The sequence below is a fragment of the Ranitomeya variabilis genome, chromosome 1, assembly GCF_051348905.1.
Source record: "Ranitomeya variabilis isolate aRanVar5 chromosome 1, aRanVar5.hap1, whole genome shotgun sequence".
Taxonomy (NCBI): domain Eukaryota; kingdom Metazoa; phylum Chordata; class Amphibia; order Anura; family Dendrobatidae; genus Ranitomeya; species Ranitomeya variabilis.
The window spans coordinates 725228281-725724189 of record NC_135232.1 but is presented as its reverse complement, the minus strand read 5'-3'; the positions used below and the strand labels follow the sequence as shown (position 1 = coordinate 725724189).

Genomic DNA, 495909 nt, shown 5'->3' with positions numbered 1-495909 from the left:
CCAGAATATTTCTAAATATTTCCCCCATTAGTTTAGCACAGGTGCTTGCCTTATTATAGGCTCAGTGAATGTAAATGTTTTAATTGATTTTAAATGTTCATGTCCTGTGCGATATTGTAATAAAGTTGTGTTGTTTTGGCTTAATCCTTGCGTTTTGGTGATCCCCATTTCTGTATGGCCTATTCTGTGTCTTGTTTCTTAGAGATGTTCTGGGGTTGTTTTGCTGCCTTTGGCACTGGGTGCCTTGACTGTGTGCAAGGCATCATTAAATCTGAATATTAGCAAAGGATTTTGGGTTGCAATGTAATGTCCAGTGTCAGAAAGCTGGGTTTGTGTTCTAAGTCCTTCCAGCAGGACAATGACCCAAAACATACTTAAAGAACCTCCCAGAAATAGATGGAAACAAAGTACTGGAGAGTCCTAAAGTGGCTGCAATTAGTCTGGATCTAAATCCCATTGATCACCTGTGGAGAGACCTGGAGCAGTTTGCAAAAGAAGAGTCGTCCAAAATTCCAGCTGAGAGGTGTAAGAAGCTTGTTGATGTTTATAGGAAGCGATTGATTGGAGTTATTTATTCCAAAAGGTGCAACCAAATATTAAGTTTAGGGTGCCAACAATTTTGAATTACCCATTTTTGGGGTTGTGTGTGAAATGATGTCCAATTTTCCTTTTCTTCTCTTTCTGTTGTTCCAATACACACAAAAGAAATAAGCCTGTGTATAACAGAACATGTATAATTGCAATAACTTTCTGGAAGAAATACTTCATTTTCTGGAACAATTTAAAGGGTGCTAACACTTTTGGCCATAAATGTATACCGCTACCAATGTCACCACTGAGGTTTTGACCATGCTGTGAATAATGGGGCCCTAATTCATAATTCCTATATTTGGGTTTCCAACATCTCAAGTTCATCCTCTCACTTTTTCTATATGGGCACTGCAATGTAAATGAACTGAGGTTCACATAGACTTTCTTTGCTCAATAGGGAGCAAGAAAGGGAGTAACCAAGAAATGCAGTGAAGTGAGGACATCAATTATTGATCTCAAGCTTTGCAAAATTCACCAAAATCTGTCCGGGGAAAAAAAAATGTTACAGCTCTGCAATAAAAAAAAAGGAAGAGGCCAACTTGGATGAGTGTTATATTTATTTTTTTATTTAAATGTATCTATTTGTGTCTAAATATATCTGCAATTGGATTTTAATTGAAAAAGTACAGTGGGTATGGAAAGTATTCCGACCCCTTTACATTTTTCACTCTTTGTTTCATTGCAGCCATTTGGTAAATTTAAAAAAGTTAACTTTTTTTCACATTAATGTACACTCTGCACCCCATCTTAACTGAAAAAAAAAAAAGAAATTTTTGCAAATTTAATAAAAAAGAAAAACTGAAATATCACATGGCCATAAGTATTCAGACCCTTTGCTCAGACATTCATATTTAAGTTACATGATGCTGTCCATTTCCTTGTGATCCTCCTTGAGATGGTTCTTCTCCATTGGAGTCCAGCAGGGTTTAATTAAACTGATAGGACTTGATTTGGAAAGGCACAAACCTGTCTATATAAGACCTCACAGCTCACAGTGCATGTCAGACCAAATGAGAATCATGAGGTCAAAGGACCTGGTCAAGGAGCTCAGAAAAAGAATTGTGGCAAGGCACAGATCGGCCAAGGTTACAACAGAATTTCTGCAGTACTCAATGTTCCTAAGAGCACAGTGGCCTCCATAATCCTTAAATGGAAGAAGTTTGGGACCACCAGAAGTCTTCCTAGACCTGGCCGTCCAGCCAAACTGAGCAATCGTGGGAGAAGAGCCTTGGTGAGAGAGGTAAAGAAGAACCCCAAGATCACTGTGGCTGAGCTCCAGAGATGCAGTAGAGAGATGGGAGAAAGTTCCACAAAGTCAACTATCAATGCAGCCCTCCACCAGTTGGGCCTTTATGGCAGAGTGGCTCAACGGAAGCCTCTCCTCAGGGCAAGACATATGAAAGCCCACATAGAGTTTGCTATAAAACACATGAAAGACTCCCAGACTATGAGAAATAAGATTCTCTGGTCTGATGAGACAAAGATAGACTTTTTTGGTGATAATTCTAAGTGGTATGTGTGGAGAAAACCAGGCACTGCTCATAATCTGCTCAATACAATCCCAATAGTGAAACATGGTGGTGGCAGCATCATGCTATAGGCGTGTTTTTCAGCTGGAGGAAACAGGACGACTGGTTGTCATTGAACGAAACATGAATGCGGCCAAGTACAGCGATATCCTGGATGAAAACCTCTTCCAGAGTGCTCTGGACCTCAGACTTGGCCGAAGGTTCATCCCAAGCACACAGCTAAAATAACAAAGGAGTGGCTTCAGAACAACTCTGTGACCATTCTTGACTGGCCCAGCCAGAGTCCTGAAATAAACCCAATTGAGCATCTCTGGAGAGACCTGAAAATGGCTGTCCACCAACGGTCACCATCCAACCTGACGGAACTGGTCTGAATACTAAGTTATGACCATGTGATATTTCAGTTTTTCTTTTTTTAATAAATTTGCAAAAATTACATTTCTGGGGTTTTTTTCAGTCAAGATGGGGTGCCGAGTGTACATTAATGAGAAAAAAATGAACTTTTTTTTTAATTTACCAAATGGCTGCAATGAAACAAAGAGTGAAAAATTTTAAGGGGTCTGAATACTTTCTGTACCCACTGTATATGGCCTCTGTGTTGCACCATCTTGCTAGCTGCAGAATGAGTTGACAGAATCCGTCAGTGAGCTTCTTCTGACGGGAGAGTGTGAATCTGTTTTTCAGAGTTCCTCTCTGCTGATTTATGGCTACAGATCACATAAAAGTTGGATCTGCAGGAAATCAAAAGCCTGTAAAAGTCAAACGGTGCAACATTTTTTACGGAAACCAATTGCAAAAAATGGAGGTTGTTTTAGCTTCAAATACAGGCATTAAAGTTAGTTTAAAATAATTGTCCTCAAAGGTGGACAACCCCTTTTAAGGTGCATTCATATAGGGCTTCATATGAATTGTATCTAATAGGGTCTTCAAGTAATACTAGACTGCCCTTCTTTCTTTCTCCTAGAGATGCTACAAATGCTGCTTGAAATTGTATCAAGGATGCATAATCATGCAATTGTTTATTTCGCTAGATGATGTTCCACCAAACTCTCACCTAAATTTCAAAAGTCACATGTGTAACATAAGGGTAATTGGAGCAGGGGAGATAACAGCCCCAGTCTGCTAAAATGTGGACTCCATACTGTGACAATGAGAACCCGCAGCTATCAGAGAAGGAAACCATTTAATAAATGTTGTGAAGTCATATGACCCCAGTTGGAAACTTTTTACATTTTTAATACAGAATAAATAATTAATTGAACATCTACAGTAAGTTTTGTGCCTAAAAAGTGAAGCACATCTTCTGAGTGACCTCTAGAAAGTCCCCAGATTTGTGTACTCATAACTTGGGCTGAGCCGCACAGCAGCGCTGCAGTGGGGATCCGAGTCGCTTATCTTCCCAGGACCCTTTATCTGTAATCTGAGGATAATTCAATTAGACATTTCAGGCAATTTAAAGATTCATGGATTGTCCGATGTCTCGGTTTGATCAGCTCCATGCCAAACGAGAGTTGACAGCTTCAACAGGCCCAGTGAGAGTTGTAATGTGAAAAAAGCGCCTCGTCCATCAGTGCCCCTCGGGTAAATAAATACACAAATGTTTACTGTTTGCTTCATCGTCAAAGTCAACTTTCATTCACCGTGACTCCTTGCTTTAGCTAATCATGGCCAATTATACCTCCCCCTCCCCTTAACCCAGTTATGGGGATCCTTCATTGGTGGGGTCACTTGTTCTATTGGTGGCCCATTCTCATGCTGGTCAGAAATTGGCGTCATCTGATGGAGATGTCTCTGATGAAGCTTAAAGGACACAACTTAGAATGATACAAGGAATCAGTAGATACAGTTGTCAGTCTGCGAGATTTCCTGAAACAAATAGCCTTGTAGGGCGAGATTCCTGCTGCAGCAGAACAGTGAGGTGGAGGGGTGGGAACATAAGGCATCTTTTGGGACACATCAAGGGGGTCACCCTGTTAGAAGATTAAATTGAAGAATACTTCAAGCAAAATGACATTGTCCAAAACAATAAACCCTTTAAGGTATTAGACATCTGGTAATTTGAAGCAGTTCCCTATGTACAAAGCTAGGCAAAAGTTTGGACACCCTTTGTCATAACACAGCTGTCGGCTGACTCGGGACCTGGGACTGCTTTCTTGTCCCTAACACTAGGGTGCGCCCTAGCTCGCCCTGCTCCCCGGGATACTTCAGATGGTGAAGATGCCGGGTCTCCTGAGTTACTCCTCCATCTGTCCTCTTCCCCCACCCAGGGAAGAGGGGACGCTACTGTGCACCACAATACACCAACCCGACAAACAAGGCAACATGGACAAGGGTTAACAGAAAACTACAGGCATACAAAATATTCACTCACATAACAGAGGAATGCACCAGGGTGTGAAGGTAGGGGAATAAACCAAAAGAGAGAAGGATAAGGAATTACCACACATACAAACCAAACAACAGTCACTAATAACTCCTCCAACTCTCCTACTCATATGTGCTCCTCCCACCATTAGCAATGCAGCAATAAAGCTAGCTCTACCATGGGTTTGTAACAGAGCCCAGAGCCAAAGGGGAAAAGAGTAGCTAACCAAGCTCAGCTGAACACAGATTTCCAACATGGCCGATTAACCCCTGTTCTGCCAGAAGAAATAAACACATTTAAAAGGAGAAGTGCTTCTTCTCAGCGATGGAGTAGGAGCAATCAGACGCTACGGTCTTCTGGCACCACGCTGGCGGTGACCCCATGAAACCCCTGTTTTTGTTTCTTATTAAAATTAGAAGATTGTAGAGTCACACTGAAGGCAGTAAAATCTTGAAGGGACACATATGGAAGCAAGGAGAAAAGAGACCAGAACATTTGTTACACCTTACATTCCTCATGTGCCTCTGTTACTCTGATGACAGCTTTGCAACCCCTTGTCATTCTCCTGGAATGGCTTCTAAATGTCTTGAAGAAGTTCTTCAAGGTGTTAAGCACTTGGCTGCTTTGCCTTCACTCTGCATCCCACCCATCCCAAAACATCTCCGTTGGGTTGAAGTCGGTTGAATGTGGACGTCGTATCATTTGATGCAGCCTCTATTCATCTCCTTCTTGGTCACATTGACCTTACATAGCCTGCAGACAAATGATAATCTCACTAAGCACGAACCAGATGGGATGGCGCTCACTGCAGAACTCGAAGGTAAAGGTTCCTTGAATTTGGAATAAATGACCAACAGTGTCACTAGTAGAGCAGCAGCACAATCACACTTCTCCCTCCTTGTGTCACTGTAGGCACTGCACATGTCAAAACCATCTGCTCACCTTTTCTGAAAAATATTATGTTTTCGCTTTATAAAAAAGTTTGAAATGCCAATTTTTGTCTCTTCTTACAATAATTAATACAAGATACAAAATGAAAAAAAACAAACCATCTATTACATAAATCAAATGAACACGCACAACTTAAATGAAAAAAGTATATTTATATACACAAACATTTTAAACTTATAACATAGATACAGCATGCTCTTGCCAGGGAGTAGCACCCTGAGGTGTCACAAAATAATTAGTGAAAATATCATGTACTTTCAGTCTGGAAATCGGACGATGCATGTGGTCTACGCCTACCCACATTGCCCAACACACCTTCAGCACCATCAAATGATGAGCATTCATGAACTCGGATGACGTTATGTAGGACCACACATGCCTTGATGACCTCATTTCCGTTGGCTTCACTCAGCTGAATGGCTGACTGGAGGACCTGCCATTTGGCACAAAGAATGCCAAAGGCGCACTCAACCAGACGCCGTGCGCCTGATAGGCACAAATTAAAGATCCAGTTCTTCCATAGGCCCCAATGTCTACAATTATAAACCTGTAGTGACTGTCAACCAGAGTCAACAACACTACCGAAAAATATTGTTTATAATTATAGAATTGGGACCCTGAGTTTGGCGGCTTATGCACACGGATGTGTTTCCCATCAAGTTCTCCAATACAATTGGGAAATTGGCATTGCTCCTCAAATCCACAGGTAATCCGCAACTAGTCTTCCATCTTGGGCACAGGCATGACCACTTGATGAAGTCTGGACCAGATTTCTGAACAGGTAGACCGGACTATGCCTGAGATTTAAACATGCCTCCATCACACCTATCCTCAAAAAGCCCTCTCTTGACCCATCCTCTGTATCTAGCTATCGCCCTATATCACTTCTCCCCTATGCCTCAAAACTACTGGAACAACACGTCTACCTTGAACTGTCCTCCCATCTCTCTTCTTGCTCCCTCTTTGACCGCTTACAATCTGGCTTCCGGTCACACCACTCCACTGAAACTGCCCTAACTAAGGTCACCAACGACCTCTTAACCGCCAAGAGCAAGCGACACTACTCTGTTCTCCTCCTCCTCGACCTGTCGGCTGCCTTTGACACAGTGGACCATTCCCTATTATTACAGACCCTCTCATCCCTTGGCATCACAGACTTGGCCCTATCCTGGATCTCATCATACCTAACAGACCGGACATTCAGCGTCTCCCACTCACACACCACCTCCTCACCTCGCCCCCTATCTGTCGGAGTCCCACAAGGTTCAGTCCTTGGGCCCCTGCTCTTCTCCATTTACACCTTTGGCCTGGGACAGCTCATAGAATCTCATGGCTTTCAGTATCACCTCTATGCTGATGACACACAGATCTACATCTCTGGACCAGATATCACCTCCCTACTAACCAGAATCCCTCAATGTCTGTCCACTATTTCATCCTTCTTCTCCGCTAGATTTCTGAAACTTAACATGGACAAAACAGAATTCATCATCTTTCCCCCATCTCACGTGACCCCCCCAACAAACCTATCCATTACAGTAAATGGCTGCCCACTCTCCCCAGTCCCACAAGCTCGCTGCCTCGGGGTTATCCTTGACGCTGATCTCTCCTTCAAACCACATATCCAAGCCCTTTCCACTTCCTGCCGACTTCAACTCAAAAATATTGCACGAATCCGTTCATTCCTCAACCAAGAATCTGCAAAAACCCTAGTCCATGCCCTCATCATCTCTCGCCTTGACTACTGCAACCTCCTGCTCTGTGGCCTCCCCTCAAACACTCTCACACCCCTCCAATCTATTCTAAACTCTGCTGCCCGACTAATCCACCTGTCCCCCCGCTATTCTCCAGCCTCTCCCCTCTGTCAATCCCTTCACTGGCTCCCCATTGCCCAGAGACTCCAGTACAAAACCCTAACCATGACGTACAAAGCCATCCACAACCTGTCTCCTCCTTACATCTGTGACCTCATCTCCTGGTACTTTCCTACACGCAATCTCCGATCCTCACAATATCTCCTTCTCTACTCCCCTCTTATCTCCTCTTCCCACAATCGTATACAAGATTTCTCTCGCGTATCACCCCTACTCTGGAACCCTCTACCACAACACATCAGACTCTCGCCCACCATCGAAACCTTCAAAAAGAATCTGAAGACCCACCTCTTCCGACAAGCCTACAACCTGCAGTAACCACCGATCAACCAACCGCTGCACGATCAGCTCTATCCTCACCTACTGTATTCTCACCCATCCCTTGTAGATTGTGAGCCTTCGCGGGCAGGGTCCTCTCTCCTACTGTACCAGTTATGACTTGTATTGTTCAAGATTATTGTACTTGTTGTTATTATGTATACCCCTCCTCACTTGTAAAGCGCCATGGAATAAATGGCGCTATAACAATAAATAATAATAATAATCTCCCAATCAAAAATTCATGATGGAGTGCTGCATAGGAAAGACCAGTTGTCAGGAAGCAAAAATAAAACAAAAACAACATTTAAACTGTTTGTCCGGCGTCACACTAGTGAGTTTTACGGACGTATGAGCGCCGAAAATATGACCGTAAAATACGCATTACACACGGCCCAATTAATCTCTATGGGGCTGCTCCTATCAGCCGTATATTACGCATCCGTAATATACGGTATTGTACGGGCGTAGAAAATCGCAGCATGCTGCGTTTTTTCAGCGTATTGCGCAAAAAGCGCAAGTCTATGGGGGTGCGCAAAATACGGAATGCATACGGACCATGCGTGTGACTTGCGAGCAATACGCTAGACTCTGGCAGGTGCAAGGAAATGTCCCAAGGCCTCAATCAGGAAGCTGAGACATGCTAATTAGCTGAAAAAGCCAGGCAGTGAACCCAGAAGTCTGCTGCACGCCTCCACGGAGTGAGAATCAGCATGGCTACCATCATCAATGTGGACATGCTAATTATTTTGGTGCAAGAAAGGCCAGTCATTTGGGGCCAGAGAGATCCCAACTATGCTAACATGGCCCAAAAAGAGGCAGCATGGAGGAGTATATGTGGGTCCCTATTCCCACATTATGACCAGCAGCCACGTGAGGCACAGAGACAAATAAGTACACTCATGTTTGTAATTTTTTTTATATGTGAAACAGCAGTACATAACTCCTTTGAAGTATTTATCCTCAAATTGATATTTATTTCATATATTAATGTATCTAACACCATTAAGTCCATGGTGCTGTACATGAGAAACGGGTTAAATACTGGGTTCTTACAGATGTCTCTTACAGTGTTCAACAGAAAAAAGACATACTGGTATAGAGGGTAGCGGACTCTGTCCTTGTGGCCTTACATTCTAATATGTTGTATTTTTCAACATTAGTATTAAAGTTATTAAACAAATGCAGCTTCCTAGGCTACACTGAAATCTGTGTATTCAATTACACCTTGTGTGACCACTGTGCATAATGGTGTAATAAATTATTTTTCTCTATTTTGTTGCAGTGGATGATGTGATGACAAGATGGCGGAGCATCCGCGATCAATATAGGAGGGAGAGGCAGCAGCGTGACAGGAGTGGGTCAGGCGCACCTCCCCCCCAAAAAAAATACATATTTTATGATCGCTTGACTTTCTTGAATCCCAGTATGGGCCTTAGACAGTAAGTACAAACCTCACAACACATTTTACACATATGTTTATAATGGTCAGACATTTATGTTTTTTTTTTCCTACGTAATTTCATATCAGAACACAGTCTAACCTCACTGAGAGGGAGACAGGGTCGGATTCTGAGGTGGTCATAGACCCAGTTGGGGAAGGAGGAGAGGTGGCTGGTCCATCCTCAGATGCGTCATGCTCAGTCCTCCCAGGATCCTCGTCTACCACCCATCCAGCTCCAGCAGCACCTAGACAAGATGATGCCTCACCAACAACATCAGCAGCAGCACAAGCAAGCCAGGATGATCCTGCCAACAGCAGCAGCCCTACTGTTGCACTAGAGCGCTCACCACAGGCTGCAGTGATGTTACAGCATGCTCGTCGCAGAAGAGAGCTCCTACAAAGTAGGAAAAATGTTGATGCTGGGGTGTTGAACTACCTTGCAAGGGTTACTGAGGATGATGCTGAGGAGGGCTTTACGAGGAGCCTGGCCCGGTACTTACGTCCCATAGAGCGTGAGGTGAGGCTTCGTGTGAGAGGGTGCATTCAAATTCTTATTGATGCATGCACCCCCCCCAAATGACCCATATGAGCTTATGGAGTCTATTGAGAGTTGGCAGATGTCATCACGTAATCTCCTGTGGCTGCAAAGATGTCAACAGGTGCATGCTCAACAGGGATTTGAAGCACCCCCTCCACGTCAGCCTACACCTCAACCCCTACCCACACCAAACCCACCATGGCAACCTCAGTACCATATGCCAGACTACCATCAACCTTCCCAATATGGCCACTTGTCCAGACCCAGTACTGGAGGCTGGTCCAAACCTGGGTTTGCACAACATGGCCATATTGGGGTTGGATATGATTCCAGGCCATATTTTACACAACCTGAGGGATTTGGTCACATTCCTTATGGCCATTACACAACTGGCCCACATGAGTCAAGGCTGAATTTTCCTCCGGCCCATACATCATCCACACAGGGTGAAGGACAATTGGGCCAACAAAGGCCACCTGACCAGGACCCAGACCTACCCCCATCTCCACCACCTACTTACCAAAATCTGTGATTTGTTTCTGGGTTTTTTTGTGTTTTGTGAACAAAACCATGTGTTCATTATGTTACTGCTGTCATAGCAGTTTGTTATGATGGTCAAGTTCTCTCAAAAAAAATAAGGCAACTTGAATTGGCATGAGAAAAAAAAAAAGTTTGCCCCAAAAAATAACAAAACGAAAAAAAGGCTTTGGCCGTAATTAAAATATATCGTTTAAAGCCTAATTCGGTTTGTGGTCCAATCATTCTTACATCACACACACATTCTATGTGAATTAAGTAAATACAACACACAGAGTTTAGATTCCAATTGTTTTTTGGTTTGGTAAACTTACAATATATTTTCAAAGAAAAATATTCATACATGCACAACTGCATAATCTTGCCAGGGAGTGGCACCATGAGGAGATACAAAATAATTTGTGAATACATCCCTAACTTTAAGACCAGAAAGGGGACGGCGCGGGTGAGAGCCATGTGGTGTAGGCCTAATCACATTGCTCAACAGGTGTTCACCAATATCAGCTGTGGAACAATAATGTATGCGGGTAAAATTGTGCAAAATAACACAGGCTTTTATGACTTCATTGACTGTAGCCTCACTGAGCTGAATGGCAGACTGGAGAACACGCCATTTTGCCACCAGAATCCCAAAGGCGCACTCCACCAGTCTCCACGCCCTGGAAAGCCGCAAATTAAACACCCTCCGCCGGTGGTCCAGGTTGCGCCGGGGATAAGGCCTCATGACGTGCCTCGTCAGTTGGAACGCCTCATCTCCAACAAGAACAAAAGGCACTGCTTCTGCAGTGGAGCCTGGGAGTTGTTGTGGTGGTGGGAGGTCTAACTGGTTGTCACATAGCCGCCAACCCATAATGGACGAATTGAAGACCCTAGAGTCTCCAGTTCGCCCATAGGCCCAATGTCTACAATTATAAACCTGTAGTTACTGTCAACTACAACTAACAGAACTACAGAGAAAAACTGCTTATAATTGTAGAATTGGGAGCCAGAGTTCGGCGGCTTACGCACCCTGATATGTTTCCCATCCACGGCTCCAAAGCAGTTTGGGAAGTCACAAGTGTCCTGGAAGCCACTGGCTATTTTGAGCCAATCCTCCAGTTTTGGCTCAGGCATAACAAGTTCCTGAAGTTTAGCCCATATTTGACTACAGGTTGACCGCACAATGCCCGAAATTGTTGACCGCCCAATCAGAAACTCCAGGTGTAGTCCCGCATATGACAAGCCAGTGGACAGGAAGCTGAAAGGGACCAAAAAATTATATTAGGGATGTAACAAGAGATAAAAAATAACATTAAGAAGCAGAAGTAGATAGCATATTTTTACAAACATGATTAACACTGTAAAATTTAACATTTACATAGGGTACTTTACTATAACATTAAACACAGTTTGGTCGATCTGCTTGTACCCTAATGTACACATATACTTTCAAAAACATGCTAGAACACAACACATTAAAAAAAATCATCAACATATAGTATGTGAGAATGTTTAATACATACCGTAAGGTAAGGAGAAGTTGCTCCTCTGCGGATATGGCTTTGCGCTCTCGCATCGGATGCAATATGCCAGTGTGACGCCGGCCTTACCCATACTTTCTAAACAGGAATAAGTTCTTTTTTTCTGAATTATTTTATTCCACATATAAACTGGGTGACAACATGTTGGCTAAGATCTTGGATTTTTTGGTTACAAATCGCACTCCATTATCTAAAATTATGTTAGTTTTTTGTCCTGCCTCAAAACTGGAAGATGCCATTTTATTATATTAACTATTTGTGGATATTCAATGGAAAATGGTGTAGAAAAAACTACTTGTGATTGAGAATCACATATACTGCGATCCATTAAACATTGTTCTCTGTTTCTACTGCATGCTATATTTCTGGCCCTGTTCACACATGCCAGTGAATAACCTCCCTGCTTGAATCTCCTTGCAATTACTTTGCACTCCTGACTGAATTCAACATCATTAGAACAAGCACGCCTCGCCCTAAAAAAATTAAAATTCTCCTATGGGCAGATTCTTTATTGTGTGAACACGGTGTGCACTAAACGCATGCAAAACTCCATTACCCATAGTTGGCTTAGGCTAAGTGCACACGTCGCAGAATTGCCGCGGAAATTTCCACGGCAATTCTGCAACTCCTGCCGCGGGTATATCACATAGTGTTTGACAAGTGTGACCAACGTTTTATAAAAGATATAATGTTAAAAATAAAAAAAATAAAATAAATGGTTATTCTCACATTCAGAAGGCAGCCGATCTCCTCAGCGGCTTCCGTTCCTATAGATGCTTTGTGTGCAGGACCTGCGATGACGTCACGGCCACGTGACCGCAACGTCATTGCAATCACGTGACCGTAACGTCATCGCAGGTCCTTCACACAAAGCATCCATGGGAACGGAAGCGGCCGCGTGCACCGCTGAGAGGCGGGAAGACTCCGGGGCCATCAGAAGGTGAGTATATCACTATTTTTTATTTTAATTCTTTTTTTTAACAATTATATGGTGCCCAGTCCGTGGAGGAAAGTCTCCTCTCCTCCACCCTGGTGTCATGTCGGACGCTGTTCAGACCAGGTCGTTCGACAGACAGCGGTAATTCCACTTTTGACCACAATTTGCTCATTGGCGTCGGCTAGATTTTATCTAGCTGTTCCGGGGTTAATTTACCTGATCCTCGGATTGGAAGCTGGGCCTTGCCCATTGCCTTTAAATAGTTCTCCTGATCATTGGGCGTCGCCGATTATAGCTTCTGTCTTGTGCGTTGTTATCTCGGTCTGGAGTGGAGAGCTGGTTGTTGGAGATTCATTGCTGGTGGTGTATTTTCCTTAGTCTTATTTACTCCTTCCTATATTTGTATTTATTTTGCCCTGCACATTTATAGTGTATTCCTGAGTGACTGCGGCGTGGTGTATATTTTCCTTTATCCTTGTCTGTACTAACTGTGGGTATTGGTGTATTACCTCTTCACTGGGTGGTGGGCGAAGGTTTCAGCCTAGGGTTGAAACAGGAGACAGGGTGAGGTTCGAGGCCTGGACATGCACACCATCAGTGTAAACTCCAGGTAGAGGGTCAGTCAGGTTTTCCCTAGTCTGAGGGAAATTGCAGGGGCCCGGGTTATTAGCTCTCGCTCACCTAGTCTCCCCGTGACACCTGGGTACCAACCGCATATGATCTGCTTACTTCCCGCATGGTGGGCATAGCTAGGTGTGTGGAATCCCCGCGATTCAGCAAATTTAATGAACATGCTGCGTATTTTTCTGGAATGCGATTCCGCTCAGGAAAACAACGCAGCATGTGCACAAAAAATGCGGATTGCATTCTATTAAATAGGATGCAACGCAATAGGAAAAAACGCAAAAAATCTGCTACGTGTGCACACACCCTTACAGTATAATCTGCTACAGATTTTAACATCCACTTGTCCGTCAACAAATACATCTAGAAAAGGGGAACTTTGATCATTGTATTCTGAAACAAACTGTAAATTCCGATCATTACAATTCAAAAATTAAAAAAACACTTGATGATCTCCTGCCATTTATTTTTTGATAATAAAAATTAAGTCATCAATGTGGCGTCCTTTCCACACAATCCTGCCATAATATGGATTAGATTTGAAAACAAATAATCATATTCCCAACATATCATATAAATATTTGCCAAAGAAGAGGAGCCTTTGCTCCCCATTGGGCAACCTTTAGGGTTTGTGCACACGTATGCGGATTTCGCTGCGGATTCGCAGCAGTTTTCCATGCGGTTTTCAGTACCACGTATGGAAAACCAAATCCCCAGTGCACATGCTGCGGAAAAAAAACACGCGGAAACGCTGCGGTTTATTTTTCGCAGCATGTGAATTCTTTGTGCGGATTCCGCAGCGTTTTACACCTGCTACTCAATAGGAATCCGCAGGTGTAAAAACGCAGGTGAAATCCGCACAAAAAACGCAGGAAATCCATGGTAAATCTGAGGTTAGTCCGCAGGTAAAACGCAGTGAGTTTTACCTGCGGATTTTTAAAAAACGTTGAGGAAAAATCCGCAACGTGAGCACGTAGCCTTAAACTGTTTATAGTATCTTTTATTAAATAAAAAATAACTGTGGGCTAGTAAAAAGGACACCACATTAACGATCTTAACTATGATCCACTTTGGCTCCGTAGTATATATTTTCATCACCCTGAATACAGCCGCTAATGTTTCTTTCTGCGGCATAGATGAATACAGCAAAACGACATTGCTGGTAACCCATCCATATTCTTGTTTCCATTTTAATTCTTTAATATTCAAAAATGCTTTTGTATCTTTGATGTATGTGGGGGTATATGATACCAAAGGTTGAATAAAGCGATCAACCCAGGCAGATAATCTCTCAGAGAAAGATCCAATGCCCGACGATATAGGGCGTAATTTTTGGGGAAATGCTTTTATGTGTTTTGGGAATACAACGAAATATTGGTATTTTAGGATCATGTACCCACACATATTCTTTTTCTTTAACCGACATGATATTGCATTCCACCAAATCCAACAGCAGACTTTTCATTTCAGCCTGATATTTTGCATTTGGATCACCATTCAATATTTGACATGTATCATCAGAATTCAATATTACAGTAACCTCACGTTCGTATAAGGCCCTGTCCAATACCACGATTTTGCTGTCTTTATCTGACTGATGAATTATAATATGCTATATATATATATACTACTAGCTGAAGAGCCCGGCGTTGCCCAGGCATAGTAACTAACTGTTAGTTATAGCACCTCACTTCTCTCATTTTCCCATCACGCCTCTCATTTTCCCCCTCACATCTCTCATTTTCCCCCTCACGTCTCTCATTTTCCCCTCACTCCTCATTTTCCCCCACACCTCATTTTCTACCCTCACACCTCTCATTTCCCCCCTAACACCTGTTATTTTGACCTCACACCTGTCTTTTTCCAATCACTCCACTATTTTCCCCTCACTCCTCTCCTTTTGTACTCACACCTCTTCATTTTCACCTCACACCTCTTATTTTCCCCTCAGTATATACCTGTAGTTCATCTGCTCCTGTATGTAGTATATACCTGCATGTCATCTCCTCCTGTATATAGTATATACCTGTATGTCATTTCCCCTGTATATAGTATATAACTGTATGTCATCTCCTCCTGTATAGAGTATATACCTGTAAGTCATCTCCTCCTGTATATAGTATATACCTGTATGTCACCTCCTGTATATAGTATATACCTGTATGTCATCTATCCTGTATATATCTGTGTGTCATCTCCCCTGTATATAGTATATACCTGTATGTCATCCCCCTGTATATACCTGTATGTCACCTCCTGTATATAGTATATACCTGTATGTCATCTATCCTGTATATAGTATATACCTGTGTGTCATTTCCCCCTGTATATAGTATATACCTGTATGTCATCCCCCTGTATATAGTATATACCTGTATGTCACCTCCTGTATATAGTATATACCTGTATGTCATTTCCCCTGTATATAGTATATAACTGTGTCATCTCCTCCTGTATAGAGTATATACCTGTACGTAATCTCCCCTGTATATAGTATATACCTGTATGTCATCCCCCTGTATATAGTATATACCTGTATGTCATCTATCCTGTATATAGGATATACCTGTATGTCATCTCCTGTATATACCTGTACGTCATTTCCCCTGTATATAGTATATAACTGTATGTCATCTCCTCCTGTATAGAGTATATACCTGTACGTCATCTCCCCTGTATATAGTATATACCTGTATGTCATCTCCTGTATATAGTATATACCTGTAAGTCATCTCCCCTGTATATAGTATATACCTGTATGTCATCTCCCCTGTATATAGTATATACCTGTATGTCATATCCCGTGTATATAGTATATACCTGTATGTCATCTCCTCCTGTATATAATATATAACTGTATATCATCTCCTGTATATAGTATATACGTGTATGTCATCTCCCCTGTATATAGTATATACGTGTATGTCATCTCCCCTGTATACAGTATATACCTGTATGTCATCTTCTGTATATAGTATATACCTGTATTTCATCTATCCTGTATATAGCATCTACCTGTATGTCATCTCCTGTATATACCTGTACGTCATCTCCTCTGTATATACCTGTATGTCATCTCCTGTATATAGTATATACCTGTATGTCACCTCCTGTATATACCTGTATATCATCTATCCTATATATAGCATATACCTGTATGTCATCTCCTATATATACCTGTACGTTATCTCACCTGTATATAGTATATACCTGTATGTCATCTCCTGTATATAGTATATACCTGTATGTCATCTTCCCTGTATATAGTATATACCTGTATGTCATCTCCTGTATATATTACATACCTGTAAATCATCTCCTGTATATAGTATATACCTGTAAGTCATCTCCCCTGTATATAGTATATACCTGTATGTCACCTCCCCTGTATATAGTATATACCTGTATGTCATCTCCCCTGTATATAGTATATACCTGTATGTCATCTCCTTCTGTATATAATATATAGCTGTATGTCATCTCCTCCTGTATATAGTATATACACTATGTTCCAAATTATTATGCAAATTACATTTTTCTCGGATTTTCCTAAATGGTTGGTGCAAATGACAGTCAGTCTAATAAAAGTCATCACCAGTTAGATTATACATCGAATTTTATTGAAGAAACCTCCCAATGATAACAGTATAATCTCCAAAATGAATAAAAACTCAAAATGCACTGTTCCAAATTATTATGCACAGTAGAATTTTTATACATTTGATATGTTTTAAAGAACTGAAAATGCTCATTTGTGGAATTTGAACCATTTCTGCTTGTGAACACTGTTTAAGGGTGGCCGAATAGTAGGTTTATGCACCACAGCAAGCCTTTGAAGGAGCCTACACCTTGAGGTTCGAGGGACTCCAGAGGCACCAGCAGCTTCAAATATCTGTTTGCTGCTTTGTAATGGCTTTTTAGCAGCTGCTCTCTTAATCCGATGAACTTGCCTGGCAGAAATCTTCCTCATTATGCCTTTATCAGCACAAACACATTTGTGCTCAGATATAGCCACAAATCTCTTAACAGTACGATGATCACGCTTATGTTTTTGGAAAATTTCTAATGTTTTCATCCCTTCACCAAGGCATTGCACTATTTGATGCTTTTCAGCAGCAGAGAGATCCTTTTTCTTTCCCATGTTACTTGAAAACAGTGACCTGCTTAATAATGTGGAACATCATTTTTAAGTAGTTTTCCTTTAATTAGAATCACCTGGAAAACCAATTATCACATGTGTTTAAGATTGATTTCAGTGATCCATTGAGCCCTGAGACACAATACCATCCACGAGTTTATTTGAAAAACAAAACAATTAAATCTTTATGACACTTAAATCCAATTTGCATAATAATTTGGAACACAGTGTATGTGTATGTCATCTCCCCTGTATATAGTATATATATACAGGGGAGATGATATACACGTATATGCTATATACAGGAGGAGATGACATACAGGTATGTCATATCCTCCTGTATATAGTATATACGTGTATATCATCTCCCCTGTATATAGTATATACCTGTATGCCATCTCCTCCTGGCTGTCAATTTGCCTCCAACACATTTCTTTTCACTTTTTCCCATTATGTAGATAGGGGCAAAATTGTTTGGTGAATCGGAATGCGCGGGGTTAAAATTTTGACTGACAACATAGCCTATGACGCTCTCGTGTGACTGTGCAAAATTTTGTGGATGTAGATGCGACGGTGCAGATGCCAATCCTGAACATACACACATACACACACACACACACACACACACATTCAGCTTTATATATTAGACAATATGCTCATTAACTTCAAGAGATTTTAATGCCTGAAATTCATCATATTTCATATTATATTTTTTATTTTCCTCATTATTTTTTACAACTAACAGCTCTTTAATTTCTTCCATCACCTGTTTTTGGAATATATCCATACCTTTAGACCTGGATTGCACAGGATAGAAATGATGAAATCCTAGTATCTCTGAGAATGCCACTTATCCATCACTAGAGATCAGTGGTGACATCACTGAGAATGCCTCCTATCCATCACTAGAGATCAGCAGTGACATCACTGAGAATGCCTCCTATCCATCACTAGAGATCAGCGGTGACTAGTGTTGAGCGATACCGTCCGATACTTGAAAGTATCGGTATCGGAAAGTATCGGCCGATACCGGCAAAGTATCGGATCTGATCCGATACCGATACCCGATACCAATACAAGTCAATGGGACTCAAGTATCGGAAGGTATCCCTGATGGTTCCCAGGGTCTGAAGGAGAGGAAACTCTCCTTCAGGCCCTGGGATCCATATTAATGTGTAAAATAAAGAATTAAAATAAAAAGTATTGATATACTCACCTCTCCGACGCAGCCTGGACCTTACCGCTGTGAAGGGATGACGTCGCGGCTTGTGATTGGTCGCGTGGCGGTCACATGAGTGGCACGCGACCAATCAGAAGCCGTGACATCATGGAAGGTGCTGAACGCGCTCATTTTAAACAAAGAAGGCTGCCGGTTACCAGCGGTGATGTCCAGGGGCCTCCGGACAGGTGAGTATATCAATATTTTTTATTTTAGTTCTTTATTTTACACATTCATATGGATCCCAGGGCCTGAAGGAGAGTTTCCTCTCCTTCAGACCCTGGGAACCATACACTGGAAACTTCCGATTCCGATTCCCGATACCACAAAAGTATCGGATCTCGGTATCGGAATTCCGATATCGGCCGATACCCGATACTTGCGGTATCGGAATGCTCAACACTAGCGGTGACAACACTGAGCATGCCTCCTATCCATCACTAGAGATCAGCGGTGATATCACTGAGAATGCCTCCTATCCATCACTAGAGATCAGCGGTGACATCACTGAGAATGCCTCCTATCCATCACTAGAGATCAGCGGTGACATCACTGAGAATGCCTCCTATCCATCACTAGAGATCAGCGGTGACATCACTGAGAATGCCTCCTATCCATCACTAGAGATCAGCGGTGACATCACTGAGAATGCCTCCTATCCATCACTAGAGATCAGCGGTGACATCACTGAGAATGCCTCCTATCCATCACTAGAGATCAGCGGTGACATCACTGAGAATGCCTCCTATCCATCACTAGAGATCAGCGGTGACATCACTGAGAATGCCTCCTATCCATCACTAGAGATCAGCGGTGACATCACTGAGAATGCCTCCTATCCATCACTAGAGATCAGCGGTGACATCACTGAGAATGCCTCCTATCCATCACTAGAGATCAGCGGTGACATCACTGAGAATGCCTCCTATCCATCACTAGAGATCAGCGGTGACATCACTGAGAATGCCTCCTATCCATCACTAGAGATCAGCGGTGACATCACTGAGAATGCCTCCTATCCATCACCAGAGATCAGCGGTGACATCACTGAGAATGCCTCCTATCCATCACTAGAGATCAAAGGTGACATCACTGAGAATGCCTCCTGTCCATCACTAGAGATCAGCAGTGACATCACTGAGAATGCCTCCTATCCATCACTAGAGATCAGAGGTGACATCACTGAGAATGCCTCCTATCCATCACTAGAGATCAGCGGTGACATCACTGAGAATGCCTCCTATCCATCACTAGAGATCAGAGGTGACATCACTGAGAATGCCTCCTATCCATCAATAGAGACCAGCGGTGACATGCCTCCTATCCATCACTAGAGATCAGCGGTGACATCACTGAGAATGCCTCCTATCCATCACTAGAGATCAGCGGTGACATCACTGAGAATGCCTCCTATCCATCAGCAGAGATCAACGGTGACATCACTGAGAATGCCTCCTATCCATCACTAGAGATCAGCGGTGACATCACTGAGAATGCCTCCTATCCACCACTAGAGATCAGCGGTGACATCACTGAGAATGCCTCCTATCCATCACTAGAGATCAGCGGTGACATCACTGAGAATGCCTCCTATCCATCAATAGAGACCAGCGGTGACATCACTGAGAATGCCTCCTATCCATCACTAGAGATCAGCGGTGATATCACTGAGAATGCCTCCTATCCATCACTAGAGATCAGCGGTGACATCACTGAGAATGCCTCCTATCCATCACCAGAGATCAGCGGTGACATCACTAAGAATGCCTCCTATCCATCACTAGAGATCAGCGGTGACATCACTGAGAATGCCTCCTATCCATCACTAGAGATCAGCGGTGACATCACTGAGAATGCCTCCTATCCATCACTAGAGATCAGCGGTGACATCACTGAGAATGCCTCCTATCCATCACTAGAGATCAGCGGTGACATCACTGAGAATGCCTCCTATACATCACTAGAGATCAGCGGTGACATCACTGAGAATGCCTCCTATCCATCACTAGAGATCAGCGGTGACATCACTGAGAATGCCTCCTATCCATCACTAGAGATCAGCGGTGACATCACTGAGAATGCCTCCTATCCATCACTAGAGATCAGCGGTAACATCACTGAGAATGCCTCCTATACATCACTAGAGATCAGCGGTGACATTACTGAGAATGCCTCCTATCCATCACTAGAGATCAGCGGTGACATCACTGAGAATGCCTCCTATCCATCACTAGAGATCAGAGGTGACATCACTGAGAATGCCTCCTATCCATCACTAGAGATCAGCGGTGACATCACTGAGAATGCCTCCTATACATCACTAGAGAACAGCGGTGACATCACTGAGAATGCCTCCTATCCATCACTAGAGATCAGCGGTGACATCACTGAGAATGCCTCCTATCCATCAGCAGAGATCAACGGTGACATCACTGAGAATGCCTCCTATCCATCACGAGAGATCAGCGGTGACATCACTGAGAATGCCTCCTATCCATCACTAGAGATCAGCGGTGACATGACTGAGAATGCCTCCTATCCATCACTAGAGATCAGAGGTGACATCACTGAGAATGCCTCCTATCATCACTAGAGATCAGAGGTGACATCACTGAGAATGCCTCCTATCATCACTAGAGATCAGCGGTGACATCACTGAGAAAGCCGCCTATCCATCACTAGAGATCAGGGGTGACATCACTGAGAATGCCTCCTATCCATCACTAGAGATCAGAGGTGACATCACTGAGAATGCCTCCTATCCATCACTAGAGATCAGCGGTGACATCACTGAGAATGCCTCCTATCCATCACTAGAGATCAGCGGTGACATCACTGAGAATACCTCCTATCCATCACTAGAGATCAGCGGTGACATCACTGAGAATACCTCCTATCCATCACTAGAGATCAGCGGTGACATCACTGAGAATGCCTCCTATCCATCACTAGAGATCAGCGGTGACATCACTGAGAATACCTCCTATCCATCACTAGAGATCAGAGGTGACATCACTGAGAATGCCCCCTATCCATCACTAGAGATCAGCGGTGACATCACTGAGAATGCCTCCTATCCATCACTAGAGATGAGCGGTGGCATCACTGAGAATACCTCCTATCCATCACTAGAGATCAGCGGTGACATCACTGAGAATACCTCCTATCGATCACTAGAGATCAGCGGTGACATCACTGAGAATGCCTCCTATCCATCACTAGAGATCAGCGGTGACATCACTGAGAATGCCTCCTATCCATCACTAGAGATCAGCGGTGACATCACTGAGAATGCCTCCTATCCATCACTAGAGATCAGAGGTGACATCACTGAGAATGCCTCCTATCCATCACTAGAGACCAGCGGTGACATCACTGAGAATGCCTCCTATCCATCACCAGAGATCAGAGGTGACATCACTGAGAATGCCGCCTATCCATCACCAGAGATCAGCGGTGACATCACTAAGAATGCCTCCTATCCATCACTAGAGATCAGCGATGACATCACTGAGAATGCCTCCTATCCATCACTAGAGATCAGAGGTGACATCACTGAGAATGCCCCCTATCCATCACTAGAGACCAGCGGTGACATGCCTCCTATCCATCACCAGAGATCAGAGGTGACATCACTGAGAATGCCGCCTATCCATCACCAGAGATCAGCGGTGACATCACTAAGAATGCCCCCTACTCATCACTAGAGATCAGCAGTGACATCACTGAGAATGCCTCCTATCCATCACTAGAGATCAGCGGTGACATCACTGAGAATGCCTCCTATCCATCACTAGAGATCAGAGGTGACATCACTGAGAATGCCTCCTATCCATCAGTAGAGATCAGTGGTGACATCACTGAGAATGCCTCCTATCCATCACTAGAGATCAGCGGTGACATCACTGAGTATGGCACCTATACATCACTAGAGATCAGCGGTGACATCACTGAGAATGCCTCCTATCCATCAGTAGAGATCAGAGGTGACATCACTGAGAATGCCTCCTATCCATCACTAGAGATCAGAGGTGACATCACTGAGAATGCCTCCTATCCATCAGTAGAGATCAGCGGTGACATCACTAAGAATGCCTCCTATCCATCACTAGAGATCAGCGGTGACATCACTGAGAATGCCCCCTACCCATCACTAGAGATCAGCGGTGACATCACTGAGAATGCCTCCTATCCATCACTAGAGATCAGAGGTGACGTCACTGAGAATGCCTCCTATCCATCACTAGAGATCAGCGGTGACATCACTGAGAATGCCTCCTATCCATCACTAGAGATCAGAGGTGACATCACTGAGAATGCCCCCTATCCATCACTAGAGACCAGCGGTGACATGCCTCCTATCCATCACCAGAGATCAGAGGTGACATCACTGAGAATGCCGCCTATCCATCACCAGAGATCAGCGGTGACATCACTAAGAATGCCTCCTATCCATCACTAGAGATCAGCGGTGACATCACTGAGAATGCCCCCTACCCATCACTAGAGATCAGCGGTGACATCACTGAGAATGCCTCCTATCCATCACTAGAGATCAGAGGTGACATCACTGAGAATGCCTCCTATCCATCACTAGAGACCAGCGGTGACATGCCTCCTATCCATCACCAGAGATCAGAGGTGACATCACTAAGAATGCCCCCTACTCATCACTAGAGATCAGCGGTGACATCACTGAGAATGCCTCCTATCCATCACTAGAGATCAGCGGTGACATCACTGAGAATGCCTCCTATCCATCACTAGAGATCAGCGGTGACATCACTGAGAATGCCTCCTATCCATCACTAGAGATCAGCGGTGACATCACTGAGAATGCCTCCTATCCATCACTAGAGATCAGCGGTGACATCACTGAGAATGCCCCCTACTCATCACTAGAGATCAGCGGTGACATCACTGAGAATGCCTCCTATCCATCACTAGAGATCAGCGGTGACATCACTGAGAATGCCTCCTATCCATCACTAGAGATCAGAGGTGACATCACTGAGAATGCCTCCTATCCATCACCAGAGATCAGAGGTGACATCACTGAGAATGCCTCCTATCCATCACTAGAGATCAGAGGTGACATCACTGAGAATGCCGCCTATCCATCACTAGAGATCAGCGGTGACATCACAGAGAATGCCTCCTATCCATCACTAGAGATCAGCGGTGACATCACAGAGAATGCCTCCTTTCCATCACTAGAGATCAGCGGTGACATCACTGAGAATGCCTCCTATCCATCACTAGAGATCAGCGGTGACATCACTGAGAATGCCTCCTATCCATCACTAGAGATCAGCGGTGACATCACTGAGAATGCCCCCTACTCATCACTAGAGATCAGCGGTGACATCACTGAGAATGCCTCCTATCCATCACTAGAGATCAGCGGTGACATCACTGAGAATGCCTCCTATCCATCACTAGAGATCAGCGGTGACATCACTGAGAATGCCTCCTATCCATCACTAGAGATCAGCGGTGACATCACTGAGAATGCCTCCTATCCATCACTAGAGATCAGCGGTGACATCACTGAGTATGGCACCTATCCATCACTAGAGATCAGAGGGGACATCACTGAGAATGCCTCCTATCCATCACTAGAGATCAGCGGTGACATCACTGAGAATGCCTCCTATCCATCACTAGAGATCAGCGGTGACATCACTGAGAATGCCTCCTATCCATCACTAGAGATCAGAGGTGACATCACCGAGAATGCCTCCTATCCATCACTAGAGATCAGCGGTGACATCACTGAGAATGCCTCCTATCCATCACTAGAGATCAGTGGTGACATCACTGAGTATGGCACCTATACATCACTAGTGATCAGCGGTGACCAACTTTCTAATAGCCTTTTTTCCCAATTAATCAAGGTGTTTTCACCGAATTCTGACATAAAAAAAAAACCCAGTGTGCTCCTATGCGACTTCAGGCTGGCTCAGACTTTTGTAAAAGTGAGCAGAGCTGAGATAGGGCGTGATGAAGCGCTCCTGGCTAATTCAAGCAAATGTATGCTGCTAAGGTTTACGACTAATAACAGCAGAAATATTCCCCAGTCCCTGAGAGAAGTAATATTTATTGAGAACAAAGGTTGAAGGATTCCCCAAATGCACTAAGAGTAGCCAGAATCTTCTAGTCTTTATGAATCGCGCTCTTTGTGTTTTAATTCCCATTCATGTCTAAAATCTCTTCTTACTGTCAGTGAAGGGAAATGTTTATTTCTCCAGGATGAAAACTCTTCACAAATGTATCCAGTTCTGAGCAAAAAATTCAGAAATGCAGATTGGTACACTTTACCTGTACTGATATATTATAACAAAATTAGAACATATTAGTTATTACATTGTTTTTTTTTCAGTATTATCTAAACTAGATAAAAATTGAAACAAACCCTCAGCTGTCAGATGAATATTCCTATTTCTCACACACAGATGTTGATTGGGTTGGATTTAGCCGGCTCTAAACCCCGATGTAAAACTATTCACACCTCCAAAGTGATTGCAGATATTCGCCTCCATCTCCCGAGCGGTGGAATAACTGGGAGCTGTCAGGTCCCGCTATCACTGTTTCCTCTGAGGTGTCAGCCAGTTTTTAGTTGTGACAGGTCTGGGATCCAGCGATACGTAAAAATGTCAGGTTGAATGTTTGTTGGCGTCTATAACAAGATGACATTGGAGTACCACCGCGCCCGCCTCCTGCCCTGGTCTCATTTGATTTGTTCACCACCCGGCACATATTCTCAGCTCCAGGCTACGAGCTTCGTGTCACCCGCTGCTGGCATCGCCCTAATAATCTTTCCTGTCACAGGATACTTTCCAGCTGTCTTATCCGATGCATCTAATCAACCTGCTGGGGCGAGTGCTATTATTCCACGTGTGCGGCTGATTGGAGTGAAGCAGGATGCGCACAGATCGGTCACACAGCGCTCAAGTAGCACTCAAACTGATCGACACTTCAGGTATCAGCGGTCGGACCAAGATTACAAACTTGTGATGCATTGTTGATTTACTTTGTAGTGAAAACTGAGTGTGGACAAGTCTGCGAGAGATTGCATGATTTTAAGAATACGCAGCCCATAGATTATTTTTTTTTTTTTATAGAACCATTGATTCCACGGTGCTGGACATGAGGAGTTACATACAATACACAAATAGAAATGGCAATGCACAAACCAATAGTGACAGACAGATAAAGAAGGAAGAGGGCCATGCCCTTGCGGGCTTACATCTTACTGGATAATGTAGAAGGAGACAGTAGGTTTGGGGGTCTCCAGGGCCGGCGTCAGCACCCGGGCAAGTGCCGGGGCCCTGAGCAGGCAGGGGGCCCACTCGCCGTCGGGTGCCACTGGTGTGCTATAGTGCCGGCCCCCGCGAGTGGACCCCCCGCCTGCTCCTGGCCCCGGCACTTGCGATACTTACCTCTCCCGGTTCCAGCGCTGCAGCGTCTTCCATCCTCTGACTGTGATGTTCAGGTCAGAGGGCGCGATGAAGTCACCAGTGTGCGCCCTCTGCCTGACCAGTCGCAGCACAGAGAGCAGGAAGACGCCGACGGTGAGGAGTCCAGAGCAGAGCAGCGTCAAGCAACGAGGTGAGTATTTCATTTTTTTTTAATATTTGGAGCAATATATGGGGACCATCACAAGGGACCCATATATAGAGCAGTATATGGGGCTAATTCTATATGGAGTATCTTATGGGGCCAATAATATAGGGAGCATCTTATGAAGCCAATTCTATAGGGAGCATTATATGGAGCCAATTTAATATGGAACATCTTATGGGGCCAATTCAATATGGAGCAGTATATGGGGCCAATTACATATGGAGCAGTATATGGGGCCAATAATATATGAAGCATCTTATGGGACTAATTATATATGGAGCATTTTATATGGCCAATTATATATGCAGCATTATATGGGGCCCATTATACATGGAGCATCTTATGGGGCCAATTATTTTTGGAGCATTATGTGGGACTCAGTATACTGTATGGGGCCGATCATATACTGTATGGAGCATTATACGAGGCCCATTATATATGGAGCAATAGATGAGGCCCATCATATACTGTATGGAGAATTATATGTGGCTCACTATACTGTATGGAGCATTATATGGGGTCAATTCCGTATGGAGCAATATATGCGGCTCATTCTGTATGGAGTACTCTGTGGTGCCCATTATACTGTATGGAGCATTATATGAGGCTCATTATTCTGTATGGAGCATAATATTGGGCTCATTATTCTGTTTGGAGCAATATACACTCACCGGCCACTTTATTAGGTACACCTGTCCAACTTCTTGTTAACACTTAATTTCTAATCAGCCAATCACATGGCGGCAACTCAGTGCATTTAGGCATGTAGACATGGTCAAGACAATCTCCTGCAGTTCAAACCGAGCATCAGTATGGGGAAGAAAGGTGATTTGAGTGCCTTTGAACGTGGCATGGTTGTTGGTGCCAGAAGGGCTGGTCTGAGTATTTCAGAAACTGCTGATCTACTGGGATTTTCACGCACAACCATCTCTAGGGTTTACAGAGAATGGTCCGAAAAAGAAAAAAAATCCAGTGAGCGGCAGTTCTGTGGGCGGAAATGCCTTGTTGATGCCAGAGGTCAGAGGAGAATGGGCAGACTGGTTCGAGCTGATAGAAAGGCAACAGTGACTCAAATCGCCACCCGTTACAACCAAGGTAGGCCTAAGAGCATCTCTGAACGCACAGTGCGTCGAACTTTGAGGCAGATGGGCTACAGCAGCAGAAGACCACACCGGGTACCACTCCTTTCAGCTAAGAACAGGAAACTGAGGCTACAATTTGTACAAGCTCATCGAAATTGGACAGTAGAAGATTGGAAAAACGTTGCTTGGTCTGATGAGTCTCGATTTCTGCTGCGACATTCGGATGGTAGGGTCAGAATTTGGCGTAAACAACATGAAAGCATGGATCCATCCTGCCTTGTATGGAGCATCTTTGGGATGTGCAGCCGACAAATCTGCGGCAACTGTGTGATGCCATCATGTCAATATGGACCAAAATCTCTGAGGAATGCTTCCAGCACCTTGTTGAATCTATGCCACGAAGAATTGAGGCAGTTCTGAAGGCAAAAGGGGGTCCAACCCGTTACTAGCATGGTGTACCTAATAAAGTGGCCGGTGAGTGTATGTGGCTCATTATTCTGTATAGAGGACTATGTGATGCCAATTATACTGTATGGAGCACTATATGGGGCCATTATACTGTATGGGGCAATATATGGGGCTCATTATTCTGTTTGGAGCAATATATGGGGCTCATTATTCTGTATAGAGGACTATACTGTCCGGTTTCTGAGCTAATGTAGAATGTACAATAGATATCACTCATGTAATGTAAGAAGTAAGTGAAATCTTTGGCATTGTACTATACCTATATTTCTCTGCCGTATATGTGCATTATGAATTGTGGTATGAGTTAAAGGGGCCCACGGGACTCTTTCGCCCAGGGCCCATGAAAACCTGGAGCTGGCCCTGGGGGTCTCAGCAGCTATGGTGGGGGTGAGGTGGCAGCGGGGTCATTGCAGGTTGTAAGCTGTTCTGAAGAGATTGGTTTTCAAGCTCCTCTTGAAAGTCTCAAGTGTAAGGCATAATTGGACATGTTTGTGCACAGAATTCCAGAGGATGGGGGATACTCGGGAGAAGTCTTGCAGGCGATTGGGTGAAGAATGGAGCAATTTGTGGAGGGGACAAGGTCTTGGGAGGGCTGAAGATTATGTGTGGGTAGATTTCTATAGATTAGTTCAGAGATATATGAGGGAGACAGATTATAGTTGAAGTATAGAGGTGGATGCGTTGGGGAGTTGGGAGCCCATGAAGGGCTTTGCAGATGGGAGAATCAGAAGAGTAGCGAGGACAGAGATTGATTAGTCGTGCAGCAGAGTTAAGGATGGACTGGAGAGGTGGGAGTGTTAGCAGTGTGGCCACAAAGGAGGATATTGCAGTAGTCCAGGCAGGAGATGATGAGGGCATGCACTATTATTTTAGTAGATTGGGGGATGAGAAAAGGTCAGATTCTGGAAATGTTTTTGAGTTGGAGGCAACATGAGGTGGCGAGAGCTTGGATGTGCGGTTTGAAGGCCAAGGCAGAGTGGAGGGTTACTCTGAGGCAGCGGATTTCCAGTACAGGGGAAAGCGTGATGTAATTTATTTTGATAGATAGATCAGATCAGGGAGTTAGGTGAGATGGAGGACAGATGATGAGTTCAGTTTTGTCTACGTTGAGCTTTTGGAAGTGTGATGACAAGGAGGATATGGCTGATAGATACTCTGGGATTCTGGACAGCAGAGAGGTGATGTCTGGCCCAGAGAGCTAGATCTGATTACATCGTGTAGCGCCCGCATCTCTGCCTGCAGTCCCTTTCTCTGTGCAGAGACACCAGCGTACTCACCACCGTGGCCCGTCTTGCACCTTCCGGGTCTGCTGCTGCCTGGGGACCTGTGTGCTAAGGGCGTGCACGTACACTTCCTTTTTCTTAAAGCGGTTGTGCTCATTCCTCTAAAGTGTCCCCATCCAATAGCTGGAGGACTCTTACTATTTAAGTCCCACTGCACCTACCAGTGCTCATCTCAATGGCAGCTAATCCCGCCAGGGCTCATCTCAACGGTAGCCAGTCCCGCTACACCTGCCAGTGCTAATCTCAATGGCATCAGTCCCGCTACACCTGACAGTGCTCTTCGCAATGGCAGCCGGTCCAGTTGCACCTGTCAGTGCTCATCTGAACAGCAGCCAATCCTGTTGCTCCTGCCAGGCCTCCTCTCAATGGCAGCCAGTCCCGCTGCAACCACCTGGGCTCATTTCAATGGCAGCCGGTCCAGTTGCAGTTGCCAGTGCTCATCTCACCATCAGCCGGACATCGGGCCACCTCAGCTACCCGTTCCTAGGAGTCAGCTGCCATTTACCCAAGGTCCATCCTGGAGTAGGACCTGGACCACCTTCCTTGTCTCTCCTCGGATCTCGGTGTCATTAGCTGCTGTGATCCATGGTCAGATTGGGTGAGGCTCCTAGTCACGCCCATCTAGATCTTCCTTGGGCTTCGGCACACTGGTTCCACTACCCAGCCAGCTACAGTTTGCACAGGCCATGGAATCCGCTGGCTCCCAAGCGTCTTCTATCTTGGACCTACACCAGGATGTCTCTCGCCTGAAGTATCAGCAGGATAAGATTCTGTCCTATATACAAACTGTGAATACCCATCTAGACATGCTGGCAGTACCGGCCACTTCCATATCTTCTCAGACGGCAGTTACTATGGCGGTAACCCACCAGGCTGCTAGTAATGCACTAGGCTATGGACCTTGTCTGTCGGCTCGTCCACGCTTTGGCAGAGATCCTGCCCTGTGTCGGGGGTTCATTAACCAGTGCGCCCTGCATCTATCTGGTGAGACCCTAGCATGGCTCAACCCTCTGTGGGAGAGGGTATCCGTCGAACCTACAGTCCTTCTTGGAAGCCTTCCGTTTTTCCTTGTACTCCACTCCCCGATGCATTCCTCTGTTATATGTGAATATTTGTATTCCTGGTATTTTCAGTTACCCTTGTTTGTGTTGCCTTGTTCATCGGGTTGGTGTACTGCGAGGCATGGCAGTGCCCCTCTTCTCTGGGTGGGGGAATGGAGCAGACGGAGGGCTGATTTAGGAGATAAGGCAAGGGTGGAGGCCCCGGCATCTTCACCTTCAGAAGTATCCCGGGGAATAAGGCAAGCCAGGGCACCCCTAGTTGTTACACCTGGTTCTGGCGCTGCCCCCAGTTCCAGTCCCTCACCTGCTTCTGCTCCCGAGGCAGCCTCTGCACCTGTGTGAGGTCCCTGCCTGGATCCTCGCTCTCTGTCTGTTCCTCAGCAACCTGCTGCTGTTTCTCTCTCCCCCACTTCCTGGCACGCTGCCAGTAGGCCTCCAGGGAGAATGCTTAGAACACGCGTGAGTACCTCTGGTTTCTTAAAGGGACAGCGCACATTTTTAAAAACATCTTAATTAACCAACGGCAGCATACTGATTACTACTTCTGGCCTCTCCGTCATAGGGAGGGTGCCAGAGCAACGAGTATCTACTCTTGATATTTCCGGTTCTGTTCCTGTTCTGACTGCACTGTAATAGCATTCCATTGTGCACTCTGCTTATACTGTTTGTTTCCACAGAATATCAGTGTCCGGTTGTTCGGCAATCCTAAGATGACTCCTGCACCTTTATACTCAAGTGCCATCCCGTTCTGCCACCCTCCATCTGTATCCCTGGACTACGCTAAAGGTGCCAGAGCCAGCTTCCTCTCATCTACCCTGAATCTGACTACCCTCACCAGAGCCAGCTTTACATCTCATATCTGGTGACCGTCGGTCTTCTCCACTATCTCTGTTATATTTTTTTACCTGTTTGTCCCACTGGGACAGCTGCCACGTGTCCGGGGTCTAACTGGAGGTAGCACCTGTGTCCCCCAGGTATTCCACTCTGGTCCTGTTCGAGGGATCTTACTACGGATACCTGGGGCTCATTAGTTACGACCCCTTCAGAGCCCCCCGGACCGAGGTTCCACTCAAAAAATAAAAAACAAATGTGAATTTCATCACCTGTGCCTTCGCTTCCATTCGTTACACTAGTGTTAGGGACAGGGAACGATCCCTGGTCCCGGGTCACCTGACAGCTGTGTCATGACAAGAACCTTCTGGGAAGGCCTCTCCAGGCAAATCAAGGACGAACTGGCTGGTCGGGAGGTATCGACCTCTCTGGATGACCTGGTGTCCCTGGCAAACCGAATTGACATCAGGTTCCAGGAGTGGACCAAAGATGTGAACTGTGATAGAAGATCGGTACTCTTGGCTCCCACCGATCATTATGCAAGTTCCTGTTGCGACTTCCTTCCTTGAACCCATGCAGATTGACCAGGTGAAGCTATCCAAGCACCGCCAAGAGGTTCGTTGTGCTGAAGGAACATGCTTCTAGTGTGGCAGATCCGAACACTGTATTCGTTCCTGGTCCGAGAGACTGGTAAACGCCAGTGCTTAGTGTCGGTAGGAGAGGCTACCCTGGGCAAGACTTCTTCCTCTCCATCAATGACCCTGACTGTATTGGCCTCCTGCAGCAAAGAATCTTTGGTTAAGTTGGCCAATGTGGATTCTGGCTCTATGGGCAATTTTGTTCAACAGGCTGTGGTTGAGCGGTATAAGATCCCGATCCTATGTCTCCCGGATCCGTTGGTGATTTCTTCAGCGGATGGAAAGCCTCTTCCCGAGACCATCCAGTTCATAACGGAGCCCGTGGAGCTTCAGGTAGGGATGCTACATTCTGAGAAGATTTCTCTTCATGTGTTGTCTGGTCTCTATTATCCTCTGCTTCTAGGTCTCAAAAACACAAACCTGTTCTGGACTGGAGGTCTGAAGAAGTACTCCGTTGGGGTTCAGCTTGTCACAAAAAGTGACTTGTTCCTGCGCCAGAGGGGAAAAGCCGACGGCCGGGGGCCAATATTTGTAGCCTTAATTTATTAAAAAAGAAAAACTGAAATATCACATGGTCATAAGTATTCAGACCCTTTGCTCAGACACTCATATTTAAGTCACATGCTGTCCATTTCCTTGTGATCCTCCTTGATATAGGATAGATAGATAGATAGATAGATAGATAGATAGATAGATAGATATGGGATAGATAGATAGATAGATAGATAGATAGATAGATAGATAGATATGGGATAGATAGATAGATAGATAGATATGGGATGGATAGATAGATACATAAAGAAATATATCTATCCATATATCTATCTATAGATATATCTATAGCTATATCCATAGATATATCTATAGATATTTCCATAGATATATCCATAGATATATCCATGTTTCTTAATGAACAATATGTTTCACTTACAAAAAAAAAAAAAAAGGTGTGGGCTCCCGTGCAATTTTCTGCGTCAGAGGGGGAAAGCCGACGGCCGGGGGCCAATATTTGTAGCCTTAATTTATTAAAAAATAAAAACTGAAATATCACATGGTCATAAATATTCAGACCCTTTGCTCAGACACTCATATTTTTAAGTCACATGCTGTCCATTTCCTTGTGATCCTCCTTGATATGGGATAGATAGATATGGGATAGATACTGTAGATATGGGATAGATAGATAGATAGATAGATAGATAGATAGATAGATAGATAGATAGATAGATATGGGATTGATAGATATGGGATAGATAGACAGATATAGGATAGATAGATAAATAGATATGGAATAGATAGATATGGGATAGATAGATAGATAGATAGATATGGGATATAGATATGGGATAGATAGATATGGGATGGATAGATACATACAGAAATATATCTATCCATATATCTATCTATAGATATATACATATATATATCTATAGATATTTCCATAGATATATCCATACATATATCCATAAATATATCCATATCCATGTTTCTTAATGAACAATGTCTCACTTAAAAAAAAAAAAGAAAAAAAAAAATGGTGTGGGCTCCCGCGCTATTTTCTGCGCCAGAGGGGGAAAGCCAACGGCCGGGGGCCAATATTTGTAGCCTGGGAAGGGGGTAATACCCATGGCCCCTTCTCAGGTTATTAATATCAGCCCACAGCTGTCTACATAGCCTTTACTGGCTATTAAAATAGGGAGACCCCCCAAAAAATGACGTGGGGTCCCCCTATATTTTATAGCCAGAAAGGCTATGCAGACAGCTGCGGGCTGATATTCATAGTCTAAGAAGGGGCCATGAATATTGGCCCCCCGGCTGCAAATACCAGCCCGCAGCCGCCCCAGAAATGGCACTTAGCCCCTCTCTTCCCACTCCCGTGTAGCAGTGGGATATGGGTTAATAAGGGGTTAATGTCACCTTGCTATTGTAATGTGACATTAAGCCCGGATAAAGGGAACCTGTCACCTCAATTTGGCGGGACCTTTTTTCGGTCCGATGGGCGGTGTTTTCGAGTGTTTTATTCACCCCTTCCTTTCCCGCTGGCTGCACGCTGGCCGCAATATTGGCTTGAAGTTGATTCATTGTCCTCTGTAGAACACGCCTGCGCAAGGCAATCTTGCCTTGCGCACGCGCAGTACGCTTTGCTCAACTGCGGGCAAAGCCGAAAAGCATTAGTGCGCATGCGCCGGCGCACTATGTCCCGGAACACAGCGAAATACTTCCGGGACACACACACATACACGGCACATGCTTATACGCACACATGTACACGGCACATGCATGGCACATGCTTATACATACATACATGTACACGGCACATGCTTATACATACATGTACACGGCACATGCTTATACACACATGTACACGGCACATGCTTATACACACATGTACACGGCACATGCTTATACACACACACACGTACATGGCATATGCTTATACACACACACGTACATGGCACATGCTTATACACACCTACATACATGTAAATGGCACATGCTTATACACACATCTATACATACATGTACACGACACATGCTTATACACACACACTTACACACACATACATAAATGGCACACAGATGCTGCACAACAAATGCTCATTTGATACATGTGATTCACATAAACACATACACATAGCTCACAGACAGCACATAGTACACATACCACACACTATACACACCACACACTATACACACCACACATACATACACTGCACACACCTCAGACACATGCTTTATGCTGGAGGGAATGAGCTGTCCCACACTATCAGATGCAGCTCCTCCTGCTCCCAGCAGCACTGTCCCAGCAGACACCTTCCTGCCCTCTCCTCTGCTGGAACTGCTGACAACAAGAGCAGGAGGAGCTGACAGCAGGACAGGACCCATTTCCACCAGGAGCAGCACACACAGTGGGACAGGTGCTCTTCTACTTATCTGCCAGCTCAGGTTGGTAGCTGCCATCTCTCCCTTCCCCTCAGAGGCTCCATGCAGGAGGACAGGAGCACTGGCCAATGAGCACTTTTATCACTGATTGGCACGGTTCAGTGGGCGGTGCTCCTGTGCTTCATTGCAGGCTCCTTTTTCACTGCCAGAAACATCCAGACAGTCCCTGAGTACATGGCCTGTGGTGACATCACGGTCACATGGCAGGTCACCTGATCGTGATGTCACTACAGGTCCTACCTTAACCAGTCTCTACATCGGAAGCTTCACTGATAATGCTGGGGAGTGGGGGCCCCAGGCAGCTGCCCAGTCTGCCTGGCCCTAACGCTGGCCCTGCATACACACACACAGCCCGCAGACCCCCCGCAACAGCCCGCAGACCCCTCCCGCACAGCCCCGCAGACCCCCCACAGCCCTCAGACCCCCCCCCCGCACAGCCCACAGAACCCAGCACAGTGCCGCTCACAGGCAGTATCGGCAACAGAAGGTATTTACAAAATTAATTAGGGGCCCTGGGGGGATACATTGGGGGTTAATTGAAAGTAGTGGACAACCCCTTTAATGCGAAAAAAATAACTTTTTGAATTTTTGAATACCAAATGGCTGCAATGAAACAAAGGGTGACAAATTTAAAGGGATCTGAATACTTTTCTTACCCACTGTATGTGTGTGACAGCATACCTAGGCCACATCTTGGTATTCTCTACCAATCTGCCAACACACCGGAGGGACATTCACCAGGCTCTGCCAAGGTTAAGAACTAACCGTCTCTGCATTTTCATCCCGGACTGCTCCTATTTCTGCCCTGACCCGCATAGGAGCCAATCCTAAGGAATGAACTGCATAAGCAGAAGACGCCTTTGTATCCCTCAATCAGGCATTCTCCTCAGCTCCTGTGCTGCATCGCCCAAACCATAAGAAGTTCTTCCTGGGCGTGGATGTATCTTCCACAGGGGCCAGTGCCGTTCTAACTCAGAAGTCTTCATCCAGTCACATGGTGTCCTCTGTCTTCTTCTCTAAGCTCTTCTCTGCACCGGAACACAATTACTCTATTGGCAATAAAGAAATGCTCACGATAAAGCTGGCTCTGGAGGAGTGGCTGTACATGTTGGAAGGAGCGTTGCACCCTGTAGTAATATACACTGTCTACAAGAATATTGCTTATCTGCAGTCCGCACAGTGGCTTAACCCTCGTCAAGCCAGGTTGTCTTTGTTCTTCACTTGCTTCAACTTCACTCTCCATTTTCAGCCGGTTGATAAAAACCTTAAGGCGGATGCTCTCCAGGTCCTTCAAGGCCTCCGACCAGGAGGTGGAGCGACCCCTCAAAAATAATCATTCCATCTTTATGTGGATGCAGCGCCCCAGAGTCCTGGTCGTTGCAGTACTGTGGCTCCGCCACTAAGGGGAGCCATGGTGCGTTCGATGGCACTGAAGGAGTTCCTCCAATCAGGTATCACAGACACCAATATGTTTCACAGCTGGGCCTCCGGGGGGAGCTAAGGGTGCTATTCATTAGGCCACTCCCCACCATAGTGGGTAAACTGGGGGTCAGGCAGGAAGTTAGTAGAGAAAGCTGACTGGATCGAACGAAGCAACACCTAGTGAGAGAGGGTGTTGTGGAGGAAGAGACAGAAGGGTCTCTGCCAGGGGTGGGATCCTGGCAGAGGCTTGGCATTGAAAGAACGTAACGGGACCGTGCCTGCTCAGAATAGCGGCGGTGCCCTAAGAGAGGATTAGAAGCGAGATAGATTGTGCTGAGTGAGAAACGAAATCAAGCAGAAGGAGAATACCAGCAGGGGTTTTGTTGAAAGAGGCAGCACCTTGCTGAGGCGCATTACCGGTGGCCGGAACGCCGAGGGAGTGGAATAAGATACAGCTTTAAGCCATACTCCAAACAGCGGCAGGACAGTCAGTCTCAGGCGGGCTGTCTACCACATATCACCTATGAAGTCTTGGGGGGCAATTGCGGGAGAGGGGCGTCTCTAGGGTCCCGGAAGAACTCCAGGCCTACCTGACAAACGGGTGCCGTTCTTACTGTAACATCAGGAAGGGACGGAAGATTAGCAGAAGATCAGTTAATCGAGTTGTGAGGGAACTTAAGAAACAGACACAACAGTTGTGGGGTACTTTCCGTAAGCACAGCAGGGAAGGACTACAACACAAAGCGCTAAGAAGGAAGGCACTGATTTCCACCTGTGAGGAGAACTCTGGAGGTGCCATTGGACCGGCCGGACTTGTGCAGCCTGGTGGACCGGATTCCGGACTGTGGACCGAGAGATCTCCAGTAAAGAGGTAAAGAGACTGCAACCTGGTGTCCTCGTTATTTACCGCGACCTGCACCCCACAACTGCACCGCTACACCACCGTTAACAGCACCTATAAGCAACGGACGTCCCCCACTGACAGACAGGGCCACGGACCGGGTCTAGCCACCGTGACAACCCCAGGACTGAGATCCCAGAGGCCCGGCTCCGGGTACCCCTCGGCCCTGCGGCGGTGTGGGGGCGCTCCGCAACTTGGCGTCACGAACAGGATCTACTTAAGCCTGAAGAATCAGGTCATGTGTGCCTAGAGACTGTGATTTACTGTACTTGAACCGTACTTTATTGAAAAGACTGTGTTGTGCCATTTGCCGCCAAAATCCGCCGCCATTGCAGCGCTGAGGAGAGCGCAGGAAGAGAAGAGGGGCGTGGAGTGGGCGTAGACAAGTTGGAGAGCGCGAACAGCAATGGCCGCCCAGTCTAAATATTTCTGTGTGTTGAGGACGTGCCCGTCAACAGCAGAGGTCCGCCTCCTGATCCTGGCTGGAGGGTGGAGACCATGGGGACGGGGCCGCCCACGGAAGAGACCGCGGGACGAAGATGCGGAAAAGGAGGCAAAGATGGCGGCACCAGGAGCACCACGTGGGGCTGACCCGGTCCGGCCTGAGGCTGCGCAACCTGAGAAAGCCCCAGAAACGCCAGCGCTGCGGGATCTGACCCTCACAGAGTCACCGATGGGCCGACCCCCTTTGCCGCTGGCTGAAGAATGTGTGGCTGCAGCCGAGGCCCGACAGCTAGCTCGCCGGCTGAAGGCCGATGCCCGCGTACTTACCCGGCTAGGCCAGCCCACAGAGATCAGGTTGTCTCCTGTTGCTCCTCACCTGGCCGCGGCTGAAGGTACGCTACCAGCGCCGGGCCTGAAGATCATGCCGGACGCCGAACATTTACGGCGTCTGATAGCAGCATGGCGGAGCCGGCCCCATCCTACAGAACCGGTCGACCTAGTTAGTGCTCCGGAGATCCCGCCATCACACTGGGGTGTGGTGGTGGCCTTTAATCCCCAGTGCGGAAGGGGAGTAATCCAAGAGATCGGGGAGCCGATACAGGTCCGCGTAGACCGGGAGGAGGTGGAGCCTTGCAGCGGGAGGATCGCTCGTGATCTGGAGCCAGGTGATGCCGTCACCTACACTCGTTGGAGGAGGGCTACGGGAGAGGCTGGCTGGATGGCGCGAGGCGTGCAGCGATGCATTGCCCTCCAGGCTGCTGCCGGAACACCAGAAGGAGCTGATTCAGTGGGGAAAGCAGCAGAGCCCGGCCCCGCGGAACCCCGAGAAGCCCAGCCTTGCCGTGCCCCGGAGGGACGTGTGCGTCTGCCAGTAAGGAGGACCTCCCGGCGAGGGATTTTATCACTGCTGGGACCGGAACGGCGTCCTGGCTCACCAGCGCGATCTGTTGGCCTGGTGAGACCGGATAAGAGGCCACCTTCCGCTTCACCACAGTAAGATTCTACTGTACTTTCTTAAATGTAAATAGTTACTGTTTGTTCTTTAAGTTGCTGCTAAACCTGTCCAGGGTAAACTTTAAAAAGGTGACCCCTTTGTTGACCCGGGGTCACTATTGTTGTTTTCTTGAAGTTTTGCACAAAGTTACACAAACTGCGAAATCATGGACTGTGCATGATTTGAACTTTCTTGTAAATAGTTTGCACCTTCTTAAAGGTGCTTCCTACTGGTTTTGTTTAAAGACATTTTGCGAAGATACCATTCCGGAGCCTTTGCATGGACTGGTAAGCTGAGAAGAAGAGCTACCTCAGAAAGACTTGATCTCCTCTTAAAGGGGAGGTTAGAATTGAACTTGAAAGTGATACTGTTTTAGAATAGTAATGTCGAGATAATGCTTTGAAGGAAATGTAACTGTTTTTCATGGAAAAGTTATGTGTGTTTAATTTGTTTAAAATGTGAAACCTAGATAATGTTCTTTGAAGAGAAAGATGCAGAAAGCCCGTAGGGGTAGATGTAGAGTTCCGTTTAACTGAAAGTAAAGAAGTAATAACGAAGGTGAGGATAGAAGGTAAACCCTGCGTCCCCATAGAAAGTTAGTTCGTTACTAAGGACAGAAAGTAGACCCTTAGGGGTTAGTGAGTGAGTCCTTATAGGAGCCAAGCAGAGTGTGCTCCATGCTCTCAAATGGAAAGGAATGTTATGTCTATACTATGTATAGTAGAGAAAGGCAGTAGGCCCTGGCTGAACGGGGCGGTCCTGTAAAAGAAAGGAGAGGCAGTAGGTCTGGTGCCATAGGGACAGGCGGTCCTGCAGGTTCAAAGTAGGAGAATGTGAAGTTACCTTGCCCTGTAATGTGATTATAGGAAGGCCTTTGATAAACTAAGAGTGTATGTTTCTTAAAGGCAATGTTAATTTATTGTTCCAGCATTTGCACTTAGTAGAATACCCGGTTGGGTAATGAGAGTTAATTGTAGCCTGTTGCTATGATATTTGATTATGTTTTGTAACGTTAAAGTGTCCTCACCTCCCATAAAGGGAAGCCTGTTCAAGTATGCTTATTGTTTTGCACTCAACAAATTTGTATGTCTTTTTGCTAACCTGTATTGTTGTTTTCTTCCCAGTCCCGGAGTACTGTGTTTAACCAGGGGGGAGTGCAGCGCCCCAGAGTCCTGGTCGTTGCAGTACTGTGGCTCCGCCACTAAGGGGAGCCATGGTGCGTTCGATGGCACTGAAGGAGTTCCTCCAATCAGGTATCACAGACACCAATATGTTTCACAGCTGGGCCTCCGGGGGGAGCTAAGGGTGCTATTCATTAGGCCACTCCCCACCATAGTGGGTAAACTGGGGGTCAGGCAGGAAGTTAGTAGAGAAAGCTGACTGGATCGAACGAAGCAACACCTAGTGAGGGAGGGTGTTGTGGAGGAAGAGACAGAAGGGTCTCTGCCAGGGGTGGGATCCTGGCAGAGGCTTGGCATTGAAAGAACGTAACGGGACCGTGCCTGCTCAGAATAGCGGCGGTGCCCTAAGAGAGGATTAGAAGCGAGATAGATTGTGCTGAGTGAGAAACGAAATCAAGCAGAAGGAGAATACCAGCAGGGGTTTTGTTGAAAGAGGCAGCACCTTGCTGAGGCGCATTACCGGTGGCCGGAACGCCGAGGGAGTGGAATAAGATACAGCTTTAAGCCATACTCCAAACAGCGGCAGGACAGTCAGTCTCAGGCGGGCTGTCTACCACATATCACCTATGAAGTCTTGGGGGGCAATTGCGGGAGAGGGGTGTCTCTAGGGTCCCGGAAGAACTCCAGGCCTACCTGACAAACGGGTGCCGTTCTTACTGTAACATCAGGAAGGGACGGAAGATTAGCAGAAGATCAGTTAATCGAGTTGTGAGGGAACTTAAGAAACAGACACAACAGTTGTGGGGTACTTTCCGTAAGCACAGCAGGGAAGGACTACAACACAAAGCGCTAAGAAGGAAGGCACTGATTTCCACCTGTGAGGAGAACTCTGGAGGTGCCATTGGACCGGCCGGACTTGCGCAGCCTGGTGGACCGGATTCCGGACTGTGGACCGAGAGATCTCCAGTAAAGAGGTAAAGAGACTGCAACCTGGTGTCCTCGTTATTTACCGCGACCTGCACCCCACAACTGCACCGCTACACCACCGTTAACAGCACCTATAAGCAACGGACGTCCCCCACTGACAGACAGGGCCACGGACCGGGTCTAGCCACCGTGACAACCCCAGGACTGAGATCCCAGAGGCCCGGCTCCGGGTACCCCTCGGCCCTGCGGCGGTGTGGGGGCGCTCCGCATGGACATTTCCTTTTTCTCTGTACTAACTATTTTGGTCTCCTGACCTTTGGCAGGTGACCAATATTTACAGTTTGGTTGTTACATGCCATATTACTATAAGGAATGTGTTATGTGTACATTGTTTACCCTATGCCTGATACTTTTTGTAAGCACAAAAAACAAGTTGAATATCTAGTGGTAAAAAATCCTGTTTGCCCGATCCTTCATGGACTTCCAAAAGTTCACAAAAACGATGCCATTCCTCCCATGAGGCCGATAGTATCTGGTATTGGCTCGGCTAATGAGCACTTATGCGAGTGGGTAGATTCACTTCTGCAGCCTCTTGTGTGCAGAATCCCCGGATACATCAGAGACTCTAAGGAGGTGTTGAAAGTTTTTTCGGACAATGTGTGGCTCTCTAATTATTCCTGGTTGTGCTGTGATGTTATTTAATTATACACATGCATTCCACAGGATTTAGCTATGCGTGCCCTTCAGTTTCACGTAGACAAATTCAGTAATTATTCGGTGGATTTAAAAAATGTTATTTTACAGGCTACTTTTTTTTTCTAATGACGCACAATTTTTTTTCTTTTGATGGTCAATTTTTTTCTTTTACAGAAATCTGGTGTGGCCATGGGTGCCAAATTCTCACCTTCTTTGGCTAACCTTGTAATGGCATTTTGGGAATATGAATTTATATTTTCTGTATCCAATCCGTTTATTTCCTGTTTAGTATGGTATGGCAGATACATTGATGATTTGCTCATAATTTGGGGTACCGATGTATCTGCCATACCAGAATTTATGAATTATCTCAACTCTAATCAGTACAATATTCGTTTTACTTAGACAGGACTCTGGTCACATTCAATTTTTGGATTTAAATTTAAGTGGTACAGCAGATCGATTAATTTCAACCAGTACATAGCACAAATCATTAAGTGGCAACACTATTTTACATGCCAGCAGTGACCATCCTAGACACACTATTCGGTCAGTTCCTGTGGGTGAATGCGTCACGAATCCACACCGCTGCCACCAATTTGTCACGATTCACCCCGTGACCGTCACCCCTACGTCACGGATCGGGGTGACTTTAGGCCAACAGACGGCTATCACATGTGCAGGGGGCTTATCTTAGTTATCCCTCCACTGCTACAATGTGATGAAAAAGCACACACAAGGCTATTGCCTTCTTAGTTTACAGCAGAGGCTTATTTTAGGTATCCCACTGCTCTTCAATATACCACGAACTGCAGGGATTTATGTATATCCCGCTTACAGTTCCACTTGAAACTTGCAGCTCTCTGGCGCCCCCTTACTCTCAGGTCAGATTAGGTACTGCACCTAGGGTAATTAGTCGCCAGAATGGCTGCCTGCTATGTACTGGCTATTGGGCACGCTGCAGCGAGGCGATATAAATACTCCCACTCAGGCAGGAACAATAATTATCAATGCCGCAGTCGCTACAACGACACCCAAGGGCCCGCACACGGGATGCTGCCACCAGCTTCGATTAAACGGGTCCGAAGCTAACCCAAAACAGTAGCGTAATTCCCTTCAGAAGGCTTAAGGTACGTTTTAGAACAGGAGAACGGAAACTAGTAATTTATATATTTTACTCCGAAAAAGGCAGTGTTTACAAAAGACATACATATAAAGATGTTACAATATGAGGCAATTGAAAATGTACAAGGTAATTATAAAATAAAGGGGTTAAATGAGAAAAGGTAACACTCACATGTTCTCAGGACATTGCAGGCAACCAGGCTAGTGGGTGGAGTTCCCATATGTCCCAATGCATCAGGACTGGCAGTCAGGCTTCTCAGGTCAAAACTCAGTACTGGGGGCCTGGCAGTGGCAGAAACTTATAAACCGCAGCCCGTGACATCACCAACAGGGCTGGCTTACCCAGACCCTCCTCTCTCTTCAGTCTTAGTAAATTTCACACAAGTTTGTCTAATGCCTGTATCTCCGCTCCAGAACATGTCAGAATCATAACACACCCAGCATTCATCTTGTATTAAGATTTGCTCTCTATAGATACGAAATTCAGGCTAGTAGGGACACTCAGTTCCAGAGAAATCCGCCTAAATCGTTTGCCCAATATCTTGCAATATTAGGACAAAGGACCTCATGTTTTACAAGGGAGATCCAACCAGTTTAAGCTGGTACAACTGTCTATGCATCTATACCGATCGTAAAAATTCCTTTAGGAGGGGCATGAGGGATTTGGGAGCTGAAAGTCAGGAATGCAGCAAGAAGCCATAAAAGCTCTTCTACACACACATTCAGAAACACATGGAAGGGGGTTTTTTTAGCCCGCAGCTTTTGGGACCATGGTCAGAAGTGCAAAAATCCCTCAGCTATGTTTTTTTCCATTATCGGACATACATTTTCCTCACAATATGTTAGAGTAAGTAATAATCTCGATCTAGACAGAGAAATTGATTTGATATCCGGTAAATTAAAGCGCCGTAATTATCCAGATTGGACTTTAAAAAGAGCAAGTAAAATTTTAAGTCATAAAAATCATGAGGACCTTATTGCACGCAAAACAGAAATGGTATCTTCCAATTCGGAAAAAAACATTGGCAACAAACACTATGTATGCTTTCAGTTCAGTTCACAGTTTTATCAAATCAAGGGAATTGTTAATAAATTTCTTCCGGTTTTATATGAAGATGAGAATCTGGCCAAAATTTTGAAAGCTGGTATCAAAGTAGTAGCCAGAAAAGCCCCATCCATAGGTAACAAAATTTCGCCCAGTATGTTTTGTGCAGATAGACATTAAAATAAGACGTGGTTGGATTGCAGTGGTTTTTTCAAATGCGGTTCGAAAAACTGCAAAACTTGTGCACAAGAAAGGCCGTACTGGCCCCTAGGGCCATCAGGGGAGGCCGACATGACGGGGTCACATGCAAAATCAGGGCCACAAGGGGTTAATGGGCAGTTACAGGGTTAAGTGGGCTGCGGGGAGTTATTTGAATTGGTGAGGGGGAGGGACCCAGAGGGGCGGAGTGAAGGGGCTTTGGGCTGAGAGACTGCAGGGCAGTTATTGGAAAACTGCCAAGGACGAGTCAGCATTCGGCTGGAGCACGTAATTACCTGCGGTCTGCCAGCAAGCGAAGCTCCAGCCTGCCGACAGCATGGATGTGGAAGCGCTCCTGCAGAGCCTCATAGACGCAGCCGGCACGCAGGGGACGGCATGGCTGCAGCAAAATGTAATCTCCCCAGGTCCCCACAGGAGGGCACCGGCTGCGGCGGTCCCGGCCGCCGGCACGCTTAAGCCCCGATGTCCCCCCCCGGGCCCGACGCCGAGTTAGGAGCCCCTCCGGGGACCCTCCAGCTGATGGCGCGCGCCGTGGGACTGCTGGGTCCCGAGGGCGAGCTGGGAGGAATCCAGTCACGCGGCGGGGTCTGCAACAGGGGGAGGCGGCGGCCTCCTCCTCAACATCCAGACCACGCAGGGTGTCGGGAGCAGGAACGGCCGGAGCCACCAGGGCAGGTGAGCTGGCTCAGCATGTGACAAGCAGGTGAGACCATATACGGGGGCCTGATCCACAGGCGCCTCAGCGGGGGGCGCAACGCGGGCGGCTAACAGCTGGCCCTAGCAGCGTCACCTTACCAGGCACAGCGCAGAGCAGCATGGGGTCGAGCGTGGCGCGAGTCCTTGGGCCGATGATCGGCGCTGCACAGGCCCCATCCCCCACTCCAGCGTGCAGGGACCACCAGCGGCGACAGTTCACAGATGACGCGGGCTCCCAGTCCACAGCAAAGACTTCCGCGGCTCTTCCGATAACGCCAAGGAGAGCGTTGCCGAGCAACTCCCGAATGGATCACGGTGCACCAGACCACGACAGGAGGACGGAGGAGGAGAGGCAGCATCAGGCTACTGGACCGTCGGCTGCCGGGTCCACAGCGCTCGGGCAGCTTGGTGAGAACATCCCTTTTTTACCTTATCCCCCTTTGTTAACCTCGTCTGGCAGGGGTAGTCACGAGGGGGTCCCAGGGGGGGTTAGCGGGGGATTAAATATTCTTATGCACGGTTTAAGAGACTTAGCTCTTCTGTGGGGGGCTGGGCAGACTGCTGCTCCACCATCTACTGCATGGCTGGGGTGTACAGGTAGCAGCGCTGGGCAAGGGGGCATGTTTGGTGAGCTATCCAATGTGCAGGCTAGGGATCCATTGGCAGAGAATTTAAGGAACGAGAGCGGAGGGGACGGTGCAGCCGTTTCTTCCGCTACAGTATCAGTGGCCAGTCAGGTAGGAGACACGGAAAAGGAGAAGGAGGATACAGTGAGGTTAGACGATACAGCACGTGGAGAGGTATACGTCTGTTTTGAGGGCCCTTTAGGAGCTCACCTAAAAAACGAGACTAGGGAAAAAAATATGGAAAGGGGAGTATGTGGAAATTTTTGCTTTATTGCCCCTAGAACGGTTTAATTTAGATAGAGTGAGGAGAGATGACTCTAAAAAAGAGGACGAGGAAAGGAGGAGGTACAGATTGATTCCGAGAACTTTTACAAATTGGCTGCAGGCATTTGCCATTTTGGCCAGTGTTATAGGAGAAAAGGCTCCCGAAAATTGTTCAGGATTATTCTGTTATATGGACGCCATAGGGGAGGCTTATCGCGTTTACGGGGGTCAGGGGTGGCTGAGATATGACGAGCAATTTCATCAGAGGAAGGCAGTTAAGCCTAATATTCGGTGGGATCATAAGGATATCGCTCTGTGGATGCGGGTGATGGTCCCATCCAGAGAGGCGCCTAGCACTCAGTCCTTTCCCGGGAGCGCAGGGGGCTATAGTCAGCCAGAACATTCAACGGCCATACAGAAGGGTTTGTGCTTCGCATTCAACGAGGGGGCGTGTAGATTTGGCGCAAAATGCAAGTTTAAGCATGAGTGTACAATCTGTGGAGGAGCACACAGATCAGCTAAATGTTTCAGGGGAAACAGACAGAGAGGAGCGGAGGGATCTGAAAAAAGGGGTGACGCCAATTCAGCTGGGAGAGATGGTACATTACCTAAATAGGTACCCAGATAGGATGGTAGCCAGGTTGTTGGAAGATGGTTTCAGGGATGGTTTTAGAATCCCGTCAGTTGATACGGAAGTAAATTTATCCCAAAAAAATGTAAAGTCAGCGCGGCAATTTCCTGAGGTTGTGTCGGAGAAATTAGAGAAGGAAGTCAGTTTGGGTAGGATGGCAGGTCCGTTTGCTTGTCCTCCTTTGCGGAACTTAAGGGTATCGCCATTAGGTATAGTCCCTAAGAAGGAACCCAATAAATTTAGAATGATACATCATCTGTCATTTCCCAGGGGGTCGTCTGTAAATGATGGCATTGATCCGTAATTGTGCTCAGTGGTGTATACTTCTTTTGATGCAGCCATGCATTGGGTGCGGGTGTGCGGACAGGGTGCCAAGTTAGCAAAGACTGATATTGAAGCAGCGTTCAGGCTGTTACCTGTCCATCCTGATAGTATGCATTTGTTGGGTTGCTATTGGAATGGAGGTTATTTTGTCGACCGCTGTCTTCCCATGGGATGCTCCCTATCCTGTGCGTATTTTGAAGCATTCAGCACCTTTTTGGAATGGGTGATAAAAGACGTGTCAGGTTTAAATGCATGTATACACTATCTTGATGATTTTTGGTTCATAGGGGCGGCTCAGACTGCTGACTCTTCAATATTATTGCATTCAATGGAGAAGATTGCTAAGAGTTTTGGGGTCCCATTAGCGGCAGATAAGACAATGGGCCCAGTTACTGTTTTAAGTTTTGTAGGTATTGAAATTGACACGATGGAAATGGTTTGCAGATTACCAGAGGAGAAAGTAGGCGCGCTGCGAGAGGAAGTATTTAAGGCGCACAGGGCGAAAAAACTGAGACTACGTGAAGTGCAGTCGTTGTTGGGAAAGTTGAACTTCGCTTGTCGGATCATGCCGATGGGCCGAGCATTTTGCAGGAGGCTTTCATTGTCAACAGCAGGTGTAAAATCTCCAGTTCATTTTATTAGATTGAAAAAAGAGTTACGGGATGATCTGGCAGTTTGGGCGAGATTTTTGAAGGATTATAATGGTAAGTCCATTTGGATTGAACCGGTGATAGACGCGGATGCTTTGGGGCTTTTTGTCGCAGTGGTAGACGGACGCGGTTTCGGACTGTTTTTTCAGGGAGCTTGGTTGTTGGCAGAATGGCCTGAATTTTGGAAGGAGCAAGGTTGGACAGCGAATCGGGTGTTGACGTACCTGTTTCCCATTTTGGTGGCCTTGTCGTTATGGGGTAAGGTTATCATGAACAAAAAGATACGTTTTCCATGCAGGTCAGAAGGCGAGGCGAGGGTGATGAATTCATTGTCAGCGGATTCCCCGTTAGTGGTAAAAATTTTGCAACGTCTGGTTTTCCTGGGTTTATCGTATAACTTGTGGATTGTGGCCGAAGTCAGGTCAATGGAGTGTAACTCAGTCGTTGTCGCTCTTTCTCATCTTCAGGAGGACCGTTTTCGAGAGCTGGTGCCTCAAGCGGACTCAACAGGCATGGAGTGTCCGGCGGATTTGTGGAATCTTCCTGGCGGGCTTTAGAGGGTTTGTTGGTGAACTCCTTATCCGATAGGTCCTGGAAGCAGTACGATCATGCATGGGGAGTGTGGGAGGAGTGGAAAGGTTGTTTAGGGGAGCGTTTACAAGATGAACCCAGATTGCTTTTGTTGATCGGTCACCTAAAAGAAAAAGGTTGGTCTGTTTCTAAATTGAACAAGCTGTTAGCAGGGTTAGCTTTTGGTTTTAAGGCCCGTGGTTCAAAAGATGTTACAAAATCGTTTTTGGTGGGCCAAGCGGTAAAAGGATGGAGAAAGGGTTGGAAAGTTCAGGATTTAAGGCGCCCGGTTTCGTACGAGGTGTTGTTGGTGTTAGGTGCACAGTTGTCGACGGTTTGTGGATCACAATGGGAGATCGATCTTTTTAGAGTAGCATTCGCTTTAGCCTTTTTTGGTGCTTTTCGCCTTGGGGAATTGGTTAGCCCCTCCAAACTGAAGAAAGGGGGTGTACGGAGGGAAGATATTAATGTGTTTGGCGACAGAGTCGAGATATTACTGAGGTCCTCTAAGACCGATGTCTCCGGTAAGGGTTGCAAAATAATGTTGTTTGCGGTTCCGGGTTCATTCATGTGTCCAGTGTCGTGCGCGAATAATTTCATTAGACACGGTGGTGCGTTATCCAACCCCTTTTTGATACACGAAGATGGGTCTTTCTTATTGCGATTCCAGTTTATCGCGGTGTTCAAACGGTGTTTGGCAGCTGGGGGTGTTTCCCCTAAGTACTACAGTGGACACTCGTTTAGGATTGGTGCGGCGACGGAGGCGGCAAGAAGAGGATTAGGTGAAGAAATGGTTAAGAGAATTGGTCGATGGGAATCGATTAGATTCAGATCTTACATCCGCCCGAGTTTGGGGGATTAGTTTTCGTGGGCTTCATAAAGTTTTTCTTACTTACGGTTTTTGTTATTTATTTCAGGCGGTACATCCCGTTTGGTCTGGATTTTAGGCCATTCATTCGTGTTCTGGGCGGCGCTAAAGGCAGAAGTTCGGCCGGATGAGGTTCCAGAGAGATTCCGCGACGTTGCGATGGATCGGGAAGCGCGGGATGGTTTGGAGTCAATTCTTGCCGGAATTTCACCGATTCGTGCGCTTAGATCGAGCCCCAGATGTGGTGGTGGTTCACTTGGGCGGGAACGACTTGGGAAAAAGGCTATGCCGGGAGCTGATAAAGGACATAAAATTTGACATGCTGCGGTTGTGGGCGTCGTTCCCGAAGTTGTTGGTGGTGTGGTCTAACATTGTTCCTCGAAAAGTGTGGCGGGGGGCAAGGTCGGTGGAAGGAATAAATAAGGCAAGAATCAAGGTGAACAGGGCGATTTCGCGCTTCATGTCACGAAATGGAGCTGTGGTTGTACGGCACGTTAATTTAGAATCGGGAACGGGAATATTGGAGGTCAGACGGGGTTCACTTAAATGCGGTAGGGACGGACATGTGGTGTCTGGCCATACAAGAGAGCATTGAAACCGGCCTCAGGGTTTGGAGGGACATAAATGTTTGAGGTGTCAGAACATTTATGCTGGTGGCGGGGGAGGGAGGTCCTCGAAGTTGGTGGAAAGGGCGATAGCGGATTGCGGGGGGGGGGGATCTCTATTGGTCCTGGACTCCCCCGGAGTAGTTTACGAGGAAATGTGGTCGATCAGTCGGTGGAATGGATAATTTTGGGGAATTGGTATTGGTTGGTTTTGGCCGGGCTGGTCATTAGCTGCCTCCGAGCTGGTGCTTTGCGGCTGGGGGCAAGACTAAGTCTGGAGGCCAAAAGGAATATATAAAATAGGAACATTGAAAATCCTTAATTTTGTGGCTTCGAGGACCACCTCTTCCTAGTTTGGGTTTTTTATTTAATTGTGTAATTGTTTGTTAATAAAAGGCTGCTGTGGCCATTTAATCCAAAACAGGTGTAATGTCATTCTTTTTGGGTATTACAACTGATGTTACTATAGGGTGGGGGCGGTATGGATAAGAATTTGGGAATAAGGGGATAGTATCGGAGGCGCTGGTGAGTCAAGTGTACCCCAGACGTCAAGAAAGGCCGTACTGGCCCCTAGGGCCATCAAGGGAGGCCGACATGACGGGGTCACATGCAAAATCAGGGCCACAAGGGGTTAATGGGCAGTTACAGGGTTAAGTGGGCTGCGGGGAGTTATTTGAATTGGTGAGGGGGGAGGGACACAGAGGGGCGGAGTGAAGGGGCTTTGGGCTGAGAGACTGCAGGGCAGTTATTGGAAAACTGCCAAGGACGAGTCAGCATTCGGCTGGAGCACGTAATTACCTGCGGTCTGCCAGCAATCGAAGCTCCCATTCACCCTACCTTAATTTTCGAAATCGGGATTTGATTTGTTAAGTTTGTTAACGGTATTTATGCTTATGTTAAATAGTGAGTGTTAATTTTCTGTCATAGCAGTAAGGCGGGGGGAGGGAGGTCCTCGAAGTTGGTGGAAAGGGCGATGGCGGATTGCAGGGGGGGGGGGATCTCTATTGGTCCTGGACTCCCCCGGAGTAGTTTACGAGGAAATGTGGTCGATCAGTCGGTGGAATGGATAATTTTGGGGAATTGGTATTGGTTGGTTTTGGCCGGGCTGGTCATTAGCTGCCTCCGAGCTGGTGCTTTGCGGCTGGGGGCAAGACTAAGCCTGGAGGCCAAAAGGAATATATAAAATAGGAACATTGAAAATCGTTAATTTTGTGGCTTCGAGGAGCACCTCTTCCTAGTTTGGGTTTTTTATTTAATTGTGTAATTGTTTGTTAATAAAAGGCTGCTGTGGCCATTTAATCCAAAACAGGTGTAATGTCATTCTTTTTGGGTATTACAACTGATGTTACTATAGGGTGGGGGCGGTATGGATAAGAATTTAGGAATAAGGGGATAGTATCAGAGGCGCTGGTGAGTCAAGTGTACCCCAGACGTCATGCACTTATTACTAAAGTGTTTTATAACTATAACAACTCAGAAAGTTTCAACATCAAACAATATATTAATTGTAAAACTAATTTTGTTGTTTATAAAATTAATTGCACTGCATGCCATTTATCCTATGTTGGGTGTACATCGCGCAAACTGAAGGTTCGCATTAGCGAACACCCATATGACATAGGTTACATTGGGGACTCAACTCGCACTGTTTCTGCAGCCTCTAAGCATTTCATTATGAAACATGCTCGCAGCACAAAGTTTTTTCAAGTACACGGTATAGACCGTGTGAATAGACCCTTACGTGGTGGGGATGCCAGACGGTTTCTTCTCACACGTGAAGCCTTTTGGATCTATTATCTTAACACTCGATTTCCAACAGGTCTCAACAAACATAATGAATTGATGTATCACTATTGATGTCATATGCACCTGTCTAGCATGCTTTTAATTCTAATACATTTGTTGTTTTTTATTGTCTTTTCTCCTGTTTTTCATGTGGAGGTCTGTAGTCTTGTATATTTGCAAATAATTGTTTTTTTTTTCTTGCTATTATGCCATTTACTATGGTTCTTTTACATCTGAAGGACCTTTGGTTAATCATGTGACTATCTAATTGTTTCTCATTGGTCTGTGGGATCTATACTGTATATTGTGCATTGAACTATTTGTATATAGCTTTGATAAAGATCTTTAGTGATCGAAACGCGTCGCTCTTGTCCCGCTGTGCTTCTGGAGAGCATATTTCCACTGCTTTTAAATTGGCAAAATAAAGCTTCAAGCCTGAATTTTAGAGATATGGAGCTGGAACAAGTTCTTTTTTTTCCCTTTCTCCTGTGACTACGTTGATCAGCGTGGAGTTCCTTGCACCTGCGGTGGTTACTCGGTGAGCTGGCTTTACTTACTATAGTTGAAAAAGATGGGGCCTAAGGGGGAAGGGGTATTGTAGAACTGGCGTCTCTGCTGCAGTCCCTCTCTCCCTACAGAGACACCAGCATACTCACCACCAGATTGAGTGAGGCCCCTAGTCACGCCCCTCCAGGTTTTCCTTGTACTTCGGCACAGTGGTTCCACCACCCAGCCTGTTACATATCGTATAGATAAAAATAAAAAATAGATCAATGGCCAAACTCGTCTGTGCTAAAAAATAGGAAAATGTGAAATATGTGAAATATGAAATAGCATACTGGCTTATGAACCTAATGAACAAACACATGAGATTTTTAGCACAAGATTTGCAAACGTTGTGAGCCCATTCACCAAAACGTCAAGGTAATCTCAGATCGAATGGGTAACTACACTGACTGTCTGGTGTGAACACTTACCTATGGTATCTGAGCTGAATGCCTAATGTGAACACTTACTTGTGGCTAATGACAGGGTAAAGCCTACTAATATAGGAGGCTCAGAACCAATAGTGTTGAGATGTAATTAAAACATGGAGAAGGGCGGGACGTTCAAGTCAGAAAAGAGTATATAATAAAATAGATAAACTGACCGAACAATATATATATATATATATATATATAAATAGTTTGTAGCCAAAAAAAAGTCAAATATAAAATAGATCAATGGCCAAACTCGTCTGTGCTAAAAAATAGGAAAATGTGAAATATGTGAAATATGAAATAGCATACTGGCTTATGAACTTAATGAACAAACACATGAGATTTTTAGCACAAGATTTGCAAACGTTGTGAGCCCATTCACCAAAACGTCAAGGTAATCTCAGATCGAATGGGTAACTACACTGACTGTCTGGTGTGAACACTTACCTATGGTATCTGAGCTGAATGCCTAATGTGAACACTTACTTGTGGCTAATGACAGGGTAAAGCCTACTAATATAGGAGGCTCAGAACCAATAGTGTTGAGATGTAATTAAAACATGGAGAAGGGCGGGACGTTCAAGTCAGAAAAGAGTATATAATAAAATAGATAAACTGACCGAACAATATATATATATATATATATATATATATATATATATATATAAATAGTTTGTAGCCAAAAAAAATCAAATATAAAATAGATCAATGGCCAAACTCGTCTGTGCTAAAAAATAGGAAAATGTGAAATATGTGAAATATGAAATAGCATACTGGCTTATGAACTTAATGAACAAACATATCGTATAGATGTTATTTGTAGTCATTGGACTTTAGGAGTCCAATGACTACAAATAAGGCTAAAAGTATAGATGAAGAAGAGTAGGGGTCCTAAGGCTGGGTTCACATTACGTTATAGGCGTCCGTTAGACGGACTACGTTACAACGCGGCATAATGCGGTGTAACGTAGTCCGTTAACGCCGCCATTAAGTCCTATGTTGGACGCATCGCTAGCACACGCCCACAATGGGCGTGCGCTAGCGATGTGCCATCATTGAGTGACGGACCCTGGGACGCGGGCTGCAGCGTTTCTGGGTCCGTCACTGCTAACACAGATAGAGCATCTGCTAGCTCTATCTGCTCTAGCGTGATAACATATCGGCACTTGCGTTAACAGCAGCCTGTTAAAGCATATGTTGAACAGGCTGCTGTTAACGGAATGTGAACCTAGGCTAAGACAGAGCCTTGAGGGACTTTGACAGAGAGAGGATAAGATGAAGAAATAGAGTGGGAGTTGCAGAAAAAAAGAAAAAAATCAATGCATGGAAATGGTGCACTCCAGAAAAAAAAATGTTTGCAAAAAGGTATAAATTTACTAACTCTGTGACATATAGAAACACCCAAAAATGATTAAAAACATTTAAGAACAATACAAAAACAGCACAACCACATCCCTGTGATTAATCCATAGAAAAGTCAATAAAGATTATAATAGAAGTAGACAATAAATGGGACTGTCCCCGTTTATACAACTCTGGCATAACAAGGCAGATATCAATAGACAATATGCAAATGCAAAATTTTATAGTGGAATCAAAATTTGAAAGCCGTATAATTTGCAAAGTAAAAAATAGCATATAAGACCGAAAGTGGGCGTCCCCAAAGACGGTAAACAAGCACATGTAAATAGTTGGGACCAACAAACCCCCCATAAACTGTTAGGACATAGAGACATGCATACAATATATGTATATATGTCGCGTATGTATATAAGGGCAAGGTGATAAACAGCCTCAGGTATGATAGCCTATGAATGAAGGGGTGGTGGCCAATAGGCAAAATTGTAATAAAGTTACTAAAGAATCATTAATGTGAAACAACCAATAAGAGCTGTAGGGAATCAATGTATATCACCTATGTCAAGCAGTCAGAGGATCAAGCCAAAAAGTCAGAAATGTCCATAATGAGGGGAAAGCAGTCCTGTGACCATGGAGAGGTGGGAGAGACCCCACGCATATCGCTGCGGAAGCAGCTTTGTCAGGGGATCCGCAGCGATACGCGTGGGGTCTCTCCCTGGTCTAGTCTTCAATATTGCCATTTCTTGGTGTCCTCAATTTTGAGAAATTCAGGCACTTACCCATCATGTAATATCATCAGGAGGCATCTGATCTGATTGGCTCCAAATTTATTCTGCAGCCGGACAACTCCCAACATTCAGCCAATGTCATTAAGTAATGATCCAGCTCCCACAGATCCCTGATCTCACATCATCCCTTCTGTCTGGGATCACATGAAGATACAGAAGGGTCCGCACAAGCCTCAAACACAGAATATCTGGGGTTAGGTCTCCAAGATATTTGAAACAATATCCTGCCGAGATCCTCCGTAACCTGTGTACAAGTGATGAGAAGTGATGGAGGCCATGGGCGGTCACCAGATACTGATGATGGAGGCGCCAGGTAGTCAGCAGATACTGATGATGGAGGTACCGGGTGGTCACCAGATTCTGGTGGTGGAAGTCATGGGCAGTCATAAGATACTGATGATGGAGGCAATGGGCGGTCACCAGATACTGATGATGGAGGTGCCGGGCGGTCACCAGATACTGATGATGGAGGCGCCAGGTGGTCACCAACCATTGAAAATGGATGGCTGGATGGTCACCAGATACTGATGATGGAGGCACCAGGTGGTCAGCAGATATTGATGGAAGCGCCAGGTGGTCATCAGATACTGATGATAGAGGCAACAGGCGGTCACCATGCACTCATGGGATTTACAATTCCCTTTTGTTCATTTACTTTGCATTTTGTTAATTGACAAAAATAAACTATTCTCAACTATTATGTCTAAAACATTTGAAAAGTACTGATACATAGATCTATCTTATATAGCTCTGGCAAAAATTAAGAGACCACTGCAAAATTTTCACTTTGTCTGATTTTTCTTTTTATAGGTATATTTTTGAGTAAAATGTAAATTGTTCTTTTATTCTATAAACTTCTAACAACATGTCTTCGAATTTCCAAGCAATACATTTTTTTTTCTGAAAAAGGAGAAATGGTCCAAATTAAAAAAAAACCCAGTGCTTTCAGACCTCAAATAATGCAAAGAAGAAAAGTTCATAATCATTTAGAAACAACAATACTAATGTTTTAACTCAGGAAGAGTTCAGAAATCAATATTTTGTGGAATAACCATGATTTTTAATCACAGCTTTCATGCGTCTTGGCATGTTTTCCACCAGTCTTTCACACTGCTTCTTGAGCAAATATGTAAGCAGTTCTTTGTTTGATAGCTTGTGACTATCCATCATCCTCTTGATTACATTCCAGAGGTTTTCAATGGGGTCCAGGTCTGGAAATTGGGCTGCCCATTGCAGGGTTTTGATGTGGTGGTCTCTTCATCTTTGCCAGAGCTGTATTATGCTATTATCCATTTGTCTAATATCTAGATGATATCCAGATATGTTGATAGATAGATAGATAGACATATAGATAATAGATGATAGATATCCACATTTTATCTAGCAGTAATCAGGATACATAGCGTAGCTGCACACTTCTCAGTGCAGTGCATATATCACTGACATCAGGGGAAATAAAAACTACAAACATAATTAATTGATAAAAATTCCTACAGGAAATCAGCTGTAATTAATTTGACCTAATCAATAGTAATTACTTAAAGCATTAATGAGCTGACCACTGAGGAACCAGGAGGGGGAATGTTTATTGTTGAGTTGCCATATGGACTGTTCATGTATAAAACTGTGGAAGTGTGAATGTCAAAAGCAGACTAAAGTTGAGAAAGGGGCGCCGTCCTCACCTGTGTGCAGTATACGGCTGAGGAGAAGGGGGCGCCGTCCTCACCTGTGTGCTGTATACGGCTGAGGAGAAGGGGGCGCCGTCCTCACCTGTGTGCTGTATACGGCTGAGGGGGCGCCGTCCTCACCTGTGTGCTCTATATGGCTGAGGGGGGACGCCGTTCTCACCCGTGTGCAGTTTACGGCTGAGAAGGGGGCGCCGTCCTCACCTGTGTGCTGTATACCGCTGAGGGGGCGCCATCCTCACCTCACCTGTGTGCTCTATACGGCTGAGGAGGGGGCGCCGACCTCACGTGTGCTCTCTATGGCTGAGGAGGAGGCGATGTCCTCACCTGTGTGCTCTATATGGCTGAGGGGGACACCGTTCTCACCTGTGTGCTCTCTACAGCTGAGAAGGAGGGGGCGCCATCCTCACCTGTGTGCTCCATACGGCTGAGGAGGAGGGGGTGCCTTCCTCACCTGCGTGCTCTCTACGGCTGAGGAGGGGGCGCCATCTTCACCTGTGTGCAGAATACGGCGGAGGAGGGGGCGCCGTCCTCACCTGTGTGCTGTATACGGCTGAGAAGGGGGCGCCGTCCTCACCTGTGTGCTCCATACGGCTGAGGAGGAGGGGGTGCCTTCCTCACCTGTGTGCTCTCTACGGCTGAGGAGGAGGGGGTGCCTTCCTTACCTGTGTGCTCTCTACGGCTGAGGAGGGGGCACCATCCTCACCTGCATGCTCTCTACGGCTGAGGAGGGGGCGCCATCTTCACCTGTGTGCAGTATACGGCGGAGGAGGGGGCGCCGTCCTCACCTCTGTGCTGTATACGGCTGAGGAGGGGGCGCCGTCCTCACCTGTGTGCTCCATACGGCTGAGGAGGAGGGGGTGCCTTCCTCACCTGTGTGCTCTCTACGGCTGAGGAGGAGGGGGCGCCATCCTCACCTGTGTGCTCTCTACGGCTGAGGAGGACGGGGCTCTGTGGTGTTCTGGATTTATGCATGTTTTGTGAATGCTGGATCCGCCAATCTGTTCTTGATTTATTCTAAAGATGGGTCACAATATATAAGTCTGGGACCACCCGTTTAATATCTCGTTTGGCTACCAGCCCCTATACAGCCTAAGGTCATAGGTGTTTCTGTGGGTCGGTCTTCCCTCATAGCGGATGATAAGAAGCCTGTGCAGGTTGTGGTGTTACTGTGCAGTCAGCAGACTGCGGTGTCTCCCTCTTCTTGTCCTCCTCCCCTCTGACCTTGCTGCTCTGTCTCCTTCAATATCCCTTAAAACACATCAGCACTAAACCAAATTTAAAAGAGGGAAACCTAATTAGCGGTGGAAACAATGGATTAACGAGCCAGGACCATGTCACAGCGGGGGCCGCGTCTCCCCAGATAATCACCCTGTGCAGGACTCCGGCCACAAAAATTAAATTCCCTGTAATATCATTTACATTAAAATATCAGCAAAGGCTCCAGGATTACATTGCAGCTCCTGACAGGGACATTCATCTTGCTCGGGTTCCTGTTTTTGTAGGATATTGAGTGCCCCGCAGGTTGTCTTCTGCACTGACAGGCCGGCACAAGGCGCTGTGCGACGGTTCTCAACCCTGTAACAATGTAAATGCTCAAGGTCAAAGTCATCTGATCGGACAACTCACAGCTACAAGAAGAAATAAGTTTCCAATATGCTTGCTGTCAGTAAATAGGGATGTTCTTGTATATATTCAAAGCCTACACCGAACGCGTCTCAGGTACTGAGGATTTATAGCTGCTGTATTTCGTCTAGACCAGGACTTTTTCTGCCAAGGGCCATTTGCATATTTATACTGTCCTTCGGGGGCCGTACAAGTCGCGTGCTAACTCCTGATGCTGGCACTGGTGTCAAGACGTAATCTTTCGTTGCACGCGCCTCAGCGATCAGTGGTGAACACTGTGCACTTCTGCTCACAGAGAAAGAAGACGTTAATGGCCGCCGTCACAATATAGCAGCCAGCCCAAGCACTGTTGTCCCAGGGAATATGCCCAGGGGCCAAATAAAAGGTCATCAAGGGCTGTAAATGGCCTGCAGGCCTGAGGTTTCCCATCCCTGGTCTAGACAATCCTGTGAGATATCCCAGCTGACTCATTGTAACAACACTGATACATTTATTTCATAACATTTATGTACATGTTCAGGATCCACAAAGGTGAAAGCCACCATCCAACCTCTGCGATGGGTACCCCACCTTACCCTTATACATAGAAGAGACCTTGCCACTGAAGTCTAAGGGAAGTCCACCTGCTGCCAGCTGGATAGGATCACCGAACGACCTGAACGGAGGTCGATGGTGTAAACTCTTGGCCTTTCTGTACCCTGAAGCTGATCTTGGTAATAGTGGATTCGACCATTTTTATTGCCAGCTGAACTATTATTGAAGGCTCAGACTCAGCACCATCAATCCATCACCTTACAGAGGGGCAGATCAATAAATGCTGCAACAGTGACACCTGGGGAACAATTGTGGAAACTGCACCATCACTGTTTCCAATTTACATAAAGCAAATAATATACCAAATGTGTACATATACAACCTCTGGCAAAAATTATGGAATCACCGGCCTTGGAGGATGTTCATTCAGTTGTTTAATTTTGTGGAAAAAAAGCAGAACACAGACATAGCACAAAACTGAAGTCATTTCAAATGGCAACTTTCTGGCTTTAAGAAACACTAAAAGAAATCAAGAACAAAAAATCTGGTAGGCAGTAATGGTTAATTTTTTAATCAAGCATAGGGGAAAAATTATGGAATCACTCAATTCTGAGGAAAAAATTATGGGATCATGAAAAACAAACAAAAAAACACTCCAAAACATCACTAGTATTTTGTTGCGCCACCTCTTGCTTTTTATAAAAGCTTGCAGTCTGAGGCATGGACTAATGAGGGTCACACAGTACTCTTCATCGATCTGGCTCCAACTTTCTCTGATTGCTGTTGCCAGATCAGCTTTGCAGGTTGGAGCTTTGTCATGGACCGTTTTCTCCAACTTCCACCAAAGATTTTCAATTGGATTGAGATCCGGACTATTTGCAGACCATGACATTGACATTGAGTGTCTTTTTTCAAGGAATGTTTTCACAGTTTTTGCTCTACGGCAGGATGCATTATCATCTTGAAAAATGATTTCATCATCCCCAAACATCCTTTCAATTGATGGGATAAAAAAAGTGTCCAAAATATTAACATAAACTTGTGCATTTATTGAAGATGTAATGACAGCCATCTCCCCAGTGCCTTTACCTGACATGCAGCCCCATATCATCAATGACTGTGGAAATTTACATGTTCTCTTCAGGCAGTTATCTTTATAAATCTCATTGGAACGGCACCAAACAAAAGTTCCAGCATCATCACCTTGCCCAATGCAGATTCGTGATTCATCACCGAATATGACTTTCATCCAGTCATCTACAGTCCACAATTGCTTTTCCTTAGCCTATTGTAGCCTTGTTTTTTTTCTGTTTAGGTGTTAGTGATGGCTTTTGTTTAGCTTTTCTGCATGTAAATCCCATTCCCTTTAGGCAGTTTCTTACAGTTTGGTCACAAATGTTGACTCCAGTTTCCACCCATTCGCTCCTCATTTATTTTGTTGTGCATTTCCTGTTTTGGAGACATATTGCTTTAAAGGGAACCTGTCACCCCCAAAATCGAAGGTGAGCTAAGCCTACCAGTATCAGGGGCTTATCTACAGCATTCTGGAATGCTGAAGATAAGTCCCCGATGTATCCTGAAAGATGAGAAAAAGAGGTTAGATTATACTCACCCAGGGGCAGTCCCACTGCGGTCCGATAGGCATCGCAGAAGATGCGACGCCCAGCATACTGGGACCGCCCCCGGGTGAGTATAATCTAACCTCTTTTTCTCATCTTTCAGGATACATTGGGGGCTTATTGACAGCATTCCAGAATGCTGTCAATAAGCCCCTGATGCTGGTGGGCTTAGCTCACCTTCGATTTTGGGGGTGACAGGTTCCCTTTGTTTCCTGTCTTGACGCTTTCAGGTCTTCCTTGGTCTACCAGTATGTTTGCCTTTAACAACCTTCCCATGTTGTTTGTATTTGGTCCAGATTTTAGACACAGCTGACTGTGAACATCCAACATCTTTAGCAACATTGCATGATGATTTACCCTCTTTTAAGAGTTTGATAATCCTCTCCTTTGTTTCAATTGACATCTCTCGTGTTGGAGCCATGATTCATGTCAGTGCAACAGCTCTCCAAAGGTGTGATCACTTTTTTTTAGATGCAGACTAACGAGCAGATCTAATTTGATGCAGGTGTTATTCTTGGGTATGAAAATTTACAGGGTGATTCCATATTTTTTCCTCAGAATTGAGTGATTCCATAATTTTTCCCCTATGCTTGATTACAAAAAGTAACCATTACCGACTACCACACAATTTGTTCTTGATTTCTTTTAGTGTTTTTTAAAGCCAGAAAGTTGCCATTTGAAATTACTTTAGTTTTGTGCCATGTCTGTGATCTGGTTTTTTATACAAAATTAAACAACTGAATGAACATCCTCCAAGGCCAGTGATTCCATAATTTTTGCCAGGGGTTGTATTACTGATCCTGAGTTACCTCCTGTATTATACTCCAGAGACCTCCTGTATTATACTCCAGAGCTGCATTCACTATTCTGCTGGTGCAGTCACTGTGTACATACATTACTGATCCTGAGTTACATCCTGTATTATACTCCAGAGGTGCGCTCACTATTCTGCTGGTGCAGTCACTGTGTACATACATTACTGATCCTGAGTTACATCCTGTATTATACTCCAGAGGTGCGCTCACTATTCTGCTGGTGCAGTCACTGTGTACATACATTACATTTCTGATCCTGTACTGATCCTTAGTTATGTCCTGTATTATACTCCAGAGCTGCACTCACTATTCTGCTGGTGCAGTCACTGTGTATATACATTACTGATCCTGTATACTCCAGAGCTGTGCTTGCTGGGTGTCTTGATTGTATGTAGCTGTGTAGTGACCAGGGATACAGACATAGTGTTTGGCCATTCTGCTCTGTGCATGATCTGTAGTAATCACACGTCCAACATTCAGATGCGAGTAAGATCGTATTCCTGGGCATCTGTCTATTTGTGTCACAAAGATGAGTGGCACGTCTGATGAGCGCTGCTCTGTTATGTGACCTGACTTTGATGTGACCTCTTCTTAGATTCTTCTTGCCTCTGAGACATCTAGATTTCAGGGTTAGGAGTGTTTATCAGCATCATTGCCAGGATGTAAAATATTCACAATCTGAAATGTGCTCTTCCAGACTATTAATACATGCTGCGTACAGTCCGAGTGCAGCGCCTCCAAGTGCAAATTAAAATGTGCCATACAATAGGACGGAAAAGATGATTTTCCTAATTAATCTCCTGCCAGCACAGAATGAAAAATAATCCAAAAAATGACACATTCCTGTATAATATCTGGTCACAGCACATAAATGAGTAAGAACCCTAAAATCTAAAAATGATCTGGAAATAACAGTGTCAGGGAAACAGATTCAGGGTGGCACAGACACAAAGCCCATATGAGATGGACAGATGGACACACTGTGTATGACAAAATATACACAAACGTTTAATAGATTCATTTTACATTGCATTACTGCCACACACACGAGACTTCTAAAATTTAGATACAGTTGACTAATTGGTATATGCCCAAAATGTACTAATTTGTCTGTGCTCACCAGCCCCAACATGAGACAGATCAGCGTAGGATACTTTAATTGAAAAGTCACTTGTCATGGCTGGTGGGCACACACAACAAGGCCAATTTGTTCTCCAAATACCTGATAGTAGTGCAGTTCACATTATCTACATGCAATGTCCGCATACCTCGGTTGCTTGCACTTGTTCACATTTGCTTCCTATGGTAAATTTCCTTGCGGCGTATATTAGGGGGTAGTGACTGCCTCCATACTCAGCTGAGCACTCCTTATATCAGTATATTGCTATTTTCAATTAATGAAGAATCCTATCTTCCCAGTATATTTTAGGCCAGGAGAGGCATGTCTGATAAGGATCCATCAAAGAGGTGCGTCTTGTCATGGCGGGTGGGCACACACAAATTGGCCAGTTTATAAGATATGTACCTCAATTTTTTAAATCTATTCTGTATGGTAGTAATTCAAATAAAAATTATCTTTTGGATTTTTTCCTCCCCCTTTCTCTCATGGTAGTAATTCAGTCTACATTATACATATTTAATGCTTGCATAGATCTTGGTGCACACAGTTTGTATATATTGCAGTCACAGCAGCTTGAACCAGTTCACATTTGCTTGATTCTCTTAGGAGGTGCTGGTCAGATTTGTTCTCCTATACACAGATACACAGATATGATATTGATACTGTACATTTAGTTAGGGACAGAAATATTTGGTCAGTGACACAAGTTTTGGCATTTTAGCCGCTTACCAAAACATATTCCAGATCCAGTTCTATAAACAATCTGGACTTAAAGTGCCGACTCTCAACTTTAATTTGAGGTGATTCACTTCCTAATTGGAGGAAGGGCTTAGAAATCACAGCTCTTTAATATAAAGCTGCTACTTTTTCAAGAGATGAAAAGTAATTGAACAATTACGTTTAAAGCTCTTTAATGACTGCATGGGCTATTCCATCATTAATGAAGCAGGTAAAAGGTCTGCAGCTGATTCCAAGTGTAGCATTTGCATTTGGAAAGTGTTGCTGTGAACCTACAACATGCGGTCAAAGTAGCTCTCAATGGAAGAGAAACAGACCATCATTAGGCTGAAAAAAGAAGAAATCCATCACACAGATAGCAGAAATGTTATAAGTGGCCAAACCAACAGTTTGGTACATTCTGCAAAAAAAAACAAAAAACGCACTGGTTAGCTTGGGAACCCGAAAAGGCCTGGACATCCACAGAAGACAACAGTGGTAGATCATCCCAGAATCCTTCCCATGGTGAAGAAAAATCCCTTCAGAACATGCCCTCAAGTGAAGAACTTTCTCCAGGAAGTCGGTGTCTCAGTATCTAAGTCACCATAAAGAGAAGACGTCATGAGAGCAAACACAGGGGTTCACCACATGGTGCAAACCATTAATCAGCCTGAAAATATAAAGCTCAGATTGGACTTTGCCAAAAACATTTAACGAAGATGCCCAGGTCTGGAAAAGCAAAACTAACATCAACCTGTACCAGTATGATGGCAAGAAGAAAGTCTGGAGAAGGCTTGGAGCGGTTCCTGATCCTTGGCACATCCTCTGCAACACATGGCGGAGGCAGTGTGATGGTGCGGGCATGCATGGCTCCCAAAGTGGTTATTGATGTGACAGAAGCAGCCAGATAAATCCTGTGTGTACAGTGCAATACTTTCTGCTTAGATTCACCCAAATGCAGCAAGGTTGATGGACGACGCTTCACAGGACAGATGGACACTGACCCAAAACATCATGCACAAAAAAGAAGTGGAATATTCTGCAATGGCCGAGTCCTCACCAGTTCTCAGCCCATAGAGCCGCATTTCACAGGCTGAAGGCAAAACTGAAGGCAGAAAGAGCCACAAACAAGCGAGAACTGAAATCAGCAGCAAAGCAAAAGAAAGGTTTTAATACTAGAAACAGAATAGGACCATCCCAATGGGTACGCCTTGTGATGGTTTTTTGATCAAAATAGGGATAGCTAAGTACTTTATGTTATTTGTATGTACTATTACTATTTATTTACTATAAGGTATATGCTCATTTTGCTTTTTTCTTGGGTTTTATCTGTGAAATGGATTTGGATTTGCTCTAGTTTCTTGAACAGGGGTATGGCTCCCCTTTCTGAGCTAGGCATTTAATCTATATAGCTTCCCATGGACAGGTGTCCGACCAGTTGGGCCCCTGTCCTGCCCTTGTTCACAATAGTGCTGGCTAACACAAGTTAAGTGTCATAGAGAAAAATTAAAATCCATAAAACATCTCTGGAGAGGGGAAATATCACCCTCACATTGAACATATAGAATTAATTATAGCTAGGGAAGAGAGAAGGTTAATTATAGATAGGGAAGAGAGAAAACTAATCATAACTAGGGAAGTGAGATAGAACTGACATTTCCACCTCCATTGAAGTAGGGGCCTCCTGCAGTGACCATAGGAGGAGAAGTACAGGAGCTTCTTCTGTTCAAAGTATTTATTGAGCCAGTGGTCAGAGATAAATATTGGAGTTTGCATTGAACCAATATTTATGGGAGATATATTTTTTGTGTTAGCGAAGAAATTAACATAATGCATTCACTCACATCACCGTAAGGTCCTTCTAACCCCTCCAACTTAATATCAGGCCTGATTGATGGTGCTATCCATGCCATGTTTCATATCTATAGACAAGTAAAATCGCGATAAGAAATATGACAATATCTACCATCTGGGATCTCCAGGGGTGAAGATATCCTGAAAGTTAATGATCTCATAAAATTTTAACAGAACTAGCACATCCCCCAACCAGCCCCCGTATGAGCTCACCAAGGGGAGGTATGTGTGTTTAACCTTGATCTATTAAAAATGAGAGTTTGGGTTTCTGTCTTTGTTCATTCTGGAAGACATAGTTCGCTGTGAGAGTGTTCTACTTTTCTAATCCTTCTAATTAGAAGGCTTTGTACAAAAATAGTTTCTAAGGGATAACATTTCTCCTTGTAGAGAGTAGCAAGCCAGGCCTGGGATATCAGAGTGAGGAGACTTATATGCCATGCATGTGCCTCTGGTAAATTATCTGCAAAGAGTTTGTATGTTCTCTCTGTGTTTGCGTGGGTTTCCTCCGGGCACTCCGGTTTCCTCCCACATTCCAAAGACATACTGATAGGGATTTTAGATTATGAGCCCCATTGGGGACAGCGATGAAAATGTATGTAAAGCGCTGCGGAATATGATAGCGCTATATAAAAATAAAGATTATTATTATTAAATATGCAAATTGCCTCTTCAGAGAGGAAGAGCTCTAGAACTCTAGTGCCACCTATTGGAAGTAGCAATACAGAAAGGCAATATTAACCCTTTAAAGAGCCTTCCACATGACTTAGGATAAAAGTCAAACCAGAGTCTTTATTTGCAGACATGGTGTTTTTGGGCGCTGCCCCTCAACAGTGCACAGTATTAGATCAGATTTGGTTAGGAGAAAGGCTTAAGACTGGGATATAAGGAGTAACGTTTCTCCTTGTGGAGAGTGACAAGCCAGGCCTGGCATGTCAGAGTGAGGACACTTACGCCATGTATGCTCTTCTGGGAAACTAAATATGCCTAGAAAAATGGTTGCATTTCCTAAACGTTTTACTGGATATTTTTGTTTAACCCCTTTACTTAAACCTGGAAGTCTCCACTTCATTTGCATCTTAGTTGTTTCACTTTAAATCCAAAATAGCGGCCTGCAGAGCTAAAATCACAAAGATTCGGTATCTGTCAAAATACTTCTAGACCTACCTATAGAATCTAGGATGATGGTCTTTTGACTAATGGGAGTCCAGTCGATGTGTTTTCCTACAGGTCTTTGGCAGTTTAAGTGTAAATTTGTCCTATAACCCCCTGGGGCGATTCTATGAATAAATGATGGCTTTTCGCTCTTTGAGAAGATTCTTTCTGGAGCTCCAATCAATTTTTGTCTGACGCTAATTGATTAATCCATGTTAGTCATCAGATACAATGTTTTTGTCACCTCCAGAGAGTTTCCGTGTCTTGTATCACCGCAAGCGTCTGTTCACGTCCTTGTGTGCAATAATCGACTAAATGGAAACTTTACAGATATGGAACATTCAAGAAGATGACCTTGAGATCCATGTAAAACAGTTGGGCTCAAAGCAGAGCTCTAGAAAGTGGCCCTGAGTTAGTGTATCTCCATACCAATGTCAGGAAGCTGTCCATAAAGCTAGTTTGAGGAACACAAAAGTAGAGGGACAAAGTCACATTGACCTGACCTCCATTACCAAAGAACAGGGCTATCATGTTTGAGGAGCCTATTTTGACATAATGAGGTATAATCCCGGTCTTCTTCTGTCACCATTGGTCCTCTACCGCGTAATGAGGTTAGATGGACATTGGAAACCGAGCTACTGAAGGCCCCTGAATAGTTTCAAATTTCTTCTTGATGAAACACTCAAAGAATGACCATGGTTACGGACAAGGTCAAAAAGATGACCACCCCTAAACCAGAATAGCAAGGTGATCCCAAAATATGTCGAATCATTAGCACTAATTGTTTTGCCTAAGTAACCTGCAATTCTAACCCTCATGGGTGATAGGACCACAAATGCTGAGATGAATAGGGCCAAAGATCTTTTTAGGCCACGTATGGGGACCCAAGATAAGAAGACTCACATCCATGAGTCCACCTTTGGCTTCTATCTATAGGAAGCATCCATGGATTAGATATTCAGCTCAGCCTTCATGGATCATGCACCCAGCACGGGGTGTTCCATGTGGATCTTCAGACATCAGTCTTGCATTGTCTCATGCATGCCTCATTCAATACACAATATATTAACCGATCATCTATTTTGCCTCGCTCTTCTTTTATGCACTTGTTTACGACTCCCATAAAATACGTCTTCGGGCCATAAAATTTTCATCTAGCAGATTTATGGCTCAGTAGAACCAAGGGTTCAGGCTATAAAATCCAGGAGTTGTTCCTTAGCACTTTTTCCAGGACAGTAAGTTTTATGGTTCCTTTGCGCCTCATTCTGAGAAACACGTGTGGTCAGCTGGATTTTCTGAATGTCTCACAGATTGTAAATAATGTAGATTTATGTAAATGTGACATCTTGGAACATTCACAGGGATGGAGGCTCAACAGATGAGTGTAAGAGATTCATGGTAACACAGCCATCATGATGGAGTCTAACAATATGCAGCCACTTTGCAGGCGACACTGATGCCTGGACGCAGGAGTGGAGGTGGATAAATTAATTTGTAACCCTCTATGATCACCTTGGAGCGTCCCGAAAGAAATCTGCCAAACTCCACCCAGAAAGACACGTCGCCTACAAAGCCATGAGGGTTTACTTTATTTAAATAGAGGTGGCTCTGACACTGTATATGGAGGAAGACTCTCGGGATGTTGCTAAATATGGGGACTATCTTTGGCTGCCAATGTTTATCGGGACACTAGATGGTAGTGCTTATGGGGGGGCTATCTTGTCAAGGTTTACATGGGCATTCTGTAAGGCTCAGATTATAGTGGCTTGCTCTGTATGGCTCAGATTATAGCGACCCCCTCTGTATGGATCAGATTATCGAGGCTCGCTCTGCATGGCTCAGCTTATAGCGGCTTGCTCTGTATGGCTCAGATTATAGCGGCTCACTCTGTATGGCTCAGATTATAGCGACTCGCTCTGTATGGCTCAGATTATAGCGGCTCGCTCTGTATGGCTCAGATTATAGCAGCTCGCTCTCTATGGCTCAGATTATAGCAGCTCGCTCTGTATGGCTCAGATTATAGTGGCTTGCTCTGTATGGCTCAGATCATAGCGACGCACTCTGGCTGTCGATATTTATAAAGACTCTGGCACTGTCTATAGAGCTCACGCGGCTCACTGTCTGGATGACACTAATTATAAGGGCAATTTCTGTCTGGCAATGATACTATAGGCACTGTTTATGGAGACACTGACAGACGGAGTTTATGGCGATCTTTGTATGATGATAATTATGGGGGCATTCTGTTGGACACAGATTATTGAGACATAATCTGTGGCACTGTTTGCTAATGCATTTTGTCCAATATTGTTTGTATGGTGGTATTCTTACTGATTTTGTCTATCAGGAGGACACTATTGGGCTGATAAAGATTATGGGAACTGATAATATACCAACATTATCACTAAGGTAGTGATGATGGGGGACCACACTGGCTTTGTCAATGAATACTGTCTTTTCTTATACGGATTATGGGGATACTATTTGGACAGAACCAATTATGGGAACAAAATCAGCATGGCACTGTGTGAAGAAACCAGATTGAATCCTAATTACCCAGACAGCTATGTTTTTGCAAACCAGTAAGAACTGGCTTTTCATCTGTATATTGGCTTGTGCATTTGAGTGTTTGTGTCTGGTGGGTCAGGAATACAGACTTGCCAACTGATATACTATCTAACATGCTGTGTAGGTCTGTAAAGGTACCGTCATATTAAGCGACGCTGCAGCGATATAGACAACGATGCCGATCGCTGCAGCGTCGCTGTTTCGTCATTGTGTGGTCGCTGGAGAGCTGTCACACAGACAGCTCTCCAGCGACCAACGATGCCGAAGTCCCCGGGTAACTAGGGTAAACATCGGGTTACTAAGCGCAGGGCCGCGCTTAGTAACCCGATGTTTACCCTGGTTACCATTGTAAATGTAAAAAAAACCCAAACACATACTCACATTCCGGTGCCTGTCACGTCCCCCGGCGTCTGCTTCCCTGCACTCCTCCTGCATCCTGTGTAAGCGCCGCCGGAAAGCAGAGCGGTGACGTCACCGCTGTGCTCTGCTTTACGGCCGGCGCTGACACAGTGCAGGGAAGCGGACGCCGGGGTACGCGTCAGACACCGGAATGTAAGTATGTAGTGTTTTTTTTTATATATATTTACAATGGTAACCAGGGTAAATATCGGGTTACTAAGCGCGGCCCTGCGCTTAGTAACCCGATGTTTACCCTGGTTACCAGTGAAGACATCGCTGAATCAGCGTCACACACGCCGACTCAGCGATGTCAGCGGGTGATCCAGCGACGAAATAAGGTGCTGGCCTTCTAGCTCCGACCAACGATGTCACAGCAGGATCCTGATCGCTGCTGCGTGTCAAACACAACGATATCGCTATCCAGGACGCTGCAACGTCACGGATCGCTATCGTTGTTAAGTTGTTCAGTGTGAAGGTACCTTTATGGTGACTGTACATTGAGGCCATGTGCACACGTTAAGTATATTTCGCGTTTTTTTCGCGTTTTTTCGCTATAAAAATGTGATAAAAACGCGAAAAAAACGCTTACATATGCCTCCTATTATTTTAAGTGTATTCCGCATTTTTTGTGCAAATGTAGCCTTTTTTTCCGCGAAAAAATCGCATCGCGGAAAAAAAAGCAACATGTTCATTAAAATGCGGAATTGCAGGGGATTCCGCACACCTAGGGGTCCATTGATCTGCTTACTTCCCGCACGGGGCTGTGCCCACGATGCGGGAAGTAAGCAGATTATGTGCGGTTGGTACCCAGGGTGGAGGAGAGGAGACTCTCCTCCACGCACTGGGCACCATATAAGTGGTCAAAAAATAAGAATTAAAATAAAAAATAGTCCTATACTCACCCTCGATGTCTTCCCGCCTCCACTGCACGCTGTCGCTTCGGTTCCTGTAGCTGGTGTGCGGTGAAAGACCTGCCGATGACGTCACTGTCCTGTGATTGGTCGTGAGCGGTCATGTGACCGCTCACGTGACCGTGACGTCACGGAAGGTCCTGTGCGCACAGACCAGCTATAGGAAGAGGAACGGACGCCGGTGAGGAGATGTCTGGGTGAGTATAAGCATTTTTTAATTTTTTTTATTATTTTTAAACATTCTATCTTTTACTATAGATGCTGCATAGGCTGCATCTATAGTAAAAAGTTGGTCACACTTGTCAAACGCTATGTTTGACAAGTGTGACCAACTTGTCAGTCAGTTTTCCAAGCGATGCTACAGATCGCTTGGAAAACTTTAGCATTCTGCAAGCTAATTACGCTTGCAGAATGCTAAAAAAACGCGAAAAAAACGGAAAAAAAACGCAAAAAAAAAAATGCGGATTTCTTGCAGAAAATTTCCGGTTTTCTTCAGGAAATTTCTGCAAGAAATCCGCAACATGTGCACATACCCTGAGTGTGTTGGGCTTTGTTTATTGATGTGTATTTATATGCTAATAGTGCTACTTAATCCCATCACCATTGTTTGCCTTATCTTGATGTTGGACTGGGAGACCCTGGGTGATTCTGGGAGTGGCTTACATGCCTTGGGCATAGAAAGACTCAGAGATCAGATCCGGGAGTCTGAAGTAATACAGAGCTATGAGCCAGACATTCTGCAAACCACCCAACAGACAAGAGAAAGGACTGCAGCCAATTCATCATGGCACCATCACGAGGGACACTGATCTAGTCGCACCTCCGTCTACAAGACTTCTCTCGTGCTGCGCCAGCTCTCTGGAATGCACTTCCCCAGACGATCAGATTGATCCCTAGCCCCGACCTATTCAAGCGTGCTCTAAAAACCCATCTCTTCAAACAAGCCTACCACATCAACTACTCAGTAAACTAACTTTGCCCTGTTCCCTCCTTCCAAATATTATTCGAAATCTGCAACCCTACTATTCATCTGTCTCCACACCCTCCATGCACATGATAACTGCACTTGATACTTGACTATTGCACTTAAACACACGGGCTGATGACCGGATCATGCAGCTTTATACGAAAATCCCTATTATAATTGCCAGACCTGAAATAACAAGCACTTTTCACCTATTTTTCACCCATTTCCTTGTAGATTGTAAGCTTGCGAGCAGGGACCTCACTCCTAATGTCACTGTTTAAATTGTCTTAACTTGTATTGAATTTGTCTGTATATGTCCCCGCTTAATTGTAAAGTGCAGCGAAATATGCTGGCGCTATATAAATAAAGATTATTATTATTATTATCTAGGATTCTATAGAATACAACCTAGGGGTTTTCGGCTCCAGTTGGAAGGACACAGATCTGATCCAGTGACCATCTCTGAACCATGGATCTGTTTGGAGAAAGCCAGGGTTGGGACCCGCTGGTCGCCTGGTTCCACGGAGATGGTCAGATAAGCCAGGTGGTGACTCTCGTGTCAAGTGGCTTTGGACCTTGTATGGACTCTATGGACAGTTCTTGGTCATCTCCCTATGCTTGTCGTTACCCCTTCTCTGTGCGTTCATCCACAGATGGAGTAGCGACCCTGGGAGCTCTGACATCGTGTCAACTGGCTTTGGACCTTGTATGGACTCTATGGACAGTTCAAACACTAATTTTGGGAACACTATGTGGATGGCACTTATTATGAGGTCACTACCTGGATGCAACTGATTATGGAAAAGCTCTGTGAATGGTACTGACTATGGGAAAACTCTCTATATGGCACTAATTATGGGGACACTCTTGATGGCACTGATTATGGGAACACTCTATATGGCACTAATTATGGGGACACTCTTGATGGCACTGATTATGGGAACACTCTCTATATGGCACTAATTATGGGGACACTCTTGATGGCACTTATTATGGAACCACTCTCTATATGGCACTAATTATGGGGACACTCATGATGGCACCGATTATGGGAACACTCTCTATATGGCACCAATTATGGGGACACTCTTGATGGCATGGATTATGGAAACACTCTCTATATGGCAATAATTATGGGGACATGCTTGATGGCACGGATTATGGGAACGCTCTCTATATGGCACCAAGTATGGGGACACTCTCTATATGTCCAACCAAATCACAAAGGGGAGTATACTAGCAAAACCATCAAACAGAAAACTACCCTTAATCTTTATTAATAACCACAGGTAATACCAACAATCAAAAATAGATTAAAAAGGGGGCGTGGCTATGGAGTAAGTGAAGAAGGACTCGTTCTGGGAGAGCTCCCCAATATCCTGCCACCATCCTGCCTATTAGACCCCTTTATAAGTACATACCCCACTGCTGCCGGGACCCCTGGAGACATAGAAGCTGCTGGCCCCTGGAGAGGGCTGAAGCGGTGACTGGAGGGCGTCGGCGAGGGAGGAAGATCAGCAGTGCGGTGAGCCCTGCATGTGACGGCGGCCATCTTCCGGGAGGACGCTCCTCTGACACAGGGCACGGCACTACAGATAACGGCGGCTGAAGTTCCTCCTTAACCTCAGGAAGGCAGTGGACGCCTGCAGGTGAGAGCTGCGGGACCCTGGCCCGGCGGGAGAGAAGAGGAAGATATACTGGTGGCAGGGGACGGCTATGTGTGGCGGCCATTACTGAAGCGCGCACCCCTGCAGTAGAGGGTGCAGCGCAGCTCCTCATTGCTACAGCGCGGCTGAGCAGCGCATCTCTGCTCTCCATAAACTCAGGGACAACGTGGTGTGAGCTCTGAAAGATTGAGCCCCACGTTCCCCCATAAGTAATAACTCGGCCGGCTGTGCTTCTAATTGGAGACCTTCTGGGCCCCCCCCCCCTCACAACTGTCACCGCTACTTAGGACTTTCCCTATCGCAGGGACTGCTGTTAATCTTCAGCCTACATCTCCTGACAGTACACCAGTGCGCCTCCTGATCATAGAGGCTCCCAGCAGCATTACACACTATATACAACAACTCTGGTGTGGCTGCTAGACACTGCTGCGGTTCTGATTTGGACCACCCTGCTGCGTCACTCACCTATCAATCATGCAGCGTACAAAGAGTACATCTGCAGCTGACAAGCTAAGAGAGTTTGCTAGGAGTGATGCCCAAGATAATGCAAGATCTCTTAGGAATAGCTCCTCACAAGCCCAGCGGGGGAAAAAACGTCCTTCTGATAATATTGATGAGGTTGAGCAAGATGAACTGACTCTTACGCAAGCATCTGCACAATTAATGCAAGCTATATCTCTGACTAGAACGTCCCTTTCTGAGCAAATAGAGGATGTGCACACTGAGGTGGGACGTCTAAGACAAGACATGCAAGCTATGAAGGGACGTATGGCGGAAGTGGAGACAAGGGTGTCTCAGGTAGAAGACACCATTAAACCTATGGAGGCAAAAGTTGCTGGTTCCACGAATGCCTGGAAACAAAAGGCTGATGATCTAGAGAACAGAATGCGTCGCAATAACATTCGCATCATAGGTCTGCCGGAACGTGCGGAAGGCCAGCAGCCTGAAAAATTCCTGGAGGATTGGCTTAAGTCCTCGTTGGGAGACACATTTTCCCCAATGTTCTCGGTGGAAAGAGCCCATAGAGTCCCCACCAAGTCTCTTCCTCCTGGAGCTCCGCCCAGACCTTTCCTGGCGCGTATCCTCAACTGCAAAGACAGAGATGCTGTCCTGCGGCTGGCACGACAAAAGAGTCCCATCAAGTTCGACGATGCTACAATCTCGATATTTCTAGACTTCTCCGTTGAGCTCCAGAAACAGCGGGCAAGATTTGTAGATGTCAAGAAGCAACTCAGAGATAAGAACATTATCTACTCCATGATCTACCCGGCGCGTCTGCTGGTTGTCAGCAATGGTTCCTCCCTGTTCTTCACTGACCCGTCAGAGGCAGCGGACTGGCTGCGTTCTCGTGGGAAGTCTAATGGAGCAGAACCCTGATAGGTTCTCAGCTGATTTACAACTACTCAATTGTTGAATTGGAGCTCTCCCTGCGAGCGTTTAATGTACCAACAATATCGGACGCTGGAATCAGCGGGGGTATCCCCAGGTTTATTTGAGGATGGGAGCGTTGAATTAAGCTCCTGGATTATTCAATTCTTGTTAAGTTGTTTTTTTTCCTTGTTAAAGTTAACTAGCCTCGGTAGGTATTTAGGTAAAAGCCGCCTTCGACACTGTTGTAACATTCTATGCGTAGTCTGTGGACTCTTATTACTATCAATGCATATCATGTCTTTAACAGGTGGATATGGGGTCTGAGCTAATATGTATGACGTGGAACATACAGGGTATTAAGTCACCCCGGAAGAAAATTAAGGTGTTTTCTCAGATAAGGCGGTACCATCCCCATATCGTGGTCTTGGTCGAGACACACCTGACCAGAGATACGGCCAACTGTGTACAGAAGTCTTGGGTACAATGGCATGCTCACGCGTTTCACACTAGTTACTCGAGAGGGGTATCATTATTAGTACATAGAGATGTCCGATGGGAAGCCCAAACGACTCGGCGGGATTTGGAGGGACGTTTTGTTTTTGTCCATGCATTAATTAATTCCCGCGAATATGTCATATTGTGTATTTACAACCCTCCTCCGGCCAGTACCTCAATACTTAAGATGGCAATGAGCTTTGCGTTAAAATACCCAGACGCGCATGTTATTTGTCTGGGTGACCTCAACCTAATTATGGACAGTGATCTTGATAGAATGAGATTGGGAGATGGATCTCCTGGGGAACCCTTGTCCTCCCTCCCTTCTTCGGTCCCGACTCAGCTGGCACTATTCATAGAAAATAGCGGCTGGATAGACCTATGGAGGATGCGCCGCCAGGGGGAGAGGGGATATACCTGCCACTCATCCACTAAACGTTCTCTCTCACGTATAGACTATATTTTCGGATCCGGCAACTTGGTGCAGTGGGTGGATAGTGTGGAGCACGGTAATAGAGGAATTTCAGACCACAGCCCGATTATACTTAAACTTGTGTTTGGGAAAATGAATAATGGTAGAATATGGAAGTTAAATCCCTTCTGGCTCAAACTAATAGATTCAGATGATAGGACGGTTGACCAGTTGAACTGCTACATCCAATCCCACTCAGATCTTCAAAATATTAATTTATTTTGGGATGCACTTAAGGCATATTTAAGGGGCTGTCTGTCTTCTACAATCTCTTATATCAAAAGGGTAACATCAAGGGAGGACGATGAGGTTGAGCAACGTTTGAGAAATGCTGAGGCCGCATATACAGCTGACCAGACTAATAACAATAGGATTGAGTGGCTGACCCTACAAAGATTATATACCCAACACTTGGACACTAAATCTAAGCGTAAACTTTTTTTCACACGACAATCGTACTTTGAAATGGGGAATCAGGCGGGAACATTTTTGGCCTACTTGGTGCGTCAGCACAACACATCTAACATGATAATACAAATTCGCTCACCAGATAACTCATTAAATTCCACTACTGAGGAAATTCTTCAATGTTTTTATAATTACTATAGAGGGTTGTATGAATCTAAGAGTGGTTTTAGCGTTTCCGATTGTCTAGGTTATTTGTCCGATATAGCGTTCCCCACACTGAGCCCCACCCAGCAGGCCTTTATGGACGCTGAATTTACTTTGGAGGAAGTGGAGCAGGCTATAACAGATATGGCTTCTGGGAAGGCCCCCGGGCCGGATGGCTTCCCTGTAGAGCTGTATAGGAGATACCGGGAGATACTGGCTCTGCTTTTGCTGAAAGTATTTAAAGAGATATGGGAGGGTGGATGTCTACCTGATACTTTTTATGAGGCACATATTATCGTACTTAAGAAGGAGGGGAAAGATCCTTTGGAATGTGGATCCTATCGTCCCATATCGTTGGTAAACGTGGATTATAAGATCTTTGCTAAGATACTGGCTACCAGGTTGAACTCCATTATATTAGATATTATACATCCAGATCAAACAGGCTTTATGCCTGGTAAGAGTACATCTATAAACATTAGGCGGGTTCAATCAGTGATTCAATATAGCTCTTTACTACCAGATAAGGCCGGGGTCACACTAGACCGTAATACGGACGAGTGCTATGCGATAAAAAATCGCATAGCACTCGGTCCAATGTTAATCTATGGTTCAGCTCCCATCATCCGATATTTTCTCCACCGTATTTCGGATCCGAGGGAACTCGCAGCAGGCTGCGATTGTCAGCGTATCTCGGCCGAGACTCGCCAATGCAAGTCTATGGGTGCGAGAAAAAATCGGATTACACACGGACCATGCATGTGCATTGCGAGAAATACGCAGCGGTGTTCTATAGAAAAGCCGGTAATTCAATTGCCGGCTTTGCATTTCTCCTTCACAAACCCGACAGGATATGAGACATGGTTTACATACAGTAAACCATCTCATATCCCCATTTTTTTTGCATATTCCACACTACTAATGTTAGTAGTGTGTGTATGCAAAATTTCAGCGCTGTAGCTGCTGAAATAAAGGGTTAAATGGCGGAAAAAATTGGCGTGGGCTCCCGCGCAATTTTCTCCGCCAGAATGGTAAAGCCAGTGACTGAGGGCAGATAATAATAGCCAGGAGAGGGTCCATGGTTATTGGCCCCCCCCCCGTGGCTAAAAACATCTGCCCCCAGCCACCCCAGAAAAGGCACATCTGGAAGATGCGCCTATTCTGGCACTTGGCCATTCTCTTCCCACTCCCTGTAGCAGTGGGATATGGGGTAATGAAGGGTTAATGCCACCTTGCTATTGGAAGGTGACATTAAGCCAGATTAATAATGGAGAGGTGTCAATTATGACACCTATCCATTATTAATCCAATTGTTGGAAAGGGTTAAAACACACACACACACACACATGATTTAAAAGTAGTTTAATGAAATAAACACAGCGGTTGTTGTAATAATTTATTGTTGTCTCAATCCATCAGGAACACCCTCGCTTGGAAAAATAATAAACGCACAAGATACATACCTTCTGGTGAACCGTCTCGTCCCACGAAGTAATCCATCTGAAGGGGTTAACTAATATTACAGGCACGAGCTGCGATAAACTACTCGCTCGTACCTGTAATCCCCAGGTGCTGAAAGGAAAGCAGTGATCTATACTTACATTCAGTCGCGGTGATGCGCCCCTGCTGGATGTTCTCATGAACTGCAGCCTGGGAACTTTTTCCCACGCTCCAGGTCATATGAGGACATCCACCAGGGGGCGCATCACTGCGACTGAAGGAAATGAAGGTCTATAGTTATGGATAGGTGTCATAATTGACACCTCTCCATTATTAATCTGGCTTAATGTCACCTTACAATAGCAAGGTGGCATTAACCCTTCATTACCCCATATCCCACCGCTACACGGGAGTGGGAAGAGAGTGGCCAAGTGCCAGAATAGGCGCATCTTCCAGATGTGCCTTTTCTGGGGTGGCTGGGGGCAGATGTTTTTAGCCACGGGGGGGCCAATAACCATGGACCCTCTCCTGGCTATTAATATCTGCCCTCAGTCACTGGCTTTACCATTCTGGCGGAGAAAATTGCGCGGGAGCCCACGCCAATTTTTTCCGCCATTTAACCCTTTATTTTAGCAGCTACAGCGCTGAAATTTTGCATACACACACTACTTACATTAGTAGTGTGGAATATGCAAAAAAAAAGGGGATATGAGATGGTTTACTGTATGTAAACCATGTCTCATATCCTGTCGGGTTTGTGAAGGAGAAATGCAAAGCCGGCAATTGAATTACCGGCTTTTCACAGATATCGCGCTGAATGAAATATAAATACAGAATATATATATATGTGTCTCAATGACATATATATATATATATATATATATATATATATATATATATATACTGTATATATGTTTTCCCGAACATTTGAGCACATAAATCCATTAGATGTCGGTTTTGCAAGCTTGCGAGAAAATCTCGGCATACGGATGCCATACGGATGTCACACGGATGTCACACGGATCATTTGATGCGAGGAAATCGCATCCTCGCACTGCACACGGATCACTGTTTTTGAAACATTTGTGCGATTCTCGGCCGTGAAAAACGGACCGTTTTTTTATACGTTAAGTGTGTCCCCGGCCTAACAGTTGGGCGCTGGCGTCGCTTGGCACGGCTAAGGCGTTCGACTCTCTTGAGTGGCCCTTTTTATCTGCCTGTCTGCAGAAGTATGGCTTTGGGGAAAATTTTTTGAAATGGGTTGGTGTATTATACTTGAAACCTAAAGCCCGCATAATCGTAAACGGCTCCATGTCTGAGCCATTTTCACTGCATAGGGGAACTCGTCAGGGGTGTCCCCTCTCTCCAGCCTTGTTTGCTCTAGCGACAGAGGCGTTAGCTATACGTCTGCGTTCTGCCCCCGATATTGATGGTATTAAAATAGCGGACCGCACCAACATCATTGGTCTATATGCTGATGACATGATAGTATTCATGGATAAGGTAGAAGAAACGTTGCCAAAGGTAATTACTACCATAGATAAATTTAGTGGGTTCTCAGGCCTATATATTAATTGGGATAAGTCTGCCCTATTGCCTCTGTCCCAATCTCCAATATCTAATCTTAACGCTCTTTCCTCGTTACCTGTAGTGTCTGAATTTAAATACTTGGGTATTTATATGTCCCGATGTAGTGGATCGGATCTACAACTCAATGCCCTCCCCCTGCTAGAATACGCCAAATCGAAATTCACATCTTGGAGTAAACTTCCATTATCTGTAGCAGGCCGCATTAATCTCATAAAAATGATTCTGCTCCATAAATTCAACTATTGCCTTCAGCATAGCGCAGTAACTGTACCAAAATTCTTTTTCACTAACTTAAATTCTTATGTTACCTCATTCGTGTGGGGAAAAAGCAGACCCAAACTTAAACTGGCGACTTTGCAAAGTCCTAAACAGGGGGGAGGAGCGGCATTGCCAGATTTCTTTTTATACTATCTGGCGGAACAGGCCAAGGCACTTTGTAAATGGATGCCTCATAATTATCTCCCTAATTCTGAAAGCCACCTGGTTAACTCTGTTGGTGCTAAGTGTCCACTGGGTCTTCTAGAATCAGAAAAAATAAATGCCCCTCGATTGTTGCCCATGATACGATTGGCGCGATCCACTTGGAAGAAAATTAAAAGGGTCACTGGGTTTGGGGACATTGTAGCCGAGATGCCTCTATGGGATAATGGTTATTTCCCTACACTGGTGAATCACCCGTCTACAAATTTTTGGGTTTCCCACGGGGTCCTGTCAATGGGAGATTTGTACTATCAGGGGGTCTTTAGATCCTTTGAGCAGCTACAAGTTAGATATGATCTTCAAAGATCTCAATTTTTCCGATACCTGCAACTCAGATCTGCCATTCAGTCATTTGTCAGGAGTGTGGGAACAAACCGTAACATTTCATCTTTACCCCTGATAGGCATTCTTAAGGGTACTGTCTCACAGTGGCACTTTTGTAGCTACGACGGTACGATCCGTGACGTTCCAGCGATATCCATACAATATCGCTGTGTCTGACACGCAGCAGCGATCAGGGACCCTGCTGAGAATCGTACGTCGTAGCAGATCGTTTGGAACTTTCTTTCGTCGCTGGATCTCCCGCTGTCATCGTTGGATCGGTGTGTGTGACACCGATCCAACAATGCGTTCGCTTGTAACCAGGGTAAACATCGGGTTACTAAGCGCAGGGGCGCGCTTAGTAACCCGATGTTTACCCTGGTTACCATCGTAAAAGTAAAAAAAAAAAAACAGTACATACTCACATTCCGGTGTCCATCAGGTCCCTAGCCGTCTGATTCCCGCACTGACTGACTGCCGGCCGTAAAGTAAGAGCAGAGCACAGCGGTGACGTCACCGCTGTGCTGTGCTTTCACTTTACGGCGGCACTCAGTCAGAGCGGGAAGCAGACTGCGAGGGACCTGACGGACACCGGAATGTGAGTATGTACTGTTTTTTTTTTTTTTACTTTTACGATGGTAACCAGAGTAAACATCGGGTTACTAAGCGCGGCTCTGTGCTTAGTAACCCGATGTTTACCCTGGTTACCCGGGGCCTTCGGCATCGTTGGTCGCTGGAGAGCTGTCTGTGTGACAGCTCCCCAGCGACCACACAACGACTTTCCAACGATCACGGCCAGGTCGTATCGCTGGTCGTGATCGTTGGAAAGTTGCAGAGTGTGACAGTACCCTAAGTCACAGGGACCTCAGGGCCTTATCTCGTCCCTATACACATATCTGCTATCAACGGGAACGAATTCTGTTATAGACTCAGTGAGAGGCAAATGGGAGGGACTTATCACTGATGTGCAGAATGAGGAATGGGAGGATATTTTGGACTCCCCCCTCAAAGTCTCCCCGTCGGTCAATAATAGGATGACCCAGCTATACATAATCCACCAGTCATATTTGACTCCACTGAGACTCTTTCGGATGGGTCGATACTCGACGTCGGAATGTTTGCGTTGTCACTCACCAGACGCTGACTTTGTACATATGGTATGGCAGTGCCCCATTGTTCTTCACTATTGGAGGGCAGTAACGTCACTATTAGCTTCTATACTATCAATCCCGATTCCTCTTGAGCCTTTAGTCTGCCTGTTTGGAGTGTGGGACGAGGAGGCTTGGGACCATTATGTGGGGATTTTTCTACGTGAAACCCTGTTTTTGTCACGGAAGTTGTGAGCCCTACGGTGGATGGGGAATTCACCCCCCTCCATTGGGTCCTGGATTGAGTTGGTGAATGCAGTCGTACCTTATGAGCGCACTCTTTATCAAAACAGGGGTTGCCCGGGTAAGTTCAACAAAATCTGGGATAGATGGAACACCTCTCATCTTACCCTGTGACATGATTAATAGAGAAAGACGTGGTTTATCTGACTTTTATTCTGCAAGTACTGCGCAACGGAGGGGGGAAATAATATTCCACTATCGTTAAATGGCGGCTTAATAGTTTCAGAGGCTTAGTTTGGTTGTAGTTTAAGAGTTTTATGTTTATAACTTTATGTTTTGATTGTTTTATAATTATACACATATGTGTACCAGGGATTCTCAGCCCGGGAATCTGGGCAATGGCCCGTATTGGGAAGAATATACCAGAAAAAAATGAAAAAATGAAAAAAATCAAAAAAGTGATAAAAAATGAAAAAATAATATACAATATATAATATACCTTCCCTATCCCTAATAGGCCCTAAAGACTGATAACCTTCCTGTCAGCGGAGGTTGGCACCTTAATTAGTGGTTATTAATAAAGATTAATGTTTTAGGGGTAGTTTTCTGTTTGGTGGTGTTGACACTCTCTATATGGCACCAATTATGGAGACACTCTTGATGGCATGGATTATGGAAACACTCTCTATATGGCACTAATTATGGGGACACTCTTGATGGCACGGATTATGGGAACGCACTCTATATGACACCAATTATGGGGACACTCTTGATGGCACTGATTATGGGAACGCTCTCTATATGGCACCAATTATGGGGACACTCTTGATGGCATGGATTATGCGACCCACCCAACGAACCTATCCATTACAGTACATGGCTGCCCACTCTCCCCAGTCCCACAAGCTCGCTGCCTCGGGGTAATCCTTGACGCTGATCTCTCCTTCAAACCACATATCCAAGCCCTTTCCACTTCCTGCCGACTTCAACTCAAAAATATTTCACGAATCCGGATGTACATTCCTCAACCAAGAATCTACAAAAACCCTAGTCCATGCCCTCATCATCTCTCGCCTTGACTACTGCAACCTCCTGCTCTGTGGCCTCCCCTCTAACACTCTCGCACCCCTCCAATCTATTCTAAACTCTGCTGCCCGACTAATCCACCTGTCCCCCCGCTATTCCCCGGCCTCTCCCCTCTGTCAATCCCTTCACTGGCTCCCCATTGCCCAGAGACTACACTACAAAACCCTAACCATGACGTACAAAGCCATCCACAACCTGTCTCCTCCATACATCTGTGACCTCGTCTCCCGGTACTTTCCTGCACGCAACCTCCGATCCTCACAAGATCTTCTCTACTCCCCTCTTATCTCCTCTTCCCACAATCGTATACAAGATTTATCTCGCGTATCACCCCTACTCTGGAACTCTCTACCACAACATATCAGACTCTCACCTACCATCAAAACCTTCAAAAAGAGCCTGAAGACCCACCTCTTCCGACAAGCCTACAACCTGCAGTAACCACCGATCCACCAAACCGCTGCATGACCAGCTCTATCCTTACCTACTGTATCCTCACCCATCCCTTGTAGATTGTGAGTCTTCGCGGGCAGGGTCCTCTCTCCTCCTGTACCAGTTATGACTTGTATTGTTTAAGATTATTGTACTTGTTTTTATTATGTATACCCCTCCTCACATGTAAAGCGCCATGGAATAAATGGCGCTATAACAATAAATAATAATAATAATAATAATAATGGAAACACTCGCTATATGGCACTAATTATGGGGACACTCTTGATGGCAGGGATTATGGGAACACTGAGTACATGCCACAGATTATAAGTACACTCTCTGGATGATACTTAAGAGACCACTATCCAGGTGGCACTCATTATGCCATCAATACCTGAATGGCACTGATAATGGGAACACTATGGCTAATACTTTGTGGGCACTATGCTCATGCTACTGTTTTGGGGGGCATTTCTAGGCTAGTAATTTTTGTTGGGTCACTATAGCCCCATAAATGTGTTGACAGGTAATGTATGGGCACGTTTTTATAATATACACAGGACATTTCTCTGTAATAAATAATCTGGATTTATTTCATTTAACACATGTTTATCAGTAAATCACATATAATAACTTTTCATTATTACAGTCATTGACATAAAATAAAATGTATCAAAAAAAGTAAAGAATTTGTTAGGACCTTTATTTTTTTTCTCTTTTGCTGGCAACCCCCCCGCCCCCCAAAAAAATAACAGACATGAAGGGTATAACTAGGCAGAGATTACCCTGTGGGGCATGTGTCACTATGGCCATACTGTAACAGCACTGATAATGGACCCGCCCAGTGTCCTTTGAAGGTGCAGTTCAGCCCTTGGTTCAGGATTATCTCTGTAGTCTTTACTTATGGAGCAGCCTTTAGGGTACCGTCACACATTGAAATTTCCATCGCTACGACGTTACGATTCGTGACGTTCTAGCGATATCGTTACGATATCGCAGTGTCTGACACGCTACTGCGATCAGACACCCTGCTGAGAATCGTACGTCGTAGCAGATCGTTTGGAACTTTCTTTCGTCGCTTGATCACCCGCTGACATCGCTGGATCGTTGTGTGTGACAGCGATCCAGCGATGTCTTCGCTTGTAACCAGGGTAAACATCGGGTAACTAAGCGAGGGCCGCGCTTAGTAACCCGATGTTTACCCTGGTTACAAGCGTAAACGTAAAAAAACAAACCGTACATACTCACCCGTCGGTGTCCTTCAGGTCCCTTGCCGTCTGCTTCCTGCTCTGAGTGCCGGCCGGAAAGTGAGAGCAGAGCGCAGCGGTGCTGCGATCTGCTCTCACTGTACGGCGGCTCAGTCAGAGCAGGAAGCAGACGGCAAGGGACCTGAAGGACACCGACGGGTGAGTATGTACGGTTTGTTTTTTTACGTTTACGCTGGTAACCAGGGTAAACATCGGGTTACTAAGCGCGGCCCTGCGCTTAGTTACCCGATGTTTACCCTGGTTACCTGGGGACTTCGGCATCGCTCCAGCGCCGTGATTGCAACGTGTGACCGCAGTCTACGACACTGGAGCGATGCTTATACGACGCTGCGACGTCACGAATCGTGCCGTCGCAGCGAAGAAAATTTCAATGTGTGACGGTACCCTAAGTCCCTCGTGTGTAGAGCAAACCAACGCAAAATGAGCCTTTTGTAACGCGTCAACATTGGATCAGACAAATACAGGCCCCTGGGGCGACTACAAATAGTTTTTTTTTAATTGGGTCCTTAAAAGCATCAAATACAAAAAAAACACAAAAACACAGCAAAATAAAACTGTGATCACAGTACTTCTACAGGAATTCTAAGTGCACTTTAATGGCGCCGAATTCACGGCCGGCTCACAAGGAAACTGACCAATTCCTATCTGGTGCGGCTTTACTGAATCTGGCGAACTACAGGTATATATTAGGATTTTTCACACCTTAAAACTTCACTTCCTAAACTAAAACTTACCTTGTCACAAGATAGGACTGGGAATTGTGCAACGTAAGTCACCGTGTGGCCTCAGCTTAGTCAGGAAATATCAACAATCCTATGACAGATATATAATAGACTATGAATGAATCATCTCCATGTCATTATAGGCTTATTAAAACCTCTACGATATAGAAGATATCATATTAGGGGGCATTTACACCATTACTCCTGTCACTTTACTGGGGTAACCCTTTCCATTAAGTACCGTAGGTCATTTTGAATAAAGAGAGGTCCGCTCTGCCTGCATACATTCTACACATGTAAGAGGTCCTCGGAAAAATCTCACACTGGCCATGAAAAAAAACAGAAATTATCATTAGCAGTCCATTGTTTGCTTGTATTGGTTTTACCTTTGCACTATGGGTTAAGAGCCTTAATAATGTATTATTGGATTAGCATTTCAATGTTTTTTTTATCTCAATTTTGGCAAAAAAAATATTTGAAAAATAAACTTGGGAGAAATCCCAGGATCATTTACATTTGTATCAATAGAAAATTAGGCATATAAATAGTGTATAAGATACAGGTATGTATACGCTGCGCAGTGCACTGTATATACAGCTATATGTACAAAACTGCTGCAATCTACCACAGGACACAATATGGCGCCAAGTCCTATCAATAACAACTTTTTATATCTGTTTCTGGGAAAAGACGGAACCGTGACACCAGCGCTGACACCTGTGAAAAGATGGCCGCAGCCATAAAGTATCCAGAACAACGTGGTGAACCAGGGTCCGATCACTTTCTATCTGCGATTTGTTCTCTATCGGTTCAGATCTGCGCTATGGTGGTGGTTACGACCCGACACTAATTCTTATTCTGAGCACATTTTACCACCATGATTTATAACCAGAGTCAACCTGTATCAGCTCTCTGATCTGTCACCTCCTCCGTACTCCATGTTCTAGATTTATCCACAGGACATCAATTAGGATTGATAAAAGATGCACAGGTCAGAGAGTGACATGAATCCATCAGTATGACTGCTCCGCAGACAGCCAAAGCTGCAATGTATCAGTGCGGAATTAAAGGCAATGTGTCCATTACTGGGTACCATGTTCCAGGTTACATATAAAACTATCCAACACATCCAGCATAGTTACTGTAAACATACAGTACATTACATTGCCCATCCAGTATTATACTCCAGAGCTGCACTCCCTATTCTGCTGGTGCAGTCACTGTGTACATACATTACATTACATTACTGATCCTGTACTGATCCTGTATTATACGCCAGAGCTGCACTCACTATTCTGCTGGTGCAGACATTGTGAACATACATTACATTACTTATTCTGTACTGATCCTGTTTTACCTCCTGTATTATACTCCAGAGCTGCACTCACAATTCTGCTGGGGCAGTCACTGTGTACATACATTACATTACTGATCCTGAGTTACATCCTGTATTATACTCCAGAGCTGCACTCACTATTCTGCTGGTGCAGTCACTGTGAACATACATTACATTACTTATTCTGTACTGATCCATCCTGTATTATACTCCAGAGCTGCACTTGCTATTCTGCTGGTGGAGTCACTGTGAACATACATTACATTACTTATCCTGTACTGGTACTGTTTTACAACCTGTACTACACTGCAGAGCTGCACTTATTATTCTGCTGGTGGAGTACAACAGAAGAATAGCGAGTGCAGCTCTGAAGTACAACCTGAATGTAACCCAATACTGACAAGATGTATAATGTCATGTGAAATAGATTATATTGAACATGGTGGTCAATAATGGAGGGGGTGTGAGTCCTTTTGCAAGCCTAATTACAATCACATGCTGGGTTGTCAGCAGCCTCTCGTGCTCGGGTTGATAATGCTGCAGATCATGCACATACAGACAATCAGGATCATTCTGTCAGCAGTCTTTAACCTTCTTGATAATGTCAACGGCACCACAGTGGTGATAGATCGGGTAAAGCAGGTACGGCCATGACTCCATCCGCTCCAATGTGTCCTTTAAAGATGAGATGACTCCGTGCATCTTTGGTATGTATCATCAGACTGCAGAGTGCTGCCCATCCATGGCTGTGCACCCCAAATCTACACAGCGGAGGGGCCCACACCTCCTCTGCCACCTAATAAGTGTATGACACCTACTGAGGGCCCAGCACGACCCACTCCATTCCTCACCTGTCCTAACATCTATTCATACTATCCCACTCTGTTTTATGGCATGCTCCTGAATATATTTGACCCCTGAACTTGTGACCCCCAGGATCGGCAGCCCCAAGCCCGGGTGTCTGCACGTTAAAGGGGATAGAACTGTGATGCAGCTTCCGACGATTGAATCTCCACCTGCGCCATTTTGAACTGTGTGCATTGCAGCCATTTCTTCAGGACCCCCGAGTTGTGGCTGAACTGGGCAGATCCTTGTAACATCCGCAGGTTCTGCTGGTTGGCATTGTTCTGTATCGCCTGCAGGCGCAGCTGCAGCCCCGCTGATAAATGCTGTTTAGAAAAGACATATATTAGCGTATATATCTACAGAGAATCAGAAGCTCGTCTAATCTTAGACTGAAAACATTCGCAGCTTTCTAACATACTGATCTCTGCTTGCTGTCAGCAAATGGAAGCTCACAGACCATTGTCTACACTGGATAGGAATGGCAAACCCTTGGCTGTAAGAAGTCCTACTTCTGTATAGATTTTCATCATGGCTTCCAACGTGTGCCTTTCCAACTGTTGTAAAACTACAACTTTCAGAATGCCTTGCTTGCGGCGAACTATCATTTTTCAGCTGTTAAAGGAGCACAGGTTGGAGACCTCTGCTGTACAGAGAAAGCAGACCACTACTTTGCTACAAGGCATTGGAAGAAGGGGCTTTTAAACCCAATCAAACCTTTATGCCTCAATGAGGCACTCGCCCTTCTTTTTTCGGCCCTGCCAAGAGAATGAAATAAGAAAGGGTCCTGTGTTGAATTCTCAGAAACTGCTTCACTAAGAATTCTGTGCAGGTCTGGATTGGGGGTACATGAGGGTATTATCTGTAGTCCCCAATATACCTCATCTACTGTATAACATCCATGGGGGAAAGTGGGTAGAATCTAAAGTTGCTCTTGGTGACGAACGGCCGCTCTGCAACCTGATACTAAACATGTATAATAGAAAAAATTGGAGTCCGGCTCAACAGGACTGGATTTTCCTTTTCTTTTTCAAAAGAAAATATGGTGCATATAAATTGAGTCATGAGTAAGACTGCCTAGTGCAGTCGAAACGCGTCGACTGGATCATGTCGACCATGCAAATTTTTTTGTATGCACCATATTTTCTTTTGAAAAATAAAAAGAAAAGGAAAATTCAGTCCTGTTGAGCCGGACTCCAATTTTTTCTACTATCCTTGATGTGAGGCCAGGGCGAGGCCGGTGTCTGAGCCTCAGGTGGATGAGCAAAGAGCAACTGGGTGAGCTGGAATCAAGTTTCTATAACTAAACGTGTATGTATGTGAATAGTGACAAGAAAGTCAGAAGCCGAGATCACTCACCTTTATATTTGACTGAATCATCGGTAACCACATTGGTATCAACTGCAGAAAAATATGCAAAAACTTACTAAAAAATGTAGACACGCTGCAAAAAAAATTAGATCCAAGCAGTGGGAGATAAACCTGATTGTTTTATCTGGAGATAAGCGGGGGCAGAAGTAACGTGAAGACAAGAGTGTGAAATGGGGACCATGACACCGAGGCATGGGCTATGGGTTTGGCCAATTCATAATACACATGATCCAGGGGCACACGGGGGTACAGTCTGACGTGCCTGGTTATTTCCCTCTGTTATCTGCCCCATCCACTTCATTTGGATTCTGCTGAGGCACCACGCAGGGCGAATGAACGTCTATTGCTTAATTAGACCTTGGCCGCTGCGTTTCGGATCCAGAATATGAATGCAATTACGTCCTTTTAACATTATCAAGGTCTGCAATTACACCTCTAAATCTGGAGGCCGGGGATAATTGGTATTGACTATCTGTGATGAGTCACCTCGTGCTCCGCTCTGGAAAAGCGGCGTGGCTTCCTATATATCATGTCACAGAACACAAAAAGCTTTCAGAGTAATTAGATTTCGTGCATTGTTACATCATACTCCGTGCCTCAGACTACAGATTCTGGTTTTACATGAATAAAAATGTTTGATAGGGAGGTTAGATGGTGCTGGGGCTTGTTGTTTTGTATGTCATACCTCTACATCCTCATATATGGTTGTTAGGGCAGCATTCACAGACACCAGGTCAGCCAGGATCAGGGGACCAAGTGCCTTAGGTTTAGGGGTGTTCATGGTGCACCTTGTATCATGGCAGCTCTATGTATTAACCCCTTAGCCAATTTACAGCTTAATGACCAGGCCAATTTTTACAATTCTGACCACTGTCACTTTACGAGGTTATAACTCTGGAACGCTTTAACGGATCCCGCTGATTCTGAGATTGTTTTTATCGTGACATATTGTACTTCATATTAGTGGTAAAACGTCTTTGATATAACTTGCGTTTACTTATGAAAAAAAAGGAAATATGGCGAAAATTTGAAAAATTTTGCAATTTTCAAACTTTGAATTTTTATGCCCACAAATCAGATAGATAGGTCACAAAAAATTCCTAATAAATAACATTTCCCACATGTCTACTTTACATCAGCACAATCTTGGAAACCAAATTTGTTTTTGCTAGGAAGTTATAAGGGTCAAAAGTTGACCAGCGATTTCTCATTTTTACAACACCATTTTTTTTAGGGACCACATCACATTTGAAGTCATTTTGAAGGGTCTATATGATAGAAAATACCCAAGTGTGACACCATTCTAAAAACTGCACCCCTCAAAACACATTCAAGAAGTTAATTAACCCTTTGCGTGCTTCACAGGAACTAAAACAATGTGGAAGGAAAAAATTAACATTTAACTTTTTTCACAAACATTTTATTTCAGAACCAGTTTTTTTTTATTTTTACAAATGTAAAAAGAGAAAATGAACAACAAAATGTGTTGTGCAATTTCTCCTGAATACGCCAATACCCCATATGTGGGGGTAAACCACTGTTTGGGCGCACCGCAGAGCTTGGAAGGGAAGGAGCGCCGTTTGACTTTTTCAATGCAGAATTTGCTGGAATTGAGATTGGATGCCGCGTTTGTAGAGCCCCTGATGTGCCTAAACAGTGGAAACCCCCACACGTGACACCACTTTAGAAACTAGACCCCCCAAGGAACTTATCTAGATGTGTGGTGAGCACTTTGAACCCCCAAATGTTTCACTAAAGTTTATAATGCAGAGCAGTGAAAATAAAAATAATTTTTTTTCCACAAAAATAATTTTTAAGCCCCCAATTTTTTATTTTCACAAGGGTCACAGGAGAAATTGGACCACAGAAGTTATTGCCCAATTTGTCCTGAGTACGCCGATACCCCATATGTGGGGGTAAACCACTGTTTAGGCGCACGACAGAGCTTGGAAGGGAAGGAGCACCGTTTGACATTTTCAACGAAGAATTGAGATCGGACGCCATGTCGCGCTTGGAGACCCCTGATGGGCCTAAATAGTGGAAACCCCCCAATTCTAACTCCAACCCTAACCCCAACACACCCCTAACGCTAATCCCAACCCTAACCACACCCCTAACCCTAATCCTAACCCCAACACACCCCTGACCATAACCCTAACCACAAACCAAACCTTAATCCCAACCCCAACGCTAATCCCAAATCTAACCCTAGTCCAAACCGTAAACGTAATCCAAACCCTAACTCTAACCCCCTCTAGCCCCAACCCTAGCACAAACTTTAGCCCCTACCCTAACCCTAACTTTAGCCCCAAACCTAACTTTAGCCCCAACCCTAACCCCAACCATAACCCTAACTTTAGCCCAACTCTAACCCTAATGGAAAAATGGAAATAAATAAATTTTCCTTATTTCATCTAAGGGAGTGATAAAGGGGGGTTCATTTACAATTTTTTTTTATTTTGATCACTGTGATAGGGTCTATCAAAGTGATCAAAATGAACCAATAAGAAAAAATCTATTGTTGTCGGGTGCCTGCCGGCAGATCTCGGCAGGCGCACTGCGCATGCGCCCGCTATTTTCTTACCGAAAGAAGATGCCGGCGGTCGTGGGGGGAAGCAGGAGGACCCAGGGACACCTGGGGGGGGGGGGATTGGGGGACCCTATTTCTTTCTCCTCTGATGTGCGATCACATAAGAGGAGAGAGAAATTAAATAGCATGCCTTTTTTTTGTGGTCTCAACCCCGGTATTGGTAAAAACCGACCCGAATCATGCTCTCTGGGGTCTCAGCTACCCCCAGAAGCCGAGACCCCAGAGAGAACCCGACTCTGGAGTAGCGCTATAAACTTTTCCATAGTGCCGTTAATTAACGGCGCTGTGGTTTAAGTACCCTTAACTACTGCTGTGAAAAGGCATATCGGTAGTCGTTAAGGGGTTAATGCCCCCTCTGTGTGCGGCCCTGACAGTCCAATTTGACAGACAGCAGGAAGGGGCATCTTACCTTTACAAAAACTGTGGAGTTGCACTCCTGCAGTGCTTCCATTAAGCTGATCAAATGTAGACAGACCATCTCCACCATCTGCAAGAACAGGAAACATTACGGCGGTTGGCAGCAGATATGTAGCAGAAGTCGCTATAACTTTTGCTTTCAGCATGGTCTCCACTGTTGCATGTGATGTCTATACTAAGCAGAAAACATTCTAGGGCAAATAAAAAAAGTCCCCACCTTCCGTCCTGCAATATCAGTACCCCCTTTTTTGCTTTTGCAACCTCGCCAATCAAATTCCAAAAGGCTGCAAAATATCAGCAACCAGGACAGGTAAAAATAGGGGAATGTGGAAGGAAAATGGCCCTCCCCGAAGCACTAAATTTGCATTCTGCAGGCAGGTTTCTCAGCCTCGCTCCTGCATTCTCTAAATGCCACTCAGGGCTGGACAGAAAGCAGCCCAGTGATATTATCTGCATAATCAGATTTGCAGCGTGGAGATGAAATTAGTCGAGCTCTACAGGAACGCCAATTACCAGTGATTGACTGGACCATGCAGAGGAGTCCGGGGCTGCATACTCACCACAGTATTGTGCGCCATGAGCTGCAGGATGCTGGGGGTGACTCTGCTCCAGAACTCCAGAGCTGTCAGGATGGCTGTGAAGCTGAACTCGTTTTGGTTCTGAACGGTCGGAGCGATGGCTGCCTGCTCGCAGTACACGGTCCACAGCTGGGCAAAGATGAAGGCATGGAAGAGCGAACACATGTGGAGCACAGAGGTCTGCAGAGATGAAATTTGCGTTATAGAGGCTGTCTGGATAAGAAATCCCATTATTCAATACCAGAAGTTAAATATCTGGGCTACAGATAGTGTCTCTTCCTCTGGAGGATACAGCATGACTGACATTACAAAGACAGCTCCTTTAGTAAGAAGGAAACTGTACAATGCTTCATTTGCCCTGTACAAAATGTGACCACTTGCAGCTTCTGAAGGACCCTGGAACCAAGTTATTAACAAGATACTTAAAAAAAATTTTTTATATGCATAGAACAGTGTGTCCGTAAAGTCATGGTGCACTTTTGACAAGTCACCACAGGATCTATTTACAGTTTTTTTAAAAATTCGTTTATTAATAACAAAATGGAATTACGTTACATACACATTTGTTTTCAAAAGTTTGAACATAGTAAACAATACATCTGAATTATGTATTTGGCAAACATACAATAGAATACTGTCGTAATTATAACAAACATTCTCTTGAAGCAATGGAGTAAGGATGCCAAGTTATTTGTAACAAATAAAGAAGTCAATCTTAAATTATATCTACGGTATCTCTACTCTAACTACTAATACGCCGCAATACCTCGCATCTGTCGCCCATGTGATATCTCTACCCAGTACCAAAACCAGTCATGTTATATCTACAAAGTAAGATGGGAAGAATTCCATCTACCCCAAATTTTTTCTAATTTTCCCAGACACCCCCTGTTTTGATATAGTGTGCGTTCATATGAAATGATCGAGTTTACTAGGTCAATCCAAGATCTCAGGGAGGGGCGTGAACTTCCCATCCACCGCAGCGCCAATACCTTTCGTGCCATAAAAAGGGTTTCCTGTAAGAGGATCCCAGTGTAATGATCCCAATTCTCCTCCTCCCACACTCCGAATGTACAAGTTAGTGGATCAAGGGGAACAGGGGTTGATAACAGTGACGTCAGCAAGGACGTCACCTCCTTCCAATAATGAGAGGTGACAGGACAGCCCCATATCATGTGAATGAAATCTGCGTCCGGTGAATGACATCGCAAACACTCTGATGTTTGGAAACGACCCATTTTAAAAAGCCGTACCGGAGTTAAGTACGCTTGGTGCATTATGTATAGCTGGGTCATCCTGTTATTAACATCTATTTACAGTTTACATTTTGGCGCCCTTTCTCTGGCCCAATCACATCAGACCTGTTCATGGGGAGAGGTAACAAGAACCAATAAAACAATACAAACTCATTTAAGCTGTTGCTGAGCCCCCAGTCAGATTAACCCCTGATAAACTGAACTCTGATTAATACACTGCCAGGTCTGTGACATCATGCAACCACTGGCAGCTTATGCCAGCTGTGTGGTTTTCCATGCCAGTCGAGATGTGGACGGTACAAAGGAAAGTTCAGTGTGTTCTGTGCCTCTCTTAATTCCAATCCGTGACAAAAGTGCTACGTGAATATCGGCGCATTTATAACGAAGTGCCACCACATAGGAATAGGGATAAGTAGTTAAAGGAAACCGGCAGTTTGGTGGAGAAACCCGGTGATAGGCCCATATTTTATCTCGGAGTGGTCTGTGATGGCAAACACGTATCTTGACATGGTGGAATTGTATGCAGTGCCATCTTTCAACAGGACGGCGCTCCTCCACACTACGCCCTCATTGTTCGTGAGTTTCTGGATAGAACGTTCCCCCGGCGGTGGATAGGCAGTGGTTCTGTCAAGCCATGGCCACCACGATCCCCGGATCTGATGCCCTTAGACTTTTACTTTTAGAGTTATGTGAAGCAACACGTGTACACTGAACGTATCAACAACATTAATCACTTAAAACAGAGAATCACAGACGTTATTCACTCTGTTACAGCAGACGTCCTTACCCGTGTGTGGCAAGAACTTTACTATCGTTTGGATGTGTGTAGGGCAACAAATGGAGCCCACATAGAACTGCACTGAATAGGTATGAAACTGGGAGAGTTTTTCTTTTATTTGTAGCAGATTTCACATTTCTATCGATTTTTGTTGCTTTCCAGTTACTGGTCAAAAGTGCACCATGACTTTACAGACACACTGTATATATCAATCTAATTGGACAAACCCTTTAAATCACAACTTCAAACACAATACGCTTTCCCTGCCCTTTGATTAATAATCACACTACCTGCGGTCTGATATGTCCTTATGCACTAAGACTGTCTATGTCCATACACAGAGTTGTCATGTTTTTTGCTTTGCTGCTGCCTTACCTTTGATTGCTCAGGAAACCCGATGAGAATGACGATCAGATGATCAGCCACGTGAGAGCCGGCATCTAATGGGATTGGCATACAGGGTGAGGGTGAATTCACACAGACCACACCATGCGTAAGAGACCCCAAGAGAAGCCACGATAGAAGTCGGATGTGAGTGACACATTCGATGAACTCTTTAGGACTGCAGGGTGAGAAAGACAGAAACTGACTAGTATCATGTAGATTAATTTACACATTTTCCAGAAGGCTCTGTTCTTGTCCTCACCCCTGCTGCATGGCTGATGGCGGATGGTATAACCAGGGAAGATATCGTATAACCGCTTTATTGTCCCGATGGTTTCCACGTGTTATTTCCATAGCAGCAATCTGGGCAAGACCAACCTTGAGATGTCCACCGAATGTGTCCTCATGCAAAGGCTGTGAGCAGGTCTTCATGTGGCTCTATGGGAGAGAGGAGGTAGGCTCATCACATGACATGCCAGACATGAGCGCCCATGTTGGCCTTCCAAGGCTCTAGACTTACCTTCAGCTTGGTCAGTGTGTGCATATCTGCAATGAAATCCAAGATCTCCCCAATGTACTGTCTGGTGCACTCCATGGCTGCCGTGCCACACTACAAAGGAGGACACAGGCAATGTCATCACATTGGAGACATACCTTTTACTTCACAAAACCTTGAAGTGACAAGACACAAAGAGGACACAGAGAGAACACAGACAGGACAGACAGGACAGAGAGGACACAAACCGGACAAAGATCGGACACAGAAAGGACACAGACCAGACACAGACAGGACACACACAGGAGATCTTTCAAGAACTCTGCCCTCCTGGGCTTTAATTTTGCAGAGCTATGACCCTTGGTGTAAAGCTTCTTCCAGGCTTCATGTATCTCACCTTGGCATTATAAAGGCTCTTCCCTTTGCCTTTTGGTTTTCAACTTGGAATCCTCTGTAGCTCCTCTGGGCACTATACTCCCTACTCACTGACCTAAGAAATTTCTAAGAGCTTGTGATCTTTTCACGTGGACATTTTTATTGGTTAATCAAATACTAGTTCCCCTACATTTTCCCCTGAAAGTTCTTTGGTGGTCCGGAGAATTGTTCTTCTCAAAGACCCTTTGGGTTCAAGCATGGGGATCTCTGGCCATCTGAGACAGATTTATCATAAGGGGATATGAGGGTGAAGGGACATTTACAGAGAATCCGTCAGCAGGTTTTTGTTCCGCCATCTGAGACCAGCACATTGTAGGGGCAGAGCCCCTGATTCCAGTGTTCCTAGTTGTTAAAAATCTTACAGATTCTCTGTATAATAACTGTTTTAATTTTTTTCATAAATCAATAGTACACATGAAAATAAGAAACTTTGCAATATATCTCATCAGAAAACGTAAAATGTGTCTTAGGTGAATACAGATTTTCGTATTACTGAGATAAGAGATAACGATTGGTACCCATAAAGTTCTTTGGAGAACTGTAACTGTCATTTCATGGGAAGCATGCTGCAGAATGTCTGTCTCCTCCCCTCTACATAGAATGTTATAAGCAACAACTGTCATCTCTTAGGCTATGTGCACACGTTGCGGGTCCGCAGCAGCTTTCCATGCGTTTACACTACAATGTAAACTTATGGAAAATGCAATCCGCAGTCCTCATGCTGTGGAAAAAACTGCGCGGAAACGCTGCGGGTTACATTCCGCAGCATGTCAATTCTTTGTGCAGATTCCGCAGCGGTTTACACTTGCTCCATAATAGGAATCCGCAGGTGAAATCCGCACAAAATCTGCTGTAAATCCGCAGGTAAAACGCAGTGCCTTTTACCTGCGGATTTCTCAAATCCGCTGCGGAAAAATCCGCAGAGCTCAAAACTACGTGTGCACATACCCTAAATGTTTATATTTTTCTTCACCGAATACAGAATTTACCCATAAAGTGAGAGTGAAATATCAGTCCAGGAGGTAAAAGAAGCAAATTTCTCTAATAAAGATATTATCAAGTTGCTGATTTTCATAAGTACTGCTGATTTATGAAATAAGAATGATAATTACACTTTCAAGTATTTTTAAAATCTACAGCTTGCGGTCACTTGAAAAAATACTATTAACCTGCAGATCTTGCAAAAAGGAAGAACGCAGCAGCACTCTGTAGAGAACAATAAATATGAGAACACAAAATCTCTTGGGAGTGGCTGAGTAAACTGTCATAAAAAGTAAAAAAAAAAAATAAAAAATTACTTACGAAAGTGAAGGTTCTTAGCACATTAATTGGCCAATTCATGTGAGCCAATCAACCGTGACAAGGTGACACTTCTCTGATAGGTCCTATCTATTTATATAATTGCCTTGTAATGTTTTCATTTCCTGTTCTGTCCAAATGTCACCGTATCCCAGAATTCCAAGGAAGTTCACCGACCGCCATATTGGGACACCCAAGTGATGGGTGTCTTAATATGGAAACTGCTGCTGGCACCAACCTATTGAACAGTACCACCAGCGGAACACTGTTGCACCACACACACACACACACACACACACACACACATTCTATACGCCGTACGCACCACACACTCACACACTAACACACTCACACACACAGACTCACACACACACTCATGCAGCCTCTTGCGCAGTACCACCAGCAGAACACCGTCGCGAACACGCCGCCGGGATCAGCTGAATGATTCACTGACTGCCGCCATCTTTGTACAGGAGAAGCGAATGCACAGTTTTAATGTGACCGCTGCTATCTGCCTGCACAAAGATGGCGGTGGTTTGATTTATTGCGACTGCGCGAATTACGCGCAGGTGCAGTGAATCATTTGGCTGATCCCGGCGGCAGACGCGCAACGTGTCTACAGGCAGAGGAAGCCGGTCACCTAAAGGGGTTTTCCCACGAACGAAAGTTCATTTTAAAAATTGACTGTGTCTGACTGTGTACGGAGCATACCACATCTCCTGGGCAGTTGAGGAAGCAAAAAATAATACTGACATTACAGCAGGGGATCACAGTGGATTCATTTTGTGAGGTAAAATATTTCACTGACTGTTTGTAAAAAAATATTTTACCTCACAAAATGTAACCGCTGCAATCTCTTGCTGTAATGTCAGTATTGTATTTTGCTTCCTCCCTTGCCCAGGAGCTGTGGTATGTTCTGTACACGGTCAGACACAGGGGTGAGTATGTCTGACCTTGTACGGAGCATACCACATCTCCTGGACAGGGGAGGAAGCAAAAGACAATACTGACATTACAGCAGGGGATCACAGTGGTTTCATTTTGTGAGGTAAAATATTTCACTGACAGTTTTTAAAAAGTATTTTACCTCACAAAATGTATCCTCTGTGATCTCCTGCTGTAATGTCAGTATTGTCTTTTGCTTCCACCCCTGCCGAGGAGCTCTGGTATGTTCGGTACACAGTCAGACACATACAATTTTTAAAATGAACTTTTGTTTGTGGGAAAACCCCTTTAAAAAGCAAATATCAACGCCAACATGGCTCCTCCTAAAAAATACGCCAATGACAATGAAAGGAAAGCAGCAAAGGCACATGTCGAAGACATCAAAGTGCAAATGAGACTCTTGAAGAGCAACAGCATCACTGGGACAAAAACAAAGCATATAAGCGTAGGCGTCAAGCACATGAGTCCCCTGATGCAAAAGTCATTAGATTATCACAGGATGCCATTAGGCAACAACAGTGCCGCATGCCTACTCCCATAGTGACATTACTGCCCTTCCAATGCGATAGCATCAGGCCTCCATCTAGTCATCTAATAAATGCCCCTCTTGTGCTATAAAAGTCTACAGTGTGAATGGGCAAACATGCCTCTCCTGGGTTACAAACTTGCACATTAAAGTAAGCTGGTAGGAACCAGAGTTGATTATAAACAGGCTTGGGCTGATGGGTGGGGTGCAGAGTCAGAAAGGAGGAGGTATCAACCTCCAATGGGGTTAATCTGCATGTTAATGGCATTGTGAATCTGCCCGGTGCTGACACTTAGACCCACGATGCTAGAAAGAAATTAACTTTATTCCCCCGGAAGGGCTCTGGTTTCAGTCCCCGTGGTGGCGACTACACGGGTTCAATCACTGCTCACAGTATAGAGAACGGCTTAATGACAGCAGCTCATCATTAGGGCCACTGTCAGTCAGTGTGGTGGGCGCGGTTACAGACGACGCTCTATATACACTGAGCGGTGACTGAACCAGCGTCAGCGTGGCCTCCCATGACTAAAACCGAAAACCTGCAGGGGGGGGGGAATAAAATTAATTTCTTCCTGACAGTGTGGATCTGAGTGCCAGCGCTGCCGGGAGGAGTCCCTTATCACCTTTATGGTTTGCACTGGTCACAGAGCCACTGGCCATACGTATCAGATCAGACCAAATTTATAGAGGAATAATTCACAAATCTGGGTAGGATCGTCTGACCTTGTATGCAGATGATCTATTATTATTTGTATCATCACAAGATACATCAATCTCAGGGACCATAGGCCTAATTAATCAATATGGGGGATATTCTGGTCTCTTAAACTGGAAGAATTCATTCCTGCTATATCAAAGATCCAACTTACTAATTTCCGTGGTATTCGCTCTAAGTGTGGAAAATTAACTCAAACACCTAGGTATTGTTACATCTAGTAAAGCCTTGGAGATGATCGCTCTTAATGTTTCCCCCCTTGATTCCCTTATTTATGGATACAGTTAAACTATGAACTGCCCTCGCTCTCTCTGTAGAGAACAGAATTATTCTTATTAAAATGGTTGCCCAACTTAAATGCTTATATATTTTACAACACATTTTTATATGGATATTAAAATCCTTTCAACAAACCCTCAATACTATGATCATCTCCATAGTGTGGGGATCTTCTAGACCCAAGGTACAATTGGCAAAATTACAAAGACCCAAAATATGCTGGAATGGCGCTCTCTAACATGTTTTTATATTTTTTGTCAAGTCAGCTTAAATACACAGCGCGTGAAGGGCCTTAGATGACGTCACGGCTTGTGATTTGTCGCGGCCGCCCATGTGACCGCTCACGCGACCAATCACAAGCCGTGACGTCATCTAAGGCCCTTCACGCGCTCATTCTTAAGAAGGAAGGCTGCTGGAAAGAAGCAGGGCGCGTCCGAGGGTGAGTATATACCTAATAGGAATATACTCACCCTCGGCTTCTTTCCGGCAGCCTTCCTTCCTAAGAATGAGCGCGTGAAGGGCCTTAGATGACGTCACGGTTTGTGATTGGTCGCGGCCGCCCATGTGACCGCTCACGCGACCAATCACAAGCCGTGACGTCACCGCAGGTCATTCACGCGCTCATTCTTAGGAAGGAAGGCTGCCAGTTAGTACCAGGGCGCGTCCGAGGGTGAGTATATCAATATTTTTTATTTTGATTCTTTATTTTACACTTAAATATGGATCCCAGGGCCTGAAGGAGAGTTTCCTCTCCTTCAGACCCTGGGAACCATAGTATCCCATTGCACTGCATTGGGTTTCGTGTTTCGGCCGACCCCGACTTTTTTATAGGATCGGCCGATTTCACTCGACCCGACTTTTGAGAAAGTCGGGTTTTGTGAAACCCGACCCTATAAAAATAAAAGTCGCTCAACCCTAGTCATGACCATTTTCCGGTTCCCGTCTTCCAAGAGCCATAACATTTTTATTTGTCAATATAGCTGTTATGAGGGCTTGTTTTCTGCGGGAAGAGTTGTACTTTTGAATGACACCATTCATTTTACCATACGGAATACTAGAAAACAGGAAAGTAATTCCAAGTGTGGTGAAATTGCAAAAAAAGTGCAATTCCACAATTGTTTTCTGTGTTTTTTATTTACCATTCTCACTCTATGGTAAAACTGACATGGCAGTATGATTCCCCAGTTCAATACGAGTACGCCGATACCAAACATGAATAGTTTATTTTATATTTAAGACCTTAGGTATCCATTGTTACGACCACCGATAGTGTGACAGTTAGCTAGTTCCTAGTGGTCGTGGATAAATATCTACAGATACGACTCACACTTCATATACAGTTTTCTGGTAGAAATGTGTTTTTTTCCTCTTTTCCTCTAATTGGGATTGTCAAATCTGAAGGCCTAGGTAAATTGATCTCTAGGGTATATTCCGCGCTCATACATGCTAATACACTGGATATATGGAAATCCAAGATTCCATCACTGGACGATGAGTTAGCTGTGGATTTACTTGAATCCCATCTATATTTGTCTCTGGATGTAAATAATAAGTTAATTCTGTTATGTATCATACATCAGAGTTCTCTCACACCGGTTAGGTGGAGGAAGATGGGTAAAATTAGGGATGCCATGTGCCTAAAGTGTGGTTCTAAAAATGTGGATTTTTGGCAGATGATGTGGCAGTGCCCAATTATTAGATTCTTTTGAGAAGAAACACTAGAATTTTTTATCTATATAATAACTAGATGGTGGCCCGATTCTAACGCATCGGGTATTCTAGAATATGTATGCGTAGTGTATAGCACAGCCCATGTAGTATATTGCGCAGCCCACGCAGTACATTGCGCAGCCCACGCAGTACATTGCGCAGCCCACGCAGTACATTGCGCAGCCAACGCAGTACATTGCGCAGCCAACGCAGTACATTGCGCAGCCAACGCAGTACATTGCGCAGCCCACGTAGTACATTGCGCAGCCCACGTAGTACATTGCGCAGCCCACGTAGTACATTGCGCAGCCCACGTTGTATATTGCGCAGCCCACGTTGTATATTGCGCAGCCCACGTTGTATATTGCGCAGCCCACGTTGTATATTGCGCAGCCCACGTTGTACATTGCGCAGCCCACGTAGTACATTGCGCAGCCCACGTAGTACATTGCGCAGCCCACGTTGTATATTGCGCAGCCCACGTTGTATATTGCGCAGCCCACGTTGTATATTGCGCAGCCCACGTTGTATATTGCGCAGCCCACGTTGTACATTGCGCAGCCCACGTAGTACATTGCGCAGCCCACGTTGTATATTGCGCAGCCCACGTTGTATATTGCGCAGCCCACGTTGTATATTGCGCAGCCCACGTTGTATATTGCGCAGCCCACGTTGTACATTGCGCAGCCCACGTTGTACATTGCGCAGCCCACGTTGTACATTGCGCAGCCCACGTTGTACATTGCGCAGTCCACGTTGTACATTGCGCAGCCCACGTTGTACATTGCGCAGCCCACGTAGTACATTGTGCAGCCCACGTAGTACATTGCGCAGGCCACGTAGTATATTGCGCAGGCCACGTAGTATATTGCGCAGCCCACGTAGTATATTGCGCAGCCCACGTAGTATATTGCGCAGCCCACTTAGTATATTGCGCAGCCCATGTAGTATATTGCGCAGGCCACGTAGTATATTGCGCAGCCCACGTAGTATATTGCGCAGCCCACGTAGCATATTGCGCAGCCCACGTAGTATATTGCGCAGCCCACGTTGTATATTGCCCAGCCCACGTAGTATATTGCGCAGACCACGTAGTATATTGCGCAGCCCACGTAGTATATTGCGCAGCCCACGTTGTATATTGCCCAGCCCACGTAGTATATTGCACAGCCCACTTAGTATATTGCGCAGCCCATGTAGTATATTGCGCAGCCCACTTAGTATATTGCGCAGCCCGTAGTATATTGCGCAGCTCACTTAGTATATTGCGCAGCCCACATAGTATATTGCGCAGCCCACGTTGTATATTGTGCAGCCCACGTTGTATATTGCCCAGCCCACGTATATAGCAATGTGGGCATGAAATCCCTGTTAAAAAAAAAAGAATTAAAATAAAAAATAGTTATATACTCGCCTTCCGTTGGCGCCTGGATCCAGGAAGCGGTTACCGACGCTTGGGATCCACCGAAGCTCCACCGAGCCGCTGGCGCCGGCCGCCATCTTCCTTTCCCAGGATGCAGCATTGCGAAATTACCCAGAAGACTTAGCGGTCTCGCGAGACCGCTAATTCTTCTGGGTAATTTCGCAATACATCGCCGGGAACGGAAGATGGCGGCCGGTGCGAGCGGCTCGGCGGACTACGGAGGGTGAGTATAGCAGGTTTTTTGTTTTTTTATTATTTTTAACATTACATTTTTTTACTATTGATGCCGCATAGGCAGCGTCAATAGTAAAAAATTGGGGACACACAGGGTTAATAGCAGCGGTTACGGAGTGCGTTACCCGCGGTCCGTTACCGCCGGCATTAATCCTGTGTGAGCGGCGACCGGAGGGGAGTATGGAGCGGGCGCCGGGCAGTGAGTACGGGGAGTAAGGAGCGGCCATTTTCTTCCGGACTGTGCGCGTTGCTGATTGGTCGTGGGCGTTTTGCCACGACCAATCAGCGACTTGGATTCCATGACAGACAGAGGCCGCGACCAATGAATATCCGTGACAGATAGAAAGACAGAAGACAGACAGACAGACGGAAGTGACCCTTAGACAATTATATAGTAGATTCAGTATTGTTATATTTGTTTGGATGATGAAACATGGCCCGATCATTTTCATATATTTCTCAGAGAGTCTTTATTCCTAGCTAGGAAAACAATAGCTATGCGATGGATAGATGACCTCCAAATCATTCCATGTGGATAAAAATGGTGAACTCTGTGCTTTCATATGAACACTTTATACATAAAAATAGGAAATGCCCAGAAACGTTTCAAAAAGTGTTAGGGGATATTGGTTAGATCTCAGCAAACAGGAAGAACTCCTCAACCCCTAATGGCTAACGTTCAAGACATGGTGAAAATAGTGGGTAGAGATTATAACAATAATAAGGTTTAATATAAATTATATTCTGAAACTAGATCCTGAGTCAAGTAAGTCTTGTTCATCTATAAGTTGTTTATTTGTATGATTTATCGACATCTCACTCTTGAGTGTTGTTGTAATTGTATAGCTGTTGAAATATGCAATGCATGAAACCTGATTAATCTTCAGCATGTTTTGTTAAGAGTCTGAATATTCAGAATTGATTTTTTTCATTTAAAATGTCACTATGTTGTTGCTCTTTGTCATATTATTACCTTTTCAATAAAACGAGTAAATTAAAAACAAAACTCCAGAGGGGCATAGGAGATCTGGATTGTGGTGGCAGAAGACATCTATATGTATCAGAAGTTTATTAGTTTGACAGGATACAAAGCAGCACCCGCACTAAATCCACTATAAAACCTACATTCTACTGTCTAAATCTCCCTTCATACTGATTGATGTCTGAGACTTAATGAGACCTCATAGAGTTACTGTTTACAGTGAGAAAATCTGACACGTGAGCGCCCCCACTGCATAAATCTGTAGCATTACCACGGACAAGCAGCGCAAGCCTCATAGACTAACAGTTGCGGCACCAGCAAGTCTCCCCGGCATCCATTAATTTTTATCTATTTAATGAAGATGAAATATGTCAAATTTTAGGCAGAAGGAGAAGAGGAACAAAAAGTCTGATCATCCTCTCCAGATACCAGAAAAAATGCACAAGTGAAGATTCCATTACACAGACAAATCTATCACACTCAACATGAAATCTGTTCCCAAACACACACACCAACATATCAGAAATACAAAGTCAGCTCACAGGCGGCAACAAAAATAATACATTATTACAACAGTATTACAGTAGATATATTATTGTACACAGGAACAGTACTATAGTAGCTATATTCTTGTACATAGGGGGCAGTATTACAGTAGTTATATTCTTGTACATAGGAGGCAGTATTACAGTAGTTATATTATTGTACATAGGAGCAGTATTATAGTAGTTATATTCTTGTACATAGGAGCAGTATTATAGTAGTTATATTCTTGTACATAGGGGCAGCATTATAGTAGTTATATTCTTGTACATAGGGGGCAGTATTACAGTAGTTATATTCTTGTACATAGGGGGCAGTATTACAGTAGTTATATTATTGTACATAGGAGCAGTATTATAGCAGTTATATTCTTGTACATAGGAGCAGTATTATAGTAGCTATATTATTGTACATAGGGGCAGTATTATAGCAGTTATATTCTTGTACATAGGGGGCAGTATTACAGTAGTTATATTCTTGTACATAGGGGCAGTATTACAGTAGTTATATTATTGTACATAGGAGCAGTATTATAGCAGTTATATTCTTGTACATAGGAGCAGTATTATAGTAGTTATATTCTTGTACATAGGGGCAGTATTATAGTAGTTATATTCTTGTACATAGGGGGCAGTATTACATTAGTTATATTCTTGTACATAGGGGGCAGTATTACAGTAGTTATATTATTGTACATAGGAGCAGTATTATAGTAGTTATATTCTTGTACATAGGAGCAGTATTATAGTAGTTATATTCTTGTACATAGGGGGCAGTATTACATTAGTTATATTCTTGTACATAGGGGGCAGTATTACAGTAGTTATATTATTGTACATAGGAGCAGTATTACAGTAGTTATATTCTTGTACATAGGAGCAGTATTATAGTAGTTCTATTCTTGTACATAGGAGGTGTATTATAGTAGTTATATTCTTGTACATAGGAGCAGTATTATAGTTATATTCTTGTACATAGGGGGCAGTATTACAGTAGTTATATTCTTGTACATAGGGGGCAGTATTACAGTAGTTATATTATTGTACATAGGAGCAGTATTATAGTAGTTACTAGATGGTGGCCCGATTCTAACGCATCGGGTATTCTAGAATATGCATGTCCACGTAGTATATTGCACAGCCCACGTAGTATATTGCCCAGCCATGTAGTATATTGCCCAGTTACGTAGTATATTGCCCAGTGACGTAGTATATTGCCAGGCCACGTAGTATATTGCACAGCCCACGTAGTATATAGCCCAGTTACGTAGTATATTGCCCAGCGACGTAGTATATTGCCCAGCCACGTAGTATATTGCCCAGTTACGTAGTATACAGCACAGAGCCACGTAGTATATTGCCCAGCCACGTAGTATATTGGCCAGTGACATGGTATATTGCCCAGCGACGTAGTATACAGAACAGAGCCACGTAGTATATTGCCCAGCCACGTAGTATACAGCACAGAGCCACGTAGTATATTGCCCAGTTACATAGTATACAGCACAGAGCCACGTAGTATATTGCACAGCGACGTAGTATACAGCACAGAGCCACGTAGTATATTGCCCAGCCACGTAGTATATTGGCCAGTCACGTAGTATATTGCCCAGCGACGTAGTATACAGAACAGAGCCACGTAGTATATTGCCCAGCCACGTAGTATACAGCACAGAGCCACGTAGTATATTGCCCAGCTACGTAGTATATTGCCCAGCCATGTATATCACAGGTTAAAAAATAAACATATACTCACCTTCCGAGGGGTCCCTTGTAGTTCTGTCGCCTGTGTTCGGTGCAGGCGGCAGCTTCCAGTCTCAGGGTGTGATGACGTCACGGTCACATGACCATGACGTCACGGCAGGTCCTAGGCGCGCAAGGCCTGCGATGACGTCGCGGTCACATGACCGTGACGTCATGGAAGGTCCTTCTGGCATACCATCCTTGGCACCGGAACGTCGCGAGGAGCGGGAAAGGTGGCAGAAGGTGAGTATATAATGATTTTTTATTTTTTTTAACATTAGATGTTTTTACTATTGACGCCGCATAGGCAGCATCAATAATGAAAACTTGGTCACACAGGGTTAATAGCGGCGGTAACGGAGTGAGTTACCCACGGCATAACGTGGTCCGTTACCGCTGGCATTAACCCTGTGTGAGCGGTGACTGCGGGGAATATGGAGCAGACGCTGGGCACTGACTGCAGGGGAGTAGGGAGGGACTAATCGGACTGTGGCCGTCGCTGATTGGTCGCGGCAGCCATGACAGGCAGCTGGCGCGACCAATCAGCGACGCGGGATTTCCGTGACGGAAGTTGCCGACACAAAGACGGAAGTACCCCTTAGACAATTATATATATAGATATTCTTGCACATAGGGGGCAGTATTATAGTAGTTATATTCTTGTACATAGGGGCAGTATTATAGTAGTTATATTCTTGTACATAGGGGCAGTATTATAGTAGTTATATTCTTGTACATAGGAGCAGTATTATAGTAGTTATATTATTGTACATAGAGGGCAGTATTACAGTAGTTATATTTTTGTACATAGAGAGCAGTATTATAGTAGTTATATTCTTGTACATAGAGGGCAGTATTATAGTAGTTATATTCTTGTACATAGAGGGCAGTATTACAGTAGTTATATTTTTGTACATATAGGGCAGTGTTATAGTAGTTATATTCTTATACATAGGGGGCAGTATTATAGTAGTTATATTCTTGTACATAGGAGCAGTATTATAGTAGTTATATTCTTGTACATAGGGGCAGTATTATAGTAGTTATATTCTTGTACATAGGGGCAGTATTATAGTAGTTATATTCTTGTACATAGGAGCAGTATTATAGTAGTTATATTCTTGTACATAGAGGGCAGTATTACAGTAGTTATATTTTTGTACATAGAGGGCAGTATTATAGTAGTTATATTCTTGTACATAGAGGGCAGTATTATAGTAGTTATATTCTTGTACATAGAGGGCAGTATTACAGTAGTTATATTTTTGTACATATAGGGCAGTGTTATAGTAGTTATATTCTTATACATAGGGGGCAGTATTATAGTAGTTATATTCTTGTACATAGGAGCAGTATTGTAGTTATATTCTTGTACATAGGGGCAGTATTATAGTAGTTATATTCTTGTACATAGGAGCAGTATTATAGTAGGTATATTCTTGTACATAGAGGGCAGTACTATAGTAGTTATATTCTTGTACATAGAGGGCAGTATTATAGTAGTTATATTCTTGTACATAGAGGGCAGTGTTATAGTAGTTATATTCTTGTACATAGGAGCAGTATTATAGTAGGTATATTCTTGTACATAGAGGGCAGTATTATAGTAGTTATATTCTTGTACATAGAGGGCAGTATTATAGTAGTTATATTCTTGTACATAGGAGCAGTATTATAGTAGGTATATTCTTGTACATAGAGGGCAGTATTATAGTAGTTATATTCTTGTACATAGAGGGCAGTATTATAGTAGTTATATTCTTATACATAGGGGGCAGTATTATAGTAGTTATATTCTTGTACATAGGAGCAGTATTGTAGTTATATTCTTGTACATAGGGGCAGTATTATAGTAGTTATATTCTTGTACATAGGAGCAGTATTATAGTAGGTATATTCTTGTACATAGAGGGCAGTACTATAGTAGTTATATTCTTGTACATAGAGGGCAGTATTATAGTAGTTATATTCTTGTACATAGAGGGCAGTGTTATAGTAGTTATATTCTTGTACATAGGAGCAGTATTATAGTAGGTATATTCTTGTACATAGAGGGCAGTATTATAGTAGTTATATTCTTGTACATAGAGGGCAGTATTATAGTAGTTATATTCTTGTACATAGGAGCAGTATTATAGTAGGTATATTCTTGTACATAGAGGGCAGTACTATAGTAGTTATATTCTTGTACATAGAGGGCAGTGTTATAGTAGTTATATTCTTATACATAGGGTGCAGTATTATAGTAGTTATATTCTTGCACATAGGGGCAGTATTATAGTAGTTATATTCTTGTACATAGGAGCAGTATTATAGTAGTTATATTCTTATACATCCCGATGATCGGGATCAGTGGAAGCGCGGACTAAAGCCTAACTTTTATCGTAGGGCCTGGTGAGTGCAAACCGTTTTTTTTTTTTCTTCTTTTTTTGGATCATTATGCACTTTTGCGGTTATGCACCTGGGGTGCCCTCTAACGGCTTTACGAGGTACACCGCAAGAGTTTCGCATGAGTTAGCAGTGAGGGCACTAAACCTTTTTTTTTTTCTTTGGACATTGATTATAGTAGTTATATTCTTATACATAGGGGCAGTATTATAGTAGTTATATTCTTGTACATAGGGGCAGTATAATAGTAGTTATATTCTTGTACATAGGAGCAGTATTATAGTAGTTATATTCTTGTACAAAGGGGCAGTATTATAGTAGTTATATTCTTATGTATAGTAGTAGTATTATAGTAGTTCTATTCTTGTACATAGCGGCAGTATTATAGTAGTTACAGTCTTGTACATAGGGACAGTATTATAGTAGTTATATTAATGTACATTTTGAGCTGTGTTACAGTGTAACTTAAAATTCAGGATACAGACCTTTTTATTTTATTGTGGTGCTGATGAAAATATTACAATAATATAGCAGCGAGCTGTAAATCAAGATGCCTGATCATGAGCCTTATTTCATTTCTGAGCTGCTAAATTTTTCTTAAAAATTACTTTTGACATTTCCTGGTAAGATCATCCATTTAAAAATTGCTGTTTTTATCCTGACATTATTAAAGTCCTGACTAATTTTTTATTAGCAAGAGAGGCGAGCAGGAATCCCAACATTGACTTTTTATAATAGCATTAGTGTAGTCTGCAGCAATGTACCATAATTAATAGATATCGATTATAGTTCATATGAAAGCCACAGAGATTTTTCAGGTAGATGAAGAGCAGTGATGCAGCAGAGGAGGGGTTAATGCAGCTTGTCCAATGGCAGAAAGGAAGAGGTTAAATGTGTGTAAGGTCCCACCATGAGCAGAAGTCCTGTGATATGATAATGTGGTAGATACTCATTGTGCTGAACGGGACCCGACTGTCTCACAGATTGATATGTCTGACAGGAACACAAAAATAGGAGTGAAGAGACGGACAGAGGTGCCGACCCGTTCTGCCAGACTGACAGCGCTGGAGTCATGGAGGGTGGAGATGATCTGTCCATCCATCTATAGATCTCATACCTTTTTTTCTTTTTTATCTATTTAATATTTTCATTCCATCCTATCTACCTTTCTCATATATTATCTATCTCCACTAAAGCGCCCCATGTGGACAAAGAGCAGGACTGAGCAGATGCAGAACATCTTACTTCTGTTTCATTATCTACTTATTGCAGATCATCACTCACCGAGGGCAATGACGCGATCATCTGCCTGTGAATGATCGTCGACTCTGACAACTTCGTTCCAAAGTCTGCGCAGATGAACTGACAACACAACAAGAAAAAAAAGATCGGGAGGGTTATTCTAAATACATAAGGCACGAGAACAGAGCCACCTGGTGGCCATAGTGCCATCAAAAATAGTAAGACACACAAAGCAGAGAATATGTGACACCTGGTCTGTGCATGCGTGATGGTGGCAGGTGCACTTTAATTCTCCTACTTCTTTTAAGTAGGTCACATTTGTTTAGAAACGATCCCACGAGCTCAGATGCAAATACAGATCCTTAATGCCGGACCTTTAATTTAATAAAAGGGCTCAGAACATAAAAGAGCGTCCGCTGGGGAGAGCTGCTGATGAAATGGCCCATTTGTTTCTCACTGTAATTAGCATCTCCTCCTCACACCTACAGTCAGGGGAAGCATTTCATACCTGCACCAGCAGAAGGAGGTTGGTGTCTGGCAGGGGAGACTTTAATTTCAAGGCTTGCAGAAGGTCCAGGATCACGCTGCGGGTCAGGTAGTACTTGTCCCGTTCCTGCAATTCAAGATGGCCCCGTAAAAATGTAAAGTGCCTGTCCCTCCTTACCATGAGCTCAGGTCTTACAGGTAGGAGGTTTGTAGAGCTTTGGTCCGACCAAGTAATACCAAAATGCCTCTTGATTAGGGTCTAGAGGGCACAAAGGGGGTATCATTCATTTGTAAGTGGCATGGAGACATCATCCGCCTCCATCAATGGCAGAAACAACAAATGGAACCATATCCAGTGCCCCTCCACAACAGGACAGACTCGCATAACCGCAAAGATCGGTCATACTGTCCTGCACAATCCCACACAAGGCCGTGAATCATCGAGATGAAGCCCCCTGTATGCCAAACTCCGATCAATACCATTGATCAGCTGCTGCATTAACATAATTTCCAATTAGTGAAGCCGGCTGTAAAGTCGCTGACCCTCACAGGTCACTCATTGATCTCACTTTTTCTTAATTGACTTCTTGAATATTTCACAATCACCGGCTCGTTGCCGTTTTTGCACTCAAGCACAAATCCTGAAGATGGATCCGTGCAGAATGGAAGCTGTTTGGAGAAAGACTGTCGGGGATATTGTAGCAAGGATATGCACAGAATAGGTGGTAGCTGCTGCAACTCCCACCTGAGGCCAGATGGGGGTCTTATGCTCCATGTTTAATTGGAGTCTTGTATGTGCGCTGATGCTTTATTCATTACCTAGCAGATTCGCGGAGACCGTAGCAATGGAGACTCAATGCATGACGGCCGATCTCCAGTGATGGGACTCCAGTGATCAGATGCTTATCACCTCTCCTGTGTACGTGTTTAGTTGTAGCAATGTGGCAGGAGAGAAGACAGCGCCTCCCTGAGCACAGCAGAGTGATTACACCACATGGGTCTGACCGCCTTCATACACAGGCTTGCTGACTGACAACAACTGACAACAAGCAGTAAATTTATAGATGAATTATACTGATTACTGCCACCCACCTTGGTGAACGCTCGGTAACAAAGCCCACAGAGCTCGACGAGGTACGCCAGGGTGAACAGTCCGTTCTGAATGACGAAACTCAGCAACTTGGAGAACGGCTCTAGCAGACTCTGTAATAGGGAGATAATGATGTTTTCACAAGGAGTCCAATCAATGCCTCATACTTACATAAAGATGTGAGAAGAGCAGGGTGGACTGCACTTACTCTGGTGGCGTTATATGTCGGGATCTTCAGAAGACAAATCATTATCCGAAGACTGGAATCTAAGGAACACTGGCAGCAAAAACAGTCATAAGATTAGTCAGAATCTGAGAGGTCAACATGAATATGTAGGAATCCAGCCACAGAACAGAACGTGGTGACCAATTTACTCAAAATCGAGGAATCTGGCCACATAGCCGTCCACAAAGGACACGTTCTGACATGGGCCATCTGATGGCCATTGGCAGTACTGCAATATGCAATGTAAACCGCTGAGGAAAGAAAATGTCTTTACCTTTAGTGGAAGGACAGAAGGCAATTTTGTGAAAAAGGTTTGGAACTGATTGCAGATGGTGGTCCACAGATTACTAGGGGAATCCATAGGCAAGGCTTCCACGAACGTGGCAATATTTTCCAAGCACCTCAACATCGTACCACCAGCCGGTAAATTCTTCTTGTTATTCAACCCCTGAAAAGGAATAGAACTCCGACAGTGATCATTGCCCTGTCTTTGTGCATAACAAGGGGTAGCAAATTTTCACAGTTTTGGAATAAACCAACTAATGCTAAAATCTATTATTTAAGCTCTGTGTATTTCTTGGGGAGGGGAGGCATTGCACATTTCCAGCAACTCCTTTTGCTTTTTTATGGAGGCATTGCACATTTCCAGCAACACCTTTTGCTTTTTTATCCTACACTTTCTCTTATTTTTATATTATCTTTATTACTATTTGTTTTACTCTTTTTAATAAGACCTCAGTGGCCTAATTTTTTTAAATTAATTATATATAGTAACTTTCTATTTCATTATTTGAATTTTTACTCAAACTCTTATTTTTTATTGAATTTTAAAAATTACTTATTTGTTGTTATCAATGTATAATTTGTACATCTTTCAGGGTTTTCCTTAATTTAGGCTTAGTTGTTTGAATTTAATTTATTTTCATTTAAACTTGCATGTAATAATTGTCAGTTACCTATAAGATCTGTGGTTTTCACTTTCACTAGTAATTTTTAATATATTTTAGCATTGTTGTATGTGTGTACATTACATGATGTTCCTGTAAATGATAATATTTTGCCAACAGGCCCAGGCTGGGGTAATAAAGAAATAAAATCGCAATCGCTGATTGGTTGCAGCGGTCGTGTGAATCCTCCTCAGAATGTGACTAGAAGACACTATATTAAAAGCAGAGTCTGGGTGGTGAGTATAGGATGTTTATTATCCCACTGACCACTGGCAATTACCTTTAAAGTATGGGGGCGCCCTTAATATATTAACTCTGAGAGCCTCCACTGCAGATTTTGCATTTGATTGCACATCGGGGCTGCCGCTCTCTGACCGTCACTTACCTCCAGTAGTTGGCTTAAGGCGGCAAAAGAGCTGAGCTCACTGAAGTCCATCAGAGAAGCTGCTAATGTGCGTAAGAAGCTGCCGTCTATAGAACAGAGAATAGGAGAGTGACGGCGAGTGTCGCGATAATGGCGATGCAGGATGAGTGCGCTCTGATCCCTCACCTTTGATATTGCTCTGGAACAGCTGTGAAAAGATACCGTTGGGAGCCAACTGATGGAAAACACAGCGCAGGAACTGCTTGGCGACCCCTGCCACGTTCCCCGGGATCATCATACTGTGGACGAAGCACAGATGGATAATGAGATCACTATCAAGTTTATAAGGAAAATGTTTTAATTTTTTTATGTATTTTTATATGTTTGTTCTTTGCATGTATTTGAGTTCCATTTTAAATCATGCATGTGTGCCTTCAGTAGCCTGTGTTGCCTTACATATCCCTGGCTGCTGAATGAGTTAACTGAGAACCCATCAGTGAACTTCTGCTGACATAGTTTGTAACTTGTTCATCTGTCATTTTTTTAGCTTCTCTCAGCTGATTTATGAGCACAAGTTGAATATGCAGGGAAACAAAGTGCCTGAGCAAACTGGTTCAAAAATTTTAATGAAACCCAACTGCATGTATTTAAGACAAATAAATTGTCCCCAAAAGGTGGACAAAGCCTTTAAGAGCCGGTTGCATACTGTTAATACCTTGCACCTAATAATAAAGGCGGTATGCAGTGAACTTCTGAGCTCCCCAAAGTGATGACGGTCTTGTGTCTTTAATTTGAATGGAGCAATGTTTACATGCGTCTGTGGCACTCATGAGGCAAGATAACTGCAATGAATTCCAGACCATTAGGAGACAGTACACGTCTCCTCTCCTGACACTGACGTAATCATGGAGGTGAGTTACCGCCGCGTTTTAGTTGCCTTTTGTCACCCGGGTTAGAGATTGCTTTGTTGTCTCGGCTGCCAGTGACATTTACATCTACAAATCTTTCACTGTGACTTAATTAAAAGGATGAAATCATTGTTCTCATTAGTGTGAAACTCTACCGGGAGCCATTCATTATTGTTGTGTCATGTGACGTCCATAGCAAATCATAGTGCAGTAACAGAAGCTTTATTGAAGAACGCCACTTCTGAGCAAAGATCAACTCAGAAAAAACTAACATGATTGAAACTTTGCTTTACTTCTACGCTATTGAGTTACATGATTATTTCTCCTCCACTCACATCCCAAGCTAATTGCTCAGGTCAGCAATGCATTGTGGGAGATGAGAAGACCGTTATACAGTTAGAACTCAAAACACATGTCTGACAGCAGGGGTGGAGCTAAAACAGGTCACATGTCTGACAGCAGGGGTGGAGCTAAAACAGGTCACATGTCTGACAGCAGGGGTGGAGCTAAAACAGGTCACATGTCTGACAGCAGTGGTGTTGCTAAAACAGGTCACATGTCTTACAGCGGGGGTGGAGCTAAAACAGGTCACATGTCTGACAGCGAGGATGTAGCTAAAACAGGTCACATGTCTGACAGTGAGGATGTAGCTAAAACAGGTCACATGTCTTACAGCGGGGATGGAGCTAAAACAGATCACATGTCTGACAGCAGGGGTGGAGCTAAAACAGGTCACATGTCTCACAGCAGGGGTGGAGCTAAAACAGGTCACATGTCTTACAGCGGGGATGGAGCTAAAACAGATCACATTCTGACAGCAGGGGTGGAGCTAAAACAGGTCACATGTCTGATAGCGGGGATGTAGCTAAAACAGATCACATGTCTGTCAGCGGGGATAGAGCTAAAACAGGTCACATGTCTGACAGCGGGGATGGAGCTAAAATAGATCACATGTCTGACAGCAGGGATGGAGCTAAAACAGGTCACATGTCTGACAGCGGGGATGGAGCTAAAACAGATCACATGTCTGACAGCGAGGATAGAGCTAAAACAGGTCACATGTCTGACAGCGGGGATGGAGCTAAAATAGATCACATGTCTGACAGCGGGGATGGAGCTAAAACAGATCACATGTCTGACAGCAGGGATGGAGTTAAAACAGGTCACATGTCTGATAGCGGGGATGGAGCTAAAACAGATCACATGTCTGACAGCGGGGATGGAGCTAAAACAGATCACATGTCTGACAGCAGGGATGGAGCTAAAACAGGTCACATGTCTGATAGCGGGGATGGAGCTAAAACAGATCACGTTTGACAGCGGGGATAGAGCTAAAACAGGTCACATGTCTCACAGCAGGGGTGGAGCTAAAACAGGTCACATGTCTGACAGCAGGGGTGGAGCTAAAACAGGTCACATGTCTTACAGCGGGGATGGAGCTAAAACAGATCACATGTCTGACAGCAGGGGTGGAGCTAAAACAGGTCACATGTCTGACAGCGGGGATGTAGCTAAAACAGATCACATGTCTGACAGCGGGGATAGAGCTAAAACAGGTCACATGTCTGACAGCAGGGGTGTAGCTAAAACAGGTCACATGTCTGACAGCAGGGATGGAGCTAAAACAGGTCACATGTCTGACAGCGGGGATGGAGCTAAAACAGATCACATGTCTGACAGCAGGGATGGAGCTAAAACAGGTCACATGTCTGATAGCGGGGATAGAGCTAAAATAGATCACATGTCTGACAGCGGGGATGGAGCTAAAACAGATCACATGTCTGACAGCAGGGATGGAGCTAAAACAGGTCACATGTCTGATAGCGGGGATGGAGCTAAAACAGATCACGTTTGACAGCGGGGATAGAGCTAAAACAGGTCACATGTCTCACAGCAGGGGTGGAGCTAAAACAGGTCACATGTCTGACAGCAGGGGTGGAGCTAAAACAGGTCACATGTCTTACAGCGGGGATGGAGCTAAAACAGATCACATGTCTGACAGCGGGGATAGAGCTAAAACAGGTCACATGTCTGACAGCAGGGGTGTAGCTAAAACAGGTCACATGTCTGACAGCAGGGATGGAGGTAAAACAGGTCACATGTCTGACAGCGGGGATGGAGCTAAAACAGATCACATGTCTGATAGTGGAGTGGAGCTAAAACAGGTCACATGTCTGACAGCGGTGGTGGAGCTAAAAGAGGTCACATGTCTGACAGCATGGGTGGAGTTTAAAGAGGTTACATGTCTGACTGCAGGGGTGGAGCTAAAATAGGTCACATGTCTGATAGCGGGGATGGAGCTAAAACAGATCACATGTCTGACAGCGGGGATAGAGCTAAAACAGGTCACATGTCTGACAGCAGGGGTGTAGCTAAAACAGGTCACATGTCTGACAGCAGGGATGGAGCTAAAACAGGTCACATGTCTGACAGCGGGGATGGAGCTAAAACAGATCACATGTCTGACAGCAGGGATGGAGCTAAAACAGGTCACATGTCTGATAGCGGGGATAGAGCTAAAATAGATCACATGTCTGACAGCGGGGATGGAGCTAAAACAGATCACATGTCTGACAGCAGGGATGGAGCTAAAACAGGTCACATGTCTGATAGCGGGGATGGAGCTAAAACAGATCACGTTTGACAGTGGGGATAGAGCTAAAACAGGTCACATGTCTCACAGCAGGGGTGGAGCTAAAACAGGTCACATGTCTGACAGCAGGGGTGGAGCTAAAACAGGTCACATGTCTTACAGCGGGGATGGAGCTAAAACAGATCACATGTCTGACAGCAGGGGTGGAGCTAAAACAGGTCACATGTCTGACAGCGGGGATGTAGCTAAAACAGATCACATGTCTGACAGCGGGGATAGAGCTAAAACAGGTCACATGTGTGACAGCAGGGGTGTAGCTAAAACAGGTCACATGTCTGACAGCAGGGATGGAGCTAAAACAGGTCACATGTCTGACAGCGGGGATGGAGCTAAAACAGATCACATGTCTGATAGTGGAGTGGAGCTAAAACAGGTCACATGTCTGACAGCGGTGGTGGAGCTAAAAGAGGTCACATGTCTGACAGCATGGGTGGAGTTTAAAGAGGTTACATGTCTGACTGCAGGGGTGGAGTTTAAAGAGGTTACATGTCTGACTGCAGGGGTGGAGCTAAAATAGGTCACATGTCTGACTGCAGGGGTGGAGCTAAAACAGGTCACAGGTCTATAAGTGGGGGTGGAGCTAAAACAGGTCACATACCTGACAGCCGGGGATGGCGCCAAAAGAGGTCACATGTCTATAAGTGGGGGTGGAGCTAAAACAGATCACATGTTAGGCAGCGGGGTAGAGCTAAAACAGGCAACACATCAGACAGCGTGGGCGGAGCTAAAACAGGTCACATATCAGACAGTAGGGGTGGGGCTAAAACAGGTCACATGTCTGACAGAGAGGATGGAGATAAAACAGGTCACAGGTCTGACAGTGGGGTGGAGCTAAAACAGGTCACATGTCTGACACCAGGGATGGGGCTAAAACAGGTCACATTTCAGACGGTGGGGTGGAGCTAAAACAGGTCACATGTCTGACAGCGGGATTGGATTAAAACAGGTCACATGTTTGACATCAAGGATGGCGCTAAAACAGGTCACATGTCTGACAGCGGGGGTGGAGCTAAAACAAGTCACATGTCTGACAGCTGGGATAGACCTAAAACAGGTCACATGTCTGACAGTGAGGATGTAGCTAAAACAGGTCACATGTCTTACAGCGGGGATGGAGCTAAAACAGATCACATGTCTGACAGAAGGGGTGGAGCTAAAACAGGTCACATGTCTCACAGCAGGGGTGGAGCTAAAACAGGTCACATGTCTTACAGCGGGGATGGAGCTAAAACAGATCACATGTCTGACAGCAGGGGTGGAGCTAAAACAGGTCACATGTCTGACAGCGGGGATGTAGCTAAAACAGATCACATGTCTGACAGCGGGGATAGAGCTAAAACAGATCACATGTCTGACAGCGGGGATGTAGCTAAAACAGGTCACATGTCAGACAGCAGGGATGGAGCTAAAACAGGTCACATGTTGTGGATTCTGTTTGTGGGCTCCCTCTGGTGGTTACTGCTGGTACTGGGTGACTTTGGTGGGTTGCGGCCTTTGGTTTCCACCCGTCCATCAGAGGCTGGGTGTTTCCTATTTTACCTGGCCTTTCTGTCATTTCCTTGCCGGCTATCAATGTATTCAGATGTGCTCTGTTTTGTTCCTGCCTACCTGCTCCCAGATCTTTCAGGATAAGCTAAGTGCTGATTTTCAGTTGTTTGGTTTTTTGTCCAGCTTGCTTATTATGTCTCTATGCTAGCTGGTAGCTCTAGTGGACTGAGGTTCTCCCCATGTGCCATGAGTTGGCACATGGGTTCTTGTAATCTCAGGATGGTTTTTTGATTAGGGTTTTTTGCTGACCGCTCAGACCCCTTTTGTATCGTTCTGCTTTCTAGTTTACAGCGGGCCTCAATTTGCTAAACCTATATATATCATCTCTATGTGTGTGCCTTCCTCTCATTTCACCGTCAATACATGTGGGGGGCAACTATACCTTTTGGGGTTCGTTCCTCTGGAGGCAAGTGAGGTCTTTATTTTCTCTGCAGTACTAGTTAGCTCTTAGGCTGGTGCGTGGCGTCTAGAACCAACGTAGGCACGCTCCCTGGCTATCTCTAGTTGCGTTTGTCAGGCGTAGGGCAGCGGTCAGCCCAGGTTCCATCACCCTAGAGCTCGTTCGTTATATATTTGTACCTTGCTTGTCCTGTGCTATCCCTAGCCATTGGGATTCATGACAGTATAGCCGGCCCACAAAGTGTTAATTGTTTGGGCTGAAGCAGGAGAAATAGAAGTGTTTAAGGGAAATTTATTTTTTTTTTTTTCCCTTCAGAGTTTTGCTGCCTAGCCCTTAATTGCTGTCTAGCTGCTTCTTACCTCCTCTTAACCCTTGAATGGCTCTGATCTTAGCTGTTTAACATGGATGTCCAGAGTTTGGCTTCCAGCCTGAGTAATCTCGCGGCAAAAGTTCAAAACATACAGGATTTTGTTGTTCACACTCCCATGTCTGAACCTAGAATTCCTATTCCAGAGTTCTTCTCTGGAGATAGATCTACCTTCCTGAATTTCAGGAACAATTGTAAATTGTTTCTTTCTTTAAAATCTCGCTCCTCTGGAGACCCTGCTCAACAGGTCAGGATTGTAATATCTTTCCTGCTGGGCGACCCTCAGAATTGGGCATTTGCATTGGCACCAGGGGATCCTGCATTGCTCAGTGTGGATGCGTTTTTTCTGGCATTGGGATTGCTCTATGAGGAACCCAACCTGGAGATTCAGGCTGAAAAGGCTTTGTTAGCCCTCTCTCAGGGGCATGATGAAGCGGAAATATATTGTCAAAAATTTCGGAAATGGTCGGTGCTTACTCAGTGGAATGAGTGCGCCCTGGCTGCAAACTTCAGAAATGGTCTTTCTGAGGCCATTAAGGATATTATGATGGGGTTCCCTACGCCTACAGGTCTGAATGAGTCTATGGCTATGGCCATACAGATTGATCGGCGTTTGCGGGAGCGCAAACCCGTGCACCAGTTGGCGGTGTCTTCTGAACAGGCACCTGAGACTATGCAATGTGATAGAATTCAGTCCAGAAGTGAACGGCAAAATTATAGGCGGAAAAATGGATTGTGTTTTTATTGTGGTGATTCAGCTCATGTTATATCAGCATGCTCTAAACGCACAAAAAAGCTTGATAAATCTTTTGCCATTGGTACTCTGCAGCCTAAGTTCATTTTGTCTGTGACTCTGATTTTTTCACTGTCTTCCATTTCCGTTGTTGCCTATGTGGATTCGGGCGCTGCCCTGAGTCTTATGGATTGGTCATTTGCTAAACGCTGCGGTTTTAGTCTGGAGCCTCTGGAAGTTCCTATTCCTCTGAAGGGAATTGACTCTACACCATTGGCTATGAATAAACCGCAGTATTGGACACAAGTGACCATGCGCATGACTCCCGTTCATCAGGAGGTGATTCGCTTCCTTGTACTGTATAATTTACATGATGTACTAGTGCTGGGGCTGCCATGGTTACAAACTCATAATCCTGTCCTGGACTGGAAAACAATGTCTGTGTTAAGCTGGGGATGTCAGGGGGTTCATGATCATGCACCTCCGATTTCAATCGCTTCATCTACTCCTTCTGAGATCCCTGAGTTTTTGTCTGACTATAGGGATGTTTTTGAGGAGCCTAAGCTCAATTCGCTCCCTCCTCATAGAGATTGTGACTGTGCTATAGAATTGATTCCTGGCAGTAAGTTCCCTAAGGGTCGTTTATTTAATCTGTCACTGCCAGAGCATACTGCTATGCGGAATTATATTAAGGAGTCCTTGGAAAAGGGACATATTCGTCCATCTTCGTCCCCTCTGGGAGCAGGTTTTTTTTTCGTGGCAAAAAAAGATGGTTCCCTGAGGCCTTGTATAGATTATCGCCTTCTGAATAAGATTACAGTCAAATATCAGTATCCATTGCCATTATTGACTGACTTGTTTGCTCGCATTAAGGGGGCTAGGTGGTTCACTAAGATAGATCTTCGCGGTGCGTATAATCTGGTGCGGATAAAACAAGGTGATGAGTGGAAAACCGCATTTAATACGCCTGAGGGCCATTTTGAGTATTTGGTAATGCCTTTTGGACTCTCCAATGCTCCGTCAGTCTTTCAGTCCTTTATGCACAATATTTTCCGTGAATATCTGGATAAGTTTATGATTGTGTATTTGGATGATATTTTGGTGTTTTCTGATGACTGGGAGTCTCATGTTCTACAGGTCAGGAAGGTGTTTCAGGTTCTGCGGGCCAATTCTCTGTTTGTGAAGGGCTCAAAGTGTCTCTTCGGAGTCCAGAAGATTTCTTTTTTGGGGTACATTTTTTCTCCTTCTACTATTGAGATGGATCCCGTCAAGGTTCAGGCAATTTGTGACTGGACACAACCTACATCTGTTAAGAGCCTACAGAAGTTCTTGGGGTTTGCTAATTTTTATCGTCGGTTCATTGCAAATTTTTCCAGTATTGTTTAAACCTTTGACTGATTTGACTAAAAAGGGTGCTGATGTTGCTAATTGGTCTCCTGCGGCTGTGGGGGCCTTTCAGGAACTTAAGCGCCGGTTTTCTTCTGCTCCTGTGTTGTGTCAACCAGATGTTTCACTTCCTTTTCAGGTTGAGGTTGATGCTTCCGAGATTGGAGCGGGGGCGGTTTTGTCACAGAGAAGTTCTGATGGCTCGGTGATGAAGCCATGTGCATTCTTCTCTAGAAAATTCTCGCCCGCCGAGCGCAATTATGATGTGGGTAATCGGGAGCTTTTGGCCATGAAGTGGGCATTTGAGGAGTGGCGTCATTGGCTTGAGGGTGCTAAACATCGTGTGGTGGTCTTGACTGATCACAAGAATCTCATTTACCTTGAGTCTGCCAGGCGTTTGAATCCTAGACAGGCTCGTTGGTCGTTGTTTTTTTCTCGTTTCAATTTCGTGGTTTCATACCTGCCAGGTTCAAAGAATGTGAAGGAAGATGCTCTTTCCAGGAGTTTTGTGCCTGACTCTCCTGGAGATTCTGGGCCTACTGGTATCCTTAGGGATGGGGTAATATTGTCCGCCGTACCCCAGACTTGCGACGTGCATTGCAGGAGTTTCAGGTGGATAAACCGGATCGTTGTCCACCAGAAAGACTGTTTGTTCCGGATGATTGGACCAGTAGAGTCATCTCCGAGGTCCATTCTTCTGTGTCGGCTGGTCATCCTGGAATATTTGGTACTAGAGACTTGGTGGCCAGGTCTTTTTGGTGGCCTTCCTTGTCTAGGGATGTGCGTACCTTTGTGCAGTCTTGTGAAGTGTGTGCTCGAGCTAAGCCTTGCTGTTCTCGGGCCAGTGGGTTGTTGTTATCCTTGCCCATCCCGAAGAGGCCTTGGACGCACATTTCCATGGATTTTATTTCTGATCTCCCGGTTTCACAGAAAATGTCCGTTATCTGGGTTGTGTGTGACCGCTTTTCTAAGATGGTTCATTTGGTGCCCTTGCCTAAGTTGCCTTCCTCCTCTGAGTTGGTCCCTTTATTTTTTCAGAACGTGGTTCGTTTGCATGGGATTCCGGAGAATATCGTTTCTGACAGGGGATCCCAGTTTGTGTCTAGATTTTGGCGGACATTTTGTGCCAAGATGGGCATTGATTTGTCTTTCTCGTCTGCATTCCATCCTCAGACGAATGGCCAGACGGAGCGAACTAATGAGACCTTGGAAACTTATTTGAGGTGTTTTGTTTCTGCTGACCAAGATGACTGGGTTGCTTTTTTGCCACTGGCCGAATTTGCTCTTAATAATCGGGCTAGTTCTGCCACGTTGGTCTCTCCTTTTTTTTGTAATTCGGGGTTTCATCCTCGTTTTTCCTCGGGTCAGGTGGAGTCCACGGATTGTCCTGCAGTGGACGTGGTGGTGGACAGGCTACATCAAATTTGGAATCAGGTGGTGGACAATTTGAAGTTATCTCAGGAGAAGACTCAGCAGTTTGCTAATCGCCGTCGCCGCGTGGGTCCCCGACTTCTTGTTGGGGATTTGGTGTGGTTGTCTTCTCGTTTTGTCCCTATGAAGGTCTCTTTTCCTAAGTTCAAGCCTCGGTTCATCGGTCCTTATAGGATCTCGGAGATTCTTAACCCTGTAGCTTTTCGTTTGGATCTCCCAGCATCGTTTGCTATTCATAATGTGTTCCATCGGTCGTTGTTGCGGAGGTATGAGGTGCCCGTTGTTCCTTCGGTTGAACCTCCTGCTCCGGTGCTGGTGGAGGGAGAATTGGAGTATGTTGTTGAGAAGATCTTGGATTCTCGTGTTTCCAGACGCAAACTCCAGTATTTGGTTAAGTGGAAGGGTTATGGTCAGGAGGATAATTCTTGGGTGGTCGCCTCCGATGTTCATGCGACTGATTTGGTCCGTGCCTTCCATAGAGCTCACCCTGATCGCCCTGGGGGTTCTCGTGAGGGTTCGGTGACCCCTCCTCAAGGGGGGGGTACTGTTGTGGATTCTGTTTGTGGGCTCCCTCTGGTGGTTACTGCTGGTACTGGGTGACTTTGGTGGGTTGCGGCCTTTGGTTTCCACCTGTCCATCAGAGGCTGGGTGTTTCCTATTTTACCTGGCCTTTCTGTCATTTCCTTGCCGGCTATCAATGTATTCAGATGTGCTCTGTTTTGTTCCTGCCTACCTGCTCCCAGATCTTTCAGGATAAGCTAAGTGCTGATTTTCAGTTGTTTGGTTTTTTGTCCAGCTTGCTTATTATGTCTCTATGCTAGCTGGTAGCTCTAGTGGACTGAGGTTCTCCCCATGTGCCATGAGTTGGCACATGGGTTCTTGTAATCTCAGGATGGTTTTTTGATTAGGGTTTTTTGCTGACCGCTCAGACCCCTTTTGTATCGTTCTGCTTTCTAGTTTACAGCGGGCCTCAATTTGCTAAACCTATATATATCATCTCTATGTGTGTGCCTTCCTCTCATTTCACCGTCAATACATGTGGGGGGCAACTATACCTTTTGGGGTTCGTTCCTCTGGAGGCAAGTGAGGTCTTTATTTTCTCTGCAGTACTAGTTAGCTCTTAGGCTGGTGCGTGGCGTCTAGAACCAACGTAGGCACGCTCCCTGGCTATCTCTAGTTGCGTTTGTCAGGCGTAGGGCAGCGGTCAGCCCAGGTTCCATCACCCTAGAGCTCGTTCGTTATATATTTGTACCTTGCTTGTCCTGTGCTATCCCTAGCCATTGGGATTCATGACAGTCACATGTCTGACAGCGGGGATGGAGCTAAAACAGATCACATGTCTGACAGCGGGGATAGAGCTAAAACAGGTCACATGTCTGACAGCGGGGATGGAGCTAAAATAGATCACATGTCTGACAGCGGGGATGGAGCTAAAACAGATCACATGTCTGACAGCAGGGATGGAGCTAAAACAGGTCACATGTCTGATAGCGGGGATGGAGCTAAAACAGATCACATGTCTGACAGCGGGGATAGAGCTAAAACAGGTCACATGTCTCACAGCAGGGGTGGAGCTAAAACAGGTCACATGTCTGACAGCAGGGGTGGAGCTAAAACAGGTCACATGTCTTACAGCGGGGATGGAGCTAAAACAGATCACATGTCTGACAGCAGGGGTGGAGCTAAAACAGGTCACATGTCTGACAGCGGGGATGTAGCTAAAACAGATCACATGTCTGACAGCGGGGATAGAGCTAAAACAGGTCACATGTCTGACAGCAGGGGTGTAGCTAAAACAGGTCACATGTCTGACAGCAGGGATGGAGCTAAAACAGGTCACATGTCTGACAGCGGGGATGGAGCTAAAACAGATCACATGTCTGACAGCAGGGATGGAGCTAAAACAGGTCACATGTCTGATAGCGGGGATAGAGCTAAAATAGATCACATGTCTGACAGCGGGGATGGAGCTAAAACAGATCACATGTCTGACAGCAGGGATGGAGCTAAAACAGGTCACATGTCTGATAGCGGGGATGGAGCTAAAACAGATCACGTTTGACAGCGGGGATAGAGCTAAAACAGGTCACATGTCTCACAGCAGGGGTGGAGCTAAAACAGGTCACATGTCTGACAGCAGGGGTGGAGCTAAAACAGGTCACATGTCTTACAGCGGGGATGGAGCTAAAACAGATCACATGTCTGACAGCGGGGATAGAGCTAAAACAGGTCACATGTCTGACAGCAGGGGTGTAGCTAAAACAGGTCACATGTCTGACAGCAGGGATGGAGGTAAAACAGGTCACATGTCTGACAGCGGGGATGGAGCTAAAACAGATCACATGTCTGATAGTGGAGTGGAGCTAAAACAGGTCACATGTCTGACAGCGGTGGTGGAGCTAAAAGAGGTCACATGTCTGACAGCATGGGTGGAGTTTAAAGAGGTTACATGTCTGACTGCAGGGGTGGAGCTAAAATAGGTCACATGTCTGATAGCGGGGATGGAGCTAAAACAGATCACATGTCTGACAGCGGGGATAGAGCTAAAACAGGTCACATGTCTGACAGCAGGGGTGTAGCTAAAACAGGTCACATGTCTGACAGCAGGGATGGAGCTAAAACAGGTCACATGTCTGACAGCGGGGATGGAGCTAAAACAGATCACATGTCTGACAGCAGGGATGGAGCTAAAACAGGTCACATGTCTGATAGCGGGGATAGAGCTAAAATAGATCACATGTCTGACAGCGGGGATGGAGCTAAAACAGATCACATGTCTGACAGCAGGGATGGAGCTAAAACAGGTCACATGTCTGATAGCGGGGATGGAGCTAAAACAGATCACGTTTGACAGTGGGGATAGAGCTAAAACAGGTCACATGTCTCACAGCAGGGGTGGAGCTAAAACAGGTCACATGTCTGACAGCAGGGGTGGAGCTAAAACAGGTCACATGTCTTACAGCGGGGATGGAGCTAAAACAGATCACATGTCTGACAGCAGGGGTGGAGCTAAAACAGGTCACATGTCTGACAGCGGGGATGTAGCTAAAACAGATCACATGTCTGACAGCGGGGATAGAGCTAAAACAGGTCACATGTGTGACAGCAGGGGTGTAGCTAAAACAGGTCACATGTCTGACAGCAGGGATGGAGCTAAAACAGGTCACATGTCTGACAGCGGGGATGGAGCTAAAACAGATCACATGTCTGATAGTGGAGTGGAGCTAAAACAGGTCACATGTCTGACAGCGGTGGTGGAGCTAAAAGAGGTCACATGTCTGACAGCATGGGTGGAGTTTAAAGAGGTTACATGTCTGACTGCAGGGGTGGAGCTAAAATAGGTCACATGTCTGACTGCAGGGGTGGAGCTAAAACAGGTCACAGGTCTATAAGTGGGGGTGGAGCTAAAACAGGTCACATACCTGACAGCCGGGGATGGCGCCAAAAGAGGTCACATGTCTATAAGTGGGGGTGGAGCTAAAACAGATCACATGTTAGGCAGCGGGGTAGAGCTAAAACAGGCAACACATCAGACAGCGTGGGCGGAGCTAAAACAGGTCACATATCAGACAGTAGGGGTGGGGCTAAAACAGGTCACATGTCTGACAGAGAGGATGGAGATAAAACAGGTCACAGGTCTGACAGTGGGGTGGAGCTAAAACAGGTCACATGTCTGACACCAGGGATGGGGCTAAAACAGGTCACATTTCAGACGGTGGGTGTTGTGAATTTGGATTCTGGGCTCCCCCGGTGGCTACTGGTGGAATTGAACTTGTGACATCATCTTCCCTGTTCACCTGTTCTGATTAGATCTGGGTGTCGCTATATAACCTGGCTTCTCTGTTAGATGCTTGCCGGTCAACAATGTTATCAGAAGCCTCTCTGTGCTTGTTCCTGCTCCCAGACATCTACTAGATAAGTTGGACATTCGTCCATGTTTTGTTTTTGTATTTTGGTTCCAGTTCACAGCTGCAGTTTCGTTACTGTGTCTGGAAAGCTCTTGTTGATCAGGAATTGCCACTCTGGTATTATGAGTTAATGCCAGAGTCCTAAAGTAATTTCTGGATGTGTTTTGTTAGGGTTTTCTACTGACCATGAAAGTATGCTTTCTGTCTTCTGCTATCTAGAAAGCGGACCTCAAATTTGCTAAAACTATTTTCCTGCTGCGTTTGTTGTTTCATCTCATATCACCGCCAATATATGTGGGGGGCTTCTGTCTCCTTTTGGGCATTTCTCTAGAGGTGAGTCAGGTCTTATATTTCCCTCTGCTAGCATTATTTAGTTCTCCGGCCGGCGCTGGGCATATAGGGATAAAAAGTAGGACATGCTACCTGGCTACTTCTAGATGATGCGGTAGGTTTAGTTCATGGTCAGTACAGTTACATCTTCCAAGAGCTTGTTCCTATAGAGGCTTATGCTAGTTCTCTGGCCATGGAGATCATGACAGTTTGACCGGCCCACTAAAGGGTTAAAATCCTTGGCTGAGAAAGGAGAGAAATAAGAAGTCTGCTGAGAGTTTTTTTTTTTTTTTTTTTCCTCTGTGCTCTTAATTGGATCACTTGCCAGTCTGTCTATGCTGCAGTCTTTCTTTTTTTTCTCTCTCCTTATAATCTTTGAATGGCTTTGTGTTCACCTGTTAATAATGGATCTTCAGAGTGTAACTGCAGGTTTGAATAATCTCACCACGAAAGTACAAAATTTGCAAGATTTTATTATTCATGCTCCGGTATCTGAGCCGAGAATTCCTTTGCCGGAATTCTTCTCAGGGAATAGATCTAGCTTTCAGAATTTTAGAAATAATTGTAAGCTATTTTTGTCCCTGAAATCTCGTTCTGCTGGAGACTCTGCACAGCAGGTTGGGATTGTGATTTCCTTGCTCCGCGGCGACCCTCAAGACTGGGCTTTTGCATTGGCACCAGGGGATCCTGCGTTGCGCAATGTGGATGCGTTTTTTTTGGCCTTGGGCTTGCTGTATGAGGAACCTCATTTGGAACTTCAGGCAGAAAAAACTTTGATGTCCCTATCGCAGGGGCAAGATGAAGCTGAAATTTACTGCCAAAGATTCCGTAAATGGTCTGTGCTTACTCAGTGGAATGAGTGTGCCTTGGCGGCTACTTTCAGAGAGGGTCTCTCTGATGCCATTAAGGATGTTATGGTGGGGTTCCCTGTGCCTGCAGGTCTGAATGAGTCCATGACAATGGCCATTCAGATCGATAGGCGTCTGCGGGAGCGCAAACCTGTGCACCATCTGGCGGTATCCACTGAGAAGACGCCAGAAAGCATGCAGTGTGATAGAATTCTGTCCAGAAGCGAGCAGCAGAATTTTAGACGGAAAAATGGGTTGTGTTTCTATTGTGGGGATTCTACTCATGTTATATCAGCGTGCTCTAAGCGTACTAAAAAGCTTGATAAATCCGTTTCCATTGGCACTTTACAGTCTAAATTTATTTTGTCTGTGACCCTGATTTGCTCTTTGTCATCTATTACTACTGACGCCTATATCGACTCTGGCGCCGCTTTGAGTCTTATGGATTGGTCCTTTGCCAATCGTTGTGGGTATGATTTAGAGCCTTTGGAAACTCTTATTCCTCTGAAGGGGATTGACTCCACCCCATTGGCTAATAATAAACCACAATACTGGACACAAGTGACTATGTGTATTAATCCGGATCACCAGGAGACTATTCGTTTTCTAGTGCTGTATAATCTACATGAGGATTTGGTGCTGGGATTGCCATGGCTGCAGTCTCACAACCCAGTCCTTGACTGGAGAGCTATGTCTGTGTTGAGCTGGGGATGTAAGGGGACTCATGGGGACGTACCTTTGGTGTCCATTTCATCATCTATTCCCTCTGAAATCCCTGAGTTCCTGTCTGATTATCGTGACGTCTTTGAAGAACCCAAGCTGGGTTCACTACCTCCGCACCGTGAGTGCGATTGTGCTATAGATTTAATTCCGGGTAGTAAATACCCAAAGGGTCGTTTATTTAATCTGTCTGTGCCTGAACATACTGCTATGCGAGAATATATAAAGGAGTCCTTGGAAAAGGGACATATTCGTCCATCGTCATCTCCCTTAGGAGCCGGTTTTTTCTTTGTGTCAAAAAAAGACGGCTCTTTGAGACCATGTATTGATTATCGGCTTTTGAATAAAATCACGGTTAAATATCAATACCCATTGCCGTTGCTGACTGATTTGTTTGCTCGCATAAAGGGGGCCAAGTGGTTCTCTAAGATTGATCTCCGTGGGGCGTATAATTTGGTGCGGATCAGGCAGGGGGATGAGTGGAAAACCGCATTTAATACGCCCGAGGGCCACTTTGAGTATTTGGTGATGCCTTTTGGTCTTTCTAATGCCCCTTCAGTCTTCCAGTCCTTTATGCATGATATTTTCCGCGATTTTTTGGATAAATTTATGATAGTGTATCTGGATGATATTCTGATTTTTTCGGATGACTGGGACTCTCATGTCCGGCAAGTTAAGAGGGTTTTTCAGGTTATGCGGTCTAATTCTCTGTGTGTCAAGGGTTCTAAGTGCGTTTTTGGGGTTCAGAGAATTTCCTTTTTGGGATATATTTTTTCTCCCTCTTCCATTGAGATGGATCCTGTCAAGGTTCAAGCTATTTGTGATTGGACGCAGCCCTCTTCTCTTAAAAGTCTTCAGAAATTTTTGGGCTTTGCCAACTTTTATCGTCGATTTATTTCTGGTTTTTCGGATGTCGTTAAGCCATTGACCGATTTGACTAGACAGGGTGCTGATGTTGCTAATTGGTCCCCTGATGCTGTGGAGGCCTTTCAGGAGCTTAAGCGCCGTTTTTCTTCTGCCCCTGTGTTGCGTCAGCCTGATGTGACTCTTCCTTTTCAGGTTGAGGTCGACGCTTCTGAGATCGGAGCTGGGGCAGTGTTGTCGCAGAAAAGTTCTGACTGCGCCGTGATGAGGCCTTGTGCCTTCTTTTCCCGTAAATTTTCGCCCGCTGAGCGGAATTATGATGTTGGGAATCGGGAGCTTTTGGCCATGAAGTGGGCGTTTGAGGAGTGGCGCCATTGGCTCGAGGGGGCCAGACATCAGGTGGTGGTATTGACTGACCACAAAAATTTGATTTATCTTGAGACCGCCAGGCGCCTGAATCCTAGACAGGCGCGCTGGTCATTATTTTTTTCTCGGTTTAATTTTGTGGTATCGTACCTACCAGGTTCTAAGAATGTTAAGGCGGATGCCCTTTCTAGGAGTTTTGAACCTGACTCGCCTGGTAACTCTGAGCCCACAGGTATCCTTAAGGATGGAGTGATATTGTCAGCCGTTTCTCCAGATCTGCGGCGGGCCTTGCAGGAGTTTCAGGCGGATAGACCGGATCGTTGCCCACCTGATAAACTGTTTGTTCCTGATGATTGGACCAGTAGAGTCATCTCTGAGGTTCATTCTTCTGCGTTGGCAGGTCATCCTGGAATTTTTGGTACCAGGGATTTGGTGGCAAGATCCTTCTGGTGGCCTTCCCTGTCACGAGATGTGCGAGGCTTTGTGCAGTCTTGTGACGTTTGTGCTCGGGCCAAGCCTTGTTGTTCTCGGGCTAGTGGATTATTGTTGCCCTTGCCTATTCCTAAGAGGCCTTGGACACACATCTCGATGGATTTTATTTCAGATCTGCCTGTTTCTCAGAAGATGTCTGTCATCTGGGTGGTGTGTGACCGTTTTTCTAAGATGGTTCATTTGGTTCCCCTGCCCAAATTGCCTTCTTCTTCCGAGTTGGTGCCCCTGTTTTTTCAAAATGTTGTTCGTTTGCATGGTATTCCTGAGAATATCGTTTCTGACAGAGGAACCCAATTTGTGTCTAGATTTTGGCGGGCATTTTGTGCTAGGATGGGCATAGATTTGTCTTTTTCGTCTGCTTTTCACCCTCAGACTAATGGCCAGACCGAGCGGACTAATCAGACCCTGGAGACATATCTGAGGTGTTTTGTGTCTGCTGACCAGGATGATTGGGTTGCTTTTTTGCCATTGGCGGAGTTCGCCCTCAATAATCGGGCCAGCTCTGCCACCTTGGTTTCCCCGTTTTTCTGTAATTCGGGGTTCCATCCTCGATTTTCCTCCGGTCAGATGGAATCCTCGGATTGTCCTGGAGTGGATGCGGTGGTGGAGAGATTGCATCATATCTGGGGGCAGGTGATGGACAATTTAAAGTTGTCCCAGGAGAAGACTCAGCTTTTTGCCAACCGTCACCGTCGTGTTGGTCCTCGGCTTTGTGTTGGAGATTTGGTGTGGTTGTCTTCTCGTTTTGTCCCTATGAGGGTCTCATCTCCTAAGTTTAAGCCTCGGTTCATCGGTCCGTATAAAATATTGGAGATTCTTAACCCTGTTTCCTTCCGTTTGGACCTCCCTGCATCCTTTTCTATTCATAACGTTTTTCATCGGTCGTTATTGCGCAGGTATGAGGCACCGGTTGTGCCTTCCGTTGAGCCTCCTGCTCCGGTGTTGGTTGAGGGTGAGTTGGAGTACGTTGTGGAAAAAATCCTAGACTCCCGTGTTTCCAGACGGAGACTCCAGTATCTGGTCAAGTGGAAGGGATACGGCCAGGAGGATAATTCTTGGGTCACTGCATCTGATGTTCATGCCTCTGATCTGGTTCGTGCCTTTCATAGGGCCCATCCTGATCGCCCTGGTGGTTCTGGTGAGGGTTCGGTGCCCCCTCCTTGAGGGGGGGGTACTGTTGTGAATTTGGATTCTGGGCTCCCCCGGTGGCTACTGGTGGAATTGAACTTGTGACATCATCTTCCCTGTTCACCTGTTCTGATTAGATCTGGGTGTCGCTATATAACCTGGCTTCTCTGTTAGATGCTTGCCGGTCAACAATGTTATCAGAAGCCTCTCTGTGCTTGTTCCTGCTCCCAGACATCTACTAGATAAGTTGGACATTCGTCCATGTTTTGTTTTTGTATTTTGGTTCCAGTTCACAGCTGCAGTTTCGTTACTGTGTCTGGAAAGCTCTTGTTGATCAGGAATTGCCACTCTGGTATTATGAGTTAATGCCAGAGTCCTAAAGTAATTTCTGGATGTGTTTTGTTAGGGTTTTCTACTGACCATGAAAGTATGCTTTCTGTCTTCTGCTATCTAGAAAGCGGACCTCAAATTTGCTAAAACTATTTTCCTGCTGCGTTTGTTGTTTCATCTCATATCACCGCCAATATATGTGGGGGGCTTCTGTCTCCTTTTGGGCATTTCTCTAGAGGTGAGTCAGGTCTTATATTTCCCTCTGCTAGCATTATTTAGTTCTCCGGCCGGCGCTGGGCATATAGGGATAAAAAGTAGGACATGCTACCTGGCTACTTCTAGATGATGCGGTAGGTTTAGTTCATGGTCAGTACAGTTACATCTTCCAAGAGCTTGTTCCTATAGAGGCTTATGCTAGTTCTCTGGCCATGGAGATCATGACAGGTGGGGTGGAGCTAAAACAGGTCACATGTCTGACAGCGGGATTGGATTAAAACAGGTCACATGTTTGACCTCAAGGATGGCGCTAAAACAGGTCACATGTCTGACAGCGGGGGTGGAGCTAAAACAAGTCACATGTCTGACAGCTGGGATAGACCTAAAACAGGTCACATGTCTGACAGTGAGGATGTAGCTAAAACAGGTCACATGTCTTACAGCGGGGATGGAGCTAAAACAGATCACATGTCTGACAGAAGGGGTGGAGCTAAAACAGGTCACATGTCTCACAGCAGGGGTGGAGCTAAAACAGGTCACATGTCTTACAGCGGGGATGGAGCTAAAACAGATCACATGTCTGACAGCAGGGGTGGAGCTAAAACAGGTCACATGTCTGACAGCGGGGATGTAGCTAAAACAGATCACATGTCTGACAGCGGGGATAGAGCTAAAACAGATCACATGTCTGACAGCGGGGATGTAGCTAAAACAGGTCACATGTCAGACAGCAGGGATGGAGCTAAAACAGGTCACATGTTGTGGATTCTGTTTGTGGGCTCCCTCTGGTGGTTACTGCTGGTACTGGGTGACTTTGGTGGGTTGCGGCCTTTGGTTTCCACCCGTCCATCAGAGGCTGGGTGTTTCCTATTTTACCTGGCCTTTCTGTCATTTCCTTGCCGGCTATCAATGTATTCAGATGTGCTCTGTTTTGTTCCTGCCTACCTGCTCCCAGATCTTTCAGGATAAGCTAAGTGCTGATTTTCAGTTGTTTGGTTTTTTGTCCAGCTTGCTTATTATGTCTCTATGCTAGCTGGTAGCTCTAGTGGACTGAGGTTCTCCCCATGTGCCATGAGTTGGCACATGGGTTCTTGTAATCTCAGGATGGTTTTTTGATTAGGGTTTTTTGCTGACCGCTCAGACCCCTTTTGTATCGTTCTGCTTTCTAGTTTACAGCGGGCCTCAATTTGCTAAACCTATATATATCATCTCTATGTGTGTGCCTTCCTCTCATTTCACCGTCAATACATGTGGGGGGCAACTATACCTTTTGGGGTTCGTTCCTCTGGAGGCAAGTGAGGTCTTTATTTTCTCTGCAGTACTAGTTAGCTCTTAGGCTGGTGCGTGGCGTCTAGAACCAACGTAGGCACGCTCCCTGGCTATCTCTAGTTGCGTTTGTCAGGCGTAGGGCAGCGGTCAGCCCAGGTTCCATCACCCTAGAGCTCGTTCGTTATATATTTGTACCTTGCTTGTCCTGTGCTATCCCTAGCCATTGGGATTCATGACAGTATAGCCGGCCCACAAAGTGTTAATTGTTTGGGCTGAAGCAGGAGAAATAGAAGTGTTTAAGGGAAATTTTTTTTTTTTTTTTTCCCTTCAGAGTTTTGCTGCCTAGCCCTTAATTGCTGTCTAGCTGCTTCTTACCTCCTCTTAACCCTTGAATGGCTCTGATCTTAGCTGTTTAACATGGATGTCCAGAGTTTGGCTTCCAGCCTGAGTAATCTCGCGGCAAAAGTTCAAAACATACAGGATTTTGTTGTTCACACTCCCATGTCTGAACCTAGAATTCCTATTCCAGAGTTCTTCTCTGGAGATAGATCTACCTTCCTGAATTTCAGGAACAATTGTAAATTGTTTCTTTCTTTAAAATCTCGCTCCTCTGGAGACCCTGCTCAACAGGTCAGGATTGTAATATCTTTCCTGCTGGGCGACCCTCAGAATTGGGCATTTGCATTGGCACCAGGGGATCCTGCATTGCTCAGTGTGGATGCGTTTTTTCTGGCATTGGGATTGCTCTATGAGGAACCCAACCTGGAGATTCAGGCTGAAAAGGCTTTGTTAGCCCTCTCTCAGGGGCATGATGAAGCGGAAATATATTGTCAAAAATTTCGGAAATGGTCGGTGCTTACTCAGTGGAATGAGTGCGCCCTGGCTGCAAACTTCAGAAATGGTCTTTCTGAGGCCATTAAGGATATTATGATGGGGTTCCCTACGCCTACAGGTCTGAATGAGTCTATGGCTATGGCCATACAGATTGATCGGCGTTTGCGGGAGCGCAAACCCGTGCACCAGTTGGCGGTGTCTTCTGAACAGGCACCTGAGACTATGCAATGTGATAGAATTCAGTCCAGAAGTGAACGGCAAAATTATAGGCGGAAAAATGGATTGTGTTTTTATTGTGGTGATTCAGCTCATGTTATATCAGCATGCTCTAAACGCACAAAAAAGCTTGATAAATCTTTTGCCATTGGTACTCTGCAGCCTAAGTTCATTTTGTCTGTGACTCTGATTTTTTCACTGTCTTCCATTTCCGTTGTTGCCTATGTGGATTCGGGCGCTGCCCTGAGTCTTATGGATTGGTCATTTGCTAAACGCTGCGGTTTTAGTCTGGAGCCTCTGGAAGTTTCTATTCCTCTGAAGGGAATTGACTCTACGCCATTGGCTATGAATAAACCGCAGTATTGGACACAAGTGACCATGCGCATGACTCCCGTTCATCAGGAGGTGATTCGCTTCCTTGTACTGTATAATTTACATGATGTACTAGTGCTGGGGCTGCCATGGTTACAAACTCATAATCCTGTCCTGGACTGGAAAACAATGTCTGTGTTAAGCTGGGGATGTCAGGGGGTTCATGATCATGCACCTCCGATTTCAATCGCTTCATCTACTCCTTCTGAGATCCCTGAGTTTTTGTCTGACTATAGGGATGTTTTTGAGGAGCCTAAGCTCAATTCGCTCCCTCCTCATAGAGATTGTGACTGTGCTATAAAATTGATTCCTGGCAGTAAGTTCCCTAAGGGTCGTTTATTTAATCTGTCACTGCCAGAGCATACTGCTATGCGGAATTATATTAAGGAGTCCTTGGAAAAGGGACATATTCGTCCATCTTCGTCCCCTCTGGGAGCAGGTTTTTTTTTCGTGGCAAAAAAAGATGGTTCCCTGAGGCCTTGTATAGATTATCGCCTTCTGAATAAGATTACAGTCAAATATCATTATCCATTGCCATTATTGACTGACTTGTTTGCTCGCATTAAGGGGGCTAGGTGGTTCACTAAGATAGATCTTCGCGGTGCGTATAATCTGGTGCGGATAAAACAAGGTGATGAGTGGAAAACCGCATTTAATACGCCTGAGGGCCATTTTGAGTATTTGGTAATGCCTTTTGGACTCTCCAATGCTCCGTCAGTCTTTCAGTCCTTTATGCACAATATTTTCCGTGAATATCTGGATAAGTTTATGATTGTGTATTTGGATGATATTTTGGTGTTTTCTGATGACTGGGAGTCTCATGTTCTACAGGTCAGGAAGGTGTTTCAGGTTCTGCGGGCCAATTCTCTGTTTGTGAAGGGCTCAAAGTGTCTCTTCGGAGTCCAGAAGATTTCTTTTTTGGGGTACATTTTTTCTCCTTCTACTATTGAGATGGATCCCGTCAAGGTTCAGGCAATTTGTGACTGGACACAACCTACATCTGTTAAGAGCCTACAGAAGTTCTTGGGGTTTGCTAATTTTTATCGTCGGTTCATTGCAAATTTTTCCAGTATTGTTTAAACCTTTGACTGATTTGACTAAAAAGGGTGCTGATGTTGCTAATTGGTCTCCTGCGGCTGTGGGGGCCTTTCAGGAACTTAAGCGCCGGTTTTCTTCTGCTCCTGTGTTGTGTCAACCAGATGTTTCACTTCCTTTTCAGGTTGAGGTTGATGCTTCCGAGATTGGAGCGGGGGCGGTTTTGTCACAGAGAAGTTCTGATGGCTCGGTGATGAAGCCATGTGCATTCTTCTCTAGAAAATTCTCGCCCGCCGAGCGCAATTATGATGTGGGTAATCGGGAGCTTTTGGCCATGAAGTGGGCATTTGAGGAGTGGCGTCATTGGCTTGAGGGTGCTAAACATCGTGTGGTGGTCTTGACTGATCACAAGAATCTCATTTACCTTGAGTCTGCCAGGCGTTTGAATCCTAGACAGGCTCGTTGGTCGTTGTTTTTTTCTCGTTTCAATTTCGTGGTTTCATACCTGCCAGGTTCAAAGAATGTGAAGGCAGATGCTCTTTCCAGGAGTTTTGTGCCTGACTCTCCTGGAGATTCTGGGCCTACTGGTATCCTTAGGGATGGGGTAATATTGTCCGCCGTACCCCAGACTTGCGACGTGCATTGCAGGAGTTTCAGGTGGATAAACCGGATCGTTGTCCACCAGAAAGACTGTTTGTTCCGGATGATTGGACCAGTAGAGTCATCTCCGAGGTCCATTCTTCTGTGTCGGCTGGTCATCCTGGAATATTTGGTACTAGAGACTTGGTGGCCAGGTCTTTTTGGTGGCCTTCCTTGTCTAGGGATGTGCGTACCTTTGTGCAGTCTTGTGAAGTGTGTGCTCGAGCTAAGCCTTGCTGTTCTCGGGCCAGTGGGTTGTTGTTATCCTTGCCCATCCCGAAGAGGCCTTGGACGCACATTTCCATGGATTTTATTTCTGATCTCCCGGTTTCACAGAAAATGTCCGTTATCTGGGTTGTGTGTGACCGCTTTTCTAAGATGGTTCATTTGGTGCCCTTGCCTAAGTTGCCTTCCTCCTCTGAGTTGGTCCCTTTATTTTTTCAGAACGTGGTTCGTTTGCATGGGATTCCGGAGAATATCGTTTCTGACAGGGGATCCCAGTTTGTGTCTAGATTTTGGCGGACTTTTGTGCCAAGATGGGCATTGATTTGTCTTTCTCGTCTGCATTCCATCCTCAGACGAATGGCCAGACGGAGCGAACTAATCAGACCTTGGAAACTTATTTGAGGTGTTTTGTTTCTGCTGACCAAGATGACTGGGTTGCTTTTTTGCCACTGGCCGAATTTGCTCTTAATAATCGGGCTAGTTCTGCCACGTTGGTCTCTCCTTTTTTTTGTAATTCGGGGTTTCATCCTCGTTTTTCCTCGGGTCAGGTGGAGTCCACGGATTGTCCTGCAGTGGACGTGGTGGTGGACAGGCTACATCAAATTTGGAATCAGGTGGTGGACAATTTGAAGTTATCTCAGGAGAAGACTCAGCAGTTTGCTAATCGCCGTCGCCGCGTGGGTCCCCGACTTCTTGTTGGGGATTTGGTGTGGTTGTCTTCTCGTTTTGTCCCTATGAAGGTCTCTTCTCCTAAGTTCAAGCCTCGGTTCATCGGTCCTTATAGGATCTCGGAGATTCTTAACCCTGTAGCTTTTCGTTTGGATCTCCCAGCATCGTTTGCTATTCATAATGTGTTCCATCGGTCGTTGTTGCGGAGGTATGAGGTGCCCGTTGTTCCTTCGGTTGAACCTCCTGCTCCGGTGCTGGTGGAGGGAGAATTGGAGTATGTTGTTGAGAAGATCTTGGATTCTCGTGTTTCCAGACGCAAACTCCAGTATTTGGTTAAGTGGAAGGGTTATGGTCAGGAGGATAATTCTTGGGTGGTCGCCTCCGATGTTCATGCGACTGATTTGGTCCGTGCCTTCCATAGAGCTCACCCTGATCGCCCTGGGGGTTCTCGTGAGGGTTCGGTGACCCCTCCTCAAGGGGGGGGTACTGTTGTGGATTCTGTTTGTGGGCTCCCTCTGGTGGTTACTGCTGGTACTGGGTGACTTTGGTGGGTTGCGGCCTTTGGTTTCCACCTGTCCATCAGAGGCTGGGTGTTTCCTATTTTACCTGGCCTTTCTGTCATTTCCTTGCCGGCTATCAATGTATTCAGATGTGCTCTGTTTTGTTCCTGCCTACCTGCTCCCAGATCTTTCAGGATAAGCTAAGTGCTGATTTTCAGTTGTTTGGTTTTTTGTCCAGCTTGCTTATTATGTCTCTATGCTAGCTGGTAGCTCTAGTGGACTGAGGTTCTCCCCATGTGCCATGAGTTGGCACATGGGTTCTTGTAATCTCAGGATGGTTTTTTGATTAGGGTTTTTTGCTGACCGCTCAGACCCCTTTTGTATCGTTCTGCTTTCTAGTTTACAGCGGGCCTCAATTTGCTAAACCTATATATATCATCTCTATGTGTGTGCCTTCCTCTCATTTCACCGTCAATACATGTGGGGGGCAACTATACCTTTTGGGGTTCGTTCCTCTGGAGGCAAGTGAGGTCTTTATTTTCTCTGCAGTACTAGTTAGCTCTTAGGCTGGTGCGTGGCGTCTAGAACCAACGTAGGCACGCTCCCTGGCTATCTCTAGTTGCGTTTGTCAGGCGTAGGGCAGCGGTCAGCCCAGGTTCCATCACCCTAGAGCTCGTTCGTTATATATTTGTACCTTGCTTGTCCTGTGCTATCCCTAGCCATTGGGATTCATGACAGTCACATGTCTGACAGCGGGGATGGAGCTAAAACAGATCACATGTCTGACAGCGGGGATAGAGCTAAAACAGGTCACATGTCTGACAGCGGGGATGGAGCTAAAATAGATCACATGTCTGACAGCGGGGATGGAGCTAAAACAGATCACATGTCTGACAGCAGGGATGGAGCTAAAACAGGTCACATGTCTGATAGCGGGGATGGAGCTAAAACAGATCACATGTCTGACAGCGGGGATAGAGCTAAAACAGGTCACATGTCTCACAGCAGGGGTGGAGCTAAAACAGGTCACATGTCTGACAGCAGGGGTGGAGCTAAAACAGGTCACATGTCTTACAGCGGGGATGGAGCTAAAACAGATCACATGTCTGACAGCAGGGGTGGAGCTAAAACAGGTCACATGTCTGACAGCGGGGATGTAGCTAAAACAGATCACATGTCTGACAGCGGGGATAGAGCTAAAACAGGTCACATGTCTGACAGCAGGGGTGTAGCTAAAACAGGTCACATGTCTGACAGCAGGGATGGAGCTAAAACAGGTCACATGTCTGACAGCGGGGATGGAGCTAAAACAGATCACATGTCTGACAGCAGGGATGGAGCTAAAACAGGTCACATGTCTGATAGCGGGGATAGAGCTAAAATAGATCACATGTCTGACAGCGGGGATGGAGCTAAAACAGATCACATGTCTGACAGCAGGGATGGAGCTAAAACAGGTCACATGTCTGATAGCGGGGATGGAGCTAAAACAGATCACGTTTGACAGCGGGGATAGAGCTAAAACAGGTCACATGTCTCACAGCAGGGGTGGAGCTAAAACAGGTCACATGTCTGACAGCAGGGGTGGAGCTAAAACAGGTCACATGTCTTACAGCGGGGATGGAGCTAAAACAGATCACATGTCTGACAGCGGGGATAGAGCTAAAACAGGTCACATGTCTGACAGCAGGGGTGTAGCTAAAACAGGTCACATGTCTGACAGCAGGGATGGAGGTAAAACAGGTCACATGTCTGACAGCGGGGATGGAGCTAAAACAGATCACATGTCTGATAGTGGAGTGGAGCTAAAACAGGTCACATGTCTGACAGCGGTGGTGGAGCTAAAAGAGGTCACATGTCTGACAGCATGGGTGGAGTTTAAAGAGGTTACATGTCTGACTGCAGGGGTGGAGCTAAAATAGGTCACATGTCTGATAGCGGGGATGGAGCTAAAACAGATCACATGTCTGACAGCGGGGATAGAGCTAAAACAGGTCACATGTCTGACAGCAGGGGTGTAGCTAAAACAGGTCACATGTCTGACAGCAGGGATGGAGCTAAAACAGGTCACATGTCTGACAGCGGGGATGGAGCTAAAACAGATCACATGTCTGACAGCAGGGATGGAGCTAAAACAGGTCACATGTCTGATAGCGGGGATAGAGCTAAAATAGATCACATGTCTGACAGCGGGGATGGAGCTAAAACAGATCACATGTCTGACAGCAGGGATGGAGCTAAAACAGGTCACATGTCTGATAGCGGGGATGGAGCTAAAACAGATCACGTTTGACAGTGGGGATAGAGCTAAAACAGGTCACATGTCTCACAGCAGGGGTGGAGCTAAAACAGGTCACATGTCTGACAGCAGGGGTGGAGCTAAAACAGGTCACATGTCTTACAGCGGGGATGGAGCTAAAACAGATCACATGTCTGACAGCAGGGGTGGAGCTAAAACAGGTCACATGTCTGACAGCGGGGATGTAGCTAAAACAGATCACATGTCTGACAGCGGGGATAGAGCTAAAACAGGTCACATGTGTGACAGCAAGGGTGTAGCTAAAACAGGTCACATGTCTGACAGCAGGGATGGAGCTAAAACAGGTCACATGTCTGACAGCGGGGATGGAGCTAAAACAGATCACATGTCTGATAGTGGAGTGGAGCTAAAACAGGTCACATGTCTGACAGCGGTGGTGGAGCTAAAAGAGGTCACATGTCTGACAGCATGGGTGGAGTTTAAAGAGGTTACATGTCTGACTGCAGGGGTGGAGCTAAAATAGGTCACATGTCTGACTGCAGGGGTGGAGCTAAAACAGGTCACAGGTCTATAAGTGGGGGTGGAGCTAAAACAGGTCACATACCTGACAGCCGGGGATGGCGCCAAAAGAGGTCACATGTCTATAAGTGGGGGTGGAGCTAAAACAGATCACATGTTAGGCAGCGGGGTAGAGCTAAAACAGGCAACACATCAGACAGCGTGGGCGGAGCTAAAACAGGTCACATATCAGACAGTAGGGGTGGGGCTAAAACAGGTCACATGTCTGACAGAGAGGATGGAGATAAAACAGGTCACAGGTCTGACAGTGGGGTGGAGCTAAAACAGGTCACATGTCTGACAGCGGGATTGGATTAAAACAGGTCACATGTTTGACATCAAGGATGGCGCTAAAACAGGTCACATGTCTGACAGCGGGGGTGGAGCTAAAACAAGTCACATGTCTGACAGCTGGGATAGACCTAAAACAGGTCACATGTCTGACAGTGAGGATGTAGCTAAAACAGGTCACATGTCTTACAGCGGGGATGGAGCTAAAACAGATCACATGTCTGACAGAAGGGGTGGAGCTAAAACAGGTCACATGTCTCACTGCAGGGGTGGAGCTAAAACAGGTCACATGTCTTACAGCGGGGATGGAGCTAAAACAGATCACATGTCTGACAGCAGGGGTGGAGCTAAAACAGGTCACATGTCTGACAGCGGGGATGTAGCTAAAACAGATCACATGTCTGACAGCGGGGATAGAGCTAAAACAGATCACATGTCTGACAGCGGGGATGTAGCTAAAACAGGTCACATGTCAGACAGCAGGGATGGAGCTAAAACAGGTCACATGTTGTGGATTCTGTTTGTGGGCTCCCTCTGGTGGTTACTGCTGGTACTGGGTGACTTTGGTGGGTTGCGGCCTTTGGTTTCCACCCGTCCATCAGAGGCTGGGTGTTTCCTATTTTACCTGGCCTTTCTGTCATTTCCTTGCCGGCTATCAATGTATTCAGATGTGCTCTGTTTTGTTCCTGCCTACCTGCTCCCAGATCTTTCAGGATAAGCTAAGTGCTGATTTTCAGTTGTTTGGTTTTTTGTCCAGCTTGCTTATTATGTCTCTATGCTAGCTGGTAGCTCTAGTGGACTGAGGTTCTCCCCATGTGCCATGAGTTGGCACATGGGTTCTTGTAATCTCAGGATGGTTTTTTGATTAGGGTTTTTTGCTGACCGCTCAGACCCCTTTTGTATCGTTCTGCTTTCTAGTTTACAGCGGGCCTCAATTTGCTAAACCTATATATATCATCTCTATGTGTGTGCCTTCCTCTCATTTCACCGTCAATACATGTGGGGGGCAACTATACCTTTTGGGGTTCGTTCCTCTGGAGGCAAGTGAGGTCTTTATTTTCTCTGCAGTACTAGTTAGCTCTTAGGCTGGTGCGTGGCGTCTAGAACCAACGTAGGCACGCTCCCTGGCTATCTCTAGTTGCGTTTGTCAGGCGTATGGCAGCGGTCAGCCCAGGTTCCATCACCCTAGAGCTCGTTCGTTATATATTTGTACCTTGCTTGTCCTGTGCTATCCCTAGCCATTGGGATTCATGACAGTATAGCCGGCCCACAAAGTGTTAATTGTTTGGGCTGAAGCAGGAGAAATAGAAGTGTTTAAGGGAAATTTTTATTTTTTTTTTTCCCTTCAGAGTTTTGCTGCCTAGCCCTTAATTGCTGTCTAGCTGCTTCTTACCTCCTCTTAACCCTTGAATGGCTCTGATCTTAGCTGTTTAACATGGATGTCCAGAGTTTGGCTTCCAGCCTGAGTAATCTCGCGGCAAAAGTTCAAAACATACAGGATTTTGTTGTTCACACTCCCATGTCTGAACCTAGAATTCCTATTCCAGAGTTCTTCTCTGGAGATAGATCTACCTTCCTGAATTTCAGGAACAATTGTAAATTGTTTCTTTCTTTAAAATCTCGCTCCTCTGGAGACCCTGCTCAACAGGTCAGGATTGTAATATCTTTCCTGCGGGGCGACCCTCAGAATTGGGCATTTGCATTGGCACCAGGGGATCCTGCATTGCTCAGTGTGGATGCGTTTTTTCTGGCATTGGGATTGCTCTATGAGGAACCCAACCTGGAGATTCAGGCTGAAAAGGCTTTGTTAGCCCTCTCTCAGGGGCATGATGAAGCGGAAATATATTGTCAAAAATTTCGGAAATGGTCGGTGCTTACTCAGTGGAATGAGTGCGCCCTGGCTGCAAACTTCAGAAATGGTCTTTCTGAGGCCATTAAGGATATTATGATGGGGTTCCCTACGCCTACAGGTCTGAATGAGTCTATGGCTATGGCCATACAGATTGATCGGCGTTTGCGGGAGCGCAAACCCGTGCACCAGTTGGCGGTGTCTTCTGAACAGGCACCTGAGACTATGCAATGTGATAGAATTCAGTCCAGAAGTGAACGGCAAAATTATAGGCGGAAAAATGGATTGTGTTTTTATTGTGGTGATTCAGCTCATGTTATATCAGCATGCTCTAAACGCACAAAAAAGCTTGATAAATCTTTTGCCATTGGTACTCTGCAGCCTAAGTTCATTTTGTCTGTGACTCTGATTTTTTCACTGTCTTCCATTTCCGTTGTTGCCTATGTGGATTCGGGCGCTGCCCTGAGTCTTATGGATTGGTCATTTGCTAAACGCTGCGGTTTTAGTCTGGAGCCTCTGGAAGTTCCTATTCCTCTGAAGGGAATTGACTCTACACCATTGGCTATGAATAAACCGCAGTATTGGACACAAGTGACCATGCGCATGACTCCCGTTCATCAGGAGGTGATTCGCTTCCTTGTACTGTATAATTTACATGATGTACTAGTGCTGGGGCTGCCATGGTTACAAACTCATAATCCTGTCCTGGACTGGAAAACAATGTCTGTGTTAAGCTGGGGATGTCAGGGGGTTCATGATCATGCACCTCCGATTTCAATCGCTTCATCTACTCCTTCTGAGATCCCTGAGTTTTTGTCTGACTATAGGGATGTTTTTGAGGAGCCTAAGCTCAATTCGCTCCCTCCTCATAGAGATTGTGACTGTGCTATAGAATTGATTCCTGGCAGTAAGTTCCCTAAGGGTCGTTTATTTAATCTGTCACTGCCAGAGCATACTGCTATGCGGAATTATATTAAGGAGTCCTTGGAAAAGGGACATATTCGTCCATCTTCGTCCCCTCTGGGAGCAGGTTTTTTTTTTGTGGCAAAAAAAGATGGTTCCCTGAGGCCTTGTATAGATTATCGCCTTCTGAATAAGATTACAGTCAAATATCAGTATCCATTGCCATTATTGACTGACTTGTTTGCTCGCATTAAGGGGGCTAGGTGGTTCACTAAGATAGATCTTCGCGGTGCGTATAATCTGGTGCGGATAAAACAAGGTGATGAGTGGAAAACCGCATTTAATACGCCTGAGGGCCATTTTGAGTATTTGGTAATGCCTTTTGGACTCTCCAATGCTCCGTCAGTCTTTCAGTCCTTTATGCACAATATTTTCCGTGAATATCTGGATAAGTTTATGATTGTGTATTTTGATGATATTTTGGTGTTTTCTGATGACTGGGAGTCTCATGTTCTACAGGTCAGGAAGGTGTTTCAGGTTCTGCGGGCCAATTCTCTGTTTGTGAAGGGCTCAAAGTGTCTCTTCGGAGTCCAGAAGATTTCTTTTTTGGGGTACATTTTTTCTCCTTCTACTATTGAGATGGATCCCGTCAAGGTTCAGGCAATTTGTGACTGGACACAACCTACATCTGTTAAGAGCCTACAGAAGTTCTTGGGGTTTGCTAATTTTTATCGTCGGTTCATTGCAAATTTTTCCAGTATTGTTAAACCTTTGACTGATTTGACTAAAAAGGGTGCTGATGTTGCTAATTGGTCTCCTGCGGCTGTGGGGGCCTTTCAGGAACTTAAGCGCCGGTTTTCTTCTGCTCCTGTGTTGTGTCAACCAGATGTTTCACTTCCTTTTCAGGTTGAGGTTGATGCTTCCGAGAATGGAGCGGGGGCGGTTTTGTCACAGAGAAGTTCTGATGGCTCGGTGATGAAGCCATGTGCATTCTTCTCTAGAAAATTCTCGCCCGCCGAGCGCAATTATGATGTGGGTAATCGGGAGCTTTTGGCCATGAAGTGGGCATTTGAGGAGTGGCGTCATTGGCTTGAGGGTGCTAAACATCGTGTGGTGGTCTTGACTGATCACAAGAATCTCATTTACCTTGAGTCTGCCAGGCGTTTGAATCCTAGACAGGCTCGTTGGTCGTTGTTTTTTTCTCGTTTCAATTTCGTGGTTTCATACCTGCCAGGTTCAAAGAATGTGAAGGCAGATGCTCTTTCCAGGAGTTTTGTGCCTGACTCTCCTGGAGATTCTGGGCCTACTGGTATCCTTAGGGATGGGGTAATATTGTCCGCCGTACCCCAGACTTGCGACGTGCATTGCAGGAGTTTCAGGTGGATAAACCGGATCGTTGTCCACCAGAAAGACTGTTTGTTCCGGATGATTGGACCAGTAGAGTCATCTCCGAGGTCCATTCTTCTGTGTCGGCTGGTCATCCTGGAATATTTGGTACTAGAGACTTGGTGGCCAGGTCTTTTTGGTGGCCTTCCTTGTCTAGGGATGTGCGTACCTTTGTGCAGTCTTGTGAAGAGTGTGCTCGAGCTAAGCCTTGCTGTTCTCGGGCCAGTGGGTTGTTGTTATCCTTGCCCATCCCGAAGAGGCCTTGGACGCACATTTCCATGGATTTTATTTCTGATCTCCCGGTTTCACAGAAAATGTCCGTTATCTGGGTTGTGTGTGACCGCTTTTCTAAGATGGTTCATTTGGTGCCCTTGCCTAAGTTGCCTTCCTCCTCTGAGTTGGTCCCTTTATTTTTTCAGAACGTGGTTCGTTTGCATGGGATTCCGGAGAATATCGTTTCTGACAGGGGATCCCAGTTTGTGTCTAGATTTTGGCGGACATTTTGTGCCAAGATGGGCATTGATTTGTCTTTCTCGTCTGCATTCCATCCTCAGACGAATGGCCAGACGGAGCGAACTAATCAGACCTTGGAAACTTATTTGAGGTGTTTTGTTTCTGCTGACCAAGATGACTGGGTTGCTTTTTTGCCACTGGCCGAATTTGCTCTTAATAATCGGGCTAGTTCTGCCACGTTGGTCTCTCCTTTTTTTTGTAATTCGGGGTTTCAGCCTCGTTTTTCCTCGGGTCAGGTGGAGTCTTCGGATTGTCCTGGAGTGGACGTGGTGGTGGACAGGCTACATCAAATTTGGAATCAGGTGGTGGACAATTTGAAGTTATCTCAGGAGAAGACTCAGCAGTTTGCTAATCGCCGTCGCCGCGTGGGTCCCCGACTTCTTGTTGGGGATTTGGTGTGGTTGTCTTCTCGTTTTGTCCCTATGAAGGTCTCTTCTCCTAAGTTCAAGCCTCGGTTCATCGGTCCTTATAGGATCTCGGAGATTCTTAACCCTGTATCTTTTCGTTTGGATCTCCCAGCATCGTTTGCTATTCATAATGTGTTCCATCGGTCGTTGTTGCGGAGGTATGAGGTGCCCGTTGTTCCTTCGGTTGAGCCTCCTGCTCCGGTGCTGGTGGAGGGAGAATTGGAGTATGTTGTTGAGAAGATCTTGGATTCTCGTGTTTCCAGACGCAAACTCCAGTATTTGGTTAAGTGGAAGGGTTATGGTCAGGAGGATAATTCTTGGGTGGTCGCCTCCGATGTTCATGCGACTGATTTGGTCCGTGCCTTCCATAGAGCTCACCCTGATCGCCCTGGGGGTTCTCGTGAGGGTTCGGTGACCCCTCCTCAAGGGGGGGTACTGTTGTGGATTCTGTTTGTGGGCTCCCTCTGGTGGTTACTGCTGGTACTGGGTGACTTTGGTGGGTTGCGGCCTTTGGTTTCCACCTGTCCATCAGAGGCTGGGTGTTTCCTATTTTACCTGGCCTTTCTGTCATTTCCTTGCCGGCTATCAATGTATTCTGATGTGCTCTGTTTTGTTCCTGCCTACCTGCTCCCAGATCTTTCAGGATAAGCTAAGTGCTGATTTTCAGTTGTTTGGTTTTTTGTCCAGCTTGCTTATTATGTCTCTATGCTAGCTGGTAGCTCTAGTGGACTGAGGTTCTCCCCATGTGCCATGAGTTGGCACATGGGTTCTTGTAATCTCAGGATGGTTTTTTGATTAGGGTTTTTTGCTGACCGCTCAGACCCCTTTTGTATCGTTCTGCTTTCTAGTTTACAGCGGGCCTCAATTTGCTAAACCTATATATATCATCTCTATGTGTGTGCCTTCCTCTCATTTCACCGTCAATACATGTGGGGGGCAACTATACCTTTTGGGGTTCGTTCCTCTGGAGGCAAGTGAGGTCTTTATTTTCTCTGCAGTACTAGTTAGCTCTTAGGCTGGTGCGTGGCGTCTAGAACCAACGTAGGCACGCTCCCTGGCTATCTCTAGTTGCGTTTGTCAGGCGTAGGGCAGCGGTCAGCCCAGGTTCCATCACCCTAGAGCTCGTTCGTTATATATTTGTACCTTGCTTGTCCTGTGCTATCCCGAGCCATTGGGATTCATGACAGTCACATGTCTGACAGCGGGGATGGAGCTAAAACAGATCACATGTCTGACAGCGGGGATAGAGCTAAAACAGGTCACATGTCTGACAGCGGGGATGGAGCTAAAATAGATCACATGTCTGACAGCGGGGATGGAGCTAAAACAGATCACATGTCTGACAGCAGGGATGGAGCTAAAACAGGTCACATGTCTGATAGCGGGGATGGAGCTAAAACAGATCACATGTCTGACAGCGGGGATAGAGCTAAAACAGGTCACATGTCTCACAGCAGGGGTGGAGCTAAAACAGGTCACATGTCTGACAGCAGGGGTGGAGCTAAAACAGGTCACATGTCTTACAGCGGGGATGGAGCTAAAACAGATCACATGTCTGACAGCAGGGGTGGAGCTAAAACAGGTCACATGTCTGACAGCGGGGATGTAGCTAAAACAGATCACATGTCTGACAGCGGGGATAGAGCTAAAACAGGTCACATGTCTGACAGCAGGGGTGTAGCTAAAACAGGTCACATGTCTGACAGCAGGGATGGAGCTAAAACAGGTCACATGTCTGACAGCGGGGATGGAGCTAAAACAGATCACATGTCTGATAGTGGAGTGGAGCTAAAACAGGTCACATGTCTGACAGCGGTGGTGGAGCTAAGAGAGGTCACATGTCTGACAGCATGGGTGGAGTTTAAAGAGGTTACATGTCTGACTGCAGGGGTGGAGCTAAAATAGGTCACATGTCTGACTGCAGGGGTGGAGCTAAAACAGGTCACAGGTCTATAAGTGGGGGTGGAGCTAAAACAGGTCACATACCTGACAGCCGGGGATGGCGCCAAAAGAGGTCACATGTCTATAAGTGGGGGTGGAGCTAAAACAGATCACATGTTAGGCAGCGGGGTAGAGCTAAAACAGGCAACACATCAGACAGTAGGGGTGGGGCTAAAACAGGTCACATGTCTGACAGAGAGGATGGAGATAAAACAGGTCACAGGTCTGACAGTGGGGTGGAGCTAAAACAGGTCACATGTCTGACACCAGGGATGGGGCTAAAACAGGTCACATTTCAGACGGTGGGGTGGAGCTAAAAGAGGTCACATGTCTGACAGCAGGATTGGATTAAAACAGGTCACATGTTTGACATCGAGGATGGCGCTAAAACAGGTCACATGTCTGACAGTAGGGGTGGAGCTAAAACAAGTCACATGTCTGACAGCGGGGGTGGAGCTAAAACAAGTCACATGTCTGACAGCCGGGATAGACCTAAAACAGGTCACATGTCTGACAGCGAGGATGGAGCTAAAACAGGTCACATGTCTGACAGCGAGGATGGAGCTAAAACAGGTCACATGTCTGAGAGGGGATGGGGCTAAAACAGGTCATATGTCTGACATCGGGGACTGAGCCAAAAAAAGTCACATGTCTGACAGTGGGGGTGGAGATAAAACAGGTAAAAAGGTTAATTCCAGTATTGTGCTTTGCGGCAGTGAATGAAGTTAGTGTAGGGATGTTTTGTGGTCCAGGACATTGAAGTGTTTGATGCAGGGCCACCATCAGGGCATTACTGCCTTGACTGGCGTATAGGGCCTGATGACCAGAGGGGGCCTGCATCGGGCCCCGTCTCTTCTGGTCATTGGGCCCCATCAGGCTTCTGCGGGTGCAGTAACGCTTCTGCGTTCGACATGCAGGTTCGGTTAAACTCTTGGGCTATAGTTAAAAGCTGCCCGCCAATTGGAGGATGGCAGCTGAAATCAGCGCGCATGTCGCCGGAGAATGACGTCATTGTCATTTGCCGGCGAGTGCGCGCCTGGACTGCGTTGAACAAGCGCGGCCAGTTAAGGAAAAAGTTTTGGTTTTTTTTAATTGAAAGAGGCAAGTCCGGGGCAGCATGGGAGACACTGGGGCAGGATGGGATACACGGGGGCAGGATGGGAGACACGGGGGGGAACAATGGAGACACAGGGGGAAGAATTGAAATACAGGGGGAAGAATGGAGACACAGTGGGCAAAATGTTTATACAGGGGGAAGAATAGACATACAGGGGCAGAATGGAGACACGGGGAAGAATGAAGATACAGGGGGAAGAATGGAGACACAGGGGGAAGAATGGAGTTACAGGGGGCAGGATGTAGACACAGGGAGTAGGATGAGAGACACAGGGGCAGGATGGGAGACACGGAGGCAGGATGAGAGACACGGGGCAGGATAGGAGACACAAGGGGCAGGATGGGAGACATGGGGCAGGATGGGAGACATGGGGCAGGATGGGAGACACGGGGCAGGATTGGAGACACGGGGGCAGGATGGGAGAGACGGAGAAGGGTAGGAGACAGAGGGCAGGATGGGAGACACGGGAGCAGGATGGAGACACGAGGGCGGGATGGGGGACACGGGGGCAGGATGGGAGAAAAGGGGCAGGATGGGAGAGATGGAGGTTCAGTTAAACTCTATTGCTGTGTGGGCCCAGACAGGCATAGGAATAGTTAAAAGCTTCCTGCCAACCGGAGGATGGCAGCTGACATCAGCCCGCACGTCGCCGGCGTATGGAGTCATACGGGGGGAACAATGGAGACACGGGGGAACAATGGAGGCACAGGGGGAACAATGGAGAAATAGGGGGAAGTATGAAGACACAGTGGGCAGAATGTTTATACAGGGGGAAGAATGGACACACAGGGGGCTGAATGGAGACACAGGGAAGAATGGAGATACAGGGGGAAGAATGGAGACACAGGGGGAAGAATGGAGATACAGGGGGCAGGATGGAGACACAGGGGGTAGGATGGCAGACAGGGAGCAGGATGGGAGACCCAAGGGGTAGGATGGGAGACACGGGGGCAGGATGAGAGGCAGGGAGCAGGATGGGAGACACAAGGGGCAGGATAGGAGACACGGGGGCAGGATGGGAGACACGGGGGCAGGATGAGAGACACAAGGAGCAGGATGGGAGACACAAGGGGCAGGATGGGAGACACGGGGGCAGGATGGGAGACACGGGGGCAGGATGGGAGACACAAGGAGCAGGATGGGAGACACAAGGGGCAGGATGGGAGACACGGGGGCAGGATGGGAGACACGGGGGCAGGATGGGAGACACGGGGGCAGGACGGGAGACACGGGAGCAGGATGAGAGACACGGGAGCAGGATGGGAGACACGGGGCAGGATGAGAGGCACGGGGCAGGATGGGAGACACAAGGGGTAGAATGGGAGACACGGGGGCAGGATGGGAGACACGGGGGCAGAATGGGAGACACGGGGGTAGGATGGGAGACATGGGGGCAGAATGGGAGACACGGGGGCAGGATGGGAGACACAGGGGGCAGGATGAGAGGCACGGGGCAGGATGGAAGACAAAATGGGCAGGATGGGAAACACAAGGGGCGGGATGGGAGACACGGGGGCAGGATGGGAGACACGGGGGAAGGCTGGGAGACACGGGGGAAGGCTGGGAGACACAGGGGGCAGGATGGGAGACACAGGGGCAGGATGGAGACAGATGGGGCAGGATGGAGACACATGGTGCGTCAGGTAAGAAGAAAGTTTTTTTTATTTTTATTGAACGCGGCTAGCTGCAATGTTTCAACGGCAGGATGGAGACCGGGCAGGATCGAGACACAGGGGGCAGGATGGAGACAGATGGGGCAGGATCATGGGGCAAGATGGAAACAGATGGGGCAGGATGGAGACAGATGATGCAGGATCATGGGGCAGGATGGAGACAGATGGGGCAGGATGAAGACAGATGGGGCAGGATCATGGGGCAGGATGGAGACAGATGGGGCAGGATCATGGGGCAGGATGGAAAGAGATGGGGCAGGATCACGGGACAGATGGGGCAGGATCACGGGACAGATGGGGCAGGATCATGGGACAGATGTGGCAGGATCACGGGACAGATGGGGCAGGAGTACTGGACAGATGGGGCAGGATCACGGGACAGATGGGGCAGGATCACGGGACAGATGGGGCAGGATCGCACATCACATGGGGACAGAGTGGATACTCATGAGGGCAGGATGGGAGAACATATGGGGCCAAGATGGGAGAACATATGGCTGGAGCCAGGAATGAGACACACGGAGGCCAGGATGGGGGATATTATTACCATAAGGGCTAATTAAGGGATATTATTACTGCAGTGATGTATTTATTTTATTTTTTGAGGATATTGTTTTAAATGTGGGAGGCAGTCCTGTTACTGTGCAGAGTGACACTATGTCACCTTTTTTTCTTCATCTGGTGTAGTTGAGAAGTTGGGAAAAAAAGTAAGTAATGTGTTCTGCAAGCGGTGCTCTAGCTAACTGTGTTATTTCCTGCAGAGACGAGCCCTGGCTGGAAGTGATGGCGGTCTGTGCTGGATGAAGATGAAAAGCAAAGATGAAGGACTTCAGCTAGAGACGTCACTGGTGAGTCAGGGTGTTACCTGTACACTGACACTACAGTTGTGGCCAAAAGTATTGACACCCCTGCAATTCTGTCAGATAATACTCAGTTTCTTCCTGAAAATGATTGCAAACACAAATTCTTTGGTATTATTATCTTCATTTAATTTGTCTTAAATGAAAAAAACACAAAAAGAATTGTCCTAAAGCCAAATTGGATATAATTCCACACCAAACATAAAAAGGGGGTGGACAAAAGTATTGGCACTGTTCAAAAAATCATGTGATGCTTCTCTAATGTGTGTAATTAACAGCACCTGTAACTTACCTGTGGCACCTAACAGGTGTTGGCAATAACTAAATCACACTTGCAGCCAGTTGACATGGATTTAAGTTGACTCAACCTCTGTCCTGTGTCCTTGTGTGTACCACATTGAGCATGGAGAAAAGAAAGAAAACCAAAGAACTGTCTGAGGACTTGAGAAACCAAATTGTGAGTCCATCTCCAAAGACCTGAATGTTCCTGTCTACCGTGCGCAGTGTCATCAAGAAGTTTAAAGCCCATGGCACTGTGGCTAACCTCCCTAGATGTGGACGGAAAAGAAAAACTGACAAGAGATTTCAACGCAAGATTGTGCGGATGTTGGATAAAGAACCTCGACTAACATCCAAACAAGTTCAAGCTGCCCTGCAGTCCGAGGGTACAACAGTGTCAACCCGTACTATCCGTCGGCATCTGAATGAAAAGGGACTGTATGGTAGGAGACCCAGAAAGACCCCACTTCTTATCCCGAGACATAAAAAAGCCAGACTGGAGTTTGCCAAAACTAACCTGAAAAAGCCTAAAACGTTTTGGAAGAATGTTCTCTGGTCAGATGAGACAAAAGTAGAGCTTTTTGGGCAAATGCATCAACATAGAGTTTACAGGAGAAAAAAAGAGGCATTCAAAGAAAAGAACACAGTCCCTACAGTCAAACATGGCAGAGGTTCCCTGATGTTTTGGGGTTGCTTTGCTGCCTCTGGCACTGGACTGCTTGACCGTGTGCATGGCATATGAAGTCTGAAGACTACCAACAAATTTTGCAGCATAATGTAGGGCCCAGTGTGAGAAAGCTGGGTCTCCCTCAGAGGTCATGGGTCTTCCAGCAGGATGATGACCCAAAACACACTTCAAAAAGCACTAGAAAATGGTTTGAGAGAAAGCACTGGAGACTTCTAAGGTGGCCAGCAATGAGTCCAGACCTGAATCCCATAGAACACCTGTGGAGAGATCTAAAAATGGCAGTTTGGAGAAGGCACCCTTCAAATATCAGGGACCTGGAGCAGTTTGCCAAAGAAGAATGGTCTAAAATTCCAGCAGAGCATTGTAAGAAACTCATTGATGGTTAGCGGAAGCGGTTGGTCACAGTTATTTGGCTAAAGGTTGTGCAACCAAGTATTAGGCTGAGGGTGCCAATCCTTTTGTCTGGCCGATTTTTGGAGTTTTGTGTAAAATGATCAATGTTTTGCTTTTTATTTCATTCTCTTTTGTATTTTTTCATTTAAGACAAATTAAATGAAGATAATAATACCAAAGAATTTGTGTTTGCAATCATTTTCAGGAAGAAACTGAGTATTATCTGACAGAATTGCAGGGGTGTCAATACTTTTGGTCACAACTGTATACACTGTATACTGTATACTGTATTTTTGCAAAAGGAGGATCTACTAAATATTAATGTCACTTTTTTGGTGAGGTGCCCATACTTATGCACCTGTCAAATTTTGTTTGAATGCAGATTGCACATTTTCTGTTAGTACAATAAACCTCATTTCAAGGCAGAAACATTCCTGTGTCCAACAGTTATTAGATATATGAAACTGATATAGCTGTTGCAAAAAAAACAATTTTTATAAAACATTAAGCTTAAGATTAATAGGGGTGCCCAAACTTTTTCATATAACTGTATATACAGCAATCCTGTGTACAATGTTGCCAGTGATCACTGTATTACCTCTGCACAGACACTGGATACTAAGTACAGATCTCCTGTGTATAATGGCACTAATGGGATATTAGTATTGTGTCTTTTTTATTAGTGATCAGTATTGTAGTATTCAGTCACTATGTGGTGGTAATATGTTGTCCAGCCATGGTATGGTGGTATTTGTTCCTTGTATGTGGTATTAATGGTCACCATGTGGTGGTAATATGTGATCTGATCCTTCAGACGGAACCTGAAAACCCATCTCTTCAGGAAAGCCTACAGCCTGCACTGACCCTTCTGCCTCCTCACCACTACCAAAGCTACCGCCTCACCAACATCGGAGCTCCTGCAACCCTCAACCTATTGTCTCCTTACCCATAATCCTGTAGAATGTAAGCCCGCAAGGGCAGGGTCCTCACCCCTCTGTATCAGTCTGTAATTGTTAGTTTGTTTACTGAAAGTGATATCTGTAACTTGTATGTCACCCATTCTCATGTACAGCACCATGGAATCAATGGTGCTATATAAATAAAAAATAATAATAATAAAAAATAATAATCTGGACATGGTGCGGTGGTATTTGTCCCTTGTATTCGGTGACTGTGGTGGTAATATGGTGTCTGGTCATGGTGTGGTGGTATTTGTTCCTTGTATGTGGTATTATTGGTTACCATGTGGTGGTAATATGTGATCTGGACATGGTGTGACGGTATTTGTCCCTTGTATATGATATTATTGGTCATTTCAAAAATAGAAAAATAAATACAAATATACCTAAATTGTATTGGATATTTTAACAAATGATTAATAGGTTAGAGCAGAGTAGAGCCCGGCCAAAAGAGTCTACCTTGTCATGGTGTTATAGAGTTTTTTATATAATTGAAGTAAATGTTAAGCTTTATTAAGTCATTTGCTCTACTTTTTGAAATAGTGTCTTTTTCTACGGTGAAAAAACTTGTCATGGTGGCGCCTTAAATTATCTTTTGGCCAAAACAGAAGATGCTGGCTATATGTGTGATCTGGGGATGAGAACTGTGTGATTAGTGAGAACTGGAGTTTTTCCAAGAGAGAGCGGTGGGGCTGTGGACAGTTCGAGGGGTGGAGGCGGGGCTAGGGTGGAGTCTTGGGGGGGCCCTGAAAATTTTGCCAGTATGGGGCCCCAAAAAACTTAGTGGCAGCCCTGGTTTGATGTAAGCATTTCAAAAAGTCTAGCTCAGTCAAATGGTTAAAGGGAACCTGTCACCCCCAAAATCAAAGGCGAGCTAAGCCCGCCAGCATCAGGGGCTTATCTACAGCATTCTGGAAAGCTGTAGATAAGCCCCCGATGTATCCTAAAAGATGAGAAAAGGAGGTTATATTATACTCATCCAGGGGCGGTCCCGGTTCGGTCCGATGGGTGTCGCGGTCCGGTCCGCGCCTCCTATCTTCAGATGACGTCCTCTTCTTGACTTCACGCTGCGGCTCCGGCGCAGGCGTACTTTGTCTGCCCTATTAAGGGCAGAGAAAAGTACTGCTGTGCGCAGGCGCTGGGAAAGGTCAGAGAGGCCCAGCGCCTGCGCACTGCAGTACTTTGCTCTGCCCTCAACAGGGCAGACAAAGTACGCCGGAGCCGCAGCGTGAAGACAAGAAGAGGACGTCATCGTAAGAAGATGGGAGGCCCCGGACCGGACCGCGACGCCCATCGTTTTGGGACCGCCCCTGGGTGAGTATAATCTATCCTCTTTTTCTCATCTTTTAGGATACATCGGGGGCTTATCTACAGCATTACAGAATGCTGTAGATAAGCCCCTGATGCTGGTGGGCTTAGCTCACCTTCGATTTTGGGGGTGACAGGTTCCCTTTAATTTTAATATCTGTAGTGCAGGGGCTACTGTCGTACAACTGGATTTTAGTGGTTCTTCAGTGTTTACAGCGGTATCTGTAGGTCTGAACACTCTTCTGTATAATCAGGCAGAGTGACTGATGAATGCTCTGCGCAATTATTAACCCCTTCATGACCTTGTGTTTCGTTCTTCCTTCCTTTCTTCCAAGAGTCATAACTTTTTTATTTTTTAGTCAATATTGCCATATGAGGGCTTGTTTTTTGCAGGACGAGTTGTTCTTTTGAGTGGAGCTGTTGATTTTACTGTACAGGAAAATGTGCTAAAAAAGGAGATTTTTGAGTACTCACCGTAAAATCTTTTTCTCCGAGCCAATCATTGGGGGACACAGGACCATGGGTGTTATGCTGCTTGCCACTAGGAGGACACGAAGTAAACACAAAGAGTTAACTCCTCCTTCTGCAGTATACACCCCTTAACTGGCCAGTAACGACTCAGTTCGGAAGTAAAGCAGTAGGAGTATAAGAAACCAAGACAAGTAAACTATGTAAAAAACTGAGGAACAAACCACAACAACAATCAGCCATAGGCTAACAGGGTGGGTGCTGTGTCCCCCAATGATTGGCTCGGAGAAAAAGATTTTACGTTGAGTACACAAAAATCTCTTTTTCTCCTACGCCTCATTGGGGGACACAGGACCATGGGACGTCCTAAAGCAGTCCCTGGGTGGGGAGCAATTGCACTGCTAAAACCCCATGTACCACTGGCTTACTGAGGTACCGCTGTCTGCAGAATGCACCTGCCAAGGGCAGCGTCTGCCGAAGCCTGGGTATGAACGTGATAGTGCTTCGTGAAGGTATGCAGACTGGACCAAGTCGCAGCTTTACAAAGCTGTTGTGCGGAAGCCTGGTGCCGAATGGCCCAAGAAGCACCGACCGACCGAGTCGAATGCGCCTTAATCCCTGCTAGGACAGGGGTGTTCCTGACGCGGTAGGATTCCTGAATAGTGGAGCAAATCCACTTGGCTAGAGTGGCCTTTGAGGCGGGTAGACCTTTCCTATGTCCCTCCGGAAGCACAAACAGGACATCCGACTTACGGAAGGGAGCCGTGCGAGATATGTACCGCCGAAGTGCTCTAACCACATCCAGAGTATGGAGAGCTTTCTCGATACGATGGGTTGGTGCCGGACAGAATGATGGCAAGACAATGTCCTCATTCAGATGAAAGGAGGAGACGACGTTAGGTAGGAAAGATGGAGAGGTTCTCAAAACTACCTTGTCTAAGTGAAAAATCAGGAAAGGGGGGTGGCAAGAGAGAGCCACCATCTCAGAAACTCTCCTGAATGACGTAATCACCACGAGAAAGACCACCTTCCAAGAAAGGAGGGTGAGAGAGATGCCCTGCAATGGTTCGAAAGGGGCCTCCTGAAGAACTCCAAGAACCAAGTTAAGATCCCATGAAGCCAAAGGCATTCTATAGGGAGGGACCACCCGGGAGACTCCTTGGATGAACGTCTTAACCGGCAGTCTGGAAGCGATCTTTCCTTGGAATAGAACCGACAATGCGGACACTTGTCCCTTGAGTAAGCTTAGGGCAAGGCCTGACTAAGCCTGATTGGAGAAACTCCAGAATGGACGGAATGGAAAAAACCAGAGGAGAACGTCCATGGGCATTGCACCATGAAAAGAAGATGCGCCAGGTGCGATGATAAATGCGCATGGATACGGGTTTCCTAGCGTGAATCATGGTAGAAGAAACCCCTGGAGAGAATCCGGCTTGGGCTAAAATCCAGGATTCAACGGCCACGCCGTCAAAGACAGGGCCCCGGAGTTCTGGTGGCAAATCGGGCCCTGTGAGAGAAGATCCATGCGATCTGGAAGCCGCCAGGGGACGTCGGCGACCATTTGGACGAGTTCCGCGTACCATGCACGGCACGGCCAGTCCGGCACGACGAGGATCACAGGACTTCCCTCTGCCCTGATCTTCTTGATGACTCTCAGGAGCAGAGGAAGAGGCGGAAATATGTATGGCAGCTGGAACCGATACCACGACAGGACCAGAGCATCTGCCACGATGGCGCAAGGATCGCGGGATCGCGCAATGAACTGGGGAACCTGGTTGTTGAGCCTCGAGGCCATGAGATCGACATCCGGCATCCCCCAGCGAAGACAAATCTGCTGTAAGACTTCCGGATGGAGGGACCACTCGCCCGAGGCAAGACCTTGGCGACTGAGGAAGTCCGCTTCCCAATTCTCCACGCCCGGTATGTGGATCGCCGAGATGAGCGAGTGATTGGTCTCGGCACAGCGCAGGATGTGGGAGACTTTGAGCATGGCTGTCCTGCTGCGGGTTCCCTCTTGCCGGTTGATATACGCCACAGCTGTGGTGTTGTCGGGTTGGATTCTGACGGTATGGCCTGCGAGAAGGTGGTGAAAGTTGCGTAAGGCAAGAGTGATCACTCGAGTCTCCAAGATATTGATTGGAAGACGCGACTCTCTTGTGGACCAACGACCCTGTGCTGTGTGGTGATTGAAAACTGCGCCCCAGCCCAAAAGGCTGGCATCGGTGGTCACCACTAACCAGCGCACAGGGAGAAAGGACTTCCCTTGGTTCAGGGAAGACTGTAGCGTCCACCACCTGAGGGTCTGCCTGACCTGTGGGGACAGGCGAAAACGACGGTCGAGAGAAAACGGGCTCCTGTCCCAGGCTAACAGCAGCGCCTGTTGCAGGGGATGGAGATGGAATTGTGCAAACGGAATGGCTTCCATCGCCGCAACCATTTTCCCGAGGATGCGCATTGCGAAGCGAATGGAGTGAGGGACTGGGCGGGAGAGCTTTCGTGCTCCTTGTTGTAAGGACAAGACCTTCTCTGGAGGGAGAATGACTAACCCGCGGGAAGAGTCCAAAATCATGCCCAGGAAGCAGATTTACTGAGCCGGCACTGGAGATGATTTCTCGAAGTTGATTTTCCAACCCAGGCGAGAAAGAGAATCCACGGTGATACTTACAGACTCCTCGCAGGCAGAATGGGACGGACCCTTGATTAATAGGTCATCCAGATAAGGCAGAACTACGACTCCTCGAGCGTGAAGAATGGCCATGACGGCCGCCATGGCCTTCGTGAAGACTCTGGGGGCGGTGGCGAGTCCGATGGGAAAGGCCACAAACTGGAAGTGTTCTTCTTGGACTGCGAAGCACAGGAACTGCTGATGAGAGGGAAAAATTGGAATATGTAGATAAGCATCCTTGATGTCTATGGATGCAAGGAACTCTCCTTTTTCCAGGGAGGCGACAACGGAACATAGCGAGTCCATCCTGAAGTGTCGGACCCGTACGAACTTGTTCAACAGTATGAGGTCCAGTATGGGCCGTAGAGTCCCGTCCTTCTTTGGGACCACAAAAAGGTTGGAGTAAAACCCCTTGAACCTTTGGTCTCGAGGGACCGGAGCGATGACACCGTCCCTTTGAAGCGCCTGTATGGCCTGAAGAAGATGTGACGCCCTTGATTTGGGGGGAGAAGACTGGAAGAAGCGTGGAGGGGGGATGGAAGAAAACTCAATTTTGTATCCGGAAGACACGAGCTCTCTGACCCACTCGTCGTGAACGACCGAGAGCCAATTTTGACGGAACGAAAGAAGGCGTCCGCCTACTTTGTCGGTGTCCGCCAGACACGTCGACGAGTCATTGTGAAGAAGGTTTAAGGGATGTGGATGCCTTAGGGCCAGAAGGTCTCGGTCTGTGTTTCCAGGAACGGTTTGGCCTGTATGAGACCTGGGGATTTCTGTTTTCCCGCAGTCCCGAACCAGGGGAAGAGGAGGACCAACTGGAGTTGTTACGAAAGGACCGGAATCGAAACTGCTGTTGATTCCGAAAAGGCCGGGCAGGTTTTTGCTGGGGAAGAAATTTACTCTTCCCTCCGGTAGCGTCAGAAATGATTTGGTCTAGTTTCTCCCCAAATAAACGGCCAGCTTGGTAAGGGTAAAGAAGTCAGCGACTTTTTAGAAGCAGAATCTGCTCGCCAATCGCGGAGCCATATGGCCCTCCTGATGGAAATTACGTTTGCAGCCGCTTGCGCTGCACAATTAGCCGCATCTATGGAAGTGTTAACTACGAAATCCCTGGCCTGAGCTAACTGGTTAGCTAGTCTGGCTGCCTCTGGGGGAAGATTACTGTCGTGGGCGGTAGAGGTTAACACCTCTGCCCAGGCCACCATTGCCTTAGCCACCCAGGTAGCGGCAAAAGATGGAAGGAGAGCTGCTCCTGAGGCCTTAAAGACTGAGCGAGCCAGGTAGTCAATTTGACGGTCAGAAGGATTTTTGACTGATGAACCATCGGACAGGGATAAGACTGTTTTGGATGCGAGTCGCGAAACGGCAGGATCCACATGTCACGGGGAGACTAGGTGGGCAAGAGCTAATAACCCGGGCCCCTGTAATCTCCCTCAGACTAGGGAAATCCTGACTGACCCTCTACCTAGAGTTTACACTGATGGTGTGCATGTCTAGGCCTCGACCCTCGCCCTGTCTCCTGTTTCAACCCTAGGCTGAAACCACCGCACACCACCCGGTGATAAGATCATACACCAATACCCACAGTTAGAACAGACAAGGATAACGGAAAATATACACCACGCTGCAGTCACTCAGGAATACACTATAAATGCGCAGGGCAAAATAAATACAAATATAGGAAGGAGTAAATAAGACAAAGGGAAATACACCACCAGCAACGATACTCCAAATACTAGCTCACCACTCCAGACCGAGATAACAACGCACAAGACAGAAGCTATAATCGGCGACGCCCAATGTTCAGGAAAACTATTTAAAGGCAATGGGCATGGCCCAGCTTCCAATCCGAGCATCGGGTAAATTAACCCCGGACCAGCTAGATAAAATCTAGCCGACGCCAATGAGCACATAGTGGTCAAAAGCGGAATTACCGCTGTCTGTCGAACGACCTGGTCTGAACAGCGTCCGACATGACACCACAGAAGGAGAGAGAAGCAACTCCTTCACCAGATCCTTGGAGAAAGGATATTTAGTTTCCGTGGCTTTTTGAGCCGTAAAACGCTTCTCCGGGTGTTCCATGTGTTTTTGGACAAAGTCCTGAAACTCAGGGTGATTACCAAATATCTTTTGAACGCGTTTAGTCTTTTTAAAACAGACGACGTGTTCCTGAGTGGATACTGATTCCTCGTCCACCATTAGTGTTTTGTTGACTGCCTCAATAAGGGAGTCAAGTGTCTCCTGACCGATAGAGGAGTCTTGGGTTAAAGATTCCTCCGACTCGTATACTGAGTCATGTATGCTGCGACCCTCGGGGGAGGGGGAGCGAGAAGATGAGCTCACAGATGCTGAAGCTCGAGCATGGACGGGAGATGAGGGAAGGGTTCTTTTTCTGGCACCCCGAAAGTCCCGTAGTACGGTACGCCCCCTGTGGTGGGACGGCTTCGCACCGTCGCCAGATTCCATCGCAGCCGACGGAGGTGAGTTCTGGCTTAAGGAAGACCCCCAGAAAGAGTCCAATGCCTTGACCAAAGAATCCATTGAATGTGATAAGAAGCCGGGGACTAAATTAGTGGAGCCGGCCAGCGGAGCGCGCCTGCGGCCGCGCCTAACGATTGCTGCTGGCATCTAGCCAGCGGTACCTCTCCCCAGGGACCTGGACCACACCTTCCCATGCCGGAAGCGTGAGGAAGGGTAGTACTCACAGAGGAGGGAGCCACCTCCAGCTCAATCGATCCTCCCTATGCCGGGGGATGGAGAGCGTCCTGATGTGTGCTTGCCGCAGGGGACTTACAGCTGTGCCTGCCGCAGGGGACTTACAGCTGTGCCTGCCGCAGGGGACTTATGGATGTGCCTGCCGCAGGGGACTTACGGCTACTGTGGGGACTACATAACGCCAACAGGTGAGGGCTTAATTGCGGAGGAGCCCGGGAGATGCACATAAGAGGTATACTCTATGTGCTCGCCATCTTACAGGGGGGAGATCGGGACCGAATAGGAACCGTTGCCCTAGCGTAGATTAGGAGTGCCCCAGTCGTCGCAGGAAAGGTACGGGGAAGTATACTCGCCGTGCTTGCCTGTTGATGGTTCGGGGGAGAGCGGACCCTGAAAAGGAATCCGTCACCCCCTTCACTCCGTTAATTAAAAAATAAAAATTTACAGAAAAAAATAAAAATAAAATAAAAAACGTTGGGGTCTGAGAACAGACCCAAGTGCCTCCTACAAACACTAAGCAAGAACTAAGTCGTTACTGGCCAGTCAAGGGGTGTATACTGCAGAAGGAAGAGTTAACTCTTTGTGTTTACTTCGTGTCCTCCTAGTGGCAAGCAGCATAACACCCATGGTCCTGTGTCCCCCAATGAGGCGTAGGAGAAATTTCAAGTGCAAAATCAGTGCAATTCCAGAATTGTTTTTTTTTCTTATTTATCTTGTTCACTGTATGGTAAAACTCGCTTGGCACTTCAATAAAATATACATGTTTGCTAAAAAAAGAATATATATATATCTCTTATGTTGCCATTTTCCAACCAGTAGTGTTTTTATTTTTTTGGATCTGTGGCTATGTGAGTGCTTATTTTTTGTGCCCTGTGCTGGAGTTTTTATTGCTACCAATTTGGGGGTAGATACAATGTGCTGATCGGCTTTTATTGCATTTTAATGCAAAGTTGCAGAGGTGAAAAAACCCTATTTCTGGCTTTTCTGATTTTTTCCTCGTTATTCCTTTTACGGATCAGATTGTTTTTAAAATTTTGATAGATCTGACTATTCTTAAAAGGACTCTGTCACCTGAATTTGGAGGGAACAATTTTCAGCCATAGGGGCGGGGTTTTCGGGTGTTTGATTCACCCTTTCCTTACCCGCTGGCTGCATGCTGGCTGCAATATTGGATTGAAGTTCATTCTCTGTCCTCCGTAGTACATGCCTGCACAAGGCAATCTTGCCTTACGCAGGCGTGTACTATGGAGGACAGAGAATGAACTTCAATCCAATATTGCAGCCAGCATACAGCCAGCGGGTAAGGAAAGAGTGAATCAAACACCCGAAAACCCCGCCCCTATGGCTGAAAATTGTTCCCTCCAAATTCAGGTGACAGAGTCCCTTTAAAGCTATAATACCGAATATGTGTATTTTTCATATATTTTTTTAAATTGTATTATTTTTAATGGGACAAAATGGGAGTGATATAAACTTGTGTTTTAAAAAAAACAAAAAACTTTTTTCACGCTTTTTACTGACTTCAATAGTCCCCATAGAAAATGTGAAGTTGCGATCGTCAGATCGAATGTGCTACACATAGCAGGGCTTCTGCAGATCCCTGTTTTCGTGACAAGCCATCGGCGCCCCACGATCAAGTGACAGGAGTGCTGATGGACAGAGATTTGTGATGCGATGCTGGCTGTCGCTTGCTAAATCCCGCTGTCAGTGATTGGCAGCAGGACTTAACTGGTTTAATAGCCACTGGTGAACAACTCAATCCCACCCATGCTTGTTAGAGGCATTTGGCAGCTGATTAAATAAGCCATCAATTGTGGTAAAAAATGTGGGCTATGCGTGCGAGCCCATATCAAAGGCAGGGACAAGATCTTTACATCAAAGGTTGTGAAGGGGTTAATGGGATGCTTTTCATAAATGGGGCTGCTGCACATAGACAGAACAGTGGCACAGACACTTGGGACTCTCACTGAGGAGATGCCTTTGCATATACAGTAAACTGAAAAAGATGCTGAATAATTTTACCTCTCTGCCTGGTTAGAGAAGCTGGTGCTGCAAGCCAACCTAGGAGAGAAGAAACTGGGCCGTTAATGAAGCCACATAGACCCACTACGCTCGCTCCACAGTGGTGGCTCTAGAAGGCACTGACCTCCCGACAGACTGCATGATATCAAGCAGCAGGGGTGCAGCCAAATCTGGGCTCAAGTGTATGAATGTCAGGAGAACCACGATCGCCAGGCCCAGGGTCTCTTCATCATATTCCTCCAGGATGGCCCCACAGTCATGACACCTGCAACGATACACCTCTTCGATGATACCTGGGGGCTGCAGGTTGCTTACGTCGGCCCTGTTTACAGTTAGGCACTTACTTGTCAGACATTACCGTAGGCTGCTCATCAGAAAAGTCTTCGGGTGCTGGGACAAACATGCTGACAATGCTGGGAGCGGACAGGAGGCTGGACTTGGTGGCTCCTAAAAAGAAAAAAGATGGTACAAGAAAACAATAATGTGCTACTACATAGAAAAAAGGAATTTGGAGAGGAATATATCATGTGCCTAACAATCCCCAATGCTGGGCAATGTAGATCCATGTCCTCTGGGGGGGAGCATAAAGCACAGCAGGTTATTGAAGCATGTTGGCGGACCCCATTGCCAGTCCAAATGTCACACACACTGTCTTTGTTCATTACATATCACTCACCTATCTGAATATAAGGAATGCTCGTCCTTCCCATCGACACTTCTGAGATGCTTCCTAACACTTCATGTGCTGCTTTAGGATCATCTAAAGAACAAAAAGTCATCGCAGATTAATTAAATATTGTTAATCATTTTCACGCAAGAGAAAAACAAAAAATGACTACCTACAAGTAGAAACTGTCATGATCAAAGACATTTACACCAGTCAGGTCTAAAAGGGTTAATCTATTACTTTTATGCAGAATGTAAGGCAAAAAACTACTTGTGGCTTCCTATGCTCCTCACACACATTAGTGCTTATTTCCTACTAGCTGAAGAGCCCGGCGTTGCCTGGGCATAGTAACTGTGGTTATAACAAATTATACACAGCCTCATATTGCAGCAGCACCTCACTTCTCTCATTTTCCCATCACGCCTCTCATTTTCCTCCTCACATCTGTAATTTTCTCTCTCATATCTCTCATTTTCCCCCTCACACTTCTCATTTTGACCTCACACCTGTCATTTTCCGATCACTCCACTATTTTCCCCTCTCTCCTCTCATTTTCCACTCACATCTCTCATTTTCACCTCACACCTCTCATTTTTCCCTCACTCCACTATTTTCCCATCATTCCAGTATTTTCCCCTCACTCCTCTCATTTTCCCCTCACTCCTCTCATTTTCCCCTTACACCTGCACAGCAACTTCCTGTTATGAGCACAGCTGTGTAATCCATGAGGCTCCTCCCTTTCCCTTGACATCACGCCTCACAGGAGCATCTCCATTTTAGACACGACGGAGCTAGATGTGGCCTGTGTCTGCCGCGCACTGATACTCTGAAGGCGGTGGCCCTGATTGTAGCTCGTAGCGGCTAGAACATTGCAGCCGGTGAGTTTTACAGTGTGGCTTTCGAGGTGGATGTGGCTCCACCCTTGTGCGCTATCAACGTGGGCCGCATGGACGGGGCTTTGCGTGTGGAGTGAGTGTGGCTATGCGGAGTGGGTGGGACTATGTGGAGTGGGCGGGGCTTGATGCACACACGTATACATACACTCAGCTTTATATATATTCAAGCTTTCTTATACTGAGAATGTCCTTTGTTGCCTATATTAACCAATCAAAGCTCAGCTTAATTAACTGTAGCAAAGTAGAAGCTGAGCCATGATTGGTTGCTATTGGCAGCCTGATAAATCCCCAGCCAACAGGAGGCCCTCCCCCTTGGCAGTATATATTAGCTCACACATACACATAATAGACAGGTCATGTGACTGACAGCTGCCGTATTTCCTATATGGTACATTTGTTGCTCTTGTAGTTTGTCTGCTTATTAATCAGATTTTTATTTTAGAAGGACAATACCAGACTTGTGTGTGTTTTAGGGCGAGTTTCATGTGTCAAGTTGTGTGTTGAGTTTTGTGTGGCGACATGCATGTAGCGACTTTTGTGAGATGAGTTTTGTGTGGCGACATGCGTGTAGCAACATTTTGTGTGTCGAGTTGCATGTGACAGGTTAGTGTAGCAAGTTGTGTGCAGCAAGTTTTGTGCATGGCGAGTTTTGCGCGTGGCGAGTTTTATGTGTGGTGCGTTTTGAGTATGTGCAAGTTTTGTGTGAGGCAACTTTTGCACGTGTTAAAACTTTTGTGCATGTGGCAATTTTTCCGCGTGTGCAAGTTTTGCGTGTGGCGAGTTTTCCATGTGGTGAGTTTTGCACGTGTGGCGAGTTTTGCGCGTGGCGAGTTTTGAGCGGTGACTTTTGTGTTTCCACTTTTATGTGGCGAGGTTGGTGTATGTGTGGTAAAATGTGCGCTGAGGGTGATATATGTGTTCAAGCACGTGGTAGTGTGTGGCGCATTTTGTGTGTGTTCATATCCCCGTGTGTGGTGAGTATCCCATGTCGGGGCCCCACCTTAGCAACTGTACGGTATATACTCTTTGGCGCCATCGCTCTCATTCTTTAAGTCCCCCTTGATCACATCTGGCAGCTGTCAATTTGCCTCCAACACTTTTCCTTTCACTTTTTTCCCATTATGTAGATAGGGGCAAAATTGTTTCGTGAATTGGAATGCGCGGGGTTAAAATTTCGCCTCACAACATAGCCTATGACGCTCTCGGGGTCCAGACGTGTGACTGTGCAAAATGTTGTGGCTGTAGCTGCAACGGTGCAGATGCCAATCCCGGACATACACACATACATACATACACACATTCAGCTTTATATATTAGATAATAAAGAGGCGGCCGAGTTCTGCCAATGTATTATTACATCCTGTATTATACTCCAGAGCTGCACTCGCTATTCTGTTGATGTAGTCACTGTGTACATACATTACATTACTGATCCTGTACTGGTCCTGAGTTACATCCTGTATTATACTCCAGAGCTGCACTCACTATTCTGCTGGTGCATTCACTGTGTACATACATTACATTACTGATCCTGTATAATACTCCAGAGCTGCACTCACTATCCTGCTGGTGCAGTCACTGTGTACATACATTACATTACTGATCCTGAGTTACATCCTGCATTATACTCCAGAGCTGCACTCACTATTCTGCTGGTGAAATCACTGTGTACATATATTACATTACTGATCCTGAGTTACATCCTGTATTATACTCCAGAGCTGCACTCACTATTCTGCTGGTGCAGTCACTGTGTATATACATTATATTACTTATCCTGCACTGATCCTGAGTTACATCCTGTATTATACTCCAGAGCTGCACTCACTATTCTGCTGGTGCAGTCACTGTGTACATACATTACATTACTAATCCGGAGATACATCCTGTATTAAACTCCAGAGCTGCACTCAGTATTCTTCTGAAGCAGTCACTGTATACATACATTAAATTACTTATCCTGCACTGATCCAGTGTTACATCCTGTATTATACTCCAGAGCTGCGATCACTATTCTGCCAGTGGAATACATTACAATACTTACCCTGTATATAGTAAGCAGAGCTGGTTTCAGACAAAGTGGAGCCCTCGGCAAAAGTTAAAAGTGGACCTCAAATGCTAACATATTGCAGCATTGCATAGAAACATATACGTTGCATTTACATGCGCTGAGTTCAGGCTGTTAAACGAGTGCAATCGACAATATTAAATTCCTTCGGTGCTTGTTTCCCTGCCTCTTTACATCATCTGAGCAAGATTGATGGGGACAGAACGATCACTAATAGATTTTTGCTCCTGCATAAACAAAAGGCAGCATTTTGCTGGTTCGTTGGGCAGTTGCTAATGTTTACTCCTAGTCCAGGGGTGGGGAACCTCAGGCCCCCCAGGCCATTTACGGCCCTCGATGACCTTTTATCAGGCCCCCGGGCAGATTCTCGGGGTCTGCATTCTTGGGCAGGGAGCTGTATTTTTATTGCCACAAGTTCATTAATTTCTTCTTGCTCTGTTAGCACACACATGCAGTGCTCACTACTGAACACTGAAGGGCATGCAATGAAAGATTATGCCCTGACCCCAGTGCCTGAGTCAGGATGTACTTTGTGGGCGGAGTTTGTACGGCCCCCGAACGATGGTGTAAATATCCAAATGGCCCTTGGCAGAAAAAAGATTCCCCACCCCTGTCCTAAGGAGTCCCATCTGGGCTATGTGTATTTAACACACACACATATACACAAACTTCATGTTACACACACATGTACAGTATATACACATAGCACACACACATACTGTATACATAGAGCACATACATACAGACATATGAATGGACGGAGCACATGTATACTGACACATGCATGGACGGTGTATAATGTATGTACACAATGACTGTACTAGCAGAATAGTGAGTGCAGCTCTGGAATATAATACAGAATGTAATTCAGGATCAGTACAGGATCAGTAATGTAATGTATGTGTGCAGTGACTGCACCAGCAGAATAGTAAGTGCAGCTCTGGGGTATAATACGGGATGTAACTCAAGATCAGTACAGGATAAGTAATGTAATGTATGTACACAGTGACTGCACCAGCAGAATAGTAAGTGCTGCTCTGGAGTATTATTCAAGATGTAACTCAGGATCAGTACAGGATAAGTAAGGTAATGTTTGTACACAGTGACTTCAAAGGCTGAATAGTGAGTGCAGCTCTGTGGTATAACGCAGGATGTAAGGCAGGATCAGTAATGTAATGTATGTACACAGTGAATGCACCTGCAGAATAGTGAGTGAAAGCTCTGGGGTATAATGCAGGATGTAACCCAGGATCAGTAATGTAATGTATGTACACAGTGACTGCAGCAGCAAAATAGTGAGTGTAGCTCTGGGGTATAATACAGGAGGTAACTCAGGATCAGTACAGGATAAGTAATGTAATGTATGCACACAGTGACTACTAGCAAATATGCAAATTGCCCCTTCAGAGAAAAAGAGTACTACTAGCAAATAGTGAGTTCAACTCTTGAGTATAATACAGGATTAGTAATGTATTTACAACAACCTTTCATGACATCTCAATACAAGCTGTAAATTATTGAGCTGGATTCCGACTTTATATACCATTTCTGTAACACATTAACAGCACACAGCGACTTATGGAAATGGTGCTGTAATTATAAAGCAGGTTTTCATCCATAGTATCCCCCCTTTTTGTAGCGCACACTGTCCTTGTTGGAGGATTGTGCCCTTTTTGCATTGCACACAAGGTATCCCGTGTATCGGACGTATGTGTGATGGGTGGTCATGAACAAGGTGACTTGGTCTTCACCTACCCGGGTCCCAGGTACTGATGTTGTGGGGTGCACAGGATTGGTGATCGAGCTGCCTCTTCAGGAGCTGGGCCATAGTAAGCGCACCAACAGAGCCCCTTTTCATTTGCCTATATTGCGCTTTGTGGACATAAATATATTACGATATATTAAGAAGAAGCAGCTGTTCCGGAATTACAGATGCTCCACAATTGTGGCTCCCTACTGCACAGACCCCCACTTCTTGCTATGAATATCCTCATATATATCTGCTAGAAAAGTAAACCACACCCCCTGCATTTCCGAGCTTCGCCCAGCTCTGACCCTCTTTTTTTTGCAGGGGACCCATAAGTTGTTTCGCTGCACAAAAATCACAAACAGACACATATTGATATGGCCTTTTGGACCAGTCTTTGCACGTAGCAGGATCTGTAGCTGAATTTACAGAAAGCTTTACAATAATACACTTTTTTTTTCCATCTTTTTATTATTTTCAAGATCTCTGCTTGCTTTCGGGAATGGGAACACTCTTATTTACATCCAGTGAGCGAAAACCAGCCCTAACGGAATACTTCTCAGTAAAGCCAGCAGTATCTGTGCCAGACAGGGTGCCAATCATGGCAGAGACTGGGCATGCTATTAGCAAAGTCACCATGACTAGTCACCACTGCATCTCTGCCCAGATGACTCCTGAGAGCGGCATGTGGCACTTTTATATCTCACATCTCACACTCCCAATTCTGTGAGCTTCTACATGAATTCCAGGAGCGTGAATCTTCCTTATATGACTACATACATGTACACGACCTACTTGCGAGTGATGAGCGACTGCTGGGCTCAGGAACACCGGCCTCCAAGGTGGGAGCAGAAGACGATTCCCGAGGCAATATTGACAGCGCTTTAGTATCAGTCTCTGGAAAAATGACAGATAAGGGAAATGTCAGTCCTGAGCTGTGTCCAACAGTCTGGTTACTATGAAACATTGCATAACAGCCTGTCTACAACCCCGAAACAATGCGATTTTTCTTGTAGTTGTGTCATAGTTGTGTGAGGGTTTGTTTTTTTGCAGTATAACTTGTATTTTTTTAATGACCAAATATTGTTTTTTATTATTATTATTTGCACTTAAAGACTTCATTCTCATTGGCACCTTTTTGCAATGCTTCTGACTTTATGATCAGCTTTTACTCCATTTCTTGGAGTAAATCAGGATGTGCATTCTTTAGTTTTATGGTGTTTATTGTGCAGAATAAATTAGTGTGTTCAGGTTATTGTAGAGCTAATAGCAATTATATATATTTTTTTCAAACGTTTTTAACAATTTTTTTCTAGTTCCATAATACAGTAATACACAAAACGTCTGCTACATTGTACAGCCTTTTTGGCCCCACTCCAAAGAAGTGGGCCTGATACAATGCATCTAAGGGTCCATAGACATTAGATGAATGTGGGCCGAACCCTCTGACTATGGTGGGACCAGACTACCATGTGATATGCATGGGGGCTTTCCAACTCTCAATCCAACAGTTATCAGGATCAGGAAGATAAAAATTAAATGCCCGACCCTTTTTGTTTTCAGAGGACAGTTGCTAACACATTAGAAATCCCATTGAAAAGACACGCTAAGTGTTCGTGTGTAGCGGGAGAATGGCGGTCAGATGCCTATCCCATGGGTAGGGTTTTTTGTCAGCTTTCTATTAGGACTGTACCTGTGTCTTTCTGCTCTCCCAGTTTGTCCAGGATGTTGAAGGTGATGTCCAGGTATTCCCTCTGGATCGCACTGACCGCTATCTTTCTTTGCTTGCGTTGTCTGGGGACTATCTGTATCTTAAACTCTTCTGTCTCTTCCTTCTGTTCTGCATTTTGCTCCGGGTCAGACTCTGTACCGGCATCGGGTTTCTCACTGTCCGTCTGGTTTTCGCCATCCTCTGGAACGTTGAGTTGGACACTTTTGACGGGAGATTTATTTTCCTCCACGGCGTCCTCCTCATTGTCATCCAGAGACGTGTCGGCAAGAGCGCAGGACTTGCGTAGCTGGTCCCTCTTCTGCTTCAGGGTGAGGGGGCTCCCAGTAGACAGTTCTAGGATATCTTCTGGTTTTGCAAAGGCTTTTTGATCTTCTGCTCCTTGGGAAGGGATTTCTTCTATTTGTAAGTCCGGACTGTAGCAGAAATCATCAGAAGTGAAGGTTTTCGAGCAATCCTCGATGCTCACTTGGACCAGCGGCGTCATGCTGAGGCTAAGCACGGACGAACTGATGGGAGTTGAAGTAGCCGACACCATAATGCTTCCGCTGTTGATGAACTGGAATTCTTCATCATCGCTCTCCACAATTCTCAAGGGCGGCAGAGGCTCGAACACCAAAGAGTCGCTGTCAGAGGTGGATAATATGGACTGTTTCTCGGGACCTGAGGTGGAGTCTGAAGATAAATCTATCAGGTCCAGGTCTTCTTTCGGAGAAGGCGGCTTCACCGGAAAATCTACCTTCACCTCAAAGGTCTCCATGCAACTCAACCTCACCTCTGGAATAACAGGTCTCCGGACTTCATGACCGCTGTCTCGTTCCATAGGGTTTTCGTTGGAGTCTCCAATATCAGCCTTGTTGGAGGAGTTCTGACGGGACTGAGCGTAGTCGTTCATCTTCTGGCTGTGACTGAGGTCACACCGGTCTATGCAGGACTTCCGCCGATGCTCATCCAAGGTGAACAGCAAGGAGTCCGTATTGCCGATGTCTAAGGACTTCTGCTTAAGGGAGCGTAGCCGCTTCTTCTGAATGGTGTCCTCTCTTACACAGCGCAGAATACTGTCTCCGGATTCTCTGTATTCAGCCAGTTCTATTTCACCTAGATAAAAAGCCACAAATAAGTAGAAAATACCTTACAATGCTGCATCCTATAAAACACTTGATGCCAGTTTGAGCCTTAACAAACACATTTTTTTCCTGGTGCAACAACCCCCGCCTCTATTACTCCTTGCTTATCTGTCCCTGTGGTAGGTCAAATGTAGGAAAACCCTCATGCATCCAGATTTCTGCTGCCCCAATTCAGATACACTAAGGTCAAAGATATCAATGGGAAATGGACATTTCCTCTGTCAGTGAAAATATGGTGGATTCTGCTCAGGGGTTTGTGAGTTGTACCAACCACTAGGAGACAAGAAATGAATAGAGAGATGTTCATATTGCTCCTACTTCTCTGTCCGCTCATGTCCACCGGTTGATATTTCACCATCTTGCTCCCGCCGATCCTCTTCAGGCGAGCAAAGAAAGTCTGGGACTCCTTGTTACAGGCTCCTGTGGGCGTTTCGTGGATGTCGGATTCATCAAAGACACTGTCTTCCTCTGCTAGGGATGTGAGAAAATCAGTCTAAGCTGGGAGAGCTGGGTGACAAGCAACATGGACAACATTGCAGCTTCCAAACTGATCACCACCCAGCTTTCCCAGAACCCCGGTCAGTGAATGTGTGGAGTTACAGAGTGATAAAGGATCAGGGGACTATGACGAGCAGCAGCTCCTGTGGAGGGTAATGGTTGACCCGTTCCCATCAGCAGTTACCTTTCTCCTTCTCGCTGTACCGGCTGATGTTGCTGTTGTCGCTGTACAGCGGGCCGGCTGTCGCATGCGGTTTGCAGCTGTGATACTGAGCGTTCAGAGTGTTCACCGTGATGTGGATGAGATGTAACACAATCTTCCCCAGATCGGCTTCCCGGTACGGATACTGCTCCAAAACAGAACAGAAATCATTCTGCAACTCTTGAATATACTGCCATAGTGTATTCAATATCTCTGCTGTCAATGACTGGATTCTAACCATGTGGTGCTCACACAGCTAATGCCTTTTTTTACCATGCACAAGCATAGACAATCCTCTGTGACCAGTCAGACCTAGGGTAGAGCCTAACGGTGAGGCCGGCTGCATGCACTGTCGCGCCGTCTGGTCGTACGCTTACTCCTGGGTATCTCCCGTGACGTCCTGTTTCAGTTACCTGACAGCTGCAGCCAATCACAGGCAATCAGATGACCAAACAGGATGTCATCGTTTCCTGTCCCGAGACCACCGGAGGGGCCCAAATGACAGCAATCAGAGATGTTGAATTTATTTAATCACAGCGAGAAACAGGATAGAAAACATTCACTGCCACATCGACCTCATCATTCTCTGCTGGGGAACTACAAGTGCCATAGTGCCTCCACATGGTCTGGGTGCTGTACATCCCATCAGCAGTGACTGCCTGGACGGATCTGCCCATCATTAGCTGATTTATTAATGTATTCCCCGTGGTCCATGGCGAACTGTCTCACCTGGCAAGAGCCGACGGTTCTGTGACAGCTGACAGACAGTCGGAGCACTATGTGTCACCAGAAATGACAGACATATGGAATACAGGTGACCCGGGTCTGGTTATTTCCATATTCAGCCGCCGTATGAAGGAGAGGTCTGCATATTAATGGGCTACTTGTATAAACCAAGACAAACTCAGGGGACTGCTGAAAGACCCCACTGTCTGCCGCTGACAGCACAGGGACCATACAGCAGGAATGTATTAATATGGATCCAAGTGTGTGAGAACATAGAGTTTGATTAAATCAATTGAAACCGAGTAAATACTTACACTTCTGCACTGCTCCATTAGCGCACAATTATGGTCTAATAAAGGCTGAGGTAGTATTAAAGGGGTTGTTCAGTGCCGTTCACTTCTGATGATATTATGACCCCACATACCTGAGACGCATGCATGTTTGTCCTGTACATCAGATTAGGACATGTGCACAATCCCTGCAAATCATGTACAAGATTCGGTAGATATGTGTGGTGGTAACATCATCGGCACCGTATACCTCCAATGCAGTGAGCAGCACTGGACACCCCCTTTAAGTCCACCTCCTCAGAGGCTCCACACTTTATACTGCAGCTCTGCTTGTTCTGATCAGCTGCAGTGTATAAGGACAAACTCAGCAAACAGTCAGTGAGTGGAAATGACCACCATACCTTATAGAGGATGACGAGGAGCGCTTTCAGCCACATCTGCCGGATGTGCGGCCTCAGAGACCAGAGCGAGCAACGCGGGGGTTGCTGGAAGTAATGCCTGAGCTGGGGGCACGTGCAGTATTTCAGGACTTGAACAACGAGAGGCAGAAGATGCTTCCCCAAGTTGATGTTATAATCCATCACCTACAACACAAGCAGCATCACCGATCAGACACCAGAAATATACGCACCGTCCACATATAAGTCTAGGGGTTGTGATGCACTGCTATATGCCGTCACCCAGCTTTCTCCAGACCCTGAAAACTACAGCTATCTGTGTGTCAGTGTTCACTGTACCTCAGGCATTACATTCACGAACCAAAAGATTTAACACTTCTATAGTTATTGCTTTTACAGAAAGGGGGCAAAGGTGGCTCTTAGGGGCCCCGTGGAGAATAACGAGTGTTCATTAGCCGGCCATGTGGTCTGATAGTGAATAAACTCTTCATTTCCGCTGTTTATGGAGGGAAGCTCTAGTTGTCATTAAAAATCATGTATAATTATCTTAACCCGTCTTCCCCCGGAAGTCAGTCACATCTACCGCACGTGAGAAAAACGCAATTTCCCTAAAACGATAAATTATGCAATAATTCTAATCATGAAAAAGGAAATTCCAAAACTTAGAATTAATTTAAGATTAATAAAACTTGGCCTCGTTTCCGCGGACTGTGAGAGTTTAGCAATGACTGATAAAGCAGGGGCATTTGTGGAAAAGGTGAAACAGGAGGCTGGATTCACACGACCATGTTGTGTCAGAGGTTTATATAGGATCTGTATTATTGCTGCTACTCCTAGGCTGGACTGCGAGTCTCCACACCTGAACCTAAAGCCTCTATATACCTACCGTACAGTGGGGAGAAAAAGTATGTAGTCAGCCACCAATTGTGCAAGTTCTCCCTCTTAAAAAATGAGAGTCAAAATGAGAAAACAAATCCAGAAAATCACCATGTCGGATTTGGCAAGATTTATTTTGCAAATTATAATGGAAAATAAGTATTTGGTCACCTAAAAACATGCAAGATTTCTGGCTCTCACAGACCTGTAACTTCTTCTTTAAGAGGCTCATCTGTCCTCCACTCATTACCTGTAGTAACGGCACCTGTTTAAACTTGTTGTCAGTATAAAAGACACCTGTGCACAACCTCAAACAGTCACACTCCAAACTCCACTATGGTGAAGACCAAAGAGCTGTCGAAGGACACCAGAAACAAAATTGTAGCCCTGCACCAGGCTGGGAAGACTGAATCTGCAATAGGCAAGCAGCTTGGTGTGATGCAATCAACTATGGGAGCAATAATAAGAAAATGGAAGACATACAAGACTACTGATAATCTCCCTCGATCTGGGGCTCCACACAAGATCTCACCCTGTGGGGTCAAAATGATCACAAGAACGGTGAGCAAAAATCCCAGAACCACACGGGGGGACCTAGTGAATGACCTGCATAGAGCTGGGACCACCGTAACAAAGGCTACCATCAGTAATAACACACTACGCCGCCAGGGACTCAGATCCTGCAGTGCCAGATGTGTTCCCCTGCTTAAGCCAGTACATGTCCGGGCCCATCTGAAGTTTGCTGGAGAGCATTTGGCTTATCCACAAGAGTATTGGGAGAATGTTATATCGTCTGATGAAACCAAAGTAGAACTGTTTGGTAGAAAAAAAACTCATCGTGTTTGGAGGAGACAAAATGATGAGTTGCACCAAACCTACTGTTAAGCATGGGGGTGGCAACATCATGCTTTGGGGCTGTTTCTCTGCAAAGGAAAAAATGACGACTGATCCGTGTACATGAAAGAATAACTGGGGACATATATCGTGAGATTTTGAGTGCAAACCTCCTTCCATCAGCAAGGGCATTGAAGATGAAACGTGGATGGGTCTTTCAGCATGATAATGATCCCAAGCACACCACCAGGGCAATGAAGGAGTGGCTTCGTAAGAAGCATATGAAGGTCCTGGAGTGGCCTAGCCAGTCTCCAGATCTCAACCCCATAGAAAACCTTTAAAGGAAGTTGAAAGTCTGCGTTGCCCAGCGACAGGCCCAAAACATCACTGCTGTAGAGGAGATCTGCATGGAGAAATGGGCCAACATACCACCAACAGTGTGTGCCAACCTTGTGAAGACTTACAGAAAACGTCTGACCACTGTCATTGCCAACAAAGGATATATAACAAAATATTGAGATGAACTTTTGTTAATGACCAAATACTTATTTTCCACCATAATTTGCAAAACAAATCTTGCCAAATCAGACAAGGTGATTTTCTGGATTTGTTTTCTCATTTTGACTCTCATAGTTGTGGTCTACCTGTGATGTCAATTACAGGCCTCTCTCATCTTTTTAAGGGTATGTGCACACTTTGCGAATTCGTGTGCAGATTTTTCCACACAGATTCTGAAAAATCCACAGGATTTACCGCGGTTTTTACACGCATTTTTACACCTGTAGATTCCAATTATGGAGCAGGTGTAAAACGCTGCGAAATCCGCACAAAGAATTGACATGCTGCGGAAAATAAACCGCAACGTGTGCACATACCCTAAGTGGGAGTGGGAGAACTTGCACAATTGGTGGCTGACTAAATACTTTTTTCCCCACTGTATATGCATCTACTTTCTAAGTGTTTCTATATACCTCTACATACTGTGAGGGGTTGACACGCTTAGCTGCTCCTCGAGGTAGACCCAGGACCATGTTTGGTTAACGACTCTGGGTGGTTTATTGCATCATAAACCAGTAACCCAAAATGGTAACAGATAAACAGCCTGTCCGTCTCAAAAGAAAGTAAACAATTCATACACAGTCCTGTTCAGTACTTCTGGGACCACACCTATGGCAGCTCTCACAGGAGCTTCAGTATGGAGGATTCCTTCCTCCACACAACACAAGCAGAGAAAAAAAAATGGCTGGACATTTAAGGGTACCGTCTCACAGTGGCACTTTGGTCGCTACGACGGCACGATCCGTGACGCTCCAGCGTCGCTCCATTATCGCTCCAGCGTCGTAGACTGCGGTCACACTTCGCGATGCACGGCACTGGAGCGTTAATTTCATGACGTATTTGCGATGTAGAAGCCGTTGGTTACTGTGCGCACATCGTATACAATATTGTGCACACCTTTGTTACACGATGCGATCATGCCGCCACAGCGGGACACTTGACGACGAAAGAAAGTTTCAAACGATCTGCTACGATGTACGATTCTCAGCGGGGTCCCTGATCGCAGTAGCGTGTCAGGCACAGCGAGATCGTAAGTATATCGCTGGAACGTCACGGATCGTGTCGTCGTAGCGACCAAAGCGCCACTGTGAGATGGTACCCTTACTCCTTCCAACCCTATCCTGGAGGTGGAGATATAGTGGATAGGCATCCTGCCCATCTGACCTACCCACCATGAAAGCCAGGCCCATATAACGACTGGATTGCTCTCAGCACATATCATGCTGGAGAAAAAACTTATGGCTTTGACATCACGCAGGAAAGCAACCTTTGTGACACATATCTCCCCTCATGTACAACACCAGTGACTCTGTCACAATACCTATATGTATGCCTCTATATACAGTACAGACCAAAAGTTGGACACACCTTCTCATTTAAAGAAGCTCATCAAGAGAATGCCAAGAGTGTGCAAAGCAGTCATTAAAGCAAAAGGTGGCTACTTTGAAGAACCTAGAATATAAGACATAATTCCAGTTGTTTCACACTTTTTTGTTAAGTATATAATTCCACGTGTTAATTCATAGTTTTGATGCCTTCAGTGTGACTGTACAATTTTCATTATCATGAAAATACAGAAAATTCTTTAAATGAGAAGGTGTGTCCAAACTTTTGGTCTGTACTGTACCTACAGTATATGCCTCTACTTGCTAAGTGTTTCTATATACCTATATGCCTCTATATACCTACATTATACGCCTCTACTTGATAAGTGCTTCTATATCCCTATATGCCTCTATATATATATATCTACAGTATATGCCTCTATTTGCTAAATGCTCCTATATAACAATATACCTCTACATCCCTACATGTATGCCTCTATATACCTACAGTATATGCCTCTATTTGCTGAGTGCTCCTATATACCAATATACCTCTACATACCTACATGTATGCCTCTATATACCCTACTCTACATGCCTCTATAAGCGTCTATATAGTAAGATGTCTCTATGTGCCTATGAGACTTTTAGTTCAGGTCAGGAGACGTGTTCAGGGCAGGACTTGAGGACATAACAGGGAACGTAATTTATGGCAGCCATGTGGTCTGAATGCACCCCAAAGCTCCTTGCCAAATGCATTTGAGCTTGTCAGCAGTTGTGGCATAAGACCGTGTGGGCATTCATTGCCATTAGTTGCTAGTAGGATCTCATAGAAAAAAAGGAAAAGTATCTCTGCAATATATATGTCTGGGAAAGCTGGATGAAATGTGCAGCTGGAGGCATAATGGCAGCCGTATGGCTGACAGATCCAGTCATCATACCTGTGCTATTCCTGCAATGAACGCATTGAAGCACGTAGATGTGCGCATTTTTTGAGGGGCGATCATGAAACACCCCTCCTGCTGATCGAAGCCCAGCAGCACGTACAAATGGCGTTTCACAGTGTTAAAAGCTTTGGCACTACTGATGTCGGCTTCGGCGCTGCTCTTGTCCTTGGCCATGAACTTCATGAGTACGGTGATGAGGTGGTGCACCGTTTGGTGGTCGATCCCTGCATCTTCTGGCAAAGGATCCTTGATTATGTTGTCATTTTCTGGAGACTCTTGACCTATACATAAAGGTAAATGTTCAGATGGTGGCACAGGTGCAGCGTGGGAGTGGGGGTGACCGTATTGCCAAAGCAAGAGACCAAGGCGATCAATCCTTTTAACTAGCAGATGGGACCCCAACCATCTATGAAATGGAGGTGCTTGAGTGTGCTCTAGGCGCCTGTTATTTAATGAGGCTCACTTATAGGTCACACATGGACGTGCAGGAAGACGATCTAAAGAGGGCACTAGAGAGACAGTTTTCTGCCATCGGGAGGAGATATATTGGACACTAAGTCACAGTCTCCCGCAGACTCACCCTGAGCTTGCTCCGCCGTGCCGACACCGAGTGCTGGTGCAGACTGCTCGTGTCTTGTCAACCTGACAGCTAAAGAGAGAAAATAACGAGATGACGCCGAGCAATGGCATGTCACGAAAATGCCGACCAAGAGTTCATATGCTGCTAACCCGAAATTCTGCAAATAGAGGATTTATGCTTATCTTGTTAAAGAACACTACAGTTAGCCTCTTCCCAACCTATAATGGCTGATAACAGGGAGCAATAGATTAAGTGAACTGTAGAGCGCAGAGAGGGAAGGCAGATTGTGGGGATGGTACCAATTTGAGAAATGAGGCTGCTGATGATGAAGGCACAACATGGGGCGAGGGGCGCTTTACTCAATACTCAACGGATTTTGGTGCTGAGAGTCTCTGGCAGGGAGAGCGCTCTCTTGGATTCTCCAGCTCCTTTCACGCTGTCTCGCAGGGATCGAACGCTTTTCTGTCGGTTGCGTGCAAATCGTGCTCTTTTGATCTTCCACATGGCGGCGTCACTTAAATTAGCAACGTTTGTCCTCACTGCTGTGATCGCTACATAATAACAGAGAGCAAAAGGAGAGAATACAAGTATAAGAACAAGGACTGCAGAACTGTGGATGCAGCTCTGGAGTATAATACAGGAGGTAACTCAGGATCAGTACAGGATAAGTAATGTAATGTGTGTACACAGTGACTGCACCAGCAGAATAGTGAGGGCAGCTCTGGAGTATAATACAGGAGGTAACTCAGGATCAGTACAGGATAAGTAATATAATTTGTGTACACAGTGACTGCACCAGCAGAATAGTGAGGGCAGCTCTGGAGTATACCGTAATACAGGATGTAACTCAGGATCAGTAATGTAATGTGTGTACACAGTGACTGCACCAGCAGAACAGTGAGTACAGCTCTGGAGTATAATACAGGATTTAACTCAGGATCAGTAATGTAATGCATGTACATAGTGACTGCACCAGCAGAATAGTGAGTGCAGCTCTGGAGTATAATACAGGAGGTAACTCAGGATCAGTACAGGATAAGTAATATAATTTGTGTACACAGTGACTAAACCAGCAGAATAGTGAGTGCAGCTCTGGAGTATAATACAGGATGTAACTCAGGATCAGCACAGGATCAGTAATGTAATGTATGTACATAGTGACTGCACCAGCAGAATAGTGAGTGCAGCTCTGGAGTATAATACAGGATGTAACTCAGGATCAGTACAGGATTAGTAATGTAATGTATGTACACAGTGACTGTACTAGCAGAAGAGTGAATGCAGCTCTAGAGTATAATACAGGATGTAACTCAGGATCGTAATGTATGTACAAAGTGACTGTACTAGCAGAAGAGTGAATACAGCTCTGGAGTATAATACAGGATGTAACTCAGGATCGTAATGTATGTACACAGTGACTGTACTAGCAGAATAGTGAGTGCAGCTCTGGAGTATACACTGTGTTCCAAATTATTATGCGCAAAGAGTTTAGGAGTGATTAGGTTAGAATTTTTTTGTTTGTCATTTAAACTCATTGATGCTGATGTGTGTCAGGGCTCTTTATATCACTGAAAGCAATTGCAGATACCTGTGCAAATTAGTTTGGCAGGTGTGTCCAAATACAGGCAAAACTACTTAAGAAGGCTGTTCCACATTATTAAGCAGCCTACATTTTTTGCCAAAATGGGAAAGAAAAAGGATGAGTCGGCTGCTGAGAAGCAACAAATTGTGGAGTATTTAGGTCAAGGCATGACTACAATCAACATTGCCAAGACACTTCATTGTGATCATCGCACAATCAAGAAGCATGTAGCTGATTCCCAGGACACACGTGTGCGTGCTGATAAGGAAAAATTGAGGACTCTTTCCAACAGGCAATTGCGTAAGGTTAAAAGAGCAGCTGCAAAAATGCCTTGTCATAGCAGCAGACAAGTTTTTGAAGCTGCTGGTGCCTCCAATGTCCCTAGAACAACAAGATGCAGGGTCCTTCAGAGGTTTGCAGCTGTCCGTAAGCCATCCTGTCGACCACCTCTATCCACTGCACACAAGCAGAAACGGCTCCAGTGGGCCAAACGATACATGAAGACTGACTTCCAAACTGTTTTGTTCACCGATGAGTGCCGTGCAACGCTCGATGGTCCAGATGGATGGAGTGGAGGATGGCTGGTTGATGGACACCCTATGAAAACACGGCTAAGGCGCCAACAAGGAGGAGGTGGAGTAATGTTTTGGGCTGGAATCATGGGGAGAGAGATTGTCGGCCCCTTTATGATCCCTGAAGGGGTAAAGATGAACTCCATAATCTATGTGGAGTTTCTAAAACAACACTTCCTGCCATGGTTCAAGAGGAAGAACGTGCTTTCCGCAGCAAGATCATTTTCATGCATGATAATGCACCGTCTCATGCTGCAAAAAACACATCTGCATCTCTGGCTGCTATGGGCATAAAAGGACAAACTTATGGTGTGGCCACCATCTTCCCCTAACCTCAACCCCATTGAGAACCTCTGGAGCATCATCAAAAGGAGTGTCTATGATGGCGGGAGGCAGATCACATCTAAGCAACAGCTCTGGGAAGGTATTCTGTCCACATGCAAAACAATTGAAGCAGAAACCATCCAAAAACTGACAAATTCAGTGGACGAGAGAGTTCAGAAGCTTCTTTCGAACAAGGGGTCCTATGTGCAAATGTAACATCACCTAGAATAAAGTTTTCACTTGAAAACTGTTTGATTTCATTTTGTAATAAGCTGATAATGCTTATATCTTCACAACAGACCATTTTGTTGTTCAAAATAAAAAAAAGGTTGAAAACTCTGCTGTGCATAATAATTTGGAACATGCATTTTGAGTGTTTATTTTTTTTTAAAAAGATACTGTTTTCGTAGGCAGTTTGTTCCAAAACATTGCAATTATACTAGAATAGTAGATGACTGGAAAATAACAATGACTGCAATTCAGATAGGTAATTTAGAGAAAATATGAGGAAATATTATTTGCATAATAATTTGGAACACAGTGTAATACAGGATGTAACTCAGGATCAGTAATGTAATGTATGCACACAGTGACTCCACCAGCAGACTAGTGAGTGCAGCTCTGGAGTATACAGGATGTAACTCAGGATCAGTAATGTAATGTATGCACACAGTGACTCCACCAGCAGACTAGTGAGTGCAGCTCTGGAGTATACAGGATGTAACTCAGGATTAGAGATGGGTGAACCTGAACAGTAAAGATAGTTAGTGCCCGTACCAAAGACCTACTGTTCGGGCACGGACACCGAACACGGATTTAACCAGGAAGTCTGTGTTACTATGTGGGTTCAGCCCCCCGAACACAGGGTGTTTGTCGCGCGGTCATGTGCAAATACAGTTCAAATTCACCGCAGTGAAATTCTCTCTAAGAACTCGCCTCTGCACTGTGAGACTTTCACACGGTACTAGCGGTGATCTCACCGAGGTCACCGCAGTTCAACCTGGCTGGGAACACAGCCTCAGTGACTGAAGGTAACGTCGATGACGTCAGCACTGGTCACTGAGGCTGCGCTCGCAGCATCTCATTCACCAGTGATTCTCAGCATGGACGGTCACACCATGGCACTGTCCAGATTGAAAACTATTAATCCCCAGACATGGATTACAGCGTGGGACAGAACGACGAACAGGTGAGCGATATTGTTTTTTATTTTTCATTTATTACAGAAGACGAGGGATTCAGTGGAAATAGGCGTTAGGTGAGTATAACTGTTTTGTTTTATTTCAAATAAAAGACTTTATTCTTGCTCTGTGTTTATTTACAATGTAGCTATATGATTAGTAATGGATAGATGTCTTATAAACGCCTCTCCATTACTAATCCGTGGGCTTGACATCACCGGACAATACAAAGATATCAACCCCACAAATATGAACCCCACTTGCCACCGCTACAGTGGGGTTCATATTATTATCATTATTTTTTACCTGCACCAGCAGAATAGTGAGTGCAGCTCTGGAATATAATACAGGATCTAACTCAGGATCACTACTGAATCAGTAATGCAATGAATGTACACAGTGATTTCACCAGCAGACTAGTGAGTGCAGCTCTGGAGTATAATACAGGATGTAACTCAGGATCAGTAATGTAATGAATGTACACAGTGACTGTAATAGCTGAATAGTGAGTGCAGCTCTGGAGTATAATACAGGAGGTAACTCAGGATCGGTACAGGATCAGTAATTTAATGTATGTACACAATGACTGCACCAGCAGAATAGTGAGTGCAGCTCTGGGGTATAATGCAGGACATATCTCAGGATCAGTACAGGATCAGTAATGTAATATATGTACATAGTGACTGCACCAGCAGTCTCACGGTGCTAGCGGTGATCTCACTGAGGTTTGTTATTTTTAAATAAAAAAAGTAAAAATGTTTTGTTTTATTTTAAATAAAATACTTTATTACTGCTGTGTGCTTATTTACAATGTAGCTACCGTATTATTCGGACTATAAGACGCACCGGACCATAAGATGCACCTAGGTTTTAGAGGAGGAAATTGGGGGAAAAAAACTGAAGCAAAAAATGTGGTAAATTCTGTACTTAAGATCACCTATCCTGGTAACTATGGTTCCTTCATCCCTATCCTGGTATGCATGGCCCTCATCCCCATCCTGGTATGCATGGCCCCATCCTTATTCTGGTATTCTGAATATTCATTTCTCTTAAGTATCGGCACACGTGACCGTCAGTAGCAGCAGGAAGCAGGCGGCTGACAGTGCACGCTACTGAAGAGGAATGAATACTCACCGCGATCTCTGATGAACACCTGGTGAGTATTCCGGCAGCTGTGCTCTGCTTGTGAGCAGCGCATGATGTCACTGCCATGCGATGCTTACAAGCATTAAGCAGCTGCTGGCACTGGAGCAGGACGCTGTGACTGCGAGGGAGCGGAGGAAGGTAAGAGTAAAGTTGGTTTTTTTTAATCTTTTCTGATGGGGACATGTATACCAGGACTGGGATAGGGCCAATCATACCAGCAAGGATGGGGCCAATCAAACCAGCAAGGGGATGGGGCTAAACAATCATACCAGGATTCCAGGAAGAAATGAATATTCATTGCCCTCCATGCCCCACGTCCCCACCACAGACAGAGCCAATATATCTGGACTATAAGACGCACCACCACCACCCATTTTCCTCCACATTTTGGGAGGAAACAAGTGCGTCTTATAGTCCAAAAAATAAGGTATATGATTAGTAATGGATAGATGTCTTATAAACGCCTCTCCATTACTAAGCCGTGGACTTGATGTCACGGACAATACAAATATGAACCCCACTTGCCACCGCTACAATGGGATTCATATTATTATTATTATTATTTTTTACCTGCCCCAGCAGAATAGTGAGTGCAGCTCAGGAATATAATACAGGATGTAACTCAGGATCAGTAATGTAATGTATGTACACAGTGACTGCACCAGCAGAGTAGTGAGTGCAGCTCTGGAGTATAATACAGTCTGTAACTCAGGATCAGCACAGGGTCAGTAATGTAATGTATGTACACAGTGACTCCACCAGCAGAATAGTGAGTGCAGCTCTGGAGTATAATACATGATGTAACTCAGGATCAGTAATGTAATGTATGTACTTAGTGATGGCACCAGCAGAATAGTGAGTGCAGTTCTAAAGTATAATACAGGATGTAACTCAGGATCAGTGTAAGGGTCAGTAATGTAATGCATGTACATAGCGACTGCACCAGGAAAAGAGAATTTTAGGAACTTTCGGGACATGGATTAATACATAGCCCAGGCCTCACTTGTAGGGAATGGGAATTCCTTGTTGCAATCAAGGTGTAGCTGAGCCTCCAGGGACAATGTATCAAATCTGTTCACAAAGAACTCCCAGCTCAAAGCAGGGATGTCTTGCTTCAGGAAATGAAGGAGAAGCAGCTTGCTGAGGATTGTCGGCCGATCCTTCACCACAGTGTCAAACTGGAAATCCAGGCAAAGGCAAAGACCCTGTAAAGAGTGAAAAAGAGCAAAGTTGGAAAAATGCACTTTAAACGTAATATCTCTGATTCTTCATTGTAGAGGCAGGACACCTCCTTAGGCCTCTTTCACACTTCAGTTGTTTGGCGTCAGTCTAAAACCGCCAGTTTCCTCAAATAACGGATCCGTCATTTTTTTTGGGCGGATCCGTTATTTTCCCATAGACTTGCATTGGCGACGGATTGTGACGGATGGTCGTCCGTTCCATCCGTCATGCGACGGATCCGTCGAAATTTGGCGGACGTTGTCTAGACATAGACAGACATTGAAACGTTTTTTGTCAACGCCGAAATGACGGTTCGCGGTGGATCCGTCGCGTCCGTCATTCCATAGAATGGCCGCCTATGGGCGACGGATCCGTCGCGACCGTCGCCCCAATCCGCTTTTTCAATTGCGCATGCTCCAAAAAGTAGATACTTTTCCCAGACAACCCCCAAGTAACGGATCCGTCAAAAAACCGGATCCGTTAGAACCGTTTTCTCAACAATTGTGACGGATCCGTCGATCCGTCACTATGTCGGAAGTGACTGACGCCAAACAACTGAAGTGTGAAAGAAGCCTAACACAGTAGATAACTGACCGCTTAATTTGTAGACTCAGCTGAACTACAGCTAATTAGCATGAGCACCTTAAGAAAAGTGCTGCAAAAGAGGGATTTTGGTACTCACCGTATAATCTCTTTCTTGGAGCCTTCATTGGGGGACACAGGTAATTATGGGTGTATGCTGCTGTCGCTAGGAGGCTGACATTAGGCAAAAAAGGAAAATAGCTCCTCCTCAGCACTATACACCCACCGACAGGCACAAAGAACCTCAGTTAGTGTTAAAGCAATAGGAGAAGCAACCAAAACTCAACATATGTACCAACCCAACAACAAAAGCACATTGGCCCTATAGAGGTAGCTAGGGAGGGTATTGTGTCCCCCAATGAACGCTCCAAGAAAGAGATTTTACGGTGAGTACCAAAAATCCCTCTTTTATCACTTCACTGAGGGATATCGATAACCATGAGACATCCCAAAGCAGTCCCAAGGGTGGGAACAAAAGGAATGCAAAGGAAACAGACTTAGGTCGGCCGATGCATATCCGCCGCCTGCTGCACCTTCCTTCCCAGGCCTGCATCAGACGAAGTATGGGTATGAACCCTTTAAAACCTCTAGAAGGTGTGCAAAGATGACCAGGTCGCGGCCATACAAATCTGTAAAGCTGAGGCCTGGTGACGAACTGCCCAGGAAGCCCTGGCCTCAGGCACGCTCTGGTCGGCGATGGGGCGCATTACCAGGAGCAGGGGAGCAGCGCCGGGCAGGATCGCGGTCTTTGTACCTGCGCCCGGGAAAAATCAAGATGGCCGCCGCAGCACTCACCATGCGGCCGGCGGCAGTGTGGAGCGCTGTGGGGGGGGGGGGGTCTGATCTTCTGACACTGGGTCAGACCTCATCAGAGAGGAGCATCAGTGGTATGGAGAAGGCACAGGAGGAGCTGGCCAGATCACCATCCAAGAGTTCAGAGAAATCAGGCACCAAACCACAAGTATATGCACCTGACACAGGACACAGCTCTGCCCCCATCACAGAGGCCACACTAAAGTCCCTGCTAGGCGAGCTAAAGCAGGCTATACATAGTGATATTACCTCAGCCTTCACTGCACTACAGAAAGACATTGTGCACATAGGGGATAGAACAGTACACATTGAGGAGAAGCTGGAGGAGTTCACCACAGCCCACAACCACTTAGTGGACGCTCACAATGAGGCAGATGAGGAGATCACCGCTCTAAGGCCGTTGTCACACTTGCGAGATCAATGCGAGAAACTCGCGCGAGTCTCTCGCATCAAGTCCCAGCACTCGGGAATGGAGCGTTCAGCTGTACAGAAATACATGTAGCCGCACGCTACGGTCCCGAGTACCGGCGGCAGTGCCGGGACTTGATGCGAGCGACACGTGCAAGTTTCTTGCGTTGAACTCGCAAGTGTGACCCCGGCCTAAAACTGAAGCTGGTGGACCACTCCAGACGCAGCAATCTGCGCTTCAGGGGGATACCAGAAAGCGTTGCTGCGGACACATTGAAGGAGTTCCTAACAGAATTTTTTTACCACACTAGTCCCGGAAGCGGAGCAACAAGACCTCATAACAGACAGAGCACACAGAAAGTGCCCCCACCTCTACACCCAGGGATGTAATTGTCCAATTTCATTTTTTCCACTTCAAAGAAGCCATCAGTAAAGCAGCGGTGGGCTGACCAGAGCTCCCGGAGAGGTTTAGGGGCATCCTGGTGTTCACCAACCTCTCTGCCGTCACCCTGAACAGGAGGCGGGAGTTCTCCACAGCCACCAAGATCTTACGAGACAACAGGATTGTGTACAAGTAGGGCTACCCGGTGAAGCTGATCGACACCAAGAATGGAGCCATGAAGGTCCTGACAACACCCCCGAGAGGCCATGACTCTGCTGCAGCAGTGGTCACTGGCGATTGTGGACGAAGAGACCAGATCCCCGTCAAAGAAGAAGCCATCCACACTGATGAAAGAGTGGACATGAACAAGAGAACAGAAGACTATCTTTTACAATGGTCTGCAGAGGCAGGAGAGGAGAATTTTCGTTTCCCTCAATATCCCCCACTATACACTGGATAACGGAGCATATCCAGGAGGGACAAGGGTCCCTTAGAACTGAACTCTATTTTTGAAACTGGTACCGTTTTTCAGAAATCTAAGATTTGTTTTTTGTTATTCCCCCATTTTTGTCTAGTGGTGACATACAGATTTTATCTGTAATTTGTATATGGTTCTTCACATCCCCAGCATTAACGTAAAAGGGCTGAATAGTCTGTTCAAAAGATCCCTTCTATGGAAAGAGGCCCAATCCCTAAAAGCCGACGTATTATGCATTCAGGAAACCCACCTAAATAGCACTGACGCCCACAGACTGCAGAATAGAAACTTCCCAAATGTATTTCACTCCCATGCAATTGACAAAAAAAGAGTAGTAATTGCAATAAAAAACACAAGTCACCTTCCAGCTAATCACTAGCATAGTGGACAATGAGGGCCTAGTCTGCAGCATAAATAACAAGACCTACACAATTGTACTACTACTACTCTATTTACGCCCCTAATTCCAAGCAGGTTCTATTTCTTAAAGACACCCTGGCTGTAGTAGTAAAGGTTAAAAAAGGTGCCCTTTTAGTCTGCGGGGACTTTAATATCACCCCTTGCCTCAACATTGACAAATCGGTACACCCTCAAAAGAAAAAAAATACCCGATCACTCTCTCAGACCCTCCTAGCGGAAGAACTCTATGATGTCTAGCGGGTTCTGCAGCCTCCGAGCGGGAATACACCTCCTACTCACACTCACATAGAGGCTACTCTAGAACTGATCTAATGGTCACAGATAAATGGTTATTACAGGATGTCCAAACGGCCACGATAGGGAACATCACCTGGTTGGATAACCCCCCCCATCTCCTGTCAAATTACAGAGGGGTACAACTACCCGACATATTCCCCATGGAGAGTAAATAATTATTTAATTACATCCCATAAAATTGGGCTCCAATTACAGGAGATACTAACAGAATATGTCTCAATTAATAACACCTGATGTCTCCTCACCAACAATACGGTGCGCTCACAAGGCCTACATCCGGGGTAAACTATTCCAAATAGCGTCCCAAAATAAAAAAGCGAGATTATGCCAAATAAAGGAAATCAAAACATAGCGGCACTAGAAGAGATGCAAACATAGCCCCACAAATATAATTTTCCAACAACTACAGGAACTAAGGCATGAACTATACCAACTGCTCCAACACAAATACGAACATAATCTATGGAAAAGCAAAGCCAGATATTACTGACAAGGAAACAAAGCAGGCAAAATACTAGCCAACAAAATCAAAGCCAAAATGATCAAACAAAGGTTATCCCACATACAGAACGTCGAAAAAACATACGGTAATATATAACCCTAAGGAAATTGCCAATACCTTCTCAAACTACTACGCATACCTTCACAATCTACAGGAAAACACCACAATACCACAACCCACCCCTCAACTGATAAATCAATTCTTAGAGAGGGTACGACTCCCTAAAATGCCAGCGGACACATTACATATATTAAACCAACCAATATCCCAGGCAGAAATACAGCAAACAAGCAATGAAAAATAACAAGTCCCCCGGCCCTGATGGACTAAAGAGCGACTAATGAGCGAATACTTCAAAATATTTTAAGACATACTAACCCCTCACATGACAACAATTTTCCAAAATTCTATGCAAATCGGCAGTGTGGAGCATACTGATCAATAAAGTGCACACTATTAAATTGGTGCCCTCTAAAGCCCCATAGAGACTTTGGAACGGTGTATTCTGGACCTCCAGATCCAAAACTGGAAATCTCTGGGAGTCCTACTGATTGGGGACATGTATGAGGAAGGAATATTGTTATCCTTCTCTATGATCAGGGAGAAATACCACCTTCCACATAAAGATCAGAAATATTTACAACTAAGACATTTCCAACAGGGAAAAAAAGATATAATATTCTCACAACCTTCCAAACTATATACAATGCTCCTCACCCCAGTGCGGCAGATAAGAGCGCTATCCATAAGCTACAACCATATGCTGGAGGAGACGTTCCCGTCTTTGGACATGTATCTCCACAAATGGGAAAAGGATCTATAGTGCGGGATTACCCCGATTACCCTGGGGCAATGGCAGACATCCTTCTCAATGATTGGTGCACTTAGAGTGTTTCCCTATCACCTGGAGAAGGCCAGAAAGCTGCTATACAGGTGGTACTTCACACCATACAGATTGTCCAAGATCTACCGCAACTCCTCAGATGTGTGCCGGAGGTGCGGAGATGCTAACGCAGATATGATGCATGTCTGGTGGAATTGCCATAAAGTAAAGCAGCTTTGGGATGCAATCTATCTAGTGTCTCAAATTAGTGGCATCCCAATGAAAATTAGGAAATAGCAGGCGCTTCTGGCCATTGACCTGGATTTAATTTCGCACGAGTTCCGGACAGTGATTGTGCACATTCTCATAGCTACTAAAATTAAGATTTCAGGATATTGGAAAAAACCCAAATGTCCATCATTAACTGAAATTGTAGCATTGGCAAATGACAATTGTTTATCGGAGAAAATAATTGCTTCATCCACCAATAATACAATATTATACCTCAGGAAATGGGATAGCTGGCTATCATTCAGACTAAACACTGTTGTCATAGAAATGTAATAGGGTTATTAATGGTAATATACAGGTATAATAATCTGATGTCACCCCTTCCCCCTTCTTTTTCCCATAATATTTAGTTATGTTTAAAATAGGGATTTTTGTATACTCACCGTAAAATTATTTTCTCCGAGCCACTCATTGGGGGACACAGACCGTGGGTGTATGCTGCTGCCACTAAGTTAAAGGGAACCTGTCACCACTTTTTTGCTCAATCAGCTAAAAATATTATTTAATTGATTGTCAGGTATGTATTCCACATCTACATTTGAAACCCCCTGACACCCATCACCCATAAAACCTTTTTTATTTGTCCCGCGCTGTATGTTAATCTGTTCAGTCCGGTCCGATGGGCGTTGCCTCTGTTCCCTCACTCCACCCCTCCTCGGCTTGATGAACGCATTCTTCACCGTGAATCTCGCAGAGCGCGTACAGATTTTGCGTGTGCGCATTGCAATGTAACCTTGCGCATGTGCAGTATGCTTGCCCAACTGCAGGCAAAGCCGAAAAGCAGTACGGCGCAGTTCTGTCGCATGCGCCATACTGCTTTTCGGCTTTGCCCACAATTGGGCAAAGCACACTGCGCATGCACAAGGTCACATTGCAATGCGCAATGTGGGAAGCCGGGAAGGAAAGAAACGAGCTGGGGGACGGAAAGAAAAATCGATTTTGTATCTGGAAGACAGACCCGGTGAAAAAGAAGCAGGCAACCGCCTACCCTGCTGGTGTCGACCGGATAACTCCATGAGTCATTGGGCAGAAAATCTCTGGGACCTAGACCCCTTAGATTCAAACTGCTTGGGCCAACACTTCCATTGCTGACTGGACCTATAGGATGTCAGGGTTCCTGCATGGAGAGCATCCTGATCCTAAAGAGGTAGTGGTAGTGGACCAAACCGGATTGGCGCGAAAGGATCGGAAACGGATTTGTTGTGGACGCCGAAAAGGACGCCTAAACTTCTGCTGGGGAAGAAATTTGCTCTTTCCTCCCGTAGCATCCGAGATAAACTGATCCAGCTTCTCTCCATATAAACGCCCACTCTGGTAAGGAAGAGATGTCAGAGACTTTCCATTCTCTGAGTCATAAAGTCCTTCTGATGGTGATGGCATTTGCCGCTGACAGAGAAGCACAGCTAGCCGCATCCAAAGAAGCGTGTACCAGGTAATCTCCTGCCTGAGAAATCTGGCAAGCCAGCTGCTCTGCCTCCGGAGGAAGATTACTGCTCTGAATGGAATAAGCTAAGGTCTCCGACCAGGAAACCATTGCTTTAGCTACCCACGCTGCAGCGAAGGAAGGATATAGAGCCCCATCTGAGGCCTTGAAGACAGATCGAGCCAAATTTTCAATCTGGCACGCTGTGGGATTTTTAATAGATGATCTGTCCGGCAGGGATAGAAGGGTTTTGCATGCCAGGCGAGAGACTGGCAGGTCTATTACAGGGTACTCGGCACAATCTTTTCTCAGATCGGCTGAGAAAGGGTACTTTGCCTCAAGCCGTTTTTGTCCTGTAAAGCACTTATCCGATCGTTCCCTGTGTTGATTAACTATGACCCGAAACTCAGAGTGAATGGCGAATGTTCTATGAGGCCGCTTAGCTTTTTTGAAGCACACAGCGTGATCCGGTACAGAGCCGGAGTCTTCATCAACCTTCAGAGTATGGTTGACGGCTTCTATCAGAGAATCAACCATCCTCTGAAAGTCTGGCGAATCCAGATCTAAGGAGACCTCCCATTCATACTCAGAATCTACCAACGTCTGGAGAGGGAGAACGAGAAACAGAGCTCACGGACTCCATAGCACGTGATTGTACGGGAGACATACTACGTATGAGTCTCCTAGAAGCTTGCAAGTTTCTACATTGTGTGCGGCCCCTGCTAGCCGACTGTTCCTGTGTAGGGGAGGGTCCCTCTGCGTCAGATGTGCGAACTCCACGATCCCCAGAAAAAAACACTGAAGGATTCAAGCGCTTTGGCCAGAGAAGTCATAGATTACGACAGAGACGAGACCCACTCAGGGGGACTAAGGACACTGGGCTCAGTGTCAGCGGGGGGCTCCTGAGCACATTTGGAGTCACAGCTTTGCAGAGCGGCGAACTCTGAGCTTTTGGAAACGCAGACTGGCAGGAGTTACATGAAGTGAAGAAGACTGTAAGAGTCTTATGGGACTTTTTAGGTGCCTAAGGCTGGGACATGATATACTCCTATGTGCCCCCTTAATCAGGGTTCCCACAGAGGAAAGGATACTGAAAGAGAGAGCTAATGCAGTGCTATCCGGGCAAGCTGGAGGCTTCTTGAGCATCCAGAGGCACTGTCAGCTTGCGACAGGGTGTAGGAAGATGGCCAACGAGATTTCATGGCGCCTCTCGTTCAGAACGAGAAGCGCCAAAAAAGTGGGTGGGGCCACCAGAACACGTCATAGTGGGGGCGGAGCTTTGGTCTGCAGAAGGCCAAAGTAGGCACTAAATTTTTACCCAGGCCTGAAAAATAGAAAAACGCCTCCCCAGCCAGGAAACGTCTGCTGCCTGTGCTTGGACTGCTCAGAGGCCACCCTCCTTCTCAGAGCTTACCCGGAGAGACTGGAGGTGTCCTTCAGACGATGCTGCAGGTACCTTTGCTGTAGTGCAGGTAACTCCATTGTGCAGCTGCTCTCGCTGGTGATTTTTGGACGGTGCAGGGATAAGGTTAAAGACCCTCAATCCACTCTCCCTTTCATAAAGAGATGGAGAGGAACTGTCTGCCTCCTTGCTTCATCTGCTAGACCGTCGGGGCTGCATGGACGCCAAAACAGAGGGTGCCTCTGTGCATCCAAGGGGTTCAATCCTGGTAGACAGGGCTGGTTGCCCAGCATTAGGCCTGGCTGAGGAAGAGGATACATGGAGGCAACACTCCATGTGCTCACCTGTTGATGGAGCGGGGAGATCTGTGCCCTTTAAGAGACCCGTCGCCCCTAAAAATCAGCACAGGCATGGCATCCCATGTCGCAGGAGAGGATACGTGGAGGCGACACTGTTGTTGGTTCGGGGAGATCAGAGCCTTGAAAGGATAGGTCGCCCCTTCATCCAGGTAAAGAATCTTAAGAATTAAAAATTAAAAGTAAAAATAAAAAAAAGTTTTTGGTCTGAATAGAAGACCCATGTGCCTCCTATGGACACTAAGCATGAACTGGTTATCTGGGAGCCAGCATGAGGATGTGTACTCCAGGGGAGGAGCTAACTTTCTTTGTATTAACTTAGTGTCAGCCTCCTAGTGGCAGCAGCATAACACCAATGGTCCTGTGTCCTCCAGTGAGGCGAAGGAGAAATTAATATTATGTTTAGTTGATAAATGATTGAGAAAGATATTGTAATGATGTACGATGATTGAAGGTTAAATTGTTGTAAAGTATGACTTTATAAAACAATAAAAAGTTAATGGTTTAAAAAATTAACGTGAAATGAAGAGACCACCTTAGGTAGGAAGGAAGGAACGGATCTGAGAACTACCTTGTCCTGATGTAGAATCAGGAACGGAGAATGGCAAGATAATGCCGCTAACTCAGAATCTCTCCTGATGGACGTAATGGCAACTAAGAAAGCAACTCTCCATGACAGGACAGAAAACGGAATGTCTTGAATGGGCTCAAACGGAGAACGCTGGAGTGTGCCAAAGAAAAGGTTAAGATCCCATGGATCTATCGGACGACTATAAGGAGGTGCCATTTGGGCGACTCCTTGAAGAAAAGTCTTTACCTGGGAACTAGAAGCCTGATTCCATTGAAAAAGAATGTACAGAGCGGAAACTTGCCCCTTAAGAGTACTGAGTGATAGACCCGAGGCAAGCCCTGTTTGTAGAAAACCAAGAATGGAAGGAAGGGAAAAGGACATAGGTGTTATGAACTGGTGGTTTAGGAGCAACATGGGACGTGCTCTGGAGGAGGTGGTACCTTTACTGACCGCAGTTCCTGAGCTTAACACAACACTAGAAGTAGCCGTGGGATGTTCCTGTCACTCCCTAGACACCTCGTCACAGCTGGAGGACTAACTACCCCTAAAGATAGAAACAGGAAAGCTATCTTGCCTCAGAGAAAATTCCCAAAGGACAGACAGCCCCCCAAAAATATTGACTGTGAGTGGAGAGGGAAATGACATACACAGAATGAAACTAGGATGTAGCAAAGGAGGCCAATCTAGCTAGATAGATAGAACAGGACAGAATGCTGTGCGGTCAGTATTAAAAACTAGAAAAATCCACCACAGAGTTTACAAAAATCTCCACACCTGACTAAAGGTGCGGAGGGTAAATCTGCTTCCCAGAGCTTCCAGCTTAACTGAATAAATCCATACTGACAAGCTGGACTAGAAAAAACATAGAATGTGCTGAACGATTAAGTCCACAACAAGTGGAAAGCAAAAGAACCAAGCAAGGACTTATCTTTGCTGAACTGGTCAGAATATCAGGGAAATCCAAGAGAGATGTGAATCCAAGCAGGAACCATTGACAACTGGCACAGGCTGAAGGATAGAGCCAGGATAAATAGCCGAGCCAGAATAGACGATCAGTGGAAGCAGCTGCTGACTGCTAAATCCAAGGAGCAGCAGTTCCACTTAAATCCACCGGAGGGAGACCAAGAGCAGAACTCACAAAAGTGCCACTTTCAACCACCCGAGGGAGCCCAAGAGCGGGATTCACAACAGTACCCCCCCCCCCCCTTGAGGAGGGGTCACCAAACCCACACCAGAGCCCCCAGGCCGATCAGGACGAGCCAAGTGAAAGGCACGAACCAAATCGGCGGCATGGACATCGGGGGCAACAACCCAAGAATTATCCTCCTGGCCATAACCCTTCCACTTGACAAGATACTGAAGACTCCGCCTCGAAAAACGAGAATCCAAAATTTTCTCCACCACATATTCCAACTCCCCTTCAACCAACACCGGGGCAGGAGGATCAACAGAGGGAACAACGGGCACCACATATCTCCGCAAGAAAGATCTATGGAAAACATTATGGATGGCAAAAGAGGCTGGAAGGGCCAAACGAAAAGATACCGGATTGATAATCTCAGAAATCTTATAAGGACCAATAAACCGAGGTTTGAACTTAGGGGAAGAAACCTTCATAGGAACATGACGAGAAGATAACCAGACTAAATCCCCCACCCGAAGCCGGGGACCAACACACCGACGGCAGTTAGCAAAACGTTGAGCCTTTTCCTGAGACAACGTCAAATTGTCTACCACATGAGTCCAAATCTGCTGTAACCTGTCCACCACAGAATCCACACCAGGACAATCAGAAGACTCAACCTGCCCCGAAGAAAAACGAGGATGAAAACCAAAATTACAAAAGAAAGGCGAAACCAAAGTAGCCGAACTAGCCCGATTATTAAGGGCAAACTCGGCCAACGGCAAGAAAGCCACCCAATCATCCTGATCAGCAGACACAAAGCATCTCAAATAGGTTTCCAAGGTCTGATTAGTTCGCTCAGTTTGGCCATTTGTCTGAGGATGGAACGCCGAAGAAAAAGACAAATCAATGCCCATCCTAGCACAAAAGGCCCGCCAAAACCTAGAAACAAACTGGGAACCTCTGTCAGACACAATATTATCCGGAATGCCATGCAAACAAACCACATGCTGAAAAAACAATGGAACCAAATCAGAGGAGGAAGGCAATTTAGGCAAAGGTACCAAATGGACCATTTTAGAGAACCGGTCACAAACCACCCAGATAACAGACATCTTCTGGGAAACAGGAAGATCCGAAATAAAATCCATGGAAATATGCAGCCAGGGCCTCTCAGGGACCGGCAAAGGCAAAAGCAACCCACTAGCGCGGGAACAGCAAGGCTTGGCCCGGGCACAAGTCCCACAGGACTGCACAAAAGAACGCACATCCCGCGACAAGGAAGGCCACCAAAAGGACCTAGCAACCAAATCTCTGGTACCAAAAATCCCAGGATGATCAGCCAACACTGAACAATGAACCTCAGAAATTACCTTACTAGTCCATCTATCAGGAACAAACAGCTTCCCCACTGGACAGCGGTCAGGTTTATCAGCCTGAAATTCCTGAAGCACTCGCCGCAAATCAGGGGAGATGGCAGAAAGAATCACCCCTTCTTTAAGAATGCCAACCGGCTCAAGGACTCCAGGAGAATCAGGCAAAAAACTCCTAGAGAGGGCATCAGCCTCAACATTCTTAGAACCCGGAAGATACGAGACCACAAAATCAAAACGGGAGAAAAACAGGGACCATCGAGCCTGTCTAGGGTTCAGCCGCTTGGCCGACTCGAGGTAAATCAGATTCTTATGATCGGTCAAGACCACAACGCGGTGCTTGGCTCCCTCAAGCCAATGTCGCCACTCCTCAAATGCCCACTTCATAGCCAACAACTCCCGATTGCCAATGTCATAATTGCGCTCCGCAGGCGAAAACTTTCTGGAAAAAAAGCACATGGTTTCATCAAAGAACCATCAGAATTCCTCTGAGACAAAACGGCCCCTGCCCCAATCTCAGAAGCGTCAACCTCAACCTGAAAAGGAAGAGAAATATCTGGCTGACGCAACACAGGGGCAGAAGTAAATCGGCGTTTAAGCTCCTGAAAGGCCTCAACAGCCGCAGAGGACCAATTCGTCACATCAGCGCCTTTCTTCGTCAAATCGGTCAGGGGCTTAACCACACTGGAAAAGTTGGCAATGAAACGGCGATAAAAATTAGCAAAGCCCAAAAATATCTGAAGGCTCTTAACCGATGTGGGTTGAATCCAGTCATGAATGGCTTGGACCTTAACAGGATCCATTTCTATAGATGAGGGAGAAAAAATAAAACCCAAAAAAAGAGACCTTCTGAACTCCAAATAGGCACTAAAGGTACCTTCACACGAAGCGACGCTGCAGCGATAGCGACAACGATGTCGATCGCTGCAGCGTCGCTGTTTGGTCGCTGGAGAGCTGTCACACAGACCGCTCTCCAGCGATCAACTATGCCGAGGTCCCCGGGTAACCAGGGTAAACATCGGGTAACTAAGCGCAGGGCCGCGCTTAGTAACCCGATGTTTACCCTGGTTACCAGCGTAAAATCTAAAAAAAACAAACAGCACATACTTACATTCACGTCCCCCTGCGTCCACTTCCTGACTGACTGAGCGCCGTACAGTGAGAGCAGAGCGGTGACGTCACCGCTGTGCTGCTTTCACTTTCACTTTGCGGCGCTGAGTCAGAGGAGGAAGCAGACTGCAGGGGACGCAATGTGAGTATGTGCTGTTTGTTTTTTTTACATTTTACGCTAGTAACCAGGGTAAACATCGGGTAACTAAGCGCGGCCCTGCGCTTAGTAACCCGATGTTTACCCTGGTTACCAGTGTAAAATATCGCTGGTATCGTTGCTTTTGCTTTCAAACACAACGATACACAGCGATCGGACGACCAAATAAAGTTCTGGACTTTATTCAGCGACCAGCGACATCACAGCAGGATCCTGATCGCTGCTGCGTGTCAAACGAAACGATATCGCTAGCGAGGACGCTGCAACGTCACGGATTGCTAGCGATATCGTTATAATGTCGTTTCGTGTGAAGGTACCTTTAGACCCCTTCACAAATAAAGCATTATCACGAAGGATCTGGAATACCATCCTGACCTGCTTCACATGAGACTCCCAATCATCGGAAAAAATCAAAATATCATCCAAATACACAATCATGAATTTATCAAGATAATTGCGGAAAATATCATGCATGAAGGACTGAAATACAGAAGGAGCATTAGAAAGCCCGAAAGGCATCACAAGGTATTCAAAATGGCCTTCGGGCGTATTAAATGCAGTTTTCCATTTGTCACCCTGTTTAATACGAACAAGATTATATGCCCCTCGAAGGTCAATCTTAGTAAACCAACTAGCCCCCTTAATCCGAGCAAACAAATCAGAAAGCAAAGGTAAAGGGTATTGGAATTTGACCGTGATCTTATTAAGAAGGCGATAATCAATACAGGGTCTCAAGGAGCCATCCTTCTTGGCAACAAAAAAGAATCCCGCTCCCAATGGTGACGAGGACGGCCGAATATGCCCCTTCTCCAAAGACTCCTTGACATAAGTCCGCATGGCGGCATGCTCTGGCACAGACAGATTGAAAAGTCGGCCCTTAGGGAACTTACAGCCAGGAATCAAGTTAATAGCACAATCACAGTCCCTATGTGGAGGAAGGGAACTGGACTTGGGCTCATCAAATACATCCTGGAAATCCGACAAAAACTTAGGGACTTCAGAAGAGGGGGAAGAGGAAATTGACATCAAAGGAACGTCACAATGTACCCCTTGACAACCCCAACTAGTCACAGACATAGATTTCCAATCCAGCACCGGATTATGTTCCTGTAACCATGGAAAACCCAGTACGACAACATCATGCAAGTTATGCAACACCAGAAAACGGCAATCTTCCTGATGTGCTGGAGCCATGCACATGGTCAGCTGAGTCCAATACTGAGGTTTATTCTTGGCCAACGGTGTAGCATCAATCCCCCTCAAAGGAATAGGGCTCTGCAAAGGCTGCAAGGAAAAACCACAGCGCCTGGCGAATTCCAAGTCCATTAAGTTCAGGGCAGCGCCTGAATCCACAAATGCCATGACAGAAAAGGACGATAATGAGCAAATCAGGGTCACAGATAAGAGAAATTTAGGCTGTACAGTACTGATGGTAACAGACCTAGCGACCCTCTTAGTACGCTTAGGGCAATCAGAAATAACATGAGCAGAATCACCACAGTAAAAACACAGCCCATTCTGACGTCTGAATCCCTGCCGTTCTGCTCTAGTCAAAATCCTATCACATTGCATAGGCTCAGGACTCCGCTCAGAGGACACTGCCATATGGTGCACAACTTTGCGCTCGCGCAGGCGCCGATCAATCTGAATGGCTAGAGACATAGATTCGCTCAAACCAGCAGGCGTGGGAAACCCCACCATAACATCTTTAAGGGCTTCAGAAAGACCCTTTCTGAAAATTGCTGCCAGAGCATCCTCATTCCATTTAGTGAGCACAGACCATTTTCTAAATTTCTGGCAGTATAATTCTGCCGCTTCCTGACCCTGACATAGGGCCAACAAGGTTTTTTCTGCATGATCCACAGAATTAGGTTCGTCATACAATAATCCGAGCGCTTGAAAAAATGCATCTACATTAAGCAATGCCGGATCCCCTGATTCAAGGGAGAATGCCCAGTCCTGAGGGTCACCACGCAGCAGAGAGATGACGATTTTAACCTGCTGAATGGGATCACCAGAGGAACGGGGTTTCAAAGCAAAAACAATTTGCAGTTATTTTTAAAGTTCAAAAACTTGGATCTGTCCCCAAAAAACAAATCAGGAGTAGGAATTTTAGGCTCTAAAGCCGGAGTCTGGACAACATAATTTTGGATACTCTGTACTCTTGCAGCAAGTTGATCCACACGAGAAAACAAACCCTGAACATCCATGCCAGCGCCAAAATCCTGAACCACCCAGAGATTAAGAGGAAAAAAAAGACAAAACAGACTACAGAAAAAAAAATGTCTCAGAATTTTTATTTTTTCCTTCTTTTGAGATGCATTTAATTCATTTTTGGGCCAGTTGTACTGTTATGAACTGGTGGTTTAGGAGCAACATGGGAAATGCTCTGGAGGAGGTGGTACCTTTACTGACCGCAGTTCCTGAGCTTAACACAACACTAGAAGTAGCCGTGGGATGTTCCTGTCACTCCCTAGACACCTCGTCACAGCCGGAGGACTAACTACCCCTAAAGATAGAAACAGGAAAGCTATCTTGCCTCAGAGAAAATTCCCAAAGGACAGACAGCCCCCCACAAATATTGACTGTGAGTGGAGAGGGAAATGACATACACAGAATGAAACTAGGATGTAGCAAAGGAGGCCAATCTAGCTAGATAGATAGAACAGGACAGAATGCTGTGCGGTCAGTATTAAAAACTAGAAAAATCCACCACAGAGTTTATAAAAATCTCCACACCTGACTAAAAGTGCGGAGGGTAAATCTGCTTCCCAGAGCTTCCAGCTTAACTGAATAAATCCATACTGACAAGCTGGACTAGAAAAAACACAGAATGTGCTGAACGATTAAGTCCACAACAAGTGGAAAGCAAAAGAACCAAGCAAGGACTTATCTTTGCTGAACTGGTCAGAATATCAGGGAAATCCAAGAGAGATGTGAATCCAAGCAGGAACCATTGACAACTGGCACAGGCTGAAGGATAGAGCCAGGATAAATAGCCGAGCCAGAATAGACGATCAGTGGAAGCAGCTGCTGACTGCTAAATCCAAGGAGCAGCAGTTCCACTTAAATCCACCGGAGGGAGCCCAACAGCAGAACTCACAAAAGTGCCACTTTCAACCACCGGAGGGAGCCCAAGAGCGGAATTCACAACACATAGGGACCAAATTGTTGTCCTCTCTCCATCGGAAGAAAGTCTTCCAGTATCTGTGGTAGATATGCGAGGATGCTGGTTTTCTCGCCCTAATCATGGTCTGAATAAACTGATGGGAAAAACTAGCATCGACGTCCGGTGTGCCCCATTTCTGACATATCTGGCTGAAAACGGCAGGACTGAGAGACCACTCGCCCGATGTGAGACCCTGACGGCTCAGAAAATCAGCTACCCAATTTTCCACTCCCGGAATGTGCACGGCTGATATGGCGGGAACGTGACGTTCCGCCTATCGCAGATTCCTGGTTACCTCTACCATAACTTGTTTGCTGCGAGTCCCACCTTGATGGTTTTGGTAAGCCACCGGAGTGGCGTTGTCCAACTGTATCTGGACCGGCTGGCCTGCGAGGAGGGACTGCCAGCGGCGAAGGGGAGAGCGGCTTCTTGAGCATTCCAGTGACCCTGCGCTGTTTGATGAAGAAAGACCGCTCCCTAAATGAGGAGACTGGCGTCGGTGGTGATGACCTGCCACCAGAGAGGAAGGAAGGACTTCCCTCGTTGGACTGATGCTGATAACGTCCACCAGGTCAGGGACTGCCTCAATTTGAGAGGCAGAAGTACGGACCGGTCCAATGAGATGGTCTTCTTGTCCAAAGCTGACAAGAGGGCCAGCTGAAGAGGACGGGTATGGATCTGGGCAAAAGGCACGGCTTCCATGAGGCCAATCATCTTCCCCAGAACTCTCATGCAGGACCACAGGGGGAGAGGGGCAGGTCGCTTTAGAATGCGGATCCTCTGGCAGAGGGATAAAAACTTCTCCTTTGAAAGGAAGACACTGGCTGGGGCTGGGTAGAACCTCATACCCAGAAACACCAGGTGCTGAGCTAGGGTCGCAGTCTTGGCAGGACGGCCCCTTGATCAGAAGATCGTCCAAATGAGGAATTATGAGAACCCCCTTGGAATGAAGGATGGCCATGACCGTTGCCATGACTTTCGTGAATACTCTTGGAGCAGAGGCCAGGCCGAAGGGAAGGGCCATGAATTGATAGTAATCCTCCTGGAACGCAAACTGTAGGAATCTCTGATGCTGAACACAAACAGGAATGTGAAGATAAGCATCCTGAATGTCACACAGGGGGCGTGGCCTAGCAGGCTATGTGAGCGGTCGTCTGCAAGAGCTACCCCGCTGCACATATTGTATTAAGGGCTACACGGAGGCGCCACCAAATGCCTGATAAAGCTGCTTGAGTGCCGGGAGTGTGGTGAGCACAGGGAACCTGGTGGTGACGGTACCTGGAGTCCGGATGACGTGCAGGAGACAGAAGGAGTTGGGGACGGAAGGCAGCTCCCGGTCTTAAGATGGTGCCGAGTCAGAAGAGGAGGACGCGGCAAAGGCAAGTGACGCGTACAGGAGAAAGATGGAGGTAATATCCAAGCTGGAGAAGTTTGCCAGGATGGAGGGTGCAGAGAAGCTGCGGCTGGGAGCTGGAGATGAGGAGGCTGGAAGTGTGGGTGACCCAGGGGAGCTGATTGAAGAGCAGTCCCGGGCACAGGGCAGTGTCATGACTTGGCAGACCCCTATGCGTTCTGATAAGGGACCTGAAAAGTGTGGCACATCACCCAAGCCCCTATACACAATGTCCAGCCTGTGATTCTATGTGAAGCTGATATGGATGAACCAACACTTAAAGATATATTTTCAGCAGTGATATTTTGCAAATCTGTACTCTCAGACCCTGACCTTGCAGGATGATGGCTTAAAGGGTGAAATGGCTACTTTCAGATCTGCCATGCAAAAAGCGAAGGAGGGAATGGAGGTGGTGGAGGAGCGTGTGGGGGGTGTGGATGAACAGATTGCTGAACTGTTAAAAAGGGAGAAAAAATATATTCAACGCATCTCGGAGCTGGAATTTAAAACTGATGACCTTGAAAACAGTTCCTGTAGGAACAATTTAAGAATAATTGGTGTGCCTGAAAAGGTGGAAGAGAATAACCCCACGGATTATATTGAGTCATGGCTGAAAAACAGAGTGGGAGGAGACAGCCTTACTAAAGTTCACTGTGGAAAGGGCCCACCGAGTGCCGTCTAGACCCTTGCCCCCTGGGTATGCCCTGAGATCTATCTTGGCCAAAATCCTGAACCGTGATATTCTACTTAAGAAAGCCAGGGACATAGATGACTTAACTATTGATGGCAACCGGATATCTATTTAACCCTGACTATTCTGCGACAGTTCAGAAGCTCAGGATAAAATTTGGAGAGGTCAAGAGAAAATTGCGAGGACTGGGCTTGGCCTATTCTATGCTATATCTGGCTAAATTAAGGGTAGCGGCCCTGGGAGGGGTACACTTTCTTTCAGAACCCTAAGAAGGCGACAAACTGGCTGGATCAAAACGCTAAACGGGCCCGCTGAAGATGGCTTTATGTGTTCGTGGGACAATTGTTAAGTGCTAGTTGTTATTAAGACTGAAAATTTTGAATAGTTATGGGATAACTGTATTGTGTCACTGCGGGATGGAATTGTTCGAGATGGTTGTGTTTGGCGGTGTAACAGGCATTTTATTCTGTTGATGTGGGCGGGAGAGATGAGGATATGGAGATCATAGTCCGTTAGTGGTGTCATTACAAATTGAGGACCAGGAAAGGAATGTGGGTTTGGGATGGAAAATTCACCCATTTTGGTCGCAACTTATAGACATGGGGAAGATTGATGAGGAGATAGTGGAATTTTCAGGCTTAATGAGGGTAGTGCAGAGTAACATATTGTTTTGGACAATATGAAGGCTTACTTAAGGGGAATTTTGTTCAGAGACGTATCAAGGCATAAGACTATATCTACAACCTCTGATAAAGCGGTAATGGAGGAACTAAGGGCAGAAAAGGAAGTGCTGAGTAATCAATGTACACAAGATACACAAAATCGTATGAAGGCAGCTCAGGAGGAGGTAAATAAATTACATTTGCGTAAGGCAGAGAGGATGAGGGCATTTCAAAATGAAGCTTTTTATACTGAGGGTGAAATAGTAGAACATCTGCTCTCAGTGGTGGCATTTGCGCAGCGAGACTCAGCATACGTACTGTATATGCATTTAAACTAGAGAATGGCAGTGTAGTTACGCAGGGGGAACAAATCTTAGAAGTTTTAGGGGTTTCTATAGTAAGTTATATTTACAGTTGCAGCAAGTGGAGGGGGAGATGGATAGGTTTCTAGGGGAGGCAAACCTACCTAAATTAAGCAATGAAGATAGGAACTGGCTTGATGAACCGCTCTCAGCAGAGGAATTGAGAGAGGCTTTGGCGCCCATGGCGGGGGACAGGGCTCCGGGGGCAGATGGCATCCCAGCGGAGATATACAAAAACCTCAATGAGGAATTAATAACTAAATTGCTATGGGTATTCAATAAGTCGTATGAAAGGGGAGTGTTGCCTGCATCTATGAGGGAGGCCCTTGTTGTGGCTATTCCCAAAGTTGAAAAAGATCCACTCTTGCTGGAGTCGTATAGACCAATATCACTCCTGACAGCAGATATTAAGATTCTGGCAAAGGCCCCGACAAACAGACTAATCCTGGTAATAGAAAAAGTGGTTCATTCAGACTATTCCGGTTTATGACTAATAAATCCACTGCTGTCAATCTAATCTTAAATATGCAAACCCCAGCTGAAAATGCAGGTAAGAGAGTGGTGGTATCCCTAGATGCACATAAAGCCTTTGATAGCGTGGAATGGAACTACCTGTGGTCGGTGCTGGGTCGCTTTGGGTTTGGGCCAGTGTTTACCTTGTATCGGAGAGCTTTCCGCTGTTTAGGGGTACGAGACAGGGGTGTCTGCTTTCCCCGTTGCTTTTTGCCCTGGCTGTGGAGCCATTAGCTGCTAAAATAAGAATATCGCAGGAGGTGCAGAGGTTTGTGTATGGGAATTTGGAGGAGAAGGTGGCCCTATATGCTGACGATATTCTGCTTTTCTTGGAGGACCCTGGGAAGTCCTTGAGAAATGTAGTGATACTAATAAGTCGTGTGTTTTGCCGACAGATGGAGACAATGACTGTACCAGCGAGGTGGAAATATACACTAAATTAAAGGTGGTTCAAAAATTTAAGTATTTAGGGATTCATATAGCTCTTCCATTGACGAGATTTGAGGAGCTCAACTTAGGCCCTTTACTACAAAGACTACGTACTAAAATTTCAGCGTGGAATAAGTTGCATTTATCGGTGGTGGGTAGAGTGAACCTCCTCAAAATGATTGTGATACCTTAACTATTATATGTGTTACATAACTCCCCTGTTTGGCTCCTAAAGTGTTGCATCTGTAGGATAAAATCATTATTTGGGGAACTAGTGTGGGGTAGAAAGAGTCCGAGACTCAAACAAGAAATACTGCAGAGGCTAAAGGCAGAAGAATGTTTAGAACTCCCTAATCCCTGGTTATATTTCTTATCTGCACAATGCCAGCACCTCAAAGGTTGGGGTGAGATGTCGGGGGAAGGGACGGATACCTAGTAGTTTGGAGTATCTGATAAAGACCTTGCCGCTGAGTATGGGTCTGGAGGCAGGACTTTTAAAAAAAATGGGGGTCTCAGTACCATACTATTAATTTAATCCATAAGGTATGGCAGAAAATTAAAAAGATTAGGGGGTAACACGTTTCACTATCTGGGACAACATTTATTTTCAGGAGTTTAGTAATATGAAGGGATTTAGTGAGTGTAAGGAGGTAGGCATTGGCTTGATAGGTAAGTTGATTTACTGAGGAAAAGCTCAAACCATATGAAATGTTACAGGAGTAATTTCAACCCTTCAATATTGAAGGGTTCAACACTCATTTCAGTCGCAGTGTAGAAGAGGCCTACAAACGGATGTCATGTTAGATTTTATACTTAAAAACAGTGGAATGAAGGGAGCAATTTAAGAAGTGTACAGTGATCTGCTACATGCTTTTCTGGGAGGGCACCCTATCAAAGCTAGAAGAAAGTGGGAGAAAGACTTGGGAGAGATAAACGATGATAAGTGGGAGTCTATTCTAGAGTATGTACCCAAGATATCCATGAGTGAACCTGGGAGAATCTCACAATTGTATGTGATCCACAGGGCATATAGAACCCCTGATATGCTATTTAAAGCTGGGTTGAAGCCCAACTCTGATTGCCCAAGGTGCTTACAATATCAGTCAGGTTACATATGCTTTGGCATTGTCCCAGATTGTACGCCTTTTGGATTGTAGTGTTGAACCGTATTGGAGTGGTATATGGGTGCGCTGTCCTTAGAGATCCGTTGGTATGTATATTAGGGTATATGTAAGGTATAACTGACAACACAACCAAAATAGTAATTGCAAGATTATTGTTTATTACAAGGAAATTGATTGCAAAATAATGGATTGGAGAGGAGCCTCCATCCAGGCACGAATTTATTGCTCAAATGTACCATATAATTCAATTAGAAAAAAGTATTTACACTAAGAGAAATAAGCTGGACTTCTTTCATAAACTATGGCAGCCGTGGTTGGACAGGAGTAATTAATGTTACACACGTATATAGTATTATATTGTAAAACCTATGGCGAACTGGAATACTGTCTGATATTGTCAGCTATGGACGAATTGCTGTCTGCGCCTGGAATGGTCTTCGTGGGGGTTAGGGGTAAGGTTGGTGGGGTAATTTACTGCAAAAATTTAAAATGAGTATTGACATGTGATGCTTGTTTTAAATTTTGTTATGTTTAATAAAAATGTATCTGCTCAAAAAAAAAAGCATCCTGAATGTCTACAGAACAAAGAAATTCTCCCGGTTCCATTTAGGCGATTACCGAACATAGAGACTCAAATGGCGGATCCGAACATGATGGTTCAATCGCTTGAGGTCCAAAATCGGATGGAGCGATCCATCTTCCTTCGAGACTACGAAAAAATTGGAGTAGAACCCTGAAAACCATTCGTTCTGGGGAACGGGTACGATTACTCCTGTGCAAAGAAGGGAAGAGACGGCCTGAACAATCTCTGGAGCCTGAGACAGAAGTCTTGGCGGGCGAGACAGAAAGAAACATTTTCCTGGGGGGAATGAAAAGTCTATTTTGTAACCGGACATGTCTATCTCTCTGACCCAGGCATGGTTGACCATCAACAACCATACTTCCAGGAAGAGAAGAAGCCGGCCTTCTACCCTACAGAGATTCCAGGGTGGGGGTGACCCCTCACGTCGAGGAGAACCTGTTGGCGTGGGACCCTGAAGACTTGGAAGAGCAACCTTTTTTGACGGTGGATCTGCACTCCACGCTTTCAGCGAGAGAATGCAGCATATAGCCACGATGTTGCTGGTGGCCCTGGTCTGCCAAATCTGCCAGGTCATTCGGAGGAGCTGCCACTAGAATACCCTGATGAAGCATTCTTGCCCTGGCAGACATGGACTTTGCCACCCAGGTGGAGGCACAAATGGGACAGAGGGAGGCGCCAACTGCTTAAAAGGCTGACTTAGCCAAGGATTCAATCTGTCTATACATCGAATCCTTAAGAGATGCACTGTCCGGTAGAGACAAGACTGTCTTGGAAGACAGGCGAGAAACCGGCGGATCAACATTAGGGGACTCTGCCCATCTACCAATGAGGTCTAGGCTAAAGAAATAGAGAATATCTAGCTGCTTTCTTCCTGGGAAGCGTTTTCCAGGGTATTCCCAGTGTTTAGATATAATCGCTTCAAACTCCCTGTGATTAGAGAAATTCCGGGAGGGACGTTTTACCCGTGTGAAGGAAATGGAGTGCTCCTGAGCAGGTGCCTCCTCTTCCTTTAGGTTCAGAGCTTGGGTAACAGCCAAGATAAGGCTATTGACCATATCCTGCATCTTTGAGGTCTGGTCAGTATCGGACTCAGACTTAGGCTGGAAATCCACATCCGACCCAAAAACCACCTCCGAGGAGGGGGCACGGGGTGAAGAATGCATTCAGGGGGATGCAGAGGGACACGAAAAACTGGAGGAAGAACTGGAAAGAGTCCGCTTCCTGTGCTTTATACCCTATTTGCCCCTGTGAAGGTCACGGTCAGGTGCGTGTGAATCACCATGAGAGGTGTTTGGACAACTGGTGGCGGTAGACAAATGTGGAAGTTGCTCCAGGACCTGGACAAGGGACTGTGAAACCTTTGTCAGGTTGGAGACCAACTGTGACATGGCAACTGCCCACTCTGGAGGGAGTGGAGTGCTCTCATCCCGGGCGTTAGGGGGCTCATGTGGGGCAGACATGGTGGACAGGATGCAGAACTGGCAAAAAGCGGAGGGCTGGCATGAAGACCACTTTCTTTTGCAAAGGGCACAAACGTAGTGAATCACAGTGGGCCTAGAAGAAGCCTCTCTAGGGTTGGGCATAAGTTGAGCCTTGGGGGTACTGCTGTGGAGAAGCCAAGACAAAAAGAACAGAGCCTACCGGATGCCAGCAGAAAGAACTGTGGAAGCTGTGTCCCCCGTGTGCAGAGCGTCTACAGGGCTGCAGAGAGCGCAGCGATGTGAAGAAGCTGAAGCAGTCTTGGCTGTGTCACCGCATCGCTGAAGTCTGCTGGCCGGTAAAAGAGAAAGATAGAATCCTATTGGCTTACATGCCGGGAGCATGATCAGCCAGGAAGATCTGTTGGCCGGTGAAAATGAAAGTCTCCCTCCGATTGGCTGGCACGTCGGGGGTGTGAACAGACAGGAAGAAGAAGCTTTGTGATAGGAGCGGAAAAAAATGCACCGAAAAGGCACGCGCTGCGGGAAAGGGGCGGGGGGGGGGGGTTGAGTGGCCAGACTGAGAAGAAGAGGAGGAAGAAACCTCCTATTGGATAAAAAGAGCGAGCGATTTAAACGAGCGACAGTGACTGGGCAAAGAGTACCGGGAAGAAGTATGGCCTGCCTTGCGGGCCTGAGAGTCGGTGGTGTGGGTGACACCACACTGCTCTCTCGGTCACATAAGTATGGGAAAATAGGGTGAGAAATTACACCCTGTTACCCTAAGAGAAAGGAACCTGAAAGACAAAGGGAAAAGGTTAATAAACACAAACAGGGAACCTGAAAAGGAAAATGCGGATCTGGTAGCAGATCCAAGTCCGCCTCCTACAGACACTAAGCTTAAACTGAGGTATTTTGTGCCCGTCGGTGGGTGTATACTGCTGAGGAGGAGCTATTTTCCGTTTTTGCCTAGTGTCAGCCTCCTAGCGACAGCAGCATACACCCATTGTTACCTGTGTCCCCCAATGAAGCGATAAAGAAAATCTCTCACCCCTGAGAAATGGCACTAACCAGAGCCGCTGTCCCCAGTCTCACCTGTAGAGCAGGTCTTTTAATGGTGTCCAGTAAAAGTCCAGCTCTGGTAGCCACGGCTGGGTTCACGTCCTCCACCGCGGTTAGGAAGCAGCAGAAAGCATGGGCCAGAGAATACTTCAATAGATGGTTTTTGGTGACTGAGTGAATGTCCAGAAATCGGCACAAGATGGCAACTTTCTCCACTGTAACAATAAAGCATCAGGCAATCATAACAAATAGTAATATCTGTCCTTAACACCTTTACCTCGTGGGTGATTTCCACGTTACTGACCGGGCCTATTTTTACAATTCTGACCACTTTATGTGGCTATAACTCTAGAACACTTCAACGGATCCTGGTGATTCGGAGAGATTTTTTTTTTAGTGACATATTGTACTTCGAGATAGTGGTAACATTTCTTTGATATGAGTTGCGTTTATTTGTGAAAAAAAATGTTAATTTGGCAAAAATTTAGCAATTTGAATTTCAAACTTTGAATTTTTATGCCCAGAAATCACAGAGATATGTCAAACAAAATAGTTAATAAATAACTAAATTTCCCACAAGTCTACTTGACATCAGCACAATTTTGGTACTATATATTTTTTTCTTAGGAAGTTATAAGTTATAAAGTTGACCAGCGACTTTTTTATTTTTCCAACAAAATTTACAAAGCCATTTTTTTTAGGGACCACATCACATTTGAAGTCACTTTGAGAGGTCTATATGATAGAAGATACCCAAAAGTGACACCATTCTAAAAACTGTACCCCTCAAGGTGCTCAAAACCACATTAAAGAAGTTTAATAACCCTTCAAGTGCTTCACATGAATTTAAAAAGAAAAAAAAAAGATGAACGTTTAACTTTCTTTCACAAAAAATTGACTTCAGATCCAATTTTTTTTTATTTTGACACAGATAACAGGAACATTTGAACCCCAAAATTTGTTGTGTAATTTCTCCTGAGCATGCCGATACCCCATATGAGGAAGAAAACCACTGTTTGGCGCATGGCAGAGCTTGGAAGGGAAGGAGCGCCATTTGACTTTTTTAGTGCAAAATTTGCTGGAACAATTGGTGGACACCATGTCACACTTGGAGAGCCCCTGATGTGACTAAACAGTGAAAATCCCCTATAAGTGATGCCATTTTGGAAACTAGACCCCTCAGGGAACTGATCTAGATGTGTCATGAGCACATTGAATCCTCAGGTGCTTCACAGAAGTTTATAACGTTCAGCAGTAAAAAAAAATAAAAATAAAATTTTCCTCACAAATATGTTTTCAGCACAAAATATTTCATTTTTTGATAAGGGTAACAGGAGAAATTGCACCATACAATTTGTTGTTCAATTTCTTCTGAGTACGCAGATACCCAACAAGAGGGAGAAAACAACTGTTTGGTCGCACGGCAGGGCTTGGAAGGGGAAGGAGCGTCATTTGATTTTTTTTTAACGTAAAATTTCCTGGAATCATTAGCGGACATCATGTCCCATTTAGAGAGCCTCTGATGTGCCTAAACAGTGGAAACCCCCTACAAATGACCACATTTTGGAAATTAGATCCGTCAAGGAATGTATTTAGATGCATGGTGAGCACCTTGAACCCCCAAGGTGCTTCACAGAAGTTTACAACGTTGAGCCGTGAAAATAATAAAATCAACTTTTCCTCACAAATCAGGGATTTTTGTGTACTCACCATAAAATTCTTTTCTCCAAGCCACTTATTGGGGGACACAGAACATGGGTGTATGCTGCTTGCCACTAGGAGGCTGACACTAAGTTAACACAAAAAAAGTTAGCTCCTCCTCTGCAGTATACAACCTCGTGCTGACTCCCAGAGAACCAGTTTGGTGCAAAAGTAGTAGGAACAAACAGTAACAACATAGAAGAGTACAACATGTCAACTTAAAAGAACAGGCAAAATGCATATAAGCCATTAGGCTAACAGTGTGGGCCGCTGTGTCCCCCAATGAGTGGCTCGGAGAAAAGGATTTTACGATTAGTACACAAAAATCCCTATTTCTCCTTCGCCTCATTGGGGGACACAGACCATGGGACGTCCCAAACCAGTTCCTGGGTGGGAAACAACACAAAGTATTAGGCTTCATGCAACAACTGCCTAAATGTGCCCCACCGTTGCCAGCAGAATTCTTCTGTCCAGAATCGCATCCGCTGAAGCCTGAGACTGAATATTATAGTGCTTTGCGAAGGTATGTAAACTGGACCAAGTTGCAGCTTTACAGACCTGCTCCGCTGTCGCCTGATGCCGAATGGCCCAAGAAGCCCCCACCCCCCGAGTGGAGTGTGCTCTCATCTCCACTGGGATGGGCTGACTTCTGACTCGATATGACTCCTGGATGGTGGAACGAATCCACCTGGCTATCGTGGCCTTAGAAGCGGCAAGACCCTTCCTGTGACCTTCCGGGAGAACGATCAGAGCATCTGTTCTTCTGAAGCACGCAGTCCTTGAGACGTACCTTTGCAGAGCTCTGACCAGGTCCAGAGTGTGGAGAGCTTTTTCAACCCTGTGAATAGGGGCCAGACAAAAGGAAGGAAGAATGACCTTTGGCAAAAAGGACGGTGACGGCCTGAGGACAACCTTGTCCTGATGGAAATTAAGGAAAGGCGCCCGGCAGGATAAGGTGGCTAATTCCGAAACTCTTCTGATCGATGTGATCAACACAAGGAAGGCAACCTTCCAGGACAGAAAAACCAACGAAATGCCCTGAAGCGGTTTAAAGGGAAGTTCCTGAAGGGCACTTAGCACCAAGTTGAGGTCCCAAGGCTCTACAGACATGAGATAGGGAGGAGTGTTATGATCCTGGTGGCAAGGATCGCAAACTGACCTGCTAAGTAACAGAAATCCTTAGGACAAGCTCTGGGGATGTGGGAGCTATACTGACCGCAACCCTGATTCTATCAATACACACTATAGGCAGCCGTGGAGCGTTACCTAAAATCCTAGACGCCTCGTCACAGCCTGAGAAACTAGCTACCCCTAGAGAGAAAGCAAGCCTCACTTGCCTCAGAGAAATCACCCCAAAGTTTTAGACAGCCCCCCAAAAATAATAACGGTGAGTTAAGGGGAAAACACAAACGTAGAAATGAAAACAGGTTTTTTAGCAAATGAGGCCCGCTAACACTAAATAGACAGAAGACAGCAAGGGATCTGTGCGGTCAGTATAAAATGCTATAAAAAATAATCCACGCAGAGATTACAAGAACCCCCACACCGACTCACGATGTGAGGGGCGCAACTCTGCACCCCAGAACTTCCAGCAAGCGAGAATATTACATATAAGCAAGCTGGACAGAACTCATCATATACAGAGAAACATTTTCAAGGAAATAATGAGCAAACATGAACTAGCAAGACTTAGCTTCTCAGGAGGAGACAGGTCACAAGGAAAGTCCAGAGAGATCAGAACCAGTACTGAATACAACGACAGCAGGCAAAAAGTGAAGGTCCAGGTGGAGTTAAATAGAGGCCAGACTAGCAGAAAACGAGGCAGCTGGATTCCAGCTACAGACCCGCAGTAAGCACTAAAGGCCACCAGAGGGAGCCCAAGAACAGAACTCACACAATACCACTCATGACCACAGGAGGGAGCCCGAGAACGTAATTCACAACAGTACCCCCCCCTTGAGGAGGGGTCACCGAACCCTCACCAGAGCCCCCAGGCCGATCCGGACGAGCCAGATGAAAGGCACAAACCAAATCAGCCGCATGGACATCAGAGGCGACAACCCGGGAATTATCCTCCTGACCATAGCCCTTCCACTTAACCAAGTACTGAAGCTTCCGTCTCGAAATACGAGAATCCAAGATCTTCTCCACCACATACTCCAATTCTCCCTCAACCAACACCGGAGCAGGAGGATCAACAGAAGGAACCACAGGCACCACATACCTCCGCAATAATGACCTATGGAACACATTATGAATGGCAAACGATGCTGGGAGGTCCAAACGAAATGACACAGGGTTAAGGATTTCTAAAATCTTATAAGCACCGATGAAACGAGGCTTGAACTTAGGAGAGGAAACCTTCATAGGAACGAAACGAGAAGACAGCCATACCAAATCCCCCACACGAAGTCGGGGACCCACACAGCGACGGCGGTTAGCAAAGCGCTGAGCCTTCTCTTGTCACAACGTCAAATTGTCCACTACGTGGTTCCAAATCTGTTGCAACCTATCCACCACAGAATCCACCCCAGGACAGTCCAAAGGCTCAACCTGACCTGAGGAAAAACGAGGATGAAAACCAGAATTGCAAAAAAAAGGTGAAACCAAAGTAGCAGAACTAGCCCGATTATTGAGGGCGAACTCAGCCAATGACAAAAAGGACACCCAATCATCCTGATCAGCCGAAACAAAACATCTCAGATAAGTTTCCAAGGTCTGATTAGTTCGTTCAGTTTGGCCATTCGTCTGAGGATGGAAGGCCGACGAAAACGACAAATCAATGCCCATCTTAGCACAAAAGGACCGCCGAAATCTGGACACAAACTGGGATCCTCTGTCAGACACAATGTTCTCCGGAATCCCATGCAAACGAACCACATTCTGAAAAAACAGCAGCACCAAATCGGAGGAGGAAGGCAGCTTAGGCAAGGGCACCAAATGGACCATTTTAGAAAAACGATCACAAACCACCCAGATGACAGACATCCTCTGAGAGACTGGAAGATCCGAAATAAAATCAATGGAAATATGCGTCCAAGGCCTCTTTGGGACAGGCAAAGGCAAAAGCAAACCACTGGCACGAGAACAGCAAGGCTTGGCCCGAGCACAAATCCCACAGGACTGCACAAAGGAACGCACATCCCGCGACAAGGACGGCCACCAAAAGGACCTAGCCACCAAATCCCTGGTACCAAAAATTTTAGGGTGACCCGCCAACACCGAAGAATGAACCTCGGAAATAACTCTACTGGTCCATCTATCCGGGACAAACAGTCTCTCCGGTGGACAACGGTCAGGTTTATTGGCCTGAAATTCCTGCAGCACCCGCCGCAAATCAGGGGAGATGGCAGACAGAATCACCCCCTCTCTAAGGATACCAGCCGGTTCAGAAACTCCCGGAGAGTCAGGCACAAAACTCCTAGAAAGGGCATCAGCCTTCACGTTCTTTGAACCCGGAAGGTATGAAACCACGAAATTGAAACGGGAGAAAAACAGCGACCATCGAGCCTGTCTAGGATTCAACCGCTTGGCAGACTCGAGACAAGTCAAATTCTTGTGATCCGTCAAGACCACCACACGATGTTTGGCTCCCTCAAGCCAATGTCGCCACTCCTCAAATGCCCACTTCATTGCCAACAACTCCTGATTACCAACATCATAATTCCGCTCGGCAGGCGAAAACTTTCTTGAAAAGAAAGCACATGGCCTCATCATAGAGCCATCAGAGTTTTTCTGCGACAAGACAGCCCCTGCTCCTATCTCAGAGGCATCAACCTCGACCTGGAAAGGGAGAGAGACATCCGGCTGACGCAAGACAGGAGCCGAAGAAAACCGACGTTTCAGCTCCTGAAAGGCCTCCACGGCCGCAGGAGACCAATTGGTCACATCAGAACCCTTTTTGGTCAAATCCGTCAAAGGCTTAACGACGGTAAAAATTAGCAAAGCCCAAGAACTTCTGAAGACTCTTCACTGATGTAGGTTGAGTCCAGTCATAAATAGCCTGGACCTTAACTGGATCCATCTCAATAGTGGAAGGAGAAAAAATAATTTTAACTTGCTGAACAGGGTCACCAGAGGAACGAGGTCTCAGAGAAAGGAATAATTTACAATTATTTTTGAAATTCAAAAACCTAGATCTATCTCCAGAGAATAACTCAGGAATTGGTATTTTAGGCTCTGACATAGGACTGTGAACTACATAATCCTGGATACCTTGTACCCTTGCAGTGAGATGATCCAGACTAGAGGACAGACTCTGAATGTCCATGCCTGCAGCTGAATTCTGAACCACCCAGAGATTAAGGGGAGGAGAGAGGCTAGCCACACTGCAGAGGAAAAAAAAAAAAAAGAACTCAGGATCTCTCTTATCCCTCTTTTGCGATGCATTAACTCTTTTATGGCCTGCTGTACTGTTATGATCCTGGTGGCAAGGATCACAAACTGACCTGCTAAGTAACAGAAATCCTTAGGACAAGCTCTGGGGATGTGGGAGCTATACTGACCGCAACCCTGATTCTATCAATACACACTATAGGCAGCCGTGGAGCGTTACCTAAAATCCTAGATGCCTCGTCACAGCCTGAGAAACTAGCTACCCCTAGAGAGAAAGCAAGCCTCACTTGCCTCAGAGAAATCACCCCAAAGTTTTAGACAGCCCCCCACAAATAATAACGGTGAGTTAAGGGGAAAACACAAACGTAGAAATGAAAACAGGTTTTTTAGCAAATGAGGCCCACTAACACTAAATAGACAGAAGACAGCAAGGGATCTGTGCGGTCAGTATAAAATGCTATCAAAAATAATCCACGCAGAGATTACAAGAACCCCCACACCGACTCACGATGTGAGGGGCGCAACTCTGCACCCCAGAACTTCCAGCAAGCGAGAATATTACATATAAGCAAGCTGGACAGAACTCATCATATACAGAGAAACATTTTCAAGGAAATAATGAGCAAACATGAACTAGCAAGACTTAGCTTCTCGGGAGGAGACAGGTCACAAGGAAAGTCCAGAGAGATCAGAACCAGTACTGAATACAATGACAGCAGGCAAAAAGTGAAGGTCCAGGTGGAGTTAAATAGAGGCCAGACTAGCAGAAAACGAGGCAGCTGGATTCCAGCTACAGACCCGCAGTAAGCACTAAAGGCCACCAGAGGGAGCCCAAGAACAGAACTCACACAATACCACTCATGACCACAGGAGGGAGCCCGAGAACGGAATTCACAACAGAGGAGGGACATGTGACACCCCCTGCAGAAAAGTCTTAACCTGAAGTCTTGACGAGATGCGTCTCTGAAATAAGACCGACAGGGTGGAGATTTGGCCCTTGAGAGAGCTGAGTGTCAGCCCGGAGTCCAGACTGGCCTGTAGGAACTCTAAAATGGTGGGAACTGAGAAGACGAGAGGTGAAAGACCTGGTACTCCTTCCGCCTTGATTTTCCTGATTACTCTAGGGAGTAACGGTAGAGAAGGAGAAATGTACGGAAGGTGGAATTGGCGCCATGAAAGAACCAGAGCGTCGACACCGATGGCTCTTGGATCTCGAGACCTCGTTATAAACTGGGGAACCTTGGCATTCAGTCTGGACGTCATGAGGTCCACATCTGGGATTCCTCAGCCAAGACAGATCTGGTTGAAGACTTCCGGATGGAGCTCCCACTCCAGTTTTCCACTACTGGAATGTGCACCGCTGAGATCACAGAGCGGTTGTTGTCTGCCCATCGAAGGATGTGAGTTACCTCGGACATGGTCGCCCTGCTGCGGGTATTCCCCTGATGATTGATGTATGCCACAGCCATGGCGTTGTCTGATTGGATACGGATGGGGTGACCCGCCAGAAGATGATGGAAGTGTTGCAGGGCCAGTCGAATAGCACAGACCTCCAGAACATTGATCGGTAGCTTCGATTCCAGAATTGACCAGCGGCCCTGAGCAGTGTGGTGGTGGAAGACTGCTCCACAGCCCGAAAGACTGGCATCGGTAGTCACCACTAGCCACTGAACGGGTAGAAAAGACTTCCCCCGGTTGAGGGAAGAGTTCAAGGTCCACCACCTGAGAGTCTGTCTGACCTGCGGGGATAAGCGGCACCTTCGGTCGAGGGAGAAAGGGTTTCTGTCCCAATCTGCCAGAAGGGCATGTTGTAGGGGACGAAGATGCAGTTGTGCAAAGGGGACAGCTTCCATTGCGGCCACCATCTTTCCTAGTACTCTCATTGCAAATCGGATGGAGTGAGGGTAAGACTGACGAAGTGCTCGGGCTCCTTGTTGAAGGGCTAAGACTTTGTCTGGAGGGAGAATTACCAACCCACGAGATGAGTCCAGGGACATTCGTAGAAAGAAAATCTGCTGGGCTGGGACCGGAGAGGATTTGCTTAAGTTTATCAGCCAGCCCAGGCGAGAAAGGGTATCGCAAGTAATGCAAACGGACTCCGCGCAGTCGAGGAAGGACGGACCTTTGATCAACAGGTTGTCCAGATAGGGCGGAACGATCAAGCCCCGAGAGTGCAGGATGGACATGATGGCCGCCATGACCTTTGTGAACACTCTGGGGGCAGTAGCCAGACCGAAGGGCGGGGCCGTGAATTGGAAATGCTGGTCGCGAATGGCGAAGCGCAGAAATCTCTGGTGAGGGAGAAAAATTGGAATGTGCAAGTAAGCGTCTCGGATGACGATTGAGGCCAAGAATTCCCCTTGTGATAACTGAACGCAGAGATTCCATGCAGAAATGATGGACCTAGACAAACTTGTTTAGAAGTTTGAGGTCTAGTATGGGTCTTACCTATCCGACCTTCTTTGGGATGACTAAAAGGTTTGAATAGAAACCTTGAAACCTTTCGCTTTCTGGGACGGGGACAGTGACGCCATCGTGACGCAATGAGTCTATGGCCTGGGAGAAAAAATGTGCCCTTGCCTCTGAAGGAGGACGGGAGGGAAAGAAAAGTGAAGGGGGACGCGTAACAAAGTTGATTTTGCATCCGGACGACACCAGATCTTTGACCCACTCGTTGGAGACGACGGAAAGCCAGAACTGGCGAAAGAAAAGTAGGCAGCCGCATACCCTGCCGGTGTCGTCCGGATAGCGCTGATATTCAGCGTGAGGAAAATCTCTGCGACCTAAGTCCTTTAGGCCTCGACTGTTTGGGTCAGGACTTCCAATGCTGGCTAGGTCTGTACGAGACCTGAGTTCCTCCTTCTCTTCGTGGAGAACGTCCTGAACCGGACGAAGTAGTCGTAGTGGCCCAGCTTGGAGTGGAACGAAAGGAGCGGAAATGGATTTGTTGCTGTCTCTGACGCCTAAGTCTCTGTTGGGGAAGGAATTTACTCTTTCCTTCCGTAGTATCGGAAATGATCTGTTCCAGCTTTTCTCCAAATAAGCGACCGCTTTGATAAGGAAGGGAGGAGAGAGACTTTTTTGATGCAGAGTCTGCCTTCCACTCTGAGCCATAATGACCTTCTGGTAGAGATGGCATTGGCTGCTGACTGAGCAGCACAAGCGGCCGCATCCAAGGAAGCATGTACCAAGTAATTGCCTCCCCGGGAAATTTGGTTGGCAAGGTGCGTCGCCCCTGGAGGAAGGTTACTGTTCCGAAATTAAAACCATAGCCTTAGCTACCCATGCTGCGGCAAAGGATGGATATAGAGCCAAACCTGAGGCCTCAAAAACAGATCGGGCCAATCTATCTATCTGAGGGTCCGTGGGATTTTTGATGGATGAGCCATCCGGCACGGATCCTGGGGGGGTCTACCACCGGAGATTCTGCCCAATCCTTGTTCAGATCAGCTGAAAAAGGATACTTGGCTTCAAAAGGCCTTTGTCCTGTGAAGCGTTTATCCGGGCGCTCTCTGTGCCTATCACCTATGGCTCTAAATTCAGGGTGAATAGCAAAAACCTTATGAGAGTGTTTAGTCCTCTTAAAGGACACGTTCTGATTCAGAGCGGAGCCGGAATCTTCCTCAACCTTTAAAGCCTGGTTGACTGCTTCAATAAGAAAATCCACTGTATTCTGAAACTCTGGCGAATCCGGATCAAAGGAACCATCAGATTCGCAGTCAGATTCGTGTTCGCTACTGACCTCTGGAGAGGGAGAGCGAGAAACAGAGCTCTGAGGCGACAAGGCACGTGTCTGCTGAGGAGACGTGCTACAGATCCATTTTCTAGGTGCCTGACGGCTTCTAGAGTGCTTTCGGCTCCTGGCTAGGGGTGGATCTGTCTACATCAGTCTTGCAAACGCTCTGGTCCCCCGAAGGATCACAGAGGGAATCAATCGCTTTGGCCAGCAAAGCCATGGATTGAGACAGTGACGAAGCCCACTCAGGGGGATTAGGTAGACTGGACTGGGTGGCGGCGGAGGGCTCCTGAGCGCAGTTGGGGTCACAGGCATTGCAGAGCGGTGAACGCAGATTGGCACGAGGAGCATGAAGTAAAGAATATAGCCATAGTCTTGTTAGACTTTTTTGATGCCTTAGGATGGGACATGATGTACCCTTCTATGTGGCCCTATAATATTAGGGGCTGCTAAGAAGGGGCACTGCCGAGAAAAGAAGGAGTTACAGCAGGGAGAGGGACTCAATCTGTAAAATGCAGCGCTCCCTTTCCCAGGTCTGTGTCCCCGCTCCTTCTGCGTTACTCTGACTGCGTGGACCCTGCACGACACCTGCTGCCTCTGTCCTGATGGCAGATAGTGCTGAGGCGGTCTGAGGGGAGAAAGATGGCCCCAACATTTGAGAGGTGCTTCTCTTACAGTGCGAGAAGAACCAGGATCAGTGGGTGGAGCCTCCGCATCGCATCAAAGGGTGGTGGAGTCAGGTGTTGCGGCCTAGAATAGGGCCGAAGCCAGGGACTAAATTTGCAGTGCCGGCCGGTGCCGATGCGTGCCCCCGCAATGAGAATGGGTCCCCCTTACCGAGCGCCGCCCCAGACCGCCTGAAAGGAACCCTCCAGCCCCGGCACTTACCCGGGGAGGCTGCCGGGTGGCAGATAAGGCATCTTGCTGCAGGTCCTCATGTGCCGCTGGTTTGGACGGTGCAGGGATAGGGGGGAAACCCTCAATCCACCATCCCTTTAGGAGGGAGGTGGAGCGGGACCGTCTGCCTCCTTGTACCAACCACTTTAACAGTGGTGGTGTAGTGGGGGCTGCTCGGACACCACGAGGTGGGCCTCTGTACATCCAAGGGGTTAATCCTCTAGGATGGGACAGGGCTGAATGTCCGGCAATAGGCCTGGCTGCGGAAGAGGATACGTGGAGGCGACACTCCATGTGCTCGTTCGTTGAAGGTGTGGGGAGATCGGTGCCCTTGAAGGCACCCGTCGCCCCTAAGAATCAGCTCAGGCGTGGTATCCCACGTCGCTTGAAAGGATCCGTTGCCCATTCGTCCATTGTAAATAATAATATCAAAAATGTAAAAATTGCAAAAATAAAATAATAAAGAGTTTTGGGTCTGAATAGCAGACCCGTCTGTGTGCCTCCTAAGGACACTAAGCAATAACTGGGAGCCAGCACGAGGGTGTATACTGCAGAGGAGGAGCTAACTTTTTTGTGTTAACTTAGTGTCAGCCTCCTAGTGGCAAGCATCATACAACCCATGGTCAGAGCATGGTCTGTGTCCCCCAATGAGGCGAAGGAGAAAACATCTCCTTTGGAAGAAAGACACAGGCTTGGACTGTGTCGAACCTCATACCCAGAAACACCAGGTGCTGAGCTGGGGTCAGGGAGGACTTCTCCCTATTGACTATCCAGCCGAGACAGACCAGAGTGTCCAGAGTGATCTGAAGACTCTGGTCGCAGTCTCGGCGAATTATGAGAATCCCCTTGGAGCGAAGTATGGCCATGACCGCTGCCAAGACCTTCGTGAACACTCTGGGGGCAGAGGCCAGGCCGAAAGCAAGGGCCGTGAACTGATAATGATCCTCCAGGATCGCGAACCACCAAAGGAATCTGATGCTGAACACAATCAGGAATGTGAAGATAAGCCTCCTGAATATCATACTGAACAAAGAAATTCTTCCGGTTCCATGGAGGCGATCACAGAGCATAGAGACTCCATCCTGAAATGGCTGATCCGAATGCAGCGGTTCAGCTGAGGTCCAAAATCCGACTAAGCAATCCGTCTTTCTTTGGGACTATGAAAAAATTGGAGAACCCTGAAAACCGTTCTTTCCAGGGCACGGCCTGAAAACCCGTGAGGCCTGAGACAGGTGTCTTGGCGGGTGAGACAGAAAGAAACGTCTTCCTGGGGGGGAAGAAAAATCGATTTTGTAACCGGACGTAACTATCTCTCTTAACCAGGCATCGTCGACCACTGACAACCCTGCGTTCCTGAAGAGAAGAAGCCAGCCTCCCACCCTGGAGATATTGCCAGGTGGGGGTAGCCCATCACTTAGAAGAGAACCTGTGAGAGCGAGACCCAGAGGGCTTGGAGGAGCGACCCTTTGGCCTCCAGTATGGTGCAGGTTTGAAGGTTTCTTCCTTCCCCTGGGGTAGAAGAGCGGTCCTGTTGGGAGGAAGTTCCTGAAGAAGAGAAGGGTCGAAAGGAACGAAAAGGCAGGGGCCTTTTCTTATGGAAAGGACTTTTGGGCCTGGACTGAGGAAGAGAGGTACTTTTCTCCCCAGTAGCGTCCAAAATGATCTGATCCAGTTTGGACCCGAAAAGCCTAGAACCCTGAAAGGTCAGGTTAATGAGAGACTTTTTTGCGGGTGGATCTGCATTCCACGCCTTCAACCAGATTATGTGGGATATAGCAATGATGTTGCTGTTTGCCCTGTCGGAACAACCGGCCGCATCCAAAGAGGCAGTCAAAAGATATTTGCCAGAGTGTGCAATCTGGTCTGCCAAATCTGCCATCTCGTCCGGAGGAGCTGCCGCTAGGATGCCCCGGCGAAGCATTTTTTGCCCTGGCAGAGATGGACTTTGCCACCCAGGTGGAAGCAAAGCTGGGGCAGAAAAAGGCGCCAGCCGCTTCAAAGACTGATTTAGCCAAAGACTCGATCTGCCTGTCCGTAGCATCCTTAAGAGACACACCATTGGGTAGAGACGGAACTGTCTTGAAAGACAGGCGAGAAACCGGCAGGTCCACCTTAGGGGACTCTGCCCAGTTACCATGAAGGTCTGGGCTAAAGGATGTCTAGCTGCTTCCTTCCCATAAAGCGGTTTTCGGGATGTTCCCAATGTTTAGCCACAGTCACTTCAAATTCTCTGTGATTGGGAAAGGTCCAGGAAGGACATTTTACCCGTTAGCAGGGAATGGAAGGCTCCTGAGCGGGAACCTCGCCTTCCTTTAGGTTAAGAATCTGGGTAATAGCCAATTTAAGGCTATCTACCATATCCTCCATTTTTAGGCCTGGTCCGATTCAGACTCAGACTCAGACTGGGAATCCACATCGGACCCAAAAGCCACCTCTGAGGGGGCATGGGGAGAGGAGCGCATCTTAGATGATGCAGAGGGACCCGGGGAACTGGATGAGGAGCTAGAAAGAGCCCACTTTCTAGGCTTTGTACCCGATCTGTCCCTGTGAAGGTCGTGGTCAGGTGGTGCATATCACCGTGAGAGGCGTTAGGAGCACTCTTGGTGGCAGATAGATGTGGAAGATGTTCCATGACCTGGATCAGGGTGTAGCGCTCACGCCCTGACTGGGTGGTGCGAGTGAGGATTGTGGCCCCACTGTGCCACAAACCAGACTACCCTGGAGGGGCGTGACTAAGCAGTTACCTTGGTGTTCACTGGAGCCTCTAGTGGTGAGGTCAGGCTTGTGCGGCAGGTAGCTACCAGGTACCACTCCAGGGCGGTGTCTGGCTGTAGCAGCTGATCCCACTAGGGGACCGAATACTAGTGACAGGTGCGAGCTAGTACGGACGGGCAAAGTGGAGCTCTGGCAGGCACGGCTGGAAGTCTGGCAGGCAAGCGGCACAGCTGGCACTCTGGCAGGCAGAGGGGTACGACTGGCACTCTGGCAGGCAGGCACGGCTGGCAATTTGGCAGGCAGGTGGGCACGGCTGGCACTCTGGCAGGCAGGGCTGGCACTCTGGCAGGCAGGCGGGCACAGAACACACTGGAGGAATCGGGATGGTAACGGGTAGGGCAGGAACACAGGCAGGTACAAGTAGGATAAGGGAGCAGGTAGGAACCAGTTCAGACTGGAGGGACAGGAGCTGTTAGGAACCAGTTCGGACTGGAGGGACAAAGACACACAGGCTGCGGTGCGGGAGCAAAGTAGAGCTGCAGAATGCGGCGAGCAGAGCCGCAGGATGACGGACGGGAGCAGAGCAGAACCGCAGGATGCGGGACTGGAGCAGAGCAGAGCCACAGGATGCGGGACGGGAGCAGAGCAGAGCCGCAGGATGCGGTGAGCAGAGCAGAGCCGCAGGATGTGGCTAGAAGAGCAGAGCCGGAGATTGCGGAACAGGAGCAGAGCCGCAGGGTGCGGAACAGAAGCAGAGCAGAGCCGCTGGGTGTGGAGAGCAGAGCCGCAGGTAGCAGAACAGGAGCAGAGCAGAGCCGCAGGGTGCAAACAGGAGCAGAGCAGAGCCACTGGGTGCTGCGAGCAGAGCCCAAGGATGCGGAACAGGAGCAGAGCAGTGCCATAGAGTGTGGAACAGGAGCAGAGCCGCTGGGTGCAGCGAGCGAGTAGAGCCGAGCAGAGCCACAGGATGCGGTGAGCAGAGCAGAGCAGAACCGCAGGACACGGAGAGCAGAACAGAGCAGAGCAGAAGGAGTGGATACAAGGATACACACAACTGAGTAGGGAAGGCAACAAACAAGGATACAAACAGGTACAGGTATAGGACAAAGTTTAGACAAGAACAGACACGGGAACAAGTTCAGGACAAAGGATTCAAGCCTGGGTATACAGCCCCCAGGGTGACGGAAACAGGACACAGAGAGCACAGAAACGAGCCTGGGTATACAGCCCCCAGGGATGCGGAAAACAGGACACAAAGAGCATAGAAACGGGCCTGGGTGTTGTGAACTCTGTTCTCGAACTCCCTCCTGTGGTCAGGAATGGTATTTCTGTGAGTTCTGTCCGTGGGTTCCCTCTGGTGGCTGAAAGTGGAGCTGCTGGTCTGGAAGTGGCTTCCTCAGCTGCATCGTTTAGGACTGGGCTGGTTCCTCTATTTAACTCTGCTCAGATCGTTACCTGATGCCATTTGTCAATGTATCTGTACTGGTTCAGATCTCACTTGGATCTCCTGATGACCTGTCTACTTCAGCAGATGCTAAGTCCCTGTTAAGCTCATTTGTTGTTCATTTGTGTGCTGAATATATTTCTGAGTACCTGCTAAGTTTTGTCCAGCTGGCTATCATGATATTGTCTCGCTAGCTGGAAGCTCTGGGTTGCAGAGTGGCACCTACCGCGCCGTGAGTCGGCGCGGGGGGTTTCTTGCTCACTCTGCGTGGCTTTTTGTAGTTTTTTGTGCTGACCGCAAAGATCCCTTTATCTATCTTCTGTCTATTTAGTAAGTCTGGCCTCCTTTGCTGAAACCTGTCTCATTCCTATGTTTGTGCCTTCCTCTTAACTCACAGTCAATATATGTGGGGGGCTGCTCTTTTCCTTTGGGGAATTTCTCTGAGGCAAGGTGAGGCTATATTTCTCTTTAGGGGTAGTTACCTCTCAGGCTGTGAAGAGTCGTCTAGGCAGAGTCAGGTGCGATCCACGGCTAATTCTAGTGTGTGTGATAATAGATTAGGGCTGCGGTCAGCAGAGCTCCACTTCCCAGAGCTCGCTCTATTTTGCAGTTTTGACTATCAGGTCATTCCAGGTGCTCCTAACCACCAGGTCCATCATAACAGTACAACTGGCCAAAAAGTGTTAATGCATCTCAATAGAGGGATAAGAGAAGTTCTGAGACCATTTTTATTTCTCTGCAGTGTGTTTAGTCTTTTTTTTCTCCTAAACCTCTGGGTGGTTCAGGACTCAGGTGTAGATATGGACATTCAAGGTCTGTCCTCTTGTGTGGATAATCTCACTGCAAGGGTACAAAGCATTCAGGATTATATAGTTCAGAATCCTATGTTAGAGCCTAGAATCCCAATTCCTGATTTGTTTTCTGGGGATAGATCTAAGTTTCTGAATTTCAAGAATAATTGTAAACTGTTTCTTGCCCTGAAACCTCGCTCCTCTGGTGACCCTAGTCAGCAAGTAAAAATCATTATTTCCTTGTTGCGTGGTGACCCTCAAGACTGAGCATTCTCCCTTGCGCCAGGAGATCCTGCATTGCTTAATGTAGATGCGTTTTTTCTGGCGCTTGGATTGCTCTATGACGAACCAAATTCTGTGGATCAGGCAGAGAAAATCTTTCTGGCTCTATGTCGGGGTCAGGATGATGCTGAAATGTATTGTCAGAAGTTTAGAAAGTGGTCTGTGCTTACTCAATGGAATGAGTGTGCTCTGGCAGCAATTTTCAGAAAGGGTCTTTCTGAGGGCCTTAAGGATGTTATGGTGGGGTTCCACACGCCTGCTGGTCTGAATGAATCAATGTCCTTGGCTATTCAGATCGATCGGCGTTTGCGGGAGTGGAAAGTTGTGCACCATATGGCGGTGTCCTCTGAGCAGAGGCCTGAGCCTATGCAATGTGATAGGACTTTGACCAGAGCTGAACGGCAAGAGCACAGACGTCAGAATGGGCTGTGTTTTTACTGTGGTGACTCCACTCATGCTATCTCTGATTGTCCTAAGCGCACTAAGCGGTCCGCTAGGTCTGTCACCATTGGTACTATACAGCCTAAATTTCTTTTGTCCGTTACTTTGATTTGCTCTTTGTCATCCTACTCTCTTATGGCGTTTGTGGATTCAGGCGCAGCCCTGAATTTGATGGACTTAGAGTATGCCAGGCGCTGTGGTTTTTTCTTGGAGCCCTTGCAGCATCCTATTCCATTAAGGGGAATTGATGCTACGCCTTTGGCCAAGAATAGGCCTCAGTACTGGACCCAGTTGACCATGTGCATGGCTCCTGCACATCGGGAAGATATTCGCTTTTTGGTGTTGCATAATTTGCATGATGTAGTCGTGTTGGGTTTGCCATGGCTACAGGTCCATAATCCAGTATTGGACTGGAAATCTATGTCTGTGTCCAGTTGGAGTTGTCAAGGGGCCCATGGTGATGTTCCAGCTTTGTCAATTTCTTCTTCCACTCCTTCTGAAGTACCTGAGTTTTTGTCGGATTACCAGGATGTATTTGATGAGCCCAAGCCCAGTGCCCTGCCTCCTCATAGGGATTGTGATTGTGCTATTAATTTGATTCCTGGTAGTAAGTTTCCTAAAGGCCGACTTTTCAATTTATCTGTGCCAGAACACGCCGCTATGCGGAGCTATATAAAGGAGTCCTTGGAGAAAGGGCATATTCGCCCGTCGTCGTCACCGTTGGGAGCAGGGTTCTTTTTTGTGGCCAAGAAGGATGGTTCTCTGAGACCTTGTATAGATTACCACCTTCTTAATAAAATCACGGTCAAATTTCAGTACCCTTTGCCTCTATTGTCTGATTTGTTTGCTCGGATTAAGGGGGCTAGTTGGTTTACCAAGATAGATCTTCGAGGAGCGTATAATCTTGTGCGTATTAAGCGGGGCGATGAATGGAAAACCGCATTTAATACGCCCGAGGGCCATTTTGAGTATCTGGTGATGCCATTCGGGCTTTCTAATGCGCCATCTGTATTCCAGTCCTTTATGCATGACATCTTCCGAAAGTATCTGGATAGATTCATGATAGTATATTTGGATGGTATTTTGGTCTTTTCGGATGATTGGGAGTCTCATGTGAAGCAGGTCAGAATGGCGTTCCAAGTCCTTCGTGCTAATTCCTTGTTTGTGAAGGGGTCTAAGTGTCCCTTCGGAGTTCAGAAGGTTTCCTTTTTGGGCTTAATTTTTTCCCCTTCTAATATCGAGATGGATCCAGTTAAAGTCCAGGCCATTTATGATTGGACTCAGCCTACATCTGTAAAGAGCCTTCAGAAATTCCTGGGCTTTGCGAATTTTTACCGTCGCTTTATCGCTAATTTTTCTAGTGTTGTCAAACCACTGACTGATTTGACCAAGAAAGGTGCGGATGTGGTGAATTGGTCCTCTGCGGCCGTTGAGGCATTTCAGGAGCTGAAACGTCGTTTTTCTTCGGCTCCTGTGTTGTGTCAGCCAGATGTTTCGCTCCCTTTTCAGGTCGAGGTTGATGCTTCTGAGATTGGAGCAGGGGCTGTTTTGTCTCAGAGAAGTTCTGATGGCTCTGTGATGAAGCCATGTGCTTTCTTTTCTAGAAAGTTTTCGCCTGCTGAGCGTAATTATGATGTTGGCAATCGGGAGTTGTTGGCCATGAAGTGGGCATTCGAGGAGTGGCGACATTGGCTTGAGGGCGCCAAGCATCGCGTGGTGGTCTTGACGGATCACAAGAATCTGACTTATCTCGAGTCTGCCAAGCGGTTGAACCCTAGACAGGCTCGATGGTCACTGTTTTTCTCCCGTTTCGATTTCGTGGTTTCATACCTTCCGGGTTCTAAGAATGTGAAGGCTGATGCCCTTTCAAGGAGTTTTGTGCCTGATTCCCTGGGAGTTTCTGAGCCGGCTGGTATTCTCAAAGAGGGGGTGATTTTGTCTGCCATCTCCCCTGATTTGCGGCGGGTTCTGCAGGAGTTTCAGGCGGATAGACCTGACCGCTGTCCTGCAGAGAGACTGTTTGTCCCTGATAGATGGACTAGTAGGGTTATCTCGGAGGTTCATTGTTCGGTGTTGGCTGGTCATCCTGGAATTTTTGGTACCAGAGATTTGGTGGCTAGGTCCTTTTGGTGGCCTTCCTTGTCCCGGGATGTGCGTGCTTTTGTGCAGTCCTGTGGGACTTGTGCTCGGGCAAAGCCCTGCTGTTCTCGTGCCAGTGGGTTACTTTTGCCCTTGCCGGTCCCGAAGAGGCCCTGGACGCATGTTTCCATGGATTGTATTTCAGATCTCCCGGTCTCTCAAAGGATGTCGGTCATCTGGGTGGTTTGTGATCGCTTTTCTAAGATGGTCCACTTGGTACCCTTGCCTAAGTTGCCTTCATCCTCTGATTTGGTTCCGTTGTTTTTCCAGCATGTGGTTCGTTTGCATGGCATTCCGGAGAACATTGTGTCGGACAGAGGTTCCCAGTTTGTTTCGAGGTTTTGGCGGTCCTTTTGTGCTAAGATGGGCATTGATTTGTCTTTTTCTTCTGCTTTCCATCCTCAGACAAATGGCCAAACTGAACGAACCAATCAGACTTTGGAGACCTATCTGAGATGCTTTGTTTCTGCTGATCAGGATGATTGGGTGACCTTCTTGCCATTGGCTGAGTTCGCCCTTAATAATCGGGCCAGTTCGGCTACTTTGGTTTCACCTTTTTATTGTAATTCTGGTTTCCATCCTCGTTTCTCTTCAGGGCAGGTTGAGCCTTCGGACTGTCCTGGTGTGGATTCTGTGGTGGACAGGTTGCAGCAAATTTGGACTCATGTAGTGGACAATTTGACATTCTCACAGGAGAAGGCTCAACGTTTAGCTAACCGCCGTCACCGTGTTGGTCCTCGACTTCGTGTTGGGGATCTGGTTTGGTTGTCATCTCGTTATGTTCCTATGAAGGTTTCTTCTCCTAAGTTTAAGCCTCGTTTTATTGGGCCTTATAAGATTTCTGAAATCCTCAATCCTGTGTCATTTCGTTTGGATCTTCCAGCTTCTTTTGCCATCCATAATGTGTTCCATAGGTCATTGTTGCAGAGATATGTGGCGCCTATGGTTCCTTCCGTTGACCCTCCTGCTCCGGTGTTGGTCGAGGGAGAATTGGAGTATGTGGTGGAGAAGATTTTAGATTCTCGTATCTCGAGACGGAAACTTCAGTATCTGGTCAAATGGAAGGGCTATGGTCAGGAAGATAATTCCTGGGTTCTTGCCTCCGATGTCCATGCTGCCGATTTGGTTTGTGCCTTTCATTTGGCTCGTCCTAATCGGCCGGGGGGTTCTGGTGAGGGTTCGGTGACCCCTCCTCAAGGGGGGGTACTGTTGTGAACTCTGTTCTCGAACTCCCTCCTGTGGTCAGGAATGGTATTTCTGTGAGTTCTGTCCCTGGGTTCCCTCTGGTGGCTGAAAGTGGAGCTGCTGGTCTGGAAGTGGCTTCCTCAGCTGCATCGTTTAGGACTGGGCTGGTTCCTCTATTTAACTCTGCTCAGATCGTTACCTGATGCCAGTTGTCAATGTATCTGTACTGGTTCAGATCTCACTTGGATCTCCTGATGACCTGTCTACTTCAGCAGAAGCTAAGTCCCTGTTAAGCTCATTTGTTGTTCATTTGTGTGCTGAATATATTTCTGAGTACCTGCTAAGTTTTGTCCAGCTGGCTATCATGATATTGTCTCGCTAGCTGGAAGCTCTGGGTTGCAGAGTTGCACCTACCGCGCCGTGAGTCGGCGCGGGGGGTTTCTTGCTCACTCTGCGTGGCTTTTTGTAGTTTTTTGTGCTGACCGCAAAGATCCCTTTATCTATCTTCTGTCTATTTAGTAAGTCTGGCCTCCTTGTTGTGAATTAGACTTTTTGGCTCCCTCTTGTGGTTACTAGTGATATGACTCTGGGATTGTCTTTCCTCAGTTTGGCACCCACCTGGGTCGTTAGTCCAGGGGTGTCGCTATATAAACTTCCTGGATCCTTAGTCCAGTGCCTGGCATCTTTGGTTCTTTTATTTTGGAACTACTACATTTTTCTTTAACGCATAATTTTTTTGTTTTCAAGGACCGGTATTTCCTACAGCTCCAGGGAACAGCGATGGGGGCGACTTGCGCGCCCTCATACGCTAATCTTTTCCTGGGGCTGTGGGAAAGGGAAGTTGTTAATAATACCGAGGGTATTGACGCCGTGGTCTCATGGTCCCGCTATATAGATGATGTTTTGTTCATATGGCAGGGGTCTGAGTCTTCCCTTACTTTGTTTCTCAATAGGCTCAACAATAACCAACTGAATATCAATTTGACATGGAAATATAATAAATATACAGCTGAGTTTTTGGATGTCATTCTCAAAAAAGATGACAGAGGATTCATCACTACCAACGTTTTTCGTAAGTCTACTGCCACCAACGCATTATTACATGCTAAGTCAGCACATCATCCGCAAACTTTTCGTTCCGTGCCCATTAGCCAATTTCTCCGCATCAGACGCATCTGCTCAGATGATGAGACTTTTGAACAGCAAGCGGAGATACTGAAAAGTAATCTTCAGCAGAGGGGCTATAATCATAGAACCATACGGGCTGGCTACAGGAGGGCTAAATTTACAGCTAGAGACACACTTCTGGCTCTATCCAGACATGAGTTGTCCAAGAAAAACCCCATGAACCAGCCCGTGCGGTTTATAACTACGTTTAATTCGGAATGGAAGGAGATATCAGGTATTTTAAAAAAATATTGGCCTGTTCTGTTAGCAGATGAGGATGTTGAACCACACATCTCTCACTACCCGTCAATCACCTGGCGTAGATCAAAAAATCTTAAAGATCTGCTGACCAGAAGCCATTATGTGGCCCCTCATAGGCCAATTTTTTCGGCATCGGTGGGTCCTAAATGTGGGTCATTCCAATGTGGAGGATGTTCAGCGTGCAAGTTTATAGAAAGAACCTTTTCATTTGAAAATAGCGATTCTACTAAAACCTTCTCTATTATGCATTACATCAACTGCAAGACTGAGAATGTAGTATACTATGCCAAATGTGCATGCGGACTAATCTACATTGGAATGACGACACGGGAATTACGTGTGCGTGTTCTTGAACACGTACGAGACATAAAAAATGGAGCTCAAGTGGTAGACATAAATATGTTAAAAACAATACCTAAACATTTCAGAATACACCACAATAGTAATCCCAAATGGCTTAAATTTAGAGGCATAGATCGTGTCCAACTGGGGATCAGAGGTGGAAACTACAGAAAAGAGCTTCTTAAAAGAGAAACCAGATGGATGGTAGACCTGGATACGGTGGCCCCCAAGGGTCTCAATGAGTATGTTAGCTTTAAATCCTTTTTAGGGTAGCGCGAATTTTAGGTTGTCTCTCTTTTGTATATATTGTTGTCTGTTGATGCTTTATTTCTTTTTGTATTTTTATTTTTGTTATTTTCTATTATGTTCATGTGGGTTGTTTAATGTTTGCTAATTACCATCTGCATTTTATTTTAGTATCATTACGGCGATTGCTGACCATTGGCTTGTCTGGTGGATGATGCTTACTTCATCAATTACAGTACTTTTCTGGAGGTGATTGGTGTTTTCTACACGTGCAACAATGACGAAGATATATTTATGACCATCAGATGTATAAACATTGGACAGAATTTTCTTAAAAAATATTCTCTTCTGTTGCTGTCACATTGTGTAGTATGTACACACCTTTCTATGCCTACGAGAGGTTGCCGTTTTTTAGCAACCCCACATTGTTACATGTTTTTATTTGTATTTTTTGGTCTTTTGGTGGGCTGTGTAATTTTGAGCAATATATTTAGGATGTGGCCATATACTATATTCACTGGGGCATTGTTTACGGTTGCCCCGGATTTTTGAGTAGTAGGTATGCTGTATTTATGGTTATTTATACGATAGTGCTTTTTATACTTACATCCTTCTGGTTTGTGTGTGGACGCACGACGCGCATGCGCTGTGTCGCCGCTGTGGGGGAGCGGTCTGTTGTTGCGGCGCGTCGTCTTGGTTACGTGCCGGGTCATGTGACCCGGGCACGTGATCGGACGGCGCGCGCATTGAGCGCCATCTCTCTCAGCGGCGGCACATCATGACGTCGCTGCGACGCTTTCCACACATGCCGGAGATCTGGGTTAATAGGTCCACTATAAAAAGACGGAGACAGCACTTAGATTCCACCTCCTGACGAAGCCGGTTGTCAGCCGGCGAAACGCGCGTCGAGGTGCACTCTGGGCTGGGATACCCCCCTCTTTCTTCGGCTATACAACATGACTGCAGGTATTACTACCATCTTGTTTTTTACTGTTGGTGTAGCCTCGGCTAGCTAACCGGCATCTGACTGATGTAGGAGGAGCATATATACTTAAGTTAGGTTTAGATCATCTATATTTTTGAGGTTTCTATCTATTAGATCAGACCTATGATGCTCCCCTATAGTACACCGTGTATACATAGTTAGGCCAGCCGTGCCTTGAGTGGCAGACATTTGTATTAGAGGGAGGCTATCTCAGTCTCTGGCTCTGTAAAGACTCCGCTTATGTGATTGTTTCTCACTTTGTTATTGGTGTTATGTCAAGCTGTTTTTACCCTATTGCTAATTAATAAATAGATTGCTTTTATTGTTACATTTACCTTGGATCTAGTCTCTTCATTTTTCTCTTTGTATGCCCATTATTTATTGATGGAGGGGTCTCATTGATATTATGAGGACATTTGTATGTATTATCGTTGTAATCAGATCCTTTCTATTTGCTCCTGTCTGCTGGACCCGGTTCGTGCATAATTAAGCTAAGTCCTGCTTCTTTGTTTTTTGGTTATTTGCTTTGCTCTTTTTTTGTCCAGCTTGTACTAAATGTGATTCCTGACTTTGCTGGAAGCTCTAGGGGGCTGGTGTTCTCCCCCCGGGCCGTTAGACGGTTCGGGGGTTCTTGAATATCCAGCATGGATATTTTGATAGGGTTTTTGCTGACCATATAAGTCATCTTACTATATTCTGCTATTAGCTAGTGGGCCTCTCTTTGCTAAATACCTAGCTCATTCTTACGTTTGTCTTTTCCTCTTACCTCACCGTTATTATTTGTTGGGGGCTTGTATCCAACTTTTGGGGGTCTTTTCTCTGGAGGCAAGAAAGGTCTTTCTTTTCCCTTCTAGGGTTAGTTAGTTCTCCGGCTGGCGCGAGACGTCTAGAACCAACGTAGGCACGTTCCCCGGCTGCTGCTATTTGTGGTGCTAGGATTAGATATATGGTCAGCTCAGTTACCACTGCCCTATGAGCTGGTTTTTTGTGTTTGCAGACTTAGTAATTATTTCTGAGACCCTCTGCCATTGGGGTCATAACAGTATGCCAGGCCCACATTGAATGTTTAAAGCATTGCAGAAGTGGGATAATAAGAAAGGAAATTCTGAGTTTTTTTTTTTTTTTTTCCTCTCTTCCTCCCCTTTACCTCTGAGTGGCTTCTGCTTGCTGCAGACATGAATGTCCAGACCTTGATTACAAGTGTAGACCAGCTTGCTGCTCGTGTGCAGGGCATACAAGATTTTGTTACCAGTAGTCCTATGTCTGAACCTAAAATACCTATTCCTGAACTGTTTTCTGGAGACCGATTTAAGTTTAGGAATTTCAGGAATAATTGTAAATTGTTTCTATCTCTGAGACCCCGTTCATCTGGAGATTCAGCTCAGCAAGTTAAAATTATCTCTTTTTTACGGGGCGACCCTCAGGATTGGGCTTTTTCGCTAGCGCCAGGAGATCCGGTATTGGCAAATATTGATGCGTTTTTTCTGGCGCTCGGATTGCTTTACGAGGAACCCAATCTTGAAGTTCAGGCAGAAAAAGCCTTGCTGGCTATTTCTCAGGGCCAGGATGAAGCTGAAGTGTATTGCCAAAAATTTCAGAAATGGTCCGTGCTTACTCAGTGGAATGAGTGTGCTCTGGCCGCAAATTTCAGAAATGGTCTTTCTGAAGCCATTAAGAATGTGATGGTGGGTTTCCCCATTCCTACAAGTCTGAATGATTCCATGGCGCTGGCTATTCAAATTGACCGGCGTTTGCGGGAGCGCAAAACCGCTAATCCTCTGGTGGTGTTGTCTGAACAAACACCTGATTTAATGCAATGTGATAGAATTCAGACTAGAAATGAGCGGAAAAATCATAGACGTCAGAATGGGTTGTGTTTTTACTGTGGTGATTCTACACATGTTATATCAGCATGCTCTAAACGCCTAACAAGGTTTGTTAGTCCTGTCGCCATTGGTAATTTGCAACCTAAATTTATTTTGTCTGTGACTTTAATTTGCTCATTGTCTTCTTACCCTGTTATGGCGTTTGTGGATTCAGGTGCTGCCCTGAGTCTTATGGATCTGTCATTTGCCAAGCGCTGTGGTTTTGTTCTTGAACCGTTGGTAAATCCTATTCCTCTTAGAGGTATTGATGCTACGCCATTGGCAGAAAATAAACCGCAGTTTTGGACGCAGGTAACCATGTGCATGACTCCTGAACATCGGGAGGTGATTCGTATTCTTGTTCTGCATAAAATGCATGATTTGGTCGTTTTGGGTCTGCCATGGTTACAGACCCACAATCCAGTCTTGGATTGGAAGGCAATGTCTGTGTCAAGTTGGGGCTGTCAGGGAATTCATGCTGATTCCCCGCCAGTGTCTATTGCTTCCTCTACTCCTTCGGAAGTTCCTGAGTATTTGTCTGATTATCAGCATGTATTCAGCGAGTCCAGGTCCAGTGCTCTGCCTCCTCATAGGGACTGTGACTGCGCCATAGATTTGATTCCAGGTAGTAAATTTCCTAAGGGAAGACTATTTAATCTGTCTGTACCTGAGCATGCCGCAATGCGTTCGTATATCAAGGAGTCTCTGGAGAAGGGGCATATCCGTCCATCCTCTTCCCCTCTTGGTGCGGGATTCTTTTTTGTGGCCAAGAAGGACGGATCTTTGAGACCTTGTATTGACTATCGGCTTCTGAATAAAATCACTGTTAAATTTCAGTATCCTTTGCCTCTGTTGTCGGACTTGTTTGCCCGGATTAAAGGTGCCAAGTGGTTCACCAAGATAGATCTTCGTGGTGCGTACAACCTGGTGCGCATTAAGCAAGGAGATGAATGGAAGACAGCATTTAATACGCCCGAAGGTCATTTTGAGTACTTGGTGATGCCTTTTGGTCTCTCTAATGCTCCCTCAGTGTTTCAGTCCTTTATGCATGATATTTTCCGGAAGTATCTGGATAAATTTATGATTGTTTATCTGGATGATATTCTGGTTTTCTCTGAAGATTGGGACTCACGTGTGGAGCAGGTCAGGATGGTGTTTCAGGTTTTGCGTGAGAATGCTTTGTTTGTTAAAGGCTCAAAGTGTCTCTTTGGAGTACAGAAGGTTCCCTTTTTGGGGTTTATTTTTTCCCCTTCTGCTGTGGAGATGGACCCAGTCAAGGTCCGAGCTATTCATGATTGGACTCAACCCACGTCAGTTAAGAGTCTTCAGAAGTTCTTGGGTTTTGCTAACTTCTACCGTCGTTTTATTGCTAATTTTTCTAGCGTTGTTAAACCTTTGACGGATATGACCAAGAAAGGTTCTGATGTTGCTAACTGGGCTCCTGCAGCCGTGGAGGCGTTCCAAGAGTTGAAGCGCCGGTTTACTTCGGCGCCTGTTTTGTGCCAGCCTGATGTCTCACTTCCCTTTCAGGTCGAAATGGATGCTTCTGAGATTGGGGCAGGGGCCGTTTTGTCGCAGAGAGGCCCTGGTTGCTCGGTAATGAGACCATGTGCTTTCTTCTCTAGGAAGTTTTCGCCTGCTGAGCGGAATTATGATGTTGGCAATCGGGAGTTGCTGGCCATGAAGTGGGCATTTGAGGAGTGGCGTCATTAGCTCGAGGGTGCTAAGCATCGTGTGGTGGTCTTGACTGATCACAAAAATTTGATGTATCTCGAGTCTGCTAAACGCCTGAATCCTAGACAGGCCCGCTGGTCATTGTTTTTCTCCCGTTTTGACTTTGTGGTCTCGTATTTACCAGGTTCAAAGAATGTGAAGGCTGATGCTCTTTCAAGGAGCTTTGTGCCTGACTCTCCTGGAGTCGCAGAACCAGTTGGTATTCTTAAAGAGGGAGTTATCTTGTCGGCCATTTCTCCTGATTTGCGACGTGTGTTGCAGAGATTTCAGGCTGGTAGACCTGACTCTTGTCCACCTGACAGACTGTTTGTTCCTGATAAGTGGACCAGCAGAGTCATTTCCGATGTTCATTCCTCGGTGTTGGCAGGGCATCCGGGAATTTTTGGCACCAGAGATCTGGTGGCTAGGTCCTTTTGGTGGCCTTCCTTGTCACGGGATGTGCGGTCATTTGTGCAGTCCTGTGGGACTTGTGCTCGAGCTAAGCCTTGCTGTTCTCGTGCCAGCGGGTTGCTCTTGCCCTTGCCTGTCCCGAAGAGGCCTTGGACACACATTTCCATGGATTTCATTTCAGATCTCCTGGTGTCTCAGGGCATGTCTGTCATCTGGGTGGTATGTGATCGCTTTTCTAAAATGGTCCATTTGGTGCCTTTGCCTAAGCTGCCTTCCTCTTCCGATCTGGTTCCTGTGTTCTTTCAGAATGTGGTTCGTTTACACGGCATTCCTGAGAATATTGTGTCTGACAGAGGATCCCAGTTTGTTTCCAGGTTCTGGCGATCCTTTTGTGCTAGGATGGGCATTGATTTGTCGTTTTCGTCTGCCTTTCATCCTCAGACTAATGGACAAACGGAGCGAACTAATCAGACTCTGGAGGCTTATTTGAGGTGTTTTGTTTCGGCAGATCAGGATGATTGGGTGACCTTCTTGCCGTTGGCTGAGTTTGCCCTTAATAATCGGGCTAGTTCCGCTACTTTGGTTTCGCCATTTTTCTGCAACTCTGGTTTCCATCCTCGTTTTTCCTCGGGACATGTGGAGCCTTCTGACTGTCCTGGGGTAGATTCTGTGGTGGATAGATTGCAGCAGATCTGGAATCATGTGGTGGACAACTTAAAGTTATCACAGGAGAAGGCTCAGCGTTTTGCCAACCGCCGCCGCGGTGTGGGTCCCCGACTTCGTGTTGGGGATTTGGTATGGCTGTCTTCTCGATTTGTTCCTATGAAGGTCTCCTCTCCTAAGTTTAAGCCTCGCTTCATCGGTCCTTACAAGATATTGGAAATCCTTAATCCTGTGTCCTTTCGCTTGGATCTTCCGGTGTCGTTTGCCATTCACAACGTGTTCCATAGGTCTTTGTTGCGGCGGTACGTTGTACCTGTGGTTCCTTCTGTTGAGCCTCCTGCCTCGGTGTTGGTTGAGGGCGAGTTGGAGTACGTGGTGGAGAAGATCTTGGATTCTCGTCTCTCCAGACGGAGGCTTCAGTATCTGGTCAAGTGGAAGGGCTATGGTCAGGAGGATAATTCCTGGGTGGTTGCTTCTGATGTGCATGCGGCCGATTTAGTTCGTGCCTTTCACGCTGCTCATCCTGATCGCCCTGGTGGTCTTGGTGAGGGTTCGGTGACCCCTCCTTAAGGGGGGGGTACTGTTGTGAATTAGACTTTTTGGCTCCCTCTTGTGGTTACTAGTGATATGACTCTGGGATTGTCTTTCCTCAGTTTGGCACCCACCTGGGTCGTTAGTCCAGGGGTGTCGCTATATAAACTTCCTGGATCCTTAGTCCAGTGCCTGGCATCGTTGTAATCAGATCCTTTCTATTTGCTCCTGTCTGCTGGACCCGGTTCGTGCATAATTAAGCTAAGTCCTGCTTCTTTGTTTTTTGGTTATTTGCTTTGCTCTTTTTTGTCCAGCTTGTACTAAATGTGATTCCTGACTTTGCTGGAAGCTCTAGGGGGCTGGTGTTCTCCCCCCGGGCCGTTAGACGGTTCGGGGGTTCTTGAATATCCAGCGTGGATATTTTGATAGGGTTTTTGCTGACCATATAAGTCATCTTACTATATTCTGCTATTAGCTAGTGGGCCTCTCTTTGCTAAATACCTAGCTCATTCTTACGTTTGTCTTTTCCTCTTACCTCACCGTTATTATTTGTTGGGGGCTTGTATCCAACTTTTGGGGGTCTTTTCTCTGGAGGCAAGAAAGGTCTTTCTTTTCCCTTCTAGGGTTAGTTAGTTCTCCGGCTGGCGCGAGACGTCTAGAACCAACGTAGGCACGTTCCCCGGCTGCTGCTATTTGCGGTGCTAGGACTAGATATATGGTCAGCTCAGTTACCACTGCCCTATGAGCTGTTTTTTTGTGTTTGCAGACTTAGTAATTATTTCTGAGACCCTCTGCCATTGGGGTCATAACACTCCTTTGCTGAAACCTGTCTCATTCCTATGTTTGTGCCTTCCTCTTAACTCACAGTCAATATATGTGGGGGGCTGCTCTTTTCCTTTGGGGAATTTCTCTGAGGCAAGGTGAGGCTATATTTCTCTTTAGGGGTAGTTACCTCTCAGGCTGTGAAGAGTCGTCTAGGCAGAGTCAGGTACGATCCACGGCTAATTCTAGTGTGTGTGATAATAGATTAGGGCTGCGGTCAGCAGAGCTCCACTTTCAGCCACCAGAGGGAACCCACGGACAGAACTCACAGAAATACCATTCCTGACCACAGGAGGGAGTTCGAGAACAGAGTTCACAACACCTGGGTATGGAGCTACCAGGAAGACGGAAAACAGGACAGGATCTGGCAACTCAGTAGCATACTACAGACTGAGAGAAATTGTTGCTCAGGCATCTCCCTGTGGGTGGAGATGCCTTAATAACCTGATGCCTCTTGGCAATTGGCTGGAGACACCTTAGGAAGGTGCACACTGTCTCTTTTAAAATCAGGGAGTGCCGGCGCTGCCCCCCTAAGCACACAGCCAGGAAGTATGAAAACAGCAGGCAGGAGACATATGTAAGTAAGATGATGTATCTGCCTGATGGGAGATGGAAAGCCACGTTACACAGGGACTGTTATACTTTAGTCAAGTCACAGACCGACTGTGACATGGCAACAGCCCACTCCGAAGGGAGGGGTGTGCTCTCATCCTGGGCGTTAGAGTGCTCCTGTGGGGCAGACATGATGGAAGGGCTGCAGGACAGACAGAAAGGTGAAGACTGACCTGAAGACCACTTTCTCTTGCAGCGGGCGCAGGCGTAATGAATCACAGTGGGCTTAGAAGCCCCTGCAGAGTTGGGCATAAGTTGAGCCTTTGTGATACTACTGAAAATGGGCTATAAGAGGGACAGAGGCAAGGAAAGAGAGAGAGGGCAGAGCCTACCGGATGCCAGCGATGAACAGCAGATGAGTGATAGGTTAGCTGTGTCCCCCTTGTCAGATGTCCGCAGGTATATGCAGCGAGGTCTGATGCCAAATGCGCAGAAGAAAGCAGGGAAAGGCAGTGTCACAGACAGAACGCGCGATCTGCTGAGGCACAAGATCCAAGATTGCATCGGCAATGCTGAACCAGCAAGCACGCAGCAGAGCGGTGGGCGTGGCTAAGGTGGCGGCCGGTGAAAATGAAAGACTGCATCTGATTGGCTGGCGCACCATGGAGCATGGCCAGCCCAGAGGACCTGCTGGCCGGCAGAAACAGAAAGCGCCCCTCTGATTGTAGAATCGCAGGGAGACGTGTCCAGGCCGAGAGAGGGAGCTCCGATAGAAGGGAAAAAAAAGCGCAGGAGAGACGTGCGCAAAGCGGGGGGCGTGGCCTGGCCACAGAAGAGACTCTCTGACCCAGCGAAGCATTCTATTGGCCCAAAAAGAGCGCGAAATTCAAGCGCTTGATAGGGAATGGCCAGGGAAACCGGAGAGGGGGCGCAGACAAGGATGAAAGGGGATACCTGGTACCGGACACGGGGAAAATGGCCACGGCTGCAAAAAATAATGCTTAAAGCCGCCCTGTCCCTGTTAAAGAATGGAAATATGACGAGTCCTGCCTGCCCCGCTGTGGGGGAATGGAAACATATATTACCTGCAAGGTTGGTTCACAGTTACTCTTCGCAGATGAGGATCACGTCAGGAGCCCTCGGGTGGGAGAGGGTCGCTGGAAACAGGGATCCTCTTTCCCGCACCATCTCCAGACGGTGCAGAAGACAGCATCAATCCCTTACAACAAGAGGGGAGGCCACCACTGGTGACCACCGTCTTCCTCTCAGCCCTCTCTTAGGAGAGGGGTGAGGTGGGGAAAAGGCAAGGACTGGCCACTGGAAATCACCCTGAAACACCTGTAAGGATGACAGGGAATAAAGTCCTGCCTCCGGGTCCGAGAGTGGGTGATGTTGGTGACACCACACTGCTCTCTCGGTCGCAACGGGAAAACAGGGTGAGAAATTACACCCTGATACCCTAAAAAGATGAATCTGAAATACAAAGGAAAAAGATTAATAAAACACAACAGGTGACCTGAAAAGGAAAAACTGCGGAACTGGGATCAGATCCAGGTCCGCCTCCTAGACACTAACCTTAAACTGAGGTGCTTTGTGCCTGTCAGTGGGTGTATACTGCTGAGGAGGAGCTATTTTCCTTTTTTGCCTAGTGTCAGCCTCCCAGCGACAGCAGCATACACCGATGGTTACCTGTGTCCCCCAATGAAGCGATAAAGAAAATAATTTTTGCATCGCTTTATTCTGACAGCTATAACTTTTTTTATTTTTCTGCTGATGGAGCTGTATCGCTGCTTTTTTCTTTTGTTGTTGGACAAGATGTCATTTTCAGCGGTACCATGTTTATTTATATCCATCTTTTTGATCGCATTTTATTCCACTTTTTATTCAGCGGTATGATGATAAAGCATTGTTTTTTGCCTTGTTTTTTATTGATTTTTTTCTGGTGTTCACTAAAGGGGTTAACTAGTGGGACAGTTTTATAGGTCGGGTTGTTGCGGCAATATGAAATACAGCGCCTTGCAAAAGTATTCGGCTCCCTGGCACTTTTCAACCTTTTCCCACATATCATGCTTCAAACATAAAGATACCAAATGTAAATTTTTGGTGAAGAATCAACAACAAGTGGAACACAATTGTAAAGTTGAACGAAATGTATTGGTTATTTTATATTTTTGAGGAAATTCAAAAACTGAAAAGTGGGGCATGCAATATTATTCAGCCCCTTTAACTTAATACTTTGTTGCGCCACCTTTTGCTGCGATTACATACTACGCTTGGGGTATGTCTCTATCAGTTTTGTACATCGAGAGACTGAAATTCTTGCCCATTCCTCCTTGGCAAACAGCTCGAGCTCAGTGAGGTTTGATGGAGATTGTTTGTGAACAGCAGGTTTCAGCTCTTTCCAAAGATTCTCGATTGGATTGAGGTCTGGACTTTGACTTGGCCGTTCTAACACCTGAATACGTTTATTTGTGAACCATTCCATTGTAGATTTTGCTTTATGTTTGGGATCATTGTCTTGTTGGAAGACAAATCTCCGTCCCAGTCTCAGGACTTTTGCAGACTCCAACAGGTTTTCTTCGAGAATGGTCCTGTATTTGGCTCCATCCACCTTCCCATCAATTTTAACCATTTTCCCTGTCCCTGCTGAAGAAAAGCAGGCTCAAACCATGATGCTGCCACCACCATGTTTGACAGTGGAGATAGTGTGTACAGGGTGATGAGCTGTGTTGCCTTTAGGCCAAACATATCGTTTGGCATTGTTGCCAAAAAGTCAAATTTTGGTTTCATCTGACCGGAGCACCTTCTTCCACATGTTTGGTGTGCCTCCCAGGTGGCTTGTTGCAAACTTTAAACCACACTTTTTATGGATATCTTTGAGAAATGGCTTTCTTCTTGCCACTCTTCCAAAAAGGCCAGATTTGTGCAGTGTACGACTGATTGTTGTCCTATGGACAGACTGTCCCACCTCAGCTGTAGATCTGTGCAGTTCATCCAGAGTCATCATGGGCCTCTTGCAGGGCAGTATTTGCCACTAGGCACTTGAGGACACGTGCCTAGGGCGGGACGATGCGGGGGGGCAGCACCTGAGCAAGGTCCTGGGTCACCTCCCGACCGACCACACCCAGCCCCCCCCCCCCCCCGATGGGCATGTTCCTGACCTTAATGAGTGGTACCACATGACCGCTCACTCAGGAAGAAGGTGCTGTGCCGGGAGTCGGGACAGAGCCAGAGGGATGTCCGGCGCGGCCGCGCGGTGTGAGAAAGGTGAGTATGAGGGACGGGGGGACAGGGGATGGGGGAATAAGGAGGATGGTAAGCCGAGCCATGCAAGATGGGAGCAGGAGCGGGAGCGGGGGTTGAGAGATGAGCCATGCATACGGGGGGGGGGGGGGGAATATGAGCCGTGCATACAGGAGGGGGGGTGAATATGAGCCATGCATACAGGAGGGGGGGGGGAATATGAGCCATGCACACAGGAGGGGGGGGGGAATATGAGCCATGCATACAGGAGGGGGGAAATATGAGCCATGCATACAGGAGGGGGGGTGAATATGAGCCATGCATACAGGGGGTGGGAATATGAGCCATGCATACAGGAGGGGGGGGAATATGAGCCATACATACAGGAGGGGGGGAATATGAGCCATGCATACAGGAGGGGGGAATATGAGCCATGCATACGGGGGGGGATATGAGCCATGCATACAGGAGGGGGGGGATATGAGCCATGCATACAGGAGGGGGGGGATATGAGCCATCCACATGGGATGGGAGGGAGATGAGCCATGCATACAGGAGGGGGGGGGATATGAGCCATGCATATAGGGGGGGGGATATGAGCCATGCACACAAGTTGGGAGGGGGGCATTATACAGTATTGAGCATCATGTGGGGTCATTATACAGTATGGAGCATCATGTGTGGCCATTATACAGTATGGAGCATCATGTGTGGCCATTATACAGTATTGAGCATCATGTGTGGCCATTATACAGTATTGAGCATCATGAGTGGCCATTATACACTATGGAGCATCATGTGTGGCCATTATGCAGTATTGAGCATCATGTGGGATCATTATACAGTATGGAGAACTGTGTGTGGCCATTATACAATATGGAGCATCATGTGTGGCCGTTATACAGTATTGAGCATCATGTGTGGCTGTTATACAGTATTGAGCATCATGTGTGGCCATTATACAGTATGGAGCACTGTGTGGCCATATTTTTTTTGATTATTATTATTGTATATGAAACAGTGTGATCAGCAGTGCTAAATGGGTGTGGTTGGGACGTGGATATGGGTGAGACTAGTTGTGAAATGGGTGTGGTCAGGGACGTGGCCTAAAATTTGCCGCGGCGCACTAAGCGCGCCGCAAACTTTATTCCTCTTTCCCTTCTTCAAAAGTTGGGAGGTATGGTACCACATTTGCCAGATCGAGGCAAGTGCCACAAATCCCATAGGGAATGAATGAGGCCAAATTCAGTCTTGCTGTAAGTGATGTTACGCGGCAGATGCAGAAAAACTGCCAAATCTGCTGCAAAAGGCTACTTTCACATCAGCGATTCTTGCCAAAGTCACTGTTGATAGTGTCATACTCACCAAAGGGGGAGGCAGCGCTAAAAGTGCCTAGGGCAGCAAAAACTCTAAATACGTCCCTGGCCTCTTGGAGGGACAGCCGGGTCTTGGTAGATTTGCAGTGGTATGATACTCCTTCCATTTCAATATGATCGCTTGCACAGTGCTCCTTGGGATCTTTAAAGTTTTGGAAATCATTTTGTATCCAAATTCGGCTTTAAACTTCTCCACAATAGTATCACGGACCTGCCTGTTGTGTTCCTTGGTCTTCATGATGCTCTCTGTGCATCAAACAGAACCCTGAGACTATCACAGAGCAGCTGCATTTATACGGAGACTTGATTACACACAGGTGGATTATATTTATCATCATTAGGCATTTAGGACAACATTGGATCATTCAGAGATCCACAATGAACTTCTGGAGTGAGTTTGCTGCACTGAAAGTAAAGGGGCCGAATAATATTGCACGCCCCACTTTTCAGTTTTTGAATTTCCACAAAAATGTAAAATAACCAATTAATTTTGTTCAGCTTCACAATTGCGTTCCACTTGTTGTTGATTCTTCACAAAAAATTTACATTTGGTATCTTTATGTTTGAAGCATGATATGTGGGAAAAGGTTGAAAAGTTCCAGGGAGCAGAATACTTTCGCAAGGCACTGTATGTGTGCTTTTATTGTTTTTTTTTTATTCAGTCAAACGTTTATTTATAGATACAAAATCTTTAGATTTTTTAATTATTATTTTTGATTTAAAAAAATATATATTTTTACAATTATTGTATATACTCCAGTATAAGCCGACCCGAGTATACGCCGAGGTACCAAATTTTGCCACAGAAAACTGGGTAAGCTTATTGACTCGAGTATAAGCCAGGTATGCATTGTCCCCTCATCCCTGTTCTGGTACGCGTGGCTCCCCCCATCAATGTCCTGGTATGTGGCTCCCCCGTCCTGTTCTGGTATGTGGCTCCCCTGTTTTGTCTTCTTATGCGTGGCTCCCCCGTCCTATCCTGCTATGTGTGGCTCCCCCAGTCCTGGTATGTGTTGCACCCCAGTCCTGTCCTGGTATGTGTGGCTCCCCCACCCTGTCCTGCTATGTGTGGCTCCCCCATCCTGTCCTACTATGTGTGGCTCCCGACAGTCCTGTCCTGGCATATGTGGCTCCCTTTGTTATATGCATGGCTCCCCCGGTCTAGCATGGCTTACCCCCCTGTCCCGTCCCATCATTGTATGCATGGCACACACCCCCGTCCTACTCACCCTCCTCGCACTGTCGCTGCATCTCCGTTGTCTCGGGGCAGCAAGCTCTCCTGTACTGAGCGGTCACGTGGTACCGCTCATTAAGGTAATGAATATGCGCTTGACGCCTATGGGAGTGGAAACCTGTGCATATTCATTACCTTAATTCGCGGTACCACGTAACCGCTCAGCACAGGAAAAGCAGCCGGGACGGAGATGCAGTGACGGCGTGAGGAGGGTGAGTATGATGTCTTCTGCTAGCCAGCTTCTGCCACTGCACCGCCGCTTCCCCTCCCCCGCCGCCTTTCTGGACAATGACTCGTGGGGCATTTTCAGCACAAAAAATATGCTGAAAATCTCGGCTTATACACGAGTATATACGGTATGTCAAAAACATTTTTTTACTTTTTTATTTTGTCCCTGTATGGGACTAACATTTCTTGCAGGCTGAACGCTTTGCACAAATAGAGAAACTTACTTATCATGCACTGTGCATGATCAGCAAATTTCCTAGAACTGGTGACCTGGATGTCGTCATGACGACATCCGGTCACCATGGCAATGATCGGGACTCCTCAGGGTCTCCGATCCAAAGGCAGAGGGGCTGTCAGCCCTCTTCTGGAACCCGGAATGCTGCGATCGGCACTGGAAAGCTGGGTTATAGCCCCTATGAACTGTGTTCTAGCAGCCATATGGTCACCCAGATTTCCCAGAAACAGAAATGGATTTTACCTGCTTCAAACCTCATCTTCCAATCTTTGCTGTTAAAGTTGGAGTTTATCACTGTCCAGAAAATATCTGCTCCATAGGGAAGGGATAGAGAGTGCAGAAGCAGGGGGACCCCCAAAGATGACAACTGCGAGAACTCAGACTTCAGAACTCGCCACAAGCTGTGGAAGAAAACAATGATTGGTCCTTTATGTTCAAGTATCAAGGAAGCAAACATACTCAGCAAGAAATTACAGATATGAATCCTCAAAGCTGAAAACACTTTTCTTATAGATTTACAGTGGGTACGGAAAGTATTCAGACCCCTTTAAATGTTTCACTCTTTGTTTAATTGCAGCCATTTGATACATTCAAAAAAGAGGGATTTTTGGTACTCACCGTAAAATCTCTTTCTCGGACACAGGTAACCATGGGTGCATGCTGCTGTCGTTAGGAGGTGGACACTATGCAAAAATAGGGATTTTTGTGTACTCACCGTAAAATCCTTTTCTCCGAGCCAATCATAGGGGACACAGAAACATGGGTTTATGCTGCTGCCACTAGGAGGACACTAAGTTAACACAGAAAGATTAACTCCTCCTCTGCAATATACACCCCTTCACTGGCCAATATTCATCCAGTTCGGTAGTAAAGCAGTAGGAGTATTAAACAAAAGACAATAAAACTATGTCAGAACCAAAGAAGTAACAACAAGCCAATAGGCTAACAGGGTGGTTGCTGTGTTCCCCAATGATTGGCTCGGAGAAAAGGATTTTACGGTAAGTACCCAAAAATCCCTATTTCTCCTACACCTCATTGGGGGACACAGGACCATGGGACGTCCTAAAGCAGTCCCTGGGTGGGGAGCAACATAGCTGCTAATACCCCATGTACCACTGGCTTACAGCTAAGGTACCGATTGCAGAATGCGCCTGCCAATGGCAGCGTCTGCAGAGGATAGAGAATGAATGTGGTAGTGTTTTGTAAAAGTATGCAAGCTGGACCAGTTCGCAGCTTTGCAGACATGTTGTGTTGACGCCTGGTGCCGAATGGCTCAAGAGGCGCCCACCGACCGAGTAGAATGGGCCTTAATCCCTGCTGGCATAGGAGCACCCCTGACACGATAGGATTCCTGAATACCCTATCGAATCCATTTGGCTAGAGTACCCTTGGAAGCGGGAGAGCCCTTCCTTTGTCTCTCTGGAAGTACAAACAGGACATCCGACTTGCGGAAGGGAGCCGTCCGTGAGATGTACCATCGAAGGGCCCTAACCACATCGAGAGTGTGCAGAGCTTTCTCAACGCGATGGACTGGTGACGGACAGAATGAAGGCAGAATAATCTCCTCATTGAGGTGGAAAGAGGAAACGACTTTGGGTAGAAAAGAAGGAGAAGTCCTCAAGACTGCCTTATCTGGGTGAAAGATCAGAAAAGGAGGTCGACAGGAAAGAGCCGCCAACTCCGAGACACGCCTGATTGACGTAATAGCCACTAGAAAAGCTACCTTCCAGGAAAGGAAGGTCAGAGAGACGTCCTGCAGTGGTTCGAAGGGGGCCTCCTGAAGAGCTCCAAGGACCAAATTAAGATCCCATGGATCCAAAGACATTTTATAGGGAGGCGCCACACGGGAAACTCCCTGAATGAATGTCTTAACCGGTAATCTGGTGGAAATTTTTCGTTGGAACAGGACTGACAATGCTGACACCTGTCCTTTGAGAGAGCTAAGTGCGAGACCCGACTCTAGGCCTGATTGGAGAAATTCCAATATGGAAGGAATGGAGAATACCAGAGGAGATCATCCATGGGCGTTGCACCATGCGAAAAAGATTCGCCAGGTACGGTGGTAAATGCGCATGGACACGGGCTTCCTAGCCCTGATCATGGTGGAGGATACCTCGGGGGAGAATCCAGCTTGGGCTAGAATCCAGGATTCAATGGCCACGCCGTCAAAGACAGGGCCCCGGAGTTCTGGTGGTAAATCGGGCCCTGTGAGAGAAGATCCATGCGATCTGGAAGCCGCCAGGGGACGTCGGTTACCAACTGAACCAGTTCCGCGTACCATGCCCGGCGCGGCCAGTCCGGCGCAACTAGGATCACTGGTACCCCCTCTGCCCTGATCTTCTTGATGACCCTCAGTAGCAGGGGAAGAGGAGGCAAAATGTACGGGAGGAATTGATGCCACGGCAGGACCAGGGCATCTGCTCCGACGGCACGTGGGTCGAGGGATCGGGCAATGAACTGTGGGACCTTGTTGTTTAGCCTTGAGGCCATGAGGTCCACGTCCGGGGTCCCCCAGCGATGACAAATCTGCTGGAAAACTTCCAGGAGGAGGGACCACTCGCCCGAGGTGAGATCCTGGCGACTGAGGAAGTCCGCCGCCCAATTTTCCACACCTGGTATGTGGATCGCCGAGATGGGCGAATGGTTGCTCTCGGCCCAACAGAGGATGTGGGTCACTTCGAGCATGGCTGTCTTGCTGTGGGTTCCCCCTTGACGGTTGATGTACGCCACCGCTGTGGCGTTGTCGGACTGGATTCTGATGGGGTGACCTGCCAGGAGATGGTGAAAGCTGAGTAACACTAGTCTGATCGCTCGTACTTCCAGGATATTGATGGGGAGACGCGACTCTCGAGTGGACCACCGCCCCTGTGCTGTGTGGTGGTTGAAAACTGCACCCCAGGCAAAAAGGCTGGCATCGGTGGTCGCCACCAGCCAGCGCACTGGGAGAAAAGACTTCAGCGTCCACCACCTGAGGGTCTGCCTGACCTGCTAAGAAAGATGGAAACGACGGTCGAGAGAGGACGGGTTCCCGTTCCATGCCAACAGCAGCGCAAGTTGTAAGGGACGGAGGTGGAACTGCGCGAACGGAACTGCTTCCATGGCTGTCACTATTTTTCCGAGAATGTGCATGCTGAAACGAATGGAGTGAGAAACTGGGCGGGAGAGACTCTGTGCTCCCTGCTGCAAGGCCAAGGCCTTTTCTGGAGGGAGAATGACCAAGCCACGGGAAGTGTCCAGGGTCATTCCCAAAAAGGAAATTCGCTGAGCCGGGACCGGAGAAGATTTGTCGAAGTTTATCTTCCAACCCAGGCGAGAGAGAGTATCCACCGTGAGATCAACGGACTCCTCGCAGGCTGGATATGACGGGCCTTTTATCAGTAGGTCGTCTAGGTACGGAAGTACCACCACTCCCCGAGCATGAAGAATGGCTATGGCAGCAGCCATGACCTTAGTGAAAACTCTGGGAGCGATGGCGAGGCCGAAGGGTAAGGCCACAAACTGGAAGTGTTCTTCGCGAAATGTGAAGCGAAGGAACTGTTGATGAGGAGGAAAAATTGGGATGTGGAGGTAAGCATCTTTGATGTCCATGGATGCTAGGAACTCTCCCTTTTCCATGGACGCGATGACAGAACGGAGAGATTTCATTCTGAAGCGTCGAATTTTGACAATTCTGACAAAGTTGTTCAAAAGCTTTAGATGTAGTATCGGTTGCAGCGATCCGTCCTTTTTTGGGACCACGAATAGGTTCGAGTAAAACTCCTTGAACCTTTGGTCTTGGGGGACTGGAATGATGACTCCGTCCCCTTGTAGTGCCCATATGGCCCGGAGAAAAGCTGATGTCTTTGGTTTGGGAGGACATGACTGGAAAAAACGTGTCGGAGGGGGAAAAGAAAACTCTATTTTGTATCCGGAGGACACCAGTTCTCTGATCCACTTGTCATGGACGACCGAGAGCCAGGCTTGACAGAAGGAAAGTAGGCGGCCGCCTACTTTGTCGATGTCCTACGGATATTGCGACGAGTCATTAAGTGGAGGATGTACGGGATCTGGCTCCCTTAGATCCAGATGACCTCGGTTTGGGTTTCCAGTTACGGTTAGGTCTGTATGAGACATGGGAACCTCTGTCTCCGCGCGAAACTCGTCCTGATCGGGGAGAGAAGGATGTAGATGACCAATTGGGATTGTTGTGAAAAGGCGGGAATCGAGGTTGTTGCTCATACCGAAACGACCGGGTAGGCTTTTGTTGAGGGAGAAATTTACTTTTCCCTCCGGTAGCGTCAGAAATTATTTGGTCCAATTTTTCTCCGAATAAGCGACCGGCTTGGTAGGGCAGAGATGTCAATGATTTTTTGGAAGCAGAATCTGCTCGCCAATCTCTGACCCACAGGGCTCTTCTGATGGAGATTGCATTTGCGGCTGCCTGTGCAGCGCAATTGGCCGCGTCTATTGAGGCGTTAACTACGAAGTCCCCGGCTTGGGCTATCTGGTTAGCCAGGTTGATCGCCTCTGGAGGGAGATTACTGTCATGGATGGTTGCGGTAAGCACCTCAGCCCAAGCGTCCATAGCCTTAGCCATCCAAGAAGTGGCGAAGGATGGAAAGAGAGACGCTCCTGTGGCTTCGAAGACAGAGCGAGCCAGGTAGTCAATTTGGCGGTCAGTGGGGTTTTTGACTGAAGAACCGTCAGACAAAGATAGGAGCGTTTTGGAGGCGAGATGCGATACGGCAGGATCCACTGAAGGAGACTGTAGCCAATCCTTCAATAGTTCCTGAGCAAAAGGTTATTTGGACTCAATAGGCTTTTGACCCGTGAAGCATTTATTGGGCCGGTCCCTGTGTTTCTGTACCATGTCCTTAAATTCAGGATGAGTGACGAATACTTTTTGGACCCGTTTAGTCTTTTTAAAAGACACCACGTGTTCTGGAGTAGATACGGATTCCTTGTCCACCTTCAGGGTCTTGTTGACTGCCTCAATGAGAGAATCGAGCGTCTCTTGGGAAGTCGAGGAATCCTGGACTAAAGAAGCCTCGGACTCGTATACAGAGTCATTTTGGTTCTCCGGAGAAGGGGAACGAGAAACTGAGCTCGCAGATGCTGAAACGCAAGCACGACCGTGATCAGGGCCCGCGACATGGGTCTGTTTTCTGGAGCCCCGAGCCCTTAGTGACGGAGTACGCCCCCTGCTGGTGAATGGATCCGTACCATCGCCAGAGTCCTCCGCAGTCTGACTTAAAGAGGGACCCTGGAGGGAGTCTATTGCCTTGGCCAGGGAAGCCATAGATTGTGACAGGGAAGCGGCCTACTCAGGGGGGCTAGGCTGAGCAGGGTCGGCGGAGGTGGGAGGCGGCTGCACACAGACCGGTTCACAATCCGCACATAACGGGGTATTGTGAGCTCGGGGCAGGGCAGTATTGCAAGTGGCACAGGAAGTGAAAAACACTGTGTGCTTTTTGTTACCTCTTTTGGCCTCTTTAGGTTGAGACATAGTGTGTCTTTAGAGATAAGGGCAGGATAGGCAGGGTATGCGCTATAGTGCAGGGAAGAGGTTAAGTTCTCCTGGTACAGCTTACCCACGGTCCTGTGCCTGTGTCCCCGGGGAGGAATAGGACGGCTGTTCGGCGGTCCCGTAGCTTTCGGAGCTGTCAGTCAGCGTGATGTCTGCTGATTTCCCCGCAGAAGATGAGAAGCAATATGGCCCCCGAGATTTGCAGGGTGCCTCTCATCCCAGATGAGAAGCGCCGAGATAGGGGGCGGAGTTCTGGCAGTGGGTGGAGTTATGTCCACCACGGCCTAGTCCGGCTGAAAAGCCGGGGACTAAATTTCTGGAGCCTGCCGGCGATGCGTGCCGGCGGCCACGACGGAACGCTGCTGACCGTCGCTGGCACCCGGCCAAAGGCGCATCTCCCCAGGGACCAGGACCGCACCTTCCGATGCAGGGAGGCGCGAGGAAGGTACATACTCACAGTGCAGTAGGCCTCCTGTCACTGTGAGGTGTGCGCTCAATCCATCCTCCCTGATCGGGGGATGGAGATGACCCTTCATCCAGCTTCGCCGCAGGGGGCTTTCATCGGTTGTGGGGCTGCAGTGACGCCATCAGGTGGGGGCCTTTGTTCACATAGCTGTCAGGCCACGGAGAGGAACATGAGAGCCAGAGACTCTCTGTGCTCGCCGTCTTGCAGGGGGGGGGGAGATCGGGTCCAAAAGAGGAACTGTCGCCCAAGAATAGACTAGGCGTGCCCCAGACATCGCAGGAGAGGGACAGGGAAGATATACTTCGCGTGCTCGCCTGTTGGTGGTTCGGGGGAGAGCGGACCCTAGAAAAGGAATCCGTCGGCCTCTTCACTCCGTTAATTAAAAAATAAAAATTTACAGAAAATTAAAATTAAAATAAGAAAGTTGGGGTCTGAAACAGACCCAAGTGCCTCCAACAGACACTAAGCAAGAACTGGATGAATATTGGCCAGTGAAGGGGTATATACTGCAAAGGAGGAGTTCATTTTCCGTGTTAACTTAGTGTCCTCCTAGTGGCAGCAGCAGAACATCCATGGTCCTGTGTCCCCCAATGAGGCATAGGAGAAAAAGGAAAATAGCTCCTCCTCCGCAGTGTACACCCCACCGACAGGTAGAAATAGTACCTAACTCAGTGTTAAAGCAGTAGGAGAAGCAACCAAAAACTCAACATATGCATCAACCCAACAACAGAGGCACATAGGCCCAGTAATGGTACAAACAATTAGGGAGGGTGCTGTGTCCCACAATCAAGGCTCCAAGAAAGAGATTTTACGGTTAGTACCAAAAATACCTTTCTTTATCACTTCATTGGGGAACATAGGTAACCATGGGACATCCCAAAGCAGTCCCTAGGGTGGGAAAAAACAGACTCAGGTCGGCCAGTGCTGAACTGCCACCTGCAGCACCTTCCTTCCCAGGCCTGCATCAGACAATCCATGGGTATGAACCTTGTAAAAACTCCCAAAGGAGTGCAAAGATGACCAGGTCGCGGCCTTATAATCTTGAAAGCCAAGGTCTGGTGACGAACAGCCCAGGAGGCCACCTCCACTGAGTGGAGTGAGCCTTCACCCCAGAGAAGGCTGTCTGTCCTGAACGCGATATGCCTCCACGGCAATAGTGAACGTAGAAGCTAGGAGCCCATTGCGACAACCTTCAGAGATGAAAAACAGAGCATCAGATTGATGAAAGGGAGCAGACCTTGAAAGGTAGACTAGGATAGCTCTGACGGGATCCAGCTTGTGGAGGGACTTCTCCAGGGGATGGACTGGAGAGAGTCACAGAGAAGGAAGGACAATGTCTTCATTAATGAAAAATGAAAAGACCACCTTAGGTAGGAAGGAACAGGCCTGAATGCGATACCTTGTCCTGATGTAGAATCAGGAGCGAGGAACAGCAGGACAATGCCGCTAACTCGGAAACTCTTCTGATGGACGTAATTCAACTAATAAGACAACTTTCCATGACAGGAGAGAAACGTGATGTATTGAATGGGCTCAACAGGAGCACTCTGGAGGGTGCCAAAGACAAGGTTAAAATCCCATGGATCTATCGGAAGACGATAAGGAGGTGCCAGGTGGGCGAATTCTTGAAGGTCTTTACCTGGGAACAAGAAGCCAGATTTCGTTGGAAAAGAATTGACAGAGCGATACACCCGAGTCAAGACCCGCTTGTAGAAAACCAAGAATGGAAGGAAGAGAAAAGGACATAGAGACCTAACCATTGTCCTCACTCCACCAGAAGAAGGCCTTTCAGTATCTGTAGTAGATATGAAAGGATGCTGTTTTTTTGGCCCTTATCATGGTCTGAATGACCTGATGGGAAAAAACAGCCTCTCTCAGGACGACGGCCTTAATGGCCATGCTGTTAAACTCAAAAAAGATCTGGATGGCCTGGAAGCTTTCAGGGGGCATCCATGAGCATGTTCACCAGGCCCTTCTTGGCCAGTCTGGAGCTATCAGAATTACGGGGATCCCTTCTGCCTTTATCTTTTTCATGACTCTCGGATCAAGGAGAGAGGCGGAAAAAGATAAGGCAATTGGAATTGTGACCACGGGATTACTAGGGCATCGCAACGGATGGCTAGCGGATCCCGGGGCCTGGGGAACCTCGTGGTTCATCCGAGAAACCATCAGGTCGACGTCTGGGGTGCCCCATTTCTGCATATCTGGAAGAAGAGGGCGGGGCTGTGCGACCACTCGTCCGAAGTGAGACCCTGATGGCTCAGAAAATCGGCTGCTCGATTTTCTACCCCCGGAATGTGCATGGCTGATATGGTGGAAACATAATGTTCTGCCCATCGCAGAATCCTTGTTACCTCTATCATAACCTGTTTGCTGCGAGTTCCGCCTTGATGGTTTATGTAAGCCACGGCCGTGGCGTTGTCCAACTGTATGCAGACTGGCTGACCCACGAAGAGGGTCTGCCAGTGGTGAAGGGCAAACAAATTGCCCTGATCTCCAGGAGATTGATGGGGAGAGCGGCCTCTTGGGCCTTCCAGCGGCCCTGTGCTGTGTGAGGAAGAAAAAAACGCTCCCCAACTGAGGAGACTGGCGTCGGTGGTGAAGACCTGCCACCGAAGAGGAAAGAAGGACTTCACTCATAGGACTGATAGCGTCACCAGGTGAGGGACTGCCTCGCCTTCAGAAGTCAAAGCATGGGCCCATCCAGGGAGACGGTCCTCTTGTCCGAAGCCGACCAGAGGGCGAGCTGAAGAGGACAGGTATGGAACTGGACAAAAGGAACGGCTTCCATGGCTGCAATGCTCTTCCCTAGAACCCTCATGCAGAACCGTAGGGGGAGAGAAGCTGGTCGCTTTAGAGTACGGATCCCCTGGCAGAGGGATGAAAACTTCTACTTTGGAAGGAGGACACGGCTTGGGTCCAGGTGCTGAGCTGGGGTCAGGGTGGACTTCTCTCTGTTGATAGTCCAGCCGAGATGGACCAGAGTGTCCAGAGTAAACTGAAAGACTCTGGTCACAATCTCGGCGGTGCGGCCCCTTGATCAAAAGATCATCCAAGTAAGGAATGTGAATAAATTCTCCCGGTTCCATGGAAGCGCGATTAAATAGGGACTTCGTCCTGAAATGGCACATCCGAACGTGACAGTTCAATCGTCTGAGGTCCAAAATCGGACGGTAGCGATCCGTCTTTCTTCGGGACTATGAAAAGAATAGAGTAGAACCCCGAAAACTGTTTGTTCCTGGGGACGGGGACGATTACTCCTGTGCGTTGTAGGGAAGAGGCGGCCTGAAGAACCCCCCTGGGGCCTGCGAAGTATATCTTGGCAGGCGAGACAGAAGGAAACGTCTTCCTGGGGGAGAAGAAAAGTCGATTTTGTAGCCGAAAGTCACTAACTCTCGAGATTGAATCTTATCCTATTAAAAGGACGTTTAGCCTTGGACCGGGGAAGCGAGGTGCTTTTCCCGCTGGTGGCATTCGAAATTATTTGATCCAGCTTGGACCCAAAAAGTCTAGAGCCTTGGAAGGCAAAGCCAGTGAGGGACTAATTTGACAGCGGATCCGCCTTCCACGCTTTCAGCCATAGCCATTGCGTATAGCAACGATGTTGCTGGTAGCCCTGGCGGAGCAGCCAGCCGCATCAAAGGAAGCGTTCACGAGATATTTGCTGGCATGGGCAATATGATCTGCCAGATCTGCCATCTCATCCGGAGGAGCTTCTGCTAGAATACCTTGACGAAGCATTCATGCCCAGGCAGACATGGACTTTGCCACCCAGGTGGAGGCAAGTATGGGACAGAAGGAAGCACCAGCTGCTTCAAAGGCTGACTTAGCCAAGGATTCAATCTGTCTATCCGTAGAATCCTTAAGAGATGCACCATCCGGTAGAGACAAGACTGTCTTGGAAGACAGGCGACATCTGGGCTAAAGGGATAGAGAATGTTTAGCTGCTTCCTTCCGAAAAAGCGCATTTCAGGGTGTTCCCAGTGTTTAGACATAATCGTTACAAATTCTTTGTGATTAGGGAAATTCCGGGAAGGACATTTTACCCGTTTGAAGGAAACGGAGTGCTCCTGAGCAGGTGCCTCGTCCTCCCTTAGGTTCAGAATTTAGGTAATTGCCAAGATGAGGCTATTGAGCATATCCTGCATCCTTTAGGTCTGGTCTGTATCAGACTGAGACTCAGAATCCATGTCCGACCCAAAAGCCGCCTCCGAAGAGTGGGCATGGGGTGAGGAATGCATCCAGGAGGATGCGGAGGGACCTGGAGAACTAGAGGAAGAACTGGAAATATCCAGCTTCCTTTGCTTTGTACCCGATTTGTCCCTGTGAAGGTAGCCGTCAGGTGCGTACAAATCACCGTGAGAGGCGTTCGGAGCACTGGTGGCAGAAGACAAATATGGAAGATGCTCCAGGACCTGGACCAGAGACTGTGACACTTTTGTCAGGTCTGAGACTGACTGTGACATGGCAACGGCCCACTCCGGAGGGAAGGGAGTGCTCTCATCCCGGGCTTTAGAGGGCTTCTGTGTAGACACGGTGGAGGAGCTGCAGGACAGACAGGAATGGGCCTCTCTGAGATTGGGCATAAGTGAGGGACTAGGGCTACTGCTGGGGAGAGCTAAGCCCTTGTGAAGCGACAAAAATAACCAGTCTGGGCTGGTCCTACCTGATAACAGAGATGGCACTGTCACTGCTCAGGCTGCAGTGTCCCCCAGATCCAGTACAGGTTAGTGATGGACGCCTGCTGTGCCCTTTGGAGCCAGAAGTCGATGATGACAAACAGATGCACGATTCTTTACACGCTTAGCAGACAGAGACACGCCAAGCGGGGGGCGTCTCGGGTGACAGGGAGAGAGGGATAGAGAAAACACTCTCGCATTAGGCCAAAAAATGTGCTCATCGGAGGGGGTCACACTGATTGGCTGAGGGTCCAGTAAGGGGGCGTGGCTAAGTGGAAGGGGACCTCTGATTGGCCAGGGGTCCGGTAAGGGGGCGTGGTTACACAGAGTCTGGGAGAAGGCTTAAAGCCAGGGGCTAAATTAACAGAGGACCTGGAATTAGCTTCGATACCCGCAGTGAAGGACTGGCAAATGGCGATAACAAAGGCATGAAAATTGGCCACGTCTGTACATTGGTGGGCTTGGCTGGCCGATTTGTGCCGGTCGGTGTCAAGGAGTAGGGCCCCCCCTGTTGGCTATGCCACCGGAGGTGTGCCCTTGGCAGGGAGAGAAGGCTCCATGATAGGGGGAAAAGTGCGCGATGAATACGTGCGCTTAATTTTGGGGACGTGGCTCTGACCAGCACAGAAGGAGAGAGAACCGGCCCTCTGATTGGGCACAGTAGCGCGTGCTACAGGAAAGGGGCGTTAACGAAGCACTAGCCGAGATGAAGAAAAAATGGCCGCAGCCATTCAGTGGCACCATATAGGGATTTTTGTGCACTCACAGTAAAATTCTTTTCTCCAAGCCAATCATTGGGGGACACAGGACCATGGGTGTTATGCTGCTGCCACTAGGAGGACACTAAGTGAACACAGAAAGATTACCTCCTCCTCTGCAGTATACACCCTCCTGCTGGCTCTAATTGAACCAGTTCAGTAACAAAGCAGTAGGAGCTTATAACCATTAACAAGAATAAACTGTCAAAAACTAAGAACAAACACAAGTCATTAGACTAACAGGGTGGGTGCTGTGTCCCCCAATGATTGGCTCGGAGAAAAGGATTTTATGGTGAGTACACAAAAATCCCTATTTCTCCTACGCCTCATTGGCGGACACAGGACCATGGGACGTCCTAAAGCAGTCCCTGGGTGGGGAACAACTCAACTGCTATTACCCCATGTACCGACAAGTTACAGATGTGGTACTGCCGACTTCAGAATCTGCCTGCCGAGGGCCGCATCTGCAGAGGCCTGAGAATGAATACTGTAATGCTTTGTGAAAGTATGCAAGCTGGACCAGGTTGCAGCTCTGCAGACTTGCTCTGCTAACGCCTGGTGCCGAATGGCCCAAGAGACGCCCACTGACCGAGTGGAGTGTGCCTTAATCCCTACTGGGACAGGTTTGCCCCTGACATGGTAGGACTCTTGAATAGCTGAGCGAATCCACTTGGTTATTGTGGCCTTTGAAGTGGCTAGTCCCTTCCTATGCCCCGCCGGAAGCACAAATAGGGCATCTGACTTGCGGAAAGACGACGTCCACGAGATCTTTTGGAAGCAGAATCCGCTCGCCATTCTCTGAGCCATAGCGCGCTCCTGATGGAGACGGCATTTGTTGCTGCCTGTGCAGCACAGTTGGCAGCATCTAAAGAAGCGCTTACTACGAAATCCCCGGCTTGAGAAATCTGACTAGCAAGGTTTGCTGCCTCCGGGGGAAGATCACTATCCTGAATGGCTGCGGTTAAAGACTCTGTCCAAGTCACCATAGCCTTAGCCACCCAGGTCGCGGCAAAGGATGGAAAGAGCGCCGCTCCAGAGGCCTCAAAGGCTGACCGAGCAAGGTTGTCAATTTGACGGTCAGTGGGATTTTTGACAGAGGAACTATTGGACAAGGATAGGAGCGTTTTGGATGCAAGACGCGATACAGGGGGGTCCACTGAAGGAGACTGTGGCCAATCCTTCCGTAACTCAGGAGCAAAGGGATATCTCGACTCAGTAGAATAGCCTTCTGCCCTGTGAACTGTTTATCTGGCCGATCCCTATGTCTCTGGAAATTGTCCTGAAACTCAGGATGATTGGCAAACACCCTGTAAGGAAGTTTATCCCTCTTAAAAGACACTACGTGATCCAGAGGAGATATAGATTCCTCGTCCAACCTCAGAGCCTTGTTAACTGACTCAATGAGAGAATCAAGTGTTTCCTGATAGTTCTGCGAGTCTTGGACTAAGGACGCATCAGACTCGTATTCCGAATTATGTTCGCTGTGAACCTCAGGAGAGGGGGAGCGAGAAACTGAACTCACAGACGCTGAAGCACGAGCATGCTCGGGAGACGTGTCATGGGTCCTTTTTCTAGAAACCTGAGCACGCTCTGACAGAGTACAACCCCTGCTAGTTGACGATTCCCGACCGTCGTGAGGGACCTCCGCAGCTGATAAACTAATGTCCTGACTTAAGGAGGGGCTCCGGAGAGAGTCTATTGCCTTGGCCAGGGAAGCCATAGACCGTGACAGAGAGGCAGCCCACTCAGGGGGACTAGGCTCACTGAGGTCGGTAGCGGAGGCGGGTGGCTCCTGGGCGCATGCCGGGTCACAAGCTGTGCAGAACGGAGTACTGTGAGCTCGGAGCAAGGCAGTATTGCAAGAGGTACATGAGGCAAAAAACACTGTATGTGTTTTGTTAGCCTTTTTGGGTGCCTTAGATTGAGACATAGTGTACCCTTGAAGGGATAGAGGGAGTATGTGCAGAGAAAAAGGTGCGCAGAGAAGGGGTCAAGCTGTCAGCTCCAGCGGATTCAGCTTACCCAGGTCCTGCTCTTGTGTCCCCCGGGGAAGGTGTCGGTGTCCTCACTCCTCCCAGCGCTTCTGTCAGCACTGCTGTTATTGCCACCGCTGTCAGGAAACCAGCTCTGTATTCTCTCTGAGGTGCAGAAAGATGGCCGCCGAGAGCAGGAAGGGCGCTTCTCGTGTAGGACGAGAAGCGCCAGAAGTGGGGGCGGGGCGGCCGCCATGGGCGGAGCCATGAAAGCGCGGCCTAGGCTGGCTAGAAGGACTAAATTTATGAAGCCTGCCGGAAATGATCGCCGGCGCAAACTGATAGCCCAAAAATTTTACACCGCTGGACTCCGTGACACTGCTCCTCCCAGGGACCAGAACCCCGTCTCTGCGTCCGGATGGTTCCAGCCGCAGTCATACTCAAAAAGGTGATGTAGCAGAGCTGGAGCTGCAGTGTTGCTGGTCATGGGACTCCCCCCTCAATCCACCATCCCCATAATAAAAATTTACAGAAAAGTAAAAAATAAAATAAAAAATAAAATAAAATGAGTTGGGGTCTGAAAACCAGGCCCAAGTGCCTCCTACAGACACTAAGCAGGAACTGGTTCAATTAGAGCCAGCAGGAGGGTGTATACTGCAGAGGAGGAGTTAATCTATGTTCACTTAGTGTCCACCTAGTGGCAGCAGCATAACACCCATGGTCCTGTGTCCCCCCCATGAGGTGTAGGAGAAATTCTGTGCAGCGTCCTGTTCCAGGTAAACAGTGAGGCAGGCAGGTAGCTGCCGGGGACAGAGAAAAGGACATGCCTGCAAAGGCGAGTCCCGAATCCCTCTTCACTGACGAAGACATCGTCAGAAGACCTCGGATGGATGAGGGTCACTGGTAGAAAAGGGTCCTCCTTCCCGCAACGTCTCCGGACCGCCGTCTTCCTCTCAGCCCTCTCCGAGGAGAGGGGTGAGCAAGAGAAAAGGCAAGGACTAGCTACCGGGAATCGCCCTGAAACACCTGTAAGGGTGACAGGGGATTAGGTCCTGCCTGCGGGTCCGAGAGTGGGCGATGTGGGTGACACCACACTGCTCTCTCTGTCGCCTAAGTGTGGGAAAACAGCGTGAGAAATTACACCGTTACCCTGAAGCCAAAGAAACCTGAAAGACAAAGGAACAAGATTAATAAAAACAACAGGTGACCTGAAAAGGAAAAGACATATCTGGGATCAGATATAGGTCTGCCTCCTACAGACACTAAGCTAAAACTGAGGTACTTTGGGCCTGTCGGTGGGTGTATACTGCTGAGGAGGAGCCATTTTCCTTTTTTTGCCTAGTGTCAGCCTCCTAGCCACAGCAGCATACACCCCATGGTTACCTGTGTCCCCCAATGAAGTGTTAAAGACAGTTCATTTTTTTCTCATTAATGTACGCTCTGCACCCCAATCTTGACTGAAAAAAAACCCAGAAATGTAGAAATTTTTGCTAATTTATTACAAAAAAACCTGAAATATCACATGGTCATAAGTATTCAGACCCTTTAGTCAGTATTGAGTGGAAGAACCCTTTTGAGCTAGTATAGCCATGCATCTTCTTGGGAATTATGTTTTTCACACCTGGATTTGGGGATCCTCTGCCATTTTTCCTTGCAGATCCTCTCCTGTTCCGTCAGGTTGGATGGTGAACGTTGGTGGACAGCCATTTTCAGGTCTCTCCAGAGATGCTAAATTGGGTTTAGGTCTGGACTCTGGCTGGGCCAGTCAAGAATGGTCACAGAATTGTTCTGAAGCCACTCCTTTGTTATTTTAGCTGTGTGCATTGTCTTGTTGGAAGGTGAAACTTGGACAAGTATGAGGTCCAGAGCACTCTGGGAGAGGTTTTCATCCAGAATCTGTACTTGTCCACATTTATATTTCCTTCAATGGCAGCTGTTATGATCTGGTGACCTTGGAGCCGCATGAAACTTTCTCTGGAGTCGGTGGAACCTGTACTGACCGCAAATCCTGAACTAACACCGCAACTAGAAGTAGCCGTGGGGTGTGCCTAACGGACCCTAGACACCTCGACACAGCCGGAGGACTAAATACCCCTATAGATGGAAATAGGAATGCTACCTTGCCTCAGAGCAGACCCCCAAAGGATATGCAGCCCCCCACGAATAATGACTGTGAGTAGGAGAAGAATAGACACACGCAGGTAGAAAACAGGATTTAGCAAAAGAGGCCACTCTAGCTAAATAGGAAAGGATAGGACAGATTACTAGGCGGTCAGTATTAAAACCCTTCCAAAAATATCCACAGCAGATAATACAAAAAGTTCCACAATCTAACTAAAGACATGGAATGTATATCTTCCACTCCAGAGAATCCAACAAGACTGAGAAAATACTGACACAATCTAAGCTGGACAAGAAAACACAAAGAATAGCACTGAATTGTGAAGCACATAGCATGTGTGCCACAGGAAAAAAAAACAGACACTTATCTTTGCTGATTTGGCAGAAAGGCAGGAGGAACCAAGCAGAGGTCCAACACCTCCCAATAACAATTGACAACTGGCAAGGACTAATGAATCCTGCACGCCTAAATACCCCAGTCAGAACTGCAATCAGCAGATACACCTGACCAGGACTGCAACTCAGGGGCAACTGCATTACCACCTACAACCACTGGAGGGAGCCCAAAAGCAGAATTCACAACAGGCAGCCAGTCATCCTGTCCCTGCAGCTGAAAAACACCCCCATAGCATGATGCTGCCACCACCATGTTTCACTGTTGGGATTGTATTGGGCAGGTGATGAACAGTGGTTGGTTTTCTCCACACATATCACTTAGAATTAGCATCAAAAAGGTCTATCTTCGTCTCATCAGACCAGAGAATCTTATTTCTCACAGTCTGGGAGTTCTTCCTGTGATTTTTAGCAAACTCTGTACGGGTTTTCATATGTCTTGCATAAAGGCCCGACTGGTGGAGGGCTGCAGTGATAGTTGACTTTGTGGAACTTTCTCGCATCTCCCTACTGCATCTCTGGAGCTCAGCCACAATGATTTTGGCGTTTTTCTTTACCTCTCTCACCAAGGCTCTTCTCTCACGATTGCTCAGTTTGGCTGGACGGCCAGGTCTAGGAAGACTTCTAGTGGTCCCAAACTTCTTCCATTTAATGATTATGGAGGCCACTGTGCTCTTAGGAACCTTGAGTACTGCAGAAATTATCTTGTAACCTTGGCCAGATCTGTGCCTTGCCACAATTCTGTCTCTGAGCTCCTTGGCCAGTTCCTTTGACCTCATGATTCTCATTTGGTCTGACATGCACTGTGAGCTGTGAGGTCTTATATAGACAGTGTGTGTCTTTACAAATCAAGTCCTATCAGTTTAATTAAACACAGCTGGTCTCCAATGAAGTAGCAGAACCATCTCAAGGAGGATCATAAGGAAATGGACAGCATGTGACTTAAATATGAGTGTCTGAGCAAAGCGTCTGAATACTTATGACCATGTGATATTTCAGTTTTCCTTTTTAAATAAATTTGCAACAATTTCTACATTTCTGTTTTTTTTTCAGTCAAGATGGGGTGCAAAAAGTACATTAATGAGAAAAAAAATTACTTTTTTTAATTTACCAAATGGCTGTAATGAAACAAAGAGTGAAAAATTTAAAGGGTTCTAAATACTTTCCGTACTCACTGTACATTAGGTTTCATTATGCACTCACAAACAAAGCTGCAAAAATCCTGCAAGCTTCCTACACTGTGATGCATTTTTGGGAGCTCAGATTAAATTAAATCAGTGCTAAAGAACCCCATGTATATTAGATAAAAGTAATCCAAGGATTGAGTGATTAGATTTCAATCGCCCGATCCTTTTGTTTGGCATGGAAATATAGATATATAATGACCATTGCATATAAAATAGAGGAGCACACGACTGAGCTGAGCGCTCCTTTATGAGGGGAAGCAGCTCTGGATGTGACTGATGCACACAAATGAAAGGTAAACCGATTCCATGGCTATATTCTGGAAAACAGACCTTTCACAATCAGCATCGTATTATTGGAAAATACCAACAGTAAATTCTCCGAAAGCACCATCATAATATTCTCAATTACACCCTTTGTTCTAGTCTTGAACATTTACCTTGAGATTAGCATGTGTTCCTGAATGTACGACAAGAACGGCAAGTGATCCTTCTTGGCAATATATAGGCACTCGCCGTGGAGACACAGTATTTTCAGGCAGTTCAGCATGTTAAATAGGATGTCCGGCTCGTCAAACTTTGCCATTTCCTATTAAAAACAAAGATAAAAGTTGCAAGATAAAATAGGGATTTTTGTGTACTCACCGTAAAATCCTTTTCTCCGAGCCAATCATTGGGGGACACAGGACCATGGGTGTTATGCTGCTGCCACTAGGAGGACACTAAGTTAACATGGAAAGATAACTCCTCCCCTGCAGTATAAACCCTCTCACTGGGCAATATTCAACCAGTTCATTATTAAAGAAGTAGGAGTATTAAACATAAGACAATAAAACTATGTCAAAACCAAAGAAGTAATAACAAGCCAATAGGCTAACAGGGTGGGTGCTGTATCCCCCAATGATTGGCTTGGAGAAAAGGATTTTACGGTGAGTACACAAAAATCCCTATTTCTCCTACGCCTCATTGGGGGGACACAGGACCATGGTACGTCCTAAAGCAGTCCCTGAGTGGAGAGCAACATAGCTGCTGTTACCCCATGTACCATAGGCTTACAGCTAAGGTACTACTGCCAACTGCAGAATGCGCCTGCCAAGGGCAGCGTCTGCAGAAGAAAAGGAATGAATGTGGTAATGCTTTGTAAAAGTATGCAAGCTGGACAAAGTCGCAGCTTTGCAGACCTGTTGTACTGACGCCTGGTGCTGAATGGCCCAAGAAGCGCCCACTGACAGAGTAGAATGGGCCGTAATCCCTGCTGGGATAGGAGCACCCTTGACACGATAGGATTCCTGAATAGCCAATCGGATCCACTTGGCTAGAGTAGCCTTGAAAGCGGGAAAACCCTTCCATTGTCCCTGTGGACGAACGAACCGGACATCTAACTTGCGGAAGGGAGCCGTCCGTGAGAAATACCGCCGTCGAAGAACCCTAACCACATCAAGAGTGTGCAGAGCTTTCTCAACTCGATGGACTGGTGCCGGACAGAATAAAGGCTGAATAATCTCTTCATTGAGGTGAAAAGAAGAGACGACCTTGGGTAGAATAGAGGGGGAAGTCCTCAAAACTACCTTATCCGAATGAAAAATCAGAAACGGGGGTCGGCAGGAGAGAGCCGCCAATGCCGAAACTCGCCTGATTGACGTAATAGCCACTAGAAAAGCTACCTTCCAGGAAAGGAAGGTCAGAGAGACATCCTGCAGTGGCTCGAAAGGGGCCTCCTGAAGAACTCCAAGGACCAAATTAAGATCCCATGGATCCAAAGGCATTTTATAGAGAGGTGCCACACGGGAAACTCCCTGAATGAACATCTTAACCGGTAATCTGGTGGCAATTTTTTGTTGGAATAGAACTGACAATTCTGATACTTGTCCTTAAAGTGAGCTAAGTGCGAGACCGGACTCTTGTCCTGATTGGAGAAATTCCAAAATGGAAGGAATGGAAAATACCAGAGACCGCCCATGGGCGTTGCACCATACGAAGAAGATTCGCCAGATACGGTGATAAATGCGCATGGACACGGGTTTCCTAGCACTGATCATGGTGGAGGATACCTTAGGGGAGAATCCAGCTTGGGCTAGAATCCAGGATTCAACGGCCACGCCGTCAAAGACAGGGCCCCGGAGTTCTGGTGGTAGATTGGGCCCTGAGAGAGAAGATCCATGCAATCTGGAAGCCGCCAGGGGGTGTTGGCAACCAGCTGAACCAGTTCCGCGTACCATGACCAGTGTGGCCAGTCCGGTGCAACTAGGATCACCGGAACCCCCTCTGTCCTGATCTTCTTGATGACCTTCAGTAGCAGGGGAAGAGGAGGAAAAATGTACGGGAGGCAGAATTGATGCCATGGCAGGACCAGTGCGTCTGCTCCAACGGCTAGAGGATCGAGGGACCGGGCAATGAATCGGGGGACCTTGTTGTTTAGTCTTGAAGCCATGAGGTCCACATCCGGAGTCCCCCCAGCGAAGACAAATCTGCTGGAAAACTTCTGGGTGGAGAGACCACTCGCCAGAGGCGAGACCCTGGCAACTGAGGAAGTCCGCCGCCCAATTCTCCACACCTGGTATGTGAATCGCCGATATGGGCGAATGGTGGCTCTCGGCCCAACGGAGGATGTGGGTCACTTCGAGCATGGCTGTTTTGCTGCGGGTTCTGTTGTGAACTCTGTGTTCAGGCTCCCTCTTGTGGTCACTGGTGGTATGGTGTGACTTTTGCTTTGGGCTCCCCCTGGTGGCTTTGCCTGAAATCCTGCTGGTCTCTGGCTATCAGCTGGTTCGTTATCCTCTGGGAGGTTCCTATATAGCTCTGATTTACTTCCACTTGTTGCCGGCTGTCGATGTAATCAGTGCTACTCAGATTCCTTCTGACTACCTTGCTCCCAGTCCATCCAGGATAAGCTAAGTTTTGTTTGCTCATTTTTTGATCAGCAGTGTTTATCATGTTTTCTGTTCCAGCTTGCTAAAATGTAATTCCCTCGCTTGCTGGTTGCTCTAGTGGGCTGAGTTTCTTCCCACACACCGTTAGTTGGTGTGTGGGTTCTTGAAATCTCAGGATGGATATTTTGTAAGGGTTTTTTATTGATCGCATAGACCCCTGCTCTATTTTCTGCTTTCTAGTACTAGTGGGCCTCTTTTGCTGAATCTGATTTCATCCCTATGTATGTGCCTTCTTCTTACTTCACCGTTAATATTTGTTGGGGGCTTCTATATCTTTGGGGATTATTTCTCTGGAGGCAAGCGAGGTCTTTCTTTCTCTTTAGGGGTAGCTAGTTGCTCAGGCTGGCTCGGGACGTCTAGGAATTTTTTAGGCACGTTCACCGGCTACCTCTAGTTGTTTTGGATAGGTTCAGATTTGCGATCAGTCCAGTTACCATCTCCCTAGAGCTCGTCCTTAGTTTAATCACTCGCTGATCTATTTGTGATCCTCAGCCACTAGGGATCATAACAGTACAGCCGGCCAGCAAAGTGTTAATTGCATGGCAGAAGCAGGAGAAAAGAAGCCTTGAGAATTTTTTTTTTTTTTTCTTGTTGTTGCCGTGTGTCTAGCTGCTGTGCTAGCTTCTCTCCTCCTCTTAATCTTGGTGTGGCTCTGAGTTCAGCTGCTGACATGGATGTCCAGAGCTTGGCTTCCAGTCTGGATCATCTTGCTGCTAGAGTTCAGAGTATTCAGGATTTTGTTGTTCACAGTCCTATGTCTGAGCCTAGGATACCTATTCCGGAGTTGTTTTCTGGAGATAGATCTAGGTTCCTAAATTTTAAGAACAATTGTAAGTTGTTTCTTTCTTTGAAACCTCGTTCCTCTGGTGATGCCGTTCAGCAAGTTAGGATTATTATTTCCTTTTTGCGTGGTGACCCTCAAGAATGGGCCTTCGCATTGGCGCCAGGGGATCCTGCATTGCTCAGTGTGGATGCGTTTTTTCTGGCCCTTGGATTGCTCTATGAGGAACCTAATCTTGAGAACCAGGCTGAAAAAGCATTATTGGCCCTCTCGCAGGGGCAAGATGAAGCAGAGGTGTACTGCCAGAAATTTCGGAAATGGTCGGTGCTTACTCAGTGGAATGAGTGTGCCCTGGCTGCAAATTTCAGAGAAGGTCTTTCTGAAGCCATTAAGAATGTCATGGTGGGGTTCCCTACGCCTGCAGGTCTGAATGAGTCAATGACTCTGGCCATTCAGATTGATCGGCGGTTGCGGGAGCGCAAACCTGTGCACCATTTGGCAGTGTCTTCTGAACAGACACCTGAATCTATGCAATGTGACAGAATTCTGACCAGAAGTGAACGGCAAAATTATAGACGGCAAAATGGGTTGTGCTTTTACTGTGGTGACTCAGCTCATGTTATCTCAGCATGCTCTAAGCGCAAAAAAAAAGGTTGATAAATCTGTCACCACTGGTACTTTACAGCCTAAGTTCATTTTGTCTGTTACCCTGATTTGTTCCCTGTCATCTTACCCGGTTAATGCCTTTGTAGATTCAGGTGCTGCCCTGAGTCTGATGGATTGGTCATTTGCCAGGCGCTGTGGTTTTGATTTGGAGCCTTTAAAATTCCCTATTCCACTAAGGGGAATTGACTCTACGCCATTGGCTACGAATAGACCTCAGTACTGGACACAAGTGACCATGTGCATGACTCCTGTTCATCAGGAGGTGATTCGCTTTCTTGTATTGCATAATTTGCATGATGTTGTCGTGTTGGGTCTACCATGGTTGCAGACTCATAATCCAGTCCTGGATTGGAAAGCTATGTCTGTGTCAAGTTGGGGTTGTTAGGGAATTCATGGTGACGCTCCTGTGGTGTCAATTGCTTCGTCCACTCCTTCTGAAGTCCCTACGTTTTTGTCAGACTACCAGGATGTATTTGAGGAGCCCAAACTCAATTCTCTACCTCCTCATAGGGACTGTGATTGTGCTATAAATTTGATTCCTGGTAGTAAGTTTCCTAAGGGACGACTTTTCAATTTATCTGTGCCGGAGCATGCTGCCATGCGGAGTTATATAAAGGAGTCTTTGGAGAAGGGACATATTCGCCCGTCCTCTTCCCCTCTTGGTGCGGGATTCTTTTTTGTGGCTAAGAAGGATGGTTCCCTGAGACCTTGTATTGATTATCGCCTTTTGAATAAAATCACGGTCAAATTTCAGTATCCTTTGCCATTGTTAACTGATTTGTTTGCTCGCATTAGGGGGTCTAGTTGGTTCACCAAGATAGATCTTCGTGGTGCGTATAACCTTGTGCGTATAAAACAGGGTGATGAATGGAAAACTGCATTTAATACGCCTGAAGGCCATTTTGAGTACCTGGTGATGCCTTTTGGACTTTCTAATGCTCCTTCAGTCTTTCAGTCCTTTATGCACGACATCTTCCGTGAATATCTGGATAAGTTTATGATTGTGTATCTGGATGATATTCTGTTTTTTTTCGGATGATTGGGAGTCTCATGTTAAGCAGGTCAGGATGGTCTTTCAGGTCCTGCGTGACAATGCTTTATTTGTGAAGGGCTCAAAATGTCTTTTTGGAGTCCAGAAGATTTCTTTTTTGGGTTTCATTTTTTCTCCTTCTACTATTGAGATGGACCCAGTCAAGGTTCAGGCTATTCATGACTGGACGCAGCCTACATCGGTTAAGAGTCTTCAGAAGTTCTTGGGTTTTGCTAATTTTTACCGTCACTTCATAGCTAATTTTTCTGGTGTTGTTAAGCCTTTGACGGATTTGACCAAGAAAGGTTCTGATGTGACTAATTGGTCCTCTGCGGCTGTGGAGGCCTTTCGGGAGCTGAAGCGCCGGTTTTCTTCGGCTCCGGTCTTATGTCAGCCAGATGTCTCACTTCCCTTCCAGGTGGAGGTTGATGCTTCCGAGATTGGAGAGGGGGCTGTTTTGTCGCAGAGAAGCTCCGATGACTCTGTGATGAAGCCATGTGCTTTCTTTTCAAGAAAGTTTTCGCCTGACGAGCGGAATTATGATGTCGGTAATCGGGAGTTGTTGGCTATGAAGTGGGCATTTGAGGAGTGGCGATATTGGCTTGAGGGAGCTAAGCATCGTGTGGTGGTCTTGACTGATCACAAGAATTTGATTTATCTCGAGTCGGCCAAGCGGCTGAATCCCAGACAGGCTCGTTGGTCGTTGTTTTTCTCTCGTTTTGATTTCGTGGTTTCGTACCTGCCTGGTTCGAAGAATGTGAAGGCTGATGCTCTTTCTAGGAGTTTTGTGCCTGACTCTCCTGGAGATTCAGAGCCGGCTGGTATTCTTAGAGAAGGGGTGATTTTGTCTGCCATCTCCCCAGATTTGCGACGTGTGCTGCAAGAGTTTCAGGCGGATAGACCTGAACGCTGTCCACCGGAGAGACTGTTTGTCCCGGATAGATGGACCAACAGAGTCATCTCCGAGGTTCATTCTTCGGTGTTGGCGGGCCATCCTGGAATATTTGGTACCACAGACTTGATGGCCAGGTCTTTTTGGTGGCCTTCCTTGTCGCGGGATGTGCGTTCCTTTGTGCAGTCTTGTGGAATTTGTGCTCGGGCTAAGCCTTGCTGTTCTCGAGCCAGTGGTTTGCTGTTACCTTTGCCTGTCCCGAAGAGGCCTTGGACGCACATTTCCATGGATTTTATTTCAGATCTCCCTGTCTCTCAGAGAATGTCTGTCATCTGGGTGGTGTGTGATCGTTTTTCTAAGATGGTCCATTTGGTGCCCTTGCCTAAGTTGCCTTCCTCCTCCGAGTTGGTTCCTCTGTTTTTTCAAAATGTGGTTCGTTTGCACGGGATTCCTGAGAACATTGTTTCTGACAGAGGATCCCAGTTTGTGTCTAGATTTTGGCGGACCTTTTGTGCTAAATTGGGCATTGATTTGTCTTTTTCGTCGGCCTTCCATCTTCAGACGAATGGCCAAACCGAGCGAACTAATCAGACCTTGGAGACTTATTTAAGATGTTTTGTTTCTGCTGATCAGGACGACTGGGTTACTTTTTTGCTGTTGGCCGAGTTTGCCCTTAATAATCGGGCTAATTCTGCTACTTTGGTTTCTCCTTTCTTTTGTAATTCGGGGTTTCATCCTCGTTTTTCCTCGGGTCAGGTGGAGCCTTCTGACTGTCCTGGAGTGGATGTTGTGGTTGATAGGTTGTATCAGATTTGGAATCATGTGGTGGACAATTTGAAGCTGTCTCAAGAGAAGGCTCAGCTCTTTGCCAACCGCCGTCGCTGTGTGGGTCCCCGACTTTGCGTTGGGGACTTGGTGTGGTTGTCTTCTCGCTTCGTTCCTATGAAGGTCTCCTCTCCTAAGTTCAAGCCTCGGTTTATCGGTCCTTATAAGATTCTGGAAGTCCTTGGCCCTGTGTCATTTCGTCTGGACCTCCCAGCATCATTTGCTATTCATAATGTGTTCCATCGCTCGTTGTTGCGGAGGTATGTGGTGCCTGTGGTTCCTCCGGTTGAGCCTCCTGCCCCAGTGCTGGTTGAGGGAGAATTGGAATACGTGGTGGAGAAGATCTTGGATTCTCGTATTTCTAGACGGAGGCTCCAGTATTTGGTTAAATGGAAGGGCTATGGCCAGGAGGATAATTCTTGGGTTGTCGCCTCTGATGTTCATGCAGCCGATTTGGTTCGTGCCTTCCATGTGGCTCGTCCTGATCGCCCTGGTGGTTTTCATGAGGGTTCGGTGACCCCTCCTCAAGGGGGGGGGTACTGTTGTGAACTCTGTGTTCAGGCTCCCTCTTGTGGTCACTGGTGGTATGGTGTGACTTTTGCTTTGGGAGGTGGCTTTGCCTGTTATCCTGCTGGTCTCTGGCGATCAGCTGGTTCGTTATCCTCTGGGAGGTTCCTATATAGCTCTGTTTTACTTCCACTTGTTGCCGGCTGTCGATGTAATCAGTGCAACTCAGATTCCTTCTGACTACCTTGCTCCCAGTCCATCCAGGATAAGCTAAGTTTTGTTTGCTCATTTTTTGATCAGCAGTGTTTATCATGTTTTCTGTTCCAGCTTGCTAAAATGTAATTCCCTCGCTTGCTGGTTGCTCTAGTGGGCTGAGTTTCTCCCCACACACCGTTAGTTGGTGTGTGGGTTCTTGAAATCTCAGGATGGATATTTTGTAAGGGTTTTTTATTGATCGCATAGACCCCTGCTCTATTTTCTGCTTTCTAGTACTAGTGGGCCTCTTTTGCTGAATCTGATTTCATCCCTATGTATGTGCCTTCTTCTTACTTCACCGTTAATATTTGTTGGGGGCTTCTATATCTTTGGGGATAATTTCTCTGGAGGCAAGCGAGGTCTTTCTTTCTCTTTAGGGGTAGCTAGTTCCTCAGGCTGGCTCGGGACGTCTAGGAATTTTTTAGGCACGTTCACCGGCTACCTCTAGTTGTTTTGGATAGGTTCAGATTTGCGATCAGTCCAGTTACCATCTCGCTAGAGCTCGTCCTTAGTTTAATCACTCGCTGATCTATTTGTGATCCTCAGCCACTAGGGATCATAACAGGGTTCCCCCTTGACGGCTGATGTACGCTGCCGCTGTAGCATTGTCGGACTGGATTCTGATGGGATGACTTGCCAGGAGATGGTGAAAACTGAGCAAGGCTAGTCTGATCGCTTGTATTTCCAGGATATTGATGGGGAGACACGATTCCCGAGTGGACCACCGGCCCTGAGCTGTGTGGTGGTTGAAGACTGCACCCCAACCCAAGAGGCTGGCATCCGTGGTCACCACCAGCCAACGCACTGGGAGAAAGGACTTTCCTTGGTTCAGGGAGGACTTCAGCGTCCACCACCTGAGGGTCTGCCTGACCTGTGGAGACAGACTGAAACGACAGTCGAGAGGACGGGTTCCCGTTCCGTGCTGACAGCAGCGCATGTTGTAAGGGACGGAGGTGGAATTGCGCGAATGGAACCGCTTCAATGGCTGCTACCATTTTCCCGAGAATGCGCATGCTGTAACGAATGGAGTGGGAGACTGGGCGGAAGAGATTCCGTGCTCCCTGCTGCAAGGCCAAGGCCTTGTCTGGAGGGAGAATGACCAGGCCGCGGGAAATGTCCAGTGTCATTCCAAGAGAGGAAATCAGCTGAGCCGGGATCGGAGATTTTTTGAAGTTTATCTTCCAACCCAGGTGAGAAAGAGTATCCACTGTGATAGCGACGGACTCCTCGCAAGCTGGATATGACGGAGCTTTTATCAGCAGGTCGTCCAGGTACGGTAGTACCACCACTCCCCGAGCATGAAGGATTGCCATGACGGCTGCCATGACCTTTGTGAAAACTCGGGGAGCGGTGGCGAGGCCGAAGGGTAAGGCCACAAACTGAAAGTGTTCCTCTCAAAAAGCGTAGCGAAGGAACTGTTGGTGAGGAGGGAAGATTGGGATGTTGAGGTAAGCATCCTTGATGTCTATGGATGCTAGGAACTCTCCCTTTTCCATGGACGCGACGACAGAACGGAGAGATTCCATTCTGAAACGTCGGATTTTGATAAAGTTGTTGAGAAGTTTTAGGTCCAGTATCGGTCGCAGCGATCCATCCTTTTTTGGGACCACGAATAGGTTCGAGTAAAACCCCTTGAACCGTTGGTCTTGGGGGACTGGAATGATGACTCCGTCCCCTTGTAGTGCCCTTATGGCCTGAAGAAAAACCGTTGCCTTTGTTGTGGGAGAACTCGACTGGAAAAAAACGTGTCGGAGGAAGAGAAGAAAACTCTATCTTGTATCCGGTGGACACCAGTTCTCTGACCCATTCGTCATGGACAACTGACAGCCAGGCTTGGCGGAACGAAAGCAAACAGCCGCCTACTTTGTCAACGTCCTCCGGATGTTGCAACAAGTCATTGAGTGGAAGATCTAGAGGATCTGGATCTCTTAGATCCAGATGTCCTAGGTCTGGGTTTCCAGTTACGGTTAGGCCTGTACGAAACCTGGGAACCTCTGCGCGAGGCTCGTGCTGATCCGGGAGGAGTAGATGACCAATTGGGATTGCTGCGAAAGGGCCGGAATCGAGGTTGTTGCCGATACCGAAACGGCCGTGTAGGTTTTTGTTGAGAAAGAAATTTGCTTTTTCCTCCGGTTGCATCAGAAATAATTTGGTCTAACTTTTCTCCGAATAAGCGACTAGCTTGGTAGGGGAGAGATGTCAATGATTTTTTGGAAGCAGAATCTGCTCGCCAACCTCTAAGCCACAGGTCTCTTCTGATGGAAATAGCATTTGCGGCTGCCTGTGCAGCCCAATTGGCCGCATCTATTGAGGCATTAACCACAGAGTCCCCGGCTTGTGCTATCTGGTAAGCCAGGTTGACTGCCTCTGGAGGAAGATTACTGTCGTGGACGGTGGTGGTAAGCACCTCAGCCCAAGTGACGCTGCAATGGCCTCGAAGACAGAGCGAGCCAGGTAGTCAATTTGATGGTTAATGGGTCAGACAAAGATAGGAGCGTTTTTGAAGCGAGGTGCGATACAGCAGGATCCACGGAAGGAGACTGAAGGCAGTCCTTGATTAGTTCCTGAGCAAAAGAGTATTTGGACTCCATAGGCTTTCGACCCGTGAAACGTTTGTCGGGCCGGTCCCTATGTTTTTGGACAATGTCCTTAAATTCAGGATGAGTGACGAACACTTTTTGAGCATGTTTAGTCCGTTTAAAAGAAACTACGTGTTCTTGAGTGGATATGGACTCCTCGTCCACCTTCAGGATCTTGTTGACCTCGTCAATAAGAGAATCGAGTGTCTGTTGAGAAGTTGAGGAGTCCTGAACTAAAGATGCATCAGACTTGTATTCAGAGTCCTGTGCACTGGGGTTCTCGGGAAAAGGGGAACGAGAAATTGAGCTTGCAGAAGCTGAAGGACAAGCACGGCCGTGGTCAGGGGACGCGACATGAGTCCGTTTTCTGGAACCCTTAGTCTTTACTGACAGAGTACGCCCCCTGCTGGTGGACGGGTCTGTACCGTCGCCAGAGTCCTCTGCGGTAGTCTGGCTTAAAGAGGGACCCCGGAGGGAACCTATTGCCTTGGCCAGGGAATCCATAGAACGTGAGAGGAAAGCGACCCACTCAGGGGGACTAGGCTCCGCAGGGTCAGAGACGGTGTTGGCGGCGGCGGGAGGCGGCTGCACACAGGTCGGATCACAATCTGCACATAACGGGGTAGTGTGAGCTCGGGGCAAGGCAGTACTGCAAGTGGCACATGAAGTGAAAAACACTGTGTGCTTTTTGTTAGCCTTCTTGGCTTCTTTAGGTTGAGACATAGTCTTAGAGATAAGGGGCCAGATAGGCAGAGTATGCGCTATAGGGCCAGGCAGACTGCAGAGAAGGGGTTAAGCTTTTGTGGTAGAGCTTACCATGTCCTGTGTCTGTGTCCCCAGGGAGAATAGGACAGCAGGGAGAGGAGAGGAAGTCCTGTCTTGTCTGGGGCTGTCAGCGTCTGCGGCGTGATTCCCCGCAGCAGAGTGTAGCAAGATGGCGCCCGAGATTTACAGGGCGCTTTTTGTTCTAAACGAGAAGCGCCGAGATGGTAGGCGGAGCTCCGGCGTGGGCAGAGCAATGGATCGCAGCCTAGTCCGGCTGAAAGCCGGGGGCTAAATTTCTGAAGCCTGCCGGCGATGCGCGCCGGCGGCCGCGACGGAGTGTCGGGTGACCGCTGCTGGCAGCCGGCCAATGTTCGTCTCCCCGGGGATCAGGACCGCACCTTCCGACGCAGGAATTGCGAGGAAGGGGATACTCACAGCCTGCAAGCAGCACCGAGGGTGCAGCGCCTCCTTCACAGCGGTATGAGCCGAATCCCTTGTCTCTTCTTCCGTCGGGGGATGCAGAAAAAAAAAGAAAAAAGCTCCATCCATCTTCATCAGCTCTCATGGGGCTGCGGTGACGCCATAAGGTGGGGGCCTTGGAGTGTAGTTGGGCCCAGGAGAGGGACATAAGAGTCAGACTCTATGTTCTCGCCATCATGCAGAGGGGAGATAGGGACCATGAAAGGAACCGTCGCCCAAGAACATATCAGGAGTGCCCCAGTCGTCGCAGGAGAGGTACGGGGAGGTATACTAAAGACATACTGATAGGGAATTTAGATTGTGAGCCCCACCGGGGACAGCGATGATGTGTGCAAACTGTAAAGCGCTGCGCAATATGTTAGCGCTATATAAAAATAAAGATTTATTTATACTCCGCGTTCTCGCCTGTTGATGGTTCGGGGGAGAGCGGACCCTAGAAAAGGTATCCGTCGCCCCCTTCACTCCGTTAATTAAAAAATAAAAATTTACAGAAAAGTAAAAAATAAAATAAAAACGTTGGGGTCTGAAAACCAGACCCAAGTGCCTCCTACATACATTAAGCAAGAACTGGTTGAATATTGCCCAGTGAGAGGGTGTATACTGCAGGGGAGGAGTTATCTTTCTGTGTTAACTTAGTGTCCTCCTAGTGGCAGCAGCAAAACACCCATGGTCCTGTGTCCCCCAATGAGGCGTAGGAGAAATCAAACCAGATATATTACTGGAACTACAAGGCTATTAATACACATTGGCCTCATACCTGAAGGATGGTGTAGATCAATTTCAGGGTAACAGGAAGTTGCTGGTAACAGAATTTATGGTCGGTGTCATTTTTGACAGCTGAAATGGAAGAACAACTTGCTGAAGAGCAGATGAACGGTTTTCACTGCAAAACTGGGGGTTAAATTTAATGAAAAGGTGAAGCAGAAGTAACCAAATAAGTGATTTCGTCTCCCCCTCTCCATTATGAAGATATTATGTATAGTCATGTACCAGTCTATTTCAGGACTGCACAGGTGTCATATTTATGCACCACTTAAAGGACAGACACAATGTTCTGCCGCTCTGAGCACTTATCTGCTATCACAGATGGATGCAGGAGTTGCATCTCCCATTACAATGCTAATCCCATAGTAAACCATAGGGCTTGTTTCCACATGCGAGAATCACGTCCGTGTCTCGCATGTAGAAACCAAGCTCTGGTGTCTGCACTCCGGAGCAGAGCGTGCGGCCGCATAGGAACACATGGAGCCGCACAGCTCCGCTCCTGAGTGCTGGCGCCAGAGCTTGGTTTCTACATGCGAGACACGGACGTGATTCTCGCATGTGGAAACAAGCCCATATGGTGATGTCCATTTATGAGCAGCTGAATGCCACAGACGTCTGTTGTGTGTGTGCATTAGTGACACTGTATATTGGGTGTCACACCTGTGTTGGACGGGTCTGCAGTCTCTGTGTGCGTTCCTGGATTATCTCCATGTTTATCTGATGGATTCATTTCTTCTTCCCCTTCATTCCCGATGATAAATTCAGCTCTTGAGAACAGAAGACTGTCTTCTAGACTGTCTGTTGGCTCCTAAGAAAAATATGAGCCCTCGTTAGAGTTTTACAAACCATTTATAATGCAGCATTTCTTACAGACTTGTTTTCTGCAGTGTGGCTCATAAATCTGACAGAATCCCCTGCTGGGGATGATCTTCATGGATGCTTCCTATATGAGAAGTGATCTATGGACTCGCCTGTTCCTCGTCTCTGACACGTCCATCAATTCCCTGATAATATGGAGCCATTTATCATAAAAGTTGCTGAAACACGGATCCGGGATCCGGTGTGGAAACCTAAAATTCAGCCCATCAATCAGGTACACCTTAATACAGGCGCCACATTACCAATCCTGCTGAGCTGTCATGTAAGCGAGAATATCCCTTGAACACCATCAGCTCCACATTTCTCAAAGTGACAGCAAGAAGCACAAAGAGATTACAGGAGCGAGGGCCGGAGAGAGAAAACCTCAAGTCTGGAAATCATCCCTGTCTCCCGAAATCCTTCTTTATATCCCTACTTATTAAATCAGAGGTCATCTCATGGTGTTAAAAAAGTTTTTTCCTCGAATCAGAAATTAGAGAGTTTCAGATCTCTGTTCTGTCACTACCCTCTGCTTTATACTGCATCTCTCCTCTATATGGGCACAGCTATGATCAGTGAAAACATCTTATATGTCTCACTTATTGAAATCCACAACCTATTATTGGTGGTCAGGGCTACTATCAAGTCCCTTTTCTTTTTTTTAAATCAAATGTTTTTTTTATTGAATTTCATAAAGATTAACACAAAGAGAAAAACAACAACGACCAGACAAACACTGAAGAAACACAGCTCTCCGCCCCAACCTTAAGAAACATTATTCATGCATTATTTATACATCTTGGCTCTGCAAAACCAGTATAATTGGATGAACAAATATTTGAACATAGTAACAGTAGCCAAAACAATTACATATAGGTTGTGAAAACACTAAAAAAACTTTATTAATTTTTAAAGAAGTTTAATTTGAGGCATCATATAAACATAGCTCAAAGCAAGCGAGGAGAAATCTCCACAATTCCCTAGATGTCGAACCAGAGCCATCAATCCATAGACCCCATATCTTGTCAAATTTAGAGATAGCATCTCTTTTTAGTTATATGTCTTTTTCCAAATTTACTAACCAGTTAACTTTATCAATAAATTCTGATATCATAGGCTCCTGATAAGCTATCCATTTTTGGGCTATCAATTTTCTTGCCATATATAACATACGTGCCACCGCAATTTTGCCGTACTCATCAATAGACAGATCTTCAATATATTCCAATATACATACTAATGGTGTAAGCTCTACATCAACTGAATAAACCCTGTCAATCGTTGCTACAACACTCCTCCAAAAGGACACCAAGTTAGGACAGTGTTAGGACAGTTCCACATCATATGAAACATATCTTCTATGTTAGTTTTGCATCAAGGACAGTAGGAACTTGACCGAAATCCCATATTAAATAAGAATTGAGGTGTCCTGTATACCTGGTGTATCACATTTATATGGGACAGTCTATGGGATTCGCTTAAAGACAGCTGTGGGACTCTTTCCAGTATATCTAACCAGTGATTTTCCTCTATGGGTCCCATTGCACTATCCCATTTCTCTTTTGATCGCATCGGCTGGTTTGTCAATATAATGTCTGAGAGAAGTTATAAATCAAGTCCCTTTTCTATGCATTACACTGTAGCCCAAAAACTCAGGGGCCCCACTTAGGATAGGACTGGAGGCCTTTGTACAGGAAATCTAAACAAAACACTTACTGTATTTTCATCAGTAGCTGCTGCTGGTCTGAAATCTACCTCCGTTCTTATTAAAGGCTCAAGCTGCTGCTCTGTCCCATCAGCATGCTTAAGGCTGTGTGCACATGTTCCGGATTGTTTGCATTTTTTTTGCGTTTTTTTCACTATAAAAACGCAATAAAACCGCGAAAAAAACGCTCAAATTAAGAATCCTATTAATAGAATGCAATCCACATTTTGTATGCACATGCTGCGTTTTTTTTCTGAAGCGGAAACGCATTCCGGAAAAAAACGCAGCATGTTCATTAATTTGCGGAATCGCGGGGATTCCACACACATAGGAATGCACTGATCTGCTTACTTCGGATCATCAGTAAGCGGATCATGTGCGGATGGTACCCAGGGTGGAGGAGAGGAGACTCTCCTCCACGGACTGGGCACCATATAATTGTTAAAAAAAAAAGAATTAAAATAAAAAAATAGTGATATACTCACCTTCTGATGGCCCCCGGAGTCTTCTCGCCTCTCAGCGGTGCACACGGCGGCTTCCGTTCCCAGGGATGCTTTGTGCGTAGGACCTGGGATGACGTCGTACAAAGAATCCCTGGGAACGGAAGCCGCCAAGTGCACCGCTGAGGAGATCGGGGGCCTTCGGAAGGTGGGAATAACCATTTTTTTATCATTTTTAACATTAGATCTTTTTACTACTGATGCTGCATAGGTAGCATCAATAGTAAAAAGTTGGTCACACTTGTCAAACACTATGTTTGACAAGTGTGACCAACCTGTCAATCAGTTTTCCAAGCGATGCTACAGATCGCTTGGAAAACGCTAGCATTTTGCAAGCTAATTACGCTTGCAAAACGCTAGTGTTTAGCAGGAAAACGCATGCCAATTCTGCATGCGATATACCCAAGGCAGGAGTTGCAGAATTGCCGCGGAAATTTCCGCGGCAATTCTGCAACGTGTGCACTTAGCCTTAGGCCATGTTCACACTTTGCGGTTTTTACCACGGATCCGCGGCGATTTTGATGCTGCGGGTCCGCAGCAGTTTCCATTGCTTTTACATTTACATGTAAACCCTATGGAAACCGCAAACCGCAGTGCACATGCTGCGGGAAAAACCGCGCAGAAACGCAGCGGTTTACAACCCGCAGCATGTCACTTCTTTGTGCAGAATCGCAGCGATTCTGCACCCATAGAAATGCATTGTTCCACTTACTTCCCGCATGGGGCTGTGCCCACGTTGCGGGAAGTAAGCGGATAATGTGCGGTTGCTACCCGGGGTGGAGGAGAGGAGACTCTCCTCCAGGCCCTGGGAAGCATAAATAGTGTAAAAAAAAAAGAATTAAAATAAAAAATAATGATATACTCCCCTCTCAGCACTGCACGCGGCCGTCCCGTCTCAGTTGCTGTGCGAGCAGGACCTGTGGTGACATCGCAATCACATGACCGTGATGACGCCGCGGTCACATGACCGTGACGTCACGAAGGTCCTTCTCGGCACGGCATCTTTGGAACCAGAGCGCTGCGTGCAGCGCCGAGGAGATCCGGACATCAGAGGGTGTGTATAACCAATTTTTATTATTTTTAACATTACTATTGATGCTGCATATTGCTGCATATGCAGCATCAATAGTATAGGCGGAAACCCGCAGCGGAAACCGCGGAACAAACCGCGATAAATCTGCAGGGATAACCGCAGCGGTTTTGCCCTGCAGATTTATCAAATCCGCTGCGGGAGAACCCGCAGAGGTCACCCGCAAAGTGTGAACATGGCCTTATACTGCAGCCCTACTTGTTCAGACTGGCTGCTATATATTATTGCAAGTCAGTGCATGGAAAACTGATTTCTTTTTTTTACATGCAAATTGCCTCTTCAGAGAAAAAGAGGACTTGAACTCTATAGCACCACCTATTGGAAGCAGCGATCCTACAAGTCACAATCAACCCTTTAACGAGTCTTGCAATATGACTTACTATAAGAGCCAAATCAGTATCTCAATTTGCAGACACGGTGTTTTGGGCTGTTGGCCCTCGTCAGTGCGAAGCATGAGAATTGATTAGGCTAGATGAGAGGCTCTGGACGGGGGTCTAAGGGGTAAGGGTTCTCTTTGTGGAGAGTGACATACCAGCTCTGGGCTTGTCAAGGTAAGGAGGCTTTTTTGTACAGAAAACACTAAAGATAGGAGGTCTATAGAAAGAGGGCAGGGGCCTGATAAATACCTCCTCATGCTTAGAAAAGTGAACAGTGAAACAATCAGTAAGCAGGACCCTCACCACCAGTCGGATCTCCTCCTTAGGGGCCAATCGCTCGAGCAGCTCGCAGGCCATCTGGTAGCAGAGGATGCTGGACTGGCACAGGCTGCACTCTACGGCCTTCTCATCCTTCTGGCAGGTGTGAGATCCGCCCCAAGGAGCTTGGAACACGTTATTAATGATGGAAATGATGTCCTTGGACAGACTGTTCTCCAGCCCCAGAGTGATCCCATCATCCTGCAGCTCCATCTGAAAAAGAGAAAATATCCAGAAGCTTCCATATTAATGATCTGACTACATATGATGGCCAGGGCTGGTGGAGAGACAGGAACTAATCAGTGTCCATGTGAGCTTCTCTGTTAGGTATCTGCAGCTGCCATTCTCATGTGTGATGATTACATTTTAACTATTAGACCCACAAAATGCAGTATCCCACCTCTACGTAGTCCGGAAATAGTCTCCTGCTCCCCAACGGCAGCTTCCTGCATGTCCACATCTTGTTAGAAGCTTTTGCCATATCCCAGCCTCACTCTTGTCTGCCCAGTTGCATTTACCTCCTTTTGCTGGGATTGTCTATGATGCTAAACTTGGCTCTGTTTTATGGCTAAGGGTCAAACCTGTTACTTCTAACATTCATTGCCCCTCCCTGGTATCAACCCTCAGCTATCCTCACATGCTCATCTATATTACTAATACATGGACAGATGCCAATGGCAGTCCCAAAAACTAAACCTATATGGGGCATTTCCTACAATTGAACCCAGGGCATGCCTCATGACTAAACCCATGGCAGGCAGGCAGGAGAACCAAACTCATGGCAGCTGGTACAACTAAACCCATGGCGGTCCCCATCAAATAAGCGTTTTGCCATCTTAACAAGTAAGCCAATAGAAGTGCCTACAACCAAGTAAATTGTGGTCGTGACAGAAAAGACCAGGACAGTCCCTACAAGGGAGAACTTGGCAGCCCCCACAACTAAACCAATGAAATTCATCATAAGTAAACCATGGCATTTGCTACAACTAAGCACAGCCACCAAATGGTTATTAGCAAAAACATAGCCAATGGCAGCGCCTGTAACGAAAACTGTCCCCTAATGACAGTTACTGTAATTAAGTCGATAACTCTCCCTACAACTAAGCCCAAGGCAGTCACTACAACTAAGACCATGGCAGGCTCCACAATTAAGCCCATGGCGGTCCCCTCAACTAAGCTCATGGCGGTCCCAACAACTAAACCCAGGGTGCTCCCTACAACTGAACAGAGGGTGTGCCTCATATCTAAACTTACAGCAGTCAGCAGTGCTAAACCCATGGCAGTCGGTATACAAGACTCATGGAGGTCACCATCAACTGTTTAGTAATCTGAACAACTAAGCCCATAGCAGTCTCTGAAAACAAGACAATTGTGCTCACGCTTAAGCCCAGAACAGTCCTTACACATAGTGCTTGGCAGCCTATATGATCAAACCAATGAAATTCCCTGTAACAAAGCCTATAGAAGGTGCTGCAACAAAGTACAAACAAGCACATGTTTTGTTAGCTAAATCACAGTCCATGGTAGCTCCTGTAACTAAAATAATGTCAGTTCCTTTAACTAAGCCCATAGCGGTCCCTTCAACAGAGCCCATGGCAGTAGGTACAACAAAGAGCATGGTGGACTTCATAATTAAGCCCATGATGGTCCCCTCAACAAAGCCCAAGTAGCCACTCCCTGCCTGTTCCTTACCTGTTTCAATATGAGGTCGAACATGAGGATGAAACAGTTGAGATTCATCTCATCATCATCACAGTCAAAGTCAATGGTTCTTCCAGTAGGATGTCCATAGTTCTTAAAGGGACTTCGAAAGGGACTGCGCATGGGGCTCCGAAAAGGACTGTGAAAAGGGCTAGGGAAAGGGCTCAGCATGCTGTGCAACACCCGGCGGCCTGGATCTGAAGCGATGCTGGCCTGCAAGAAAGAGTTGCCTTTATTGGATGGGTTCTGTGGCTGTCAATGGCCTCCCCACTTGGTAATAGTTGTGTTTGTCTTACCCTGTGACCTGGAACATTTCCTGAAAGTTCTGTGATCCGGACTTTCCTTTGATTGGCCAGTTCTTTCACAGAGTTCACCCCATCAGAAAACATACTGATCAACAGCTGTAGGGGGACCACAATATCTAGCTCTGACAATACCTGCAAGATGGAAAGTCAGGGATAAAAAGAAAAATGCACACACGGCTGTCTGCACTGTTAATATACGCCTGCTACACTCCTCCCCTATTCAAGGGAATTTCTGACCATTTTCCAAATTTTACCACATATTAAAGAGGTTGCCCCTTACTAGGACAACTACTTCTCATACCCCACACTTAAAAAAAAACAAAAAAAAAACTTATACTCACCTTCCATGCTGGCGATGTTCCCATGGTGTCGGCACTCGCTCACCCCAGGGCTCTCATGCGGTGTTGTGACTCGTGGCCCCGGCGCCCAATCAGCACTGGCATCATTGTTTCCGCCAGTGACTGAACATGAAGAGGAAGTCAAAGATCAGCTGCAGCCCAGATTTCCTCTACAATCCGTACTAAGGTGGGGACAGTGATGCCAGTGCTGACTGGGCAGCGGGGTCACGTGTCATAACAACTGCAAGAGAGCCTCGGGAAGAGCGAGTGCCGACACCGCGGGAATGGTGTCAGCACGGGAGCTTTAATATTTTAATCGGGGACAGGCGTGAGGTAACTAAATCCATGCAACTAAATCCTCAGTAGCATCAAATTTAAGCTGACGACAGTCTCCCAAAACTAAGTCTGGAACAATCCCAAGAAACACCAATAGAGGTTTTTACAACTAAGTGCATGGAATTCATTAGAATGTAGCACATGGCAGCATCTGAAACGTAGCCAATGGCATGTCCAATGACTAAGCTCATAGCAGTCTCCACAACTAAGTCCATAGCAGTCCTTACCAATATGCCCAGCTAGTTCTCCATCTCTAAACCCAGAGGTCCCCAAGATTGAACCCTGGCTATCCCCACAACAAAGCTGCACATAGTGATACTCAAAATTAAGCTCTTGGAAGTCCCTACAATTAAACCAAAGTTGGTCCCTTTAACTAAGCGAATAGTGGTTCCCACAAGTAAACCCATGACGGTCCCAACATTAAGCTTATAGTAGTCCTCATAACTAAACCCATGTCGGTCCCCACAAATAAGCCTATGGCGGTCCCTATAAACAGGCCTATGGTAGTCTTCACAAATAAATCCATGGCAGTCCCCACAACTAAGTCCATGGTGTTTCAACAACTAAGCCTATAGTAGTCCTCATAACTAAATCTATATGGCATTCCCCAAAACAAAGCTCATGGTGGTCTCCACAACTAAGTCAATAGTGTTCCTCACAAGTAAGCCCAAGGAGATGCTTACAATTGAGCCCACGGCAGTCTCTACAACTAAGCCAATGGCAGTCCTCACATTAAGCTCAAGGTGTTCCCTACAACAAAGCCAATAGAGGTCCCTAAAACTAAGCCCATAGCAGTTCCCCACAGCCCATACAACTGTATTAATTTTCTTAAATTTTGTTACAAAAAATATAGAACTGTCAGAAATAAAAAATGATTACGTGAAGCCAAAGCAAAGCTTGTTCCTGAACAGAAGACGGATAACCGGTGAACCGGCAGCTGATGAATCCGAACATCTCCTCCATAGAGAAAGGCAACGGGCAAAGCTCAATGTCGAACATTTTACTACGAAGATAAAACAGACAATGGAAATAAATGTAATATCTAACAAAGGACAGAGGGGAAGAACGCTTTAGATGCTCTGATCATGTTTCTAAAATTCCGAACATTCAATCCATTCCAGGACATGGAAAACCATATCTCGAAGGAATAATTAGTTATGTGCAATTCACTTCTGTAATTATAAAAACTAAAATATAGCATTAAGTTTAATTGTAACCAACCTGAGGACCTCCCGAAATTCCTTGAGCTGATTGTCTGGCACTTCTGTCCTGATGGACTCCAACCACTCTGGCATGATGCATTCCCAGATTGGCTGGTTGATGACATTATATGGGATAAGGCACAGTATCCTATTGAGACCTTCTTTCAGCTGGGTGACTGTACTGCAGGACTTGTCCCAGTATCCGCCGACCTGACCACACACAAAGTTAGCCACATTTACATGTCTGAATTTTTCCGTCTCACCTTCCAAGTGTTATAACTTTTTTTACATACATATTTTTTTATATTTTTATGTTTTCCATTCCTCCATTTGGGAACTTGAACTTGTGATCGCAGTAAATTACTGCTCACCTTAAAAGCCCAGCTACAAACATGGTAGACACCGGGACTTCGTCATGTCCTTGGCTACAAAGATAACACAATGGGCAGCCAGTTACAGTTTCCAAACTTTAAATGCTGTCAATGCAAGTGACAGCATCATCTAAGAGGTTGAAATACTCCTTGTGGGCCCTGGTACTGGCCCAGGTTTGTCTGGTGCTGGCGCTGTGTGCACTAGCCTTTGAGTACTACTCCAAATGATTGTTTGATATGTCACCAGTAGCACCACCTATTATCACAGGGGCGGCGCCACATCATTTCCATATATATAATACTGCTCAGTTATAATCATTACCCGGGCAAATTCCATGGGTTTGGGCAGCAAGCACATGACCATCACGTCAAAACGGATGTCGCAAACGATTTTCAGCCACTTGGTGACGAACTGTGGTTTGAGTTTCTCCACCAGGCTGCCGACCTCGTCATCCATCATGTACGCTGTAGAGTGGAACCACTGAAAAACCATGCTGACCAGGCGCGCCAGGCTTTCCGTGGGCGTATTTTCATTGGGAGTGCAGAGGCTGACCTGTGCCGCGAGACAACATGGAGATTAATTGGGACTTTAGAAAAGAACAGGTTAAAGTGTAAGGACGCATAACGCTAACTGACACGTGCATACTGACACATGCATTGTTACACTTGTCATTCTATGCTCCAGTCACATCCAAAGCTGCATTATACAGAAGGGTAAGCGCCAGGTGCAATCTCTGTACACACAGATACACAAGGTCAGGTTGAATTATAAATACAGCTTTGGATGCGACCGGAGAACAAACAGTGACATAGTGAAGTGACTCTCACCAAGAACCAGATTCCAAACTGGCTCAGAAGTCGCTGGTCATGTTTATCGTCATCCTTATTGTCGAAGTCCGTGTTGTCGAGCGAGTGATGTGAGGAGGCCAAGCCCATCTGCCTCCTGCGGTTCATCTCGTATTCTCGCTGCTCTGCATGATATTCCGCTTCCTTTAGCAAGCTGCAAAATCCACCAAGAAAGTCATTCAAGCTGCCATAGAAAGTGTATTACCGGGATAAGGCCAAGCACAGAGCATGTCCTGAGACCAGTGGATCAGCAGCAATCAGCAAGTGTCCACTTTCCCTGCAGTGCCGCCTCAGGTGAAAAAAGGTATTGCATGGTGATATTACTGGGCTGCTATCGTGATGCTTGGATATGTGGAACCTCTTTGTAGCCAAATTACTTTACATCCCCTTCTATTACCCAGAATGCCATTAACATCTGAGCTCACTACATAAAGGGCATACAAACTATGATGTCCCGCCATACCTTCAGCACGTCCAATGTGTATGGTTACAGCCCTTTTTTTAACAGATGGTCCAGTTTTCCATTGATTAGTAATAGATAGGTGTTTAGTACCTGATCACCGCCTCCACGGCGCACACGAGCTCCTCCGCTCCACACTCCCGCGTGTTGATGGGAGGTGGCGAAGTTTGGAATAAGTGATTCTCTGATGAGGACGCTCCCCCGGCTTCGCTGCTGTGGTGGTAGGAATGGCAGCGTTTACAGTATCGTACCGGCCGGTTCCCATGACGGTCGCAGCATCCGGCAGAGAAGCACGTCACCACTGCCCTCCGGACATGCGAGCTGCAGTTCTGGAAATAAGCAGAGGTATTCATTACTACATGCTAAATAACACTGCCTGCATAATGCTCCAGTAAGAGGCCGACTACTAGGCAACAACGGGTATTAGGATAACATTAAAGGGGTCAGAAATAGTGCTGGGATCCATTTAAGAACAAATTTCTATGGGCAATAGGTCAGTGTCTTGAAACTTATTTTATTCCAACCACCACCTTTAGAAATTCACTTGGACAAATAGGTCCTGATAAAGAACTACAAGTGTCAGCATGCCCACCAATGACATCTCTGCAAGCGTAGTGAGGAAGATGGCGAACACTCACAAAATGTTTTATGATTGGGGGGCGCGACAACAGGAAACATTGATTTTGCGCATGCAAATGTACGATTAAGCGGTGTGATTAGAGGGGCTTTCTGGATTTATGTAAAGATCACTGCTTACTGTTGGTGAATGGAAACAATCTTTAAAACTAGAAAGGTTGCAGAACTTTTCACTATGACCAATCTTCACTTACATGAAACCAGAAAACAGGCAAGTAATGGAATGGAGCCAGGGCAGCACTACAACTCACAGCATGCCCTGGCAGTCTCTGCCTACTCCCATGACCTCGGTCAGAGGTGTGCAATACAGATGAGCGAACGTGCTCGGATAAAATCTTAACAAACAGGTAATTGCCACATGTGTTGACGCTGTCCAACAGCTGCAAATGCAGCCACAGAGACTCGAGCATCATATAAAAGCACGCCCAGATGTTCAAATAAGACGTTACCCGCACACGATCGCTCATCACTAGTGTGCAACCTTTACAAACTGCAACTCCAAGCAAGTCCTGAAGGCTGTATGGGCATGCTGGGAGTTGTAGTCTCACAAAAAGACACCAATAAGTAAGATTTTCCTGTGCCATGTTGGAGCGGGGAGTTGTAGATAAAGACAAGGGACGCTGGACGTAATGTCTGGGTCATCCCTTATGATTGACGATAATGACAGGCCACAGACAGACACTTTACGGAGATGGACGGCAAGACTGACGGTAAAGCTGAGCGGTTCTTACCTTCTTCTGACAAATGGCTGAAATCTCAGCTGTGTGAGACACGTACACAAAGCTCAGTAAACAGCACAATCCCTGTAGCACCTCATTCACATTATCAGAGCGGAGCCCCCAGCACTTTATTCAATGCAATCACTACAAAATCAAAGTCACTGAGTGCCATCTAGTGGCAACTATTGGAGCTTTCACATTGCGCAGAGCAGGCTCCCGGCTACGCAGGGGAATAAGGCTGGTTTCACACTTGCGTTTTTTGCCGCTGCGTTTTAGCGCTAAAAAACGCATGCTTTTTTTTGCTATACTTAACATTAAAAACGCATGCGTTTTTTTGCATGCGTTTTGCCGCGTTTTGACAACACATGCTTTTTTTTATGCTTGCGTTTTGTTGCAGAAATGCAACCTGTAGTAATTTCTAGCGGCGTTTTTTTGCCGCAAAAAAACGTATTGCTGTCTATGTAAACGCATGCGTTTTTAAGCACATGCGTTTGTTTGCGTTAAAAACGCATGCGTTTTTATAGAAAAAAACAAGAATACACACTTATAAGCCACCCCCCACCATCAAGGTGATAAAGGGATCCAAACTCTAACCCTAACACTAACCCTAGGTATCCTAACCCTACCCCTAACCCTAACCCTACCCCTAACCCTACCCCTAGGGATCCTAACCCTAACCCTACCCCTAACCCTACCCCTAACCCTAGGTATCCTAACCCTACCCCTAACCCTACCCCCAACCCTACCCCTAACCCTAGGAATCCTAACCCTACCCCTAACCCTAACCCCAACCCTACCCCTAACCCTAGGGATCCTAACCCTAACCCTACCCTTAACAATAACCCTAACCCCTAACCCTACCCCTAACCCTAGGTATCCTAACCCTAACCCTACCCCTAACCCTAGCTATTTCTATTTATAGTGGGTTTTCTTGTTGATTTTGATGATTGGCAGCTGTCACACACTTCTCAGCATGCGTTTCAAAAACGCAAACGCAGGAAAAAACACATGTAAATGCGGCAAAACGCCGCTTTTTTTTCTGCATGTAAAAACGCATGCGTCTAAAAAACGCAGCGTTTGCACGCGTTTACATGCGTTTTTTCACCACATGCTTTTTTTTTAAACGCTGCGTTTTTAAACGCAAATGTGAAACCAGCCTTAGCTGTGCACATATTTTCAACGATATGATTCTTTCCTTAATTTATTTTATATTTATTTTTGTTTGTTTATTTAATTTCATCTTAGGTTATTTTGATTAAATAACATTGTTAATTTATTTTTTCAGTTTATTAACATATTTTACTATATTACAATATTTTTTTCTTGACATTTTATTTCTTATAACTATTCTGCTATTTTTTTTAATGAATTAGTTTTTCTATATGTTTTTATCCCCTTGGCAAAGTGTACAGACTTATTGGCAGATTGTCACAGTTTTCCTGTGATCTGCTGATGCCTGTCGCTGGTATTTCCAGGGGGTTGCTCACCTTTGGTGCCAGGATCGATACATAAAACCCTAAAACCTACAGGGCTGCCATACAATGTGGGGATATCACATCGATCCTATTATAATGTTTATACTTTGTAAAGATGAAAGCCTAACCTCATCGGGTGACAGCCTCTGACAATATAATATGAGGTTGTCAGAGCCCGACTCCTTGTTACAAGGTAATGCTCAAGTTCTTTAACCCCTTTCCCCCCGAAGGTGGTTTATGGTTAATGACCAGGCCAATTTTTACAATTCTGACCACTGTCGCTTTATGTGGTAATAACTCTAGAACGCATCAACGGATCCCGGTGATTCTGAGATCGTTTTCTCGTGACATATGGTACTTCACGATAGTGGTAAAATTTCTCTGATATGACTTTATTTGTAGAAAAAAAAATGGAAACATTTTTAAAATTGCGCAATTTTCCAACTTTGAATTTTGAGATATGTCACACAAAACAGGGATTTTTGTGTACTCACGGTAAAATCCTTTTCTCCAAGCCACTCATTGGGGGACACAGGACCATGGGTGTATGCTGCTGCTGCTAGGAGGCTGAGGGTATGTGCACATGTTCAGGATTTCTTGCAGAAATTTCCTGACAAAAAACAGACATTTCTGCCAGAAATCCGCATGCGTTATTTTCGCGTTTTTTTCCGGAGCTTTCCCAATGCATTAAATAGCGGGAAAAATGTGAAAAATCCGCAATATTAATGAACATGCTGCTTTTTTTTACCGTGATGTGGTTTTTTTTGCGGAAAAAAAAACGCATCATGTGCACAAAAATTGCGGAATGCATTCAAAATGATAGGATGCATATGTATGCGTTTTTTATGCGTTATCACGAAAAAAACGCGAAAAATCCTGAACGTGTGCACATACCCTGACACTGAGTGAATATAACAAAATTAGCTCCTCCTCCTCTGCAGTGTACACCTATTGGCTCCAGCCCGAACCAGTTCAGTGACAAAGCAGTAGGAGATCAAAATAATCAAATACGGATACAACATGTCAAACCAAAGAACAAACAAAGCTATCAGGCCAATAGGGTGGGTGCTGTGTCCCCCAATGTGTGGCTCGGAGAAAAGGATTTTACAGTGAGTACACAAAAATCTCTGTTTCTCCTTTGCCTCACTGGGGGACACAGGACCATGGGACGTCCCAAAGCAGTCTCTGGGTGGGAACCAACAGGTTAGACAACCTCACGCACCAACAGCCCAGAGATGCGTTACCGCTGTCTGAAAAATCCGTCTTCCCAGACTCGCATCTGCTGAAGACGGAGTGTGAATGTTGTAGTGCTTCGAGAGGGTGTGCAGACAGGACCACCGACACCTGGTGCGAAATGGTCCAGGAAACATCCACAAAACGAATGAAGTGTGCCCTAATCCCATTGGAGTAGGCTTGCCTCCGACACAGTAAGACTCCTGAATAGTTGAGCGTATCCACCTGGCTATTGCGGATTTGGGCGCGGCATTTGGGCCCCTGGGCCATGAGATCGGAGACAAACGGCATAGACAGTGGAAAGAGAATGGATTCCTGTCCCAGCCGATAGTGAGGCAAAAGGCTGACAAGCTGCCTGAGTCCCCTGTTGAAGGGCTATGACCCATGTCTCGTGGACAAATTACCAACCCCCGGGAGGTGTGTAGGGTCATACCTAAAAGGGATACCTGCTGAGCCAGGACTGGGAAAGATTTGTTTAAGTCTATCCGCCAGCCCAGGCGGGAAAAGAGTGTCCAAAGGAATACGGACACCTACGTGCAGGCTTGGAAAGACTGCCCCTTGATCAAAAGGACCCTAGGTATGACAGGACAACCCCACCCCGAACATGCAGAATGAACAAGACAACCGCCATGACCCTTGTGAACGCCCTGGGATCAGCAGTGAGGCCGAAGGGCAAAGCCTTAAATTGGAAATGATCCTCTCGGACGGCGAGATGCAGGAACATTCGAGGGTCGGAAAGATCGATATATGAAGGTAAGCATCCCGTATGTCGAAGGATGCTAGTAAATTCCCTCTTTTACGATGAGTAGCTTCAGGTCCAGGATAGGCCATACTGCTCCGTACTTCTTTCTCCAGGGACGAACCGTGCTGTAGACCGAGAGGAAACACTGTCTTGAATGAAAGACACATGGAAACTGGTTCATTTGTCATGAAAGACGGAAAGCCAGATATGACAAGACAGGAATAGATGTCCGCCTACTAAAGGACCGGAAACGTTCCTATTGATGAAAAAAGGACGCCTAGACATTTGCTAGGGAGAGAATTTTATTTTCTCCTGTAGTGTCATGTATAAGCTAATACGGCTTCTTGCCGAATAAGCACTAGGTCTGCTAGGGCAGAGACGTGAAGGACTTTTTTTTTTTTTTGGACGCAGGGTCCGTTCACCATCCCTGAACCACAGTGTCCGTCGGAAGGTGATGGTAGTTGCAGCTGTAAGCACAGAATAGAGCAGAGTGTAGGGACGAGTACAAGAGACATTCCCTGGCCAAGGAGATCTGATTGGATAGTTCTGAGGAAGGTCAGTGTCCTGTATGTTCCTGCTCAGGGTATCGGCCCAAAAGACCATAGCATTAGATACCCACACCGTGGCAAAAAAAAAGGGAGAAGCGCCGAACCCGAAGCCAGGAAAAAAACGAACGGCCCGGGTTGACTATCTGCCGGTCTGTGGGGGCTTTAATTGAGAAATCATCTGGCAAGGACTGAAGGGATTTTGAGGTCAAGCGGTGACAGGCGGATCAACCAGAGGGGATTCTTCCCATTCTTTCCGCAATCAGGGGAAAAAGCAACCTGCCTCTATAAGCCTCTGACTTGTGAAGAGTATGTCCGGTCGCTTTTTGTGCTGACGAGCTATATCCTAGCCTTCTATCTACCCACTCCAAGTCAGAAGAGGGGAGATGGACCGCCATCTCCCTGCCATCACCGCTGTTTATCAGGACCGATGGAAAGGAGGCTGCACGGACAGTAAAAACCTCCGGACATCCAAGGAGGTTAACTGATCGATGATGAGTAAGGGCTGTTGGTCCAGAAGGGGTACGTGGAGACGACACTCCGCGTTCCCACCTGTTGTAGGTTTGGGGAGAGCGGAGCCCTTAAAGGGAACCTGTCACCCCCCCCCCCCCCCCCCCCGGCGTTTTTAACTAAAAGATCCACCTTGTGCAGCACTAATGCTGCATTCTGTCAAGGTGGCTCTTTTATTTGGAGTCCCTTCCAACGCTGCAATATTTGTTTTTTAAATTAGCCCGGCATACCTGTAGTCTGTCTGGAGGATATGTCTTTTTCCCCGGACACAAACGCCTCCCAGCCATCCCTCAGCCCCAGATTTTAAATTTTCTCATAAGAAGTGGGTAAAAACGGCACCAAAGTTTGCCCCACAAATTCTACTGAACGGGGCAATACCCCATATGTGGATATACAATACTACTTAGTCATACGGAGAGACTTGGGCGGAATGGATCGCTATTTGCCTCCTGGAGCAGATGTTTCTAGAACAGTTTGCGAACTCCATATACAGAGCCCCTAAGTGCTAGAAGATCAGAATCCCCCTCAAGTGACCCCATTTTGGAAATTATTCCCCACTGGGAGTTTATCTGCAGGTGTAGTGACAATTATGACTCCATGGGTATTTTACAGACACAGGCAGCAATGAATATTGCCAAGTGAAAATTGCAAACTGCCGTTGTAGTGACCAGTACGCTGCAGTCACCAGTACATTATGCCCAGCCTGTGCTCCTGGAGGCATGCATCCGTAAGTTAGGTGTGCTCTCATTGCTTCAGAAATGGCAAACATGGGCAAAATATGTGGTTTAGGCACACTGGGGCTCAGAAGGGAGGGGGGCATTTGGATTTGAGAGCAGAGAATTTGCTGAATTTCTTTTGGTGGGTGAGGAGCCATTTCTCTTATCCAGAGCCTTTGTACTACCAGTAACATGGAAGCCCCCTATATTTCCATTAACAGATGACAAACCTGAGTGAGGACTTGCTTTTTTTGTGGATTAAGTTGAAGCTTTTTTTTTAGAACATTTTACATAACGTTTGGGATCACATTTATCCGGCGCTCTACGCTCAGCACTTACTTTGGGGTTTTCCAATTAAATCTCTTAGTGACGTGATTCAGATTAGACCCCCGAGGGATCCATTCACTATAATGAGGCAGCAGAGTTACTCTGGACTCCATCTGGCCTTTGTTCAGCATTGTCCTTCGTTTCAGAAGTGCACAAAACTGTGGCCGACGACACCTTTATACAATCCTAAAAAGACGAACACCGCCGGATCACAGGTCAGGCAGCGTCCACAGTGCCTCCATCTGCCTCATTATAGGGAATCTTCCACTGGGGGTTTTGTCTGGATCATGTATTTCAGAGATTCAGAGATTCAAAAATCAACAGCAGGTGAAGAATTGGTTTTATTTATTTTTTACACTGTTCCTCATACGGTATAAGTGACTAGGCAAATGTATTCTTAGGGTCGGTGCGATTACAGCGATACCAGATTTATATCTGGTTTTTATGTTTGGCTGCTGTCACACACTAAATGCCGTTTTTTATTGCAAAAAATAGTTTTTGCATCACCACATTTTGAGAGCTATAATTTTCCGAATTTCATGGCAGAGTCATGTGAGGGCTTTGTTTTTTGCGGGACGAGCTGACGTTTTTATTGGTACCATTTTCAGGCACATGACATTTTTTGATCGCTTTCTATTCAGATTTTTGGGAGGAATGATAAACAAAAATCAGCAATTCAGGAATTTCTTTTGGGTTGGGGGTTTATGCCGTTCCTTGTGTGGTAAAATTGATAAGGCAGTTTTATCATTCTCAGTACGATTAACCGCGATACCTCATTTATGTATTTTTTTAATGTTTTGGCGCTTTTACACAATGAAAACTATTTTATAGAAAAAATAATTGTTTTTGCATCTCTTTATTCTGAGAGATAACACTTTTTTATTTTTCTGCTGATGGAGCTGTATGGCAGCTTGTTTTTTGTGGGATAAGATGCCATTTTTATTTATATCCGTCTTTTTCATCACGTTTTATTCCACTTTTTGTTTGGCGGTATGATGATAAAGCATTGCTTTTTGCCTTGTTTTTTATTGATTTTTTTATGGTGTTCTGAAAGGGTTAGCTAGTGAGACAGTTTATAGGTCGGGTCATTGCGGACGAGGCAATACTAAATATGTGTACTTTTATTTCTTTCATACAAATATTTATTTATCGATACAATATCTTTTCATTTTGTAACTATTTTTCATATTTTTTTATATTTCTACAATTATTTAAAAAAAAAAGTTTCACTTTTTTAAATTTTTTTACATTGTCCAACTATGGGACAATCATTTTTTGCAGGCTGATCGCTTATACAGCATGGGGATGCTGCTGCATCCCCACACTGTAGAAACTGTCAGCTCTGCACTGGCAAGGAAAGTTGCTGATTATGCACTGCGCATCATCAGCAACTTTCCTAGCTTCGTTGACCCGGATGTCATCATGACGACATCGTGTCACCATGGCAACGATAGGGACCCCGCGTCATGCTGCGGGGTCTCTCATCCAAAAGCAGAAAGGCTGTCAGCCCTCTGCCAGCTCTTGGAATGCTGGGATCGCTTTCGATTGCAGCATTTAGGGGGTTAAAGTGCTGGAAGCTGTGCGTGACCGCTCCAGGAACTTAGTCAGAATCAGCTGACATCCGGCAGCGATCGCCCGCGCACCACCCGAGTGTGTGCACGATCGCCATGCAGTAATAATATGCCCCTGGTTACGTAGGCCCAGAGCGCAGGAAGGTATTATGACGACACATGTCAGAAAAGGGTTAATGGGTAAATTTGTACAGTGCTTGTGAAAAACAGCGGCTTTAGCTCTTATTAACCCCTTTCTGTCATTGGACGTACTATCCTGTCCATGTGCCCTGGGCCCATCTGACCATGGACGGGACAGTACGTCATGGGCGATCAGCCACGCTCAAGGGGGGAGCGCGGCTGATCTCGGCCGGGTGTCAGCTGATTCTCACAGCTGACACCCGGCACTAAGTGCCAGGAGCGGTCACCTACTGCTCCTGGCACTTTAGCCCCTGAAGCACTGCGATCAAACATGGGGGGCTGACAGCCGCTCTGTGTTTGGATCGAAGACCCCGCAGCATGACGCGGGGTCCTGATCGCTGTCATGGAGACCCGATGGTTTGCATGCTATACAAGCAATCAGCCTGCACAAAAGGGGTGTCCCATAGTGGGAGAAAGTGTGAAAGTAAGAATTAAATTTAAAAAAAAAAATTGAAATAATTGTAAATATATTTTTTAAAAATAATTAAAAAAATACTCAATATTTATTCCATCAATAAAAAAATATTTGAATTAAAAAAATCTAAACAATAAAAGTACACATATTTAGTAACGCCATGTCTGTAACGACCTGACCTATAAAACTGTAAAAACTGTCCTAATAGTTAACCCCTTTACTGAACACCATTAAAAAAAAACAAGGCAAAAAACAACGCTTTATCATCATACCGCTGAACAAAGAGTGGAATAAAACGTGATCAAAAAGACAGATATAAATAAACATGGTACCGCTGAAAATGTCATCTTATTCCACAAAAAATAAGCTGTCATACAGCTCCATCAGCAGAAAAATAAAAAGTGTTATCTCTCAGAATAAAGAGATGCAAAAACAATAATTTTTTCTATAAAATAGTTTTCATTGTGTAAAAGCGCCAAAACATAAAAAAATGATATAAATGAGGTATCGCTGTAATCGTATTGACCCGAAGAATAAAACTGATTTATCAATTTTACCACACAAAAGGTATAAACACGCCACCCAAAAGAAATTCATGAATTGCTGGTTTTTGTTCATTCTGCCTCCCAAAAATCGGAATAGAAAGCGATCAAAAAATGTCATGTGCCCGAAAATGGTACCAATAAAAATGTCAACTCGTCCGGCAGAAAACAAGACCTCACATGACTCTGTGGGCCAAAATATGGAAAAATTATAACTCTCAAACTGTTGTGATGCAAAAACTATTTTTTGCAATAAAAAGCGTCTTTTAGTGTGTGACAGCTTCCAAACATAAAAACCCGATATAAAAACCTGCTATAAATAGTAAATCAACCCCCCCATTATCACTCCCTTAGTTAGGAAAAAATAATAAAATAAAAAAAATGTATTTATTTCCATTTTCCCATTAGGGTTAGGTTAGTGTTAGGGTTGGGGTTAGGGCTAAAGTTAGGGTTAGGGCTGGGGCTAAAGTTAGGGTTAGGGTTGGGGCTAAAGTTAGGGTTAGGGTTGGGGCTAAAGTTAGGATTACGGTTACATTTGGGATTACGGTTAGGGTTGGGATTAGGGCTAGAGGTGTGTTAGGGTTAGGTTTGTAGTTAGGGTTATGGTTAAGGTTGGGATTAGGGTTAGGGGTGTGTTGGGGTAATGGCTGGAGTTAGAATTGGGGGGTTTCCACTGTTTAGGCACATCAAAGGCTCTCCAAACGCGACATTGCATCCAATCTCAATTCCTGGCACGCACATGGCCCCCCTCTCTCTATATGCCCCCCTGCTGGCATGCACATGGCCCCCCCTCTCTTTATGGCACGCACATGGCCCCCCAAGTCACTACATGCCCCCCTGCAGGCACACACAGAGCCCCCCAGTCACTACATGCCCCCCTGCAGGCACACACATAGCCCCCCCAGTCACTACATGCCCCCCTGCAGGCACACACATAGCCCCCCAAGGCACTACATGCCCCCCTGCAGACATACACATAGCCCCCAGTCACTACATGCCCCCCTGCAGGCACACACATAGCCCCCATTCACTACATGCCCCCTGCAGGCACACACATGGCCCCGCCAGTCACTACATGCCCCCCTGCAGGCACACACATGGCCCCCCCAAGTCACTACATGCCCCCCTGCAGACACACACATAGCACCCCCCAGTCACTACATGCCCCCCTGCTGGCAGGCACATGATAAAATAACAAACACTTAACTCACCTTCTGATGATGGCTCCTTGCTCCCAGCGCCTCGGTTGCACATCCTGTTTCCCAGGCATCAGATCATGTGACCTGGGCACACAGTGATGACATCACTGTGCTGTGCCGATCACATGATCGGATGTCGGCACAGACTCAGGAAGAGCCACGGGAGAACTGGGAGCACAGAGCCATCATCGGAAGGTCAGTTAAGTGTTTGTTATTTTATCATGTGCCTGACAGCAGGGGAGCATATTCATGATGGGAGGGGGGGGAGATGCAGGCACATGTAATATTCGCTGCTCCCCTGTCAACCAACTCAGTTCGGCTTCAGCACTGAGGTGATGGACAGTGGGTGCAGTGAATATTACATGAGGCCAATGAGCGGGAACACAGGACCTCCTCCTGTCTCTGCAGACTGCAGCCAGCCCACTCCAGCCCCCTGACACCACTTCAGAGCCGCCCCCCCTCCTCTACAGCACATCACACAGATTTGGATTATAAGACGCACCCCCCACTTTCCCCCAAAATTTGGGGGAACAAAAGTTCGTCTTATAATCCGAAAAATAATTTTTGGGTGAAAAAAAGATAAATGCTAATTTTTTTTAAAAACATTCCAAAAATTCCTGTGAAGCACCTGAAGGGTTAATAAACTTCTTGAATGTGGTTTTGAGCACCTTGAGGGGTGCAGTTTTTAGAATGGTGTCACTTTGGGATATTTTCTATCATATAGACCCCTCAAAGTGACTTCAAATGCGATGTGGTCCCTAAAAAAAAATGGTGTTGTAAAAATTAGAAATTGCTGGGCAACTTTTAACCCTTACATCTTCCTAACAAAAAAACTTTTGGTTCCAAAATTGTGCTGATGTAAAGTAGACATGTGGGAAATGTTACTTGTTAGGTATTTTGTGTGACATATCTCTGCGATTTAAGGGCATGAAAATTCAAAGTTGGAAAATTGCCGAATTTTCAAAATTTTCGCCAAATTTCCATTTTTTTCACAAATAAACGCAAGTCATATCAAAGAAATGTTACCACTATCATGAAGAACAATATGTCACGAGAAAACAAGGTCAGAATCACAGGGATCCATGGCAGCGTTTCAGAGTTATTACCTCATAAAGGGACAGTGGTCAGAATTATGTAAAAATTGGCCTGGTCATTAACATGCAAACCACCCTTGGGGGTAAAGGGGTTAAAAATCCTCTCTATTCTTAAGACTAGAGGGTCTTTTAATACTATGGTTTAATGCTTGTTGGTTAGGTTACAAGCCCCCGATGCAGACTATCAGAGTGGCTGGTTTCCAAAGCAAAAGTGTCTTGGAAGAGCTGCAACCATGCGCACTGATCCAAACGGTCACCCGGTCAGGATCATTTTCCCCCACAAGCAGGAAGCCAAAGGCAGAGGCACAGCACCATCTACACTAATGCTGTCAAAACTGCCCCCTATGGATAAGAGCCATGTAACTGATTGGACTACACGTACCTTGTGGCAGGAGAACATCTATCAGCCAAGCACTGTGATCCCTGCATAAAAGAACAGATCTGTTAGCAGGAGACAGACACTTCTAATCAATACCCCACCTCCCAGAATGAAAGCTCAAAGAGCCCTTAAAGGTAACATCCAGGAGCCACAACCTGAAATGACGTTGTACATGAAATTTGATGCAATGGTTCAAATAACATAAAGCAAGCTCAGTAGCCAAGCCTGTGCCATACTGGGCAGATGCTGGCTGTACTATACAGCTGGCAACTGCTCGTAACAACAGCAATTGGAGCTGAGCTCTAATCATTGCTGTTCAATCATCTGAATGCGGCTGTCAGTAACTTGAATAGCCCGCTTGCTAGTGATCCACACACGGGCTGAGAAGACAATTGCGGGGAGGCGATGGGTTTACATGGTGGTTACGAACACCTGCCATCATAGTCTTCCTGCGAAACATCAGTTACACCATCATACTATGGTATTGCAGTATATAGTGCAAGTGATCAATTATATGAATGCAGGTTCAAAGGACTAAAAAATAAAGTATAAATATTAAAAATGTTAAACATGGTATATATATACGGTGTATATATATATATATATATATATATATATATACACACACTGTGGCACTGTGGGTACGGAAAGTATTCAGACCCCTTTACATTTTTCATGTAATATTTCAGTTTTTCTTTTTTAATAAATTTGCAAAGCTGTCTACATTTCTGGTTTTTTTTCAGTCAAGATGGGGTGCAGAGTGTATATTAATGAGAAAAAATGTTTTTGAATTTACCAAATATACACATATATATATATATATATATATATATATATATATATATATATATATACACACATATGATATATGCACACAAACATACGTGTTAAAATCACCCTCTTTTCCCCATTCAAATTAAAAAAAAAACTGAAAAAAAAAAATGAAAAATAAATTTGGCATCGTCATTTCCATACAAGTCTGATCTGTCAAAATATAAAAAAGAAAAAAATATATTAAAAATCATAACTGACTCTCTTTTCAGTTGCCTTTCTTCCCACCCCCCCCAAAAAAATAAAAAAAAATAAAAAGAGATCAAAATGTCACCTGAACCTCAAAATGATATCAGTAAAACTACAGCTCAGGGCACAAAACATAGCCAGCCTCACATAGCTCCAGTAACACAGAAATTAAAAATTGTTGTTGTTTTTTTTTTTGCTTTTTTTTTACAAACGTCAAGAAAAAATGTTAATAATGAAAATACTTTAATAATTTCAGTCTTACTGTAATGGTACTGATCAGGTCACCAGATCATTTTTACTGCACACTGAGCGCCGAAAAATATAAACCCCAAATATTATGGCAGAACTTTAATTTTTCACCACACTTGGAATTTCTTTCTCATTTTTGGTGCACTATATAGTAAAGTGAATGTGAAATTTGAAACTAAAATTCGTTCTGCAAAAAAAACAAGCTCTTGTAAGATATTACAAAGATCAATACAAAAAGTTATGGCTCTCTGCACATCAGTCGAACATGCAACAGATATGTAGACAACAGCGGCTCCTCTCCTCTACTATTCTACATAATAAATGAATGTTATCCAATAGTCCTCACCAATCTCCAATTATGGCACTTCCAAATAACATCCTACCAATTGCGGACTTACATTATCTTGGCCGCATGAAGAGACCCATATAGATGTATTAAAAGTCAATTCTTTATTTAACACCAAAAGATAAAAAAATGTTTTATATATACAAGACCAAACATAAACAAACAAAGTGTCCAAGGAATGGCTAGGAAAGGCACAACCCTATATATAGTATTAATATCTAGTCCAAATTGGATCCATATAAATATCACTGCCAAATGTGGTATAAATTAATAATGTCCCTTATCAATCGTGATAAATTGCACATATCTTAGAGGACAATGTTTTCCCCCTAGAATATCACAATATAGCAACATCTACCGCACATACCTCAGCTAGATATCTGTCATGTCGGACGCTGTTCATACCAGGGCGTTCGACAGACAGCGGTAATTCCGCTTTTGTCCACTATGTGCTCAGTGGCGTCGGCTAGATTTTATCTAGCTGGTCCGGGGTAAATTTACCTGGTGCTCGGATTGGAAGCTGGGCCACGCCCACTGCCCTTAAATAGTTCTTCTGAACATTGGGCGTCGCCGATTATAGCTTCTGTCTAGTGCTTGGTTATCTCGGTCTGGAGTGGTGAGCTAGGAGTTGAAGTATCGTTGCTGGTGGTGTATTTCCCTTTGTCTTATTTACTCTTTCCTATATTTGTATTTGTTTTGCCCTGTGCATTTATAGTGTATTCCTGAGTGACTGCGGCGTGGTGTATATTTTCCGTTATCCTTGTCTGTGCTAACTGTGGGTATTGGTGTATGATTTCTTCACTGGGTGGTGGTTTCAGCCTAGGGTTGAAACAGGAGACAGGGTGAGGGTGGAGGCCTAGACATGCACACCATCAGTGTAAACTCTACGTAGAGGGTCAGTCAGGATTTCCCTAGTTTGAGGGAAATTGCAGGGGCCCAGTTTATTAGCTCTTGCCCACCTAGGCTTCCCGTGACATTATAATCGGCCTTAAAAAAAAAAATAAAAAAAAAAGGGTTTCCTTTTTTTTGTTTTGTCAGGGATCCCATGACTTCCATAACCCGCCAGTTGGAGGCGCTGTCCCTACAGGTCACTGAGTTGAGGGGGGCAGTGCAGCAACAGGGACTAGCAGTATCTAATGTGCAAGCTGGAGCGACAGGTAGAGTTGCTGAGCCTAAGTTTCCTTTGCCTGAAAAGTTTGCTGGGGAACGCAGTAAATTTGTTTCTTTTCGTGAAGCTTGCAAACTATATTTCCGAATGCGCCCGATCTCCTCGGGTAATGAGGCTCAGCGTGTGGGCCTGGTGTTGTCATTGTTAAGCGGGGATCCCCAAGCATGGGCGTTTTCTTTGCCATCTGATTCTGCTGCATTTGACTCTGTGGAGAGTTTTTTTTCCTTTCTTGGAAACATTTACGATGAGCCTGAAAGCATGGATGTAGCAGAATCTAAGATACGCACTATTCACCAGGGGGAGCGAGTTGCAGAGGATTACTGTTCTGAATTTCGTCGCTGGGCGGACGACACACAGTGGAATGATCCAGCGCTGCGGAGTCAGTTTATTCATGGGGTTTCTGGAAGGGTTAAAAAAGCCCTCCTGATGTACGAGACTCCTGCTTCTCTAGATTCTGCTGTGAGTCTTGTTGTCCGCATTGATCGCCGTTTGCGTCAGGAGGAGCATGAGACGCCGCCTATGGGAGAAGGTGTAGGTTCACGTGAGGTTGCTGCAGGTGAGCCCACGGAGCCTATGCAAATCGCAGGGGTGTCACATGTTAAGCGCCGAGCCCCTGTGCTCAGGAAGCAGGGAGCCTGTTTTTACTGCGGTAAAACTGGTCATTTTGTTAACATCTGTCCTCTGCTGTCTAAGAAAAACGCAACGGCGGAAAACTTCTAAGCTCAGAGGGTGTGGAGGAGGCCAATCTGAGCTTATGTATATCCTCCATGGTGGTTTCTCAATGCATGCTCCCTGCTAAGGTTATTATCGCTGGCAGTGAGCTGCCAATTACTGTTTTTGTGGATAGTGGTTCTGCCACACATCTCATTGATGAGGAGTTTGCGCGCACAGCAGGTTTTAGGATTGAAAAACTGCCTCATCCTATCCGCGTGGTCACCATCAGTGCTGCTCTACTCTCACAGGGGGAGATTACTGAGTTTGTGGCTGAGGTGAAACTCCACATTGGGGTTCTACATTCCGAGCAGGTTACATGTAAGGTGCTCAGGAATCTTCCTGCACTGGTGGTTTTGGGTTTTCCATGGTTGTCTATGCACAACCCGGTAATTGACTGGAAAACTCAGGACATAATTCAGTGGAGCGAGTTCTGCCAGGAGAATTGCCTGGCCACATGTGTGTCTGCTGTGACTTTAAGCGTTCCGGAGTCACTTCTGGATTTTGTGGATGTGTTCTCTGAGATGGGTTGTTCGGAGTTGCCACCACATCGTCCCTATGACTGTACTATCAGGTTTAAACCAGGGGCCAAGTTGCCTAAGGCAAGGATGTTTAACATCTCCGGTCCGGAGAGACAAGCGTTAAAGGATTACATTACTGAAAGTTTGAGCAAAGGGCACATCAGGCCTTCATCCTCGCCTGTGGCAGCAAGGTTCTTCTTCGTGAAGAAGAAAGATGGCGGATTACGCCCGTGTCTGGATTTCAGGGAGTTGAACCAGATTACGGTTCGGGATCCATACCCTATGCCATTGATACCGGATTTGTTCAATCAGGTGGCAGGTGCTAAATGGTTTACCAAGCTTGACCTCTGGGGGGCGTACAACCTCATAAGAGTCCGTCAAGGTGATGAGTGGAAGACGGCTTTTAATACCCCTGAGGGTCATTTTGAAAATTTGGTGATGCCATTTGGGTTGACTAACGCACCTGCAGTGTTCCAACATTTCATTAATGATGTGTTCTCGCATGTTTTGGGGAAATTCGTTATCGTGTATCTAGATGACATTCTCATATATTCTTGCGACCGTGATACTCATTTAGATCATGTCAGGCAGGTGTTACAGCTTCTCAGAGAGAATAAGCTGTATGCTAAACTTGAGAAATGTGTATTTTCTGTTCACGAGTTGCCTTTCTTGGGTTATATTGTGTCTGCTTCTAGTTTTAAAATGGACGCCGCTAAGGTGCAAGCGGTGCTGCATTGGGAACGGCCTGATAACCTGAAAGCACTTCAGCGGTTCCTTGGGTTTTCTAACTACTATAGGAAATTTATCAAAGATTTTTCCATCATTGCTAAACCGCTAACTGACATGACTAAAAAGGGTACCAATTTCTCCGTTTGGCCTGAGGCTGCTGTGCGCGCATTTGAATTTCTTAAGAACAGTTTTGTTTCAGCTCCCATTCTTGTGCAGCCAGAAGTACCAAAACCTTTTGTTGTGGAAGTCGATGCGTGTGAGGTTGGTGTGGGGGCGGTACTATCACAAGGCTCATCTTTGAGTGATTTGCGTCCATGCGCCTATTTTTCCAAGAAACTGACGCCCGCTGAACGTAACTACGATATCGGCAACAGGGAGTTGTTGGCAATCAAGTTGGCCTTTGAGGAATGGCGACACTTCTTGGAGGGGTCGGTTCATCAGGTTACTGTTATTACCGATCATAAGAATTTGCTTTATTTGGAGTCTGCCAAGCGTCTGTCTCCCAGGCAGGCTCGCTGGGCATTGTTTTTCACGCGGTTCAATTTTGTTGTCACTTACAGACCGGGGTCTAAAAACACTAAGGCGGATGCTCTGTCCAGGTGTTTTCCGGGGGGAGAACCTCGGGAGGATCCAGTACCCATCCTCCAAAAGGGTGTTGTGGTTTCGGCTCTCACTACCGAGGTTGAGGCTGAGATTGCCGAGGCTCAGGAGGAGGTACCATCTGAGCTTCCCATCAACAAATCTTTTGTACCGCTTCATCTCCGCTTAAAGGTTTTGGCGGAGCATCATGATGCTGTCCTGGCTGGCCACCCAGGGGTTAGAGGTACCTTGGAGTTGGTGTCACGTCGGTTTTGGTGGCCCAAGATCCGACAGGACGTGGTCTCATACGTGTCAGCTTGTACCACGTGCGCTAGGGCTAAGACGCCCCGCTCCCGTCCTGTTGGCACACTACTTCTTCTTGAGGTACCTAGTAAGCCATGGATGGAAATCTCCATGGATTTCATCACTGATTTGCCCTCCTCAGCTGGGAACACGGTCATCTTGGTGATTGTTGATCGGTTTTCACAAATGTCGCACTTTGTGTCTTTGCCTTCGTTGCCTAACGCTAAGACTCTGGCTCAGGTATTTGTGCATGAGGTGGTCAGACTTCATGGGGTTCCGTCTGACATCGTGTCTGATAGGGGTACTCAGTTTGTGGCAAAATTTTGGAAAGCATTTTGCTCACGGCTGGGGATCAGGTTGTCTCATTCTTCGGCGTTTCATCCTCAGTCAAATGGTCAGACCGAGCGTATGAATCAAAATTTGGAACAGTACTTACGCTGCTTTGTCTCTGATAACCAGGAGGAGTGGTCAACGTTCCTTCCTTTGGCTGAGTTTGCCATCAATAATCACCGCCAGGAGTCGTCTGGGGAGTCCCCGTTTTTTTGTGTTTACGGGCTACATCCTCAATTTTGTACTTTGAGTCAGAGGGGCTCTTCCGGCGTTCCGGAGGAAGACCAGTTAGGAGCACAATTGTCATCAGTCTGGAGGAGAGTTAAACAGCGCCTGTTGAGTGTGGGTGCTAGGTACAAACGTGTGGCTGACAGTAGGCGTGTGCCAGGTCCGGACTTGAGTGTGGATGATTGGGTGTGGTTATCCACAAAAAACATAAGACTCAAGATACCATCCCTTAAATTGGGTCCAAGGTTTATTGGTCCATTTAGGGTCGCCGCCGTCATTAACCCTGTAGCGTACCGATTGGAGCTTCCTACGGTGTATAAGATACACAACGTGTTCCACAGATCGTTGCTAAAAAAGACGGTGGGTCTTGTGGACACGACACCTATGCCTTCTCCAGTCTTGGTGGATGGTAATTTGGAATTCGAAGTCTCCAAGGTGGTTGACTCTCGTGTAGTGCGCCGCACTTTACAGTACTTGGTACACTGGCGTGGTTATGGGCCTGAGGAAAGGTCCTGGGTACCAGCCTTGGACGTTCATGCGGACCGGCTGGTCAGTATGTTTCACCGCCGTCATCCGGATAAGCCGGGTCCTATAAGCCGTGAGGGCCCTGGGGTCCCTCGTAGAAGGCGGGGTACTGTCATGTCGGACGCTGTTCATACCAGGGCGTTAGACAGACAGCGGTAATTCCGCTTTTGTCCACTATGTGCTCAGTGGCGTCGGCTAGATTTTATCTAGCTGGTCCGGGGTTAATTTAGCTGGTGCTCAGATTGGAAGCTGGGCCACGCCCACTGCCTTTAAATAGTTCTTCTGAACATTGGTCGTCGCCGATTATAGCTTCTGTCTAGTGCTTGGTTATCTCGGTCTGGAGTGGTGAGCTAGGAGTTGGAGTATCGTATCTGGTGGTGTATTACCCTTTGTCTTATTTACTCCTTCCTATATTTGTATTTGTTTTGCCCTGTGCATTTATAGTGTATTCCTGAGTGACTGCGGCGTGGTGTGTATTTTCCGTTATCCTTGTCTGTGCTAACTGTGGGTATTGGTGTATGATTTCTTCACTGGGTGGTGGTTTCAGCCTAGGGTTGAAACAGGAGACAGGGTGAGGGTGGAGGCCTAGACATGCACACCATCAGTGTAAGCTCTAGGTAGAGGGTCAGTCAGGATTTCCCTAGTTTGAGGGAAATTGCAGGGGCCCGGGTTATTAGCTCTTGCCCACCTAGGCTTCCTGGGACAATATCCATAGCATTATATTAATCAAACACTGTCCAAAACATGAAACTGGAATATTAGGTCCAGCAAAGTAATGTGCGGCCATAAAATTGCAAAATCCATAAAGTTACTTACAAAATAAATACCGTATATACTCGAGTATAAGCCGAGATTTTCAGCCCAAATTTTTGGGCTGAAAGTGCCCCCTCGGCTTATACTCGAGTCATGATCGGTGGTGGGGTCGGCGGGTGAGCACTGTCATATACTTACCTGCTTCCGGGGCTCCTGGCGCTCCCCCTGCACGTCTCACTGTCTCCGGGTGCCGCAGCCTCTTCCCCTGAGCGGTCACGTGGGACCGCTCATTAGAGAAATGAATAGGCGGCTCCACCTCCCATAGGGGTGGAGCCGCCTATTCATTTCTCTAATGAAGCGGTGCCGGTGACCGCTGATAGAGGAAGAGGCTGCAGCACCGAAGACCAGCTGTCCGGGGGAAGGAGCGGGACGCCGGGAGCAGGTAAGTATCGCATATTCACCTGTCCACGTTCCACACGGCGGGCGCTGTCTCCATCTTCCCGGCGTCTCTCCGCACTGACTGTTCAGGCAGAGGGCGCGATGACGCATATAGTGTGCGCGCCGCCCTCTGCCTGATCAGTCAGTGCAGAGAGACGCCGGGAAGATGGCGCCGAGGAGCTGCAAGCAAGACAGGCGAGTATGTGTTTTGTTTTGTTTTTTATTGCAGCAGCAGCACAGATTTATGTGGAGCATCTATGGGGCAATGGTGCAGAGCACTATATGGCAGAGCTATGGGGCAACGGTGCAGAGCACTATATGGCACAGCTATGGGGCAACGGTGCAGAGCACTATATGGCACAGCTATGAGGCAACTGTGCAGAGCACTATATGGCACAGCTATGGGGCAATGGTGCAGAGCACTATATGGCAGAGCTATGGGGCAACGGTGCAGAGCACTATATGGCACAGCTATGGGGCAATGGTGCAGAGCACTATATGGCACAGCTATGGGGCAATGGTGCAGAGCACTATATGGCAGAGCTATGGGGCAACGGTGCAGAGCACTATATGGCAGAGCTATGGGGCAACGGTGCAGAGCACTATATGGCAGAGCTATGGGGCAACGGTGCAGAGCACTATATGGCACAGCTATGGGGCAACGGTGCAGAGCACTATATGGCACAGCTATGAGGCAACTGTGCAGAGCACTATATGGCACAGCTATGGGGCAATGGTGCAGAGCACTATATGGCAGAGCTATGGGGCAACGGTGCAGAGCACTATATGGCAGAGCTATGGGGCAACGGTGCAGAGCACTATATGGCACAGCTATGGGGCAATGGTGCAGAGCACTACATGGCACAGCTATGGGGCAACGGTGCAGAGCACTATATGGCAGAGCTATGGGGCAACGGTGCAGAGCACTATATATATGGCACAGCTATGGGGCAACGGTGCAGAGCACTATATGGCAGAGCTATGGGGCAACGGTGCAGAGCACTATATGGCAGAGCTATGGGGCAACGGTGCAGAGCACTATATGGCACAGCTATGGGGTAACGGTGCAGAGCACTATATGGCACAGCTATGGGGCAACGGTGCAGAGCACTATATGGCACAGCTATGAGGCAACTGTGCAGAGCACTATATGGCAGAGCTATGGGGCAACGGTGCAGAGCACTATATGGCACAGCTATGGGGCAATGGTGCAGAGCACTATATGGCACAGCTATGGGGCAACGGTGCAGAGCATTATATATATGGCACAGCTATGGGGCAACGGTGCAGAGCACTATATGGCACAGCTATGGGGCAACGGTGCAGAGCACTATATGGCAGAGCTATGGGGCAACGGTGCAGAGCACTATATGGCACAGCTATGGGGCAATGGTGCAGAGCACTATATGGCACAGCTATGGGGCAACGGTGCAGAGCATTATATATATGGCACAGCTATCTATGGGGCAACGGTGCAGAGCATTGTATATATGGCACAGCTTTATGTGGAGCATCTATGGGGCCATAATGAATGGTGCAGAGCATTATATATGGCACAGCTTTATGTGGAGCATCTATGGGGCCATAATGAATGGTATGGAGTATCTATTTCTAATTTTGAAATTCACCGGTAGCTGCTGCATTTTCCACCCTAGGCTTATACTCGAGTCAATAAGTTTTCCCAGTTTTTTGTGGCAAAATTAGGGGGGTCGGCTTATACTCGGGTCGGCTTATACTCGAGTATATACGGTACACCAACAAGAGGCAGCGGTATAGGGTAAGAGCCCACCGATCCTTCCACGTGCCCCCCGACGCGCGTTTCGCCCGTAAGCTTCTTCCAGGGGCGTCCCCGGAAGAAGCTTACGGGAGAAACGCGCGTTATGTTATGGATATCTAGCTGAGGTATGTGCGGTAGATGTTGCTATATTGTGATATTCTAGGGGGAAAACATTGTCCTCTAAGATATGTGCAATTTATCACGATTGATAAGGGACATTATTAATTTATACCACATTGGGCAGTGATATTTATATGGATCCAATTTGGACTAGATATGAATGCTATATATAAGGTTGTGCCTTTCCTATCCATTCCTTGGACACTTTGTTTGTTTATGTTTGGTCTTGTATATATAAAAAAAAATTGTATCTTTTGGTGTTAAATAAAGAATTTACTTTTAATACATCTATATGGGTCTCTTCATGCGGCCAAGATAATGTAAGTCCGCAATTGGTAGGATACATAATAAATGAGACAATTGTTTTTGTACAAAGAAGTCATAAGATATGGAGGAACATACAAAATGAGCAGTGTGGCAACTTTGCAGGTGATACCTTTCACCAATATCAGACATCCATTCACTTACTCACCCTGTGATTCTTTGGCTGCACTCCTCACATAGGTACAAAGGGGGCGGTTTGTCCCCCAAAGCCACAGAGAGCCCAGCATCAATACACATCTGCAGTATCAAAAGAAAGAGATCAAGTAACATATATTATAGCCCACTGACATCTAGTGGTAATACCAGTGCACTACAAGCCTGACAATACCACAAGCTGAGAGATCAGGAGCTGTTTGCTGGTGAACTCTTTTACCAGTATTAGACACAGCTGTGGCTCAAAGTGATAAGGCCTGTTTCACACGTCAGTGGTTCCGGTACGTGTGGTGACAGTTTTCTCGCGTACCGGAGACACTGACTCACGTAGACACATTAAAATCAATGTGTTTCTGCACATGTCAGCGTGTTTTCACGGACCGTGTGTCCGTTTGAAAAACAAGGAGACATGTCAGTGTTCGTGGGAGCACACGGATCACACGGACCCATTAAAGTCAATGGGTCCGTGTAAAACACGTACCGCACACGGATGCTGTCCGTGTGCCGTGCAGGAGACAGCGCTACAGTAAGCGCTGTCCCCCCAGCATGTGGTGCTGAAGCCGCCATTCATTCCTTCTCTCCAGCAGCGTTCGCTGGAGAGAAGGAATGAAAAATCAATGTTTTTTAAATTATTTTTGTGTTTAAAATCAAGTTCCTTGTCACCTCCCCCCTCCCACCCCCTGTGCGCCCGCCCGCTGGCATTAAAATACTCACCCAGCTCCCTCGATGCTTCCTGTCGGCGCCGCAGCGCTGAGAGGAAGCATCGAGGGAGCTGGGTGAGTATTTTATTTCCAGCGGGCGGGCGCACAGGGGGTGGGAGGGGGGAGGTTGCCGGGAAGTTTATTTTAACCACAAAAAGAAAAAAAAAACATTGATTTTTCATTCCTTCTCTCCAGCGAACGCTGCTGGAGAGAAGGGATGAATGGCGGCTTCAGCACCACGCTGGGGACAGCACTTACTGTAGCGCTGTCTCCTGCACAGTCCGTGTGGTACTCAGTCGGCACACGGGCGGCACACGGCTGCTGCACGTGTGCCACACTGATGTGCCACGTGAGCTCACGGACACGGATAACTCCGGTACCGATTTTTCCGCTACCGGAATTATCTGGACGTGTGAGACTGGCCTAAGAGAAAAAAGATCAAGCACAACTATTCATACATCACACATAGGGAAAATAAAGTACCTTCACAGCTGGCTTATTGATGGCGTTGTGGCATTCAATGTGCTGACAATGAATGGGATTCCAGGCTGGGAAGAGAAAACACTCATGTAATTACAGTACTACAACTACTATACACTCACTATTCTGCTGGTGCAATCACTGTGTACATACATTACTGATCCTGAGTTACATCCTGTATTATACTCCAGAGCTGCACTCACTATTCTGCTGGTGTAGTCACTGTGTTCATACATTACAATACTGATCCTGAGTTAAATCCTGTATTATACTCCAGAGCTGCACTCACCATTCTGCTGGTGCAGTCACTGTCTACATACATTACTGATCCTATACTGATTCTGAGTTACATCCTGTATTATAATCCAGAGCTGCACTCACTATTCTGCTGGTGCAGTCACTATGTACATACATTACATCACTGATCCTGCGTTACATCCTGTATTATAATCCAGAGCTGCACTCACTATTCTGCTGGTGCAGTCACTATGTACATACATTACATCACTGATCCTGCGTTACATCCTGTATTATACTCCAGAGCTGCACTCACTATTGCACTGGTGTAGTCACTGTGTACATACATTAGATTACTGATCCTGTACTCATCCTGAGTTACATATTGTATTATACTACAGAGCTGCACTCACTATTCTGCTGGTGCAGTCACTGTGTACATACATTTCATCACTTATCCTGAGTTACATCCTGTATTATACCCAGAGCTGCACTCACTATTCTGCTGGTGGAATAACCGTGTACATACATTACATTACTGATTCTGTACTGGTCCTGAGTTACCTCCTGTATTAAACTTCAGAGCTGCACTCATGATTCTGCTGGTGCAGTCACTGTGTACATACATTACATTACTGATCCTGAGTTACATTCTGTATTATACCCCAGAGCTGCACTCACTATTCCGCTGGTGTAGTCACTGTGTACATACATTACTTTACTGGTCCTGAGTTAGGCTAAGTTCACACTTGCGTTTGGCAGGTTTGCGTACTTCCTCCCTTAAGCTCTGCCTATGCTCCGCCTACTTCCGCATGCGCCCTGCGTCGTCTTGTGTACCTATCTTTAACATTGGGTATGCAGGGACATACATTGTATGTGGATGCGTCCGTATGCGGTGTTTTGATGTGCCCACCGACCGCAAGAAAAAGCAACATGTTGCGTTCAGTCAGCACGTCAAAACGCTGCATGCGGACGCATCCGCATACAACGCATGTCCCTGCGTACCCAATGTTAAAGATAGGTACGCAGGACTAATGTGGAAGTAGGCGGAGCTTAGGCAGGGCTTAAGGGAGGAAGTACGCAGCCATACGCAGACCAGCCAAACGCAAGTGTGAACCCAGCTTTACATCTTGTATTATACTCCAGAGCTGCACTCACTATTCTGCTGGTGCAGTCACTGTGTACATACATTTCATCACTTATCCTGAGTTACATCCTGTATTATACTCCAGAGCTGCACTCACTATTCTGCTGGAGCAGTCACTGTATACATACATTACATTACTTATCCTGAGTTACTTCCTGTATTATACTCCAGAGCTGCACACACTACTCTGCTGGTGCAGTCACTGTGTACATACATTACATTACTGATCCTGTACTGATCCTGATGTACATTCTGTATTATACTCCAGAGCTGCACTCACTATTCTGCTGGTGCAGTCACTGTGTATATACATTACATTACTGATCCTGAGTTACATCCTGTATTATACTCCAGAGCTGCACTCACTATTCTGCTGGAGCAGTCACTGTATACATACATTACATTACTTATCCTGAGTTACTTCCTGTATTATACTCCAGAGCTGCACACACTACTCTGCTGGTGCAGTCACTGTGTACATACATTACATTACTGATCCTGTACTGATCCTGACTTACATTCTGTATTATACTCCAGAGCTGCACTCACTATTCTGCTGGTGCAGTCACAGTGTACATACATTACATTACTGATCCTGAGTTACATCCTGTATTATACTCCAGAGCTGCACTCACTATTCTGCTGGTGCAGTCACAGTGTACATACATTACATTACTGATCACGAGTTACATTCTGTATTATATCCCCGAGCTGTACTCACTATTCCGCTGGAGCAGTCACTGCTCCACATTACCTCAGGGCTGCCATCAGGGCATTACTGCTCTTACTGCTGTATAGGGCCAGGCCCCCCATCTTGTGATTCTGTTTACCGGGCCCCATCATGTGGCAGCACACACCACGGAACTGGGAGTTTTCTCAGAGCTCCATGGCCATCTGACCTGATCGGCTGCACAGCTCCAGCTCCCTCCGCTCTCTGACTTTCAGTCAGGTGACGGTGTGTACGCAATGTTGTCATTGTGTACGCACCGTCCTATATGAGGACACCAGAAACAAAGCTGAGAAAGCAGGGGATCGTCAGTGGGGTAAATATGAAAAACATTTTTTTCTTTTCTTTTTAAAATGAATTAAATGAGTGAAGGTGGAGGTGAAGGGAGACTGAAAGTGATGGAGGGGGGAGGAGACTGCAAATGATGAAGTGAGTGGGGGAGGGGGAGTGCAAATGATCAAGTGGGGGGAAGGGACTGCAAATGATGAAGTGGAAGGTACTGCAAATGATGAAGTGGGGGAAGGGACTGCAAATGAAGTGTGGGAAGGGGACTGCAAATTATGAAATGAGGGGGGATGTGGACTGCAAATGATAAAGTGGGGGGACTGCATATCACGTATGGAAGGTGGACTGCAAATGATGAAGTGGGGGAGAAGGGGGCTGTAAATAATGAAGCAGGGGACTGTAAATGATTAAGTGGTTGCAGTGGAACTGCAAATGATGAAGTGGGGGAGGGGGACTGCAAATGATGAAGTGAGTGGGGGACTCTGCAAATGATGAAGTGAGTCAGGGGAGGGGGACTGCAAATGATGAATTGAAGGTAAGGGGTGCAGAGAGCAAATGATGATGTATTGAGACTGATGGATGGGACACAGTATATGATGAAGACAGTGGGGGAGGAGGTCTGCAAATTATGAAGTGGGGGACTGTAAATGATTAAGCGGGGTGGACTGCAAATGAAGTGGGGGACTGCATATGAAGTATGGGAGGGGGACTGCAAATTATGAAGTGGGGTAGAGGCAAGACTGTAAATGATGAAGTGGGAGAGAGGGGGACTGTAAATAATTAAGCGGGGGTAGTGGGACTGCAAATGATGAAGTGAATGGGGAACTCTGCAAATGATGAAGTGAGTTGGGGAGAGGGACTACAAATCATGAATTGAAGGTGAGGGGGTGAGGAGAGCAAATGATGATGTATTGAGACTGATGGATGGGACACAGTAAACGATGAATTGAGGGTGGGGGACAACAAATGATGATGAATTGGGGGTGGGGCAGCAAATATTGGTAAATTGAGGGTAGGGGCGAGTAAATTATGTACTGAACGTGGAGGAGAGAAATTGATAATGAATAGATGGTGGGGGTGGGAGAAAGAGATAGGACATGACATAATGAATTGGGGCAGAAGGGGCAAGTAAATATAATGAATCGCGGGAGGTACAGAGTGGGGACCATTGAGGATGCAATGACTGTGTCAGGACTCTGAACATTTTTTACCTTTTGTGCATTACTGCCCTCTTCCAAGATGGCGTCTTTGGTCTCATGTGCACTGTGTCTTCCTGCTATAAAACTCCACCCCAGCCTTCAGTCTGTGTTAGAGTATTCTGCCTTGCATCCAGCTCCTGACCTCTGATTACTCCCTGGCTATACACCTGCTCCTGTGAACCTGTGTGGTGATCCTGCTACTCTGCTCTGAGTTCCTGCTGCATACACCAGTTTCCAGTAATCCTCCTTCATCTGCTGCTCGTGTTTACTTCCATCTGCATTTGCTGGACATGTAAGGCTACGTTCACATTTGCGTTGTGCGCCGCAGCGTCGGCGCCGCAGCGCACAACGCAAACAAAAACGCGGCAAAACGCACGCTAAAACGCTGCGTTTTGCGCCGCATGCGTCGTTTTTGCCCGCAAGTTGGACGCAAAAAAAATGCAACTTGAAGCGTTTCTTGCGTCCAACGCTTGCGGCCATGCGGCGCAAAACGCAGCACAACGCATGTCCATGCGCCCCCATGTTAAGTATAGGGGCGCATGACGCATGCGGCGCCGCTGCGGCGCCCGACGCTGCGGCGCTGACCGCAAATGTGAACGTAGCCTAAGCTGTTTCTGCTCTGCAAAAACCTGAGACTATTAACCAGGCCTCCCTGGTTGAGCTAAGATATGATTTGAACTGCCTTATAAGCTTATCTATCTGTGTTTGGACTAAGACAAGGATTTATTTGTGTCAAGTATCCTCAAGAATAACTGTGCTTCATAGACTTTCTGCGTGATTGCATTTTCCTCTGAAGTTTCCTATAGACTGCTAAGCTGCATTTAATATTTACACCAAGTGTTGTGGACGTGAGTTTCTCTCTGCACCTGTTTGAATCACCGTGTGATAATATAGACTTGACCACTTATAAAACTGTGTCCTGTAGTTGTCTTGTTCCAGGCAAAGAGTCTCCTGAGTTATCCCCTATAATTATTACAGACTGGTATTGAATTGGGGGAAAGCATACAGGAGCTAATTAATTTATATTTTTATTGGGTGGGGAAAGTGGCCATTTAAAGTTGGTGGGGGCACAGTGGTGGATTATAATTTATATTTGGAATGGTGGGTTGCATAGTAACTAATTATGTATTAACTAGATGGTGGCCCGATTCTAACGCATTGGGTATTCTAGAATATGTATGTATGTATGTATGTATGTCGCGCTTAGCACAGCCACGTAGTATATAGCACAGCCACGTAGTATATACCACAGCCAGCCACGTAGTATATAGCACAGCCACGTAGTATATAGCACAGCCAAGTAGCATATAGCACAGCCACATAATATATAGCACAGCCACATAGTATATAGCAGCTACATAGTATATAGCAGCCACATACCATATAGCACAGCCCACGTAACACAGACAGCCACGTAGTATATAGCACAGCCACATAGTATATAACAGCCACATAGTATATAGCAGCCAAGTAGTATATAGCACAGCCCACGTAATATATAGCACAGCCCACGCAGTATATAACAGGCCAAGTAGTATATAACACAGCCCACGCAGTATATAACACTGCCCACGTAGTATATAGCATCCAGGCAGTATATAACACAGCCCACGTAATATATAGCACAGCCACGTAGTATATAGCACAGCCACGTAGTATATAGCAGCCATAGTGTATAGCAGCCACATAATATATAGCTGCCACATAGTATATAGCAGCCACATAGTATATAGCAGCCACATAGTATATAGCACAGCCCACGTAATATATAGCACAACCCACGCAGTATATAACACAGTGTCACGGGGTCCTTCTCCGGTATCACACAATCAACAGAGCTAGAGTATAGTAAACAATTCTAAGACCTTTATTTAGGCAAAAATACGAAAGGTCCATATAGGATCCACCACACAAAGGATAAAATACTCCAGAACACAAATGCAGTTCAGCAACAGGATAAAAGTCCAACAATCCAGCAGACAGAGGATAGCATAGTCCATATACTCTTCTTTCTCTCTGAGATGCTGTGAACACATCATCATTCCACACAGGACTGATCTGTGTCTCACCTCCCTGATATTTTAAGTCTCCCTCCTCATTCACAGGTCTGGAGGGGGAAGGTCTCAGGGGCTCATTGTTTCAAAAAGCTAGGTCAACACGTCATTAGCATATTAGCAAACAGTACTGTGGGGGCTGATATCAGATGGCAGCAACAGCCATTCATCAATTAGCAAATAACTCCTTCTACAAGAGAACACCATGAAAATAAGTAAAATAGAAATATACACAAAAATGATAGCATATCACACCATCACACACAGGCCACGTAGTATATAACACAGCCCACGCAGTATATAACACTGCCCACGTAGTATATAGCAGCCAGGCAGAATATAACACAGCCCACGTAATATATAGCACAGCCTACGTAGTATATAACACAGCCCACGTGGTATATAACACAGGCCACGCAGTATATGACACTGCCCACGTAGTATATAGCAGCCAGGCAGTATATAACACAGCCCACGTAATATATAGCACAGCCCATGGAGTATATAACACAGCCCACGTAGTATAACACAGGCCACACAGTATATAACACTGCCCACGCAGTATATAACACATCCCATGTAGTATATAGCAGTGTGGGCACCATATCCCTGTTAAAAAAAAGAATTAAAATAAAAAATAGTTATATACTCACCCTCCGTCGTCCACCGAAGCTGTCTCGACGCGCGCGATGCGGCCGCCAGCCTCCGTTCCCAGAGATGCATTGCGAAATTACTCAGATGACTTAGCGGTCTCGCGAGAAGCTGGCGGCAGCATTGCGCGCATCGGTGGACGTCAGAAGGTGAGAATAGCACATTTTTTATTTTTTTTTTATTATTTTTAACATTTTATCTTTTACTATTGATGCTGCATAGGCAGCATCAGTAGTAAAAAGTTGGTCCGGGATGGGGCAACACACTGGCGCTGACTGGAGGGGAGTAGGGAGGGGACACTGACTGGAGGAGAGTAGGGAGGGGCCAATTCGCGACCGGACTAAGCCTGTCGCTGATTGGTCGCGGCCTGCCAATTTCCGTTACAGACAAACAGACAGAAAGACAGACTGACAAAAAGACGGAAGTACCCCTTAGACGATTATATAGATAGATTAAGGGTGCACGGTCTGTATTCAGATGTAGTGTAGAAGAAACTGGGGAATGCGCTCTGGAAGTGGTGCTCAAGAAAGCTATGTGATATTTTATGAAGAGAAAAGTCCTTGCTGGAAGAAATGATGGCGGTCTGCGCTGGATGAAGAAGAAAAGAAAAATGAAAGATTTCAACTAGAGATGTCTCTGGAAAGTCAGTGTTTTCTCTGATACCGACACTATAAACTGAATACTACACTGTGTGCAGAACTATTAGGCAAGGTGTATTTTAGACGATTATTTTTATTATTGAACAACAACTGTATTCTCAATCAACCCAAAAGACTCATAAATATGAAAGCTTAATATTTTTGGAAGTTGGAGTGGGTTTTTTTTAGATTTGGCTATCTTAGGAGGATATGTGTTTGTGTAGGTAACTATTACTGTGCAGAATTATTAGGCAACTTAATAAAAACCGAATATATTCCAATCTCACTTGTTTATTTTCACCAGGTAAACCAATATAACTGCACAAAATTTAGAAATAAACATTTCTGACATGCAAAAAAAAAATAAAATTTGTGACCAATATAGCCACCTTTCTTTATGATGACACTCACCAGCCTTCCATCCATAGATACTGTCAGTTGCTTGATCTGTTTACGATCAGCATTGCGTGCAGCAGCCACCACATCCTCCCAGACACTGTTCCGAGAGGTGTACTGTTTTCCCTCTCTGTAGATCTCACATTTTATGAGGGACCACAGGTTCTCTATGGGGTTCAGATCAGGTGAACAAGGGGGCCATGTCATTATTTTTTCTTCTTTGAGACCTTTACTGGCCAGCCACGCTGTGGAGTAGTTGGAGGCATGTGATGGAGCATTGTCCTGCATGAAAATCATGTTTTTCTTGAACGATACCAACTTCTTCCTGTACCACTGCTTGAAGAAGTTGTCTTCTAGAAACTGGCAGTAGGTCTGGGAGTTGAGCTTCACTCCATCCTCAACCCGAAAAGGTCCCACAAATTCATCTTTGATGATACCAGCCCATACCAGTACCCCACCTCCACCTTGCTGGCGTCTGAGTTGGAGTGGAGCTCTCTGCCCTTTACTGATCCAGCCTCTGGCCCATCCATCTGGCCCATCAAGAGTCACTCTCATTTCATCAGTCCATAAAACCTTTGAAAAGCCAGTCTTAAGATATTTCTTGGCCTAGTCTTGACATTTTATCTTATGTTTCTTGTTCAAAGGTGGTCGTTTTTCAGCCTTCCTTACCTTGGCCATGTGCCTGAGTATCGCACACCTTGTGCTTTTTGTTACTCCAGTAACATTGCAGCTCTGAAATATGGCAAAACTGGTGGCAAATGGCATCTTGGCAGCTTCACGCTTGATTTTCCTCAATTCATGGGCAGTTATTTTGCACAACACGCTTCTTGCGACCCTGTTGGCTATTTGCCATGAAACGTTTGATTGTTCGGAGATCACGCTTCAAAAGTTTGGCAATTTCAAGACTGCTGCATCCCTCTGCAAGACATCTCACAATTGTAGACTTTTCAGAGCCTGTCAAATCTCTCTTCTGACCCATTTTGCCAAAGGAAAGGAAGTTGCTTAATAATTAAGCACACCTTATACAGGGTTTTGATGTCATTAGACAACACCCCTCCTCATTACAGAGATGCACATCACCTGATTTACTTAATTGGTAGTTGGCTCTCAAGCCTGAACAGCTTGGAGTGGGACAACATGTATAAAAAGTATCATGTGATCAAAATACAACTTGCCGAATAATTATGCACACAGTGTATATACAGATCTCATGTGTATAATGTCACTGGTGATCACTGTATTACTTGTACACTGACACTATATACAGAGCTCCTGTGTAAATGTCACTGGTGATCATTGAATTATCTGTACACAGACATTATATATAGAGCTCCTGTGTATGATGTGACTGGTGATCACTGTATTACCTGTACACTATAGATTATATACAAAGCTCCTGTGGATAATGTCACTGGTGATCACTGTATTATCTGTACAATGACTCTATATACAGAGCTCCTGTGTATCATGTCACTGGTGATCACTGTATTACCTGTACACTATACATTATATACAGAGTTCCTGTGTATGTTGCTGGTGATGAGTGTATTACCTGTACATTATACACTATATACAGAGCTCCTGAGCACAATATTACTGGTGATCACTGTATTATGTGTACACCGACATAATATACAGAGCTCATGTGTATAATGTCACCGGTGATCACTGTATTACCTATACACTGACACTATATACAGAGCTCTTGTGTATAATGTCACTGGTGAGTCACTGTATTACCTATACACTGACACTATATACAGAGCTCCTGTGTACAATGTTACTGGTGATTACTGTATATTTTCTGTACACAATACACTTTTTACAAAGATCCTATGTATAATGTCACTGGTGAGTCACCGTATTAGCTTTACACTGGCACTATACACAGAGCTCCTATATATAATGGGACTTAGTATTGGTTTTTTTTATTAATGATCAGTATTTTAGTATTAGGATACTATGCAATGGTAATATGTGATCTAGTCATGGTGTGGCAGTATTTGTTCCTTTTATGTGGTATTATTCTGTTACTATGTGATGGTAATACAGTTGAAACTAAAGTTTCCATACACTATATAAAAAGACACATATGCATGTTTTTCTCAATATTGAACATTAAATCAGAATAAACCTACCTACCATAATTATTAATATTTGCCAAATGCCAGAATAATGAGAGACTGTTTTAAGGCATTTTAATGTCTTACTGCACAGTCAACAGTTTACATATACTAAGTTTACTATGCCTTTAAATAATTCTGGACTGCCCATATGATGATGTCATGTGTTTGAAAGCTTCTGATAAGTTTTATGGCAACACCTGAGTTAATCAGAGACATACCTGTAGATGTATTTTAATATACACCTGAAACAAACTGCTTCTTTGTGTAGCATCATGGGAAAGTCTCAAGAAATCAGCCAAGATATCAGGAAGAGAATTGTGGACTTGCACAAGTCTGGCTCATCCTTGGGTACAATTTCAAGATACCTGAAGGTGCCTCGTTCATCTGTACAAACAATTATATGCAAGTACAAGCAAGATGGGTATGTCCAGCCATCATACCGCTCAGGAAGGAGAAGGGTTCTGTGTCCCAGAGATGATCGTGCTTTGGTTCGACATGTGCACATCAATCCAAGGACAAAAGCAAAAGAAATTTGCAAAAGACCTTAATTTTTAGAGACGTCCTGTGGTCTGATGAAACTAAAATTGAACTTTTTGGGCATAATAACCATCGTTACGTTTGGAGGAAAAAGAGAGAAGCTTGGAAGCCTAAGGACACCATCCCAACTGTGAAACACGTGGCGGCTAAATTTTCAATATTTTTGCCAAATTTACGCTTTTTTCATAAATAAACGCAGATTATTTCAAATAAATTTTACCACTAACTTGAAGTACAATATGTCACGAAAAAACAGTGTCATAATCAGTGGAATCCGTTAAAGCGTTCCAGAGCTATAACCTCATAAAGTGACAGTGGTCAGAATTGTAAAAATTGTCTTGGTCATTAAGTACCAAATTGGCTCTGTCACTAAGGGGTTAAAAACCTTTTGGATAAAACAAAAGCTAATGGCTATATATTTGAACTGGTGTTCAATGGGAACTGTTAAAGAACGGTTGTTGAGAACATGGTGCACAAGTGGAGTTTTCCAAGAGTGGGCGGTGGGACTGTGGAAAATTCGAGGGGTGGAGGCGGATCTGGGGAGGAGCCTGGGCGGATTTTCACGGGAACCCGAACATTTTGTCAGTATGGGGCCCTGAAATTCCTAGTGGCAGCCCTGCATTACATTACTGATCCTGAGTTACACCCTGTATTATACTCCAGAGCTGCACTCACTATTCTGCTGGTGCAGTCACTGTGTACATACATTACATTAGAGATCCTGTACTGATCCTGAGTAATATCCTGTATTATACGCCAGAGCTGCACTCACTATTCTGCTGGTGCAGTCACTGTGTACATACATTACATTAGAGATCCTGTACTGATTCTGAGTAATATCCTGTATTATACGCCAGAGCTACACTCACTATTCTGCTGGTGCAGTAACTGTGTACATACATTACAATACTGATCCTAAGTTACTTCCTGTATTATACCCCAGAGCTGCACTCACTATTCTGCTGGTGAAGTCACTGTGTACATACATTACACTACTGGTCCTGTACTGATCCTTAGTTACATCCTGTATTATACTCCAGAGCTGCACTCACTATTCTACTTTTTACAGTATAGTGAGTGCAGATCTGGAGTATAATGCAAAATGTAATTCAGCATCAGTGCAGGATAAGTAATGTACCGTATATACTCATATATAAGCCGAGATTTTCAGCACAATTTTTTGTGCTGAAAACGCCCTCCCTCGGCTTATACACGAGTCAATTGTCCAGAACGCTGGCGGGGGAGCGGACATCATACTCACCCTCCGTCGCTGCATCTCAGTTGTCACGGCGCCGGCAGCTCTCCTCTCTTCTACTCAGTGGTCACGTGGTGCCGCTCATTAAGGTAATGAATCTGGACGAATCTCCACTCCCATAGGCGTGGAGCGCATATTCATTACGGAGATGCAGGGACGGAGATGCAGGCACCAGGAGGGTGAGTATGACTTTGAGTGGGGGCAATGTGAGCCATGCATACAACCAGGGGAAGTGGGAAGCCAAGCCATGCGGACTGGGTAAGCTGAGCAATAAGGGATCGGGGGAGCTAAGCAATGTGGGATCGGGGGAGCTGAGCAATGCAGGACCGGGGGAGCTGAGCAATTCGGGACCGGGGGAGCTGAGAAATGTGGGACCGTGGGAGCTGAGCAATGCGGGGCCGGGGGAGCTGAGCAATGCGTGAGCGGGGGGGCTGAGCTATGCTGGAGCGGGGGAGCTGAGCAATGCGGGACAAGGGGAGCTGAGCAATGCGGGACCGGGGGAGCTGAGCAATGCGGGACCGGGGGAGCTGAGAATGCGGGAAGGGGGAGCTGAGCAATGTAGGACCAGGGGAGCCATGCATAGAACAGGGGGAGCCACACATATCAGGACAGGACAGGGGGAGCCACATACCAGGACAGGACGGGAGAGCCACATACCAGGACAGGTCAGGGGGAGTCACATACCAGGACAGGGGGAGCCACATACCAGGAAAGGACAGGGGGAGCCACACACAGAACGACAGGACAGGGGGATCCACATACCAGGACAGGGGGAGCCACACATACCAGGACAGGACGGGGGAGCCACACATACCAGGACAGGACAGGGGGAGCCACACATACCAGGACAGGACGGTGGAGCCACATACCAGGACAGGACGGGGAAGCCACACATACCAGGACAGGACAGGGGGAGCCACATACCAGGACAGGACAGAAGGAGCCACGCATAGAAGGACAGGGATGAGGGGGACAATACATACCCGGCTTATACTCGAGTCAATAAGCTTACCCAGTTTTCCGTGGCAAAAGTAGGTGCCTCCGCTTATACTCGAGTATATACGGTAATATATGTGCACAGTGAGTGCAGCTCTGGAGCATAGTAATGGCTACACAGCTTTACGCCATGACACTGCAGACTGCCATCAATTGTATGTGCTAAGCTGTGTGACCAACTAGAATGGCTGCCATTACTGTCCCCCAGCCTCTGCTGCCTGTGCAGGGGGTGAAGATATCAGAATATATTTTTATCTTACCTGTATACTGTAATCCTCGGTATTCGCTAATGGCCCCTGGAGGTTTCAAATTAGGCCAGTAATGAAAAAGCATTTGTACTGCTGGGGGTTTCACTTGGGAGGGTCCATAAGCGATTACATAAAGTAAATCCTATGGGGAAAAAATGTATATTAGAAGAATCCATGATGTAGTGCAGCGTCCAAAAGGAAAAAAGCAGTAACTCTGCTAACGGACACTGAATAAAGACTGGTCAGAATCTCCCACTGCTCATACTGGTCAGACCCTATAGTGTCTGCACTGAACCTTTACTGCAGGTGGCCCTCTCATACTTCCCCCATGTTCTCCAGCTTCTTACTTACTTTCCACACCTCCTGCTTATACTTCATGAGACATTCCAGCAGCTGACAGTGGTATACTGGGGAGAACGGGCAGGAAAAAGACAAGTGTTAATTAGATTTTCTGGTTCTGTGTAAAGTAGAATTCTAAGGCTCCAATTCACTAACAGCAAACACAAAAATCAAATCACAGCGTCTAATAACAAATAGGAGAAACAATGTTTCTGTTTGTTTTCACTTTCACCCCTATAATTCTCCACTTTCTGCAAACTCCCCTAATCCCTACTCCTAGTAAAGAACTGTTCATCTCTTCTTCATTCCTCCCCATCCATCTCACCTCCTCCTCAGAACTGTTCCTTAACATACAATCCTCTGTCTCGAAAGCACAGACAGCCACCTCATGCCCTCTCCTGCTCCCACCTGTTAACACTTTCTCTGCTCCTTCTCACTGCTGGTGATATCTCTCCAAATCCTGGTCTTCCTCACCAGATCCCCACAGTCAGTTCAACCTCCCATACACGCTCTATCACAAATTTCCGTAACCTCTCTAACCTTATTCCCATTCGCCCAGCCCCCACTTCCCCAGTCCCACTAACAAGCTTTCCTACATCCACGATCTTTTTGTTACTACCAAACTTTCCTTCCTCGCCATCACCGAAACCTGGCTCACCCCTTCTGACACAGCCTCTCCTGCTGCCCTTTCATATGGTGGCTTCCACCTTTCTCACACACCCAGCCCCTGCAGCAAGCATAGTGGAGGAGTTGGTTTTCTCCTGTCAGATAACTGCTCCTTCACCCCAATCCCACTGCCAGCCTCTGTTACCCTCCCTTCCTTTGAGGTGCACTCTGTGCGCATCTATGCCCCCACAAACCTCCCAACTGGCTGTCCCACTTCACCACCTGGCTACGTCATTTCCTTTCTGCGGACATCCCCACTATCATCATGGGTGACTTCAACATCCCCATTGACACTTCCCTCTCAGATGCCACTAAACTTCTATCTCTCACTTCATCCTTCTGTCTCACTCAATGGTCTTCTGCGGCCACTAACAAAGATGGTCACACATTGGACCTCATCTTCACCCGCCTCTGCTCCCTATTTAACCTCTCTAACTCACCTCTTCCTCTTTCTGACCACAATCTACTCATTCTCTTCCCTCTCCACTCCTTGTCTACAATCCCCACCCCACAAACTTGCACACCCTCGCAGAAATCTTAAGCACCTTGATCTACATTCACTCTCTGAATCACTCCTCCCTCTCACAGACATAAGTTCCCTACACAATGCAGATGACGCTGCCGCTCTATATAACACCACAATAGCTGCAGCTTTGGAATCTCTTGCCCCTCTCACACATACCAAAGCTCGCAAAATCAACAGACAGCCCTGGCACACCAGCCTGACCAAAGAACTGAGGCGAGCTTCCAGGGCTGCAGAGCGGAGATGGAAAAGATCCCACTCCAACGAGCACTTTATCGCATTCAAACAGTCCCTCACTACTTTCAAGACCACACTCGCCACAGCTAAACAAACCTACTTCTTATCTCTCATATCCTCCCTGTCTCACAACCCTAAACAGTTATTCAACACCTTCAACTCTCTCCGCCGTCCCCCAGAACCTCCTCCTTCCCCACTCATCTCAGCTGAAGACTTTGCCTAATTTTTCAAGCAGAAGATTGAGAACATCAGAGACAGTTTTTGTCGACAACCCCCAGAGCCCTTCCTCCCAACTACCCAGCCCTCCACCTCCAAAACCAACTTCTCCACTAATACAGAAGATCGACTCTCCACTCTACTCTCAAGATCACATCTCACCACCTGTGCACTTGACCTGATCCCTTCCCACTTCATCTCAAACCTCGCCACAGTCTTCATCCCAACTCTAACCCATCTCTTCAACCTATCACTAACAACTGGTGTTTCCCCTCAAGCTTTAAACATGCCTCAATCACACCTATCCTCAAAAAGCCCTCTCTTGACCCATCCGCTGTATCTAGCTATCGCCCTATATCACGTCTCCCCTATGCCTCAAAACTACTGGAACAACATGTCCATCTTGAACTGTCCTCCCATCTCTCTTCCTGCTCCCTTTTCGACCGCTTACAATCAGGCTTCCGGTCACACCACTCCACTGAAACTGCCCTAACTAAGGTCACCAATGACCTATTAACCGCCAAGAGCAAGTGACACTACTCTATCCTCCTCCTCCTGGACCTGTCCTCTGCCTTTTGACACAGTGGACCATTCCCTATTACTACAGACCCTCTCATCCCTTGGCATCACAGACTTGGCCCTATCCTGGATCTCGTCATACCTAACTGACCGAACATTCAGCATCTCCATTCACACACCACCTCCTCACCTCGCCCCCTATCTGTCGGAGTCCCGCAAGGTTCAGTTCTAGGGCCCCTGCTCTTCTCCATTTACACTTTTGGCCTGGGACAGCTCATAGAATCTCACGGTTTTCAGTATCATCTCTATGCGGATGACATACAGATCTACATCTCTGGACCAGATATCACCACCCTACTAACCAGAATCCCTCAATGTCTATCCGCTATTTGAGCCTTCTTCTCCGCTAGATTTCTAAAACTTAACATGGACAAAACAGAATTCATTGTCTTTCCCCCATCTCATGCGACTCCCCCAACGAACCTATCCATTACAGTAAACGTCTGCCCACTCTCCCCAGTCCCACAAGCTCGCTGTCTCGGGGTAATCCTTGACACTGATCTCTCCTTCAAACCGCATATCCAAGCCCTTTCCACTTCCTGCCGTCTTCAACTCAAAAATATTTAACGTATCCGTACATTCCTAAACCAAGAATCTGCAAAAACCCTAGTCCATGCCCTCATCATCTCCCGACTCGACTACTATAACCTCCTGCTCTGTGGCCTCCCCTCGAACACTCTCGCACCCCTCCAATCTATTCTAAACTCAGCTGCCCGACTAATCCACCTGTCCCCCCGCTATTCCCCGGCCTCTCCCCTCTGTCAATCCCTTCACTGGCTCCCCATTACCCAGAGACTCGAGTACAAAAGCCTAACCATGACATACAAAGCCATCCACAACTTGTCTCCTCCATATATCTGTGACCTCGTCTCCCGGTACTTTCCTGCACGCAACCTCCGATCCTCACAAGATCTCCTTCTCTACTCCCCTCTTATCTCCTCTTCCCACAATCGCATACAAGATTTCTCTCGTGCATCACAACATATCAGACTCTCACGTACCATAGAAACCTTCAAAAAGAACCTGAAGGCCTACTTCTTCCGGCAAGCCTACAACCTGCAGTAATCACCGATCGACCAAACCACTGCACGACCAGCTCTATCCTTACCTACTGTATCCTCACCCATCCCTTGAAGATTGTGAGCCCTCACGGGCAGGGTCCTCTCTCTCCTGTACTAGTTGTGACTTGTATTGTTCAAGATTATTGTACCTGTTTTTATTATGTATACTCCTCCTCACATGTAAAGCGCCATGGAATAAATGGTGCTATAATAATAAATAATAATAATAATAAGGGGATAAGGGAGACTATCTGAAGGACTTATACAGTGGTGTGCAAAAGTATTAGGCAGGTGTTGCTGCAGAATAAAAAGCTTTCACTAACAGAAAAGTTAATAATTTTAGCAATTAACAAAATGCAAAGTGAATGAAGAAAGGAAAAATGTAAATCCCATGGGTATATGGTGACCACACATCACCTCCATCATCAATATCTGGTGACTGCCCTTCACCTCCATCATAAATATTTGGAGACCGCCCACCTCCTGCATCATCAGTATCTGGTGACCGCCCTTCACCACCATCATCAGTATCTGGTGACCGCCCGTTGCCTCCATCATCGGTATCTGGTGACAGCCCGTCTCCTCCATCATCAGTATCTGGTGACTGCCCGTCACCTTCATCATCAGTATCTGGTGACCGCCAGTCACCTCCATCATCAGTACCTGGTGACCGCCCGTCACCTCCATCATCAGTATCTGGTGACCGCTCGTCACCTCCATCATTAGTATCTGGTGACCCCTCGTCACCTCCATCATCAGTATCTGGTGACCCCTCGTCACCTCCATCATTAGTATCTGGTGACCGCCCGTTGCCTCCATCATCGGTATCTGGTGACAGCCCGTCTCCTCCATCATCAGTATCTGGTGACTGCCCGTCACCTTCATCATCAGTATCTGGTGACCGCCCGTCACCTCCATCATCAGTATCTGCTGACCGCCCGTCACCTCCATCATCAGTATCTGGTGACCGCTCGTCACCTCCATCATTAGTATCTGGTGACCCCTCGTCACCTCCATCATCAGTATCTGGTGACCCCTCGTCACCTCCATCATTAGTATCTGGTGACCGCCCGTCACCTCCATCACCAGTATCTGGTGACCCCTCGTCACCTACATCATCAGTATCTGGTGACTGCCCATCACCTCCATCATCAGTATCTGGTGACCGCCCATCACCTCCATTGCTTCTTCTCGTCACCTGCACGCAGTTTATGAATGAACTTGGCAGAAGGTTGTCCCAAACATTTTGGAAAACTGACCCCAGATCTTCTGTGGATGTTGGTCAGTTTTCCAAGATATCTGTAACAACCTCCTGCCAAGTTCCTCCATAAACAACGTGCAAGAAGAAGTGATGAAGGCATCTCCATACTACTGCCATACAGGTTCTGCTCATTGTTGAACACAGCACATCAGCTACTGTTCACTTGAATGGAAAATAAAGCACAATACGTCACAGCAGCCGCTAAACAATGACCAAGGCTGCTGTGATCTGCTCTGTACATTGCTCTTACTGCGGCTGGATGTAAGAAAAGTCAAGAGTCATACCTCCACCAATCTCCCACCGATATGTCATCAATATAAGACTGACAACCCCTTTAATGCCACCATGGACACTCTCATGGGGGTTTAGACCATGGCAGGGGAAGGGTGACAAAGGATCTGGAACAAAGTGGTTAAGATCTTGAGGATATCTTTTATACAGCAACCTTAAATTGAGTCTGTCACCCTCAAGATGCAAACTCAGCTACTTGAACATTAAGGGTATGTGCACACGTCAGGATTTCTTGCAGAAATTTCCTGAAGAAAACCGGACATTTTCTGCAAGAAATCTGCATGCTTCTTTTTGCGTTTTTTCCCCGTTTTTTCCTCGTTTTTTTTAGCATTTTGCAAGCGTAATTAGCTTGCAGAATGCTAGCATTTTCCAAGCGATCTGTAGCATCGCTTGGAAAACAGACCGACAGGTTGGTCACACTTGTCAAACATAGTGTTTGACAAGTGTGACCAACTTTTTACTATTGATGCAGCCTATGCAGCATCAATAGTAAAAAGATAGTGTTAAAAATAATTTAAAAAAAATAAAAAATTGTTATTCTCACCATCCAACGTCCCGATCTCCTCGGCGGTGCACGTGGTGGCTTCCGATCCCAAGGATGCTATGCGCGAAGGACCTTCATGACGTCACGGTCATGTGACCGCGATGTCATTGCAGGTCTTGCACGCATAGGAACCAAGGGGACCGGAAGCCGCCGCGTGCACCGCTGAGCGGCGGGAGGACTCCGGGGCCATTAGGAGGTGAGTATATCAATATTTTTTATTTTAATTCTTTTTTTTTTTAACAAAATATGGTGCCCAGGGCCTGGAAGAGAGTCTCCTCTCCTCCACCCTGGGTACCATCCGCACATGATTCGCTTACTTCCCGCATGGTGGGTATAGCCCCATGCGGGAAGTATGCGGATCAATGCATTCTTATGTGTGCGGAATCCCCGAGATTCCGCACAAAGAATTAATATGCTGCTTTTTTTTCTGCGATGCGTTTTTTTCGCGGAAAAAAAATACAACATTTGCACAAGATATACAGAATACACTGAAAATAATGGAAGGCATATGTAAGCGTTTTTATAGCGAAAAAACAAGAAAAAAACGCGAAAAATCCTGAACGTGTGCACATAGCCTTACAGTATATAGAGGAACTCCTGTTCTGTCAGTCTGTGAACGCCACTACCTAAGGGCTTTTTCACAAGTCCTGATATTTCTGGTCCTGGAAAAAACAGTAAGGCCGGCATCACACTGGCGTTTTAAACGGCCGAGTGCAATGCGATAAAAAATCGCATTGCACTCGGACCAATGTTAACATATGGGGCAGCTCCCAGCAGCCGACTTTTTGTCGGTCGTTTTCCTCGGTCCGAGACAATCGCAGCATGCTGCGATTGTCTCGGACCGAGGAAAACTCTTGGCTCACTCGCACCCATATAAGCCTATGGGTGCGAGTGAGACAGCGCACATCACTCGGATATCATCCGAGTGATGTACGTTATAAGCGGACCCCAGCAATGGAGGAGATGGAGAAATTCATTTCTCCGCCTCCTCCGCAGCTGTGCTCCAATCCTCCCTGTGCGAGAGAATCGGAGAACAGACGCATGACACTCGGCTCCTGCTCTGCTGCGAGCAGGAGCCGAGTGTCATTAGCATATCGCATCCAATGCTCTCGCATCCAATGCAATATGCTAGTGTGACGCTGGACTAATGGAGGCATCTGCATCCGTGTTTGTGTATTTAATATGTGTTGCATACGTGTGCCGACCGTGTGCCGAATCAGTATCACATAGGTGCTGAAGACAGTTCTCATCACTCTGCCCTGCTCGCGCTGTAATCAGAGCTGTACTCAACTGATAACAGTGAGCCCAGGCTGATGAGAGTATTGAAAAGTCGCCGCCTGCACTATAAATAAATATAATAATATGAATATAATAATAATACAATAAGAAGAAAATTATGTGGGGTTCCCCCGTATTTTTGATAACAGCCAGGCAAAACTGACAGGTGTGGGCTGCAAACCTCAGGTGTCAGCGTTAGCAAGGCTGGTTATCAAGAGTAGAGGGGTCCCAACGCCGTATTTTTAATTATTCAATTTTCGACAACCAGTCAAGCTAAAGCAGGCAGCTCGGGGCTGGTATTTTCAGGCTGGTATGGGGACATGGATATTGCCCACCCAGCCTAAAAATAGCAGTCCGCAGCTGCCCAGAAAAGGCGCATCTATTAGATGTGCCAATTCGACCACTTTGCCAGGCTCTTCCCACTTGCCCACTTAACACAAAAATAAAAATCAATCATATCCCTCACCTGAGCAGGAGTGAACTCACTGAGCTTAGTTTACTGCAGTGAACTCACTGACTTTCTCCTGGTGCTGAGGTCACCGCAGTTCAGCCCAGAAGGGAAAGCAGCCTCAGTGACTGGCGGTAACCTCGATGACCGTTGATGCTGCCCTTGCAGCAGCTCATTCATAAGTGGTTCTCAGCCTAGACGATGGCATCTTGGCACCATCTAGGTTGAAAACTGTTTATCCCCAGACATGGATTACGGTGTGGGACAGAACGACGACGGACAGGTGAGGTATACACTCACCGGCCACTTTATTAGGTACACCATGCTAGTAACGGGTTGGACCCCCTTTTGCCTTCAGAACTGCCTCAATTCTTCGTGGCATAGATTCAACAAGGTGCTGGAAGCATTCCTCAGAGATTTTGGTCCATATTGACATGATGGCATCACACAGTTGCCGCAGATTTGTCGGCTGCACATCCCAAAGATTCTCCATACAAGGCAGGATGGATCCATGCTTTCATGTTGTTTACGCCAAATTCTGACCCTACCATCCGAATGTCGCAGCAGAAATCGAGACTCATCAGACCAAGCAACGTTTTTCCAATCTTCTACTGTCCAATTTCGATGAGCTTGTACAAATTGTAGCCTCAGTTTCCTGTTCTTAGCTGAAAGGAGTGGTACCCGGTGTGGTCTTCTGCTGCTGTAGCCCATCTGCCTCAAAGTTCGACGCACTGTGCGTTCAGAGATGCTCTTAGGCCTACCTTGGTTGTAACGGGTGGCGATTTGAGTCACTGTTGCCTTTCTATCAGCTCGAACCAGTCTGCCCATTCTCCTCTGACCTCTGGCATCAACAAGGCATTTCCGCCCACAGAACTGCCGCTCACTGGATTTTTTTTCTTTTTCGGACCATTCTCTGTAAACCCTAGAGATGGTTGTGCGTGAAAATCCCAGTAGATCAGCAGTTTCTGAAATACTCAGACCAGCCCTTCTGGCACCAACAACCATGCCACGTTCAAAGGCACTCAAATCACCTTTCTTCCCCATACTGATGCTCGGTTTGAACTGCAGGAGATTGTCTTGACCATGTCTACATGCCTAAATGCACTGAGTTGCCGCCATGTGATTGGCTGATTAGAAATTAAGTGTTAACAAGAAGTTGGACAGGTGTACCTAATAAAGTGGCCGGTGAGTGTATGGTTGTTTTTTTATTTCTGTTTTATTACAGGAGAAGAGGGATTCAGTTGAATTAGGCGTTAGGTGAGTATAGCTGTGTTTGTTATTTTTAATAATAAAGGAAAAGTGTGCTATGTTTTTGTCACGGAATATATAATGACCCCACAAGGGGGTCTGTCCGCAGATGGCACGACACACGCACAACGGGATGGTATAGGGGAGAGGAAGGCTCTGCCGATAGGGAATGAGGGATGGTCACCACCTGAACTCAAACCTGAGTCTGTCCCTGCACTCCCCTAATGCCCTACGTGGGTCCTTCCCCCCACCGCCATCAGGAACCTCATCCCTCGCTGTCACCTCACACTGCCCTGCTAGTGCACCGGCCGGCAAGAGCGCTAGTCTCGCCACTACAAATGGTAACAAACACAGGGGACAGTGACAAACAAGAGAGGGACAAGGAATAAACACAACACAAAAACAGGACTCCAAAACTCCAGAAATAGCTGACACCAGAGAATTGCAACTCCATGGCTAGTCTTCATAGAAAAACTCTATCACCAACAGTCAGCTGATGACCATTTAAAGGATAGTGGGAGTGGTCACCACCCACATCAGCTGACCCAGCACTCTGCAGCAAATTGCCAGCGAGGGAAAAACTGACATTAACCCCCGCTGGTCCTGAAAGGAAAAAAGTTACATTTAAAACAGAGTGGATTCAGAGCTGCCACGAATCCAAAAATGGATCGTGACAGTTTTTATTTCAATTAAAAGACTGTATTCTGGCTGTGTGTTTATTTATAATACAACTATAGGGTTAGTAATGGATAGGTGTCTTATAGACCCCTCTCTATTACTAAGTCATGAACTAGAAAGTCACCAGACAATATAAAGATGACATCAACCTCACAAATATGAAACCCACTTGCCACCGCTACAGGGCAAGTGGGAAGAGCCGGAAAAAGTGCCAGAATCTATTAGATGCGCCTTGTCTGTGTGACTGCGGGCTGCTATTTTTTATACTGGGGGTGGGGGCAATATCCATGGCCCCTTACCAGCCTGAAAATACTAGCCCCCAGCTGTCTGATATAGTTTAGTTGGTTGTCAAAAATGGGGGGGAACCCCATGACGTTTTTTAAATTTAATTTAAATAATTTAAAAATGTGATGACCCCATTATTCTTGATAACCAACCTTGCTAAAGCTGAGAGCTGAGGGTTGCAGCCCGCAGCTGTCAGTTTTGCCTGGCTGTCTATCAAAAATACAGGGGAACTCCACATCATTTTTTTTTATAATTTATTAAAAGCGCAGGCGGCAGCTGATAAATACACCCATCAGACGCAGCCTGCTCTTGCTGTTATCAGTTGAATACAACTTTCAACATTCTCCCCTGCTAGATCTGATCACAGCACGAACAGGGGAGAAAGATGAGAGCTATCTTTAGCACCCAAAGCCGCTGCTTCCCAGGTGCCAGTACGTGTCACACAGATGACACACGAATGTCATCCGTGTGCAAGAAAATGGACGTCAGCGTGTTTTGCCCATGGACACGTGGAAACACACTGACATGTGCATAGACCCATTCACTTGAACGGGTCAACGTGTGTAAGTGTTACCAGGACGTGTTAAAACTGTAACCACATGTGCTGAACACACTTAGGTCTGAAAGAGCCCTGAACCTGGAAATGCTGCCGAGACTGAGTGCCGCTGCTGAGACTAAGTGCCGCTGCTTTCCTCCGGTGTCAGTTGCACACACAGGATAAGATATTTGAGTTTTGTGAGCGCTTTAAGTGAGAAAGCCGGAATATGATAAATTGGGGGGAGTGACGGGCACTGAGCCATTAGCCACACCAAGTGAATTTATCTGCAGCTACAGCACTAATATGTCACTTACTGGTCTGATTATTATAGAGGCAGAGTCAAATTTAGAAATGTTTACATTTGGGTGTGACAGACCCCTTTTACCTAGAAAATTACCGTATATCATTCACTAAAACAATGTTGCATTAGCCTCAGTGCCCCGAGCTGCTAGTAACCACTCAAGTCATGGGTCCCTGTTGCCGCACCTTCGATTATGTGCCGACAAAAGCCTGCTTCACATGTTGGCAGGTGACCAGAGCAGTAACTGGAGGGGGTTGTCTAACAGCTCATTTCAATAGTCAAAAGGATTGTGTAGGATTAGAAAAGCATGGCTGCTGTCTTCCAGGACACCCTTGTCTTGCAGGTCAGCTCCACGGAAATGAACAGAACGGAGCTGCAGGACCACACACGACCTGTAAATGGATGTGGTACTTATTCTGAAAGAAAGCAACAGTGTTTTTCACATCATGGACAACCACTATAAGCTGATAAGAAACTTGAACCTTAATTCCCGTCTTGTGGAGGATACGCACCAGGGTTTGTTGTATACTGCATTGCGATCATAAGCATTGAAGATGCGGAAAGGTTGACATGAGCGGGGACACCACTCTCTCTCCTGCTAGAACCCACTGCAATGAGAAAAGACACTTAGCATTGTGTTCCTGCACTAAGACCTGAGCGGCTCCATAGGGAAGATACTGATACACTGTAACAAACACTGTAGTCATATGAAATGTGCACCATGTGGCGGGGTGAAGCTGGTTTGAGAAGATAAATCTACATGAACCCACATGCCCTGAGTAATATGCTGTGTGCTTTAGAAGGTCCTTTTTTAAGACCTCTGCTTGATTGCAATGGAAACCTGTACAAGTGCAATGAGGTATAAGCTGCTCAGGATTTTTACTTCTGGGTTTAAACCAGAATGTTTCCATTCACTCACAGCAAGCAGTGGATGTTTAGGGTTGTTGTGCTGCTGGAATGTGAACCTAGGCCACAGTCTCAAATCTTTTGCAGCCTGTAACAGATTTTCCTCCAGGACTGCCCTGTATTTAGCTCTATCCATCTTCCCATCAGCTCTGAACAACTTCCCTGCCCCTGCTGAAGAAAAGCCTCCCCACAGCATGATGCTGCTACCACCATGTGTGATGGTGGGGAAGGTGTTTTCAGGACAATGTGCAGTGTTACACTGACGAGCAAAAGGATAACAATGTTTTGAACTTCTGAATTTCAGTCTCCAAATCTCACCATCCACTTCTGCTTTGAAAGTGACACTACCATCATTTTATAGACAATCATCTTGGCTATTTCATACATAAATTTGACTTGCAACTACAGTATTAAGCATATAATTAGTAACGTAGATTATTGTCAGGTCATTGCATTGTTACTGTTTTGCTCCTGGTGGTGGAAAAATATTTTTCTTCCTGTAAACTACAAACTACAACCTACTCTCACATTCACCAGTAGCTCAGTGTGTTTGGTTGATTCCTCAGCAAAAGGTCACTGGTTCGAATCAAGAAGCAGCCATGAAGATGATTTCCCAAGAAAAGAGAAACAGCATCATTCAGCTCAACGACAGCGGTCTCTCAGCCAAGAAAAGCCAAACTGCATCATGTGAGTGTCATGACAGCTGGAAGAATACGAAATGAAGTCTGTTCATCCATTCAGAAGCGAAGAGGTTGAAGTCCAGGTGAAATATCGACGTCAACAAGTCAGCTCATCACAAGGTTTATCAGTTCTGGTACATAGTAAATAAACCCAGCACTTATCTTAAGTGATCAACAAAATTTAATGTAGTTCACTGTAGTGAAAACATTTCGGTCTTGACCTTAGACCTTCATCAGTTACAGTGTATAGAAGTGCCAATTCGCAGAAGGCATCAGTCGATCACAATTAGATAGCCATTTCGGAAATGCTTATTAGAAGAGGAACAGTATGGCATGGATAAAGTAAGCCTCTGTGCAAAACCAGTGCAGCATGCCGCCGTGGCGCTCATGGACGCGGTGTCCCCCGCTAGTCCAGTCTGCTGGAGTCCACGGTGTTCACTGAAGGGGTTAACTAGTGGGACAGTTTTATAGGTCGGGTCGTTACGGATGCGGCGATACTAAATATGTGTACTTTTATTGTTTGTTTTTTTTTATTTAGATAAAGAAATTTATTTATAGGAACAATATTTGGGGGGGGGGACAAATTTTTTTGGGGAATTTTTTTTATTTTTTTTACACATGTGAATATTTTTTTTTTTACACTATAACATTGCCCCAGGGGGGGGGGGGCATCATGTTATAGTGTAAGATAGCTGATCTGACACTTTGCTGTGCACTGTGTCAGATCGGCGATCTGACGTGCACAGTTCCAGGCTTCCCGGCGCCTGCTCTGAGCAGCCGCTGTGAAGCCACTTCTCTGCAGGACCCGGATGCGGCGGCCATTTTGGATCCGGGCCTGCTGCAGGGAGGAGGAGGTAAGAGACCCTCGGAGCAACGCGATCATATCGGGGGTCTCAGGGAGCCCCCTCCCTGCACGATGCTTCCCTATACCGCCGGAACACTGCGATCATGTTTGATCGCAGTGTGCCGGGGGTTAATGTGTCGGGGGCGGTCCGTGACTGCCCCTGACACATAGTGCCGGATGTCAGCTGCGATAGTCAGCTGACACCCGGCCGTGATCGGCCGCGCTCCCCCCGAGAGCGCGGCCGATCGCATATGACGTACTATCTCGTCACTGGGAATTAAGTCCCAGGTCACCTTGACGGGATAGTACATCATATGGGATTAAGGGGTTAAATTTTTATATTTTTTTTGCTTTTTTTTTTTTTGCTTTTGCCATGCTTCAATAGCCTCCATAGGAGGCTAGAAACTGGCACAACACGATCGGCTCTGCTACATAGCAGCAATCATCAGATCGCTGCTATGCAGCAGAAATGCAGGTGTGCTATGAGCGCCGACCACAGGGGGGCATCAGGCCGGCATCAGTAACCATAGAGGTCTCAAGGACCTCTATGGTTACAATGCAGAAGCATCGCTGACCCCCGATCATGTGACGGGGGTCGGCGATGCGCTCATTTCCGGCCGCCCGGTTAAATGCCGCTGTCAGCGTTTGACAGCGGCATTTAACTAGTTAATCGCGATTCATCCGCCGCTACTGCGGGCACATGTCAGCTGTTCAAAACAGCTGACATGTCCCGGCTTTGATACGGGCTCACCGCTGGAGCCCTGCATCAAAGCGCGGTATCTGACCTTGGACGTACTATTCCGTCCGAGGTCAGAAAGAGGTTAAGGCTGGTTTCACACTTGCGTTTTGATCTGCAGCGTTTTTTTTTTTTTAAACGCATGCGTTTTTTCCCCTATGTTTAACATTAAAAACGCATGCGGTTTTTTTTTGTACGCGTTTTGCCGCGTTTAACACCGCATGCGTCCGTTTTTTTGCTTCATGCGTCCGTTTGCAGAAATGCAACATGTAGTAATTTCTAGAGGCTTTTTTTGCCGCAAAAAAACGCATGCTTTTTTTGCCGCAAAAAAACGTATTGCTGTCTATGTAAACGCATGCGTTTTTAAGCACATGCGTTTGCTTGCGTTAAAAACGCATGCGTTTTTATAGAAAAAAACAAGAATACACACTGACAAGCCACCCCCCACCATCAAGGTGATAAAGGGATCCAAACCCTAACCCTAACCCTACCCCTGACAAGCCACCCCCCACCATCAAGGTGATAAAGGGATCCAAACCCTAACCCTAACCCTGACAAGCCACCCCCACCATCAAGGTGATAAAGGGATCCAAACCCTAACCCTAACCCTACACCTAACCCTACCCCTGACAAGCCACCCCCCACCATCAAGGTGATAAAGGGATCCTAACCCTAACCCTACCCCTACCCCTACCCCTAGGGATCCATAGGAATTGGCTATTATGTTGACCTGGTGACCAGGACATTCTTCTAATAAAAAGCTTTGTTCAATGTGGACACCCCAAGATATACGGTATTGCTATAGAGTACTAAAAATATAAACTCGTAGAGTATTGACTGTCATAGTGTTAGGGTTAGGGTTTGGATCCCTTTATCACCTTGATGGTGGGGGGTGGCTTGTCAGGGTTAGGGTTTGGATCCCTTTATCATCTTGATGGTGGGGGGTGGCTTGTCAGGGTTAGGGTTAGGGTTTGGATCCCTTTATCACCTTGATGGTGGGGGGTGGCTTGTCAGGGTTAGGGTTAGGGTTTGGATCCCTTTATCACCTTGATGGTGGGGGGTGGCTTGTCAGGGTTAGGGGTAGGGTTTGGATCCCTTTATCACCTTGATGGTGGGGGGTGCGTTGTGAAATTGGATTTTGGGCTCCCCCGGTGGCCACTGGTGGAATTGAACTGGTGTGCATCATCCTCTCTGTTCACCTGTTTCCATCAGGATGTGGGAGTCGCTATTTAGCCTTGCTCCTCTGTCACTTCCATGCCGGTCAACATTGTAATCAGAAGCCTTTCTGTGTATGTTCCTGCTGCTAGACAACTCCCAGCTAAGTTGGACTTTAGTCCTTGTTTGTTTTTGCATTTTGTTCCAGTTCACAGCTGTAGTTTCGTTTCTGTGTCTGGAAAGCTCTTGTGATCTGAAATTGCCACTCTGATGTTATGAGTTAATACTAGAGTCTTAAAGTAATTTCAGGATGGTGTTTTGATAGGGTTTTCAGCTGACCATGAAAGTGTCCTTTCTGTCTTCCTGCTATCTAGTAAGCGGACCTCAATTTTGCTAAACCTATTTTCATACTACGTTTGTCATTTCATCTAAAATCACCGCCAATATTTGTGGGGGCCTCTGTCTGCCTTTCGGGGAAATTTCTCTAGAGGTGAGCCAGGACTATATTTTCCTCTGCCAGGATTAGTTAGTCCTCCGGCCGGCGCTGGGCGTCTAGGGATAAAACGCAGGCTACGCTACCCGGCTACTGTTAGTTGTGCGGCAGGTTTAGTTCATGGTCAGTTTAGTTTCCATCCTTCCAAGAGCTAGTTCTTATGTTTGCTGGGCTATGTTCTCTTGCCATTGAGAACCATAACAGTTTGACCGGCCCCAAAGGGTTAAATTAATTGACAGAGAAAGGAGAGAAAAGAGAAGTCTGCTGAAGTTTTTTTTTTTTTTCCTTCAGTTCTGAGTGTGCTTGTAATTGAATCTCTTGCAAGTCTGCCTATATTGCAGCCTTTCTCTCTCTCTCTCCTTCTAATCCTGGAATGGCTCTGTGTTCACCTGTTTAAAATGGATATTCAGAGTTTAGCTGCAGGTTTGAATAATCTCACCACGAAAGTTCAAAATTTACAAGATTTTGTTGTTCATGTTCCTATATCTGAACCTAGAATTCCTTTGCCTGAATTTTTCTCGGGGAATAGATCTTGCTTTCAAAATTTCAAAAATAATTGCAAGTTGTTTTTGTCCCTGAAATCTCGCTCTGCTGGAGATCCTGCTCAGCAGGTCAGGATTGTGATTTCCTTGCTCCGGGGCGACCCTCAGGATTGGGCTTTTGCATTGGCTCCAGGGGATCCTGCGTTGCTCAATGTGGATGCGTTTTTTCTGGCCTTGGGGTTGCTTTATGAGGAACCTCAGTTAGAACTTCAGGCGGAAAAGGCCTTGATGTCCCTATCTCAGGGGCAAGACGAAGCTGAAATATACTGCCAGAAATTCCGTAAATGGGCTGTGCTTACACAGTGAAATGAGTGCGCCCTGGCGGCGAATTTCAGAGAGGGTCTCTCTGATGCCATTAAGGATGTTATGGTGGGGTTCCCTGTGCCTGCGGGTCTGAATGAGTCCATGACAATGGCTATCCAGATCGATAGGCGTCTGCGGGAGCGCAAACCTGTGCACCATTTGGCGGTGTCTACTGAGAAGACGCCAGAGAATATGCAATGTGATAGAATTCTGTCCAGAAGTGAACGGCAGAATTTTAGACGAAAAAATGGGTTGTGCTTCTATTGCGGTGATTCAACTCATGTTATATCAGCATGCTCTAAGCGTACTAAGAAGCTTGATAAGTCTGTTTCAATTGGCACTTTACAGTCTAAGTTTATTCTATCTGTGACCCTGATTTGTTCTTTATCATCTATTACCGCGGATGCCTATGTCGACTCTGGCGCCGCCTTGAGTCTTATGGATTGGTCCTTTGCCAAACGCTGTGGGTATGATTTGGAGCCTCTTGAAACTCCTATACCCCTGAAGGGGATTGACTCCACCCCATTGGCTAGCAATAAACCACAATACTGGACACAAGTAACTATGCGGATTAATCCGGATCACCAGGAGATTATTCGCTTTCTTGTGCTGTATAACCTACATGATGTGTTGGTGCTTGGATTGCCATGGCTGCAATCTCATAACCCAGTCCTTGACTGGAAAGCTATGTCTGTGTTAAGCTGGGGATGTAAGGGGACGCATGGGGACGTACCTGTGGTTTCCATTTCATCATCTATTCCCTCTGAGATTCCTGAATTCTTGACTGAATATCGTGACGTTTTTGAAGAACCTAAGCTTGGTTCATTACCTCCGCACCGGGAGTGTGATTGTGCCATAGATTTGATTCCGGGTAGTAAATACCCTAAGGGTCGTTTATTTAATCTGTCTGTGCCTGAACATGCGGCTATGCGAGAATATATAAAGGAGTCCTTGGAAAAGGGACATATTCGTCCTTCGTCATCTCCCTTAGGAGCCGGTTTTTTCTTTGTGGCTAAGAAAGATGGCTCTTTGAGGCCGTGCATTGATTATCGGCTTTTGAATAAAATCACGGTTAAATATCAATATCCGTTGCCACTGCTGACTGATTTGTTTGCTCGCATAAAGGGGGCCAAGTGGTTCTCTAAGATAGATCTCCGTGGGGCGTATAATTTGGTGCGAATTAAGCAGGGGGATGAGTGGAAAACCGCATTTAATACGCCCGAGGGCCACTTTGAGTATTTGGTGATGCCTTTTGGTCTTTCAAATGCCCCTTCAGTCTTTCAGTCCTTTATGCATGACATTTTCCGTGATTATTTGGATAAATTTATGATTGTGTATCTGGATGATATTTTGATTTTTTCGGATGACTGGGACTCTCATGTCCAGCAGGTCAGGAGGGTTTTTCAGGTTTTGCGGTCTAATTCCTTGTGTGTGAAGGGTTCTAAGTGCGTTTTTGGGGTTCAAAAGATTTCCTTTTTGGGATATATTTTTTCCCCCTCTTCCATCGAGATGGATCCTGTCAAGGTTCAGGCTATTTGTGATTGGACGCAACCCTCTTCTCTTAAGAGTCTTCAGAAATTTTTGGGCTTTGCTAACTTTTATCGTCGATTTATTGCTGGTTTTTCTGATGTTGTTAAACCATTGACTGATTTGACCAAAAAGGGTGCTGATGTTGCTGATTGGTCCCCTGCTGCTGTGGAGGCCTTTCGGGAGCTTAAGCGCCGCTTTTCTTCCGCCCCTGTGTTGCGTCAGCCTGATGTTGCTCTTCCTTTTCAGGTTGAGGTCGACGCTTCTGAAATCGGAGCTGGGGCGGTTTTGTCGCAGAGAAGTTCCGATTGCTCCGTGATGAGACCTTGTGCTTTTTTCTCGCGTAAATTTTCGCCCGCCGAGCGGAATTATGATGTTGGGAATCGGGAGCTTTTGGCCATGAAGTGGGCTTTTGAGGAGTGGCGTCATTGGCTTGAGGGGGCTAGACATCAGGTGGTGGTATTGACTGACCACAAAAATCTAATTTATCTTGAGTCCGCCAGACGCCTGAATCCTAGACAGGCGCGCTGGTCGTTGTTTTTCTCTCGGTTTAATTTTGTGGTGTCCTACCTGCCGGGTTCTAAGAATGTTAAGGCGGATGCCCTTTCTAGGAGTTTTGAGCCTGACTCCCCTGGTAATTCTGAACCTACAGGTATCCTTAAGGATGGAGTGATATTGTCTGCCGTTTCTCCAGACCTGCAGCGGGCCTTGCAGGAGTTTCAGGCGGATAGACCTGATCGTTGCCCACCTGGTAGACTGTTTGTTCCTGATGATTGGACCAGTAAAGTCATTTCTGAGGTTCATTCTTCTGCGTTGGCAGGTCATCCTGGAATCTTTGGTACCAGGGATTTGGTGGCAAGGTCCTTCTGGTGGCCTTCCCTGTCTCGAGATGTGCGAGGCTTCGTGCAGTCTTGTGACGTTTGTGCTCGGGCCAAGCCTTGTTGTTCTCGGGCTAGTGGATTGTTGTTGCCCTTGCCTATCCCGAAGAGGCCCTGGACGCACATCTCGATGGATTTTATTTCGGATCTTCCTGTTTCTCAGAAGATGTCTGTCATCTGGGTGGTGTGTGATCGTTTCTCTAAGATGGTCCATTTGGTTCCCCTGCCTAAGTTGCCTTCTTCTTCCGAGTTGGTTCCTCTGTTTTTTCAAAATGTGGTCCGTTTGCATGGTATTCCGGAGAATATCGTTTCTGACAGAGGTACCCAATTCGTGTCTAGATTTTGGCGAGCATTCTGTGCTAGGATGGGCATAGATTTGTCTTTCTCGTCTGCTTTCCATCCTCAGACTAATAGCCAGACCGAGCGGACGAATCAGACCTTGGAGACATATTTGAGGTGTTTTGTGTCTGCAGATCAGGATGATTGGGTTGCTTTTTTGCCTTTAGCGGAGTTTGCCCTCAATAATCGGGCCAGCTCTGCCACCTTGGTGTCTCCCTTTTTCTGTAATTCGGGGTTTCATCCTCGATTTTCTTCTGGTCAGGTGGAATCTTCGGATTGTCCTGGAGTGGATGCTGTGGTGGAGAGGTTGCATCAGATTTGGGGGCAGGTAGTGGACAATTTGAAGTTGTCCCAGGAGAAGACTCAGCTTTTTGCCAACCGCCGGCGTCGGGTTGGTCCTCGGCTTTGTGTTGGGGACTTGGTGTGGTTGTCTTCTCGTTTTGTCCCTATGAGGGTTTCTTCTCCCAAGTTTAAGCCTCGGTTCATCGGCCCGTACAAGATATTGGAGATTCTTAACCCTGTGTCCTTCCGTTTGGACCTCCCTGCATCTTTTTCTATTCATAATGTTTTTCATCGGTCATTATTGCGCAGGTATGAGGTACCGGTTGTGCCTTCCGTTGAGCCTCCTGCTCCGGTGTTGGTTGAGGGCGAGTTGGAGTACGTTGTGGAAAAAATCTTGGACTCCCGTGTTTCCAGACGGAAACTCCAGTATCTGGTCAAATGGAAGGGATACGGTCAGAAGGATAATTCTTGGGTGACTGCCTCTGATGTTCATGCCTCTGATTTGGTCCGTGCCTTTCATAGGGCTCATCCTGATCGCCCTGGTGGTTCTGGTGAGGGTTCGGTGCCCCCTCCTTGAGGGGGGGGTACTGTTGTGAAATTGGATTTTGGGCTCCCCCGGTGGCCACTGGTGGAATTGAACTGGTGTGCATCATCCTCTCTGTTCACCTGTTTCCATCAGGATGTGGGAGTCGCTATTTAGCCTTGCTCCTCTGTCACTTCCATGCCGGTCAACATTGTAATCAGAAGCCTTTCTGTGTATGTTCCTGCTGCTAGACAACTCCCAGCTAAGTTGGACTTTAGTCCTTGTTTGTTTTTGCATTTTGTTCCAGTTCACAGCTGTAGTTTCGTTTCTGTGTCTGGAAAGCTCTTGTGATCTGAAATTGCCACTCTGATGTTATGAGTTAATACTAGAGTCTTAAAGTAATTTCAGGATGGTGTTTTGATAGGGTTTTCAGCTGACCATGAAAGTGTCCTTTCTGTCTTCCTGCTATCTAGTAAGCGGACCTCAATTTTGCTAAACCTATTTTCATACTACGTTTGTCATTTCATCTAAAATCACCGCCAATATTTGTGGGGGCCTCTGTCTGCCTTTCGGGGAAATTTCTCTAGAGGTGAGCCAGGACTATATTTTCCTCTGCCAGGATTAGTTAGTCCTCCGGCCGGCGCTGGGCGTCTAGGGATAAAACGCAGGCTACGCTACCCGGCTACTGTTAGTTGTGCGGCAGGTTTAGTTCATGGTCAGTTTAGTTTCCATCCTTCCAAGAGCTAGTTCTTATGTTTGCTGGGCTATGTTCTCTTGCCATTGAGAACCATAACAGGGGTGGCTTGTCAGGGTTAGGGGTAGGGTTTGGATCCCTTTATCACCTTGATGGTGGGGGGTGGCTTATCAGTGACCTGGTGACCAGGACATTCTTCTAATAAAAAGCTACCCCTAACCCTAACCCTAGGGATCCAAACCCTAACCCTACCCCTAAAGGTACTGTCACACTCTGCAACTTTCCAACGATCACGACCAGCGATACGACCTGGCCGTGATCGTTGGAAAGTCGTTGTGTGGTCGCTGGAGAGCTGTCACACAGACCGCTCTCCAGCGACCAACGATGCCGAGGTCCCCGGGTAACCAGGGTAAACATCGGGTTACTAAGCGCAGGGCCGCGCTTAGTAACCCGATGCTTACCCTGGTTACCATCGTAAAAGTAAAAAAAAAAAAACAGTACATACTCACATTCCGGTGTCCGTCAGGTCCCTTGCAGTCTGCTTCCCGCTCTGACTGAGTGCCGCCGTAAAGTGAAAGCAGATCACAGCGGTGACGTCACCGCTGTGCTCTGCTCTTACATTCTGGCCGGCAGTCAGTCAGAGCGGGAAGCAGACTGCAAGGGACCTGACGGACACCGGAATGTGAGTATGTACGGTTTGTTTGTTTTTTACTTTTACGATGGTAACCAGGGTAAACATCGGGTTACTAAGCGCGGCCCTGCGCTTAGTAACCCGATGTTTACCCTGGTTACAAGCGAACGCATCGTTGGATCGGTGTCACACACACCGATCCAACGATGACAGTGGGAGATCCAGCGACGAAACAAAGTTCCAAACGATCTGCTACGACGTACGATTCTCAGCAGGGTCCCTGATCGCTGCTGCGTGTCAGACACAGCAATATCGTATGGATATCGCTGGAACGTCACGGATCGTACCGTCGTAGCGACAAAAGTGCCACTGTGTGACAGTACCCTAACACTAACCCTAGCTATTTCTATTTATAGTGGGTTTTCTAGTTGATTTTGATGATTGGCAGCTGTCACACACTTCTCAGCATGCGTTTAAAAAACGCAAACGCATGAAAAAACGCATGTAAACGCGTCAAAACGCCGCTTTTTTTTACCCAATGCAAAAACGCATGCGTCAAAAAAACGCAGCGTTTAAACGCGTTTACATGCGTTTTTTTACCACATGCGGTTTTTTTTTAAACGCTGCAGATCAAAACGCAAGTGTGAAACCAGCCTAACCCCTTCATGCCGCGGCTCTTTTTCGTTTTTGTGTTTTCGTTTTTCGCTCCCCTCCTTCCCAGAGCCATAACTTTTTTATTTTTCCGTCAATATGGCCAGGTGAGGGCTTGTTTTTTGCTGGACGAGTTGTACTTTTGAAAGTCATCATTGGTTTTATCATGTCTTGTACTAGAAAATGGGAAAAAAATTCCAAGTGTGGTGAAATTGCAAAAAAAGTGCAATCCCACACTTGTTTTTTGTTTGGCTTTTTTGCTAGGTTCACTAAATGCTAAAACTGACCTGATATTATGATTCTCCAGGTCATTACGAGTTCATAGACACCAAACATGTCTAGGTTATTTTTTATCTAAGTGGTGAAAAAAAAATCCAAACTTTGCTAAAAAAAAAATAAAATAAATAAAAATGTGCCATTTTCTGATACCCGTAGCGTCTCCATTTTTCGTGATCTGGGGTCGAGTGAGGGCTTATTTTTTGCGTGCCGAGCTGACGTTTTTAATGATACCACTTTTGTGCAGATATGTTCTTTTGATCGCCCGTTATTGCATTTTAATGCAATGTCACGGCGACCAAAAAAACGTAATTCTGGCGTTTCAAATTTTTTTCTTGCTGCGCTGTTTAGGGATCAGGTTAATGCTTTTTTTTATTGATAGATCGAGCGATTCTGAACGTGGCGATACCAAATATGTGTAGATTTGATTTTTTTATTGTTTTATTTTGGATGGGGCGAAAGGGGGGTGATTTAAACTTTCATATTTTTTTTTATTTTTTTCATATTTTTAAAAAGATTTTTTTACTTTTGCCATGCTTCAATAGCCTCCATGGGAGGCTAGAAGCTGGCACCACTCGATCGGCTCTGCTACATAGCAGCGATCTGATGTTCGCTGCTATGTAGCAGAAATGCAGGTGTGCTGTGAGCGCCGACCACAGTGGGGCGCTCACAGCAGGCCGGCATCAGTAACCATAGAGGTCTCAAGGACCTCTATGGTTACCATCCTGATGCATCGCCGACCCCCGATCATGTGACGGGGGTCAGCGATGAGGTCATTTCCGGCCGCCCGGCCGGAAGCGCCAGTTAAATGCCGCTGTCTGCATTTGACAGCGGCATTTAACAGGTTAATAGTGGCTTGTGAATCGCGATTTCACCCGCCGCTATTGCGCGCACATGTCAGCTGTACAAAACAGCTGACATGTCGCGACTTTGATGTGGGCTCACCGCCGGAGCCCACATCAAAGGGGGAGACACGACATGCGCCGTAATAGTACGGCGCATGTCGTGAAGGGGTTAAATTCTGTTGATCACTTAACATGAGTGCTGGGTTTATTTAATATATACTTACGGTGTGGGAACCTACCCAGGCACCTTTATATAGCTGTGCGCACGGTATTCTTTACCAGGATCAGTTCTGGTGCGTCTTACACACCAATAGAAATGGCTTATATGCTTCGTAATAGTGACATCTAAGAAGTCTATGCAAGTACCGCAGACTTGAGACGCAGAGTCTGGAATTGTGGGCCGAAAAAAGGTGAAGAAGCCTTGACTGTAATATCATCATAAGAAGTATAAAGTCGAGTTTGCAAAAAAGTACGAAGAGAAGACAGTAGAAGATTGGAAACCGGTGATTTGGAGAGATGAGAGAAAAAGTCAATAGACTAGACTCTGATGGGTTAAAATAGGTCAGGAGGAAACAAGGGAAAAGGGGCTAAATATTGAGAAATTAAAGGAACTGTCAAGTGTCGGAAGCCTGATGATATGGGGCTGTTTCACAGCCAAATGTGTTGGATACCTGAACAGGATCGATGGTAGTTTAAATTCTGAGCAATATGTGAGTATCCTACAAGATGAGTTACTTCGTATACTCGAGTAATATTGGTAGGAAAAAACACATAGTGTTCCAGCAGAACAACGTTCCAAAGCATACGTCGACATTGGAGAACAAATGGTTCAAAGACAATGAAGTAGAGGTGCTGGATTGGTCTTCACCGTCTCCAGACCTCAGCCCAAACAAACAATTGTGGGCAGAGTTGAAGAAAAAGCTGTGTACATACTCAAGTGAGGTGACCAGTATGCACCAACTTTGGGAACGTGTACAAGAGACCAGGGATCAGAATTCGGTCAAGACTAGTTGGTCCATGCAAAATTTTCGAACATTGGTTGTCGAGGGCGCAGGCAATTTCAGGAAAATCAAGCTGGTCAAATGTAAATGTATTTTAATGAGATGATGAACCCAGAGAGGTATGTGGCCTCTCCACTCTTCCTCCAGACTCTGGGACCTTGATTTCCAAATGAAATGCAAAATTTACTTTCATCTGAAAACAACACCTTGGACCACTGAGCAACAGTCCAGTTCTTTTTCTTCTTGGCCCAGGTAAGACGCTTCTGGCGTTGTCTATCGGTCATTAATGGCTTGACACAAGGAATGTGACACTTGTAGCCCATGTCCTGGATACGTCTGTGTGTGGTGGCTCTTGAAGCAATGGCTCCAGCAGCAATCCACTCCTTGTGAATCTCCCCTAAATTTTTGAATGGCCTTTTCTTAACAATCCTTTTAAGGTTGTGGTTATCCTGGTTGCTTGTGCACCTTTTTCTCTCACACTTTTTCCTTCCACTCAGTTTTCCATTAATATGCTTGGATACAGCACTGTGTGAACAGCCAGCTTCTTTAGCAATGACCTTTTGTGGCTTACCCCCCTTGTGGAGTGTGTCAATGACTGCCTTCTGGACATCTGTCAAGTCAGCAGTCTTCCCCATGATTGTGCAGCTACTGAAGCATACTAAAGGACCCTTTTAAACACTTAGGAAGTCTTTGCAGGTGTTTTTTGTTAAGTATTCTAATTTACTGAGATAATGACTTTTGCGTTTTCATTGGCTGTAAGCCATAATCATCAACATTAACAGAAATAAACATTTGAAATAGATCACTCTGTCTGTAATGATGCTATATAATATATGAGTTTCATTTTTTTGTACTGAAGAATTGAAATAAATTACCTTTTTGATGATATTCTAAATGAGTGAGAAGCAATTGTAATTATGTGACTTCTGGAGGTGATTGGTCACTCAGGATTTTATTTAGGTGGATCAGACTCTAGAGGGTTGAATACATATGCATGGCACAATTCTAAAATTTATATTCTTAAAGTAATTATAAAACTTTGTATCATTCCTTGACACATCACAAGTACTTGCTACTTTGTGTTGATGTCACATAAACATTCCAAGATAATACATTTTAGTTTGTAGATGTAATGTGAAAAAATTGCGAAAAAGTTCATGGGGTATGAATACTTCTTCAAAGCACTGAACATGATATACAATTATAAATTATATATTATAAATAATTATTGTAATTTGTATACATTATAAATTATTTGACATTGCTAGTACAATTATACTTTATATACAATCACTATACATTATAACAATTATTATACACATTTTAGCACTCTGTCCGATGTCTCGATGGTTCTGTCCCCATCAGTGGAGCCATGAAGTCATCATCATCATCATTTAAGGAGAGATATAAATGGAGTAAGAGAATGATCCGCAGGATCCCAGTCAGGTACGAAACCATGGTACATGAGAGATACCATGACATGAGCGCCACTAACAAGCAAGACGTTAAGATGGGCATAGTAATGATGAAAGGAGAAAATCCATCAAATATAACAGATAAAAACATCGATTTTAATGGGCCGGGGTTAATATTTCAGCTTGTACTACTGAACTTGTGACAAGTGACCTTTAAATCTGATGTTTCGACTAATTAGATTTTTTTTTACTTTTGTTTTGTTTTTTTATTAATCTACAATTTTATCATAATTTGTTCCTTTTTTCCATCAAATCATTACAGTCCCTTAAACAAACCCAGCTTATGTCAAATTATAGAAGTGAGGATTGACCTATAAAAGAAAACATAAAATTCATCCCCTTAAAAATACATTTGTTAACTTTTTGCTGTTTTTGTTAAGCTTTTCAGTATGCGTTCACTTTGTGCAATTGTATGGAAACCATCAGCAAGTATCGTATTTTTCGGACTACAAGACGCACTTTTTCCCCCCCAAAAAAAGGGGGGAAAATAGGGGGTGCGTCTTATAGTCGTAATGCAGGCTTACCCGCAGTGGTGTGGTGGCGGCGGCAGAGGTGCGGTATGGTGTGCGCAGGGTCCCTTCCACCGGTGAGGTGACGCAGCGGCCCGGAATGCAATGTGAGCAGCAGAGCCGGGTTGATCACCGGTTTATAGGTGGCGGCGGCCATCTTCCTGAGGCCGAGCGTGCGCAGATGGAGTGCTCTGCTTCACGGGGCTTCAGGAAAATGGCCGCAGGAGGCCGCGCGTGCGCAGATGAAGATCGCGGCGGCCATTTTCCTCAAGCCGAGTTTGCAGATTTAGATCTCGGATTCAGGAAAATGGCCGCCGCAATCTCCATCTGCGCATGCACGGCCTCCCGTGGCCATTTTCCTGAAGCCCCGGGAAGCAGAGCACTCCATTTGCGCAAGCGCGGCCTCGGGAAGATGGCCGCCGCCACCGATATTCAACCCGGCTCTGCTGTTCACATTGCATACCGGGCCGCTGCGTCACCTCACCTGTGGAAGGGACCCAGTGCACGCCATACCGCTCATCATCCCTGCACCTCTTCTGCCGCCACAGCACTGCTGCAAACCCCATGGACACCAGGCCGTGGCGTCGCCCACCTAAACAGGAAGGGACCCTCCTCAGGTGCACGCCACACCGCATCACCCCACCTCTGCCGACACCATGCCTCCTGCGACCCTGCTCTGCCACCGCCAGCCCTCAGGTAAGATACTGTAAATTCGGACAATAAGACGGACCCCCATCTTATAAAAATCTTTTTTTCTGCAATTTTCACCCCAAATTTGGGGTGCGCCTTATGGTACAGTGCGTCTTATAGTCCGAAAAATACGGTAGGTAAGCGGATGACAATTGATCTTATTTTAATCTGATTAGGGTTTGTGTGAACACCCAGGACAGTGCGACACATTAACACCCAAATAATTTTATTGACATATAAATACTAAAACCAAAAGTAAAAATAACAAATCTGTCCTCAGCAGCTCATTGATGGTTCCCAGTTAGTTAAAAAACAAAAACAGAAATAACCATCTGGTAACGAAATAACAGCAAAAATGTCATTAACATACATTCCAGGGTGTCCAGATTTTTCATTTCCTTGCTCAAAGGTGGAACTTTACGTTACAGAAGGGTTGCTATAAAGTGGCAGCGTGGACAGATAAATAATATTATGGACCTAGCCCACAGAAAACATGGCGTTTCATGCATAGACTAATGGGGACAACTACAGCAGGCGAGGGGCTTGGAAATACAGGCTGCAAACAAGAAAGCAGAGGAGCTAAGTGCCATGGAACAGCTGCAAAAGCCAAGTGCAATCGTAGCAGGGAAAATATCAAAGGTGCCCTTTTTGACACATATATAGAAAGATTTGGCAAACAAACTGTTCCGTTTTCAGAGCTTATAGGTCACCAGCTGCAGCACTTCTGTCACCAGTATATGAAAGAATTCTTTCCAGTACAAGCAGTATTAAAAGGGGTATTCCCATCTACAAGATCATGTATATAGTAGGTGTAATAATAATAATATTAGCAAATACCTCCAATTAGAAATGTATAGTTTGTCTGATTCGCTATGTCGCTTCCCCCATGTGCAGAGCATTGCAGGAGCTTAGATATCCATGCTTACAACCACTCATATAGTGATAACTGATTGCTAGTGGTCATAACTATGGACACCTAAGCTACTGCAATAGGGATAGGATCTCAGAGATGAGAATACCACTTGAACTCCTGAATACCCAAAGCAAGAGGTAAAAGGACGCGACTCTTCTGTTACAAATAGGGTTAAAGTAAGTCACGGTTCTTCATGCATCACACTTCAGCAACTCTGCTGTGGGTATCTGCACCCTATCTGCACCCCCTGGAGCCGCACCCGTTTTCTACGTGTCCTGATGGCAATAATTCAATAAAACTCAAAGTAACGAAGAAGCAGGAAATTATGAGAGTACTTACATATAGCCATGGGTAAGAACGAAGTACTGAGATACTCGGTGATGTCCTTGTGTAAGAAGGGAGGGAAAGTGGCCAAGGTAGAGATCATGGTATAGGGTAAAGTGCTTAATATATCATCGCTCAGAAAGGGCAACAGACAAGCGGTCGTATAAAATATCGACTGTCCCAGATCTGGAAACGGGAAATGAAGTTAGTGAGAACAAAGAGAAATGTAACATAACCTGATACAATGTGACGACACGCTACAAGGCTATACTGCAAAGAACTGGGGGGGGGGGGGCCGGACACAGGGTCTCTACATAACAAGTTCCTGAGATGATCTGTATGATCATGTTTTATACTCAACTCATGACTGGAGCTGCAGCCAAAATCTTGATGCTTCCTAAACAGTCTATGTTTTAGAGTCACACATGTGCTCTGAATGGGTAACTATTATCTGACCTGCACTTCTTTAAAAGGCAGCAGAACTATGAATGCAGCTCTGAATGTTGCTCTGGTAGTGACTTAGGTTACTCCTGGTAGGATGTGAAATATGAGTGGTCACTCACACTCCTGCTCTGTCCAAGGGACTGATATCACAGTTACACAGCTCAACTTGCTGCACTCTCATGGCCACTGGTGTAACTTGAAACTCATGGGCCCCGATGTGAAAGCTCCAACGGAGCCCCCAAATATTTAAAATCTTTAATAGCAATAGTCTTTTTCTATAGGCCAAAGGGACTGTTAGGGCCCCCTAGGCTCCAGGGCCTGGGTGCAATTGCAACCCCTGCACCTGTTGTAGTTACGCCCCTGCTCATGGCACTGTCTACTCGACGATCATGAATATTTACTTGAAGGACTCTCACAGCAATGCTTATCAGACTCTCATAGTTATACCCAAAGAACTCCCACAGCAATTCCTGGGGACTCTCATCGCTACGCCTGTGGACTCTCATCGGTACGCCTGCGGGACTCTCATCGCTACGCCTGCGGGACTCTCATCGCTACGCCTGTGGACTCTCATCACTGCTCCTGTGGTACTCTCATCGCTACACCTGCGGGACTCTCATCGCTGCTCCGGCGGGACTCTCATCGCTGCGCCTGCAGGACTCTCATCGCTACGCCTATGGGACTCTCATCGCTACGCCAATGGGACTCTCATCGCTACGTCTGCGGGACTCTCATCACTACGCCTGCGGGACTCTCATCGCTACGCCTGCAGGACTCTCATCGCTACGCCTGCGGGACTCTCATCGCTACGCCTGCGGGACTCTCATCGCTGCTCCAGCGGGACTCTTATCGCTACGCCTGTGGGACTCTCATCGCTACGCCTGTGGGACTCTCATCGCTACGCCTGCGGGACTCTCATCGCTACGCCTGCGGGACTCTCATCGCTACGCCTGCGGGACTCTCATCGCTACGCCTGCGGGACTCTCATCGCTACGCCTGCGGGACTCTCATCGCTGCTCCTGGGGGACTCTCATCGCTATGCCTGCGGGACTCTCATCGCTGCTTCTGCGGGACTCTCATCGCTATGCCTGAGGGACTCTCATCGCTGCTCCAGCGGGACTCTCATCGCTGCTCCAGCGGGACTCTCATCGCTGCTCCAGCGGGACTCTCATCGCTGCTCCAGCAGGACTCTCATCGCTGCTCCTGCGGGACTCTCATCGCTACGCCTGCAGGACTGTCATCGCTACGCCTGTTGGACTCTCATCGCTGCTCCAGCGGGACTCTCATCGCTGCTCCTGCGGGACTCTCATCACTACGCCTGCAGGACTCTCATCGCTATGCCTGTGGGACTCTCATCGCTGCTCCGGCGGGACTCTCATTGCTGCTCCTGCAGGACTATGATCCCTGCTCCTGCGGGACTCTCATCGCTACGCCTGCGGGACTCTCACTGCTCCTCAAGCAGGATTCTAACAGCTATTTTAGGTCTCATTCACACATCCGTGATTAAACACGTATATAAAAAATTATACTGGTGTCATCAGTGTTTTGCATTAGTGTGTCCGTTTTTACCCTCAGTATCATGAGTGTTTTTCACAAATAAATAAAGAAAGAAATTCCAAGGCTTCTCCTATACTTTGCAATGTTAAACACGAACAGCACATGGATGGCACATTTGTACTGGCTTTTGCTATCCACTGCCGGAAAACAATAGACATGTGAATAGCACCATAGGTTATAATGAGTACATGTTCTAGCCGTGAACAAAACGGATACAACACGTACATGTAACACGGACGTCTGAATAAGGCCTTAGTCAGACTTTCTTGGCTATGCTTATAGAATTTTCAGAGCAATTCCTACAGAATCCCGACAGATATGCAAGTTAGTTCTCCAGGCAACGCTTGCAGGACTCTTATCACTATGCCTGCAGGACTCTCACAACTATTCACTTCAGAATTTCCTGGTTATGCCTGCAGGATCCTCAGGCAGAGCTATGCTTGTAAGTGTCCCAGCTATAAAAGCAGGGCTCTCTCTGCTGTGCCACGCAGGACGAGACACCCACGACTCTACTGAAGCATTCACTGATGGATTTCTCCTTTAAATAGCAGAACAATACAGGGTATATACCAATAAAGATTATTTTTTTACTTTAAGTACTTGTTATCTCACTTACTGACCCTTATTACTGAGGCAAATAAAAATCCCTTAATAATCTCACTCTCTCATTATTCTGCCATTTGGCAAATATTAATAATTATGGTAATCCTAATTGACCTAAAACAGGAAAGGTTTATTCTGATTTCATGTCAGATATTGAGAAAAACATGCAGATGTGTCCTTTATATAGTGGATGGTTTCTGGTTTCAACTGTACATGCTCCTGATACATGCTGCCCAAACCGTAGGAAGCATGTATCACCTGTCAGATTCCCTTAAAATCTGAGAGATAAAAGTAAGCCCCCTCCACTGATCATGGTGACAGACTACCCCAAATAACTATTCTGTTTTCGAAGGGAAAGAGATAAATCTAAAAGCTCCAAACCAAAAACTCGCCATAAAAAGTAGGGTAAGTTCTTCTTTAGAAAAGGTATGTACCAATATTAAAGGTTATGCCTTATCCATATGATAGAGGTTAACTTCCAGATCACTGGAAGTCTGGCTGTAGGGACCCTAACTTGCGCTCCATTCAGACATGCTATCTCATGATCGGTGGGGGTCTCAATGGTTAAACCCCTATTGATTGTGAAGTTATCCCACAGGAATAACCTTCAAACTTGCCACAAACCCCTTTGAAAAGGAAATTGAAAATACAAAATTACTTGCCTTTATTCTAAACTCAACTTGTGCACCCCTGGTCCTATCTAAAGAAATTGCCATGTAAAAAAAAAATCTCTTACCATGTTGTCCATGCTGAAGCAATGGGACTAGATCCAACAGGGTCACCAGAGTCACATAGAGCCCCTGATAGTCCAAAGAAGGGTACTCTGATAACTGAGCATCTCGACTTTGTTGGCCTCGTTCTGATGGAGAATCTCGCAGGACGCTGTAAAGGAGGGAGCGAGTAACAGTAGGGTTGATGGAACTGACCTGTGGTCTTAGAGATGGAGTGAGTGGGAATGGCACAGGAAAAAGACACATAGTCATGGGCACTGTCAAATTGGAGGCATCTTGATTTTCCTTCTTGCCTGACCGGGACAAAATGCTGTTGAGGGGACAAAGAAAAAAAAGAGACAACAAAGACACAAAAAAACAGCACATTACATTGAAATGACACTGTAAAACAAAGAATAAAACACCAGATACGCGCCACATTAGATGCAATGCCTACCAATCTGGTGCCAGGCTCTAGACTAGATTGCTTCACTTTCACGCTTAACAAGAGGAAATTGCAAAAAAAAATCATATTTCTCTATTTTATTTTCATTTTATCTTTTTTTTATTTTTTTTTTGTCTCTGCTCAACAATCTCATTGCATCTCATGTGTTATCTGGTTCATAAGGAGCAAAACCATAAGGATGCATGTTTCAGTGTCACACCTATGCTTTGCAGGCACCCATGCTGTGTAACAATCCAAAACCCAATGGGTAAAAGGCCAATTTGAGCATCCAATTGTGTCACAGTCCTCCAATCTGAAACTTGTTACATTGTATCCTTGTTGTTATTATTTTGTTTCTCATTTTTTTTACTTTTGTTTTGCCTTTCTTTCAATGTCCATACATTATAAATCCAACCCTGTAAAATATAGGTGTGGCACTTCCAGAAACATGTTTTAGCCAGTAATAAACATGTGAGTTTGTTAAGAGGTTTTAGTTTTTCTTAAAAAACACATGTTTATTGCACCAAAATAATGTCTGTATGTATTTTATGATACTGTTTCATGACATTCCATCAGTATCATTTGACATAATGAGGTTTCAACAGGCACATGGATTAAGAAATCATATTTCTTTCCAAAAATGTTCACTAAGCTACTGGGAGGAAGCTTTGAAAAATAAGATATAATTGATGATTTGTAGCATAGGTGGAGCTAATGGCAATGGCGGATTATGCGCTTATAATTTAACATTGTCCATGTTTGGGGAGGAAACAGATTATTTTAACAATACAAACACTATTTTGTTAACTCAATACCTTTATATTTTGCTGACTAGTCACACAATATCATATCTGTGCTAAATAGGGTCAATATTATCGTGGATCTGAATTTTTCCTGCAGTGCACCTTTAAAAGGATCACAATTTTTAAAGCATATACTCAATTATACAGGTTACAGATTGAAATAATCTACATAGACAGAGGAATCACTGTGTACATACATTACATTACTGATCCAGAGTTACATCCTGTATTATACTCCAGAGCAGCACTAACTATTCTGCTGGTGCAGTCACTGTGTACATACATACATTACATTACTGATCCTGTACTGATCCTGAGTTACATCCTGTATTATACTCCAGAGCTGCACTCCCTATTCTGCTGGTGCAGTCACTGTGTACATACATTACATTATTGATCCTGTACTGATCCTGAGTTACATCCTGTATCATAGTCCAGAGCTGCACTCACTATTCTGCTGGTGCAGTCACCGTGTACATACATTACATTACTGATCCTGTACTGATCCTGAGTTACATCCTGTATTATACTCCAGAGCTGCACTCCCTATTCTGCTGGTGCAGTCACTGTGTACATACATTACATTATTGATCCTGTACTGATCCTGAGTTACATCCTGTATCATAGTCCAGAGCTGCACTCACTATTCTGCTGGTGCAGTCACTGTGTACATACATTACATTACTGATCCTGTACTGAGCCTGAGTTACATCCTGTATCATAGTCCAGAGCTGCACTCACTATTCTGCTGGTACAGTCACTGTGTACATACATTACATTACTGATCCTGAGTTACATCCTGTATTATACCCCAGAGCTGCACTCACTATTATGCTGGTGCAGTCACTGTGTACATACATTACTAATCCTGAATTAGATCCTGTATTATACTCTGTAGCGCCGAAGTCCCTGCACGCTGCCCCTCTTCCCCGGCAAGGACGCCAACTAACTCACCGCCATGGCCCACATCCTGCTCCTCCTTCTCCTTCCTACTCTGCTGCTGCCCGGGATATGAGCACGGCGTGCATATCTCCGGGCACTATGCTTAGGGAGCGAGTGCTCTCGTCTTCTTACAGAGGTCACGCACGGTCCTAAAGTGTCCCCAGCCAATTGCTGGGAGACACTATTTAAGGCACCTCCAATGCATAGAGGTGACTGTGCAACATTGTTAGTCTGTTTCTTAAATACGCTTGCTAATTCTAAGGCCCCAGTGCTAGTATGCCAGTATACCTGTCCTGTACATCAGCAGTGCTTGCCTGTCTATCAGCAGTGCCCGTCTGCCTACCTATCAGCTGTGGCTTCCTGCACCTGCCTGCCAAGATACCAGTCGTGCCCGCCAGTACCTGCCTGCCTGTGTGTCTGTTGTATCAGTAATTATACCAGCCACTACTTTCCAAGTTTATCATTCCTGGCCGTTCCTGCCTCCTGTCCTTGGGGGTCAGCTGCCATCCACCCGAGGTCAGTCCTGGTGTAGAACCTGGTCGTAGAACCTGGTCTAGCCCCCCTCATTAGTCATCATGCATGTCAGTGAGGCACCTAGTCACGCCCCTCCAGGATCTCCTCGGATCACAGCATAGTGATTCCACCACCCAGTCCGTTACACACTCCAGAGCTGCACTCAGTATTCTTACTATTCTAACCCAGGATCAGTATATATAAGCCATATAATGTACTGTATGTACACAAACTCTACTGTATAAAGAGATTATTTCTTTATATAACCTGTAAAATTTTCTGCTTTAAAATATAGAAAACACATACAAGATCCGCAATAATAAAGAATATGGGGAATTTACGTTTATATATAACATTATCACTCTTTTAAAGGCACTTGCATAACATTATCCAGCATTTTTTTTTAATTTATTAAATTCACAGAAATAATTTTTTCCTTTTATGACCACCAGATTTTTTGGGATCCCCTGTACTATCAATATTAAAGGCCCCATAGGTTCCTTTAGCTGATAAATTACTGTTATTAATGTTGATGAGGATGACTTCACTGCCAGTGTCCCTACAAGTGCTTCTCAACCACATTAGAATATCATCAAAAAGTCCATTTATTTCAGTTCCTAAATACAAAAAGTGAAACTCATATTATATAGAGTCATTACAAACAGAGTGATCTATTTCAAGTCTTTATTTCTGTTAATGTTGATGATTATGGCTTACAGCCAATGAAAACCCAAAAGTCATTATCTCAGTAAATTAGAATACTTTATATCACCAGCTTGAAAAATGATTTTAAATCCGAAATGTGGGCCTACTGAAATGTGCAGTGGGTACGGAAAGTATTCAGACCTCTTTAAATTTTTCACTCTTTGTTTCATTGCAGCCATTTGATAAATTCAAAAAAAAATTTTTTTCTTATTAATGTACACTCTGCTCCCCATCTTGACTGAAAAAAAACACAGAAATGTAGAAATTTTGCAAACGTATTAAAAAATAAACTGAACTATCACATGGTCATAAGTATTCAGACCCTTTGCTTAGTATTGAGTAGAAGCACCATTTTGAGCTAGTACTGCCATGAGTCTTCTTGGGAATGATGCAACAAGTTTTTCACACCTGGATTTGGGGATCCTCTGCCATTCTACCTTGCAGATCCTCTCCAGTTCCGTCAGGTTGGATGGTGAACATTGGTGGACAGACATTTTCAGGTCTCTCCAGAGATGGGTTTAGGTCAGGCCTCTGGCTGGGCCAGTCAAGAATGGTCACAGAGTTCTTCTGAAGCCACTCCTTTGTTATTTTAACTGTGTGCAGGTCTAGGAAGACTTCTGGTGGTCCCAAACTTCTTCCATTTAAGGATTATGGAGGCCACTGTGCTATTAGGAACCTTGAGTACTGCAGAAATTCTGTTGTAATCTTGGCCAGACCTGTGTGTTGCAACAATTCTGTCTATGAGCTTCTTGGCCAGTTCCTTTGACCTCCCGAGTCGCATCTGGTCTAACATGCATCTGGTCTGACATGCACTGTGAGCTGTGAGGTCTTATATAGACAGGTTTGTGCATTTCCAAATCAAGTCCTATCAGTTTTAATTAAACACAACTGGACTCCAATAAAGGATTATAACCATCTCAAGGAGGATCACAAGGAAATGGACAGCATGTGACTTAAATATGAGTGTCTAAGCAAAGGGTCTGAATACTTATGACCATGTGATATTTCAGTTTTTCTTTTTTAATATGGCTACTTTCACACTAGCGTTGGTACGGGGCTGTTGCGCTGCGTTGACCCGACGTACCGACGCATACTGTGCAAGCGCCACACAACGGGGGCAGCGGATGCTGTTTTTCCACGCATCCGCTGCCCCATTGTGAGGTGCGGGGAGGTGGGGGCGGAGTTCCGGCCGCGCATGCGCGGTCGGAAATAGCAGACCGTCGGCACAAAAAAAGTTACATGTGACGTTTTTTGCGGCCGGCGGTCCGCCACAACACGACGCAACCGTCACACGACGGTTGTGACGTGTGTCAATACGTCGCAATGCGTCACTAATGTTAGTCTATGGGGAAAAAACGCATCCTGCAAACGACTTTGCAGGATGCGTTTTTTTCACCAAAGCGACGCATTGCGACGTATGCAAAGAAAAGCTAGTGTGAAAGTAGCCTAAATATGCAAAAATTTCAACATTTCTGTTTTTTTTCTCAGTCAGTCAAGATGAGGTGCAGAGTGTACATTAATGAGAAAAAAATGAACTTTTTTGAATTTACCCAATGGCTGCAATGAAACAAAGAGTGAAAACTTTAAAGGGGTCTGAATACTTTCCATACCCACTGAATGTTCAGTAAATGCGCTCAATACTTGGTAGGGGCTCCTTTGGCATCAATTACTGCATCAATGCGGCGTGGCATGGAGGCGATCAGCCTGTGGCACTGCTGAGGTGTTATGGAAGCCCAGGTTGCTTTGATAGCAGCCTTCAGCTCATCAGCATTGTTGGGTCTGGGGTCTCTCATCTTTCTCTTGATAATACTCCATAGATTTTCTATAGGGCTAAGGTCAGGCGAGTTTGCTGGCCAATCAAGCACAGTGATACTGTTGTTTGTAAACCAGGTGTTGGTACTTTTGACAGTGTGGACAGGTGCCAAGTCCTGCTGGAGAATGAAATTTCCATCTCCAAAAAGCTTGTCGGCAGAGGGAAGCATGAAGTGCTCTAAAATGTCCTGGTAGACGGCTGCGCTGACTTGGGTCTTCATAACACATGGTGGACCTACACCAGCAGATGACATGGATCCCCAAACCATCACTGATTGTGGAAGCTTCACACTAGACCTCCAGCAGCTTGAATTGTGGCCTCTCCACTCTTCCTCCAGACTCTGGGACCTTGATTTCCAAATGAAATGCAAAATTTACTTTCATCTGAAAACAACACCTTGGACCACTGAGCAACAGTCCAGTTCTTTTTCTCCTTGGCCCAGGTAAGACGCTTCTGTGGCTTGACACAAGGAATGCAACACTTGTAGCCCATGTCCTGGATACATCTGTGTGTGGAGGCTTTTGAAGCAATGACTTCAGCAGAAGTCCACTTCTTGTGAATCTCCCACAAGTTTTCTTTCAAGGCTGCGGTTATCCCGGTTGCTTGTGCACCTTTTTCTACCACACTTTTTCCTTCCACTCAACTTTCCATTAATATGCTTGGATACAGCACTTTTTGAACAGCCAGCTTCTTTAGCAATGACCTTTTGTGGCTTAGGGTACCGTCACACATTGAAATTTCCATCGCTACGACGTTACGATTCGTGACGTTCTAGCGATATCGTTACGATATCGCTGTGTCTGACACGCTACTGCGATCAGACACCCTGCTGAGAATCGTACGTCGTAGCAGATCGTTTGGAACTTTCTTTCGTCGCTTGATCACCCGCTGACATCGCTGGATCGTTGTGTGTGACAGCGATCCAGCGATGTCTTCGCTTGTAACCAGGGTAAACATCGGGTAACTAAGCGCAGGGCCGCGCTTAGTAACCCGATGTTTACCCTGGTTACAAGCGTAAACGTAAAAAAACAAACCGTGCATACTCACCCGTCGGTGTCCTTCAGGTCCCTTGCCGTCTGCTTCCTGCTCTGAGTGCCGGCCGGAAAGTGAGAGCAGAGCGCAGCGGTGCTGCGATCTGCTCTCACTGTACGGCTGCACTCAGAGCAGGAAGCAGACGGCAAGGGACCTGAAGGACACCGACGGGTGAGTATGTACTGTTTGTTTTTTTACGTTTACGCTGGTAACCAGGGTAAACATCGGGTTACTAAGCGCGGCCCTGCGCTTAGTTACCCGATGTTTACCCTGGTTACCCGGGGACTTCGGCATCGCTCCAGCGCCGTGATTGCAACGCGTGACCGCAGTCTACGACGCTGGAGCGATGATTATACGACGCTGCGACGTCACAAATCGTGCCGTCGCAGCGATGAAAATTTCAATGTGTGACGGTACCCTTACCCTCCTTGTGGAGTGTGTCAATGACTGCCTTCTGGACATCTGTCAAGTCAGCAGTCTTCCCCATGATTGTGGTGCCTACTGAAACAGACTACGGGACCTTTTTAAGGCTTAGGAAGCCATTGCAGGTGTTTTTTGTTAATTATTCTAATTCAATGAGATAATTACTTTTGGTTTTCACTGTATCTGCTAGTCCCCTTAGGGGACTTGAACCTGCAATTATCCGATCGTTTGTGCTATACGTAGCAGTACCATCATGACAGGCAAGGAAGTCTATATATATATATATATATATATATATATATATATATATATATATATAGCACAAGCGATCGAATAATTACTTTTGGGTTTTCATTAGCTGTAAGTCATAATTATCAACATGAACAGAAATAAACACTTGAAATAGATCATTCTGCTTGTAATGACTATATATGAGTTTCACATTTTGTATTGAAGAACTGAAATAAATTAACTTTTTGATGATATTCTAATTTAGTGAGAAGCACTTGTATGTCTATACCTCTTGTCCTATATGCAGTTGCATGCTGCCATAACCACAATGGGCTTTGTAGCAGTCAGAGTTTGGTTTTTATTCATCTTTCACAGGGAAAAAAAAGGAAATAAGTGATCTAATTGGCTGCTATAAGATAAGCATTGTTATGATAAAAATAAACTGAAGGTGCATTCAAACAGGAAGTGTTGTCATGGGGGCACAGGCAGAGAAGTTTTCCTCCACAGAGGTCTGTAGCCTCCACCTCAGCACAGGATACAATAAAGGGCTTTAACCTGCATAGGACATATCTTTAGTTACAATATACATTGATTTAATTTCCACTCCATAGCTCTATATAACCACATTGTTATAAAATCTATTGGACGTTATATCCGTTAATAATAACCAACCAAATTTAGAAATTCACATGTGCAACATTTTAATTTGGAAAACCTAATAAGTCACTGATCTTAAAGGGGAAGTCCACACCACTGTACACTCAGCTGTATCCAGCATAATCCTCTCCTGAGCAGAAATTACAATGTGCAGTCATCAGCACGACATTCTCCTTTTATAGTGAATCTGTCAAGAGCTTTCACAATACAAACTGCATATATTATTAGATGCCTCTTAGATATAATCACTTAAGAAAGTTCAACTCGTTGTTGACCTTTCTATCATTATTGACAGCTCCTCAGTATCCCTCCCGATGCTGCTGAGATCTCACACTGCTCAGCAGAAGCTGGAGCTTTCAGTCAGGCTAAGATTGTGGGTGTAGCTTAAATAACTGTTAATCAGGCTGGGTGGGTGGAGACTAAATGGCTATCAGTCAGGGTGAGTGGGTGGAGACTAAATGGCTGTCAATCAGGCTGGGTGGGTGAAGACTGAATAGCTGTCAGTCTGGTTGGGTGGCCAGAAAATAAATAGCTTTCAGGCTGGGCAGGGACTCATGTAATTTGGACTCATGTAATTTTCCACTCTGTGCCTAGACTTATAAAAGTTTTTTGCAATCCGTTGCAATGCGTCGTTTGGCCGAAAAAACGCATCCTGCAAAAGTGCTTGCAGGATGCGTTTTTTCCCCATAGACTAACATTAAGCGACGGATTGCGACGGATTGACACACGTCGCATCCGTCGTGCGACGGTTGCGCCGTGTTGTGGCGGACCGTCGGCACAAAAAAACGCTACATGTAACGTTTTTTGACGCCGACGGTCCGCTTTTTCCGACTGCGCATGTGCGGCCGGAACTCCGCCCCCACCTCCCCAAACTTCCCCGCACCTCACAATGGGGCAGCGGATGCGCTGGAAAAATGCATCCGCTGCCCCCGTTGTGCGGCGTATACAACGCTAGCGTCGGTAACCTCGGCCCGACGCACTGCGACGGGCCGAGCCCGACGCTAGTGTGAAAGTAGCCTTATCAGACAAGTTTGCGTCTTTTTCTGCCAAAATTGATAATTCTCAAAATTCTCAATTCTGGGGTAAAATCTGTAATCAGTAAAGACTGATGGTTACATTCATGAGATAGGGGAGGACAGTTACTACAGATAAGATTCTATGTAGAGGGGAGGGTTTAGGAGGGAGGAGCTAGAGGCAGAGCTCCTCCCTCCCTGATAGCAGTTACTACAGATGAGATGCTATGTAGAGGGAAGGGGTTTAGAGGGAGGTGCTAGAGGTAGAGCTCCTCCCTCCCTGATAGCAGTTACTACAGATGAGATGCTATGTAGAGGGAAGGGGTTTAGAGGGAGGTGCTAGAGGTAGAGCTCCTCCCTCCCTGATAGCAGTTACTACAGATGAGATGCTATGTAGAGGGGAGGGGTTTAGGAGGGAGGAGCTAGAAGCAGAGCTTCTCCTTCCCTGACAGCAGTTACTACAGATAAGATTCTATGTAGAGGGGAGGGTTTAGGTGGGAGGAGCTAGAGGCAGAGCTCCTCCCTCCCTGATAGCAGTTACTACAGATGAGATGCTATGTAGAGGGAAGGGGTTTAGAGGGAGGTGCTAGAGGAAGAGCTCCTCCCTCTCTGATAGCAGATAGCAGTTACTACAAATGAGATTCTATGTAGAGGGGAGGGGTTAGGAGGGAGGAGGAGCTAGAGATCCTCCCTCCCTGATAGGAGATGACAGTTACTACAGATGAGAGTCTATCAGATCAAAACGGAATGTCCAAGTAATGTGGTACCACAAACAAATCTAGCAAATCAAAACGTACTGCCTCAAATCAATCCACTAACAGGGGGAAGGAGCATACAAAGATAACTTGAAGAGGATTATTATAAAAATTATATACTTTAATTAATTTTAAAATCAGCAAGACATATAGTGATAATAATAAAGAAGAAGGTGCCTCTTGTGTGAGAGGCTGCACTTTAGATAATCCCTAGATACACAGTACAGACCAAAAGTTTGGACACACCTTCTCATTTAAAGATTTTTCTGTATTTTCATGACTATGAAAATTGTACATTCACACTGAAGGCAATAAAAAAACTATGAATTAACACATGGCAATTATATACTTAACAAAAAAGTGTGAAACAACTGTAAATATGTCTTATATTCTAGGTTCTTCAAAGTAGCCACCATTTGCATTGATGACTGCTTTGCACACTCTTGGCATTCTCTTGATGAGCTTCAAGAGGTAGTCCCCGGAAATGGTCTTCCAACAATCTTGAAGGAGTTCCCAGAGTTGCTTAGCACTTGTTGGCCCTTTTGCCTTCACTCTGCGGTCCAGCTAACCCCAAACCACCTCGATTGGGTTCAGTTCTGGTGACTGTGGAGGCCAGGTCATCTGGCGTAGCACCCCATCACTCGTCTTCTTGGTCAAATAGCCCTTACACAGCATGGAGGTGTGTTTGGGGTCATTCTCCTGTTGAAAAATAAATGATGGTCCAACTAAACGCAAACCGGATGGAATAGCATGCCGCTGTAAGATGCTGTGGTAGCCATGCTGGTTCAGTATGCCTTCAATTTTGAATAAATCCCCAACAGTGTCACCAGCAAAGCACCCCCACACCATCACACCTCCTCCGCCATGCTTCACGGTGGGAACCAGGCATGTAGAGTCCATCCGTTCACTTTTTCTGCGTCGCACAAAGACACGGTGGTTGGAAACAAAGATCTCAAATTTGGACTCATCAGACCAAAGCACAGATTTCCATTGGTCTAATGTCCATTCCTTGTGTTCTTTAGCCCAAACAAGTCTCTTCTGCTTGTTGCCTGTCCTTAGCAGAGGTTTCCTAGCAGCTATTTTACCATAAAGGCCTGCTGCACAAAGTCTTCTCTTAACAGATGTTGTAGAGATGTGTCTGCTGCTAGAACTCTGTGTGGCATTGACCTGGTCTCTAATCTGAGCTGCTGTTAACCTGCGATTTCTGAGGCTGGTGACTCAGATAAACTTATCCTCAGAAGCCGAGGTGACTCTTGGTCTTCCTTTCCTGGGGCGGTCCTCATGTGAGCCAGTTTCTTTGTAGCGCTTGATGGTTTTTGCCACTGCTCTTGGGGACACTTTCAAAGTTTTCCCAATTTTTCAGACTGACTGACCTTCATTTCTTAAAGTAATGATGGCCACTCGTTTTTCTTTACTTAGCGGCTTTTTTCTTGCCATAATACAAATTCTAACAGTCTATTCAGTAGGACTATCAGCTGTGTATCCACCAGACTTCTGCACAACACAACTGATGGTCCCAACATCATTTATAAGGCAAGAAATCCCACTTATTAAACCTGACAGGGCACCCCTGTGAAGTGAAAACCATTCCCGGTGACTAACTCTTGAAGCTCATCAAGAGAATGCCAAGAGTGTGCAAAGCAGTCATTAAAGCAAAAGGTGGCTACTTTGAAGAACCTAGAATATAAGACATATTTTCAGTTGTTTCACACTTTTTTGTTAAGTATATAATTCCACATGTGTTAATTCATAGTTCTGATGCCTTCAGTGGTGAATGTACAATTTTCGTAGTCATGAAAATACAGAAAAATCTTTAAATGAGAAGGTGTGTCCAAACTTTTGGTCTGTACTGTATGCAGTGATAAGTAAACGGATCATGTTAGCAGATTCTTATTAGAATTCAATAGGTTGTATGTAGGATATACAGTACAGACCAAAATTCTGGAATGCTGTAGATAAGCCCCCGATGTATCCTGAAAGATGAGAAAAAGAGGTTAGATTATACTCACCCAGGGGCGGTTCCGCTGCGGTCCAGTTCGATGGGCATCGCGGTCCGGTCCGGGGCCTCCCATCTTCTTACGATGAGGCGCCGGGCCTCTCTGACCTTTCCCGACGCCTGCGCACTGCTGTACTTTGCTCTGCTCTAAACAGGGCAAAGTACGCCTGCACCGGAGCCACAGCATGAAGACAAGAAGAGGACATCATCGTAAGAAGATAGTAGGCCCCGGACCGGACCGCGATGCCCATCGGACCGGACAGCATCGGGACCGCCCCTGGGTGAGTATAATATAACCTCTTTTTCTCATCTTTCAGGATACATCGGGGTCCTATCTACAGCATTACAGAATGCTGTAGATAAGCCACTGATGCCGGTGGCCACAGCTCATCTTCAATTTTTGGGGTGACAGGTTCCCTTTAATGGTCGTCTGAGGAAGGTTCTGGCATTGATTGTACAAGTCATCAGGATCCGCTGCCAGCAGCTACTGTTTAATCACCAATCAATGACGTCCCCAATGTGCTTCATGGAGACAAGTTCAGACATGCTGCCGGCAGCTCCTGTGTAATCATCGATCAATGACGTCCCCGATGTGCTCTATGGAGACAAGGCCAGAGACACTTCAGCCACTGGAGCAAATTTAAACCACACCGGCGTCTCACAATAGTGCGAGGAGCATGCGGCCTGGGGCTATAGCACTGAAAAAATGGCTCCTGTGACACTAGATAAATGTCCGTACCACTGATTCCATGACCAAATCAACGCAACATGTGAGCAATGCCATGAAGAGGCCATTACGGGGGAATGTGAAGGTGTCTAAGGAGCCATTTTTCAACAAGACAACCCCAGGCCGCATGTTGCTGGTGCTGGTGAGCCGCCTGCTTGATCTAAACCTGCTCCTGCAGCTGCAGCGTCTCCAGACTTGTCTCGATTGAGCACATCGGAGACGTCATTGATTGGTGATTACACAGGAGCTATCAGCAGCGGATCCTTACAATTTGTACAATCGTGGCAGAACCTTCCTCAGATGACCATTAACATTAGTGACAGCAGCTGAGGATGGAAATACCAGGATTTCAGCACGTGGCTCAGACTCGATTCTAAATAAATTGAAATGTTTTGAAAATTTTATTTCCATTTTTTCCAACATTTGCAGATCATTCACATGTCTCCATCCTATAATTTCCATAATTCCACCACTTTTCCTTCTCGGTGGTGCAATGTTGAGGAGTGCAAGTATCATCTCTGGAAAAAGTGATGCCTGCTGCTGATCCTTAGTTACTTCATTCAGATCTGAACCATAACGGCCACTTGAAGCAGAAAATACAGGCCAAACTGGAAAGGTCGACCATATTGGATTTTCTCTTAATGTTTCACAATTTCTAATACTGAATAATTATGGGATTATTTTCTGACTGAGGCTATGCACAGGCCAGTCAGAATCAGAGCTAAAAGAAAATCAGCAGAAGTGATGCAACTCGAGATCAGCACAAGACAAGAAAAACATATACCTGAGATTCAGCTGCCCCCCTCACACATAGCAAAACTAGTACAATCAATAGGCACCCACTGGCTGTCCAGCCTGACCAAAGAACTGAGACGGGCTTCCAGGGTCGCTGAGCGAAGATGGAAGAGATCCCGCTCTGCTGAGCATTTCATCGCATACAAGCAGTCCCTCACCATTTTCAAATCCATGCTCACTGCCACAAAACAAATTTACTTCTCATCTCTCATATCCTCCCTGTCTCACAACCCTGAACAGCTTTTCAACACTTTCAATTCTCTACTCCGTCCCCCAGCACCTCCTCCCTCTCCTCTCATTTCTGCTGAAGACTTTGCCTCTTTCTTTAAGCAGAAGATTGGTATGATCAGAAATAGCTTTGGCCCGCAGCCCCAATGCCCCTCTTAGCTGCTCAGCCCTGTTTCTCCAAAACCAGCCTCTCCACCATGACAGAAGATCAGCTCTCCACCCTCCTGTCAAGATCACATCTCATCACTTGCACACTTGACCCGCTCCCGTCCCACATAATCCCTATCCTCACCACAGTCTTCATCCCAACTTTAACACACTTCTTCAATCTCTCACTTACAAATGGTGTCTTTCCCTCATCCTTCAAACATGCTTCGATCACACCCATCCACAAAAAGCCCTCCCTCGACCCATCCTGTGTGTCTAGCTATCGCTCCATATCTCTTCTCCCTTATGCCTCAAAACTGTCCTCTTACCTCTCCTCCTGCTCCCTCTTTGACCGGTTACAATCGCATCACTCAACTGAAACTGCCCTAACTAAAGTCACCAACGACCTACTAACCGCCAAGAGCAAGCGACACTACTCTGTTCTCCTTCTCCAGGACCTGTCTTCTGCCTTCGACACTGTCGACCATTCCCTCCTGCTACAGATTCTCTCATCTCTAAGCATCACAGACTTGACCCTATCCCGGATCTCGTCATATCTAACAGACCGAAAATTCAGAGTCTCCCTCTTCCACACCACCTCCTCACCTCGCTCCCTGTCTGTCGGTGTTCCCCAAGGCTCAGTCCTAGGGCCCCTGCTCTTCTCCATGTACACCTTTGGCATGGGACAGCTCATAGAAAGTTTTCAGTATCATCTCTTTGCCGATGACACGCAGATATACCTATCTGGACCCAACCTCACCTCCTTTACTGAACAAAATCCCACAATGTCTGTATGCTTTTTCAGCTTTCTTTTCTGCTCGCTTTCTAAAACTGAACATGGACAAAACAGAATTCATCATCTTTCCCCCCCATCTCACTCTACCCCTTCACCAGACCTATCCATCAATGTCAATGGCTGGTCACTTTCCCCAGTCCCACACGCTCGGTGCCTCGGGGCGATCGTCGACTCTGCCCTCTCTTTCAAGCCACATATCCAAGCCCTTGCCTCCTCCTGCCGGCTCAAACTCAAAAATACTTCCTGGATCCGTGCATTCCTTGACCAAGAAATCACAAAAACGTTAGTGTACGCCTTTATCTCCCGCCTCGACTACTGCAACCTCCTACTCTCTGGCCTCCCCTCCAGCACTCTGGCACCACTCCAATCCATCCTACACTCTGCTGCCCGACTAATCTACCTGTCTCCCCGCTACTCCCCAGCCTCTCCTCTCTGCCAGGCCCTTCACTGGCTATCCAGTTCAAAACCCTAACTATGACATACAAATCCATCCACAACCTGTCTCCTCCATACATCTGTGACATGGTCTCCTGGTACTTACCCACACGCAATCTTCGATCCTCTCAAGATCTCTTTCTCTACTCCCCTCTTATCTCTTCTTCCCACAACCGCATACAAGACTTCTCCCGTGCTTCCCCCATACTCTGGAACTCTCTACCCCAACACATCAGACTCTCGCCTACCACGGAAACCTTCATAAAGAACCTGAAGACCCACCTCTTCCAAGAAGCCTACAACCTGCAGTGATCCTTAGTCTGCTGAACCGCGGCGTGACCAGCTCTACCCTCTCCTAGAGTATCCTCACCCATCCCCTGTAGACTGTGAGCCCTCGCAGGCAGGGTCCTCTCTCCTTCTGTACTTGTGTGTGCCTTGTTTTGCTCATGTCTATTGTACTTGTCTACATTTGCCCCTTTCATGTGTGTGTAAAGCACCATGGAATAAATGGCGCTATAAAAACATATAATAATAAAAAAACAGTGCTCATAGGTGGCACCATAGTCCATGAGTCGTGACTGACAGCTGCACAAGGATCAGGCAAAAAGCACATACCACAAATAGACTTCCCCTAAAAGAGCTCTAACGATATCACAGAATATATCATGTTGTTATAACATTATAATGTTCGTCGGAGTGGATAGAGTTATCAGGAAGCAAACATAACCTCTGGCAGACCTGCTACTTGATAAATCTCCTCCCTACTCCTTCCACTTGAGATACTGCTCAATGCCCAAAACTAAATTCACTAAACAGGTCCAATATGCACAGGATGTGAGTAATGCTTTAACAATTGTGTATACTCCAGTCACAGGTAAAGCTGAAGCCACACTGACATCTGATCTTCAGCAGTACTGTATGGCACGAAATGTACTGATTGTTTCCAGAAAACTTAACATGAAGACAAGAAAGAATTATGTTTTGGATGTGACTGGAGTATAAAACATCATAAAAGACAATTATAAAAGTTACTCAACAAACTATGAAGAGTTAACCAGAAGCTGAAATCAGATCCATCCAAATAGATCGGACTGCACTACCGATGTCGGGAGGACACAGAGGCGCAGCACAAGCGTCACAGTCAAATCTCAGGAATTAATGAGGCTTCTGATAATCAATGCCCAATGGATGAATATAGCAACCCTTCTGCTGACATTAAAACTGGGATCAATAAAAGTATGTGTACCCAGTGACAGCAGAACAGTCCACCGTGATCATGTCATAAAGAAATAAGTGTGAGGGGAAGAAAACAACACCATCCATCCATCCAATAGCTGAGCAATGATCGACATCTACAGTGTAACTAAGGTCTAACTATAGGAGAAAGAAGAACTAAATGCTAGTATATCCTGTATAATACTCCAGAGCTGCACTCACTATTCTGCTGCTGTAGTCACTGTGTACATACATTACATTACTGGTCCTGTACTGATCCTGAGTTACCTCTTGTGTTATACCCCAGAGCTGCACTCACTATTCTGCTAGTACAGTCACTGTGTACATACATTACATTACTAATCCTGTACTGATCCTAAGTTACCTCTTGTATTATACCTCAGAGCTGCACTCACTATTCTGCTGGTGCAGTCACTGTGAACATACATTATACACTACTCCAAAAAATAAAGGGAACACTAAAATCCAACATCCTAGATATCACTGAATGAAATATTCCAGTTTTAAATCTTTATTCATTACATAGTGGAATGTGTTGAGAACAATAAAACCTAAAAATTATCAACGTAAATCACAACTAATATCCCACGGAGGTCTGGAGTTGGAATGATGCTCAAAATCAAAGTGGAAAATGAAGTTACAGGCTGATCCAATGCCTCAAGAAAAGGAAATGATGCTCAGTAGTGTGTGTGGCCTCCATGTGCCTGTATGACCTCCCTACAATGCCTGGGCATGCTCCTGATGAGGTGACGGATGGTCTCCCGAGGGATCTCCTCCCAGACCTGGACTAAAGCATCCGCCAACTCCTGGACAGTCTGTGGTGCAACGTGACGTTGGTGGATGGAGCGAGACATGATGTCCCAGATGTGTTCAATCGGATTCAGGTCTGAGGAACGGGCGGGCCAGTCCATAGCTTAAATGCCTTCATCTTGCAGAAACTGCTGACACACTCCAGCCAAATGAGGTCTGGCATTGTCCTGCATTAGGAGGAACCCAGGGTCAACCGCACCAGCATATGGTCTCACAAGGGTCTGAGGATCTCATCTCGGTACCTAATGGCAGTCAGACTACCTCTGGCGAGCACATGGAGGGCTGTGCTACCCTCCAAAGAAATGCCACCCCACATAATTACTGACCCACTGCCAAACCGGTCATGCTGAAGGATGTTGCAGGCAGCAGATCGCTCTCCACGGCGTCTCCACACTCTGCCACGTCTGTCACATGTGCTTTGTGTTAACCTGCTTTCATCTGTGAAGAGCACAGGGCGCCAGTGGCGAATTTTCCAATCCTGGTGTTCTGTAACAAATGTCAAGCATCCTGCACGGTGTTGGGCTTTGAGCACAACCCCCATCTGTGGACGTCGGGCACTCAACCATCCTCATGGAGTCGGTTTATAACCGTTTGTGCAGATGCACATTTGTGGCCTGCTGGAGGTCATTTTGCAGGGCTCTGGCAGTGCTTCTCCTGCTCCTCCTTGCATAAAGGTTAAGGTAGAAGTCCTGCTGCTGGGTTGTTGCCCTCCTAAGGCCCCCTCCACGTCTCCTGGTGTACTGGCCTGTCTACTGGTAGTGCCTCCAGCCTCTACGCTGACAGACAGCAAGCCTTCTTGCCACAGCTCACATTGATGTGCCATCCTGGATGAGCTGCACTACCTGAGCCACTTGTGTGGGTTGTAGAGTCCATCTCATGTTACCACGAGTGTGAAAGCACAACCAACATTCAAAAGTGACCAAAACATCAGCCAGAAAGCATTGGTACTGAGATGTGGTTTGTGGTCCCCACCTGCAGAACCACTCCTTTATTGAGTGTGTCTTGATAATTGCAAATAATTTCCATCTGTTGTCTATTCCATTTGCACAACAGCATGTGAAATTGATTGTTAAACAGCGTGGCTTGCTAAGTGGACAGTTTGATTTCACAGAAGTTTGATTTACTTGGAGTTATATTCTCTTTTAAGTGTTCCATTTATTTTTTTGACCAGTGTATTACTGATCCTGTATGGATCCTGAGTTACATCCTTATTATACTCCAGCACTGCACTCACTATTCTGCTGGTGCAGTCACTGCGTACATACATTACATTACTGATCCTGCGTTACCTCCTTTATGATACTCAAGAGCTGCACTCACTATTCTGCTGGTGCAGTCACCGTGTACATACATTACATTACTGACCCGGAGTTACATCCTGTATTATACCCCAGAGCTGCACTCACTATTCTGCTGATGCAGTCACTGTGTACATACATTACATTACTGACCCTGAGTTACATCCTGTATTATACTCCAGAGCTGCACTCACTATTCTGCTGGTGCAGTCACTGTGTAGATACATTACATTACTGACCCTGAGTTACCTCCTGTATTATACCCCAGAGCTGCACTCACTATTCTGCTGGTGCAGTCACTGTGTACATACATTACATTACTGACCCTGAGTTACATCCTGTATTATACCCCAGAGCTGCACTCACTATTTTGCTGGTGCAGTCACTGTGTACATACATTACATTACTGACCCCGAGTTACTTCCTGTATTATACTCCAGAGCTGAACTCATTCAGACTTGTCAACCATTGTCAGGATATGTAAGAAGTTGAAGTTTTAGGCTATGTTCCCACAATGAGTATTTGGTGCGTTCTTGAAGATTTTCTGCAGCATCAGTTAGGTAAATTAGGTTACTTGCGTTTTTTTCATTTTTCACAGCTGCGTTTATGGTCTCCTTTTAATTTTTATATTTTAAATAAAACTGATTTTTTTTTATACGTCCTGTTACTTTACTTTCAAAAAAGTTATTTCTAAATTCATGTGCAGATTAAATGAATTTTTAGAGCATTTCCGCTGCAGGAACGCATTAAAATTTACACATGCATTTTTACTACCTGCAGGTTTTTCTCATCTCATTCAAATCTATGGGGAAAATTTGCAAACAAATGGCATATTTACCACAAGAGAAATTAACATGTTGTGGATTTCAAAATCATTCCGTAGATTTGTTTCCACAAAGTAAAAAAAAAAGTGTAATACTGGAACAGTAATTCATTGGATTTTTTTGTATAGAGAAAATAAGCAGGGTCAAAAACGCACCAAATCCTTGTGGTGAGAGCTTCGCCTTACAGTCACTGAATCGCACTCCGCAGTCTTCATACATTGTGCCTCTTCGCTGTGATGTCTGCTGTCAGCTCTCACCACTCACACGCCAGCCGTACCTGTCTCTGCACGCACTGCCATTCTTTAATGGATTAGTTGTATGTGCAATGGGAATTGAGTTGCAACAATATTAACCACGTGTTCCCCGTTTGGTTGATATTACTGGGAATGACGACCACATAATGCCAGTACATGGGGCCATGTATACATAACAGAACACTTCCCCCTCAAAGCAGAATTCCCCATTAAATATCAATTCCTGAGTAAACTTCTTCTGTTAAGGTGAGAACATTTGGAAAACTGATTGGCTTTCCAAGTGTTCTGATCCTGGGAATGGAGGCTCAATCGTTATTTAGTGCTACATCCTGTTCCAGTTTCCCTCAGCACCATGATTGCTCCGAGTAAAGCAGCTGCAGCATAGTGCCATTCGCTTGTGGCCCAGGACCAATTACAAGGGGGTGCAGCAATAAACCAGCAGTGCATCACCTTCATTCTCGGGAAAGATGTTGGCCTAAAAGATCAGACCACACTAATCATAACTAGTGATGATGAGCGAGTGTACTTGTTGCTCGGGTTTTCCTGAGCACGCTCGGGTGGTCTCCGAGTATTTGTTAGTGTTTGGAGATTAAGTTTTCATCACAGCAGCTGAATGATTTGCAGCTATTAGCCAGGCTGAGTGCATGTCGGGGTTGCCTGGTTGCTAGGTAATCCCCACATGTAATCAAGCTGGCTAATAGCTGTAAATCATGCTGCTGAGGAGATGAAAACGTAATCTCCGAGCAGTCATAAATACTCGGAGACCACCCGAGCGTGCTCAGGAAAACCCGAGCAACGAGTATACTCGCTCATCACTAATCATAACGTGATGCATTTCTTAGCAAGATGGCATCCGTTATGAAACATGAATTCAAAGAAAACATCAGGATGTAGATTTAAAGGGGTAGGCCCACTAAAACATCTTTTCATCTTTCCAAGAGTCTGACCAGTGGGGCTGTGACCACTACGAATAAGTGATGGTCACGAATGTGCAAGGCCGCTAAGTGCTGTGCCTAGATAATGCCTTCAGTCCCATAGATAGCGTCATTGCTCATACAACCCCTGGCAAAAATTATGGAATCACCGGCCTTGGAGGATGTTCATTCAGTTGTTTAATTTTGTAGAAAAAAAGCAGATCACAGACATTGCACAAAGCTAAAGTAATTTCTGGCTTTAAGAAACACTAAAAGAAATCAAGAACAAAAAATGTGGTAGTCAGTAATGGTTCCTTTTTTAACCAAGCATAGGGGAAAAATTATGGAATCACTCATTTCTGAGGAAAAAATTATGGAGTCACCCTGTAAATTTTCATACCCAAAAATAACACCTGCATCAAATTAGATCTGCTTGTTAGTCTGCATCTAAAAAGGAGTGATCACACCTTGGAGAGCTGTTGCACCAAGAAGACTGACATGAATAATGGCTCTAACACGAGAGATGTCAAATGAAACAAAGGAGAGGATTATCAAACTCTTAAAAGAAGGTAAATCATCACACAATGTTGCAAAAGATGTTGGTTGTTCACAGTCAGCTGTGTCTAAAATCTGGACCAAATACAGACAACATGGGAAGGTTGTTAAAGGCAAACATACTGGTAGACCAAGGAAGACATCAAAGCGTCAAGACCGGAAACTTAAAGCAATATGTCTCCGAAACAGGAAATGCACAACAAAACAAATGAAGAACGAATGGGTGGAACCTGTAGTCAACGTCTGTGACCGAACTGTAAGAAACCGCCTAAAGGAAATGGGATTTACATACAGAAAAGCTAAAAGAAAGCCATCATTAACACCTAAACAGAAAAAAACAAGGTTACAATGGGCTAAGGAAAAGCAATCGTGGACTGTGAATGACTGGATGAAAGTCATAGTCAGTGATGAATCACGAATCTGCATTGGGCAAGGTGATGATGCTGGAACTTTTGTTTGGTGCCATTCCAATGAGATTTATAACGATGACTGCCTGAAGAGAACATGCAAATTTCCACAGTCATTTATATGGGGCTGCATGTCAGGCAAAGGCACTGGGGAGATGGCTGTCATTACATCTTCAATAAATGCACAAGTTTATGTTGATATTTTGGACACTTTTTTTAATCCTTCAATTGAAAGGATGTTTGGGGATGATGAAATAATTTTTCAAGATGATAATGCATCCTGCCATAGAGCAAAAACTGTGAAAACATTCCTTGAAAAAAGACACATAAGGTTAATGTCAATGCCTGCAAATAGTCCGGATCTCAATCCAATTGAAAATCTTTGGTGGAAGTTGAAGAAAATGGTCCATGGCCGGATTGATGAAGAGTACTGTCTGACACTCATTAAGTCCATGCCTCAGAGACTACAAGCTGTTATAAAAGCCAGAGGTGGTGCAACAAAATACTAGTGATGTTTTGGAGTGTTCTTTCTTGTTTGTTTGTTTTTCATGATTCCATAATTTTTTTTCTCAGAATTGAGTGATTCCATAATTTTTCCCCTATGCTTGGTTAAAAAAAAGTAACCATTACTGACTACCACATTTTTTGTTCTTGATTTCTTTTAGTGTTTCTTATGGCCAGAAAGTTGCCATTTGAAATGACTTTAGTTTTGTACCAGGTCTGTGATCTGCTTTTTTTCTACAAAATGAAACAACTGAGTGAACATCCTCCAAGGCCGGTGATTCATTAATTTTTGCCAGGGGTTGTGCATGACCAATGCTCCATTCAGACCCATTGTTGTGATCACTGAAGATCCAGCAGTCAGACACTATGCATCATCTATCTACAAGATGCTCGTTATGGCGGGTCAACCGTTTTAAAAAGCTTTTTTTCAGATTTTGGGGGGGAAATGCTGTTTAGATCTCTGGCAGTGGTGATCACGTGGTTAATAGGATTGTCTTAAAGGAGCATTGACAAAGCAGAAATCCAGGCAGGAATCTATGGGCTTTTATTCCATTCATTGGGTAGACACTAGAAATGCTGAAATCTCACCTTAGCAGCGTCTGGGAGAAGTACTTCAGGGTGTTAGCAATGTCTGTCCCTGTTGGCACTGGGTATGTGTTGTGGATGACCCGGTGGTGGTACTCGTGAAGGTATCGGATCTTGGAAGCAACTGCATGTAAAAAAAAAAGTAGAAAATCAGAGATCAGCAGTGTGAGTAGACATCGGGGGACAAGGTATGAGTCAGACACCATTGATAGGGACAATATCATGGCCGTCATCACAGGTCATTTAGAAGTCCATTTTTCATGTATTTGATCTGTTGTTTCCATCATAGTCTCTAGTGCTCACACCTCCATGTTTTTTGCAGACCGCATTTGACAACGTCTACATGATCGGTCCAAGTGCTGTCCATGGAAAAATCTGAAATAACATTGTTCAGCATGCAGCCCATGTGATGTATTGACAAATTTTTTCAAGCGGACCTAATGTGCATGTGAAAAAATGATCAGCATGCACGAGTCTCTTATGTGTTTTGGATGAGACTCGCCTATTCAAGTCTATGAGTGCGGAAAAAAAATCATCTGATTGTTAAGGATATAATGCAATGAAACTGCTTTTCGTCTTGTAAATTATATTCACTGCTGATGTATAAAAATGAATGCCGAAGGTCTAACAAAACAGATGAAAATCAAGACTATTTTTTTATCGGTCATGTGAACTTAGCCTTAGGCTCATACGCCCATATAAAAAAAAAATCATACAATTTTCAAACAGTAAAAAAAGATGATTTTTTTTTAAATTCTTCAATCATGTGACAGAGAAAAGTATGTTAGGAATTGTAATTGCGGTCTGTATGAAGAAACTGTCATCTAAACTGCCCAATTCAATAACGCTGCTCCTGGTGAGGTCCGAGTGATGTTAGTTTATTCCACGCATCGTGGATAGTGGAAGCTTTGCAATTTTTTTTTACTGATGGTAAAAGCTGACGCACTAACAAAAGGTTGATGAAAATCAGTCCCCTTATTTCACGAACAAGAAAAAAAAAAGCGGAGGACTGAAGTGGGCTTTACCAGGGAGCATCACCCAGCTCTCCTATACTCCTGGTAGGAGTTATATAGCTCCCCATTCCATAACAAGGAGTATTTAACATTTAGGTCGGGGTCACACTTGCGAGTGCAATGCAAGAAACTCACGCGAGTCTCTCGCATCAATACCCGGGGGGACCGAAGCGTGTGGCTGCGTGCATTTCTATGCAGCTGAACGCTCCGGTGCCGAGTGCCGGCGGCAGTGCCGGGTAGTGATGCAAGTCTCTTGCATTGCACTCGCAAGTATGACACCGGCCTTAGGCTTCAAGTCATTACCTCCTATGGGAGGTGGAGCCGCATATTCATCACTGTAATGAGCGGCACCACGTGACCGCTCATACAGGACAAGCTGCGGCGCTAAGAGGAAGCATCGCGGGAGCTGGGTGAGTATTTTAATGCCAGCGGGCGGGGGCACAGGGGGTGGGAGGCGGGAGCTGACCGGGAACTTTATTTTAAAAACAAAAAAAATAAAAAAAACATGATTTTTCATTCCGTTCGCTGGAGAGAAGGAATGAATGCCGGCTTCAGCACCACACGCTGGGGACAGTGCTTAACTCTAGCGCTGTCTCCTGCACTGTCCGTGTGGTCCTCAGTCAGCACACGGGCGGCACACGGACAGCATCCATGTGCGGTACGTGTTTACAAGGACCCATTGACTTTAATGGGTCCGTGTGATCCGTGCGCTCCCACGAACACTGACATGTCTCTGTGTTTTTCAAATGGACACACGGTCCGTGAAAACACGCTGACATGTGCAGAGACACATTTATTTTAATGTGTCTACGTGAGTCAGTGTCTCCGGTACGTGAGAAAACTGTCACCACACATACCGGAGCCACTGACGTGTGAAACCGGCCTAACACAGGTCTGCGACTAAAAAGCTGTTTGATTATTTTCATCTAATTTCCATGTATTTTGGTGTGCTGAAAACGAAAAAAATATTGAAAAAAATCCTGGACGTCAGGATTTGCCACAAAATGCAAAATTCTCTTCAAATTTAGTATATTTTTCTCAATTTTTGGTATTTTTTTATCTTAGGGTTTTGAAAGTCAAAATTACTATTAATTAATTCACATCAATGCATTGAAGATATACAAGACCCTGACTACAAAAAAATCATCGGACGAATGCTGAAAGCATTTCAAGCTTTAGGCTATGTGCACACTTTGCGGCGTGCTCTGCGGGTTCTCCCGCAGCGGAATTGATAAATCTGCAGGGCAAAACCGCTGCGGTTATCCCTGCAGATTTATCACGGTTTGTTTTGCGATTTCCGCTGCGGGATTACTCCTATACTATTGATGCTGCATATGCAGCAATATGCAGCATCAATAATAATGTTAAAAATAATAAAAATTGGTTAAATACTCACCCTCTGATGTCCGGATCTCCTCGGCGCTGCACGCGGCACTCCGGTTCCAAAGATGCTGTGCCGAGAAGGACCTTCGTGACGTCACGGTCATGTGACCGCGACGTCATCGCAGGCCCTGCTCGCACAGCAACTGAGACCGGACGGCCGCGTGCAGCGCTGAGAGGTGAGTATAGCATCATTTTTTATTTTAATTCTTTTTTTTTACACTATTTATGCTTCCCAGGGCCTGGAGGAGAGTCTCCTCTCCTCCACCCCGGGTAGCAACCGCACATTATCCGCTTAGTAAGCGGAACAATGCATTTCTATGGGTGCAGAATCGCTGCGATTCTGCACAAAGAAGTGACATGCTGCGGGTTGTAAACCGCTGCGTTTCTGCGCGTTTTTTCCCGCAGCATGTGCACTGCGGTTTGCGGTTTCCATAGGGTTTACATGTTAATGTAAACGCTATGGAAACTGCTGCGGACCCGCAGCATCAAAATCGCCGCGGATCTGCGGTAAAACCCGCAAAGTGTGAACATGGCCTTTGGTTGCCTGATGAGTTTGAAAGTGCATTTCCTCCATTCCCATAGTTACTTAAATTGTCAGAAAACATGATGTCCTATGACAAAACGGAGGTCATTTTCGGATTCAGCGCACTTAAAAACATAAAGATAGGGGGGTATTTTCACTCGTAGGGGGGCTTCCCCATGCGGCGACTATAGTAGGTGGAGATTTCAATCTTCCATTCTCTGAAACATCTGACAGGCTTTCTCTCGGGGGGTTCCCGCCCTCTGACTCTGTAAAGAAGCTGTCTTTGGGCTTCCGGAGGCTTATAAGATCTGAGGTTCTCTTTGACGCATGGAGGGTGGCACACCCTGGAGAGAGGGCCTTTACCTTCTTTTCACACCCACACCAGGATCGATTACTTCTTTGTAAACTCTGCTATTCTTAAGAGGCTGGGGGGGGTGGAACTGGGCTCCATTACCTGGTCAGATCATGCTCCTGTGATCATGGAACTTGAGGGAGCCCATTCTCGATCTAGATTTGGCCACTGGCGCTTAAATGAATCTTTACTCAAGGACCCCGAAGTCAGGGCCTCACTGCATAAGCAACTGGAGGAATTCTTCCAGCTCAATACGGGCTCAGTCTCCTCCCTGGGAATTCTGTGGGAGGCACATAAGGCGGTGATGAGGGGCCATTTTATTAGGGAGGGCGCCAGGGCCAAGAGATCCACGGGGGTCCAGAGGGCACATTTGACTTCTCAACTAAAGCTTCATGAGAGGACACTCGCTGAATCTCCCTCTCTGGCCGCTTTGAAAGAGGTGGTCAGACTAAGGGAAAAATTAAAAGATCTGGCGGTGGCGGGGGCGGAGAAGCTGCTAACTTTCTCTAGACAGAAATTCTATGAAAGGGGCAATAAGGCACACACCCTCCTGGCACGCCAGCTGAAGGAACGCTCCGCGGCTTCATCTCCTCAGGCCTTGCGGGACGCTGCAGGGGTGATGCATTATCACCCTGATGCCATAGCTGATATTTTTTATAATTTCTACAAAAAATTGTACAATCTTGGTCCCCCATCGGCTGATGGATCCCAGGGTTCAGGGGCTATTGAAGACTATCTTGCTACCTTAGACCTCCCCTCCCTACCTAGTGAAGCGATTGAATCTCTAAATAGTGCAGTTTCCTCTGAAGAGGTAGAGGAGGTTTTGGAGTCCCTGCCCATGGGAAAATCACCTGGCCCTGATGGTCTGACATACTTTTACTATAAGACATTCGCCAAAACACTTCTTCCTCACTTGGCCTCATTATTTAACTCCTTCTTGCAAGGCGACCCAATCCCGTCCACAATGCTACATTCCCACCTCATCCTCCTTCCAAAGCCGCCCAGGGACCCCTTGGACTGTGCAAACTACAGGCCAATAGCCCTTTTGAATACGGATTTGAAGGTGTTCACCAAGCTACTGGCCTCCAGACTTAATAAATGGCTACCCTCGATTATTCATAAAGACCAAGTAGGCTTTATTCCATGCCGTCAAGGGGGTGATAACACCAGGAGGGTTGTGGACTTGGTGGACATCTCGAACCGAAAGAAATTGCAAACACTAGTACTGAGCCTTGACACCGAGAAGGCTTTCGATCGCCTCTCCTGGCCATTCCTTTTTAGTACGATGCGGGTCTTTGGCATCTCGGGCGGATTTTTGTCCGCGCTGAGATCCCTATACAATCACCCTACAGCAGCCATAAAACTCCCTCTCTGTACATCCAAACCATTCACTTTATCGAATGGCACCAGGCAGGGGTGCCCTTTGTCACCTCTCCTGTTTGCCCTCTGCATAGAGCCCCTGGCAGCGTCCATACGACGGGACCCCAATATTTCTGGGGTGATGGTTGGGAGTAAATCTTTTAAGATCGCACTATTTGCTGATGATGTCCTATTGACGCTCACTAATCTCCACGTGTCTCTTCCGAACCTCATGAGGGCTTTGAGGAGATATGGGGACTTATCTGGATATAAAATCAATTCCAGCAAAACGGAGGCTATGCCGCTTAACATCCCCCCTGAGGTATGGGACCACCTATGCCTGAATTTTAAATTCAGGTGGAAACAGGATGCTGTGAAATATCTGGGGGTGAATATTACATCCTCATATGAGACCCTCTACAAACTAAATTTCCCCTCCCTCTTTAAAGAATCAAAAGCCCGCCTGACTAAATGGCAATCACTCCCTCTCTCGTGGATGGGTCGGATAGCGGCGGTAAAAATGAGCCTTTTACCCAGATTGATCTACGCCTTTGAGACCCTCCCAGTTGGAGTTCCGGTCTCGGAATTGAAGTCCCTTCAGGCGGCTATTATTAGGTTCATATGGCAACAAAAGCGCCATAGAGTGGCTAAGGAGGTTCTCACAGCTCATAAGACCAGGGGAGGGCTTTCTGTGCCAAATATTCTTAATTACTACTGGGCTACTCACCTGAGGAGAATCCCCTGCTGGACATCCCTATGGGCCTACAGCAAGTGGAATGAAATAGAGAAATTATGGCTTGCCCCAATACACCCTAACTCTCTTTTATGGTCGCCAGCACAATGTAAGTCCTTTCCGCCCCTTTTAGGCCCCATGCAGTTCACCCGTGACATTTGGAATACCTGCACACGGAGATTCGCCCTCATGTCACCTTGCTCCCCCCTTGTGTCCTTCAGCTATCATCCACAGCTCCCAAGCAGTTTAGAGTCTCCTATGGTTCACCCTTGGCTTAAAGCGGGCCTATTTAGATTTGCGGATATTATAGATGGGGAGACCATGGAGATTCACTCCTTTGATTATCTTAAGCAACATTTCTCGATTTCCAACAGGGAATTCTTTCAATATCTACAAATCAGAGATTTTGCTAACTCCCTATATGGTAAAGCGGGAGCTTCGATCCCCACGGATTTCGAGAAAATTTGCAGGAGGGGCGTGAACACCAGGGGTCTGATCTCAGAAATTTATAACCTTTTATCGGATCCACGGGATGGGTCTGGTGAATCTTTTCTATACATGCGCAAGTGGGAGGCCGCCCTGGAGCGGCGTATTTCTCCCCGAGAGTGGTCTGTCATTTGGAGGAATGCCGCAAAATCGTCAGTGTGTACTCTCTATAGAGAAAATATCTATAAGATACTAATGCACTGGTATCACACTCCAGAGTTTCTGCATGGACTGATTCCCTCTGTCCCTCCCTCCTGTTGGAGATGTGGAGGAAGCACTGGGTCCCTCATGCACATATTCTGGTCATGCCCAAAAATTGTGCCTTTTTGGGGTCAAGCTAAGTCCCTCATTGACAAGGTATTGCATACAGATATAGAACTAAACCCGCTGGTGCTTCTCCTGGGTCACGGGGCGCCGGGTATGGGCAAACTTTCCAATAGATTATTGCAACATATCCTTACGGCGGCCAGATGCCTGATTGCGCGTTTTTGGAGGCAGCCGAGTCCCCCTTCGCTTCAGATCCTCATTAGACGGATCATGGATGTCAGAAGGATGGAACACCTTACAGCCTTACTAAATGACTCGGTGGTGCGCTTCCAGGCAATATGGTCCCCGTGGGATTATTATGCAGCGGGATCCGACCTGTAGTGCGGCTGAGTTCGGATTTGATTAGTCGATTTAACTGAGGTTTTTCCCTTTTTTTTTTTTTTTTTCCTTCCCATCCCCTCCTTCTACTCCTTACTGTCTTGTCTTGTCTTTGTCATTTACGTCTTTGTAAAATTAAGGTCATTTATAGCCTTACATCGTTTATATCGTTTATTATTCATGCACACTATACAGAAACTAAATACTTGTACGACCCTGTTTTGTTATACCATGTTTAATAAAATAAAAATTTTATGGTTAAAAAAAAACATAAAGATTACGTGGAATAACCAAAACAGCTCTTGAAAAAAATTTTTTTGCAGACCTGTGTAATCTAATACTTTCTGTTATCAGCCATTACTGGGGAAGGCGACTGTAAAACAGGAAACTATAATCAATTACTCCCTGTCATCAGCCATTCCTGCAGGCAGTCGACTGTAGAACAGGTTACAATAACACTGGTCAACAGCATTTTTGGTGCCAAAGATATTTCATCGAATTTAGGGTATTTTTGGGGTGCTGATTCTGAATATGTCATCAGTTTTGCCAGATTGGCTCAAGTTTTTGAGATTTTTGGTATCTTATTTATAGCACTTGTTGGTAAATGCGACGCATCATCTCATTAATTTCTTTGGATTAGTACTTGAACTGAGCAGTTCTCAATATAGTTTTGTGTTAATTAGTGTTCTAAAAGTTTGTTCATAGCTTGATTTTTGCACTAACTTTATGTTGTTGTCTGTTTTCCAGTGAAAAGCATGAACTCATCAAGAAGAAGTTGTCTTAACGATCCAGACTCATTCTGTTACATTTGTGGTGAATACACACTGCCAAAACATAGAAGAAACATAACAGACTTCGTAAAAAAAGTGTATTTTGCCTATTTTGGGGTTATGCTTGGGGACCAAGACAAGTTTTGGGCACCACACATAGTGTGCAAAGCATGTATCGAATTATTACGAAAATGGAGCAAAGGACAAAGAAAAAGCTTCAAATTTGGTGTTCCAATGGTGTGGAGAGAGCCAAAAAATCATCATGATGACTGTTATTTATGGTAAACACAGGTACAGGCACATCTTCACAATGAGGGACAGGCCTTCTTGCAGATTCCATGTTACTCCCATTTTCGTTTCTTATGCTTATTGAATCCTTGCACTTGCACTGCACAGAAATAACAGTCATCATGATGATTTTTTGTCTCTCTCCACACCATTGGAACACCAAATTTGAAGCTTTTTCTTTGTCCTTTGCTCCATTTTCGTAATAATTCGATACATGCTTTGCACACTATGTGTGGTGCCCAAAACTTGTCTTGGTCCCCAAGCATAACCCCAAAATAGGCAAAATACACTTTTTTTACGAAGTCTGTTATGTTTCTTCTATGTTTTGGCAGTGTGTATTCACCACAAATGTAACAGAATGAGTCTGGATCGTTAAGACAACTTCTTCTTGATGAGTTCATGCTTTTCACTGGAAAACAGACAACAACATAAAGTTAGTGCAAAAATCAAGCTATGAACAAACTTTTAGAACACTAATTAACACAAAACTATATTGAGAACTGCTCAGTTCAAGTACTAATCCAAAGAAATTAATGAGATGATGCGTCGCATTTACCAACAAGTGCTATAAATAAGATACCAAAAATCTCAAAAACTTGAGCCAATCTGGCAAAACTGATAGCATATTCAGAATCAGCACCCCAAAAATACCCCAAATTCATTAAAATATTTTGGACACCAGAAAAAAAATTTTTTTTTGTTGACCTGTGTAATCGATTACTCCCTGTTATCAGCTATTACTGCAGGCAGTCGACTGTAGGATTGATGTCACTTATTATACAATGTAAAGTTCAGTATCCTCCCAATATAGTTGGCCTATGAGCATTTTCAAGACCTCTGCTTGTTGTTAGTAGATTGAAACTTTCCTGCTTACATCGAGAGGCTGAAAGCCGGTCATGAGCTAGTACATCTCACATCTGAGGGTCTGTTAGGTTATGTTTCCACATGGCGTTCTGGCAGCACTTCGATCGCAGCGGATCCCTGCTCCGTCCAAAGCGCTGCCGGATTTTGTATACGCGCGGTGATTCCCCATGTGTCCATTGAACCATGCGGAATCACTGCGTCCTATACATAGAATGGTTCTATTTATCTTGCGGAGACGCACAGTGTCCGCAAGAAAAATAGACATGCTGCGGTCTATAAAGACGCGCCGCATGTGCGTAATCGCAGGTTTGCCACCTGCGTCTTTGTACGCATAGTGGATATGGGATTTCATAAAATCCCCTCCACTATGCTGTAACATCTGGCTGCTGCGGATTGGACGTTGAGGCTGTACACAGCGGCTAAGGCTACTTTCACACTAGCGTTAACTGCATTCCGTCACAATGCGTCGTTTTGCCGAAAAAACGCATCCTGCAAAAGTGTTTGCAGGATGCGTTTTTTCACCATTGATTAACATGAAGCGACGCATTGTGACGGATTGCTACACGTCGCACCCGTCGTGCGACGAATGCGTCGTGCAGTGGCGGACCGTCGGGAGCAAAAGACGCTACATGTAACGTTTTTTGCTCACGACGGTCCGCTTTTTCCGACCGCGCATGCGCGGCCGGAACTCCGCCCCCACCTCCCCGCACTTCCCCGCACCTCACAATGGGGCAGCGGATGCGCTGGAAAAATGCATCCGCTGCCCCCGTTGTGCGGCGGGGACAACGCTAGCGTCGGGGACCTCGGCCCGACGCACGGCGACGGGCCGAGCCCGACGCTAGTGTGAAAGAAGCCATATCCGTAGCAAATACGCCACGTGGAAACATACCCTCACTCTTTTATCCAGTGTGGATAATCGTCTGTGAGCTAAGCTTCCTGAATTCAAGTCCAATACAAAGTATCAGTGCAGGTAAAATGTAATAGGCTATGTTCCCACAATCAAGAAGTAGCAGCGCTTTGGAAGCAGTGCATTTTCGCTGCGTCACATAGAAGCACAGTGGGCATGGGATTTCTATAAATCCGTCCACTGTGCCTGTACTGTACAACGCAACGTTTTGAAAGCAGCGCAATTTGTGCTGTGTCCAAAATGCTTCTATTACTGATTGTAGGCACGTACCCATAAACATTCAGTATGGAGCCCTGAAATGAATTTCAGGGAATTTCAATCTTTTAGCTAAGTTTACAAACTATTCGTTGATTTCAATAAACCAATGTCAATAGCAAAACACAATAATGTAACAAGTGATTTCTCCATTTCAGCACAAATCACCACTTTTACTGACTACTGCAATCTCAGTATAATTTACCCCCTGAAGAGAAACAGAACATTTGATTCCAGCGCCAATGTAATAATCCTGGGCTTTATTAGCACATCAGGAGCTGAAGATAAAACACAAGAAATAATCAAATCAGCTAGGGATTCTGTGTCTGACGTGTGGCCAAATGATGGAGATATGGCATAGTCAAGGGAGTAGTTCAAAGGTTAAAGGGAACCTATCAGCTGATAGATGTTGTTGATCCCCAGGCTGCATGATTTCATCCATGTGATTTCAGAAAAAAACATACATTAGTAGCTGCCTGGGTCCGAGCCACACAAGAGACTAGTGGGACAGGTGAGTCCCTGGTGGCTTCTGCCAGTGACTAATAGGTCTCTCCTTGCGTGCGTGTTTGGTGACAGATCTATAGGCTGGGTTCACATTGCGTTAATGGGTGATCGCTAACGGACAGCGTTGCACGGCGAAAATGTCGCAATTAACGCCGTGCAAGGGGTCTGTTAGCGCACCCATTGACAGCAATGTTAATTTCGCCAGCAGCGCATCACTAGCGCGTGCCTTTTTCGGCTCGCGCTAGTGATGTGCCGTTCTTCTGTGACGCGCCTCAGACGCTGCTTGCAGCGTCCGCGGCGCGCCCGAGGTCCGTTCGGCTGGGTTCACATTGCGTTAATGGGTGATCGCTAACGGACAGCGTTGCACGGCGAAAATGTCGCAATTAACGCCGTGCAACGGGTCCGTTAGCGCACCCATTGACAGCAATGTTAATTTCGAAAGCAGCGCATCACTAGCGCGTGCCTTTTTCGGCTCGCGCTAGTGATGTGCCGTTCTTCTGTGACGCGCCTCGGACGCTGCTTGCAGCGTCCGCGGCGCGCCCGAGGTCCGTTCCCCGCTCTCGCAGATCGGGGATCTGCGAGAGCGGGGACGTTAACGCGACCCCCAAACGCGATCCATAAAAATACATTGCGTTAGCGCAATCCGCTAGCGCTAGCGCTAAACGGATTGCCCTAACGCAATGTGAACCTAGCCTTCCCCGCTCTCGCAGATCGGGGATCTGCGAGAGCGGGGACGTTAACGCGACCCCCAAACGCGATCCATAAAAATACATTGCGTTAGCGCAATCCGCTAGCGCTAGCGCTAAACGGATTGCCCTAACGCAATGTGAACCTAGCCTTAGGCACTGCTGAGAGAAGCCACCAAGGACCCGCCCAACTATTATGTGGCTCGGTCCTGGACAGCATCTAAAGTATGGTTTTCTATGAAACGCCGCAGTGTTTCCGAGTCAAACATACATGGCTGTAATTATGCTGCCCCTGGATCAGCAGTGTGTATTAGGTGTCAGGTTCCCTTTAAAAGAAGAGAGCATTGTAGCAGGACACAGGGCAGCGCACGTGATTCTATCGCATTTTATCTTTCTCCAAGAGAGGATGGGAGACGTGGGGGATTAGCATGAATGTGGAGGATTAGGGAAGCATTAAATTAATTTCAAATCATTGCATATGGATGAACGTCAAAGGCAAAATCATTTCACCCTTTGTTACACATCATGAAACTGTATATATATGACCGAATGTTCACCTATAGATATTACCAGGCTGATTCACATTATTATCTTCTACATGACCCCCTATATTATAGGTCTATACCACATCTCCATATGACCCCAATATTTATGATATTCTACTAGTGATGAGCGACTGTACTCGTCGCTCGGGTTTTCCTGAGCACGCTCGGGTGACCTCCGAGTATTTATGACTGCTCAGAGATTTAGTTTTCATTGCGGCAGCTGCATGATTTACAGCTACTAGCCTGCTTGATTACATGTGGGGATTCCCTAGCAACCAGGCAACCCCCACATGTACTCAGCCTGGCTAGTAGCTGTAAATCATTCAGCTTCCGTGATGAAAACTAAATCTCAGAGCAGTCATAAATACTCGGAGGTCACCCGAGCGTGCTCAGGAAAACCGAGCAACAAGTACACTCGCTCATCACTATATTCTACATCACACCAAATATAATAAAGCTGACCCCCATCATATTCTACATTGCCCCCATTATATTCTATATGACCCACATACTACTGTGCTCACACCTATTGCATTCTATACAACCCCCGATATCACTGGGTTGACCCCCATTATAGTCTATATGACCAAGATATTACCGGACTGACCCCATTATATTCTGCATTTCCCCAATATTACCGGGCTGACCCCCATTATATTCTATATGACCAAGATATTACCGGACTGACCCCATTATATTCTGCATTTCCCCAATATTACCGGGCTGACCCCCATTATATTCTATATGACCCAGAAAATACCGGGCTGACTCTTATTATATTCTATATTATATGACCCATATACTACTGTGCTCATGCCTATTGTATTCTATATACAGTGGGGAAAAAAATATTTAGTCAGCCACCATTTTGTGCAAGTTCTCCCACTTAAAAAGATGAGAGAGGGGTGTAATTGACATCATAGGATATTACCGGACTGACCCCATTATATTCTACATTGCCCCAATATTACCGGGTTGACCCTCATTATATTCTATATGACCCAGATATTACAGGCTGACCCCCATTATATTCTATATTATATGAGCCACATACTACTGTGCTCACACCTATTGTATTCTATATAACCCCGGATATCGCTGGGTTGATCCCCATTATATTCTATATGACCCAGATCTTACCGGGTAGAACCCATTATATTCTCCATTGCCTCAGATATTACCGGACTGACCCCATTATATTCTGCATTGCCCCAATATTACAGGTCTCACCCCCATTATATTCTATATGACCAAGATCTTACTGGGTGGAACCCATTACATTCTCCATTACCCCAGATATTACCGGACTGACCCCACTATATTCTACATTGCCCTATATTGCAGGTCTGACCCCCATTATAGTCTATATGACCCAGATAATACCAAGCTGACCCCATTATATTCTGCATTGCCCCAATATTACAGGTCTGACCCCCATTATAGTCTATATGACCCAGATAATACCGATCTGACTCCATTATATTCTATATGACCCAAATACTACTGTGCTCACACCTATTGTATTCTATATAACCCCCGATATCACTGGATTGATCCCCATTATATTCTATATTAGCTCCATTACTATTTCACCAACATATTATAAGGGAGACACCCATAGTAATGAGGTGACCTCTATGCTACAGAGGTGACTCTATATCACCTGCGTAACCCCCATATATATCCCTTATATTGTAAGAGTGACCCCATCATATCAAGCCCTAAAATGGAAATCTGTACTAGCAAACATCCGGTCTTCACAGTCGATTTGAATAAACTATTAGGCTTGGGTCACACTTGACCTATGAAAAATCGGTCCGAGTCTCCCTGCCGAGAGTCGCACGAGTGTTCTCCGTATGGTCTCTGTGTGTAATGCGATTATGTGATTTCCTCACACCTATGTATCCGTATGACATCCGTATGGCTTTACATTTCTCACTTACATTTCCCCATTGAATTTAGTGGCTCAATGGGCTGAAATGAGGAAAATGTGTGTGTATTTGTCGCAAGCTAGACAAATGGTCCGTGTGGTGTCTCTCGCACCCATAGGCTTGCATTGGCGAGTCTCGGACGATATACGCACATAGAATATGCATGAGGAAAAAATCCGGTGATGTGAGCTGCCCCATAGATTAACACTGGGCCGAGTGCTATTGGATGTTTTCTCACATAGCACTCGTCCGTATTCTACGGTAGTGTGACCCCGGCCTTAGAATAATAGTTGCAATTAAAAAGAATAAGAAGGGAAAAAAAGAAATAGGTGTACAGAGAGCATAGTGATAAAGGCCTGATTTTCTCCTGCAGTATTCAATGAGGGCTTTGGTTTGCTCAAACCAAAATAGTATTGTGGATTACAAAGAGTCAGGTTTATATAACAATGGCCAGGATCATCTGATGATTTCCATTTGTCCTTCACTTACAGACTAGAAGTCTCTGTGCTAAATCCTTATTCTTCAAAGCATCCGGCTGAGCAGGGCAATGTGCACTGCAGTATGATGTACGAGCATGATTATTAATGAGGCTCAGCAACATTGGCAACTTACAGATTATGGGGAACACAATTTTTTAAGAGTTAGGTCAGACAACTGTTCTTAAAGGGAACCTGTCACCACGTTTTTGGAAGATGGGATAAAAATAGCGTTAAATAGGGGCAGAGGTGGGCATTACATTAGTGTGTTTGTTATGCGTTTATTACCCACCTAAGTTGCCGAAATACGTTTGCAAAGTCTCCGTTTTCGCCTGTCAATCAGGCTGGTCTGGTCAAAAGGGCGTTGTCTTCCCCCAGATTTTGCGTAGTTTTCCGTTGGTGGCGTAGTGGTGTGCGCATGCCCAAGGTCCCGAATCCTCTGCCAGGGGATTTAAAAGAGCGCGCTGTTCGTTTTCATTGGTGATCGGTGGGCGCGGCCATCTTCCTTTGGCCGCGCGTGCGCAGAAGCGGCGCTCTGCTGGCCGCGGCTTCAGGAAAATGGCCACCGCGATATCCATCTGCGCACGCGCGGCATCCCGCGGCCATTTTCCTGAAGCCAAGGCCAGCAGAGCGCCGCTTCTGCGCACGCGCGGCCAAAGGAAGATGGCCGCGCCCACCGATCACCAATGAAAACAAACAGCGCGCTCTTTTAAATCCCCTGGCAGAGGATTCGGGACTTTGGGCATGCGCACACCACTACGCCACCAACGGAAAACTACGCAAAATCTGGGAGAAGACAAGACGCCCTTTTGACCAGACCAGCCTGATTGACAGGCGAAAACGGAGACTTTGCAAACGTATTTCGGCAACTTAGGTGGGTAATAAACGCATAACAAACACACTAATGTAATGCCCACCTCTGCCCCTATTTAACGCTATTTTTATCCCATCTTCCAAAAACGTGGTGACAGGTTCCCTTTAATTAATTTTTGGATGCTGAATCCAGAAATGATCTCAGTTTTTCTCTATCACGTCAAGTTTTTGAACTATAGGATTTTTTTGTCTTCTCAAAAATATGTAAACTACTGTACCTAAAAAGTGTTGGTTTTTTTTTAAATAGTACAAATATGAACAAAAAATGAAATATATAAGAAATAGGCATGACAAATATGTTTTTTAACACTATCATGTTTTTTACACAGGATATATAATATCGAATTGTCAAATTGTAATGAGATAACAAGTCTTATTACAGATATCAGTGCAATTGTGCTTCTCTGGCAGGAAAGTTGTGGAGGAAAAACTTGACGTGCTAGAAAAAAACTGACTACATTTTTGGAATCAGCATGCCAATTTTAGTATAAATCAGCTCAAAAACCTAACTCAACAGAATTTTTTTTTCAAATTGTTCCCCAGTGTTATATTCACTATATTCATTATCACCCCCAAATTACCAAGCTGATTCCTGTTATATTCTTTCTGACCCCAATAATATCCCTCATCATTATATGGCCCCCATAATAACTGGCTGCCCCTCACATTGCCAAGCTGCCCCCATATCACTCGGCTGCCCCCCCATACTACCATGCTGGCCCCATATCACTGGGCTGCCCCCATATCATTTGTGTGCCCCCATATTACCAGGTTGCCCACATATCACCAGGCTTTCCCCCATATTAACAGGTTACCCCACATATTACCAGGCTGCCCCCATATTACCAGGCTGCCCCTGCCCCCACATCATCGGTCTGCCCCCATGTTATCTGGCTCTCATATTACCAGGCTACACCCCATAATCGGAGACTGCCCCTATATCACCGGGCTGCCCCCCCATATTATCATGATGCCCCCCATATCGCCAGGCTGCCCCCTTATTATCAGGCTGCCCCCTATTATCGTCTCTCCTCCCCATATTACCAGGCTGCCCCCCCATATCACCAAGATGCCCCCATATTATCAGGCTTCCCCCATATTACTGTCTCCCCTCCCCATATCACTGGGCTGCTCCCCCCCCCATATCACTGTCTCCCCACCACGACGTTACCAGGCTGCCCCTATATCACCAGGCTGCCCCCCATATTACCATGTCCTCTCGCCCATATTAACAGGCTGCCCCCCCATATCACCAAGATACCCCAATATTATCAGGCTGCCCCCCATATTACTGTCTTCCCTCCCCCATATCACTGGGCTGCCCCCCCCCCATATCACCATCTCCCCTCCACCATGTTACCAGGCTGCCCCCCATATCAATAGGCTGCCCCTCATATTACCATCTCTACTCCCCATATTATCAGGCTACCCCCATATCATCAGGCTGCTCCCCAAATCACTGGGCTGCCCCCCAAATCACCAGGCTGCTCCCCCATATCACCAGGTTGACCCCTCACGTCATTGGTCTGCCTCCCATATCACCAGGCTGCCCCCCCCCATATTAGGCTACCCCCTACCACCCTCTCCCCTCCCCCATATCACCAGGCAGCCCCCATATCATTGGTCTGCCCCCATATCATAGGTCTCCCCCCATATCACCAGGCTACCCCCTACCACCCTCTCCCCTCCCCCATATCACCAGGCAGCCCCCATATCATCGGTCTCCCCCCATATCACCAGGCTACCCGTAATATGTTAGCGCTATATAAAAATAAAGATTATTATTATTATTACCCCCTACCACCCTCTCCCCTCCCCCATATCACCGGGCTGCCTCCAAATATCACCGGGCTGCCCCTCCACCCCACCACATATAACCGAGCTGACCCCCCCCCCCCCCCCCATCACCAGGCTGCTCCCATATTACTGGGCTGCCCCCCAATATTACCAGACTGCCCCTCATATTATCATCTCCCCTCGCCCAAATCACCAGGCCCCCCCATGTCACCAGGCTGCCCCCATATCACCACCGCCCCACCTCCTCAGCACCGCGGACAGCTCACTCACACTGCTCGGCTTTGGTAGACATGACGTCCAGCTGGAGGCGTCTGGCGCTGGGGTCCGTGATGCTGGCGGGTCCGCGCTCTCCCCGTGTCCCGGAGAGGCCGGAGCGTGGTGCTAGTGCGGGCCCTGAGCCCCGGAGCTGGGCGGCTGTGCGGTCACCGGAGACATCGGGGCTGAGGCGACAGAGGCCGAATCAGCAACGGGGTGGTGCTGACTGAGGGGCGGAGCCTCTAGTAGCCAATCCCAGTCGGAGAAGCGAGTGATGACAGTGACTGACACAGTGGTGGGCGCATAGCCTGTATATACCTCTGTATATACCTCTGTATATACCTCTGTATATACCTCTGTATATACCTCTGTACCCACCCGCTCACTGTATGTACCACATGTATGTGTCCTCCTGAGTCAGGTCCACACCTTATATACAGTCACTGTGAGGGGGAATAAGCAAACAACCCTGTCGAGAAGAGGATGCTTCCAGCAGCCAATCAGATCCATCCTCTCACCTGAAGTAAATTGAAAGCTTCAATCTGATTAGTTGCTATGTGCAACGTCTCAGAACTCTGATGAGGAGATGCCCCTGGCAACCAATTAGATTCCTCCTGTCATCTCACTGAAACCTTCAACCTGATTGGTTGCTATGGGAAACTCCTCACGTTTAGGGTAAGTTCACACAGGACTTTTTTGCTGCGTAATTTTGCTGCGTTATTTTATGCTAATTTTTTTGGTGCGTTTCAAGTCAATGGGTGAAAAAATGCAGCAGAAACGCTGAAAGAAGTGACCTGCTCTATGTAAAAAAAAAAACGCAGCGAAGCACAAAATACTGATCAAACAAAAAACCAATGTGTCTGCACCAGATTTCTGAAATCTCATAGGCTTTGCTGGTACTGTGAAAAGCAGCTGAAAATTAGCATAAAATACGCAGCAAAAAAGTCCTGTGTACACTGAATAGAACATAAAACCTGATGAGGAGATGCCCCTATAGCAACCAATCACACTCCACTTCAAATATCACAGTGAGATATTTGGAAAATAAAGGTACGTGTCCACCTTCAGGATGGCCGGCGGTTTGGACGGAGCGGCGAACCCGCTCGGCGCTAAGCCCTGCCCCCTTCTGTGACGCGATGATGCCGGATGTGTTCATTGCACACATCCGGCATCATCGCACCCCACACATAGGGCCCTGTGATATACCATGCAGCGGCGCAGTGGCGCCGCAAGGAACACGGACATGCTGTGATCTTAAAAGGCGCGCAGCATGTCCGGAATCGCAGGGCCGCCGGGTGCTTGTTTCCACGCATAGTGGAGACGGGATTTCATAAAATCCCCTCCACTATGCTGGAACATCTGGACGCTGCGTGTTTGACGCTGCGGCTCTGCACAGCGTCAAACACGCAGCGTTTCCTGACCGTGGAAAATACTCTAAAAGCTGCAATCTGATTGGTTGCTTCGGGCAACCCATATTTACAGTGGGTTAAAAAAAGTCACCAATGTGTGGCGGCCATTTTAAAATAGTAATAGAAATTATGGCGCTGTATAGTAGCCGACAGCGTGAAAATGTTCAAAATCTGGAACTGAAGATATATAATGTATAGAACGCATTTTTAATGTCCTGGCGGAGGGAGGGAGGTTGTCACTCAGGATTTTACGGTACATGGCTCCATCCATTCTCCCACTGATGCGGTGAAGTAGTCCTGTGGCCTTAGCAGAGAAACACCCCCATAATGTTTCCACCTCCATGCTTTGATGCTGTGCCGAACTGCGTCAAACACAACATGTTGCATTTTGTTGCGGTCAGCGCAGCATCAAAACAACGCATGCAGAGGCATCCACATACATCTGCATGGCCTGCGTACCCAATGTTAAAGATAGGGTACGCAGGACGCATGCTGACGTAGGCGGAGTGAAGGAAGAGGCGCAGCAGTGGGCGGGGCTTCACGGAGGAAGTATGCAGCCCTCCGCAGCTCTGCCATATGCGAGTGTGAACCCAGCCTAAGGCAGCTGTCTTTAATACAGGCGATTAGGAGCGTCTAAGGCTATGTGCACACGTTGCGGATTTACTGCAGAACCGCATGTGATTTACAGTACAATGTAATGGTGAGGAAAATTCTGCACGGAATCCGCAGCGGATTAAAAGAAGGTCCATGTCAATTCTTTGTGCATTTCTGCAACGTTTCTGCACCCTTCCATTATAGGAAAACGCAGGGGTAAAAACGCATGAAATCCGCAGGAAAATCACGCAGATTTTGACCTGTGTTTTCTGCCAAGAGATGCAGAATCCGCACGGAAAATTCCACAGGAAAATCCGGAACTTGTCTGTCTGTAGGAGCCAGAACTCATAATGGTTGGTAGGGGATCAAATCCTTACTTCTCACTGCAAAATGCAGATATTCTATCTCTCAATATTAAAATTAACCTACCCTTATAGACTGTTTATGTCTTTGTCAGTGGTCAAACTTACAAAATCAGCAAGGAATCAAATACTCATTTCCCCCACTGTAAGCGATCTCAGGTTCTAAAAGGTGGAATAAAAGATACGTAAATAGTAGTAGAAAAAAAGAAATGTAAAAAAACATGTAAATAAATAATTATTATTAGTGATGATGAGCGAGTGTACTCGTCGCTCGGGTTTTCCCTGTAAATCATTCAGCTGCCTCGATGAAAACTAAATCTCTGAGCAGTCATAAATACTCGGAGGTCACCCGAGCGTGCTCAGGAAAACCCAAGCAACAAGTACACTCGCTCATCACTAATTACTAATTGTATAAGAATAATTGAGTGTATTTGGTATTGTCGTGTCCGGAAAAGTCTGATCTCTCACAAAATAAAATGAATTAAGTGAAAACCATCAAGATAAAAAAAATCAAAACTCCTGAGTTGCCGTTTTTTTGACATTACTGCATTTCTCCACTCCAAAAAAAAGACCAAAATAAAAACTGACTGTGCATTAAAGGGTTACATTAGCATACAACGAACTGGCCTGTCTTGTCTAATTGTATGGTAATCGTGGGATGATGAAAAGTCCTACAGCTTTCTTATGCAGTTTTTGTGCCCAGGCCTTACCATTTCAGGATCTCTGAAGCATTTTTGTTGAAATCCAGAGACTACAAATTCACCCAGACCTAATTCTTCTCACAGCTGAGGGTTTGCTACCACTGTTTCCAGTCTCGACCACCCTCTGTGCAGCACAGCTCTTGCCCAAACACCCCTTGTACCCCTTTATGGAAAACTGGGTCTGTCATGACTCTTAGGCTGGAGTCACACTTGGCGTAAGACAATACGCCACGTGTCAATTATGACACCTATCCATTATTAATCCAATTGTTTGAAAGGGTTAAAAAAACACACACACACACGATTAAAAAGGATTTTAATGAAATAAACACAGCGGTTGTTGTAATAATTTATTGTTCTCTCAATCCATTTCCAGGCCCTCGCTTGGCAAAACAATAAACGCACAAGATACATACCTTCTGCTGAAACGTCACGTCCCACGAAGTAATCCATCTGAAGGGGTTAACTAATATTACAGGCACGAGCTGCGATAAACCACTCGCTCGTGCCTGTAATCCCCGGGTGCTGAAAGGAAAGCTGGATCTGTACTTACATTGAGTCGCGGTGAGGCGCCCTCTGGTGGATGTTCTCATGAACTGCAGCCTGGGAACTTTTTCCCACGCTCCAGGTCATATGAGGACATCCACCAGGGGGCGCATCACCGCGACTGAAGGAAATGTAGGTCAATGACCTACGTTTCATTCATTCGCCGGGGGATTACAGGCACGAGCGAGTGGTTTATCGCAGCTCATGCCTGTAATATTAGTTAACCCCTTCAGATGGATTACATTGTGGGACGTGATCTGACATCAGAAGGTATGTATCTTGTGCGTTTATTATTTTGCCAAGCGAGGGCCTGGAAATGGATTGAGAGAACAATAAATTATTACAACAACCGCTGTGTTTATTTCATTAAAATCCTTTTTAATCATGTGTGTGTGTGTGTGTTTTTTTAACCCTTGGATTAATAATGGATAGGTGTCATAATTGACGCCTCTCCATTATTAATCTGGCTTAATGTCACCTTACAATAGCAAGGTGACATTAACCCTTCATTACCCCATATCCCACCGCTACACGGGAGTGGGAAGAGAGTGGCCAAGTGCCAGAATAGGCGCATCTTCCAGATGTGCCTTTTCTGGGGTGGCTGGGGGCAGATGTTTGTAGCCACGGGGGGGCCAATAACCATGGACCCTCTCCTGGCTATTAATATCTGCCCTCAGTCACTGGCTTTACTACTCTGGCGGAGAAAATTGCGCGGGAGCCCACGCCAATTTTTTCCGCCATTTAACCCTTTATTTCAGCAGCTACAGCGCTGAAATTTTGCACATACACACTACTAACATTAGTAGTGTGGAATATGCAAAAAAAAAAGAGATATGAGATGGTTTACTGTATGTAAACCATGTCTCATATCCTGTCGGGTTTGTGCAGGAGAAATGAGAAGCCGGCAATTGAATTACCGACTTTTCACTAACAACGCTGCGTATTTCTCGCAAGTCACACTGCAGGTCCGTGTGGAATCCGTATTTTTCTCGCCCCCATAGACTTTCATTGGCGATTTTTTTGCGCCATACGCTGACAAACGCAGCATGCTGCGATTTTGTACGGCCGTAGAAAGCCGTATAATACTGAACCGTAATATACGGCTAATAGGAGCAGCCCCATTGAGAATAATTGTGCCGTATGTTATGCGAGTTTTACGGACGTAGTTTCTGCGCTCTTACGTCCGTAAAACTCGCATGTGTGACCCCGGCCTTAGTCTGGAGTGTGGTAGATCTGGCACGAAATTATAGTGCGAATGCGACCAGAGCTTTAAAGTGTCACGTTTGCTAACATTACAGTACACATGAAAATAAGCAACTTTATGAGGGAACTCTGCTTCTTTCTCCTCCAGATAAATTTTCACTCTCAATTCATAGGTAAAATCAGTGTTCAGTGGATGCAGATGACCCATCACACAAGAGATGACAGTTGGTGCTCATAATGTTCTATGGAGAGGGAGGAGCCAGAGGCCACACTCACATTCTAGTGCAGGTCCTGGAACCACCGTTACATTTAAAGGGAACCTGTCACCACGTTTTTGGAAGATGGGATAAAAATAGCGTTAAATAGGGGCAGAGGTGGGCGTTACATTAGTGTGTGTGTTATGCGTTTATTACCCACCTAAGTTGCCGAAATAACTTTGCAAAGTCTCCGTTTTCGCCTGTCAATCAGGCTGGTCAGGTCACATGGGCGTGGTGTCTTCACCCAGATTTGGCGTAGTTTTCCGTTGGTGGCGTAGTGGTGTGCGCATGCCCAAAGTCCGGAATCCTCTTCCAGGGGATTTAAAATAGCGCGGTGTTCGTTATTGCATTGGTGATCGGTGGGCGCGGCCATCTTCCTTTGGCCGCGCGTGCGCAGAAGCGGCGCTCTGCTGGCCGCGGCTTCAGGAAAATGGCCGCGGGATGCCGCGCGTGCGCAGATGGATATCGCGGCGGCCATTTTCCTGAAGCCGCGGCCAGCAGAGCGCCGCTTCTGCGCACGCGCGGCCAAAGGAAGATGGCCGCGCCCACCGATCACCAATGCAATAACGAACACCGCGCTATTTTAAATCCCCTGGAAGAGGATTCCGGACTTTGGGCATGCGCACACCACTACGCCACCAACGGAAAACTACGCCAAATCTGGGGGAAGACAACGCCCATGCGACCTGACCAGCCTGATTGACAGGCGAAAACGGAGACTTTGCAAAGTTATTTCGGCAACTTAGGTGGGTAATAAACGCATAACACACACACTAATGTAACGCCCACCTCTGCCCCTATTTAACGCTATTTTTATCCCATCTTCCAAAAACGTGGTGACAGGTTCCCTTTAAACTGTATCAGTCTGGAGGCCCGGCTCACAGAGGATTGCCTGGACTGGATACAATTGTAGGAAACCCTTAGGCTGGGTTCACATTGCGTTAATGTGTGCACGCTAACGGACAGCGTTGCACGGCGAAAATGTCGCAATTAACGCCGTGCAACGGGTCCGTTAGCGTGCCCATTGACAGCAATGTAAATTTCTCCTGCAGCGCATCACTAGCGCGTGCCTTTTTCGGCTCGCGCTAGTGATGTGCCGTTCTTCTGTGACGCGCCTCGGACGCTGCTTGCAGCGTCCGCGGCGCGCCCGAGGTCCGTTCCTCGCTAGTGCAGATCGGGGATCTGCGCTAACGGGGACACCGAACGCGGACCCTAGGGAAGCATTGCGTTAGCGCAACCCGCTAGCGCTATGCGCTAAACGGATTGCCCTAACGCAATGTGAACCTAGCCTTAGGCTGCGGTCACACTAGCAGTATTTGGTCAGTATTTTACATCAGTATTTGTAAGCCAAGACCAGGAGTGGGTGATAAATGCAGTAGTGGTGCATATGTTTCTATTATACTTTTCCTCTAATTGTTCCACTCCTGGTTTTGGCTTACAAATACTGATGTAAAATACTGACCAAATACTGCTAGTGTGACAGCAGCCTTAGCTGGGAATTTTACATCAATTTTGGCCTGAGGATCTGTTCACAGACAGGAAACAGAGATCTTGGAAACATAAAGTACATTACAAAGTCCCAGAACTTCACAGTTTTAAATAAACAACGTTAATCTGCAACTTAATCAGGCTTTAATTTCTCCCCACTTCAAGAGCTCTGCTTGCTGTCAGGGCTCATCTGACAATGTTTGATTTATGTTATCTTGTTATCACCAATGGGGCTCTTTTTTAAATTTCCGCTACTGATGGGGAAGGCAAGAATATGTAACTCTCTATGTCATCCACTAGGGGGCAGTGTAATACAGCTTTCTCTTGAGCAAGCGCTGTACCTCTATCTGCTCCCTCCAGCTGGACCTTTGCTTAGATTCTGGGGTCATTTTTGATATGGCAGTTACGGTACATCCGGATTTTTTGCTCACCAAATTCTGCATTTTCTTTGTTGTTGCTGATTTCGTTATGGAAATGCTTTCGTTTTTTTTTTTTTGTAGATTTTACCACGTTTGCAAAGGGTTAATCCGCAGTGAAGATCCGCAGCATAAATTTACATATTATAGGAGCGGTATTATCAGGTGATATGTGTAACCCCTTATCGCCTTCAGACGAGACCCCGCGACCTCACAGCATCCACATAAACCAGCACAGCGCCGGGATACAGAGTTCCGGTAGCGTTGTGCAGTCATAAGGCGGAAATGGGAAAACGATGACCTGAGTGGAGCGCGGAGACCCCCATATTCCCCAACAGACATAACCATGGTTTTAAATGAGGGCACAGATGCAGAGCAATTGCAAAATAAAAAAAGACGAAATTCTGACCTTCTTTTGGGGAGGTTTTGTCTTTTAACAGAGTTCATTGTACAGTAAAAATGAAGGCACATCACACATAGCAGGGAGAAAGCATTAATATCTACAGGGAGGGCAGATCACACAGACTGTATAGTGCACATGTTAGGGGAAAAGCTTCCTCATCTTCAGGAGGAACAGGGCCGTATTTGCCACTAGGCACTCGAGGGCACGTGCCTAGGGCGGCGACATTGCGGGGGGCGGCACCTGAGCAAGGGTTTTTTTTTTGTTTTTTTTTTAAGTCCCAGGTCACAAACGCGACCGACCACCCCGACCCCCCGCCTCCCGCCCCCCGCCTCCGCCCTTCTTGAAGACGATACTCACCCTGCTCCAGCGATGCCTGGTCTCAGCGTCTGTAGCGCGTCCTGAGTGAGCGGTCACGTGGTACCGCTCATTAAATGTCATGAATATGCACATATTCATGACATTTAATGAGCGGTACCACCTGACCGCTCACTCAGGAAGATGGTGCTGCGAGCGGCGGGACAGAGCCAGAGGGATCATGTCGGCGCGGCCGCGCGGTGTGTGGGACAGCTGACAGGTGAGTATGAGGGACAGGGGACGGGGGGATGAAGGAGGAAGGTAAGCCGTTTGCGCCATGCAAGATGGGAGAAGGAGCGGGAGAAGGAGCGGGGGAGGGGGTGGAGAGATGAGCCGTGCATACCGGGGAGTATGAGCCATCAGGCATGCATATGGGGGGGGAATTATGAGCCATCAGCCATGCATATGGGGGGGGGGAATTATGAGCCATCAGCCATGCATACGGGGGGGGGGGAAATTATGAGCCATGCATACGGAGGAATATATGAGCCATCAGCCATACATACGGGGGGGGGGGGATTATTAGCCATGCATACAGGCAGGACCGTATTTAGAGTTTCTGCTGCCCTAGGCACTTTTAGTGCTGCCTCCCCCATTGGTGAGGATGACACTATCTGCATAGACTTTTGGCAAGAATCGCTGATGTGAAAGTCGCCTTTTGCAGCAGATCGGGCAGTTTTTCTGCATCTGCTGTGTAACGGATCACTTACGGCAACACTGCGTTTGGTTTCATTCATTCCCTATGGGATTTGCTGTACTTGCTGTGATCTGGGAAATGCAGTACCATACCTCCCAACTTTTGAAGAAGGGAAAAAGGTCTAAAGGTTGCGATGTGAGCCGTGGCAAATTTTAGGCCATGCCTCTGACCACACCCATTTCACAACTAATCACACCCATATCCACGTCCCAACCACACCCATTTAGCACTTCTGATCACACTGTTTCATATACAATTTGTATATGAAACAGTGTGATCAGAAGTGCTATTAAAACCCCCCAAAAATATGGCTACGCAGTGCTCCATACTGTATAATGGCCACACATGATGCTCAATACTGTATAATGGCCACACATGATGCTCCATACTGTATAATGACCCCACATGATGCTCAATAGTGTATAATGCACCCCTCCCATCTTGTATGCATAGCTCATCTCCCTCCTATCCCATATGCATGGCTCATATCCCCCCCTCCTCCTGTATGCATGGCCCATAATTCCCCCCCTGTATGCATGGCTCATAATCCCCCCCCCCCGTATGCATGGCTGATGGCTCATATTCCCCTGTATGCATGGCTCATAATTCCCCCCCCCCCTGTATGCATGGCTGATGGCTCATATATTCCCCCGTATGCATGGCTCATAATTCCCCCCCCTTGTATGCATGGCTGATGGCTCATAATTCCCCCCCCCCATATGCATGGCTGATGGCTCATAATTCCCCCCCCCCCCCATATGCATGGCTGATGGCTCATCCCCCCCGGTATGCACGGCTCATCTCTCCACCCTCTCCCCCGCTCCTTCTCCCGCTCCTTCTCCCATCTTGAATTATGGGCCATGCATACAGGAGGAGGGGGGGATATGAGCCATGCATATGGGATGGGAGGGAGATGAGCTATGCATACAAGATGGGAGGGGGGCATTATACACTATTGAGCATCATGTGGGGTCATTATACAGTATGGAGCATCATGTGTGGCCATTATACAGTATGGAGCATCATGTGTGGCCATTATACAGTATGGAGCACTGCGTAGCCATATTTTCATACAAATTGTATATGAAACAGTGTGATCAGAAGTGCTAAATGGGTGTGGTTGGGACATGGATATGGGTGTGATTAGTTGTGAAATGGGTGTGGTCAGAGGCATGGCCTAAAATTTGCCGCTACGTGCGCCGCAACCTTTAGACCTTTTTCCCTTCTTCATAAGTTGGGAGGTATGGCACCGCATTTCCCAGATCACAGCAAGTACCGCAAATCCCATAGGGAATGAACGAAACCAAACGCAGTGTTGCCGTAAGTGATCCGTTACACAGCAGTTGCAGAAAAACTGCCCGATCTGCTGCAAAAGGCGACTTTCACATCAGCGATTCTTGCCAAAAGTCACTGCCGATAGTGTCATACTCACCAATGGGAAAAACAGCACTAAAAGTGCCTAGGGCAGCAGAAACTCTAAATACGGCCCTGAGGAGGAAGCAGAGGCATATCTACAGTATAGTGGGTGTCAGTGATGCAATCGCCCCTGGACACTGAAGCCTGGGGGCCCAAAAGGCCCCTTTGGCCCATTTGAGAAGACCACTGATAAAAAAAAAAAAGACCTGTAATAGTTGGGGACCCTGTTGGATGTTTTACCTTAAGGTCTGCAAGCTTTAAATTATGCCCCTTTTAGGAAGATCACCCATACTGCAGACCTCACATGGGGAGGGCAAAGCATCCACGTCTTTAGGGAGGGCAGACCACACATACCTTATATTGTGCACATTAGGAGGGTAAATAACAGACTGTGTCTGTGGGAATTGGAAAAAAAGCAGACTGTGCAGGGAAAACAGAAATCATACAACAATTCTGCAACTTTCTAATAATTTAACTTCTTACCATTCTAAGCTGTTTACATCCAGATGCTAAAAATCCACCTTTACTTAATAGTTCTCACAGCTAAGGATTTGCTGCAATCGTAATCAGCCTAGACAATCCTCTGTGAGAGGCCGGGGTCACACTTGCGAGTTCAATGAGAGAAACTCACGCGAGTCTGTCGCATCATGTCCAGGCACTGCCGCTGGCACTCGGGACCGGAGTGTGCGGCTGCATGTATTTCTATGAAACTGAATGCTCCATTCCCGAGTGTCGGCGGTAGTGCCGGGACTTAATGCGCGAGTTTCTCGCATTGAACTCGCAAGTGTGACCCCGGCCAGAGAAGCAGTCTGCAGCGACAGCCTACATGGGTTTGCATGTAGTCTGGGAGTCACATAGGTTTGCATTAGTGCTGTATACATAAAACGACAAGAAGACCTTTTTGCTTCACTTCGTATTTTAGATGCATCGGAACAATGAAAACACACCTTTCTCGGAATCAGACAAAACTATCAATACCTAACATAAATTGTAACAAACACTAAAAAGAAGAGTCAAGGATAAGGCTGCCGTCACACTAGCAGTATTTGGTCAGTATTTTACATCAGTATTTGTAAGCCAAAACCAGGAGAGGAACAATTAGAGGAAAAGTATAATAGAAACATATGCACAACTTCTGGATTTATCTCCCACTCCTGGTTTTGGCTTACAAATACTGATGTAAAATACTGACCAAATACTGCTAGTGTGACGGCAGCCTAACACTGGAAAGATCACACAGATCCCACCGCTGCCACCACCAGTTTGTCAGGAGACGAGATGCAACTCCGCTGCCTCAAATTGTTCGGGAACTCACACAATACAGCGAACATATGGTATATAAACCTCCGATTCCACCGCATGGAATATATATATATATATACCCCGGTACGGTCAATGCTAACTCCACACTAACAAAAAGAACAACTCGCTGCCACCACCAATCGTTTAAACAGGCCTTATACCCCTTACAGGTAGCATATTGCTTCAGGGGTGCGGTTTATAGAACAAGAGGAACAGAGGTATTACATTTTATATGTTGAACCCCAAAGGTAGGCAGTGTTTATACAAAATATATACATATACAAAGATGTTACAAAATAGGAAGAAAACAATACGGTCTATACTTTCACATAAAATAATAGGGATAACAAAAGAAAAAGTACTAAACGTGATGTCACGGAAATGGCTCAAAGCTTAGCGGAGAGAGTTACTCCTTGGAAAACGGACAGAACCCACAGCAATCTGCACCATCCAGGACTGACAAAATAATAAAAAAAAATTCTGCTTTTTATTAGATCAAGGTTACACCCTCATATCTCCCCTTGGTGAACTCATATGGGGGCTGATTATGGGATGTGTTGGGTTTGTTAGAATATTATCAGATCCTTAAACCTTCAGGTTATCTTCACTCCTGGAGGTCATAGGTGGTAGATGTTGTTGTCAGGTTTCCTATCGCGATGAAACCTGGCATGGATAGCATCATCCATCAGATCTATATTAAGTTGGAGGTGTTAGAATAGCCTTTTGGTGATGTGAGTGAAAGCGTTATGTTCGTTCTTTTGCTATGATGCCAGAAATATATCTCCCATAAATATCGAATCAATGCAAACCCCAATATTTCTCGCTGACTACTGGTTCCAAAAGGTCTGCGAACAGCCTCAAGAGTTAACGAATCTGCATCTTGGTGGCTGGTTCTCAGAGCAGATCTCCAGTTGCCTGTTCACTGCAGCAGGCCCCTGCTTCAATGGAAGTTGAAGTGTCAGCTCTTTCTCTTTTCCTCAGTTATAATTAATCCCATATGTTCAATGTGAGGGTGATATACAGTATGTCCCCCTCTCCGGATATGTCTTCTTGTATTTTAATTTTTCTCTATGACAAAATGAAAGCAAAATGAAAACTAATCAGAGTCTGTGAAGACGGCGTGTGCAATCGAGGCGGACGTGTAATTTATAAGAGAGAATGAGGACGTTGCCTGCAGAACATTTGCCTGGTAAATTATATTATTAGATCACGCGGTGTAACATTGGATTTACCACCATGACAACATGCAGGAGGATGGGGGTAATGGCATTAATACATGTGATCTGTACTGCAGCTTCATCACACCTGCCGACACAATTCATCTAATTCACTGTGTGAAGAAGCATCCACTAAGATCTGCTGATACGGGAGTCGGAAATTATGCTTAGACCAAGGTCACACGTACCAGATTGTGCTGCGCTGTTCTTTGAGTTTTTATAGCTTTTTTTTTATATATATATATATCCTTCAACCAAATATCAGCTGTAAATCACCCCTTGCCCACTTGTCTCCTTCAAAAGAGTGTTTCCTTTCCCAGGATCTTCTGCCCCCTCTTCACCTTCATACCTTTTTACCCCCTCCAGATTGATCTTTTCTCATATTCTCCTCGGCCGTGCAGCGCCTCTCTTCTTCTGATATTTTCCTCAGTTTTGCAGCGCCTCTCCTCTTCTGATACTTTTCTTGGCTGTGCGGCTTCTCTCTTCTTACTTTCTGAAATGCTGTAGATAAGCCCCCGATGTATCCTAAAAGATGAGGAAAAGACGTTAGCTTATACTCACCCAGGGGCGTTCCCGCTGCTGGTCCGGGGCCTCCCATCTTTATAGGATGAAGTCCTCTTCTTGTCTTCACGCTGCGGCTCCTGCGCAGGCGTACTTTGCTCTGCCCTGTTGAGGGCAGAGCAAAGTACTGCAGTGCGCAGGCGCCGGGAAAGGTCAGAGAGGTCCAGCGCCTGCGCACAGCAGTACTTTGCTCTGCCCTCAACAGGGCAGACAAAGTTCGCTTGCGCAGGAGCCGCAGCGTGAAGACCAGAAGAGGACGTCATCTGATGAAGATTGGAGGCGCCGGACCTGGACCAGCAGCAGGACCGCCCCTGGGTGAGTATAATCTAACGTCTTTTTCTCATCTTTTAGGATACATCGGGGGCTTATCTACAGCATTACAGAATGCTGTAGATAAGCCCCTGATGCCGGTGGGCTTACCTCACCCGCGATTTTGGGGGTGACAGATTCCCTTTAATCTTTTCTCTTTGTCTTTCAGGTTCTTCTTCCTTAGGGTAACATGGTGTAATGTCTCACCCTGTTTTCCCACACTTATGCAGTATGGTATCACCCATCGCCCACTCTCGAACCCGCAGGCAGGACTTTATCCCGTCACCTTTACTGGTGTTTCAGGGTGATTATTGGTGGCCAGTCCTTGCCTTTTCCCCTCCTCACCCCTCTCCTTGGAGAGGGCTGGAAGGAAGACGATGGGCACCAGCGGTGGCTTCCCCCTTCTTCTAAGGGGTTGATGCCGTCTTCTGCACCGTCCGGAGATGGTGCGAGATGGAGGATCTCTGATTCCAGCGACCCTCTCCCACCCGAGGGCTCCTGATGTGATCCTCATCGCTGCAGAGGGAGCGGGACTCACTGCAGGTAAAGGTCATTGGGGGACACAATACCCTACATAACTGTTGGCTCTATTGTGCCTATGTGCCTTTGTTGTTGGGTTGGTACATATATTGAGTTTTGGTTGCTTCTCCTACTGCTTTAACACTAAGGGCTCATACTCACCTGCGAGAAACTCGGATGAGTCTTGCATGTTAATACCCGCCGCTGCTGACGGCACTCAGGAGTGGAGAGTGGATATATGGGGGCAGAACAGAGGACCAGGATGGATACATATGGGGGGCCAGGATGGATACATATTGGGCCCAGGATGGATATATGTGGGGCAGTACAAAGGACCAGGATGGATATACAGTTAGGTCCATATATATTTGGACAGAGACAACATTTTTCTCATTTTGGTTATAGACATTACCACAATTTAATTTTAAACAAAACAATTCAGATGCAGTTGAAGTTCAGACTTTTAGCTTTCATTTGAGGGTATCCATATTAAAATTGGATGAAGAGTTTAGGAGTTTCAGCTCCTTAACCTGTGCCACCCTGTTTTTTAAAGGGACCAAAAGTAATTGGACAATTGACTCCAAGGCTATTTCATGGACAGGTGTGGGCAATCCCTTCATTATGTCATTCTCAACTAAGCAGATAAAAGGCCTGGAGTTGATTTGAGGTGTGGTGCTTGCATTTGGAAGGTTTTCCTATGAAGTAAACATGCGGTCAAAAGTGCTCTCCATGAAGGTGAAACAAGCCATTCTTAAGCTGTGAAAACAGAGAAAAAACCCATCCGAGAAATTGCTACAATATTAGGAGTGGCAAAATGTACAGTTTGGTACATCCTGAGAAGGAAAGAAAGCACTGGTGATCTCATCAATGCAAAAAGACCTGGGCGCCCACGGAAGACAACAGTGGTGGGTGATCGCAGAATAATCTCCATGGTGAAGAGAAACCCCTTCACAACAGCCAACCAAGTGACCAACACTCTCCCGGAGGTCGGCGTATCAATATCCAAATCTATCATAAAGAGAAGACTGCATGAAAGTAAATACAGAGGGTTCACTGCACGGTGCAAGCCACTCATAAGTGTCAAGAATAAAAAGGCTAGACTGGACTTTGCTAAAAAACATCTAAAAAAGCCAGCACAGTTCTGGAAGAACATTCTTTGGACAGATGAAACCAAGATCAACCTCTACCAGAATGATGGAAAGAGAAAAGAATGGCGAAGGCATGGTACAGCTCATGATCCAAAGCATATCACATCATCTGTAAAACACGGCGGAGGCAGTGTGATGGCTTGGGCATGCATGGCTGCCAGTGGCACTGGGTCACTAGTGTTTATTGATGATGTGACACAGGACTGAAGCAGCCGAATGAATTCTGAGGTATTCAGAGCCATACTGTGCGCACAGATCCAGCCAAATGCAGCCAACCTGATTGGTCGTCGTTTCATACTACAGATGGACAATGACCCAAAACATGAAGCCAAAGCAACCCAGGAGTCTATTAAAGCAAAGAAGTGGAATATTCTTGAATGGCCAAGTCAGTCACCTGATCTCAACCCAATTGAGCATGCATTTCACTTGTTAACCCCTTCACCCCCAAGGGTGGTTTGCACGTTAATGACCGGGCCAATTTTTACAATTCTGACCACTGTCCCTTTATGAGGTTATAACTCTGGAACGCTTCAAAGGATCTTGGCGATTCTGACACTGTTTTCTCGTGACATATTGTACTTCATGATAGTGGTAAAATTTCTTCGATATAACTTGCGTTTATTTGTTAAAAAAACGAATATTTGGCGAAAATTTTGAAAATTTCACAATTTTCCAACTTTGAATTTTTATGCCCTTAAATCACAGACATATGTCACACAAAATACTTAATAAGTAACATTTCCCACATGTCTACTTTACATCAGCACAATTTTGGAACCAAAATTTTTTTTTGTGACGGAGTTATAAGGGTTAAAAGTTGACCAGCAATTTCTCATTTTTACAACACCATTTTTTTTTAGGGACCACATCTCATTTGAAGTCATTTTGAGGGGTCTATATGATAGAAAATACCCAAGTGTGACACCATTCTAAAAACTGCACCCCTCAAGGTACTCAAAACCACGTTCAAGAAGTTTATTAACCCTTTAGGTGTTTCACAGGAATTTTTGGAATGTTTAAATAAAAATGAACATTTAACTTTTTTTCACACAAAATTTATTTCAGCTCCAATTTGTTTTATTTTACCAAGGGTAACAGGAAAAAATAGACCCCAAAATTTGTTGTACAATTTGTCCTGAGTATGCTGATACCCCATATGTGGGGGTAAACCACTGTTTGGGCACATGGCAGAGCTCGGAAGGAAAGGAGCGCCATTTGACTTTTCAATGCAAAATTGACTGGAATTGAGATGGGACGCCATGTTGCATTTGGAGAGCCCCTGATGTGCCTAAACATTGAAATCCCCCACAAGTGACACCATTTTGGAAAGTAGACCCCCTAAGGATCTTATCTAGATGTGTGGTGAGCACTTTGACCCAACAAGTGCTTCACAGAAGTTTATAATGCAGAGCCGTAAAAGTAAAAAATCATATTTTTTCACAAAAATGATCTTTTCGCCCCCAATTTTTTATTTTCCCAAGGGTAAGAGAAGAAATTGGACCCCAAAAATTGTTGTGCAATTTGTCCTGAGTACGCTGATACCCCATATGTGGGTGTAAACCATTGTTTGGGCGCAGGGCAGAGCTCGGAAGGGAAGGAGCGCCATTTGACTTTTCAATGCAAAATTGACTGGAATTGAGATGGGACGCCATGTTGCGTTTGGAGAGCCCCTGATGTGCCTAAACATTGAAACCCCCAACAAGTGACACCATTTTGGAAAGTAGACCCCTTAAGGAACTTATCTAGATGTGTGTTGAGCACTTTAACCCAACAAGTGCTTCACAGAAGTTTATAATGCAGAGCCGTAAAAATAAAAAATCATATTTTTTCACAAAAATGATCTTTTCGCCCCCATTTTTTTATTTCCCCAAGGGTAAGAGAAGAAATTAGACCACAAAAGTTGTTGTGCAATTTGTCCTGAGTACGACGATACCCCATATGTGGGGGTAAACCACTGTTTGGGCGCATAGCAGAGCTCGGAAGGGAAGGAGCGCTATTTTACTTTTCAATGCAAAATTGACTGGAATTAAGATGGGATGCCATGTTGCGTTTGGAGAGCCCCTGATGTGCCTAAACATTAAAAACCCCCACAAGTGACACCATTTTGGAAAGTAGACCCCCTAAGGAACTTATCTAGATGTGTTTTGAGAGCTTTGAACCCCCAAGTGTTTCACTACAGTTTATAACGCAGAGTCGTGAAAATAAAAATTCTTTTTTTTTCACAAAAATGATTTTTTAGCCCCCAGTTTTGTATTTTCACAAGGGTATCAGGATAAATTGGACCCCAAAAGTTGTTGTCCAATTTGTCCTGAGTACGCTGATACTCCATATGTGGGGGGGAACCACTGTTTGGGCGCATGACAGAGCTCGGAAGGGAAGGAGCGCCATTTGGAATGCAGACTTAAATGGATTGGTCTGCAGGCGTCACGTTGCATTTGCAGAGCCCCTGATGTACCCAAACAGTACAAACCCCCCACAAGTGACCCCATATTGGAAACTAGACCCCCCAAGGAACTTATCTAGATGTGTTGTGAGAACATTGAATCCCCAAGTGTTTCACTACAGTTTACAACGCAGAGCCGTGAAAATAAAAAATCTTTTTTTTCCCACAAAACTTATTTTTTGGCCCCCAGTTTTGTATTTTCCCAAGGGTAGCAGGAGAAATTGGACCCCAAAAGATGATGTCCAATTTGTCCTGAGTACGCTGATACCCCATATGTTGGGGTAAACCCCTGTTTGGGCACACGGGAGAGCTCTGAAGGGAAGGAGCACTGTTTTCCTTTTTCAACGCAGAATTGGCTGGAATTCAGATCGGATGCCATGTCCCGTTTGGAGAGCCCCTGATGTGCCTAAACAGTGGAAACCCCCCAATTATAACTGAAACCCTAATCCAAACACACCCCTTACCCTAATCCCAACAGTAACCCTAACCACTCCTCTAACCCAGACACACCCAACCCTATTCCCAACCGTAAATGTAATCCAAACCCTAACCCTATCTTTAGCCCCAACCCTAACTGTAGCCCCAACCCTAGCCCCAACCCTAACCCTAACCCTAGCCCTAACCCTAGCAATAACCCTAGCCCTATCACTAGCCCTAACACTAGCCGTAACACTAACCCTAGCCCTAACCCTAGCCCCAACTCTAGCCCCAACTCTAGCCCTAGCCCTAACCCTAACCCAAGCCCCAACCCTAACCCTAACCCTAGCCCTAACCCTAGCCCCAACTCTAGCCCTAGCCCTAACCCTAGCCCCAACCCTAGCCCCAACCCTTGCCCTAACACTAGCCCTAACTCTAGTCCTAACTCTAGCCCTAACCCTAACCCTAACCCTAATGGGAAAATGGAAATAAATACATTTTTTAATTTTTTTATTTTTCCCAAACTAAGGGGGTGATGAAGGGGGGTTTGATTTACTTTTATAGTGGGGTTTTTAGCAGATTTTTATGATTGTCAGCCGTCACACACTGAAAGACGCTTTTCATTGCAAAAAATATTTTTTGCCTTACCACATTTTGAGAGCTGTAATTTTTCCATATTTGAGTCCACAGAGTCATGTGAGATCTTGTTTTTTGCGGGACGAGTTGACGTTTTTATTGGTAACATTTTTGGACACATGGCATTTTTTGATCGCTTTTTATTCCGATTTTTGTGAGGCAGAGTGATCAAAAACCAGCTATTCATGAATTTCTTTTGGGGGAGGCGTTTATACCGTTCTGCGTTTGGTAAAATTGATAAAGCAGTTTTATTCGTCAAGTCAGTACGATTACAGCGATATCTCATTTATATCATTTTTTTTATGTTTTGGCGCTTTTATACGATAAAAACTATTTTATAGAAAAAATAATTATTTTGGTATCGCTTTATTCTCAGGACTATAACTTTTTTATTTTTTGGCTGATGATGCTTTATTGCGGCTCGTTTTTTGCGGGACAAGATGACGTTTTCAGCGGTACCATGGTTATTTATATGCGTCTTTTTGATCGCGTGTTATTCCACTTTTTGTTCGGCGGTATGATAATAAAGCGTTGTTTTTTGCCTCGTTTTTTTTTTTTTTTCTTACGGTGTTTACTGAAGGGGTTAACTAGTGGGGCAGTATTATAGGGTGGGTCGTTACGGACGCGGCGATACTAAATATGTGTACTTTTATTGTTTTTTTTATTTTATTTAGCTAAAGAAATGTATTTATGGGAATAATATATATATTTTTTTTCTTTATTTAGGATATTTTTTTTATTTTTTTTTTACACACATGTGGGGATTTTTTTTTAACTTTTTTACTTTGTCCCGGGGGGGGACATTACAGATCATTGATCTGACAGTGTGCACAGCACTCTGTCAGATCGACGATCTGCTGTGCAGGGCTGCAGGCTTACCAGCGCCTGCTCTGAGCAGGCACTCGGTAAGCCACCTCCCTCCCTGCAGGACCCGGATGCCGCGGCCATCTTGGATCCGGGACCTGCGGCGAGGAGGGAGGTAGGAGACCCTCGGAGCAACGCGATCACATCGCGTTGCTCCGGGGGTCTCAGGGAAGCCTGCAGGGAGCCCCCTCCCTGCGCGATGCTTCCCTATACCGCCGGTACACCGCGATCATGTTTGATCGCGGTGTGCCGGGGGTTAATGTTCCGGGGGCGGTCCGTGACCGCTCCTGGCACATAGTGCCGGATGTCAGCTGCGATATGCAGCTGACACCCGGCCGCGATCGGCCGCGCTCTCCCCGTGAGCGCGGCCGATCGCGTATGACGTACTATCCCGTCGGTGGTCATACGGGCCCACCCCACCTCGACGGGATAGTACGTCTGATGTCAGGAAGGGGTTAAAGACTAAACTTCAGACAGAAAGGCCCACAAACAAACAGCAACTGAAAACCACCGCAGTGAAGGGCTGGCAGAGCATCAAAAAGGAGGAAACACAGCGTCTGGTGATGTCCATGAGTTCAAGACTTCAGGCAGTCATTGCTAACAAAGGGTTTTCAACCAAGTACTAGAAATGAACATTTTATTTAAAATTATTGAATCTGTCCAATTACTTTTGGTCCCTTTAAAAACAGGGTGGCACATGTTAAGGAGCTGAAACTCCTAAACCCTTCATCCAATTTTAATGTGGATACCCTCAAATGAAAGCTGAAAGTCTGAACTTAAACTGCATCTGAATTGTTTTGTTTAAAATTCATTGTGGTAATGTCTATAACCAAAATGAGAAAAATGTTGTCTCTGTCCAAATATATATGGACCTAACTGTATATGCATATATATGGGGTCCAGGATGGATATATTGGAGGCCAGGGTGCAGATATTTGGGGGGGAGGCAGCACAAAGGACCAGGTCAATACATTTAGGGGCCAGGATGGATACATATGGGGGGGGGGCTGGACAGAGGACCAGGATGCATATATAGGGGGCAGGATGGATACATATGGGGGGCCAGGATGGATATATGGTGGAGCCAAGAGGCATATTTATGGGGGCCAGGATGCATATATATGGGGTCAGGATGGATATAGTACAGCCAGGATGCATATATATGTGGGGAGGCCAAGGTGGATTAATGGGGGGGCAGGACAAGAAACCACGATGCATATATATGGGGGGGGTAGGATGCATATATGTGGGGGCCAGAACAGATATATGAGGGGCAGGACAATGGACCAGGATGGATATATATGAGGGAGCCAGGATGGATATATATCGGAAGCCAGCATGCATATATATGGGGGAGCAAGGATGGATATATATGGGGGGAGCCAGGATGGATATATATGTGGGAGCAAGGATGCATATATATGGGGGTCCAAGATGGATATATCAGGTGGCAGGACAGGGGACCAGGATGCATATATATGGGGGCCATGTTGCACATATATGGGAGCCAGCAGGCATATACAGTACAGACCAAAAGTTTGGACACACCTTCTCATTTAAAGATTTTTCTGTATTTTCATGACTATGAAAATTGTACATTCACACTGAAGGCATCAAAACTATGAATTAACACATGTGGAATTATATACTTAACAAAAAAGTGTGAAACAACTGAAAATATGTCTTATATTCTAGGTTCTTCAAAGTAGCCACCTTTTGGTTTGATGACTGCTTTGCACACTCTTGGCATTCTCTTGATGAGCTTACAATATTACATGTACATGCACACTATACACTATATACTGTGCACAGAGTTCCTGTGTATAATATCTCCAGTGAGCACTGTATTATTACCTGTACAATATATACTTTATACAGAGCTCCTGTGTATAATGGCACTAGTGATTCCTGCATTAGCTGTACACTGTATACAGAGCTCCTGTGTATAATGTCACTGGTGATCACTGTATTACCTGTACACTGACACTATATACAGAGATCCTGTGTATAATGTCACTGGTTATCACTGTATTACCTGTACACTACATACAGAGCTCATGTGTATAATGTCACTGGTGATCACTATATTACGTGTACACAATATATACAGAGCTCCTATGTATAATGTCACTGGTGATCACTGTATTACTTGTATACTATACACTATATACAGAGCTCCTGTGTATAATGTCACTGGTGATCACTGTATTACCTGTACACTGACAATATATACAGAGCTCTTGTGTTGTGAATTTGCTTTTTGCTCCCTCTAGTGGTTACTAGTTTTTTGACTCTGGTTTTTCTGTCATTCCTTTTATCCGCACCTGGGTCGTTAGTTAGGGGTGTTGCTATATAAGCTCCCTGGACCTTCAGTTCAATGCCTGGCAACGTAGTTATCAGAGCTTGTCTGCTGTGCTCTTGTCTACTGATCCTGGTTCCAGTTATATCAGCTAAGTCTGCCTTTTGCTTTTTGCTATTTGTTTTGGTTTTGTATTTTTCTCCAGCTTGTTCCAAATCTATATCCTGACCTTTGCTGGAAGCTCTAGGGGGCTGGTGTTCTCCCCCCGGACCGTTAGACGGTTCGGGGGTTCTTGAATTTCCAGTGTGGATTTTGATAGGGTTTTTGTTGACCATATAAGTTACCTTTCTTTATTCTGCTATCAGTAAGCGGGCCTCTCTGTGCTAAACCTGGTTAATTTCTGTGTTTGTCATTTCCTCTTACCTCACCGTCATTATTTGTGGGGGGCTTCTATCCAGCTTTGGGGTCCCCTTCTCTGGAGGCAAGAAAGGTCTTTGTTTTCCTCTACTAGGGGTAGCTAGATTCTCCGGCTGGCGCGTGTCATCTAGAATCAACGTAGGAATGATCCCCGGCTACTTCTAGTGTTGGCGTTAGGAGTAGATATATGGTCAACCCAGTTACCACTGCCCTATGAGCTGGATTTTTGTATTCTGCAGACTTCCACGTTCCTCTGAGACCCTCGCCATTGGGGTCATAACAGTTTGCCAGGCCAGTATTAAATGTTTAATGCATTGCAGAAGAGGGATTATAAGAAAGAAGATTCTGAGTTTTTTTTTTTCTTTCTTTTTCCCCTTTACCTCAGAGTGGCTATGCTTGCTGCAGACATGAATGTCCAGACCTTGATTACAAGTGTGGACCAGCTGGCTACTCGTGTGCAGGGCATACAAGACTATGTTATCAGAAATCCTAGGTCAGAACCTAAAATACCGATTCCTGAACTGTTTTCCGGAGACAGGTTTAAGTTTAGGAATTTCGTGAATAATTGTAAATTGTTTTTGTCCCTGAGACCCTGTTCATCTGGAGATTCTGCTCAGCAAGTAAAAATTGTTATTTCGTTCTTACGGGGCGACCCTCAGGATTGGGCTTTTTCGCTGGCGCCAGGAGATCCGGCATTGGCTGATCTTGATGCGTTTTTTCTGGCGCTCGGTTTACTTTATGAGGAACCCAATCTTGAGATTCAGGCAGAAAAGGCCTTGCTGGCTATGTCTCAGGGGCAGGACGAGGCTGAAGTGTATTGCCAAAAATTTCGGAAATGGTCCGTGCTGACACATTGGAACGAGTGTGCACTGGCCGCTAATTTTAGAAATGGCCTTTCTGAAGCCATTAAGAATGTTATGGTGGGTTTTCCCATTCCCACAGGTCTGAATGATACTATGGCACTGGCTATTCAAATTGACCGGCGGTTGCGGGAGCGCAAAACCGCAAATTCCCTCATGGTGTTGTCTGAACAGACACCTAATTCGGTGCAATGTGATAGAAAAACCGCAAATTCCCTCATGGTGTTGTCTGAACAGACACCTGATTTAATGCAATGTGATAGAATCCTGACTAGAAATGAGCGGAAAATTCATAGACGCCGGAATGGCTTGTGCTACTACTGTGGTGATTCTACACATGTTATCTCAGCATGCTCTAAACGTATAGCTAAGGTTGTTAGTCCTGTCACCGTTGGTAATTTGCAACCTAAATTTATTCTGTCTGTAACTTTGATTTGCTCACTGTCATCTTATCCTGTCATGGCGTTTGTAGATTCAGGTGCTGCCCTGAGTCTCATGGATCTCTCATTTGCTAAGCGCTGTGGTTTTACTCTTGAACCATTAGAAAATCCTATTCCTCTTAGGGGTATTGATGCTACACCATTGGCAGCAAATAAACCGCAGTATTGGACACAGGTTACCATGTGCATGACTCCTGAACACCGCGAGGTGATACGTTTCCTGGTTTTACATAAAATGCATGATTTGGTTGTTTTAGGGCTGCCATGGTTACAGACCCATAATCCAGTCCTGGACTGGAAGGCTATGTCAGTCTCAAGTTGGGGCTGTCGTGGTATTCATGGGGATTCCCTGCCTGTGTCTATTGCTTCTTCTACGCCTTCGGAAGTTCCGGAGTATTTGTCTGATTATCAGGATGTCTTCAGTGAGTCTGAGTCCAGTGCACTGCCTCCTCATAGGGACTGTGACTGTGCTATAGATTTGATCCCAGGCAGTAAATTTCCTAAGGGAAGACTGTTTAATCTGTCGGTACCTGAACATACCGCTATGCGTTCATATATCAAGGAGTCTCTGGAGAAAGGACATATTCGTCCGTCTTCTTCCCCTCTTGGTGCGGGATTCTTTTTTGTGGCAAAAAAGGACGGATCTTTGAGACCTTGTATTGATTATCGGCTTTTAAATAAGATCACTGTCAAATTTCAGTTTCCTTTACCGCTGTTGTCTGACTTGTTTGCCCGGATTAAGGGTGCCAAGTGGTTCACCAAGATAGACCTTCGTGGTGCGTACAACCTTGTGCGCATTAAGCAAGGTGATGAATGGAAAACCGCATTCAATACGCCCGAAGGTCATTTTGAGTACTTGGTGATGCCTTTTGGGCTCTCCAATGCGCCTTCAGTTTTTCAGTCCTTTATGCATGACATTTTCCGGAAGTATCTGGATAAATTTTTGATTGTTTATCTGGATGATATTTTGGTTTTTTCTGATAATTGGGATTCGCATGTGGAGCAGGTCAGGTTGGTCTTTAAAATTTTGCGTGAAAATTCTTTGTTTGTCAAGGGCTCAAAGTGTCTCTTTGGTGTACAGAAGGTTCCCTTTTTGGGGTTAATTTTTTCTCCTTCTGCTGTGGAGATGGACCCAGTCAAGGTCCGAGCTATTCTTGATTGGACTCAGCCCTCGTCAGTTAAGAGTCTTCAGAAGTTCTTGGGCTTCGCTAACTTCTACCGTCGTTTTATCGCTAATTTTTCTAGCATTGTGAAACCTTTGACGGATATGACCAAGAAGGGCTCCGATGTAGCTAACTGGGCTCCTGCTGCCGTGGAGGCTTTCCAGGAGTTGAAACGCCGGTTTACTTCGGCGCCTGTTTTGTGCCAGCCTGACGTCTCACTTCCCTTTCAGGTTGAGGTGGATGCTTCGGAGATTGGGGCAGGGGCCGTTTTGTCGCAGAGAGGCCCTGGTTGCTCTGTTATGAAACCTTGTGCCTTTTTCTCTAGGAAGTTTTCGCCTGCCGAGCGAAATTATGATGTGGGCAATCGGGAGTTGTTGGCCATGAAATGGGCATTTGAGGAGTGGCGTCATTGGCTCGAGGGTGCTAAGCATCGTGTGGTGGTCTTGACTGATCACAAAAATCTGATGTATCTCGAGTCTGCTAAACGCCTTAATCCGAGACAGGCCCGCTGGTCATTGTTTTTCTCCCGCTTTGATTTTGTTGTCTCGTATATACCAGGTTCAAAGAATGTGAAGGCCGATGCTCTTTCTAGGAGCTTTGTGCCTGATGCTCCTGGAGTCGCGGATCCTGTTGGTATTCTTAAAGATGGAGTTATCTTGTCAGCTATTTCTCCGGATCTGCGACGTGTGTTGCAGAGATTTCAGGCTGATAGGCCTGAGTCTTGTCCACCTGACAGACTGTTTGTCCCGGATAAGTGGACCAGCAGAGTCATTTCCGAGGTTCATTCCTCGGTGTTGGCAGGTCACCCGGGAATCTTTGGCACCAGAGATCTGGTGGCCAGGTCCTTTTGGTGGCCTTCCTTGTCAAGGGATGTGCGGTCATTTGTGCAGTCCTGTGGGACTTGTGCTCGAGCTAAGCCTTGCTGTTCTCATGCCAGCGGTTTGCTCTTGCCCTTGCCTGTCCCGAAGAGACCTTGGACACATATCTCCATGGATTTCATTTCTGATCTTCCGCTATCTCAGGGCATGTCCGTTATCTGGGTGATATGTGATCGCTTCTCCAAGATGGTCCATTTGGTTCCTTTGCCTAAACTGCCTTCCTCTTCCGATCTGGTTCCTGTGTTTTTCCAGAACGTGGTTCGTTTGCACGGCATCCCTGAGAATATTGTGTCAGACAGAGGATCCCAGTTCGTTTCCAGGTTCTGGCGATCCTTTTGTAGTAGGATGGGCATTGATTTGTCGTTTTCGTCTGCTTTCCATCCTCAGACTAATGGACAGACGGAGCGAACCAATCAGACTTTGGAGGCTTATTTGAGGTGTTTTGTCTCTGCTGATCAGGACGATTGGGTGACATTCTTGCCGTTGGCTGAGTTTGCCCTTAATAATCGGGCTAGTTCCGCCACCTTGGTTTCGCCTTTTTTCTGCAACTCTGGTTTCCATCCTCGCTTTTCTTCGGGTCATGTGGAGCCTTCTGACTGTCCTGGGGTGGATTCTGTGGTGGATAGGTTGCAGCAGATCTGGAATCATGTGGTGGACAACTTGAAGTTGTCACAGGAGAAGGCTCAGCGCTTTGCCAACCGCCGCCGCGGTGTGGGTCCCCGACTACGCGTTGGGGATTTGGTATGGCTTTCTTCCCGCTTTGTTCCTATGAAGGTCTCCTCTCCCAAATTTAAACCTCGTTTTATTGGGCCTTACAAGATATTGGAAATCCTTAATCCTGTATCTTTTCGTCTGGATCTTCCTGTGTCGTTTGCTATTCACAATGTATTTCATAGGTCCTTGTTGCGGCGGTACATTGTGCCTGTAGTTCCTTCTGCTGAGCCTCCTGCTCCGGTGTTGGTTGAGGGCGAGTTGGAGTACGTGGTGGAGAAGATCTTGGATTCTCGCCTCTCCAGGCGGAGGCTTCAGTACCTGGTTAAGTGGAAGGGCTATGGTCAGGAGGATAATTCCTGGGTGGTCGCCTCTGATGTTCATGCGGCCGATTTAGTTAGTGCCTTTCATGCCGCTCGTCCTGATCGCCCTGGTGGTCGTGGTGAGGGTTCGGTGACCCCTCACTAAGGGGGGGGGTACTGTTGTGAATTTGCTTTTTGCTCCCTCTAGTGGTTACTAGTTTTTTGACTCTGGTTTTTCTGTCATTCCTTTTATCCGCACCTGGGTCGTTAGTTAGGGGTGTTGCTATATAAGCTCCCTGGACCTTCAGTTCAATGCCTGGCAACGTAGTTATCAGAGCTTGTCTGCTGTGCTCTTGTCTACTGATCCTGGTTCCAGTTATATCAGCTAAGTCTGCCTTTTGCTTTTTGCTATTTGTTTTGGTTTTGTATTTTTCTCCAGCTTGTTCCAAATCTATATCCTGACCTTTGCTGGAAGCTCTAGGGGGCTGGTGTTCTCCCCCCGGACCGTTAGACGGTTCGGGGGTTCTTGAATTTCCAGTGTGGATTTTGATAGGGTTTTTGTTGACCATATAAGTTACCTTTCTTTATTCTGCTATCAGTAAGCGGGCCTCTCTGTGCTAAACCTGGTTCATTTCTGTGTTTGTCATTTCCTCTTACCTCACCGTCATTATTTGTGGGGGGCTTCTATCCAGCTTTGGGGTCCCCTTCTCTGGAGGCAAGAAAGGTCTTTGTTTTCCTCTACTAGGGGTAGCTAGATTCTCCGGCTGGCGCGTGTCATCTAGAATCAACGTAGGAATGATCCCCGGCTACTTCTAGTGTTGGCGTTAGGAGTAGATATATGGTCAACCCAGTTACCACTGCCCTATGAGCTGGATTTTTGTATTCTGCAGACTTCCACGTTCCTCTGAGACCCTCGCCATTGGGGTCATAACATCTTGTGTATAACTGGTGATCACTATATTACCTGTACACTATATACAAAGCTCCTATGTATAATGTCATTGGTGATCACTGTATTACTTTTACACTGACAATATATACAGAGCTCTTGTGTATAATATCACTGGTGATCACTATATTACCTGTACACTATATACAGAGCTCCTATGTATAATGTCACTGGTGATCACTGTATTACTTGTACACTATACACTATATACAGAGCTTTTGTGTATAATGTCACTGGTGATCACTGTATTACCTGTACACCGACACTATATACAGAGCTCTTGTGTATAATGTCACTGGTGGTAATAACAGTGTTGTTAGTATTGTGGTTTGTATTCATGATCAGTATTGTAGTATTCGGTCACTATGTGGTGGTAATTTGTGGTCTAGTCACTGTGTGGCGGTAGTTATCTATCCCCTGTATGTCGTATTATTTGGTCAATATATGGTCCGGTAATGGTGTGGCATATTTATGCCTTGTATGTGGTATTATTCGGTCACTATTTGGTCTGGCCATGGTGTGGTGGTATTTATTTTCTGTATGTGGTATTATTCGGTCATCATGTGGTGGAATATGTAGTCTATAGTTTTGCTGTGGCTGTATTTCTCCTTGTATGTGGTATTATTTGGTCGCTATATGTATTATTCGGTCACTATGTGGTCTGGTCATGATGTGGTGGTATTTCTTCCCTGTATGTGGTAGTATTGGTCTTTGTATAGGGGATTGTGTTGTGTATGGCGGTCATTTGTTCTCTCTATTAATTAGAAGATTCTTTATTTCCATTAGAGATTAAATAATTGGCACCCAGCGGCAGAGATGCACTTACAGGGGTTCTCCTGTGAAAAAAAAGTAATCACTTCTCCACAGAATAAGCGATAATGAATTGATTGGTGGGGGTCTGACTACTTGTACCTAATCGGCAGAATGTGGAACTTTTATCCCCATTAGACTGGAGCGGTACGCCCGTCTTGACCACTGATTCATTCATTCGCTGTTTTTTTTCTGGAAGCCCCAAAGAGGATGAATGAGCTGCAGTCAGATATCCAGGGGGTGGCTGGCAAATTTTAGCCTGGGGGGCAAGCACACAGCAGTGGCCCATGAGTAGTGGCCCATCCTTAAAGGGGTTGTCGGAAATTATGCTACATGTCTACAGTCACTATGTGTGAATCCTCATATCGTGCACACTGCGCTGTGAAGATTCTCTGGTCCCGGCGCCGGGAACAGGTGGTCTTGTGACCACAAGCATGCGATATATATATTCCCAGCCACATTCCGACTAGACTGTTTCTGGCCTTGTTCAACACAGTTGCATTAGGCCATGCAAGTCTAGTCGGCATGTGACTGCATGTATGCAAATCACAAACTTGCAGTCACACACCTGCTGAATAAGCACAGCACTGCGAGAAATGTGAGGCTTCACAAGTCTGCAGTCACATAGAATGACACAGAGTGAATGCACCAATGACACACACACGCACAGCCCCACTATATAATGACACACACACACACACAGCCCCACTGTATGACACACACACACCACAGTCCTTGAATCTGCGCTAGCAGTAAAACACTTTTCCCAACACTCCCTTCCCTCCTCTACCCTTGTCACGCCATGTAATCTTCAGCTCGTATGTGGATCACTGCTCATCATTCCTGCTGTCCGCCACCCATACAGTACCTCCACATAAAGGCACCATGCAAAACCTGCATAACTCCACCATAGAGTACCTCCTTAACATCACCATACAGTACCTTCAAACAGGGCTGCCACTAGTAATTTTGTGGCCCCATACTGGCCAAATGGCCCATTGGGACTCTGCCCAGGCTGCAACCCCAGCCTCGCCTCCACCCCTCGAACTGTCCACGGTCCCACCGCTCTCTCTTGGAAAAACTCCACTTCTCACCAATCACACATTAACCATTAACAGTTCCCATCCCCAGATCACACATATAGCCAGCAGTTGTTTTTTTTGCCAAAAGAGTGTTCTAATCTGCCACCACGACAAGGTAGACACATTTGGCTGGGCCCTACTCTACTCTACCCTATTAAAAATTTGTTAAAATATGCAATACAATTTAGGTATATTTTTATGTATTTTTTAATTTTTTAAATGACCAATAATGTCACATCCAAAGGGACAAATACCACCGCACCATGACCAGACACCAAGGAACAAATACCTACACAACATGACTAGACCACATATTACCACCACATAGTGACCAATAATACCACATACAAGGAACAAATACTGCCACACCATGTCCAGATCACATATTACCACCACAGTGACCGGCTAATATCACATACAAGGGACAAACACCACCGCTCCATGTCAAGATCACATATTACCACCACATGTGACCAATAATACCACATACAAGGAACAAATACCGCCACACCATGACCAGTCAACATATTACCACCACAGTTACCGAATAATAGCACATACAAGCGACAAATACTGCAACACCATAACCGGACAACATATTACCACCACATAGTGACTGAATACTACAATACTGATCATTAATAAAAAAACTAAACAAAACACAATACTATCACCAAAAGTGCCACTATGCACAGATCTGTACTTAGCATGCAGTGTCTGTGTACAGGTAATACAGTGATCACCGGTGACATTATACACAGGAGCTCTGTATATAGTGTTAGTGTAGAGGTAATATAGGGATCACCAGTGACATTATGCACAGGAGCTCTGTATATAGTGTCAGTGTACAGGTAATACAGTGATCACCAGTAGCAATATACACAGGAGCTCTGTATATAGTGTCAGTGTACAGGTAATACAGTGATCACCAGTGACAATATACATAGGAGCTCTGTTTATAGTGTCAGTGTACAGGTAATACAGTGATCACTGGTGACATTGTACACATGAACTCTGTATATAGTGTATAGTGTCAGTGTACAGGTAACACACTGACTCACCAGTGACGTCTCTAGGTGAAGTCCTTCAGCTTCGCTTTTCATCTTCAACCAGCACAGACCGCCATCACGTCTTCCAGCCAGGACGGGTCTCTGCAGGAAATAACAGTTATCTAGAGCTCCGCTTGCAGAACACATTACTTATTTTTTTCCCAACTTCTACACTGCACCAGATGAAAAAAAGGCGACATAATGTCGCTTTGCACAGTAACAGGACCCCCCCCCATTTAAAACAGTATCCTCAAAAAATAAAATAAAGACATCACTGCAGTAATATTATCCCTTAGTTAGCCCCTATGGTAATAATATCCCCATCCTGGCCCCATGTATCTCATTCCTGGCTCCAGCCATATGTTCTCCCATTCTGCCCTCATGAGGATCCATTCTGCCCCCATATGATCTCCGCATCCTGCCCCATCTGTCCCATGATCCTGCCCCTTCTGTCCCATGATCCTACCACCCCATTTGTCTTCATCGTATCCATCCTGCCCCATCTGCCTCCACCCTGCCCCATGTCTCACATCCTGCCCTCTGTGTTGTTTCCATTCCTGTCCCGTCTACATTCTGCCACCTGTTTCCATTCCTGCCCCGTGTTGTTTCTATTCCTGCCCCCATGTCTCACATACTGCCCTTTGTGTCTCCATCCTGCCCCATGTGTTGTTTCCATTCCTGCCCCATGTGTTGTTTCCATTTCTGCCCCGTGTCGTTTCCATTTCTGCCCCGTGTTGTTTCCATTCCTGCCCCATGTTGTTTCCATTTCTGCCCCGTGTTGTTTCCATTCCTGCCTCCCTGTGTCTCACATACTGCCCCGTGTCTCCATCCTGCCCCCTGTGTTGTTTCCATTCCTGCCCCCGTGTTGTTTCCATTCCTGCCCCCCTGTGTCTCCATCCTGCCCCGTGTTGTTTCCATTCCTGCTCCGTGTTGTTTCCATTCCTGATCCCTGTGTTGTTTCCATTCCTGCTCCCTGTGTTGTTTCCATTCCTGCCCCGTGTTGTTTCCATTTCTGCCCCCTGTGTTGTTTCCATTCCTGCCCCGTGTTGTTTCCATTCCTGCCCCGTGTTGGTTCCATTCCTGCCCCGTGTTGTTTCCATTCCTGCCCCGTGTTGTTTCCATTCCTGCCCCATGTGTTGTTTCCATTCCTGCCCCATGTGTTGTTTCCATTCCTGCCCCATGTGTTGTTTCCATTCCTGCCCCATGTGTTGTTTCCATTCCTGCCCCCTGGGTTGTTTCCATTCCTGCCCCTTGTGTCTCCATCCTGCCCCCTGTGTTGTTTCCATTCCGGCCCCGTTTCGTTTCCATTCCTGCCCCTTGTGTTGTTTCCATTCCTGCCCCATGTGTTGTTTCCATTCCTGCCCCATGTGTTGTTTCCATTCCTGCCCCCTGGGTTGTTTCCATTCCTGCCCCTTGTGTCTCCATCCTGCCCCCTGTGTTGTTTCCATTCCGGCCCCGTTTTGTTTCCATTCCTGCCCCTTGTGTTGTTTCCATTCCTGCCCCATGTGTTGTTTCCATTCCTGCCCCATGTGTTGTTTCCATTCCTGCCCCATGTGTTGTTTCCATTCCTGCCCCATGTGTTGTTTCCATTCCTGCCCCATGTTATTTCCATTCCTGCCCCCTGGGTTGTTTTCATTCCTGCCCCTTGTGTTTCCATCCGGCCCCCTGTGTTGTTTCCATTCCTGCCCCTAATTTCCATTCTTGTCCCGTGTTGTTTCCATTCCTGCCCCATGTTGTTTCCATTCCTGTCCCTGTGTCCCATCCTGTCAATGTGTCTCCATCCCGTCCCCGTGTCCCATCCTGCCCTGTGTTGGTTCCATTCCTGCCCCCTGTGTTGTTTCCATTCCTGCCCCCTGTGTTGTTTCCATTCCTGCCCCCTGTGTTGGTTCCATTCCTGCCCCCGTGTCTCCATTCTGCCCCGAGCTTGCCGCATTCAATAAAAATAAAATAACACCTTTCTCCTTACCTGGCCATGGTCCAGCGCCAACGTCCATCCCTGGCATTTCAGCGCAGACTCGCCGGCGAATAACAATGACGTCATACGCCGGTGACGTGTGCGCTGATGTCAGCTGCCAGCCTCTGATTGGCTGGCGGCTTTAACTACTGCCGTGCGGGCACACACACACACCCACTCAGGAAAATACACACGTACACACCCCCACCCACACACTCAGGAAAACACACACATACACTCAGGGAAACACATGCACCCACACACTCGGGAAAACACACACACACATGCTCAGGAAAACACACACATGCTCAGGAAAACACACACACGCTCAGGAAAACACACACACGCTCAGGAAACCACACATACTTTGACCTGCCATGTTTAATTTGTTAAATGCCCCCCTCCGCCTGCCACTTAACACAGCAAGCGTTGAGATGGGCAGCTGGAGAGGTTACCTGGAGTGTGCACTGTGCTGGACAGTGGGCAGAGGGCAGCCTTCCTCTCATCTTGTCCATGTCCTGCTATCCTGTGCTGTTGCTCTGCACGCTGATGCTCCTCCCCCGCCAGGTCCTGGCTGATCGGACAGCAGAGACAGATCTGCACAGATCTACAGAAGAGGAGGCTGCTATGCAAGTAACGCAGCCTCCTCTTCTTGTGTGACAGGAGCTGCCCCCTCTCACCTCAGTGTGCACATTACTGAAGCCGGCCATGGCTCCGCCCACAGGTGCCCGCTGCGTGTCCCGCCCTCCTGTTCCTGCTCATCACATGTCCTCCAGCGGCCCTGTGCTGTGGCTTAGGCACCGGCCCGGGGGGGGGGGGGAATGCATTCCTGCCACCCGGCCCAGTCCGCCCCTGCAGACATCCCACCTGCTGCATTTTAAAATGGTGATAAGTGTCCTTTCAATGATAAAACTTCCTCATTCTTCTGCTCGGTGCAGTTTGTAATGGTCGGACCTCAGCGATCACCTATCCTGCGGTGCCCATGGATCGGTGATAACTTGTTTCAACCAAAGATCCCCTTTAATGTAAACTACCGTAATTGTACATCCCAGTTATGGGGGCGCACAGTAGATGTGCATGAGCCGCCTGTGTTTTACAGCCGATGCTCCACTATAGTGGGGATAACGACTGACAGATATTTGCATATAGCTGTAGGGTTGGCCCCTAGAGTCCATTCCCCCTGTGGGCCCCAGACCCTCCAGTCCGACCCTGCTTTCCTTGGTTGCACACTTTTTCTCCGCTGATACTTTAATTGCCTCTGTAGCGTCTCCTCCTATTCTGATACTTTTCTTGGCACCGACCATCAAAGGCTCCATGTTTATTGTATTATTCAGTAAATAAAGTGGGAGCGGAGCCGCTGCCAGCAATAATCAGCAGAGGATTCTGGGAGGATGTGTACTGGCAGATCACCAGCCTGATGGTCTGAGAACCAACGGGTCATGGGGGATCCGCGGTCTGGGGATGCACGTATCTCTGTCTATAAATGACTGGTGAAACACAATCAATAGAGTCACATACATTGTAGTATCTAATCCTATCCTGTGTGATACTGTCTGCTGAGCCGTGTATCTAATCCTATCCTGTGTGATACTGTCTGCTGAGCTGTGTATCTAATCCTATCCTGTGTGATCCTGTCTGCTGAGCTGTGTATCTAATCCTATCCTGTGTGATACTGTCTGCTGAGCTGTGTATCTAATCCTATCCTGTGTGATACTGTCTGCTGAGCTGTGTATCTAATCCTATCCTGTGATACTGTCTGCTGAGCTGTGTATCTAATCCTATCCTGTGTGATACTGTCTGCTGAGCCGTGTATCTAATCCTATACTGTGATACTGTCTGCTGAGCCGTGTATCTAATCCTATACTGTGTGATACTGTCTGCTGAGCCGTGTATCTAATCCTATCCTGTGTGATACTGTCTGCTGAGCCGTGTATCTAATCCTATCCTGTGTGATACTGCCTGCTGAGCCATCTATCTAATCCTATACTGTATGATACTGTCTGCTGAGCCGTGTATCTAATCCTATCCTGTGTGATACTGTCTGCTGAGCCGTGTATCTAATCCTATACTGTGATACTGTCTGCTGAGCCGTGTATCTAATCCTATACTGTGTGATACTGTCTTCTGAGCCGTGTATCTAATCCTATCCTGTGTGATACTGTCTGCTGAGCCGTGTATCTAATCCTATCCTGTGTGATACTGAGTGCTGAGCCATGTATCTAATCCTATCATATCTGATAACCCTAAGAAAACGACTCTATAGTAATAATCCCTTAGAGGCAGAGATGAGACGTGTGTGGATGAGATACATATAATTGGGGCTGCGGTACACACTCTGTAGTGAATATGGCTTATACAGTTCTCTGACATTAGATCTCTTCCCGCAGTGATCTGCTGGATCCTCCACATTAGATCTGCAGCGGTCCTTCACCTTCCGTCTTGAATGATGATGTAATCGTGATGTCACTGGTGACCGTGACTCTTCTCCCCCTAGTGTTTCGGCTGCTCCGGGAGGTGGCACAGAATCCACGCTGCTGGGGACAAGAGGCCGAGGGACAACACTGAAAACCCCACAATTGTTTCCTGCAAGAACAAGAACAGATGATTTTCATACCTAGTTTTGAGCGTGCGAGCGACCACTGTGTCTGTGGTCAGGCCGGAGCAAGCGCTGCTGGGTGTCACTCACACATTGTAACCAGCCATTGTAACCTCACTGGCTGATTTTAACTTTGTTTGTTTCAATATTCATTGACAGCAAGCAGAATGTTTCCCATCACTAAAGAGTTAATACACAAAATCTAAGAAAAAAATGTAAGAACCTTTCATGTGTCTATGGACAGTCAGAGGTCAAGGAGTACAGCGCATAACAATCTCCACTATCCCCATAGTCATGAAGGCAGCAGCCATGGACAGATTCCTCAGCATTCTACCAGCACAATAGGTGCTGAAATTTACTTTAGTTCACCTTCCAGCATGCATTGATCCTGCCACTGTCCATGGCTTCCCTGCTACTAACTGAAAGCGTGCCTCTTTGCTGTGTCTGTATGCAGTGTGATAGGCAGGAGAGCAAGAGCAGAAAGATCAACCCCTGCCCATTTCCTATAAAGACTGGCCATAAAATCCTGCAGAAGGACAAAACCCTTCCGCCACTTCCTGCACAATAAAGAAACAAAGTCCTGACCTCTACTCCTCATACAGAGGAGGTCCCGCCCCATCTTCTTATACAGAAGTCCTGCCCATACTTCTTATACAGAGGAAGTCCCGCCCCTGCTCCTTATAAAGAGAATACAGTCTCGTCCCACTCTTATTCCTTAGACAGAGGAAAAAATTCCCACTTCTACTCCTCATTCAGAGAAAGTCTGGCCCCTAATTCTAGAACAAAGGAAAAAATCGTGCCCCACTCCTTATGAAGAATAATTCCAGCCTCTATTCCTTATACACAGGAAAAATTCCTGCCCCAATTCTTTACACAGAGAAAAGTTCCTACCCCACTTCATATACAAATAAAAGGCCCGACCCATCTCCTTATACAAAGAAAAAGTCCTGCCCCTACTCCTTATACAAAGGAAAATATCCCACTCCTCCTTATATAAAGGAAAATGTCCCATTCCTTCTCCTCATACAAAGAAAAAGTCCCACCCCACTCCTGATACAGAGAAAAAGATCCACACCTACTCTTTACACAGAGGAAAAGTCCTTCCCCTTCTCCTTATAGAGAAAAAGATCCGCCACTATTCCTTATACAGAGGAAAAGTCCCGCCTCGTCTCCTTATACAGAGAAAAAAATCTGGCCCCTACTCCTTATACTCCAAAGCCCCGCCTCATAGTGACAAAGCCCCGCCTCCTGTAATCCATGTTGATGTCTCAGCTGCAGACGGATCACAGTAAATTACACAGAAGGGCGACACCTAGTGGTTGACACTTTTTAGGGATTTTTTGGCTTCAATGCTTAGGCCGTGAGATGATCCGGATCGTTTAAAACCATTGATCAGTGACCATTGAAGACATAGTGAATTTCTGGGGGAGTCTCTAGAAATATCATTTGCATCCTGCAACAAGATGACAATTTCAGTCACATTTTACAGAAAAATCACAGATTACAACACATCCTCCACCCGAGAAATCCAAAAATAAGGGAATTTCCGCTAGAAAGAAGAAATGCAAATGGTTCGCACAACAAAGATGGTGTATATCACAGGTGTGCGGGTGTATATGCAGCACCCCAGAGTCCTGGTTGTTGCAGTACTGTGGCTCCGCCACTATGGGGAGCTATGGTACGTCTGATTGCACTAAAGGAGTTTCTCTGACCAGGTAACACTCACACTACACTTCACACTCCGGCCACCAGGGGGGGGTGGTTCTATCTAGTAGGCCACTCCTCACACTATGGTAAAACTGGGGGTTGGACAGGAAGACAGAGAGAGAAGTAGCTGGGAAGAGCTAGTGAGAGGATCTGTCAGGGGATCCTGGCAGACTCCTCAGAACAGAACTAACCAGTGCACAACGGGAATACAGTAAAGAAGTATTGGGACCAGAAGGAGTCATGCTGTTAGACCGAGGCAACATCCTTCTGAGGCGCAAACAGTCGGTGGCCGGAACGCCGAACAAGTAAGAGACTTTAAGTACTACTGCAAACCACGGCAGGACAGCCAATTATAGGTTGGCTGTCTCACACAAATCACCTAAGCAGACAACGGAGGCAGCTGTGGGAGAGGGGCGACTCTAGGGTCCCGGAAGAACTCCAGGCCTACCCCGTCATACGGGTGCGTCCTACCATATCACCTGGGGGACGGAGAGAACGAACATCAGAGACAGACAGAAACAGTTGTGAGGACTATCCCGGGAGCTCAGCAGGGAAGAACTACAACATCCAGCGCTAGAAGGTAGACACTGATTCCCACCTGTAAAGAGAACTCCTGATGTGCCTTTGGACCGGCCGGTCTCTGACAACCCAGTTAACAGCGCTCTGGACTGAGGTCTCCAAAACCTTCAGTAAAGAGGTAAAGAGACTGCAACCTGGTGTCTTCGTTATTTACCGCGACTTGCACCCCACAACTGCACCATCATCATCACTTATTGCACCGGACGTCCCCCACTGACAGACAGGGCCACGGACCGGGTCCAGGCACCGTGACAACCCCAGGACTGAGACCCAGAGGCCCGGCTCCGGGTACCCCTCGGCCCTGCGGCGGTGTGGGGGCGCTCTAACTTGGCGTCACGAACAGGATTTACTTAAGCCTGAAGAATCAGGTCATGTGTGCCTTGGAACTGTGATTTATTGTGCTTGGACTGTACTTTATTGAAAAGACTGTGTGCTGTGCCATTTACCGCCAAAATTCGCCATTGCCGCGCACGGAGGGAGGAGCCCTAGCTACGCGGGCGGAACCAGCCAAAAGAAGCGCGGAACGGAAAGCGCGGTAAGGCGCCAATCCCGGAAGAGGAACCCCGACCTCCAGCAGGTTAGTGGGAGGAAGGGACAGCCATGTCTGAGTCGGGAGGAGAGGAGGTGGCGGTCGCAGCCGCGGACGTAGGGGCAGCTCCGGTCCACGCAGCGGGCGAAGCCGCGGCCCTAATACCACCACCGGTTGCCGCAGAACCCGCTGTTCCCCTCAGCCAGCCGGACACTGCCGCTAACACAAAAGCCATAATGCCCTTTTCTATGCCGTACCTGCCCGGAGCGGCCTGGCTCCCACGATACTCTGGGGAGTCGCATACATTCACTGACTTTAAGGAAGGGCTCTGCAGCCTGCTCGAGTTCTATCCCCTGACAGAGCCCCAGAAGGTTCATATGATAACCGGCCAACTCTTTGGGGCGGCTCTGAGAGAATTGAAATCCTGGCCCGCTGAGGATAAAGGAACTGCACAACAGATTTTTGCCAAGCTTAAAGCCACCTTTGATACTCGCACTGCTACAGAAATTAAACTGACTTTTTATGGATGCAAACAGAGGCCACAGGATAGCTTACGGGACTATGCCCTTAATCTCCAGGAGGCTATGCGGGCCATTAAGCAGAGTGACCCCGGCAGCATGCAGGATGAGGATAAACTTCTGAAGGAGCGGTTCATTGAGGGGCTCCTGTGCAGTCACCAGCGGGGCCAATTGCACTTCCTGGCCATGCAAAATCCAGACTTGACTTTTGCACAGTTCAAAGATAAAGCTATCCAGGCATTGCAGGAGCGACAGCCCAGCCGCGCAATACCACCCAGGCGCCCCGCTCTCACATACCACCAGGAGGTGGCATCGGATACCCCAGTTGCCGCGGAGGCCGACGCCCAGAGCTTCGAGGACGACTCCCCTGCAGGACTCCGTCTTCAGATGCAGGAGCTGACCAAGAACGTTGCTGCCCTAGCCCGGACGGTGCAGTCCCTACAGGAGGCCCCCAAGAAAAAGATCCAGCTAGCCTCTGGACCAGAGGATGTTCCCTGGACGCGACAGAAGAGGACCCCACCGACCAGAGGCCGGGACAGCGATCGTTTCCATCAGGACGGACGACCCATCTGCCGCCGATGTCACCAGGTGGGCCATCTTGCAAGGTACTGTCCTTTAAACGAGCAACCCCTGGGGCAAAGGGCCAACCCCCAGGAGTAGGACGGTCAGGCCCGCAGCATTGGAGAACCAAGTATATTGGAGGACGACCAGTTCTCCCTGTAGTGATTGATGGAATCCCCTTGAATGCTTTGCTGGACACCGTTTCTCAGGTGACGACTATACCTTACGTGCTCTACAAACGGTATTGGGAGGACGCTGATATTACTCGTGGCCCTGACGATGATTTCACCATAATCGCCAGTAATGGTCAGCCGTTGCCACAAGTGGGGTATAAGGAGGTCACCATCAAAGTGGGGCGGGTGGAATTGAAAGCCCAAGGGATTGTGATTGTTGATATTGATCGTCGAGAATGTAATCCCATGATGACTCTTGGTACTAATGTTATAGAAAATTGTCTTGCAGAAGTGATTGTTTTGTTGCAACAGGTGGCAGAAACCGCTGGCCACAGTGAGCAACGTGCCCTGCAGAAGGAAATCAGAGCTCTGATGCAGAGACAGCAGGTAGAGCTGACTGGTGGTGAGATTGGTCGTGTCACTGTGAGTGATTCAAACCCCATCGCGATACCCCCCAAGAGTGAAATGTTAATATGGTGTCGAGCAGCCATAGGCCTCAGGGGTAAGGACTACCAGGCCTTGGTAGAACCCGTATATTCAGACAATAGGCCTACTGTTCTGACAGCCCGGGGGGTGGTCGACGTCCGTCAGGGGAGAGTGCCCGTACGTGTCCTCAATTGTGGGGAGGAAGAGGTTCACCTCACCAAGTATACCACGCTCGCCAAATTGTTCACTGTCAATAATAATGTGATACAGACACCTGAACCCTTGGTCCCGTCAAACTTGGCGGAGAACAAAGGTTCTGCAGAGCCCTCGAAGGACTGGTGTCGGGAATTGCATGTGGGCACTGACTCTACCCCATCCCATCAAAAACAGGGGGCCTACAGGGTGGTACACGAGTACGAGCAGATATTCAGCAAACACCCCTCAGATTTTGGGCAGGTGAAAGGGATCCAACATCACATCCCCACGGGAGATCACCAACCCATAAAAGAGAGATATCGCCCTGTACCCCCAGCTCATTACCAGTGTGCCAAGGACATGTTGCGGGAAATGAAGGAGGCTGGGGTGGTGAGAGACAGCTGTAGCCCCTGGGCAGCTCCGTTAGTCCTTGTTAAAAAGAAAGATGGTACAATGAGGATGTGTGTTGATTACAGGCAGTTGAATCGCATTACACATAAGGACGCATACCCACTGCCTAGGATAGAGGAGTCTCTGGCTGCCTTAAAATCTGCTAACTACTTCTCTACCTTAGATCTCACCAGTGGGTACTGGCAGGTTCCTGTAGCGGAGGCGGACAAAGAGAAGACGGCCTTCACGACGCCAATGGGTCTCTGTGAGTTCAACTACATGCCCTTCGGATTGTGCAATGCTCCCGGAACGTTCCAGAGGATGATGGAGTGCTGCCTGGGACACCTGAACTTTGAAACCGTGCTGCTATATTTGGATGATGTCATTGTCTTCTCTAAGACCTACGAAGACCACCTGAAGCACCTGGCCGAGGTGTTTGAAGCCCTATCCAACTTTGGCTTAAAGGTGAAACCGTCCAAGTGTCATCTGCTGAAACCTAAAGTGCAGTACCTGGGCCATGTGGTGAGCGCTGAAGGAGTGGCCCCAGACCCCGACAAGGTCACAGTGATTAAGGACTGGCCAAAGCCCAGTGACCTCCACGAAGTCCGGCAGTTCCTCGGGCTGGTAGGCTATTACCGGAGGTTCATTAAGGACTTCACCAAGAAGGCCGCACCCTTGCAAAACCTGTTGGTGGGCCAACCAAAGAAGACCAAGGGGAGGAACACCCCCTTTGATTGGAATGAAGAGCTGGAGGAATCCTTCACCTGTTTGAAGTCGGCACTGACAGGAGAAGAGGTACTGGCTTACCCCGAACACGACCAACCGTTTGTGCTGTACACAGATGCCAGTAATGTGGGACTAGGAGCCGTGCTGTCTCAAGTCCAGAAAGGCAAGGAAAGAGTGATCGCTTACGCCAGCAGGAAACTCCGTCCCACGGAAAGGAACCCTGACAACTACAGTTCCTTCAAACTGGAATTCCTTGCCCTTGTCTGGGCAGTGACAGAGAGGTTTAAGCACTACCTGGCCTCCGCGAAATTCACCGTCTTTACGGACAACAATCCGCTAACGCATCTGGGTACTGCCAAACTCGGGGCTTTGGAACAGCGGTGGATGGCCCGGCTGTCCAACTATGATTTCACCATCAAATATCGGGCAGGACACCAGAATGCCAATGCCGATGCTCTGTCCCGAATGCCCAATTTACCAGAAGTGGGAGAAGACCCGGAGGCACTTGAAGAGGTGGAGCTGCCTGCATTCCATCACCCCAAAGCCACCCAAAACTCTCATCAGGTGAAGAATAGGCACAAGAACCAACCGGATGCCACGCTCAATCCCCTGCCCCACCACGGATGGGCAGAAACCCAGGATAGTGACCCCGCGGTCCGTCAGGTGAAGGAGCTCTTGACGCAGGCTGGGTTGCACCCTGGCCCAGATGATCCACAAGAAACCCAACAGCTGTGGAAGGGGAGAAGCAAACTGTTTATCCATGATGGCAAGTTGTGCAGGAGGAGCATCGACCCACGTACTCATGAATTGGTGTGGCAGATAGTGGTGCCAAGGCGAGATGCGCCCATGGTTCTGGGAGCCTACCATGATGGAGCCGGACACTTCGGATGGAGGAAGCTAGAGAAGCTGCTCCGAGGGAGGTTCTATTGGATTGGCATGAAGAGAACCATTGAGAAGTGGTGTCGGGAGTGTGGTCCATGTAGTCTGCGCAGGAAGGACCATGACAGTCAACGGGCTCCCCTGCGGCCTATCATCACCAAACGGCCGCTCGAATTGGTCGCGCTGGATCATGTGAAGCTGACACCTAGCCGGTCGGGCTATATCTACGCCCTTACCATCGTGGACCACTACTCCAGGTTTTTGGTGGTTGTGCCTGTCAAGGATCTAACGGCTAGGACTGCCGCCAGGGCCTTCCAGCAGCACTTTTGTAGGCCCCATGGCTACCCAGAGAAAGTACTGACCGATCAGGGGCCTGCATTCGAAGCGGAAGTGTTCCAAGAATTCTGCCAGCTGTACGGGTGTAAGAAGATCAGAACCACCCCGTACCACCCTCAAACCAACGGGATGTGCGAGAAGATGAACCAGGTAGTAATCGATTTATTGAAGACCTTGCCTGTGGAGGAACGGAACCTGTGGCCGACAAAATTGCCTGACCTGGTGGATATGTACAACCACATCCCAGTAAGTTCCACCAACTGTACTCCAGCGTACCTGATGCGAGGAAGGTCTAGTCGGTTACCCGTTGATCTGGACATGGGGGTCCTAGTACCCGAAGATACCTCGCCGGAGGCAGATTGGGATACAGAAAGGCAGCGAAGATACCGCGAAGTACAGGAGTGTGTAGAGAGAAGTCTCGCCCAGGCTAGGCAGAAACAAGAAAGGGACTACAATCAACACGCTCCTGCGATTCCCCTGTCACCTGGTGAGCAAGTGCTTAAACGAAAGAGGAGGTTACACAAGCTCGATGACCAATGGGAAGCGGAACCGTATACCATCTTGCCATCCGACTTCGACAACACTAAGGTCTGTCTCATCAGCAAGGACAGAGGGGAGACCTCGACAGCGGTATCCAGGGATCACCTTAAGGTCTGCCCCGATAAGTTGAAAGAGAGGGGCACGGCCCCAGAAATCTCCCCGCCGGTGGAAAAGGAGAAAATGTTCCATACTGTCCTTGGTGACTTTCCCCAGTCCTGGACTCAGATAAACCAAGCCGTTGTGGTACCTGTCGTAATGTTTCAACAGCCGGACCCGCCAGAAACAATGGTGGTACCAGATCATCTGGCTCCACTACCTCAACAAGCCTTACCTGATGAAGCCCTGCCAACCGTTGAACCGGCAAGTCCTCCCTCTGCTATCAGTGAATCTGCTGTACCCACTGTTGATAACTGCAGCTCTGAGAGCCCCAACCTGCCAGTGCTACCCAGACTCACTAGAAGTGTAGTTAGAAGACAGCGCACTACACCAGCGGTAGCAAGCTTAGCGGGCCCTGTTAGGCCAATAGCAACCCCTGCGCTGCGAAGGTCCACACGCAGCACTCAAAATCAAACCCCCCTCCGCTACAAAACTTGGAGGTATTAATAAGGGCTGCTATTTAATTGTAAATGGTTGTATATAGATCTTTTTGTTACAGGTTTTTAAATGGACACTAGAGTAATGGACGGTGAATTGCTCAAAAACTTTCATAAGGGGGACCCCTTTGTTTACCTGGGGTCCCCGCTGTTTCAACCACTGAACTGAGAGTCATAAACTGTGCATGACCTAACTTTTGCAACGTTCAAGAATCCTCACCTCCCATAAAGGGAAGCATTGTTATGTTCAATTGTTATGCTATTTCAAAAATGTGTGTGTTTTCTGTTAACATGTATTATTGTTCTTGTTTTCCCAGTCCCGGAGTACTGGATTTAACCGGGGGGGAGTGCAGCACCCCAGAGTCCTGGTTGTTGCAGTACTGTGGCTCCGCCACTATGGGGAGCTATGGTACGTCTGATTGCACTAAAGGAGTTTCTCTGACCAGGTAACACCTCACTACACTTCACACTCCGGCCACCAGGGGGGGTGGTCCTATCTAGTAGGCCACTCCTCACACTATGGTAAAACTGGGGGTTGGACAGGAAGACAGAGAGAAGTAGCTGGGAAGAGCTAGTGAGAGGACCTGTCAGGGATGGGATCCTGGCAGACTCCTCAGAACAGAACTAACCAGTGCACAACGGGAATACAGTAAAGAAGTATTGGGACCAGAAGGAGTCGTGCTGTTAGACCGAGGCAACATCCTTCTGAGGCGCAAACAGTCGGTGGCCGGAACGCCGAGCAAGTAAGAGACTTTAAGTACACTGCAAACCACGGCTGGACAGCTAATTATAGGTTGGCTTTCTCACTTAACACCTAAGCAGACAACGGAGGCAGTTGTGGGAGAGGGGCGACTCTAGGGTCCCGGAAGAACTCCAGGCCTACCCCGTCATACGGGTGCGTCCTACCATATCATCTGGGGGACGGAGAGAACGAACATCAGAGACAGACAGAAACAGTTGTGAGGACTATCCCGGGAGCTCAGCAGGGAAGAACTACAACATCCAGCGCTAGAAGGTAGACACTGATTCCCACCTGTAAAGAGAACTCCTGATGTGCCTTTGGACCGGCCGGTCTCTGACAACCCAGTTAACAGCGCTCTGGACTGAGGTCTCCAAAACCTTCAGTAAAGAGGTAAAGAGACTGCAACCTGGTGTCTTCGTTATTTACCGCGACTTGCACCCCACAACTGCACCATCATCATCACTTATTGCACCGGATGTCCCCCACTGACAGACAGGGCCACGGACCGGGTCCAGCCACCGTGACAACCCCAGGACTGAGACCCAGAGGCCCGGCTCCGGGTACCCCTCGGCCCTGCGGCGGTGTGGGGGCGCTCTAACTATCTATATGTATCTTTTCTGACCCCACTCGCCCTGTATCTGTCTGCTATTACTGGATTTTCTCAGCTTAATTCCTTGATGCCAACACACAGTTGGCTTTATCTGTCCATTTGGATCTATTTCCTGTTTGTATTTTTGCTTCTTCTAATTAATCCCCTCCTGTGTCTGTGACCAGTATCTCTGCTGCTTCACCCTCCTGATCACACCTGGCCTATTTCATGTGTCCTTAGCTTGTTATAAATTCAGAGCCGCAGGTCTGTCTGGACCGTGGTCTGTCTCTAGAAGGATGGCTCTAAAAGGATAAAGCAGGATGGCTCTAAAAGGATAAAGCAGAAATATGCCAGAAATGAGCCAGAAGTGAACAGAAGGTACGACTAACGACTGTTAATAAATGTATTAAATTTCTTTCCCTTTCCGCCACACTTACTCATCATGCTGACATACGCTCTAACAGTTGTGGCTCCATTACTCCTCACTCTCCTTCACTATCCCAAAACCCCAGCACCCCCTAACCAAGTAATAATCTCTCTCCTTCCCTCTTGCCTCCCCATCTGACCTCCTCCGCTGACCTGCTCCTCAACCTCAGGTCGACGAAGCTGCGCCCAACAATGCAAATGTGAACGTAGCCTTACAGCCAAAGCTAACAGACAATTCTCTATACTCCTCCTTCTGGTCCTGTCCTCTGCCTTCGACACAGTTGACCACTGCCTCCTACTACAGATCCTCTCTTCTCAATCAATACACTTGGCCTGGGACAACTCATAAAGTCCTATGGCTTCCAGTACCATGTATATGCTGATGACACTCAGATCTACCTCTCTGGCCCAGATGTCATCTCTCTGCTCTCCAGAATCCCAGAGTGTATCAGCAATATCCTCCTTCTTTTCCTCTCGCTTCCTCAAGCTCAATGTGGACAAATCTGAACTAATTATCTTTCCTCCATCTCGCATATCTTCCCTACCTGATCTATCTATCAAAATAAATTAAATCACACTTTTCCCTGTCCCCGAAATCCGCTGCCTCGGAGTAATTCTTGACTCTGTCCTGTCCTTCAAACCACACATTCAAGCTCTCGCCACCTCCTGTTGCCTCCAGCTCAAAAATATTTCCAGAATCCGTCCTTTCCTCAACCCTCACTCTACCAAAATGCTCGTGCATGCCCTAATCATCTCCCGCCTCGACTACTGCAACATCCTCCTTTGTGGCCTACCTTCTAACACTCTCGCATCTCTCCAGTCCATCCTTAACTCTGCTGCCCGACTAATTAATCTCTCTCCTCGCTACACTCCTGCTTCCCCTCTGTGCAAATCCCTTCACTGGCTCCCAATTTCCCAGCGTATCCAGTTTAAACTACTAACACTGACCTAAAAAGCCATCCATAACCTTTCTCCTCCGTATATTTCCAAACTAACCTCTCAACATCTTCCCTCACGTAATCTCCGGTCCTCCCAAGACCTCCTTCTCTCCTCCACACTTATTCGTTTCTCACCCAATCGCCTCCAAGACTTCTCCCGAATATCCCCCATCCTCTGGAATTCTGTGCCCCAACACGTCCGATTATCCACCACATTTGGATCCTCCAAAAGAAACCTGAAAACCCACCTCTTCAAAGAAGCTTACAGCCTGTAATGACCACATGACCACCTCAACACCATCGGAGCTACTGCAACCCCCAACCTACTGTCTCCTTCCCCATAACCCTGTAGAATGTAAGCCCGCAAGGGCAGGGTCTTCTTCCCTCTGTATCAGTCTGTCATTGTTAGTTTTGTTTACTGTAAGTGATATTTGTATTTTGATGTAACCCATTTCTCATGTACAGCACCATGAAATTAATGGTGCTATATAAATAAACAATAATATGTAGCATGGCCGGTGTATATCACAGGTGTGCAGGTATATATCTATGTAGCATGGCAGGTGTATATCACAGGTGAGCAGGTATATATCTATATGTAGCAGAGCTGGTGTATATCACAGGTGTGCAGGTATATATCTATGTAGCATGGCCGGTGTATATCACAGGTGTGCAGGTATATATCTATATGTAGCATGGCCGGTGTATATCACAGGTGTGCAGGTATATATCTATGTAGCATGGCAGGTGTATATCACAGGTGAGCAGGTATATATCTATATGTAGCAGAGCTGGTGTATATCACAGGTGTGCAGGTATATATCTATGTAGCATGGCCGGTGTATATCACAGGTGTGCAGGTATATATCTATATGTAGCATGGCCGGTGTATATCACAGGTGTGCAGGTATATATCTATGTAGCATGGCAGGTGTATATCACAGGTGTGCAGGTATATATCTATATGTAGCATGGCCGGTGTATATCACAGGTGTGCAGGTATATATCTATGTAGCATGGCAGGTGTATATCACAGGTGTGCAGGTATATATGTAGCATGGCAGGTGTATATCACAGGTGAGCAGGTATATATCTATATGTAGCAGAGCTGGTGTATATCACAGGTGTGCAGTTATATATCTATATGTAGCATAGCTGGTGTATATCACAGGTGTGCAGTTATATATCTATATGTAGCAGAGCTGGTGTATATCACAGGTGTTCAGGTATATATCTATATGTAGCATGGCCGGTGTATATCACAGGTGTGAGGAGTGTATGTAGCAGAGCTGGTGTATATCACAGGTGTTCAGTTATATATCTATATGTAGCATAGCTGGTGTATATCACAGGTGTGCAGTTATATATCTATATGTAGCAGAGCTGGTGTATATCACAGGTGTTCAGGTATATATCTATATGTAGCATGGCCGGTGTATATCACAGGTGTGAGGAGTGTATGTAGCAGAGCTGGTGTATATCACAGGTGTTCAGTTATATATCTATATGTAGCAGAGCTGGTGTATATCACAGGTGTTCAGGTATATATCTATATGTAGCATGGCCGGTGTATATCACAGGTGTGAGGAGTGTATGTAGCAGAGCTGGTGTATATCACAGGTGTTCAGTTATATATCTATATGTAGCATAGCTGGTGTATATCACAGGTGTGCAGTTATATATCTATATGTAGCAGAGCTGGTGTATATCACAGGTGTTCAGGTATATATCTATATGTAGCATGGCCGGTGTATATCACAGGTGTGAGGAGTGTATGTAGCAGAGCTGGTGTATATCACAGGTGTGCAGTTATATATCTATATGTAGCAGAGCTGGTGTATATCACAGGTGTTCAGGTATATATCTATATGTAGCATGGCCGGTGTATATCACAGGTGTGAGGAGTGTATGTAGCAGAGCTGGTGTATATCACAGGTGTTCAGTTATATATCTATATGTAGCAGAGCTGGTGTATATCACAGGTGTGCAGGTATATATCTATATGTAGCAGAGCTGGTGTATATCACAGGTGTGCAGGTATATATCTATATGTAGCATGGCCGGTATATATCACAGGTGTGAGGAGTGTATGTAGCAGAGCTGGTGTATATCACAGGTGTGCAGTTATATATCTATATGTAGCAGAGACGAGTTTGTCAGTTTCATATCACAATGTGTCACCTGTGCTTTTACATAGGACTGCAAGCAAGCCTGAAGAAACTTATCAATGTGTCAAGCAGTAGAGTGCAAACCCAGCTCTGCTACACCTATAAAAGAATGTGGAGAGATACTCACAAATAATCCAACCTCCTTCTTGGGGGGCTTGGTGTGATACCTGCCAGGGGTCTTCAGAGTGATGGACGACCACCATGGCCCCCTCAGAATGGCTCTGTAGACACCGGCGGACGACATGGCGCTGTCACTAGTGGTGGGTCCCTGTATGATGTGACTTCTCAGACATGTGGGAAATGGATGGAAGGAGCAGAAGCTCGGCCCCTCCTCGCCGGACCCCACTGATCATCCGGTGACTGACACTAATAATAATCTCATTCATTATGTCATTGTGCGATGCTGGAGAAAAGATAAAAGCCCTCTGTGCCGGGGGGGCAGCAACTGCCCTCAACATGAATATTAATAAACAGCCGCTGCAGTCGTATGTAAATCTCTGTGTAACTTCTGAAACGGTCTCACTGACTTTGCAAAACTTTGTGGCATTAAGAGTTACCGAGTAATAATTGTGCAGTTACCAATGAGGAAAAGAGCAAACGTTCATTCAGGAGGAGGATTCACAGGAAATGATCCCAGAGAGTCTGAAAAATCCATAGTGTAACTAGTGACCCACTCTGCGCGGTTTCCAGCACCTCTGCTTGCTAACAATGACTTATACCTGGAGGAGGCCATCACTTGACCCAGCGGCAGTTTTTGAACATTGGGGGACGACTTACTAACCCCCTCTAATTTTTAGGCGGCATAAATCTTACTCTGGGTGCCAAATTTATTAAGGTGTTCGATATTTGGTGCTGACAGTTAAGAATGTATTGGCACTTTTTTTGTGTGCATTTTATTCAAAAGTTTTAAGCATCACAGAAGAGGGGATAAATGTGGGGTCCGACTTCTAGAAGCCGCAGTGATCGTGAAGACAGAGGTCCCAAAGTCCACCTATGCTGTGGATACTATACTGTATACTGGTTATGTACTGCCCCTATATACTGGAATGGGTATGTACTGCCCCTATATAATGGCCTGGGTATGTACTGCCCCTATATACTGGAACGGGTATGTACTGCCCCTATATACTGGAATGGGTATGTACTGCCCCTATATACTGGACATCTACGTACTGCCCTTATATACTGGACTGGGCATGTACTGCCCCTATATGATGGACTGGGTATATACTGCCCCTATATATTGGAATGGGTATGTACTACTGGACATGTACAGCTTCTATATACTGGACATGTACTGCACCTATATACTGGACATGTACAGCCTCTGAATACTGGACTGGACATGTACTGTCCCTATATACTGGACTGGGTATGTCCTGCTCCTATATACTGGACTGGACATATACTGCTCCTATATACTGGACCGGACATGTACTGCCCCTACATACTGGACTGAACAAGTACTGCCCCTATATACTGGACTGGGTATGTACTGCTCCTATATACTGGACATGCACTGCCCCTATATACTGGACTGGTTATGTACTGCCCCTATATGCTGGACTGGGTGTGTACTGCCCCTATATACTGGACTGCATATGTACCAACCTTATATACAGGACTGGGAATGTACTGCCCTTATATACTGGACATGTACTGCCTGTATATACTGTACTGGGTATGTACTGCTCCTATATACTGGACTGGGTATGTACTGAACCTATATACTGGATATGTACTGCCCCTATATACTGACCTTGCTATGTACTGCCCCTATATACTGGACTAGGCATGTACTGCCCCTATATACTGGACTAGGCATGTACTGCCCCTATATACTGGAATGGGTATGTACTGCCCCTATATAATGGCCTGGGTATGTACTGCCCCTATATACTGGGATGGGTATGTACTGCCCCTATATACTGGAATGGGTATGTACTGCCCCTATATACTGGAATGGGTATGTACTGCCCCTATAAACTGGACATCTACGTACTGCCCTTATATACTGGACTGGGCATGTACTGCCCCTATATGATGGACTGGGTATATACTGCCCCTATATATTGGAATGGGTATGTACTACTGGACATGTACAGCTTCTATATACTGGACATGTACTGCACCTATATACTGGACATGTACAGCCTCTGAATACTGGACTGGACATGTACTGTCCCTATATACTGGACTGGGTATGTCCTGCTCCTATATACTGGACTGGACATATACTGCTCCTATATACTGGACCGGACATGTACTGCCCCTACATACTGGACTGAACAAGTACTGCCCCTATATACTGGACTGGGTATGTACTGCTCCTATATACTGGACATGCACTGTCCCTATATACTGGACTGGGTATGTACTGCCCCTATATGCTGGACTGGGTGTGTACTGCCCCTATATACTGGACTGCATATGTACCAACCTTATATACAGGACTGGGAATGTACTGCCCTTATATACTGGACATGTACTGCCTGTATATACTGTACTGGGTATGTACTGCTCCTATATACTGGACTGGGTATGTACTGAACCTATATACTGGATATGTACTGCCCCTGTATACTGACCTTGCTATGTACTGCCCCTATATACTGGACTAGGCATGTACTGCCCCTATATACTTGACTGGGTATGTACTGCCCCTATATACTGGACTAGACATGTACTGCCCCTATATACTGGACTGGGTATGTACTGCCCCTATGTGCTGGACTGGGTGTGTACTACCCCTATATACTGGACTGGGTATGTACCGATCTTATATACAGAACTGGGTATGTACTGCCATTATATACTGGACATATACTGCCTCTATATACTGTACTGGGTATGTACTGCTCCTATATACTGGACTGTGTATGTACTGATCCTAAATACTGGATATGTACTGCCCCTATATACTAGACTGGACATGTACTGTCTCTAAATACTGGACTGGACATGTACTGCCCCTATATACTGAATTGGGTTTGCACTGCTCCTATATACACTCCCTGACAGAAGTTATGTCGCTTGTCCATGTTATGTAAATAAAAGCTTATAACCTGACGTTAAATTCATCCATTGGTTGTATAAATTATTCTTTTGAAAGCTGAAACCCTCCGAAATGTGGTTTAGGTTAAGAAAATAAAGTGACATCAATGCAGAAATATTGATCAGTTAATGGACACAGAATGGTCAGATCTTGGCAAGACAAAAGTTTTGTCACCCACAGAAAGTAATGTGATATTCAAACAAATAATTAACTTAAAATACAAATATATGTTGCATAACATTGGTGAATGAAGTTGTGGTGCTATTAGAGTCATATTTAATATTTTGTGTGACTTCCATGAGCCTGAAGGACTGCATCCATGTGGTTCAACAATGATTCATACAATTTATTAATGAAGTCATCCGGAATAGCAAGGAATGCAGTCTTACATGTCTCCCAGAGTTCATCTAGATTCTTTGGTTTTCTCTTCCAAGCTTCCTCTTTCATCCTTCCCCAAACATGCTCAATGATGTTCATGTCTGGTGACTGGGCTGGCCAGTCCTTGAGCACCTTGATCTTTTTTGCCTGGAGGAACTTTGTTGCAGAGATGGATGTATGAGATGGAGCACCATCCTGCTGCAGAATTTGACGCCTTTTATGATTTGGAATATAAGGCTGCCGTCACACTAGCAGTATTTGGTCAGTATTTTACATCAGTATTTGTAAGCCAAAACCAGAAGTGGGTGATAAATGTAGAAGTGGTGCATATGTTTCTATTATACTTTTCCTCTATTTGTTCCACTCCTGGTTTTGGCTTACAAATACTGATGTAAAATACTGACCAAATACTGCTAGTGTGATGGCAGCCTAAGAGGTAGCTAATACTTCATTATATTTTAGGCTATTGACATTGCCTTCCACCTTGCAAGTGTTTTGCACACCCCCATACTGAATGTAACCCCAGACCATGATCTTTCCACCACCAAATTTAACTGTTTTCTGTGTGTATTTTGGATCCATACTGGCTCTAGTAGGTCTCCTGCAGTATTTGCGGCGGCTGTGGTGTAATTCTACTGATTATTCATCCTAGAAATCCACCTTCTGCCACTTTTCCAGAGTCCATCTGTTTAGCAGGCTGTGGGACTTTGCAAATGCCACACGGTTTTTTATTTGCCTTTTGTTTAGTGCTGGCTTCTGGGCACTGATTCGACCATGGAGGCCATTTCGAGACAGAATCCTACAAACTGTTCTAGTTGACACAGGGATTTGAGGTGACCAGGCCTGTTGGAGCTCTGCTGCAGTGGAAGAGGGGCTTGCTTTGGATTTTCTAACCAACAAACATTCCTCCTGAGCAGTTGTCTTGCGGGGGGGTCTGCCGGACTTGTGCTTGTCGAAAACATCTCCAGTCTCTCCAAATCTTTTTTTTTAACTCTTTGTACTTGACGCTGAGACACATTAAAGGTGCCAGCCACCTCTGCAGTGGATCTGGTCTTCAGCCTCTTGATAATCCAGGCTTTGGTCACAGGGTGGATTTTTGGTATGTTGTCAGAGCTCAAGTTGCAGTTCATGTGAAGGTTTGGGGTGCTGGGTTTCTTTTTATACACACACACACACACACACACTATTTAACCGATCATTTACTGAGCATAGATGAGGATTAGTGATGAGCGAATATACTCGTTACTCGAGATTTCCCGAGCACGCTCGGGTGTCCTCCGAGTATTTTTTAGTGCTTGGAAATTTAGTTTTCTTTGCCGCAGCTGAATGATTTACAGCTACTAGCCAGCATAAGTACATGTGGGGGTTGCCTGGTTGCTAGGGAATCCCCACATATAATCAAGCTGGCTAACAGATGTAAATCATTCAGCTGCGGCGAGGAAAACTAAATCTCTGAGCACTAAAAAATACTCGGAGGACACCCGAGCGTGCTCAGGAAATCTCGAGTAACAAGTATATTCGCTCATCACTAGTGAGGATGTAAACTAGGATTGGGTGCATTATATGACCAGGCGACAAAACTTTTGTCTTGCCAAAATCTGAGCATTCTGTGTCCATTAACTGATCAATATTTCTGCATTGATGACAATTTATTTTCTTAACTTAAACCACATTTCGGAGGGTTTCAGCTTTCAAAAGAATAATTTATACAACCACTGGATGAATTTAACGTCAGGTTATAAGCTTTTATTTATATAACATGGATAAGCGACATAACTTCTGTCAGGGAGTGTACTGGATATGTACTGCCCCTATATACTAGACTGGACATGTACTGCCCCTATATACTGGACTGCACATGTACTGCCCTTATATACTGGACTGCACATGTACTGCCCTTATATACTGGACTGGACATGTACCTCCCTTATATACTGGACAAGTACAGCTCCTAAATACTGGACTGGACATGTACTGCCCCTATATACTGGACTGGACATGTACTGCCCCTATATACTGGACTGGACATGTACTGCCCCTATATACTGGACATGTACTGCCCTATATACTGGACTGGGCATGTGCCGCCCCTATTACTGGACTGGACATGTACTGCCCCCATATACTGGACATGTACTGCCCATATATACTGGACATGTACTGCCCATATATACTGGACTGGACATGTACTGCCTCTATACACTGGACGTGTACTGCCCCTATATACTGGACATATACTGCCCCTATATACTGTACTGGACATGTACTGGCCCTATATACAGGACTGGACATGTACTGTTCCTATATACTGGACATGTACTGTCCCTATATACTGGACTGGGTATGTACTGCCCCTATATACTGTACTGGACGTGTACTGCCCCCATATACAGGACTGGACGTGTACTGCCCCTATATACTGTACTGGACGTGTACTGCCCCTATATACTGTACTGGACATGTACTGCCCCTATATACTGTACTGGACATGTACTGCCCCTATATACTGTACTGGACATGTACTGCCCCTATATACTGTACTGGACATGTACTGCCCCTATATACTGGACTGGACATGTACTGCCCCTATATACTGGACTGGACATGTACTGCCCCTATATACTGGACTGGACATGTACTGCCCCTATATACTGGACTGGACATGTGCTGCCCCTATATACTGGACATGTGCTGCCCCTATATACTGGACATGTACTGCCCCTATAAACAGGAATGGACATGTACTGCCCCTATATAAAGGACTGGACATGTACTGCCCCTATATACTGGACTGGACATGCACTGCCCCATTATACTGTACTGGACATGTACTGCCCCTATATACTGGACTGGACATGTACTGCCACTATATACTGGACATATACTGCCCCTATATACTGTACTAGACTTGCACTGCCCCTATTTAGAGGACTGGACATGCACTGCCCCTATATACAGGGCTGGACATGTACTGCCCCTATATACTGAACTGGACATGTACTGCCCCTATATACTGTACTGGACATGTACTGCCCCTATATACAGGGCTGGACATGTACTGCCCCTATATACTGAACTGGACATGTATTGCCCCTATATACTGTACTGGACATGTACTGCCCCTATATACAGGGCTGGACATGTACTGCCCCTATATACTGGACTGGACATGTACTGCCCCTATAAACTGGACTGGACATGTACTGCCCCTATATACAGGACTGGACATGTATTGCCCCTATATACTGGACTGGACATGTACTGTCCCTATATACTGGACTGGACATGCACTGTCCCATATACAGGACTGGACATGTACTGCCCCTATATACTGTACATGTACTGCCCCTATATACTGAACTGGACATGTACTGCCCCTATATACTGGACTGGACATGTACTGTCCCTATATACTGGACTGGACATGCACTGCCCCTATACACTGGACTGGTCAGGCACTGCCCCAATATACTCAACATGTACTGCCCCTATACTGTACTAGACTTGTACTGCGCCTATTTAGAGGACTGGACATGTACTGCCCCTATATACTGGACTGGACATGTACTGTACTGGACATGTACTGCCACTATATACTGAACTGGACATGTACTGCCCCTATATACTGTACTGGATATGTACTGCCCCTATATACAGGGCTGGACATGTACTGCCCCTATATACTGGACTGGACATGTACTGCCCCTATATACTGGACATGCACTGCCCCTATATACAGGACTGGACATGTACTGCCCCTATATACTTAATTGGACATGTACTGCCCCTATATACTGAATTGGACATGTACTGCCCCTATATACTGGACATGTACTGTCCCTATATACTGGACTGGACATGCACTGCCCCTATACACTGGACATGTACTGCCCCTATATACTCAACATGTACTGCCCCTACATACTGGACTGGACATGTGCTTCCCCTATATACTGGACTGGACATGTACTGCCCCTATATATTGTACTAGACTTGTACTGCCCCTATTTAGAGGACTGGACATGTACTGTCCCTATATACTGGACATGTACTGCCCCTATATACTGAACTGGACATGTACTGCCCCTATATACTGGACTAGACATGTACTGTCCCTATATACTGGACTGGACATGCACTGCCCCTATATACTGGACATGTACTGCCCTTATATACTGGACTGGACATGTACTGCCCCTATATATTGTACTAGACTTGTACTGCCCCTATTTAGAGGACTGGACATGTACTGCCCCTTATACTGTATTGGACATGTACTGCCCCTATATTCTGGACTGGACATGCACTGCCCCTATATACTGGACTGGACATGCACTGCCCCTATAGGAAGATGCCCAGTCTACACCAGAGGGGCACAGAAAGAGGTGCTGGGGGGCAGCTTGGACTTAAGAGGACCTAGCAGCGGACCCCCATTAGTGTGACACATCGCACACATATGACTGAGCGGCCGACTCTAAATACGATTATTTACAAGAAATGGAAGCAGCTGTTTGGCAGCGATCTCTTTCCATGACCTCGGACACGTTACCAGATGGAGCTGAGATGGGGAACATTCTGCACATTTCTGGTCCCTTCATGTAACCACATTGTGCATGAGAACAGACTGAGCGATGCGCTGTTCCAACTCTGCTACATGCAGTCCCACACAACGTCTTAAAGGGCCACGTACCTTATAGCCGGCAATGACAGCCTGTGATCCTGTCACATATGATGTAACATCTCAGCCCTGCAGATATAAGACATAAAGCAATGATTATGGGGGAATTCATTCATCTGGAGGAGGAATATCTTTTCTCCTGAAATGGCTGAATACAGAGAGCAACAGACACAGCACACTATGTCTTAGACTGTAAAGACCCCCGGACAGATTTATCCATAGACTGGTGTCCGATAATAACTCCCATGGCTTATTAGGAAATGATGGGAGTGAAAGTCCCACAAGTGAACAATCCGCAAAGTGAATTCATAGAAAAATATTAAGAGAGCGACACCTGTTGGACAAAAACGAAACCACAGCATAAAAGGATTAGATATACAGTGCCTACAAGTAGTATTCAACCCCCTGCAGATTTAGCAGGTTTACACATTTGGATTTAACTTGGCAGTGTGACATTTGGACTGTAGATCAGCCTGGAAGTGTGAAATGCACTGCAGCAAAAAAGAATGTTATTTCTTTGTTTATTTTTTTTTTAAATTGTGAAATGTCTTTTCAGAGGGTCATTTATTATTCAACCCCTCAACCCACCAGAATTCTGTTTGGTTCCCCTAAAGTATTAAGAAGTAGTTCAGGCACAAAGAACAATGAGCTTCACATGTTTGGATTAATTATCTCTTTTTCCAGCCTTTTCTGACTATTTAAGACCCTCCACAAACTTGTGAACAGCACTCATACATGGTCAACATGGGAAAGACAAAGGAGCATTCCAAGGCCATCTGAGACAAGATCGTGGAGGGTCACAAGGCTGGCAAGGGGTACAAAACCCTTTCCAAGGAGTTGGGCCTACCTGTCTCCACTGTTGGGAGCATCATCCGGAAGTGGAAGGCTTATGGAACTACTGTTAGCCTTCCACGGCCTGGACAGCCTTTGAAAGTTTCCTCCTGTGCCGAGGCCAGGCTTGTCCGAAGAGTCAAGGCTAACCCAAGGACAACAAGGAAGGAGCTCCGGGAAGATCTCATGGCAGTGGGGACATTGGTTTCAGTCAATACCATAAGTAACGTACTCCACCGCAATGGTCTCCGTTCCAGACGAGCCCGTAAGGTACCTTTACTTTCAAAGCGTCATGTCAAGGCTCGTCTACAGTTTGCTCATGATCACTTGGAGGACTCTGAGACTGACTGGTTCAAGGTTCTCTGGTCTGATGAGACCAAGATCGAGATCTTTGGTGCCAACCACACACGTGACGTTTGGAGACTGGATGGCACTGCATACGACCCCAAGAATACCATCCCTACAGTCAAGCATGGTGGTGGCAGCATCATGCTGTGGAGCTGTTTCTCAGCCAAGGGGCCTGGCCATCTGGTCCGCATCCATGGGAAGATGGATAGCACGGCCTACCTGGAGATTTTGGCCAAGAACCTCCGCTCCTCCATCAAGGATCTTAAGATGGGTCGTCATTTCATCTTCCAACAAGACAACGACCCAAAGCACACAGCCAAGAAAACCAAGGCCTGGTTCAAGAGGCAAAAAATCAAGGTGTTGCAGTGGCCTAGTCAGTCTCCTGACCTTAACCCAATTGAAAACTTGTGGAAGGAGCTCAAGATTAAAGTCCACATGAGACACCCAAAGAACCTAGATAACTTAGAGAAGATCTGCATGGAGGAGTGGGCCAAGATAACTCCAGAGACCTGTGATCAGGTCTTATAAAAGACGATTATTAGCTGTAATTGCAAACAAAGGTTATTCCACAAAATATTAAACCTAGGGGTTGAATAATAATTGACCCACACTTTTATGTTTAAAATTTATAAAAATTTAACTGAGCAACAAAACTTTTTGGTTTGTGTAAGATTTATGCATCTGTTAATAAATCCTGCTCTTGTTTGAAGTTTGAAGGCTCTAACTTATTTGCATCTTATTAAACCTGCTAAATCTGCAGGGGGTTGAATACTACTTGTAGGCATTGTAGGACTCAGCAGACAGTATCACACAGGATAGGATTAGATACACAGCTCAGCAGACAGCATCACACAGGATAGGATTAGATACACAGCTCAGCACACAGTATCACACAGGATAGGATTAGATACACCGCTCAGTAGACAGTATGACACAGGATAGGATTAGATACACAGCTCAGCAGACAGGATCACACAGGATAGGATTAGATACACAGCTCAGCAGACAGGATCACACAGGATAGGATTAGATCAGTGTTATGACCCCAATGGCAGAGGGTCTCAGAAATAATTATTAAGTCTGCAAACACAAAAAACCAGCTCATAGGGCAGTGGTAACTGAGCTGACCATATATCTAATCCTAGCACCACAAATAGAAGCAGCCGGGGAACGTGCCTACGTTGGTTCTAGACGTCTCGCGCCAGCCGGAGAACTAACTAACCCTAGAAGGGAAAAGAAAGACCTTTCTTGCCTCCAGAGAAAAGACCCCAAAAGTTGGATACAAGCCCCCAACAAATAATAACGGTGAGGTAAGAGGAAAAGACAAACGTAAGAATGAGCTAGGTATTTAGCAAAGAGAGGCCCACTAGCTAATAGCAGAATATAGTAAGATGACTTATATGGTCAGCAAAAACCCTATCAAAATATCCACGCTGGATATTCAAGAAACCCCGAACCGTCTAACGGCCCGGGGGGGGGGGGGGGGAGAACACCAGCCCCCTAGAGCTTCCAGCAAAGTCAGGAATCACATTTAGTACAAGCTGGACAAAAATAAGAGCAAAGCAAATAAACAAAAAACAAAGAAGCAGGACTTAGCTTAATTTTGCACGAACCAAGACCAGCAGACAGGAGCAAACAGAAAGGATCTGATTACAACGATGCCAGGCACTGGACTAAGGATCCAGGAAGTTTATATAGCAACACCCCTGGACTAACGACCCAGGTGGGTGCCAAACTGAGGAAAGACAATCCCAGAGTCATATCACTAGTAACCACAAGAGGGAGCCAAAAAGTCTAATTCACAACAGTACCCCCCCCTTAAGGAGGGGTCACCGAACCCTCACCAAGACCACCAGGGCGATCAGGATGAGCAGCGTGAAAGGCACGAACTAAATCGGCCGCATGCACATCAGAAGCAACCACCCAGGAATTATCCTCCTGACCATAGCCCTTCCACTTGACCAGATACTGAAGCCTCCGTCTGGAGAGACGAGAATCCAAGATCTTCTCCACCACGTACTCCAACTCGCCCTCAACCAACACCGGAGCAGGAGGCTCAACAGAAGGAACCATAGGTACAACGTACCGCCGCAACAAAGACCTATGGAACACGTTGTGAATGGCAAACGACACCGGAAGATCCAAGCGAAAGGACACCGGATTAAGGATTTCCAATATCTTGTAAGGACCGATGAAGCGAGGCTTAAATTTAGGAGAGGAGACCTTCATAGGAACAAATCGAGAAGACAGCCATACCAAATCCCCAACACGAAGTCGGGGACCCACACCGCGGCGGCGGTTGGCAAAACGCTGAGCCTTCTCCTGTGACAACTTTAAGTTGTCCACCACATGATTCCAGATCTGCTGCAACCTATCCTCCACAGAATCTACCCCAGGACAGTCAGAAGGCTCCACATGTCCCGAGGAAAAACGAGGATGGAAACCAGAGTTGCAGAAAAATGGCGAAACCAAAGTAGCGGAACTAGCCCGATTATTAAGGGCAAACTCAGCCAACGGCAAGAAGGTCACCCAATCATCCTGATCTGCCGAAACAAAACACCTCAAATAAGCCTCCAGAGTCTGATTAGTTCGCTCCGTTTGTCCATTAGTCTGAGGATGAAAGGCAGACGAAAACGACAAATCAATGCCCATCTGTCATGATCTCCATGGCCAGAGAACTAGCATAAGCCTCTATAGGAACAAGCTCTTGGAAGATGTAACTATACTGACCATGAACTAAACCTACCGCATCATCTAGAAGTAGCCAGGTAGCATGTCCTACTTTTTATCCCTATATGCCCAGCGCCGGCCGGAGAACTAAATAATGCTAGCAGAGGGAAATATAAGACCTGACTCACCTCTAGAGAAATGCCCAAAAAAAAAGGAGACAGAAGCCCCCCACATATATTGGCGGTGATATGAGATGAAACAACAAACGCAGCAGGAAAATAGTTTTAGCAAATTTGAGGTCCGCTTTCTAGATAGCAGAAGACAGAAAGCATACTTTCATGGTCAGTAGAAAACCCTAACAAAACACATCCAGAAATTACTTTAGGACTCTGGCATTAACTCATAATACCAGAGTGGCAATTCCTGATCAACAAGAGCTTTCCAGACACAGTAACGAAACTGCAGCTGTGAACTGGAACCAAAATACAAAAACAAAACATGGACGAATGTCCAACTTATCTAGTAGATGTCTGGGAGCAGGAACAAGCACAGAGAGGCTTCTGATAACATTGTTGACCGGCAAGCATCTAACAGAGAAGCCAGGTTATATAGCGACACCCAGATCTAATCAGAACAGGTGAACAGGGAAGATGATGTCACAAGTTCAATTCCACCAGTAGCCACCGGGGGAGCCCAGAATCCAAATTCACAACAGTACCCCCCCCTCAAGGAGGGGGCACCGAACCCTCACCAGAACCACCAGGGCGATCAGGATGGGCCCTATGAAAGGCACGAACCAGATCAGAGGCATGAACATCAGATGCAGTGACCCAAGAATTATCCTCCTGGCCATATCCCTTCCACTTGACCAGATACTGGAGTCTCCGTCTGGAAACACGGGAGTCTAGGATTTTTTCCACAACGTACTCCAACTCACCCTCAACCAACACCGGAGCAGGAGGCTCAACGGAAGGCACAACCGGTGCCTCATACCTGCGCAATAACGACCGATGAAAAACGTTATGAATAGAAAAGGATGCAGGGAGGTCCAAACGGAAGGAAACAGGGTTAAGAATCTCCAATATTTTATACGGACCGATGAACCGAGGCTTAAACTTAGGAGATGAGACCCTCATAGGGACAAAACGAGAAGACAACCACACCAAATCTCCAACACAAAGCCGAGGACCAACACGACGGTGACGGTTGGCAAAAAGCTGAGTCTTCTCCTGGGACAACTTTAAATTGTCCATCACCTGCCCCCAGATATGATGCAATCTCTCCACCACCGCATCCACTCCAGGACAATCCGAGGATTCCATCTGACCGGAGGAAAATCGAGGATGGAACCCCGAATTACAGAAAAACGGGGAAACCAAGGTGGCAGAGCTGGCCCGATTATTGAGGGCGAACTCCGCCAATGGCAAAAAAGCAACCCAATCATCCTGGTCAGCAGACACAAAACACCTCAGATATGTCTCCAGGGTCTGATTAGTCCGCTCGGTCTGGCCATTAGTCTGAGGGTGAAAAGCAGACGAAAAAGACAAATCTATGCCCATCCTAGCACAAAATGCCCGCCAAAATCTAGACACAAATTGGGTTCCTCTGTCAGAAACGATATTCTCAGGAATACCATGCAAACGAACAACATTTTGAAAAAACAGGGGCACCAACTCGGAAGAAGAAGGCAATTTGGGCAGGGGAACCAAATGAACCATCTTAGAAAAACGGTCACACACCACCCAGATGACAGACATCTTCTGAGAAACAGGCAGATCTGAAATAAAATCCATCGAGATGTGTGTCCAAGGCCTCTTAGGAATAGGCAAGGGCAACAATAATCCACTAGCCCGAGAACAACAAGGCTTGGCCCGAGCACAAACGTCACAAGACTGCACAAAGCCTCGCACATCTCGTGACAGGGAAGGCCACCAGAAGGATCTTGCCACCAAATCCCTGGTACCAAAAATTCCAGGATGACCTGCCAACGCAGAAGAATGCACCTCAGAGATGACTTTACTGGTCCAATCATCAGGAACAAACAGCCTATCAGGCGGACAACGATCCGGTCTATCCGCCTGAAACTCCTGCAAGGCCCGCCGCAGGTCTGGAGAAACGGCTGACAAGATAACTCCCTCCTTAAGAATACCTGTGGGGTCAGAGTTGCCAGGTGAATCAGGCTCAAAACTCCTAGAAAGGGCATCCGCCTTAACATTCTTAGAACCTGGTAGGTACGATACCACAAAATTAAACCGAGAAAAAAATAATGACCAGCGCGCCTGTCTAGGATTCAGGCGCCTGGCGGTCTCAAGATAAATCAAATTTTTGTGGTCAGTCAATACCACCACCTGATGTCTGGCCCCCTCGAGCCAATGGCGCCACTCCTCAAACGCCCACTTCATGGCCAAAAGCTCCCGATTCCCAACATCATAATTCCGCTCAGCGGGCGAAAATTTACGGGAAAAGAAGGCACAAGGCCTCATCACGGCGCAGTCAGAACTTTTCTGCGACAACACTGCCCCAGCTCCGATCTCAGAAGCGTCGACCTCAACCTGAAAAGGAAGAGTCACATCAGGCTGACGCAACACAGGGGCAGAAGAAAAACAGCGCTTAAGCTCCTGAAAGGCCTCCACAGCATCAGGGGACCAATTAGCAACATCAGCACCCTGTCTAGTCAAATCGGTCAATGGCTTAACGACATCCGAAAAACCAGAAATAAATCGACGATAAAAGTTGGCAAAGCCCAAAAATTTCTGAAGACTTTTAAGAGAAGAGGGCTGCGTCCAATCACAAATAGCTTGAACCTTGACAGGATCCATCTCAATGGAAGAGGGAGAAAAAATATATCCCAAAAAGGAAATTCTCTGAACCCCAAAAACGCACTTAGAACCCTTGACACACAGAGAATTAGACCGCAAAACCTGAAAAACCCTCTTAACTTGCCGGACATGAGAGTCCCAGTCATCCGAAAAAATCAGAATATCATCCAGATACACTATCATAAATTTATCCAAAAAATCGCGGAAAATATCATGCATAAAGGACTGGAAGACTGAAGGGGCATTAGAAAGACCAAAAGGCATCACCAAATACTCAAAGTGGCCCTCGGGCGTATTAAATGCGGTTTTCCACTCATCCCACTGAGTAAGCACAGACCATTTACGGAATCTTTGGCAGTAAATTTCAGCTTCATCTTGCCCCTGCGATAGGGACATCAAAGTTTTTTCTGCCTGAAGTTCCAAATGAGGTTCCTCATACAGCAAGCCCAAGGCCAAAAAAAACGCATCCACATTGCGCAACGCAGGATCCCCTGGTGCCAATGCAAAAGCCCAGTCTTGAGGGTCGCCCCGGAGCAAGGAAATCACAATCCCAACCTGCTGTGCAGGGTCTCCAGCAGAACGAGATTTCAGGGACAAAAATAACTTGCAATTATTTCTAAAATTCTGAAACCCAGATCTATTCCCTGAGAAGAATTCCGGCAAAGGAATTCTCGGCTCAGATACCGGAGCATGAATAATAAAATCTTGCAAATTTTGTACTTTCGTGGTGAGATTATTCAAACCTGCAGTTACACTCTGAAGATCCATTATTAACAGGTGAACACAAAGCCATTCAAAGATTATAAGGAGAGAGAAAAAAAAGAAAGACTGCAGCATAGACAGACTGGCAAGTGATCCAATTAAGAGCACAGAAAAAAAAAAAAAAAAAAAAAACTCTCAGCAGACTTCTTATTTCTCTCCTTTCTCAGCCAAGGATTTTAACCCTTTAGTGGGCCGGTCAAACTGTCATGATCTCCATGGCCAGAGAACTAGCATAAGCCTCTATAGGAACAAGCTCTTGGAAGATGTAACTATACTGACCATGAACTAAACCTACCGCATCATCTAGAAGTAGCCAGGTAGCATGTCCTACTTTTTATCCCTATATGCCCAGCGCCGGCCGGAGAACTAAATAATGCTAGCAGAGGGAAATATAAGACCTGACTCACCTCTAGAGAAATGCCCAAAAAAAAAGGAGACAGAAGCCCCCCACATATATTGGCGGTGATATGAGATGAAACAACAAACGCAGCAGGAAAATAGTTTTAGCAAATTTGAGGTCCGCTTTCTAGATAGCAGAAGACAGAAAGCATACTTTCATGGTCAGTAGAAAACCCTAACAAAACACATCCAGAAATTACTTTAGGACTCTGGCATTAACTCATAATACCAGAGTGGCAATTCCTGATCAACAAGAGCTTTCCAGACACAGTAACGAAACTGCAGCTGTGAACTGGAACCAAAATACAAAAACAAAACATGGACGAATGTCCAACTTATCTAGTAGATGTCTGGGAGCAGGAACAAGCACAGAGAGGCTTCTGATAACATTGTTGACCGGCAAGCATCTAACAGAGAAGCCAGGTTATATAGCGACACCCAGATCTAATCAGAACAGGTGAACAGGGAAGATGATGTCACAAGTTCAATTCCACCAGTAGCCACCGGGGGAGCCCAGAATCCAAATTCACAACACCCATCCTAGCACAAAAGGATCGCCAGAACCTGGAAACAAACTGGGATCCTCTGTCAGACACAATATTCTCAGGAATGCCGTGTAAACGAACCACATTCTGAAAGAACACAGGAACCAGATCGGAAGAGGAAGGCAGCTTAGGCAAAGGCACCAAATGGACCATTTTAGAAAAGCGATCACATACCACCCAGATGACAGACATGCCCTGAGACACCGGGAGATCTGAAATGAAATCCATGGAAATGTGTGTCCAAGGCCTCTTCGGGACAGGCAAGGGCAAGAGCAACCCGCTGGCACGAGAACAGCAAGGCTTAGCTCGAGCACAAGTCCCACAGGACTGCACAAATGACCGCACATCCCGTGACAAGGAAGGCCACCAAAAGGACCTAGCCACCAGATCTCTGGTGCCAAAAATTCCCGGATGCCCTGCCAACACCGAGGAATGAACCTCGGAAATGACTCTGCTGGTCCACTTATCAGGAACAAACAGTCTGTCAGGTGGACAAGAGTCAGGTCTACCAGCCTGAAATCTCTGCAACACACGTCGCAAATCAGGAGAAATGGCCGACAAGATAACTCCCTCTTTAAGAATACCAACTGGTTCTACGACTCCAGGAGAGTAAGGCACAAAGCTCCTTGAAAGAGCATCAGCCTTCACATTCTTTGAACCTGGTAAATACGAGACCACAAAGTCAAAACGGGAGAAAAACAATGACCAGCGGGCCTGTCTAGGATTCAGGCGTTTAGCAGACTTGAGATACATCAAATTTTTGTGATCAGTCAAGACCACCACACGATGCTTAGCACCCTCGAGCCAATGACGCCACTCCTCAAATGCCCACTTCATGGCCAGCAACTCCCGATTGCCAACATCATAATTCCGCTCAGCAGGCGAAAACTTCCTAGAGAAGAAACCACATGGTCTCATTACCGAGCAACCAGGGCCTCTCTGCGACAAAACGGCCCCTGCCCCAATCTCAGAAGCATCCACTTCGACCTGAAAGGGAAGTGAGACATCAGGCTGGCACAAAACAGGCGCCGAAGTAAACTGGCGCTTCAACTCTTGGAACGCCTCCACGGCTGCAGGAGCCCAGTTAGCAACATCAGAACCTTTCTTGGTCATATCCGTCAAAGGTTTAACAACGCTAGAAAAATTAGCGATAAAACGACGGTAGGAGTTAGCAAAACCCAAGAACTTCTGAAGACTCTTAACTGACGTGGGTTGAGTCCAATCATGAATAGCTCGGACCTTGACTGGGTCCATCTCCACAGCAGAAGGGGAGAATATAAAACCCAAAAAGGGAACCTTCTGTACTCCAAAGAGACACTTTGAGCCCTTAACAAACAAAGCATTCTCACGCAAAACCTGAAACACCATCCTGACCTGCTCCACATGTGAGTCCCAATCTTCAGAGAAAACCAGAATATCATCCAGATAAACAATCATAAATTTATCCAGATACTTCCGGAAAATATCATGCATAAAGGACTGAAACACTGAGGGAGCATTAGAGAGCCCAAAAGGCATCACCAAGTACTCAAAATGACCTTCGGGCGTATTAAATGCTGTCTTCCATTCATCTCCTTGCTTAATGCGCACAAGGTTGTACGCACCACGAAGATCTATCTTGGTGAACCACTTGGCACCTTTAATCCGGGCAAACAAGTCCGACAACAGAGGCAAAGGATACTGAAATTTAACAGTGATTTTATTCAGAAGCCGATAGTCAATACAAGGTCTCAAAGATCCGTCCTTCTTGGCCACAAAAAAGAATCCCGCACCAAGAGGGGAAGAGGATGGACGGATATGCCCCTTCTCCAGAGACTCCTTGATATACGAACGCATTGCGGCATGCTCAGGTACAGACAGATTAAATAGTCTTCCCTTAGGAAATTTACTACCTGGAATCAAATTTATGGCGCAGTCACAGTCCCTATGAGGAGGCAGAGCACTGGACCTGGACTCGCTGAATACATGCTGATAATCAGACAAATACTCAGGAACTTCCGAAACGCAAACGCAGGAAAAAACGCATGTAAACGCGGCAAAACGCCGCGTTTTTTTCTACATGCAAAAACGCATGCGTCTAAAAAACGTGGCATTTTGCCGCGTTTACATGCGTTTTTTCACCACATGCGTTTTTTTTAAAACGCTGCAGATCAAAACGCAAGTGTGAAACCAGCCTAACATATAATCACAGCTGTATCCAGCATTACAGCTCGGTCCTATTTATGGCTTTTAGTTGCAGTACCAAGAAAAGGCGCTACTTTACCTACATAACTGGATCTCGTAGATAATGAAGGGATGAGGCGACCAAAGGCTATGGAACCTCATTCTGATGCTCCATACACTACAGCCACGTTTGGTTCCGCTGCGCAGCACGAGACCCGGTGACTCTGAAGAGCGGTGACATCAGTAACGCCACCGCTCTTCGGATATTCCGGGTCTTGCGCTGAGCTCGGCGACTGTAAAGAGCGGTATTGTTACTACCGTCACCGCTCTTCAGAGTCGCTGGGTCTCGCCAGGTCTGGGCTAGTAGTGGGGGTGTCTGATAGACACCTCTCCATTACTTACACCAGGGATTGAAAGCAGCTGACATCAACCCTAAAAATCATTACACATACCAGAATTAAATGCTTTGGCGGCTGGGAAAAGCAGTAGAGTTAGCACTATTCCCAGGCGCCGGGTGCTAACTACAACTGTCATCATCCTTGCCTCATCTCCCTGCGAAGCATTTCTGCTGTATTTACATGCGCTGATCTCAGGCCACTAAACGAGTGTGATCGACAATAGTGAAGTCGTTCGCTTGTTTCCCGGTCTCTTCCCCCAACTGAGAAAGAATGAATGGAAAAGAACAATCACAATTAGATCAATCTGTCCCCATACAGTATCATGTTATCAGCAGCACAACTACAGTTTACACCGGCGATGTGCTGCTGAGAACAAGGATTTCTGTTCCCACATAAACAATCCAATCACTCGATGAATAGGCAGCATTTTGCTTGTTTAGTATAATACACCCCATAGTCCTCCATATAGTATAATGAGCTCCTCCGTCCTCCATATAGTATAATACACTCCTCAGTCCTCCATATAGTATAATACACTCCTCAGTCCTCCATATAGTATAATACACTCCTCAGTCCTTCATATAGTATAATACACTCCTCATAGTGCTCCATATAGTATAATACACTAATCAGTCCTCCATATAGTATAATACACTCCTCATAGTGCTCCATATAGTATAATACACTAATCAGTCCTCCATATAGTATAATACACTTCTCATAGTGCTCCATATAGTATAATACACTAATCAGTCCTCCATATAGTATAATACACTCCTCATAGTGCTCCATATAGTATAATACACTAATCAGTCCTTCATGTAGTATAATACACCCCTCAGTCCTCCATATAGTATAATAAACGGCCCATAGTCCTCCATATAGTATAATTCACTCCTCAGTCCTCCATATAGTATAAAACACTCCCCATAGTCCTCCATATAGTATAATACACTCCTCAGCCCTCCATATAGTACAATACACCCCTCATTCCTCCATATAGTATAATACACTCCCCATAGTCCTCCATATAGTATAATACACTCCTCAGTCCTCCATATAGTATAATACACTCCTCAGTCCTCCATATAGTATAAAACACTCCTCATAGTCCTCAATATAGTATAATACACTCCTCATAGTCATCCATATAGTATAATACTCCTTATAGTCCTCCATATAGTATAATACTCCTTATATTCCTCCATACAGTATAATACACTCCTCATAGTCCTCCATATAGTATAATACTCCTTATAGTCCTCCATATAGTATAATACTCCTTATAGTCCTCCATATAGTATAATACACTCCTCATAGTCCTCCATATATTAAAATACACTGCTCAGTCCTCCATATAGTATAATACACTCCTCATAGTGCTCCATATAGTATAATGTACCGCCATAGTCATCCATGTAGTACAATTCATTTCCCATAGTATAATGCACCCTAGTTCTTCATATAGTATAATGTATTCCCCATAGCCCTCGATATAGTATAATGCAGCCCACATACAGTATAATGATGCCACCCCAGAGTATAATGCAGCCATCTCACAGAATATATTGTAGCCCTGAGTATAATGTAACCCCCCAGAGAATATAATGCAGCCCCCTCATATAGTATAATGCAGCCCCTGCATATATAATATATGGTAGCCCCCTCATAGAGTATAATGCAGCTCCCCATAGAATATAATATAGCCCCCTCATAGAGTATGATGCAATCACCCCTCATAGAATATAATAAATTTAATACATAGAATACATTTAATACAGAATATAATACAGCCTACCTCCCCATATAATATAATGTAGCCCCATAAAAGAGTATTATGCCATCCTCCCTCATAGAATGTAATACAGTCCCCCATAGAATATAATACCACCCCCATAGAATGTAATACAGCCCATCATAGAATGTAATACAGCCCCCCCCCCCCATAGAATGTAATACAGTCCCCCCATAATCCTATCCTGTGTGATACTGTTTACTAAGCTGTGCATCTAATCCTGTCATGTGTGACACGGTTTGCTGAGCCGTGTATCTAATCCATCCTGTGTGATGCTGTCTGCTGAGCAGTGTATCTAATCCTCTCCTGTGTGATACTGCCTGCTGAGCCATGTATCTAATCCTATCCTGTGTGATACTGACTGCTGAGCTGTGTATCTAATCCTATCCTGTGTGATACTGTCTGCTGAGCTGTGTATATAATCCTATCCTGTGTGATAGTCTGCTGAGCTGTATATCTAATCCTATCCTGTGTGATGTTGTCTGCTGAGCTGTGTATCTAATCCTATCCTGTGTGATACTGTTTGCTGAGCATCTAATTCTGTCCTGTGTGATACTGTCTGCTTATCTATGTATCTAATCTTGTCATGTGTGATACCATCTGCTGAGCTGTGTATATAAACCTATCCTGTGTGATACTGTCTGCTGAGCTGTGTATCTAATCCTATCCTGTATGATACTGTTTACTAAACTGTGCATCTAATCCTATCCTGTGTGATACTGACTGCTGAGCCATGTATCTAATCCTCTCCTGTATGATACTGTTTACTAAGCTGTGCATCTAATCCTATCCTGTGTGATACTGACTGCTGAGCAGTGCATCTAATCCTCTCCTGTATGATACTGTTTACTAAGCTGTGCATCTAATCCTATCCTGTGTGATATTGTCTGCTGAGCCATATATCTAATCCTGTCCTGTGTGATACTGTCTGCTGAGCCGTGTATCTAATCCTATCCTGTGTGATACTGTTTGCTGAGCCGTGTATCTAATCCTATCCTGTATGATATTGTCTGCTGAGCCGTGTATCTAATCCTGTCCTGTGTGATACTGTCTGCTGAGCCGTGTATCTAATCCTATCCTGTGTGATACTGTTTGCTGAGCCGTGTATCTAATCCTATCCTGTATGATTAGATACACAGCTCAGCAGACAGTATTACACAGAATAGGATTAGATACACGGCTCAGCAGTCAGTATCACACAGGATAGGATTAGATACACGGCTCAGCAGACATTATCACACAGGATAGGATTAGATACACGGCTCAGCAGACAGTATCACACAGGATAGGATTAGATACACGGCTCAGCATACAGTATCACACAGGATAGGATTAGATACACGGCTCAGCAGACAGGATCACACAGGATAGGATTAGATACACGGCTCAGCAGACAGTATCACACAGGATAGGATTAGATTCACGGCTCAGCAGACTGTATCACACAGGAGAGGATTAGATACACAGCTCAGCAGACAGCATCACACAGGATAGGATTAGATACATGGCTCAGTAGACAGTATCACACAGGATAGGGTTAGATACAGAGCTCACCACACAGTATCACATATGATAGGATTAGATACACGCTCAGCAGACAGTATCACACAGTGTAGGATTAGATACAGCAGGTACTCTGCGCTCCATAGATCTGTCCGGACGCACTAGTGACGTCACGAAGGGCCACGTGTTTCCTTGGCTGGTGACGTAGGAGAGGGAGGGGATGAGACAAGATGGCGGCGGCGGGGTTCTGAGGCGGAGGGGAAGTTCCGGGCCGCTATCACCGGGATAATGGCTCTGGCAGAGCTCAGGAGACTAATGGGAGAAATCGGGAGCTTCTGAGTCTCTAGGAGGTGAGTGTCTAAGGCAGAGGCCTGGCCGGGTATAGAGGAACAGGCGAAGGAATGAGGGAGGCCTGTGTAAGGGGAAGTGTCACCGACTGCGGTCCCGAGGCAAAGAGAACCGGAGCACTGATGTATGTCGATGTATGAAATGTGTATACTGTTCTCCCCACCCCCTGTGTATACTATATACTGCCCCCACCCTCTGTGTATACTGTATATTGCCCTTCCCCGTGTATACTGTATATTGCCCTCATCTTGTATATACTGCCACACACGTCTGTACTTCCCTCCCCCCTTGTGCGTACTGTAGACTGGCCTCCCCCCCCCCTTGTGCGTACTGTAGACTGGCCTCCCCCCCCCCCCCCCCCTTGTGCGTACTGTAGACTGGCCTCTTCCCCCCCCCCCCCCCTTGTGCGTACTGTAGACTGGCCTCCCCCCCCCTTGTGCGTACTGTAGACTGGCCTCCCCCCCCTTGTGCGTACTGTAGACTGGCCTCCCCCCCTTGTGCGTACTGTAGACTGGCCTCCCCCCCCCCCCCCTTGTGCGTACTGTAGACTGGCCTCCCCCCCTTGTGCGTACTGTAGACTGGCCTCCCCCCCCCCCCTTGTGCGTACTGTAGACTGGCCTCCCCCCCCCCTTGTGCGTACTGTAGACTGGCCTCCCCCCCCTTGTGCGTGCTGTAGACTGCCTCCCCCCTTGTGCGTACTGTAGACTGCCTCCCCCCTTGTGCGTGCTGTAGACTGCCCTCCCCCCCTTGTGCGTACTGTAGACTGCCCCCCCCCCTTGTGCGTACTGTAGACTGGCCTCCCCCTGCCCCGTGCGTACTGTAGACTGGCCTCCCCCCGCCCCGTGCGTACTGTAGACTGGCCTCTCTCACACCCCCCCCCCCCCCCCTTGTGCGTACCCACATGTGTGTGTAAAAAAAAATATATATATATATCCTAAATAAAGAAAAAAAAATATTATTCCCATAAATACATTTCTTTAGCTAAATAAAATAAAAAAAAACAATAAAAGTACACATATTTAGTATCGCCGAGGCCGTAACGACCCAACCTATAAAACTGCCCCACTAGTTAACCCCTTCAGTAAACACCGTAAGAAAAAAAAAAAAAAAAAACGAGGCAAAAAACAACGCTTTATTATCATACCGCCAAACAAAAAGTGGAATAACACGCGATCAAAAAGACTGATATAAATAACCATGGTACCGCTGAAAACGTCATCTTGTCCCGCAAAAAACGAGCCGCCATACAGCATCATCAGCAAAAAAATAAAAAAGTTATAGTCCTGAGAATAAAGCGATACCAAAATAATTATTTTTTCTATAAAATAGTTTTTATCGTATAAAAGCGCCAAAACATAAAAAAATGATATAAATGAGATATCGCTGTAATCGTACTGACCCGAAGAATAAAACTGCTTTATCAATTTTACCAAACGTGGAACGGTATAAACGCCTCCCCCAAAAGAAATTCATGAATAGCTGGTTTTTGATCACTCTGCCTCACAAAAATCGGAATAAAAAGCGATCAAAAAATGTCACGTGTCCGAAAATGTTACCAATAAAAACGTCAACTCGTCCCGCAAAAAACAAGATCTCACATGACTCTGTGGACCAAAATATGGAAAAATTATAGCTCTCAAAATGTGGTAACGCAAAAAATATTTTTTGCAATGAAAAGCGTCTTTCAGTGTGTGACGGCTGCCAATCATAAAAATCCGCTATAAAACCCGCTATAAAAGTAAATCAAACCCCCCTTCATCACCCCCTTAGTTAGGGAAAAATAAAAAAATGTATTTATTTCCATTTTCCCATTAGGGTTAGGAATAGGGTTGGGGCTAGGGTTAGGGTTGGGGCTAGGGTTGGGGTTAGGGCTAGGGTTGAGGTTAGGGCTAGGGTTAGGGCTAGTGTTAGGGCTAGTGTTACGGCTAGTATTAGGGCTAGTGATAGGGCTAGGGTTATTGCTAGGGTTAGGGCTAGGGTTGGGGCTACAGTTAGGGTTGGGGCTAAAGATAGGGTTAGGGTTTGGATTACATTTATGGTTGGGAATAGGGTTGGTGTGTCTGGGTTAGAGGAGTGGTTAGGGTTACTGTTGGGATTAGGGTAAGGGGTGTGTTTGGATTAGGGTTTCAGTTATAATTGGGGGGTTTCCACTGTTTAGGCACATCATGGCTCTCCAAACGGGACATGGCATCCGATCTGAATTCCAGCCAATTCTGCGTCGAAAAAGGAAAACAGTGCTCCTTCCCTTCAGAGCTCTCCCGTGTGCCCAAACAGGGGTTTACCCCAACATAGGGGGTATCAGCGTACTCAGGACAAATTGGACATCATCTGTTGGGGTCCAATTTCTCCTGCTACCCTTGGGAAAATACAAAACTGGGGGCCAAAAAATAAGTTTTGTGGGAAAAAAAATATTATTTTATTTTCACGGCTCTGCGTTGTAAACTGTAGTGGGACACTTGGGGGTTCAAAGTTCTCACAACACATCTAGATAAGTTCCTTGGGGGGTCTAGTTTCCGATATGGGGTCACTTGTGCTGTTTGGGTACATCAGGGGCTCTGCAAATGCAACGTGACGCCTGCAGACCAATCCATTTAAGTCTGCATTCCAAATGGCGCTCCTTCCCTTCCGAGCTCTGTCATGCGCCCAAACAGTGGTTCCCCCCCACATATGGGGTATCAGCGTACTCAGGACAAATTGGAGAACAACTTTTGGGGTCCAATTTATCCTGATACCCTTGTGAAAATACAAAACTGGGGGCTAAAAAATCATTTTTGTGAAAAAAAAAAAAAAAAAGAATTTTTATTTTCACGGCTCTGCGTTATAAACTGTAGTGAAACACTTGGGGGTTCAAAGCTCTAAAAACACATCTAGATAAGTTCCTTAGGGGGTCTACTTTCCAAAATGGTGTCACTTGTGGGGGTTTTTAATGTTTAGGCACATCAGGGGCTCTCCAAACGCAACATGGCATCCCATCTTAATTCCAGTCAATTTTGCATTGAAAAGTAAAATAGCGCTCCTTCCCTTCTGAGCTCTGCTATGCGCCCAAACAGTGGTTTACCCCCACATATGGGGTATCGTCGTACTCAGGACAAATTGCACAACAACTTTTGTGGTCTAATTTCTTCTCTTACCCTTGGGGAAATAAAAAAATGGGGGCGAAAAGATCATTTTTGTGAAAAAATATGATTTTTTTTTTTTTACGGCTCTGCATTATAAACTTTTGTGAAGCACTTGTTGGGTCAAAGTGCTCAACACACATCTAGATAAGTTCCTTAAGGGGTCTACTTTCCAAAATGGTGTCACTTGTGGGGGGTTTCAATGTTTAGGCACATCAGGGGCTCTCCAAATGCAACATGGCATCCCATCTCAATTCCAGTCAATTTTGCATTGAAAAGTCAAATGGCGCTCCTTCCCTTCCGAGCTCTGCCCTGCGCCCAAACAATGGTTTACCCCCACATATGGGGTATCAGCGTACTCAGGACAAATTGTACAACACATTTTGGGGTCTATTTTTTCCTGTTACCCTTGGTAAAATAAAACAAATTGGAGCTGAAATAAATTTTGTGTGAAAAAAAGTTAAATGTTCATTTTTATTTAAACATTCCAAAAATTCCTGTGAAACACCTGAAGGGTTAATAAACTTCTTGAAAGTGGTTTTGAGTACCTTGAGGGATGCAGTTTTTAGAATGGTGTCACACTTGGGTATTTTCTCATATAGACCCCTCAAAATGACTTCAAATGAGATGTGGTCCCTAAAAAAAAATGGTGTTGTAAAAATGAGAAATTGCTGGTCAACTTTTAACCCTTATAACTCCGTCACAAAAAAAAATTTTGGTTCCAAAATTGTGCTGATGTAAAGTAGACATGTGGGAAATGTTACTTATTAAGTATTTTGCGTGACATATGTCTGTGATTTAAGGGCATAAAAATTCAAAGTTGGAAAATTGCGAAATTTTCAAAATTTTCGCCAAATATTCGTTTTTTTCACAAATAAACGCAAGTTATATCGAAGAAATTTTACCACTATCATGAAGTACAATATGTCACGAGAAAACAATGTCAGAATCGCCAAGATCCGTTGAAGCGTTCCAGAGTTATAACCTCATAAAGAGACAGTAGTCAGAATTACAAAAATTGGCCCGGTCATTAACGTGCAAACCACCCTTGGGGGTGAAGGGGTTAAGGTACCTTCACACTAAACGACTTTGCAACGATAATGATAGCGATCCGTGACGTTGCAGCGTCCTGGATAGCGATATCGTTGTGTTTGACACGCAGCAGCGATCTGGATCCTGCTGTGATATCGCTGGTCGTTGCTGAAAGTCCAGAACTTTATTTGGTCGTCAGATCGGCGTGTATCGTCGTGTTTGACAGCAAAAGCAACGATGCCAGCAATGTTTTACAATTTACCGCGCTTAGTAATGCGATATTTACCCTGGTTACCATTGTAAATGTAAAAAAAAAAACAGTACATACTCAGCCTCTGATGTCCGTCAGGTCCCTGGCCGTCTGCTTCTCGCACTGACTGTGAGCGCCGGCCGGCAGTAAAGCACAGCACAGCGGTGACGTCACCGCTGTGCTCTGCTTTTACTTTACGGCCGGCCGGAGCTCACAGTCAGTGCGGGAAGCAGACGGCCAGGGTCCTGACGGACATCAGAGGCTGAGTATGTACTGTTTTGTTTTTTTTACATTTACACTGGTAACCAGGGTAAACATCGGGTTACTAAGCACGGCCCTGCGCTTAGTAACCCGATGTTTACCCTGGTTACCAGGGGACTTCGCATAGTTGGTCGCTGGAGAGCTGTCTGTGTGACAGCTCTCCAGCGACCACACAGCGACGCTGCAGCGATCGGCATCGTTGTCGATATCGCTGCAGCGTCGCTTAATGTGACGGTACCTTTAGTCTCAGTGACCAGCGATGATATCATTGAGGTTACCGCCGGTCACTGAGGCTGCGTTCCCAGCCAGGCCGAACTTCAGTGACCTCGGTGAGATCCCTGATAACACCGTGAAAGTCTCAACAAACACCCAGTGTTCGGGCAGCCAAACCCCAACAGTAACACGGACTTCCTGGTGAAGTCCGTGTTCGATGTCTGTCCCCAAACAGTAGGTGTTTGGTACGAACGCCACTTTACTGTTCAGGTTCGCCCATCTCTAATCCTGAGTTACCTCCTGTATTATACTCCAGAGCTGCACTCACTTCTGCTGGTGCAGTCACTGTGTACATACATTACATTATTGATCCTGAGTTGCATCATGTATTATACTCCAGAGCTGCACTCACTGTTCTGCTGTTCAGATTTGTTGAGATCTGGTTATGTGCTGGGTTTTAGTTTTGCACTTTTTGGATGTTGTGGTTTTGTTGCTCACGTGATATCTGCCATTGTGAAAATAACAGGATTTGGTCCCGGATTGGGGTGGTTGTAACCCGGCAGTCTGACATCTTGGCTACTTCTTGTATCTTCGGTTTCCTGTTTACATGAGAGAGGATAAGTGATGCGCAGTCAGAAATGTAATGGAGATGTGCCGGACGCTGCGTTGTCAGGTTATATCTGGTGTGGGCTCACTGTGTGGTGGATGAATCCATGATCTGTGGACGCGCAGTGAATCTGCTGCTGATCTGCGTGTTGCCAACTGAATATACATGCACATGTTCCCCTTTATATATGAATGACGTACGTTAGCTGTAGGAGAGGAGCCTCGGGGCGTTAGTTGCTATCTTTATCGCTCTATCGTGTCCCCTGTTGCTTTTGACTGCTTCTTCGTCGGAGGTCCAAGAGCTGCTTTCCCACACAAGCTTTGCCCCCCATGCTTTACACTGCAGCTTTGCTTGTTCAGGATGACTGATGTGTATTAGCAGAAGCTCAGTAGGGAAAAAATAGTAATAATTTGTGTCGGTCATTATTCTAAAGGTACACAGTCTGAAGAGCTGCCCGGGCAGCCGCCTCCCCGACACTTCCCAATATGGCCCCAGATGCGCCATGATGCTTACTTTGGAGTGATGACACTTATTAAAGGGTTATAGCGAGGTCTGCAGTTTGGGGGGGAGAGGATCCACATCAGCCATATTTATCACGTTGGTGGTAAGCTGATGAGTCTGTGATGTTTCCAGTAGTAAGAAACGAGACTGTAGATCAGCTGCAACAGATGAGTCTGGTGGCTGCTCTTCTCTCGTGCCTTAGGAGTATGATTGTGCAGCCAACGAGGGAGCAGCTCCAAATAAACCAGTTAAGGTACCTTCACACTAAGCGACACTGCAGCGATACAGACAACGATGCCGATCGCTGCAGCGTCGCTGTTTCGTCGTTGTGTGGTCGCTGGAGCGCTGTTACACAGACAGCTCTCCAGCGACCAACGATGCCGAAGTCCCCTGGTAACCAGGGTAAACATCGGGTTACTAAGCGCAGGGCCGCGCTTAGTAACCTGATGTTTACCCTGGTTACCATTGTAAAAGTACAAAAAAAAACCACATACTCACATTCCGGTGCCCGGCGTCCGCTTCCCTGCACTCCTCCTGCATCCTGTGTCAGCGCCGAACATCTCCAGCATCTCCCACAGAGCAGAGCGGTGACGTCACCGCTCTGCTTTACGGCCGGCACTTACACAGGATGCAGGAGGAGTGCAGGGAACCGGAATGTGAGTATGTAGTGTGTTTTTTTTTTTTTTTACTTTTACACTGGTAACCAGGGTAAACATCGGGTTACTAAGCGCGGCCCTGCGCTTAGTAACCCGATGTTTACCCTGGTTACCAGTGAAGACATCGCTGAATCGGCGTCACACACACCGATCCAGCGATGTCAGCAGGAGATCCAGCGACGAAATAAAGTTCTGGACTTTCAGCAACGACCAGCGATCTCACAGCGGGATCCTGATCGCTGCTGCGTGTCAAACACAACGATATCGCTAGCCAGGACGTTGCAACGTCACGGATCGCTAGCGATATCGTTTAGTGTGAAGATACCTTTAAGGTACCTTCACACTTAGCGACGCTGCAGCGATATCGACAACGATGCCGATCGCTGCAGCGTCGCTGTGTGGTTGCTGGAGAGCTGTCACACAGACAGCTCTCCAGCGACCAACGATGCCGAAGTCCCCGGGTAACCAGGGTAAACATCGGGTTGCTAAGCGCAGGGCCGCGCTTAGTAACCCGATGTTTACCCTGGTTACCAATGTGAATGTAAAAAAACAAACACTACATACTTACATTCGCGTCCGCTTCCCTGCACTGTGTAAGCGCCGGCAGTAGCAGGGCACAGCGGTGACGTCACCGCTGTGCTTTGCTTTCCGGCCGGCACTGACACATTCAGTGCAGGAAGCTCTGAGCAGCAGCGCGGACGCCGGGGGACGTGACAGACATCAGAGGGTGAGTATGTACTGGGTTTTTTTTTTTTTTTACTTTTACAATGGTAACCAGGGTAAATATCGGGTTACTAAGCGCGGCCCTGCGCTTAGTAACCCGATATTTACCCTGGTTACCATTGTAAAACATCGCTGGCATCGTTGCTTTTGCTGTCAAACACAACGATACACGCCGATCTGACGACCAAATAAAGTTCTGAACTTTCAGCAACGACCAGCGATATCACAGCAGGATCCAGATCGCTGCTGCGTGTCAAACACAACGATATCGTTATCCAGGACGCTGCAACGTCACGGATCGCTGTCGTTATCGCTGCAAAGTCGTTTAGTGTGAAGGTACCTTAAGCGACTTTACAACGACGTCACCGCTGTGCTTAGGGCCGGCGCTTACACAGTGCAGGGAAGCGGACGCTGGGGGACGCGAATGTAAGTATGTAGTGTTTGTTTTTTTTACATTTAACACTGGTAACCAGGGTAAACATCGGGTTACTAAGAGTGGCCCTGCGCTTAGTAACCCGATGTTTACCCTGGTTACCCGGGGACTTCGGCATCGTTGGTCGCTGGAGAGCGGTCTGTGTGACGGCTCTCCAGCGACGAAACAGTGACACTGCAGCGAACGGCATCGTTGTCGATATCGCTGCAGCGTCGCTTAGTGTGAAGGTACCTTTACCCGGAGTGGGCGCCGCCTTTGTTCACATCTAAAGCACATGTTGGTTTATCCTTGAGAAGTGCATTCTGAATGCAGCTCTGGATGTAACTAGAGACTGCAGGTTGGAAAAGATTTGCCAGATTTCGTAGTCTGGAAGCTGGAGATGAATCTGTCTCAGAGATGAAAGTAATTTGCTTTTTGTGAGTTATTGCAGCTTCCCTTGCAAGATTTAAAGGTTTGTTGTAAAAAAAAAAAAGGGGAAGCCCAACTTAAGGGGGCATTTGTATCTTGGTAAGTGTCGGCATGCTGCTGGGATATGCTCTCACATAATCGCTGATGGTTTGACTTCTGAGACCCCCGAAGTTCCAGAGAATGAAGGTGCGGCAGCACAGTTGGGGGTCTTATAAATCAGATTCCCGGCAATTAGTTATGGCCCAGATCCATCATTTACTAAGATGGCAATATCCCTTCAAGGAACAATCCTAGATGGGAATTGGTGGGCACAACAGTCACAGGGATTCCCTCAGTAACATTATCATTCTGCAGATGTAAACAGAGCCTATAATGATGATTTTTGGAGAATACTTTTTTGCACGTTAAGTTTTCAGATCTCTGCTTGCTCTTAGTGAATATGGTGACATTTATTACATTGAGACTGGTTGTAATCTATTACTTCCTACAGCTGAGAGTTTGCTGCTAGTGATGAACGTGCTTGGGTAAAGGTACCGTCACACTAAACGATATCGCTAGCGATCCGTGACGTTGCAGCGTCCTCGCTAGCGATATCGTTTAGTTTGACACGCAGCAGCGATCAGGATCCTGCTGTGATGTCGCTGGTCGCTGAATAAAGTCCAGAACTTTATTTGGTCGTCCGATCGCCGTGTATCGTTGTGTTTGACACCAAAAGCAACGATACCAGCGATGTTTTACACTGGTAACCAGGGTAAACATCGGGTTACTAAGCGCAGGGCCGCGCTTAGTAACCCGATGTTTACCCTGGTTACCAGCGTAAAAGTAAAAAAAACAAACAGTACATGCTCACCTGCGCGTCTCCCAGCGTCTGCTTCCTGCTCTGACTGAGATCCGGCCCTAAAGTGAAAGTGAAAGCACAGCGGTGACGTCACCGCTCTGCTGTAGGGCCGGAGCTCAGTCAGTGTCAGGAAGCAGACGCTGGGAGACGCGCAGGTGAGCATGTACTGTTTGTTTTTTTTACTTTTACGCTGGTAACCAGGGTAAACATCGGGTTACTAAGCGCGGCCCTGCGCTTAGCAACCCGATGGTTACCCGGGGACCTCGGCATTGTTGGTCGCTGGAGAGCGGTCTGTGTGACAGCTCTCCAGCGATCAAACAGCGACGCTGCAGCGATCGCCATCGTTGTCGCTATCGCTGCAGCGTCGCTTAATGTGACGGTACCTTAAGGTGTTATCTGATCATGCTAGGGTGCTCACCGTGTCTTCAGCTTCCTTCAGTGTCCCCGCGGCTGCATGTCTTTGAGCTGTTGGACAGCGCAACACATGCTGGAGGGATTTCCTGTTTGTTAGGCACTCCCTACATGTGTTGCGGCTGTCTATGCGCCCACGTTGTGGATTCGTGTGTGTATTTTTCCGCAGGTAAAAATCCGCAGGTAAAACGCTCTGCAGTGTTTTTTGTACGGATTTCGCCTGCGTTTTTACACCTGCGGATTCCTATTATGGAGCAGGTGTAAAACGCTGCAGAATCCTCACAAAGAATTGACATGCTGCAGAAAATACAACGCAGCATTTCCACGCTGTATTTTCCACCCCATGGCCACTGCGGATTTGGTTTTCCATAGGTTTACATGGTGCTGTAAACCGGATGGAAAATTGCTGCGGATCCGCAGCGTCAAATCCGCTACGTGTGCACATACCCTAACAGTCGTGAGACATGCAGCCGTGGGGACTCGAACATGTTTTTCAAGCACGCCGAAGTCATATGCTGAGCACCTGAGCATGCTCAGATAATCCTTTATTCAAGCACATTTGCTCATCACTATGTGCTACATATTTGTTTAACCCAAATAAATGTCTCACCGACCTGATCAAACCGCTGCTTACCTACATTATTAACCCCTTTCTGACATCTGACGTACTATCCCGTCGAGGTGGGGTGGGCCCGTGTGACCACTGACGGGATAGTACGTCATGCCCTTTAATGCGACACCGCGACTTAAGTCGCGGTGATCGCATTAAAATTCCGACGCCATCTTACCTTACGGAAGATGGCCTCGGCATCTTGGGGGTATGGCTCCGCCCCCCCCCCCCCGGCCTCCCGATCGCTGTGATTGGCTGTTCAGAATTAAACAGCCAATCACAGCCTTTCTCATTGTTTCAGCCAATCAGACAGTGAGGTCCCAGGCTAGGATCGAGTACCGATGTACTCGATCCTGCGTTGCCAGGCACCGGCCAAACCCCCCCGGATTAACGCGATCGACGATCACATCGAACGTGCCAATCCCAGGGCACAGCAGCGGTGTTACCGTGCTGTGCCCTGCTGGTAACTACCTGCTCCGGTGCCTGCCTCCCGTGCCCTGCGCCTGTGCCCAGCTCTGGAATCTGCAGCTCTGATTGGCGCGATCGATGTGATCGTCGATCGCGCCAATCACAGGGCACAGCAGCGGTATGACCGCGCTGTGCCCTGATGGTGACCTGCCGGTCACTTGCTGGTGACCTGCCGGTAACCAGCCTATGACCGGAGCTATGAGCTCCGATCATAGGCTAGTGCCTAGCAACACCGGCGTCACCAGGGCCTCCCCTGATTGGTGGGATCGATATGATCATCGATCCCACCAATCACAGGTCACAGCAGCGGTGTGACCGCTCTGTGAACTGTCTCACCTGCCCCTGACCTGTCTGACTGCTCTGCAGGAATCCTCACACTTGTTGAGGGTTCCTGCAGAGCGGTCACGCTGACAGATCCCCCTCCTGTGGTGAGACTTGTGGTGCCACAGTAGCCTGTGACACCATAATTCTTGCTAAAAAAAAAAAAGACAGAAGAGAGACTACAAACGTAAGTGTCCATCCCCGATCCCGGCCCGATCTTTCTCCCCCCCCCCCCCCCTCCACCCCCACTTTGCGCCGCGTCCGTCCGTGCCCATATTTAGCAGCCGCCGAGCGTTGATTGGTGACGCAGTTCACCGATCAACACTCGTGCTCGCTTTTCTTTTTCACCCCCCTTAGTGCCGCCGAGCGTTGATTTGTTAAGCAGTTCACCATCAACACTCGTGCTCACTTTTCTTCTCCACATCCCCGTCCGCGCACCCAGCCGCTGCGTCTAAACCCGTGCCTTTCCTTTCTTTTTTTTTTCCACATACCCGTCTGCGCACCCAACCGCTGCGTCTAAACCCGTGCCTTTCGTTTTGTTTTGTTTTTTTCCCACATCCCCGTCCGCGCACCCAGCCGCTGCGTCTGAACCCGTGCCTTTCTTTTGTTTTTTCACATCCCCTTGCGCGCACCCCACCGCTGCGTCTAAACACGTGCCTTTCTTTTCTTTCTTTTTTCACATTCCCTTGCGCGCACCCCGCCGCTGCGTCTAAACCCGTCTTTCTTTTCTTTTTTTTTTTTCACATCCCCTTGCGCGCACCCCGCCGCTGCGTCTGAACCCGTGCCTTTCGTTTCTTTTTTTTTTTTTTTTTTCCACATCCCCGTCCGCGCACTCAGCCGCCGACGACGAACTTTGATAAGTGACGCAGTTCACTTATCAGAGCTAGGGCCTGCTGTTTTAGACTTTTCCTTTCACAGGTATTTTTTTTTCCCTATTTGCTTTTTTTTCCTTTAGCTTTTTCTTTTCAGAGTAGTTTGCACAAACACTATCCCCCCCCCCCACACGTACACATAGTTACAAATAAATTACACCCAAGCACCATACTCACAAAAAAAATGTCTCGTTCGTCCCAGCAGCGCTATTCAGCGGGGAGGCATATTCTTTCCTTGCCTCCGACACTGATAGCGAGGGAGAGGATCCCACATTCCTTTACTCTTCAGATTCTTCATCCTCTTCCTCCTCCTCCTCCTCCTCTTCCTCCTCGGGTCCTGCGGAACCGCCATGCAGACGCCCCAGGAGAGAAGATGAGGCAGCGCCCACTCCTGAAGATGAACCAGCGCGCCCCTCTTCGGACGCCATATGGTCCTCGCCCCCCGAAAATTACGAGCCACTGATTCCTGATTTTGTGGCAGAATCAGGAATCAAGTTTGACACCACCGGCCTCACAGAAATAGACTTTTTTTAAAGTCTTTTTCTCTGAGGATTTTATTAACCTCATGGTGGAGCAAACTAATTTGTATGCTCGGCAATTTTTGGAGCAAAACCCCGGTTCATCATTTTCTAACTGGTCTCCTGTAGACGCAGTTGAAATGATGCAGTTTTGGGGCCTGGTCCTCCACATGGGGATCGTGAAGAAGCCAGAAATTCGGCAATATTGGAGTGTAGATATTTTATATAACACTCCAGTGTTCCGAATGGTCATGGTTCGGACGCGTTTTGAGGCCATCCATAAGTTCCTGCATTACAACGATAATGCCCGGTGTCCGGCACGAGATGACCCCAATTTTGACCGTCTGTTCAAAGTTCGGCCGGTCATCGAACACTTCAGCAAAAAGTTTGCTGAAGTGTACGTGCCCAAAAGGGACATCTGCGTGGATGAGTCCTTGGTTCATTTTAAAGGGCGGCTCAGATTCCGTCAATACCTGCCCAACAAGAGGGCCAGGTACGGAATCAAACTCTACAAGCTGTGTGAGAGTACCTCGGGGTACACGCACAGCTTTAGAGTTTACGAAGGGAAGGACAGCAGGATTGAACCGCCTGAGTGTCCTTCTATCCTGGGAGTGAGTGGGGAAAATTGTGTGGGATTTGGTGCACCCACTGCTGGATAAAGGTTATCACCTCTACACCGATAACTTTTATGCCAGCATCCCACTCTACAAATCCCTCTCTGTGCGAGGTACCGCAGCCTGCGGTACTCTCCGCAAAAATCAGAGAGGCCTCCCGAAGACGCTACTTGGGCAGATGCTCAGAAAAGGTGAGGGCAAAGCCCAATGTAGCGACCACCTGCTGGTGGTCAAGTACAAGGACAAGAGGGATGTCCTTCTCTTGACCACCATACACGGTGATGGCAGTGCCCTCAGCACTGTACGGGGTACCTCTACACAGGTCTGCAAACCGGACTGTGTACTGGGGTACAACAAAAACATGGGGGGCGTTGATCTCTCCGATCAACTCCTCCAACCGTACAGTGCTTTGAGGAAGGCCAAGGTGTGGTACAAAAAGCTGTCGGTGTACATCGTACAAATGGCAATGCTCAACGCTTTCCTGCTGTCACAATGTGCACGACACACTGATACGTCGTACCTTCAGTTCCAGGAGGTAGTGGTTAAGGCCCTGATGTTTGGCACGAGGGAAGGAGCGGGCCCCAGTACTTCCAGAACTGAGGGTGCTCGTATTGTACCGAGTCAGCATTTTCCGGGGGTGGTCCCGCCAACTGATAGAAAAGGTAAGCTGCAAAAAAGGTGCCGAGTGTGCTACAAACGAGGAGTACGCAAGGACACCATCTATCAATGCGACACCTGCCCCGACAAACCTGGCCTGTGTATGAAGGACTGCTTCAAATTGTACCACACCTCCATGCACTACTAATTTACTTAACAGGAACGAGTAGATTAGTTCCAAAGAGGGGGCACATCTAAGTAAGTTCCTTGGGGGTCTAGGTTCCAAAATGATGTCACTTGTGTTTAGGCACATCGGGCTCTGCAAACGGAACATGACGCCCTCAGAACCAATCCATCAGAGTCTGCATTCCAAATCGTCACTGCTTCCCTTCTGAGTCCCGAAGTGCCCAAACAGTTTTTTCCCACATATGGGGTACCAGCGTACTCAGAACAAATTGGACAGCAACTTTTGGGGTCCAATTTCTCTTGTTACCCTTGGGAAAATAAAAAATTGGGGACTGAAAGATCATTTTTGTGGGGAAAAAATAGAATTTTTTATTTTCACGCCGGGCGTCATAAACTTTAGTGAAGCACTTGGAGGTTCAAAATTCTCACCACACACCTAGATAAGTTCCTTAGGGGGTCAAGTTTCCAAAATGGGGTCACTTGTGGGGAGTTTCTACTGTTTAGGCACATCAGGGGCTCACCAAATGGAACATGATGCCCGCAGACAATTCCATCAAAGTCTGCATTCCAAAACGTCACTACTTCCCTTCCGAGCCCCGAAGTGTGCCCAAACAGTAGTTTTCTCCCATATATGGGGTACCAGCGTACTCAGGACAAATTGGACAACAACTTTTGGGATCCAATTTCTCCTGTTACCCTTGGGAAAATAAAAAATTAGGGACTGAAAGATCATTTTTGTGGGGAAAAAATAGGATTTTTTATTTTCACGTCCGGGCGTTATAAACTTTCGTGAAGCACTTGGGGGATAAAAGTGCTCACGACACATCTAGATAAGTTCCTTCGGGGGTCTAGTTTCCAAAATGGTGTCACTTGTGGGGGGTTTCCACTGTTTAGGCACATCATGGGCTCGCCAAACACGACAAGGCATCTGATCTCAATTCCAGCCAATTTTAGCGTGAAAATGTCAAATGGTGCTCCTTTCCTTCTGAGCCCTGCCATGCGCCCAAACAGTGGTTCCCCCCACATATGGGGTATCAGCGTACTCAGGACAAATTGGACAACAACTTTTTGGGTCCAATTTCTCCTGTTACCCTTGAGAAAATAAAAAATTGGGGACTAAACGATCATGTTTGTGGAAAAAATAGGATTTTTTATTTTCAAGCCCGGGCGTTATAAACTTTCGTGAAGCACTTGGGGGATAAAAGTGCTCACGACACATCTAGATAAGTTTCTTAGGGGGTGTAGTTTCCAAAATGAGGTCACTTGTGGGGGGTTTCCACTGTTTAAGCACATCAGCGGCACATTGTGCTGATGTAAAGTAGACATGTGGGAAATGTTATTTATTAACTATTTTGTGTCACATAACTCTCTGGTTTAACAGAATAAAAATTCAAAGTTGGGAAATTGCGAAATTTTCAAAATTTTCACCAAATTTCCGTTTTTTTTTTCACAAATAAACACAAGTTATATCGAAGAAATTTTACCACTATCATGAAGTACAATATGTTACAAGAAAACAATCTCAGAATCGCTAAGATCTGTTGAAGCGTTTCGGAGTTATAACCTCATAGAGACAGTGGTCAGAAATGTAAAAATTGGCCCGGTCATTAACGGGCAAACCACCCTTGGGGGTGAAGGGGTTAATGAGCCTAAAATGCGCACATGAAAGCGGCAGCCACTTGCCTTTCTTAGATGATCGCCTGCAGCGGTTACACCACACGTGTGCTGTGGAAACAATCGCTTCAAGATAACAGCGGGACTATGGAACTGTTAGTTTTTTTTTCTCCCTTCACTCTTTGCACAGTGCACTTTTTTCTGAAACTTGGAAAATCTTAAGTCTGCAGATTTTCACCGATTTTCCAGTGCTACGTACAACTACCATGCCCGCAGCTTTGAGCAGTGCAGCACCACATCTGTGCTGCCCGGTTATCTAGCATCCCATGTAGACAAAAATAAGTGCTATTCACTATCTGCAAGCAGAGATCTTATACTTAGGAGGAATTTAAGCTCTGGATATATTTGATAGATGCTGATTATTTCCTCTGAGATCCCCCCCCCCCCTATACCCGACGTGCTAGAATTGAAGCTGTCAAGTTTTTTTTTTTCCTTGTGTTCTTTCTTGTGTTCTTTCATATGTTCTCCAGATGCTCTGGAAGTTTCTTCAACATGGAGACACTTTTCAGCTAATTATTGTTTTGGGCTGTCTGTTTTAACTCTTTTCACATGTGCACTGGAGGAGCTTTTGCGTAATCTACCCAAGGTGCAGGACAATGTTGTGCAGTGTGTTGACGAATCTCATAATGGGATGTCGTCAGGTGTGTGATGACTGATCAGGTGCTGGAAGTTATAGTTTACACTGGGTGGTAATAAGACTTGTATCTTTTTTTTTAAAGGGCCCTTTCACCTCTTGACTAAGTGCACGTGGCACATTTCATCCTTTACATCCAGGCCGCTGATTTATTTTGCAGCAGCGCATGGGTAAGATTAATCCTTCCTCTGTAACATTCTGCAGTCTCTCTGAATACTCTGTATACGCGTACCTGTAATATCCAGAGCTTCAAATAAATGAGCAAAGAGGAGGAAAGTAACAAACCGGCACATCCTGCTCCACAACTAGACAATACTCGCATTCATGCTGAGTCAGATTAGAGCCGTGATGAGTATCTATAAAAGATCGACTAGACGTCCGTCTCCGATGTGTCCGTCTGCCGGCTCTGATATGTCAAAAGAAAAAAGAAATCCGGTAACAAACCACTTCTGTATCATATCCACAAGTCATACAGGTGCTTCTTACAAAACTAGAATATCATCAAAAAGTTTTTATTTCAGTTCAATACAAAAAGTGAAACTCATATATTGTATAGCCATTACTGAGTGATCTATTTGAAGTGTTTATTTCTGTTAATGTTGATGATTATGGCTTACAGCCAATGAAAACCCAAAAGTAATTATCTCTGTAAATTAGAATAATTAGCAAAAACCACCTGCAAAGGCTTCCTAAGTGTTTAAAAAGGTCCCTTAGTCTGTGTCAGTAGCTCCACAATCATGGGGAAGACTGCTGACTTTACAGATGTCCAGAAGGCAGTCATTGACACACTCCACAAGGAGGGTAAGCCACAAAAGGTCATTGCTAAAGAAACTGGCTGTTCAGAGTGCTGTATCCAAGCATATTAATGGAAAATTGAGTGGAAGGAAAAAGTGTGGTAGAAAAAGGTGCACAAGCAACTGGGATAACCACATCCTTGAAAGGATTGTTAAGAAAAGGCCATTCACAAATTTGGAGGAGATATACAAGATCTGGACTGCTGCTGGAGTCATTGTTTCCAGAGCCGCCACCACACAGATGTATCCAGGACATGGGCTACAAGTGTCACATTCCTTGTGTCAAGCCACTCATGACCAATAGACAACGCCAGAAGCGTCTTACCTGGGCCAAGGAGAAAAAGAACTGGACTGTTGCTCAGTGGTCCAAGGTGTTGTTTTCAGATGAAAGTAAATTTTGCATTTCATTTGGAATTCAAGGTCCCAGAGTCTGGAGGAAGAGTGGAGAGGCCACAATCCAAGCTGCTTGAGGTCTAGTGTGAAGTTTCCACAATCCGTGATGGTTTGGGGATCCATGTCATCTGCTGGTGTAGGTCCACTGTGTTTTATCAAGACCAAAGTCAGCGCAGCCGTCTACCAGGACATTGTAGAGCACTTCATGCTTCCCTCTGCCGACAAGCTTTTTGGAGCTGGAAATGTCATTCTCCAGCAGGACTTGGCTCCTGTCCACACTGCCAAAAGTACCAATTCCTGGTTTACAAACAACAGTATCACTGAGCTTGATTGGCCAGCAAACTCACTTGACCTTAACCCATAGAGAATCTATGGGGTATTGTCAAGAGGAAGATGAGACACCAGACCCAACAATGCAGACGAGCTGGAGGCTTCTATCAAAGCAACCATAAATCCTCAGCAGTGCCACAGGCTGATCGCCGCCATGCCACGCCGCATTGATGCAGTAATTGATGCAAAAGGAGCTCCGACCAAGTATTGAGGGCATTTACTGAACATACATTTCAGTAGGCCAACATTATGGATTTTCAAATAGTTTTTCAAGCTGGTGTTATAAAGTATTCTAATTTACTGAGATAATGACTTTTGGGTTATCATTGGCTGTAAGCCATAATCATCAACATTAAGGCCGGTGTCACACTGGCGTTTTAAACGGTCAAGTGCAGCGCGATCAAAAATCGCATTGCACTCTGACCAATGTTCAGCTACGGGGCAGCTCCCACCAGCCGACTTTTTGTCGGCCGTTTTCCTCGGTCCGAGACAATCGCAGCATGCTGCGATTGTCTCGGACCGAGGAAAACTCGGCTCACACGCACCCATATAAGCCTGTGGGTGCGAGTGAGACAGCGCACATCACTCGGATATCATCCGAGTGCTGTGCGTTATAAGCGGACCCCAGCAATGGAGGAGATGGAGAAATTCATTTCTCCGCCTCCTCTGCAGCTGTGCTCCGATCCTCCCTGCGCGAGAGAATCGGAGCACAGACGCATGACACTCGGCTCCTGCTCTGCTGCGAACAGGAGCTGAGTGTCATTAGCATACGCATCCGATGCTCTCGCATCCAATGCAATATGCTAGTGTGACGCCGGCCTAACAGAAATAAACACGTGAAATGGATCACTCTGTTTGTAATGACTCTATATAATATGAATTTCACTTTTTGTATTGAAGAACTCAAATAAATTAACTTTTTGATGATATTCTAATTTAGTGACAAGCACTTGTATGTAGAATAATAGAGAACATGCAGTCTGATCCCACAGGCATAAGAGACACTGTCTGTACTGTGCAGTCATTACTCTGCAAAGGAGCTGTTGGCACAAAATGGAAAGATGATTTTGTAAGTTTTGTAAATATTAATTTCTTATATTAGTTGCAAACATATTCATACCCCCTGTTGCATGAACGTTGTTCAAATTAGATCATCCAAACCCTCCAATTTCAATGGCGGCTTTCTGATGGTAACGAGGGCATTGACTCATGAATGAGAGCATTCTTTTCTGGGGTGGGGGGATGTTGGGAGTCAAGAGAGCTGCCAGACTAGCCTTTCCTAGTAATGGGGGCGTCCTAATGCCCCTTATGCTCATGAGCTTGTGGTATCACTGCTCCATTCACTTCTATGAGCAATCGAGGTGACTGGAGCTGCAGTCGATCGTACTACTGCTCCACTCACACAGGACTTTCAGGGGCCCCATCGATTGAACCCCTAGTGATGATGGCTACCCTGTGATCATCAGGTACTACCTGTGAGGGGTCCCTTTAATCCTTAAAATTGAGGCACCGCAGCTTTCATGCTTCCCCTTCGGAGTGGCTACAGACCTCGTTATGCAGAGATCTGTAGCCGACCCCACACTTCTTGCACAACATTTGGCTAAGGCTACTTTAACACTTGCGTCTTTTTTAGTCCGTCGCAATCCGTCGTTTTGGGCAAAAAACGGATCTTGCAAATGTGCCCGCAGGATGCGTTTTTTGCCCATAGACTTGTATTAGCGACAGATCGCGACGGATGGCCACACGTCGTGTCCGTCGTGCAACGGATCCGTCGTGTTTTGTCAGCACGAAAAAACGTTCAAGTGAACAGTTTTTTGTCCATCGCGTCCGCCATTTTCTACCGCGCATGCGTGGCTGAAACTCCGCCCCCTCCCCGGACTTCAGACTGGACAGCGGATGCGTTGAAAAACTGCATCCGCTGCCTACGTCGTGCACAAACTTCACAACGTACGTCGGCCCGACGCATAGCGACGGACCCATACCGACGCAAGTGTGAAAGTAGCCTAAGACACCACTGTGAAGGGAAATTATAGCACTAAATCCCTTTTCGTCAGGAGCGGTAGGGGGGGGGGTCAGTGAGGTCCTAGCAATACGTTATCACTTCTCAATCTGAGATGACCCCTTTACCTTGCAGACGTGATTTTGTTCTCATTGTTGTTCTTTCTTTTCAGACATGGATCATCATCTCGCAGGAGAACCTGGGATTCAGAATTACACAGCGATGTGGGATAAAACTCTGGACAGCGGTCAGGCAAGATGTCTGAGTGACTGACGACATGGGTGTGAATGCTTCAAGCTACCCCCACTCGTGTTCCCCGAGGGTAGGGGGAAACTCGCAGACGCAGCAGACCTTTATAGGTAAAGTATCGCCAGGCTATTCTCTTACTTACAACTGCTATCCTGTGTGTGGAGCGTGATTTCCCAAATGATGCCAGGGCCTGAAATTTCTGACGTTTTTACTTAAATGTGTAAAAATCTGCACTTGGATTACTGCTTCTACAACACTTCAGAATGGTTGTCACAAACTAGCCAGTGATGATCACTGAGGGTCTGACCGATTCCAAGAACTGGGCTATGCCTGAACAGAGCGGGCACGTTTGTCTCCTCCGGCTTCTCAGGATATATGAGGGTCCTGTGCAAAGCTGATAACTTGCAAACTTAATATAGACCACTTTTTTTTTTTTTTTTTTTTTTTGCTATATGCTGTTACTCCTTAACTTTCATCACCTTCTAGTGAATGGGTTGTTCGTGGCTGCTCATTTCCACATCTGGAGGCGAGTGGTGCAAATGATGATGCATCCCCTTACATCCGGCCAGGACACATCTGTCGTATTCATAAACTTAATCCATGTGTATACGTCCTGGTGAATATGTGATGATGCGATGTCCTCTGCACCAGCCATCGGGGCATCGCCGATTATATTGGGATGTGCCGTAATAACTGAGAAGTGCAGCTATGTCCCTTAAAGCGACTGTCCATAAAATACAGCACATATCCATCATCTACGCAGAGGATTCCAGAAACAATATTCGGTTTAATAGTGGTAAAATAGGACTGTCTTTAGAACTTCTTACTAATGTCTCCTCCTTTTCCTTTTTTTATCAGGAACTTCCTCTTACTCTCACCAAGGTTATGGCTACGATTCCAAGTTATACAACCTTGAACATGGCCACGAAAAACCACAAGACAAGAAAAAGAAAACCTCCGGCCTCGCCACGCTGAAAAAGAAATTCATCAAGCGTCGGAAGTCGAGCAGGTCGGCGGATCATGCCAAGCAGATGAGAGAACTGCTGTCTGGCTGGGACGTCCGAGACGTTAATGCTCTCGTGGAGGAATATGAGGGGACGGCAGCCTTAAAGGAGCTCTCTCTGCAAGCTAACGTGTCCCGTCCAGAGACTCGGACTTTACAGAAAGATATGGCCGACCTGTATGAGTACAAGTACTGTACGGATGTGGATCTGATATTCCAGGAGACCTGCTTTCCCGTGCACCGTGCCATATTGGCAGCCAGGTGTCCTTTCTTTAAGAAGCTGCTGTCATCGTCTCCGGAGTACGGGGCGGAAATCATCATGGATATCAATACCGCGGGTATCGACATGCTGATGTTCTCTGCCCTTTTACACTATCTGTACACGGGGGAGTTTGGCATCGAGGACTCAAGGTTCCAGAATGTGGATATTCTCGTACAACTCAGCGAGGAATTCGGTACCCCAAACCCGCTGGACTTTGACATGCGTGGGCTCTTTGACTACATGTGCTACTATGATGCGGTGCTCAGCTTCTCCTCCGACTCCGAGCTGGTGGAACAGTACGGGGCTCAGAGCTGCTTGGAGGAGGAGCTGCAAGCCCACAAAGCCATCCTCTCTGCGCGTTCTCCGTTCTTCCGCAATCTGCTGCAAAGGCGAATACGGACTGGGGAGGAGATTACCGACCGGACATTAAGGACTCCAACCAGAATCATTCTAGATGAATCCATAATACCAAAAAAATATGCAAAAGTCATTTTGCATTGCATGTACACGGACGTGGTGGATCTATCCTACGTCTTGCACTGTAGCCCATCCATCGGGAGCCTGAGCGAAGTTCAGGCTCTGGTAGCAGGAAAGCCAAACATGACCCGGTCAGAGGAAGCGATGGAGCTCTACCACATAGCACTGTTCCTGGAGTTTAATATGCTCGCACAAGGTGGGTACACTAGAACGGCCGTCCACAAATGATCACCTACCGAGCGTACACAGTGGGTGATGCAAAAGGCCAAATCTATCCCAGAAAGTTGCTAATGTGTAACCTAAAGTGCATCAATACATATGTCTGCAACGCAAAACATAAAGTGCCAGACTGACTATGCCCCAGCTATAGTGACGGATTAATAGTGAGTGCTGCTCTGAAGTGTAATGCAGGATGTAACTCCGGATCCGTGCAGGACAAGTAATGTAATGTATGTACACAGTGACTGCACCAGCAGAATAGTGAGTGCAGCTCTGGAGTGTAATACAGGATGTAACTCAGGATCAGTAATGTAATGTGTGTACACAGTGACTGCACCAGCAGAATAGTGAGTGCAGCTCTGGAGTGTAATACAGGATGTAACTCAGGATCAGTAATGTAATGTGTGTACACAGTGACTGCACCAGCAGAATAGTGAGTGCAGCTCTGGATTATAATACAGGATGTAACTCAGGATCAGTACAGGATCAGTAATGTAATGTATGTACACAGTGACTGCACCAGCAGCATAGTGAGTGCAGCTCTGGGGTATAATACAGGATGTAACTCAGGATCAGTAATGTATGTACACAGTGACTGCACCAGCAGAATAGTGAGTGCAGCTCTGGATTATAATACAGGATGTAACTCAGGATCAGTACAGGATCAGTAATGTAATGTATGTACACAGTGACTGCACCAGCAGAATAGTGAGTGCAGCTCTGGATTATAATACAGGATGTAACTCAGGATCAGTACAGGATCAGTAATGTAATGTATGTACACAGTGATGGCACCAGCAGAATAGTGAGTGCAGCTCTGGGGTATAATACAGGATGTAACTCAGGATCAGTAATGTATGTACAAAGTGACTGAGTGCAGCTCTTGGATATAATACTGGACATATCTCAGGATCAGTACAAGTTCAGTATACCATATACTAAGGATCCATGGTATTGCAATGATAATACGGCAGCGTTCTGAAGGCCCCGCTGGGTGCTGGCTCTTCTGCTGGGTTTGTACAGGCGGTGAGCACATATGGGACTGATAGACAGACCACGGAAGGAGACGGACAAATAAACAGACGTCTGCTTCTGAATTCTTGTATGTCCTGTCTGGGCTTTTCTTGTGTTTTTAGCTCAGTCGGTGTTTCCTGTGTCCTCCTGTAAATCCTCCTGTCACACGTTCACTATAAACATCCAGCTTTCCACGTGTAACCCTAACTGTGCTCATTTGATTGTTTATGTTCTTTCAGATATTTATTTTTCTGTTTGTTTTTTTTTCCTTTTTGTCTGCACATATTCGAGGGCTGAATCAAATCTCTGCTGTAGGTGATATTACACTATTACAGCTCATAACTAGTCTGAAAATTCATAGATTAGTGCAGTAAACCTGATCCCACCACCCCCTTTCCTTAAAGGGAACCTGTCACCCCCAAGATCGAAGATGATCTAAGCCCACCAGCATCAGGGGCTTATCTACAGCATTCTGTAATGCTGTAGATAAGCCCACGATGTATCCTGAAAGATGAGAAAAAGAGGTTAGATTCTACTCACCCAGGGGCAGTCCCGCTGCGGTCCGGTCCGATCCTCCCATCTTCTTACGATGACGTCCTCTTCTTGCATTCATGCTACGGCAGAGGCATACTTTGTCTGCCCTATTGAGGGCAGCATAAAGTACTGCAGTGTGCAGGCGCCGGGAAAGGTCCGAGAGGCCCAGCGCCTGCGCAATGCAGAACTTTGCTCTGCCCTCAACAGGGCAGACAAAGTATTCCTGCTCCGGAGCTGCAGCGTGAAGACCAGAAGAGGACGTCATCGTAAGAAGATGGAAAGCCCCGGACTGCAACGCCCATTGTACCGGGACCGCCCCTGGGTGAGTATAATCTAACCTCTTTTTATCATATTTCAGGATACATCGGGGGCTTATCTACAGCATTACAGAATGCTGTAGATAAGCCCCTGATGCTGGTGGGCTTAGCTCATCTTCGATTTTGGGGGTGACAGGTTCCCTTTAAATGATGAATGCAGGAAGCTGAGATCCGGGCTCCTGTTTGCGGCGCATGTTTCGATCCTGTGACCTGACGCGGCTGCAGTTGGTACCAGGATTGTGTCTTCTCTTGTACCAATCAGTGGTGATCTATCTCCTGCTCAGCAGCTGAGGGTGAATCATCAAATATTTGATTTATTTGTGGCAAGAAATGTGAATTTTTAGTCTTGTTCCATGCGCTCAAGTATTTTCCAAATTAAGTGCTTCCACTTTCTTTCTGTTCTATTTTTTATTTTTTTTTCTCCATTTTCTTGTGTGAATGTCAATGAAACGTCTCCATAAAATGTTTGGCTTTATTAAGATTATACTTATTATGTCATGCTCAAAAGGTTGACAGGGAGATTCTGGGGGGGCGATGGGGAGATACCTAAGGGAGGGTGACAGGTAGATTTACTGGGCCTAAAGAGGGAGACAGGGGAGATTCTCGGGTCATAGGGGGACGACTGGGAGATTCTGATGGACTAGGGAGGTGACAGGGAAATTCTTATGGCCTACAGAGAGAGTGTGATTCGAGGGGCCTAGGACGGCGACTAGGAGATTCTCGGGACCTAGGAGGGGGTCTGGATTTTTCTGCTGAACTAGTGGGGAGATTCTGGGGTCCTTAGGAGGCAATGGGAATATTCTCTACCTGTGGGGTGACAATGAGATTGTTGGGGTTTAGGGGCCGACGGGGAGATTGAGGTCCTGGGAGGACAACTGAGAGATTCTGAGGGCTTAGGTGGGGTGATGGGGAATTGAGGGCGGCAAGGGGGGGTGGTTGGGTTGGCATTTTTGCCGTACGGGAGAGCATTGGGTCATTCTAGGGGGAGGGCTTCAGGGGCAGAGTAGGGTGATGCAGACATTTTGAGGTGAGGGAAAGGCGACTGGGGGATCCTGAAGCCAGGGCAGGGTGATGCAGGCATTTGGGGTCCAGGGAGGGTGCGGGGCATTGTGGGAGCAGAAGACAGCAGGTTAATCTGTCCGCAGGTTATTGTATTCTCCCCCTACTCTGCCATATCAAGCGTTCTTGGGTATAGGGGAGTCAGTAGAGTGCGGTGTAAGTCATGATTGTGCTTCCAGACGGAGTTTGGCGATTTGTATTATGGGACATTGTTCTCTTATGGGACATCGTTCTCTTGATTGTCCCGTCAGTCCATCTCGGTGTATTAACCGTCTCCTATCTTTCAGGCTGCGAGGATATCATAGCGGAGAGCGTCTCTCTAGACACATTACTCGCCATCTTGAAGTGGAGCTCGCAGCCCTACGGCTCCCGCTGGGTGTACCGCCAGGGGCTGCACTTTCTGTGCGAGGACTTCAGCCAGGTCATGACCTCAGACGTCTTCTACGAGCTGAATAAGGAGCATCTGCTGAGCGTCATCCAGTCTGACTATCTGCAGGTACCTCTGCCACCCTGTGCCAGTTTCATATCAAGCTGACAATTCAGATGCTTGTTAAAGGGGTTGTACCATAAGTGCCAGTGAGCACTCGGTCATAGGATGGAGGATGACTTGCTGACTGCTGGACCCACACCCACCGGGAGTACAGGGTCTCCAGCAGTTGGCCGTCATCACCAGTCCTGCGGGATGTTCTGCTGGATTTCTGGTAATAAATTGCAAGCGATTCCAGCAAAGAGTTCATTGTACGTCTCCTATTACTGTGACCCTCCTGACACGGTTTACATTTTATTTCCTTCCTTCTGAAGTCAAGTGAGCAAGATATCCTGAAATATCTAATCAAGTGGGGAGAATACCAGCTAATGAAGAGGATAGCAGACCGAGGTAAGATGACAAAGAAAACACAAGCACTTCATAAAATCCTTACTATGCGGAGACATTTTGCATGTCAAGAGATTGCATTTATAGCGTTACACCCAATATTGCAGGTTATCACCTACCCCTGGAGCTGCGTTCAGTGGGACCCCCCCAGCGATCAAGTCAGCAGTCATCCTGTGATTGGTGATAACTTGCAATGTTGGGACTAACACGACATATACCAGTGCATCAATACTGAGGTCTGCAAGGGTGGAGGGGGCTCAGGAGCTGCGTCCTCTCTACACATGACAGATGCCGACTTCTGGGAGTTAAGGGGTTTACCATTTGGCTTCTCCTCGGCTTTTTAGATAGATTACATGTAATAATCTATGATGATTTTTGTATGAAGTATTTTTAGAATTTTAAAGCCCAACTTCATGCAGTAAGAAAAATGTCCCTTTAATTTCAGAGCCGAATCTGCTTAGTGGCACGGCGCACAGTGTGAACAAGCGCGGAGTGAAGCGCAGGGACCTGGATGTGGAGGAGCTGAGGGAGATCCTGTCTCCTCTGCTGCCGTTCGTCCGCATCGAGCACATCTTGCCCATGAACAGCGACGTGTTGAGCGACCCTGTGAGTATCTTACATGAGCCTAGTTTTAGGAGTTCGGTTATTTGCAACATTTCTCAGGAAATTACACAGAACTTGGTGTCATACCCACCAAAGCGCATGTCCTGTGCAGAATTAAGTGCACCCCTTACATCTTGCTCTAGATACTACTTTAGTGGGAGCTTTATTTTGTTGTCACCTATGTGGGCAGCTCAAGACTTTATTTTAGGGGAGACAACATATTATATGTGAATTTGTAACTTGAGGTTTTATATCTGGTGACTTGTATTCCATCATTATTTTTTTGTTCTTGCATTTGTAGATGAAGCGGGGTCTGATCAGCACTCCTCCCGCAGATATGTTACCAACCTCTGAGAGCGGCAAGTCAAACTCTTGGTTACGCCAAAAGAATGCCGGCATATACGTCAGGCCCAGACTGTTCTCGCCATACGTGGAGGAGGCGAAGGTAACGCCAGGGCTCACACAACCCTGACCCTCATTTATGGCTCGCCAGCTGTTTGATGGGCCAGCAGCCCCCCAAGGGACCAGCAGTTCATTGTGAAGACCTTGAGAACCCATTTTATTGGGAAAAAGTCTTTAATCTGTGCAGAAAAAAAGAAATCTTCTTTACTAATTTTTTGTTTCTTTTCCTTGCAGTCCGTGCTGGATGAAATGATGGTAGAGCAGACGGATCTGGTTCGTTTGAGGATGGTGCGAATGTCCAATGTTCCCGACACATTGTACATGGTGAACAACGCCGTGCCGCAGTGCTGTCACATGATCAACCACCAGCAAATGAGCAGCAGCCAAGCAAGTCCTCCCACCGTCGTAGCAAATGAAATACCAGGTGATTGATACTCGTATAATGGGGACCGTAGCAATAAATATTCTGCCTAATGCATAAAGTACCAAGGCGGCTCAGTGATCTGCTCTGGGGTCCTGGGTACAAATGTAACTGAGTGCTTTTTTTTTTTTTTTTTTTTCATGTTCTCCTTATGTTTTCCCATTCCCATAAACAAAGTGGTGGATTCATTGGTTAATATGTAAAGGGTTACTCCTAAAAATAATAATATCTTTATCGCTTCATAGGGGGACACAGATAACCGTGGGTGTATGCTGCTGCTGCTAGGAGGCTGACACTATGCAAAAAAGGAAAAGAACGATAGCCCCTCCCCGGCAGTATACACCCACCGACAGGCACTGAGCTCCTCAGTTTATGCTTAGTGTCTGTAGGAGGCGGACCTGAATCTCCCAGATCCGCAGCTAATCATTTTTTGTTTTCGCAGGTTTGTTGTGTTTTACTAATTATTTATTTTGTTTTTCAGATTCAACTTCTAGGGAATCAGGGTGTTAATTCACTCTGCCTTCCCATTATTAGCGGCTGAGCGAGCAGTGTGGTGTCACCCACATCGCAACACTCAGGCCTGCTGGCAGGACATTTATCCCCTGCGCCTTCATTGGTGCCTCAGGGTGAGTTTGGTGGCCGGTCCTTGCCGAATTTCCTCCTCACCCCTCTCCTCGGACAGGGCTGAGAGGGAGACTGTAGTCACCAGCGGTGACCTCCCCCCCTTCTTCCCTGAGGGGGTTGATGCCGTCTCCTGGAAGAGGGCTCTTCTCTCCAGCGTCCCTGCCTTCCCTTGGGCCCCTGGACGACCCTCATACAGCGCTGAAGATCAAGGTGATGAAGATATGTCGGGGGGGAAGGGGATTGTTGTTTGTATTACACGCTGGCTCCCTTCCCTCCCCTGGACCTGTCAGCGCTGCCCTGCCGTCTTTTCATGCGTTGTCCATTCAGCGCCGTGGCTCCCCTTTTTTACTTTCACTTTACCTCAGTTCGGGCCGGTCGGCCACGCCTCCTAATCACCCACTCTTTCTTGGCGCCCAGTGATATTTTAAACAGCTCACACGCCCCCTTCTGCCGCTGGACCTATCAGGGGTTTCCTCTCTTCCCGATCATTTGCTGTGCGCTTAACCCACTCCCCCTCCTTCCCCACGAGGCCTCTATTCCTCCTCCATCTTGGATTCTGTTTCCTATGCGGACGCTACTCCACACGGGGGGCACAGATACCGGCTCAGTTGCAGCTCTTTCCTTCCTGTACGGTAGGCTTTCATCCGTACCCTAGCAACCCTCCCCTGCAGTATATCATACTCCGGAGGCAGCGCTGCAGTAGTTTAGACAAGAAAAAGTGGTCAGCACTTACACATGCAGAGCTTTCCAACCCTTTTTTTCTTACTATAAGCTCACAGCCTACATCTGTCCAACTCTATTGGGGCTTCTGTTTCCAAACCCACCATCATTCATTACGCTTGCTCACGCTGCAAGAAAAAGTGGTCAGCAGGTCAGTCGTCACCCTTCTGCCAATCCTGCAGTCCACCTACCATGTCTGCTCCGCAGGAAGCTTCCGAATCTCAGGATGAGTGCACTCCCCCTCCCCCAGAGTGGGCAGTTGCTATGTCTGTCAGTCTCTGACTTGACTAAAGTATCCCAATCTCTGGTCCAGGCGCTTGAACGACTTCCGCATCTAGCTACAGCCACCAGTGCTCCGACCGTCTCTCATGGCGAGTCGCATGCACCTGTTATCGACCCTCAGAAGAACACTCCGTCCGGCCGTTCTAGAAAGAGGTCGCTGTCTGGCTCCTCTTCCAGCTCTCCGGGTCCCTCAGCAGTTCCCAAGCTGCTCACCTCTCCCCAATTCCCCTCTTCGGAGGAGGACCTTGGGTCGGACATAGATTCCCAGTCCGGGTCTGACTCAGACAAGACGCCTGGCATACAGGCTATTGTGGATAGTCTCATCTTGGCTATCTCCCAAACTCTTAAGCTTAAACAGGACGAGGTTCCCTCACAGGATCCTTCTGTCTCCTTCAAACGATCAAGCATTCTTCTCGCTCCTTTCCCAATCATGAGGAATTTGAGTCTACCCTGTCTAAGCACTGGGAACATCCTGAGAAGTGCTTCCCAGGTAGAAAGCACCTGGACATATTATACCCATTTAGTGCTGACCTCCTTGCCAAATGGGCAGAGTCTCCAAAGGTGGACCCGCCGGTTTCCCGTCTTTCATCCAAGACGGTCCTATCCTTACCTGACGGTGCGTCGCTTAAGGACGCTACGGACAGACAGATTGAGACTCTAGCCAAATCAGCTTTCGAGGCATCAGGAGCTTCCCTCTGCCCCAGCTTCGCCTCCACCTGGGTGGCAAAGGCCATTTCTGCCTGGGCCAAGATTCTTCGACGAGGCATTTTGGCTTCAGCTTCCCCACAGGAACTGGCTGATTTAACGGACCAGATCGGCCACGCGGGCAAATACGTTTTGGCTGCCTCCTTGGATGCAGCGGCCTGTTCCGCAAGGGCAAGTAGCAACATCATTGCTATACGCCGCATTCTCTGGCTCAAAGCATGGAGTGCAGATACAACTTCTAAGAAGTCTCTCACCCAACCTAGCCTTTCAGGGTTCCAGACTCTTTGGCTCTCGCTTAGACCAGATCATTTCTGATGCCACGGGAGGAAAAAGTACTTCACTCCCTCAGTCTAGACCAAAACGTTTCTTCAATAAAAAGGGCCCTAGGCCTTTTAGGCATTTTCGTCAATTTCGGACCTCTGACTCCCCTTCCCAGCAGGAGCAACCTTCCGCTTCAGGGGAGCGGAGGAGACCCTCTTACAAGCCTGCCCCCAGATGGAGAACTAAGAGCCAACCTTCCAGGTCCTCTGGCTCCCGTTCCGATAGATTTCGTTCCAAGTGACGGGCCGCCCCCACCTGGAATGACTTCCAGGGTGGGAGGCAGGCTTCTTTCCTTCTGGGACGCCTGGCTCTCTGTAGTCAGCGACGCCTGGGTCAGAGAGATAGTTACCTCTGGTTACAAGATCGAATTTTCTTCCCTTCCGGAAAATCATTTCTACCTCTCTCGGCCACCAAGGCAACCGTCTCAACTGCCTGGGTTTCTTCAGGCCGTCTCTTCCCTGGTCACAGCTGGCGTAGTCGTTCCTGTCCCTCCAAACGAGCGTTTTTCGGGGTTCTACTCGAACCTCTTTGTAGTCCCCAAGAAGGACGGTTCCCTTCGCCCAATTCTGGATCTCAAGCTTTTGAACCGCCATGTTCGACTCCGCCACTTCAGGATGGTGTCCTTGCGGTCGGTGATTGCCGCCATGGAGCCCTGGGAGTTCCTGTGTTCGGTGGACATTCAGGATGCGTACCTTCATGTTCCTATCTGCGTACGGCACCAGAGATACCTTCAGTTTGCTGTCCAGGAAGAGCACTACCAATTCACGGCCCTCCCGTTCGGCCTGGCGTCGGCCCCCAGCGTCTTCACCAAGATCATGGCGGCGGTCATGGCCATCCTTCGTTCCAGGGGGATACTCATCATCCCCTACCTGGACGATCTTTTGATCCAGGGGTTCTTCTCATCGAGACTGTGCGCAAAGCCTCCAGATCTCTCTGGATACTCTGACTCGCCTCAGGTGGATCATCACCCGGGACAAGTCCTGTCTGATTCCCAGCCAGCGTCTGTCCTTCCTGGGCATGGAATTCGACATGAACTTGGCTCGGGTCTTCCTCCCACTGGAAAAGTTCTCCAGTCTCCACAAGGCAGCCCGATCTCTCAAACACCCAGCTCCTCGCTCGCTTTGGTTCTGCATGACAGTCCTGGGAAAGATGGATGCCTCCATGGAGCCGTTCCCTTTGCCCAATTCCACACACGTACCCTCCAACTGTTTCTTCTCTCCACAGATCCACGACCTCACTGGACCGCCCCGTTCGTCTGCCTCGGCAGGTTCGGCAGTCACTGACCTGGTGGACCCTCTCTTCATCGCTCCTCAGAGGGAGGTCTTTCCTTCCGCTTCAGTGGCAGGTCATCACCACAGATGCCAGCCTGCTCGACTGGGGAGCAGTCTTCTGGACCCACCAGGAGGCTCTTCTTCCTATCAACTTACTGGAGATCAGAGCAATCTTCCTTGCCCTACTCCACTGGCAATCACTCCTGGCCGGTCGTCCCATCCGCATCCAGTCGGACAACGCCACGGCCGTGGCGTACTTAAACCACCAGGGTGGGACGCGCAGCAGTCAGGTAATGGCAGAGGCAGCAAGGATACTTCATTGGGTGGAACGTCACGTTCCGGTCATTTCAGCTGTCCACATTCCGGGCGTCGAAAATTGGGCAGCCGACTTCCTCAGCCGCCAGGGCCTGGCGGCGGGCGAGTGGTCTCTCCATCCCTCAGTATTCGACCAGATTTGTCTTCGTTAGGGCACCCCAGAGATCGACCTCATGGCATCTCGGATGAACCACAAAGTTCCTCAGTTTGTCGCCAGATCACGGGACCCTCTGGCAATCAGCCACGACGCCCTGGTAATCCCATGGTCGCAGTTTCAGTTTCCTTACCTGTTTCCCCCACTTCCCTTGATCCCAAGGGTAGTAAAAAAGATAAAGTTAGAGGGGATTCTGGTCATACTCATAGCTCCACACTGGCCAAGGCGCCCCTGGTACGCGGAGCTGGTCAACATGCTCGCGGATACCCCTTGGAGACTCCCAGACCGCTCAGATCTTCTCTCACAGGGCCCACTTTTCCACCAGAGTTCTCAGTCCCTGCATTTAACGGCAAGGCTGTTGAGGCCGCGGTTCTGAGGGAGTCTGGTTTTTCTCATCAGGTCATACAGACCATGATCAGAGCCAGGAAGCCGGCTTCTTCTGGCATTTACCACAGGTACTGGAAGGCTTTCTTCCGGTGGTGCGAGACACACGTCTTTCCGATTAATTTTTCCCTTCCGGACTTTCTGGGCTTCCTGCAGTCGGGTCTCGACTCGGGTTTGTCCCTCAGTACCCTAAAGGGTCAAGTTTCCGCCTTGTCCATTCTTTTCCAAAGGGACTTGGCTTCTGTCTCTCAAGTGAAGACTTTTCTGCAAGGAGTTGCTCATCTTGCTCCTCCTTTTCGTCCTCCGCTGGAACCTTGGGACCTCAATTTGGTTCTCAGTGCCCTTCAGACCGTTCCTTTTGAACTGCTTCAGGACGTCTTTTTCCTTTCTTTCCTGGAAGGTGGCCTTCCTCATTGCCATCACTTCAATTAGAAGAGTTTCCGAGCTGGCAGCATTATCCTGCCGCTCCCCCTTCCTGATTCTTCATCAGGACAAGGTCGTTCTACGACCTGTCCCCGAATTTCTTCCCAAGGTGGTTTCCACTTTCCACATCAATGAAGATATCATTCTTCCTTCTTTTTGTCCTTCTCCTGTTCACCCCTTAGAGAAGTCTCTTCACAAGCTTGACGTTGTCAGGGCTGTTCGGATCTATCTTTCTAGAACTGCCCATTTTCGCAAATCCGACTGTCATTGCTGAGGGTCGCCGGAAAGGCCTTCAAGCGTCCAAATCCACTATTTCTTGCTGGATTCGTTCTGCTATAACGGAATTCTACCGTGCTCGAGAGACACAGCCCCCTCCTGGGGTACGGGCCCACTCCACCAGAGCTGTCGGTGCTTCCTGGGCTGTTCGTCACCAGGCCTCCGCTTTCCAGGTTTGCAAGGCCGTCTCCTGGTCGTCTTTACATCCGTTCACAAGGTTCTACAGGGTTCATACCCAGACCTCGTCAGATGCAGGTTTTGGTAGGAAGGTACTGCAGGCGGCGGTCGCACACCGGCCGACCTGAGCCTTTTTCTCGCTTCCTTTCTACCCACCCTTTTCCGGGACTGCTTTTGGACATCCCACGGTTATCTGTGTCCCCCAATGAAGCGATAAAGAGGGATTTTTGGTACTCACCGTAAAATCTTTCTTGGAGCCTTCATTGGGGGACACAGCACCCTCCCTGGTTATTTGTTCTTGGTACCATGTTTGGGCCTACAAGTCCTGATTGAGTTGGTACTCATGTGTTCTCAGTTATGGTTTTCTCCTAGTGCTTTTTTCACCAACTGAGGTGCTCAATGCCTGTTGGTGGGTGTATACTGCCGGGGAGGGGGCCATCATTCTTTTCCTTTTTTGCATAGTGTCAGCCCTCCTAGCAGCAGCAGCAGCATACACCCACGGTTATCTGTGTCCCCCACTGAAGGCTGCAAGAAAGAGATTTTACGGTGAGTACCAAAAATCCCTCTATTTAAACTTTCTCCTGTCCACAAAATTGGGGACAACTTGCTGATAGCTGAGGGTCTAACAACTGGGACTCTTGGCGATCTTCAGATTAGGGTCCCCTGCAGCCCCATGCTGAATGACATGTGCGGCCTCCGTTCCATTCATTGTCTATGGGGCTGCTGAGAACAGTGCTCCGCTATTTCTATCAGTCCCGGAGACCATGAATGGTGTGGAGGCTGCGCATGGGCACATCTGGTCCATTCAGGATAGGGCTGCAGAGCCCCGTTCTCAAGATCACTAGGTTCCCAGTCGTCGGGCTCCCCCCCCCCCCCCCCCACAGTGATCAGCATGTTATCCTTTATCCCCTTTATAGCGAAAAACTTTTAAGATAGAAGAAACCCGCAATATTCACAACTGACAGATTCTGCTTGATTTTTGGCTAGTTCCTCCTCTCCTGGTGGTGAAGGAGATGATTCGACGCCTGCAGGAACTTCGCCACACAGAGCAAGTCCAGCGCGCGTACGCCTTAAATTGCGGAGAAGGTGCTACTGTCAGCTACGAGATCCAGATTCGAGTGTTGAGGGAGTTTGGGATGTCAGATTCTGCGGCCGAGCTGTTACAGGTAAGTGACATTGGATGGCATTTGTATTTTTGCGCCTTACGGCTTTTCCGGTGTCCCTGGCTTCTGAATAATTACAGTCCATATTTTCCTTTTTTCTTTACAGAATCCTCACAAGTTCTTCCCAGATGAAAGGTTTGGTGATGAAAGCCCGCTTCTGACCCTACGCCAGTCTGGAAGATGTAGGATCAACAGCACCCCCGCTACGGAAACCATGTTTACAGACATAGACTCTTATGTGGCCTTCCATCCTCCGTTGCCCCCTCCGCCACCCCCTTATCACCCACCAGCTACACCCATTCACAATCAGTTCAAGGTGGGCTGGAAGCACCGCGTGCCTAGCCAACACCCTGCCCGCTCCTTCTCCTACCCCTGCAACCACACAGTGTTCCACTCCAGGACCATCCCTAAAGCCACACCACCTTCCTACCTACCTGGTGTCAAAACTGTTCCCCCTGATTGCACTAACAATACTGGCTTTGGAAGACAGACGGTAGCAGCGGCCGCAGCAGCCGCCCTGGCAGCGGAACAGCAAGCGGTGAGTCTGTTATCTGGGCAGTATTCAGTGGTTCCTCCGTCTTGTATTATTGGGTGCTTTTTATTGTTTTTCTATATACTTTCTGAAAATATAGATTTTTGGGAGACTCCATCTACGCAACTTCAGTGAGCAGTTTAATAGAGCGACGGCCGAGCATGAGCGACACCACACTATATGGGGGTCTTGAAAACAGGCAGTCACTGCAAGTTGTGCATATGAGGGCTAACAGTGGACTGAAAACCTCAATACTAGTGATCAGTCTGTACCAGTGCATAGATGCCCATTGTCATATATCGGAAAGCCCCTCATGTATTATGGTCTTTTATTATATTATTGTTTACAAATTATCCAAAAATGATACTTTTTCGACCCCTGCTGTCTCTCTGCACCACTGCCTGTGTCCCCCACCAATGTCCTGCTTTTCTTCTATCAGGGGATAACTCATGACTCCTGCAGCCATGAATGCAGACCCGGGCAGCGGTGCGGTGAAACGGCTTGATCTCATATTCACTTTTTCTTTTTTTGCATGTAGACCTAAATTTCCAGTCAGTAGGGACCAAGGCAGCCCCCAACGTGCACCAAGTCAAAACATGCATTTGAGGGATTGCAGCTGAAGTCATCTTGCAAACGGCCCAGTCTTACTATTAATTCTACCTTTAATTGGCCTTATTTTTTTCTCTCTTAGCAGTGCGGTGAACCGGTTCTAAATGAATTCATGCCAGATATAGCAATGGGTGTCTCCTCCATGTCCCTGAAGGATCGGAGGCTGCCGGAGCTGACCATGGACGCCCAGCTGAGCCAGCAAGTGACGGACATGATGCCGCTCCATCCCCAACACCATGCCTGCATCCCCAGTCGACACATGCACACATCACGCAAGAAACAGACTGCAGAACAAAAAATGGATTCCCGCGAAAGTCAACCGGAGTACCCCGACTTCTACAACTTCTCCAACTCCGCCTGTCGGCCGTCTACTCCGGTCCCCAGCAGACACTCGCCTTTGGCCACGCAGGGCGTTTATTTCGGCCCAGATTTGTACAGTCACAGCAAACCACCTCCAAGTGGATTAAAACCCTCCTATCTCTCCAACCAGATGTCTCCAAAAAAGCAAGACGACTCCAGGAGAGATTACCTGTTCTCCCAAGACAGTCACCCGCACAGGCAAAAGAATGAACCTTTACACCTTGATGTCTTAGAACAGCCACCTCAAAGACTTGACCTTGCCCTCGCTGCCCAGGAGGGCGCCAGCCACGGTTCTCACCATAGCCGGGGGCGTACGAAAATGGAATCGGACCTGACCTACGGCCTGACCTCTAGCAGACCCTCGCACTCTGCCTACAGCTCTGACCGACAGGATGAGCGTGTGTTCAGGAGGATCGCAGACAGCGACCAGAGGGGCGCCGACCTGGAGCGAGAGGACACCATGGGCAGGGAGCGACGGTCTCCCAATAAGCCAGACTTTCTCTACAAGAAATCCGCTCTCTGAGGAAAACCTAAAAAAAAGAAAATGAAATCACCTCTCAACATAATCTGTGCCTAAAACTTGTGGAGTACAACACTTTTCTGAGCCGTGTGAATCTATGCTTTACTGGGGACATAACCCGGCCGGCGTTGTTTTTCTGTGCTGCGCCACGGCGGCTGCATGCTCCATGGTGGCTTCCTTTATATACAATGAACGTTTCTCTTCTTTTGTTGGCACCTTGCTTTTATTTGCAGTCTTTTTGCACCTGAATACGTTCCTTGCCTCTTCTGATTTGCAGCGCGCCAGTTACTTACGGGAACAACGTATTTGTATGATTTTTTAAAAAAATTTTGTCTTGGGTTCAGTGGATTTCACTAACGATATTTTAATATGAGACAGGAAAGCGTTTATTTTGTAGTAATGAAGCGATCCAAAGAAGCACATGTAGGGTTCTGTGTCTTCGTGCCGGGGCGAGATACGTTCTGATGTCTTCCTTTTTGGCGTTAGAATCGCGTTTTGTCCCTTTGCTCACGTCTTCATCTGTTGTCACGTCTGAGCAGGAGGCCATTCCTGCCGGCATTCATGGAGTAGCAGAGCTGAGGTTGTTATTCACTTCTTTGATACTGGGTTCTTTTTGTACAAGATGGACAGTTCTTGACCTCACGATACAAACAATCCGTATCTTAGCTGGTTGGATCGTCCTTTTTGTAGATTATAATCCCACAAACTCTTGATACTTGCTACAATGCAATTCTGCGTCCTAAAATCCCAGCGCTCAATGACCATGTTAGCTCTGCTACGTCTGCACAGTGCTTTGTCCTAACCGCTAGGATATAGGGTTTGCAGAGAAGTGTAGTGGCCGCATATAACATGCACTTTTTTTTTTACAGTATTGACAGTAAATTTCAAGCATTACCAATTTATTACAAAGCTTACGGCGCTGCTGTGGCATCAGTCATCTCTGTAGCTGAATACTCTGATTGTAGAGAATGGGTCGATTGCTTTCATACAAGGCGCTGCCGGGCTCTTTGATAGTGTGGACGGATGTTCAGGGTTTACAGATTTGATTTTTGTTGCAGACTTATGTCATGTGGTTCCTCAGGGGCGGGGTTTCTAGAAGAGGATGTCAGCTTATTGGTTAAACAAGCCATGATGCATATTTGTTGCTGAACCCAATGGTCAAAAGAAAGTGGCAGTTTGTACTCGTCTTTGGTTCACCTGAAGTTTTGGTGACTTTATACAGCAGTGATTTGTGCCGTATGCTGGGGTCCCCATAGTCGTTGGATATTCTGTTCCTTAGAGGAGTACTGCATGGATTGCTGAGGCCACAGGATGCTACTCTGGCAGGAGTGGTGCAGACTTATCGGATCAGCTGTAAGGATAATTTGGTCTTTTTCTGCAGCTTTCTAATACACCTACTCCTTTTTCCAAGATCTCTGCTTGCAAATTTTTTATTTTTTTCTCATGCAGAGGTACCAAAACTGCACTGGAAATCCAGTGTGTGTGAATTCACTCCTACATAGGTCACACTTATCACTGCAAATATAATTGTATTTGGTCCAGACAATCCCCTGAGAGCTGAAGCCATCGTCGGCACGATTCTCTCTCTCCTCATTTTGCTCCAGATGCAATGTACAAGCCCAGATTTTTGTTTTTCCTTCTACTTAGATGGGATACAATTTGCGGCAAATCTTCCTCTGTGAAAAATATTATATCCTATAAGCGCGTTCTGGATATTAGCAAGAATTGCAGTCACCGCAAGCAGAGATCTTGGTGGGGAACGAACTGTATGGGGCAGATTTATTAAGTTCAAGTTTTCTACAATTGTGATTTGTATGGATGAAGGCAAAAAATGCGATCTACACTTCTTCCTACGAGCACGAGATTTGCACCAAAAGTGTTAATATTTTTTGGCATAAAGTTGTTGTTTTTTTATTTTATTTTTTTAAATATCTGGGTTGTCAGTTGCGCCTCTTAATCAATGATCCACGACCAATTTTTTTTTTGGTCGTTAAGTGCTGAATAAATGTGGGCCATGATAAAGTTTCAGGAGCTGTGTCGCAATATCGCTCCTGGATCAGAGGCCGACGACTCTTCTAGTAACACAGTGGCCATCGCCGCGCCCCTCCAGATCCGCCATCTGTTAAATATCTAAGTTGCATGCGTCCAAGGGGCCCCTTCATCCCATGGGATTCCCCCATATTGGCAACAGCCGCCGCATTTCCTACCTCCAATGAGCTGTAAGGGTACAGTGTGTTTTCTGTATATTCTGTGTTATCCAAGGACAAGCTGGGGGAGGGGAGACGCCTCGGCTCCCGTAGCAATACGAATCGGTGAGGAAGCAGCCTCGACCTGTAGTGCTGTCCCTGGAGCAGATCCACTGCTCCCACAAGTCCATCACCTGCCTCAGTGCTGATCGAGATATACCTCAGTGTCAGCTCCTGCGATCTGCGTGGGGGTCTCTATCAGGGGGGATACGGTAACCCTAATCGTGGTCCAGGCCGCCTCCTGGAGCAATGGCCGCCGTGCATGTGTATGTATGCAGCCTGCTGATATTCTAGTGTGCCTGCCTGTCGGCACCAGTGCACGTATTCCACCTCATGACAGGGTCTTCTATGAGTTATTGAGTCATGGAGCAGGATCTATGGACGTCTTGTGGTAGCTCGAGGGTTGACTTTGAGTTGGGATGAAGCAAACGTTTCCTATTATTATTATATATGATCTCCCCTCATTCCAAAAGTCTTGTTTCCTTGCATGCCATATAAAGGGGCAGCTGGTCACCTCTTTTCTGCCAGGAGGGACATGGCCACTGGCACCGTGTGCCCCCGATCTGTTAGTAGTCATTTTTAGTAAATACTTGCATGAAATCACAATTCATGTTTTCTTAGAACTATGCATCATGTCGTCCCTCTGTTCTTCCTGGAAATGTATGAATTTCCAGGAGGAATAATAGAGGAACAATTCCACTTCCAGCGTTGATAT

The 495909-nt window shown here is 46.3% G+C and overlaps 2 protein-coding genes across 9 annotated transcripts; one reads left to right on the top strand and one right to left on the bottom strand.

Annotated features, from left to right (window-relative positions):
* Positions 1 to 85118: 85118 nt before the first annotated feature.
* Positions 85119 to 387133, bottom strand: UNC79 (unc-79 subunit of NALCN channel complex). 5 transcript variants are annotated; one of them, XM_077268206.1, is made up of 52 exons: positions 386756 to 387133; positions 370099 to 370219; positions 348279 to 348583; positions 344954 to 345124; positions 328234 to 328329; positions 317580 to 317635; positions 317241 to 317370; positions 304736 to 304800; positions 303547 to 303635; positions 293281 to 293321; positions 282362 to 282390; positions 281088 to 281323; positions 280517 to 280688; positions 280011 to 280241; positions 279337 to 279527; positions 278995 to 279118; positions 277433 to 277573; positions 277128 to 277349; positions 275421 to 275648; positions 271248 to 271395; positions 270580 to 270659; positions 258553 to 258701; positions 241276 to 241433; positions 205526 to 205707; positions 181358 to 181559; positions 175921 to 176100; positions 175550 to 175618; positions 174964 to 175250; positions 170433 to 170615; positions 168998 to 169160; positions 168634 to 168786; positions 167153 to 168286; positions 166255 to 166356; positions 165468 to 165584; positions 160758 to 160841; positions 160426 to 160528; positions 160206 to 160346; positions 160082 to 160120; positions 110626 to 110738; positions 110461 to 110546; positions 109403 to 109576; positions 109111 to 109179; positions 108905 to 109015; positions 107835 to 107939; positions 107369 to 107446; positions 92888 to 92977; positions 92630 to 92805; positions 92359 to 92545; positions 89932 to 90129; positions 89364 to 89441; positions 86353 to 86394; positions 85119 to 85319 (listed from the first exon to the last, which is right to left on the bottom strand). In XM_077268206.1, exons 1-52 carry the CDS (start codon positions 386775 to 386777, stop codon positions 85119 to 85121), a joined length of 8052 nt encoding a protein of 2683 aa, XP_077124321.1. In that variant the 5' UTR covers positions 386778 to 387133. The 5 variants fall into 5 exon arrangements, with proteins under 5 accessions (XP_077124321.1, XP_077124330.1, XP_077124342.1 ...); XM_077268215.1 differs by having other exon boundaries at positions 168634 to 168783; XM_077268227.1 differs by having other exon boundaries at positions 348279 to 348424.
* A 69939-nt stretch (positions 387134 to 457072) lies between these two features.
* Positions 457073 to 493089, top strand: BTBD7 (BTB domain containing 7). Of its 4 annotated transcripts, none has more exons than XM_077268134.1 (12): positions 457073 to 457221; positions 473248 to 473332; positions 476851 to 477037; positions 477786 to 478865; positions 482100 to 482308; positions 482614 to 482689; positions 483132 to 483292; positions 483591 to 483734; positions 483926 to 484115; positions 490752 to 490930; positions 491034 to 491465; positions 492154 to 493089. In XM_077268134.1, the coding sequence occupies exons 3-12, from the start codon at positions 476956 to 476958 to the stop codon at positions 492949 to 492951; spliced, it is 3351 nt and encodes a 1116-aa protein (XP_077124249.1). In that variant the 5' UTR covers positions 457073 to 457221; positions 473248 to 473332; positions 476851 to 476955; the 3' UTR covers positions 492952 to 493089. The 4 variants fall into 4 exon arrangements, with proteins under 4 accessions (XP_077124249.1, XP_077124233.1, XP_077124256.1 ...); XM_077268118.1 differs by having other exon boundaries at positions 492151 to 493089; XM_077268141.1 differs by lacking the exon at positions 473248 to 473332.
* The last annotated feature ends 2820 nt before the right edge of the window (positions 493090 to 495909 follow it).

Excerpts from the sequence above, each read along its gene's own strand:
- BTBD7 (XM_077268118.1), top strand. The coding sequence starts at position 476,956 with ATGGGTGTGAATGCTTCAAGCTACCCCCACTCGTGTTCCCCGAGGGTA. Across the intron at positions 482,690-483,131 it reads GAAGAGGATAGCAGACCGAG|AGCCGAATCTGCTTAGTGGC; the intron begins GTAAGATGACAA and ends CTTTAATTTCAG. Across the intron at positions 483,293-483,590 it reads GCGACGTGTTGAGCGACCCT|ATGAAGCGGGGTCTGATCAG; the intron begins GTGAGTATCTTA and ends TTGCATTTGTAG.
- UNC79 (XM_077268206.1), bottom strand. The coding sequence starts at position 386,777 with ATGTCTACCAAAGCCGAGCAGT. Across the intron at positions 317,371-317,579 it reads ATAAGCAGGAGGTGTGGAAA|GATTTACTTTATGTAATCGC; the intron begins GTAAGTAAGAAG and ends TTTTCCCCATAG. Across the intron at positions 85,320-86,352 it reads TGATTCAGTCAAATATAAAG|CATTTATCAGCGGGGCTGCA; the intron begins GTGAGTGATCTC and ends TTTTCTAAACAG.